Here is a 576716-nt window from a genome sequence, read left to right on the forward strand (position 1 = left end):
AATATTTCGATATGTTTACATCTAGGACTCTGAGATCCCTTACAGATTTGATGTTCATCCCCTTGAATTAACTTCACCCTTCCTGACCTTAATTAAGGTAAAGTCGCTGAGTTGGCCCTCTGAAACGTCTACTCAATCAGAGAGTGTGTGAACTAATTCAGTTTTTTAATGCATGTAGTTTTTGAATTGATTTTTTAGATGTGTATAGTCATTACTGTACATAGAACATGCAAATAGTGATGTTATGTTTGAATCAGTGTTGTTATAACAGAGGAGATGTCCACGTCTGATGTAGATCTCTGTGATTAATACAACCGTAAAATGATTAGGATTCAACCTAATGATGATTAGATCTTTGCTATATCGTTTTTGTAAATACTCTAGGGTATTTTTTGTGATGTGAATATTGTGGTATATGTGTATTGTTATTAGTATTATTTGTTTAGTGTTCAAGGTGATATGGATAAGAGTAACTGATCTATGAACTGTATGTAACTGAAAACATTTTTGTTTCAGGTTACGCTTGGTCATTATACAGTTTTTAATTGACTCCAGTCCTGAAGATGGTCTCAAAAAGCATTCCTTAAAGAGACCGAAACGTCGACCTCCACCTCTTCCTTTTGTATCATTTATTGTACTGTATTGGATAGGTGTTCCTAGGTTCTGTTGTGTTGCATATTCCCATATCATTTATAGACCTTCAGACCTATGTTTTACTGTATATATTGATTCAATTATTTTTTGATAAAAACTTTTGTCTATACACCTTGTCTGTAATTGTGTTTTACGTCATTGTAGCTTTGAATTGTTTCATGTTGTTATGTGAGTTTATGTATTTGCAGAAAGATTGAATTCACATAGGGATTATTAATTTATCCCCTAAATTTGGTTTAAATAACTTAAGTTTTTTAAACAAATTCCCTTGAAGGCACTCTCACCCTTCTATCATAATCACCCAAGCCCTCAAGGGTAGTCTGGGTCGCTCACTGTTTGTAACTTTACTTCTGGTTTTAGCCAGTGTTCTACGCGGGGGGTGGGGGAGTGAACGGGCAGTGACCTCACTGTGGCAGTGCTGCTTTAGAATGAGCTGATGTTGGGGGTTGCCCTTAGACTTGCAAAGGGTTGATCCTGACTGGGGCTTCTTTTCACTTTTTTGCCTAGTTCTTTTATTCCCAGTTCCTATTTATCGCAAACATTACTTGACAGTAATGGAGAGGATTACATGAGCACCTGTTACAATTTACAAAGAAACATTTGTATTGTACAGGCAGGTGCTGCACAGTCACTGAAGCTGATTTCTGGGGCTGAACTAGAACTGTTTGGTTATAAGAGGGCCAGTCTGACATTGGGCAGCCACCGGATATGGCCGCTGATTATCACTTTGTCGTGCATCCGAACTGGCAGACCACTGCTGCCCGGCACTTTTAAGTGTGCACATGTGCCAAGAGTACAGGCACCCCTGTCACACTGTACACTTTCCACGAGTTCCACTTGGACTAGTTGGCCCCAGGGACCCTCAGAAATCAAGGGGAGTTAATCCCCCAACTTAAAACGCGCCACAGTGCATGTTTGCACAGTGGTGATTGGAGGGGGTGGGGCTTGAGGTGACATGTGTACAAACATGGCCTGTGGCGTGTTTTAAGTTATGGAATTAATTCCTCTTCAATCCTGAGGGTCCCTGAGGGCTGACTAGTCCCTGCAGTAAGCGCCACGGAGCTGCGTTGCATAGTGCTGTAAAAAGGGGTGTGGCCTCTGAACAACTCTCTGCATCGCAGCTCTATGGTGCATACTGGAGGTTTCTGGTGGGCTAGTTGGTCCCCAGGGAACCTCAGGATTGAAGAGGAATTAATTTCCCAACTTAAAACGCGCCACAGGGCGTGTTTGCAGACATGTCATCTCAGGCCCTGCCCCCTTCCTTCTACATTGTGCAAAGGCGCCCCCTGGTGAGTTGTAAGTTGGGGAATTAATTCTCCTTCAATACTGAGGGTCCCTTAGGGCCAAAAAGCTCACTAGGTAACTCCAGTGTGCGGCAGGGAGCTGCTTTGCAGAAAGGTGTTTAGAACCCACGCCCCTTTTTACACCTTTCTGCAATGCAGCTCTGTGGCGCTTACTGGAGGTACCTAGTGGGCTAGTTTGACCCTAGGGACCCTCAGGATTCAAGGGGATTTAATTTCCCAACTTAAAATGGCCACAGGGCGTGTTTACACAGTAGTAAAGGGAGGGGGCAGGGCCCGAGGTGATGTGTGCAAACACGCTCTGTGGTGTGTCTTAAGTTGGGGAAATAATTCCACTTCAATCCTGTGGGCTCCTGGGGGCCAACTAGCCCACCAGGTGCTTCCAGTAAGCGGCACTGTGCTGTGTTGCAGAGAGGTGGTCCATAACGTGCAACTTTGTACACCTCTCTGAAACGGCGCGTACTGGAGGTACCTAGTGGGAATGTTTGACCCTAGGTTTTGTCAGGATTCAAGGGGACTTAATCTCCCAACTTAAAACAGCCACAGGGCGTGTTCAAACAATGGGGAAGGGAGGGGACGGGGCCTGAGGTGACGTGTGCAAACACGCCCTGTGGCGCATTTTAAGTTGGGGAAATAATTCCCCTTCAATCCTGAGCGCCCCTGGGGGCTAACTAGCCCACCAGGTTCGTCCAGTAAGCGCCAAAGCGCTGCGTTGTAGAGAGGTGGTCCAGTCTGTGCCCTTTTTTTACACCTCTCTCCAATGGCGCTTACTGGAGGTACCTAGTGGGCTGGTTTGACCCAAGGGACTCTCAGGATTCAAGGGGACTTTATCCCCCAAATTAAAATGGCCACAGGGCGTGTTTGCACACATGTCATCTCAGCCCCCCTCCCTTCACCAGTGTGCAAAATCAACCTTTGGTGCGTTTTAAGAGGTAGTTTTAATCCTCCTGCCCTATTATGTAGTAGGGTCTTACTGAGGTGGCCATGGTAATCACAGGGGTACCGCAACGCATAGTGTTCCCTATTGTATGTAGGTGTTTTCACTGCATTCTAAGTGTCTTTTAACATAGCACTGGCTCTAGGACTGGTTAGTCAGACTCAGTTACCACCAGTACCCGTCTGAAAAACGTGAGGGTACAGGATGATTTTGCAACAAGGCTTCTTTCTGCTCCTCTGTTTGTTCTTTCTGCACGTTTTCCTTATTCCTGCACTTTTATTCATCTTTGAGGACTTCTGTTGCTTCTTTCTGCATTTCTTTTTTTATTTCTGTGTGCTTTTTCTTCTTTCTTCACATGTCCTACCTCTGTAGGCATAGTTAAAAACTATAATTTAAAAAACCTTTGAAATTCGCTCAAAAAACCATAGGTTTCAGTCATGTTAAAGTTAGAAATTAGCATTTTAAAAAAATCTTTGAAATTCACTGAAAAAAACCATAGGTTTCAGGCACGTCATAGTTATTAATTAGCATTTAAAAACCTTGGAAATTCACTGAAAAAAACATAGGTTTCAGGGACGTTATAGTTAGCTGGACATGTCACGCGTACAAAACCCTAGAAACTCCCCCATTATAGTTAGTTCAACTAACTATACATAACATCCATATGTATGCATATATGTATATGTACAACAAAATTAACAAGAAGTGGAGAGAGGGTTCACAGGTGGATTCACACCCTCTAGTCAATAGTTATTAAACAAAAGGAATCCACTTAAGGAAGGGTTTCCCTACTATGGTGGGGAACACCCGGTGTTGTAAAATACCCCTCACACACCAAAAGGACCCTTGGTGTCATGCTTCATCATCGGGGTCTTCGCACCCCTCTACGGGATGCGGCGTGCTGCGACCAGCGACTACGCGGGAGCACTAATAGGACTATGCGTGGTGTATGTGAAGGAATATTATGTGCGTGAGTGGTGAGGTTTAAACGGCGAGTGAAGTTTAAAAAGGGGCCTGGCTCGTGGGGTAAAAAAACTTTTTTTTAATCTGCCCCCGGGCTTGCACCATTAAAAACGTGCAAAAAACAGAGGTATAATGTGCAGGACTATGTGCACTACCTCCTTTGTGTGTGTGTCGACATGTTTCGGAGACTGAACTCCTTCTTCAGGACAGGGTACACAAATCCCCACCATACTCGCGTATCTTTACTTAAAACATGAAGTTATTAACAAAAGTGAAAATTAGTGCAGGACATGATATGTACCTACAGGCTGATATAGAAGTCGCGGATTTCGACCTGTAAAGGAAGGGGACAAGGAATTTTTTCTGGTGGTCCACTACTTTAAAAGAAAGACACTAGGCACAGTGACCTGTGGAAAAAATGTGTGGGCTCCGATCACTAGACAGTAAAGTCAAACTATTAGTGAATTTGTGCCTGGCGTGAAAAGGGACATGTACAAGACATACAATACACTTAACATAAAACACACTCTTTAAGAACGAGTTCTTTGTCCATTCTCTTATATGGTGGTGATAATACTCTGGGTTTTTAAATACAGTAAGAGGTAGTGGGAAGGAAAAAGGAAATGAAATGGCATACTGTTCTGAATCACTTCAAATGCCTCATGAGCGTTTGGAACGTAGGGGAATGCGTGCAGATTCGCTACCTGAAAAAAGTTGTACATTCAATGCTTTAGTGGTACTTACATCTTCGTATCGGCGTTTTACCTTAGTTCTTATCACATACTCACGAAGGTCTAGGCGACATTGCTGCCTGACTGCCCCAAACGCGGCTCCGCTGAGAGTGCGGTGGCTAGAGAGCTTGTACCGTTTTTATACTGCCAATAATTCCAAAAGTTAATAAGGAAAGTCAAACTACAAACTATCTTTAAAGATAAAGTACAAATCCAGAGAACCGACACAGGACTGAGACCAAAATCGACATTCACACCCCCTGATAACCAATTACCTGTTGAGGTCCTAGCCTTTGATAAGGCCATAATGAACGACTTAAAAACACTAACCATAGTAGGGAAGCCCTTCCTTAAGTGGATTCCTTCCTTCCTAACACTCATGAAATCTATGTTTTTTTCAGTGAATTTCAAAGGTTTTTCAAATGCTAATTCCTAAATATAAAGTCTCTGAAACGTATGGTTTTTTCACTGAATTTGAAAGGTTTTTTAAATGCTAATTTCTAACAATAACGTCTCTGAAACCTATGGTTTAACTGCTAAATATTAAGTGCAATAGTAGTTATACCTATTTTTTGTACTGAATTTCTGCAGGTTTTTTTACTGTTTATTTAATAAACAACATTATATACTTTTTCTGAAAATTGTAAAACACAATAAAATACATTTAAAACTGAAGCATTTTTAGTTATTTTGTTTTGTTGTATTTTAATATATTTACATACTTTTCTTTTTTAATTTTTTCTTCAAAATTTTTGGGGGAGTTGCGCACCCAAAGCTTACCTACTTCAGCGGGTCCGGGTATTCTAGCAGCCATTTTGGAAAAGTCGTGAAGGATCCGCGTATGGTGAGTGACAAGTGCATATTTTTTTTCAGTTATGTCATATACGTAAAATGTTATGTGGTGTCTGTGACCGGTATGCGACCGGTCCGCGACTCCTGCTCCCGTGCATTCGCAACGCATGCGTATTACGGTACACAATGCTTGCACGCTGGCGAGCCCCAAGTGACGTCATATACGTGCTTGGGTAAGCTGGGTGCGCAACTTTCGTAAAATTGTTTATCTTCTAAAATGATATGTTTGTGTCTATAATGTACATATTATGGCAAAAGATTATCTAAGGTATTCATAAAAATTATATATTTCTACTTGTAATAAACGTATATTATTTTTAAATATATTCTTGCTAAGTTGCGTGGTGCGCGCTTCGTGAGCGCACGGTGCGCGGATCCTATGTGACCTAAAAAAAAAAGATTTGAATGGTTCATAACATTTCCCACTGTAACTATTTAAGTACCCCCTCCCATTTTAAATATTCTGTTTGGAGCAGTTGATGAGAGACATCTCTTCTTCTTTCAGAGAAGGTTGTGGAATTTTTGGGGAGTTTTAAAAAAATGTAATTGGAGAAATGGCATCTGGTTCGCAAACTCCTTATCATTCTTCAGATGAAGATATCTTGGCGGAAGATCCAACCAAGCAGAGGCCTGAATCAGTGGTATGGACATTTTTCACCTTTCCTGCTGGAGAAAAAAAGGTCAGCACAAGAAAAGACACATGCTTGCTGTGTGACAGGGTCCTGTCGCGAGGCAGTTTCAAAAAATACTCCTGTGGAACAGCGAGTATGTATAAGTATCTGCTGACCATTCACCAGAAGAGTCTGGCACGAGAAGAAATGAGGCGTGCAGCAAAAAATCCACCACCAGGCATTGCTAGCACCTCCGGAGCATCCACTTCAGCACCACCAGTAGACATTCGCCCAGAATTTGCTTTTCTGCAGCAGCACTGCACTAAGTGCAAAACCATCATCTGTTATGGTGAACAGTCAGTGGACGCTATTTGTGCAGCTCAACGGAACCACAAATGCAATTTATTTATTTTTTTTGTTTTTGGAATGATGTTGAATTCTAAAAGCTAACAGTTTACTTAGTACCTTTTTTGTTCAATTTTTAAAAAACACCAATAAAGTACAAAATTGTTAAAAAACTTCAAAAAAAGTTCATAACTACCTTATCTGGTTTAAAGAAAGAACTATAATTACATGGTAATGTCTAAAAGTTTGGTTGAATGTATGTGTAGAGCATGATAGACTACATTAGTGTATGGTGAATGTATAGGACTGCATTAGTGTATGGTGATTTTATAGGAGCAGATCTATGAGGAAATGCTGCAGCGTGACACTGCAAGCCATTTAGCTGCACCACACTGCGGCACTTCTGAAGCACAGGAATGTGACATATTTACATGAATATGTCGCAATTCGGTGCTCCCTCTGCACTAGCACACAAACTGTAGCCATGCAGTGATGCAGGCACCCTTGCAAGGATATCTGTGTTGTGGGGAGATTGTTTTTGTGCAGGAAGTAGTCCCTTCCTGCACAAAAACAATCACTAAAGGCATTTTCCTCCTTCAATGTGTGCTGTGGAATGCAGCATGCATTGAAAGAGGAAAAAACAAGGAAAAATTAAAACATTTCTCCTTGTTGTGCCTCGCTACACCACCTCTAGAGTGACGCACCATTCATACGTATCTACAGATTTACACTTTCTCGTAAGTCTTGAGATGAGTTATTCCATGGGTGTTGTGTGGGAACAGACACAGAAACAACCATGGAATGCCCCTTCAATGCAAAGTGCTCAGTTTGAATGGGTCTTATTTTCAAGGAGAGGAAAAGCCACGCAGGGTGGTTTTTCCTCTCTGTAAATATGGAGGAGTCCCCAGCACCATCACTACGTTACAAAAAGTGACGTACTGGTGGTGCAGGGAGCTTGTAAATCTGCCCCATAAGTAGTTAGGTATTGGCAGAGTGATACAATAAGAACATAGTGCTGGATGGCTGATTGACAAACTGCATGAGACTGACAGGAGGTATCCTAGGCTGCATGAGTACTACTTCATTATTTAGAGGAGTGTACCAATAGTATGTATCTGCTTAGATGTTTGTAGGAATGGTGCACAGAATATTGTACGTGTACTTGTGTTGGGCCTAGGTCATTCTATAAGAACATCACTAGTAACTAGAATGATTACAGTGCTGCAAAAAGAGTGCTCAGTTATTTTATAAGTGTTTAGGTATTGTCTCAATGCCTGAGTCATTCTGCAAGTGCATAGACAGTGTCTGGGTTCATAGAGTGCTAGTAGTTGACGGCAGGATAAGTTTATAAGCACTTATGTTTCAACGGAGTGATTAGATAAGGGCATGCTTCTGTCAGGATGATTGTAGGAGTGGACACAGACTCACAGTGTGATTCCAGACAAGCACGATAATACCTGGCCGTTTGCAGGACTGATTCAGTAGTCTGCTAGGGGTTAAGGCGCCAAATACATTGTGCACATTTGACTTACCACTGCTTGTCTCAATGCCTGGGTCATTCTGCAAGTGCATTCACAGTGACTGGGTTCCTAGAGTGCTAGTAGTTGACAGCAGGATAAGATCATAAGCGCTTATGTTTCAGCAGAGTGATTAGTTAAGGACATGCTTCTGTCAGGATGATTGTAGGAGCGGACTCAGACTCACAGTGTGATTCCAGACAAGCATGACTATTACCTGGACTTTTGCAGGATTGACTCAGTAGTCTGCTAGGGGTTAAGGCACCACATACATTGTGCACATTTGACTTACCACTGCTTGTCTCAATGCTAGATTCATTCTGCAAGTGCATAGACAGTGAATGGGTTCCTAGAGTGCCAGTAGTTGACAGCAGGATAGGTTTATAAGGACTTATGTTTCAGTAGAGTGATTAGATAAGGACAAACTTCTGTCAGGATGATTGTAGGAGTGGACACAGACTCACAGTGATTCCAGACAAACATGACTATTACCTGCACTTTAACAGGACTGACTCAGTAGTCTGCAAGGGGTTAAGGGATCGAATATATTGTGCACATTTCACTGTAACACTGCTTGTCTCAATGCCTGAGTCATTCTGCAAGTGCATAGACAGTGACTGGGTTCCTAGAGTGCTGGTAGTTGAGTGGTGAGGTACCATTTTTCTCGGACGTCTTTGGAGGAACGCGGGGTGAGTGGAAGTTTGTGGATCCACGTGGATTCCAAACCTCTCCACCACAGAAATGTGAGGAAAATTAGGTTTTTGGACAATTTTTTAAGTTTTGCAAGGGATTCTGGGTAACAGAAGCTGGTGAGAGTCAGTAAACTAACCCCATTCTGGATTCCCCCGGGTGTCTAGTTTTAAAAAATGTATATGTTTGCTAGGTTTACCTAGGTGCCGGCAGAGCTACGGTTACAAAACTACAGCTAGGCACTTTGCAAAAAAAGGGTCATTTTTCATTGTGAAAATGTGGTGTGTCCACGTTGCGTTTTGAGCCGTTTCCTGTCATAGGAACTAGGCCTACCCTCACAAGTGAGCTACCATTTTTTATAGGGAGGCTTAGGGTAACACAAGATTGTAGAGAAACTGTTTTTACCTATTGTCTTTTGATGCATTTCTGCCTTCCAAATGAAAGACAATGTGAAAAATGTTGGAAAATGACCTATAATTCTCATGCTGGTATGGGTACTCCCAATTTCGTAAAAGTATGAATATCTACTGTCTAAACTCTATATGTTGTTCCCATTTCAGAAATACATAGGTGTCTTTCATACAGATTTTTCCATGTATACATTTTCCCAGAATAATTGCTATATTCCCGGTACATATTAAAAAATAATTGCAAGATGCTCCTCAGTTATTGGCTCTGGGTTCGTCGGGTTCTTGGTGAACCTACAAGTCCTATATATCCCCAGAACCAGAAAGGTCCAGCCAATGTAACAGTATATTGCTTTTAAACTGCTGTCATAATTAGAAGAAGTTACAGGTGAAAAAACTTTGACACAAAGGGCTGTTTTTTTCAACTAATTTTCAATTTTTCCTATATTTAACTGTTAGTTTCTATAAAGAAACCTTGACGAATCTACCCAAATGACCCCTTTCTAAATTCAGACTTATGTTTACTTTTGAAAAATGTATAGCTTTCCAGGATCCATTATTGCTTTCATACCTATTTCTACCATTAACTGGAAGGAGGTTGAAAGCATAACAAATGAAAAAAATAGACTATGTCCCAGAAAAACTGCCAAAACTGTGTACAAAATGTTAGTTTTCTGACAAAAATCTGCCTGTCCCTGAAAGGTGGGAAGATGGTGATTTCAGCACCACACACCCTTTTTTGATACCATTTGCAAGGGAAAAAACTGTTGCTTTCACCTGTAACCCTTTTTTCGCATTTTTCCCAAAAAGAACACAATTTAGCTATATTTTGACTACTTTCTGGTTCCCCTCCATGGGAGTCCAAAAACCTTGGGTACACTTAGGGACAGATTTACAAGTCCCTTGCGCCACTTTTGTATCACTTTTCCCATGTTAAAAGTGAGATAAAAGTGGCGCAAGCGGCTTGTAAATATGCCCCCTAGATGTCCCATGATGTTGGAAAAAAAGAACGCAAATTTGTTGTGGATACCTTATGTGGTCAAAAAGTTACAGGGGCCTAAGCGCAAACTACCCCAAATAGCCAAAAAAAGGCTTAGCACGGGGGGTGGGGAAGCCTAGCTGGGAAGGGGCTAAATAGAGTCACAATATTTTTGTTGCCAATATTTGTTTTGCAATATTTTGTTATGCTTTAGTGTCATAGAACCACCAATTCTTAGTGAATTTCTGTTATTTCAGTGGCCATTTATCAGTGGATTTATTCGCTGAGTAATTGTCAACTGCCTTGTGTCTCTCATTTGTAAAGTTCTTATTAGGAAGCCTATAGGCAAAATAAACCTCTGCTGCCTCCTTATATCTCATCTAGATGAAAAAAAGAATATTTTTCATTCGGTTCATACTCATCTGAATGGACCTAACAAAGGATATCTGAACTTTAGTCCTGGTTTAGTTCAGAGGATGGTTTACTCCATAGCAAATGTGACAGATGTCCCATCCACTGCATTAAAAATGCCATTGAATCAAATGCACCTGCAATATGGTGGACGGAATATCTGTCACATTTGTGACAGAGTAACCACCCTATGAACTCTAGTTGGGCCCTTAGTATTTATCAGCTGCAGCTATATGTTCACTTGCCTGGCCCTAATCATGGTATGTCTCATGATGTCCATTCTTACTTACCTCACACTTCTAATCTCAATAGAGGTGTGAATGGCCATGTAGGAACAGTTCTCAGTTGCCTCACATTGCTTCACCTCGCTGCACTTGAGTAAAGGTTTTAGTTTAAGTATTTCCTACTCTGTCCCACCTACTTTTGGGATGAACCTATCAATGGATTAGTGAGATGATATGGGAACATGATATCAGCGTCTTTCCATAATTCCTGCATGGGGACCAATTGCTTGTCCTTGATTGAGCAGGTAGGTCCCAGTCTTCTGTTGGTTCTCAGACGACATCTCTGTAGAAAATGTTCTAAGATGAAAATGTTAGATTTTGATTGGGACCTTTCAGAATCACTTCCAAAGGTTCATACTGGGTAAGCACTGCTTTGAGGGCAGGACTTACTTTAAGGAGTATCCAGGCGTGGGGGTTAAGCTTTTTGGAGTGTGATGTATGCCTGTAGCTCAGAACAGGAGGCCAGCAGCCCTTGGAGTCACTCTGGAAGTCCTGGGCTCAAGCATAAAAGCAGGCCTGAAGCAGCAGGGCAGCCCTCTGATGGTTCAAGGCAGTCTTCAAGAATAAGGGAAGTCCCCCAATTGGCAGCAGTGCAGTCCTTGGAGATACAAAGCAAACCTCAAGCAGCAGAGCAGTGCTCTAAAATGCAAGGCAGCCCTTCTGAGTGTTCTCCTCAGGTCCAGGAGTGAACTGAAGAGTTATTTATTTATTTATTTATTGCATTTGTAGAGCGCGACACTCATCCCATGGGATATCACGGCGCTGTAAGAAAAAGGAGACTGCTGAGACAGTGCTGGGAGATTAGTTTTTGGGAAAGAGTTGGGTTTTTAATTTTTGGCGGAATTGGAGGAGGTTTGTGGTGTGTCTGAGGTCCACAGGTAGCTCATTCCATCTTTTAGCCGCTAAGTATGAGAAGGCGCGTCCACCTGTCCTTGCCTTGTAGTTAGCCTGAGACTCCAATATTTATACCTGGTGCCAGACTTTGAAGTGGGAGAAACCCCAAGATTTCCCTCCCTTCTGGGTTGGGAAATGTTCTTCCCCTGCCCAAACTTCAAGAGGTTTAGGGTGACAAAAGGTTGTGAGTGTGCTGAAGGCAGCTACTTTAAAATGTAAGTGGGGCAGAGAACATCTCTGACCCTCCTATCCTGTCAGGATGGCCCAATCTGCTAACACCTAGTTTCCCTTGCCTGGGGGGAAACACAAAGGCGAACTGACACTTTATTCTAGTCACAGTCAAGTGACCCTGGATACAGGATGTAGGCAGCAAATGGTTAGGACAAGCAAATGCCAACTTTTAAAAAGTAAGAAAATCTAAACCAAAGTGCACTCCTTCCCTTTCGTGTAATCTATGTAGTCATACGTATTCTTGAATTGTGTGCAAACCGTTATGCGTGACCCGTCCCCAGTCACTTTTTTGAAAATGAAAGCACAAAGGCACCTGCCTAACACGCCGAACTGATGCACTGCTTTAAGTTGGACCTTTTCCCTTTAAAATATATAATTTGTATCCATATTTCATCAAAACGTCAACATTATAATCACTGATTTAATCCAGCTTCTCTTTGTAGCAACCACTGAGACAGCGAAATTCCATGTAGATGTTTATTGAACATTTTCAAATGCTGCTGCTTTCCAATCCAGTCTTTTAAACAACAGCACGTGTAATTTAATAAACTTCAACGTAGACCCTGTTCATACAACCCAATGCATTTCGAGTCGTAGGCTCTTCATCGGGGGTCTTTGAAAAATACACCGAGATCAGCTGTACAATTTGCGCAAAACAAAAGTGCTGTTTGAACAACGACAAAATACACTAAACCCTGCTATCCTCCCTCCACCTGGTGATATACAAACTATTTACCCAAATGTTTTCACACGCAGTCATTATGCAGCGCCCTACAGAAACTGCCCAACTTATGCCAACCCCAAACCTGTCCTAAACCTAAACCTAAAAGAAGGAAAAAAACTCACTAATCCGTGCCCGCTATTTACCTGGAACAAAAGCCTGTGCTTTGAAAACGAACAATTTCCTCTCTGGTTCACCCACAAGCTGCTCTCACAATCGCCCTCCCAAATGAACCGTTATAAACAGTAGTACTCCCACTCACATGTCCTCAATCATTTTAAACCATTCAGCCACAGTGTTGAAGCTAACAAAAACAAATTTCAGCAACTGTAGGGGAGAAGGCAAAATGTTTGGTGGAAGACCACACTAAAGGCTGTCAGCTCTAAAAATGGGTGGGTCTCAGCTGTTCCAATACCCTAACCAATAGTTTTTGATGCAATGTCAAATATACAAAGATTGCAAAGCCTGGCTTTGCACAATAAAATAAAGCCTTCTTAAGGCTGGTGCAGTCAGAGAAATGTTTTAGTTTAATCGAACATTATACATGCTGCATATCTGCTGTACTGTACAGCACATATTTTGTGAAAGAAATGCAAAAAAATGTCAAAGCATAATATTTAGTACTAGATGGGTAACATTCCATTGCAAACCCAGTGCTAGACAGTATGAACAGACCTTTGCACTGTGAAGCAACATTGGAATAATGGCTCTAGGAAGCTTTAAAGGACACCAACACAGGGGGGTAAACCATATGGGGATTTGGCGTAGGGCAGTACAGCACATATTTTGCATGAGAATTGTTAAAAAATGTCAAAGCCTAAGATTTAGTACTAGAAGGGTATTGCAAAGCCTATGCTAGACGGCATGCAGATACGTGCACTATGGAGCAAAGGTGGGTCCATGACTCTAGGAAGCTTTAAAGAGTAAGAAGCAGACCATATTTAGTAAATATGTTCTGCCCTGCTCTCCCCCAGCTCAAGACAGCATACCAACTTTGATTGGGGCACTGCACTGAATATTTCTTTGGAAATCTGCCCCAGTGTATCTTCACTAAATATATTAAGGATCTCTATGTACTCTGATAAATACATCTAGTCATGCTTTTGACTAAATTTATAACCCTGTTTGTGTTTAAAGAGTTCCTGCAAATTGTTGGACGTTCATAATTTTTTATCTTGCAACTGTCCCCAGAATGCCCACAAACCAGCTTCTAGTATATTCGTACACATTTAAGTGGTAGCAAATTCCTTTAATCTTACACTCCTTCCATCTTATCTCCTCCTTCTCTGTACTTATTGTCCACTTCCCCTGTTGACCTCGTCAGTGCCGGTCGCTCTACCCGCCGCGTGGCCCCCTCCAGGAAGTCACCCGGTCCCCTGCTGCCACCGCCGCCCGATCCGCTGCTCTGATTGCCCCCGCTGTGGACGGTAGTATCGCCATAGCACTTCTGTTGCTCTGCTGCCTTTTGTGCTCTGTCCCCTGTTGCCGTTTGCCATTCTGTACTAATGCATTGTATTGTTGTGCCATTTTTCCTCGTTTTGTATTGTCTAGCCCCACTGGTATCGGTCTGCTCTGCCCCCTGTTGCCGTTTTGACCCTCCTTGAACTGCTGCATTGTATTGTTGTGCCGTTTTGCTCATTTTGTATTGTTTAGCCCCATTGGTATAGTTTAGCTCCGCCCCCTGTTGCCGTCTAGCCCCATTTGTATCACTGTTCTGTATCTTGTTGCTGTTTTGCCCCATTGTTTTGTGTTGATCTGCGCCATTTTGTGCTCTGCCCCTTGTTGCCGCCGTCTGCCCTAGCCCCAGCTTCTGGCCCCGCTGGCCACCCCGCTCCCTGCCGCTGCACCCCCGCGGCCTTGCCCCCACTCCTGCTGCTTTCCCCGAGCCTCTCCCATTCGCCACCCCGCTCCCACCTCCCAGCTGCTCCTCCCTCGCTCTGCCCCCTCCACTCTCCATTTATGGCAGAGTCAGCGCGTGCGCGCAGCGTTCACGCGCAGCGGGTGCGCCAATGATGCGCCGAAGGCCCGCAAAAGGTAGGCCCGTCTGCGCCCGTCCGCGCCTGGACCGCGCCCAGCGCCAGACCCCTGGCCCCCGCAGATGCCACCCCACCCGCCGGACGTACAACGCCGCCACCCTCAGCGCACTCAACACTGGACGCCTCCTCGGCTGCCACCGAGCCACCCCAGGACGCACCCACGGACCCTTCACCTGCCTATCCTGCAAGTTTGCCTGCATCCGGACCTGCAACCCACCCACACCCGCCAAGCCAAACACCAACAGCAATCACCTGAAGTGCATCCTGATCAACACCCGCTCCGTCCACAGACACGCAGTGGAACTATTGAACCTGCTCGACACCACAACCCCAGACGTCGCCTTCCTCACGGAAACCTGGATGAACGCCTCCTCAGCGCCCGACATCGCCATCGCCATCCCGGACGGACACAAGATCACCCGGAGGGACCGTGTCAACCAAACCGGAGGAGGCATCGCCATCGTCCACAAGAACACCATCCGCATCACGACCAACTCCGACGACACCCTCACAGCCGCCGAACATCTTCACTTCCAGATTCACACCGACCCCAAGACCACACTCACAGGTACCCTCATATACAGACCCCCAGGACCCCGCACTCAATTCAGCGAAGACATCGCAGACTTCATCAGCCCACACGCCCTCCCCTCCGCTGACTACATCCTCCTAGGGGACCTCAACTTCCACCTGGAGAACAACAACGATAACAACACCACCACCCTGCTGGACAACCTCGCCAACCTCGGACTCAAGCAACTGGTGAACACCCCCACCCACTATGCCGGACACACGCTTGACCCGATCTTCTCCTCCAGCAAGCACATCTCCTTCAGCCACTCCACCGGTCTCCACTGGACAGACCACAGCTGCGTCCACTTCAGCTTCAGAAAGACCACAACTCACCACCTCCCGCAACAAGTTCCCCACAGGAACTGGAACAAGATTACGACCGACCAGCTCACTGCATCACTGAACCAGAACCCTCCCGCCGGATCAATGGACCCCAACCAAGCAGCCCACAACCTGGCACAGTGGATCACCAACTGCGCCGACGACCTCGCACCCCTGAAAACCCATCCCATTAGGCCCGGAAGCAAGAAAGCCCCGTGGTTCAACGACGACCTCAAGAACTCCAAGAATAACTGCCACACCCTCGAGAAAGCCTGGCGAAAGAACCCGACCACAGACAGCATGACCGCCCTCAAGCACGTCACCCGCAAACACCACCAGCTGAACCACACCACCAAGAAGACAGCCTTCAAGGAATGATTAGACAACAACGCACACAACAGCAAGGAGCTCTTCAACATCATCAAAGAGCTCTCCAACCCCAGCGCCGGGAACAAAGACATCACTCCCTCACAGGACCTCTGCGACTCACTCGCCACGTTCTTCCACAGCAAGATCGCAGACATACAGCTTCGGCGAACAGTCCACGCACCCAACCACAGAACCGACACCCCCCACCACCTCCCTCCGCGACTGGACCCAAGTCAATACCGAAGACACCATCAGGACGATGAACACCATCAACTCCAGCTCACCAACCGACTCATGCCCCCACCACGTCTTCAACAAAGTCGACTCCGTCATCGCACCCCAACTCCGGGACATCATCAACTGCTCCTTCAACACCACTACCTTCCCGGAGAGCTGGAAGCACGCCGAACTCAGCACCCTCCTGAAGAAACCATCAGCAGACCGAACCGACCTCAAGAACTACCGCCCCATCTCGCTCCTCCCGTTTCCTGCCAAAGTCATCGAGAAGACCGTCAACAGACAGCTGCCCGCCTTCCTCGAGACAAACGGATCCCTCGACCACTCACAGTCCGGCTTCCGAGCCAATCACAGCACCGAGACCGCCCTCATCGCAGCCACTGATGACATCCGAACCCTGCTCGAGAACGGGGAAACAGGGGCCCTCATCCTCCTGGACCTCTCCGCAGCATTCGATACTGTTTGCCACCGCACCCTAGTACAACGCCTCAGCAACGCCAGTATCCAAGGGAAGGCACTGGAGTGGATCATCTCGTTTCTCGAAGAACCCAGAGAGTCCGCCTCCCCCGTTCAGATCTGAGGCCTCCGAAGTCATCTGCGGCGTGCCACAAGGATCATCACTCAGTACCACCCTCTTCAACGTGTACATGAGCCCCCTCGCAGCCATCGCACGCCAACACAACCTCAACATCATCTCCTACGCTGACGACACCCAGCTGATCCTCTCCCTCACCAACGACCCGCCACCGCCAGATCCAACCTACACGAAGGGATGAAAGAAGTAGCCGAATGGATGAAGAACAGCCGCTTGAAACTGAACTCAGACAAAACGGAAGTCCTCATCCTTGGATCATCACCGTCTGCCTGGGACGACTCCTGGTGGCCCCCGGCCCTAGGCAGCGCACCCAAACCAACGGATCACGCACTCAACCTGGGCTTCATCCTGGACTCCTCCCTGTCGATGACCAGACAAGCCAACGCTGTCTCGTCTTCATGCTTCAAAATCCTATGTATGCTCTGAAAGATCTTCCGATGGATCCCCACCGAAACCAGGAAGACGGTCACCCAGGCACTTGTCACCAGCCGACTAGAATACGGAAACACCCTCTACACCGGAACCACAGCCAAACTGCAGAAAAGACTCCAACGCATCCAGAACGCCTCCGCACGACTCATCCTGGACATCCCATGCCACAGCCACATCTCCGGACACCTGAAGGACCTGCACTGGCTCCCCATCAGCAAAAGAATCACGTTCCGCCTCCTCAGCCACGCACACAAAGCCCTCCACGACCTAGGCCCCAGGTACCTCAACGACCGCCTGACCTTCTACACTCCCACCCGCCAACTACGTTCAACCAACCACGCCCTCGCCGCCGTTCCACGCATCCGAAGAGCCACCATGGGAAGAAGATCCTTCTCCTACCTGACAGCCAAGACCTGGATTTCTCTCTCCATCCACCTCCGTCTCACCCACGACCACCTCTCTTTCAGGAAGCAACACAAGACCTGGCTGTTCTAGCAGTAGCGGACCCCCCCCCCCAAGCGCCTTGAGACCCTCCGGTGAGTAGCGCGCTATACAAATTTCTTGATTGATTGTTTGATAATAAGGCTGTATTTAGCAAGTCTATGGACTTCCATATCCGTTCTTAGCAAAAAAATGGAGGAATAAAACATTGCAGACACAATACACCGTGCAGAACCACAGAATGCAGCAGCAAGATACATTACAAGTCAATCAATGAGTTGCAATTGGGTTACATTTACAGCAACGTAGTAAACCAGGGACGTTAATGACACTGCTCCACATTCCCAGGGTCTAATCCCCGTGGGGGGAGCACACATAAAAGAGCACTAACCAACGCCAGTGGCCGCCGCAGACCCAGAGCTTGCGGGGAGTGCGGGAGAGGTAGCGCCGCTGGGGTGGGAGCAGTAGAGGATATAAGCGACCAAGCGGACCCAAATGTCAACAGGGTGGGATCTGGCAGACATTAAGTCCCAGAACTCCGATAGGAGAGTCGGGCACCGGGAGGCATTCTCCAACCAACTCTCGACCTTAGGAGCAGGCTGCCAAACCCAACACATGGCCTCCTACATCTGGCGAGGACCAGTAGCATCGAGATTAGGCAGCGAGACGCATCAGGGCAAAACTTAACGAAAGGAGGGTCTGGGTGAACTGCAGCGCCGGTCATGTCGGAAATGGTGGAACACACCGCAAACCAGAACACGGAAACCTTGGGACAATTATCCCCAGGCCCGAGCCTGTGGAGCTGCACCGGGGTGCTGTATAACCTATGCAAGTACTTGAAATGGATCAGGCAGAGCCGGTAATTTGGTGACAGCTTTTTGGTTTGGTTACAGCAATAAAGCCAGTCAGCCTCCGAAATATCAATACCCAGGTCCACACTCCATACCTCCCGCACCCGATCCGAGGAAATGGGGGCTGACGCCAGGGAAAGAGCGTACAGTTTGTAACTAACTTGTACGGCGACGAGGAAGTGTATATGAAGTCCAGAGACGGAATGGTGGGTGGGGGTTGAAGGAATGTAGGGTGCAGTTTCCGGCAAGTGGCACGCAACTGATAGAATAGCAGCATGTCCTGCAACCCCAGAGAATCCAGAAGAGAGTAAAAGGAGTTATCTGGGTAGAGATCTGCCACAGTTCTCAGACCCAATCGTGCTGCGTGTCGGGACATGCTGGAAGACTGAAGAGAGGGGAAATCTGGGTGGTTTACAATTGGCATGGCATTGGCAGAGAGAAGAGAGATTCCAGAGAGCCGGCGCAGGCAAGACCAAACCCAACGCAGCGTCTCAACAGTGTCAACCTCCGCCCGGGGGAGCGCCGCAGGTGCGAACAGAGCAGTGGACAGGGGCCCGGGAGAAGCCACATCGGCCTCAACATTGACGTGGGGCTGATAGGGGGTGGGGTGAGTTCAAAAATGCAGGAAGCTGGCCTGGGCACATAAGGCATAGATCGAAAATCAGGCGCGCCCATCCCACCGGCAGACATAGGGAGAGTGAGGATACCATAGGCCACCCTGGGTTGTTTATCCACCCAAACGAGTGAGATGACTAGAGATCGTATTTTGCGAAAGAAATCAGAAGTAAGGGGGATAGGTATGTTCAAGTAGAGATAAAGGAATTTAGGAAGGACCACCATTTTGGCAATGGCGATCCGGCTAGCCAGAGACAACGGCAGTCGGTTCCACGAAGGGATCCTGGATTCAAGCCAATCCACCACCTACCCGAAGATTGACCTCCACAATTCATCCAAATCCTTACTTAACCAGATGCCCAAGTAGCGCGTGGGGCCGGATGCCCACTCGAACGGGAAGTCAGATCGGAAGGGGACAGTGGCATCAGTCAAGGGGAATAGAACAGACTTACTCCAATTCACCTGGATGCCCAAGAGCCTGCCAAAACAGATGATCTCCCGGACCGTGGGGCTAAGGTTTTCCCGGGGTGGCAGACATAAAGGGTAACATCGTCCTCATACATTGAGACAAGGAGGGAGCGGGACGAGAACAAATGCCCCTGTGGGTATGGTGCTGCCGTGGCCTGGTGGCCAGGGGCTCCATCACGATGGCAAAAAGCATGGGTGATAACAGACACCCCAGGCGAGGGCCTTGGGCAATGCAGATGCGGACGGAAACCTGACCATTAATACAGAGACACGCCGACGGATTGGTATAAAGGAGTCTGATCTTACGTAAAAAGATGTCGTTGAAACCCATATGCGGTAGGATGTAAAATAGGAAAGGCCACTCCAACTTATCGAACGCCTTAGTGGTGTTGAGTAAGGCGGCCACGGCTGGCAGGTTAGGGTTAATTTGTTGTAAAACACAGAAGATGGTATGTTCATTATGTGAGGTTGCCCTACCAGGTATGAAGCCAGATTGATCAGGGAGGGTGATGGTAGGCATTAATAGAAGAAGGTAGGCGATCAATTTCGCAATCATTTTGTTATCTATGTTTATAAGGGAAAGGGGGCGGTAGAAGTCGCGACGGTCGGAATGCTTGTCAGGTTTAAGAAGCAGGGTTATCAAAGCCTCCCTCAGGGATGGCGGAAATAGACCAGTGTTAAAAGACTCGTTATACATGCCCACCAGATGTGGTTCCAGGATGTCAGCGAATGATTTGTAGAACGAGGCAGGCAGGCCGTACAGGCCTGGGGCCTTGTTGCTAGGTAGGCTGTTGATGGCTGCCAATATTTCTTCCCTGGAAAATGGCCCATCAAGAAATTTTCGATGGTAATCTTTGAGCCAGACAAGGGCAATGGACTCAAAATAATGATCAAACACCTCCCGTGGCAAAAGAGTGCCCACAGATTAGAGTTGTGAATAAAAATTGAGAAATCGTGATTTTATATCTTCCGGGGAGGTGGTCCTATCCAGGCCATCAGCACTGAGGGCCTTAATATAGGAGGCTGCACGTGGTCGGCGTAGGAGGTTAGCAAGAGTATGCCCCCGGTGGTCCCCTTCCCCAAAGCGGCGTGCCCGACCCTCTCTGCCAAGGATGCACAGTTCATGGACGGCTTCATCCGAAAATGTAGTGTGCTTTTGGTGTAGCAGCGCCAGCGTGTCCGGGCTGGAGCACGCCGCCTGGGCAGTATCCAGAGCCTTGATTTCCCCCTCAAGCTTAGCCAGGGTAGAGAGAATAGAGCAGAGGACGCCCGCCTGTTTGGAGATACATTCGCCCCGGATGACAACCTTAAAACCCTCCAATAGGGTGCAGGCAGAGTCGACGGAGCCCGTGTTTAGATCAAAATAATTGGTGGTCACAGTATGGATGTCCTCACAGAACACACAGTCCCGGAGGGCATTGGGAGGAACATACCAAGTAAAGGCACGTCGCTGGGAATGAGGAGGACAAAGACGAATTTGGACCGGCGCATTATCGGAGAAGGCGCGAGCCATTTGCTCTGCATCAGCCAGCCAGGACAAGAGATCCGGCGAGGTCAGCCAGAGATCAATTCGCGACCAACAGTCCCTCACGCCAGTCACGCAGGTACCATCATGGGCACCATGTCGGAGGTGGCACCAGGCATCATAAAGTTGTCAGTTAAGATAGAAGTGAAAGCTGCCGCTGCACGTGGATGGGATGTGTAAGAGCCAGAACGGTCCAAGGTCGCTGAGAGAGTAACATTAAAATCTCCACTCCAAACCACTGCCGCAGGGCCGCAGGGCCCCAGGGCCGCAGGAGGTGATGAGGTACCAAACATGATTGAAAAAGTCCGGGTCCTCAGAGTTGGGGCCGTAACCTCGGCAATCGTGACAGGCTGGGCCAGTAGCAAACCGTGGAGGATTGCGTATCTATCCTCCGGATCGAGGAGTACCCGGGAGGTCTGCCAAGGAAGGCCACGGTGCAGCAAGATTGAGAAGCCCCTGGCATATCACGTGTATGTTGAAGAGTGGGATTCCCCCAAGTAGCGAGATTGGAGTCTGGAGACGGTACCAGGCAGCAGGTGTGTCTCCTGTAATAGACATATATCCACCTTGTGGCGCTGTAGGTGTGAATGTATCAGACGGGCCTTGCGGTAGTCATTCAGGTCACGGACATTCCAAATCCAGCAGACGATGTCAGCCATAAGGGGGTGGGGGTGGGGCAGGGTGCAGCACTTTGTGGCGCAGATAGCACAGACCAACGCAGCCCACAATCGGAGCAGGGGAGTCAACTGGCAGCAAGGTGAAGCGCAGATAAGGAGCAGTGCAGGTGAATAGAGACAGCACCCAATAGGTTGCCACCTACAGAGCAGCGTGGGAAAGGGCATGGGCGTCTGACAGGCAGGTGCGGCGTAAAGGGTGAAGCGCTCCGGCAGGTGGCGAGATCGCCCCACCTTCCAGACCACAGGAGGGCGCAAACTATAGAGAAAGGGAGATACCAGTGGAGCAGCGTATGGAACTGTAAGACATGACCAGTAAGTATAATCAAGGCGAATCAGAGAACAGTATGCTGTGTTGAAGTCCAATCATTACAGAATTCAGGCTGAAGTAGACTTGCAACAGTGCTGTGCAGGGAACACAATGCAGTGTCAAGAATAAAACAAGAAGGAACCCACAATCCCGACCACCCACCACCCCGAAACATCCCCACCAACCCAAACTTAAAGAACTCCAACCACCCTGCACCCACTCCATCCCCCTAATCAGGCTAAGAATCCACCTACTCCACCCCAGGAGCCCACAACTGAGAGGGGACAACACAGTGATAATAATGGGAATCATCGCAGCGGGGGCATGGCAGTACTCTGCGGACACCCCTGCAAAGAAGCAGGGTGGTCAAGCTTGGGTTAGGAAGCGGCATCAAAGGTAGATAACAGATTAACCAAAAAGTCATTGACCGTACAGTCAATCATTGTCACTTAGGTGGTCAGCACTTTCAAGTGGGGAGTTCAGAGGGGAGGATCGAGATTATTTTTCCAGTCTCTTAGCGAAAGCCAGGGCCTCCCTCGGGTCAGGAAAGATAAGTGTCTTGGAACCCTGCCGGACCCTCAACTTTGCCGGGTAGGCTAGGGAATATGAGGCGTTGTGCTTCTGCAGGATGTGCTTGGCCGGCAAAAACTCCGGGTAGATAGAGAGGGGGTTTCCCTGGTGCTTAATGGTGCCCTTATCGTGTGCCGCCCGGAGGACAGCACGTGATCCCGGAAATTCAGGATCTTCGCCACTATGGGGTGGAGTGGCAGACTAGGACCCTGACGTGAGCCAAGGGAGTGGTGGGCAAGTTCCACGACAAGGAATTGGGATAATACGTCCCCGGAGAGTTCCTCTGGTGGACTCCGGCAGGAGCGGGCTTCTAAGTCCTCATTTTTCTTCCGAATTATGGCCAGGGTCCTGTCCATCTGTAGTAATTTCTGCCTGTCTTGGGTGGCCACATCTTCAGCGTCCGACACCCTGGATTCAACATGAAGCAGTCTATTATCGTGGGAGTCAACACGAGCCTTCACTGAGCCAAGGTGGGCCGATAGAAGATCAAGCTGGGACGCTATTCCTGTGACGGTCGATTTTACCTCCAGCATAATCGCCTTTAGGTCATCATCTCTCCTCGGAGGCGGATCCACTGTGACAGCAGAGTCGGCTACGTCTGAGTCCGCGCTGTCCTGACATGAGGATCTCCTAAGTTTGAAGTTGATCTTGGGCTGCTTAGGGTCAAATTTCCCCATAGCAATGAGCACTTCAGGTGGGCAACTAACCAGGGTAGGAGAGGAGCCAGAGATGGGGGCAGATTCACTAGCAATCAGCGGCCAAGAGCACAGAGTCAGGTGGGGAAAACACTCCGGGGACCAGCAGAGAGTCAGTTCCAGCAAGCCTGGGGACGCGTCCCCCACAGCACAGCACTGCACAGCGCAGAATGCAGCCGACCACCAGAGGTGGATAATGGGAGCCAGCGATACAGTCCTTTGCCCAGCCGCCGCCAGCAGGTAATATGCGAGGAGAAGCAAGAGCACAACTCGGTGTGGAACGCCCCAGGCCCAAACAGAGAGCAGGTGGTGCCAGGGCTATAACAGACGCGGCAACCAGTGAACTCAGAAGGGTATGGAGGAATGGCGCACAACTCCTGGGAACAGAGAAGGATTGAGTGGCACACTCCAGAAGGTAACGCGCCTAAGTTCGAAGCTGGCGCGGGGCACCCGTTCGGCACCTGGGCGCTGCAGCAGTGGGCCTGAGGATAGTCCGGGGGCAGTGAAGCAGTTGGCAAGTAAACCAGGGAAGGCCCAGGAAGAAGTGGAGGAAGGGTGAACAAGCATCTGCCCACCAGGCCCAGCAACATCTAGGAATCTGCAAGCACAGGATATCGTAGCAGAGGTGATTTGCCGGGGGGGGGCTCCGTGCTTCAAGAATCAAGCGCCGAGGCTTGGCAAGACCAGCTAGGCATAGCCAGGGGCAGCCGATGTAGCATTAGGTGCGACCCGTAAGGATAGCAGGCTGGGGAACAGCAGGAGACCTCCCTGCCGCGCACCCAGGAGCAAGCCGTGAAGCTGGAGGCAGAGCGTCCCCCGCAGGCCTCGTTGCAGAGCAGGTGCAGGAGACGTCGAGGCGGACGGGCCACAAGGACGGGCGGCCTCCCCAACACCGCGCAACAGAGGAGGAGCGGGGATTCACAGTCAGTGCACTTCAGAGGGGGGAGAAGACCAGCAGGTGAGCAAGGGGGGTCTTCCGCTCCCTCAGCCTTGCCCAGGTGCCCCGGCACTCACGCAAGGCGGGGGTGTAGCGCAAGGCCGACACCAGGCTGCGGCACGCCCAGACCAGGACGCTAAACAGACGGCCCCCAACCCCGCCAGCAACACCCTCAGCAGAAGCGCAACTCACCGCTTACTGCAGCCTCAGGTCCCCGGCGACTCGACCGCCTCAGCAGGGCTCCGCAGGCTTACACAGCTATGGATGAACGGGAGCCGCCGTCTCCCGGCGCGGGAGTCCAGCGCCAGCCATGAGGTTTGAAGCTCCGCCGGGGAGGTAGGTAGAAGCACCGGAGTTGGGGCACAATGCTCCCCAGAGTCAGGAAATCGCGATTAGGTGCAGATGAAATGCAGCCGGCCAAGCCACGCCTCCTGTTCTTAGCAAATTGATTAGTAAACAATAGTTATTGTGTTTTAGCACACCTGTCCTCCCTATCAACATCATGTAATGTACCAGTTGGATGTATGACACTACAACGTATGCTTTTACAACGCATGCCATTACGACATAGATTTTACAACGCAAGTCGTTTCAAAGACTTGCGTTGGGGGCGCTGGATAGTTTAATTTACTATTCCAACTCCAGTCCCCGTGGATAGTAGGGAAGGTGTTGGATAGTATTTAAACTATTCCCTATCCTAGAGCGCCCCCCAGTGCAATTCGTTGTAATAACTTGTTTTGTAAAAGTTGGTAGTGCGTTGTAAAAGTTGCGTTGTAAAGGATGTTTCCCGTTCCAGTTGCTCTCTTTAGATATATATAACAGAGTGTTTTTTTTTTTTTTTCTTCTAGATAACATCAGTTTTTTTCTTGCTTGGTGAGACAGGAAGCATAGCTTCATTAAAGCCAGTGCGTTATCTGAAATTATGAAATGTAAATGGTACCATGGGATTACAAGCAAAATGTTTTACTGAATTATTGTGAACATTGAGATTATGGAACAGAGGGCTTAGTGTTGACTGTACTAAACCCGCTAAAACAGATTTGAAAAAACAGGTTTATTCTTTCACATTAAAAGCCAATAAAACATATGTAAAAAACTTGGAATCCATCTGTCGCTTTGAATCTTAAAATCTATGGCTTAAGAAGCCAAGCATGTGCATCTTGATTAAAAAATGCCTTGGCATTTACAGTTTATTTTGATAGACAAACAAAGAAGTAAATCCCAAAATTCAGAACTGTAAATATTTAGACATAGTTTGCACAAGGGAAAGAGTAACTATCAGGACTGAGATGATTCCAAGAGGAGGAGCAGGGTTTCCATTTGGGACACGGATGTTCTATCTGGCATTGGCGAAAACAGCGTCTCCGGGTGATATGATTGGAAGCTCATTGGTCATCCATCTTCTCACTATTGCAGATGCAAAGCACATATCCTGGTGTTTGTGTCACATGCACGTATCCTAATTAATAACATCAAAATGGTGGTGTCAGCAGTCGAAGTGCATTCAAAAAAGACATGGGAACTCAATCAATCATTCACTCAATCAATCAATCGGGAGTTTTAGAGCACTACTTACCCACGAGGGTCTCAAGGCGCAGAGGGGAGAGGTGTGCGAGCAGCTCAGTTGGTCACTTGAAGAGCCATGTCTTGAGGTCCTTTCTGAATTAGTGCAGTGTCGGGCTTCGTCAGATGCGGTGAGGGTGTTTGTTCCAGACCTTGGCCACATGGTAGGAGAAGGATCTGCCACCTGCTCTGGCCCTGCTCTGCGGGGGACCATAGAAAGGGTCTGTGCTGCTACATGCATTAGGGGTGGGGTCAGTGTACGTGGGGGCAGGGTGAAATGTGGGGCTAAAAAACCAAAATATTTTATATGGATTATGTATGTTTTTTTGGTCTTTCACTTTCAGGTAGCTACATATAAAATAGTGTGCAGCTTAACTGAAAAATAAATTTAAAAAAAGTTATGTTAATCAGAGGCAAATGCACTATACTACATTATTAAAGCTATATAGGTTAATGCACTTCAGAGGTTTTTGTCTAATCAGAGAGCCACAGAATTAAATTCCACAGATTATAAAATAGACTGCTACAAAAGGTGCAAAAAGGTTTAAGATAAAATGGTGCTTCCAAAATACAGATTTTCGTAACACCTACACTGTCTGTACTACAATTTTCTGTGTATAACTGTCACTTGAGAGCAAGCATTTCACAACTCAGTTTGTAACTCCTTTGCAATACTACTCAAAAAAGTCAATCTTTGTCATCACAAAGCTTCAAATGTTTCTATCAATTAAAGCCACTACCTGCTTCCAAACACACTTTACATTTGCAGTTTAGCCACTTGCGCATATTTGCCTTTTTTCAGGAAAGCAGGCACCCTGGCAAGAAGGCTTGTTTAGCTGTCTGTCCCACTTCGCTATCACAGCACAGGAGACTCCCTGAATGAAACTTCAGCTTAAGTATTTAAACTGTTGGAATTAACTATCCAGAGCCTGTTGTCTTTTTACAAAAAGGAGGGGAACAGTTTTTTTCATAAAATAAAAAAGTAATGGCAAGTCGTGTCCCTCGAATCACATTCACTTCGATTTCTAGGTAGAATGAGCTTTGGCATTAATTCATACCGAATCTGTGGTACAACTGGTATAATGTAGTGAGAATTAAAAAAAATACTTGTTGGTTTAAACATTTTTAAATCTACTGAATTATTCCACCCTAAGAAATTGTCAAGCACTTTTCACTATGGGCGCCATACCTTTAATGGAAAAGGAACAATATTTTTAGTAAATATTGCTACTCCTTTCTGGTTAATAACAACAGTGAATGGAATATATCTATTGTAAAATGTAAATATTTTAGCAAGGCTCCTGTGCCTTTCTTGAAATGCACCTACAATTCCTAACTTTGCTGTCATACCTTTAACTCTACTTTGCCAACACTTTCTTGCAGCCATAATTTTAATGGGAACAGTTATCCGGAACAATTACTTTTTTGTTTAATTGGGCAGCACTAATGCTCCTCAATAGGGGTGACCATTCATTTACTGGGCCATCTTGGACCATCACTTCAGAGCTGCACACAGACAGCATTAGTGTAAATCTCTGTTTATAAACCTGGGTATTCATTTCTATGACATAGTAGGAGTTATCAAGTGTCAGCAATAGAAGCACTGGATTTCTCTGTATTTCTCTACTCAGCCGAGGTCATCAGACTCTCACGGAAAGCAGCAGAATGGCGGCGTGCGATATGTCTCAAAAGCCTACTCTTGCCAGTCGTGGATCCCCACAGATGAATCAGTTCTGGAAATTCTCAATCAAGCACCCCTTGTCAAGCTGAATCTGTGCCATAAATCCTGGCACAGGATTGCAGACATGCTGACAGCTGTTATCACACTGAACAGCGCAGGCTCTTTGCTCTGTAGAACAGAGAGTATTACTCCAGGACTGGCAGAGAGAGAAGCTATGAAGGATGTGTGAGAAAGAGGCGATGCAGTGTGCGTTTTTAGGTTGAGCCTGAGCCAGCACGCAAGTGCTGCTCTGGTGATCTGATGTAGGTGCAGTACTGAGGAGAAGCCCCGCCCACATTTTTTATTGGCTTATGTCTTTGTCCTTTGTAAATGCTGTCTTCTGATTCCTTCATAGGCTTGTTAGTCCCTTCATAGTATAGCTATGTTGTCATTTGTATCCTAGCGCTGCTCTGGTGATCTGCTGTAGGTGCTGTACTGAGGAGATGCCCCGCCCACATTTTTCATTGGTTTGTGTCTTTGTCCTTCATAAATGCTGTCTTCTGATTCCTTCATAGGCTTGTTAGTTCCTCCTTAGTACAGCCATGTTGTCGTTTGTATCCTTCCATGGCTCTTTAATGAGTTAGTCCTACGTGAGGCAGTATGCAGTTTAATTACATTCAGCACACTGTGCGCGCTTTCACTTTCTAAGCTGCCAGGACAATTGCGACCGCTTGTCTCCTATTGCAGACAGTGCATGCTTATTGTGTTTCTATCTAGGACCCTAATTCGATACTTCCGTTTTATGCCCTTGTACGGTTATAATAAATAATATCCTTATAAAGGCATAAGAATCATATCCATATTTAGTCGTAGCCCATGCAGTCCACATTAAGCAAGGCTACTTCCCCGGACTCCTAGAAAGCACAACGAGTTCTCCAAACAAACCAAACCTCCAGCAACCTGGGAAATCCCCATTGCTTTTGTTTTGATTCGTCCTAGAACTCCTGTGAGCACTGTAAGAACGGCCAGTTCTTAGTGACATCTTTATTGACGTCTTATGTCCAACCTTACGTCAAACCCGGCACCTTTCAGGTATAAATATACCAATGTTTCCTTAAGCAAACACACAGTGGTTTTGGAGCAGAGCGGCTATCTACTTGCCCGAGAGCCCACCTGATGCGAGAGCCCACGGACGCCGCCCCTCCCTTTTGACGCACTGAGAGAGACGCTGTCTTTTCTCCTGCCGAGAAATCCAGCTCCAGTGTTTCCAGATACCCTCGCGGGTTACTGGGATATCGAGTCCTGAGATAGAGATACCAGACCTCCTGCTTTCTATTACCCAGGTACGGAGCTGACTAAAACCTTAAAGAGAATTCTTGAGTCAGATTCTTGGCAAAACCAACTTAACTTAAACTGCTACTTACTTACTCCTTCCCACGTATTAGGCTTAGGTCAGGTACACCGGGGTAGGCGTATTTAAAAGCACCAGTTGAGTACGTTAGTCAATGTATATTTGTATGTATATATTTGATCTATTTTAAAGTATCATATGGCTAAGAAACCATATCAATGCTTTTACAGTATTATTTCATAATACTCCTTTTACTGTACGCACTTTACTTTAATATGAGTATTGCAATTGTGGCAATTCATTTCTCTTGCGTGAGAAAGAAGACTGCTCAATAAATAACATCTTTTATTGAAAACGCCCGTCTCTCTATTCTCTGCACTCTGGTGAAACTAAGTATGCACAAGTGACTGAGTAAAATAGCTGCTATTGTTTTCACACGACTCTAGAGATACACTCTTATTCTGAGGGAGCAAAGTTGTCATGTTTTATGGTTGTCAGAAGCTAATCCCTTCTTGTCTATCCAGGGAAGTTAAACTCCTGCTTGTTTATTCGAGAAAGTTTCTAGTGACCTCTGAGCTAGCTTGCAAACCTTAAGTTTAATATAGTCAGTAGAGACCTAGATGACCTCAGTCCTACGTCTACACTGCTGTTTATATTATTCCAATGCACAGAGCCTATTGGGAATATAGGAACTACACTACATGGCGCCCAACGTTTGGTAAGGCGATAAATCTACTGCAAGACGCTAGAGTAACTCAGTCGTGCTTTTTCACACAGACCCCTTTTTCCCGTAAATACTCCAAAAGACGTCTGGAGTGGGTAAGAGGTTAAAATCCGCCGGAACTTAGCAGGAAGAGATTCCTGTGTATAGTTTTTGGTTTAGTCAACGTTGAAGGATACAGTGTTCCAAAATATTGTGCACCTAATCTTTGTTTCCTTGAAACTTGATCTGCAACAAAAACCTTTCTGTTAATAAAAATGACGGAAAGTGACAACGAACGGGAGACAGCTAGAATAGCAGCCCAAATCCTAGCGGATGACAAAAGTCTCCAAGACAGTGACCCGAATGTTATACTCATTCCGGTCAACATAAGAAAAACTATAACTCTTAAACTTATAGAAAATGGACTGACATCACGAGGTGGTACAGTCATATTCGTGGTAGAGGCCCATGAATATCGGCAGACAGAGGTATTCTATTCATGGATAAACTTTTCCAGCAGCAAACGCTGTAACACACGAATTCCACTATTACAAAATAGAGGAACCTCCGGATGTATACACTCCTTTCGAGGATGTTGAAATCCCATTAAATTACCAAGAGCCCCTGCTCTGGTTTAAAGGCGCCCTAAAACATCACAATCACATTACCAGGCTCGGTCCACTAGGTAGACCAGGAGCAACGTGGCCGGTTCTAGCCAGCTACACACCACATCCCGACATTGAAACAATGACAGAACGGGAACTTTTAACTCAGCTAAAAATACTGATTAAAATACATAGACAATTAGCCCAATATGTAATGCGGACTTAAACAGTCCAACCAGATATTAACATTCCACAGCTGACCCCTCATCAGCGGAACACAAACAAAATTACACCACAGAACATACAATCATGTCTTGGTAAAGTACCCTCTAAAACGGGAACAAATTCCATTCTGGTTAGCACAAAAAATCACTCAAATAGAGGCAGTATTTCCTGATACTACCCCTACTGAGAAACACAGAATTCTGACTATCTGTCTTCCAATGGGGATCGCACCACATGTGGAGGACTGTGACACTTGGGGCACAGTCTTTGGTTCAATTTACACAAAAACACATGGTGTTCCGTCTATGGCGATAATACCAGATGTGCTAAGACAGATTCAAAATGGATACCGTCCAGAACCTTCTTTAACTCTGGGTATGAAATTACTGAAAGACTTCAAGCAGGTCTCGGCTATATTATTAGCCAACATAAAAGGAGAAGCAGCATCTGTGGCGATCCGCCAGAAATTAAAAGAAACAGATATAGCAGAACAACCATTTGAACTTGCCAGAATCATAAAAAAAATCCTATGAAGAACTAGGAAGAGATAGTTTGGGTGGGAAACCAGTAAAACTCCAACTAACTGAAAATCCTGAAAAGATATTTATAAAAAATAATTTAAACACTCCAAAAAAGAGCTGGGATGGAAATAAACCATCCACTCCCAAAGAAAAAAGATTCCAGTCCAGAGGAAGGTCTCCTCGGCGGAGAGAAAGATTTCCGGACCAAGGATACAAGTCTCCCCAGAGGGAGCCCTCTGAGAAAAGATACAACCTTAGAGATAGGGATAAATTAAGAAAACCTGATAGATATCAAGATATTGATACACGTCCCTCTCGATCTTTTCAGACTTCCTCACAGAAATCGGAAAGAAGAGGACGGTCAGACACAAGGAAGAGCACGTCAAGTCCAAAGACAAGGAACCTGCTCATCAAAGTAAAAAATTACAATTTCCAAGAAAGAAGGTAGCCAGTATTAAAATAATTAAACATGTCGAGGATACTGAGGACACAGCTGAAAAACGGAGAGTGGGCCAAGACAATGCTAGACAGCGCAGCAGAAGTGACCATAGCTCGATGAATCTTCTGGAGACAGTGGAGACGAATGAATACATTCAAGTGGAAACTGCAGATACCAGAGTTAGCAAGCCTCAAAAAATATACGAAATAACATTACGTATAGAGGGAGATAAGACTAGGAAAGTCAGGGGTCTATTTTGTGATAACCTTTCGAAAGGCTATGACATCCTTTTAGCTGAGAAAGACTGGCCACCAGAGTTTGTCAGGGATTGCCCTCATGGCAAAGAAATGATTATGCCTGCCTTCTCAAATCATATTCCAATTCATAAAAAAGCATTATATGCAAGAAAATGGGCAGTAGCCCAAGCGCCTGCATTATATAAAAATCAAGTAGGATGTGATGAGGACTCTCCTCCTCAAAAAATCCAGTTAAAATGTCAACCCACTGCACAGAGGCAGTACCCAATTAAGCAAGAAGCTAAAAAGCAAGTCAGGGGGATTTTAGATCAACTTGACTACCAGGGGGTGATTGAAACATGCACCTCTCAAATGAACAATCCTTTGTTTCCTGTCTCCAAACCAGACGATTCATATTGTCTAGTTTTGGACTACAGACACTAAAACTCCTGTTGCAAAACATTTGCAGTACAAAATTCACACAGTGCAGCACTAATGAATAACATCGTGCGCAAAAAATACAAAACGACATTAGACACATCTAATGGATTCTTTTGTCAAAACATTGCACCTGAAAGCAGGTATTTGACCGCTTTCTCAATAATGGGGTCACAGTAAAATTCTGTCGACTCCCACAGGGATTTAAGAATAGCCCAGGATTATTCTCAGCAAGGGTAACAGAGTTACTACAAATATATGATGATGAGGCATTATCTTATGTCGATGAGATCTATCTCACAGATGATGACCTGGAGACTCACTTGAAAAGAGTGAACACCATAATACTTGGGTTTGCAGCTGAGGGTTACAAATTCAACTTTAAAAAGTCACGAATTGCCCATCTAACAGTCCTATTTTTAGGATATGAATTATCAAGTGAAGGCAAGAGCCTAGCAGACAACTTTTTAGAGAAGTGCGCTGTACTCCAAGCACCAAAAACGCTGAAGAACTTACAATGAATACTAGGTTTCCTGAATTTCGGAAGAACTTACATTCTAAATTATGCGGAGAGGGTTAAACCTCTCTATGAATTAATAAAACCTGATTTCAAACCAATCAATTGGACTCAAAAACACACAGAAATTTTTAGATCATTGCAAACAGACATGTTAGCTAAAACAAAATTGCAAACTCGCGAAAAAATACGCAACCTTGTAATCCGAGTCATCCCAGGAAGATGCGGATTCACGTACCTAACCTTTAATGAGGGAGAAACGGTACCAATAGCTTACAAATCACATTTGTACACACAAGCTGAAAAGACATTCAGTCTTACGGAAAATATTGTAAATGCGGTTCAAACTGCTGTAGCAAAAGAAAGAGCCCAAGCCCAAGGGAGAAGGATAACTGTTTTAACAGCAGAATCAGCCTTTGAGGCACAGCCGGGAGCAGGGCATAGACTGTTTTTTAAAACATTATTTGTGTGATACTGTGATTTTAACCTCGTACCTGCACTAATTCCTCCGCTCAGAAGATCGAACGCTGACGCGGGCGGGGACTTCTCGGTGTACCGACGTGATTGGCTGGTCTCCAGAGGCACGCCCACCTACCATAGCCACGCCCCCCCTTAGGGTTAAAACGCGCGCTGACTACGAGCGCAGCGTCTTAACAGCTGATTCTCCTGAGGCACAGCCGGGAGCAGGGCATAGACTGTTTTTTAAAACATTATTTGTGTGATACTGTGATTTTAACCTCGTACCTGCACTAATTCCTCCGCTCAGCAGATCGAACGCTGACGCGGGCGGGGACTTCTCAGTGTACCGACGTGATTGGCCGGTCTCCAGAGGCACGCCCACCTACCATAGCCACGCCCCCCTTAGGGTTAAAACGCGCGCTGACTACGAACGCAGCGTCTTAACAGCTGATTCTCCTGAGGCACAGCCGGGAGCAGGGCATAGACTGTTTTTTAAAACATTATTTGTGTGATACTGTGATTTTAACCTCGTACCTGCACTAATTCCTCCGCTCAGCAGATCAAACGCTGACGCGGGCGGGGACTTCTCGGTGTACCGACGTGATTGGCCGGTCTCCAGAGGCACGCCCACCTACCATAGCCACGCCTCTTCAGTTCCTAATCTCCAATCCTATAGAGTATGTGTCCTTACCGGAAGCGCAGCAGACGAGCGCAGCGGGCGCGACGATTGCGTGCCGAAGGCGCGCTTAAGGCAAGCTCGTCTGCGCTGAGACCGGGCCGAGGGCATCTCCCCCTGGACATCCTACTCCGGACCTCGAGGTACTCCGATATAGTAGGGAAACACTTATGCTACTGAACCCACTGGCAGACATAGCCGATTGCCCACGCTTAGCCCCCAACATAATATATGAGGACAAAAAGTTATGCCCCAACTGCCTAGGACGGCTACCAAACATTAATCCCCTACTCCCCAAATCTCTATTGAAACCCAATCCAATCTCGGACAATACTCATCTCCCGCTAATCAATGCGGGACCTAAGCATAGTACTAAGGGAAAATTAATTAGCGGACTTCTAAATGTCAGATCCCTCCCGAAACATGCTACTGAAATACAGTTATTGATTGAGTCCAATCACTTAGACATTCTATTCTTAACCGAGACATGGATGGCTGCGGGAATAGAATTAGAGCTAGGGCCAGCATGTCCAGCAGGATATAAGATAATTCATAAACCCAGGAATATAGGACGAGGAGGAGGGTTAGGGATCATCTTTAAGGAGGAGCTAAACATTGCAACCTTGGACGTCGACACAGTCTCATGTGCCGAAATCCTTAGAGTTTCGATTAAGCATGATTCTGAACATTGCCTTACGGGCCTAATTTACTATAGGGCACCGGGGCATTTTAATGCTTCACAACAGCAGGAATTGATCGCTGTTATTAATAATATATCAATCTCTCATAGCAGGCTGCTGGTGCTGGGAGATTTTAACATATGGGACAATGACCAACTACGTACAGCCTTGTATAACATCACTCAATCTTGTCACAATCTGGGGCTGAAACAGTGGATAAATACCCCCACACATATACAAGGAAACACATTGGACTTAATATTCGCGGCGGAAGATCTAATGACCATGGATACAATTCTTCCAGTAGGTTGTTCAGACCATCATCTCCTTATATTCAATATCCACACTCTGACTAACACAGGGCCCACAAGGGTACAGACCAGAACCTTCATTGGTCGTGATTGGAAGGGCCTGTTGAAAAGGAAAGAGGATGGAAAGTTTGACTTTCGTCATGTTGGGACCTCGTTCAAATCGGAGAGTGATGTCACTACAAATGATCTCTCATTATGTAATGAGATAACTAAGAAACTTGATGATATTATACCCCTGAAAACAATCAGGAAAAGAGGAAAACCCTCCTCGCCCTGGTATACTGACAAGCTGAAAGAATTGAAAAACACCTGTAAAAAGGCGGAGAAGCTCTGGAGGAAAAATTATTCGGAACAGGAGAAAGTGATGTGGAGGCTTACAATCACACAATATAAGAAGGAAATTATTAGAGCCAAAGCAAGCTACTTCGCAGACCTAATTGTCAGAAGCTCTAATAAGTCTCGCGACACCTTCAGGATTATCAGAGAGCTATCTCATCCTGCCTGCGCTAACAGTCAAATCAAGCCCTCACAAGAATTATGTGACGGCTTAGCACTTTTCTTTCAGAAAAAAATCAATAAAATTGTCGAGGGAATGAAAGGTAATTCTATCCCCACAATGCAGGACAATAGCCATCAAGAGAACGGAGATAAGAAGGTGGAAAATGTTAGAGGCCCTTCTCCAAACGCCATCTTGGAACATTTTGAGGTCCCTCTAGAACAAGAATTTTTAAGAATAGCCCTTAACACGTCATCAGGATCCCCTCTAGACCCTCTACCCCATAGAATAGTTAAGGATTTCGGAGATGAAATCTTCCCAGTGCTGCATCAGTTATGTAACCAATCTCTCTATACAGGCTCCGTTCCTAAAAACTGGAAATTGGCGGTTATCACCCCACTGTTAAAGAAACCAGACCTGGACCCAAACTGCCAAAAGAACTACCGACCTATATCGCTCCTACCTTATCCGATAAAGATCATAGAGCGATGGGTCAGTAGATCCCTAGCCCTCTTCCTAGAAACCAACAACATCCTGGAGGAGGAGCAATTTGGCTTCAGACCAGCTCATGGAACTGAAACAGCTTTGCTGACAGTCCTGGATGACCTACGAATGAGGGCGGACAGGGGAGAATCAGCAATCTTAATTTTGCTGGACCTGTCCGCCGCATTCGATACGGTGAACCACGACATCCTGATAAAAAGACTGAAGAACATTGGAGTCGGAGGAGTCGTGCTTGACTGGTTCCGTTCCTACTTGACGGATAGATGGCAGGCAGTAGCTATCCCTCCATATCAATCAGAGTTTGTTAAAGTTCCACAATGGGTCCCACAGGGGTCTGCAATCAGCCCTATACTCTTCAACATATATATGCAACCCCTGATGAGCATCATCAAAAGTCACGGCATTAGCGTGACTAATTACCCAGACGACACACAGTTGATAATCTCTCTTCACGGAGCTCATGCAGACTCACTTGAGACCTTCCACACCTGCATGCTGGAAATGTCACTCTGGTTAAACCAGAATTCATTACAATTTAACAGTGACAAGACTGAAATATTGCACTGTATGGTAGGAAGAATCCCCAAAAGTTTACCTACAGACTTCTGGCCTCAGCTGTTAGGAGACTCGCCTACTCCAGTGAAATCAGTAAGGAATCTCGGAGTTACTTTTAACAACAGCCTGAGCCTAGAGACCAACGTCAACAAGCAGGTCAGCAGCTGCCTTGCTTTAATGCGAGGACTGCGAAAGCTGCTACCTCTCTTGGCTTCACAGGCCAGAGCCAACATAGTCAGGAGCACCATCCTCAGCCGCCTGGATTACTGCAATGCCCTTTTACTGGAATCCCCTGCCTATCTTATTTCCAGACTTCAAAGTATCCAGGCGGCTGCAGCTAAACTGGCACTCTCTCGAGAACGAAGATCTTCTACCACACTCGCCTTGGCCGACCTTCACTGGCTGCCTATACATCAGAGGATCTGCTTTAAATCCCTATGTATTGTCTTCAGGGCAGCTTATGGGCTAGGCCCCCGACCACTCCAAAATAAATGTAACTGTTATGAGCCAACCCGGCCTCTTCGATCCTCATCCTTAAACTTTATCAGCATACCTAGGATCAAGAAAGCCACCTGTGGTGGAAGAGCTTTCAGTATAGCTGCAGCTCATTTGTGGAACAACCTTCCTACTGACATCAGAAAAACAAACGAACTGATGGCCTTTCGTAAAAAGGTTAAAACATGGCTCTTCCCAAAAATGTAATCATTCAAAAATTTAGACCACTGCCCTCTCTGTCATACAGGTTTTCTCAGCTATATGTACTCAGTGCCAGGATGCCCGTAGGGTTGCAGAGCGCTCTATAAATGCTATAAATAAATAAATAAATAAATAAATTAACAAGCCCTTGCAATTTGACTGCTGTGGCATTAGATCCAAAATGGATCGAATGGGAAAATTCTCTTGCTGCAGAAGACGTGAAATACTATTTTGACCCGAAAATGAAAAAAACTGAAAGATCTAACATATGAAGAAGAATATCCTCTGCCAATCGAAATTCTACCTCTCGAACAGTACACATGTGTAATCTACATGGACAGATGTGCACAACATTACGATGTAGAGAAAAAATCCTACAACGCTGCATGCGCGATTGTTAAAGGTCGCTGGCGCTTTGGTAAATTCAGACCAATAGTCACAAAAACTGAATCACTCAGAAACTGCTCAACTCAGCGAGCTGAAATAAGATCTTTAAAGATGGCGCTTGAAAATGCCGATCTGAAGAACTTGGTAATTTTCGCTCTCAGGGAATACTTACTAATATAACAAGAACTTGGCACAGACTCTGAAAATATGAAAAGACATCTTTATTAAACTTAACATAGTGAGGCCACGTCACCCAGAAGCCGTAGCAAGTGGATGAGGTAGTCTGAGGAACAAAGAGGACAGAGGCCTTTTATATGTTTTTAGCGTTACATGACTCAGTACAAAAAAAGAAAGGGGCAGTTCTAGCTTTTGCAAACATGCAAAAACCCAACATTCCTTCTTATACAAGCTGCAGAAACCCATAATAAAAACCCGGCACATCCCCATTGTAAACAGGCCATAAAGAAGGGAGCAGAGACAGGTGTGAGTAGGATAAGACAGGGTGTGTGTGCGATGAAAAGGTTTATGGCATGTTGTGCCTTGATGCTATCTCGCTCGGCCACTGGGAAAGGAACTGGTCGGGCAGGTTCGGCCTGGGGCAATGGTTTCAGCTTGCCCAGGTCACAGAGAAGTCAATTAAGGTGTACGTGTCCTTTAGAATCGAATTTGGCTGTAGTTATAAGCCTATGTGAGGGCAACTCACAAAATGGCTGCTGTACACAAAATGGAAGCCAAGCGTTCATGACGAAAATGACGATTTTGAGGTGAAATCGTTACTGGAATATGACGAAAATGCTTGTACATAGTGTACTAGCCATTCTTGGTCTTTTGATACCAAAATTGTCATGCTACGACAAAGTTTATCATAAACAAAATGGAATCCACTAGGTGGACGGCGGTTGTTACCACAATGGTGGGGAGCAACCAGTGTTGTTAAAATACCCCTCACACACCAACAGGCCCCTTGGTGTCATGCTTCATCATCGGGGTCTTCGCAAACCTCTACGGGATGCGGCGTGCTACGACTTCACGACTACTCAGGAGCACTTTTCGAGTGAACTATGTGTTTGGTGTGTGTGAGTACAAGAATGTGAGTGGTGAGGTGAAAGTGAAAAATTAAAAAATACCTGGCACGTGAGTACCGAAAAAAATTTTATTTAGTCTCCGGCTGGTATTATTAAAAAGAGTGCTAGAGTGGTTGTGGTTTACTGATTAGGGTAACCCAACCAAATTAGTGCGTCGACATGTTTCGGAGTTAAAGAACTCCTTCTTCAGGACGGGAATATGCACTACTTATCCCCACCTTACTCACATGTGTGTAGATTTTAAAGTGTGCTCTACAAAAATAAGATAAGGTGAAAATGTACCTATCTATGTTGAATGTAAGGTCCGTTGCGCCCAATTGGCGATTCAAGACACCTGTAAACAGAAAAGTCAAGTAAAACAGGATAATACATGTTTTTGTTTCATACTGTGTAGATACACAGAAGGGTAACAAGGAACAAAAGTGAAGGTCCAGGAACCCTAAAAAAGAAAAAACAGAAAAAACGAACAACATATAGACTGAGACACACATTCATTCAAAGTATCTGATAAGCCTTTGAGGGTATAGTTTCTGACCCAGATGTATTGCTTACTTATGAAAAGAGGTCAAATGGCCTCATGAGCCACAGCGTGTTGGGGGGTCCGTTCTACCCGGTATGGCAACCTGTGAGGTATTCAAGGAAATGGATCAAAAAGTTGTAATCCCTCGAGTTTGAAAGTCACACACCATTTAGCATATTCATACACTCATACACACTCACGGTTATTCCCAGGACTGTCTGGCTTGCTACCCCTCCACGCGGCTCCGACAAGTAAATTGTGAGGTGAGGAGCGAGTTTTTATAGTCTCAACTAACTCCAATTAGCCTCTAATTGAAAGCGGAAAAAGCCCAAAACTGGTCCGGACCCCTGGTTTCCATTCCGCTTCTGCGCGCATCGGGTAGGGCGTTCCCGTGCGAATGCGCATGTGCGGAAGAGCAGTGTAGGACAGGTGCGCATGCGCATCACCTCTTTTTGTCTGTGACAGCAATGATTCAGTGTCTGCCGCCTCGCGCAAGCGCGAAACCGGTGACAGCATTGATTCAGTGTCTGCCGCCTCACGCATGCGCGAAAACGGTGATAGACGATGTGTTAGCCTACGCCTGAAATTGCCTCAGAAACCCAAAAATTACATGAATTACATTAAATCGAGCTGTCAAAAGTTTTAACCGCATGCGTGCGGGCGGAATTCCGCCCGTACGCTGGGATTTACTCCTTCCCATGTTTCATGACGAGCTGGGCTCGTCATGAGCGTGCGAGGAGGCTACCTCATGACGAGCCCAGCTCGTCATGAGCGTCGAAGGGGTTAAGGACTCGATGAAGGTTATTGGCACCATGCATAAATCGCCTACACATTTAAGGATAATATTAAACCCTCGGCATTGGGGGAGATGTTAAAATTACTTAAAGCCCGAAAAATGTCAGTGGAGAAGTAAAAATTAAAAATAGAAATTACAAAATACAGAATACATTTTTCTGGAGGGGTTGGATCACTGAAACCCTTTGAGCCGTAGGTACAGTTATTGCTGCGGATAGGGTTTTTTTGGCATAGATGTTAGCGAGGATGTTCTCTTAGGTAGTGAGTTTGGGGACAGGGAACTCATGCAATTGGTAACCAGTTACTGGAGAAGGGTGGTTATCAGATATCCGCGTATTTGGAAAAAAATGGGGTTATTTAGCGCAGTTGGCTCCATGGAATGGAGTCGTTCAACCCGGTCACATCTGAGCCCAGACGGAACACCCATCTTTGTTCCTTCTCAAACAAACCTCTTTCAGATTTCAGTTGCTCAATGACAGTCCAATGTATATCATTTACACAGTGCTGTGCTTCTAGGAAATGGGATGCCATTTTCGTTGTCTGTTTTTTGCATCTCACATTGCTCTTGTGTTCATTAATTCTGGTTTTCACTGCACGTGTGGTCATTCCCACATACTCTTTTCCACAAGGGCATGTGATGAGATACACCACATTACGGCTGTTGCAATTTGTGACAGCACGTTGTTCCCACTTTTCGCCATTACTGAATTTTAGAGTCAAGCTTTTCTCAGTCAGGTGGCAATTGTTACAATTCCCACATGGGTGATGCCCATGTAGTCCTTTCAGCCTTGTTTGCTGTATTACATTGGTTTGAGGTCTTGTATGGACCAGGATATCCTTCAGGTTTCTTCCTCTCCTGTGTGCAAAGATGGGTTTTTCCAGATCTAAACTCACACTTGTCAGGATGCGCCAATGCTTATTTATCAGTTTGGATACCTGGTTTGACACGGGGCTGAAGGTCGTGACACAGATTGGTCTGCCAGACTCCTCTTTTGGTGGGTTGTCATCCAAAAGAGCTTCCCGGTTGTTGTTCCGGGCTCTTTTCATAGCCTGGTTAATGATCTTATCTGGGTATCTCCTTTGTTGTAGTTTTTTACTCAGATCCAGTGCTTGGATTTTGTACTTCCCCACATCGCTGCAGTTACAACGTAGGCGAAGGAACTGCCCATATGGTAAGTTTTCCCTCAGGTGACGTGGATGAAAACTGTCGAACCTGAGGAGGCAGTTCCTTGCTGTCAGCTTGAAGTGTGTCTCCGTTTTCAAATGGCCTGCCTCATGGTAAATGTTAAGGTCTAAAAAGACCATAGACTCATTGGACATTTGGTGAGTGAATCTTAGGAAGTCATTCTGGCTGTTAATCCATTGCATGAAGTCCATGACAGATTGGTTATTACCTTCCCATATGACCAAAACGTCATCAATATAACGTTTCCATGACAGGATTTTACTCCTGAACGGGTTGTCCTGGTGAAGGATTTTGGTAGTCTCCAGATGGTGTACATAGAGACCCGCCAGGCTTGGAGCAAATGTGCTCCCCATGCTAGTCCCATGGCGCTGCAAGTAGAGGGTGCCTTCATACTCGAAAAAGTTCTTGGTGAGGGCCATCGAGATGCATTCCATCACTACACCTCGTGGGGTATGGTAAAGCCACTGTTTGCTATATAGGACTTCCTCAATGATTTTGAGGGTTTCATCGTGTGGGAGACTGGTGTACAAGCTCTCCACATCGAGGCTCAGTAAGATTTGAGAGGTTTATTACACGAGTCCAGAATTTTCAGTACCACAGATCGCGAATTCCCCACACTAATAGTGTGCTATTCGCATTACAGCATCAAGTCTTACAATAATGACATGCAGAACTGGGTTCAAAACGATTACAAAGATGACACAGGTGCCACAATAAAGCATAAAAGGCTTTGGGAACAGGTAGTTCCTTTGGAGAAAGAACTACGAAAGACTCACGTGATACATTCACTGAGTCATCAGCGTGATGGCGTTCACGTTGCAGGGAATTCATTGGCTGACACAGCCACAGCGGAAGCAACTAATCAGGCTTCCGTAGCCACAAAAAAGCGTTAAGAAAAATACATAGACGGGGAAACCATGCTGGCGGTAAAAACGTCTTCTAAAGGCGACTGTGCAGCATTACCTTTGAACTATCCACTCAACTATACATACATAATTGATGCAAACTCTGTTCCTTTTGCTCGAATCCCTGGAGTGGGGGATAGAGTAATTCCAAACATGAACAGGAGAGTCTTTTTAATAGCATACGCACACATGGTATTGGGTCTAAGGCACCAAGTGATCAAGGAAACTCTGAAAGAATTATAATCAGAATACTGGTGGCCGGGGATGAGCCTGCAACATTACAAATTTGCAATGAGCTGTCTAAACTGCAACAGAGATCGCAGTGGCGAATCAACCGGAGTATTGCCATGGCCCTTCTTGTAGTTAGCATAAGGCTATCTATACGCAAAAATCCAGCGTCCCATTAATATTTTTTAAGACTAGATTCACTTAAAATGCAGACACCAGCGCTCGGCTGACGCCAGAACTGTTATACAAAGATTTGCGAGTCCATATCGGCACATACGCAATTGGCATGCTACATTCTGACCAGGGTCCTGCTTTTAGCTCTCGAGCTTATAAGGAGGCCATGACCAGCATGGGCATTGCATTGCGGTACTCTTGTCCCTTTCATCCTGAGGGAAATGGGGTAGTGGAAAGAAAAAACCGGGACATAAAGCAATCTATAACTGCGAGGGTATAAGGTTCGGGTGATGGGTGGGTCCAACATTTAACAAGTGTCCAACGTAGTCTTAATAATCTGCCACGAAATTCTCTAAAAGGTTTCAGTCCGTACGAACTATTGTTCGGGACTAGAATGCATATTCAGTACCTTGATAGTCAGACTTAAGTGGTAGAATAAAAATGCTTTGATATCAAAGATCGTTTGGCTATTTTACAGGACTTAAATGAAACAAGAAAAGGCCTGAGCAACGTAAAGTTAAAACAGCAGCCAACAGCCACTGAAGATAAACTACCTGTCCCAGCAAGGCCTGTCTGGATTCCAAAGATTGGGGATCGGGTCAGAGAGAAGATCGCAGTGAAGAAGGAATTTGGGCCTTCTTACAGAAAAGCAGTACCTGTCTTAGCTGTCAGCGGAACAAGATCAGTTGTACTACTGCCCCTTGCTGGTAAAAAGGAGAACCGCGTTGTATCCATCGACCTGGTAAAACCACAATCATGTGGCCAATAATAAGTAGTAGGCCCAGTGGACTCCCAAGAAATAGCAGAGTACCAAAATTTGCTACAATACAAGAGGTTCAAACTGAGAGACTAATCACATTTGATAAACCTGCAGTGAATAATGAAGGACTATGCAACAAAGCAATGGAACTTATGCCTCTTAAAACCCAATTCGCAACAGTTCGTCAAGAAACACCTGTCTACAACGATGTAGCCTCAGACTATGCTGATGAAACAAAAAATGCAAAAGTAAATGAAAATCCGGAAGCGATTCCAACAATTGACAGAACTTCATCTGGCTACTTCATCAATTTCGATAACTTTTCTGAAGATCCAAGCGAACCTGAAGAAAAGCCAGGAACAAAAATTATTAAAGACAAAGTAACTGAACTCTTTCATCAACTCAAAGAAACCTATCTGATTTCTCCATGGATTGAATTTTGGATTGTGTTAGGTGTACTTTTCCTCCTGCTTTGGCTCATCATGATTCTTTGTTTGGGAAAATTAATTGAGGGAAAATACAGTACAATGGACACAGCAAGTCAGAACATCAACTTGGTCCTAAAGCCACACAAGTCATCTCACATCGAGAAAAGAGAACTATCATCAGTGAACGTCACAGCCAATCCAATACCCAGTGGGGTAGCATGGGACAAAACGGATTATGAAATCTATGGCCCGATTGAGCTCTTGAAATATCTACATCAGTTCAAGGTTTGATTAAGTGACTTTGTAAAACCAAGTACATTCTCTGATGATTGGGACTTTGAAAGTATTAATGATATGATGTCAGATTTAGTTATGTCAGCAAAATTTACAGAACATGATTATTTACAGGGTTCATCAAATTATGAAGAAATGTATTGCTATAATCACTTTGGTCATAACTGTTTTCATAAATATGCTCAACCTAGAAATGTTTTAGTTATAATCAATGGGAACATTGTGCAACTCCACCTAAAAGCAGTTTGAAAACATTTTATGAGAAATTTCCATACTTCTCAGGGTTTCACACAAGTGATGCAGAAACGTTTTATTTCAAAATGTTAAATAAGACAGAGATGAAAACAATGCTGACAAATACTAAATTGATCTATTCAGAAACATTTTATGAAAAAATGATTACATTTGGCTTTGATTTCTGGAAAAATAACATTGAAACAAAAACCATCTGGGGTACAAAAGAATAGCAGGTCCAAGGTTTAGAAGCAATATTTAGAGCCTGCATGATCCCAGAACAAATAATATTCTTGAATGACACCGTTCAACAGACTACTTGTCTTGGCCTAGCCAAAATTAAAGACTTAAACAAACCGTCTATTCCAAAGCCAACACCTGACAGTAATAGCACTACAGATGTTGAGATAGACGTATCCCATATTTTAAACCAAAACAGAACACATCCTGATTGGAAAAAATGGTTGATCTGGCCCATAGTCACAAATAACTGTCAAGATAGATTCCTGAACAAAACACAGGGGTTCAAACTGACCAGGCCAGACCCAAGATACTCCCGGAGACAACATCCAGGGATAGTAACAACATACAGTGTAGCGAAGCTATGCCTCGAATGGCTACAAAAATCCACACTGGCAGAAGTTAAGCAACACTTGACTTTACTTAAAGACGGTGCTGACTTGCATGATTTCATATTGGGACCACGCAAACAGCGTAAAATACATTTCATAGTGGCGGGTATATACGCTGCGTACAACGAAGCTTAGAAAGTAATGCAAATTGAAACAGCAGAGAAAATACGAGAAATTGATCGTATTAATTTGGAAAAATCACTTTTTGTTGTGGACAATGGGTTAATGACTCTGTCCTCCAGAATATATTCACTGGACAGTATTGCATCATCTGCTATTGATATAATAGAGCAGGACTTACTAATGTTACAACACGGTCAGTCCCAATTACGTTCTATTGTACAGCTTGGCTGGACGTTGCAAAATCTGCGTTCAGGCTACGTGCTATGGCGTTTAATGAACACAACGTCATTATTCTCTATCTTTAACCTTACTGATAAACAAATCAGTTTTGCACAAAAAGGAGCAGACTATACGATTCTGAGCATTGAAAATTTTGAGAGATTACCATTGACAATGTCAGAAAGACCTGTCATTGAATGGATAATACACGGAATAATTACAATTCCGATAACAACTTTCCAATTTAAATACTGCCAAGAGTATATACCAGCGGGCCAGTATGAAAGGTTAGGTAAAGGGTACATCAAGTCAACATGGAAATTACCTTATACACACACATGCTACAGTGAAAAGAAAAAGAATGTATTTTTTAGTGGTAACAATTGTAAAAGATCACTGAGTGGTACACTTCTTTTTGAAGGCATTAACTTGTATGGGGCCTGCAAAGGGTCTTCAAATAACCTTTCATGTCACCTGCATGGCACTCCTGCAACACAGATAGAACCATTCTTTAGACAACTTTCTAACGGGAGTTATATTTTAATAACGGACCACAGCTGTTGTGGCATGGTGCCAGTGAAGCCTATCTCGTGAGCGTAAGTTCCATGGTCACTTGCTGTATGCAAGTATTGTATCCAAACAGCACTCCAGATACGGAGGCGACAATTTGGCCTTCTTTGAATATCTCTTCTATTCGAATTGATACTTTAAGCAGAATGAAGACTGTTCTTTTACAGACAACTGTGCCTTTAACGTCATCAAAAGAAATGTATGATCTGCAAGTTGGAAGGACGACGGCAGGGATACATTCCCTTTTATCAACAAATTGCCCCGTGCATTTCGTAGAAATGCTAAGCCAAATCCTAAATATGTCAGATACCAGTGGTATCCCACATGTATTTAAGACAATTTTTTCAGGACTGTTAACACCATTCGAAACAGTTCTGGGCATTTTTCCTAATTTTGTCCATTCTGTCTTTGGCGGCCTACCACTTCTTTTGGGACTCGTAGCAGGAATTTTATTTTTGATCCTTCTGCTCCGATATGCAAGCCAAGTCGCAGACAAGACTCCAGCAACAATGGAAGAAACGATCCTAGCTATACGCTATCGGGACCGCATAACTAAAGTCCTCAGATTAGCCCGGCTAAGAGATCTGAATATGACCTGGTTTCTTTCATTCAGACCTATCTGGCAAAATTGCATCTTACCTGTGCTGTGATGTATGCTATGCGGAGAAGAATGCGTGTTGGACGTCTGTCTTACACTACCATCAGCTGTACCAATGGATACAGATACTTTGCTAGGTCCTGTAACGGCTCATGCATCGTGTTGTCCCCAGCGGCCACCCATTCTGATGATGGCATTAGTTGAGACTTCACCACTACGAGTATGTGGCAGTGGAGTACGAGATGAGAGCAGCATCACCCAGGTACAACCTTCAGTGAGCATTGCTGATCCCGACATCGATGATAGCAATCATGCTCAAGACTGCACTGTTGCGGCATTTTCAAACTTGGTCGAACTTTCACCTGAAGCCGTAGACCAATTTTTTGAGAGTCTGTCTGAAATGATGTTCTCCCCTGAACAAAAAGAATAACTTTTAAGCACAAGCACACAGCGTTCCCTGAACTCTGAATTCGGCCTTCAGCTTTGATAAACAAAAGCTACTGAAAATATTTGGAACTATTTTTCTCCCTGAAAGCGAAATTATCTTTTTTTCCACTTCCAAAATATTTACCTTTTTTCTGGCACATGTACTTTGCTTAAATTAGAACTATTCTTAGAGAACAGAGCTTCTATTTTTGGAACTCTAGAGACAATATATTACCTCAGCCTCTAGCCTATTTACAGCATCTGTATTAATATGTGATGAAATGGTCTCAACCTTCTTTTCTGTATCAGAGCCATTTCATGCGTAATTTTCGTAATTCATTCAGCTGATATATATATATATGCATCTTTTTCACTGAATGATAACACTGCTTAAAAAGCGTACAGTACCAATCATTTTCGTGTATTTACCATATACCATTTTCAAATCCAATTTATGTATTTTGGGGTGCGTTGGAAAACACATGCACCTTTATATGTTTACTATTGCTTAGTTTTAGTAATGATGGACATTAGATCGTGGAGTGGTTATTGTGTTTCTATTTAGGACCCTAATTCGATATTTCTGTTTTATGCCCTTGTACGGTTATAATAAATAATATCCTTATAAAGGCATAAGAATCATATCCATATTTAGTCGTAGCCCATGCAGTCCACATTAAGCAAGGCTACTTCCCCGGACTCCTAGAAAGCACAACGAGTTCTCTAAACAAACCAAACCTCCAGCAACCTGGGAAATTCCAATTGCTTTTGTTTTGATTCATCCTAGAACTCCTGTGAGCACTGTAAGAACGGCCAGTTCTTAGTGACATCTTTAGTGACGTCTAATGTCCAACCTTACGTCAAACCCGGCACCTTTCAGGTATAAATATACCAACGTTGCCTTAAGCAAACACACTGTGGTTTTGGAGCAGAGCGGCTATCTACTTGCCCGAGAGCCCAGCTGATGCGAGAGTCCATGGACGCCGCCCCTCCCTTTTGACGCACTGAGAGAGACGCTGTCTTTTCTCCTGCCGAGAAATCCAGCTCCGGTGTTTCCAGATACCCTCGCGGGTTACTGGGATATCGAGTCCTGAGAGAGAGATACCAGACCTCCTGCTTTCTATTACCCAGGTACGGAGCTGACTAAACCCTTAAAGAGAATTCTTGAGTCAGATTCTTGGCAAAACCAACTTAACTTAAACTGCTACGTACTTACTCCTTCCCACGTATCAGGCTTAAGTCAGGTACACCGGGGTAGGCGTATTTAGAAGCACCAGTTGAGTACGTTAGTCAATGTATATTTGTATGTATATATTTTATCTATTTTAAAGTATCATATGGCTAAGAAACCATATCAATGCTTTTACAGTATTATTTCATAATACTCCTTTTACTGTACGCACTTTACTTTACTATGAGTATTGCAATTGTGGCAACTCATTTCTCTTGCATGAGAAAGAAGACTGCTCAATAAATAACACCTTTTATTGAAAACGCCCGTCTCTTTTTTCTCTGCACTCTGGTGAAACTAAGTATGCACGAGTGACTGAGTAAAATAGCTGTCTATTGTTTTCACACGACTCTAGAAATACACTCTTACTCTGAGGGAGCAAAGTTGTCATGTTTTATGGTTGTCAGAAGCTAATCCCTTCTTGTCTATCCAGGGAAGTTAAACTCCTCCTTGTTTATTCGAGAAAGTTTCTAGTGACCTCTGAGTTAGCTGGCAAACCTTAAGTCTAATATAGTCAGTAGAGACCTAGAGGACCTCAGTCCTACGTCTACACTGCTGTTTATATTATTCCAATGCGCAGAGCCTATTGGGAATATAGGAACTACACTACATGCTTTCCTGCAGTGGATCACTTTTCAACTCTCTGCTGTGTCTACTCCTCATCACCCAGGTGCCGTGCTTAATATTTTAGCCCGTGTAGTATCTTCCTTCTACAATACCACAGCCCGATTTCATAACAACACGAGCGCAAAAAAAACAATGTCGGCCACACCTTTTTTTTCCTCAGATTAAGTGGCCGCTTTTATAAAGCACTGATGAAAGCCATTTGTAATAAGCAAAATGGTGGCTGCAGCTTTTTTTTTCATTGCTCACACCACCATTTTGGACACCTCAGTAATAAAACTACCATGTTTTCAACAGCAACTCCACCGTTTGTTTGCTTGCCACACACATCTCACAGGTTCCAATCGCTCAACACATAAAATGAGGTAGACTTAAAGCTTACTAACTCAAAATGATAGAAAAACGAATTGTAGATTGTTTGAGCAATACTTCATTGAGTAGATTGATTTTGGAATGTTGACGCCATACAATCTTTCTTTCACTGTTAATATTTAAATGCCAGGGGGCGTGGCTAGCAGCCAACGAGAAAGCTCCCGTTCAATGTATTCCTATCCTGCCCATTCCTATGCCATCAAAGGCTAGAAATTTGCTAACAGTGCCAAGACTCCCTACCTATCTCCCCCCTGAGAAGATTGGCCAGTCCAGTGACGTGTGTGAAGTTTCGGCCCCCTTTTTCCGGAGCTCCTGCCGGAGCGATAATGGCGGCTCCAGGAGTACGAGTGAGCGAGGTACGGCCTGTATGGAGCAGAGGTGCCAGCAACTTGTAGGATCCAGTGGCGGCCCGGCGGAGCCCCGTGCACAAAGGAGAAGCCGGTGATGCCCGGGAGAGATCGAGCGGCGCTGCCTTTTTCACGGGTGCCCTACCTGCGGAGCATTGGTGAATGCCGAGGAGACAAGGTTGAGGCCAGAGTCCACAGATCAGCAACCCAGGCGCTGCTGAATGTAGAGCAGCTGGTGTTGCCCTCAACGCCGTGAGGAAAGAAAGCCCGGCCGAAGGTGATTGACTGGCACAGCCGGTGATTGAGGCCAGGCCTGGAGGCTCAGCCGGCACACCTGACTGCCGGGAGACGATGGCGGAAGGGGACATGGAGGCCGGAGGATTGCTGTAGGTGGTGCTCCGCTGCAACTCGAGGTCCCAGATTTGAGGCCTACTGCAGATCTTGCAACCGGTGAGGTGCTGGGGGTGAGAGAGCAGCAGGCGGGGCGGCGACTTGAACACTGGGTGAGGGGCGCCCAGAAATGAAAAGCACACATGGGGGATTGCTCAGCAGGAACAGGTGGTGCAGATTACTAGATCAAATGTACATGTCTGCTGCCCTAGGTGCCTGACGTAATAGAGCGGCAGGCCCTGCATAGATGCACTTGGGGCCTGACAACTGTTTAAAGATTGGCACACATTTGAAGCCCGAACAGCTGGACATGAGCAGACCTGGTAGTTCCATGGGGATCGGGCACTCCACTGAAGAGTAGAGACTGGGGGCAGAGGAGGAGGCCATGAGACAAGATTATCCTTTCTTCAAACACTCACACTAGAGGAACCCTGTAGGGCGCACAGTCTCCCAACAGCTTGAGGCTCTGTTTTTCCTTCAGTCCACCCACTGAGAGGGGACTGGGGCCTGTGGTATCTGGTGATGTGATATATAGACCTGACTTAGATTGTGTAATTGGTGAGAAATATGGGCTTAAGGGCTGTGACTGACATGGATGGAGGTGAATATAAGGAGGTGCCTGGTGAGTGAATCCAGGAGGTGGCACTCTTCTGCAGCGGTAAGAAGGGAGCACAAAAGCGAACACTGACTTACGTGGTGATTGCAGCTGCAACCTGCCCAGAGGACCTCGCGCCTAGCGGAAGAGTCTGTCCTCCAGAGCCAGTGACAGGGGCAGGAACAGTTGAGAGATGGTTCAGAGGAGTTGTAGTACTGCCTGGATATTCTTTTTACCAGGTTGCAGATACCCTTGGAGTTGGTCTGTGACATTATCTGACGTGCTACCAGTTTACCAGCACTCATGGCAGCGTGCGGGAAGGGTCCCAAGGCTAACGCTCAAAAACAACTTGCCAAGTTTGCTGGGTCTAAGGCAGGAGACAAAGGTCATCTGGCGCAGATGGAGAAAGACGGGGGGCCGCTGCCCCCAAGCAAGGATCGGAGCCAACCTTGCATGATGTTATGGCGACTATTAATGGGGTGAGTGCCTCGCTGGACTCAGTGACGGTAGAGGTCTCCCTTATCAGGGCAGATTTCTGGAAGATGGATGACCCAGTAAAGGAGCTTAAGATAGTTACAAGCGCCCTGCAGACGGATACCTCAGAACTACAAACGCAGGTGTTCAAATTGCAAAAGAAGCAGGAGCGGATGTCGCAACAGTTGGATGATTACGAAGGCTGGGCACGCCGCAACAATATTCACATCCTAGGAGTTCCAGAGAGAGCGGAGGGGCCGGCGGTGTACCTATTTGTGGAAGATCTCGTTACCAAGCACCTCAGGCCTAAGACTCTGTCTATCTATTTTTCCAATGAAAGGGCCCACCGAGTGCCAGGTGGGAGGGTGAAGCACCGGGAGCTCCGCCAAGGCCCCTCATAGGCCGAGTGTTTAACTATCGAGATTGGGACAGAATACTTCAGACAGCAAGATCTAGTCCCCCGCTGAAAATAGATAACTATGAGGTTGCCTTCTTTCCAGACTTCACGGATAAGGTTCAGGCCCAGCGACGCAGCTTTCAGGCGGTTAAGAGGGAACTGCGTGATCGAGAGGATAAATATGCGATGACCTTTCCTGCAAAATTGCCAGTGGAATCAGATGGTAAATCGTGGTTCTTTGAGTCACCAGACGCAGTTTGGGACTGGATGGAAGGATGGAACACGATTAGGGGATAGAGAAGAGATTGTATTGGTAGATCTGGTCGCCCAAGAGGTAATAGCTCAGAGACAACACCTAATAGCCCAGCAGAGGAGGATTTCGGCCAAAGGAGCAGGAGTGACGACCCCTAAAGAAGGCTGACAAGTGATGGGACCGTGTTGAGAGCGCAATTATGGGGGCAGGGGGAATTGGGGTGTGAAATACCCATTGGTGTGAGAAAGGTTAGAATCGATCCAGTATACAAACCGAGACTTTTGGGACAAATAGATGTGATTTGATTGAGACGAGCACAATGTAAATAGTGGATGGCTAACACCCAAGACGCTTGTGATGTGTACACAAGGGGACAGGAGTTCAATAACCCCATGCATTTTCAGCATTTCAGGGGGGTGAGAGGCACTCTGCCATGTTCGAGAATGGGTAGTATTAAATCCACGGGCAGGGATGGGTAGGGGTTTGGGGGAGGGGTAGGAGGGAGAGTTTAAATGTTTCTTCCTTTATTGGTACAAAATGTGGTGTTGATCAGGTATTGCGAAATATGGCCTTACGTAACCTACAGCGACTTAAGATGAGTGGGGTACTGCAAAGGTTTTCTCACTTCGAATTGATCCGTAGGTTGAAAACTGGGGATACAGGTGACTGTGGGGGGGGATAGAGACCGGGTGCTTTCTGTATTGACATGGAATGTTAATGGATTGGGGGATAAGATCAAGAGGGGGATAGTGCAACAGTACTTGAAGCGTCAGGCACCTGATGTGGTTTTACCTGCAAGAAACACACCTGGTGGGACAGAAGACTAAGGCCCTCACCAGATGGGGATACAAACTACTGATACAGGCAGACTACACCACAGGTTCGCGTGAGACGGCAATCCCGTACAAAAGACTACACCCCATATAGTTGATAAGACGTGGGCCAATCTGAGAGGCAATTTCACTGGGTTGAGGCCCAATGGGATGGTAGAGATATAAATATACTTTTGGTTTACTTACTATCAGCTCTGGGTAAAACAGAGCTAGAAGACCTTGGTTGTAGGCTGACGGGACTGAGGTAGGGCACTTTAATCATGGGGGGACCACAATATGACTCTTGATGATACCGTGGATCGATACTCGCTGAGGCCTAAAGCAAAATATGATGGTCAAATGGCTGAATTCGCGAAGGCAATGGGACTGGCGGAAATAGGCCGGGTGCTTCAACCCACTGGGAACTTATACACATACTTCTCAAACGTGCACTGTAGTTTGTCGTGCATTAATTACCTTATTACGCACATGTCCGTCATAGGAAATTTTACCCATTCTCGGGCATATCGGATCACTACCCAGTCTGGGTAGACTACGCTCATTGGAGCACCATATGCGTACAACCATTGTAATCAATCCCTGGCTCTTACATATCCCAGACATAAGGGAGTAACTCCACACGCAGTCAGAGAACTATTTTACTGAAAATTTGGGTTCAGTTGAGTCCATACACACAATTTGGGATGCATATAAAGTAGTCCTGAAAGGCCAAGCTCTATCTTGGAAAATGTGGTATATTGCCAAGAAACGTGAACTTCTGGTCTATGTGGAGGAAGACCTCCTAGTGGCAGAGCGGGAACATGCACAAGATCCCTTACCAGACACTAGCCACAGGCTTTTGCTGAAGCAGGATGAATATCGGATAAAAACTAGAGAGCACATGCTGGCCAAGTATCGACATACCCAACATAGCATATATGAGATGAGAGATAGAGCAGGCAGGACAATGGCGTGGCTGGAAAGGCGTGAACAGGGTACGAGATGGGTATATAAACTGAGGATGCCAGAGAGGTACACAGTGGCACACCCACGGGAAATTGCAGAGGCATTCGCTACCCACCTAGAGAAGGTGTACTCCCCCTCTACCCATTACACAGCTGAAAATTTGAGACAGCTCCTCCAGGATAGTGACAAACCAGCCCTCTCAGATGAGGAGAGAGAGACCTTAGATGGTGACCTCTCACATGATAATCAGTAGGCCATAGGGCAGATTAAATCTGGGAAAGCAATGGGGCCCAATGACATCCCGATTGAGTTTCTGAAAGCTACTACCTCACTAAACAGTGCCGCACCTGAAGGCCATATATTTGGAAAGTCTAGAGGAAGGTAGGTTACCAGTGGACCAATGGTTGGCTACTATAGTAGTGATCCATAAGCCAGGTAAGTCACCAGATAGCTGTAGTTCCTATAGACCTATCTCATTGATAAATGTAGAAGCAAAGGTTTTACCTAAGGTTCTGGCCAACAGGTTAGCGACGGTTATTACATCATTGGTTCACCCTGACCAGTCTGGGTTTATGCCAGGGAGGAATAGGGCACTCAATATTGGGCGTTTGCATAACGTGCTGGCTCGGAGGGAGTATATCGAGGAAGACACTGCAGTGCAGTCTCTTAACGCTTCAATGGCCTTCTATTCCATAGAGTGGCCCTACTTGTTTGAGGTCATACAGAATTGATAGCTTGGGTGAAGCTGCTATACACAGATGTTTTGGGGTAGGTGAGGGTAAGTGGATACACATCCCGGACATTTGGACTACGCAGAGGCACTAGGCAGGGATGCCCACGTTCCACACTCTGTTCTCTCTTTTGCTGGAGCCCCTCACGGCCTCGGTGCACCAAGATGTGATGGTGCTGGCGATGCACTGGGCAGCTGATGTGGAAGATTGTTTATCTCTACATGCCGTTGACATACTGCTGTGTTTGGCATCCCCGTACAAGTCAATAAGTTTGGTACTTGACATCTTCACAAATATTCTGGGTATGCGATTAACTGGCACAAGTCTGTCATGTTTATGCTGCATGGTCCGTTCCCCGGCTCCTGCCTGGGTATAGCATAGCGGTAGCAGAGGAAGGCTTCCGATATTTGGGGATTTTCATTACTCCGGATCAGTCTCGTTTCTATAGCTTCAATTTGGCCCCCCACTAGCTCGTCGGCATGCGGATGTGAAGCATTGGAGATCCCTCCCTCTCTCGCTGGTAGGGCGAGCTGCACTCTTCAAGATGTTGGCTCTCCCTCGCTTCCTATACATCCTTCAAAACTGCCCGCATAGAGTCCCTGATTCGTATTTTAAGGCAGTGGAGGGGGACCTTTGAATGCTGCTGTGGCATTGGAGGGCTCCCTGAGTGGCATTAAAGAAACTCACAAAAGGGTGGTACGACGGGGGCACAGCTTTCCCCGACTTGCAACTCTACTACTGGGCGGCACAATTGGTGACCGTAAACCACTGGATACGCCACTCCCCTGATGACCTAGCGTATGCTCTCGACTGTTATAAAACTGACCTCTTGGGTTTCTGGGAGCCATTTACAACACTGATAGGAGGAACAAGAAGAAATTCTTTGGACCCACCAAACATATGCTGGATGTTTGGCGCTTAGTACATTCCCGTCTGGGCTGGGCTTGCGTCCTTTCTTTGAAGGGTGCCAATGTGGTACACACACAAATTGGGAATGCTGTGCCATCAACCCGGGTTTGATAAGTGGGACCTTTTATGGATCGCGGTGTTGAAGGACCTAATTCGGAAGGGGGCTGTACTGACATTTGTGGAGCTACGAGCCGATATCATTTGGCCTAGGGTGAACTGTACAGATATTTGCAAATTAGACATGCGCCTCTGACGGCTTTACCATCCTTTACGGACATACCTGATTCGTCTCCATTGGAAGACCGGTTGTTAGATGGGCCCTTAAGTTCCAAGGCATAATCCCTCACATATAAAAAGCTATGTAATAACTTGCCGGACACCTTTCCACGGCTCAGGGAGCGGTGGCAAAACGATATGGGCCAAATAAGTGACAAAGACTGGAAGGCTGCTCTTATGTCTCCTTGAGACGCGGCAATCACACTTAAGTTTAGGCTCATACAGCTTAGGATACTGCACCGATCATATATGACAAGGAAGACCTTAGCTAAAATTGGTTCTAGACCGAACGACCTATGTCTGAGGGGTGAGGATAGCAGGCCACTTTTTATCATAGCCTGTGGAGCTGCCCGAGAATACATACACTCTGGGAGGGAGACTCGGATCATATGCAGACAGCCCTGAGCAAAGAGGTAGTGTTGACACCACAATTGGGACTGCTTAATATATGGGAGGCGACTGAACTCACTGAAATTGAACAACAGTTCACAACACTGGCGTACACATTGGTTAAGCGGGAGCTGGCGAGGGGATGGCTGGATCCAGTGTATCTATCACTGTGTGGGTGAAGGAAATGGACAGGTGCATGCTGGCGGAAACTGAGGTGTTTGTGGCCAGGGATGCCCTAAAAAATGGGATCGGAAGTAGTCAAGGAGGAACAAATATCATGGTGAGCCTTATATATCCCCTGTAGTTGAATTGGAGATGCGTAGAAATGTTGAAAACAATGTTGCTTTGTAACGAATCATTTGTTTACTGCTTGCCCGGAAACTCTCCGGCTTGATTTGGAAAGTGTTGAATGCTTATATAAGTAAGGCTGTAAAATACCAATAAACAAAAAAATATATATATTTCAATGCCATTTTGGCAGAGAAAGCATTGCGTATTTCTGCTCAATCAGGCTTGGTAATTGCAGAGTGCCTGGTGCAGGTGCATACTCCAGGAGTTAAATGAGGCAAGGTACCTAAGCGTCAAAATATTAGTGAAACAGTGACATTTGCAGTTCAAAACCAGTCTATCTCACTTTCGAGCAAAATCTGTTTATTTATTAAACTTCCGCCTAAACAAAGCAACCTAGAAAGACTGCGCATGCCACCCAATGATCAACGCCCTAAAACATATTTTCGCTCATAGCACGCTATGCAGAAACGCGGAAAGTGCTCTGAGTTCTCAGGTTAGATTGCTCACTTCTGACACCATGGACGGGTCTCCCTCTAAGCCAAACCTGTCAAAACTGTGTGCACTGGGCTAATTAACACTTAAGGGCGTCCTCCGGTAACGGGCCACACTCAGGCGTTTGGAATTATTGTAGCAAAGCAAGAACAGGAGCATAGGGGATAATACAACTTCTCGTTGTGCTTTGCAAGAGCTTCACTGTTCAAACATTGCCTTAGTTACTGTTGCCAAAACTGGGCTTCTAAGGTGCCCGAAGGAGGGAAAAGTGGGCAGCTGGTTGTATTGCTTGCTCAAGCGACACGCACACATTACTGTTTACTAGTAAAAATAATTTGCAACAATAATGTTCAGAAAAGCTAGGAGCATATGTTATATTTACTCTTATGTCGTTATGAAAAATTGGATTAAAAAAAATCATAGGTAGAAATACTTTACGCAAATTACTTGACAACTCACCAGCCTACTAGGTATTCATATTTACACACTCCATATTGTTTAGATGAAATTGTCCTGACCAGTAAATTAGTATGCGCCGATCAGTATATTAACAAGCATTAAAAATGCTATAGGTCTCACATTTGTTGGACTTGGGAGTTATTGGCATTACAAATGATAAAGTTTTTTACCTATCCATGTTGCAGTACCATATGTGACCCTGCAGCCTGCAAAGTTGCAGTTAATGGCATAAGAAATGCCAATGTTTTTAAGTTGAGCCTGGGCAGAGCGTGTGCTGCTCTGAGAGGCATGCTGTATTCAGGTAGGAACTTGAAGCCCCGCCCACTCTCCGCCCACTCTCCCCTCATATTTTTCATTGGCTTGCGGTATTGTCCACTGTAAACAGTTGCTGCTCATTGGCCAATAGGCTGAGTGGTCCTTCAATCCTTCCATATTTATTCATTTATTTATGTATTTATTTATAGAGCGCCAGAATCGACCCCCGAAGGGGTATCTCTGCGCTGTAGACGAGCCAGGAAAGAAGGCCTAACAACTAAGGGTCGGAGGTAAACAGATAGGTCTTGAGCTGTTTCCTAAAAATGAGGTGTTCTGTGCACTGTTTGATTTATGTGGGAAGCTTGTACCATTGGCATGGGTTCAGGTAGGATAGGGCCTCCCTACCTTGCCTGGCTCGTTTGATTCTAGGCACTGTGAGTACATGTTTTGCTTGTGAGCAGAGAGATCGCTGAGGGATGTAGAATGTACATTTATCTGCCAAATAACTAGGGCCAGGGTTGAACAGGCCTTGTGAATGATAAAGCATACATTAAACTGTACACGCTTTTGTATCGGAAGCCAATGGAGCTGATCAAGCACGGACTGAGATGCCATCCTTGGTCCTCAGGATCAGACGAGCTGCCTTATTCTGGACGACCTCTAGTCTGTCCAAAGCGGCCTCATTGGCAGACAACAGAAGGCTATTGCAATAATCCAGGCGACATGATATAAGTGCCTGAGTTAGCATCTTCCTAGAGGAGTCAGGGAGCAGAGGGAGGATACGGCACAATAGGCCCAACACGTGAAAGTACGAACCAGCTGTATGGGTGGCATGCTCTTTCATGGTAAGGGTCTGTTCAAGGCGAACACCTAAGTTTTTCACACAGGTTTTTGGTGCGAGAGGGGAACCCAGGTCTGAAGGCCACCAATTAGGGGTCCACAATAGTCGTGCTTCTCCAAAAAGCATTATTTCAGTTTTCCCTACATTGCACTGAAGGAAATTAGTCCTCATCTACTGAGAGATGTTTCTCATTCCCAAGGAGAAGGCGACCTGTACTGAAGGAGTGAATTTAGCAAATGGAAAGAGCAGTTGGCTATCGTCCGCATAAGAAACAGGGATAAACCCACTGTTCATCAGCAGATTGGCCAAGATCCAAGGTTGACCGCCTGGGAGAGAGAAGATAGAAAGCTCGTCAACCACTGGAGTCTCCTGAGCAAGATCCCATGGGAAACCATGTCGAACGCGGCGGGCAGATCCAAAAGCACCAGAATCGTGGAATGACCTCTATCTAGGATCATCCTGATGTTATCGGTTACCTCTAGCAGGACTGATTCTGTGCTGTATTTTGGGCAAAAGCCTGATTGAGAAGAATCAAGGCTGCCCGTCCGTTCGACATGGTTGGACAGATGGGTATTTATATGCTTCTCCAGAAGCTTGCCCAGGAAGGGGAGGAGAGAGATAGGGCGGAGGTTAGCAAATTCCATTAGCGGAGCCTTGGAATTCTTCCGAATAGGCATAACCTGTGCTGCCTTCCATTCTAATGGGACTACGCCTTCTCGCATGGAATTATTAAGGAGATGAGCAATGGAGGGGGAAAGGTGGCTAGCAAGGGAAATGGTGATTTTTGCTGGCATGAAATCACAAGGTGATCCAGATTTTACTGAGCGGATCAGTGACTCTGTCTCTTCTTGCGTCACCGGGGGAAAGCTCCCTAGGAGTTGAGTGGTTACCTGTCCAGATTCTACGGGAATCATAATGGTGGCAGTAAGCTTTCCTGATTAAACAATTTTATCATATATAGATTACATTTTTTGCAAAAAAAAGGTGCCAATGTCATCGCACAATTTTTGTGAAGGGACCACCAGGTTCTCGCACACCTTAGGGTCCGTGAAGGACTTTAGGATGCGGTATAGCACCTTAGGATCATTCTTGGCCTGAACTAATTGTAGGGCTATATGGTCTTTACGCGCCGCCCTAATTTTCCCATGGTACTCAGCTGAGGCCACATAGAACCGGGCTTTATCCTCCTCCTCATGAGTTAGACGCCACCGCTTTTCATACTTCCTGCAGATATGTTTCCGCATACAAAGTAGGGGGGAATACGAGGCATTCTGAGGGAGCCTGGGCGTGCTAGGGTGGGTTTTCAGAGGAGCTAGTTGGTCCACTGCACTAGAGACAGCTAGGTTATACTTGGCTAGCGCCTCTTCAGTGCCGTCTGACTCTAATATCCGCTGCTCTGCAAAGGTAGTTTTAAAACCTTCTGGGATGACCCTCTTCCACTGTCTAAAAAAGCCAGGAGAGTCCTTAGTGGTTTGATTCTTCTTCCTGGGTGCCTGAATACAGAACTCAATAAACGCATGGTCAGACCAGGGGAGGAGCTGAGGGGGATTACAGAAGACTTTTGGGACAGTTGGAAAAAACAATGTCCAAAGTATGACCTGCTATATGTGTGGGGCCATCGTTGAGCATAAGTAACCCAAGCGTGGCTAACTCCGTTAATAGTGTTCCTGCTTCCACGTTGGAGCTACATTCACTATGTATATTAAAGTCGCCTAGTAGCAAAGAATTGCTACCCGCGATTACATGCGGGGCGATGAGCTCAACAAGATGGAGAGGAAAACTGTTTAGCAGGCCGGGGGGTGAATATACTAGAGCTCCTTTTAAACTTGTACGGGACGAAAGATCAATACGAAAGACCAACACATCCATAGTTGGGTCACTGTATTGTTCCAGTACAGTAATTATGATGTTATCCCTGTGCACAATGGCAACTCCGCCATCTATTTTATTTTGTCTGTCCATGCGAATGAATCTGTATCCCTCTGGCACAGCAAGGGCTATGGAGGGGACCGAATGGGGTTTCAGCCAGGTTTTGGTTAGAAACCCAAAGTCAGGCTGCACCGATGAGAGGAGCTCCCAAACCTCGACGGAGTGTTTAGGGAGGGATCATACATTGCAAAGTAAACCTCTCCACCCCAGCTGCAAGTTGGTGGGGATAGTAACTAAAATGAACTGTGGAGGGTTAATCTCACTAGTAGTGGTAAAAGTCCTACATTGAGTGGTGGCCTGAAAGTCACAAGTCCGACATGAAAAAGGACCCTCACACAAGGGCCACACACCCAACCAATCAGCAGAACAGGGGGAAGACCTCATGCTTTCTATTTCTTCAGAGGAATATGTCCACCTCATAAGGGGACCCTGCTCTGAATAAAAAAGGCCAGGATTCCTGGCTCCTGGCGACTCCCGGGCATGGCCGGGCGCAGACGGGCTTTCCTTTGGTGCACCTTCGGCGTGCCTTTGGTGCACATTCAGGGTGCCTCCGGCACGCCCGCTGCGCACCTCCGCTGCGTGTCGTGGTTGTCATCCTATTTTATAGAGGGGGTAGCCACTAGACCGCTAACCTCCCTCTCGGACCGGAAGACCTCCCTGCCTCCCTCCACGCAAACAAGCTAGTCTCCTGGTGGACCAGGGAGTGGGATACAAGAGAACAGAATGCGGGTGAGTGCACAAAATAAAAACAAATAACATACAAAATAATTTTAAAACCAAACAGTAAACTTCTCACACTTTCGCAATTATTAGTGAAGGCTTAACTTTCAGCGCGCGTCTGCTCGCGTCGTGGCTGTCTTCCTGTTTTATCGAGGGGGTAGACACTAGAGCACTAACTTCTCTCCCGGACTGGAAGAGCTCCCTACCTCCCTCCACTCAAACGAGCTTGTCTCGCGGTGGACCAGGGAGCGGGATACAAGAGAACAGAATGCGGGTGAGTGCACAAAAAAAAAACAAATAACATACAATTGAATTTTAAAACCAAGCAGTAAACTTCTCACACTCTCGCAATTATTAGTGAAGGCTTAGCTTTAAGCACGATTAGTACCACCTTGTCTCATTTTGAAACCACCCATGACTACACCCCTGTTACATGTGTTGTTACTTGGTAGGCTTTCATTACAGCCTCTGAGCAGCAGGCAGGACAAGCTCTCTACTAACGCTTTTCAAAAAAATGTATAGCACAAATGCATTTGCAATGCAATAGGTGTCGCATTTGCAAGAGTCTAAGCAATTGTCATTGTAAATAACAATGCCTTTTATTTATCCGTAAATGTGAGATCTATTGCATTGCAAATGCTAGCTTACTTTTTGAGAGGGAGTGATAAAGGGTTTTTTATTAGAATGGGATGAGCAGTGGCCTTCTTCCTATATATAGGGGCTGGCTTGGCAAGGGTATTTTAAACGGTATTGGTTAGGGGTGGGAGGATGCCAAGCATATTGAGTGTATGGGAGGAGGTAATAAAAACGAGTACAGTGGGGATGGGAAGCAGACGGTAGACAGGGCTGAAATAAGTGAAGCATTCTTGTATGTGACTTTACTATGAATCCTACTGCCTTGCAGAGCTCATTCACAGGTTCAGCTACATGGGGGGAGAGAATTATGGGTCATACGTAACAGGTGTCAATAAAGTGGGGGTGTTTTCTATCTGACATATCCTGGAAATACATCTTATTATTGATGTTTACTTATATCTATTTCAATATATACGAGTGGCAATGTGACGTTATCAGAATCTGAATGTTCAAAATGTTTTCACAACCCCCCAGAAACACATACAAGGAGATACAAGAAGGACATATCCAATCTTCTCCACATATAGAAACACAAAGAAAGAAACAAGGCAGTGATATGCCCAAGAAAACAGTTATAAATGAAAGTATTAATCCCTGTCACTAACAGAAAGTGGTAAAAAAACAAGATGGAGGCGAAAAAGAATGGTGCTACTGAATCCTTATGAAATCCTTTCATCTGCCAGGGAAAATCTTCCAACATCCACTCTTCCTTAATCTGAGATGCTGCAACGATAGGCTATCACTGGTCTCTTTCCTGCTACAATCCTGCCATCATAACCAGACCTCGTGAAAATACATTTAAGGGCGCAAGACTTGTTAGAGCCTATCAGGCACATGCATCAAAGCCTCTTGAGATCGCAAAATCAGCCGTTTGCGATTGAAAAATTAGCTTTTGCTATGCAACAAGGGTCAAGGCCCTCGCAATTTGAGAATTATCAATTAATTGCGAGTTCTCAAATTGCGATTGCATTTAAGGAATCGCATTTTGCGATTCCTTAAATGCAATGCATTAAAGTAAAAAAATCAGCGATTTCGCTAATAGGAGGAGCACATTTTATCTTCAGGGTAATCTGCTAAAACTTGCACTTTTTCAAAGTTTCATTTTGCGCACACACATGCCCTTATGTGCACAGATCAATTTCAGGGGTGCAACAGGGTGTCCTTTTGACACCCTGGCACCCTTGATATTGCATTCTCAATTTGTGATTCTCTAATTGAGAATCGCAAATTGAGAATATCTTCCCATTCATTCCTAAGGGCCTCTTGGCCCATAGGAATGAATGGGGAGGTATTGCTTAATTGCTATTCGCAATTAAGGAATGTTTAGAAATTGCTATTTTTTAAGCGATTTCTACATCTATAGGCTTTTGTGATTCCTTAACTGCGATTCCTTAAAAATCGCAATTAAGGAATCGCAAAAGCCAACATTGATGCATGTGCCTGTTAGTTCCTCCAGTCGCCCTTCTGAATGTCGATTAACCAATTAACTTTACTACCTAATTGAAATCAAGAATACCTTTAGTTCTAGGACTTTGTACTACAACGAGCTACAACGGTTTCAGGAAACAGTTGAAAGCTTATTTATTTTAAACTTGGAGTATTTTCGTATCTTCCCCTTTAGGTAGGTTGTCTTGTCTGGACAGCGCCGCGCCCCAGGGTGAGGTGAGTGCTTTATAAACTATTAAACTAAACTATTTCTTTTTCAGAAGACTTATTGCAAACATTTTTCATTCACTACTATTGTACTAGTTTTTTATCCAACCAGGGTGCACAATTGTATTGGAATTCATGCCCTCTCGAATGGTATACAACACTAATGCGGTGGGAGAATGCCTGGTCATATTAATAATGAGGGGTTGGCAATATGTTTGCACTCTTTCCAAAATATTCACCTCCAGTCCCACTGCTGCCAAGAGCCAAAAGTACACACTCTATTAAGATTGTGCGATATTTTTAACATGATATTTGAATGTGGAACGTTTCCTAACTCGGAAGAGGTGAGTTGAATGCAATAATCAGCATTATAGTTGAAGGAACTTCTTCCTCATCAAAACTTTCAACATTAAATAAATTACACTAGTCAGAAACATGTTAACCATTGTTTCACTCTCATGCCCGATTGAGTAAGGGTCTTAAAACTCTAACACATGCTGAGTGCAGCACATAACATTAAAAGGACATTTAACTCTAATTAGGGTAGCAAAGAAAGTGAATTTTTTTTCACTGTCGTTGTTACAGTCGGGGTAATCCCTAACCTCAATTCCCATATCCACCACACCTGCCATACATTATGCACTCATAGGTATTAACTGATCAAGATACTTCCTATATTTTCAGTTGGAACACTCCTATTTAACACAAACATATTTCCACCCCCTGTACTTATTTCCTTTTTTTCTTTTTACTTTCCAAAATACAGATTCCATAGTTTTTGTTTTCATGCACAATCTACTAAGTACACACTAAAACAATAACATGGTCTTTGGAGCTCTACATCTTATAACAATATAATGGTTTCCAGACCAGCTACACGCATGACGAGCTGGCTTTGTCACGTAACCCGCGATTTTCGAATCTTTAGCGCACAGCGGGAAAACCCGCTAGCACGGTAGCGGTTAAAGATTTAACAGTAAAGAATTCCACTGAATTTGTGCTAAACATAACACTGAAACTATGTTGCTATGGGTCATTGAGAATCATGGGAAGGAAGACTTAAATGTGGGCCATGTGTGGGCCTTAACCCTATTCGATTTGTCGGCAGCCTTTGACCGGGTGGACCATAATAACTTACTGCACACTGCAAGAGCTGATTGCATTTCTGAGATGTCTCATGAGAATCACAGAATATTGTCTCACGGAATATCAACCCATTGAAACATCGATGCTGGAATATCGAAGGCAAGTATATCAACATCCTATCTACAACAAGGTAAGTACAAAAATATCGAAACCAAAATATCGATGTTAAAAATATCGTAATTAAAAATATCGTTTTTTTTCTGTTAAAAATAAAGTAAATTATAGTAATAAATAAAACAAAAAAATTTAAAAAGATTTCATAATGTTTAAATTAATAAATAATACATATATAATAATAAAATATTAATTAAACTTAAACATAAAATATATAATATATACTTACTTAATAATAACTTTTAATAATTATTTTAATTAATTATACATCATTTATAAATTCTATAAATTACAAATACATCTACACACATAAAATAATAACATAAATAAAAAGTAAATAATTGTTTTAATAAATTAAAAAACATTAATATACTTTCAAAATATTTAAAATTAAATAAATAGTGCATTATCTAAAATAATACAAAATATATTAAATACATAAATAAATAAAACTACTGTTTAAAATCCAAAAAAACTACAGTAATGAAAACATTGGATAGCGTAGAAAGTAAAATTACTATTCCCCCTCCAGAAAATGCTACAGTAGGGAAAGCATTGAATAGCGTAAGGGTAAAAATTACTATTCCCACTCCAGAGAGTGAAACAGTAAGGAAAATGTTGGATAGCGTAGGGGCAAAAATTACTATCCCCACTCCAGAGAGTGTAACAGTAGAGAAAACGTTGGATAGCGTAGGGGTAAAAATTACTATTCCAACTCCAGAGAGTGCAACAGTAGGGAAAATGTTGGATAGCGTTGGGGTAAAAATTACTATTCCTACTCCAGAGAGTGAAACAGTAGGAAAAGCATTGGATAGCGTAGGGGTAAAAATTACAATTCCCACTCCAGAGAGTGAAACAGTAGAGAAAACGTTGGATAGCGGGTGGTTAAAAATTACTATTCCCACTCCAGTGAGTTCAACAGTAGGGAAAGCGTTGGATAGCGTAGGGGTAAAAATTACTATTCCCACTTCAAAGAGTGCAACAGTAGGGAAAGTGTTGGATAGCGGGAAGGTAACATTTCTATTCCCACTTCAGAAAGTGCAACAGTAGGGAAAGCGTTGGATAGCGTAGGGGTAAAAATTACTATTCCCACTCCAGTGAGTGCAACAGTAGGGAAAGCGTTGTATAGCGTATGGGTATAAATTACTATTCCCACTTCAAGGAGTGCAACAGTAGGGAAAGTGTTGGATAGCGGTAAGGTACAATTTCCATTCCCACTTCAGAAAGTGCAACAGTAGCGAAAGCGTTGGATAGCGTAGGGGTAAAAATTACTATTCCCACTCCAGAGAGTGCAACAGTAGGCAAAGCGTTGGATAGCGTAGGGGTAAACATTACTATTCCCACTCCAATGAGTGCAACAGTAGGGAAAGCATTGGATAGTGGGTGGGTAACAATTACTATTCCCACTCCAAAGAGTGCAACAGTAGGGAAAGCGTTGGATAGTGGAAAGGCAAAAATTACTATTCCCACTCCAGAGAGTGCAACAGTAGGCAAAGCGTTGGATAGCGTAGGGGTAAACATTACTATTCCCACTCCAATGAGTGCAACAGTAGGGAAAGCGTTGGATAGCGGGTGGGTAAAAATTTCTATTGAAACTCCAGAGTGTGAAACAGTATGGAAAGCGTTGTATAGCATAGGGGTAAAAATTACTATTCCCACTCCAGAGAGTGCAACAGTAGGGAAAGCGTTTGATAGCGGGTGGGTAAAAATTACTATTCCCACTCCAGTGAGTGCAACAATAGGGAAAAAGTTGGATAGTGTAGGGGTAAAAATTACTATTCCCACTCGAAATAGTGCAACAGTAGGGAAAGTTTTGTATAGCGGGAAGGTAAAAAGTTACTATTCCCACTCCAGAGAGTGCAACAGTAGGGAAAGCATTATATAGCTCAGGGGTAAAAATGACTATTCCCACTCCAGTGAGTGCAACAGTAGGGAAAATGTTTTATAGCGGGTGGGTTAAAATTACTATTCCAACTCCAGAGAGTGAAACAGTAGAGAAAGCGTTGGATGGTGGGTGGGTAAAAATAATATTCCCACTTCAGTGAGTGCAACAGTAGGGAAAGCGTTGGATAGTGTAGGGGTAAAAATTACTATTCCCACTCCAAAGAGTACAACAGTAGGGAAAGCGTTGGATAGCGGGAAGGTTATAATTACTGTTCCCACTCAAGAGATTGCAACAGTAGGGAAAGCGTTGGATAGCATAGGGGTAAAAATTACAATTCCCACTCCACTGAGTGCAACAATAGGGAAAACGTTGGATAGCGGGAGGGTAAAAATTACTATTCCAACTCCAGAGTGTGAAACAGTAGGTAAAGCGTTGGATAGCGTAGGGGTAAAAATTACTATTCCCACTCCAGAGAGGGCAACAGTAGGGAAAGCATTGGATAGCGGGTGGGTAAAAATTACTATTCCCACTCCAGTGAGTGCAACAGTAGGGAAAGCGTTGGATAGCGGGAAGGTAAAAAATACTATTCCCACTCCAGAGAGTGCAACAGTAGGGAAATCATTGGATAGCTTAGGGGTAGAATTGACTATTCCCACTCCAGTGAGTGCAACAGTAGGGAAAGCGTTGGATAGCCGGAAGGTAAAAATTACTATTCCCACTCCAGAGAGGGCCACAGTAGGGAAAGCGTTGGATAGCTGGTGGGTAAAAATTACTATTCCCACTCCAGTGAGTGCAACAGTAGGGAAAGCGTTGGATAGCGGGAAGGTAAAAAATACTATTCCCACTCCAGAGAGTGCAACAGTAGGGAATTCATTGGCTAGCTTAGGGGTAGAAATGACTATTCCCACTACAGTGAGTGCAACAGTAGGGAAAACGTTGGATAGCGGGTGGGTAAAAATTACTATTCCAAAGCCAGAGAGTGAAGCAGTAGGGAAAACGTTGGATATCGGGTGGGTAAAAATTACTATTCCCACTCCAGAGAGTGCAACAGTAGGGAAAGCGATGGCTAGCATAGAAATTAACTATAACATGCTTATGAATAATGTTTGTATTTAAAATATTTAATCATTTTAATTTTAAATAACTCAACATCATTTACAAATACCCATTAATAAATATTAAAAACATAATTACAATTGAATAAATAATTAACAATAAATATTAAATAAATAATATTAGTTACCAAATATTAAATATTGAACAATAAAATATTTTCTTTTAAACATATTTTTTATTAAAAATTGATTAGCAATTAAAAAACTTTAAACAATACAATTATATTTTATACCAAAAAAGACTTTTTTAAAACATGAATTACCAATTAAAAAATAATTTCCAATTAAAAAACATTACTTACAAATTAAAAAAACGTAATTACCATTTAAAAAATGAATCAACAATTATAAACATTAATTATCAATTACAAACATTAATTACCTATTAAAAAAATGAATTACCAAATAAAAACATTCCTTACCAATCACAACCATTAATTACCAATTACAAACATTAATTACCAATTAAAAAAAATAATTACCAATTGCAAACATTAATTATCAATTTAAAAAATAAATTAACAATTAAAATAATTAATTGCCAATTAATAATTAATTAAAATGAATTAATTATCAATACCAATAAATTAAAATAAATCATTACTTAATTACAATTAAAATACTTCCCACCCAATTCCCCTATAAACCCACTACCTGCTTCTAAACTGAAACGCAAAAATAAATTACAATGAATTTGTAATTCCTAAAACAAAATGTATTTAATATATTTTAATTACTTCCCACCCTATTCCCCTATTAACCCACAACCCGCTCCAGTACTAAAACATAAAATTGACTTAAAAATAACATTAATAATATATAAAAATAGTACACATATATTTTAAAACAAATAAAATACTTATATATCACATACATACTAGATATATAATAAAATACATAACAATAATACAAATATTGATATTTGTAACATCGAAATTAGTAACATCGATATATTTGATATCGATATTACTGACTTCGATATTACTTACATCAATATAAAAAAATTCGATATTACTTACCATAGGGTCGATATTCTGTCCAACGATATTCTTGACCTCGATATTCTTTATCTTTGATATTTCAGACTGAATATTTCTGTAGGTCGATATTACAAACTCGATATTTAGACTGTGTACCGTCTCATAAATGGTTAGCTTCCTTTTTAAATTCCATAACCCATGCAGTCCATTTGACCTCATTTAGAGCAGCAGAAGTTAAAATAAATTATTGTGTTCCAGAACGGCTTGGCCCTCCTGCCCCATCTGTTCAGTAATTACATTTAACCCCTAGTAAAGGAACTGAATAATTGAGTGTGTCTGATTTTTAATTATGCTGATCACTGTCTGCTTGGCCAACCGGCTTCCCAGTCCCTATTTCGAGATATGGTGCACCCTATCAGTGGCTGGATGATGAGTTATTATTTAAAGTTAAATGTGCAGAAAACCGAAGTAATGGTTTTTAAGGACAACCTCAACTCTTGATCCACAGTCTACTGGCCCAGTGAAATGGGCCCATTACCAATCCAGCAGCAAAGAGCTTGGAAATAGTAGTTTAGTAGTTGACCAACAGCTTGTTGTTAGGCCACAAGTTAGTGCTGTGGTCTCAAATTGTGTTTTTCTTTCTGCTCACTATCAAGAAACTACAACCGTTTTTTCTGTTAATGCGAAGAGGACTATTATGGCAGCTGTAATCAGTGGCAGCTGTCATCAGTGGAAGATTAGATTGGGAAAATAACCTTTTAACTTTCACTTCCCATACTTCAATATGTTACGGTCACAACTGCTTCAGAATGAAGCGGCAAGACAGGTAGTCATGGCCCCTCCATACCTCTTCTGAAATTGCACCATTGGCAACCTGTTCAGTTGAAAATGTGCTGCTTAATTTTAATGCTTTTCATGGTTTGGGCCAGGTTTCAATTTTTTTAATAACTTTTTTTATTGAAACCAAGCTCATCACAGAAATGTTTACATCAAGACATGACGAATATGAGGAAAATGGCAACATCTCAAAGCAGAATATTAATCATTAGTGTGGGCCTGATTTCTTAACCAGTCGAGTGGTAAGATACACTCCGAAGAGGGAACTCAGCTCTTCTTCTGCTAATATCCTGTTAGAGTAGAGATTCTGCAAAACAAGAGTCTGAGGTCGCAGAGTCTTGATGCTTGCCCCAACAACATGGAACAACCTCTAAACTGTACATTGGATCTCTTACTGTATAGAAAACATTCAGGACTGCTTTAAAAACCTGCCCCTTTAAAAAAGCATTTGAGTTGCACTCCTAAGGTTGGCCTCACTCTCTAGTATATTTATCTCTCCCATGTTAGCATCATGATTTCTTCAGGGGAACAAGCGCTTTATAAATATCAGATAATCTAACATAACATAACATAACACAGGGAAGCCTAGAAGGCTGTTATATTGCATTGCCTTCTGGATAGAGAAGGCGTTGTCCCACTTTCAATTCTAGTTTCTGAATAACTAGGAGGCCAATCCCAAAACAGCTGTAGAACGGGTGAAGACAGACCATTTAGCAGCTCTTGTCTCAAGTGGTGGGATAATGTGATTCAGTCATCATAGGCTGAATGGAAGCATTGAAACCCATTCTACAGTCTTTGTTATATCCTAACAAGGTGATTGCAGGCTGACTTTTAGTGGAAAGGAGACAGAATATGAAAAAGAGTTTATTCGTCTAAGTCGAAAGAATACCTTTTTACTGTGTCCCCTAGCCCGAAAAACATTAATAGTCCAACATCAAACAGAACCCAAAAATATTTTCTTTTTTAACTTCTATTAACAAAATGAAATAAGGCACTAGGGGCCTTATGTAATAACATTAGTGTTTGCGATTATGAAAAAACAAATTGTGGTGAATCACTATTTGGTAATCGCAAACACTAATGTACTAAAGTGTGTTTCACAAATTTTGTGAGTCACAGTGGGTCGAAAAAAGATTTATCTCATGTATATGAATAAGTGAGGTCTCTGCTTGCGGCCATAGGGTATCACAAAAAAATCACAGGGATGGTGGACTGCTAAGGTAAGCAGACCACCATGTCAGTGACTGCTTTTAAGTAAAGCAAACACAAGGAGATGATGGATGGAGCGTTGAAACTTTTCACTCACCCCCAGTCACAGATCGGGGTTAAATCCATCATTGTTCTTTGGCTCACTTCGCCACCCCAGTTCAGACCAAGCCATACAAAATCAGTCTTGACCCTGGTCCTCATGGGAACAGTCTAGCTGAACTGCCAATCCAGGTCTTCCCTGGACCATGAATACAAATTTGGGGACCGGTTTCAGGGTAACACCCCTCATCAGACAAGCTAGCTTGAATACAGAGGCAAAGTGATTAAAGGACCCACATCTTGGCACACCCTGTCAACTTAGGGTGAACAAAGCAAACACAAGGAGAGGATGGACTGAGGACTGAAACTTTTCAGATTATCATCCCTAGTCACATATCTGGATTGAATCCATCATGGTTTTTTTGCTCACTTTGACATCCCAGTTCAGACCCAGCCATATGCAAATCAGTCTTGACTCTGTTCCTCATGGAAACAGACCAGTCCGACCACATTTCAGTTGCAAAACATTTGTACATATCATTCGGATTTGGTAATAGGATGAGATGCTTTAAACACGCCCCTTTCAAATAACAAATGGTACAATGGAAAAGTACAATGGAAAAGCATTTTTCCGGTCGGAGATGGCGCAATCGGCAATTTGTACATGTGGGCCTAGGCCTTTTAGTAGTGGGCCACGTTTCTTGGCATGGCCAAATTAATTCAATCTTGGTGTTTTAAGAGTAATTTTGTGAGGTGGCAAAGCACATGGAGGTCAGAAAAAAATACCATGGATTCTTCAAAAGACCCATGGCTTTCACAGAAGTTGCTTCAACAGTTGAGAGAGGTATAGGTGTTTTTTATCAGACAATGTAATCACAGGCCAATATCATCAATAAGGATTAGGAAAGCCATTAGGTTTAATGGCAAACGTGCGCAGTAGTTACATTTTAATTGTTTTTATTGCAAGCATATGCCACATATATTTTTTTTTTATTATAGCTTACTATTTTTTTTATTTGTGGTGGCCATATGCTGGCAACAAAACTGTAAAATAAAAAATAACATTAGTATTCATTTGAATATTACAGGATGGGTGCTTCCTACCAGGCAGATGCATTCATACCAGGTATAGAAACTGTAGGCATAATTTAAACTCACAAAGACTACTACAAAATAAAAAGGTTAAGGAATGTTAAGAACAAATGCACAAGCAAAGTGAAATGTTGCCCATCAGCTCTGGAGCTGATGTGCACCTCTTTTTAGGTGGATGTGCACACATGATCAGTACTAAAGCAATCACTCACAATGCAAATCTGCAATTGATGAAATGGGATCACCCATTTACCAATGCAACATTCTGGGATGAGAAACAACGAAATGGCAGTTTAGCAGACTAACCTGGCTGACCCAAAGCCACTTGATTTATTTATTATGTATTTTTTATTTATTATTTTTTAATTTGCAAGACAGTCAAAGCTATCTCTTTACCAAACCTTTAATAATGAGGCTGCTGGGGTCAATTGTTGTATTCCGGAAACCTGTTTGAACCCATTAATGTTTTCGTCACCAACAATAATCCCAACAAATAGATTACTGTTCATAAGAAAACCTTCTGGACCCCTGGAATAAAAATAGGAAGAGTGCTCCCACAGAGCTTGTGGATTGACTAATTGTACAATAGCAGTCACGCTCAATGTTCCCTCACCCCTGGAGGAGTAGGATGTTGATCCACCTCCTATATGCCTCTCGAGGGGTGTGGAAAGCCCTCTAAGTGCCAAAGATGAAAGGACTGGCAGAGAGACCACCAAGTTCATGGTCTGAATCCCTCCACAACTGAAGGTGAAAGCAGACTTCCTCCTTCCCTAGGGCTGGCAGATGAGTAAGCAGTAATTTCTACAATACAACATCTCCTAATAATGGAAAAAGTCAAAGGACATCAGTGAGTAGAAATGTAGGTAACACCTATCCTTCACATTTTTTGTATTCCCACTATCTTAGCAGGCGCAATCAGGGTTTCTGTTCCTCTGGAGAGAGGTCTCAATTGTGACCTTTTCTGACCCAAATGACACAGGGCTTTATCCTCTCCCCTCCAACTTTTCTTCCCCCATTTTATGGTATATGACGTTCAATCTAAATATAAATCCAGTATTTGTAAAGCGCGAGCAGTTACCCGGAGGCATCACGGTGCGAGGGCCCATCGGGAACATTAAGCAAGCTATTGCCAGAGTCACATGGTGCTGGGCTGACCTGCCGCCGGGGCCTGGGATCAAACCGTGGGCCCCAGATTCCAGCGCCAGTCGCCCTGGCCACAGCGCCACACCTCTTCTCTACTCAGGACAGTAAACAAATCGGTAATTCATTTATATAGTATTTATTCATCTTTTTCCGGATTCACCCAATGTTGTTGCATTAATCTTGGTTGATATCCGTATATAGTAATAATTCATGCCATGAAGGGACTCCAGCTCTACTGCCTGAGACAAGAGTAAGACTTTGTAAATGTTTCAAATATGGTTTTCTGATGATACATATCTCTAAAAAGGTTTATCCAGTTGTGTCTATTCTGTGATATACTTGCTGACTTATTCTTCTGTCCAGGACTCAATGTTTAATCTAAAGATAACACAGCTTGACAATATTATTAAATTTGGATGCCAGAATTTGCCCAATTTCATACAACAGCAATGACCTGACCACTTCACTTGCATATCCATTCTTAGGTCTGTCCTAGATGGCCAGCCCTACATGATGCAAATCTGTCCGCCTGCAAACATTAAATCTGTATTAAACTCATTGGTTTCTGACAATTTAAAAAAACGTATAAATACCCCATAGAGTTTTGAAGCTCTGTAATAATTCCAAAATCTGGCAGTTCAAATCCCCTCTATTTCCTATGGTTTGAAGGCACATCTCAACAATCTGTCCTCCTTTCCATGAATTTTCAATATCACCAGTCTGTCCAATAAGATTATGTATTGAGGTCTCCAGTGCACAAGATGTTTCCTCAGTGTATTCATATCACTTGAACGATGACCATGCATAGCACATGGACTATGGGGGTGAGCTGGAATGTCAGATACCAATTTTTTGTTAGTCAACAAAAGGTGATAATGGACACATCCTTCCATACACGCAATTTTCGAGAGCCAGGTTCAACAGTTCAATTTTTGCTTTAGCCCATAAAAAATGTGTAGACTATCAACACAACTTATGGAATAGATATTACTGGTCACATATAAATACAGATTGAGCAAGTTTTATCCAATGATATGTCAAGAATACCAGGTTGTCGCAAAAAATGTGTAAAAACTTTGGCAATGCCCAATAGTGTACCTGGGAAATACAAATGTAATGAAACAGGATTTTGCAGGATTCTATCCCAATTTTCGCCCCATTTGGACTCCATTCCTCAAGGTTTTTGACTCTGAAGCCTACTAACCAGGCCCCAGTGCTATTGCTCTCTGCCAAAATAAGAGATATGTGAATTGGTCACCCCAATTGGCAAGGCCTTTAACCTCCTTATAAGTCCCTGGTAAGTGGTACTAGTGGTACCCATGGCATGGGAGTTAAATGGGTCACCGGGTCCAAAGCACTGATTGTGCCATCCTGAGTGACCCAAGTAAACAGATGACAGCAGTCCTGCCATTGCAGATTGCATGAGCAGTGAACATGGCTCATACTCAACTTTTCCCTCACCAGGAGTGGCAAAGTCACAATAATAATTTTAACATATGTAAGAAAATGTGCCATTAGTTGTGTGGACTGCACAAGTAATGGGTCCACATTTGTCCTCCACTAAAAACCAAACACCCCATTGCAGCGCTTGACTCTGTCAAGGAACAGAAGCAGAGCAGTCCAAGGCCTTCTCAAGGGTGTGGGCTAGTTATCACAATTCCCTGGCACCCAGTATTAACACTCAATAAATGATTGTCCATTCTGTGCTTCTTCTGTTTAAAAAGGCAAAGTACATTTATTAAAAACACATCCTACATAATACTACACAGTCATATACAAATATACATAAAACTGATGAAAATTCCTTTTGATGACTTTGTGTAATCACCTCTGGCCACCTAACGGGGTCCAACTCAACAAACCACATGTCAGAAAATCATCATTTTAGGAGAAATTGATATAATCAAAAATAATCATGTGTAAATGCACTTATTATTGGTGATAAAGCACATATCTTTTGATCAATAATCACTGACAACATTATTTGCATAAACCATTTAAAAGTGATAAAACAATGTATACCAATTGATCAGTAATTACAGTCCACATCATTATTTCTATAAAGCATCTACAAAAAAATTAAATACGCATTTCTCATGGGTTTGTGTGTCTTTTATGTACTTGCAACATTGAAAACACAATTATAAAAGTAGTACCTAGAGAACTTCACATTTTGGTAACAATCGCATGTAACCATAAACTGCGCCCCAGAGAGCGTAATACTGCATGTACATTTGTTTCACCACCTTGAGACCATAGTAATGTCGCCTGTAGAGACTTCTGCACTCCCAGCTGCAGAGCACCTGCTTCATCCCTGGGAGTGCTTGAAACTGGAATGAAATCCTAGGTAGACATCGTTTCTGTGACCTTTCCAAAGCAGAGTTGGTACTTTTAAAAACACCCCCTTGGGCCCATGTGGGGAGCTGCAACGCCTCTGCAGCTACCCTGCACTCTTTTTGTTTTCATTGATGTTGGACCAGCCATCCTGGGGCCACCACAAGTGGAATAATGGTGCAAAATGAACAAGACCCACGGAGCATTATGGGGTACTCCTCCTGGACCAGTGAATAATTGATGGCCAGGTCTCCTGCTACTTTGGGGAGAGCAGTTGTCTTTCTTTCTTTTTCTTGTTTTGTTTCGAGGCTTCTCGCCGGGCGACCAATTTCATTTTTTAATCCTGGGAGCCTACCCCTGGTAGACCCTGCTGGCTCCCCCTTTGCAGCACTCCTTTGTGATGCCCTGGGACATGGTAGGTTTCTTCTGCCCTGCCTGCTTCTGTGGACAAGGCGCAGTGACTCGTGGCAGACTCTCACTTTCCCTAGTTATGGAGAGTGGGGAGTGACAGCCACATCTGGGGGAGAGTGGAGGCATTCCCCCTGCCTTCTTTTTATCCCAGGAATGGGGCCCTTTGACTCTCCCTTCACTCTCCCTATGTGGGAGAAGCATGACTTTGCTTCCCCATGTTTGCCTGGGCCCCGAAACATTTAACAGGCCTGGGGGATGGGGTTCCCAGGCCTATGGAAATGCTGGGGAGGGGGTCTCATGCTTGCCCCTCCCAGCAAGTCAGGCATCCTCCTTTCAGCAAAAGCAACCCCCAGCTCCTTGCTTACCCTGGGGGATTAGACCAAGTGGGCAATGGATATCCTCATGCTCTGGGATGACACTGGATATCAAAGGTCAAAGTCTTTCTTTCAGACTGATATCTTAGGCCCCATTGGGCCATATTGCGTGGTCATAGCCACCTGGAGCACTTCTTTAGGCATCATGGCCACAAAGCTGGCAAACTTTGCAGGGAGTTGGTTTCAACTTTCCCCCAACTAGGCCAGCATAAAGTTCCAACCTAGAGAAAGCTCTTTCCCTTCCTTGAAACCTTTTAAGTGGGGGCGGGGGTTTCAGCGGTAAGGCACCTCTGGCCTTTCCTTGGGGGGCCACATTACCTCTCTTCCCCTTTTACAACCTTCCTGCTAGGACATTTCAAAATGGTGTCCCCTAGGATTCACTTGCCACATCTGCTCTTGGGGCCTCAGCTCTACCTTTTACTGTCATCAGTGCAAGGGCCTTCCCCAGAAAATCTTCAAAGGGAGCCCACTCCTTCGTTGGCTGCATAGGTCTGGGCTTCTTCCTTTATTTGGCGGGCTTGAGCATCCCCCATTCCAGACACAGTGTGACAGCTGGTTAATTAATGCAGAGTATTCTGCCCCTCCCCTTTCCTTCTCAGGAACTGAGTGAAGCATTGTTAATTGCTCCCTTTGTGTTGAGAGGTCTTTGCTCCTGCCACTAGAGAGAAATGTAATTAACTCAGCACAGGGGGATGACAAAATGCCTGCGGTCTGATCCTAAGCTGAGCCAGAGAAACTCGACCTTCCTGGATGACCCATAAACTATACAGATATCACTCTGGAACTTGAAGAATTGATTTTACCATACAGGCTACACCCTAATTTGATATGTCTATATGTTGATATGCCGCTCGAAGCTGCTGACTCTTGCTGGGGCATTTTGCTGTAGAGGGAACCGGACTACAACACCCAGGAGCCCTTCCTCTTCCCTCACCTGTGCCTCATTGTTCTGCTACTTAGCGGCTCGCGGCCCCTGCTACGCGGGAGCCGCTCAAAGCTGCAGACTCTTGCTGGGGCATTTTGCTGTAGAGGGACCCGGACTACAATGCCCATGAGCCCTTCCTCTGCCCTCACCTGTGCCTCATTGTTAGGCTAATTAGCTTTTCGCGGCCCCTGCTTCGCAAACCTACCCCATAACCCTAAAAATACCCCTGTACCCCAAAACCCAAACCTAGCCCTGAACCCTAAAATACCCCTGTACCCCAAAACCCAAACCTACCCCTGAACCCTAAAAATACCCCTGTACCCTAAAACCCAAACCTACCCCTGAACCCTAAAATACCCCTGTATCCCAAAACCCTAAATAAATTATTTTATTTTTAATAAATTACCAAATTAGGAAAAATAATTAATTAGAACAAATAATACTCTAGTATTATTTTTAAACCAAAAACAAAAGTTTAATTAATTCATTTTTTTTTAAATTAACACAGTATTTTCAAAAATTACAAAAGTATTTATAATAAATCTAAAATCAAATAATATTTTAAAGTTATTTTACATTTAACATGCTTTTAAATATAATGCGTTGTAAAAGTACATGCGTTGTAAAGGCACTTGCGTGGTAAAAGTATGCGTAGTAAAAGTATGCATGGTAAAAGTCTTTACGTTGTAATAGATGCGTGGTAATGGTATTGCGTGGTAAAAAATGCGTGGTAAATGTTGTATACCGTCTGGGATAGGGAAGTTACGGGAAGATTCCTGACCACCTTGGGTGACATTGGGTCCAGAGGCTGCAAACGTGGAGTAGATCGACTTGATTTTATTGTCGAAATGGGCTGCTAATGCGTTGACCCACTCCAAGGTAGGGGTAAAGGCTGAATGTTCCACCTGCGGAGCAGTGAACTCATTTAGTATTTTAGACAGTTGTTTACTGGAGTAGGACGCTTTGTTGATTCTTTGAGTAAGATAACCGGATTTAGCTTCCTTTAAGTTTTTCAAATAACTGGAATGGATCCGTTTGTAGTTTTTACGATTTTCCATCGTTCATGTTTTCCTCCACAACCTTTCCACTGATCTACTAGCGGTTTTCTCTATTTTCAACTCCTCCGTGAACCACGGGGAGCCAATGGTTTTTACTTTAGGTTTTGTTTCAGGGATAACCTTGTCCAGTGCGTTCTTAACACATTCTTCCAACTGGTTTGTCATTAGGTCAATATTATTGGATGTATCCTTAGGAGGATTAAAATGGGTCAGAAAGGCCTCCGATGTCAGTTTATGCCAAGGCCGTATGAACCTTGTCTCTGTGCACTTCGTGGACCTAGGCTCATTAGGACTAAGAAAGCTGACTTTCACCAGAAAGTGGTCAGTCCAGGTCATGGGCTGAGGAGGTTCGCAGGTTAGGCTGGGTATGTTAGTGAAAATTGAGTCAAGAGTGTGCCCTGCATGATGGGTGGGGCCTTGCACCCTTTGCGTTAATGCCAAGGTTTCCATGGTGGTCATTAAATGACAGGAGTCAGTATCATGATTGAGTTCCAAATGATAATTGAAATCTCCTATCAAGATAAAGTTGTCTGTGGCTAACACGTACGAGGCGATAAGGTCAAGTAGAACATTGACAAATTTAGACTTTTCGCCCGGGGGTCTGTAGACCAAAGCGGCCCTCCCCAGCGGCGTTTTGCAATGCATTATGTTGACTATGAGGATTTTGAGCAAGGGATTCGAGAAGGATTCAAGCAGGGAGATATAAATCGGGGCCTTAGCATCCACTGCGACGCCTCCCCCTCTCCTCCCCCCTCTGTCTTGTCTAATAAGATGGTATTCCTGTGGGAAGGCTATGGCAATGTCATGCGATGCTTGGCTGTGGAGCCACGTTTCGGTAAGGAAACAGATATCCGGTTGTTCATTATCTAGTAGACTTCATAGCTCAAGGGCATGCTTGGGGATTGATCTGGTATTTATGTACAAAGCAGAGAGAGATTTAGTGTCTGCGCCTGCACTGGGCCTAAATATTTCTGCGGGTTTCATAGGTATAGAATTCACGTGGAGGGTCATGGGAGCTAAGGTGGTGGCAGTAATGAGGGGGTTATTCGTGGGTGGGCAAGTCAAGGGTTGGGGGCTTTGGGTTATAGCCGCAATATTTGTGTTAAGAGAGATAAGTTCCTGTCTGGAGTAACGAATCATGACAGCGGGACAGTAGTACCCTCACCGTGTGCGAAGCAGTGGTTTGGCCAGGAGTCAGGGCAGCGGGCGGCGGGGAGGGGAATATGTAGGCAAGAGGGGCAGGGCAACTTTGACTGACGCTGCCTGGTGCTCCGCTGCTTCCTATCCCTCCGCTCAACTGGCACAAGCCGTGGCGGACCGGGGACACAGCAGAGGGAGCCCAGTAAAGGTGAGTGAGCAAGTGGTAGTAATCACCACTGTTCAGCAATTTAAAAACAAAGAATGAAGTGATTTAATAATTAGGCGCAAGTAAAAACAAAATGCAAGCCTCCGAAAGGGAGAACAGACAAATCACAGAGCGTCAACAATTCCCCACTAATACACAACCCCACAGTGTTATTGCGAGCAGAAGTTCCTAAACAGCAAGGGTGCCTTTCGTGCTGCGCGCGTCCGCGCTGGGGAGGGGAATATGTAGGCAAGAGGGGCGGGCAGCTTCGACTGACGCTGCCTGGTGCTCCGCTGCTTCCTGTCCCTCCGCTCAACCGGCACAAGCCGTGGCGGACCGGGGACACAGCAGAGGGAGCCCAGTAAAGGTGAGTGAGCAAGCGGTAGTAATCACCGCTGTTCAGCAATTTAAAAACAAAGAGTGAAGTGATTTAATAATTAGGCGCAAGTAAAAACAAAATGCAAGCCTCCGAAAGGGAGAACACCCTCTAAGGTGGGAAAGGGTAGGAAGTCTATACCAGGTGGGTCCATTGTGGGCACATTGGACCAATTTCTAACCAGGGCATCCTCCGTGTTGGCACACAAAATCGAAATGACCGAAAAGAGGCTATCAATGGAGCCCGCTTTTGACAAACGGTCGTCAATGGACAGGCTGGCCCAGGCGCCGTCGCCAGTTCAACAATTAGTCACAGATGCTGCGTCTTCAGGCCACATTGGCGAGGGCAACCAGTCATTACAAGTTGTCGGTGAGTTGCCTAGTCCCTTCACTAACATGGAAGCCGCATCAATTGATTTATGTATTTCTTCGCGAAACGACGAGCATCCCGGATTTTCAATTCCGAGACTGCAAACACGGTCTGCATCTAATTCTAAAGCGGGGGCTCAATATCCGGGACCAGATCCTATAGCCAAAAGGAAGCGTGGAGGAGCCACACTGAAAAATAGAAGGGTGAAAATTCAGAAATGTAGCAAAATGGGGGTAAGTCCATCAATAAGAACTGTAACTAGTCCTGGTATACCCCAGCTTAGTGAACATGCGACTATGGCTACACTAAGCAATGGTGATGTGTTCCCTACCGAGTTTGCAGAAGACTTCTGGGCCAAATTGGAAATCATATTCACCAAGACATGTCTTTCTATCTACGATAGACTTAACCCCATTGAAGACAGACTTTTTCACCTTGAACTATTGTTTGTCCCTGCACAGACAGAGGGTGGTATACGGGTTGAAGGTGGTATTGGAAACCCAGAGGGGCTGTCTGGGCCAACAAATGCAGTTTGCTACCCTTTAATCCCGCTTGCACCCAATAATGTAGCTGTATCATCCGCACCCACTGTACTACCTGATGATCTCCCAATCCAATCTAGTGACACTGTTGTGATTAATGATCTAGCAATGAGTAGAGGTGTGGAGAATGGGGGGGACAGAGGGGTAGAGAAACAACAGCCTCCAGCTAATGGTATTACGACCTATGATGTATCTAAGAAAGCACTACCACGTATAGATCTCCCTCCCGAGTCTATACCGTATGTGGTGGTGCTTGCAGGTCAAAAACAAATGCATCAATTGGCTGAATTACAATAGGCCACTTCCCAATCGGGTTTCTAGTGAAATCCTTTTTGCCGACGAGTGGATTGGGTGGGGCCTCGGGTTAAAACTTCTCAGGTTGATTGCGTTGTAATTAATTTTAGGAACAGATGGCCGTTGAGCATATCTGTAACTGGGCTTCAGCATGTCCAGTAACGCAAATTCAATCCTTTCCCCTAACCTATTTTTATCCGGCCACTCTCACCAATCCTAATTCTAATTTCATTAGAAGAGGGCAGTCCTGGGGGGATGGGGATAATCCGGGTAACAGTGTCCAGGCAGGGTATGCTAACTGGAAGGGACACAAAAATCACACCCCTGTATTGGCCAGGTTTTGTCACAACAACAGATTCAGTGATCTGGATCAAGTAGACTGACGGTTGAGGAGCAGTTTGTCCTCATCCCCCAATGTTGATGAAATGGGTTCGCTAGAAGCTAGGGAAGATATGGTGGTTATTGAACGCCCTATCACCCTAAATAGTTCCCAAGGGGGTGACAGCATCTTGGAGGCTATTGGGGGTAATGGCAGGGGGGCAGTAGGAGCAAGTATGTTGGTGCATTGTCTGGTGCTCCTTCTCCAGTAATACAGGATTGTGCAAGTAGCAGGGGAGCTACTATGGTAACGGGAAAGGCCCACGATAGAGAGCTTAGGGAGGAGGGGCGTAACCCTGGGAAGGTGGGGATGTACACTGATGATTTACTAGTTGGATATGCCAGTTGCACTAAGGTACAAAAGAATTCCCAAGTATGGGAGGCAAACAGCAATATTAAAATTCTCTCTTGGAACCTGGCTGGGATTAAAAACAAACTATTTTGCCCAGACTGGGGTTTGTTTGTAGAGAAGCACGATGTTTGTCTAATGCAGGAGACGTGGGCTCTGGAAAACAACCAAAGGAGAGGTTTTGCCACCTTTAACATATTGGCCACAACGAGGGGCAGGGGCAGACCGTCGAGGGGATTAAGCAGCTGGGTGTGTACGCACCTGGGTGCTAAAGCAGAGCAGTTACAAACTAATTCTCTGGATATACAATGTGTTCTCCTAACTTTTCCAGCTAATATACAAATCGCCGTAATTTATATCTACTCAAGGCTATCGCAGAGTGGGCAGGAGTCTAGAGTGATCGATCAATTGAGGGACTATATACTGACTCTCAACCCTGAAATCATTTTAATAATAGGGGGCGATTTTAACTGCCAGTTCGAGCCCCTTACCAATGTAAGCCCAGATGACCTAGATGATGAGGACCAGTACTGGCATATTCCGGAACCCCAGATTCCACCTGTTAGAGCATGGACGCCGCTGGTCCTCCAAATAAACTTGTTTACCCTTTCATCTTCACTGAGGGCCTGTAACGGGAGTACAAAATCGGACAGACCTGGCCTATCTTCCTTCAAAAGAGAAGGGCAAAATTCGACTATAGATTATATTCTGGTGGAAGCTAGATCATGGGGTAGGGTCCTGGACTTTCAGATCAATCAGAAAAAAGATAGTGACCATAACGCTTTAGTTATGACACTTAAACCAGGGAGTTGGGGACTGTCCAACCCCGTAGCAGTGCCCAACCCAACACAACAACCTCTCGCTACATAACAACAGGCGGAGAGTAAAATGGCCCCACATACAAGACTCCCCAAATAAGCTAGCACATATATACCAGCAGGTTGTGCCATACCTCAGAGAAATGGCTGAGGCTGGGTCATTGGGCACACAAGTAGGGCAGGATGGCAGGCCGATAGAAATACACAAACAGTTGACCTCTAAGCTGTTTGGTGTGTTCTACCCCGAAGGAAGCAAAAAGATAAAATCGGACTCAGCCCATCCCTGGTATAATGCTACCTGTCGCAAAGCCAAAACAGATTTGTTGGAAGCTGTAAAGGCCAGGGACAAGCCGAGGATAAAGCAACTTCGGTTGAAGTACAAGAGGGTTACCCAATCTGAGAAGAAAGATTGGGAAGCCAATAAATGGGATGATCTCAGAATTGCTCTTCAGCGTAAGGATTCAAAATCTTTTTTGGCTATAGTTAGAGCCAGGGGGAGGGAGGGTAGTTTACCAACAGCGTTAGAACCCAACATAGCACCAGCAGTGTGGGAAGCCCATTTTGGAACCCTGTATGCATACCCGGGCAATGACGATTCACCAACCTCAATTACAAGCCTCCACCATGGGAATAGATTGGTGGGGGTTTGGGACAATAACTCCTGTTGAGGTTGAACTCGCTAACGTCAAGTTACTCCCCAATAAGGTGCCCGGTTTAGATAAGCTTCCAGGGGACCTATTTCGGTAAGAACCAAAAATATGGGCTCCGTATTTATGTGTTCTGTTTAAAACCATCTTAAAGGGCATGGACCCGCCGGATACCTGGGGTGGTGCAGAGATAGTCCCTATCCATAAAAAACATTGTCCCCTACTTCGGTCCAACTACAGACCTATAGAGCCTGATAGACATCACCCAAAAATTGATGGGACGGATTATTCTAGAAAGAGTTCAGGTCTGGAATGAGGAAAATGAGATCTTCCAGGCTGGTTTTAGAATGAGTACATCAACCATCAAGCAGATATTCAGACTTCAGGTCCTGTATTGGAAAACGGTGAGTGTGGAGGGTGGCAGCCTCTACCTCATCTTTGTTGACCTGAGGTCTGCATTTGATTTGGTCCTCAGGGAAAAATTGTGGAGGTAACTTCTAGATATTGGTATCCCAACATATCTTTTGGATGTTCTAACAAGGCTCCACACCGAAACATATGCACAAGTGAGGTGCGGGAAGCACGGAGAATTGTCAGCCCGCTTCCCGATGAAAAGGGGGGTGCGCCAGGGGTGTGTCCTGGCCCCCACCCTATTTAGTATATATTAACGGGCTCATAGACCACCTACTTGGCGTCAAGGAGACTGATGCCCCAAGGCTAGTTTCAGTTCGGGTGCAAGCATTGATGTTCGTGAACGACACTCTGTTGTTGTCCAAGACATCAATGGGTATCCAACGTACCTTGGACGACTTTGCTGATTTCTGTGCATTGAGAGGCCTGGAGATAAATCTATCTAAAACTAAATTTATGATTTTCAATCCCCCAGGCAGACCCGCCCAAATCCAATATTGGATGGCAGCCCCTGGAGCGAGTGAAAACTTTTGAGTACTTGGGCATTATCCTTGCAGAACAACTGGAATGGGAAACCCAGCGAGCAAAGGCTGCTCTAAAGCTAACTCAAATGGCGGGAGGAATTTCGAAAATGCAGAGAGCTACCGAGTTTAAACCAGCTGCCCCTGTTATTGAAATTTATAAATCACGGGCTAGAGCGGCTTCCATTTACGGGGCGGAGCTCTGGGGGCACCACGGGCCTACTAATCTTACAAGGGTAGAGCACACATTTATGAGGAACCTGCTGGGACTTCCAGTTAGTACTCCGTTAGTACCTCTCCGGTTGGACCTAGGGCGACTCTCTATTGAGGAGGAAGTGGCATTACGGCCACTTACGTACTGGAGAAGATTATGGACAGTTCCTGAATTAGCTGCTAATAAAAACGAATTTAGGGAAGTTTGGGCTGACATTAGAATTAAGAAAATCCTGTGGTTAACTCACATTAAGGAAAGTAGCAGTAGGATTGGTTTACCCGAGTTATGGGGAACACCAGAAGTAGCGTGTCTGGCAATATCCAGGGCTGATCTGGTTCACCACTACAGGGATTATAACCTATTGTCTCTTCATGTGAGTTCTACAGCTGGTAGATTGACAACTCAGTTGCTTCAAATAAAAGAGGATTATAAAAAGGAAGACTTCCTAGACCTGATTTATCCAGCTTTGGTGAGGAAATTATATATGCAATTCAGGATGGGCAGTCTTCCGCTTATGTCGTTTACCAGCAAATGGGTCAATAAAAAAAACACTGAGTGCCCAGCATGCATAAATAACCTTGGAAATGAGATCCATGTCCTTTTATTTTGCCGCGCTTATCAGGCTGCACGTAAACGTTGGGTGGTACCCATTTGTAGAAACCTAGGCTTTAGACATTGTTTCCAAGCCTTTAGAGTACTAAAGTACGATACGCACCATCCTATCATTTTTGCCATCTCCCGTTTTTTAAACGGGATGTGGCATAAACGTAGGATTCTTTTATCGAAATAATCGGATTGTTGAAATATCTGCATAAAATGTAATGCATTAAATGTTTAATCTGAGTTTATGATGGGATGAATAGGGTATAGTTTTAACCTCGTGAATCAAGTGTACATATGTGATTGGGATGTATGACATTACAACGCATGCTTTTACCACGCATGCTTTAACATACGCATAGCGCTTTGGGGTGCTGGATAGTGAATAGTCTAATTTACTATTCCTACTCCAGTCCCCGTGGATAGTAGGGAAGGTGTTGGATAGTAAATTAAATCTATTCCCTATCCTACAGCGCCCCCCAGCGCAATGCGTTGTAATGGTTTGCGTTGTAAAAGTTGCGATGTAAAAGCATTGCGTGGTTAAAGTTGCATTGTAAAGGATGTTTCCCATGTGATTGCCCTTGTATTGTTTTATGCTATTTATTCGTGTCTCTTTGTGTATGCATGTATTTTATCTTGTACTTTTATGGTCCGCTGCGAACGAAATACAGTTATCGAAAGATATGTCTCTGGTCTCTATAGGGCAAAGGTAAGTGAAGCCACAGTCTAAGGCAGCCCTCCTCATAGATGTATAATGGAGTGACACTGCAGAAAAAATTGTAAACAAAACTGAATTTCACTATGAGTTGTACACTAACATTATGAGGCCTACCCTAACTCAATACCCACATTCTACAGAGTGTCCTCTGCGCAAGGCTACCCATGTGTGCATGCCTGTTCATGTGTCACCGACCAAGTCTCTCTTACCTATGCTGCATCGCAGTTGTCTTATCTTTCAAGGGGGACACTGGCAGTAAACATGTGCAGTTCAGTTACCATGAATATACTGTGGGTGAGTCACAGGTAATGAGGCTCCCCCACATTAAAAGATTGAAAACCAGCGATACATTCAGGTCGATTAGGAGGGCAGAACTCTTACAGTATATGTCAGTCACCCCTAAGGTCGACCTCCTGATCCCAGGAGGCAGGGTGTAATATATAAAAGATATGGACATATAAGTGCAAGCTTATATGTCCGTATAGAAGCCTCTTTCCATTAAGGGCTACTAAGTGTTCACAGGGTTAAAGGAAAACATGGGCTAGCACTTGAGCGCCCATTGAGCCAGCTCCAATATAGTCCTACTGAAAACTGTTGTATTTACTATCAAACAACTGGTGTCATCAAACCAGACTTATTCCCAGAGACACGTTTAATGTGAAATTCACCCAGGTAGATACGTTAGACGCTGCCCACCTGGTTGCTGCAGCCTTTTCTGTGCCATGGCCTACAGCCGCTGCCACCAGGACAGGAATCTTACCCAAACTTAGGAGGGATATACACTTCCAGGAGTCAGAAACAAAGGCCCACCTGGGAAGAAGGTGACACCTCCCTCGGTGACAAGATGGCTAGCAAAATGGCACAACAAGGCAGTGAACTTCAAAGCTTATCCACCTCCACAGGCAGCCAGACTGTCTCCCAGAGGAGGAAATAGCCAACCCCTACCCCCAATCACATTTGACTGGGCAGTCGGTAAAATTAGGTAGACAGGAGGTGGACATGCCAGAAGACAATTCACTCCCCTAGGGTGGGCTGCCTGGACAGGGCAGCCAAAGAAGGGTTCTGCTATTTAAAAAAAATCACTGAGTACAGATTTCTGGGAAGAAAAGGTGGCACACACCCCTGGATGTGGTTACCTCAGAGACAGATTAGCTGTTGGGGATAGTAGCCCCTTGGATACCTGCACCCACACGCCTAACTCCACTAAATCTAGGATTTCAGGACCACGCCTGGCACAGACCCTCGGATCTGAATTTACTTGCAGCCAAGGACAAAGAAAGATATCTTAGTCTGCAATTTCAGTACCTATAGAAAGCAAAGGCGTGAAACTCTGCACTTTTGGCAAAAACCCTGCCATTGAAATATTAAAACTTATCCCAGACCAGAGACCGGTTCCACAAGAAAGAAGAACCCCTCTGAGAGGCAACACCAACTCCCTTGAACTAGAGATACTAGTCCCCTGCAGCCCATAGCCAATCGCACCCAAGAACCAAAGCATCACTGGTCATCAGGCCCATCGCGAGATCACCCAAAAGTAAATGGTCTAGTGCATTGTGGGAAAAGTAGTCCTGAACTTCAGCAACTTTTCAGACTCCAGTACATTGAAGTTACCTAATGCTGTGTTTGCTACTACCAATGCTTGTTGGTGACCAATCTGGCTACTAATACCAACTTCGAGTTGATACATAATTATTCCATGATTGCAATTTTCCTCATAGAAAGGATAGAAGGCGCTGTAAAGAGGTTGGAAATGAAGTGCTGACTGCGCACTGCTTTGAACTTTAGGAGTGTCACCGATAATAGTGAACACAAGAAATCAGAACTCGGATTGCATTACATACTTAGGAGACTTAATACCTCGTTTTAGAGTAACTTTGGAATTTTGAGGAGTGTGGAAGACACATTGAAGATTTTTCTAAGAGGATAATTGCAATCACGGAATAAATATGTATCAACTAGGAGTATATGACAAAATGATCCTGGAACTTCAGTAACCATCAAAAGATTGGAGCGCTTATTCACTACCCTGAGGAAGCCCTATTTAGGACAAAATGGCTTGGCTGCACTGTTGGCTGTATTATTCCATCATCTTACGCCATATGTGGTCCAAAACTCATTAAAGGATCATAGTCAATACCATCAAACAGTCCGGATTAAATCCTCTACTGTGCATTTGTGCATTCTAAAAAATTTATGTTGCCTCTCTGTGCTTTTTAAGTGCATTAGGAAATGCAGAATGCCATTTCGGAATGTAAGAAAGGCATTTTCGGTAGTGCAAAAGGCTATTTATTTCCAGTAGAAATCGCATTTTGGATATCGCTAATTAGGAAATCTCAAATAGGGATTTTCAAAGAGTGATTAAAATACACCATGTACAAATGATTTCCTATTTGTGAATAGTCGCAAAATGACCATTTAGGAAATATAATTACCATCAATCTGTATCACGTGGTAAGCAGGTGCAAATTATAAAAAGGCACCTAAAATGCATTAGGCACTTTCAGAATGGCAGCTCTTTATGTCCTGGCAAGGAGGATGAGGATTTTGGCTAGTAGGCAGGGAAGTAGGAGGAGATAGGATAAGATATTTAGGGTGAATGCCACCCTCTTTGAACAGACATAGGAGGAGATATATTAGAAGTACAGACTCACTAGTGAGGTAATTCTGAAATTAATTGCTGAATTACACACTTGGCTTCAGACCCCAACACTCAGAAGCAATGCAATCCCACCAAAAGTGTAGGTATTGTGCTGTCTACACCTTCTAGCTTCTATCAGTTACCAGGGGGTCCTAGCAGTGGCATGCCAAAAGTGCTTTTTCTGGGTCCTTTCACACGTTTCTGGACATTATGGTTAGCAAACTTAACCAATACATATCGAAATTAATATTTTACTGAGTACCAAAATTCCCTAATGTCATTGGCTGTGTTGATGGCACACATATTGCCAATTGTCCCCATCAAGAAATGACTACATTTACAGTAATAGGAAAAGCACACACTCACTCAATGGGCAAGTAGTATGTGATGCCTTGTGCATCATAACAGGCATTGTGGCTAGATTCCCAGGTAGCTGCCATGATCCTTCATGTTTCGCCACATTGGAATACAAAACCAACTGTCTCAGGGTGAATTTGGCAATGGCTTTTTACTTGTAAGAGAACCGATGACTCAATCCATACAGTGGCTAAAACTGTTTGTGTTATTGGACCTATGGGTTTTTCCTCTTGTGCCCTTCAACGAGGCAATGCATATGCTCTGCGTCCTTGGTTACTGACACCATTCTTGACTCTAAGAACCAGAAGTGAAAGGCGCTACAACAGGGCACATAAAACAACACGGTCGATCATCAAACGTACCTTTGGCATACTGAAGTCCAGGTTCTGCTGCCTCCACAAAACAGGTGAAGTACTACTTTACAGGCCTGTGACGTTCAGTAAGATCATTACTACATGTGCCATACTACACAAAATTGCCATGAGGCAGGGGCTGTACAACATCATCATAGGGCCCAAAACCGACTCCCATGAGCAATTGCCACCAATACAGGTGCAACAGAATGGCATACGTGCAGCAGAGGGTCATACACAATGCACAGAGATAACCAACAACTATTTATGAGGTAAGAATGATTACAACATCTAATAAATAGACATCGCACATGATGGGAATGCATGGTGTATGACAGAAATACCAACTTTTATTCAGGTTGTGACAATAATGTATCTCTCCTTAATCCTAACCATTGAGGATGTAATATTGTTTAAAAAAAGCAACAAAGTATGTAATAAACAGCCTTCTCATCAAAACTGGGATGTGGAAGAGGGTTCATGTGAGATCCAGAGGTGTTTTGACATTCAAGCCTGGTAGAGCTTCCCTCTTGCAGAGATGTGGCACTGATGCTAGAGTCGTCATCACTCTCAGGTAGCAGAAGTGTGTTGGAGATGGACAGGTTTTGTTTTTGAATGTTTTCAAGGGCTATGTTCACTTGTAAGAGCCAAAGTGAAACATCCTGACTGCAGTGCCTCTTGTAATCTCGAAGTTGACCTTTCCTCTTGCAAGAGTGGTTGTGGCTATTACCAATCTATTGATTGAACACGTGAAGGCATCAAAGCATGCCATGTACTGCCTTTGCCTGTGTCTTTGCAGACATTGCTCCTTCTCCATGGCAGCAATCCAATAGTCTTGCCCTCCCTGTAATTTCTGCATTGACTTTGACATGCTTTGCAGATGCCTCTTTGCAGTATTAATTTGTTTGGTTTGCAGGCACTGTTCTGTGATGACTGATTTCTCCAGGCCATCAAACATGAGAGAACTGGCTGTTATGTTGTCTGACTTCCTGCACCTTCCTAGGCTTCTGGGTGGTGGCAACACCCTGTGTTTCTAGACTTCTTTGTCTGACGTCATCCTTCCACATGCAAAATGTGACTTTTCCTAAATTGCAATTTTTCATTTGTAAATCACAATTTAGCGAATTCCAAGATAGAGATTTCCTATTTGCGATTTGAAATCTGTAGAAATCACTATTAGAGGAATCCACTGTTAAATACATTTCAGTTTCTAATTCTCTGATAGTGATTTCTACCAATTCCCAATTTGGTATTCTCAAAATCAAACTTTAGTACATATGGCGCTAAATCTGTAATCAAGTAAGCATCAAATCTTCATTATCCTTTTGATGTATGAGATGGTCACACTGTTACATCCTACAATTTCAGTGTATAGTTGGTTTAACTGAATCATGCTTGTGTTCTTCAATAGGGAGCTGTTGGCCAATTCAAGGTCATTGGTCAAATATAATTTACAAACATGCAAGAAGAAGAGGAAATCTTCGTAGTTCAGATGTGCATACGACCAAACATCATTAAGCCCCAGGTTCTGTAAAGTAATAGTAAGATTTGTTTGACATTCCCTCATTTGTGTCCCTTTCATGCAGTTGTTACTACTTCAAGGGATCCCCAACTAGTTTGAAATAACCCACTAATAAAATTATCCTTTCATCTTGTGCTCTATTTCGTGTTGCAAGGTCCAGTTTCCTCATCAATGTATTTGATAAATTTACCAATTGTTGTTGTTTTATAAAGCACAAACTAGAATTGATTTGCCAGAGCGCTTGACACTGACAATAGGACATTCAGAACAGAATGCAAAGAACAGGAAAAACACTTAGATTTCCAAAAACATGATTGTTTCTGAGTGCATCCAAAACACTGGGAAAATTATAACAATTGGGAAAAACAGGGATACTACAGAACAAAGTTGCATAACGCAGATCTGCTGAAGAGAGAAAAATTAACTTGAAAGGTGATTTTGGATAGGCATTACTTTGAGGTTCTTCTTGAATCATTTGAAGGAAGGATTTATGAGTATATTTGGAGAAATCAAATTACAGATGTTGGTGGCACTTCCAGAGAAGGGTCAACAGATGGTCCTTTTTTCCTGAATCTTAGGGGTTTAATGAGCATGGATTTGGAGCTATGCAGCAATTTGTTGCCCGCAGATAGAGTGCACTTATTTGCCATTTACTTTGGTCTGCAACTGCTTAAGCATTCAGAGATAATGAAGGCCATTTCGTAGATGCTTCTGGCCGCCTTCGGGAGCCAGTTGAGTGAGATAAGGACCAGAGCGATGTGTTCTGATCATCTCTCTCCTGTGATCAGTTTCACAGCTGCATATAGGTTTTTCAGGACTTTCTGGAATAATTGCAAAACTCCATTGATCCTTACCTTAAGCATGGTAAACCTACCCTCATTGGTAGCCTGAGAATAATCGACTGGGATAACATGGATATCTCTTTGAAATGCTACCAATAGACAGAAGAGTTTTGACTTCACCAACAAACAACAAACTTTTGGGTAAATCACGTAAATAAATAAACATCTATACCTGTGCATGAGATGAGTCATTATCATACTCATTACGAGTCTTCTGCAGGCACCATAGACTTGATTTTTCTCCAGGAATTTGCATCACTTTTTCACGCTATGTTGCAATTTTTTGGATGACTGAATATATTGGTATTTACACGCAGTTCATTACTAGACTGTCCAGGTGGCTTTTCGCTCTTATTATGGTAAACAAATTGCATTTGTTGCAGTTTTAAACAAATTACCTAGGATACTGGATCAAGTTGGAGCTACCAACTTTTTGCAGTATTTCCACACTGTACTTTACAAGAAGCTAATAACTAAGCCTGCTGGAATGGGTATCACTTAGCAGTGACTATCCTGGTTCCATTTTCATATTGCAGCCGGCTGGTTTTCAAATTCTCCCTTTGTTCATCTTGTTATGTTATTTTATGTTATGTTGTGTGAGTTTATAAAGCGCATCATCACTCACAAGGGTATCGTGGAGCATAGCAGGTGTGTGTTTCTAGCCCTGCCTATGGTAGGGTGGTAAATCGAAAATCCAGATCTTCAACTTCTTGCAGAATTCAAGAAAATAGGAGAAAGCTCTGATGTGGATTTGGAGGTTGTTCCACACTTTAGGAGCTATGTAAGAGCACGCCTGTCCTTCTTATCTGGTTCTGTGTATGCGCAGATTCTTCTTACCAGCTATATTGCAGATTTCCTCATTGCTCCTCCCTCAGATCCATTTTATATAATCATTATGTGACTCAATTAGCAGTGCTAATTAAGAGTTGCAACGATTTATGCATGTGTTATGTGGACAATACCCAAATCATCTTAAAATTGGACGATGCAGTAGTATTGACTGAGTATGAATTTCCTTCAGGATTAAAAGAGGCTGCAGATTGGGGGCTCATTTATAAGCCCTTCCAACACTTTTGCCCCCCAGTGCGCCACTTTTTGTGACGCTCCAGCAGTGTAAAAAATTTGCGATGTTGCGCCCTATTTACAAAGTGATGTGTCATTTTGTAAACCCTGTGCTACATTATACCTGCGTCAGATATAATGTATACAGAGTGGGCGTTCCCCCGCATCTCAGCCTCATAGAAGTGGCACAGTAAAATCGATCAGATTTTCACTGCGCCACTTCTAAAATGATACTGCATCAATATCTTATGCCTGCCTCACAGCAGGTGTAAGACTGACGCAGACCCTTTCACAGGAGTTTTCCCCATGTGAAAGGACACATTGCTGGATTTGCATCTGTTTTCAGACAGACCCCAGCAATGCGTCTGTTTTGCACCGCAGATACATCAGTAGTACTGATGTATCTGTCATTCCTTGCGACATGACACATCCATCATCTAACAAGCAGGGTGCACTGAGAAGTGACGCATCTATGTTTTAACGCAGCAATGTGTCACTTCTCATAAATAAGGCCCTGGATGCCTTTCAGCTGCTTGGAGCTAAACACTCATAAAACTGAGGTATTCATCCTTCCAAATTCTACCTCTTCTTAGTCTTGAGTTTGGTGGCCAGCATCCTGGGTCCACCACCCCTTCCAGTCAAGACGGTGAGAAATGTTGGGGTAATTTATATTCTCTCTCTCTTTTTAAACTCAGATCAGCAGACTTACTTCTTCTTGTTTCCAACAGCTTAAGCTCTTAACTTTCAGATCATAAAAACTGTAATACAGACTTGTCTGGATTATTGTAATGCCCCATTTTTCAGTCTTCCTGCCTACGATACGCAGCATCTCCAAACATTCCTAAATATGCTGCTCTGGTGAGGAAATGTTGAGGAGAAACATAAAGCTTACAACTAGAATAAGTGAGTTTTCGAAGATTTATGAAACTGCATGACATTGGATTCAATGTGAATGTCTAAAGTAAAGCTGTTCCAGGCCTGAGCCATGCAGCTGATAATAGGAATGGTCATCTACCAAACCTTTGACCTCATGCAAGGCCATTTTTAAAGAATAAGAAAAGTGTCCAGAGATCTCCAAGAAGTGCTGCAATTCACAGATGGAAAAAGCCTTATGAAAAATATGTCTAAATATGATAGCTAGAAATGCTAAATGAAAAACAGTAGTCTCCTGCCTAAACTGGTAGGGCATGTGTGCTGCTGTGTGGGGGTAACATAATTTAAGATTAGTGAAAGCTGTATTGAGATTATATTACACTTAAGGTATAAAATCCCAGTTTGAACCATAGAAAATCTGTAATGAGTTGCACCGGGATTAGACAGGGACCCTGCTGCATATACTGTGCTACCCTCACAGCAGCCACAAACTCATAGATGCCCAGAGGACTGAGCATTAGTGTATATGGTTGCACTGCATTAGTGATGATGGAGTGTCATACATTGGTGAAGATGGAGCACCTGTTTGAACCAGCTGCTCCCTCTGTCACAGTGCAGGTGGCACCCGGCCTGCGAATCAGGGACAGAAATGCCCCTAGACGCAGGTGCGGTGAGTGACTTCACTCGCCTGAAGGGGAGTCTCTGGATGTTCTGCTGGTACCCTGTAGGGTGCACTGACATAGTGCCATTTCATTCTCTTGAACAGTCAGTGGGCTTCATGACGGTCTCTTTGCCGCTGCACCCTTGTCAATAATAAGGCACGAGTGCAGAGGCAAAATGTTTCCCTCATAAGCATGGGGCCTCATGTGGCTCTCCATGCTAATGAGTTAGCAACTGCTAAACATAGCACCAGCTCTATCTGTATCACAGAAGGGTCAACACAATTTTGGCAGCCTAATTCTGCCATTGTACAGCCCAAGATCTCATTGATCACTACTTTAATTCTATGTCAATCTTCATGGATACCATAGCCTCTAAACATCTAAAAAGAATCCCGTCCAATTGATCCAACTTTTGGTTCAACAGTGATCTTAAAGAAGAACAGCATCTCCTTAGGCTTGATGAAAAAGAATGAAGAAACACTCCCTCCTTGGCTAACCTCATACTATGCCATGCCTACAATCGGCAGATTAGGAAATCTATAGCAGGGGTCTTTCAAAATCAACTTGACACTGATGCAAATAGACCTAAGAAACTGTTTGAAATCATCAGAAATCAATACACCTGCAAAGGTGATCCTGCATCCTCAAATAAAAATCACCACAAAGGGTAAACCGTTTGCTTCCGTTTCCACAGAGAAAATGCCGTTCACCAACGACTTCAAGACCGCACTCAGTCCTCTACCGCCCCAACCCCTCCTGCTCCCCACCTCAATGGAACAGAAAGCTTGCCCATATAACCACTTCGTCTCGCCCCAAAAATATGCCTCTGGTCTATCTTCATAACCCTTGATGAGATTGGCACTCTGAATCTTCTGAGCTCCTTCAAATATTCTAAACACTTCATTGATCCCCTCTGCTCTGAGTTATAAATGAGTCCATTCACCTCCTACTTCCACTGCAGACTAAGGCAATCTATGCCTCTCTCTCCCAGGAATACCTACCCAACTGCCTCACGTTACCCCTATCCTAAAAAAAAAAACTTCGATCAGTCCAACCCCAACAACTACTGCCCCATCTCCAACATCCCTGCTCTAGCCAAACTCCTAGAAAAATGTGTGCACTTACAGCCCCACAATCACACTGAACAATTCTAACTCTTTGACCAGTGGCAATCTGGCTTCCAATCGGGTCTCAGCACTGAAACAGCCATGCTCCATATTGCCGAAGATGTCCTACCCTCGCTTGACCAGAATTAATCTTGCCTCCTGATCCTATTGGATCTTTCAGCAGCCTTTGACACCATCAACCATGCTACCCTGCTTGACATTCTAGAACAGACGATTTACCTTTCTGGCAGTGTGCTAAACTGGTTCACATCTTTTCTACACAACAGATCACAGCACTTCCTAATTATTCACACCTTATCCAAGCAGGCCCCACCATCCCTGGGTGTCCTCTAGGGACCTATCATCTCCCTGACACTGTTCAACATCTAAATGAAGCCCTTAACTGATATCCTCAAGTGCTCCAGCTTCTCCTACCATATGAATTCTGATGATATCCAACTCTCTCTCTCTCTATATATATATATATATATATATATATATATATATATATATATATATATATATATATATATATGTGAAAAGCAAACACCCAGGAGCTTGGGAAAGAACACGACCTCGCTCTGCCCTCCGGCCTTTTCATGCAACCTGTTTGCTTTTGTCGTGTAGTGGTTCAAGGTGCCTACGCGTTTCAGGGTCAACAGCCCCTTCTTCTTGGGCAGTATAAAATTCACAACAGATTCCTGTTTGCATTTTCATTCAAGTGGTTTTATGAGAAACTGGCGAGTTCTAAAACTGCTGCGAAGCACCAGAAATGGAAGGGCCCTAACCGACATGTCAGACAGACCTTACACTCGTTGAGTACTCTGCAGCTGAACTCATCTGTGTTATGATCAGTAAATCAGCAGTGAGCAGTGCCAGGCTGAGTGAAGCCACTTCTGGTTTTAGCCAGTGTTCTACGCGGTGGGGTGGGGGAGTGAAGGGGGCAGTGACCTCACAGTGGCAGTGCTGCTTTAGAAAAGAGCTGATGTTGGGGGCTGCCCGTAGACTTGCAAAGAGTTGATCCTGACTGAGGCTTCTTTTCACTTTTTTGCCTAGTTCTTTTATTCCCAGTTCTTATTTATCACAAACATGACTTGAAGGTAATGGAGAGGATTACATGAGCACCTGTTACAATTTACAAAGAAACATTCGTATTGTACAGGCAGGTGCTGCACAGTCACTGAAGTAGAACTGTTTGGTTATAAGAGGGCCAGTCTGAGGTGTGTCTGATATTGGGCAGCCTCCGAATATGGCCGCTGATTATCACTTTGTCGTGCATCCGAACTGGCAGACCACCGCTGCCTGGCACTTTTAAGTGTACACATGTGCCAAGAGTACAGGCACCCCTGTCACACAGTACACTTTCCACAAGGTGATGCCGAGATGGAAAGCTAATTAGAATGTTGTTGACACTCCAGTGTCAACAACATAAATTGTAAATCGATCTGCAAGTTTAAAGTGTATCGGGTGAGGGGGGCTGGGGCCCAGGATAGAGGGGAGAGCTCTGTGTGGATGTGTGGGGAAAACATGGTGGCCGGCTAGGTGCGGGTGTTGATGAAAGCGGCGGAGCGCATGCTTCTTTGAAGTGCCTTGCTGAAGTTCGGTGAATAGCGCTACGAGTTGCAGGCGGCTGCAGGTGTTTTGGAGAGTGTTTTTGGGTGGATTGTGTTGGTTAATTGTGGCGTGAGCTGTGTATGGCGGGTCCGGCCGTACGGAGCTTTCAGAGACGGAAGGAGGTGGAGGCGGAGTCAGCAGTGCAAGCTGAGCTATGCGGGGAGAGAGCAGCATTCGAGGTCAGCAATCAGGTCAGGTCTGGCTGCATCCAGGATTGTGTTTCGTGATGGAGGTCGTGGGAGAGGCAGGCAGGCATTCGGTTTGAGTAAGGTAACTACGGAGAAACAGTCTCCTGTTTTACACACTGCAGATGCTTCGGTGGACTTTGGTGATATAGAGGAGACTCCGGGCGATTTAGGGTTTGAATCTCAGCCTGCAACAACTTTGACTGGGGTTTCCAGATGTGCCCTGAGAAGTGCTGGGAGGGGGAGGAGGAGAGGGCCGGAAAAGTTCCCATTTAAACACACAGGCTCTCCCAAGACCAGCAATAAAAGGGAGATAGAAATTAAATCTAAAACCACAATAAAGAACAGCAAGCAGTCTAAAAGTTGTAAAATGTTGGGAGGGGGGATCACTGGAGCGTAAGATTAAGACAACACCCTCACTCACCTCATTTCTAAAAGTTGTGACAAAGACCCTGATATTAAAGGACAAATCTCCAACAAAGTGAACAGCTTCAGTAGTAGTTCCCAGAACTAAACAGGTCTGTTTAAGTACTGATTGTAGTTTAGCAGGTGATAGGAACGTTGGGGAGGTGGTTGTGGACACACGGTTGCTTGACTGGTCTAAGCATTTGAGGCCCAATCATTTTCAGGTCCTCTCTTTAGACATGGAGGATGCAGATCACGCCCCACAGCCTCAGACAAATCTGAATGTTAGTCTAGAACAACCTGCCCTTCTGTCCAACGTAGAAGCTCTAAATATTTCTGGGGCAACTATAGGGCTATCTGGTAGTCCGAGCGTTCCCAATATATTAGGTGCTGAGGCTGAGGCTGAGAAATTAGATCAGACGGGTCAACAAAGTGAGGAAGGGTTGGATACAGATCCGGAATCAGAAAATTGTGATCTCCCAGTTATTGCTCTGCCTAAAAAGACACCGATATGCATAAGTGATTTAAGGTCTCCAAGCTGAATCAGGAAAGTATTAGAGCTGCATGTAGTCTGTTAGAGAAAAAAATGGACGATCTGAGCTGTCGTACAATTGCTTTGGACCTTAGAGAGGAAGTTATGGTAAACCACAAGGAGTTAGAGGCAATTAAGATTAAAGATAGGGAACATGAGGAGAGGAAAGATTGGAAAATATGCAAAGGAGAAACAACTTGAAGATTTTAAAACTTCCGGAAGGTAAAGAAGGTACGGACATCAGGAAATATGTAGTACAGCTATTAAAGAGTGAATTGCAGCTCGAGGAGGCAGAGGAGGAGATCTCTAAGGATATTCAGAGAGTGCACCACGATCCCTTTTGGTTGAACCCAAACCGTTCTAAGCCCAGGAGAATTTGGATTATTTTCTGACATATGCTTTGAAAGAAAAGATTTTGGCTACTGCTCTTAAGAAGAAAACCATTGAAGTAGATGGTGCTATAGTGGAGGTAAGATCAGACCTGTCATCAGTAACCTCCAACAGACAATAGGAGCTCGGTCAGAGGATTGAGCCATTGAGAAAACTGGGAGCTTCGGTTCAGCTGAAGTTTCCAGCTTTTTTAAAGGTCATGTGGAATAATAAAATGCATTCTTTTCTATCTGTTGACGAGGTTAATAGCTTTTTGGAACAGTGCCAAACAGGGGGTTTGTAAAGTAGGCAGTGTTATGGTTATTCACTGTGTTTAAGGGCTACTTTATGTTGTTTATGTTGTTTTAAAAAATCAGACTCCTGGTTGGTATATCATTAATTTTGTTTATTTGGCATGTTGCTCATTCGCACCGTCCGCTGTAGGGCACCCATAGGGCCTTTTGGCCATGGGTATTCAGGATGGGTTTACCGGGGTAAGTGGGAGGGTTCTTGGGTGTTTTGGGGGTGGGGGAGAGGGGCAGGGTGTAAGGGGAGAAATGGAGAAAAAATTCCTCAGAAGCTTTTTTGCTGTTAAAAAAAAGTCAGGAAGCACAAGATTGTTGGTTTAGGCTGGGATGAGTGGGGCTAATTTAAAGGAGCTGAGAATCCTATCTTGGAATATAAACGGGCTGCCTGCAAAAAGAAGAAGGGAATTGATTTTGAAATACCTGAGGGATTCTTTGGCTCAAATTATAATATTACTGGAGACTCATTTATCAGGGGATGAAAGCAAGGAACTGTTTCTATCACAGCGGTGGTTGGCTCATGCAGTTTATACTCCTCAGACAGTTGTTACCAAAGGGGTTGCAGTTCTTATCAGGCAGGGTGTGAATATTTCAGTCGAGGATAAAGCAGCTGATGTATGTGGAAGATGGCTGATTGTGAAGTTAAAGATCTGTGGGCAGATGTTTATTATGGTGGGCTACTATGGTCCGAATCAGGACGACATAGGTCATTTAGATGATTTGGCCAGGGAGTTATTGAATTTCTCAGGTAAGATCATTATGGCTGGTGATTTTAATACTGTGCTTGACCATAAGCTAGATTGCTCTGAAAAGAGTAGAGCTGCTGTGAACCCCAAAATGTCAAATAGAGTTAGGTTGATGATGTCCCAGTTAGGATTGTGTGATATTTGGACATTCAGGTTTGGAGAGCAATCAGGGTTTACATTTTATAATAAAAAATATAATCATAAGTCTCAAATTGATTATTTCTTGGTAGATTCTAGGCTGGTAGATTCAGTGACCCATGTGTGCCATGTTGGAGTACATCTCTTGGATCATTCAGCTACTACACTGCGGTTGGAAATAGGGGACGGTATATTGGGTTCAATATGGAGGTTAGATCGCACGGTCCTCTCTGATCAGGAAGCATTAGAGTTTTTGAATGAGGAGACAAAATAATTTTTTTAGAAGAACCTGGGATCGTCTGGGACAAATACAAGGCATTTGTACAAGGAAGATTGGAAGCCTTGGGAGAGAAAAAAGGAGACTATATTATGGAAAGGTTATAGATTTGGAGAAAAAGATTCTTCAGCGGGAGGCTGACATGGTAAACCCTGGTAGAATCGATCCAGATGAAAGTGTCCTTCAAGAGTTATTAGAGCTAAAATCAGATCTGGTGGGAATCCTGAGAGAGAGGGTTAAAGAGAAATGGGACTTTAGTCAAAACACGCATTTTGAATACGGAGAGGGCTGTAGTAAACTGTTAGCGTGGAAGAGGAAGAAGGACCAAGTTTGGAATTTGATTAAAGAAGTGAAGGGTGTGGAGACGGGGCTGACGATTACAGACTATAAAGGAAAAGCGGCTGCTTTTTACGAATATTTTGTGAAGATTTATAACGAAGATTTGAGGGTTGAAGAGCAGGCGGAGCAGGGTTTGGTGGAACTTCTGGAGCCCTTATCAGATGAGTTTAAGGATGTTTTAAATCAGGAGATATCCCAGTCAGAGGTTGAAGGGGTTATCAAAGGGGGAAAAAGAGGTAAAGCACCTGGGCCAGATGGCCTTCCTGCCGAAGTCTATAAATCTATGGTAGGCATATTAACACAAATCATTTGTCAGTTGTTTAATCAGATTTTTATGGGTACGGTCTCTCTGCCACCTTCTTGGAATGAGGCAAATATTATACTAATACCGAAGCCAGGGGAGTTACTAAAGTATATGGATTCATATCGGCCTATATCCTTATTTAATTGTGACTATACATTTTTTGCTAAAATTATGGCTGATAGATTGAGTGTTGTCATCCCACAGTTAGTCCACGAAAATCAAAAACGCTTTATAAAGGGCAGATATTTGAAAGAGCTAACTTTCTCACTTATTGGCACCATAGATATGGCTACGGCCCATGATCTTCCCTTGGGGGACATCGCTTTAGATGCTGCCAAGGTGTATGATCGTGTGAATTGGGCTTATTTGCATGGCCTAGTAAAATATCTTAATTTAGGTCAGAATTTTAGTAAATCTCTTGCAGCTATATATCAGTCCTTCACGTCTAGAGTTTTAGTTAATGGGGTACTTACTCAGCCAGTGCCAATCATGCGTGGGACCAGACAAGGCTGTCCCCTGTCACCACTTTTATTTGATTTATACATTGAACCCCTAGCATGTAAGATAAGATCTGTAGAGAATACTGTCCCCTTTGAATTTGAAGGTTGGTCCAAAAAGATTGGCCCATACGCTGATGATATAATTATCTACACCCCTAATCTACATCAGTCAATGGAATGTCTTCTAGAATTGACCAAGGAGTTCGGGGACGTTTCAGGCTATGCCATAAATAAGGAAAAAACAGAAATCATGGTCTGGAACATGAACCCTGAGGGAATTGTCTGCAAGAGTGAGATGAGATATCTTGGGGTTAGGATAACGCAGGATATTGGGGAACTCACCAAAGTTAATTTGGTCAAACTAAAAAAGGAGATAAGTGCTAATTTATGAGGCTGGGTACACCTACCACTTACTTTGTTTGGCCGGACTAACTTGGTGAAAATGATGATTTTGCCAAAGCTAACATTTTTGTTTTAAACAGCTCCTTTGATATTCAAGAAAGAATGGTTTGCAAGTTTACAGAGTGAGATAATTTCCTTTATATGGGTATCAAAAGGGCCGCGTATGTCTTGGAAGAAGCTTAGGAGAAGACTTGTTAAAGGAGGCTTAGCGGTCCCGGACTTGCAATTCTATTCATGGGCCTTGTTGCTGAAAAACTGTAGAATGTTGTTGGATACCCCGACAAACTCCGTGATTGGGAATATGTTTTGTGCGATGCTCAGAAAGAAAAATTTTAATGAGCATGGTTTCCTATATAAATTTGCTGATCCGAAATTTTTTAAAAAGGTGAGGTTAAAGGTTTTAAGAGGCTTAGCAGAGACATGGTTTAAAATCAGGAGGGCACTAAAAATTCCATACTATAGCCAGATGGCTCTGATTTGGGATGTGCCAGGGTCTCCGCATTGGTCAAATCACGCACTGGCTAGACCGTTAAAGGAGTTGGGTCCCCAGAGATGGAAAGACCTATTCCTGGATGGGAAGCTGGTCTCCTGGGGATTTTGTGAACAAGAATGGGCTGAGGTTTCTCCAGATTCAAATATTTGAAGATTCAGACTTGGTCAATGGAAGTGGGAGACCAAATTGGAATTTATAATGAGCTGGAGGAGAAGCTTTTCTCAAACCGTGTATTTAAAAAGGAAATCTCATTGTGGTACTGGCGATTGTTAGAGATGGAGCACGGCCCCTTCAAGTTGCCTGAGGCCCTGTGGGAATATTGGTTGCCGGAGATCGCAACAGAAGACCAATGGCAAGTAACAATGTCTATGCTCTATAAAATAGTGAAACCTGCAAATTTAATGTGGAACCATTTCTTTACGATTCACAGGGCATACTGGTTCCCTCAAAGACTTTCCAAATTCAGCTCTGGTGGTGTGGTGGCGTGTCCCAAGTGTAAGAGCCCTAATGAAGATGACCTGCACATGTTCCTGCTATGTCCGAAGAGTAAAGAGTTCTGGGAGACCGTGAGTAGTTGTCCTGCAGATCAAGGTAAGCCTTGAGCTAGTCATATCTGGAAGACTTGACCTGCAAGGTAAGGGCACAGATGATAATGCTGAGCTCATTTGTTATGCCATACTTTTGGCTCAAAGAGGGATTTGTAAATTGTGGGTCTCACCGGTCCCCCCAAATGAACTGGACTGGTTGCGAGCTATGAGATTCTTTGCAAAGTTGGATATTTCGGATCAGACAAAAAAGAGATATACATTTTGGACTCCATTTTTGTTGTGTTTTGGGTGAGGGTAAGGGTCTTTTGCGATTGACAAAATACAAATCCAATGATTAAGCCTTCGCCTACCTCGGCTGGTTGAAGTCTTCTTAGGTATTGTGAAGACCTGCGGTAAGGGTGGACACGCTCTAGAGGGAGACTCTCTGTCCTATTCATATGGAGGGCTATGCCTGGAGGAGACTCTCAGCTCGAAATAGCGTTGCGCAAGCCTTTTTCCTGCAATGCCAGTAAATGAGGTGAAAAGCCTAGGGTGGACTCGTTTAGCAATGGGAGGCAAAGAGGCAAATGAGGAGAAGAAAAAAAAAACATACATTGTAAATCGATCTGCAAGTTTAAAGTGTATCGGGTGAGGGGGTCTGTGGCCCAGGATAGAGGGGAGATCTCACTATGTGAGATGGTGCTCCGACCCCTCTAAAGACCAAAAACATCCAGTGCGCGCACTCGCTACTGAGCCCCTCCACTAGCACATACTGAGTTTGTTGGCCACTAGCTTATTTCAGACGCGGGGCAGAGAGTATGAAAATTATTAGTACAGCCACAAGCACAAAGGGCATCAGTTTGACGGGAGGCTGGGGCTGGTGCTGTTGTTGCTTTATTTTATTTTTTAACATTTTTCTTCTCCCTTCACCCCGAGAGGTAAGACAACAGCACCTCAGTCAGCGTGTGCTATTAAAAACTGAGAAATATTACAAAAGCTACAAGCAGGCAATACCTGACTCCACCAGGCCCGCCTCGTGGCTGAGGCGTGAGCGCCGGGCCGTGGCTGGCGGCCATGGGGGCATAAGAGAGACTCGAGTCTCCCAGTGCCTGCACTCAGATTCCCCCGCCACTTCTGCCTACTTCCTCCGGACGTGATGGCACAGTACAGTCGGCACATCCAGATTATTAATCCCGGCCCTCATGGTGCCTCGGTGATTGACAGCAGTATCGACTGCTGAGAGGGCAGCCCCTCCCTCCCCCTGCAGTGTGTGATGAGTAAGCCCAGAGCCACCGGCGCCACATTCATTTGTTTCCAGGCCAACACAGCAGGCAGCTGAGCCTGGGCGGAGTGCAGAGATACATTGTAGCGCTCTCTGCCACTCCACAGAGCTGAGAGTAGATTGGTTAACTATTTAGGAACTCAGGCTCAGCAAGCAGCACGTCGGAGCAGCAGAGAGCCCGGGCACAGGCGCCACTGATGGCACGCCTGGGCGGTGGTGGTAAAATGCGTGACAATGCATTTCAGTGCGGTGATGCGGATCACCGCACTGAAATGCGTGAGTGTCACACCTGTTGCGTGACGCTTGGCAGGACTGCATGCTTTGTGAAGAAACCAGGATATGTCAAATTCTGCACTGAGATTATTTGTTTTTGGTGTAAAACTGAGGATTTTTTAGTCGATTTGTCTTCATTTTGTCACCTGTCTTTGCAACGTTTTTTTAAAGGGGAACTCCCAATAAAATTGGGCACTCAAATGGGTCTGGCGCCCTCGAGCATGTGATCAAAGAGTATGACAAAAGAGTACTTTAATAATTGTCTGTTAAACCTATGGATTTGTTCACCAGTCATTTTGTGCTGTAAAATGAACAAGGTGGCCATTTTTCAGGTCTGATGCCAGCGAAAACCTTTTGGCTTTACTGAAATTATATGTGCATATTATGCTTACTTAAAGGAGCATTCAGCCGCTTCTTTTCATCTACTGGTTTGTTGTTATGTAATTCACATTTTGATTTTTCCCATTAAACCATACAGATCAGGGCAATAGGTCAGCCTACTTAAACCATTGGTTAACTTCTCTTTGACTAACTGCATTTGCTCTTTCACAAAACGCACATAAGCACACGTTAGTTTCCTTCAGTGCATTTGTTTTTGCTTTATTGTGGCATCTATGTTTGGAGCCTAATGTGATAGCAGGACTCTTTTGATGTGAGCACAGGCACATTTCAGTTGTAGCAGTTCCTCTTTCCTGTCAATGCTGTTGTAAATTCCTTTAGGAGTTGCCTTTGTTAAGCTGACTGTTGATATTTCATAGCATACCAGATTGTGTCCTTTGGAAACTGTTAAATGTTTTACTATTCATGCAATAAGTACAAATATATGTATTCCAATATACCGCTGAAACTGAAAGTTTCACTAATAAAGGATGGAAATTCATAAGCGCACAATTCTGCAGAACTCGTTTATCCTGGCCTCGAGTTTACCAATGGTTTTTTAATAAACTTTGCCCAAGAAGAAAACAGGACTTCATCATGTTTAATTTGCAGCACAGTCATAATAGTTTTATTTAAACATAGGCAGCATGTAATTTGGGTTTAGTATGCAATATTTTATACTGTGACCCTAGGAAAAAAAAAAAGAAACTTACTGGTGATTCAGTATCTGAAAATGCAATTGCAATTTCCTTCATGTGACGGCAAGATATTTCATTTAAAATGTAATCACGGATAATTTTGAATACTGTGTTATAACTCTTTGGAAGTGCAATTATGTTTACATTCATGAGCCAGGTAGACAGCTAGTTGCAGTCGAATCAGTGATACCTTTGCTTTTCTCTGAGATAGCTCAGTGGGTTGATGCAAAGTAAGGTATCCCGATCTACAATGCAATTGTTTGTTATTTCTTTCTTTCTTTCTTTCTTTCGTTCTTTCTTTCTTTCTTTCTTTCTTTCTTTCCTATCTTTCTTTCTTTCTTTCTTTCTTTCTTTTGTCTTTCTTTCTCTGTGGATTATTCTCTTTCTTTTGTTATTTCTTGTCCTTTCTTTCTGTCTTTCTTCCTTTTTAGCATTTCTTCTTTCTTTTGTTCTTTCTGTTCTAGTTTTGTTTTTTGTTTCTTTTGTTTGTTTCTTTCCTTTTTCATGCTTTCTTTCTGTCTTGCTTTCTTTTCATCTTTCTTGTCTACTTTTTCATTCTTTCTTTCTTGCCTAATTTTTTCTTTTTTTCGTTCTTTTCTTTTTTTTCCTTTTTCCTTCTTTCTTGCCTTCATCCGGTAAAATGTGGTTGTGTCATTCACACTTTTTTCTTACCCACTTCATCATTCATCAAGGAGAAAAGGATCAGCCCACTTCATCCATTGCGTGACTGCACTACGAATTATTGCTAACTGACATTTCACAAGGAGCACATCTGCGCAAGAAAGTTGTTCCCTTCAGTGCCAGGGAGTACTATGGTTATGTGTGCTTTTCAGCTAAAATAAATTGCCTTTAGTAAATGTTTTTTTAGATTGACAAGTGCCTGGCAGCTTCCTGAACACTAAAGTTTTGCGAAACCCACAACAAAACTAAAAAGACATGTCAAAAGGTTGGAAGCCAACATCAGATATAGTAGGTTTACTATTGCTTGGAAGAAATTGTCTCCTACGTGACTTGAGAGAGCGTAAGAGTTTGTTTTGGTCTACCCCTCCAGTAATGTGTCAGATCAAAGTATATAAAACCCCCTTGGGCTGTAAGTTCCTTACTGATCCCTTAAAAGCGGACAAAATTACTAAGCTTCCGAGGAGTGAGCCAATTTAGAGCTAGTTTGATCATTAAAAAAATTATAAATATGATAAATTTGTAAGAATGCTGCCCTCTGGTGGCCAGCAACAGAACATAACTCAAGTCTTTTTAGAAAGCCTAGGCCAATATTGGGTTCATTTTGTTTTTCTTTGTTCTGAATTTGTAGTATAGGTTAGACAATGTAATCTCGGAACACTACTCAACCATTTCAATGAAGGAGCTATTCAAGTAATCTAGTCCTCTTGCAGTATAGATCATTTTCTGTCCATTTCCTGCTTATTTAAAATATGGTGACTTTCTTTCAGCTTCAACGTTTGCATCTTGGCTGTCCATGTATTACCTCTAGGTGCATTAATAGAAGTTACTTTCACTCCCTCACCCCAGCATGTGTTTTACCTTGTTTATGACATCACCCCTCACTATATTTATTATACTTCTGATTCATAGAGGCACAAGACCCGGGCATAATGTGTGTGAACAGAATATTTTATAACGTTCATGTATCCATTAACATTTTATCTAGTTTTACAGAGGGTGCGTTCAAGGATAGGTACTTCAAAAGACCATACATAAACAGGGGCGGCTCCTGCGTTAGGGCAGAGGTGTGTTGCCCAACTTCTTTCTCGCAGTGCTAGAAACAGAAGCATAAAATGGTAAAACTACCATTTTATGTTTCTGCTCTCTCACTGCGAGAAATTATAATGCCTGGTTGTGGTAGGGCAAGTGGGCGGGTCTGCTGTAAAGCAGGAGAGGCGTGGCTAGTCCACTGTTGTGGGCCCTGACTGTTTTGTCGGCCCTCTGGGGCCGACCAAAGCAGTCATGCACACTCTCCCTTTTCTCTTTGTAGGCTGCATGCAGGCTACATAGAGAAAAGGGCATTCCATAATGACGCCCCGCTGGGCACCGTCCGCACCAATCACAATGCTTCCATTGCAGCGTTGTGATTGATGGAGGGGAGTGAGGCTGCCTGTGGGTGGCTGCTTCCTGACGAAAGCAGCAGGAAAACACAGGAGTCTGGACCCGGCCAGGCCAGGAGCTCAGGCAGCGCGGGACTGGAGGAAGGTGAGTTTTACTTTATTTTAATTAAACCCCTCCCCCCCGCGACGACCCCATTTCCAGTCATGCCGGCTGCAACCTTTTCATTTCAAAGCCGAGGTATTTTTTTCATTTTTAACATTCCATTCAAGTATTATTTGCCTGCGGCAAACCTTGTGCGGGTGATGTCCTCTGCAGCTCTCTCTCCTTTCCTGTCATGTTTTGCACTCCCCTGCTCGCCTGGTGATTCTTGTAAGTATGCATAAAACTCCTGGGTGGGAGCGGTGGAATTTCCGGTAGACCTGCACATCCTGTCTTGTGTGGGCAGGTCTGTGGGACTTGCACTGACCGTCTGAAAATGTTACTTTATGGGATGGTTTAAAAAAAGAGCATCCGAAATTTTTCTGTAGAGAATATAAATATCGCAATTCGAAACTGTCAGCTACTTTGTATTGGTGTTATTTTTTCCCATCCCTGTTTGGTGATGGCGGTACTTGTCAAGGGAGGTATGAGGAGGTTTGACTTTGTGGACAGTAAGAAGCTGGCCGGCTAATACACTCTGGGGTATATTCACAAGAACGTGGGATAACTACCGCATGAGTAGCTTAAAGCAACTTTCGGCATCGTAGCTCATCGTGGGAAAAGAACCCTGTGATAACGTGAAATTCACAACATGGCGGTAGCATGCGATAGGCTGCCGATACCATGGACAATGTCCACGAAACAACCACCGTGATGGAGATAAAAACACATTACCCAACGCAACAAAACCTGCGATGGACACAATAGTGATGACAAAACAGTGACAACTAGCACAAGGGCAGCAATACTCACGCGCAATGCGGGAAAATGGTACAAGACCAGCACACCAAAAATGCAACTGAACAAAAATCTTCAACAATGGAGTACGACAAATGCACCCTGGCTAAATTCAGAGGACAACATGTTCACCATAACATCCAAGCACTATGGAAAAACATAACCGACAGGCACACCACACGAAAGTGACCAGTGGCAGACAGAGCAGAGCAGCAGGAGCGACACACCCACTGTGCAGTATACGTACACAATCAGGAGTGCACCCCGGCAATAACAACATTCCGGGTCAAACAGCACCCCGACCACATTTCAACACAGGACACAACTGTTTCAGCAAATGTGCACAACCTTCCAAATCACATCTGGAACGCAGGGAAACGTACCAACAAAATGTACAAGTACAAGCTGAAACCTTCAAAAATGTTTATTCACACATGCAGTGCATTTGGACATTCTCTACTGTCGCATGATTGCCATGGACGGTCACAATGTGACGTGCTCATGAGAAGTGTCAATGATAGTATTTCTACGGGCCATTCTTGCCGCTGCTGCAGTGGGATGTGGCCCACCTATCCCATCAGCACCATCATCGGCCAGTACCTCAGGAACTGGGATCCATGGGGCCCTGGTGCGAACACAGATGTTGTGCAACCCACAACATGCAACGATGAACTTGCACACAATGTCTGGGCTGTAGAGGAGCTTCCCACCTGTGCCGTCCAGGCACCTGAAACGTGACTTCAACACGCCAAATGTGCGTTCAACGATGCCCCTGGTACGTATGTGGGCCACATTGTACTGCCTCTGGGCGGGTGTGTTCGAATCTCGTAGGGTTGTCATCATCCAAGGGCAGAGTGCATATTCTTGATCACCTGTCACAGTGCAGGGAGAAAAGAGTCAATATTTGGTTTAGCAGAATGTGATGGCAGGTCCACCAATCCAGTGACGCCTGTGCTGGCTGTGTGTGCGGGGAGTGTTTGCTGGCCCGCAGGGATGAGCTGATGCTGGCCACTACACCACCAGTCTGCATAGGGTGCAGGGGTAGGACAGGATGATCATGAAGGGTTGTTGTCGTGTCTGGTAGGTGGACGTGTAGTTTGACATTTTGAATATGATCTGGTCACGTGTGCATCACCAGAGTTGTGCATTGTGCTATTGAGGCATTGTGATGTGTGGTGTGTTTATTTGATACTTACCAACGAGCAGTCCCGTTCCATATGCGCCATCCTGGAGGCGCTGGTTGATGATGGACTGTCGGAAGAAGAAGGAATCGTGCATACTGCCTGGGCAGTTGGTGACGACATTGGTGAAGAGTCCCCGGTGGTCCACTATTGCCTGCACATTGATGGAATGTGTGTGCTTTCTGTTGCGGTATTGGTGTGCAGTAGCCACAGGGGGCACACGTGGAACATGTGTGCAGTCGATTGTCCCCAACACAGCCAGGAATCCGACTATGGAGTAGAAGCCTTGCTTGGTCTCCAGCTGTTGCTGCACATTGTTGGGGAAGTGAAGGTTCTGGGGTATGAAGCTGTGTATGGCATCCAGGACAGGTGTGATGAATTTTGATAGGGCTTGCTGTGAGACCCCTCTGACTCTGGCAGTTGTTTGTTGGAAAGTACCAGAGGTCAACAGGTGCATGCAGCACAGCCATCAGCTTTGTCTGCGGAGGCATGTTGGTACTCCACTGTGTTGGGACCATCAGCCTGTGGGCAATGTGGGTCAGGATGCGGTGAATGATTGTCCTTTTGAGCCTGTAATGGGCATTGACTTTCTCAGGCGTTAGGCCTGTGAGTGTGGTGCCTTTTTGGTAGGTCTGTTGTCTTACTCTGCGCTGCCTCTGTGGTGGGTCTGGGGGGGCGGGTCCGGGTCCAAGCGGTGGTGGGTGTTGTGGCCCTGTTGGGGGGTTGAGCTGCATGATGAGTATGTCCATGGCGTCATTCGGTCTTCGGATGGGTCTGTGTGCGGAGCTCCGTTTCCTACTGCAGCTAGTCGTCTGTCTTTACACCTGCTTGAGGCAGGTGTTAAATACCTGTAGCTAACACGGCTTATTGAGTGTTTTCGGTTCACTTTACGGATCTGTCAGTTCATTGTGAAAGCGATGTTTCTGTTTTCATGTGTTTCTGCACGGGAATGCCTACTCTGCATCTCACTAGCGTTAGTTGGTGATATCCGCCGTGGTGTTAGGTTTTGAGGATGTTATCGCAGGAATTTTGGCGATGTCTGCATTTTGCACCAGCTTGTGAATGGGGTGTTAATTCTGTCACCCCTTTTGATGTGTTAAATTGGGGATAATTTGAGGATAAATCCTTGTGAATATGCCCCTTTTAGTGCTTTGGTTCTCTGGGATTCTGTGACTGCTTGATTTGATTAGACATGATGTGTCGATTGGCCTGGTTTGCTTTTAACAAAAATCACCAGAGACAGCTCATCCTTCTGTTGGGCTCTATACCCGAACTAGTATTTGAGATTAGTGGGAGCTCAAGCCCTTCTCGCTTCCACAGCTCTTCCTTCAGGTGCTGGGCGAATTGGCGAGTAGGGGGCATCTTTCTTTGGTCTTCCTTGTGTCTTAGGGGTGTGTGTTAACAAATGTGAATAAACCCCAGTCAGTTTATAACTCCAAGTGTTGGCTGCCAGTCGTAAATGCATGCTAAATACCAAAGATGGTGTTTGATTGGGGCTTAGTCAGAATGACCCGAGTGCAGGCTCTGCAGGGGTTACTCCATCCTCATCGCTCACTCCACCCATCTCGTATGACCATTTCTGCTTCCTCTGTTACATTTGTAGCTATTCTCTCCACAGCCCCCCCCCCCCACTCCCAAAAGCTATATTTTATTAGTTGGCAGCTTAAGAGTCCAAGTATCAGAATACCTACATAAGTTTAAATAAAGAATGCCAACACACATCTCGGGTTCACAAATGGAGAAAGCATTCAAACCACTCCACTCACACCCTAGGGCCTAGATCTGTAAAAAGATAAGGGCACAGGACCAGAGTGAGGATATGGCTTAACGGCTAGAGCAGCTGGCTTAGAAGCTGGGGATCCATCAACGTTGAGTCTGCCCGGAGTCTGATGTGATTCTGGACAACTCACTTAATCTCAAAATGAATGTGTCTTTCTGTAATGCAATTGGTGATCATGTAAAGCGCCTTGATACCTTCTGGTCAAGTTTGCCCTATACAAAAAAATGCAAAAACAAACAAACAAATAAAAGTTCCTGTAGAAACCTGATGCTAGCTCTCTCACATGCTACGGTTGCCCACTACAAATGCTGCCTAGTCTTGATTCCACCTAATGTCTCTCCTTTCCACCACCCAGTACTTCCTATCTGTTTAAATAAACTGTTGATTCTTCTGCAACTCTGCTTCATCCGCTTGCCTCTGTTTTCTTATCTTGCTTTACTTCCGTCTTTCTCCCTTTTCTGACTTTATCACCCTGTCTCTGGGCTAAGCCTGTTGATGAAAAATAAGTTGCAGCCCCCACAAATAAAGCCAGCACCCACCACCTGCAACCACTGGCAAAAATTAAGCACAGCAGGCACTGATCCCATAGTGTGTATTCCACATGTTACCCCTGGTCTCTAACCAATAAAGCCAAAACGTGCATAAGTAGCCATTTTGAAGGCAGGTGGTAGGGTTCAATATTTTTTTAACTATTTAAACCCAAAATCAGACTTAATTGGGAATTAATGTATCTTTCAGGCTCACTGAAGTCACATATTGCATGAGGTGGCACACTGTGACATGCCAATTCAAAAAATAAAACTCTTTACAGGGATGATGGAAATAGTAGCAGAGGAGGAAAAGATAAAACGTCAAGTTAGAAGAGCTAGCCAGTGATTTTGGAAGAGACAGGCAATGCCGAAGAAGCAAAGAAGTGGTGGTGGAAGAGACAGCTAGTATTTGAGGAAGACACATGCAATGATCGTGGAGGAGAGAAGAAGTGATGGTGAAAGAGTCAGGTAGAGCCAAAAAAGATAGTGGTGTTGGAAAAGATAGGGAAAATGAGACAAATAGTGATGGCAGAAAAAGACCAGGAGTGGTACTGGAACAGACAGGTATTGATGTTCGAAAAGAGAGTGGTGATGGAGGAGACTGATTATGTGATAATGAGACAGGTAGTGAGATGGTAGAGAAAGGTATTGGAATGATGAGACAGACAGTGACAGTGGAAGAGACAGATAGAAACAATAGAGGTTATAGCTCATGTTGATTGAGGACCTTCAAGTAAATAATTTTGAACTTGTTCGCTAAGTCTTCCCTCCCATTCATCATACTGCATGGTGAATCGAGGATAGGCAGCGAGAGCACTTATATCTTTAATCTTGCAAATCAATATTATTGAGAAATGTCTCCTCTTTTAAAAAAAAATCATCTGGTTAAACTTTACTCTATCACTTTGCGATGCACTGACAGTAACTGAGGCCATAGGTGCTGAGCTGCTGCTATGAGCCCGGCTTCATCACTGAATCTCTGAAGAGAAGCGAGCAGTAGGGCCATTGTGGTGAGACGACACAGGCTCTTCTCTGGGATTTACCTCTGACAGGAACAAATGAAAAAATGTCAACTAATGAATTATTCCTTGTGAATGATTCCCCGGCGGGAATACCATAGAAGTCTGACATGAGTGAACTCAGTGTTAGCTCATGTAGCATCTCTGACATGTAAGAAAATGCAAAAATAATGAGCCTTTTGGCTCGGGGAAAAATTATAGAATTAAACTATGCCTCCTTATCTCAAAGTATGTGTGCCATGCACTTATTTAAATAAGAGGTCAACTCTTTTGCGAGTCTAATCTCCAGCACATTTACGTGAGAATGCCATTATATTACCTTACATTTCACTAAAACCCATGCTGTAATTTATTTTACATGCCTTAAGGTCAACGTCGCATTGCTCCTTCTAATCACTGTATTCCAACTTGACTTCATGTGTTCGGTTATTAATTGCCCTGAATTGTCATTGATTTTTTTTATTTGTTTCACACCCTGCCTAGAAGGTTTCCAAAATGTATTATTATTTTAATTTCTCAAATTTGCTTGAAAATGCACCATCTGTACACTCTTTTTTCAAATTTTTCTCAGGGGGAGAACCCCCCCAAGTGCCCCGTAGGTTGTTGGTGCTCGGTCGTTCACCACAGTGCAGTACGACAATTATTGTACGCCCACCACATTCAAATGTCACCAGCCACCACTGTGCATGGAGCAAAGTTAATGTAAGAACGGTATTAAGAATACTGTAGGATGAATTTATAAAGAATATAGCCAAAGGTTGCCTTACCCCTCCCTTTTATAAATGAGAATAGAAACGCAGCAAGGATATTTGGGTTTCTTTATAACAGCATCAATTCTTTCATTGTTTATTGTCTAGCTTTGGTATCAGGGGACTAGGGCCTCTAAGTCAAGTGCAAGTTAAATGGGTAACACATAAAACAATCCTTTTCCTAGTACACATATATAGGCCCAGACCTAGTCATGACATATACATCTCATTATGGCATCTAGCCAGATGTCATTAGGTTCTCTTCTCTGTCATATGTGTGTGTGTGTGTGTATATGTGTATATATATATATATATACACACATACATATTACCTACTAACGGTCGCCAGTAGGTAGTTCTAGTTAGGACCTAGTTACCATAGGAAAATCGCAACATTCTATTCTCAATAACTTTGGCACCGGTTGACGAATCTTTACGAAATTTTCAAAACTTGTGACCCGCTCTCATCCACTTCTATCTTGAAAGTTTTGGGGTGAGTCGTGAAGTGGGGGGTGATAAAAAGGGGGGTCCCAAAACGTGTTTTCCCCATGCAATTTTCCAGAGGAAACTTTAGCCGCGGCTACAGCCCGAACTGCAGAACAGAATTACACCAAATTCGGTAAAAAGGTAGCCCTCAGTTCAGAAAGAACTCTCTTTGTTAAATGGTGTAAATCCGTTCAGTAGATGCTGAGAAAATCAAATAAAAAAAATGGTGATATCTATGGCCACACAGGATCCGTGCACCCTCCCGATCTCAAGCATTATGCTAATTGGCTGAAAAAACTCCAAACCAGGAAGTGTTGGCAGCCATCTTGTGCCTTCGGTAGAACTGAGGCAAAAAAAAGATAAAAACAAATGTGCAAAATACGAAAAGGGGGCAGGGTAGAAACACCCTGACCCCCTAGGCCTGCCTGGGGGGTGCCACATGGACCCCCAGGGCCAACATTTTTTATTTTTTTTTCTAAAAATTGTGGGAAGCGCAGAGGTTCCACCACCTCCCCGGGGCTTTGCTAATGTTGAGAGAGGGGCTGCGCGGCTGACCTCATGGAGCCCTGTCATGGTCCTGGGGACCGCCACCCCCCCAGGGCGAGTTCCGACAGTATCCCGGGGTGCCCACCCCCGGGACACTGCAGTTTGCTATTGCAGGGCGGGAGCCTCGCGGCTCCAGCCCTGCCATTGCAAACTCTGCTTTGGTATTTGGAAGAGAGAGCAGGAAACGTGCACTGTCTTCCAAATACCAAAGCAGATTGCTTTTCCACGCGGGGAGCTGCATCTTAGCAGCTCCCCATGTGGAAAAGCAATGTCGGCTCCCGCAGGAGGCGGGAAGCTGGCGGGATCATGGGGGGATTTGGGGCCCCCCTATGGTCCCCAATGGAGAGGGCCAGCCCGGGGGATGGTGTCCCGGGGGCTACTAGTGTCCCGGGAGGGGGGCCACGCGGCCCCCTCCCCCAATTATACATAATTTACTACAAAAAAAAAGGAAAGGCTGGCCCCGGGGGATGGAGTCCCTGGGGCCATAAATGGCCTGAAGAGGTGGGCCACGCAGCCCCCCTCCAATAATTAATTATAATTTTTTAAATGGCCATGCCCCGGGGGATGGGGTCTCCGGGGCCAATTATGGCCTTGGTAGGGGGGCCACGCAGCCCCCTTCCAAATTAAAAATAAATAAATAAATAATAAGGGTCAGGCCCTGGAGGAAGGGGTCCCCAGAGCCAATAAATTAGGAAAAGAAGGGGGGGGGGTCACAATGCCCCTTCTTTAAAAAAAAAGGAAAAAAAGACTGGCATTGTGCCCGAGGCCCTGCCCCCTCCCTGCAGCACTCTGCAAACACGCCCCCTGGCGCATTTTGAGATTGAGAACTAATTCCCTTTGAATAATGGGGGTCCCTGGGGGCCAACTAGACCACCAGGAACCTCCAGTATGCCCCAGGGAGCTGCGTTGCAGAGAGGTGTTCTGAGGCCATGCTCCTTTTTACACCTCTCTGCAACGCAGCTCTGTGGTGCTTAATTGAGGTACCCTGTGGGCTAGTTGCACCGCAGGGACCCTCAGAATTCAAGGGGAGTTAATCCCCCAACTTAAAACGCGCCACAGGGCATGTTTGCACAGTGGTGAAGGGAGGGGGTGGGGCTTGAGGTGACATGTGTGCAAACATGCCCTGTGCATGTTTTAAGTTATGGAATGAATTCCTCTTCAATCCTAAGGGTCCCTGAGGGCCAACTAGTCCACCAGGTACCTGCAGTAAGCGCCATGGAGCTGCGTTGCATAGTGCTGTAAAAAGGGACGTGGCCTCTGAACACCTCTCTGCATCGCAGCTCTCTGGCGCATACTGGAGGTACCTGGTGGGCTAGTTGGCCCCAGGGACCCTCAAGATTGAAGAGGAATTAATTTCCCAACTTAAAACGCGCCACAGGGTGTGTTTGCAGACATGTGTTCCCAGGCCCCGCCCCTTCCTTCTACATTGTGCAAATGCGCCCCCTGGTGATTTCTAAGTTGGGGAATTAATTCTCCTTTAATACTGAGGGTCCCTGAGGGCCAAAAAGCTCGCTAAGTAACTCCAGTATGTGGCAGGGAGCTGCGTTGCAGAAAGGTGTTTAGAGCCTACGCTCCTTTTTACACCTTTCTGCAATGCAGCTCTGTGGCGCTTACTGGAGGTACCTAGTGGTCTAGTTTAACCCTAGGGACCCTAAGGATTCAAGGGGATTTAATTTCCCAACTGAAAACGGCCACAAGGCGTTTTCAAACAGTGGGGAAGGGAGGGGACGGGGCCTGAGGTGACGTGTGCAAACATGCCCTGTCGTGCATTTTAAGTTGGGGAAATAATTCCCCTTCAATCCTGAGGGCCCCTGGGTGCCAACTAGCCCACCAGGTTCTTCCAGTAAGTGCCACAGAGCTGCGTTGCAGAGAGGTGGTCCAGGCCGAGCCCATTTTTACACCTCTCTGCAATGGCGCTTACTGGAGTTGCCTAGTGGTCTAGTTTGACCCTAGGGACTCTCAGGATTCAAGGGGACTTTATCCCCCAAATTAAAATGGCCACAGGGCGAGTTTGCACACATGTCACCTCAGCCCCCCCTCCCTTCACCAGTGTGCAAACGCACCCTGTGGTGCATTTTAAGAGGTACTTTTAATCCCCCTGCCCTAATATGTACTAGGGTCTTACAGAGGAGGCCATGGTAATCACAGGGGTACCGCAACGCTTAGTGTTCCCTAGTGTATGTAGGTGTTTTCACTTTATTCTAAGTGTCTTTTAAAATAGCACTGGCTCTAGGACTGGTTAGTCAGACTCAGTTACCACCAGCACCCATCTGAAAAACGTGACGGTACAGTATGATTTGGCAAAAAGTCTTCTTTCTGCTCCTCTGTTTGTTCTTTCTGCATGTTTTCGTTATTCCTGCACTTTTCTTCATCTTTGAGGACTTCTGTTTCTTCTCTCTGCATTTCTTTTTCTATTTCTGTGTGTTTTTTCTTCTTTCTTCACATGTCCTACCTCTGTAGGCATAGTTAGAAACTAGCATTTAAAAAACCTTTGAAATTCACTTAAAAAAACATAGGTTTCAGTCATGTTAAAGTTGGAAGTTAGCATTTAAAAAACCTTTGAAATTCACTGAAAAAACCATAGGTTTCAGGCACGTTATAGTTATGAATTAACATTTAAAAAACCTTAGAAATTCACTAAAAAAACCATAGGTTTCAGGAGCGTTATAGTTAGCTGGATATTTCACGCGTACCAAACCCTAGAAATTCCCCCGTTATAGTTAGTTCAACTAACTATAACTCGCGCGCCCGCAATGCACTGCTGATGCCGTCACATATTGCATCACTCATGACATGGTCAATGACATCAATCATGACATCACTCATGACATCTCAAATGACATCACTGATGACATCATCATTGTGATAGAGTGGCAGACCTCCTCTCACCCTAATATAACCTTTGATACACACATTCAAAAATAGAAACTACAATTTTCAAAACAATGGACATTCCAATACCAGTTACAACAACCTATTCAGTAATTCCAAGATCTACATACACATCCACTCATTCACCAACAGTCCTACACAGTCACTCATACATGTACTCACTCATCATATGTACTCATACACCTATACATCCTGTTACACACTGCCACTCATCCATAGAGTTACTCACACACAAAATCACTTATGCTAACAAAGAATCAAATATCCATTTACTTTCATATACAGTTATACACACACCAGCACACTTACTTCTACAGAAACTTACACATACTCACACTTATAAAAAATCACTTATAGAAACACATACTTATTCTTACAGGAACTCTTCCAATCTCTCACTCGCACATATACTCACTTATGTACACCAATACTCACATATACTAGTTTAAAATATATGACAGTCATTCACTCACTAACACACCCATACACACACTCAACCACCCATACAGTCCTGCACACATACTGTCTTCAACACATACAAACAGTGACTCCCTCATTCATGCATCTATGCACTAAGTAATACCTCCCACTGAACCACATACAGCCACTCAGACACTCATACTGATACTCAAAAAACCAAGTAATAACCCATATAGACACTCATGTAGCTACTCACCAACCCATGCAGTCACTTATACACAAAGTGAGAGACTGATACAGATATTTACATATTTAAGCATTACTCACTAACCCATGTATTCACTAAGATACACTTAATCAGTCAGTTATACAATCAATTTTCCCCAAAAAATCCATTTAGACACTTACATACCCATTTATTCTTCCATCGACCTTGGGATACCCATATATAAAACATTTAATTTTCAGAAAAACACACATTTACTGGAAGATGTCATCAGTGATATCATTTGAGATGTCATGAGTGATGTCAGGAGTGATGTCACTGACCATGTCATGAGTGATGTAATAGGTGACGTCATCAGCAGTGCATTGAGGGAGCGCGAGTTATAATTAGCTGAACTAACTATAACAGGGGCGTTTCTAGTGTTTTGTACGAGTGAAATTTCCAGCTAACTATAACGCCCCAGAAACCTATGGTTTTTTCAGTGAATATATATATATATATTACCTATTGGCGGTCGCCAGTAGGTAGTTATAGTTAGGACCTATTTTCCATAGGAAATCCGCAATGTTCTATTCCCAATAACTTTGGCGCCAGTTGATGAATCTTCACAAAATTTCCAAAATCTGTGAGGCGCTGCGGTCCGGTCCTATACTGAAAGTCTCAGGGTGATTTGTCAAGCAGGGACCGGTAAAAAGGGAGTCTCAAAACATGTTTTCCTTATGTAATTTTCCATAGGAACCTTTAGTCGCAGCTACAGCCCGAACTGCTGAACAGAATTACACCAAATATGGCAAAAAGATAGCCCTTGGTTCAGAGTTGTGCCTTTTGTTTAAATGGTGTAAATCCGTTCAGTAGTTCCTTAGATATTAAAGGAAAACAACTATATATATCAAGGCAGAGCCTAACCACACATCTCATCGAGAGATCTGATTGGCTGTCAGCACTTCCTCCAAGAAGTGTTGACAGCTATTTTGGGACCAATGTACATGATAGCACCTCATTAAAAAGCATTGCAGTTAATAGAGGGTTTTTAGACTTTAGTTACATTATAAATCATTTGTTGATGGTACCATACTCATTTTAGGAATTGTGGTGTGTTCTAAGGTGATTTTACCATGTGAAAAAGCCTTCTGCTGGGATATCATGAATCATGTTTGAGAGAAAACTATTTTCTAATGCTTTTCCCACAGAGGTTTGGAAGGTGATCTATAAGGTAAACTGAGAGTATATTTTCTGTAAATTCACATTATCTTTCTCAGTCATGTGAGAATGAAGTTTGACAGTCTCGGTAAAACATGTACATCCAACAAGGACAGAGAATGTCAGTTGATTCCTTTGTGTTCTAATGCAGCTTCCCAGCCTTACTTATGACAAAAGTATAGCACACCTAAAGCCATCTTGATTGGAATAAAGTGGTAACTCTTAAAACGTTTAATTGAAAAAGGAACACATGAGGGGTTCATTTTGCCATAAAAAGTGTGATTAGTGATGCAGAAAGAAAAATTAGGGCACATTTTGAGTGACTTCTCAAATCCTCTTCTATTTCATTAAAAACAAAACTGACATGCAGACTGAAACATGTACTTTCAATACCAGCAGCAGACTTCCGTGGTGAGCAGTATCTTTACTACAGTGATCTAATGAGCAACTAGAGTGCTAACATTCAGAATTCATGACAAATGTGTGACACATCTGAATGCCTTCTTGATGGAACCAAAGTAAAAAACTGAAAGTATTTCCTACTGAGGAGACTGTAGTAAATGAGGAAATTAGGAAACTTCATAACAAAAAATTCTCCCAGGATGGCCACCAGAGACAAAAGAGCCCAAATGTAGCACAAATATCACCCAGATGTAGCCCAAGTATAGCCCAATGACAGAATGTCCCAGAGTGTTCTGAAGAACAACTAGAGCGCTAACAGTCTTACTTATGACAAACGTATAGAACACCTGAAGCCATCTTGATTGGAATAAAGTGGTAACAATTTAAACATTTAATTTGCAAAGGAACAAAATGAGGGGCTTCATTTTGCCATAGAAATTATGATTAGTGCTGCAGAAAGAAAAATTAGGGCACATTTTGACTTCTCAAATCCTCTTCTATTTCATTGAAAAATTCTAACATGCAGACTGAAACATGCACTCTGAATACCAGCAGCAGACTTCCCAGGTGAGCAGTAGCTTTACTACAGTGATCTAATGAGCAACTAGAGTGCTAACATTCAGAATTTATGACAAATGTGTGACACATCTGAATGTTCTCTTGACAGGACCAAAGTAAACAAGTTTTGAAAATGCAATAGGTCTCGCCCTCGTTGAAGTTAAAGTAATTCTGTTTGTTATTAGGTGGCTTTTTAGCAATGCTTCTATTAGTGTTTTTTTTCAAACTTTCATGTACATAACATGCATATGTATGCATATATGTATATGTATGCATGCATTTACATTTGTATTTATATAGATATGCATATTATATATATGTTTATATATGTATGTATATATACATTCACTGAAAAAACATAGGTTTCAGAGACGTTATAGTTAGAAATTAGTATTTAAAAAACCTTTGAAATTCACTGAAAAAACCATAAGTTACAGGGACGTTATAGTTAGGAATTAGCATTTAAAAACCTTTGGAATTCACTGAAAAAACCATAAGTTTCAGAGACGTTGTAGTTAGGAATTAGTATTTGAAAAACCTTTGAAATTCACTGAAAAAAACATAGGTTTCATGAGTGTTATAGTTAGCTGGACATTTCCCTCGTACAAAACCATAGAAATTCCTCCGTTATAGTTAGTTGTGCTAAATATAAATCGCGCGCCCACAATGCACTGCTGACGATGTCACATATTACATCATTCATGACATGGTCAGTGACATCCAGTGCTTAATTTGTGCCTGTGCTTTCCTGTGCTTAGCACCGGCACATATTCATCAGGGCCGGGTCTACAGTACGTGTCTGCCACAATGCCATACGACATGCAAGGTAAATATAATTACCTCACTGATTCACCGCAGACAGTATCGTCTTCTCCCGAGTCTCGATGAAGATTATTGTGGCTGTGAGAGCCAATAATAAATTGCAACCATAGATATCCATGATGCGAGTTTACCTTACGCCCTTTGTTCAGTGTTGTCGGTGGACGTGACAATGATTGGGCTCAATTTGGTTTTACGGCTGTGCATGCGGCAGCGCATGCGTTGATTTTTTCCATAATGACACACGCACCGGACGAGTCACCAGCAGTTCAACTCCACGTCGAGGGCAGGCAGCAGCAGGCCCATTAATAAAGGCAGTGCTGCTCACCAGTAACTGTAAGTAGCCAAACCAACGCTGCTTGCTAATAAACAGACTGACTTGGTATGAAGTGTGAGTGACCTGAGTCGGAGGCCTGCCGTGAGCATTCATGCCCCCAGCGCGGGGCACCGTGCTCGAGTACAATGCCACGGCCAGGAGGAGGCTGAAAGGGTACGGCCTTTAACTTAACCCCTGTCGCTGTCTCATAAAAAAATAATGTTTTTTCAGTGTGTTTCATCATCTCTTAAAATTACTGCTTCACGGTGTGGATTGCAAAATGGCAGTATGCTGCAGTTAGAAAGTTTATTTCTATCCTACCGTCATCATCAAGCCTCGTGGTTGCTCCTGCATGCAGCAGTGCCATGGTGGTCACTGGTTCCTGATGTCACGCGGACCTGTGGGCTATGCCATCTGTTTCTGCATGGCTTCTTTCATTAAGTTTGTGGTAGATGTTTATTTAACTTGACTTTATTCATTGTGCACGTTTAGCTTCAAGCCTTGAGTGATGTTCGCTGCTGGCCACGTTTTGTCTGTGTTTGTTTTTCTGGAGGTCTCGAGGCCCCGGAGGTCTGCTCTCTGCAGAATTAGCAGAGTGTGGCAGTGTCACTATTTACGGAGTCTGAGACGCCTAATGAGGCAACAATTAGTTAACCTGCTTAAAACTCCAGCGCATTATATGGTTACCTGGGCATACATGCAAAAATGTATGTCTGTGCCCAAAACCTTCACGAATCCCATAAATATTCACTGTTTATAAGATTGTTTTGATTCTGAAAAAGTAGCTGAGAGACTTTTCGTACGGGCCAGTTCCTGGGTGGTATTAGAGGTCAAAGTGCATGTGTTTATATATTTTTTTTATAGCGCAAACTCAATACGAAGGTACTGGAGCGCTTTTACACTAACACATTCATTTTTGGTTGTCGAGGCACAGGTGGATTACTTTTTGACCAGAATTCAAGGATGTTGAGCTGACACCGAGACTTGAACCTGCTATCCCCACCCGGGGGCCCACAGCTACAAAGTCGTCCGCTCTGGCAGTTACCCACATCCATTTTCCTCTAATTTTGGCGGCATGATGCTACTGCCCGTTTTTTAATGGTTTTTCTGGAGCACTATTCGTGGACAGTCTTGGCGCTAGGAGCACTGATAGCCGTTAAAGAGCAACCATGCACTGCGCAAAGTTCATGATGTGGCAAGTTATAGCCAGAGCCAGAGGTAGGGGTCCAAAATTCCTAAAAGCCTGTCGCTATAAAGGGCCCACCTAAGACGAGCAATAAACCATCAGAGCTTCCATGAAACAAGTAATAGGGCGATTGGACAGAAACACATGGCCAGTCCTATGGTTTGAGGCACCAAAGATTTTTTAATTGCTCACGCTGCTTAACCTGCTGTGAAAGGAACAAGGCAGAGACATAGCCAGAGCAGCAAAGACTAGAAACTAGTGCAAGCTTCTCTAAGGAATATCTTTTGAGCTTTTGGTAGGTATCCAGTGTTGCAGTGGGATGGGATTTACACCATGCAGATCCTAGGCGCAAACTCAATTTATGTTATGTTAGTCTGAAATTGTAGAGCGCACGTTCACCGCATGGTTTCTTGGCGCTATGTGCCGCTGGGGAACCCGTGCTGGCTTTCCCTGTGAGATGGTCCCTGTTGGGCATCCCCAAGGTGACGCCAGGCATCCCCAGCAGCGAGGGGGCCGTTGTGGAGATTAAGCAAGCTATTGCCCAGAGTTGCAGCGTGGGACCCATGGTTAGAGAGGCACCGAGACGAGATTTATCGTGCCCGCTGACATTGGTTCCGTACCCTGCCGCGTCGGGAATTGAACCCTGGTCCCGGGCCGACCTCTGCTTCTGGGTCTGCTGCCTCTAACCGGTGAGCCACACTTCTCCAGTACAAGTGGCACTTGAGTAGTGGACCTTTAGTTGCGGTTTGAGGCTTAACCAGTGCTTAATTTGAGCCAGTGGTTTCCAGTGCTCGGCACCAGCACTTAATCGTCAACACCAGCGCCCTTGATCAAAAGTATTGGAGCGCTTTTCATGTGCACCAGTTAAGGACACATTCATTTTTGATAGGCACAGGGAGATTAAGTGATTTACCCAGAGTCACAGGATGGTGAGCCTATGTCGAGACTCAAACCTGATTCCCCAGCGTCAAAGTCCGCAGCACTGGCTGTTACGCCACATTGTTTCCCATGCTTGTAGGGTTTCATAGTTACTAGTTGGTTCTGTTATAGGTGGCATTAATAGGAGCAATGGGCTGGTGCAACTACCTCCTGACGAGAACCCCAGCACTTATTCTATCACAAATTAACCACTGGGTGCTCCCACACCACTATCCGACCTTCAGCTCGCTGAAAAACACCACCTACCACCGTATACTACCTAGTGTTGCAGGTTTATTTCACACTATTACGTCTGCCTTTCAGCAGTGCCAGTTGAGGATGTGGATGAAGCCGATGGAGTAAGAAGGTGGAACCAGTGGAAGAAGTGGGTGGAGTCGGGGAACTGGGTGTGGCCTCTTAAAAAAATTTGAGGACCTGCACCTAATATTTTACAAATTATGCACTGGTGACATCACTGATGACATCATTGATGACATCACCGATGACATCATCCAGTGAATGTGGTTTTGTTTGAAATTTAAATATCTATTATATATATACCAATTTGTATTGAAGATTGAGTGGATACATACCTGTCTGGATGGAGGATTTAGTAGCTGTTTGACTGTTTGTTTAAGTGAGTAATTAAATATGTCTCACTAAATATATGGGTTAGTAACCAAACTATGTGAACATGTGTATTACTGTCTCTGTTGTTGTATAACCTGCTGCAATAATTGGTCACTAACTACATGAGTGTCTATATTAGTTATTGATTAGTTGGCTGAGTATTTGTAAGGGAGACTGAGTGTATCTGTGGTTGGGTGGGGGAGTTGTAACTCTATGCATAGATTTGTGAGTGGTCGATTATCTAGGCATATGGGTTTAGTAATGTTTATTGAAACAGTTGTTTGGATGTCTGAGTGTGTTTATTTGTGTGTCGGTAAGTGAATATATGTGTCAGTGGTACATCTCCAATAAAGTAGAAAAATAAAAGGCATAGTATGTGAGATTTGGTGTATATAAGTATACGTAAGAGTCAGTGATTGTGAAAGTAACTGTATGAATAAGTGTATAATTGTAATAGTGATTTTTTAACATAGTAACTATGATTTACTATGTGTATGTATAAATCAGGTGGTGTGTGTATAACTGTGTAGGTGAGTAAATGTAAATGTGATTTATTATTTTCATGAGTGAGTAGCATCACTGCATAACCGACTAGGATGACTGCTGATATGTCAATGTCTATATAGGTGTATGAGTACATTTGATAGTGATACCATTGATCAGTGACTGCATGTGTAAGTGATTCTGTGGGTGAATGAACAGTTGTGTGTGGAGACGTGTCAATGATTTCAAATATGGTACTCTGTATTTTACAGTGAGTGATCACAGGTGATACTAGTGTGTGATGAGGTATATCAGATTGTCACGTGGATGATGTCATGAGTGATGTCATCAGTGATGCCATTTAGGATGTCATCAGTGATATCATCAGTGATGTAACTGACCATGTCATGAATGATGTAATATGTGAAGTCATCAGCAGTGCATTGCGGGCACGCAAGTTATAGTTAACTATAACGGGGGAATTTCAATGGTTTTGTACAAGTGAAATGTCCAGCTAACAATAACACTCATGAAATCTATGGTGTTTTCAGTGAATTTCAACGGTTTTTAAATGCTAATTTCTAACTATAATGTCTCTGAAACCTATGGTTTTTTCAGTGAATTTGAAAGGTTTTTTAACTGCTAATTTTTAAGTGCAATACTAGTTATACCTATTTTTTGTACTGAATTTCTACAGTTTTTTAACTGTTTATTCATAAAAAATGTATTTATTAAACAACATTATATATTTTTCTGAACATTTTAAAACACAATAAAGTAAATTTAAAACTGAAATATTTTTAGTTATTTTGTTTTGTTGTATTTTAATATATTTATATAATTTTTTCTTCAAAATTTTTTGGTGAGTTGCGCACCCAAAGCGTACCTACCGCAGCGTGTCCGCGTATTTTAGCTGCCATTTTGGAAAAGTTGTGAAGGATCCGCGTATGGTGAGCGACGAGTGCATGGTTTTTTTCAGTTATGTCATATACGTACAATGTTATATGGAGTGTGTGACCGGTATGCGACCGGTACGCGACTCCTGCTCCTGCGCATTTGCAACACATGCGTATTACGGTACACAATGCTTGTGCGCTGGCGAGCCCCACGTGACGTCGTATACGTGCTGGGGTACGCTGGGTGTGTGACTTTTGTGAAATTGTTTATGTTCTAAAATGATATGTACGTGTCTTTAATGTACATATTAAGGCAAAAGATTATCTAAGGTATTCATAAATATTATATATTTCTACTTCTAATAAACTTATATTAATTTTAAATATATTTTTTGCAAAGTCTCGTTGGGTGCGCGCTTCGTGAGTGCACGGTGTGCGGATCCCATGCGACCTAAACAAAAATGATTTGAATGGTTCATAACATTTCCCACTGTAACTATTAAAGGACCCCACCCATTTAAAATATTCTGTTTGGAGCAGTTGATTAGATACATCTCTTCTTCTTTCAGAGCTGGTTTTGGACTTTTTTGGGTATTTTTAAAAAATTGCATCGGAGAAATAGCATCTGCTTCTCAAACTCCTCATCATTCTAAAGGTGAAGATATCTTGGCGTTAGATCCACCCAAGCAGAGGCCTGAATCAGTGGTATGGAAATTGTTCACCTCTCCTGCCGGAGAAAAAAAGGTCAACGCAAGAAAAGTCAGATGCTTGCTGTGTGACAGGGTCCTGTCACAAGGCAGTGACAAGAAATACTCCTGCGAAACAGCGAGTATGTATAAACATCTGCGGACCATTCACCCAAAGAATCTGGCATAAGAAGAAATGAGGCGTGCAGCAAAAAATCCACCACCAGGCATTGCTAGCACCTCCGGAGCGTTCACTTCAGCACCACCAGTAGACATTTGCCCAGAATTTGCTTTTCTGCAGCAGCACTGCACTAAGTGCAAAACCACCATCTGTTATGTGGACAGTCAGTGGACACTATTTGTGCAGTTTAATGGAACCACAAATGCAATTTTTTTTTTTTTGGGAAAGATGTTCAATTCCAAAAGCTAACAGTTTACTTAGTTCCTTTTTAGTTCAATTTATAAAAAAACACTAAAAAACAGTACAAAATTGTTAAAAAAAACTGCAAAAAAAGTTCAGAACTACCATATCTGGTTTTAAAAAAGAACTATAATTGCATGGTAATGTCTGAAAGTTTGATTGAATGTATGTGTAGAGCATGATTGACTACATTAGTGTATGGTGAATGTATAGGACTGCATTAGTGTATTGTGATTTTATAGGAGCAGATCTATGAGGAAATGCTGCAGCGTGACACTGCAAGCCATTTAGCTGCACCACGCTGCGGCACTTCTGAAGCACAGGAATGTGACATATTTACATGAATATGTCACAATTCTGTGCTCCCTCTGCACTAGCACACAAACTGTAGCTATGCAGTGACGCAGGCACCCTTGCAAGGATATCTGTGTTGTGGGGAGATTGTTTTTGTGGAGGAAGGGACTACTTCCTGCACAAAAACAATCACTAAAGGCATTTTCCTCCTTCAATGTGTGCTGTGGAATGCAGCATTCATTGAAAGAGTAAAAAACGAAGAGAAATTAAAACATTTCTCCTTGTTGTGCCTCGCTACACCACCTCTAGGGTGGCGCACCATTCACACGTATCTACAGATTTACACTTTCTCGTAAGTCTTGAGATGTGTTATTCCATGGGTGTTGTTTGGGAACAGACACAGCAACACCCATGGAACACCCCTTCAATGCAAAGCACTCAGTTTGAATGGGTCTTATTTTCAAGGAGAGGAAAAGCGACGTAGGGTGGTTTTTCCTCTCTTTGTAAATATGGAGGTGTCCCCTGCGCCATCATTACGTTACAAAAAGTGACCTACTGGTGGTGCAGGGGGCTTGTAAATCTGCCCCATAAGTGCTTAGGTATTGGCAGTGTGATACAATAAGAACATAGTGCTGGATGGCTGATTGACAAATTGCATGAGACTGATAGGAGGTATCCTAGGCTGCATGAGTACTACTTCAGTATTTAGTGGAGTGTACCAATAGTATGTATCTGCTTAGAGGTTTGTAGGGATTGTGCACAGAATATTGTACGTGTACTTGTGTTGGGCCTAGGTCATTCTATAAGAACATCACTAGTAACTAGAATGATGACAGTGCTGCAAACAGAGTGCTCAGTTAATTTATAAGTGTTTAGGTGTTGTCTCAACCCCTGAGTCATTCTGCAAGTGCATAGAGAGTATCTGGGTTCATAGAGTGCTAGTAGTTGACAGCAGGATAAGTTTATACGCACTTATGTTTCAGCAGAGTGATTAGATATAGGCATGCTTCTGTCAGGATGATTGTAGGAGTGGACACAGACTCACGGTGTGATTCCAGACAAGCATGACTATTACCTGGAATTTAGCAGGACTGACTCAGTAGTCTGCAAGGGGTTAAGGAACACATACATTGTGCACATTTGGCTGCAACACTGCTTGTCTCAATGCCTGAGTCATTCTGCAAGTGCGTGAATAGTGACTGAGTTCCTAGAGTGATAGTAGTTGACAGCAGGATAAGTTTATAAGCACTTATGTTTCAGCAGAGTGATTAGATAAGGACATGCTTCTGTCAGGATGATTGTAGGAGTGGACACAGACTCACAATGTGTTTCCAGACAAGCATGACTATTACCTGGACTTTTGCATGACTGACTCAGTAGTCTGCAAGTTGTTAAGAGACCGCATACATTGTGCACATTTGACTGTAACACTGCTTGTCTCATTGCCTGAGTCATTCTGCAAGTGCATAGGCAGCGAATAGCTTCCTAGAGTGCTAGTAGTTGACAACAGGATACGTTTATAAGGTCAATCCACTGGCGAACCCTCTTCTCAATCTTTCGTTGAGTCAGGGAGTGGTTCCGCCAGTGTGGAAGCAGGCAATGGTCATCCCGCTGCTTAAAAAACCAGGGCTTGACCCGAAGGTCCCAGCCAATCATAGACCGATTTCGCTGTTGCCGGCCCTCGTTAAAATCTTGGAGAAGCACGTTCAATCGGTGCTCTCCAATTTTCTGGAGTCTCATGAGATCTTACATGACTCCCAGTCTGGCTTCCGTACAAATCGTAGCACCGAAACCGCGCTCCTTGAGGTTTCTGAAACCATCAAAGGGGTGTTGGATACCGGGGGCAAAGTCATGCTGGTGTTGTTGGACTTGTCGGCGGCTTTTGACACCGTCCCCCATGATGGCCTCCTCGCAAGACTCTATGAGATTGGCCTTCGGGGGACGGTGCTCAAATGGTTTTCATCTTTTCTTGCCGGCCGCCGGCAAATGATCTGGACTCCGCCTGACACCACCGTGATGCCGCCATTGGGAGTCGGGGTCCCTCAGGGCTCTATATTGAGCCCGACCCTCTTTAACATCTTTATGACCCCTTTGGCGGCGGTCGCGGAGTCTTTTGGTGTCCGGATCGTGTCGTATGCCGACGACACCCAGCTCCTTTTCTCTTGCGAGAGAGGGGCTGACTTTGACGGGGAGAGTATCCGGAATTGCCTTGGGGCGGTGTTCTCATGGTTCCAACTGAACAGCCTCAAGTGCAATTCCGATAAGTCCGAGGTACTCTTCTTCGGGTGCGATACGGAGCCTAGCTGGCAGGCCTGGTGGCCCATCGATATGTTCCCTCCGTCCGGCTCTTCCCCTATGGCCAAAAACTTGGGGGTTAAGATGGACAGGGGGCTGACGATGAAAGCCCAGATCCTTGGGGTGACCGGCACCTGCTTCGGTCTACTAAAAATGCTGCGGAGGTTCCTGCCTCTTTTGTCGGAGGAGCACAGGAGGCTGACAGTGCAGTCCCTGATAGGCTCCAGGTTGGATTATGCCAACATTCTTTACCTGGGCCCACCAGAGTACCTGCTGCAGCGGCTTCAAGTTGCGCAGAATGCGGCGGCCAGGGCCATTTTTGGTCTTAACAGACGCGCCAGCGCCTCCGGGCTAATGCTGACTTTGCACTGGTTACCGATCCGTAAACGGATCGCTTTTAAGGCCATGATATTGGCCTACAAGGCACTCCACGCTGTGGGAGCAAAGCATCTCCAAAAGAGATTGGCCTTTTACCAGCCGGGCCGCTCTCTGCGGTCTGAATCTTTGCTTCTGGCGGCTGTCCCTCGTGTCAAGAGAGCTCGCCTGGGCGGCCGCTCTTTCAGTCTGCTGGCCCCACAGATGTGGAATTTGCTTCCACTTCCACTTCGGGGGGCTACTACTCTTCTGGATTTTAGGAGAGGTCTTAAAACTAGGTTGTTTACCCAGTAGGCCTCCCTAGCAGTCCCTCTTCGTCTTTGTGTGTGTTGTGTTCTCTTTTTTAACTGTGTTATGTTATTCCGAATTAGTTCCCCTTACCTAAAGCGCCGGGACACTCTTTTTGAGTAACCGTTGCGCTATACAAAAGAATAAATAACATAACATAACATAACTTATGTGTCAGCAGAGGGATTAGATAAGGACATACTTCTGTCAGGATGATTGTAGGAGTAGACACAGACTCACAGTGTGATTCCAGACAAGCATGACTATTACCTGGACTTTTGCAGGACTGACTCAGTAGTCTGCAAGGGGTTAAGGGACCGCATACATTGTGCACATTTGGCTGTAACACTGCTTGTCTCAATCCCTGAGTCATTCTGCAAGTGCACAGACAGTGACTATGTTCCTAGTACTTCTAACAGGAATGATTGTAGGAGTGGACACAGACTCACAGTGTGATTCCAGACAAGCATGACTATTACCTGGACTTTTGCAGGACTGACTAAGTAGTCTGCAAGGGGTTAAGGGACCGCATACATTGTGCACATTTGGCTGTAACACTGCTTGTCTCAATACCTGAGTCATTCAGCAAGTGCTTAGATAATGACTGAGTTCCTAGAATGCTAGTAGTTGACAGCAGGATAAGTTTATAAGCACCTATGTTTCAGAAGAGTGATTAGATAAGGACATGCTTCTGTCAGGATGATTGTAGGAGTGGACACAGACTAACAATGTGTTTCCAGACAAGCATGACTATTACCTGGACTTTTGCAGGACTGACTCAGTAGTCTGCAAGGGGTTAAGGGACCACATACATTGTGCACATTTGACTGTAACACTGCTTGTCTAAATGCCTGAGTCATTCTGAAAGTGCATAGACAGTGAATAGGTTCCTAGAGTGCTAGAGGTTGACAGCAGGATACGTTTATAAGCACTTATGTTTCAGCAGAGTTATTAGATAAGGACATCCTTCTGTCAGGATGATTGTAGGAGTGGACAACACCCTCCGCATGCTCCGCAGGATCTACAAGTGGATCCCGACCGAAACAAGAAGAACGGTGACACAGGCCTTCGTCAGCAGCAGACGGACTATGGCAACACACTCTACGCAGGAATCCCAGTCAAACACCTGCAGCGACTATAATGCATCCAAAACGCCTCCGCCTGACTAATCGCCAACGTACCCTGCCGGAAGCCACATCACCCCCCATCTGAGAGACCTACACTGGCTCCCCGTCGAAAAAAGAGGATCACTTTCAAGCTTCTCACCCACGCACACAAAGCACTCCACAACCAGCCTACCTTAACAGCAGACTCAGCTTCTACACCCCCACGCACCAGCTTCGCTCCACCAGCCTTGCCCTCGCCGCTGTCCCCCGCATCCATCTAATGACCTCCGGCAGCTGATCCTTCTCCTACCTCCCTGCCAGGACCTGGAACACCCTCCCTACCCACATAGGGCAGACCTAAGACCTACTCGCCTTCAGAAGACTCCTCAAGACCTGGCTCTTCGAGCAGTAGCAGCACCCCCTCCCCTCAGTGCCTTCAGACCCTCATTTGTAAGTAGCACGCTCTACAAGTACTCTGATTGATTGATTGATTGATTGACACAGAGTCACAATGTGTTTCCAGACAAGCATGACTATTACCTGGACTTTTGCAGGACTGACTCAGTAGTCTGCAATGGGTTAAGGGACTGCATACATTGTGCACATTTGACTGTAACTCTGCTTGTCTCATTGCCTGAGTCATTCTGCAAGTGCATAGACAGTGAATAGGTCCCTAGAGTGCTAGTAGTTAACAGCAGAATATGTTTATACGGACTCATGTTTCAGCAGAGGGATTAGATAAGGACATACTTCTGTCAGGATGATTGTAGGAGTGGACACAGACTCACAATGTGATTCCAGACAAGCATGACTATTACCTGGACTTTTGCAGGACTGACTCAGTAGTCTGCAAGGGGTTAAGGGACCGCATACATTGTGCACATTTGACTGTAACACTGCTTGTCTCAATGCCTGAGTCATTCTGCAAGTGCATAGACACTGAATAGTTTCCTAGAGTGCTAGTAGTTGACAGCAGGATAGGTTTATAAGGACTTATGTTTCAGTAGAGTGATTAGATAAGGACATACTTCTGTCAGGATGATTGTAGGAGTGTACACAGACACACAGTGTGATTCCAGACAAGCATGACTATTTCCTGGCCTTTTGTAGGACTTACTCAGTAGTCTGCAAGGGGTTAAGGGACCGCATACATTGTGCACATTTGACTGTAACACTGCTTGTCTCAATGCCTGAATTATTCTGCAAGCACATAGACAGTGACTATCAGGCACATGCATCAAAGGATTTTGCGATCGCAAACGGTGCGAATCGCAAAAATCGGCCTTTTGTGATCTCAAAATCTGCTTTTGGAATGCATGAAGGGTCAAGGCCCTCGCAATTTAAGAATTCGCAAATATTTGTGAATTCTCAAATTGCGATTGCATTTAGAGAATCACATTTTGCGATTCCTTAAATGCAATGCATGAAACTAGAAAAAAATGCGATTTCGCAAGTAAGGGGAGCAAATTACCATGAGGTTGAACCGCATGGTAATTTGCGAAAACTTTGAAAAATGCACTTTTGTGCATTTTTCAAAGTTTCATGTTGTGCACACCCATGCCCTTAGGGCATGGGTGTGCACAACATATGTGCACAGATTGATTTCAGGGGTGCAACAGGGTGTCCTTTGGACACCCCTGCACCCTTGAAATCGCATTCTCAATTTGAGATTCGCTAATTGCTAATCGCAAATTGAGAATGTCTGCCCATTCATTCCTAATGGCCTCTAGGCCCATAGGAATGAATGGGGAGGTATTCCTTAATTGCGACTCGCAATTTGCGACTCGCAATTAAGGAATATTAAGAAATCGCAATTTATTTAGCGATTTCTTGATGCATTGCATTTTGCAATTCCTTAATTGCGATTCCTTATTTTTCGCGATTAAGGAATCGCAAAATGCAACATTGATGCATGTGCCTGTATGTTCCTAGTACTTCTATCAGGATGATTGTAGGAGTGGACACAGATTCACAGTGTGATTCCAGACAAGCATGACTATTACTTGGACTTTTGCAGGACTGACTCAGTAGTCTGCAAGGGGTTAAGGGACCACATATATTGAGCACATTTGACTGTACCACTGCTTGTCTTAATGCCTGAGTCATTCTGCAAGGGCATAGATAGTGACTGAGTTCCTAGAGTGGTAGTAAGTGACAACAGGATAAGCTTATAAGCACGTATGTTTCAGCAGAGTGATTAGATAAGGACATGCTTCTGTCAGGATGTTGGACCCGGCCTCATGGCATGGTCCTACCCCTCCCGCATGGCGGGCCCAGGACGACATCGGCCCTTCACCCAGCATCGGGCAGCCCTTTTGCCCGACACTGCACGCCCCAACATTGCTGGTCCGGTCACCATCCCAGACCCCCACTACCGGCCTGGCCCCATCGTAGGCCCCTCACGACCTAAGCACGAGGCCGCGCCCGACTCCATCTTGGGCCCACCACGTCACGACCACGTGGCCTCGGCCCCGGCCCCAGCGAAGCCCAGACATCGAGGCACCAAGATCCACCCAGGTGGTTGAGTGGCCACTCGACAGATCCCGGAGAAAAGGGAGTTTCGATGGCCCTCCAGCCATCCCCGGACGCCTAGTATCGATCGCCCTCCGGCCTCCCTGGGCGCTGGCTCCAGCCCCCTGCTGGGTGTCTGGACACCATCATCCCGGCCCCTCTGACCCCCAGGCGAGAGGGTCCGGACATCAAAGGACTCCAGTCCTATATCTGGGCCAGCCCCGGAGTAGGACGTCAGTTGTATCCTGGACTGGAAGCCCTGCTGACGCTGTCACGGCCGACACCAGAAGAACTCATTGCCCGTAACCTGAAGAGACCCTGAGAGCCTGCTGGCGCTGCCGTGGCCCACCTGTGCTGTACCATCTTAAGAGCCTGCTGGCGCTGCCGCGGCTGAACCACCTGAGAGCCTGCTGGCGCTGCCGCGGCTAAACCATCTTGAGAGCCTGCTGGCGCTGCCGTGGCTGAACCATCTTGAGAGCCTGCTGGCGCTGCCGCGGCTGAACCATCTTGAGAGCCTGCTGGCGCTGCCGCGGCTGAACCACCTTGAGAGCCTGCTGGCGCTGCCGCGGCCTCCTCTCCGTTAAGACCACCTGTCGAGTCCTGCTGGCGCGGCCGCGGCTCGACCTCTCGGAACCCCCCGGCTCGAGGATTGAGAGCTGTGCGCAGGGTATCCCTTCCTGTATCCATACCGAGACTGTCCCGCTACCCTGTCCCTTTTACGAGACTCTATAGATCCCTCGATCTGCCTGTATATACCGCTAGGACCCAGCAACCTTTATTCTTGATAAAGCCTAAGAACTTAACCTCTTGTGTGGTGTCCGTTTGTAGTGTTGTAGTTACTCTGCTGTACGATCCTAGGAGAGGACCCTCACCCAGGAGGCCTCTCGATAACGCTCGGCTACTTCTCGACGGAGGGGTGGACCTAGGGGTGGTCAGTCAGACATCTTCTGCCTCCCCCGGGATCGCCTTTCTAACACAGGATGATTGTAGTAGTGGACAACACCCTCCGTATGCTCCGCAGGATCTACAAGTCGATCCTGACCGAAACAAAAAGAACGGTGACACAGGCCTTAGTCAGCAGCAGACTGGACTACGGCAACACACTCTACGCAGGAATCCCAGTCAAACACCTACAATGACTACAACGCATCCAAAACACCTTTCCCCGACTAATCATCAACGTCCCCCGCCACAGCCACATGACCACCCACCTGAGAGACCTGCACTGGCTCCCCCTTGAAAAAAGAGGATCACCTTCAAGCTCCTCACCCACGCACACAAAGCACTCCACCACTCTACAACCATCCTACCTTAACAGCAGACTCAGTTTCTACACCCCCACGCGCCAGCTTTGCTCCACCAGCCTTGCCCTCGCCACTGTCGCCCGCATCCACCTAATGACCTCCGGCAGCAGATCCTTCTCCTACCTCACCGCCAAGACCTGGAACACCCTCCCTACCCACATACAGCAGAACAAAGAGCTATTCGCCTTCAGAAGACTCCTCAAGACCTGACTCTTTGAGCAGTAGCAGCACCCCCTCCCCTCAGTGCCTTGAGACCCTCATGGGTAAGTAGCGCGCCCTGCAAGTACTCTGATTGATTGATTGATTGATTGATTGATTGATTGACACAGACTCACAATGTGTTTCCAGACAAGCATGACTATTACCTAGACTTTTACAGGACTGACTCAGTAGTGTGCAAGGGGTTAAGGGACTGCATACATTATGCACATTTGACTGTAACTCTGCTTGTCTCAATGCCTGAGTCATTCTGCAAGTGCATAGACAGTGAATAAGTTCCTAGAGTGCTAGTGTTACCACCTTCTTGGGTTTTAGAACATTGTGCAGAAACTTGTGACCTTCCCTTGGCCATTGAGAGTACTTCCCCTTTAAGCCCCACTTGAAGACGATAGATGAGAGGAGGTATATATAGTCCCTCCCTTCCGCTCACCCAGTGCTTGGCTTTGAAGCATTACCCCTGTTCCAGGCCTTTCCCTGTAGATATCCCTCCTGTCCCGCAGTACTTCATTTCCCTTCCTTAAATTCCAGTTCCCTCGTTGTGTGCAGAAAGTAGCTGTTCCAGTGCTCCAGCTTCTAGTTGTACCTAGCCCTTTATCTCCTCCCCTTTCATTTCGGTCCACGGCTGGAGCCATGTTTACCTGATTGCACGCTATTTGCCGTGGCTTCTTTACCTGCAAGATGCGGTGGACGCCGTGTCGGCGAATCATCGCGGCAGCCCCCGCCTCACATAGGAGGGTGCTTCATGTGAGTGCAAGGAAGGGTTCCGGTCCCTTCACCGAAGCAACATTTCTTTTCGTGGTAAACCGCGGAAAGCGGTTAGCGGTAGTTGCCGCTTACGCACATGACGCGGCTGACACAGCATACTTGTATTTAGCGCGGTTGGGACCGCCCCTCAGCAATTATAGAATACGTAGGTCTGTTCAGTTGCCATTCCACTCCCTGGTTGAGTGGAGAAACTTGTTTCCTTTATATTGGGTTTTCTTGCTGCATCGAGAGAGACAAAGGCGAGTTTGCTACGCCCCCCTTTCCTCTGAGGAGTTAATAGAGGATACTTTTGGGGGTTATGGATTGTTTTATTTACTTTAGTAGATACTAGTCCTTTGCCGCAAACAGGGTGAGCTGTTCATCACCTTATTTAGTGACAGAGTCAGATTTCTTTACCACGCCACTGTATTTACAAAAGCTAGCTGGGAAATGTATGACTATTTAGTTGTTCTTCTCGAGGCGCACGTTAGGCGCCGGCAGCACCGCCTCCTTCGCTACTTCCGTGGATCATTCCACCGTTCTAGGAGGATCTATTGAGGCACACGGCAGGAGCCGGCGGCATCGCCTCCTTCATTTCTGCAGGATCTTCTGTGGTCCTATACAGCTACATAGGACAAGAGTCCTGTGAGGAAAATTGCCAGACCTTTCATCGCTATTGATTCCCATTATGAGCGTGACATCATTCCCGTCAGGGTAAGAAACAGACTTGTGAACAATGTTCTGCTTTTTGATAATTCTCATGTGTAGATAGTGCTGTCTTGTGGGTATTTAGGAAGCTGGTTTTCTTTTGTTTGCTCCAGGACCGCTGGAACTGCACTCAATGGATGCCCTGATTCCTTGTGGACCCAATCCAACCTCCTAGCCCCAACTCCTAGACTCCAACTTCCCTACGGCCCACGCCTCTTTTCCTGGAGGTGTGTTCTTCCCCTTCCCCTGGAGAGCAATTGCCCTATCAGTGATTGTCCTGAGTGGAGAATTGCTCTGTGGGGGAGAGAGGAAACTCTCGTTGTTCCTGTGGTACCTGGTATTGACGTGAGCATGACTATTACCTGGACTTTTGCAGGACTGACTCAGTAGTCTGCAAGTTGTTAAGAGACCGCATACATTGTGCACATTTGACTGTAACACTGCTTGTCTCATTGCCTGAGTCATTCTGCAAGTGCATAGACAGCGAATAGCTTCCTAGAGTGCTAGTAGTTGACAACAGGATACGTTTATAAGGACTTATGTGTCAGCAGAGGGATTAGATAAGGACATACTTCTGTCAGGATGATTGTAGGAGTGGACACAGACTCACAGTGTGATTCCAGACAAGCATGACTATTACCTGGACTTTTGCAGGACTGACTCAGTAGTCTGCAAGGGGTTAAGGGACCTCATACATTGAGCACATTTGACTGTAACACTGCTTGTCTCAATGCCTGAGTTATTCTGCAAGTGCACAGACAGTGACTATGTTCCTAGTACTTCTAACAGGAATGATTGTAGGAGTGGACACAGACTCACAGTGTGATTCCAGACAAGCATGACTATTACCTGGACTTTTGCAGGACTGACTCAGTAGTCTGCAAGGGGTTAAGGGACCACATACATTGTGCACATTTGACTGTAACACTGATTGTCTCAATGCCTGAGTCATTCTGAAAGTGCATAGACAGTGAATAGGTTCCTAGAGTGCTAGAGGTTGACAGCAGGATACATTTATAAGCACTTATGTTTTAGAAGAGTTATTAGATAAGAACATCCTTCTGTCAGGATGATTGTAGGAGTGGACAACACCCTCCGCATGCTCCGCAGGATCTACAAGTGGATCCCGACCAAAATAAGAAGAACGGTGACACAGGCCTTCGTCAGCAGCAGACTGGACTACGGCAACACACTCTACGCAGGAATCCCAGTCAAACACCTACAATGACTACAACGCATCCAAAACACCTTTCCCCGACTAATCATCAACGTCCCCCGCCACAGCCACATGACCACCCACCTGAGAGACCTGCACTGGCTCCCCCTTGAAAAAAGAGGATCACCTTCAAGCTCCTCACCCACGCACACAAAGCACTCCACCACTCCACAACCAGCCTACCTTAACAGCAGACTCAGTTTCTACACCCCCACGCGCCAGCTTTGCTCCACCAGCCTTGCCCTCGCCACTGTCCCCCGCATCCACCTAATGACCTCCGGCAGCAGATCCTTCTCCTACCTCACCGCCAAGACCTGGAACACCCTCCCTACCCACATACGGCAGAACAAAGAGCTATTCGCCTTCAAAAGACTCCTCAAGACCTGACTCTTTGAGCAGTAGCAGCACCCCCTCCCCTCAGTGCCTTGAGACCCTCATGGGTAAGTAGCGCGCCCTGCAAGTACTCTGATTGATTGATTGATTGATTGATTGATTGACACAGACTCACAATGTGTTTCCAGACAAGCATGACTATTACCTAGACTTTTACAGGGCTGACTCAGTAGTGTGCAAGGGGTTAAGGGACTGCATACATTATGCACATTTGACTGTAACTCTGCTTGTCTCAATGCCTGAGTCATTCTGCAAGTGCATAGACAGTGAATAAGTTCCTAGAGTGCTAGTGTTACCACCTTCTTGGGTTTTAGAACAGTGTGCAGAAACTTGTGACCTTCCCTTGGCCATTGAGAGTACTTCCCCTTTAAGCCCCACTTGAAGACGATAGATGAGAGGAGGTATATATAGTCCCTCCCTTCCGCTCACCCAGTGCTTGGCTTTGAAGCATTACCCCTGTTCCAGGCCTTTCCCTGTAGATATCCCTCCTGTCCCGCAGTACTTCATTTCCCTTCCTTAAATTCCAGTTCCCTCGTTGTGTGCAGAAAGTAGCTGTTCCAGTGCTCCAGCTTCTAGTTGTACCTAGCCCTTTATCTCCTCCCCTTTCATTTCGGTCCACGGCTGGAGCCATGTTTACCTGATTGCACGCTATTTGCCGTGGCTTCTTTACCTGCAAGATGCGGTGGACGCCGTGTCGGCGAATCATCGCGGCAGCCCCCGCCTCACATAGGAGGGTGCTTCATGTGAGTGCAAGGAAGGGTTCCGGTCCCTTCACCGAAGCAACATTTCTTTTCGTGGTAAACCGCGGAAAGCGGTTAGCGGTAGTTGCCGCTTACGCACATGACGCGGCTGACACAGCATACTTGTATTTAGCGCGGTTGGGACCGCCCCTCAGCAATTATAGAATACGTAGGTCTGTTCAGTTGCCATTCCACTCCCTGGTTGAGTGGAGAAACTTGTTTCATTTATATTGGGTTTTCTTGCTGCATCGAGAGAGACAAAGGCGAGTTTGCTACGCCCCCCTTTCCTCTGAGGAGTTAATAGAGGATACTTTTGGGGGTTATGGATTGTTTTATTTACTTTAGTAGATACTAGTCCTTTGCCGCAAACAGGGTGAGCTGTTCATCACCTTATTTAGTGACAGAGTCAGATTTCTTTACCACGCCACTGTATTTACAAAAGCTAGCTGGGAAATGTATGACTATTTAGTTGTTCTTCACGAGGCGCACGTTAGGCGCCGGCAGCACCGCCTCCTTCGCTACTTCCGTGGATCATTCCACCGTTCTAGGAGGATCTATTGAGGCACACGGCAGGAGCCGGCGGCATCGCCTCCTTCATTTCTGCAGGATCTTCTGTGGTCCTATACAGCTACATAGGACAAGAGTCCTGTGAGGAAAATTGCCAGACCTTTCATCGCTATTGATTCCCATTATGAGCGTGACATCATTCCCGTCAGGGTAAGAAACAGACTTGTGAACAATGTTCTGCTTTGTGATAATTTTCATGTGTAGATAGTGCTGTCTTGTGGGTATTTAGGAAGCTGGTTTTCTTTTGTTTGCTCCAGGACCGCTGGAACAGCACTCACTGGATGCCCTGATTCCTTGTGGACCCAATCCAACCTCCTAGCCCCAACTCCTAGACTCCAACTTCCCTACGGCCCACGCCTCTTTTCCTGGAGGTGTGTTCTTCCCCTTCCCCTGGAGAGCAATTGCCCTATCAGTGATTGTCCTGAGTGGAGAATTGCTCTGTGGGGGAGAAAGGAAACTCTCGTTGTTCCTGTGGTACCTGGTATTGACGTGAGCATGACTATTACCTGGACTTTTGCAGGACTGACTCAGTAGTCTGCAAGTTGTTAAGAGACCGCATACATTGTGCACATTTGACTGTAACACTGCTTGTCTCATTGCCTGAGTCATTCTGCAAGTGCATAGACAGCGAATAGCTTCCTAGAGTGCTAGTAGTTGACAACAGGATACGTTTATAAGGACTTATGTGTCAGCAGAGGGATTAGATAAGGACATACTTCTGTCAGGATGATTGTAGGAGTGGACACAGACTCACAGTGTGATTCCAGACAAGCATGACTATTACCTGGACTTTTGCAGGACTGACTCAGTAGTCTGCAAGGGGTTAAGGGACCCCATAAATTGAGCACATTTGACTGTAACACTGCTTGTCTCAATGCCTGAGTCATTCTGCAAGTGCACAGACAGTGACTATGTTCCTAGTACTTCTAACAGGAATGATTGTAGGAGTGGACACAGACTCACAGTGTGGTTCCAGACAAGCATGACTATTACCTGGACTTTTGCAGGACTGACTAAGTTGTCTGCAAGGGGTTAAGGGACCGCATACATTGTGCACATTTGGCTGTAACACTGCTTGTCTCAATACCTGAGTCATTCAGCAAGTGCGTAGATAGTGACTGAGTTCCTAGAATGCTAGTAGTTGTCAGCAGGATAAGTTTATAAGCACCAATGTTTCAGCAGAGTGATTAGATAAGGACATGCTTCTGTCAGGATGATTGTAAGAGTGGACACAGACTAACAATGTCTTTCCAGACAAGCATGACTATTACCTGGACTTTTGCAGGACTGACTCAGTAGTCTGCAAGGGGTTAAGGGACCACATACATTGGGCACATTTGACTGTAACACTGATTGTCTCAATGCCTGAGTCATTCTGAAAGTGCATAGACAGTGAATAGGTTCCTAGAGTGCTAGAGGTTGACAGCAGGATACGTTTATAAGCACTTATGTTTTAGAAGAGTTATTAGATAAGGACATCCTTCTGTCAGGATGATTGTAGGAGTGGACAACCACCTCCGCATGCTCCGCAGGATCTACAAGTGGATCCCGACCAAAACAAGAAGAACGGTGACACAGGCCTTCGTCAGCAGCAGACTGGACTACGGCAACACACTCTACGCAGGAATCCCAGTCAAACACCTACAATGACTACAACGCATCCAAAACACCTTTCCCCGACTAATCATCAACGTCCCCCGCCACAGCCACATGACCACCCACCTGAGAGACCTGCACTGGCTCCCCCTTGAAAAAAGAGGATCACCTTCAAGCTCCTCACCCACACACACAAAGCACTCCACCACTCCACAACCAGCCTACCTTAACAGCAGACTCAGTTTCTACACCCCCACGCGCCAGCTTTGCTCCACCAGCCTTGCCCTCGCCACTGTCCCCCGCATCCACCTAATGACCTCTGGCAGCAGATCCTTCTCCTACCTCACCGCCAAGACCTGGAACACCCTCCCTACCCACATACGGCAGAACAAAGAGCTATTCGCCTTCAGAAGACTCCTCAAGACCTGACTCTTTGAGCAGTAGCAGCACCCCCTCCCCTCAGTGCCTTGAGACCCTCATGGGTAAGTAGCGCGCCCTGCAAGTACTCTGATTGATTGATTGATTGATTGATTGACACAGACTCACAATGTGTTTCCAGACAAGCATGACTATTACCTAGACTTTTACAGGACTGACTCAGTAGTGTGCAAGGGGTTAAGGGAATGCATACATTATGCACATTTGACTGTAACTCTGCTTGTCTCAATGCCTGAGTCATTCTGCAAGTGCATAGACAGTGATTAAGTTCCTAGAGTGCTAGTGTTACCACCTTCTTGGGTTTTAGAACAGTGTGCAGAAACTTGTGACCTTCCCTTGGCCATTGAGAGTACTTCCCCTTTAAGCCCCACTTGAAGACGATAGATGAGAGGAGGTATATATAGTCCCTCCCTTCCGCTCACCCAGTGCTTGGCTTTGAAGCATTACCCCTGTTCCAGGCCTTTCCCTGTAGATATCCCTCCTGTCCCGCAGTACTTCATTTCCCTTCCTTAAATTCCAGTTCCCTCGTTGTGTGCAGAAAGTAGCTGTTCCAGTGCTCCAGCTTCTAGTTGTACCTAGCCCTTTATCTCCTCCCCTTTCATTTCGGTCCACGGCTGGAGCCATGTTTACCTGATTGCACGCTATTTGCCGTGGCTTCTTTACCTGCAAGATGCGGTGGACGCCGTGTCGGCGAATCATCGCGGCAGCCCCCGCCTCACATAGGAGGGTGCTTCATGTGAGTGCAAGGAAGGGTTCCGGTCCCTTCACCGAAGCAACATTTCTTTTCGTGGTAAACCGCGGAAAGCGGTTAGCGGTAGTTGCCGCTTACGCACATGACGCGGCTGACACAGCATACTTGTATTTAGCGCGGTTGGGACCGCCCCTCAGCAATTATAGAATACGTAGGTCTGTTCAGTTGCCATTCCACTCCCTGGTTGAGTGGAGAAACTTGTTTCATTTATATTGGGTTTTCTTGCTGCATCGAGAGAGACAAAGGCGAGTTTGCTACGCCCCCCCTTTCCTCTGAGGAGTTAATAGAGGATACTTTTGGGGGTTATGGATTGTTTTATTTACTTTAGTAGATACTAGTCCTTTGCCGCAAACAGGGTGAGCTGTTCATCACCTTATTTAGTGACAGAGTCAGATTTCTTTACCACGCCACTGTATTTACAAAAGCTAGCTGGGAAATGTATGACTATTTAGTTGTTCTTCTCGAGGCGCACGTTAGGCGCCGGCAGCACCGCCTCCTTCGCTACTTCCGTGGATCATTCCACCGTTCTAGGAGGATCTATTGAGGCACACGGCAGGAGCCGGCGGCATCGCCTCCTTCATTTCTGCAGGATCTTCTGTGGTCCTATACAGCTACATAGGACAAGAGTCCTGTGAGGAAAATTGCCAGACCTTTCATCGCTATTGATTCCCATTATGAGCGTGACATCATTCCCGTCAGGGTAAGAAACAGACTTGTGAACAATGTTCTGCTTTGTGATAATTCTCATGTGTAGATAGTGCTGTCTTGTGGGTATTTAGGAAGCTGGTTTTCTTTTGTTTGCTCCAGGACCGCTGGAACTGCACTCACTGGATGCCCTGATTCCTTGTGGACCCAATCCAACCTCCTAGCCCCAACTCCTAGACTCCAACTTCCCTACGGCCCACGCCTCTTTTCCTGGAGGTGTGTTCTTCCCCTTCCCCTGGAGAGCAATTGCCCTATCAGTGATTGTCCTGAGTGGAGAATTGCTCTGTGGGGGAGAGAGGAAACTCTCCTTGTTCCTGTGGTACCTGGTATTGACGTGAGCATGACTATTACCTGGACTTTTGCAGGACTGACTCAGTAGTCTGCAAGTTGTTAAGAGACCGCATACATTGTGCACATTTGACTGTAACACTGCTTGTCTCATTGCCTGAGTCATTCTGCAAGTGCATAGACAGCGAATAGCTTCCTAGAGTGCTAGTAGTTGACAACAGGATACGTTTATAAGGACTTATGTGTCAGCAGAGGGATTAGATAAGGACATACTTCTGTCAGGATGATTGTAGGAGTGGACACAGACTCACAGTGTGATTCCAGACAAGCATGACTATTACCTGGACTTTTGCAGGACTGACTCAGTAGTCTGCAAGGGGTTAAGGGACCCCATACATTGAGCACATTTGACTGTAACACTGCTTGTCTCAATGCCTGAGTTATTCTGCAAGTGCACAGACAGTGACTATGTTCCTAGTACTTCTAACAGGAATGATTGTAGGAGTGGACACAGACTCACAGTGTGATTCCAGACAAGCATAACTATTACCTGGACTTTTGCAGGACTGACTAAGTTGTCTGCAAGGGGTTAAGGGACCGCATACATTGTGCACATTTGGCTGTAACACTGCTTGTCTCAATACCTGAGTCATTCAGCAAGTGCGTAGATAGTGACTGAGTTCCTAGAATGCTAGTAGTTGTCAGCAGGATAAGTTTATAAGCACCAATGTTTCAGCAGAGTGATTAGATAAGGACATGCTTCTGTCAGGATGATTGTAGGAGTGGACACAGACTAACAATGCCTTTCCAGACAAGCATGACTATTACCTGGACTTTTGCAGGACTGACTCAGTAGTCTGCAAGGGGTTAAGGGACCACATACATTGTGCACATTTGACTGTAACACTGATTGTCTCAATGCCTGAGTCATTCTGAAAGTGCATAGACAGTGAATAGGTTCCTAGAGTGCTAGAGGTTGACAGCAGGATACGTTTATAAGCACTTATGTTTTAGAAGAGTTATTAGATAAGGACATCCTTCTGTCAGGATGATTTTAGGAGTGGACAACACCCTCATCATGCTCCGCAGGATCTACAAGTGGATCCCGACCAAAACAAGAAGAACGGTGACACAGGCCTTCGTCAGCAGCAGACGGACTATGGCAACATACTCTACGCAGGAATCTCAGTCAAACACCTGCAACGACTATAACGCATCCAAAACGCCTCCGCCCAACTAATCGCCAACGTCCCCCGCCGGAAACCACATCACCACCCACCTGAGAGACCTACACTGGCTCCCCGTCGAAAAAAGAGGATCACTTTCAAGCTCCTCACCCACGCACACAAAGCACTCCACAACCAGCCTACCTTAACAGCAGACTCAGCTTCTACACCCCCACGCGCCAGCTTCGCTCCACCAGCCTCGCCCTCGCCGCTGTCCCCCGCATCCATCTAATGACCTCCGTCAGCAGATCCTTCTCCTACCTCACCGCCAGGACCTGGAACACCCTCCCTACCCACATACGGCAGACCAAAGACCTACTCGCCTTCAGAAGACTCCTCAAGACCTGGCTCTTCGAGAAGTAGCAGCACCTCCTCCCATCAGTGCCTTCAGACCCTCATTTGTAAGTAGCGCGCTCTACAAGTACTCTGATTGATTGATTGATTGATTGACACAGAGTCACAATGTGTTTCCAGACAAGCATGACTATTACCTGGACTTTTGCAGGACTGACTCAGTATTCTGCAATGGGTTAAGGGACTGCATACATTGTGCACATTTGACTGTAACTCTGCTTGTCTCAATGCCTGAGTCATTCTGCAAGTGCATAGACAGTGAATAGGTTCCTAGAGTGCTAGCAGTTAACAGCAGAATATGTTTATACGGACTCATGTTTCAGCAGAGGGATTAGATAAGGACATACTTCTGTCAGGATGATTGTAGGGGTGGACACAGACTCACATTGTGTTTCCAGACAAGCATGACTATTACCTGGACTTTTGCAGGACTGACTCAGTAGTCTGCAAGGTGTTAAGGGAACACATACATTGTGCACATTTGACTGTACCACTGCTTGTCTCAATGCCTGAGTCATTTTGCAAGTGCATAGACAGTGAATGGGTTCCTAGAGTGCTGGTAGTTGAGTGGTGAGGTACAATTTTTCTCGGAAGTCTTTGGGGAATGTGGAGTGTGTGGAATGTTGTGGATCCACGTAGATTCCAGACCACCACAGAAATGTGCGGAAAATGTGGTTTTTTGCAATTTTTTAAAGTTTTGCAAGGGATTCTGGGGAACAGAAGCTTGTTAGAGTCAGTCAACTCACCCTATTCTGGATTCTACTGGGTATTTAGTTAAAAAAAATGTAAAGGTTTGCTAGGTTTCCCTAGGTGCCGCCAGAGCTAGGGTTAAAAAACTACAGCTAGGCACTTTGCAAAAAAAGGGTAATTTTTCACTGTGAAAATGTGGTGTGTCCAATATGCGTTTTGTGCCTTTACCTGTCGTGGGCACTAGGCCTACCCACACAAGTGTGGTTCCATCTTTCTTGAAAGACTTTGGGGAACAAGGGGTTTGTGGAATTTTGTGGATCCATGTAGATTCCAGAACTTTCCACCAGAGAAATATGAGGAAAATTTGTTTTTTTGTAAATGTTTTAGGCTTGCACGGGATTCTGGGTAACAGAACCTGGTGACAGCCAGTCATGTCACCCCATCCTGGATTTCCCTGGGTGTCTAGTTTTCAAAAATGTATAGGTTTGCTAGGTTTACCTAGGTGCCGGCAGAGCTAGGGTTAAAAAAACTACAGCTAGGCAGTTTGCAAAAAAAGGGTCATTTTTCATGGTGAAAATGTGATGTGTCCACGTTGCGTTTTGAGCCGTTTCCTGTCATAAGCACTAGGCCTACCCTGACAAGTGAGGTACAGACTTAGGGTAACACTGAATTGTAGAGCAACTGTTTTTAACTATTGACTTTCGATGCATTTCTGCCTTCCAAATGAAAGACAATGTGAAAAAAAAAGTCATTTTGAAAATGACCTATAATTCTTATGCTAGTATGGGTACTCCCAATTTTGTAAATGTGTGAATATCTACTGTTTCTAAACTCTATATGTTGTTCCCATTTCAGAAATATATAGGTGTCTTTCATACCGATTTTTCCATGTATACATTTTCCCAGAATAATTGCTATATACCAGGTACATAATAAAAAAATTGCAAGACGCTGCTCAGTTATTGGCTCTAGGTTCGTCGGATTCTTGGTGAACCTACAAGTCCTATATATCCCCACAACCAGAAAGGTCAAGCCAATGTAACAGTATATTGCTTTTACTGCTGTTATAATTAGAAGAAGTTACAGGTGAAATACTTTGGCACAAAGGGCTGTTTTTTTCAACTAATTTTCAATTTTTCCTATATTTAACTGTTAGTTTCTATAAAGAAACCTTGAAGGATCTACACAAATGACCCCTTGCTAAATTCAGACTTTTATTTACTTTTAAAAAATTTATAGCTTTTCAGGATCCATTATTGCTTTCATACATATTTCTACCATTATCTAGAAGGAGGTTGAAAGCATAAAAAATATAAAAAATAGGCTATGTCCCAGAAAAATGCTAAATTGTGTACAAAATGTTAGTTTTCTGACAAAAGTCGGCTTGTCCCTGAAAGCTGGGAAGATGGTGATTTCAGCACCACACCCCATTTTTTGATACCATTTGCAAGGAAAAAACCAGTTGCTTTCACCTGTAACCCTTTTTTTGCATTTTTCACAAAAAGAACAACATTTTGCTATATTTTGTCTAATTTCTGGTTCCCCTCCATGGGAGTCTAAAAAACCCTGGTGACACTTAGGGGCAGATTTACAGGCCCCTCGTGCCACTTTTGCATCACTTTTCCCAGGTTAAAAGTGACGCAAAAGTGGCGCAAGGAGCTTGTAAATCTGCCCCCTAGAATCCCCATGATGTTGGAAAAAAGAACGCAAATTTGTTGTGGATACCTTATGTGGTCAAAAAGTTGCAGGGGCCTAAGCGCAAACTAGCCCAAATAGCTTAGCACATGGGAGGGGGGAAGCCTAGCAGCGAAGGGGCTAAATATAGAGTCACAATATTTTTGTTGCCAATATTTGTTTTGCAATATTTTCAATGTTGTTTTGCTTTAGTGTCATAGAACCACCGATTCTCAGTGAATTTCTGTTATTTCAGTGGCCATTTATCAGTGGATTTGTTCGCTGAGTATTTGTCAACTGCCTTTGTGTCTCTCATTTGTACAGTTCTTATTAGGAAGCCTATAGAAAAAATAAACCTCTGCTGCCTCCTTATATCTCATCTAGATGAAAAAAATATATTTATAATCTGGTTCATACTCACCTGAATGGACCTAACAAGGGGTATCTGAACTTTAGTCCTGGTTTAGAGTTCAGAGGATGGTTTACTCCATAACAAATGTGGCAGAGATCCCATCCGCTGCATTACAATTGCCATTGAATCAAATACACCTGCAATATGGTGGACGGAATATCTGTTACATTTGTGACAGCGTAACCACCTTAAGAACTCTAGTTGGGCCCTAAGTATTTATCAGCTGCAGCTATACGTTCACTTGTGTGGCCCTAATCATGGTATGTCTCACGATGTTCATTCTTACTTATCTCACACTTCTCATCTCAGTAGAGGTGTGAATGGCCATGTAGGAACAGTTCTCAGTTGCCTCACATCGCTTCGCCATGCTGCACTTGAGTAAAGGTTTCCCACTCTGTCCCACCTACTTTTGGGATGAACCTATCAATGGATTAGTGAGATGATATGGGAACATGATATCAGTGTCTTCCCATAATTCCTGCATGGGGAGCAATTGCTTGTCCTTGATTGAGCAGGTAGGTCCCAGTCTGGTTCTCAGACAACATCTCAGTAGAAAATGTCCTAAGATGAAAATGTTAGATTTTGATTGGGCACTTTCAGAATCACTTCCAAAGGTTCATACAGGGTAAGCACTGCTTTGAGGGCAGGACTCACTTCAAGGAGTATCAAGGCGTGTGGGTTAAGCTTTCCGGAGTTTGATGTATGCCTGTAGCTCACAACAGGAGGCCAGCAGCCCTTGGAATCACTCTGGAAGTCCTGGGCTCAAGCAGAGCCTCAAGTAGCAGGGCAGTCCTCTGATGGTTCAAGGCAGTCTTCAAGCACAAGGAAAGTCCCCTGGCAGCAGCAGTGCAGTCCTCTGACTTACAAAGCAGACCTCAAGCAGCAGAGCAGTGCTCTAAAATACAAGGCTGCCCTTCTGAATGTTCTCCTCAGGTCCAGGAGTGAACTGAAGAGTTAGCCTGAGACTCCAATATGTATACCTGGTGCCAGACTTTGAAGTGGGAGAAACCTCTAGATTTCCCCCCACATCTGGGTTGGGAAATATTCTTCTCCTGCCCAAACTTCAAGAGGTTTAGGGTGACAAAAGGTTGGTATCAGGTTCTTTGTGAGTGTGCTGAAGGCAGCCACATTAAAATGTAAGTGAGCCAGAGAACAGCTCTGACCCTCCTATCCTGTCAGGATGGCCCAATCTGCTAACACCTAGTTTCCCTCGCCTGGGGGAAATACACAAAGGCGAACTGGCACTCTATTCTAGTCACAGTCACGTGACCCTGGATACAGGCTGTAGGCAGCAAATGGTTAGGACAAGCAAATGGCAACTTTCAAAAAGTAAGAAAATCTAAACCAAAGTGCAGTCCTTCCCTTTCGTGTAATCCATGTAGTCATACTTATTCTTTAAATGCGTGCAAACCGTTATGCGTGACCCATCCCCGTTCACTATTTTGAAAATGAAAACACAAAGGCACGTGCCTAACACACCAAACTGATGCACTGCTTTAAGTGGGCATGAGTGGTCACTGTGGTTTGTATGGAGCTTATTGAGTTTGATTTGGGTGTGAGACGTGACGGTAGAGGTGAGGGGTGAGAGAGGTGCATGTGAGTATTTAGTTTTGTTGATGGTTTCATTAGGTTATGAATGAGATTTGTGCAGGTGAGGTTTGATGTGCATGATTCTTTTTCAGGTTAGGGTAGTGCATTATGGGTGTTATAGTTTTTGAGCGAGGTGGGAGTGCTTCGTGTGGCTGGGTAGTTTTGAATGATTGAGGACATGTGAGTGGAATTACTACTGTTTATAACGGTTTGTTTGGGAGGGCGATTGTGAGAGCAGTTTGTGGGCAAGCCAGAGAGGAAATTGTTCGTTTTAAAAGCACAGGCTTTTGTTCCAGGCAAATAGCGGGCACAGATTAGGGAGTTTTTTCCTTCTTTTAGGGTTAAGTTTAGGACAGTTTTGGATTTGGTATAAGTTGGGAGGTTTCAGTAGGGGGCCGCATAATGATTGCGTGAGAAACATTTGGGTAAATAGTTTGTATATCACCAGGGGGTAGGATGATAGCAGGGTTTAGTGTATTTTGTCGTTGTTCAAACAGCACTTTTGTTTTGCGCAAATTGTACAGCTGTTGTAGAGCCTACGGCTCGAAATGCATTGGGTTGTATGAACAGGGTCTAAGTTCAAGTTTATTAATTTACACGTGCTGTTGTTTAAAAGCCTATATTGGAAAGCAGCAGCATTTGAAAATGTTCAATAAACAACTAAATGTAATTTCGCTGCCTCCGTGGTTTCTACAGAGAGAAGATGGATTAATTCAGTGATTATAATGTTACAGTTTTGATGAAATATGGAAGAAAATTATATATTGCAAAGGGAAAAGGTCCCACTTAAAGCAGTGCATCAGTTCAGCGCATTAGGCACGTGCCTTTGTGTTTTCATTAACTTTCAAAAAGTGGCATTTTCATAATAGAGACTTAAAATCCACTATCTTTCTTAAAGTGGATTTTAAGTTACAATTAATTCAATTGAAAGGTATTTTGATTTCTATGATACTGCTTCTTCATTCCTGTGTATGTTCAGCAGCCCATGATTTCTCTTTTAGGATGGACTATGTTTGGAAGCTTCATACTGTTAAAGATTCAGAATATGAGTAATTCATTGATGTTACAATTTATCCTCATAGATGCCAAGATTTTCCTTCTTTTCCTAGAGCTGACTCTGTTATTAATCTCCATGGAAGGCGGCCAAGTGACTGTTTGAGGCTGATTTACCAAGCCTCTTGGTCACTTTAAAGGTAAGGAAAGGGAGGCAAAGAGATGGAAAGTCTTCATATGGTATTTACTTACCAGTACAGAACTTTTTAATGCTGAAAGGTTCCACTTACAGTTGTGCAAATGGTTGCATGACGGAACCCCGCATGCATTTACCATGCATGCCTTTACAACACAGTTTCTACCTGACTGCGATGTTACCAGGCATTACTTTACCATGCAAATTGTGCAACAACTTGTTTAGAGGAAGATGAACTTTGGAATAGTATAAATTACTATTCCAACTCCAGTCTACGCAACAGTAGGGAAGGTGTTGGACTTAGAAATGCAACACGAGTCCAACAACGTGCCCCCTACAGCGAGTCGTTGTAATGCCTTGTGTGGTAAAGTAAAGTGTGGTAACATCGCAGTCTGGGTAGTGACTTCATTGTAAAGGATGGTCACTTTTCTGACTGCTGGGTAAAGGATGTTTCCCACTGCAAATAGCACTTTGCGCTGCTTTGAGCTACAATGGATCGAGATGGCATTCCATGGGTCTGAGAAATTGGGTTATTGGTTGAGGAGAGTGTTAACCACAAACGTTACTAAAGTAACATCTGCTTACCCCTCTGGTAGCTTTGAGCAAAATAATTCAAGCTTAACTTAGAGGCACTGTGTTAGTACCTATGCAGCACATCAACAGAAATAAAGTAAACAAACAACAAGAAAAATCCTACACAAATTAAGAAAAATAGAAAACATGTAAAAAATTGTTAAACACTAAAAGAAAATAAACAACCTAAATCCAATTAGTGGAGTCAGACTTATAGGGCCTGATTCACAAAAGTATTCTGAGACAAACTTTACGAATTTCCGTATTTCCAAAGGGCATTGAGGAGTAGTAAAGTTAGGAATCCTAACTTTACTACTCCTAAATGCAATTTATGAATACCGAAAGTTGTCAAGTTAGGATTTTGTGTCAGATTACTTTTGTGAATCGGGCCCATGAATTTTTACAATTACAATTCATTTAAGAACAAACATACCATTCCTACCTTTTCCCAAACAAAAGTTATCACCTATTAAATGTAATAAGGCAACCCAATGTTATCCTTTGGGAGAGGTAGGCCTCACAATAGTTAAAAACAAATTTGGGAGTTTTTCATTACCAGGACATAATACTTAAAAGGGCATGGCTGAATTTTTAAATACATTGCACCCTGCTGTATAGACTGTTTAGGGATTATCTTAATGGGGACTTATATATAATAATATGTGGTGTATAGACACGACAAAAGGTTTATTTTTCTAGGTCGAATAGGCAGTTTAAAACTGCAACCGTGGTGCTTAAAGGGCTACTTAAGTGGGTTCACATAAGTACTGCATGACCATTTATAGGCCCTGGGTAAACATTGTACCACTTTACTAAGGACAGATCAGTACAATAAATGTGCCAATCAGCATAGGCCGGGTTTTACCTTGTTTTATAGAATGAGCACAAGCAATTTAGCATTGGTTGGCAGTGGTAAAATGCACAGAGTGCTAAAGCCAACAAAAACGAATTTCAGCAGCTGGAGGGGAGAAGGCAAAATGTTTGGTGGAAAACCACACTAAAGCATTTCACGACTCAGTTGGTAACTCCTTTGCAATGCTACTCAAAAAGAGTCAATCTTTGTCATCACAAAGTTTCAAATGTTTCTATCAATTAAAGCCACTACCTGCTTCCAAACACACTTTACATTTGCAGTTTTGCCACTTGCGCATATTTGCCTTTTTTCAGGAAAGCAGGCACCCTGGCAAGAAGGCTTGTTTAGCTGTCTGGCCCACTTTGGTATCACAGCACAGGAGACTCCCTGAATGAAACTTCAGCTTAAGTATTTAAACTATTGGACTGAACTATCCAGAGACGGTTGTCTGTTTACAAAAAGGAGGGGAACAGTTTTTTAACGTAAATTAAAAAAGTAATGGCAATTTGTGCCCCTCTGATCCCATTCACTTCAATTTCTAGGTAGAATGAGCTTTGATATGAATTCATACCGAATCTGTGGTACAAATGGTATAATGTAGTGAGAATTAAAAAAATACTAGTCGGTTTAAACATTTTTAAATCTACTGAATTATTCCACCCTAAGAAATAGTCAAGCACTTCTCACTATGGGCGCCATACCTTTAATGGAAAAGGAACAATATTTTTTATAAATATTGCTATACCTTTATGGCTAATAACAACAGTGAATGGAATAGATCTATTGTAAAATGTAAATATTTTAGCAAGGTTCCTGTGCCTTTCTTGAAATGCACCTACACTTCCTAACTTTGTTGTCATAACTTTAACTCTACTTTGCAAACACTTTCCTGCAGTCCGCCATAATTTTCATGGGAACAGTTATCCGGAACAATTACTTTTTTTGTTTGGATTGGGCAGCACTAATACTCCTCAATAGGGGTGACCATTCAATTACTGGGTCATCTTGGACCATCACTTCACAGCTGCTCACAGACAGCATTAGTGTGAATCTCTGTTTCTAATCCTGGTTATTCATTTCTATGACAGGGTAGGAGTTATCAAGTGTCAGCAATAGAAGCACTGGATTTCTCTGTATTTCTATACTCGGCAGAAGTCATCAGACTCTCACGGAAAGCAGCAGAATGGCGGGGTATGATATGTCTCAACAGCCTACTCTTGCCAGTCATGGATCCCCACAGATGAAACAGTTCAGGAGATTCCCAATCAAGCACCCCTTGTCAAGGTGAATCTGTGCCATACCTTCTGGCACGGGATTGCAGATATGCTGACAGCTGTTCTCTCACTGAACAGCGCAGGCTCTTTGCTCTGTCAGAGCAGACAGTATTACTCCAGGACTGGCAGAGAGAGAAGCTATGAAGAATGTGTGAGAAAGAGGTGATGCACCGTGCGTTTTTAGGTTGAGCATGAGCCAGCGCGCAAGTGCTGCTCTGGTGTTCTGATGTAGTTGCAGTACTGAGGAGAAGGCCCACCCACATGTTTTATTGCCTTGTGTCTTTGTCCTTCGTAAATGCTGTCTTCTGATTCCTTTATAGGCTTGTTAGTCCCTCCAGAGTATAGCCATGTTGTCATTTGTATCCTAGCGCTGCTCTGGCGATCTGCTGTAGGTGCTGTACTGAGGAGAAACCCCGCCCACATTTTTCATTGGTTTGTGTCGTTGTCCTTCATAAATGCTGTCTTCTTATTCCTTCATAGGCTTGTTAGGTGCTCCTTAGTACAGCCATGTCATCGTTTGTATCCTTTCATGGCTCTTTAATGAGTTAGTCCTACGTGAGGCACTATGCAGTTTAATTAGATTCAGCGCACTGTGCGCGCTTTCCCTTTCTAAGCTGCCAGGACAATTGCGACCGCTTGTCTCCTATTGCAGACAGTGCATGCTCTCCTGCAGTGGACCGCTTTTCAACTCTCTGCTGTGTCTACTCCTCATCACCCAGGCGCCGTGCTTAATATTTTAGCCCGTGTAATATCTTCCTTCTCCAATACCACAGCCCGATTTCATAACTACACAAGCGCAAAAAAAACTAATGTCAGACACACCTTTTTCTTCCTTCAGATTAAGTGCCCGCTTTTATAAAGCACTGATGAAAGCCGTTTGTAATAAGCAAAATGGCGGCTGCAGCTTTTTTTTCATCGCCCACACCACCATGGTGGACAGGACACCTCAGTAATAAAACTACCATGTTTTCATCAGCAACTGCACAGTTTGTTTACTTGCCACACACATCTCACAGGTTCCAATAGCTCAACACATAAAATGATGTAGGTTTAATGCTTACTAACTCAAAATGATAGAAAAACGAATTGTAAATTGTTTGAGCAATACTTCAATAAGTAGATTGATTTTGGAATGTTGACGCCACACAATAGTTCTTTCATTGTTAATATCTAAATGCCCGGGGGTGTGGCTAGCAGCCAATGAGAATGGCCGCTGCCTAACAAAGCTCCCATTCTCTGTTTTCTTATCCTGCCCAATCCTATGCCATCAACGGCTAGAAATTTGCTAAAAGTGCCATGACACCCTACCTACCTCCCTCCTGAGAAGATTGGCCGGCCTGTGGCGTGTGCGAAGTTTTGGACCCCTGTTTCCGGAGCTCCGGCTCCCTGAGGACGAGTGAGGGAGCTGCGGCCTGTACGGAGCGGAGGTGCCAGCAACTTGTAGAATCCAGTGGCGGTCCGGCGAAGCCCTATGCACAAAGAAGAAGCTGGTGATGCCTGAGGGAGATCAAGCGGCGCTGCCTTTTTCAAGGCTGCCTTACCTCCGGAGCATTGGTGAGTGCCGAGGAGTGCCGAGGAGACACGGTTGAGGCCAGATGCCCCGGATCAGTGACCCGGGCACTGATGAATGTAGAGCAGCCGGTGTGGACCTCAACGGCGTGAGGTAAGAAAGCCCGGCCGGAGGTGATTGACTGGCACTGCCGGGCAGGCTCAGCCAGCACACCTGACTGCCGGGAGACGATGGCGGAAGGGGACATGGAGGCCAGAAGATTGCTGTAGGTTGCACTCCGCTGCAAATCGAGGCCCCGGATTTGAGGCCTACTGCAGATTTTGCAACCAGTGAGGTGCTGGGATGAGAGGGCAGCAGGCGGGGCGGCGACTTGAACACTGGGTGAGTAGCGCCCAGAAATGAAAAGCACACATAAGTGATTGCTCAGCATGAACAGGTGGTGCAGATTACTAGATCAAATGGACATGCCTGCTGCCCTAGGTGCCGGACGTTAAAGAGCGGCAGGGCCTGCATTGACGCACGTGGGGCCTGAGTCTCCTGCTGGACTTGATACAACTGTTTAAAGATTGGCGCCCATTTGAATACCCGAACAGCTGGACATGAGCAGGCCTGGTAGTTCCATGGGGATCGGGCACTCCACTGAAGGGAAGAGACTGGGGGCAGAGGAGGAGGCCATGAGATAAGACTGTCCTATCTTCAAACACTCACACTAGAGGAACCCTGTAGGGCGCACAGTCTCCCAACGGCTTGAGGTGCAGTTTTTCCTTTAGTCCACCCACTGAGAGCGGACTGGGGCCTGTGGTGTCTGGGGATGTGATATATAGAAAGAAATGTTGTATCCCTGTTGTATGGAAAGCGGATTTCATTCGTTAAGTTTGTCATAAATGGAAAAAATCTAACTTCAGTGGGGTCTAACTATCTATACCCGTGTAGATTCGGGAAATATAAGGCAAAGTGGACAACTACACCAATGAATCAATTTAAGTAAATATACCAGGAAAACAATAATTATAAGAAAGGATCCAAAAATGTATTTGTACCTCCCAATTGGGTTACAATCTAAAACACAAATTAAAAAGGTTAAAAAACAACCACCATCGGTGGCATTACAATGAAATTTCTAAGCAGTCAAAGTTAAAACAGTCGACGCGGTGTTTCGGTGCTTTTTGGTTCTTGACACCTTCTTCAGGACATTAAAAACATTTGACTCCGTATCTACAAATTAGAAAAATATTTTCAGTATTTTATGCAATATTTACGTCAAACCACTTGCCTTACAAATACTTATTGATAACTTAAAACCTGGCCTATTATAGCATATACTAATAGCTCTTTGTTTTATACTACTGAAGCTTTAGACAGTTCAATTATAAGTAACTCACTGAGTGTTAAAATTTGGTAGATTGTCTCAATAACATAATGCTTCGATATACAGTTTGCCGGTTCCCTTGTAGATTGGGACAATAAAGTGGGTCTCATACCTGTAATTTTAACAGAACTTCTTTAGAAGCGTTTCAAATGGCTTCAAAAAACTGTTACAACTTTCTCAGGAGTTTCATATTTCCCTTGGTCTGTATAAATATAACAAATATAGGAGGGCTCAGTATCTGGGTTTATCTGCTCTCTCATATGTCTGCAACCATTATTGATAGTATGAAATTACCTCTGACCACAGAGCTAGAATGTTCTGTGCGCACGGAGGGGCCACCGTCAGTTGTGGAGGGGAAATAATTTTCCTAGATCTTTAGACCTGGGTGTATAAAGGTCAAATTTATCTGCAGTGTTCTTTAGTAATGTTGAGAACTCACAACATACCTTTAATGATTTAACCACTACAATCTCATAGTATACTGACCTGGTTATATGTAGAGAGGTTCTTATTATGCTCTATGCTTTATTGGCAAAATATCAATTTTGATGATTCTTCAGATCTTTTCTTCATTGATGGAAGAAGAAATCTGTGAACAATATAGTAGTCTTTAGGTGGGAAACTAAACAGAGGTGCAAGTTCATACAAGCTTAATATGGGGGAAAGGACTAATCTGTTCACTTAAATGGAGTGGTATAGATTACAAAAAAAACCTTTACCATTTGTGACTTGAGTTTAACAGTAATGGTTAACAGATATTTACTGCCTTTAACGTAAAATATTTGTTTATAAGTTGCACCCGGTTTACTCGTTACACAGAATATACTATCCGGCGAAATCCATGACTTTAATAATGCCAAGATTCGCGAAATTCTAAAAAACGGGCGGGGGTTTTAGCTACCATCTATCTCCCGCTTTTGCAGGTATTGCTCGGAATTCTAAAAAAACGGGCGGGGGTTTTAACTCCCATCTATCTATCGCTTTTACAGGTATTGCTCACCTTGTGATAAAGTTGCGGCCTCCCTGCTCCTCGGTGCTCGCGTCTTCATGGGGATTCGAAGAGTGGCTTGAACTAATCATTGCTCTTGTTTATATGCTAACGCTTCCTCTTGTCGCCCGGAAGTTGTCCCCTATGGATTTTGGAAATAGGGATTTGGACAGAGCTTGCTGCTCCTTAAATTATTTTGGAGACTCGTCTATGCTGTCTGGCATATTTCATACAGCATGTATATCTCTTTTGAAAATAAATAACGGGCACTAACCCGGAAGTAGATCCCGACATCGTGAATTCAGGAAATGTTATTTATCTATAATTTGTGGCTTCTAATAAAAAGGGGTTTAAGTATCTTTTTTACCGAATTCAACTTAGGTCATGATATGCTCAATACCGGTTATCTACATTGCTAGTTTTTTGCGAGTTATGTTTACGTCGGCCATCTTGGATTGGGCACAGTTCCAGAAGCTGGTAATCGAATACAGTTTGAACAAATACAACTGATACTGAATGTCCTTCAGTCATTTATACTTTGTAATTGCATTAATATTACACATTATTATGTGATCATGCCTCTATTCTTGTATCTTCTGTTTAGTTATACATATAAAAAAAATGATCAACCTGCTTGATAAGTAATAAAGATACATATCGCCATAAAGCCTACTTTCTAATCTATATGTAGATACTCATTACATCCTATTAGTAATAAACATTATTGTGCACAGATGTCAATTCGATACTGCATATCACTACAAAGGTTTACAAACGAAGTGTGTACACAGTTACACAATGTTCCGATTTAAGCATCGCTATACATTTGTGCTGGTCTTATCATTTAAGCTGTTTGATTTAGCTATAAAAAACAGATACACAGAAATGGTAATTAAAAAACCATAGCATCATATGGTCTACTCCAAACTGTGTCTCTAAGTGCACATATTGTGATGTTAATAATCAACATTGGTATGCAAATATATTGGTTCACTAATAAAATATTTTTGGTCTGTTTCTTTTCTGTACCTCAAAATAGAGAGTCCAAAAGGATGGATGCCTTTATACCATTTTGCATTCATAATGCCTCAAAACATGGACAATACTTAGTCAAGGGAATATGATATACAGTCCAGAGAGTAGTAGCTTGGACTACTTTTACATTCATAAAATTAATCTCTCCCATTCCTCTCTGTTGTTTAACCCGGTACGGAAGGTATTAAATAGAGACATATAGAATTGTTCTCTTCTCTTACGTTTATTGTCCATATTTCCACCTCTTGTATTGTGTGATATTACTTCAACAACACACCATTTTAAATCATCTATTTTGTGGTTGTGTGTTAGCCAATGTTCTACTAATGGAGCAGATCTCTTTTTTGTTCTGATTGCTGATTTGTGTTCTGTTATTCTAGTTTTTATTTCCCTAGCCGTTTCTCCAATGTAAGCTTTGTTACACGGACACTTGATCATGTAGATCAAATTTTTTGTTCTACAGTTTACAAAGTTTCTTAACTTGTGTTCTACTCCATTGTACGATATTACATTGCCTTTGATAAGTGATGTGCAGTTTAAGCACATGTTACAAGTAAATTTACCAACTGGTAGAGGGGTATTATTGATGGTGTTTTGGGTGATCCGTGTATTTTCTCTAAAAGTGTGTACCAGGCAATTTTTAATAGTTCTGTTCCTACGGAAACTAAACATCGGTTTAGGAATATTCTCTCCAGGTCTTTCGTTCAGTAATGACCAGTTCCGGTTTATGATGTTTTTGATTTTATTACTGGCTACACTGTAGTTGGTTACAAAGATTAGTCTATCTTTGGTGTTATTATTTCTTATGGTGGTTTGATCCCTATCTTTGTTTTTATCAAAGAGGGCCTCTCTGTTGTAATATTTTGCGCGTTTATACGCACGTTTGATCAAGTTTTTGGGATAACCTCTGTTCCTAAGTTTGGCAGATAAGACTTCAGCATGTTTGTTATAGTCCTGAATATTAGTACAATTACGTCTTATACGTAAGTATTGTCCAAACGGAATGTTGTTCTTTTGGCTACTGGGGTGGTTACTCTTGTAATGTAACAAAGTGTTACGATCGGTTGGTTTGGTGTAAAGGTCAACACCTAAGACACCATTTTCTGCTCTAATCCTGATGTCCAGAAATTCTATTGCATCTTTGTCAAGGTTGGACGTAAATTTTAAATTTTTGTCGCCCCGATTTAGCCAATCAATGAATTCGTTGAGCGAATCCTTGGTGCCGGTCCATATAAAGAAAATATCGTCGATGTATCTCGACCAGCAGGTGATATTTTCACTAAATGGAGCTATATTATTAAAAATATGTTTTTCCTCGAAGGCTGCCACGTATAAACAAGCCAGACTTGGGGCACAGGTGGCCCCCATGCTGGTCCCTTTTATTTGCTTGAAAAAATTATTTTTAAATAAAAAAATATTGTTTTTTAAAATAATTTCAGCACATTCCAAGATGAATATTGCATGTTGATCTAAGTCATCTGTCTCATTGTTAAGGAGGCCCTCTAACATCTTGATGGTGTCATCCTGTGGGATGTTTGTATAGAGGGCCTCTATATCCAGTGTTACCAACCATTGTGTATTACAATCGTATGGTAAACCTTCAATTTTTTCGATCATGAATGTTGTATCCTTTACGTATGCCTTCTGTTTGGTTACTATGGGTTGAAGAAACTTATCTATATATTTACTTAAGGGTTCTGTGATAGAATTAATGGATGACACAATAGGTCTCATTGGTGGGTCGATTATGCTTTTATGGACTTTGGGGAGCCCATAAAGGGCAGGAATGATTGGTGCCTCATTTTTCAGGAATTTATATTCGTCTATGCAGATTACCTCGTCTTCTTTGGCAAAATCAAGAAGTGTATCAACCTTCTGAATCAAGGCGTTCCATGTGATATATAGACCTGACTTGGATTGTGTAATTGGTGAGACATCTGTGCTTAAAGGCTGTGACTGACCTGGACGGAGGCGAATATAAGGAGGTGCCTGGTGAGTGAATCCAGGAGGTGGCACTTGTCTGCAGCGGTAAGACGGGAGCACAAAAGTGAAGCCTGACTGCCCAGAGGACCTCGCGCCTAGCGGAAGAGTCTGACCTCCAGAGCCGGCGACAGAGGCAGAAACGGTTGAGAGACAGTTCAGAGGAGTTGTAGTACTGCCTGGATATTCTTTTGACCAGGTTGCAGATACCCTTGGAGATGGAGATGGTCTATGACCTTATCTCACGTGCTACCAGTTTACCCCCACTCATGGCAGCGGGCGGGAAGGGTCCCAAGGCTAACGCTCAAAAACAACTTGCCACGTTTGCCTAGTCTAAGGCAGGAGACAAAGGTGATCTGGAGCAGATGGAGAAAGACGGGGGGCGCTGCCCCCAAGCAGGGATCAGAGCCAACCTTGCATGATGTTATGATGGCTATTAATGTGGTGCTTGCCTCGCTGGACTCAGTGACAGTAGAGGTCTCCCTTATCAGGGCAGATTTCTGAAAGATGGATGACCCAGTAAAGGAGCTTAAGATAGTTACAAGCGCCCTGCAGACAGATACCTCGGAATTACAAACGCTGGGGCTCAAATTGCAAAAGAAGCAGGGGTGGAAGTCGCAACAGTTGGATGATTACGAAGGCCGGGCATGTCGCAACAATATTCGCATCCTAGAAGTTCCCTAGAGAGCGGAGGAGACGGGGGCGTACCTTTTTGTGAAAGATCTCGTTACCAAGCACCTCAGGCCTAAGACTCTGTCCAGCTATTTTTCCATTGAAAGGGCCACCGAGTGCTAGGTGGGAGGGTGAAGCACCGGGAGCAGCGTCAAGGCCCCTCATAGCCCGAATGTTTAACTGTCGAGATAGGGACATAATCCTTCAGACAGCAAGATCTAGTCCCTCGCTGAAAATAGATAACTACGAGGTTGCCTTCTTTCCAGGCTTCACGGATAAGGTTCAGGCCTAGCGACGCAGCTTTTAGGCGGTTAAGAGGGAACTGCGTGATCTAGAGGTAAAATATGCGATGCTCTTTTGTGCAAAATTGCTAGTTGAATCAGATGGTAAATCGTGGTTCTTTGAATCACCAGATGCGGTTTGGGGCTGGATGGAAGGATGGAACATGATTGGGGGACAGAGAAGAGATCGTTCTGGTAGATCTGGTCACCCAAGAGGTAAAAGCTCGGAGACAACAACTAATAGCCCAGTGGAGGAGGATTCTCGGCCAAAGGAGCAGGAGTGACGACCCCTAGAGAAGGCTGACAAGTGATGGGACCGTGTTGAGAGCGCAAGTATGGGGGCAGGGGGGATTGGGTTGTAAAATACCCATTAGTGTGAGAAAGGTTAGAGTTGATCCAGTATACAAACCGAGACTGTTGGGACAAATAGTTGTGATTTGATTGAGACTAGCACGATGTAAATAGTGGATGGCTAACACCCAAGTTGATTGTGATGACTACACAAGGGGATAGGAGTTGAATAACCCTGTGCATTTTCAGCATTTCAGGGGGGTGAGAGGCACTCTGCCATGTTCGGGAGTGGGTAGTATTAAACCCACGGGCAGGGGGGCAGGGAGGGGGGTAGGGGTTAGGGGGAGGGGTACGAGAGGGAGTTTAAATGTTTCTTGCTTTATTGGTGCAAAATGTGGTGTTGATCAGGTATTGTGAAATATGGCCTTACGTAACCTACAGCGACTTATGATGAGTGGGGTACTGCAAAAGTTGTGGAGAAGTGTGGCTCAATGGTTAGAGCGGCAGACCCTGATGCAGAGGTCTTGCCCGGGACCAGGGTTCAATTCCTTGCCTCGGTGGGTCTTGGGCTCAAAAATTCCACGAACCTGATAATTCTCGTCTCGGTGCCTATTCCAATCATGGAGTCCCAGGCACTCGTCACCAGCCGACTGGACTACGGAAACGCCCTCTACGCCGGAACCACAGCCAAGCTACAGAAAAGACTCCAGCACATCCAGAACGCCTCCGCCCGACTCATCCTGGATGTCCCCCGACGCAGCCACATCTCCACCCACCTGAGGAACCTGCACTGGCTCCCCGTCGACAAGAGGATCACGTTCCGGCTCCTCACCCACGCACACAAGTCTCTCCACGACCTGGGCCCCAAGTACCTCAACGACCGCCTGACCTTCTACACGCCCACCCGCCAGCTACGGTCCACCAGCCTCGCCCTCGCAGCCGTACCACGCATCCGAAGAGCCACCGCCGGAGAAAGATCCTTCTCTTACCTGGCTGCCAAGACTTGGAACTCCCTCCCCATCCACCGGCTGACCCAGGACCATCTCGCCTTTAGGAAACAACTCAAGACCTGGCTGTTCGAACAGTAGCATACCCCTCCCCCCAAGTGCCTTGAAGACCCTCCCGGGTGAGTAGTGCGCTATACAAATGGCATGATTGATTGATTGATTGACTCTGCAACTCTGGGCAATAGCTTGCTTAATCTCCACAACGGCCCCCACAATGCTAAGGATGCCTGGCCTCCACCTTGGGGGTGCCCAGGAGTGGACACCTCACAGGGAAAGCCAGGATGGGTTCCACAGCGGTATTCATACAAGCGCCTTGAGACCCTTGGGGGTGAGTAGTGTGCTATACAAGTATCAATTTACATTTACATTTACTTCGAATTGATCCGTAGGTTGGAAACTGGGGTTACAGGTGACTGTGGGGGGGATAGAGACCGGTGCTTTGTGTATTGACATTGAATCTTATTGGATTGGGGGATAAGATCAAGAGGGGGATAGTGCAACAGTACTTGAAGCGTCAGGTACCTGATGTGGTTTTACTGCAAGAAACACACCTGGTGGGACAGAAGACTAAGGCCCTCACCATATGGGGATACAAACTTCTGATACATGCAGACTACACCACAGGTTCACGTGAGACCGCAATCCTGTTCAAAAAGACTACACCCCCTATAGTTCATAAGACGTGGGCCAATCCGAGAGGCAGGATCGCGGGGTTGAGGCCCAATGGGATGGTAGAGATATAAATATACTTTTGGTTTACTTACTACCAGCTCTGGGTAAAACAGCGCTAGAAGACATTGGTTGTAGGCTGACGGGACTCAGGTAAAGCACTTTAATCATGGGGGGACTACAATATGACTCTTGATGATGCAGTGGATCGATACTCGCTGAGGCCTAAAGCGAAATCTGATGGTCAAATGACTGAATTCGCAAAGGCAATGGGACTGGAGGATAAAGGCCGGGTGCTTCAACCCACTGGGACCTTAAACAAATACTTCTCAAACGTGCACTGTAGTTTGTCACGCATTGATTACTTTCTTACGCACATGTCCACCATAGGAAATTTAACCCAGTCTTGAGCATAACGGACCCCTCCCCAGTCTGGGTAGACTACGCACATTGGGTGCGCCAGATGCGTACAACCATTGTAATCAATCCCTGGCTCTTACATATCCCAGACATAAGGGAGGAACTCCGCACACAGTCAGAGAACTATTTTACTGAAAATGTGGGCTCAGTTGAGTCCATGCACACCATTTGGGAAGCATATAAGGTAGTTCTGAAAGGCCAAACTCTATCTTTGAAGATGGGGTATATTGCCAAGAAGCGTGAACTTCTGGTCCACGGGGAGGAAGACCTCCTAGTGGCTGAGCGGGAACATAGCCACAGGCTTTTGCTCAAGCAGGTTGAATATCGGATAAAAACTAGAGAGCACATGCTGGCCAAGTATTGACATTCTCAACATCCGATATATGAGATGGGAGATAGAGCAGGCAGGACATTGGCAAGGTTGGAAAGGCGTGAACAGGGTACGAGATGGGTGTATAAACTGAGGATGCCAGAGAGGTACACAATGACACACCCACGGAAAATTGTGGAGGCGTTCGCCAGCCACTAAGAGAAGGTGTACTCCCCCTCTACCCATTACACAGCTGAAAATTCAAGACAGCTTCTCCAGGATAATGACGTACCAGCCCTCTCAGATGAGGAGAGAGAGACCTTAGTTGGTGACCTCTCACATGACGATATCAGCAAGGCCATAGGGCAGATTAAATCTGATAACACAATGGGGCTCAATGCCATCCCGATTGAGTTTCTGAAAGCTACTACCTCTCTAACAGTGCCGCACCTGAAGGCCATGTATTTGGAAAGTCTAGAGGAAGGTAGGTTACCAGTGGACCAATGGTTGGCTACTATAGTAGTGATCCATATGCCAGGTAAGCCACCAGATAGCTGTAGTTCCTATTGACCAATCTCGTTGATAAATGTAGAAGTGAAGGTTTTACCTAACGTCCTGGCCAACAGGTTAGCAACAGTTATTACATCATTGGTTCACCCATAACGTGCTGGCTCGGAGGGAATATATCGAGGAAGACGCTGCGGTGCTGTCTCTTAACGCTTCAATGGCCTTCGATTCCATGTAGTTGCCCTACTTGTTTGAGGTCCTAGAGAGGGTGAGACTGGGTCCTAAATGTATAGCTTGGGTGAAGCTGCTATACACAGAAGTTTTGGGGCAGGTGAGGGTTAATGGATACACGTCCCGGACATTTGGTCTACACAGAGGCACTAGGCAGGGATGCCCGCTTTCCCCCGCTTCTGTTCTCTCTTTTTGCTGGAGCCCCTCACGGCCTGGGTGCACCAAGATGTGATGGTACTGGCGATGCACTGGGCAGCTGATGTGGAAGATTGTATATCTCTATATGCCGATGACACACTGCTGTATTTGGCATCCCCGTACAAGTCAATAAGTGTGGTACTTGACATCTTCACAAATTTCGGAAAATATTCTGGGTATGCGATTAACTGGTACAAGTCCTTCCTGTTTATGCTGCATGGTCAGTTCCCGGCTGGGTATACCACAGAGGTAGCAGAGGAAGGCTTCTGATAATTGGGGATTTTCATTACTCCGGATCAGGCTCGTTTCTATAGCTCCAATTTGGCCCCCACTAGCTCGTCTGCGTGTGGATGTGAAGTATTGGAGATCCCTCCCTCTTGCGCTGGTAGGGCAAGCTGCACTCTTTAAGATGTTGGCTCTCCCTCGCTTCCTTTGCATCCTTCAAAACTGCCCGCATAGAGTCCCTGATTCGTATTTCAAGGCAGTGGAGGGGTAACTTTGAATGCTGCTGTGGCATGGGAGGGCCCCCCGAGTGGCGTTAAAGAAACTCACAAAAGGGTGGTACGACGGGGGCACAGCTTTGCCCGACTTACAACTCTACTACTGGGTGGCACAATTGGTGACCGTGAACCACTGGATATACCACCCCCCCGATGACTCAGCATATGCTCTCGACTGTTATCAAGCTGACCGCTCCGGGTATCTGGGAGCCTTTAAAACATTTATAGGAGGAACAAGCAGAAATTCTTCAGATCCACCAAACGTACGCTGGACGTTTGGCACTTAGTACATTCCCGTCTGGGCTGGGATTGTGTCCTTTCTTTGATGGCGCCATTGTAGTACACACAGAAATTGGGAATGCTGTGCTATCAGCCCGGGTTTGATAAGTGGGACCTTATAAGGATCGAAGTGGTGAAGGACCTAGTTCAGAAGGGGCTGTACTGACATTTGGGAAGCTACAGAGCCGGTATCATTCTGCCCAGGGTGAACTGTACAAATATTTGCAAATTAGACATGTATTTCTGACGGCTTTCCCATCCTTTATGGATATACCTGATTCATCTCCATTGGAAGACCGGTTGTTAGATGGGCCCTTAAGTTCCAAGGCGATATTCCTCACATATAAAAAGCTATATAATAACTTGCCGGACACCTTTCCACGGCTCAGGGAGCGGTGGCATGAGTTCAGAGACATGGCTAAAAATGCTTCTCGACAATCCCCGGTTGGGTCCCCCAGGGTTGACTTAACTGCACATCCATCATCTACACTTACTTGGTTGGATGATTTGAACAGCCTGTGTAAGGCAAAGTACGTTTCTGCAGAACCCTCCCCCAGGTTAAAAAGCAGCAGCTTATCATCATCATAATTATGTCCAAGGGAGCTGATATCCTTTTCGGAAAACAACAAAATTAACACCTTTAGTACAATACCTCCCAGGGCTATACCTGCCAAAAGGAAGTACGATGGGGACAAAGAACATGGGAGTTATTCTAAGTCACAAACACTTGATAAACCATGTCTAAGGCCTATACCACCTGTAATTAATTCGGCCTTTATTTCGCCACCTGTTGATAATTGGACGACTCATCAACATTCTCCCATCACACCCTTTTGCCTATGATTGAATATCTCATCGAATCCTTAATACACCCCTTAATCGACAAAATCACTGAATTCGGGGAGAGGCTGACGGGGCTGGAGAACTCCATCAAATCTCTCCAGAAATCCTCTACTCATACTGCAACAACTTATTGCCTGCCGACAACTGCCTCTTCAAACCTACCTAAATTGACTTTATCTCACGAAGCGGTGCTTACTCAAGTACCTACCCCCATTTCCTTGCTGCCTATCACTCCCAAAGCCCCCCTGAAACCGACAACAACGCGTCACATTCCATCTAAACATGTGCGCACCACCCATATACACTTACCTCCAGAAGCAGCGCCTTTTGTAATTGTCCTCTCGGGAGTCCCTGAACTAAGACAAGGTAAAACTGAGAGACAACATGAGCTTATGAATAAAGTCAAGTTCTGGCTATCTAAAAACAGACCTCTGCCCTATCACTTTGATGGTCGAATAATAAGCGTCCGGAGGGTGGGCTGGCTTGGACCCCTCAAAAAAGACATCTTGGGCGATCTGATCCTGATACGTTTTAGGAGCAGACACATTGTGCCATATATGCAGACATGGCTACCTCAAAAGGGCGATGGTCTGATTTCTACCTGGAACTTACATGACTTCTACCCCAATACGTTTTACACGCTTTCCCCCAGACCACTGGGAATTGACAACTACACAGTGGGTAGAGGAACCTATTTAAGTAATGGCAATAGTTTCTCAGTGGCCGTTAATTGTCCCAAATTGTCATGCAACAGTTCCATGTATCATAACTACTAAATCTTTTAGAACACTGTTACTTTCAATGTTGCCTAAAGGTTCTAGAAAACATGTTATTACTAAAGCTGGTTATAAATAACGTAAGGGCTAAAGTCCTTTTAAATTTTTTAATTGTGAAATTTAAAACCAATATGTGGTTTATTTTAAAATGCAATGTATTTTTCTCTCTGTATGCTTTTATGATTTTAAAGTTAAAATCGAATAAAGTCTATTTTGATTTGATTTGATTTGATATAAGGAGGTCTAATAACTGCATATCAGTATCATCCATGGGAAGAGGAGTGCAGGCAGCCTACTGACGCAATAAGGTAATAGGAAACGGAAGCTTCAATGGAGTTTCAAATATTAGTGATAAGTGTTTCTGAATTAGATCCCAATAGGAATGTAATAATGAGCATTTAAAAAATATTAGTTTTATGATTTCCTGGGACCAAATTGCAATTCCAACACAGATCATTATCCCTCAGTTTCAACTTAAATAGACAAGCAGGGGTCCAATGCAGAAGATTCATAGTAAAGAATTTAGATTGCATGAGAAACGGAGCAATCTTGTTCCGCTGTGAAACTTTCCCAATTTTCTCCTGTGACTCTTGTGAGATGTGTTTGAAAATGTCACTATCAAAATGTTCTGACCATTTATTTTGTGTAATAGAAGCCTGTGCTGGCAGAGGCGCAGATAAAAATGTATAGACTTTCGAGGCAGTATGACCTGAAGGAGGCCACATAGTAAAAAGTGAAATAGTAGTCGAAGCAGTACATAGGCGTACTTTAGACAGGGCTACCTTTAATTTTAAAAAGGAATAGAAATCCATATTATTAAGATTATATTTCTTCCCCAAAGAAGAAAAGGGAAGTGGATCATGATTGGAGTCGTATAGATGCTTGACCAAGAAAAGACCACTATTAGCCCAAGAGGACATCTTAACTGAGTCAATCTCAGTAACAAGTTTAGGGTTATACCATAATGAGGAACATCTCAACTTATTATTGGGGTTGGAGACCTTTTTATCTATATGTTTTAGAGCATTAATTGTGTCTGAAATAATACGAGTTGAATGAGGGTAAACAATCTTAGACGCAGTGAGAAGAGAGGGGGTAAAAAGAACAGAGCACAGCTCTTGTTCAATGTGAATCCAAAGAGGGGTATGTTGAGAATCCGGTAAAAAACAGAAATCCCCCTGAGACAATTAAAAAGCAATTTGGTATAGGTTCCAATCAGGAAGATTACATCCACCGAAAGCAGATGGATTCCTAAGATACTTATATGCAATTGGAGCACGTTTATCACTCCATAAAAATTTGGAGGTAATTGAATCAATTTCAAGGTAAAACGATGAAGACAGCCTAACAGGTAGCATAGCAGATAAAAAATTAATAATCGGATATATCATCATCTGAAGAGTTTGAAGTCTTCCCCACCATGAGAAATATTTCGGAGACCATACGCATAAAAGATCTTAAAAAGATCATAAAAGTTAGGAATCCTAACTTTACTACTCCTAAATGCCAGTTGTGAATACCGAAAGGCGTAAAGTTAGGATTTTCTGTCAGATTACTTTTGTGAATCGGGCCCATGAATTTTTACAATTCCAATTCATTTAAGAACACACATACCATTCCTACCTATTCCCAAACAAAAGTTATCACCTATTAAATGTAATAAGGCATTTCAATGTTACCTTTTGTGAGAGGTAAAAACAAATTCTGGAGTTTTTCATTACCAGGACATCATACTTAAAAGTGCATGGCTGACTTTTTAAATACATTGCACCATGCTCTATTGACTGTTTAGGGCTTATCTTAGTGGGGACTTGTATATAATAAAAAGCGGGGTATAGGCCTCACAAAAGGTTTATTCTCCTAGGTCGAATTGGCAGTTTAAAACTTCAACCATGGTGCTTAAAGGGCTACTTAAGTGGGTTCACATAAGTGCTGCATGCCTATTTATAGGCCCTGGGTATACATTGTACCACTTTACTAAGGACAGATCAGTACATTAAAAGTGACAATCAGCATAGGCCGGGTTTTACCTTGTTTTATGGAATGAGCACAAGCAATTTGCCACTGGTACCAGGTGGTAAAATGTGCAGAGTGCTAAAGCCAACAAAAATGAATTTCAGCAACTGGAGGGAGAAGGCAAAATGTTTGGGGGAAGACCACACTAAAGGCAGTGAGCTCTAACAATGGGTGGTTCTCAGGTGTTCCAATACCCCAACCAATCGTTTTTGATGCAATGTCAAATATACAAAGATTACAAAGCCTGGCTTTGCACAATAAAATAAAACCTTCTTAAGGCAGGTGCTGTCAGAGAAATGTTTTAGTATACTCAAACATTTTACAAACTCCATATCGGCTGCACTGTACAGCACATATTTTGTGTGAGTAATGCTAAAAAATGTCAAAGCATATTCTTTAGTACTAGAAGGGTAACAGTTCATTGCAAAGCCCATGCTAGACAGCATGCTGATACCTGCACTGAGGAGCAAAGGTGGGTCCATTACACTAGGAAGCTTTAAAGAGTAAGAAGCAGACCATATTTAGCAAATATGTTCAACGCTGCTCTTCCCCAGCGCAAGACATCATAGCAACTTTGATTGGGGCACTGCATTGAATATTTCTTTGGAAATCTGCTCCTGTGTGTCTTCACTAAATATATTGAGGATCTCTATGTACTCTGATAAATACATCTATTCATGCTTTTGACAGAATTTATAAACATGTTTGTGTTTAAAGAATTCCTGCAAATTGTTGGATGTTCATCATGCTTTATCCTGCGACTGTCCCCAGAATGCCCACTAACCAGCTTCTAGTATATTCGTACGAGTTTAAGTGGTAGCAGATTCCTTTCATCTTACAATCTTTCCATCATATCTCCTTCTTCTCTGTACTTATTGTTCACTTCCCCTATTGACTTCCAAGTGATAATGAGGCTGTATTAAGCCAGTCTATTGACTTCCATATCCGTTCTTAGCAAACTGAGTAGTAAATAATAGTTATTGTATTTTAGCACACCTTTCCTCCTTGTAAACATTATGTAATGTTCCAGTTGCTCTCTTTAGATCTATATACCAGAGTAGCTTGCTATTTTTTTTCTTCTAGATAGCATCAGTTTTTTTCTTGCTTGGTGAGACAGGAAGCATAGCAAGTGTGTATGTGAAATTATGGAATGTATATGGTACCATGGGATTACAAGCAAAATGATTTACTGAATTATTGTGAACATTGCGATTATGAACAGAGGGCTTAGTGTTGATTGTACTAAAACCGCTAAAACAGATGTGAAAAAACAGGTTCATTCTTTCACATTAAGAGCAAATAAAACACATGAAAAAAAAGTTTTGGCTTATTCATTTGGAATCCATCTGCCGGTTTGAATCTTAAATTCTATGGCTTAAGGAGCCAAGCATGTGCACCTTGATTAAAAAATGCCTTGGCATTTACAGTTAATTTTGAAAGACAAACAAAGAATGAAATCCAAAAATTCAGAACTGTAAATATTTAGGCAGAGTTTGCACAAGGGCATGGGAAACTATCAGGACTGAGATGATTCCAAGAGGAGGAGCAGGGTTTCCATTTGGGACACGGATGTTCTACCTGTCATTGGAGAAAACAGCGTCCCTGGGTGATATGGTTGGTAGCTCATTGGTTCCCCATCTTCTCACTATTGCAGATGCAAAGCACATATCTTGGTGTTTTTGTCACATGCACTTATCCCAATCAAAATGGTGTCGTCAGCAGTCAAAAAGCATTAAAAAAAGACATGGGAACTCAATCAATCAATCAATCAGGGGTTTTAGAGCACTACTCACCCCGAGGGTCTCAAGGCACTGAGGGGAGAGGTGTGCGAGCAGCTCCGTTGGTCACTCGAAGAGCCAGGTCTTGAGGTCCTTTCTGAATTAGTGCAGTGTCGGGCTTCGTAAGATGCGTTGAGGGTGTTTGTTCCAGATCTTGGCCACATGGTAGGATAAGGATCTGCCACCTGCTCTGGCCCTGCTATGCGGGGGACCATAGAAAGGGTCTGTGCTGCTTCATGCAATGGGGGTGAGTCAGTGTACGTGGGGGCAGGGTGAAATGTCGGGCTAAAAAAACAAAATATTTTATATGGATTATGGAAGTTTTTGTGGTCTTTCACTTTCAGGTAGCTACATATAAAGTAGTGTGTAGTTTAAATGAAAAATACATTTAAAAACAGTTATGTTAATCAGAGGCAAATGCACTATACTACATTATTAAACCTATGTAAGTTAATGCACAGCAGAGGTTTTTGTATAACCAGAGAGCCACAGAATTAAATTACACAGATTATAAAACAGACTGCTACAAAAGGTGCAAAAAGGTTTAAGATAAAATGGTGCTTCCAAAATACAGATTTTCGTAACACCTAGACTGTTTGTACTGCAATTTTCCTTGTATAACTGTCACTTCAGAGCAAGCATTTCACGACTCAGTTCGTAACTCCTTTGCAATGCTACTCAAAAAGAGTCAATCTTTGTCATCGTAAAGCTTCAAATGATTCTATCAATAAATCCACTACCTGCTTCCAAACACCCTTTACATATGCAGATTAGCCACTTGCGTACATTTGCCTATTTTCAGGAATGCAGGCACCCTGGCAAGAAGGCTTGTTTAGCTGTCTGTCCCCCTTTGCTGTCACAGCACAGGAGACTCCCTGGATGAAACTTCATCTTAAGTATTTAAACTATTGGAAAGAACTATCCAGAGACAAGCGTCTTTTTACAAAAAGGAGGGGAACACTTTTTTCGTAAATTAAAAAAATAATGGCAAGTCGTGGCCCTCTGATCCCATTCACTTCGATTTCTAGGTAGAATGAACTTTGACATTAATTCATACCGAATCTGTGGTACAAATGGTATAATGTAGTGAGAATTTAAAAAAATCGTTTGAAACATTTTTAAATCTACTTAATTATTCCACCCTAAGAAATAGTCAAGCACTTCTCACTATGGGCGCCATACCTTTAATGGAATAGGAACAATATTTTTTATAAATATTGCTACAACTTTATGGCTAATAACAACAGTGAATGGAATATATCTATTGTAAAATGTAAATATTTTAGCAATGCATCTGTGCCTTTCTTGAAATGCACCTACACTTCCTAACTTTGCTGTCCTACCTTTAACTCTACTTTGCCAACACTTTCCTGCAGTCCGCCATAATTTTCTTGGGAACAGTTATCCTTTATTTCCCTGTATTCCTATCCTGCCCTATCCTACGCCATCCATGGCTAGAAATTTGCAAAAAGTGCCATGACTCCTTACCTACCTCCCCCCTGAGAAGATTGGCCGATTTGGTGGCGTGTGCAAAGTTCCTGACCCCTTTTTCCGGAGCTCCGACTAGAGCGATAAGAGCGGCTCCCTGAGGACGAGTGAGGGAGGTGCGGCCTGTACGGAGCAGAGGTGCCAGCAACTTGTAGAATCCAGAGGTGGCCTGGCGGAGCCCCGTGCACAAAGGAGAAGCTGGTGACGCCTTTTTCGCGGCCGCCCGACCTGCGGAGCATTGGTGAGTGCCGAGTGCCGAGGAGATGCGGTTGAGGCCCGAGGCCCTGGATCAGTGACCCGGGTGCAGCCGAACGTAGATCAGCCGGAACAGACCTCAAAGACGTGAGGGTGAGAAAGCCCGGCCGGAGGTGATTGACTGGCACTGCTGGGGATTGAGGCCAGGCAAGGAGGCTCAGCCGGGAGATGATGGCTCAAGGGGACACGGAGGGCAGAAAATTGCTGTAGGGGGCACTCCGCTTCAAATCGAGTCCCCGGATTTGAGGCCTACCGCAGATCTTGCAACCGGTGATGTGCTGGGGGTGAGAGAGCATCAGGCGGGGAGGCGATTTTAACACTGGGTGAGGGGCCAGAAATGAAAAGCACATATGGGGGATTGCTCAGCAGGAACAGCTGGCGCAGATTACTAGATCAAATGGACATGTCTGCTGCCCTAGGTGCCTAACGTTATAGAGCAGCAGGGCCTGCAGAGATGAACGTGGGGCCTGAGTCTCCTGCTGGACTTGATACAACTGTTTAAAGATTGTCGACCATTTGGGTGCCCGAACAGCTGGACATGACCAGGTATGGTAGTTCCATGGGGATCGGGCGTTCCACTGAAGGGTAGAGACCGGGGGCAGAGGAGGAGGCCAGGAGATAAGACTGTCCCATCTTCAAACACTCACACTGGAGGAACCCTGTAGGGTGCACAGTCTCCCAACCGATTGAGGCACAGTTTTTCCTTTAGTCCACCCACTGAGAGCGGACTGGGACCTGTGGTGTCTGGTGACGTGTTATATAGACCTGACTTGGATTGTGTGATTGGTGAGACATCTGGGCTTAAAGGCTGTGACTGATCTGGACAGAGGCGAATATAAGGAGGTGCATGGTGAGTGAATCCAGGAGGTGGCACTTGCCGGTAGCGGTAAGACTGGAGCGTAAAGGCGAAGCCTGACTTTGGCGGTGATTGCAGCTGCAACCTTCCGGGGGGACCTCGCGCCTAGGGGTAGATTCTGACCTCCAGAGACGGTGACAGGGGCAGGAACGGTTGAGATACGGTTCAGAGGAGATGTAGTACTGCCTAAATATTCCTTTTACCAGGTTGCAGATACCCCTGGAGTTAGTCTGCGACCTTATTTGACGTGCTTCCAGTTTACCCGCACTCATGGCATTGGGCGGGAAGGGTCCCAAGGCTAACGCTAAAAAACAACTTGTCAAGTTTGCCTGGTCTAAGGCAGGAGACAAAGGTGATCGGGCACAGATGGAGAAAGACGGGGGGCCACTGTCCCCAAGCAGGGATGGGAGTCAACCTTGCATGATTTTATGGCGGCTATTAATGGGGTGTGTGCCTCACTGGACTCGGTGACGGTAGAGGTCTTCCTTATCAGGACGGATTTCCGGAAGGTGGATGACAAAGTAATGGAGCTTAAGATAGTTACAAGCGCCCTGCAGAGGGATACCTCGGAACTTCAAATGCAGGTGCTCGAATTGCAATAGGAAAAGGAGCGGATGTCACAGCAGTTGAATGATTACGAAGGACGGGCACGCCGCAACAATATTCGCATCCTAGGAGTTCCAGAGAGAGCAGAGGGGCCAGTGGGAGACCTATTTGTGGAAGATCTTGTTACCAAGCACCTCAGGCCTAAGACTCTGTCCAGCTATTTTTCCATTGAAAGGGCCAACAGAGTGCCAGGTGGGAGGCCGAATCCGGGAGCACCGCCAAGGACCCTCATAGTCCGAGTGTTTAACTATCAAGATAGGGACATAATCCTTCAGACAGTAAGATCTAGTCTCGATAACTATGTGGTTGCCTTCTTTCCAGTCTTCACGGCTAAGGTTCAGGCCCAGCGACGCTGCTTTCAGGCGGTTAAGAGTGAACTGCGAGAAGAAGAGGTTAAATATGCGATGCTTCTTCCTGCAAATTTTCGAGTAGAATCAGATGGTAAATCATGGTTCTTTGAGTCACCAGACGCAGTTTGGGACTGGATGGAAGGATGGAACACGGTTGGGGGACAGAGAAGACATCGTTCTGGTAGATCTGGTCACCCAAGAGGTAATAGCTCAGAGACAACAACTAATAGCCTAGCGGAGGAGGATTCTCGGCCAATGGAAAAGGAGTGACGTCCACTAGAGAAGGCTGTGCAGTGATGGGACCGTGTTGAGATCGCAAGTATGGGGGAGGGGGGATCAGGTGTGAAATACCCATTGGAGTGAGAACGGTTAGAGTTGATCCAGTATACAAATCAAGACTTTTTGAACTTGGCTGGTGGTATTATACTAGGTTCTGGCGCCTCAGAGGAAAGTACACCTTGTTTAAATGTTAACTGACTCTTATTGGGTTAGTAACGGTGCTACAAGGAGAAGAGAACCACACTTCCTCTTCTGGGTTAGACTAGAGCCACAAAGTACTTAACACTCCTTAGCACACGTTTTTATATCATACTACAGGTACATGTGTTTTCACAATACATCCATCATGCATTCATTAATAATTGAGATCCTTGTCATTCAGGGTTGTCGATTGGTGTTGTTTATTTCTGGAGACGTCACAGCCAACACGTGTTTCGTCGTTAAGGAATGTAACCCTCGACTTTCTCAAGGCTGTTTGATACAGAAAAGTGACGTATTTTAAAATTCTGTTTTTGTCCATTACTTGTTAGTTCAGTACATATGAATACATTTTGATATGTTAGTTAAAATACTGTCATTCGGCGGTGAGTCGATCATGCATATTGTGCCTAGATACATTGGTTGTTACCAGTATGTATATATATATATATATTTGCAGTTGATACATCAGGTATACATAGCGTGCTTCTGAAAGTTCAGAAGGTATATGAACCTATTAAGAGAAAATTGAGAAACCCAAATGATCTATTTGTCACCGTGCTTCCTGGTTTATATTGTGCATAGTGAAGTTGTTTGAAAAATAGATAGTGCCATTTTGTTCTATTTAGACCCGTGATAGCATGCTTGAACATAAATCGTGATGAGGGTACCTATACTCCGGAATGTCTCTCTGTCTGTGGGGAGAAAACGGAAGGAACTTTAGATAAAGTCCCAGGTATACTATATTCATATCTGTTTTCAAACTTTAAGTACATTTTCTCGCGTTTATCTTGGGCTTACTTACAGTTTTTGAGGTGATAATTCCAACCCTCAAAGGGGTTCCGTTAGGGGACTTGTTCGTGATAATCAGTTCATTCAGTTGAGACCGGAGTGCCGGTTCTTCATTACGCAGCTGTGGGTTAATTACAACGTTTATTATATTTCTCGAGTTTATTAAGTTTATGAATTTACGGATAAAAGGGCACATAGACAAACCGCTACCAGTGTCTGGTTAGAGACTGGGGATTTCCACCCCTTACGGTCGAATTTTCCATATACGTGTGCTCTAGTCCCATTTCATAGTGTTAAAGATTCTGGGACACCACTTTCATTTCGATAGTCATATTAAGTCCCTCTCTATTTTAGTCGTGGTTATATCCCCGTCTTGGCAGTTACATTGTGCGTGCTAAATTATTTTATTTTTAGTGCTCCAGTATTAAGCAACTGGTGTATTTATCTTTCCCCAGTGTCCTTAAGGTCTCGATTCTCACATACATTCTGATTCGCAGTAGCGTTGTCAGAGTGTAGATGGTTTACGTGCTGTTAGGATATCGGTATTCGGAATCCCATCTTACCTTTCGCTTTGCCCCTCGTGTATCTAGTTCAGTCCCCACTGCCGTCATTTCGGTGCAGTGATTATTATCCCGGTTTGCTACCATATATTCAAACTGGAGTGGTTCCGCGTTGACCTTGTTTCACTTCCGGTTTGCCGGCACTCATGTGTGCAGGGATTTGGGAGTAGTTAAATTTGGCACGACGGTGGCCATATTGGACTACCTACATTACTTCTTATTTTGCTGGCCCTACCCGTAAAAGTACTCAGCAGTCATATATATTATCATTTTGGATCACAGTATCACTGATTTGTTATGATATTATAACGGAGGTTTGATTAATAATTATAAAGTTCGTAATGTTAGTATTAGGAGTTGCTATCAAATATTACTTTATTTGGTGTACCCGGATTCCAAATATGTTTGGTGAACTCTATATGTAATCTAGTTAGTGACTAGCGCATTTTTCAATTCAGTGTCTATATGGATAGTGTAAGACTATCAATATAGAAGTGTATTACTGGTGATTAATTTTTGGTGACTACATTCGGTATATATTGTGAGAATATCGCTCAACTGCGTTCTATTGGTGATGTGTTTTTCTTTATAGTGATAATCGCGCCTTACCTTGTTCTATTGGTGATGTCATTTAATGTGGGCCAATGTTAAGGTGCGGTTTCTCCATTCAAAATGGGTCCAGAACAAGTACAAGTGCCATTAAGTGGCCCTATTATTCAATACAACAGTACAAGCATTATACATTTAGGTAGTTGAGATTTACATTTTCACATATTATTTTTTGCCCCTGCATGCACATTCCTGTACATAGTTTTGGTCTTTTGACTTCATGGCATTCTAGGTATGTTAGTTTCTACTTTCAATATGTTCATGTTCCCAGAAAATAGTGTAGCTCATGGTCAATGTTAAGACCTAGTTCAACACTACTAAGTGTCATTATCCATTTCGCCTCCCTCCTACGTAATGTCAGTTCCCTGTTCCCCCCCTTGGGTGGGTAGTGGTATGTTCAAATCCCAAAAATTGGAAAGAATGATTAGAGGTTTGTACTGGGCAGACAGACATGTGTGCTGCCACCGGGTAACGCATGTCACCTTGCTTTACCGCCCTGATGTGCTCATTTATCCTGTCCCTGAGTGGTCTCTTGGTACTTCCTATATATCTCTTGCCGCATTTGCAGTCTAGCGCATAGACTACAAATTTGCTCTGACAATTTATAGTTGTGAGGATGCGATATTTTTTGTTGTTAGGTCCCTCAAATTCTTTTTTCTTTTTGTATGCCCATTTGCAGGCTACGCATCCACCACAACTATAGAAGCCTGGTTCTGTCAGCCAGGTTGTTTTGTTTGCTGTGTTGGGGTAGCTAGGGCTCAAAATGTTCCTCGGCGTATTTCCTTTCCTGAATGTCAGTGTTGGTCTTTCTGTTACGTATTTCTTTAATGTAGTGTCTGTACTCAGCAGATGCCAGTGTCTGTTCATGCTTTTCCGTAGAATTGTGGCCCAGTTATTGTAGCCCGTTACTAGTCTGATCTTTTCTTCCTTGTCCTTGTGTTTCTGTTTTTCCCTTAATGTGTCAGCTCTGGCAACTTTATCAATCCTACTTACTGCTTTTTCTAGTAGTTTTTTTCTTGTACCCTCTGTTTTCAAATCTTTTGATCACCCCTCTTTTTTGAGTTTCAAATTCAATGTCGTTGCTGCAATTGCGGTGTGTCCTGACTGGTTCTCCAAAAGGGATTGCTCTTTTTTGGTGTTCCGGGTGTGCGCTGGTTGTGTGCAGTAAGGAATTGCACGCTGTGCTCTTTCTGTATAGTCTGCTCTGGTTTGTTTTGTTGTCTATATAAAATTCTACATCTAGGAACGGGAGTTTAACGTTGCTATATTCCATCGTGAATTTTATGTTTTGGTCATTGTCATTTAGGTACTTATGGAATTTGTGTAGTTTTTCTGATGTGCCTGTCCAGATCATGATACAATCATCTATGTATCTGCCCCAAAATAATATGTCATTATTCCATTCTGAGGCTGGTGGGCCCCAGACTCTCGTATCCTCAAACCTCCCCATTACTAGGTTGGCATATGAGGGCGAAAATCTGGAACCCATCGCCACTCCTTGCTTTTGCCTGTACCATTGGTCCTTATAAAGGAATACATTGTTGTCCAAAATGGTTTCTATTATTTCTAGGATCATTTTTGTGTGGGACCAAGCACTAGCTGGTCTTCTGCTTAGCATTTTTCTGACCGCGTCTAGTCCTATGTCTCTTTTGATACATGTATACAAAGAGACTACGTCAAGCGTGACCAATAACATATTGTCTTCCCATGGTAGGTCTGCCATTGTCCCTAGAATATGTTTGGTGTCTTTGATATACGATGGGAGATTTGATACCAGAGGTTTTAGAAATACATCAACGTATTCAGACAGTCTCTCTGTCGGCCCTCCAATGCCTGAAATGATTGGTCTTCCTGGAGGGAAAGTGTGGGGTTTGTGTACCTTGGGTACTGTGTAAATGCATGGGTATCTAGGTCGGTCTACTTTTAAGTATGCTAATTCATTATCATCAATTAGACCCATCCCATGCCATCGTTTCAAGAGTGACAGTCTTGAAACGATGGCATGGGATGGGTCTAATTGATGATAATGAATTAGCATACTTAAAAGTAGACCGACCTAGATACCCATGCATTTACACAGTACCCAAGGTACACAAACCCCACACGTGGGCAGACAGACATGTGTTGATGTATTTCTAAAACCTCTGGTATCAATTCTCCCATCACATATCAAAGACACCAAACATATTCTAGGGACAATGACCTACCATGGGAAGACAATATGTTATTGGTCACGCTTGACGTAGTCTCTTTGTATACATGTATCAAAAGAGACATAGGACTAGACGTGGTCAGGAAAATGCTAAGCAGAAGACCAGCTAGTGCTTGGTCCCACACAGAAATGATCCTAGAAATAATAGAAACCATTTTGGACAACAATGTATTCCTTTATAATGACCAATGGTACAGGCAAAAGCAAGGAGTGGCAATGGGTTCCTGATTTTCGCCCTCATATGCCAACCTAGTAATGGGGAGGTTTGAGGAGACGAGAGCCTGGGGCTCACCAGCCTCAGAATGGAATAATGACATATTATTTTGGGGCAGATACATAGATGATTGTATCATGATCTGGACAGGCACATCAGAAAAACTACACAAATTCCATGAGTACCTAAATGACAATGACCAGAACATAAAATTCACGATGGAATATAGCAACGTTAAACTCCCGTTCCTAGACGTAGAATTTTATATAGACAACAAAACAATCCAGAGCAGACTATACAGAAAGAGGACAGCGTGGAATTCCTTACTGCACGCAACCAGCACACACCCGGAACACCAAAAAAGAGCAATCTCTTATGGAGAACTAGTCAGGACACGCCGCAATTGCAGCAACGACATTGAATTTGAAACTCAAAAAAGAGGGGTGATCAAAAGATTTGAAAACAGAGGGTACAAGAAAAAACTACTAGAAAAAGCAGTAAGTAGGATTGATAAAGTTGCCAGAGCTGACACATTAAGGGAAAAACAGAAACACAAGGACAAGGAAGAAAAGATCAGACTAGTAACGGGCTACAATAACTGGGCCACAATTCTACGGAAAAGCATGAACAGACACTGGCATCTGCTGAGTACAGACACTACATTAAAGAAATACGTAACAGAAAGACCAACACTGACATTCAGGAAAGGAAATACGCTGAGGAACATTTTGAGCCCTAGCTACCCCAACACAGCAAACAAGACAACCTGGCTGACAGAACCAGGCTTCTATAGTTGTGATGGATGCGTAGCCTGCAAATGGGCATACAAAAAGAAAAAAGAATTTGAGGGACCTAACAACAAAAAAAATCGCATTCTCACAACTATAAATTGTCAGAGCAAATTTGTAGTCTATGCGCTAGACTGCAAATACGGCAAGAGATATATAGAAAGTACCAAGAGACCACTGAGGGACAGGATAAATGAGCACATCAGGGCGGTAAAGCAAGGTGACATGTGTTACCCGGTGGCAGCACACATGGCTGTCAGCCCAGCACAAACCTCTAATCATTCTTTCCAATTTTTTGGATTTGAACATACCACTACCCACCCAAGGGGGGGGAACAGGGAACTGACATTACGTAGGAGGGAGGCGAAATGGATAATGACACTTAGAAGTGTTTAACTAGGTCTTAACATTGACCATGAGCTACACTATTTTCTGGGAACATGAACATATTGAAAGTAGAAACTAACATGCCCTGAATACCATGAAGTCAAAAGACCAAAACTATGTACAGGAATGTGCATGCAGGGGCAAAAAATATTATGTGAAAATGTAAATATCAACTACCTAAATGTATAATGCTTGTACTGTTGTATTGAATAATAGGGCCACTTAACGGCACTTGTACTTGTTCTGGACCCATTTTGAATGGAGAAACCACACCTTAACATTGGCCCACAGTAAATGACATCACCAAAAGAACATGGTAATGCGCGATTATCACTATAAAGAAAAACACATCACCAATAGAACGCAGTTGAGCGATATTCTCACAATATATACCGAATGTAGTCACCAAAAATTAATCACCAGTAATACACTTCTATATTGATAGTCTTACACTGTCCATATAGACACTGAATTGAAAAATGCGCTAGTCACTAACTAGATTACATATAGAGTTCACCAAACATATTTGGAATCCGGGAACACCAAATAAAGTATTATTTGATAGCAACTCCTAATACTAACATTACGAACTTTATAATTATTAATCAAACCTCCGTTATAATATCATAACAAATCAGTGATACTGTGATCCAAAATGATAATATATATGACTGCTGAGTACTTTTACGGGTAGAGCCAGCACAATAAGAAGTAATGTAGGTAGTCCAATATGGCCACCGTCGTGCCAGAATTAACTACTCCCAAATCCCTGCACACATGAGTGCCGGCAAACCGGAAGTGAAACAAGGTCAACGCGGAACCACTCCAGTTTGAATATATGGTAGCAAACCGGGATAATAATCACTGCACCGAAACGACGGCAGTGGGGACTGAACTAGATACACGAGGGGCAAAGCGAAAGGTAAGATGGGATTCCGAATACCGATATCCTAACAGCGCGTTAACCATCTACACTCTGACAATGCTACTGTGAATCAGAATGTATGTGAGAATCGAGACCTTAAGGACACTGGGGAAAGATAAATACACCAGTTGCTTAATACTGGAGCACTAAAAATAAAATAATTTCGCACGCACAATGTAACTGCCAAGACGGGGATATAACCATGACTAAAATAGAGAGGGACTTAATATGACTATCGAAATGAAAGTGGTGTCCCAGAATCTTTAACACTATGAAATGGGACTAGAGCACACGTATATGGAAAATTCGACCGTAAGGGGTGGGAAATCCCCAGTCTCTAACCAGACACTGGTAGCGGTTTGTCTATGTGCCCTTTTATCCGTAAATTCATAAACTTAATAAACTCGAGAAATATAATAAACATTGTAATTAACTTACAGCTGCCTAATGAAGAACCGGCACTCCGGTCTCAACCGAATGAACTGATTATCACGAACAAGTCCCCTAACGGAACCCCTTTGAGTGTTGGAATTATCACCTCAAAAACTGTAAGTAAGCCCAAGATAAACGCGAGAAAATGTACTTAAAGTTTGAAAACAGATATGAATATAGTATACGTGGGACTTTATCTAAAGTTCCTTCCGTTTTCTCCCCACAGACAGAGAGACATTCCGGAGTATAGGTACCCTCATCACGATTTATGTTCAAGTATGCTATCACGGGTCTAAATAGAACAAAATGGCACTATCTATTTTTCAAACAACTTCACTATGCACAATATAAACCAGGAAGCACAGTGACAAATAGATCATTTGGGTTTCTCCATTTTCTCTTAATAGGTTCATATACCTTCTGAACTTTCAGAAGCACGCTATGTATACCTGATGTATCAACTGCAAATATATATATATATATATATATATATATATATATATATACATACTGGTAACAACCAATGTACCTAGGCACAATATGCATGATCGACTCACCACCGAATTAGTATTTTAACTAACATATCAAAATGTATTCATATGTACTGAACTAACAAGTCATGGACAAAAACTGAATTTTAAAATATGTCACTTTTCTGTATCTAACAGCCTAGTCGAGGGTTACATTCCCTAACGACGAAACACGTGTTGGCTGAGAATTCCCCTGAAACCAAATTGATATTCTCCTCTCTACAAAAAGAGTATAAGTCAGCTATATTCTCAGCCAAGTCTCTTTACTTTTCAAATAAAATTTCGAACTCAGCTAATAAATCCAGGGACATTTTCTCAATAGTCGAGGAACTATCTAATCCTGAAAGAGTAACTATTGCACCTTCCCCCTCTCAGTCACTCTGCGACTCGCTGAACCAATTTTTTGTTGATAAAATAATCAAGATAAAAAACAGTATTCCCGTTCAAGCCTCACCTGCTCTTTCTCAGCTTGTGGCTCTTCGTTCTCCACCTGACTCCCATTTCTTAACCCAGATCCCTCCCATTACGAAGGAAGGCTTTCTTGCCCTACTACATAAAATCTCCTCTGGTTCTCTTAGTGACTGCTGCCCTCCCACTGTCCTCCGAGAAGCCTTCACTGTATGCCCCGAACCCCCCCTGGCCTTGTTGAATAATTCTCTCGCCACGGGTGAGGTCCCCCGCTCCTTTAAGCAGGCAGAGGTGGTGGCTATTTAAAAAAAACCCTCGGCAGACCCCTCTATTATGAGCAATTTTTGGCCCATATCCCTCCTCCCATTCCTCAGTAAGGTCCTGGAGTCACACGTCACCCAGACTCTCAGCTCCTTTATTGAGGAATCCTGCTTCTTAGACTCCCAACAAGCCGGGTTCAGACCTGCGCACTCCACAGAGGCTGTGATACTCTCTGTGATGGAGGAGCTGCGCAGAGGGGCCGACGCTAACATCTGTCAGGCCCTGGTGCTCTTGGATCTGTCGGCCGCCTTCGACACGGTCGACCATGGTATCCTTGTCGATCGTGTCGGAGAGGCCGGCATCCACAGCACCGCCCTTGACTGGATCCGCTCTTTTCTGTCTGGACGCCAACAGGCAGTCAGACTTTCCCAATTCTCAGCATGTCATGCCGGGCTGAACAGCGGAGTCCCGCAGGGCTCCTCCTTGTCTCCACTCCTTTTTAATTTGTATTTGGCTCCCCTGATCCGTTCCCTCCGTAAGCTGAATGTCACCGCGTTTAATTACGCGGACGACATTCAACTGGTCTTCACCATCGACCCCTCGGATGAATCAATTTCCACTTTTCAAACCACCCTTTGTTTTTTTAGTAACTGGATGAGCTCTAACCATCTTAAGCTCAACCCCGACAAGACCGAGCTGGTTCTTGTCGGGGGGCCTTCTAACCCTTGGCAACCTTCTTTTTGGCCGACCAGTCTAGGTAACCCCCCCTGCCCAGTGAACTCAGCCAAAAGTCTGGGGGTTATCATAAGCAGCGACCTTTCTATGAAACCCCAAGTCAGCGCGGTAGTGTCCTCCAGTCACTTTCAGCTTAGGAAGATTCACAAGATTTCCCGTCTTCTTACTACCGAAGCCCTTTCCTTGGCTTTGTTGGCGTTAGTCATTTCTAGACTCGACTACGCCAACGCGCTCTACGTAGGCATTCCTGACTACCAAGCCAAGAGACTCCAGCTGATCCAAAATCAGGCCGCGCGTCTCATCTTCCGACAACCCAGACACCAACATGTTCGCCCTCTTTTAAAAAGTCTTCACTGGCTCCCGGTCACTGCTCGCTGCAAGTTTAAATTAGGTTGCATAATATTTAAATCTCTTGCTGGCGGTGGCCCCTCTTTCATTTCTTCTCTTCTTCACCCATATGTCCCCCGCGCAATCTCCGCTCTTCCCAACTGGCTTTGTTATCAGTCCCGAGATTTAAGAGGAAGAAACATGGTGGGCTTAGGTTTTCCTTCTTAGCTCCTTTTTTCTGGAACGCCCTCCCCCTTCCTCTAAGGTTGTCCTCTTCCTATCCTAGGTTCAGATCCCTTCTTAAAACTTTTTTGTTTACGGAGGCCTATAATTAGCTATATCCCTCATTTTCTTCTGTTTCCCCAGCATAAGCGCCAAGAAACCTTCAGGTGTTAGTAGCGCTATAAAAATTGTTTTAACATAACATAACATAACATGGCTGTGACGTCTCCAGAAATAAACAACACCAATCTACAACCCTGAATGACAAGGATCTCAATTATTAATGAATGCATGATGGATGTATTGTGAAAACACATGCACCTGTAGTATGATATAAAAACGTGTGCTAAGGAGTGTTAAGTACAAAACAAGACTGTTGGGACAAATAGATGTAATTTGATTGAGACTAGCACGTGGGAATAGTGGATGGCTAACACTCAAGACGATTGTGATGTGTACACAAGGGGACGGGAGTTCAATAACACTGTGAATTTTTAGCATTTCAGGGGGGGTGAGAGGCATTCTGCCATGTTCGGGAGTGGGTAGTTTTAAATCCACGGGCAGGGAGGCAGGGAGGGGGTAGGGGTTAGGGGGAGGGGTAGGAGGGAGAGTTTAAATGTTTCTTGCTTTATTGGTGCAAAATGTGGTGTTGATCAGGTATTGTGAAATATGGCCTTACGTAAGCTACAGCGACTTAACATGAGTGGGGTACTGCAACATTTTTCTCATTTCGAATTGATCCATAGGTTGGAAACTGGGGTTACAGGTGACTATGGGGGGGATAGAGACTGGGTGCTTTCTGTTGTGACATGGAATAATAATGGATTGGGGGATAAGATCAAGGGGGGTATAGTGCAACAGTACTTGAAGCGTCAGGCACCTGATGTGGTTTTACTGCAAGAGCAAGAAGGGAGTCCCTATGTTCCACGAATGTGGAAGTTTTTATGTCAGTACCACTCTTTTAGGAACACACAGAACCCACATATGTATCATCAACAGTTACTTCAAAAATGCAAATACACCGTTATATAAAATTAAACCTGTTTGTACAGTTTATTAAAAATATCATATTTTCTTTAGCACATTAGTGCTCACAGTATTAAAAGCTTGAAACAAAAAAGAAGAACACATTTGATAGAAAAGCAAAAATATTACAATTACTAACAACAATTGTTGGTTTACATCAATTAGAAAAACAGCAATAATTATTGCACATAGGTCAAATTAAAAAACAACAGTAGTTGTTGCACACAAGTCACATGGGTCAGTTAAAAAGCAGCAAAAATTGTTGCACACAAGTCGACGCAGCGTTTCGGTTTTAGTTTTACACCTTCATCAGGACAGTTTTCTTGAGATTATCAAGAAAGAGAATAGCCAGGAGTCCTCTTTACTCAATTCGAGGTAGTCAGTTATCTCGGGCCATTCAGATTTTACACTTGTATCAATTCAAAGTGTAAGGAGATCTTTGTTTTATTATATACAATCCTAACATCTGAGGGTCGAGGGAGCCACCGTTTTATATTCTTCGGAGGTTCTTTGAGAGATGGATGTTCATTTAGGAGTAGAAGAACATAAGAATGGATGCTCTTGACAACAGCTTTATCGATTGCAGTGTTCGTCACTGAACAGTCATCCGTTTGAAAATACTTTTACATCCGTGTTTCATCCGGATCTTCTGTGTGCAGGTCGGCCTCCCTGCTCCTCTCGACACCCTCGTAAACCGGTTTACGGGGTTTAGAGCTCCAAAGACCATATTATTGTTTTAGTGTGTTCTTAGTAGATTGTACATGAAAACAAAAACTACAGAATCTGTATTTTGAAAAGTAAAAAAAAAGGAAATGAGTACAGGGGGTGGAATTATGTTTGTGTTAAATATTCTCCCTTCCATTCCAATTTTCTGCTTTTAGCTAATTACGACTTTTTAAATAATAGATTGATGCCTCAGTCGGTCATTAGTACAACTGAAAATTAATCACAAAGCCTCTAAATAATTTATTAATGTGTATTCATAATTATCAGATGGTCCTGGCGTGCAGCGGGTTAAAGGTTGCAAGTTTCTAAGAGGACTTATTGATCAATCTCTGAACATGGCAGTGTGGAGCTACTGTCTTAGAGAAGATCCTCTTTAGAAGAAAAAAAACCACCTACATAAAATCATCCCTTGAATCTAGGTGTTTCTACGGTGATAGTCCACTTGCCACTTTGCTAGTCTCCCTAGACAGACTGAGAACCAGATTCTGGTTAGGTCAAGCTTATCGTGCAGGCTTCATATTACACCAAGCAAGGTTGCTGAATGCCTGACACCGCACAGATGTTTGAAGGTTAGGAGCAGGAACCCTCCAACATTGAAATTTATAAAATCGGAGCAAATGCTTGCATGTATAGATCTTGCCAACAGGCAATCTATATCTCTCTGTTGACAAAGACCTATTGGGTACTATTCAAATACTTTTTTGTGGCCTTTTTGTCAGCCTGTTTCTTACCATCGGATGGTTTTCTTGTAAATCTCATTAGTTTATTTATTATTTGATGGCTTTTCTTCCTATTCTTGCTTTTGAACTGCCCATGGAGCACATTTCTTTACTATCCTTTTCCTGTGTGCCTCTGCTAGGATGTGTACTGACTGTCTGACTGGATGTATATTCATACGTCGAGCGCCATTCCATCGTGTGCTGTTACCACACGTTTAATACATCGCAAAGACCACAACATCGGCAACTTTAAATCGCACTTTGTTGTAACACTAATGCGTTGTTTCCGATTGGAAAGTACATAACATCGCAGACTGCCAAATCGCACGACATTACATTGCGTTCTTTGTTTCCTACCACATGCGTGATCCCGCCTCTAACCCCTGGCCCAGACTGACCTCCTCCCCCCCCCGCCGCCGTCCCCATGATGCTGAGTGATATTACATTTAGAAATTCCTAATCCCGATGAGCAGGGTTTTTCCAACACACACAGTATGATAATCTGTGTAAGTAGGTCCTTGGTAATAAGTTTGACCATTGGAATGTGCAGTGTGCAGGATAACCTATTTTACGTACATTTGGTGTATCTTGAAAGGAAAATTCTTCCATAGTTTCCATCACTGTCTTCCTGTTAACAAAGACAACATGAATGGCAGTGACAAAAAAACACCGGTCAGCACCTCCGTATTGTTTACTAAAAGTTCAGTACAAGTATCTGTAAATGGGCGAGCTCAATGGATAACACAGTGCCACTCACCCAGTGTTATCATGTATGTAGAAGACTTTTCCCCATACACGTAAAAGCAATTTATTGGTTACAGAGCACAACCATTACGCGTGCTCCAGCATGTTTTCTTTATTTCACTACAATGCTATGATTGTTCTAGTTGATTCAATGCCCATTAGATTCCCAATGTTAGACTATGGTTCTGATTTGTTACCTTTGCCTCAAATTGTAAAGCGCTCTGATATCCTTCGGGATCAAGTTTGCGCTATATAAAACTTTATAAATAAAAATAAATAAAAATAGGAAGTATCTTAATAGGTTAATACCTATGAGTGCGTAATATATGGCAGGCGTGGTGGATATGGGAATTGAGGTTAGGGATTACCCCGACTGTAACAACGACAGTGAAAATAAATTCACTTTTCTTGCTACCGTAATTAGAGATAGATGTCCTATTAATGTTATGTGCTGCACTCATTATGTGTTAGAATTTTAAGACCCTTACTCAACCTTGCATGAAAGTGAAATAATGGTTAACATCTTTCTGAGTAGTGTAATTTAGTTAACACCTTGGCTGCTATGACTTTTCCCCTCCTGTGCTAACCTTTGCATGATCCCATTGTTCATGACAAGGTCAGCTCGTCATTAGCACAGCTCCAGTGTGCCTCATGACGAGCTGAGCTCGTCATGAGCATGGAAGGGGTTAATGTTGAAAGTTTTGATGATGAAGAAGTTCCTTCAACTATAACGCTGATTATTGCATTCAACTCACCTCTTCTGAGTTAGGAAATGTTCCACATACAAATATCATGTTAAAAATATAGCACAATATTGATAGAGTGTGTACTTTTGGCTCTTGGCAGTGGGACTGGAGGTGAATATTTTGGAAAGAGTGCAAACATATTGCCATCACCCATTATTAATATGACCAGGTTTTCTCCCACCGCATTAGTGTTGTATACCATTCGAGCGGGCATGAATTCCAATACAATCGTGCACCCTGGTTGGATAAAAAACTAGTACAATAGTAGTGAATGAGAAATGTTTGCAATAAGTCTTCTGAAAAATAAATATAGAACTAAAGGTATTCTTGATTTCAATTAGGTAGTAAAGTTAATTAGTTAATCGACATTCAGAAGGGCGACTGGAGGAACTAACAGGCACATGCATCAATGTTGGCTTTTGCGATTCCTTAATTGCGATTTTTAAGGAATTGCAAAAAGCTAAAGATGTAGAGATCCCTTAAAAAATAGTAATTTCTAAACATTCCTTAATTGCGACTCGCAAATTGCGAATTGCAATTAAGCAATACCTCCCCATTCATTCCTATGGGCCTAGAGGCCCATGGGAATGAATGGGAAGACATTCTCAATTTGCGATTCTCAATTAGAGAATCGCAAATTGAGAATGCAATTTCAAGGGTGCCAGGGTTTCAAAAGGACACCCTGTTGCACCCCTGAAATTGATCTGTGCATATAAGTTGCGCACACTCATGCCCTAAGGGCATGTGTGTGCGCTACATGAAACTTTGAAAAAGTGCAAGTTTTTTGCAAATTACCCTGAAGTTAAAATTTGCTCCTCCTATTAGCGAAATCGCTGATTTTTTTACTTTAATGCATTGCACATAAAGAATCGCAAAATGCAATTCCTTAAATGCAATCGCAATTTGAGAACTCGCAATTAATTGATAATTCTCAATTGCGAGGGCCTTGCCCCTTGATGCATTGCAAACAGCGAATTTTTGTGAATCTCACCGTTTAGGAACGCAAAAGGCTTTGATGCATGCGCCTGATAGACTCTAACAAGTCTTGCGCCCTTAAATGTATTTTAACGAGGTCTGTTTATGATGGCACTTGAGCTGTTGGAATCTAATAGGATTGTAGCAGGAAAGAGACCAGTGATAGCCTATGGTTGCGGTGTCTCAGATGAAGGAAGAGTGGATGTTGGAAGATTTTCCCTGGCAGATGAAAAGATTTCATAAGGATTCAGTAGCACCGTTCTTTTTCACCTCCATCTTGTTTTTTTACCACTTTCTTCTGTTAGTGACAGGGATTAATACTTTCATTTATAACTGTTTTCTTGGGCATCCCACTGCCTTGTTTCTTTCTTTGTGTTTCTATATGTGGAAAAGGCTGGATATGTCCTTCTTGAATCTCCTTGTATGTGTTTGGGGCAGAGGGGGGTTGTGAAAACATTTTGAACATTTAGATTCTGATAATGTCACATTGCCACTTGTATATATTGAAATAGTTATAAGTAAACATCAATAATTGGATTGTTTTCCACGAGTATTTCCAGATAGAAAACCCCCCCACTTTATTGAGAGACACCTGGTACGTATGACCCATAATTCTCTCCCCCCATGTAGCTGAACCCGTGAATGAGCTCTGCCAGGCAGGAGGATTCATAGTAAAGTCACATACAAGAATGCTTCACCTACTTCAGCCCTGTCTGCCCTCTGCTTCCCATTCCCACTGAACTCGTATTTATTACCTCCTCCCATACACTCAATATGCTTGGCATCCTGCCACCCCTACACAATACCGTCTAAAATACCCTTTCCAAGACAGTCCCTATCTATAGAAAAAGGGCCACTACTCATCCCATTCTAATAAAAAAATCTATTATCACTACCTCTCAAAAAGTAAGTTAGCATTTGCAATGCAATAGATCTCACATTTACGAGAGTTTGAGCTATTGGCATTGCCTTTATTTATGAGTTGTTTTTTTAAACCAGATACATAAAAAGCATTGCCATTTACAATGACAATAGCTTAAACTCTCGCAAATGCGAGACCTATTGCATTTGAAATGCATTCGTGCTATACATTATTTTTGAAAAGCGTTAGTAGAGAGCTTGTCCTGCTTCCTGCTCAGAGGCTGTAATTAAAGCCTACCAAGTAACAACACATGTAACAGGGGGGTAGCCATGGGTGGTAACAAAATGAGACAAGGCGATACTAAGGAAGGACTACTCAGCATAATGACTAATGATCAGCCACAGTTTACAGTGGACAATACCACAAGCCAATAAAAAATATTGGCGGAGAGTGGGCGCAGCTTCAAGTTCCTACCTGAATACAGCATGTCTTGAAGCACAGCGCATGCCTCGCAGAGCAGCGCATGCTCTGCCCAGGCTCAACTAAAAAACATTGGCATTTCTTATGCCATTAACTCCAACTTTGCAGGCTGCAGGGTCCCATATGGTACTGCACCCTGCAAAATGGCTAGGTAAAAAACGTTAGCATTTGTAATGCCAATACCTCCCAAGTCCAACAAATGTGAGACCTATAGCATTTTTAATGCTTGTTATTATACTGATTGGCGCATACTAATTCACTGGTTAGGACAATTTCATCTAAACATTTTGGAGTGTGTAAATGTGAATACCCAGTAGACTGGTGAGTTGTCAAGTCATTTGCGTAAAGTATTCCTACCTATGATTTTTTTTAATACAATTTTTCATAACAACATAAGAGTAAATATACCATATGCTCCAAGCTTTTCTGAACATTATTTTTGAAAAATATTTTTACTAGTAAACAGTGACGTGTGTGTGTCTCTTGAGCAAACAATACAACCAGCTGCCCACTTTTTCCTCCCTCGGGCACCTCAGAAGCACAGTTTTGGCAACAGTAACTAAAGCAATGTTTGAACAGGGAAGCTCTTGCAAAGCACGAAGAGAAGTTTTATTATCCCCTATGCTCTTGTCCTTGCATTGCTACAAAAATTCGAAAGGGCCTGAGTGTGCCCGGTTACCGGAGAGTGCCCTTAACTGTTAATTAACCCAGTGCACACAGTTTTGACAGGTTTGGCTTAGAGGGAGACCCGTCCATGGTGTCAGAACTGAGCAATCTAACCTGAGAACACAGAGCGCTTTCCGTGTTTCTGCATAGCGTGCTATGAGAGAAAATTTGTTTTAGGGTGTTGACCTTTGGATGGCATGCGCAGTCTCTAGATTGCTTTGTTTAGGGGGAATTTCAATAAATAAACAGACTTTGCTCAATAGTGAGATAGACTGGTTTTGAACCGCTAATGTGACAGTTTCATCAATATTGTGACGCTAAGGCACCTTGCCTCATTTACCTCCTGGAGTATGCAACAGGCACTCTCTACAATTACCAAGCCTGATTGAGAAGAAATACGCAATGCTTTCTCTGCAAAAACGGCATTGAAATATTTTTTTTTAATTTGTTTATTGGTATTTTACAGCCTTACATACATAAGCATACAACACTTTCCAAATCTAGTCGGAGAGTTTCCGGGCAAGCAGTAAACAGATTAATCGTTACAAAGCAACATTGTTCTCAACATTTCTCTGCATCTCCAATTCCACTGTAGAAGGCTTACCAAGATGTTTGTTCCACATTGACCACTTCGATCCCATTTTTTAGGACATCCCCTGGCCACAAACACCTCGGTCTCCGCCAGCATGCACCTGTCCATTTCCTTTGCCCACACGGTGATAGGCGGCACACTGGATCCCCCCCATCTCCTCGCCTGCTCCCGCTTTACCAATGTGTTTCTCAGTGTTGTAAACTGTTCTTCAATTTCAGTGAGATCAGTCATCTCATATATTAAGCAGTCCCAATTGTGGTGTCAACACTACCTCTTTGCTCAGGGCTGTCTGCATATGGTCCGAGTCTCCCTCCCTGAGTATACGTATTCTCTTCTGTTCCACAGGATATGGAAAAAAGTATCCTGCTTACCACACTCCCTCAGATTTAGGTCGTCGGGTCTAGAACCAATTTTATCCAAGGTCTTTACTGTCATATATGATCGGTGAAGTATCCTAAGCTGTATGAGTCTAAACTTAAGTGTGACGGCTGCTTCTCGAAGAGACATAAGAGCCGCCTGCCAGTCTTCGTCACTTATTAGTCCCAGATTGTCTTGCCACCACTCCCTGAGCCATGGAAAGGTGTCCGGCAAGTTATTACATAGCATTTTATATGTGAGGGATATTTCCTTGGAACTTAAGGGCATATCTAACAACCGGTCTTCTAATGGAGATGAATCAGGTATGTCCGTAAAGGATAGGAAAGCCATCAGAAGCGCATGTCTAATTTGCAAATATCCGTACAGTTCACCCTGGACCAAATGATATCGGCTCTGTAGCTCCCCAAATGTCAGTATAGCCCCCTTCCGAACAAGGTCCTTCAACACCGAGATACCTATAAGGTCCCACTTATCAAACATGGGCTGATAGCACAGCATTCCCTATTTCTTTGTGTACCACAACAGCGCCATCATAGAAAGGACGCCTGCCCAGCCCAGACGGGAATGTACTAAGCGCCAAACATCCAGCGTATGTTTGTTGCGTCCAAAATGTTTCTGCTTGTTCTTCCTATCAGTAGGGCTCCCAGATACCCGGAGCGGTCAGTTTGATAACGGTCGAGAGCATACGCTGGGTCATTGGAGGTGTGGTATATCCAGTGGTTTACGGACAACAATTGCACCACCCAGTAGTAGAGTTGTAAGTCGGGCAAAGCAATGGCCCTGTCGTACCACCCTGTTGTGAGTTTCTTTAATGCCACTCGGGGGCCCTCCCATCCCACAGCAGCGTTCGAAGTTCCCCCTCCACTGCCTTCAAATACGAATCAGGGAGTCTATGCGGGCAGTTTTGAAGGATGTAAAGGAAGTGAGGGAGAGCCGACATCTTAAAGAGTGCAGCTCTCCCTACCAGCGAGAGAAGGTAGTTTCTCCAATGCTTCACATCCGCATGCAGACGAGCTAGTGGGGGTGCCAAATTGGAGCTATAGAAACAAACCTGATCCGGAGTAATGAAAATCCCCAAATATCGAAAGCCTTCCTCTGCTACCACTATGGTATACCCAGCGGGAAACCGGGGAACCAGACCATGCAGCATAAAGAAGACAGACTTGTGCCAGTTAATCGCATACCCAGAATATTTTTTTTAATTTGTGAAGATGTCCAGTACCACACTTATTGACTTGTACGGGGATGGCAAATACAGCAGTACGTCAACGGCATATAGATATATGCGATCTTCCACATCAGCCGCCCAGGGCATCCCCCGCACCATCACAACTCGGCGCACGCATGCCGCGAGGGGCTCCAGTATAATTGAGAACAGAAGCGGGGACAGCGGGCATCCCTGCCTAGTGCCTCTGCATAGTCCAGATGTCCGGGTCGTGTATCTATTGACCCTCACCTGCCCCAAAACGTCTGTGTATAGCAGCTCCAGCCAAGCTATAAATTTAGGACCCAAACAAGTAGGGCCACTCTATGGAATAGAAGGCCATTGAATCATCTCCGAGCCAGCACTTTATGCAAACGCCTAATATTGAGGGGCGTATTTCTCCCTGGCATAAACCCTGACTGGTCCGGGTGAACCAATGATGTAATAACTGTCACTAACCTGTTGGCCAGAACTTTAGCTAAAACCTTCGCTGCTACATTTATCAACGAGATAGGCCTATATGTATTACAGCTATCTGGTGGCTTACCTGGCTTATGATTACAAGTACATGGCCTTCAGGTGCGGCACAGTTAGAGAGGCAGTAGCTTTTAGAAACTCAATCGGGATGCCATTGGGCCCCATTGCTTTCCCAGATGTAATCTGCCCCATGACCTTGCTGATTTTGTGATGTGAGAGGTCACCATCTAAGGTCTCTCTCCTCATCTGAGAAGGCTGGTATGTCACTAACCTGGAGGAGCTTACTCAAATCTTCAGCTGTGTAATGGGTAGAGGGGGAGTACACCCTCTCTTGGTGGGTAGTAAATGCCTCTGCAATTTCCCGTGGGTGTGTCACTGTGTCCCCCTCTGGCGTCCTCAGTTTAGGCACCCATCTCGTACCCTGTTCACACCTTTGCAGCCACGCCAATGCCTACCTGCTCTATCTCCCATCTCATATATCCTATATTGGGTATGTCGATACTTGGCCAGCATGTCCTCTATAGTTTTTATCCGATATTCATCCTGCTTTAGCAAAAGTCTGTGGCTAGTGTCTGGTGAGGGATCTTGTGCATGTTCCAGCTCTGCCACTCGGAGGTCTTCCTCCACCTGGACCAGAAGTTCACGCTTCTTGGCAATATACCCCTTTTTCAAAGATAGAGCTTGGCCTTTCAGGACTACATTATCTGCTTCCCAAATTGTGTGCATGGACTCAACTGAGCCCACATTTTCAGTAAAATAGTTATCTGACTGTGTGAGGAGTTCTCCCTTATTCCTGGGATATGTAAGAGCCAGGGATTGATTACAATGGTAGTATGCATCTGGCGCTCCCAATGAGTGTAGTCTACCCAGACTGGGGAGTGGTCCGATATGCCTCACGACAGGATTCTAGTCTGGGCAAAATGCACGTAAGGAAGGCATCAATGCGCGACAAACTACAGTGCAAGTTTGAAAAGTATGTGTATAAGTTCCCAGTGGGTTGAAGCGCGCAGCCTATATACGCCAGTCCCATTGACTTCACAAATTCAGCCATTTAACCATCAGATTTCGCTTTAGGCCTCGGCTGGCATCGATCCACTCTGTCATCAAGAGTCATATTGTAGTCCCCATCCATGATTAAAGTGCCTTCCCTGAGTCCCGTCAGTCTACAACCAAGGTCTTCTAGCGCTGTTTTACCCAGAGCTGGAGGTAAGAAACAGAAGTTATATTTATATCTCTACCATCCCATTGGCCCTCAACCCCACGAACCTGCCTCTTGGATCGTCCCACGTCTTATGAACTATAAGGGGTGTAGTCTTTTTTAACAGGACTGCCATCCCACGCGATCATGTTGTGTAGTCTGCGTGTATCAGAAGTTTGAATCCCCATCTGGTGAGGGCCTTAGTCTTCTGTCCCACCAGGTGTGTTTCTTGCACTAAAACCACATCAGGTGCCTGATGCTTCAAGTACTGTTGCACTATCCCCCTCTTGATCTTATCCCCCAATCCATTAACATTCCAAGTCAATACAGAAAGTACCCGGTCTCTAGCCCCCCTCATAGTCAGCTGTATCCCCAGTTTCTAACCTATGGATCAATTTGAAGTGAGAAAAATTTTGCAGTACCCCACTCATCTTATGTCGCTGTAGATTACGTAAGGCTTTATTTTGCAATACCTGATCAACACCACATTTTGCATCAATAAAGCAAGAAACTTTTAAACTCCGCCTCCTACCCCTCCCCCTACCCCCCTTCCAGCAACCCTGTCCGTGTATTTAAAACTACCCACTCCAGTACATGGCAGAGTGCCTCTTACCCCCCTGAAATGCTGAGAGTGCACTGGGTTATTGAACCCCGTCCCCTTGTGTACACATCACAATCATCTTGAGTGTTAGCCATCCACTATCCCCATTGTGCTAGTCTCAATCAAATCACATCTATTTGTCCCAACAGTCTCGGTTTGTATACTGGATCAACTCTAACCTTTCTCACACCAATGGGTATTTCACAACCCATCCCCCCTACCCCCATACTTGTGCTCTCAACAGGGTCCCATCACTGCACAGCCCTCTCTAGGGGTCATCACTCCTGCTCCTTTGGCCGAGAAACCTCCTCCGCTGGGCTATTAGTCATTGTCTCTGAGCGGTTACCTCTTGGGTAACCAGATCTACCAGAACTATCTCTTCTATTTCCCCCAACTGTGTTCCATCCTTCCATCAGTCCCAGACTGTGTCTGGTGACTTAAAGAACCAGGATTTACCATCTGATTCCACTCGCAACTTTGCAGGAAAGAGCATTGCATATTTAACCTCTCGGTCGCTAAATTCACTCTTATCCACCTGAAAGCTGCGTCGCTGGGCCTGAACCTTAGCTGTGAAGCCTGGAAAGAAGGCAACCTCGTAGTTATCTATTTTCAGCGGGGGACTAGATCTTGCTGTCTGAAGGATTATGTCCCTTTCCGATAGCTAAACTCTCGAGCCATGAGGGGCCTTGGCGGTGCTCCCGGCTTCGGCCTCCCACCAGGCACTCTGTGGGCCCTTTCTATTGAAAAATAGCTGGACAGAGTCTTAGGCCTGAGGTGCATGGTAACAAGATCTTCCACAAATAGGTCCGCCGCCGGCCCCTCTGCTCTCTCCGGAACTCCTATTGTTTCGGCGTGCCCGGCCTTCATAATTATCCAAGTGTTGGGACATCCGCTCCTGCTTCTTTTGCAATTTTTGTCTGAACTGGGGTGGCAGAGTGGACTAAAGAACGGTGATGGATTAAACCCAGATCTTTTGACTGGGTGTGAGTGTTTGATTTATTCAGATGCTCCGTCCATCACCACCCCCTTTAGTACCTCTTTTGCAATTCGAGCACCTACGTTTGTAGTTCCGAGGTATACGTCTGCAGGGCGCTTGTAACTATCTTAAGCTCCTTTACTTTGTCATCCATCTTCCTTAAATCCGCCCTGATAAGGGAGACCTCTACCGTCACCGAGTCCAGCGAGGCACGCACCCCATTAATAGCCGCCATAACATCATGCAAGGTTGGCTCCGATACCTGCTTGGGTGCAGCAGCCCCCCGTCTTTCTCCATCTGCGCCAGATCACCTTTTCTCCTGCCTTAGACCAGGCAAACTTGGCAAGTTGTTTTTGAGCGTTAGCCTTGGGACCCTTCCTGCCTGATGCCATGAGTGCGGGTAAACTGGTAGCACGTCAGATAAGGTCACAGACCAACTCCAGGGGTATCTGCAACCTGGTAAAAGGAATTTCCAGGCAGTACTACAACTACTCTGAACCGTCTCTCAACCGTTCCTGCCCCTGTCGCGGCTCTGGAGGTCAGACTCTTTCCCTAGGCGTGAGGTCCCCCCGGCAGGTTGCAGCTGTAATCACCACCTAATTCAGGCTTTGCCTTTGCGCTGCTGTCTTACGGCTGCCGGCAAGTGGCACCTCCTGGTTTCACTCACCAGGCACCTCTTTATATTTGCCTCCGTCCAGGTCAGTCACAGCCTGTAAGCCCAGATGTCTCACCAATTGCACAATCCAAGTCAGGTCTATATATCACATCACCAGACACCACAGGCCCCACTCCGCTCTCAGTGGGTGGACTAAAGGAAAAACTGTGCGCCCTACAGGGTTCCTCCAGTGTGAGTGTTTAAAGATGGGACAGTCTTATCTCCTGGCCTCCTCCTCTGCCCCCAGTCTATACCCTTGAGTGGAGCACCCGATCCCCATGGAACCACCAGGCCTTGTCATGTCCAGCTGTTTGGGCATCCAAATGGTCGCCAATCTTTAAAGAGTTGTATAAAGTCCAGCAGGAGACTCAGGCCCCACGTTCGTCTATGCAGGCCCTGCTGCTCTATAACGTTAGGCACCTAGGGCAGAAGACATGCCCATTTGATCTAGTAATCTGCACCAGCTGTTCCTGCTGAGCAATCCCCCATGTGTGCTTTTCATTTCTGGGCACCCCTCAACCAGTGTTAAAGTTGCCTCACCGCCTGCTGCTCTTTCCCCCCTGCAAGATCTGCGGTAGGCCTCAAATCTGGGGCCTCGATTTGTGGCAGGTTGCCATCTACAGCAATCTTCTGGCCTCCATGTCCCCTTCCGCCATCGTCTCCCGGCAGTCCGGTGTGCCGGCTGAGCCTCCTTGCCTGGCCTCAATCCCCAGCAGTGCCAGTCAATCACCTCCAGCCGGGCTTTCTCACCCTCACGCCTTTGTTGTCTGCTCTGGCTGCTCTATGTTCTGCAGCACCCGGGTCGCTGATCCGGGGCCTCCGGCCTCAACCGCGTCTCCTTGGCACTCACCAATGCTCTGCGGGTCGGGCGGCTGCAAAAAAGGCGGCGCAGCTCGATCTCCCCCAGGAGTCACCAGTTTCTCCTTTGTGCACAGGGCTCCGTCGGGCCACCACAGGATTATACAAGTTGCTGGCACCTCTGTTCCGTACAGGCCGCACCTCCCTCACTCGTCCTCAGGGAGTCGCTTTTATCGCTCCGGTCGGAGCGCCGGAAAAAGAGGTCAGAAACTTTGCACATGCCACCAGACTGGCCAATCTTCTCAGGGGGGAGGTAGGTAGGGAGTCATGGCATTTTAAGCAAATTTCTAGCCGTGGATTGCATAGAATAGGGCAGGATAGGAATACAGGGAACAGGAGCTTCGTTAGGCAGTATCCATTCGCGTTGACTGCTAGCCACGACCCCTGGCACTGAAATATTAACAGTGAAAGAAAGATTGTATGGCGTCAACATTTCAAAATCAATCTACTTAATGAAGTTTTGCTCAAACAATCTACAATTTGTTTTTCTATCATTTTGAGTTAGTAAGCTTTAAACCTACCTCATTTTATGTGTTGAGCGATTGGAACCTGTGAGATGTGTGTGGCAAGCAAACAAACTGTGCTGTTGCTGATGAAAACATGGTAGTTTTATTACTGAGGTGTCCACCATGGTGGTGTTGGCGTTGAAAAAAAAGCTGCAGCCGCCATTTTGCTAATTACAAACGGCTTTGATCTATGCTTTATAAAAGCACCCACTTAATCTGGATACAGATGTAAATGCATGCATATATATACATATATGCATACATATGCATGTTATGTATAGTTAGTTGACCTAACTATAACGGGGGAGTTTCTATGGTTTTGTACGCCTGACATGTCCAGCTAACTATAACGCCCCTGAAACCTATGTTTTTTCAGTGAATTTCTATGGTTATTTAAATGCTAATTAATAACTAAAACGTGCCTAAAACCTATGGTTTTTTCAGTGAATTTCAAAGATTTTTTTTAAATGCTAATTTCTAACTTTAATATGACTGAAACCTATGGTTTTTTAAGCGAATTTCAAAGGTTTTTTAAATGCTAGTTTCTAACTATGCCTACAGAGGTAGGACATGTGAAGAAAGAAGAAAAAACACACAGAAATAAAAAATAGAAATGCAGAGATAAGCAACAGAAGTCCTCAAAGATGAATAAAAGTGCAGGAATAAGGAAAACGTGCAGAAAGAACAAACAGAGGAGCAGAAAGAAGCCTTGTTGCAAAAGCATCCTGTACCCCCACGTTTTTCAGACGGGTACTGGTGGTAAATGAGTCTGACTAACCAGTCCTAGAGGCAGTGCTATGTAAAAAGACACTTAGAATACATTGAAAACAGCTACATACACTATGGAACACTATGTGTTGCGGTACCCTTGTGATTACCATGGCCATCTCTGTAAGACCCTAGTACATAATAGGGCAGGGGGATTAAAACTACCTCTTAAAACGCACCACAGGGTGCGTTTGCACACTGATGAAGGGAGGGGGGCTGAGGTGACATGTGTGCAAACACACCCTGTGGCCATTTTAATTTGGGGGATAAAGTCCCCTTGAATCCTGAGAGTCCCCTGGGTCAAACTAGCCCACTAGGTACCTCCAGTAAGCGCCGTTGCAGAGAGGTGTAAAAATGGGCACAGCCTGGACCACCTCCCTACAACGCAGCGCATTGGCGCTTACTGGAAGAACCTGGTGGGCTAATTGGCCCCCAGGGGCCCTCATGATTGAAGGGGAATTATTTCCCCAACTTAAAATGCGCCACAGGGCGTGTTTGCACACATCACCTCAGGCCCCGGCCCCTCCCTTCCCCACTGTTTGAACACGCCCTGTGCCGTTTTAAGTTGGGAGATTAAGTCCCCTTGAATCCTGACAGTCCCTAGGGTCAAACTTTCCCACTAGGTACCTCCAGTACGCGCCGTTGCAGAGAGGTGTAAAAAGTGGCACGTTCTGGACCACCTCTCTGCAACACAGCACAGTGCCGCTTACTGGAAGCACCTGGTGGGCTAGTTGGCCCCCAGGATCCCTCAGGATTGAAGTGGAATTATTTCCCCAACTTAAAACACACCACAGAGCGTGTTTGCACACATCCCCTCAGGCCTTGCCCACTCCCTTTACCACTGTATAAACACGCCCTGCGGCCATTTTAAGTTGGGAAAATAAATCCCCTTGAATCCTGAGGGTCCCTAGGGTCAAACTAGCCCACTAGGTACCTCCAGTAAGCGCCACAGAGCTGCATTGCAGAAAGGTGTAAAAAGGGGCGTGTGCTCTAAACACCTTTCAGCAAAGCAGCTCTCTGGCGCATCCTGGAGTTACCTAGTGAGCTTTAAGGCCCTCAGGGACCCTGAGTATTGTAGGAGAATGAATTCCCCAACTTACAACTCACCAGGGGGTGCATTTGCACAATGTAGAAGGAAGGGGCGGGGCCTGAGATGACATGTCTGCAAACACGCCCTGTGGCGCGTTTTAAGTTGGGAAATTAATTCCTCTTCAATCCTGAGGTTACCTGGGGGCCAACTAGCCCACCAGGTACCTCCAGTATGCGCCAGAGAGCTGAGATGCAGAGAGGTGTTCAGAGGCCACACCCCTTTTCACAGCACTATGCAACGCAGCTCCGTGGCGCTTACTGCAGTTACCTGGTGGACTAGTCGGCCCTCAGGGACCCTCAGGATTGAAGAGGAATTAATTCCATAACTTAAAACATGCCACAGGGCATGTTTGCACACATGTCACCTCAAGCCCCACCCCCCCCTTCACCACTGTGCAAACATTCCCTGTGGCGCGTTTTAAGTTGGGGGATTAACTCCCCTTGAATTCTGAGGGTCCCTGGGGCCAACTAGTCCAAGTGGAACTCGTGGAAAGTGTACAGTGTGACAGGGGTGCCTGTACTCTTGGCACATGTGCACACTTAAAAGTGCCGGGCAGCGGTGGTCTGCCAGTTCTGATGCACGACAAAGTCATAATCAGCGGCCATATTCGGAGGCTACTCAACGTCAGACACACCTCACACTGGCCCTCTTATAACCAAACAGTTCTAGGTCAGCCCCAGAAATCAGCTTCAGTGACTGTGCAGCACCTGCCTGTAAAATACGAATGTTTCTTTGTAAATTATAACAGGTGCTCATGTAATCCTCTCCATTACCTTCAAGTCATGTTTGTGATAAATAAGAACTGCGAATAAAAGAACTAGGCAAAAAAGTGAAAAGAAGCCCCAGTCAGGATCAACCCATTGCAAGACTACGGGCTGCCCCAACATCAGCTCATTCTAAAGCAGCACTGCCACTGTGAGGTCACTGCCCCCTTGACTCCCCCACCCCACCGCGTAGAACACTGGCTAAAACCAGAAGTGGCTTCACTCAGCCTGGCACTGCACACTGCTGATTTACTGATCATAACACAGATGAGTTCAGCAGAAGAGTACACAACGAGTGTAAGGTCTGTCTGACATGTCAGTTAGGGCCCTTCCATTTCTGGTGCTTAGCAGCAGTTTTAGAAGCTCCCAAGTTTCTCATTGCTCGAACGGGTGTAATTTCTAATATTTATATGCTTTCCTCGTCTTCATTGCTTGATTTTTGCATGCAAGAAAGTGTCACTCATACTCGTTTAATGTCACTCATAATTATACTCAAATTTTGAAAATGTCACACATAAGCTATCTGAAACCTTGGCAGCTATGAGCATGTTAAAGCATCTTTCTTAATTTTCACTTTCCACCTACTTTCATTTTGTCATACTGTCCATTCCAAGTAGATTTTCACTCATGTATAATAAGTAGTAATATTCTAAGATTGGTTAGAAAGAGATAGAAAGATCTCTTTCAGTCTTTCTCTTTGAGTACACATCCGGCAATCTCATTCACCACGGCTGCTCATCAAGTTACAGAGATTGTACAGGCATGCACAACATACATAAACACCAAGGCTTATAATTTATACGGTCCAAATGCGGCAAAATGGGCATGTCTGTATTTTTGCTACCCCTGGTGTGCTGTATTACTGTGTGCTTACTGCTCAACACCCGCTCAGTCCACAAACACTCCATCGAACTCTAGAACCTACTCGACACTGCATCGCCGGACGTCGCCTTCCTCACAGAAACCTGGATGAACGCCTCATCAGCCCCCGACATCGCCATAGCCATCCCGAACACCTACAAGATCATCCGAAAGGACCGCATCAACCAAACAGGAGGAGGCATCGCCATCGTCCATAAGAACACCATCCGCATCACGACCAGCTCCGACGATAACCTCGCTACCGCCAAACACCTTCACTTCCAGATCCACACCGACCCCAAAACCACACTCAGAGGCACCCTCATCTACAGACCACCAGGACCCCGCTCACAATTCAGTGAAGACATCGCTGACTTCATCAGCCCACATGCCATCCCATCCGAGAACTACATTCTACTGGGAGACCTCAACTTCCACCTGGACAAGAAACACGACAACAACACCACCACCCTTCTGGACAACATGGCCAATCTCGGACTCAAACAACTCGTTGACATCCCCACCCACTCCGCCGGACACACGCTCGACCCTATATTCACCTCCAGCAAGCACATCTCCTTCGATCACACCACAGCTCTCCACTGGACGGACCACAGCTGCGTTCACTTCCACTACAAAAAATCCATGTCCCATAACCCCCCACAACCTATTCCCCGAAGAAACTGGAACAAAATCACCACCGACCAGATCTTCTCGTCGCTTCAACAAAACACTCCTGCCAATTCATCGGACCCAAACCAAGCAGCCACCAACCTCACACAATGGATCACCCACAGCGCAGACGAACTAGCACCCTTGAAAAACCATCTAATCAAGCAGGGGAACAAAAAATCCCCCTGGTTCAACGATGACCTTAAGAAATCCAAGAAGCTCTGTCGGACTCTCGAGAAAACCTGGAGAAAACACCCTACCACTGACAACCTGGTCTCCTTCAAAAACGCCACCCGCAAACACCACCAACTCATCCGATCCACCAAGAAATCAGCATTAAAGGATCGACTTGACAACAATGCCCAAAACAGCAAGGAACTATTCGACATCGTCAAAGAATTCACTAACTCCTCCGCAGGCACTAACGACATCACCCCCTCCCAATACTTCTGTGACTCTCTATCATCATTCTTCCACAACAAAATCGCCGAAATACACAACAGCTTTCAAAACCAGTCCTAAGACCGGCCCACTCCACCCACCTCTGAACCAAAACCCCCCTCTAACAACCTTTGCGCCTGGAACCCAATCACCACTGAAGACACCATCCGCCTGATGAATTCCATCCACTCAGGATCGCCAACCGACCCTTGTCCCCACCACATCTTCAACAAAGCAGACTCCATCATCGCACCCCATCTCCGAGACGTAATCAACTGCTCCCTCAACTCCGTCACCTTCCCAGAAAACTGGAAACATGCTGAACTCAGCGCCCTTCTGAAGAAACCCACGGCTGACCCAACCGAACTTAAGAACTACCGCCCCATCTCGCTCCTCCCATTCCCCGCCAAAGTCATCGAGAAAGCCGTCAACAGTCAGCTCGCCGCCTTCCTAGAATCCAACAAATCCCTCGACTCCTCTCAATCAGGCTTCCGAGCCAAACACAGCACCGAAACCGCCCTCATCGCAGCAACAGATGACATCCGAACACTACTGGACAACGGAGAAACAGTTGCTCTCATCTTACTTGACCTGTCCGCAGCCTTCGACACAGTCTGTCATAGCACCCTCATACAACGCCTCAGCAACATCTGAGTACAAAGAAAGGCATTGAACTGGATAATATCGTTCCTCACCAGAAGAACCCAAAGAGTCCGCCTCCCCCTTTCAAATCAGAGGCCACTGAAGTCATCTGCGGCGTACCACAAGGATCGTCACTCAGCCCCACCCTCTTCAAGGTATACATGAGTCCCCTCGCATCCATCGCGCGCCAACACAACCTCAACATCATCTCCTACGCAGACGACACCCAGCTGATCCTCTCCCTCACAAAAGACCCAAACACTGCCAAAACCAACCTACACGAAGGAATGAAAGAAGTAGCCGAATGGATGAAGAACAGCCGTTTAAAACTAAACTCGGACAAAACAGAAGTCCTCATCTTAGGACCATCCCCCTCTGCCTGGGACAACTCATGGTGGCAACCGGCCCTCGGAACCGCACCCATACCTACGGACCATGCACGTAACCTGGGCTTCATCCTAGACTCCTCCCTCTCGATGACCAGACAAGTCAACGCCGTCTCATCATCTTGCTTCAACATCCTACAAATGCTCAAAAAAATCTTCCGTTGGATCCCCACCGAAACAAGAAAGACAGTCACCCACGCACTCGTCACAAGCCGATTGGATTACGGCAACACCCTTTACGCCGGAACCACAGCCAAACTACAGAAAAAACTCCAACGCATCCAAAACGCCTCAGCCAGGCTCATTTTGGACATCCCTCGGCAAGCTCACATTTCCGACTACCTGAAAGACCTCCATTGGCTCCCCGTCAACAAGAGAATAACGTTCCATCTCCTCACCCACGCACACAAAGCCCTCTACGACCTAGGACACGAATGCCTCAACACGCGCTTATCCTTCTACACCCCCTCCCGCCAACTACGATCATCCAATCAAGCCCTCGCCGCAATCCCGCGTATCCACAGATCCACCATGGGGGGAAGATCCTTCTCCTACTTAGCGGCTAAAACCTGGAATATTCTCCCCACCCACCTCCGCCTCACTCAGAACCACCTCTCTTTCAGAAAGCAACTAAAAACCTGGATATTCGATAAGTAAATTCACCCCCCTCCCTCAAGCGCCTTGAGACCCTCTGGGTGAGTAGTGCGCTATACAAATTTCTGAACTTGAACTTGAACTATTTATTTCTTTTTCAGTCTTACATAGTGCATACTTGACCCGATGGCAACAGAACGCTTTACAGAGTAAACACAACAATAACTTGAGGTGCATAGAGATATGTATAGAAATGGAAAAAATAAGCTCAACAATAATAACATGTGGTACATAAAGGGTACATGAAAATATATATAGTAACAGTAAAAATGAAAACCTTGTACAAGAAGATAAGGAACAAAATAGTAGCAAGTACAGGTGTTACTTAAAGTGCCAATAAAAATACACAGCAACAATTGTATTAAAGAAGAGTCAGAAAGACAGTAGTACACATGATCGCAGAAAGTCCTGAGGTAGATATGAAAGGGAGTACCCAGGGAAGGGAGAGTAGGTGCATAGATTCACCCGAGGTAGTGAAGGCACATGGCATCTTAGCACTAGTGTTCAAAGCAACATAGCGCTTTACAAAGTAGGAACAATATATATAGCACGAGGTACAGAGGCAGAAATTAAAAAAATTTAGTACACCAGGAATAGTGGGATGTGTAAGGAGAATATCAGTAGTACCCGTGTTACATAAAAGTGTAAAGAGCCATACAAATCAACATTAAGACAAAGAAGAGTATGATCTACAGAGTACATAAAAGTACTGAGGTAGGTAAGGAGGGATAATGCAGGGTGTGGGACTAGAGGCACAGTTATCCCTGAGGTAGTAATACATAGAATAATGAGGAGAGTGAAGTGAGACATAGGTCCTAGACTAGGCCAAATTACAGAGTAATGGAAAGCAGTGGGCAAAATGGAGGGCGAGGTCAAACAGAGAGTGGGGTGTGGCCAAATCTTCTGTGAGAGAGAAATTTGTTGGACAGGAATTTGTTTACATCTTTCTTGAAGAAGGATGTGGATGATTTACATCTGATTTCAGTGGGGCGAGAGTTCCAGATATTAGGGGCCATTCCAGAGAATGAACGGAAGAAGGTTTTATTTTTCTTGAATTTCTGTAGCTTGAGCAGTAAGAAGCTTGTACTTCTGGAGGTTCTGTTTCCACCCAAAGTGGTCAGTTCTTGGGCCAGGTAGGAAGGGATGTTGTGGTGCAATGCTTTATAAGTAATGCAAGCAATTTTGAGATGCATCCTGGCCTCTAGTGGCAGCCAATTCAGCACACGAATGTCAGGGGTGATATGAACAGTTTTATTAGATGTGATGGGCCTGGCTGCTGAATTAGGAGTGGCATTAAAAGGAGCAAGTGAGGTTTACAGGAGGACCCACACGGGTAGTGCTACCATAGTCCAGTATCAGAAGCACAAGTGCCTTAGTCACAGTAATGAGGTCAGCCGCAGGAAGGAAAAGCTTTAGTTTCCTATAGATATGCAACAGGTGGTTGCTTCCTTTGGTGATGAAGCTGATGTGTCTATGCACAGAGAGGTCTTTGTTTAGGGTGATACCTATGGATTCAATGGCGTGTGGGGTACAGTTTAAGGCAGAGAGCAGGGGCAAGCTTTCTTTGACGTTAGAGGTGGAAGTGGTGGAGCAATCAATAAGAATTCAGTTTAAGGGCATTGAGTTTTAGGTGATTGTGAGTCAACCATTGTTGTGTTAATGTTAGGGTGTTATTGAGGGTGTGGATGTTCTCAACAGAAGTAGATATATAGAAGAATATATATAGAGTTGGATATCATCAGAATTCATAGGGTAGTAGATGCTGGAGCACTTGAGGATATCAGTTAGGGGCTCCATGTAGATGTTGAACAGTGTTGGTGAGAGGATATGTCCCTGGAGGACACCCAGGGATGGTGGGCCCTGCTTGGATAAGGTGTGATTAATTAGGAAGTGATGTGATCTGTTGTGTATAAAAGAGGTGGACTAATTTAGCACACTGCCAGAAAGGCCCATCTTATGTTCTAGAATGTCAAGCAGGGTAGCATGGCTGATGGTGTCAAAGGCTGCTGAAAGATCCAATAGGATCAGGAGGGAAGATTCATTCTGGTCAAGCGAGGGTAGGGTATAGTCGGCAACATGGAGCATGGCTGTTTCAGTGCTGTGACCCAATCGGAAGCCAGATTGCCACTGGTGAAAGAGTTAGAATTGTTCAGTGTGATTGTGAGGCAGTAAGTGCACACATTTTTCTAGGACTTTGGCCAGAGCAGGGATGTTGGAGATGGGGCAGTAGTTGTTGGGGTTGGAATGATCTGAGTTTTTTTTTAGGATAAGGGTAACCTGAGGCAGTTGTGTAAGTATCCCTGGGAGAGAGAGGCATTGATTGTCTTAGTCTGCAGTGGGAGTAAGAGTAGGAGGTGAATGGACTCATTTATGACTTAGAGGAGAGGGGATCAATGAAGTGTTTAGAATATTTGAAGGAGCTCAGAAGATTCAGAGTGCCAATCTCATCAAGGGTTATGAAGATCGACCAGAGGCATATTTTTGGGACGAGAAGAGGTGATTATATGGGCAAGCTTTCTGGTCCATTGAGGTGAGGAGCAGGAGGGGTTGGGGCGGTAGAAGACTGAGTGTGGTCTTGAAGTCTTTGGTGAACAGCATTTTCTCCACGAAAAAGGAGGCAAACGTTTTACCCTTTGTTCTGCTTGTTATTTGAGGAAGCAGGATCACTTTTGCAGGTGTATTGATTTCTGATGATTTCAAACAGTTCTTAGGTCTATTAGCAGCAGTGTCAAGTTGATTTTGAAAGACCCCTGTTATAGATTTCCTAATCTGCCGATTGTAGGCATGGCGTAGTATGAGGTTAGCCAAGGAGGGAGTGTGTATTCATGCTTTTTCATCAAGCCTAGGGAGATGCTGTTCTTCTTTAGGATCACTGTTGAACAAAAAATTTTGATCAATTGGACGGGATTCTTTTTAGCTGTTTAGAGTCTATGATATCCATGATGATTGACATAGAATTAAAGTAGTGATCAATGAGATCTTGGGCTGTACAATTGCCGAATTAGGCTGCCAAAAAATGTGCTGACCCTTCTGTGATACAGATAGAGCTGGTGCTATGTTTAGCAGGTGCTAACTCATTAGCATTGAGAGACACATTAGGCCCCATGCTAATGAGGGACAAATTTTGCCTCTGCACTAGTGCCATATTATTGACACGGGTGCAGCGGCAAAGAGACCGTCATGAAGCCCACTGACTGTTCAAAAGAATTAAATGGCACAATGTCAGCGCACCCCACAGGGTACCCGCAGTACACCCAGAGACTCCCCTTCAGGCGAGTGAAGTCACTCACTGCACCTGCCTCTAGGGGCATTTCTGTCCCCTCTTTGATTCGCAGGCCGGGTGCCGCCTGCACTGTGATAGAGGAGCAGCAGATTCAAGCAGGTGCTCCATCTTCACTAATGCATGGCACTCCATCATCACTAATGCAGTGCACACCATCTTCACTAATGCTCAGTCCTCTGTGCATCTATGAGTTTGTGGCTGCTTTGAGGGTAGCACGGTATATACAGCAGGGTCCCTGTCTACTCCTGGCGCAACTCATTACAGGTTTTCTATGGTTCAAACTGGGATTTTGTACCTTAAGTGTAACATAACCTCAATACAGCCTGCACTAATCTTAAATTATCTTACCCCCACACAGCAGCACACATGCCCTACCAGTTTAGGCAGGAGACTACTGTTTTTAATTCAGCATTTCTGTCTATCACATTTAGACTATATAACCTTATTTTTTCATAAGGCTTTTTCTATCTGCGAATTGCAGCACTTCTTGGAGATCTCTGGCACTTTTCTTATTCTTCAAAAATTGCCTTGCATGAGGTCAAAGGTGGCCTATGGGCAGATTTGGTATATGAGCATTCCCATTATCAGCTGCATGGCTCAGGCCTGGAACAGCTTTACTTTAGACATTCACATTGAATCCAATGTCATGCTGTTTCATAAATCTTCGAAAACTCATTTATTCTAGTTGTAAGCTTTTTGTTTCTCCTCAACATTTCCTCACCAGAGCAGCACATTTAGGAATGTTTGGAGATGCTGCATATCGTAGGCAGGAAGACTGAAATATGGGGCATTACAATAATCCAGACAAGTCTGGATTACAGTTTTTCTGATCGGAGAGTTAAGAGCTTAAGCTGTTGGAAACAATTAGAAGTAAGTCTGCTGATCTGAGTTTAAAAAGAGAGAGAGAATAAAAATTACCCCAACAGTTATCACCATCTTGACTGGAACGGATGTATGACATTACAACGCATGCTTTTACATCACATGCTTTTACAACGCGAGTTTTACAACGCATACCATTACAACGCATAGTGCTTTTGGGCGCTGGATAGTGAATAGTTTAATTTACTATTCCAACTCCAGTCCCCGTGGATAGAAGGGTAGGTGTTGGATAGTACATTAAACCTATTCCCTATCCTAGAGCGCCCCCCAGCGCAATGCGTTGTAATGGTTTGCGTTGTAAAAGTTGCGTTGTAAAGGCACTGCGTGGTAAAAGTTGCGTTGTAAAGGTTGTTTACCGACTGGAACAGGTGGTGGACCCAGGATGCTGGCCACCAAACTCAAGACTAAGAAGAGGTAGAATTTGGAAGGATGAATACCTCCGTTTTTTGAGTGTTTAGCTCCAAGCAGCTGAAAGGCATCCAGGGCCTTATTTATGAGAAGTGACACATTGCTGCGTTAAAACATAGATGCGTCACTTCCCAGTGCACCTGACGTATCTGCGGTGCAAAACAGACGCATTGCTGGGGTGTGTCTGAAAACAGGTGCAAAGCCAGCAATGTGTACTTTCACATGGGGAAAACCCATTTGAAAGGGTCTGCATCAGTCTTACGCCTTCTGTGAAGCAGGCGTAAGATATTGATGCAGTAGCATTCTAGAAGCGGCGCAGTGAAAATCTGATAGATTTTACTTTGTCACTTCTATGAGGCTGGGATGCGGGGGAACGCCCACCCGCAATATATTATACCTGACACAGGTATAATGTAGCACAGGGTTTACAAAATGACACAGCACTTTGTAAATAGGGCTCAACATCGCACATTTTTTACACCGCCGGAGCGTCACAAAAAGTGGCGCACTGGGGGGCAAAAGTGTCAGAAGGGATTATAAATGAGCCCCCAATCTGCAGCCTCTTTTAATCCTAAAGGAAACTCATACTCAGTCAATACTACTGCATCGTCCAATTTTAGGATGATTTGGGTATTGTCCACATAACACATGCATAAATAATTGCAACTCTTAATTAGCACTGATAATTTAGTCACATAATGATTATATAAAATGGAGCTGAGGGAGGAGCCCTGAGGAAATCTGCAATATAGCTGGTGAGAAGAACCTGCGCAAAGACAGAACCAGATTAGAAGGACAGGAGTGCTCTTACATATCTCCTAAAGTGTGGAATAACCTCCTACTCCACATAAGAGCTTTCGCCTATTTTCTTGAATTCCGCAAGAAGTTGAAGATCTGGATTTTCAATTAACCACCCTACCATAGACAGGGCTAGAAACACACAAATGCTCTGCCCCAGGATACCCTTTTGAGTGATGATGCGCTTTCTAAACTCACATAACATAAAATAACATAACAAGATGAACAAATGGAGAATTTGAAAACCAGCCGGCTGCAATACGAAAATGGAACCAGGATAGTCCCTGCTTAGTGATACCCATTCCATCACGTTTAGTTAATAGCCTCTTGTAACATACAGTGTGCAAAAAACTGCAAAAATTTGGTAGCTCCAACTTGATCCAGTATCCTAGGTCATTTATTTAAAACTGCAACAAATACAATTTGTTTACCATAATAAGAGCGAAAAGCCACCTGGACAGACTAGTAATGAACTGCGTGTAAATACCAATATATTCAGTCAGTGGGAGTTAACAATACTTCATGCGATCTTTATACAAAAAGAAAGCAAAGAGATTGGGCAATGACTGATCCCTGCAGGGAACCATGTACACATGGAACCAAGGGACACACACAAATGTCAGCAAAGAAGGTAGAAAAACAGACTAAAAGACTGCTAGAGGAAAAACTACATATGCATCTTTGGTGGATGATGGCAGAAGAATGAATCCTGAGGAAGGTAGAAAGTGGGAACTAATCTGTTTAGATGAATTTTAGGTTCAATTGTCAATTCATTTCACAAGGCACCATGAACAGGAGGAAAGAGATGCAAGTGGTCACAAGCAACTTTCACAGCTGAAGTATTATATCTCAAATCCATGTTAACTTGTGTCTTTAATTATCAGACAAAGTCGAAATTGCACACGGTTTGTTCACCTGAAATGGGCTGAGAAATATTGTGTATTCCACACTCACACTGGCCGGAAATCACGGGAGTGTTGCAGCTAATTTGCACAGGCTAAGGAAGAAGTAGAAGAGATTTGGTTGGGGGAGCACTAAAGGAACAGGCGCCAACACACTGATTTGGTGGGATATGAATGAGTAGATACAATTCAGATGTTCAGAGCGATGAAGAACCACGGTGACACCTGCTTGCCTTAAAATTGAATCCTGGAATGCAGCTAGTTGTGGATGGTACTCCGATAAATTATTTCATGTGGTTGGGGATAGCTGCCTGCATATAGCCTGTATCCTGAAATACCTGTGATGGCTTGATACCCCACCTTCACAATGATACTCTAATTAATGTTTTGTTCCCTTAAGTGGTAGTGAAGGGAGGGTAGGGGGCCATGTCACATCAGCATAGTTTGAGAAGTATCATGTGATCTAGCACTGATTGATGTACCCTCTACCCCAAAATCCTTAAAAGAGGGGAGTTGGTTGTAATTGTTTGCAATGTGTGGTAAAAGAAATTGAAAAGAGTGCCTATTTGGACTAGGTCATGATTCTTGAAATGACTTTATGAGTGGAGGGCGACCTATGTCCTGAATTCCCTCTATGCTCCTTGTTGTTGTGGGCACCTGTATTGGTGACAATTGCTCATCAGAGTCAGTTTTGGGCCCTATGATGATGTTATGCAGCCCTTGCCTCAAGGCAATTTTGTGTAGTATGGCACATGTAGCAATGATCTTACTGAACGTCTCAGGCCTGTAAAGTAGTACTTCACCAGTTTTGTGGAGGCAGCAGAACCTGGACTTCAGTATGCCAAAGGTGCTTTGGATGATGGACGTGTTGTTTTATGTGCCCTGTTGTAGCGCCTTTCACTTCTTTTTCTTAGAGTCAATAATGGTGTCAGTAACCAAGGATGCAGAGCATATGCATTGCCTCATTGAAGGGCACAAGAGGAAAAACCCTTAGGTCAAATAACACAAACAGTTCTAGACACTGTATTGATTGAGTCATCCGTTCTCTTACAAGTAAAAAGCCATTGCCAAATTCACCCTGAGACAGTTGGTTTTGTATTCCAATGTGGCAAAACATGAAGGATCATGGGAGCTACCTGGGAATCTAGCCACAATGCCTGTTATGATGCATAAGGCGTCACATACAACTTGCCCATTGAGTGAGTGCGTGCTTTTCCTATTACTGTAAATGTAGTCATTTCTTGATGGGGACAATTGGCAATATGTGTGCCATCAACACAGCCAATGACATTAGGGAATTGTGGTACCCAGTAAAATATGAATTTCGATAAGTTTTGGTTAAGTTTGCTAACCATAATGTCCAGGACTTGTGAAAGGACGAGGAAAAAGCACTTTTGGAATGCCACTGCTATGACCCCCTGGTAACTAATAGAAGCTAGAAGGTGTAGACAGCACAATACCTACACATTTGGTGGTATTGCATTGCTTCTGAGTGTTGGGGTCTGAAGCCAAGGCTGTAACTCAGCAATTAATTTCAGAATTACCTCACCATTGAGTCTGTATTTCTCATAAATATCCTCCTATGTCTGTTCAAAGAAGGTGGCATTCACCCTAAATATCTTCTCCTATCTCCTATCTCCTCCTACTTCTCTGCCTACTAGCCAAAATCCTCATCCTCCTTGCCAGGACATAAAGAGCTGCCATTCTGAAAGTGCCTAATGCATTTTGGGTCTTTTTTTATAATTTGTACCTGCTTATCACCTGATACAGATTGATGGAAATTATATTTCCTAAAAGGTCATTTTGTGACTATTGCCAAATAGGAAATCCTTTGTACATGGTGCATGCAAATCACTCTTTGAAAATTCCTATTTGAGATTTCCTAATTAGCGATATCCAAAATGCTAATTCTACTGGAAATAAATAGCCTTTTGCACTACCGAAAATGCCTTTCATACATTCCGAAATAGCATTCTGCATTTCCTAATGCACTTAAAAAAGCCCAGAGAGGCAACATACATTTTTTAGAATGCACAAATGCACAGTAGAGGAATTAATCCAGACTCTTTGATGGTATTGACTATGATCCTTTAATGAGTTTTGAACCACATATGGCGTAAGATGATGGCATAATACAGCCAACAGTGCAGCCAACCCATTTCGTCCTAAATAGGGATTCCCCAGGGCAGTAAATAGGCACTCCAATCTGTTGATGGTTACTGAAGTTCCAGGATCATTTTGTCATATACTCCTAGGTGATACATAATTATTCCATGATTGCAATTATCCTCATAGAAAAACCTTCAATGCGTCTTCCACACTCCTCAAAAGTCCAAAGTTACTATAAAACGAGATATTAAGTCTCCCAAATATGTAGTGCAATCCAAGTTCTGATTTCTTGTGTTCACTATGATAGGTGACACTCCTAAAGTTCAAAGCAGTGCGCAGTCAGCACTTCATTTCCAACCTCTGTACGGCGCCTTCTATCCTTTCTATGAGGATAATTGCAATCATGGATTAATTATGTATCAACTCGAAGTTGGTAGTAGTAGCCAGATTGTTCACCAAAAAGCACTGGTAGTAGCAAACACAGCATTAGGTAACTCCAATGTACTGGAGTCTGAAAACTTGCTGGAGTTCAGGACTACATTTCCCACAATGCACTAGACCATTTACTTTTGGTCGATCTCGCGGTGGGCCCGATGACCAGTGATTCTTTGGTTCTTGGGTGAGATGGGCTATGGGCTGCAGGAGACTAATATCTCTAGTTCAAGGGAGTTGGTTTTGCCTCTCAGAGGGGTTCTTCTTTCTTGTGGAACCGGTCTCTGGTCTGGGATAAGTTTTAATATTTCAATGGCAGGTTTTTTGCCACAAGTGCAGAGTATCACGCCTTTGCTTTGTGTAGGTACTGAAATTGCAGACTGAGATATCTTTCTTTGTCCTTGGCTGCAAGTCAATTCAGATCCGAGGGTCTGTGCCAGGCGTGGTCCTGAAATCTTGAACTTCTAGATTTAGTGGAGTTAGGAATGTGGGTGCAGGTATCCAAGGGGCTACTATCCCCAACAGCTAATCTACCCCTGAGGTGACCACATCCAGGGGTGTGTGCCACCTTTTCTTCCCAGAAATCTGTACTCTGTGATTTTTTTTTATGTAGCAGAACCCTAGGGGAGTGAATAGTCTTCTGGCATGTCCACCTCCTGACTACCTAATTTTACCGACTGCCCAGTCAAATGTGCTTGGGGGTAGGGGTTGGCTATTTCCTCGTATGGGAGGCAGCCTGGCTGCCTGTGGAGGTGGATAAGCTTTGAAGGTCACTGCCTTGATGTGGTATTTTGCTTGCCATCTTGTCTCCGAGGGAGGTTTCACCTCCTTCCCAGGCAGGCCTTTGTTTCTGACTCCTGGAAGTGTATATCCCTCCTAGCTGGGGGTCAGATTCCTGTCCTGGTGGCAGCGGCTATAGGCCAGGGCACAGGAAAGGCTGCAGAAACCAGGTGGGCAGCATCTAATGTATCCACCTGGGTGAGTTTCACATTAAACCTGTCTTTGGGAAAAAGTCTGGTTTGATGACACAAGTTGTTTGATAGCAAATACAACAGTTTTCAGTAGGACTATGTTGGAGCTGGCTCAATGGGCGCTCAAGTTCTAGCCCATGTTTGCCTTTAACACTACGAACACTTAGTAGCCATTAATGGAAAGAGGCTTCTATACGGGCATATAAGCTTGCACTTATATGTTCATATCTTTTATATAATACACCCTGCCTCCTGGGATCAGGTGGCCTACCTTAGGGGTGACTGACATATACTGTAAAATGGTGAGTTCTGTCCTCTTAATCCACCTGAATGTATTGCTCCTTGATCACCTGGTTTTCATTCTTTTAATGTGCGGGAGCTTCATTACCTGTCACTCACCCACAGTATATTCCTGGGAACTGAACTGCACACGTTTACTGCCAGTGTCCGCCTTGTAAGATAAGACCACTGCGATGCAGCACAAGTAAGAGAGACTTGGTTGTGACACATGAACAGGCATACACACATGGGTAGCCTGGAGCAGAGGAAACTCTGCAGAATGTGGGTATTGAGTTAGGGTAGGCCTCATAATGTTAGTGTACAACTCATAGTGAAATTCAGTTTTGTTTACAATTTTTTCTGCAGTGTCACTCCATTATACATCTATGAGTAGGGCTGCCTATAGGGCTTCACTTACCTTTGCCCTATAGAGACCATAGACATATCAAATTAGGGTGTAGTCTGTATGGTAAAATCAATTCTGCAAGTTCCAGAGTGATATCTGTATAGTTTATGGGTCATCCAGGAAAGTCAAGTTTCTCTGTCTCAGCTTAGGATCAGACCGCAGGCATTTTGTCATCCTGCTGTGTTGAGTTAATGACATTTCTCTCTAGTGACCGGAGCAAAGACCTCTCAACACAAAGGAGCAATTAACAATTCTTCACTCAGTTCCTGAGGAGGAAAGGGGAGGGGCGGAATACTCTGCATTAATTAACCAGCTGTCAAACTGTGTCAGGAATGGGGGGTGCTCACGCCCACCTAATAAAGGAAGGAGCCTAGACCGCCCCCACATAAAATGTTTCACGGAAGGGAGAGAGCTTTCCCTAGGTTGGAACATTATGCTGGACTAGTTGGGGGAAAGTTGAAACAAACTCCCTGCAAAGTTTGCCACCTTTGTGGCCATGTTGCGTAAAGAAGTGTTCTAGGTGGCTAAGACCACACAATATGGCCCAATGGGGCCTAAGATATCAGTCTGAAAGAAAGATTTTGACCTTTGATACCCAGTGTCATCCCAGGGCATGTGGATATCCATTGCCCACTTTGTCTAAACCCCCAGGGTAAGCCAGGAGCTGGGGGTTGCTGAAAGGAGGATGCCTGACTTTCATGCTGGGAGGGGGCAAGCGTGAGACCCCCTTCCCAGCATTTCCATAGGCCTGGGAACCCCATCCCCCAGGCCTATTTCATGTTTGGGGGCCCAGGCAAACATGGTGAAGCAAAGTCATGCTTCTCCGGCATAGGGAGAGTGAAGGGAGGGTCAAAGGGCCCCATCCCTGGGATAAAAAGAAGGCAGTGGGAATGCCTCCACTCTCCCCCAGATGTGGCTGGCACTCCCCACTCTCCGTAACTAGGGGAAGTGAGAGTCTGCCAAGAGTCACCGCGCCTTGTCCACAGAAGCGGGAAGGGCAGAAGAAACCTAGCATGTCCCAGGGCATCACAAAGGAGTGCTGCACAGGGGGAGCCAGCAGGGTCTACCAGCGGTGGGCTCCCCAGGATTGCCCCCAACATAAGAAGTGTATGGGGTGCCCGGGTTGAAGTGGGCACTCCTTAAAAAATAAAATTCCCGCCCGACGCGAAGCCTTGAAACAAAAAAAGACTTTTGGTGGCCCCAGGAGGGCTGGTCCAGCATCAATGAAACCAAAAAGAGTGCAGGGTAGCTGCAGAGGCGTTGCAGCTCCCCTCATGGGCCCAAGGGAGTGTTTTTAAAAGTACCAACTCTGCTTTCGAAAGGTCACAGAAACGATGACTACCTCAGGATTTCATTCCAGTTTCAAGCACTCCCAGGGTTGAAGCAGGTGCTCTTCAGCTGGGAGTGCAGAACTCTCTTCGGGTGACATTACTATGGTCTAAAGCTGGTGAAAGAAATGTACATGCAGTATTACACTCTCTGGGGGGCAGTTTATGGTTACATCCCATTATTATTATTATTATTGTGTCTTTTATAGAGCGAGCAGCTACCCCAACGGGGTGTCCAGGCATTGATTGATTAAAAAGCGATCTCTCCAGGCGGGGGTTTACCGTCGAAACAAAAATGTTTTCAAGGATCGACGGAATTCAGATTCTGATTTACTCCTGCGCAGGTCAAGAGGCAGTTTGTTCCATCTTTGGGCGGCGCATAGCTCAAAAGTTTTGCCTCCTGAACAAGCTTTTTTAAATCTAGGGGTTGCCAGAAGAAATTTAGTGTTTGAGCGAAGGGCTATTGAACTACAGTATGGACGGAGGATGGATTTAAGATGGGTGGATCAATTGCCCTTGGTGGTTCAATAGGCTAGTGTCATGGCTTTAAACTCAATTCGTTTACTCACAGGTAACCAATGCAATTCGCGCAGGTATGGGGAAATATGTTGCCTGCGGGAGAAACCATCTATCAAACGCGCTGCAGCGTTTTGTACCATCTGAAGTTTATGACAGAGGCTTACTGATAATCCCAGATACAGTCCATTGGCATAGTCTAGGTGAGAAATAATTAGCTCATGGATTATCGTTTTTCTGTTAGCACAAGGCAGATAGTTTATTAGTTTTTTTTAGGATTTTAATCTTGGAAAAGCATGCAGCTGAGACTGTTCGAACCTGACTCCCAAAGGATAGTTGATAGTCCCAGTGAACTCCTAGATTTCTAACTGAGTCTTTCAGAGTAGGAGCATGGCTCAAGACTTCCGTCCACCATAGATTCGAGTTTAAAGGGGAAGGCTGATTAAAAAAGAGCACTTCTGTTTTACCTGCATTTAATCCCAAAAAGTTGAGATCCATCCATTTGGCTATATCTCTTAGGCAGTTTTTAAGGGGGTCAAAACTAAGAGAGGAAGGCTCCTCAAAAGTAAAGAGCAGCTGAATATCATCGGCATAAGACGTTGTTTTGATGCCTGAGCGAGAGATCAGTTCAGCTAATGGTGAAAAGTACACATTAAATAAAACAGGACTTAGTGACGAGCCCTGAGGGACACCCCATTTCAATGGCCTGGCTGTTGATTTAAAGGGAGGGGAATGGACTTGTTGTTTTAGATCGGATAGAAATTAAGCTATCCATTTAAGGACCTTACCCTGGGTTCCTATGGCCTCTAGTCTTTCCAGCAATATAGGATGCGAGACGGTGTCAAATGCTGCTGATAAATCCAGCAGCACCAACACCACCCTCGAGCCTCGATCTAATGTCCAGCTAACAGAATCAGCCATCTCAATGAGGGCTGACTCCGTGCTGTAGCCCCTGCGAAACCCATGTTGGGAATCATGGAAGAGGCTGTTGTTCTCTATGAAGCTAGCGATTTGCTGGTGGGCTAGTCTTTCCAAAATCTTGGCTGGAGCTGGAAGGAGTGATATCGTCTGTAATTAGCCGGATTTTCTGGATCTGCGTTGGCCTTTTTTAGAATTGGGACCAGGAATGCATGTTTCCATGCTTCCGGATAGATCCCTGAGCTCAGAGAGGAGTTCCATATGGGGTTGAAAAAAGGATTGAGGAGAGATGCTAATGCTTTATATAGTTTTGCAGGCCAGGGATCCCCGGGCGATCCTGACCTACATCTCAATAATTCCTGAAGGGAAGACTCCTCAGATATTTCTATAAATTCTGTGAGAACTGGGCCTGAGATGTTAAGGTCCATCTGTGCCACAGGGGAGTCAATTCTATCACTAGTCGAGAAAGAGGCATAAATCTGAGCAATCTTTTCCTCAAAAAATTTCGGAGAGCTGAGTGCAGAATTCTTGAGACACTGACTGCTGACGGATCAGAGCTTGGGGGTCTGTAAATGATCTGACAGTTGAGAAAATTTCTCTTGGAGCATTACTAGCTTTATCAATCTTGTCAGCTAAGAAACTTCTTTTGTGCTTGACAATCTGTTTACGATAATTCTTAAGGACTTTACGATACTCTGATTTATTATCTGTAGAGTATCCAGATCTCCAACACCTTTCCAGTACTTTACATGCGGATTTCATTTGGCGTAATTTGTCCGAGTACCAGGGGGCCGCTGGTGAGGACCTAAATGTTTTTATCGGCCTGAGGGGAGCTAGTGAGTCAATTGCCTCACCGACCCACTTATTAAGATTAGAAATACGTGAATCCAAATCCTCGGCAGGGGAAGGGCTACCATCTTTGAGATGTTCTTCAAGTGTGGTCACAGAAATTTTACTCCAGTTTCTACCTAATTCCCTCGGGGTTGAGGTAGGTCTATCAGAGTGAGTCAAAAGGATAGAAAAGGGGATAAGAAAATGATCCAACCATATTACTGGAATAGGAGCATCAATCGTCATGACGGGAAGATTGGAACATATTAAATGTAATGTGTGGCCAGTTCTATGGGTAGGATGAGCAACTAACTGGGGCAGGTCACAGGCAGCTAGGGTGGATATAAAATTCGAGCTTATAGGGCAGGAAAGATCTTCTACGTGCAAGTTACAATCCCCAAGGACCGTGAAATTAGCATATCGAGTGCATGCTTGAATTATATAGTCCGATAGTGCCGGGAGATGAGTGGGACTGGAATTGGAAGGGCGATACAGCAAAAGACCCACAAATGATACTGATGCTGAAAGATTGATGCAGAGAGGAAGCCCTTCAATACAGTCGATAGGATCAAAGTGAGGGGAAATAATTGTCCATTTATTTTTATAGACAATTGCCACTCGGGGAGGAGTGGCAATTGTCTATAAAAATAAATGGACAATTATTTCCCCTCACTTTGATCCTATCTCTGGCGGTTAGCACATATTATACTAAAACCCTCCGGAATCGCCAGAGTAATGGCAGGGTTAGTCTCCTCATTCAGCCAGGTTTCGGTCAGAAATAAAAGATCCCAATTGTTATCCAAGAGGGATTGCTAAATTTCGAAGGCATGCTTAACCAATGACCTGCAATTTATCAGAGCGATCTTGAGGGGTATTGTCAATTTAGGGCCCCGTAGGGGAAGCAGAGGTGGCCCCTTATATGGGTCCCTAAGAATATTTGTGGAAAAACCACACTGCCCGCATTGTATGTTCTCACCTCAGGGTTCTGAAGGATTGACCCGGCTGTGAGAGCAGCCCGTAGGTCGAAGTGCAATCATTTCTATCCGAGTGTAAGTGGTCCTTACCAAGCTGATATTTCGGGCAGTGTGTCCGACCACCGGCGCGTTCTGGTTGCGGACGGGCGCAAACGGGCTTCCCTTTGGCGAGCCTTCAGCGAGCCATTGGCGCGCCCGCTGTATGCGTCCGCTGCGCATCCGGGTAGGTAGGACCATTTTATGCGGGGCAGGGTGTGGGAGGTAAACAACTAGACCTCCACCCCCAGCCTACCTCCAATATGGCGGCTATGTCGCTTCCCTCGTCAGCGCCTAGTCGGCTGAGGGGAAGTGTGCATCCAGGCAGGTAAGCGTAAATGTGCAAAGCAGGACAAAAATTAAAACGCTGTGCAAATGGCAAGGCAAATTTAAGAACGATTTTAAAATAATGCTAGTTCCTATGTCCCCGGCTTTCCGCCTCAGAGACCAAGTTACAAATCAATCTGCGTGCGGGAGCCAAAACGCGACTTTTATGATTTTAAAATAATGCTAGTTCCTATGGGCCATATGTATCAAGCAAATTAGCATTCGCAAAAGCCGAAATTCGCAGAATTTCGGCCTTTGCGAATGCTAATTAGCTAAATGGTATGTATGAAACATTTTTGCAGCAAAATAAGGAATCGCACATTTTGCCATTCCTTATTTTGCGATTGCAATTCAGGAATCGCAAATTTTGCGATTCCTTAAATGCAATGTATCAAAGAAATATTTATGCAAAAATGCCCATAAGGATTGGCAGATTACCACCGTCTTCTAGGTGGTAAGTTGCGAATTCTTTTAAAAAAGCAATTTATTTAAATTCCAAAGGTGCCATATGACGCTCATACATGCCCCTTAGGGCATATATGTGCGCCATATGCCCACACATGTCATTTTCAGGGGTGCAGTAGGGTGTTCTTGTGACACCCCTGCACCCTTGAAAATATTCGCAATTTGCGATTAGCAAATTGCTAATCGCAAATTTCCCCTTCATTCCTATGGGCCTCCTGGCCCATATAAATGAATGGGAAAATTGCGATTATCAATTTGCTAATCGCAATTTAGGATTGTTAAGGAATCGCTAACAAGAAACGATTTCCTACATACATACCGTTTTGCGATTTCTAAATAGCGATCCCATAAAAATAGCTATTTAGGAATCGCTAAACGGTATGATGATACATATGGCCCACAGTCCCTGGCTTTCCGCCTCAGAGACCAAGTTACAAATCAATTGAAACCAAAATGTGAAGTTCTATAGGTACTAGTTTAATAATTGTGTTTTCAATGTTTGAAGTACATAAAAGACAGACAGACCCATGAGAAATGCTTATTTAATTTTTTTGTAGATGCTTTATAGAAATAATGATGTGGACTGTAATTACTGATTAAAATATATACATTTTATTATCACTTTTAAATGGTTTATGCAAAGAATAATGTTGTCAGTGATTATTGATCAAACGATATGTGCTTTATCACCAATAATAAGTGCATTTACACATGATTATTTTTTATTATTTCAATTTCTCCTTATCATTTTCTGACATGTGGTTTGTTGAGTTGGACCCCGTTAGGCGGCCAGAGGTGATTACACAAAGTCATCAAAAGGAATTTATATCAGTTTTATGTATATTTGTATGACTGTAACCATAAGTTGAGACAAGCTATAAACTCTCTCTGGTATCTCTTCAACATTGGAGGCAATGAAACTATGATTCCCAAACCCCTCTTTGCGTTTCGCAGAAATAAGAACCTACGCAACCACCTGGTTCGTGGCTTACTGCCACCAGTCAAGCCTATGCGACAAACTGGAATTCTGGGACTACCACCTGTTGGGGGCAACCATCGTTGCGGAACATGTCAAGCATGTCCACATGCCATGGTAGGAAGGTCCTTGACAATCGGATCATCAACCTGAGCGGAATGAGCAATTATCGCTCATCAAATGTGGTGTACGTCACACTATGCCCATGTGGGCTCCCCTATGTAGGCGAAACTGGCCGTGAGTGCGGCTTTCGTATGGGCGAACACAAGTCTAACATCAGGAATCTGAAAAGTGGGGCTCCACTTGTCCAACATTGGACCGATGCCAAGCACACTGAACTGGATCTCAAATAGTCAACATGACCGCTCTCAGAAAGAAAAGGGAGGTTTTCTGGAGTTTTTTCTTGAATGCAGAAAAGAAGGGGTTGAACGAACAGTGCCCGTGGGAGAATGCTATCATATAATTCAGTTACCTTATGGGCCGTCGCCTTTCTGGAGGACGTCCTCTCTTGATAGCATTCTCTTTGCAGAGATCCCGACCTGTTCGATTCTCGGTCTTTTGATCTACTAACCCAACCTAAAAGGTTCTTTTTTGTAAGTCAGGTATTTGTGCCCGGATTCTTTGGTCCTGTGTCCCATTCTGTACGTTCATCCTAACCTGGCGGCCCAAAGAAACCAGCCCCCCCCCTCCCTCTATAATCTATTAGGAGAGTGCTAACCTGTGGGTCAGCTGGTTGTTTCGATATTCGTGTGCTTAGCGATGTTATATTTCCATCTTTTTGAACGTTGCTATTTAAAATGAGTAGGCTCTGCACCAATCCGATTTTTAAGATCCATTCCGGGTCTTATATATGTTTTCTATCAGGGCTTCCATACTTCCTAGACCCAGTCCTTGATTGGAGTAGGCTTCCACGCGGTAAGTATAAATAAGCCATCACTCTCGAACGCCGGACAACGAGAGATCCGTTGGTTGCACGTCCCGCGGCACGTCGGAATGATTGGCTTTTTTCCAGGACAACGTACTACACTTTAGGTATGAAAACCTGTTCCTGCATTTTGTCTTTCAGGGGCTCCATCCGTGCTCATCTGGGGGGGGGGCTCCATGACTGTTTATTCAACCCGCATAACGGCTCGGGTCTTTGGGGATGTTTTGATACCTCTGGTTACAACGCACTGCGTGCCTTATGGAAGGGTTAAGCAGCAAGCATAGCGCTTAGGTTCGTTTCTTCACATTGTTTTTAAAAAATGTAAGGGCGGGATTTTCCTTCTAGAGTCTGCTTACCATTCTCCAGAATCCCGTCACAGGTCGACTGGACCTTTTTAACTGTCATAAAATGAATTAGGCAATCTATCCACCAATAGTCAATAAATTTCAACGATTCCCACTGTTTCCCCCAAAGAACTACCAACTAAGGACTAAGTTTGAAGATTTATTACAAAGCCAAAAACAACTGAAGGTATAAACACCTCAGCAAAAGGTTCAGAAGATAAACAGGCACTAGTACAAATATAATCCTACGGAAGAGACTCAAACGGCTTAGGAATAATACAAGAATCAATTCAAGAATCATCAGGCTAACAAGAATTGCTATAACCTGAGTTTTAGTATGCATTGAAAAAGATATAATTTCAGGTTAATCTGTCCTTACACTATACTAAGTGACATCCCTACTCAACAATAGCCCAACCTAATAAAGGTGTCAGCTGTGGTGACTTCCAAAGAAGTTCACTGACTTTCTCACGACTTAGTCTAGAGACTCCTCAGTTATAGCTAAGTTTTCTGCCAACCAACCGCTCCCTCTCGTTTCTCAGCTCATCTGCTCTGCCTCTCCCCTCAGGGTGCTGTCCCTAATACAAAACCCCACAATGCGGACAACACGCCTTCAGGTACGCCCCTCTTGAAGGTGTTGGTTTTCAGAATTTTCCATTATGGCACCTCTCCATCCTTGTCCGTTAAAACGTCCTTGGGTCACAGGCTCTCCTTCGCTTCAAGTTGCTTCCTTGAATTCCTCGTCTACTCCTCCACGTCTGAGCCTAGTATCCTAACACTCATACACAATGGGCCCTTCTACTCCACTATCTACTTGGTCCTGCACCTGCAAAGGAATACATGTGAATCGGCTCACAATTTCTTAATGTTGCAATTGACTTTAGCTAAAGGCAGCTTTCTCCAAAAAACATTTCTACGATTTAATGCTAAGCAAGGCATTTTCGATCAGGCGTACACGATTTCCATGACTGGGCCTCTGCACGTTTATAGGCCCAACATCCTAACATGAACAATATCTTTCGTTCTTTAAGACTCCATCTTTAAAGCATAGTACATTCTCCTACCTCAAGCAATTTTATCACGTGTAAAAAGGTACAACTATGAATTTTAATAAAGCAGATCTAAAGACACAATGGTGATCTATTAATATACATCTCTTATTAGTGAAAGACTTCACATCAAACGACATCTCTATGTTAAAACGGCATTATTGGTTTTCAAAACTCTTAACATTAGCTCTCCATATATTTCTAATACCAATTACATTAGTCCTCAACCCTACATTGCATTTGAACACGATTAGTAAATCCTCTATATATGCGGGTGTTAACTACTTGTACATATGATACACCCCATCAATTTTTTTACTTCTGTTTGGCGCTCTCTCAGTTCCCCCCTTTGATGACCTGTGTCATCACCATCATCACCAAATGGAATGGGCGTGGCGCACCGCGTGTTTATCAAAGTTTTTTAGGAAAGGTGAACAGAGTATCAAGGTGAAGGTGCTCCTACAGGCGGCGTAACTGTTCAAGGTACGTCCTAAATGGTTGAAGGGTTGAGTGCGCTACAAGGGTGTAGGCGCATCCCTGTGGTGGGCACACTTATGTGGAGCTGTGTGTGGTGAGACAACACAGTGGTTTCCAAACAATTTTGATTAATAAAGTTCCAAAGTTGAATGTTTCAGGTAGGTTTTTCATCCAGGTTTGTCATATGCAGTGGATCATATTATATTCATATGAGTTAGCAGACCATCAGTTCATAACGTCTGAAACTGTACATAGCTCCGATGCATTTCGGACAATGGTGTCCTTTCTCAAGGAGCTCTAAAACAAAGAGGATATATAGCCACATCAATATCGTTGAAAGTCAAAGAATGCAAAAACATGCAATACATTTCAATGTGTCAGGGTTAATATGACAATTATTCAACGTACATCAAAAGGTCAGTGACGCAAGGAAAGCAGACTGTGGAAATTAAATAAAGGATGGCTTAGGGAGCATAAACGAAGAGAACTAAGGGAGCGTGAAAACCGAAAAATGTGGACATGATAAACCAAATGAGCCATGCGGGCTTAATAAAACGCAGTATCATGGATCGGGTGCGGGGACGCAGGATCAGGGGAGTGCTCGGGTTTCAACACGGGAGCGTGTGAACAGTAGTAGCTCGGGCGAGCTTCAAAAGCAGCAAAGCGTAACTCGATCAACTGGCGATCCCGTTAAAAGGTATACGGGTCGCTGAATCTTTGCTGGGTAGCGGGGGTTCACTCGGTGAAAGGTAGCGGGGAAAAGGTAGTGCCATAAAGCTTACCGGGTCAGTCTCATCAGCAGGACCGGTAGAAGCGGTCTGTGAAGGTGAAACTCCGTGAAGTGAATGCGGAGTTTAGGAGGAGGGTGTAAAAACAAAAAACGGACTAGGTGAAATGTGGATAGGTCGAATCACAAGAAAACGGGGGTGGCCATCTTGGAAGAGGAATTGGTATTAACGCGGTGGAACAAGCCTTGCTTTCATCAGGAATCAACGACTCTTTGAAACCTTTCATTCTAGAACTGATGGTATACACCCTGTACCACAGTTATTTCGAACATGACCAAACCTGGTACTTACAAATGTCCGGAATGGCTATGGGGAATTGTGCGGCTCCTACCTATGCGAACCTATACATGGGTAACTTCGAACACAACCACATATACCAGAACAGAATGTGGATGGACAACCTCAAACTCTACACACGTTACATCGACGACCTACTTTTTATTTGGAAAGGCTCCCAAGAAAGTTTAGAACGGGCCTTAACGGACCTCAACACTAAGGACGATCGTATAGATTTTACTTGGAACATCAACCACCAAGAAATTGCCTTCTTGGATGTGCTCATTCAAATAACCCCACAAGGTATACAGACGGATCTTTACAGGAAATCTACAGACCGCAATAATGCGTTACTGTATAGCAGCTTCCATCGAGACTCTCTCAAGAAACATTTACCTTACAGCCAGATGCTGAGAGTAACCAGGATCGTTTCTGATCCCAACATCAGAAGGAACCAAATCACAGACATGGCATCCAGATTCCAACGGAGAGGATATCCTGAGACCATCCTTAAAGACGCCATGGATCGCATATCCAATATCTCAAGAACAGATGCCTTAGCAAGCAAACCCAAAATGGAAAGCCAGAGAATGGTATTGGTTTCAAGGTACTCGACCTCAAGCAACCAATATAAACAGATCATCATGAAACATTGGCGCATCCTATCATCAGAACCGGATTTCGGCGACCTCTTTCATGATCCCCCGATCTTTGCCTACACCAGGCCCATGAACTTTAAGGAAATTCTATCCAAGCCCCTTGCTGCAAACACATCCATTACCCACACTGGAACTCGGCCATGTTACCATTGCAGTAATTGCAACAATGTAATTAAAGGCAACACTGTCTGTCACCCAATGAGAGGGTTTAACATCAAACTGAACGTCGACGCTACATGCGACTCTTCAAACCTAATCTACCTCCTGAAGTGCCCATGCGGCAAAACATATGTGGGAAAGACAAGTAGGAAAATCAAAACAAGATTGAACGAGCATAAGTCCAATATCAGGACCAAGAACTCCAAATCTAACATTGCGCTTCATTTCAATGAAGCGAACCACAATATATCTCAACTTAAATACCTGGTTCTTGAGATTGTTCAACAAAAAGAAGGCAGAGACAACAACAAGGCGCTGCTGCAGAGAGAAACAGCCTGGATGTACAGGCTACAATCACAGAAACCTTTTGGTCTTAATGACCGGACTGAGCTAAGTTGCTATTTGTAATGCCGCCCTCGGGCACCTTTTGATGCACTGTAACATTGTCTTGCTGTTTGCGTTTGATATTGTTATTCTCTTAAATTCATGCCACTTTATTGAGGCAGGAAGCTCACTTTCCAATTCCTCTTCCAAGATGGCCACCCCCGTTTTCTTGTGATTCGACCTATCCACATTTCACCTAGTCCGTTTTTTGTTTTTACACCCTCCTCCTAAACTCCGCATTCACTTCACGGAGTTTCACCTTCACAGACCGCTTCTACCGGTCCTGCTGATGAGACTGACCCGGTAAGCTTTATGGTACTACCTTTTCCCCGCTACCTTTCACCGAGTGAACCCCCGCTACCCAGCAAAGATTCAGCGACCCGTATACCTTTTAACGGGATCGCCAGTTGATCGAGTTACGCTTTGCTGCTTTTGAAGCTCGCCCGAGCTATTACTGTTCACACGCTCCCGTGTTGAAACCCGAGCACTCCCCTGATCCTGCGTCCCCGCACCCGATCCATGATACTGCGTTTTATTAAGCCCGCATGGCTCATTTGGTTTATCATGTCCACATTTTTCGGTTTTCACGCTCCCTTAGTTCTCTTCGTTTATGCTCCCTAAGCCATCCTTTATTTAATTTCCACAGTCTGCTTTCCTTGCGTCACTGACCTTTTGATGTACGTTGAATAATTGTCATATTAACCCTGACACATTGAAATGTATTGCATGTTTTTGCATTCTTTGACTTTCAACGATATTGATGTGGCTATATATCCTCTTTGTTTTAGAGCTCCTTGAGAAAGGACACCATTGTCCGAAATGCATCGGAGCTATGTACAGTTTCAGACGTTATGAACTGATGGTCTGCTAACTCATATGAATATAATATGATTCACTGCATATGACAAACCTGGATTAAAAACCTACCTGAAACATTCAACTTTGGAACTTTATTAATCAAAATTGTTTGGAAACCACTGTGTTGTCTCACCACACACAGCTCCACATAAGTGTGCCCACCACAGGGATGCGCCTACACCCTTGTAGCGCACTCAACCCTTATCACCATCATCACACCATCCCTGAGGGTAAGAACCAAGTTAAACAGAGCCTGTCGCCACTTTCCCTCGCTTGAGCATCTCCATCGCTCTCAAGCTCCGATATTGACTGTCCTGCAGTCTCTCCATTCTTCGCTCTTGCACTCTCATCGATCTTTCCAATCTAGTTGACCTATACCACTTGTACACTCTTACCAAACCCCACAACCCAATCACACATGCCACAACTATGATGAGGGGTTTCAGTACAAACCCAAGGAAACTCCTTCCCAGATTTGCAAACCAGTTTACAACATTTCCAAATCCCTTGCCAACCTTCTCCCACACGTTCTCTTGCGTTAAATCTTCAATTTCATAATGGATTGCAGTAAGGTTACTTATATATTTCTCCAGATCCTTGGAATTGTCTGGAATATACGTGCAACATTCCTAGACCTTCAAAAGTTTACAGACTCCTCCTTCTTTTGCTAGAAGGACATCTAAGGCAAGACGGTTCTGTAAAACCATTGTCCTTATCGACAACATCTCACCCTCAACCAACACTAATGACTTAGCTGTACTCATTGATAGTTCATCCACCACAGTTGCCAACCGCCGTATCTTCACGTCGTTCAAAATGACGCCCAACATGGGTATCACTGCTCCAAACACATCTCCAACTATTGCAGCAGCACTTTCACCTCGCTTTACCCTCGTCTGATGTCCTCCCTCCAAGAGGGCAAAATCCTCAGTATGGTAAATCTTGGGAAAAATAATCGCTAGATAACACGTTCCATACCACTTTTCCGGCAATCTTACATACGCATTCCTTCCGCAGACAAAACAAACAGTAGGAATCACCTGCACCACGCTCTGCAAGAAATCCTTTGTGTAATACTCCATTGTGAAAGTGTGTTCACATGTAGTATGACCCACATACACATTTTCATAATATGTTTGTGGTCTGTGAATGCACAACTTCCCTTTCTGCACTTCATCTAGAGCTATCGGACCATAACTCCCTCTTGACCTGTGCTGCTTCTCCTCATCCGTCCAATCTACGTTACCCTGCCCTGAATCTCGCAACTGTTTTTGCTATCTGTACCTGTCCTCTACTTGTTCTATGAACTTTTTCTCTGTCTCTGATAGCAAACATGTCAAATTGTGTCGGTGTGCATATGAGGTGTCTAACTCTTGTGTTGGAATGAAGAAATATCCAAGTCTATCCCCTGACTTATAATAATCGAACTTATTCAAGTGTTTATAAGCAGGGACTTCTGGAAGCACAGCATCATAATTCGAAAAGAAATACTCAAAATGGTTTCGCCCATAAAATATGCTAAGCAGCAGACTACATGAAATTCCATATGTCAATGGAAGGTGATGGTATCTAATACCCTCATCTACTGAAGCCGGCAATTGCATACACACATAGCAGTCTTTCGCATCCATCGCATCAATGTATTCATACAACAACTTTGCATACGCATTCTGCTTAAAATTGCCTTTAGACAGATCTGCATGTAACCTACGACTCTCTTCTTCTAGCAAAGCCTTCTCTGCTCCTACTTTGACCTCTTTCTTGCTAGGAGTGGTAGGTGTCAGTGTTCCCTCAACCTTCACTGCCTGCTCGTGTGGTAACCCTGGGCGTAGTTCGCGGAGCCGCACTCCGCGGAGCTACGCGAAGACGCAGTTGCACTCCGCGACCTTCGCGTAGCTCCGCGGACATGCGTAGTAGCTTGCTAGACCCGTTCGCGCGCCGTTTTTCGTCTTCGGGAGCGCGGTGCGCGTGTTCGGGGCGCTGCCTGCATGCTCGAGATAGCTAGCGTGCTAAGTTACTCAAGAGGTTTGTCCCGCCCGCTTGCGTTCCCTTATTTCCAAAGTGCGTGATCGCGTCAAATATCGCGCGAACTTACCCCCGGCGCACGCGATAATGTTATTCAGCGCGCGAGAACTACGCTACGCACCGGATCGCGGAGTAATCGACAGCTTCGCGTTCTCCGTAGAACGCGGAGTTGCCAAAACTCCGCAAGCTCCGCGAACGGAGCGTAGTTCTTCGCCCAGGGTTATCGTGTGGTACTAAATAGGAAACTATAACTACTAAGAAAATAAAGAGTATCACTCCTCCTATAAGGGTGCCTACAAAGCACTTAGCCCTACGAGTCAGGTTTCCAGCCTCCATGGTCTCGGAACAATGTAGTTCGTTCTCAGCAACAACCCAAAGTCTCTTTCTTGGTTATTTGAGTCTCTGGAACCACACCTCTGAAAGCAGAAATCCCCGTTTTAGTTCTTCACTTGCATCAACAACAGACAACCCTAACCCTCCTCCGTCCTCTGTGGAGAGTCCCTAAATTTCTTCTTCTTCCACTCGGCTCTAGGTTAGTTCAACAGCTATTTACAAAAGTCTTTAATAATCAATGATCACACTTGCTCAAACTGCACTTAGCACGTATTCCAGAAGTTCCATGCGAAGCACAATCGATTCGTAAGATGGTATTTCTGGACCAAATGTAGGAAAAATCAGTCTATTCAGGATTAAATCACGTATCTTGCTTAGGTAAGGGGGATTAGGAAAGGTGAGTGTCAGTACGCCTTCGATCTCAAGTCCTGGTACCAACAGCACCACATCCAACTTAACATTTGGGTTCGTACTGGTCACTGTCACAGCCCTCACCCTCCCTGATCTCAGTACACCGGGCATCTGTCACAGGGTAGGTCCACTCAGGAGTGGCGTATCTTCGACAAGGTACTCTCACCCTCCTTGACCTTCTCGGACCTCCTTGCTCTGTTTCTTGTTCTCCCTCTTCCTTGTCTGATTCTTCAGATACAGGGGCAAGATCTCTTTCGGAAGCCAGTCTTACGTTCAATCGCCTTCGCCTCTCAGGCCAATGAGCCTCTGCGCTTCTCACTCTTCTGCTTCTCGTTTGCACACCCTGCTCATCACTACTTTCAGCTTGCTCTGCTCTCAAATCACCTTCACAGCAACTTCCCAATTCAGAGGCAGACTCAGTGTCACTGTTGTCGTGATTTCCTTCAGCTCGATCAGATGAGTTACCGGCTTCTTCAGACACCCCCACAGCTTGACTTGTCCCCTCCAGTGGATCTTCTTCCACGTCCGGATTTTCATCTACGAGAGGAGCTGTTTCTTCCAGGGGTGCTGGAACTCGTCGGGTGTGAGAAGCATGGACCCAGTTTGGCAATCCTCCACACTTCACAGCAGTGTTCGTCACCAAGATAACTTGAAACGGTCCTCTCCAGCGCACATCCAGGCAGTTTTTCCTTACGTGGTTCCGCACCAGGACCCAGTCACCCGGACACAGGTCGTGACAAAGGTCTCTAGAAGCCGGAATTTCAGCAGTCTGCACCTGAAGGGATACAGAATGGATGACATCAGAAAGTCCTTTGCAATAATCAAGAATCAGATCATCTGTGATATTTAGCAAGGCTGTTGAAGGAATAGATGGCAGCCTCATAGCCCTCCCCATCAATACTTTGTCAGGTGAGAGACCGGTCCTCCTGTCTGGCGTACTACGCATGCTCATTAGCACCAACGGTAATGCATCTGGCCATTTCAGGGACGTAGATGAGCACACTTTCGCCATTCGGGCCTTGAGGGTTCCATTTATTTGCTCCACTATGCCAGAAGCCTCTGGTCGGTAACTACAATGCAGTCTCTGGTCAATGTTCAGTGCAGAGCAGAGCATTTTCACAATTTCGCTATTAAAATGCGTCCCTCTGTCCGATTCCAAAGAGGTCGGAACCCCGAAACGTGGCACCAGCTCCCTCAACAGTAACTTTGCTACTGTGAGTGTATCGCACCTACGAGTTGGGTATGCCTCAAACCACCTGGAAAACACACACACGATCACCAAGACATACCTGAGGTGATTACACCTCAGCATCTCAATGAAATCCAGTTGCATCCTATTGAAAGGTCCGCCGGACCTCCCAATGTGACTCAATGTGACTGGTGTTCTTTTCCCAACGTTCATTTGTTGACATGTAACACACCTCTGACATACTGCTTCCGCAGCCGTTCGGAATTCCGGGTTGTACCAAGTTTGTCTGAACACATGCATCATCGCATCTCTTCCCATATGTACAGGACCATGTATCTGTCATGCCATCGGACTCACCAGTTCATTCGGCAACACCGCTCTCCCATCAGCCGAAACCCACAAGTCCAACTCTCCTTTGACACAACCAGCTGTCCCCCACACCTTTTTCCCATAGTCTGACGCCTGCTCCTGCATGCTCTTCAACTCTTCCCAGGTATCAGCCACCTCAAGCATCATGTTTAACTCAGTCCTTCCCTGCGCCCCTTCGACAGTTTGTTCAGTAAACGAGTATCCCTGCTCGGCACAGTAATGTGCAACTTCATCAGCATAACGATTACCCAGGGACACAAAGTGGGTACCCTTGCTATGTGCAGTGCATTTCACAACGGCTATCTCTGCTGGACCCTGCAAAGCCTCCAGCAGTAATCTGATAAATTCTCCATTCCTGATAGGGGAACCCGATGATGTCATGTAACCCCTTTGAGACCACAACTGACGGAAGTCATGAACCACACCGAACCCATATTGGCTGTCAGTATATATGGTGATCCGAATCTTGTTGGCTGCCAAACAGGCACACGTCAACGCAATTATCTCAGCCACCTGAGCGGAGTGTACTCCTTCCAGGCAGGCCGCTTCGACTATTCCAGAAATAGTACAAACAGCAAAAGCTGCTCTCAACTGACCAGTATTGTCCCTTACACATGAGCCATCAACAAAGAAAATTTCATCAGGGTCTACCAGTTGCTCATCAACAATATCCGGTCTGGGTTTGGGGCACAGTTCAGTCACATCAAGGCAATCATGGTCTTCACAATCATCATCTAAGGCATTTGGTAATGGCATCAAAGTAGCAGGATCCAAGACAGAGCACCTCCTAAGGGTCACATTCTCCGCAGCAAGTATAACCTGCTCGTAGCGTGTGAGCCTATTATTTGTCAATTGCTGCGTCTTGGTCCTGGTCATCAACAATTCCACTGAGTAGGAAACATGTACCGTCAGTGAATGACCCATCACAATGCTTTCACACCTTTCAATGCTGACACCTGTTGCGGCAACGGATTTAAGACATCCTGGCAACGCTGCAGCTACTGGCTCTAAGGTAGCCGAGAAGTAAGCAACTGGTCTACGGACTCCTCCATGATCTTGTGCTAAGACTGCCAAAGCACACCCCTCTCTCTCACAACAGACCATTGAAAATGATTTGGTGTAATCGGGCATTCCCAGAGCCGGAGCGCGACACAAGTCCTCTCACAGCTCAAGGAAAGCCATCATACAATCTTTGTACCATGGTACCGGATCACTTACATCCTTGTGCGTCAGTTTCTGCAATGGTTTCGCCTTCAGGGAAAAATGGCAATCCACTGGCGACAGTAGCCAACCATACCCAGGAACATCCTAACCTCTCTCTGGGTCGTAGGGACCATCATTCTCATGATCGCCTCAATCCTGTCAGGCGACACTTTCCTCTTTCCCTTCTCTATCCTGTGACCCAGATACTGTACTTCAGACAAACAGTTCAGTAACTTGTTGGGGGATACCTTGTGTCCATTCTCTGCCAAATGGTTCAACAAAGCAATGGTGTCAACTCTACAAGCTTCTTCTGTCTCTGACGCAACAAGGAGATCGTCTATGTACTGTACGAGAACAGAGTTTTGCGGCAGTACCAGACTCTCAAGATTCCTTTTCGGCAACTGATTAAAGATCGATGGGCTCTCCATATACCCTTGAGGGATACAACACCACGTTAATACACGATTCTCCAGCTTGAACGCAAAAAGAAATTGGCTCCCCTCGTGTAATGGAATCGAAAAGAAAGCCTGACACAGATCAATCACAGTAAACCATTCAGCTTGGAACGGTATCTGAAACAGTATCACTGATGGATTCGGTACCACTGGACAGCATGGAACAACTATGTTGTTCACCTTTCGCAAATCCTGCACAATCCTAAACTTCCCGCTAGGCTTCTGCTAACCCTTGATCGGGGTGTTGCATGGACTGCCCATGACTTCCTTCAGAATTCCCTGTCTAATCATGGATTCAATCACAGGTTTTATTCCTGCAATAGTTTCCGGAGTCAACTTGTATTGGGGTGTTCTTGGGAACTCAGCATTCGGCCTTACTTGAATCTTAACTGGCTCTACTCCTTTAATCAAACCGATCTCCTCTCCTGTAAAGTCCCACACTTCCTGTGAGACTGTATCCCTCAAATCCCAAAGGAGTTCCTCCACAGTTAAAGCAGGATACAATTCTATGCATACATGCGTATTTGCAACCTTAAAGGCAGCATCATCATCATTTGTCTGCAACTCCACTCCCCTGGGGGTACAGTAGATGGTACAATTGAGTTTACACAGGAGATCTCTCCCTAACAGACACACAGGACTGGAATCACAAACTACGAATTGGTGTTTGTCCCTGAAACTTCCGATCTTCACTGGGACTGGCTCAGTCAGTGGGTTTGTCATTCTTCTGTTTGCAACGCCTACAACTTGGATAGTCTGTACTGAAAGGGGTAAGTTGGGGACTACTGCAGACTGTACAGTAGAACGGATAGCACCAGTATCAACCAAAAAGGTGGTGGGATGTCCATCTACATCAGCCTCTACGAATGGTCCCTTCTGGTCTACCTCCAGAACTGCCCCGAGGGTACAGTCCTCCTCCCCACTCAGGCACCGTCCTGTCACTGGGTCAAAGTGATAGTACTCGTCCCCTTCGACTATGAAAGGCATCTTCTTGTAAACCTTGTTCCCTGCCGAAATCTTCGGTGGCTGGGGAACCGGAGCCCTAGGGGCTGAAGTCCCTCCTTTAGCCGTTTTGAACTTGGTTACTGTTACTTTCTGTACCGGAGGGGCTTGAACCTCCTCCTCCTCTTCTTCCTGTCCTTGATTTTCTGGGTTATGGGGACACTCGCGTCTCCAATGTCCGACCTCATGACACTGATGACACTTGGTCGTCTTTTTCAGAGATGTCAGATCTATCCTTAGTCTTGGGCCTTCCTCGTTGTCCCTTTTCTGTCCCCCTGGTTTTCTCCCTAATGTTCCACTTCCTGACTGATCCTGTCCTCCCGATTGCATCTGGACTAACATCAGTTTATCCTTAAGCTTCTTTGTCTTAGAGTCTATCTCGTCACTGCAATACCTCGCGTACCTCAAGATCTCGTCCAGAGGCTTGTTCTGCCAACAAATTAAATGTTGTTGTATCATGAGACAGATTTCAGGTCTCAGTCCCAGAACAAACTTAGACACAAACTGTCCCATGTCCTTTGCATCCATCAAATCCAATCCACTGTACTGCTTAAAAATCTGCAATAGTCGCTCATAATACTCGTGAACTGTCTCCTTCGGTTCCTGCCTAGTCCGATCTATCTTCACCCAGTCAATGTCCTGTGGTGGTACCTTAGTCTTCAACCACAGGATCGCCTGCTCATACTTTATCATTACCCTGGGTGAGGGTCTATTCGTGGCAGCATCTCGGTCTGGTTCCACTGTGGGCCATTCAACACTGACCTTACATGCTATCCACAGGTCTCCGGGAACCACAATGTCAAACAGTGTGTTTAGATCAATCCACAGTACCTTTGAGATCTTAACAAACCTCTCTACCTGTTTGTACCATTCCAATGGACTCTCGCGCAACTTCGGAAACGAGTTCGTAAAGGCAGCCAAATCTCCCCTACTCCAGGGTACATGTACATATCCCCCGTGAGCCACCTCCCGCAAGGGGTACGCCTCCACATGCATCAACCCTCCTCCCGGAGATGTCTCAATAGCACTTCGCCTAACACTCTTTTTCTTTGACCAACTTTCCTCCCATTTGTCCAATTGGATCCAGGTTCGGAGTCCCACAACCAATTCCCTGATGTGGTTTTTTAATCCGATCACCCTCTTCTCTTCTAGATCTTGGTCCAAGTACTGCAACCTATGGCCACCCTGTAATGCTTTCGTCCTTGTCAAATCCACAGCATACTTATTCGCTAATTCAGATAATTTCTCATGAGCTGTCCTAGCCCTTCGAGTAACATCTTTCGCCACAAACAACAGTTCATCTGGCTCATAGAGTTCGATTCTCTCTAGTGGCAATGTGCCTTCCACTATTTCCTCCACTTCTGATTTGAGTCTCATCACATCGATCCTTCTTGCCTTTATCGCCGCCCTCAATATACCTTGGCTAGAAGCTCCATTAGAGTCCCTCCCGCCACAGTCCTGACTCCCTCGTCTGTCTTCTTCAGGTGTGTTATGGGGAACCCTTCGGTTTTCCCAACTTTCGCGATCCCACTCCTGTCTATAATCGCTAGGGGCGTGGTGGGACGCCCCCCTACTTTCCACACTTCCGCGATGCCATTCCTGCCTGCTTTCGCTAGGCGCGCAGTGAGACACCCCCCTATTTTCCTGGTTTCCATTGTCAAAATCATTCCTCGACCTGTTGCTCTGGGTATCTGCAATTGTTTCCCAAGTTCTCAAATCAGGCCTTAATTCTCTAAGTGACCTTGGCCGTGGTCCTCTCAAGTCCATCGGTCCTCTCAAATCCCCCTGCTCTCCAGATGAGTCTGCCGATGCTGCCAAAGGGGTGCTACTTTCTACAGGCCTTGGCAATTGGCTCCATCCATCCTCCACATTACTCCTTCCTTCACTGACACTTCTCACTCTCTCTGTTTGTGGCGGACCCTCGCTTTGTGTCTGTTCTGGATTGTACACTGATACTATGGGACCTATGGTAACAGGTACCGTAAGAGCGTCTGGCAGTCTCTGAGAATCGACACCCTCTTCGTTTTGTACATTTTGTACCGTAAATCTTCCCACTACTCTCGTCCTTGGAGAAAGTTGAGTTGCCCTTTCTCCCTCCACCAAGCCGAACCTGTCCCCTAAGGGGCTCAAGCTGCTCTCCGTTGGGACGCCACCGTCCACGACAGAGGCTTCCCTGCCGATTGCTGATGTGGGCCTTCCCTCCATCTCAGGATTATATGGAGGTGGTCTCTCCGACAACAGTCTCTCTATCAGGCTGTCATCTGTATCACTGTCCTCATCCTCAGTACTCCTTCTCTGCGCATCCCCTGTATTGACCAACAACGTGTACAACCTGTCCCCTTCGATGGTCTGCACTCTCCACCTCTTGGCCAGTGCATCCCATCTCGCATCTTGAACCGCCCTAACTGATCTCTTCACTCTTTCTTGTCTCCTATCTCTGTTCTTTTCATGGGCTGCCCTGATCCACGCATTTAGTGCTTCAAACTCCGTTGGTCTGGGCAAAGGCCGCAACGAAGCCATAATCGCTTTTAACTGATACAGCACCTCCAATCTAAATGTTCCGTATTTAGGAAAAGTCAATTCCTCGTTTCCGTCAGTCATCTTACACCAATTCTCAAGCCACAATATGGTATGCATCCCGACATTCGTAGCCATATAATGGGCTGGGGTATCCTCGGGCGGAGCCTCTTCCCCACCCCGAGGTTCTAACTTCTTTTCACCTTTGAAACAATTTCGCAACACTTTTAAGCATTTCATGATGAAAACCACAACGTTTCTTTGTTTACAGCGCTCTTTTACTTCCCGATGACAATCCACCAATCCCAGCGCAGCTCCACACTAACCGCCCTATCCCAGCGCGGCTCCTTCTGACGTCACTCGCCTCCGTTTCGCAGCAGTTCTCCTCCTCTCTCCGCTCGTCTCCCGGTCACGCATGCGTCCCAATCATACACTGGAAATGATCACTTCCGACCAAGCAACCACTTCCTTGACTGTACGTCCACAGTCTGACTGTAATTGTCACCGAACTGGCAAATGTCTGTCCACGAACGACCGGACAATCGCCTCAACTGATAGGTTACAAACACACGGCAACTTCCGACCAGCGTCCGTTACCCACGCACTCACACATTTGTTCCCCCTATCTCGGTCCTGCGGACGATCGATGGTACCTCAATACCCCCTTAACAATGGTCGACAATTACTACGGGTGTTCGATACACCCGAACCACTTAAACTCCCCTTCAGCCTAAGATTTTCCCTGGTTGCGCGCGCTCACAACCTGATCTCCTTTCACACTACAGACATTCAACTCCGCAAGACAATACAACACAACAATACAAACGTAACACCGCAATCTAACAAAGCATGACCCTTTTCATACTCACTCTCTTACGACCTGCTGCTTTCTGCCGCACCGTCACTCTCCGTCAGTTTCCATGGAACGCCATCCTCCGTCCGCGACTCTCTGGACACTCGTCATTGGTTCTCTATGGGCCTCGGGGAAATCTCAACCTACTCTAGATTACCATCACTCCAGAAGATAAACCATCCTACTCTGCTACCAACTGTATGGGCGGGATTTTCCTTCTAGAGTCTGCATACCATTTCAACGATTCCCACTGTTTCCCCCAAAGAACCACCAACTAAGGACTAAGTTTGAAGATTTATTACAAAGCCAAAAACAACTGAAGATATAAATACCTCAACAAAAGGTTCAGAAGATAAACAGGCACTAGTACAAACATAATCCTACGGAAGAGTCTCAAACGGCTTTGGAATAATACAAGAATCAATTCAAGAATCATCAGGCTAACAAGAATTGCTATAACCTGAGTTTTAGTATGCATTGAAAAAGATATAATTTCAGGTTAATCTGTCCTTACACTATACTAAGTGACATCCCTACTCAACAATAGCCCAACCTAATAAAGGTGTCAGCAGTAGTGACTTCCAAAGAAGTTCACTCACTTTCTCACGACTTAGTCTAGAGACTCCTCAGTGATAGCTAAGCTCTCTGCCAACCAACCGCTCCCTCTCGTTTCTCAGCTCATCTGCTCTGCCTCTCCCCTCGGGGTGCTGTCCCTAATACAAAACCCCACAATGCGGATGACACGCCTTCAGGTACGCCCCTCTCGAAGGTGTTGGTTTTTTAAATTTTCCATTATGGCACCTCTCCATCCTTGTCCGTTAAAACGTCCTTGGGTCCCAGGCTCTCCTTCGCTTTAAGTTGCTTCCTTGAATTCCTCGTCTACTCCTCCACGTCTGAGCCTAGTATCCTAACACTCATACACAATGGGCCCTTCTACTCCACTATCTACTTGGTCCTGCACCTGCAAAGGAATACATGTGAATTGGCTCCCAATTTCTTAATGATGCAATTTACTTTAGCTAAAGGCAGCTTTCTCCCAAAAACATTTCTACGATTTAATGCTAAGCAAGGCATTTTTGATCAGTCCTACACGATTTCCATGACTGGGCCTCTGCACGTTTATAGGCCCAACATCCTAACATGAACAATATCTTTCGTTCTTTAAGCCTCCATCTTTAAAGCATAGTACATTCTCCTACCTCAAGCAATTTTATCACGTGTAAAAAGGTACAACTACGAATTTTAATAAAGCAGATCTAAAGACACAATGGTGATCTATTAAAACACATCTCTTATTAGTGAAAGACTTCACATCAAACGACATCTCTATGTTAAAACGGCATTATTGATTTTCAAAACTCTGAACATTAGCTCTCCATATATTTCTAATGGATGTATGACGTTACAACGCATACTTTTACTCCGCATACCATTACAACGCGGTATTTACAACTAATACCGTTACAACGCATAGCGCTTAGAGGTGCTGGATAGTGGTAAGTATAATTTTCTATTCCAACTCCAGTCCCCGTGGACACTAGGGAAGGTGTTGGATAGAAAATTAAACTTATTCCCTATCCTAGAGCGCCCCCCAGCGCAATGCGTTGTAATAGTATGCGGAGTAATGGTCGCGTTGTAGTGGTAGTGCGGAGTAAAAATTGCGTTGTAACAGGTGTATACCATTTCTAATACCAATTACATTAGTCCTCAACCCTACATTGCATTTGAACACGATTAGTAAATCCTCTATATATGCCGGTGTTAACTACTTGTACATATGATACTCCCCTACATTTTTTTTTACTTCTGTTTGGCGCTCTCTCAAAAGCGAACAGGTCCTATACTTTTTTTAGGCATGTTGGGCCGCTTGTTCACGGCACGGTACGGAAAGAGTGCTCTGTCTCCTTCCTTCCGATTTTTGTGAAACTCCATTAGTGATTTAGAGAACTGAGAAGCTTTGTTTAGATTTGACCCCTCGCTCACATGGCTAATCCCTGGCTGCCCTCGTCGGCTCCCTGTCTTTACTTTTTACAGGAGCTGATACAAAAGTCATTTGGCGTTCTGGAGCATGCGCACAGCCCCGTCATACTCCCAGGTAAATCCCCCCTCCTGTGTGTGGTCAGAGTTGAGGTTTCAGTATTATAAGCACCTTGAATCCGCATCACCGCTCTACTCAGGACTCATAAGATAGAAAAACAAGGTTTGGGTCCTGTATCTAGACTGGCTTGGACTACTGAACTATGCTAAACAAACAAGGGTGCCAGACAGATTGGTTTCACAATTTATGATACCAAACAGCAAGTTAATTCTGAAAGGTCATCTATTTTATTTTTGATTTTTATATTTTCTGAGAAACATATAAATACTTATAATATGTCATCAAATAAACAGTCGTCAGACAGTGAAAATTGTATATACAAACAATGAAAATGTGCAGGAATATATGTACAAGTGCTATACAGGTAGTTAAGAAAATCAGATACTGTACATTGACACAAACAAACACCAAACGATATAAATTCTAACGAAACTAAAGCATTGGGAACCAGTCCTTTCTATTAGGTACAAGAAGACAAGCGGACCTCTAGTCACAGAGAGCAGCCTGCCTGTCTGACTAAGCCAAGGTATTGAGGCAGTTTACCCATATTTAAAAGACGATTTCTATACTCGCCAGGACTCTACCAGGTTCTTGAACACCTACCAAGGTAGATCGAGAAAGAAATTCTCCACCTTCTCGGAAACATCTTCCTCAGAATCTACTGGAGATTCGGACGCTGGCGAAGGTCCTTCAAAGAGAAACCCCCCCAAAAGACCTTTTTTAGGACAGGGCCAGCAACAGAAGAGAACCAGATTCAAGCCACAATGGGAGATGACAACACGCAAACAGCACTACAAGTCCTGAACAAATCTCCAATCATCAACATCTCCAACAAAGTGCTCACTGACGCGGAAAGAGAGGTCCTAGAATTGGGCCTCTCGTTTGTACCTGGTACCTTTATGGATTTCACCAAAGTCAAGCTCGAAATGACCGAATTCTTCAGGAAAGTCCGCCTCAGATGGTTCTTCCGGGAATCACCGGACCAAATACAGACAGAAGCATCCGGATTGAGGAACAAGTCATCGTTTTGTCCCTCTAATCATAATACCTCCAAAAACATCATTGCCTTTGAACGGGTGGTTATGTCATCAATGAATGTCCTGGAAAAGAAACGCCCTTATGTACCATCTAATATAACCAAGGAACACAAAGAAGCTATTCTTCAATTGAAGAATCAACAGGATGCCATCATTCGACCCGCGGACAAGGGAGGTGGGGTCGTACTCTGGTCAAAGGATTTGTATAGAGCGGAAGGAAGGAGCCATTTTGACAATCGTGAGTGGTACCGTCACATCTCACAGGACCCTACTGCTCAAATATCACAAGAAGTCAAGATATTGGTCAATGAAGCCAGAGAGAAGGGGATACTTGGCCCTAAGGAAGCAGAGTATCTAATCAAGAAATATCCACGAATACCTCATCTTTACTTCCTACCCAAAGTCCATAAGGACGCCAAGACACCTCCTGGGCGGCCTATAGTATCCGGCTGCGACTCGGTCCTGGAGCCAATCTCCCAATTTGTGGATGTCTTCCTGAAACCGTTAGTAGTACAGGTACCATCGTATCTCCGCGACACGATGGACTTTATTAACAAAGTGGAACTGTTAGACTTTGATCCCACCAAGCAATTGATGGTGACGATGGATGTTGCGTCACTTTATACGCAAATTCCCCAGCAAGACGGACTGGACGTTTTGGAGATATACCTGGAGAAAAGGCCACGACCACATAGGGTCCCAACTGAGCTAATCCTAGCCTTTGCAGGACTTGCCCTAAAAAGGAACTACTTCACATTTGATGATGATTTCTTCTTACAGGTGAAAGGCTCAGCGATGGGTTGCCCGTTCGCACCTGAAATGGCGATTCTGTATATGGGGCAATATGAAGAGAAGTTTGTTTACAACAACAACCCGTTCAAAGGATATATCCGGGAATGCTCTTATCTGCAATGTGTGGTTTTTCTTAATGGCTTGACCACTCATCTTTATACTATTCACAGATCGTACCTCATCTGATTAGAGCATCGTCTTCGATCCCTAACGGACGGGGCTGTCCCCACCTGGAGGGGGCGCCAGTCTCGTCCAAAAATCGTCTATCACACGATTCTTCAAACTATTTCGGTAAGTATAGACTTAAGGGATTAACAGCTTTTAGACTAGCGTTTGGGGTCGGAGGTCACCTGATGTTGGTCACTAGTTTTGTAACTCTGAAGACCTGGGCTCTGGTCTTATGTCCCCCTCACAGATTGCTGCTACCTCATTTATGTTGGGGATGCCATTTTAACATATTAAGGACTGGAAAAACGTGCACCATCTACTATTGAACCCTGCCAGGAAATGTTGGGATTTAAACACTCTGCATTCCTTCAGGTATTTGATTCAAGCTGCTTCCAAATATTTCATATAGTGTGGCATGGATAGACCTTTCATGAAAGGAATCTTTTTAGGCTTTTGAACGTTTGGGTATGGTTTATTTTTTAATCTACCACAGACGCCCGCTGGTTCTCACTTGATGGCGCCGGGAATGCTCTTACCTGCAATGTGTGGTTTTTCTTAATGGCTTGACCACTCATCTTTATACTATTCACAGATCGTACCTCATCTGATTAGAGCATCGTCGTCGATCCCTAACGGACGGGACTGTCCCCACCTGGAGGGGGCGCCAGTCTCATCCAAAAATCGTCTATCACACGATTCTTCAAACTATTTCGGTAAGTATAGACTTAAGGGATTAACAGCTTTTAGACTAGCGTTTGGGGTCGGAGGTCACCTGATGTAGGTCACTAGTTTTGTAACTCTGAAGACCTGGGCTCTGGTCTTATGTCCCCCTCACAGATTGCTGCTACCTCATTTATGTTGGGGCTGCCATTTTAACATATTAAGGACTGGAAAAACGTGCACCATCTACTATTGAACCCTGCCAGGAAATTTTGGGATTTAAACACTCTGCATTCCTTCAGGTATTTGATTCAAGCTGCTTCCAAATATTTCGTATAGTGTGGCATGGATAGACCTTTCATGAAAGGAATCTTTGAACTTTCATTGTATCCCGCCCTTTGTTCGAGTCCTGTCGTTGTGAAGTCGGGTGTAATTTTAGGTTGCTATGTGTTTTTGTGTTCTCCTATTGTTATGAATGAGATTAGCAAGAGTGACAGTTTGCTTCTATATTTGTGGTCCCTGGGTGGGTTCTCCACATTGTTTGTTCTGAAATTTATATCCTCTATCTATCATGCAGTACCTAAGCTCATTGTCACAACCAGATTTTGGATATATACATTATGACATTCTGTTAAAAAAAGTACTGGGTTATTTAGAGCAAGGCTGTACTCAGAGAATAATTGTGTTTCTTTATAAAAAAAACATTATAAATTGTATGTAAATTAAAAGCATGTTTTTACCTATTACAGATTGTATGCTGTTCTGTCGTCCCCTCCCCTCTTCTGTATGCCCTGACAAAGGTATTGCCTTTGACCTGGCATAACACCGAAACGCGTGTTGGCGTTTTTGAGTCTGTCCTGTCATATTGCCATCTAGTCTCCTACCCACATCTGGAGACTACCCAGGACGCAAGAATTGTACAACATCTGGCTACTGAAGCATTTTGTGTGTGGAATTAATGGAGAATGAACGTGTAGATGTGAACCTTTGTAGTCGTTGGATTCTTTATGAATGTGGGAGCTTGCTGTGAAGAGTGATTGAACGAATGTGGGGTTGTGTGGGATGTTATTGAAACATTTTTGCATGTACTATTACTGATATGTTTTATTCATTTTGCTCTGTTTTGATAAAAGAACAGAAATAAACTATGATTATGTTTCTACTATGAGTGGATTCTGACTACGGCTGTTTCTGGTTTGTGTTCTCAGTGAGCTTACTACTGGGAATTTCTATACAGGACTCAAGTTGAGCATTTAATGATATTTAGAAGGGGCAGACGTTTTTGCTCTTGGAATTAGTCTTTGTTTTTCCCCTGCTTGTCTCCCTATGTTCGTACTCTCAGGGGGGCCCCTCCTTTATTTATTGGGCCATGAGGAACAGAGTCAAGACTGATTTGCATATGGCTGGATCTGAACTGGGATGTCAAAGAGAGCTAAAGAATGATGATGGATGCAATTCAGATATGTGACTAGGGATGATCTGAAAAGTTTCAGTGCTCCGTCCATCCTCTCCTTGTGTTTGTTTTGTTCACCCTAAGTTGACAGGGTGTGCCAAGACGTGGGTCCCTTGCTCACTTTGCCTCTGTATTCAAGCTAGCTTGGCTGATGAGGGATGTTACCCTGAAACCGGTCCCCAAATTCTTATTCATGGTCCAGGGAAGACCTGGCTTGGCAGTTCAGCTAGACTGTTCCCATGAGGACCAGGGTCTAGACTGATTTGTATATGGCTGGGTCTGAACTGGGGTGGCAAAGTGAGCCAAAGAACAATGATGGATTTAAACAAAATCTGTGACTGGGGGTGAGTGAAAAGTTTCAACGCTCCATCTATCATCTCCTTGTGTTTACTTTACTTAAAAGCAGTCACTGACATGGTGGTCTGCTTACCTCAGCAGTCCACCATCCCTGTGAATTTTTGGTGATAGCCTGTGGCCGCAAACTGAGACCTCACTTATTCATATTCATGAGAAGTCTTTTTGCGAACCACCGGAACTCACAACATTTGTGAAACACACTTTAGTACATTAGTGTTTGCGATTACCAAATAGTGATTCACAACAATTAGCTATTTCATAATCGCAAACACTAATGTTATTACATAGGGCCCCTAGTGCCTTATTTCATTTTGTTAATACAAGTTAAAAAAGAAAATATTTTTGGGTTCTGATTGATGATGTACTATTAATGTTTCTCGGGCTAGGGGACACAGTAAAAAGGTATTCTTTCTACTTAGACTAAAACTCTTTTTCATATTCTGTCTCCTTTCCACTAAAAGTCAGCCTGCAATCACCTTGTTAGGATATAACAGACTGTAGAATGGGTTTCAATTCTTCCATTCAGCCTATGATGACTGAATCATATTATCCCACCACTTGAGACAAGAGCTGCTAAATGGTCTGTCTTCACCCGTCCTCCAGCTGTTTTGGGATTGGCCTCCTAGTTATTCAGAAACTAGAATTGAAAGTGGGACAACGCCTTCTCTATCCAGAAGGCAATGCAATATAAAAGACTTCTAAGCTTCCCTGTGTTATGTTATGTTATGATATGTTATGTTAGGTTATCCGATATTTATAAAGCGCTTGTTCCCCTGAAGACATCATGATGCTAACATGGGAGAGATACAAGACCCTGCGATCTCAGACTCTTGTTTTGCAGAATCTCTACACTAACAGGATATTAGCAGAAGAAGAGCAGAGTTCCCTCTTCGGAGTGTATCTTACCACTCGACTGGTTTAGAAATAAGGCCCACAATAATGATTAATGTTCTGCTTTGAGATGTTGCCATTTTCCACATGCCATGTATGTATTCGTCATGTCCTGATGTAAACATTTCTGTGATTTCAATAAAAAAAAGTTATAAAAAAAATTGAAACCTGGCCCAAACCATGAAAAGAATTAAAATTAAGCAGCACATTTTAAACTGAACAGGTTGCCAATGGTGCAATTTCAGTAGCGGTATGGAGGGGAAACATGACTACCAGTCTTGGCGCTTCATTCTGAAGCAGTTGTGACCTTAAAATATTAAAGTATGGGAAGTGAGAGTTAAAGGTTATTTTCCCAATCTAATCTTCCACTGATATTGATATTTTTAATATTACGTATTTTGTTATGTATTTAATATGTATGTGTTATATGTTGTTTGTTAAGTATTTTACTTGTGTTAAAATATGTGTACTATTTTTATATATTAATAATGGTATTTTTAAGTCAATTGTATGTTTTAGTACTGGAGTGGGTTGTGGGTTTATAGGGGAATCGGGTGGGTAGTAATTAAAATATATATATATATATATATATATATATATATATATATATATATATATATATATTTTTGTTTTTGAAATTACAAATTAATTTTAATTAATATTTGCGTTTCAGTTTTGTAGTGGGTTCATAGGGAAATTGGGTGGTAAGTATTTTAATTGTAATTAAGTAATGATTCATTTTAATTGGTATTGATGATTAACTCATTTTTAATTATTAATTGGCAATTAATTATTGTAATTTATTTTTTAAATTGGAATGTAATGTTTGTAATTGGTAATACATTTATTTAATTGATAATTAATGTTTGTAATTGGTAATAATGTTTGTAATTGGTAATTAATGTTTGTAATTGGTAAGTATTTTTTTTATTGGAAATTATTTTTTAATAATTGGTAAATAATGAATAAAATATAATTGTTTAAAGTTTTTTAATTGCTAATCAATTTTTAATAATATATTTGTTGTTTACAAAATATTTTACTGTTCAATCTTTATTTGGTAACTAATATTAATTCATTCATATTTATTGCTATTAATTGTTAATTTATTAATTAATTATCCAATGCTTTCCCTACGATTGCACTCTCTGGAGTGGGAATAGTAATTTTTACTTTCCCGCTATCCAATGCTTTCTCTACGGTTGCACTCTTTGGAGTGGGAATAGTAATTTTTACCCCTACGATATCCAATTCTTTACCTACTGTTTCACACTCTGAAGTTGGAATAGAAACCCTCCCGCTATCCAACGCGTTCCCTTCTGTTGCACTCATTGGAGTGGGACATGTCATTTTTACCCCTACGATATCCAACGCTTTCCCTACTGTTGCACTCTCTGGAGTGGGAATAGTAATTTTAACCTTCCCGCTATCCAACGCTTCCCTATTGTTGCACTCACTGGAGTGGGAATATTAATTTTTACCCACCCACTATCCAATGCTTTGTCTACTGTTTCACTCTCTGGAGTTGGAATAGTAATTTAAACCACACGCTATCCAACATTTTCCCTACTGTTGCAGTCACTGGAGTGGGAATAGTCATTTTTACCCGTACGCTATCCAATGCTTTCCCTAGTGTTGCACTCTCTGGAGTGGGATTAGTAAATTTTACCTCCCGCTATCCAACGCTTTCCCTACTGTTGCACTCTTTGGAGTGGGAATAGTAATTTTTAACCCTACGCTATCCAACGCTTTCCCTATTGTTGCACTCACTGGAGTAGGAAAAATAATTTTTACCCACCCGCTATCCAACGCTTTCCCTAATGTTGCACTCATTGGAGTGGGAATAGTCATTTTTACCCATACGCTATCCAACGCTTTCCCTACATTTGCACTCTCTGGAGTGGGAATAGTAATTTTTACCTTCCCACAATCCATCGCTTTCCCTACTGTTTTGCAGTCTTTGGAGTGGGAATAGTAATTTTTACACCTACGCTATCCAACGCTTTCCCTACTGTTGCACTCACTGGAGTGGGAATAGTAATTTTTACCCTCCCGCTATCCAACGTTTTCTCTACAGTGGCACTCTCTGCAGTGGGAATAGTCATTTTTACCCCTACGCTATCAAATGCTTTCCCTACTGTTGCACTCACTGGAGTGGGAATAGTAATTTTTACCCTCCCGCTATCCAACGTTTTCTCTACAGTGGCACTCTCTGCAGTGGGAATAGTCATTTTTACCCCTACGCTATCAAATGCTTTCCCTACTGTTTCACTCTCTGGAGTTGGAATAGTAATTTTTACCCCTACGCTAGCCAACGTTTTCTCTGCTGAGAGAGGGTAAGTGGAGGCCCTTTGGGAGCCCCCTTCAAGGGTGTGACCATGTTCACTGAGATCTGGAGAACCATCTCAATCAGGCACTGAGAAAGGAGGAACAATAAGGTGAAATTACGAATTTTCGCTTTGGAGTGGCACGTTTATTTTCACAAACACATGCATATCAATAAGGCATATTGCTAAAGAACACTCATTAAGAAAACCTGGCTACACTCTGCCAGAGGAATATGCAAGATATCAATTGTTTCTAAAATATTGTGATGCAAACAGAAGTGACTATCTACTAATTTATGATTTTCAGTGTAAACTGGAAGTTTTAAGAAGACACTAAAACCTGTTCAAGAAAACACTGTTTTCATACAACTTTCCTGGAGAGAAACATCAGTGCAGGTTTAAGTATTTTAGCAAAAATAAAATATCAGAGGCTGAGATTCTTAAAAAGGCAGAATTGAATTTTAGCTGGATTATGCAGAGTACATTTCTCAGGCCTAGTGCATTAAAAGCACCTACCTAAGGAGAAGAACCCTAGAGGATCTAATGCTAAAAAAATACCTTAAAATGCAAGGAATTGGGTATGGATGAAAAAGCACTTGGCAAGTTGAGATAATTAAGAGGGTTTAAGATGCTATCTTATTCAGGAAGGCATCACCTGATAGAGTAGGTTTTGGCAGTCCCAAATCAGATAGTCGTTCGACCGGAGAACCACCAAAAGACAGCTTGGAGAGTTCTGCCTTCTGTTTGTGATGGTGAATCTTTTATACCTGAAATTGCAGAACTGACACTGTCCTGACGTACTTTCTGACGCAGGTGGCTTGACCGCATTGTCTTCGGACAGTGGGGACAGTCAGGTGTCCTAACGGATGGTTGGCCATGCTTGACCGCAGAACATAAACAAAGATCATTTTGTTCTGTACATATTTCTAAAACTGTATGTGAGAGCGGAACTTACGCCAGGTGCTAGTATTGCCAGACGTTGCGGCAAGCTAAGTTTCAAAACAATGTTTCAGTGGAAAGTCCCAAAATGTGTCCACGTGTACCGGCTGGGTTTGTGTACCTGTGTGTGGGCGTTAGTCTTGATGCTGTGGAAAATTACTGTACTGCACTTCGTGGTGGGCCAATTTACCTTGTTGTTTTCAGTACAACAGAAAATGCACGTTTTAACATTATTTAGGGCCTAGTGGATTTTTGTGAACCGAAGGCATGTCTTTTTAGCATCTGGCTTGGGTCTATCAACCCGGAATTCAGGGAATTTGCGGGAATTCATTTACTGATTATACATGGCAACATTGAGGGTTTTTAAGCATTTTTTTAGGTTCTCTCTGGTAGGCCCATACGTGACTTTTATGCCATCAAGGTAGATAAGGAGCGCTCTCTTTTTAGTGATTAGATGGTAGAGCGTGATTTTAACCATTCAGTAATTGATACCCCTACCCTATCCAACATTTTCCCTACTGTTGCACTCTCCGGAATGGGAATAGTAATTTTTACCCACCCGCTATCCAACGCTTTCTCTACTGTTGCACTCTCTGGAGCGGGAATAGTACATTTCACCCATACTCTATCAAACGCTTTCCCTACTGTTGCACTCTCTGGAGTGGGAATAGTAATTTGTACCTTCCCGCTATCCAACACTTTCCCTACTGTTGCACTCTTTGGAGTGGGAATAGTAATTTTTACCCCTACGCTATCCAACGCTTTCCCTACTGTTGCACTCACTGGAGTGGGAATAGTAATTTTTACCCATCCGGTATCCAACGTTTTCTATACAGTGGCACTCTCTGGAGCAGGAATTGTAATTTTTACCCATACGCTATCAAACACTTTCCCTACTGTTGCACTCTCTGGAGTGGGAACAGTAATTTTTACCCCTACGCTATCCAATGCTTTCCCTACTGCTGCACTCTCTGGAGTTGGAATAGTAATTTTTACCCCTACGCTATCCAACGTTTTCTCTACTGTTGCACTCACTGGAGTGGGAATACTAATTTTACGTTCTACGCTACGCAATGTTTTCATTACTGTAGTTTTTTTATTTTAAACAGTAGTTGTATTTATCTATTTAATATATTTTGTATTATTTTAGATAATGTACTATTTATTTAATTTTAAATATTTTGAAAGTATATTTAATTTTTTTAATTTATTAAAACAATTATTTACTTTTTATTTAGGTTATTATTTTATGTGTGTAGATGTATTTGTAATTTATAGTATTTATAAATGATTTATAAGTAATTAAAATAATTATAAAAAGTTATTATTAAGTAAGTATATAATATATGTTATGTATATGTTTAATTAATGTTTTATTATTATATATGTATTATTTATTAATTGAAACATTTAAAAATATTTTTAACTATGTTTATTTTCTTTATTATTATTATTATTTACTTTATTTTTAACTGAAAAAAACCTATTTTTAATTACGATATTTTTAACATCGATATTTTGGTTTCGATATTTTTGTATTTACCTTGTTATAGATAGGATGTTGTTATACTTGCCTTCGATATTTCCGCGTTGATGGGTCAATAGGTTGATATTCTGTGAGTCGATATTCTGTCAGTGATTCTTATGAGACATCCCAGAAATGCAATCATCTCTTGCAGTGTGGAGAAAGTTATGGTTCACCGGGTCAAAGGCTGCCGACAAATCGAGTAGGGTTAAGGCCCACACATGGCCCACAATTAGGTCTTCCTTCCCATGGTTCTCAATGACCGATAGCAACACAGTTTCAGTGTTATGTTTAGGACAAATTCAGTGGAATACTTTACTGTTAAATCTTTAATAAAAACAAAAGCCTTGTAATCATGGGCCCAAACACAGACATTCTGAAACTAGCAGGTCTGGAAACCATTGTATTGTTATAAGATGTAGAGCTCCAAAGACCATACTATTGTTTTAGTGTGTGCTTAGTAGATTGTACATGAAAACAAAAACTATAGAATCTGTATTTTGGAAGTAAAAAAAAAAGGAAATGAGTACAGGGGGTGAAATTATGTTTGTGTTAATTATTCTGCCTTCCATGCCAATGTTCTGCTTTTAGCTAATTATGACTTGTTAAATAATAGATTGCTGCCTCAGTCGGTCATTAGTACAACTGAAAATCAATCAGAAAGCCTCTAAATGTATTAATGTGTATTCATATTTATCAGATGGGCCTGCCGCGCAGCGGGTTAAAGGTTGCAAGTTTCTAAGAGGACTTATTGATCAATCTCTAAACATGGCAGTGTGGAGCTACTGTCTTAGAGAAGATCCTCTTTAGAAGTAAAAAAACACCGCCACTTTGCTCGTCTCCCTAGACAGACTGAGAACCAGATTCTCGTTAGGACAAGCTTATTGTGCAGGCTTCATATTACACCAAGCAAGGTTGCTGAATGCCTGACACCGCAGGGATGTTTGAAGGTTAGGAGCAGGAATCCTCCAACATTGAAATGTATAAAATCGGAGCAAATCCCTGCATGTATAGATCTTGCCAACAGGCAGTCTATAGCTCTCTGTTGACAAAGACCTATTGTGTACAATACAAATACTTTTTTGTGGTATTTTTTGTCAGCCTGTTTCTTACCATTGGATGGTATTCTTGTAAATCTCATTTGTTTACTTATTATTTGATGGCTTTTCTTCCTATTCTTGCATTTGAACCGCCCCTGGAGCACATTTCTTTAGTATCCTTTTCTTGTGTGCCTCTGCTAGGATGTGTACTGACTGTCTGGCTGGATGTATGTTCATACATCGAGCGCCAAACCACAACATCGGCAATTTTACATCGCACATTGTTGCAACGCTAATGCGTTGTTTCTGATTGGAAAGTACATAACATCGCAGACTGCCAAATCGCACGACATTACATTGCGTTCTTTGTTTCATACCACATACGTGATCCCGCCTCTAACCCCTGGCCCCCACTGACCTCCCCCCCGCGCCACCGTCCCCACGATGCTGAGTGATATTGCATTTAGAAATTCCTAATCCTGATGAGCAGGGTTTTTCCAACACACACAGTCTGATAATCTGTGTAAGTAGGTTCTTGATAATAAGTTTGGCCATTGGAATTTGCATTGTGCAGGATAACATTTTTTGCGTACATTTGGTGTATCTTGAAAGGAAAATTCTCCCCATAGTTTCCATCACTGTCTTCATGTTAACAATGACCACATAATTGGCAGTGGCAAAAAAACACCGATCAGCACCTCCGTACTGTTTACCAAAAGTTCAGTACAAGGATCTGTAAATGGGCGTACTCAATGTATAACACTGTGCACTCACCCAGTGTTATCTTGTATGGAGAAGACTTTTCCCCATACACGTAATAGCAATTTATTGATTACAGAGCACAACCATTACGCGTGCTCCAGCATGTTTTCTTTATTTCACTTCAATGCTATGATAGTTCTAGTTGATTCAATGCCCATTAGATTCCCAATGTTAGACTAAGGTTCTGATTTGTTGCCTGTGCCTCAAATTGTAAAGCGATCTGATATCCTTCGGGATCAAGTTTGCGCTACATAAAGCTTTATAAATAAAAATAAATAAAAATAGGAAGTATCTTGATAGGTTAATACCTATGAGTGCATAATGTATTGCAGGTGTGGTGGATATGGGAATTGAGGTTAGAGATTACCCCGACTGTAACAACGACAGTGAAAATAAATTCACTTTCCTTGCTACCCTAATTAGAGTTAGATGTCCTTTTAATGTTATGTGCTGCACTCAGCATGTGTTAGAATCTTAAGACCCTTACTCAATCTGGCATGAAAGTGAAATAATGGTTAACATGTTTCTGAGTAGTGTAATTTAGTTAATGTTGAAAGTTTTGATGAGGAAGAATTTCCTTCAACTGTAATGCTAATTATTGCATTCAACTCACCTCTTCTGAGATAGGAAATGTTCTACATTCAAATATCATGTTAAAAATATAGCACAATATTGATAGAGTGTGTACGTTTGGCTTTTGGCAGTGGGACTGGAGGTGAATATTTTGGAAAAAGTGCAAACATATTGCCATCCCCCATTTTAAAAGCGTTAGTAGAGAGCTTGTCCTGCCTCTTGCTCAGAGGCTGTAATTAAAGCCTACCAAGTAACAATACATGTAACAGGAGTGTAGCCATGGGTGGTAACAAAATGAGACAAGGCGATACTAAGGAAGGAGTACTCAGCATATTGACCAATGATCAGCCACAGTTTACAGTGCATGCTCTGCCCAGGTTCAACTTAAAAACATTGGCATTTCTTATGCCATTAACTCCAACTTTGCAGGCTGCAGGGTCACATATGGTACTGCACCCTGAAACATGGCTAGGTAAAAAATTTTGGCATTTGTAATGCCAATAACTCGCAAGTCCAACAAATGTGAGACCTATAGCATTTTTAAGCCGTGTTATTATACTGATTGGCACATATTAATTCACTGGTTAGGACAATTTCATCTAAACATTATGAAGTGTGTAATGTGAATACCCAGTAGACTGGTGAGTTGTCAAGTCATTTGCGTAAAGTATTCCTAACTATGATTTTTTTAATACAATTTTTCGTAACAACATAAGAGTAAATATACCATATGCTCCAAGCTTTTCTGAACATTATTTTTGAAAAATATTTTTACTAGTAAATAGTGACGTGTGCATGTCTCTTGAGCAAGCAATATAACCAGCTGCCCACTTTTTCCTCCCTCGGGCACCTCAAAAGCACAGTTTTGGCAAAAGTAACTAAAGCAATGTTTGAACAGAGAAGCTCTTCCAAAGTACGAAGAGATGTTTTATTATCCCCTATGCTCCTGTCATTTGTTTTTTTTAATTTTTTTATTTATAGGTTTTATTTCAACAATCAGTTGTACATTGAGCAAAATACATTGCAAAATTGGTTTGAAGTCAAAGTAAAAAAATAAAATCAATACATTTCATCAGAAGCAAATAATGCAACATGCGATAAGCAGATCAGTTTAAATCCATTTAGAAATCGGATCCCATATTTTTAATCCCTGCTTTTTTCTTTTTACCCCCTTGGATCTATGCATAACCATTTCTAATGGACATATAGAAAACAGTTTGAGCTGCCAATGATGAAAAATTGGGGGTCTATATCAATCCAGTGAGAAGCAATACAACAACGGAAGACTGACATGCATATAAACAAAAAAACTTCTTCAGCAGTAGACCTAATTCAAAACTAATCCATTTGAAGACCCGTAATGACCATTTCAGGAGTTAATTTAACAACAATTCCAAGACTATTATTTATAAAAACTTCAATATCTGCAATAAAACAGGAAAGTTTCTCACATTTAAAGAACATATGAATAGAGTCAGCCCCCTTCTCATCGCATCGATTACATTTATCTCCATTGCTCAGTTTCCACTTCGCTATTTTTGCAGGGGAGTAATAAAGATCGAAAATTGACATAGTGCTGACTTTGTAGCGAGCCATTGAAAAGCATCTTAATCGAAAATTCAATAGATCTTCCCAAATCAGCATTTTCGATTTCAAACTTCCTTTGCCATTTGCTCTCTACTAAAGACAGATCGTCTTCAAATTGATTAATGGCAGTTTGATAAACTACTCCTACTGGTTTCTAAAATAATATTTTGGCTCGTGCAACTGTGAATGAGAAGACCTTTAGATTCTAAGAAACTCTGTATCTGAAGATTTTTAAAGAAGTAGTTCTTAGGTATTCCATATTTAATTTGGAGGTCCGAGAAAGGAGAAAGTTGGGTATTTTCATATAGGTCTCCCAATAACTGGATATCAGAAAAATACCATCTTTTTATAATTTGATCATGAAAAACCGAGGGTAACATATGGTTATTAGAAACTGGAGAATAGTAATTAATTTCACCCAAGCAAAAAATGTTTTCCTTATTTGACGCCAAATTGTGAACACTGCTAAAATAATTTTGAATTCGTTTTTTTTTATAATAGCTAGGTGCAATGATTTTTACTAAGCATTGGGGCACTTCTTCGCCTAACAATAATTTATAAACTGATGGATATACTGGTTCTTCAGTGATGGTATCTGGAAAAAGTTGTATACCCATGTATCCTAATGATATAAGCCAGTAATATAACCGAAAATTAGGGACCCCCCCAGCCTCCCTTTATAATCGGTAAAAAAACACAATTTTGGGGCTCGCCTGGTTCGATGATAGCTCCAAAGGAACCTGCATATCATTCTATCAATTTTACTGAAATAGAATGACGAAAATAAAAGAGGTATAGTTTGAAATAAATATAAAAATTTAGGAAAAATTAACATTTTAATAATATTGACACGCCCATAAAGAGAAAAATTTAAATTATTTAGCCTTTCTAAAAGCGTTTTGGTTGATTTTAACACGGGCTCAATATTGAGACGTATAATATCATCAATCTTAGAAGATATAGTTATCCCAAGATATTAGGCTTCGGCGACGAACACCAATTCATTAGGTCGCCCGCATTCGGAGTGAATCAGTTGAGTTTTTGCTACATTTAATTTGTAACCCGACAGTACTCCAAATTCTTTGGCTAACAAAACTACTTTAGGTAGTGCTGACCTAATATCTATAGTTGTAATAGCAATATCGTCTGCGTAGGCGAATACTTTAAAATAATTTCTTCCTATCTTTACGGGAATAATATCAGTTTTGACAGATAATTTATGAAAATAAGGTTCTAGGTATAATGCGAACAACAGGGGGGAACAGGGACAGCCTTGCCTTGTCCCCCTCGTTATCAAAAAACCAGCAGAAAGAGAGTCTGTTATTCTAATGGCAGCTTTGGGATGAAAATAAAGAGCCTTAACTGCATTAATATATGCCCTAGGTAATTTCATCCAAGCCAGTACCGACCATAAAAAATCCCAGGCAACCCTGTCTAACGCTTTTTCTGCGTCCAACAGGGCCACCGCAACTGGGGATCCCAAGGCCTGTGCCCAGTCCAGCAATGCTATTATTTTTGTAATATGATCAGTAGTGTCTCTTTTTAAAATACAACCATGTTGTCTAATAGATACAAGAGACGGCATAAATGCATTTAATCTATTAGCAAGAATTGTTTTGAAAATTTTGCTGTCGGCTGTTATAAGAGAGATAGGTCGATATGACCCTAGCTTTTCACTATTTTTACCTTTCTTCTTAAAAATGACTATTGTCGCGAGAGACCATGAATCTGGTGGATTACCCGCAAAGGCTGACTGAAATATCTTAATCAACTCTGACTTTAGGACTCCTCTGAAGACTCGATAAAATTCAAGAGGGATGGAGTCCGGTCCCATTGCTTTACTGGCAGCTAATCCCATAATGGCTATTTCAATTTCCTCCCAGGTGACTGGGGCACAAAGTAGCTCTTGTTGTTCTGCCAGCAATTCAGTTTTATTTATGCCTTCAAGATATTGCTTTATACCTGGATCAGATACATTATCAGATTGATGATATAGTACTTTATAAAACGTATTAAATGCTGCCAATATGTCTCCCTTAGAAGTTTTCAGTTCCCCGTTAAGATCTTGAATTTAAAAAAATTCATTTGCCATTGCCTTTTGACGTAGCCTTTGCGCCAGCACTTTTCCTGTTTGTTCACTCAATTCATAACTTTCTGTCTGGTTTTGAATATGCTGCAATGCAACCTGATCAGCAATATAAGAATAAATTGAGCTACGTTTTATAGACAAATCAAGTTGAGATTCTTCTATATGTTTATTCATTTTAATATTTTCAGCTAATCGTATTTCTGCCTTTAGAACCTTGTCGCAATCTTTTTTAAATTTACTACGTTTATTCTTCAATTGAAAATTCGAGTATTTTAGAGTCTCTCCTCTTATTATAGATTTGAAAGTGTCCCATACAATTGGAACTGATGCCGTCTCATTGTTAATCTGAAAAAACTCATGAATGATACTAGTCATAAACAATATATAATCCTGTTGTAATAACAAATTCCTCTGAAACGACCAAGGCGATTTACTACCCGACCCAGCTGATGGTAAGCTAAGATTTAAACAGATAGGATTGTGATCTGATAATAATTTAGGGAAAATTTCTAGCCCTATTTTATAAAAAAAACTGAGATAAAAAAAATAATCAAGGCGGACAAATTTCCTATGTGGGGCAAAAAAAAACTAAAACCAGGATCCTTCGCATGAAGGATATGCCAGGCATCCAAGAGACCATTATCTAGTACCAAGGTCCTCAACGCCTTAAAAGTCCGTGGTTTAAGTCCTGTGTATCTCTCATTTTATCTAATATTAAAGCTAGCTTCAATGTGAATATTTAAATCACCACAGAAAATAATAGGAAAATTACACAATGCGAGCTCCTGATTTAAGAAATTAAATAACTCAGTCATCCAGGTTGGGACCATACACAGAGTAGATTATGATCCTATTCTGAAATAATACAAGTTCAGCCGAGACCCATCTACCCCACTTATCAGCTGATGTTTTGAGAGAAATACCTAAGTTCCGCCGCATAAGTATGGCAACCCCTCATGTAATACCTGTCTGCTTAGAGCAGATTAGTAAATCTAGTCCCAGGTGCGTTTTCTGAAGACAAAGAATGTCTATTTGCAACAAGTGTATCATTTTGGTCAAAATCCCTCTCTTTTTACCATCATTAAGGCCATTGACATTAAGTGTACATATTCTAACTTCCCTACCCATTTAGAAAAAAAAGGATAGAAATTACAAAACCTGAATGCGTCCAAGATATCCAGGCATTCCATATTTCACTCGATGTTTTTTTATTACCTATAGACCTCCTTACTTTGCCATAATTAGAACCTTTGTTCATATCATACAAACTATAATGCACATACAAATTATACTCCAATATATCCAAATCTTGCTCAACTCCGACTGTTGTTGCTTTACACCCCCACCACCACCCCCACACCCCATCACCACCCTCCCATCCACCCCTCCCCCCCCACCCACCTCATGAGGCACAGGGACAACCAGTCCCTGGGAACACCGAGCCTCTCCCCCCCCCGTTCCCGAACGACCTGAAGAAGGAAAATCAACATTTATCTTTACCCAGCCTTATAACAGTTTGATTACAAAATAACAGATTTTGCGTTTCACGTAAAGTTATACATTTCATAAGTCTATTCATAATGAGGCTAGATATTCTTTAGCAACAATTTCAGAAAGAAAAAAATCTTGTTTGACCTTTTACTATGACTTTAAGTTTAGCTGGGTTCTGTAAGTAGACAGTGGCACCTTTTGCTTGAAATCCAGGTATCAATTGCCTGAGCTGCCAACACTTGGACACAGTTGCCTGGCTGAAGTCAGGTCTAACAAAGAAACTACAACCTTTAGCAGAACGTTTTTTATCCGGTCTAGCCAAATCGAAAACATCTTCTTTGGCCAAAAAATTGTTAAACCTGGCCAAAATGGCTCTCGGGTACTCTCCCTCTTTTTGCTTTGATTTAATAGAAAAGGGGAAACTATGAGCACGCTCAATAACAACAGACCAGTCCCAAGATGTGAGTTCTGGGAATGCGGCAGAGAAAAGTTCACACACAAATTTGCGAACATCTGATCTGCCTAGATTTTCTGTAACCCCTAAAACACGTAAATTGTTTCTCCGAGATTGATTTTCAAGCTTGGTGAGCTTGAAGCTGATATCATCCCGTTGTGCTTTAACTAGAGAGAGTTCATTTTTCTGTGCAGCCACTTCATCTTCAAGGGTGGATATTCTAGTCTCAGCCTCTGAAACCCTTGCCGACATATCAGTACATATTTTAGTAGCACGACGAACAGTGTTCATTACCTTTTGGCACGTAGCTTGAGCGCGTGCAATCTCAATTTTTGTATCAGACCTATGTGCCAGCATTGTTTGGTATATCATAGATAAAGTCACCTCAGGGCAAGAACTAGAGTCAAAAGCCTCAGAGAGTGCTTGTTCATTTGAAGAATCGGGTGGCAGAGACACATGTGAGGGAACACGGTCATCCAGGCCATTAGATTTATTCCTAGATACGGTTGATTTCCTGACCCGGTGTTTCCTAACAGTAGTAGTCGAGCCGGGCAAGATCTCACTAGCCCCAGCGTCTTCTTCGAAGCTGCTATCCTCAACAGGATAATCAGCCCAGTCCTTGTCTAAACTCTCATCAGATGTAAGATCGGACATGGAAAAAAACTTTTCATTAGCCTCCTGTATAGTGTCTTGATTAGAGGCTTCATTGGATTCAAAAGTAGGATTAAGAGATTCCCCAGCCCCAACAGTTCCAGCAACTACATCAAACACCGGAGGCACTACAAGTCCCATAATGCCATTCGATGATATTCCAGATTCTAGTCCGGATTCTGATTCCATGATTCGGGCAGACTCAGATTCTGGCTGCAAAGTGGTTTCAGTACTAATTTCGATATCCCCAGATTCTCCAGTAACTTGAACAGGACCTTCCTGCCCTGTTAAAGGTACATTCTTATCATTATTGTCAATTTCAGTCTGAGCAGAGTGCCCTGGGTTTGGCTGTATGAAAGCTGAAGAGGTTGTTGACAAACGCTGAACTGAAGCCTTTTTAACAGCTTGTTTTTCAAACAGCGCAGGTACAGTTTGTACGAGGTTCTTATTTAGGGGCTCCCCTCCCTTTTTAGTTAATGAAGCAGGTGCAGACTCACCAGATTTGGGGGCACTCCGCACCGATCTAGCGGCTTCCAGTTCCTCAGCCCCAGGTACGTCAGTTGCCGTTTGTTTTAGTTTGCCGCTCCGGGTGTTGAGCGGCTTCACCTGAGAGCTAGCGTTTTTCGGCTGCATGGCGATTGAGTAGAAGAGAACGCCTGATAATGAATGTCTGAGCCACCGGGGTGAGAAACGCCACACTTGATGTAAGTGCTGGGGAAGTTGAGAAAGGAAGGACTGCATCAAAGACAAACAAGGGACGCGGCGTCGGGGACGTCAGGGATGTCGAAAAGCTCTTAATCAGCAGCTGAAAAAAACTTAATAAGATGCCATCAAATCCATCAACCGGTGAGAGCGTAGTACTGAGAAAATATTATATCATAGCACAGATAACAACAGCCCGCTCCACGTAAAACGTCACAGTACATCCGTTTTTCACCACGCCGTTCCTTCAAGTCGGGAGCGGAGGAGCTGACAACTCACACCGTTAATCTAGCGGCTGCCATCTTGCCAGCTGCCCACTTTTTCCTCCCTCAGGCACCTCAGAAGCACAGTTTTGGCAACAGTAACTAAAGCAATGTTTGAACAGAGAAGCTCTTGCAAAGCACGAAGAGAGGTTTTATTATCCCCTATGATCCTGTCATTTGCTTTGCTACAAAAATTCCAAAGGCCTGAGTGTGCCCCGCTACCGGAGAGCGCCCTTAACTGTTAATTAGCCCAGTGCACACAGTTTTGACAGGTTTGGCTTAGAGGGAGACCCGTCCATGGTGTCCAAGTGAACAATCTAATCTGAGAACACAGAGCGCTTTCCGCGTTTCTGCATAGCGTGCTATGAGAGAAAATATGTCTAACAACCGGTCTTCCAATGGAGACGAATCAGGTATGTCCGTAAAGGATGGGAAAGCCGTCAGAAGCGCATGTCTAATTTGCAAATATCCATACAGTTCACACTGGGCCAAATGATATCGGCTTTGTAGCTCCCCAAATGTCAGTACAGCCCCCTTCCGAACTAGGTCCTTCACCAATGAGATCCCTATAAGGTCCCAATTATCGAACATGGGCTGATAGCACAGCATTCCCAATGTTTTTGTGTACCACAACAGCGCCATCATAGAAAGGATGCCTGCCCAGCCCAGACACGAATGTACTAAGAGCCAAACGTCCAGCGTATGTTTGTTGGGTCTTCCTTTCAGTATTGTAAAGGGCTCCCAGATACCCGGAGCGGTCAGTTTGATAACGGTCGAGAGCATACGCTGGGTCATTGGAGGGGTGGTATATCCAGTGGTATACGGTCACCAATTGCACCACCCAGTAGTAGAGCTGTAAGTCGGGCAAAGCAATGGTCCCGTCGTACCACCCTGTTGTGAGTTTCTTTACCGCCACTCGGGCCCTCCCATCCCACAGCAGCGTTCGAAGTTACCCCTCCACTGCCTTCAAATACGAATAAGGGAGTCTATGTGGGCAGATTTGAAGGATGTAAAGGAAGTGAGGGAGAGCCAACATCTTAAAGAGTGCAGCTCGCCCTACCAGCGAGAGAAGGTAGTTTCTCCAATGCTTCACATCTGCATGCAGACGAGCTAGTGGGGGGGCCAAATTGGAGCTATAGAAACAAGCCTGATCCGGAGTAATGAAAATCCCCAAATATGGAAAGCCTTCCTCTGCTACCGCTATGGTCTACCCAGCGGGAAACCGGGGAACCGGGCCATGCAGCATAAACAAGACAGACTTGTGCCAGTTAATCGCATACCCGGAATATTTTTCGAAATTTGTGAAGATGTCAAGTACCACACTTATTGACTTGTACGGGGATGCCAAATACAGCAGTACGTCAACGGCATATAGAGATATACGATCTTCCACATCAGCCGCCGAGGCCATCCCCGCACCATCACAACTCGGCGCACCCATGCCCAGAGGGGCTCTAGCATAATTGAGAACAGAAGCCGGGACAGCGGGCATCCCTGCCTAGTGCCTCTACGTAGTCCAGATGTCTGGGTCATGTATCCATTGACCCTCACCTGCCCCAAAACGTCTGTGTATAGCAGCTTCACCCAAGCTATAAATTTAGGCCCCAGTCTCACCCTCTCTAGGACCTCAAACAAGTAGGGCTACTCTATGAAATCGAAGACCATTGAATCATCTCCGAGCCAGCACATTATGCAAACGCCAGATATTGAGGGGTGTATTCCTCCCTGGCATGAACCCAGACTGGTCCGGCGAACCAATGATGTAATAACCGTCGCTAACCTGTTGGCCAGAACCTTAGCTAACACCTTCGCTGCTACATTTATCAACAAGATAGGTCTATAGGAATAACAGCTATCTGGTGGCTTACCTGGCTTATGATTCCAAATACATGGCCTTCAGGTGCGGCACAGTTAGAGAGGCAGTAGCTTCCAGAAACTCAATCGGGATGCCATTGGGCCCTGTTGCTTTCCCAGATGTAATCTGCCCTATGACCTTGCTGATTTTGTGATGTGAGAGGTCACCATCTAAGGTCTCTTTCCTCATCTGAGAGGGCTGGTATGTAACTAACCTGGAGGAGCTTTCTCGAATCTTCAGCTGTGTAATGGGTAGAGGAGGAGTATACCCTCTCTAGGTGGATAGTAAATGCCTCTGCAATTTCCCGTGGGTGTGTCAGTGTGTCCCCCTCTGGCGTCCTCAGTTTATGCACCCATCTCGTACCCTGTGCATGCCTTTGCAGCCACGCCAATGTCTACCTGCTCTATCTCCCATCTCATATATCCTAGATTGGGTATGTCGATACTTGGCCAGCATGTGCTCTGTAGTTTTTATCCGATATTCATCCTGCTTCAGCAAGAGCCTGTGGCTAGTATCTTGTGAGGGATCTCGTGCATGCTCCCGCTCTGCCACTAGGAGGTCTTCCTCCACCTGGACCTGAAGTTCACGCTTCTTGGCAATATACCCCTTCTTCAAAGATAGAGCTTGGCCTTTCAGGACTACCTTATATGCTTCCCAAATTGTGTGCATGGACTCAACTGAGCCCACATTTTCAGAAAAAATAGTTATCTGACTGTTTGCAGATTTCCTCCCTTATTCCTGGGATATGTAAGAGCCAGGGATTGATTACAATGGTGGTATGCATCTGGCACTCCCAATGTGTGTAGTCTACCCAGACTGGGGAGTGGTCCGATATGCCTCACGGCAGGACTCGAGTCTGGGCAAAATTTGCGCAAGGAAGGCATCAATGCGCGACAAACTACAGTGCACGCTTGAGAAGTATGTGTATAAGTTCCCAGTGGGTTGAAGTGCCCAGCCTATATACGCCAGTCCCATTAACTTCCCAAATTCAGCCATTTGACCATCAGATTTCACTTTAAGCCTCGGCGGGCATCGATCCACTCTATCATCAAGAGTCATATTGTAGTCCACCTCCATGATTAAAGTGCCTTCCCTGAGTCCCGTCAGTCTACAACCAAGGTCTTCTAGCACTGTTTTACCCAGAGCTGGAGGTAAGTAAACCAAAGTTGTATTTATATCTCTACCATCCCATTGGCCCTCACCCCCCGCGAACCTGCCTTTTGGATCAGCCCACGTCTTATGAACTATAAGGGGTGTAGTCTTTTTTAACATGATTGCCGTCCCATGCGATCCTGTTGTATAGTCTGTATCAGAAGTTTGAATCCCCATCTGGTGAGGGCCTTAGTCTTCTGTCCCACCAGGTGTGTTTCTTGCACTAAAACTACATCAGGTGCCTGACGCTTTAAGTACTGTTGCACTATACCCCTCTTGATCTTATCCCCCAATCCATTAACATTCCATGTCAATACAGAAAGTACCCGGTCTCTAGCCCCCCCCATAGTCACCTGTAACCCCAGTTTCTAACCTATGGATCAATTTGAGGTGAGAACAATTTTGCAGTACCCCACTCATCTTACGTCGCTGTAGCTTACGTAAGGCTTTATTTTGCAATACCTGATCAACACCACATTTTGCACCAATAAAGCAAGAAACTTTTAAACTCCCCCCCCCCTGCAACTCTGTCCGTGGATTTAAAACTACCCACTCCAGTACATGGCAGAGTGCCTCTTACCCTCCTGAAATGCTTAAAGTACACTGGGTTATTGAACCCAAGTCCCCTTGTGTACACATCACAATCATCTTGAGTGTTAGCCATCCACTATTCCCTTTGTGCTAGTCTCAATCAAATGACATCTATTTGTCTCAACAGTCTCGGTTTGTATACTGGATCAACTCTAACCCTTCTCACACCAATAGGTATTTCACACCCCATCCCCCCATACTTTTGCTCTCAACACGGTTCCATCAATGCACAGCCCTCTCTAGGGGTCCTCACTCCTGCTCCTTTGGCCGAGAATCCTCCTCCGCTGGGCTATTAGTCATTGTCTCTGAGCAGTTACCTCTTGGGTAACCAGATCTACCAGAACGATCTCTTCTCTGTACCCCAACCGTGTTACATCCTTCCATCCAGTCCCAAACTGCGTATGGTGACTCAAAGAATCAGGATTTACCATCTGATTCCACTCGCAACTTTGCAGGATGGAGCATTGCATATTTAACCTCTCGGTCGCGCAGTTCCCTCTTAACCGCCTGAAAGCTGCGTCGCTGGGCCTGAACCTTAGCCGTGAAGTCTGGAAATAAGGCAACCTCGTAGTTATCTATTTTCAGCGGGGGACTAGATCTTGCTGTCTGAAGGATTAGGCCCCTATCCGATAGTTAAACTCTTCGGCTTTGAGGGCCCTTGGCGGTGCTCCCGGCTTCGACCTCCCACCTGGCACTCTGTGGGCCCTTTCTATTGAAAAATAGCTGGACAGAGTCTTAGGCCTGAGGTGCTTGGCAACGATATCTTCCACAAATAGGTCCGCCGCCGGTCCCTTCGCTCTCTCCGGAACTCCTATTGTTGCGGCGTGCCCGGCCTTCGTAATCATCCAAGTGTTGGGACATCCGCTCCTGCTTCTTTTGCAATTCAGCACCTACGTTTGTAGTTCCGAGGTATACGTCTGCAGGGCGCTTGTAACTATCTTAAGCTTCTTTACTTTGTCATCCATCTTACTTAAATCCGCCCTGATAAGGGAGACCTCTACCGTCACCGAGTCCAGCGAGGCACGCACCCTGTGGTAAATGAATGATGTAGAGTCCACTTGATAAATTAAGATCCTTTATTGCAGGTTCCTTCCAGGTTAGATAAACAGATTAGGATTGTAAGATAAACCCCACCAGGAGCTCGCTGTTGGCAGCTCAGTCTGAGATGACCAACTGCCCAGTAAGTAATAGAAAGGCACAGTGAACTAGAGGGACACCCTGGCATTCTATGATGTCATAGATATCATAGTACAGTCTAGCCAGAGAAGAACAGTGAAGAGGACATTTACTACACATCCTCTTCCTTTATGGAGTAAGAGCAGAACAAAGGAATAATCGGCAACAATACCTTAAATGCCACAATCAGCAGGGAAGTACACAAGTAAGAAGAACCAAAAGTAATAGTGTACAACAAGAGATGACATTAACATGAGGTATCATTAGCAGAGAAAAGAACAAAGAATCAACATTATGACATAATATGCCACATCCCCCTTCCTTAACGAAAGAGTAAGGTTTTGAAATAAAAGCAAGACTAATAGTTAAGTTAGTTGCAGACACTCATAATCACCCCACACATGGGTACATTACAGGGTAAACACCCTATAAACAAGAATGAGAGTAGACTGGGAGAGACAGAATGGGTTAGAACTCTCTTAAGATAACACTAGAGAGTAAATTCCTTTGACAAGCATTCACCAAAGAGAAAAAAAATATATAACTACCCCTGATGAAGATATGTCGACACCAAATGTATGATAAAAACACAACTCAAAATCTTACCTAAATGAAGCCCTGGCCAGTAGCTGCAAGAAGGTAGATTCAGACAAAAACATAGTGTACAAACAATCTCCAAAAACAGGGGACAGCGCATAATAAGGAGAATGGACTACTCACAGACACTGAACTTCCCCTGAAAAGGGTACGATGTAGGACAGCATGGGCTTTGACTACCCAAAAACGCACAACCTCCCCTGAAAAGGGTACACTGCAGGACAGCATGGGCGTTGACTACACAAAAACGCACAACCTCCCCTGAAAAGGATACACCGCAGAGTAAGCAGAATATCTCTGGGAAATGGGGCATGGTCTACCCATTAATACTTAACCCCAAAGGGTACAACGCAGGACAGTAAAGCTGGGAATAGACATGGGGAATGGACTACCCGCAAGCACCCAACTTGCCCTGAAAAGAGTAAACTGCAGGACAATGACAAAAATCCTGAGACAAACTATGGGCATGGACTACCCACAAACACCAACATCCCCAGAAAAGGGTACAACCATGGGCATGGACTACCCACAAACACCAACATCCCCAGAAGAGGGTACAACCATGGGCTTGGACTACCCACAAACACCAACATCCCCAGAAGAGGGTACCCCGCAGGATAAAGACAAAGACCCTGGGACAAACAATGGGGCATGGACCACCCACAATACCAACTTCCCCAAAAGAGGGTACACCGCAGGATAAAGACTAAAACCCTGGGACAAGAGATGGGCATGGACTACCCACAAACACCAAACCTCCCCTGAAAAGGGTACTCGGTAGGACAGTAATCCTGGTAACCAGAAATGGAAAAGACACAACATCACCCAAGAGGCAAAATATAGAATTGAATACACACAAGCACACAACAATAGGGCATGTACTACACACAAGGACCCAAAAAGTATGCTTCAGGATACCAACCTTGATGAAATGGATGTACATTAACAACAGCCAAAACTACGACATCCCCAATGCAAGATACACACTTGCTAAAGGAGTCCCACAAAATTTGCCATATTAAAATACACATATAATGCTTTGCAAAACTGAATTGAAACCACAAGAACCAAACGGTGTTAAGCAAATAAATAACATTAGCTCCGGTGAGCGATTTCTCATCCGGGTCTTGAACGGAGGAAGATCTTTCCAATCAATTGTGGAGGAGACTAGTAGTCTTAAAAATAATTCTAAATCGGAGATCATCAGCAGTGGTACTCCGGTCGGCTCTGCGGCAGTGATAAGTGTAAGGATTATCATCACGATCATGTTCGCTTGGTGCAGACACAAATTAGGACTTTCACTGCAGGAAATCGAAGACCACAGTGTGCGAGATAAGTTGTAGTCACATTGGGAGTACCACATGCAAACTTCGAGCTCCACTTTAGAAGTCGCAGCACAAGACAAAAGTACACTTCACAATACGCTTCACAATACGTTGATCATGAGTAAGATGGCTGCACGCTGTTACGCCTCTGCCGGATGGTTCACGGCTAAAGCGTGTTGAACGAAGACAACTGGAAAGCTGCAGCGTGAGAGAAAGCTTGACGTCACAGGGGCTTCGCTACGTAGGAAGATCTTTGCTAACTCCTAGATGCATTCTGAGTGCGTCATCAGAAGGATGGTAGCAGGGAAGGAGAGAAGATCGCTGCTGACCAACCGTCGACCAACCGTCCAGGACGGTGAGTAACTGAATATGGTAAAGTGCAGTGATACAGAGGACTCGTACTGAAGTTGCGCTGTATTTACGCGCTGCTGAATAACTTCCGATGTTCACACACAAAAGTTTCCATGCAGAGTAACACGCAACCAGCGAAGAACCAGACTAATGCGCAGCAAGTAGTGAGTTCTAGCGTTGTAAAACGACAGAGTTTAAGTGCAAGGACTCACCAGAGGGACTGTTCTTCAGTGGTTCTTCAATGATTTAGATCAAAAAAACGTTCACAGCATTTGTCACTGATGCTGCCAATAAACCACTTCACTTATGATTTGCCAGTTTCTGCCAACGCTTGACGCTTCCCCCCACTGAATGAAGGCCAAATGTAATAAAAAAAAACCACAGCTGACCTCAGGGAAGAGTAAACTTTTTCCAGACAGGAGCAAGATGACAGGAGGCAAAATCGTATCAAAGCGCTCAGGTTGCAGGCTGTCCATTTACAAGTAGACATCAAAGTAAAGAAACACACCCAGGGTGCAGGCTGTCCAGGTGTGATAGGACACTGGTGGGGTTAGCTGGGTGTTACCTTCTGTCTCATGAATAATTTTCATGATGTCTTTAGTTCCCTTCTTTAGTTCCTTTTCTTGAAGTAGTTTCTGTAGTGCACTGGTAGGTTCATCCTCTTGAAAACGTCGCCAAGTTGTGGTAAATGAATGATGTAGAGTCCACTTGATAAATTAAGATCCTTTATTGCAGGTTCCTTCCAGGTTAGATAAACAGATTAAGATTGGAAGATAAACCCCACCAGGAGCTCGCTGTTGGCAGCTCAGCCTGAGATGACCAACTGCCCAGTAAGTAATAGAAAGGCACAGTGAGCTAGAGGGACACCCTGGCATTCTATGATGTTATAGATATCATAGTACAGTCTAGCCAGAGAAGAACAGTGAAGAGGACATTTACTACACACCCCATTAATAGCCGCCATAACATCATGCAAGGTTGGCTCCGATCCCTGCTTGGGTGCAGCAGCCCCCCGTCTTTCTCCATCTGCGCCAGATCACCTTTGTCTCCTGCCTTAGACCAGGCATACTTGGCAAGTTGTTTTTGAGCGTTAGCCTTGGGACCCTTCCCGTCTGATGCCATGAGTGTGGGTAAACTGGTAGCACATCAGATAAGGTCACAGACCAACACCAGCGGTATCTGCAACCTGGTAAAAGGAATATCCAGGCAGTACTAAAACAGGCTGAACCGTCTCTCAACCGTTCCTGCCCCTGTCGCTGGCTCTGGAGATCAGACTCTTCCGCTAGGCGTGCGGTCCCCCCAGCAGGTTGCAGCTGCAATCACTGCCTAAGTCAGGCTTGCCTTTGCGCTGCTGTCTTACGGCTGCCGGCAAGTGCCCCCTCCTGGATTCACTCACCAGGCACCTCCGTCCAGGTCAGTCACAGCCTGTAAGCCCAGATGTCTCACCAATTGCACAATCCAAGTCAGGTCTATATATCACATCACCAGACACCACAGGCCCCTGTCCGCTCTCAGTGGGTGGACTAAAGGAAAAACTGCACCTCAAGCGGTTGGGAGACTGTGCACCCTACAGTGTTCCTCCACTGTGAATGTTTGAAGATCGGACAGTCTTATCTCCTGGCCTCCTCCTCTGCCCCCAGTCTCTACCCTTCAGTGGAGCGCCCGATCCCCATGGAACTACCAGGCCTGGTCATGTCCAGCTGTTCGGGCATCCAAATGGTCGCCAATCTTTAAACAGTTGTATCAAGTCCAGCAGGAGCCTCAGGCCCCATGTTCATCTATGCAGGCCCTGCTGCTCTATAACGTTAGGCACCTAGGGCAGCAGACATGCCCATTTGATCTAGTAATCAGCGCCAGCTGTTCCTGCTGAGCAATCCCCCATGTGTGCTTTTCATTTCTGGGCACCCCTCACCCAGTGTTAAAGTTACCCCACCGCCTGCTGCGCTCTCTCCCCCAGCACCTCACTGGTTGCAAGATCTTCAGTAGGCCTCAAATCCGGGGCCTCGATTTGCACCCAAGTGCCATCTACAGCAATCTTTTGGCCTCCATGTCCCCATCCGCCATCGTCTCCTGGCAGTCCGTGGTGCCGGCTGAGCCTCTTTGCCTGGCCTCAATCTCCGGCAGTGCCAGTCAATCACCTCCAGCCGGGCTTTCTCACCCTCACGCCTTTGAGGTCCGCTCCGGCTGCTCTACGTTCGGCAGCACCCGGGTCGCTGATGCGGGGCCTCCGGCCTCAACCGCGTCTCCTTGGCACTCACCAATGCTCCGCAGGTCGGGCGGCATGAAAAAGGCAGCGCAGCTCGATCTCCCCCTGGCATCAGCAGCTTCTCCTTTGTGCATGGGGCTCCGCAGCGCCACCACTGAATTCTACAAATTGCTGGCACCTCTGCTCCGTACATGCCGCACCTCCCTCACTCGTCCTCAGGGAGCCGCTATTATCGCTCCGGTCGGAGCTCCGGAAAAAGAGGTCAGAAACTTTGCACACGCCACCAGACCGGACAATCTTCTCAGGGGGGCGGTAGGTAGGGAGTCATGGCATTTTTAGCAAATTTCTAGCCGTGGATGGCGTAGGATAGGGCAGGATAGGAATACAGGGAACAGAAGCTTCGTTAGGCAGTGGCCATTCTCGTTGGCTGCTTGCCACGACCCCTGGCATTGAAATATTAACAGTGAAAGAAAGATTGTATGGCGTCAACATTCCGAAATCAATATACTTATTGAAGTATTGCTCAAACAATCTACAATTAGTTTTTCTATCATTTTGCGTTAATAAGCTTTAAACCTACCTCATTTTACATGTTGAGCGTTTGGAACCTGTGAGATGTGTGTGGCAAGCAAACAAACTGTGCTGTTGCTGATGAAAACATGGTAGTTTTATTACTGAGGTGTCCACCATGTGGTGTTGGCGATGAAAAAAAAAGCGGCAGCCGCCATTTTGCTAATTACAAACGGCTTTCATCGATGCTTTATAAAAGCGGCCACTTAATCTGAAGAAATAAAAGGTGTGGCCGACATTGTTTTTATTGTGCTCGTGTTGTTATGAAACCGGGCTGTGGGAGTGGAGAAGGAAGACACTACACGGTCTGAAATATTAAGCTCGGCGCTCGGGTGATGAGGAGTGGACACAGCAGAGAGTTGAAAAGCGGTCCCCTGCAGGAAAGCATGCACTGTCTGCAATAGGAGACAAGCGGTCACAATTGTCCTGGCAGCTTAGATAGTGAAAGCGTGCACAGTGTGCTGAATGTAATTAAATCATCCCGTTCCAGGAGGTATGGCACAGATTCACCTTGACAAGGGGTGCTTGATTGGGAATCTGTGGGGATCCATGACTGGCGAGAGTAGGCTGTTGAGACATATCATACTCTGCCATTCTGCTGCTTTCCGTGAGAGTCTGATGACCTCCGCTGAGTAGAGAAATACAAAGAAATCCAGTGCTTCTATTGCTGACACTTGATAACTCCTACTATGTCATATCAATCAATACCCAGGTTTAAAAACAGAGTTTCACACTAATGCTGTCTGTGAGCAGCTGTGAAGTGATGGTCCAAGATGGCCCAGTAAATGAATGGTCACCCCTATTGAGGAGCATTAGGGCTGCCCATTTAAACCAATGAGTAATTGTTCCGGATAACTGTTCCCATGAAAATTATGGCAGACTGCAGGAAAGTGTTGGCAGAGTAGAGTTAAAGGTATGACAGCAAAGTTAGGAAGTGTAGGTGCTTTTCAAGAAAGGCACAGGAGCCTTGCTAAAATATTTACATTTTGCAATAGATATATTCCATTCACTGTTATTAGCCATAAAGGTGTAGCAATATTTATAAAAATGATTGTTCCTATTCCATTAAAGGTATGGTGCCCATAGTGAGATGTGCTTGACTATTTCTTAGGGTGGAATAATTCAGTAGATGTACAAATGTTTCAAACGACTAGTATTTTTTTAATTCTCACTACATTATACCTTTGTACCACAGATTCGGTATGAATGAATGTCAAAGTTCATTCTACCTAGAAATCGAAGTGAATGGGATCAGAGGGCCACGACTTGCCATTATTTTTTTAATTTAAGAAAAAACTGTTCCCCTCCTTTTTGTAAAAAGACAACTGTCTCTGGATAGTTCATTCCAATAGTTTAAATACTTAAGCTGAAGTTTCATCCAGGGAGTCTCCTGTGCTGTGATAGCGAAGGGATACAGACATCTAAACAATGCTTCTTGCCAGGGTGCCTGCTTTCCTGAAAAAAGGCAAATGTACGAAAGTAGGCTAATCTGCATGCGTAAATGGTGTTTGGAAGCAGGTAGTGGCTTTAATTGATAGAATCATTTGAAGCTTTATGATGAAAAGATTTACTCTTTTTGAGTAGTATCACAAGGGAGGTACGAGCTGAGCTGTGAAGTGCTTGCTCTTAAGTGACAGTTATATAAGGAAAATTGCGGTACAAACAGTCTAGGTGTTATGAAAATCTGTATTTTGGAGGCACCATTTTATCTTAAACCTTTTTGCACCTTTTGTAGCAGTCTATTTTATAATCTGTGTAATTTAATTCTGTAGCTCTCTGGTTATACAAAAACCGCTGCTGTGCATTGACTTATAAAGGTTTAATAATGTAGTATAGTGCATTTGCCTCTGATTAACATAACTGTTTTTAAATGTATTTTTCATTTAAGCTACACACTATTTAATATATAGCTACCTGAAAGTGAAAGACCAAAAAAATATACATAATCAATATAAGATATTTTGTTTTTTTAGCCCGACATTTCACTCTGCCCCCACGTACACTGACTCACCCCCATTGCATGAAGCAGCACAGACCCTTTCTATGGTCCCCCGCATAGCAGGGCCAGAGCAGGTGGCAGATCCTTATCCTACCATGTGGCCAAGATCTGGAGCAAACTCCCATACCGCATCTGACGAAGCCTGACACTGCACTAATTCAGAAAGGACCTCAAGAACTGGCTCTTCGAGTGACCAACGGAGCTGCTCGCACACCTCTCCCCTTGGCGCCTTGAGACCCTAGTGGGTGAGTAGTGCTCTGAAACCCCTGATTGATTGATTGAGTTCCCATGTCTTTTTTTAATGCTCTTTGACTGCTGACACCACCATTTTGATGCTAATAATTGGGATAAGTGTATGTGACAAAAACACCAAGATATGTGCTTTGCATCTGGAATAGTAAGAAGATGGATGACCCATGAGCTTCCAATCATATCACCCAGGGACGCTGTTTTCTCCAATGACAGATAGAACATCCGTGACCCAAATGGAAATCCTGCTCCTCCTCTTGGAATCATCTCAGTCCCGATAGTTTCTCATGCCCTTGTGAAAACTCTGCCTAAATATTTGCTTTTCTGAATTTTTGGATTTCATTCTCTGTTTGTCTTTCAAAATAAACTGTAAATGCAACAGCATTTTTTAATCAAGGTGCGCATGCTTGGCTCCTTAAACCATAGATTTTAAGATTCAAAGCGGCAGATGGATTCCAAATGAATAAGCTAAAACTTTTTTTTACATGTGTTTTATTGGCTCTTAATGTGAAAGAATAAACCTGCTTTTTCACATCTGTTTTAGTGCTTTAGTACAATCAACACTAAGCCCTCTGTTCCATAATCTCAATGTTCACAATAATTCAGTAATCATGTTGCTTGTAATCCCATGGTACCATATACATTTCATAATTTCACATAACACCCTGGCTTTAATGGAACTATGCTTCCTGTCTCACGAAGCAAGAAAAAAACTGATGCTATCTAGAAGAAAAAAAATAGCAAGCGGTATATATATCTAAAGAGAGCAACTGGAACATTACATAATGTTTATAGGCAGGAAAGGAGAGCTAAAATACAATAACTATTGTTTACTAATCAATTTGCTAGGAGCGGATATGGAAGTCCATAGACTGGCTTAATACAGCCTCATTATCACTTGGAAGTCAATAGGGGAAGTGAACAATAAGTACAGACAAGAAGGAGATTTGATGGAAAGACTGTAAGGTGAAAGGAATCTGCTACCGCTTAAATTCGTGCGAATATACTACTAGCTGGTTTGTGGGCATTCTGGGGACAGTCGCAGGATAAAGCATGATGAACATCCAACAATTTGCAGGAATTCTTTAAACACAAACATGGTTATAAATTCCGTCAAAATCATGAATAGATGTATTTATCAGAGTACATAGAGATCCTTAATACATTTAGTGAAGACACACTGGGGCAGATTTCCAAAGAAATATTCAGTGCAGTGCCCCAATCAAAGTTGCTATGCTGTCTTGCGCTGGGGGAGAGCAGCGTAGAACATATTTACTAAATATGATCTGCTACTTACTCTTGAAAGCTTCCTAGAGTGATGGACACACCTTTGCTCCATAGTGCACGTATCTGCATGCTGTCTAGCATAGGCTTCGCAATGGAATGTTACCCCTCTAGTACTAAATCTTATGCTTTGACATTTTTTAACATTTCTAGCACAAAATATGTTCTGTACTGCCCTACGCCAAATTCCCGTAAATGAGGGCCATATGTACCACATATGGTTTACCCCCTTGCATTGGTGTTCTTTAAAGCTTCCTAGAGCCATTCACCCACCGTTGTTCCACAGTGCAAAGGTCTGTTCATGCTGTCTAGCATAGGTTTTGCAATGGAATGTTACCCTTCTAGTACTAAATATTATGCTTTGACATTTTTTAGCATTTCTCACTCAAAATATGTGCTGTACAGTGCAGCAGATATGGAGCTTGTAAAACATTTCTCTGACTGCACCAGCCTTAAGAAGGCTTCATTTTATTGTGCAAAGCCAGGCTTTGCAATCTTTTTATATTTGACATTGCATCAAAAACTATTGGTTGGGGTATTGGAACACCTGAGAACAACCCATTGTTAGAGCTAACAGCCTTTAGTGTGGTCTTCCCCCAAACCTTTTGCCTTCTCCCCTCCAGTTGCTGAAATTTGTTTTTGTTGGCTTTAGCACTCAGTGCATTTTAACACTGCCAACCAGTGCCAATGTGCTTGATCTCACTCCATAAAACAAGGTAAAACCCGGCCTATGCTGATTGGCACATTTAATGTACTAATCTGTCCTCAGTAAAGTGGTACAATGTATATCCTGGGCCTATAAATGGGCATGCAGCACATATGTGAACCCACTTAAGTAGCCCTTTCAGCACCATGGCTGCAGTTTTAAACTGCCAATTCAACCTAGGAAAATAAACCTTTTGTCAGGCCTTTACCACACTTTTTATTATATATAAGTCCCCACTAAGATAAGGACTAAACAGTCTATAGAGCAGGGTGCAATGTATTTAAAAAGTCGGCCTTGCACTTTTAAGTTTTATGTCCTGGTTATGAAAAACTCCCAAATTTGTTTTTAACTATTGTGAGGCCTACCTCTGCCAAAGGGTAACATTGGGTTGATACATTTAATAGGTGATAACTTTTGTTTGGGAAAAGGTAGGAATGGTATGTTTGTTCTTAAATGAATTGTAATTGTAAAAATTCATGGGCCCGATTCACAAAAGTAATCTGACACAAAATCCTAACTTGACGACTTTCGGTATTCACAAATGGCATTTAGGAGTAGTAAAGTTAGGATTCCTAACTTTTAAGATCGTTTTAAGATCTTTTATCTGTATGTTCTCCGAAATATATGTCATGGTGAGGAAGACTTCAAACTCTTAAGATGATGATATCTCTGATTATTAATTTTTTATCTGCTATGCTACCTGTTAGGCTGTCTTCATCCTTTTTCCGTGAAATTGATTCACTTACCTCCAAATTTGTATGGAGTGATAAACGTGCTAGAATTGCATATAAGTATCTTAGGAAGCCAACTGCTTTCGGTGGATGTAATCTTCCTAATTGGAACCTATACCAAATTGCTTTTTATTGTCTCAGGGGGCTCTCTGGTTTTTACCAGATTCTCAACGTGCCCCACTTTGGATTTATATTGAACAAGAGCTGTGCTCTCCCCTTTTTACCCCCCTCTCTTCTCACTGCATCTAAGATTGTGTTCCCTCATTCAACTCGTATTATTTCTGACACAATTAATGCTCTAAGATTTGTAGATAAAAAGGTCTCCAACCCCATTCATAAGTTGAGATGGTCCTCATTATGGTATAACCCTAAACTTGTTACTGAGATTGACTCGGTTAAGCTGTCCTCTTGGGCTAATAGTGGTCTTTTGTTGGTCAAGCATCTATACGATTCCAATCATGATCCACTTCCCTTTTCTTCTTTGGCGAAGAAATATAATCTTAATAATATGGATTTCTATTCCTTTTTAAAATTAAAGGTGGCCCTGTCTAAAGTACCCCTATGTACTGATTTGACTACTATTTCACTTTTGACTATGTGGTCTCGTTCAGGTCATACTGCCTCGAAAGTCTATGAATTTTTATCTGTGCCTCCGCCAGCACATGCTTCTATTACACACAATAAATGGTTACATCATTTTGATAGTGACATTTTCAAACACATCTCACAAGTGTCATAGGAGTTAATTGGGAAGGTTTCACAGCGGAATAAGATTGCTCCGTCTCTCATGCAATCTAAATTCTTTACTATGAATCTTCTTCATCAGACCCCTGCTTGTCTATTTAAGTTGAAACTGAGGGTTACTGATCTGTGTTGGAATTGCAATTTGGTCTCAGGCAATCACCAACATATGTTTTTTGAATGCTCATTATTACATTCCTAATGGGATCTAATTCAGAAACACTTATCACTAATATTTGATACTCCATTGAAGCTTTAGTTTCCTTTGACCTTATTGGGTCCGTGGGCTGCCTGCACTCCTCTTCCTATGGATGATACTTGTATGCACTTATTAGACCTCCATCAATTGCAGTCAAGATCATTTTAACTGAATGGAAATCCTTTAAGGTGCTTTCATATCATACCTTTTGGGCTTGGGTATCATTTCTTCGCGGGGCTCATACTACAGTTGAAGAGAAGGACTGTACTCCTTCCCTCTCCAATACTATTTGGAGCTCACTAGATAAATATATCAATTTGTCCTCTCAGGGTTTGGTGGCCCAATATCCTTTTTGACTGTACGTCTATATTTTCTCCTTTGGAGCAGGTGTCCCCATCTCTCTATCTCTCTTTCTATATACTTATCTTCATTTAGCTATCTATTTTTTTAATTTATTTTTCTATCTCCATGTTGTTCTCTCTTCTCTTTTTTCTTTCCTCTTTTCTTGTTCTTTCCTATTTCACACCTATCCTCTCTTTGTCTTTTCTTTTCTTTTTTTCCGCTCATTTTTTCTTCCTGTGATTTATATGCAATACAACTAACTTTTTGGCTTTCAAACTAACTCAGATATTTATTAGATATCATATACTGACTTGCACTATTTTTTAATGTTCAAGTTCTTCTGTTGTAATGTATTCTATTATACTGTATGAATTCCTTCTTTTTAAAACAATAAAGATATTTGAACAGATAACTGTTTTCTTGGGCATCCCACTGCCATGTTTCTTTCTTTGTCTTTCTATGTGTGGAAAAGGTTGGATATGTCCTTGTATGTTTTGGGGGGGGGGGTTGTGAAATTTTTTTGAACATTCAGATTCTGATAACGTCACATGGCCACTTGTATGGATTAAAATAGATATAAGTAAACGTCAATAATAGATTTGTTTTCCACAAGTATTTCCAGGGTATGTCAGATAGAAAACACCCCCACTTTATTGAGAGACACCTGTTACTCATGACCCATAATTCTCTCCCCCCATGTAGCTGAACCAGTGAATGAGCTCTGCCAGGCAGGAGGATTCATAGTAAAGTCATATACAAGAATGCTTCACCTACTTCACCCATGTCTGCCTTCTGCTTCCCATCCCCACTGAACTCGTATTTATGACCTCCTCCCGTACACTCAATATGCTTTTTTTTTTTTTTTTTTTTTTTTCAAAACTGTTTTATTGCGAGTGAAATACAGTACACCGCTATTTCGCCTACAACCCGGAGGCCGGCAGCAACCCAATGGTATTCAGAACGTGATCGTTACCAGTATAATACAGCCTTGAAACCGACAACCCGGGGGTCCGGTGGCGTTTAGTATATGACAGTTTCGACAGGCCATGTACTGTAGGTACGACAAATCTGACTTTATAGCACAGTAGAACATTTTTCAACCTTTCATACTAAACTTAAGTACATTTACCTACAACGAAAGAACTATCACGGTATCACAACATTCTCACTCCTTCTTTGCAATTCGTATTTTTGTTGTAGCTTTCAACTCGGCTTTTCCACGCATCTGCCAACTCAACTAGCACTCCAGATCTGACCCTGCTGCTGGCTGTACCCTCCCCTTTAAGTATTCAACCAGGTACATCCAGAAGTCCCGGGGCCTTGAGCCGGTAGGTAGTTCCTCCTCATAGGTATTCAGTGTGTCTTTGCAATACGTTAAATCTGTTAACCAGTCTTTCAACTTGGGACATTTTCTGCTGTCCCAATGGAGCGATACTCTGCGCTTTGCCATCAGTAACGCTATCACACAGTACTTACGCTTGGTCGCGCGCACAGTTGGAACTAGGCCCAGCAAACACACCTTCGCTGAACATTCTATGGGCGTGCCTAACATGACTCCCAACGCCCCTGTGACCTCTTTCCAATAATCAGCCACCTTGGGGCAGTCCCATGCTAGATGCAAAAAATCAGCGTCCTCCACTCTACATCTCTTACATCTTGAATCCTCCCGCAGCCCACATCTATGTAATCTGCGTTGTGTGTGGTAGATGTGGTGTAAGTATTCATAATGGATTATCCGCAGATTCCCGTTTGGGGTCAACATGTCAGTAAGCATGCACGTCCTAGCCCAGTCCTCAGTGGAGAGTGGGTCAACCAGTACAGTATTCCATTTAATCCGCACGTGGTCGGTGCCGCTGGCTATGTCGTCCTGTAATCTGGTGTACAATCGAGAGACTATATGAGCCGCCGTGGGTGTCGTCAGTAGATACTGTAATGAGGTTAGAGGACTAGGTGCAACAGGATACCCCGTGTACAGTTCCTTCATTGCTCTCTGCAGTCTATAATAGGTGAAGGTGAAGAGTGCCGTCTGATTGCTAATGTAGGTCAGAGTGTCTAGTTGTTTGAAATGCCCATCTTCATAAAGATCCCCCATTTTATCTATTCCAGCTTGTTGTAAGAGCGTCATGCCTACTTTTTCTTGCGTAACTGAGAGTTCTGGGTGGTGTGCTAGGGGTAATTCCGGCGCGTACAGCGGGAGTTTGTCCGCCTTTTTACCCATTAAGCGCCATGCCGCGTTAGTAGTGTCAATTGTGTTGATATCGTTTGCATGTAGAGGAGGGCATTTGTGCAGAAGTATGGAGGGCAACGGGATGGGGTGTGCGTCCCCAGCTTCTATCGCCACGTGTGACATGAACGGTATTTCGTGGTACCAGAAGAACGCGAACTGTGCTTGTGCACATAAATAATACAGATAGAGGTCAGGTACCTTGAAACCGCCCTGTGCATACGGTAGTGTAAGCGTTTGAAGTTGTATCCTGGCCTGCTTCCCTGCCCAGATAAGATTTAGTACCAACTTATTTATATTGCGGAAAACTGCAGCTGGTGGATTTATTGGGATATTGTTAAATAAGTAAAGGATTTTGGGTAGTACTACCATTTTAACTATCGCAGTCCTGTCCGCCAGTGAGAGTGGCAGTTTGTTCCACCTTTTTATCTTCTCCTCTAATTCCGAGATCACCCTACCATAGTTTGTACGAATGACCAGTTCAGGGTCACGATGATACCATATTCCTAGATATCTCGTGGGTTCATCTTGTAATTCTGAGTAGTCCAGCGTAAATGGGACCGTACTATCAGTTAGTGGCAGCACTTGAGACTTGGCCCAATTAATTTGCAGGCCAGAATGCTGACCGAACTTAATGTATTCTCTCAATAGGGGGTTGAGTTTCTGGGCGGGGTCTCTTACGTATAGTACCATATCATCCGCGTAAAGCGATATGTGTAAGGGCCTTGTCGGAAACTGTAGAGCTGAGTAATGATGATGCTGCCTGATTTTGCAAGCCAGTGGCTCCAGCACCAGCGCAAACAGCAGAGGGGACAGGGGGCATCCCTGCCTGGTCCCTCTACTTATTACAATGGGGTCAGATAAAAAAACGTTTACCCTTATTCTGGCTGATAGACCTGTGTAAAGGAGTGATATCCATTGCATAATCATCACTGGGAAACCCATGCATCTCAGAACTGCGTGTAAATATTCCCACCCTATCGTGTCAAAAGCCTTCACAGCGTCCAGTAGGATCGCCGCTGCTTTGGTTTCAGGCGTTAGATAATGCGACAGTGCGAACAGAGTTCTTGTGTTATGCGTTGTTGATCTTTCAGGTATAAAACCCGATTGGTCAGGCCTAATCAGTGCAGGCATCAGAGGTTTAAGCCTCGTAGCCAGCAGGCAGGCAAGAATTTTAACGTCTACGTTGATAAGTGACAAGGGCCTGTAGGAATCACAGAGGTCAGGGTCCTTACCAGGCTTGAGTAATGTTATAAGCATAGCCTCTCGCAGAGACTCTGGGAGGATTTGTTTCTCATGCGCATCCCCATACATTTCTACCAAATGAGGGGCTAACTGATCCGCAAATGCTTTGTAGAATTCCCCCGTGAAGCCATCTGGCCCTGGCGCTTTACCATTTGGGAGAGCTTTAATGACCTCGGTCACGTCTTCCACTGTGATTGGTCTGGACAAATATGCTCTGTGTCCATCGGACAGCCACGCCATCTCGATAGCCGCCATGTAGTCCAAAATGGCATCAGGCGACGCGGAGAGCTGTGATTCATACAGTTGTCCATACGTTTTACGAAATTCTTCCAATATCCCTTGCATGTCATACCTATTCGTCCCTGCTTCGTCGCGGATCGTTTCAATGTGCTGCGGAATGCGACCTGTACACATTTTTTGAGCCAATGCCCTCCCAGGCCTCCCCCCTTCACCATATGCTCTGGTAATACCCCGTTTGGTTATGTATTTTAGCTCCGCTGTGGCGTATTCCTGATGTTCCATTAAGGTCTGCTTTATGTCCCCTAGTATAGTGGCATCCCGAGTATGGGCATATCGTAGCTCTAGGTCATGTAATTTGGACTCCCTAAGTTTTACTTGTTGCCTGATGTCTTTCAGTATTCCCGCTGAAGTACTAATACATTTCCCCCTTATCGTCGCCTTAAAAGCTTCCCACAAAACCCCCTTGTCATCCATCGAGGGAGAGTTGAGGACAAAATATTCTTCTATGGCGTTGTGGAGTGTCTCAGTGAACACAGTGTCGTGTAATGCTGTCGCGTTAAAACGCCAAGCGAAGGGTGGAGGTGTGTAATGTGGTAGCTGTAATGATAGCAAGACAGGGTTGTGGTCTGAGAGTGTGCGTGGTAAGTGCTTGATATCTATCGCCCACAAAGACACATTTCTTGATCCCAACCAATAGTCGATTCTAGACCAGCTATTGTGTACCGCCGACACATGTGTAGCTAGTGTACTTCCTGGATTACGAGTTCTCCAAATATCACTTAGATGTAGCTCTTCAATAGCGTCTAGCAGCTCTGCGCGAGCCTGTTTGTATGTTTCCGCAGTGTTCAGCGATCTGTCCACCCCATCTTGTAAGGCAATGTTAAAATCCCCACCCCACACCAAATGCGGAACCTGCAGGTCAGAGATAGTGCGCCCCAGTTTAGTGTAAAAACTGGGGTCATCCGTATTCGGCCCATACGTGTTAATGAATGCAATAGATTGATGTCTCAGTAAACCAATCGCCACGACAAACCTGCCTTCTGGATCTCTGATCACTTTTGAAACTTGGAAGTTGAGCCCCTTTCGTACGAGTATACTGACCCCCCTTGCATAGGATGAATAATTAGCGCTATGTACGGATTCCGCCCATCTACTCCCTATGGTCGTTGTGGTGTGTGCTGCAATGTGCGTTTCCTGAAGGAAAGCGATATCAATTTTATGTCTGGTGAGGTAAGCAAAGATTAGACGTATTTTCTTGGGGTGATTCATTCCCCTGACATTCCAAGTGAGAAGATTTAGGTTAGCGTTATTCACAACATCAATGTGTGTCCCTTCCACCTCTCCAGTTCACAGCTCCGTGTCTCATGTGTGGTGTGCAGTTCGGCCTTATGCTGGTGTTGCGGATAGCTCCCATCCCTGGTAAATAACGCAGGTCGGAGTTCGCAATGTTTCTCAGATACAGTGAATTGTATACAACTTCCCCAACTGTTTCTGTTTTCCCCCCACCCACTTCAGCAACCCGATCCTGCCAAAGCCAATACCCCAACTCGGATAACGTTTGAAAACAACATTCATCGGGGGACACCCAATCCGGGGGTCCGCCAGGTTCACACGTCTGCATCCACATACGTGGATGTGGACGGGTAGACTACCGCATCACAGTAAACATATTATGTTGTCAATAGGACCAAAATCCGTTTCAAATACATGCGTCATGACGCGTCATGTGCTAAATCCGCATATCCTTCCTCCCCAATTTTTCCCATGTTACCACGTTCAGGGTGCACTCATACAGTTCGCCGTAGTACAGCTGGGCTATAACAGGAGAGGATCACGCAGTCAACATGTCCCTTCCCAATCGTGCCTCTTTGATCTAAATTTGTCTCAGTTCCCCGACCCATTTGTGTTACATGCGAAGGTGAGTTATCACAGTCAATAAGTTCGCCAATGTTCGCGACCAGACGCACTGACCACTCAGTACGTGGTAGAGCATGTATGTCGGAACTGCTGTACACATGTGTCAGGCACATCGGGAGACAGGAAAACCCCGCCTGTGTCGATTAGCCCCAGCTGCCCTCCACAGTTCAAACGAGCCATTCACACAGTACCTTTTGCTCCGTAGAGTCCTGGAAATGAAGACAACCTGCCATGTGCCTCCCCGTGCGGGTGAAGGAGAAAAAAACTCAGCAACTGCATGTCCTCTCAGCTCTTGTCTTCATGCTGCTCTCCCTGCTCTGGCGTTTTCCTCCTCTTGATCAGCTTTTTGATAAATTCATGAGCTGCTTGCGGTGTTACCAGAATCGTTGATCTTCCATCTTGATTTACTTTGAGCTTCGCCGGATAAAGCATGGAGAACTCCACTCCTAGATCCCTGAGCTTCTTTTTTGCAGACTGGAATTCTTTGCGGGCCAACTGCACGGCCATGGTGTGGTCCGGATAAAACTCGAGTTTGTTCCCTTGGTGGGTAATGTTTCCTTTTTCACGCGCCCTCCGCAGGACCATGTCTCTATCTCTGTAGTTTAGGAGACGCGCTATGATGATGCGTGGAGGCGCCCGCGGTTTCGGGGGGGGGATGCCCGTGAACGGTGGGCTCGTTCGACCAGTAACACTGCAGAAAAGGCCTCCTCACCGAAGAGTTCTTTAACCCCTTCAGTGCTAATGACAAGGGTAACTCGTCATGGAGTTTCCATTGATTTCAATGGAAAGTCAATGGAAGCTCATCATGTGCCTTAGCAGCCAAGTGGTTAAGTAGGTTCTCCACGTATAGTTCCATTTTCCCTGTATTGGTCGTCTCCGGCAGACCCGCTATGCGAATATTATTGCGGCGGGACCGCGCTTCTAAATCCTCTGTCTTATTGCGCAGTGTGTCCAACGCTTTCTCCATGGCAGTGCAGGCTTTCGCGTTTGTGTTAGAGGCGTCTTCTACTGCCGAGATCCTCGTTTCAGCCTTCACCAACCGCTCACCATGTTTGTCCATTTTCGCGGCCATGTGGTCCACCCTTTGCGTGAGAGTGTCTAGTTTGCCATTCATTTCCTGCAGGCTGCACTGTAGGGCCCTCCAAATTTCCTCCATTCCAGCGCTCTCAGTAGTCTCAGGGTCTGCGTCTGTTTCCGATCCTCCAGCCGCCCCTCTGACCTGTTTCTTGGCCTCGAACTGTAGCTTTGTTTGTTGTTTTTCAGGTTTGCCCATAACGCCGGCTGTACTTGGTGATCCGCGGTTGAGACGCTGTAGCGTTTGGGCGGCGTGAGTCTTCCTAGTTACCATTGTCATTCGCCGGCAGTAAGGCCTGCAATCACAGCGGAGGCAGTCGTGGCTGCTCCAGCACCCGAATCCGATGAAAGCACCCCGGGTAGTCTGCCTCTTAGAATGACGCTCAGTCCGTTTGTAGTGGTTCCGCGGTGACGTCCACCCTCACGGCCCTAGTTAATCGCGCTTCCTCCCACCGTTGGCGCGCACAGGTGGAGCACGATTCAGTAGCACGCCCTGCGTCATGCACACCTCCTCAGACGGCGGGGACAGTACGCTAGTAGTGCGTCAGTTCTGTGGCAAAGGTCGCGTTTCGTCAATGGTATTTCTCGTGCTTGTGCAGTCACCACACACAGTGAGACGCAGTTGATGTCGTCACCATTTCCAGTCTGCCCTGCTCATCTGTGGTATCGTCAATGTGATCCTGGACCAAAGTGTCTGGAAAGGTGCTTTAGATTTTATGGATAGTCCCCAAGGTCCACTGCATGCCAGCAGTCGCAGTGCTTACAACAGTGAGTGCACAATAACACAGCGCAGGTCGTCACCTTTCAAAAGAGAGAGCGCTAATCATGGGAAACCAGGGCCACGGTAACTAACAATTTCCCAGCATCTTTCAATCCGCAGCGCTGGCTCTACAACAGTCCGGTCCCTCGCGTCCCCATACAGTGTGCCTGTGCTGCCGCCATGTCCCGCTGTTCACTGCGTGCCAGCTCACCTCCAATATCCACAAACGTCGCAGGGGAGGAAGAGGCCCGCTCATTGAGCTTACCGGCAGTGTCAGCACACATTTGGAGTTAGTATCGGGCTTTGCTCCGCCGTATTTCTGTGCGTTCCACACTGGCCGCCATTTTGTGAGCAGTGGAACGCATAGCGCCAGGTACTCACTGTCCGTTGTTTTGTGGGTCTGCACCCGTGTCTCCACTCCGCGCCGTAGTCGGCTGTGCCACGCAGCTCCGCCAGTGTCCAGAGGGCTCACAGAGTAGTCAGAGGACGCCCGCCTGGTCCTCCGCTGCCGTTCAGGGTCACCGCCATTTTGACAGGTCGTCCTATGTCCGCACTAATCGCCTCCGATTTCACTCCTGTATGCAGTCGCAGTCCGCAAGAAACATTCGTCAAGGACTCCTCACATGCTCCGACGGCATATTAAACGATGTTCGTATATTTTTAGTCCATTAACATTACGCTATCAGGCTCAGCAGTCTCCCGTCCGGCAGAGCTGACTCAGGAGCCAGCCATCCCGAAGTGCGCCCTCTAGCGCCCCCGTACACTCAATATGCTTAACATCCTGCCACCCCTAAACAATACTGTCTAAAATACCCTTTCCAAGCCAGCCTCTATATGTAGAAAAAGGGCCACTTCTCATCCCATTCTAATAAAAAAATCCATTATCACTCCCTCTCATAAAGTAAGTTAGCATTTTTAAAGCAATAGATCTCACATTTACAAAAGTTTGAGCAATTGGCATTGTAAACTTCATTGCCTTTTATTTATGTGTTGGTTTTTTAAACAGATACATAAAAGGCATTGTCATTTACAATGACAATAGCTTAAACTCTTGCAAATGCGAGACCTATTACATTGCAAATGCAGTCGTGCTATCAATTTTTTTGAAAAGCGTTAGTAGAGAGCTTGCCCTTCATGCTGCTGAGAGGCTGTAATTAAAGCCTACCAAGTAACAACACATGTAACAGGGGTGTAGCCATGGGTGGTTACAAAATGAGACAAGGCAGTACTAAGGAAGGACTAATGAGCCTATTGACCAATGAACAGCTACAGTTTACAGTGGACAATAACAGAAGCCAATGAAAAATATGGGCGGAGAGTAGGCCGGGCTTCAAGTTCCTACCTGAATACAGCATGCCCAGGCTCAACTTAAAAACATTGGCATTTTTTATGCCATTAACTCCAACTTTGCAACCTGCAGGGTCACATATCGTACTGCACCCGGCAACATGGGTAGGTAAAAAACCTGTTATTATTTGAAAGGGGGCGGTTGGGCACAGGCTTTAGTTAGAACGGTTGTGAGAATATAGCGTGCCATGGAGGTATCACCTAGTCGAACATCCGGTGTGACAGCAAATGTTTAGAAAAAAGCGTTCCCTTTAACTTGGGAGCGACCCTCTGGGAGCTGCTGTGTTGGATCGACACTGCGGTCTATCTCATGTTGCAAATCATGTTAAACCAATAATTGTCAAAGTCTTCAAAGAATAAGGTTCATTAAATTCAAATTATCATTTGATTTATTTCATCAATTCTCAATGTTGAAATTCACATCGTGAGATTTATCAAGCTCGTAAATCTATATACATTTATAAAGCTTTTCCCAATGCATTTCGTACCCATGACAGGTACTTCATCAGAGGAATCTGTTGAAATAATACGTATAAATGAGGGTCCATCATTCTATCAAACAGTTTACAGATCTCGCATACTATTGGCATGCACTACATTTGAAAACATAACAATTAGTGTAAGGAAATTAATCTGAAAAACAACTCATTGATTTAAATGAAAACTACGAAAAGTAAACATTATATAACCCATAGCGTAATGTTCTTGTATGCTTAGTTAGGTTAAATGATCAAGACCTGTATGCCACACGTAAAACATGGTGAGTGTTACTTAGTAGCGGAAGATGAACCATGCGGTTACCTAAAGTTTTCATCAAGTTCGTAATCTCTCATAAATGCCTCTTAAATGCAAACATGACCTGTTATTAGCCCCCACAATAATAGCAATGTTGTCAACTTACCGCTAATACGAGTATACGTCCGTAGTAACCTCAAGGTGAAAGAGCGCGGGACCAACCCGTCGATGTTAATGAAATGTTGTGTGAGCGTAGTACTCTAAAAAGTGAGGACAGACTTAGGCTGAGGTAAAAAATGGGTTCGGCCATATTGGAACATGATGATATGCATAGATGAACAACCCTGCTATGTGGTGCAATATCGAGTGGCATATAACTAGCACAGAGGTTGCAAATAGTGAAAAACTAAACCATAAAATGCAAACAAAAACAAATCTAGGGATGAATTACATTACATTAAATGCAATAACTGTAGTAATGAAGTGTTCGTGTGTATCATTGTTCATAGATAACACGAGAGTTCTAAGCGTTCATTGAGCCCAAATGGCTTTAAAGAGTCCAATTTATAAATCCATTGATTTTCTTTTTGTAAGAGTCTTCTGTTCACGTCTTCGTTCCCAATGTTAGTGATTGTTTCAAGTACCATGAATTTTAATTGTGAAATGTTGTGTCTTTTCTCATTAAAGTGAACAGCAATAGCCGATTTTTCATTTCAGGTTCTTATATTACTCTTATGTTCAGTTAAACGAGTTTTTATCTTCCTGGTGGTTTTGCCCACATATACCAGTCCACATGGGCACTTAAGGAGATATATGAGATTCATGGAATCACAAGTTGCCGTAACTTTGAGAGGTATGGGATTGCCTTGTCGTGGATGATTGATAGTAGTTCCCTTGATGATTGCATGACAATTATTGCAATTATGACATGGTATTGTACCTTTAAACGATTCATGTATGGTATCTTGTGTTCTTTTTTTGAGCATGTCTTGAATATTTTTGCTGCGAGTGTAGGCAAATCTTGGCTGATTTTGAAAGATCCCTTTAAAATCTGGTTCGTTGGATAAAATTTGCCAATGTCTGAGAATGGATTGCTTGTAAGCATAACTTTTGGTGGAAAATGTTGAAACTACTACTGCGCGTCCATCAGAAAACTTAGGGGAACTCTACAATAAATCTGAACGGGATTTGGCATTGCATTTGGTGGTTGCAGTCTCCAATATTTTCGTGGGATAACCTCTCTCTTGGAAACGTTGAATCATACTTTGTATTTGTGTCTTGGATTCTTCAGGTTCAGAAACTATTCTCTTTACTCTATACAGTTGACATAGTGGCAAATTGTTTTTCAGCGAATTCTGGTGAAAGCTACCATAGTGTAAGAGATTGTTGCGGTCTGTAGATTTTATGTACAGTGTCGTCTTGATTTTGTTCTCTTCAATTTGTACTAGGACGTCTAGATATGCTATGCTTTTCTGATCGATGTTGTATGTGAACTGTATCCGGTCATTGATTTTGTTCAAATCTTCCAATTGTTGTTGCAGTATTTGTTTAGGACCTAGCCAAAGGACAAAAATGTCATCAATGTATCTGTAAAATACACTTGCGTGTCTCTTCCAGTGTTCACCATTCAAGATGTGATTGTTTTCAAAGTTCATCATGAAGATGTTCGCGTAGCACGGCGCTGCGCAATTACCCATGCTGGTGCCTGCGAGTTGCAAAAAGTGGCCATCTTGCCACTTGAAATCACTTTGATAGAGTGTGAAATTTAATAACTCCAATAAAAAGACTTGAAACTTCTGATCCAGAGTGGAATTAAGTAGCATTGTTTCTACTGCATCAATACCCAGGTTGTGCGGGATAGACGAATACAACGCCTGGACATCAATTGTGCATAACCAGATTTCCTGGTCTGCTGGAATGTTGATTTGTGTTAGCTTCACTAAAAAATCAGTTGTATCTTTGATGTATGTATCAGCTTTGATTACAAAGTCTTTGAAGTGCAAATCTAGGAATTGGCCAACAGGTTCATGTATGCTGCCTCTGGTGTTGACAATAGGTCGAAAGGGAGGTTGATGAAGATCCTTATGAATTTTGGGAAGCATTTGAATTGATGGAGTTCTCGGGAATTGCTTGCTCAGGAAATTCTTAGTTTTAAGTGATATTGTTCCGTCGTCATAGGCTCTTTGTAGAAAGGTCATTAAGTGTGCTTGAAACTTCGCAGTAGGGTCTGTCTCCAATGGAGCATATGTTTCAATATCATTTAAATGGTTGTTGACTTGTAATGTATAAAAATAGGTATCCATTAGTACCAAAGCTCCTCCTTTGTCAGTTTTTTGAATTGTGATTGCAGGATTGCTGGATAGTTTTTTCAAGATGTTAAATTCTTTCTTAGACAAATTCCGGAATTTGGTGTGCTGTTTGAAATTCATCTTGTTAATATCATTCAATACTAGTGCCTCAAAAGTGTCTAGAGATTTATGACTGAGTGGAGCTTGAAAACTGCTTTTGGATCTCAAATGTTTCAGTTGTAAATCAGGTTCTTTGGCTTCCTCAGAGTTGACAATCACTTCGAAGAAGTGTCTTAGTCTTAAATTATGCATGAATTTATAAAGGCTTATGGTCAATTCCAATTTATCAGTGTTGTATGTGGGGACAAAAGACGTCCCTTTTTGTAACACTTTGATTTCACTGTTAGATAATTGGTGTGTTGAAATATTGATCACAAGTTGTTTGCTTATTTCTTCCTCCTGTTGGTTCTGCTGTTCTGTGCTGGAACCTTTGGGATCGGTATTAATGGTCCTCTTTCTTTTAACCCTCCGGGGTCTCCGAGGTCTGACGGGCGTTCTTCTAAAAAAAGAACCTGGGTGGTGGGTTGAGCATTGTTACGTGATTGAGATTCTCTCTGTTGTGTAGGTCTATTCTCACCTTCTGAGGATGAAGTTTCTGTTTCCGTGGTATTAGTCTGTGGTCTATTCTGGCGTCTCCTGGCGTATACCTCAGCCCAGGAGTACACCTCCCCTAACTTATAATCAATGGTGTCCCTTTTAAATTTCCGGACTTTTCGCTCATTGATTTCTTCTGTGTATTTATCAAGTTGTTGGTTGATGTCATTGATGGTCTGTGACCAATCTTCCTCATTGAGCATCTTTTGTAATTCTTCCTTCGTTGTTAAAATCTCTTTATTCAGTTCTTCTATCACTTTGGATAATTCCTCAATTATGAGCAAAATTAAATCAAGCGAGCACTTATTTAGTATAGCATACCAGCGTTCTACAAACTTTTGGTTGTTTTTGCATAAGAGTGGTTTAAGTGGTACTCGTAGTCCTCTTGGAATCCTCTGTGCCCGGCGATACCGGATCAGTGTACTGGCATGAAGCCGTTGGTTCACCTCACGTTTGGTGAGGTATAGTAACTGTTTGATGCTGCTCTCTTTGCTTTTTTCTCTTTGCTTTTCTTGTTAGTGGTGGTGGTGGACTGATTTTTATACATCACAAGTCAACAACCATGTAAATGATATTGAAACCTATGCTCCATTGGAGACAGACCCTACTGCGAAGTTTCAAGCACACTTAATGACCTTTCTACAAAGAGCCTATGAGGAAAGAACAATATCACTTAAAACTAAGAATTTCCTGAGCAAGCAATTCCCGAGAACTCCATCAATTCAAATGCTTCCCAAAATTCATAAGGATCTTCATCGACCTCCCTTTCGACCTATTGTCAACACCAGAGGCAGCATACATGAACCTGTTGGCCAATTCCTAGATTTGCACTTCAAAGACTTTGTAATCAAAGCTGATACATACATCAAAGACACAACTGATTTTTTAGTGAAGCTAACACAAATCAACATTCCAGCAGACCAGGAAATCAGGTTATGCACAATTGTTGTCCAGGCGTTGTATACGTCTATCCCGCACAACCTGGGTATTAATGCAGTAGAAACAATGCTACTTAATTCCACTCTGGATCAGAAGTTTCAAGTCTTTTTATTGGAGTTATTAAATTTCACACTCTATCAAAGTTATTTCAAGTGGCAAGATGGCCACTTTTTGCAAATCACAGGCACCAGCATGGGTAATTGCGCAGCGCCGTGCTACGCGAACATCTTCATGATGAACTTTGAAAACAATCACATCGTGAATGGTGAACACTGGAAGAGACACGCAAGTGTATTTTACAGATACATTGATGACATTTTTGTCCTTTGGCTAGGTCCTAAACAAATATTGCAACAACAATTGGAAGATTTGAACAAAATCAATGACCGGATACAGTTCACATACAACATCGATCAGAAAAGCATAGCATATCTAGACGTCCTAGTACAAATTGAAGAGAACAAAATCAAGACAACACTGTACAAAAAATCTACAGACCGCAACAATCTCTTACACTATGGTAGCTTTCACCAGAATTCGCTGAAAAACAATTTGCCACTATCTCAACTGTATAGAGTAAAGAGAATAGTTTCTGAACCTGAAGAATCCAAAACACAAATACAAAGTATGATTCAACGTTTCCAAGAGAGAGGTTATCCCACGAAAATATTGGAGACAGCAACCACCAAATGCAATGCCAAATCCCGTTCAGATTTATTGAAGAGTTCCCCTAAGTTGTCTGAAGGACGCGCAGTAGTAGTTTCAACATTTTCCACCAAAAGTTATGCTTACAAGCAATCCATTTTCAGACATTGGCAAATTTTATCCAACGAACCAGATTTTAAAGGGATCTTTCAAAATCAGCCAAGATTTGCCTACACTCGCAGCAAAAATATTCAAGACATGCTCAAAAAAAGAACACAAGATACCATACATGAATCGTTTAAAGGTACAATACCATGTCATAATTGCAATAATTGTCATGCAATCATCAAGGGAACTACTATCAATCATCCACGACAAGGCAGTCCCGTACCTCTCAAAGTTACGGCAACTTGTGATTCCATGAATCTCATATATCTCCTTGAATGCCCATGTGGACTGGTATACGTGGGCAAAACCACCAGGAAGATAAAAACTTGTTTAACTGAACATAAGAGTAATATAAGAACCTGAAATGAAAAATCGGCTATTGCTGTTCACTTTAATGAGAAAAGACACAACATTTCACAATTAAAATTCATGTTACTTGAAACAATCACTAACATTGGGAACCAAGACGTGAACAGAAGACTCTTACAAAAAGAAAATCAATGGATTTATAAATTGGACTCTTTAAAGCCATTTGGGCTCAATGACGGCTTGGAATTCTCGTGTTATCTATGAACAATGATACACACGAACACTTCGTTACTACAGTTATTGCATTTAATGTAATGTAATTCATCACTAAATTTGTTTTTGTTTCCATTTTATGGTTTAGTTTTTCACTATTTGCAACCTCTGTGCTAGTTATGTGCCACTCGATATTGCACCACATAGTAGGGTAGTTCATCTATGCAGATCATCCTGTTCCAGTATGGCCGAACTCATTTTTTACCTCAGCCTAAGTCCGTCCTCACTTTTTAGAGTACTACGCTCACACAACATTTCATTAACATCGACGGGTTGGTCCCGCGCTCTTTCACCTTGAGGTTACTACGGACGTATACTCGTATTAGCGGTAAGTTGACAACATTGCTATTATTGTGGGGGCTAATAACAGGTCATGTTTGCATTTAAGAGGCATTTAGGAGAGATTACGAACTTGATGAAAACTTTAGGTTTCATCTTCCGCTACTAAGAAACACTCACCATGTTTTACGTGCGGCATACAGATCTTGATCATTTAGCCTAACTAAGCATACAAGAACATTACGCTATGGGTTATATAATGTTTACTTTTCGCAGTTTTCATTTAAATCAATTAGTTGTTTTTCAGATTAATTTCCTTACACTAATTGTTATGTTTTCAAATGTAGGGCATGCCAATAGTATGCGAGATCTGTAAACTGTTTGATAGAATGATGGATCCTCATTTATACATATTATTTCAACAGATTCCCCTGACAAAGTACCTGTCATGGGTCGCTCCCAAGTTGCAAAGCCAATAACTCTTGAGTCCAACATATGTATGAAATATAGCATTTTAACTGCTTGTTATTATACTGATCGGAGCATACTATTTCACTCGTTAGGACAATTTCATCTAAACAATATGGAGTGTGTAAATGTGACTGGTGAGTTGTCAAGTAATTTGAGTAAAGTATTCCTACCTATGATTTTTTTTAATACATTTTTTCCTAACAACCTATGAGTGAATATACTATATGCTTCAAGCTTTTCTGAACATTATTTTTGAAAATTATTTTTACTAGTAAACAGTGACGTGTGCGTGTCTCTTGAGCAAGCAATACAACCAGCTGCCCACTTTTTCCTCCCTCGGGCTCCGCAGAAGCAAAGTTTTGGCAACAGTAACTAGAGCAATGTTCGAACAGAGAAGCTCTTGCAAAGCAGGAAGAGAAGTTGTATTATCCTATATGCTCCTGCCCTTGCTTTGCTACAAAAATTCCGTGTGGCGTGGGGTTGAGGCCGGCTGACTGGGAACAGCTGCGGAAGGAGGAGGAGGAAACAGCAGACCTAGCTGAGGGCGCGAGCTGCAGGGACTCCCAAGACCATGAGTCCCTGTGCTGCACAGGTGTGCACGGCCGCGCCCCCAGCAAGACACGCCCCCCGGCCAACCAGCTCAACAAAAGAAGGAAGCCCTGCATCAATAAGCGGGAACTCGTGCAGGAAGGAACGTACCGGGTGTTGCTGCCCTTGGAATCGCCATATCGCCAATCTGCTCCTGCTACCCAGCTGGCCTCCCCGTATCCCAGGAGGGATTGACCGCCCCGCCGCAAGGTAACAGCTTGCAGCACCCGCTTCGCGGGTGCCGCTGCGCGGCGTGAGGCGTGGGGTTGAGGCCGGCTGACTGGGAACAGCTGCGGAAGGAGGAGGAGGAAACAGCAGACCTAGCTGAGGGCGCGAGCTGCAGGGACTTCCAAGACCAGGAGTCCCTGCGCTGCACAGGTGTGCACGGCCGCGCCCCCAGCAAGACACGCCCCCCGGCCAACCAGCTCAACAAAAGAAGGAAGCCCTGCATCAATAAGCAGGAACTCGTGCAGGAAGGAACGTACCGGGTGTTGCTGCCCTTGGAATCGCCATATCGCCAATCTGCTCCTGCTACCCAGCTGGCCTCCCCGTATCCCAGGAGGGATTGACCGCCCCGCCGCAAGGTAACAGCTTGCAGCACCCGCTTTGCGGGTGCCGCTGCGCGGCGTGAGGCGTGGGGTTGAGGCCGGCTGACTGGGAACAGCTGCGGAAGGAGGAGGAGGAAACAGCAGACCTAGCTGAGGGCGCGAGCTGCAGGGACTCCCAAGACCAGGAGTCCCTGCGCTGCACAGGTGTGCACGGCCGCGCCCCCAGCAAGACCCGCCCCCCGGCCGCAACACTCGGTTTAAATACATCAGGGAGGCGCTCAGCGGGACGCGAGCGGGACGCCGAGCGAAGCCCGGGCAAAGGGCGGGCCCTCTGTGGCCCTCAGAGGCCTGAGGAGGCTGGGCTGGGCCACAAACCTTGGTCGGGTACACATAGCTCCCAATTGCTATAACTATTGGGATACACGGGTTATGTCCTGCCGCGAAACTAGAAGTATGGCCGCTGCAGGAGCTAAAAAACTTACTGGGACTTTGGACGATTTCATCATCCGCACACATGCGTTAATCGACGAGGGAATCATACTAATGGATAGGAGAGTCTCCCAAGACCTGGCCATGGCCAAGCGCTCCTCCCTGGGCCTTATTGCACAGGCACAGACACCTACCATTGATTCTCGGTCAGATATACAGGCCCTAGTACACAGTTCTGGAGAGACTGGGGATCTGGACGCCTCAAACACTGTACAGGATCTGGAGGCTTCACCTAACCTCAATATCTTAATAGAGAGTGGAGCGCAACAAAGCGACTCAAGCACTTCCAACATCATATGCGCTACAAAAGAAAGGGGCCGGATAGAAGGGGCAATCCCCAAGAAGAAACGTAAGGTCAACAAACCATCTATTCCCAAAGGAAAGAAGGTTCAAATTCCCCCTAACTTCCCCGATAAGGATAAATTGCCAGCAGTTCCACCCAGTTCCACAGAGGTGCTGTATTCCAACAAGATTGGTTTACCTCTGAGCCTTCCAGATGACACCATTATTGACCAAAGTCTGGAGGAAATTTTGGAGCTCAGTGGAGAAATAGGTAATTTAGCATCACAGGAGGGGAACGGTTCAAGCATAATAAATACCACTATCTTTAACATGCTAAAAGAATTGCTGGAACCTATAGAGGCAAGATTACGCTGCTTGGAAACTGTCCTAAAAAATATACATAAGGATATAAGTGCTCCTAGCTTCACCCTAAACAATAAAACCGCCCAGGCCACCAATCCACCCAAAACGGCAAAGCCTCCGGTGGTTGCTAACAGAACATTGGAGACCAATAATGTGGCGCCCAAGAAAGCTAGTAATACTCCTAATCAGGCTGGCATCAAAATAAAGTCCTCTGTAGTGGACCAAACTAAGAAAACAGATTTAACCCAGACATCAACTAAAAATAACTCAACTCCCCAGGCTACAACCAGCAATCGCTTATCTCAGCCTCTAAATCTTGATGCACCCGACAGAGCCAAGGGTATGGCCCGCAGAAACATTCACCTCCCACCTGATGCTTGTCCCTACGTGGTCATTCTCACTGGTGTAACTGAAATCCCTTCATCAGAAGTAGAATCGTACCAGGCTCTTAAAAACAAAGTATGTCACTGGCTATCCAGTAACTATCCCCTCCCGCCAAACATACCGAGTAATATCCTAATGATAGAAAGAGCTCCATGGGTAGGAGGAAATAGAAAAAATCTTCCAGGGGACTGCGTTGTGGTCACTTTTGAGCACACGGAGGTTGTAGATTTCATTTGTAGCAGTGGAGCCCCTAGATATCAGGCGAGTACTGTGACTGCTAGACCTCTTTCGTACTTCTATCATCCACAAAATCAAGCTGATAATCGATGGAGCTGGTTAAAAGGACCATATGATCGCAAACCCAGACAGAGATTTAACTTTCCCTGGGATACACAACCCCTTGGTCGGGAGGAGGGGTGGGATGCAGGATGGAACTTGGTAAGGAATAGAAGAGGCAGACCACGGCAAGGCGGCCCCTTCTATGGCCCTCATCTCACCCAACCTTATCATTACTACCAGCCTTCAAATGGTCCAGATAATCTTTTGCACTTCCCAATAGCAAATCGATTTGAATGCCTGTCAACCACAGATTGGGTTGACTGACATACACAGGGCTCCCCAAAGGGACGGAGCTATCAGTCTATTTCCATTCTTCCTTGCAAGGATGTTGCTACGGAGGATTTGACTAAAGTAAATCTATCTCCTACATCTGATAAAAGCTCGGCGGAGGGCGAGAGCTGGGGTGTGCCCACACCCCTTAACACAGATTCATCACTATGCAAACTACTTACCTGGAATGTGGCAGGTTTAAACGCAAAGGCTCTAGACCCATTATGGCAAGGGTTCGTAAAGCAATATGATATCTTGGGAATCCAAGAAACATGGGACACCACCACAAGTTTTTAATTAGATGGTTTCTGCAGTTTTTTCTCTCCAGCAGTACCAGGTGCAAGAGGGAGAGCAAAGGGTGGCTTACTTACATTGTGTTCTCTGGAACTGGTAGGGGGTTTTAAAAAATTAGATACCGCACCCACTAACACGTTAGTTATAGAGTGGACCCTACCTGATTCAAAAATTTTCCTGCTCATTAACTTTTATAATTCAAAGGAGATCTCCTGTGCGAATGAACATCTGACCTCTTTGTTAAATTTTTTGTCAGTCTACAGGCATGATTGCATTTCTGTCCCAGAGATGGTAATCCTGGGTGATTTTAACATTCACCCCTGTGAGGGAGATTGTTTTAACGATAGATATGGGGGTTCACCGACTGAAGGTATTCCCCACTTCGAGCACACAAATGAGGGTGAGTGTCTTGAGACTTTCCTCGCAAATCTAAATTTATTTGAATTTGATCAAGGTAAGAATGATCCTAGAGCACCAACCTTTGTTGGGAAAGATGCCAACACCGTTATAGATTATATTTTTGTATCAACTGGGGTCATGGCAAAAGCACGCGAGTATAGGGTTATTACTGCTAGTTTCAGTGATCACCATCCTGTTCTCCTAAAGCTGGACCTAGACTGTTTCCGGAACTGTAGACTGCAAGGTGTGGCAGCTTCGAAGGACCTGGCGACTAAGGACCAGGGAAGGCGCCTAAAATGGGAAATGATTGTCCTGGATCAATTCTTTCAATCAGTAACCCAAGAGTCAGAGGCTAACATGGCAGTGTGCTTAGATCCAACTGCCCTGGGCTCCGATGTAGTGGCTGCATATGAGGAGATTTGTGCAAGGATCTCTAAGAACTTGGAGCAAAGGTCAGGCGCACAGAGGAACAAGAAGCTCCACAGATGGTTCAATAAGGAATGCTCACAAAAACACAGTGCCCTGCTGAAAGCACTAAAACAAAAACCTAGAGACAGGCTCTTAGTGGCGAATTTAAGGAAGGAATATAAAAATGCAGTTATTAATCGCAAAACCCGAATTAAGGAGGAAGCTTGGGATAGTTTACTATCCATTGATGTTTTGAGAGATAGTAAAAAGTTTTGGGCCACCGTGAATCAGCCCTTTTTTTCTGAGGACGGGAAAACTGATATGGACTGTGTGATAGAGGATGATAGATGGCTAGGCCACTTCAAACAGATCTATGAATCCACAGTACCTACCTCATCAGCCAGCGTCCATGATTCATCCAACCTGGTTATGGAGTTCAACACCACGGAGGTTGAAAGGGCGATCAAAGACACAAGCAAACATAAGGCCCCGGGACCTGATGGGGTCCCTGCAGATCTCTACATCCTGTATCCACAATTTTGGTCAAAAATATTAACCAATGTTTTCAATGCGATACCTGCAGCTGGTTTACCATCTTCCTGGTCCACCTCTATTATTGTGCCCATTTTTAAGAAAGGGAACAGGGGGGACCCTGCCTGCTACAGGCCAATCTCCCTGTTGGACTCTGCCGTCAAGATCTTGGGCAGAGTCATTCTGCAAAGACTGGGGGATTGGCTAGAGGAGAGCGGGATCCTTTCGGATTTACAGTATGGTTTCAGAGCACATAGAGGGACTATGGACCAATGTTTAAACCTTCACCTTATTATTAGTAAATACACCGTGGTGAAGGGGGGGCTTCTTTATTTGGGATTTAAGGACTTATCTTCCGCTTTTGATTTGGTCAACCGTTCAAAACTGTGGATTATTTTACGCGATCTGGGCTTGGACACTACTTTGGTTAATTTCTTGCACGACCTCCATCAAAATTTGTTCGCCTCTGTTAGGGTAACAAGGGAAGGAAGATGCACAGCGAAGTTTAGGTCAGGGAGAGGGGTCAGACAAGGCTGCATTCTGGCCCCTCTCCTTTTCACATTGTACATCAACTCCTTGGGGAAATCTCTGAACTCAGCCACCCCGGACATGCCGCGTATGGGGGGGCTACCTATTCCAGTCCTCCTATACGCGGACGATGCTGTCCTTATAGCTCGGACTGGTACGGGCCTGCAAAAACAATTAGATCACTTTGGTGTTTTTATGGAAGCCCTGGATCTAAAGATTAACACTGCTAAATCTCATGTTATGGTCACTGGCTCAAGAAAGAAAAACATGAAGATTAGGTCCTTTAGCTGTAACAGCTCGCCAATTTCGAGGGTCCCCTTCTTCTGTTATTTGGGCGTCACTTTTGACGAGAAAGGAACTTGGGGCGCCCAATTGAAACTAAAGGAGAACGGAGTTACTAGATCCACCACAGCCCTCTTGCATTTTTCCAAAAGATTGGGCTCGAGACCTATGGAAGCTATGACCCGTATTTACCGAGCCAAATGTGTGGCAATTGCATCCTATGGGGCAGACATATGGGGCTATGTCTCAGCCCCAGGTATCCAAATTGCAGAAAACAATTTTATACGGGCCTTGCTATCACTCCCGAAATCATCTCCCACATTTTCAATCCATAGCGAAATAGGCTTGGGACACGTCTCTGATCTCTTAAAAATTTCCCCACTGTTATGCTGGATTAAAACCTGGACAAACGAGGAGATCACTTTGAATCATTGCATCCTCAAAGATTGTATATCTCTGGATAAAGCAGACAATATACCGTGGCTGGCGTATGTTAGAGCGGCATGCGCGAGGCTAGGGTGCCCGGATATGTACTCTCTTCCACAAAACCTTAAAAAAGAGGATGTAAAGTGGGTCAAGCAGCATTTTCGAAACATGTTGGAGTGTGAAAGGGAAACGGTTGAACTTTGTAAGCCAATGGTAAGATCACTTTTCCAACTTTCTTCATCCATGGCTATGGAACCTTACTTAAAATATGTTACTAAACCTTATCATCGTTTTCTACTTACAAGGTTCAGGTTCAACCTGATACATCTTGTGCTCGGCTCGTACACAAAGTGGGGTATTCCAGAAAACTCCCCACCCTGCACCTGCGATTGTTTTTCCACACAGGACACTCTGCACCTAGTCATGTTGTGTGAACATTATTTGGTGGCTCGTAAAAAATTTCTTGTCCCTATTCTGAAAGACTTGAACTTTGTCCAGGTACGGCCGGCGCTATTATATTTACAGATGCTGAACTCTGTACAGGTCACATATGGTGTAGCTTGTTTTTTGGTAGCAGCCGCTAGACAAAATCAACCAAGATCTGCCCCAACAATTAACCATCAAACCTGACATTTGTAAAATTGGGCGGGAATATTCTAAATATACCGAAACGGGCACTCCCCATATCCATCGATTCTTTTTTAAACTTGTTTTTGTAAAGTCTTTTTTAACATGTTCTTTTAGTCAAGGAGTAGCAATCAATCCTTACACTTGTTTAATTGTATTTTAACTTGGTTTTATGAATTATGTACTGCTTTTATGGTTTTAATTAACCGAATAAAGTTCTTTGACTGACTGACTGAATAAGTGAGGTCTCAGTTTGCGGCCAAAGGGTATCACAAAAAATTCACAGGGATGGTGGACTGCTGAGGTAAGCAGACCACCATGGCACTGACTGCTTTTAAGTAAAGCAAACACAAGGAGATGATGGATTGAGCGTTGAAACTTTTCACTCACCCCAGTCACAGATTGGGTTTCAATTCATCATTGTTCTTTGGCTCACTTCGCCACCCCAGTCAGGGCCGGACTGGCTACCGGACACTTTGGAATGTTGCTGAGCTGGGGGTGATTTCGTTCATGGAGACCTGCGTGTGCTAAACGAAATTCGTTTTGTGTTAATTATTTCGAAGCACACGCAGGTCTCCATGAATGAGATCAGCACCCACCGCAGTGAAAGCAGCCCCCAGCTCGGCAGCATTCCAAACTGCCCGGTTGTCAGTCCGGCCCTGACCCCAGTTCAGACCCAGCCATATACAAATCAGTCTTGACTCTGGTTCTCATGGGAACAGTCTAGCTGAACTGCCAAGCCAGGCCTTCTCTGGACCATGAATAAGAATTTGGGGACTGGTTTCAGGGTAACACCCCTCATCAGCCAAGCTAGCATGAATACAGAGGCAAAGTGAGCAAGGGACCCACGTCTTGGGACACCCTGTCAACTTAGGGTGAACAAAGCAAACACAAGGAGAGGATGGACGGAACACTGAAACTTTTCTGATTATCATCCCTAGTCACATATCTGGATTGAATCCATCATCATTCTTTAGCTCTCTTTGCCATCCCAGTTCAGACCCAGCCATATGCAAATCAGTCTTGACTCTGTTCCTCATGGAAACAGACCAGTCCGACCGCATTTCAGTTGCAAAACATTTGTGCATATCATTCAGATTTGGTATTAGGATGTGATGCTTTAAACACACCCCTTTCAAATATCAAATGGTACAAAGGAAAAGCATTTTTGCGGTCGGAAATGGCGCAATCGGCAATTAGTACATGTGGCCCTAGGCCTTTTAGTAGTGGGCCATGTTTCTTGGCATAGCCCAACTAATTCAATCTTGGTGTTTAAAGAGTATTTTTGTGAGTTTGCTAAGCACATAGAGGTCAAAACCAAATGGACTCTTCAACAGACCCATGGCTTTCAAAGAAGTTGCTTCAACAGTTGAGAGAGGTATAGGTGTTTTCTATCAGACAATGTAACCACAGGCCAATATCATCAATAAGGATTAGCAAAGCCATTAGGTCTAATGGCAAACTTGCGCAATAGTTACATTTTAATTATTTTTATTGCAAGCATATGCAACATACTTTTTTTTTATTAAAGCTCACTATTTTTTTTATTTGTGGTGGCCATGTGCTAGCAACAAAACTGTAAAATAAAAAATAACATTAGTATTAATTAGAATATTACAATATGGCTGCTTCCTACCAGGCATATGCATTCATACCAGGTATAGAAACTGTAGGCATAATTTATACTCACAAAGACTACTACAAAATAAAAAGGTTAAGGAATGTAAAGAACAAATGCACAAGCAAAGTGAAATGTTGCCCATCAGCCCTACAGCTGATGTGCACCTCTTTTTAGGTGGATGTGCACACATGATCAGTACTAAAGCCATCACTCACAATGCAAATCAGCAATTGCTGAAATGGGATCATCCATTAATCAATGCAACATTCTGTGATGAGTAAGAACAAAATGGCAGTTTAGCAGACCAACTTGGCTGACCCAAAGCCACTTGATTTATGTATTATGTATTTTTTATTTATTCTTTTTTAATACATGAGGTTTGCAAGACATTCAAAGCTATCTCTTTACAAAACCTTTAAAATGAGGCTGCTGGGGTCAATTGTTGTATTCTGGAAACCTGTTTGATCCCATTGATTTTTTCATCACCAACAAGAATCCCCACAAATAGATTACTATTCATAAGAAATCCTTCTGGACCCCTGGAATAAAAATAGGAAGAGTGCTCCCCTGAGCTTGTGGGTTGACTAATTGTACAACAACAGTCACACTCAATTTTCCCTCACCCCTGGAGGAGTAGGATGTTGATCTACCTCCTATATGCCTCTCTAAGGATGTGGAAAGCCCTCTAAGTGCCAAAGATGAAAGGACTGGCAGAGAGACCACCAAGTACATGGTCTGAATCCCTCCACAACTGAAGGTGAAAGCAGACTTTCTCATTCCCTGGGGGTGGCAGATGAGTAAGCAGTAATCTCTACAATACAACATCTCCTAATAATGGAAAAAGTCAAAGGACATTAGTGACTAAAAATGTAGGTAACACCTATCCTGCACATTTTTTGTATTCCCACTATCTTAGCAGGTGCAATCAGGGTTTCTGTTCCTCTGGAGAGAGGTCACAATTGTGAACTTTTCTGACCCGAATGACAGGGCTTTATCCTCTCACCTCCAACTTTTCTTCCCCCATGTTATGGTATATGATGTTCAACCTAAATGTAAATCCAGTATTTGTAAAGCGCCAACAGTTATCCGGAGGCATCACGGTGCAAGGGCCCATCGGGAAGATTAAGCAAGCTATTGCCCAGAGTCAAATGTTGCTGGGCTGACCTGCAACCGGTGCCGGGGATCAAACCGTGGGGACCAGATTCCAACTCCAGTTGCCCTGGCGACAGCGCCATACCTCTTCCCTACTCAGGACAGTAAAAAAAATCGGTAATTTATTTATATAGTATTCATTCATCTTTTTCCGGATTCACCCAATGTTGTTGCATTAATCTTGGTTGACATCCGTATATAGTAATAATTCATGCCATGAAGGGATTCCAGCTCTACTGCCTGAGACAAGAGTAAGACTTTGTAAATGTTTCAAATATGGTTTTCTGATAAAACATATCTCTAAAAAGGTTTATCCAGTTCTGTCTATTCTGTGATATACCTGCTGACCTATTCTTCTGTGCCATGACTCAATGTTTAATCTAAAAATAACACAGCTTGCCAATATTATTAAATGTGGATAACAGAGTAAGCCCAATTTCATACAACAGCAATGACCTGACCACCTCACTTGCATATCCATTCTTAGGTCTGTCCTAGATGGCCCGCCCTATATGATGCGAATCTGTCCGCCTGCAAACATCAAATCTGTATTAAAAGCATTGGTTTCTGACAATTAAAAAAAAAAAAAATACCCCATAGAGTTTTGCAGCTCTGTAATAATTCCAAAATATGGCAGTGCAAATCCCCTCTATTTCCTATGGTTTGAAGGCACATCTCAACAATCTGTCCTCCTTTCCTTAAATTTTAGTTAGAAAGCCAACGCTCAAATGGTGCCCAGTTCTTAGAGACAATCAAACGCCTTCTATTCCACCTCAACACCTGGACCGACGTCTCCAATTTATGCAAGCATCCTAGCCTTCCAATGACAGAAAATGGGCGGTTCAGCACTAAGCCACTGTGACGTGATACAGAGTCTGATCATGGCCATTGCAATAAACAGAAAAGCATGAATATATCTTGTTCTTTCAGAGGCCATTGAATGTTCGTAGCCGATTATTATTAACTCCGCTGAGATCTTAACAGGGGTTTCAATTAACTGATTAATAAAGGCTTCAATTTCATTTATAAAAGAACGTAACTCAGGGCATGCATAATACATGTGAACAGAATCTGCAGAGAAAAGTTTACATCTAGCACACGAAGATCCTTTGGCACCTCTGGCAGCCCCGCAGCTAGCTAATTTGGCAGGAGTATGGTAGAGATTAAACATTGACATATAGCTTTGAGTACGGAGCGTACCTGAGATCAAAACAGACCAAGCTAATTCCAATGAAAGTTTTAGATCTACAGATGACACCCCGAATTTACCCGCCCACTTACTGTTCTGAACCTCTAAATCATCTGGGAGTTGAGAGAGAAGACACTGGTACAGAGCCCCTATTCTAAATTTTCTTCGTATTAATTCAACAATAATGATCTTATCAAACATATTAAGATTTCTTGGGAGATTCTTGTCGAGGAAACTTATAAGCTGTAAATATTTTAAAAAATGATTAGATTGTAAATGAAACTTCTCCTTCAAATAAGAGAATGAAGCCATCTGACCTAGCTGGGCCAAATCCTTAATTTCCTTCAAACCAGTAGAGCTCCATTTAATGATCACAGCCTCTTGAAATATTGGAGGTAAAAATTCTGGAGCATTAAATGGAGTGTAATATTTAAACTTAGAAATAAGAAAATGCCGGCGAATTTTTTGCCAAACCAAGAATAGGGCCCAACAGACCTTAAATTTAGTTTTTTTAAATAGCTTGGTTCGAGATTCCGGGTAAAAACTCCTTTGGTATTATCGCCGAGCGATATTGCATATATTGAAGGAGTCATATGCAGGGGAATTTCAACTGACTCTCCCAACAGAGGGACGCCAAAATGTTGTAGCAAAGCAGCCCAGTAATAATATAGCAAATTCGGAACTGTCCAACCGCCACGCTCGCGCGGTAGACAAGTCCATTTTGTCGCCCTTCTTGGTTTACGATAACCCCATAAGAATCGCTGGCATATCCTTTCTGCTCTTGTTAATGTTGCCTTAGGAATTAAGAGTGGAATGGATCTAAAAAGGTATAAGAATTTTGGGAGGACAAACATCTTTAAGATATTACAACGACCAAATAAAGAGAGATGTAGATGATCCAATCTCTCTAACTTAGTGTGAAGTGAAGCAATTATGGGGGAGTATTTCAAATCACGGATCTGATCCAAATTAGCCGAGATTTGAACACCTAAATATGTAGCCTCTGGAACTATAGAAACCTGTGAAAGGGGCATAGATATTGATTGTACGATTTGCGTCTTTGCGACGTTTAGCTTATAGCCAGAGATAGCGCCGAATCGCCCCGCAAGAGTCTCTAATGCGGTAAATGATACGGCAGTATTATCAGTACGTACTACAATATCATCGGCGTATGCCAATGCCTTATACTCAACTCCCTGAACCCTGACAGGACAAATGGCCTGGGACCTTTCAATCATACTAAGGAAGGGATCGATAAACAAGGCGAAAAGAAGGGGAGAACAGGGACAGTCTTGTCTAGTCCCCCTACTGATGGAAAAATACTCTGACTCCTTCCCTGAAATACGGATTGCGGTAGATGGAGCTAGATATAGGGCTTGGAGGGCCTGAATAAAATTCAGAGAAAATCCCTTACAACGTAACACACCCCACAGGTATCCCCAGGAGACCCTGTTGAACACCTTTTCGGCGTCCAACAGGATCACCCCAAGAGGAGAACTGATGGCCTTAGCCCAATCAAGCAAAGCAATGACACGCCTGATATGATCAGTTGTGTCTTTGCCGGGAAGAAACCCGTGTTGGTGGGGCGAGACCAAAGGAACAATAATTTGAGTTAACCTAAAAGCTAAAATCTGAGAGTAAATTTTACTCTCGGTGTTGATAAGTGCTATTGGCCGGTACGATGTGGGGTTCAGCTCATCCTTGCCTTTTTTCTTGAAAAGGACGATTATCGTCCGTCGCCAAGAATCAGGCACAATCCCAACTTGTGCCGACCTAAAAACTTCTGTAAACACACGGGGGACCTGTTGAGGGTCCCACTCCAACTGCACAGCCACATGTGCCTCCGAATGAATCCAATAAACCAATTATGTTTTTCTTATCATTATATCCATATTTAAACTCATTTTTCTTCTTCTTTTCCTCAATTTTTCATCAATTTATTACATCCATTTTTCCATTTTGTTATTCAAAAATATTCGTGACCAGGAGATGTTTTCCATAAAACACGACTTTATTTTAGCTTCACCCAATGCATTTCGGTTAGAAACCTTCGTCAGGGGTGTATCTACAAAATCAATTAATACATTCATCAGTTTAGATCTGCATGAGTATTTACACCACATTTTCCTTAAAGTTTTTTTTTAGTTTTTTTTTTATTATAAACTTTTATTGTCATTCAATCGCAAATACACAGCAGTGTGCCTACAACCACATGCGGCCGGCGGCGATACACATACATTGACACATTGGGACCTTTATCAGTTATGAGCATATAGAGGAAGGACAGTCAGGGGTAGTCAACAGAAACACAGTAAAGTAGTGGTCCAATCATAACAGGTCTAAACACTAGGGAATCTGCATTTGGGTGATAGTTAACGGCAAGATGGGACGTGGGACAATGGAACCAGTAATCAGGTCAACACTTCAGTAGGCAATGGAGTACAGTAACCGTTCAACATATGATCCATTAGGGTCTCTCAATTGAGGAGAAATGGAAATCACATTTTACAGCAGAGTAACTAAGGATCGGGGCAAAGGATCGTTACAGTGGACAAGACTCATTAGGCATGGACCCACATATCCGTCACATCTTCATGTGCGTATAGTCACATAGTGAAAAAACAGCGATCAGGTTTTAAGCCTCGCATCACAGAAACCAGTAACAGCATAGATATATAGCATTCCTCCCCTCCCATCCCAGTTCAAGACATGGCATGTAAGTTTAAACCGGTTCTGCTATTAGGGGCACATCCTCAGTGGCAATGTCCTCCTCCCCTAGTGTTGTAGTGGCGAGAAGGTAAGCCTGTAGAGGGCCCCAGATGTCAGCCGGCCTGGAGTTAAGAGGCAACAGTTCCGAGAATATCCCGTACTGTTCCTGACAGTATAACATGTCATGCAACCAATCTTTGACTTTAGGAGCCTGGCCCCGGCCCCATCTACATGCCAGGTGTCTCCTTGCCAGCAACAGTGCCACATTAGTATATTTCCTAACCGTACGTGTAATCTTCGCGGTGTATCCCTGTAGGAACAACTGTGGATCTAAGGCCAGAGCAGCATCTATCATAAGGGAGATACCTTCACAAACCTGCGTCCAATACTCCTGTACTCGTGGACAACTCCACGCTAAATGGAAGAAATCTGCCCCTTCCTGACCACATCTCTCGCACCTATCCGAGTCGGCCAGGCCGAATCTAACCTTCCTAACAGGCGTATAGTACAACCTATGGAGGAACTTATAATGTATAATTTTAAAGCGACAGCTGGACATCACCGCTCCCGACAAGTCACAACAGTACTCCCATTGCTCGTCTGTGATTTCCCTGCCAAAATCCGATGACCAATGCGCCCTAGCCGCACTCTCCACAACAGGTAGGTCCTCTCGCATGCATCTATATATATTAGACACTAGATGTGCTCCATCAGTGCTATTCAGCACAACTGCAAGTGGGGCTACACTGGGGGGTTCACGAGGGTACTCTGGCAATAAGGCTCTTAGGCCTTCTCGTAGCCGTAGGTAATAAAATAATTCCAGAGGGTTATTTGCGCATTCCCCAAAGAAGTCCTCTCGAGACCGGAATATTCAGTCACGGAAAAGATCACCCCACGTTCGAATGTTCAGCCGACGACACAGTCGCTGGAATCCCACCTCCTGAAGGAGTGCCACCTGTGGATGATAAGATAGTGGCATCCGAGCTGTATACAGTAACGGGGTCTGCAACCTTCTCCCTATTCTATGCCATGCATCCATCGTACTGGTCACTGTATTAGAATTAAGTATGGGCGGATCTAGCAGATCTCGCGTACGCGAATTTGCATATTTACGGATTCGCAATCCGCAAAATCCGCGAACTCTCGCGGATTTGCGGATTTTTGTGTTTTTTGTGTTCCCGAGCGTTCGCGAGGATTTGTGGACCAGTTCGCAATTGCGAACTTACTTGTCGGCTCGCAACGGCTGCGACTATGTTGTTTCTACGTCTGGTTTATCATCACAGGTTCACAGCACCCTCTGTTTCACCACTGCCACCCTCTGGTACACCCATGCCACCCTCTGGTACATCCTCACTGCCACCCATTAGGTTTGTTTATCACTGTAGATTATGGGGGTGAAAAAAAGCAAGCACACCTGCCCTGCTTCAAGTGCCATGAATTAATTTGGGGTTGATTAATGTGTCAGTGATTTTGAAACTTCCAGTCTGGCTGGCACCTGCTTCCTTCCTTATCTGTAATTTGCTTTCTGTTGCAGTGAAAGCAAGCACACCTGCCCTTCTTCAACTGCCATGAATTAATTTGGGGGTCATTAATGTGTCAGTAATTTTGAAACTTCCAGTCTGGCTGGCACCTGCTTCCTTCCTTATCTGTAATTTCCTTTCTGTTGCAGTGAATTTTTTTTTCACAGGACCTTTATGGTCTACTTGTAGCTATTCTATGAGCCTGCTGTTTGGGTCATAGCAGGGTCATAGAATAGTTGCAAATAGGCAACTGAACTCTGGAGGGGCCCCTCAGGAAGCACTAGAGTGAATGGTTACTAATGTTAAGTTTGAACTTTTGCACCTGCTGATTGCTTTCAGTTTAGCAAAAATCGGTTTTCTGCAATATCGCGCCATTTGCGGGGCACGAATCCGTGCGAGATCGATTTCGGAAGCCGCGAATGCGTGTGAATACACTATTTTATTTTTTGCGGCGTGTATGTTCGCGTGATTTTTTGCATGTTCGCAAGGCGCTTGTAGCGATATGTTTGCGAAGTTACCCTAGCGGTCGTACATGGGCGCGGCCATCTTGTTTGCGTGACATAATTCCGTTTCCGGCCGCTATGTGTAATCTCGCAAAGTGTGCTGCTCGCTAGTACAATTTCGCGCGTGATCGCGAGGAAAATCTCGCGCGAACTTACCCACGCGGTCGTGAACGGGCGCGGCCATCTTGTTTCTCATTTATTGCTATGGTTCTGGGCATGCTTTCTGTATCCTCTCTGAATCTCTGCCATCCTTTGCTTGTTTGAAGTTTTTTTGATCTATTTTACTTATTATATATCCCTCTATTTTTCTAGCTCTATATTTTTGTGTTTTCTGCTACTTTTTGTTAATTTTAAAGTACTTTTTTAAACTCTTTCCTTTTCTTCTTCCCTATTCTATTTCTTCTTTATTATTTAACTTCATTCCTGCCCAGACCATGGTAAAGGGAGCCGGGAAGCACCCTGAGAAGGGGAAGGGTCCCGCACCCCGTGCCCGGCTCCCGTGCGGGCGTTTGAGGGGGGAGCTAGTGATGCCACGGGAGATCTTTAGCGCGGAGGAGGTGGCCGCACTAATTTTCCACGTCCAGCGCCGCCTCCCCAAGACCATCCTGGGAGGCGGCAAGATCGCAACCGGCTATGGCATCCGGGAGCGCCGGAAGCGGTGGGAGAAGGTGTGCCGGGCCATGTTTAAGCTCTCTGGGGTCCGGCGCACCTATACCCAGGCCACCCACCGCTGGACGGATGTCATGGACCGGGAACGCGACTTGCTGGACGCGCTCGGCGTAGAGGTCCCCGGGCTTGGTGAGTAGTAGTAGCTATTTCTAGCTATTTCATCACTACTCTGTTTTATCTGGCTCTGTTATTTGCAAATCTTTATTCTTTACCAAGAGCAATAATGCTGCCGATTACATTGTAGGTAAATTATATTTCAAAATCTTCTATGCATTTCAGGTGCACTGCTCTCCTTCTCAGTAGCCTTGCTTGCTACTATGCTTATTTGTTTTGTATTTTGTGTTCATTTCATTGGCCTGAGAAATTATGTATGAGTGTAGTGTAAAGAACTGCGTAATGCTAGACACTAAGGGTCATATTTTCAATTACCGGCGCATCCCTGCAAAGTAGCAGGGATGCGGCAGTAATTGTGCGCCATGCCACCACCACCACCCATGGGGCCAAAACGTCACAGAAGCCTTACGCATCTGTGCCGTAAAGGCGGCGCATTGCTGGAGTTGCGTGCCAACGATGGCGGAGCTCCAGCAATGCTCTGGGGTGCCCTATCTCCCCAATGCTGCATCAAGTCGTACATCGGCTTCAAGCAGGCGCAGTGTTTCAGTCATGCATCATTGTCCTAAAAGTGACTGATTGACATCTTGTAGATTTCCCTCAGCCACTTTTAGGATTCGTTCCTGCGCAGGAACGCCCTCCCTTGCGCCGGAACGCCCCCTGATGGCGCAGGGCTTTACAACGTGATGCATCTCCCATATGCGTCATTTTTTTTATATACGCTGCACCATGGCGCCTCTTTTGTTCTGCCGCTGCGTCACAAAAGTCACGCAACAATGGAGGAAAATGAGCCGCAAGGGACTTCTAAATCAGCCCCAACAGACTGAAGTCCAGTACTTCCTTTAGATACATGGCTATAAGAAGAAATAGTGGTGGTGGTCGGTGGATTGATAGTTTGAGTATTCACTGATCTGCAAGCACGATGGACTTTGTCTGTCACTTCACGTGCTGCGGACTGCTGCCTGCCAGGCCTAGGCAAACCTTTTTAGTAGTCTGTTTAGTGAGTTACATAGGCACTTTCAAAGTCAACGGTCCGCAAATCAGGCAATACGAATAAAGTAGTATACCATATGAGATTGGTCAATATATCCTGTGGAATAGTTGTCTATCTATTTGCTATTTCTACAAAATATTTTGTTATTGTTCTTTTGAAATGTTTGATTTGGTTGACAAATCTCATCCATGTTTTCTGGTCTTTCTTTCTTTCATGTTGTACATCAGCTCCCCCCAAGGGCAAGAGGACACAGGAGGAGGAGGAGGGTGCTGTTCAGGAGGATGCAGGCCAGGATCGGGCAGGCGAGGGCTCCTTTGCTGGCCCCAGTAAGTTTTAATTTTAATATAGAGTACCTATTTTTTCCTAGCGTTCCTCATTCGATTTTTTCTAAATCGTCTTTGATCTTCTTGTAGACTGGATCTAAATTCTTATCCTGCCTCGACTATGACTCGCTGTGGTATTACTAGATTATTCTTATTAGTCTGTCTGTGTAGCTAACTAAGATTGCACATTTGGCAATTCCATTGGACTCCCATTCTAGTCAGCAATAGCTCTATGCACTGAGTGCAGTCCTTTGGGATTGTCCATAATGTCTTTTCAAGTCTTCTAAATGTTTATGCTTTGACAATTGCCAACAATAAAAAGGTGAATGACCACCAAGAAAGAATAAGATACTACTTTACTTTTGGTTTGGATAGGAGGACAATCCATTCTACTACTGTTGCAGGGACAAATCTGCACAAACCGAACTATGAACACTAAATAGTGCATTGTTTATCAATTATAATAGGCGCAGGTAGACTTTGTTTCCACATACCTCAGTGATATCAGACTTTGAAGAACCCCCAATCTCCTTACTGACTAGATAGTGTGGCAGAGTCATTTAGCTCCCAAAGTCACCGATGATTGATCCCAAATGATGATTAGATTATCCAAAGCAGGACAAGAGTACGGAGTCAGTCAAGAAGTGTCAGAGGCACTCATGCTTGCAAAAATTCCAAAACCTTTAGCTCATCCACTCTAGTCTGGAGGACCAAAAACCACAGAGTCTATTTAAGTTTAAAAGCTTTATTAAAACTAAACACATTTATTAAAATACTCTTTGTCATAAAAGTAAAAGTTTAACTGAAAATGGAAAAGTGCTTAGTGCTAACGATTAATTGGACACATTTCTTGTGGTCGAGCTGAGCTCTCACCTGTTTTGAACTTGAGCTTGACCCTGATCGTGTTCTTAGAAGTCAAGCTTCTGTTAGGAGAAAAAGTGGCGTGTGTTAAAAATAAAAAGCAAGCATTCATCAGTTGTGCCAAAAAGTGCAGCAAGACAACAGCCTTCCCTGGAAAAAGGGACATTTTTACTTTAGAGTATACAGTTACAAATTATTACATTGTATTTTGTTTTTTTAACATTTCTTTATTCCTCCTAGACCAAATATTATATAGTAGTGAGTGGTGTATTTCTAACATTCTTAAATGTACTTTGTAGGTGTAACATCTGGTGGCGGGGCCAGCGCGGAGGTGGTGGTGTTGGACGAGGACTCTGGGGAGGATGCGGTGCAAGTGCCGGTTCACACGGTGGTGGCGGGAAGAGGTAAGCTATATATTCCTTACTTATTGAGATTGAAGACTGCATAGTGTGCTTTCTGCACGGGTGTATAATAAATCAACCAGGTAGTAGCCTCCTCTAAATGTACTTCGACTTAGCTGTGAAGTTTTTGGTGAGAAGAATCCCAATAAGATCTTAGATGAACTTGATGGATGGGATGAACGAAAAGCGAAAGAAGGGTGTAAGTAAGTGTGGAAGGACGAGAAATTTTATGACGGCTGGCAAAGAAGGATGATATGTGTTTGCTTTGTCCCCGAGGTGGCTGGGAAGGAAAGAATATGGTATGGTGCATGGCTGGGTCAATGATGAAGCAAGGATGGGTGGAAGGAGAACAGCCTGGGTGGGTGAAACAGAAACTGTATGTGTGCATATTCTTTGAATGGATGGATGCCTGGAGCATGGTATTATCTGACTCTTAGATAGCATATGTGTATCTAGAGAGAGTAGATGGTCACTGGATGAACTAAGTGATACCTTGAAGAGCATGTAACACCGCACCCGCACCTCTGTTCCAGTGTAGGGAAGGCAACTGGCAAGGAAAAGAAATTGTAAATTTGTCCAATACTACCATGAATAGCAGCAGTAGTTTGTTTTGCAACTGCAAGCACAACATATATCCGGTTATTACGGTGGACACTCCGTACCTCTCTTAATAACTTTAGTTTAGTAGTAGTACGTCATTCATGTGTGGGTGTATCACTGTTCACTCAATAATAAGCAAAGCACCTAAAGTCATCCCATATGTCATCAAATACATCCCATGTGAAGTGATAGATAATCAAATTATTTAGCTTCTTCATTTTCCTTTTCTAGTACTCATTTGCACTGTAGGGTGAAAGGTAAATTAATTAAGCAGTAGCCCTTGTAACAGAGTATTCTCAGTGCCACCCGTAATAGAAAAGTAATAGCTTCACCACCAGCATGTACTGGACCGGTACAGTAACGCAAGTCTGTCTCACTCATCATGGTGTGCGTCTGTTTTTCTCGGGTGCAAGTTCACTGCGCTGGCATTCTGCCGGCTTGCATAAGATAACGTACCAATTTTCCTAAACAAGAGAGAAGAAGAATAAGACTGGTGTACTGTCATAGTCGACTGTAATGGAAGTCCATAGTGGTCGTAGAATTTGTTCATTAAACTCCCACTAATGTTAGAGCAAGGATGCAGAAGTGGGAGGTTAGATAGATACTGTCCTCAATAGTTATGTACTGTGCTTTCAATTTGCTACTTGTACTGTGACACAACTTTCGGCTCAATCACTTTGTGTTATTAATGTTAAGGAGCATTGGTTACAGACTATGTCTTTCTTTCTTCATACAGTTGCTCCTTCCAAATCGACATCACGGAGGGAGCAGGCTCGAATGGCCCGGCAACGGAGGCTGGATGCCACTGTCGCCGAATATCGGCGGCTGGTGGCCCTGGAGGAGGAGGACACGCAGTCAACCGGTGGAACCACAACATCCTCCACTGGGACAGCTGCATCCTCCTCCGTGCCCCCACGGGCTGCCAGCCAGCGCAGTGCTCCAGCGGTACGGAGCCGGGCTACCAAAGCCAACCGCCACCGCCAAGCAGCAAAGACACCAGCTGCCCCCCACAGGAGTTGCAAGGCACGCCAGCGCCGCTTAGGACTCAGAGTGTCCTACCTGGAGCAGGAGGTCCATAACTATAAGAACTTGGTGGATGGCTTCGACCATGCCACCCTCCGCAAGGAGTATGATGCCCTGGCCGCTAAATTCACCAGCACCCTCCAGTAGTGTAGTGTCCCTTGCCCTTTTTTTAGAGACTTTTGGGGGGTGGGATTTGGGAGTTGGGTTCTTTTTGGGACTTTTGAAAGACAATCGTTGGGGTTAGGGAGGGTCTTGAGGGAGATTATTTTGTTAGGGCTACATAAATATACTTTTTTAAACTTTATCTGACCATACCTGTTTTTTACTGCTTTTGAGTCTGGTGGGTGGGGGTTTAACAGTAAGTTTGTTTCCCTGAAGAGTCCTAGGACTTTAGTAGTGCTACCGTCAATCTCTCGTCTAGTCCTAATACTCCATTATACTACCTCCCACCAAACGCTTATTTTACCTGTAATTTGTGTTTGAAATTAGGGCTAGGCCCAGGGCTGGCTCCATGGGAAATGGGGATTAAGGTTGGCAATCCTGGGCGGATGAAATGTCCTCATTGCGGTGGTACTAGTGGTGTGACACAGTGGCAGGTGCATGCCTATGGAAAAAAAGAAAACGAAACCTAGTTTGTCCATACTGTAGCATTACAACGGTTACGGTACGATAGAGAATATAACAGGTGACAGTACACTAGAACAGTGCCACAATGTAGCCTAACAAATGGTAAAGTATTGCGGGCGCCATCTTGGCTTGGGTGAGTGGAGAGTTAGGCGGGCGCCATCTTGGAGCGTCCCGACGCTCGAAGCTCTTTATTGCGACGCCTACATAAGGCGGACTCGCTTGCTCATTACTCCGATTAGGTGCTGCATTAGCGCAGGTCGCGCTGCCAGTGCACTGTGTTTTTAAATTTACCTTTCTTGTATTTTCTTGACTTGTTTGAATTATCCCCTGTTTTTACCACTACTGTGCCTGGGTATTCGTCCCCTTACTTGCACTTAATTTACGGAAAGCGCACCGCTGTTTGGCGGGTCCGGGTCCCGGGGTTGGACTCCTGCGGGCGCCATCTTGGCTTGGGTGAGTGGAGAGTTAGGCGGGCGCCATCTTGGAGCGTCCCGACGCTCGAAGCTCTTTATAGCGACGCCTACTTAAAGTCGTCCTCTCCCGCGCAGCGGGACCGCGCAGCGGGACCGCGCCGTGGGACGCCATCGCTTAGCCGGAGTCGTGCCAGAGTCCTGCCCGTCTGCGCTCATCCGCGTTGAGGAAGCGTGAGCGGGGTCAGGACTCTGGCACTTAGTCATCATACCACCATGCAGAATACTTCGACGCTCAGGTACAATCGCGCCGCTCTTCTTTCCGTTAGAGAGAGGCTCGCGGTGTGTGGTCATGATCCCATGCACCCGCTATTGGGCCCCTATGACTGTTCATGTGGCAGTTTCTCACTTGATACCCCCTCCGGGGTGCGCCTAGTGGAAGGGAATGCCTCAAGTACACGTATTAACATCTCTGAGCGTGCACTTAGCATATGGAGTCTGAACGTGAGATCGCTGGTCAAGCACCATCAGTCCTTACGTGATATGATCGAAAAGGACTCTCCTGACCTCATCTTTATCACTGAGACCTGGCTTCAGGATGCTGACACTGCAATAATTAATCTAGCATTCCCTCCTAATTATACAGTGTTCACCCTTAACCGCACTTCCAGAGGGGGTGGCAATGCTATGGTGATAAAATCTTGCTTCCCGGCTGAATGGAAAGCTCTTGACTTACCAGCGTGTGAGAGCGCCTCTTTTAAGATAGCTTTCAGTCATCAGTTTACTCTTAGCGGTATGCTTATCTACCGCCCGCCAGGGAATGACACAGTCTTCAAGGCTGCTCTTGTTGATGTGGTCAGCTCCTTAGCTTCAAGATGTGCTAATTTTAACATCGTAGGCGACCTCAATATCCATCTTGATCAGAGGTCATTAGCACCTATTAATACTTTCTTAGCGGACCTTGAAGCCATGCAACTGAACCAACTTGTTACCTCCCCCACCCTCATAGGAGGCCACATCCTTGACCCCTTTTTTACTACACTGGAGCGAGCTACGGCCTCCGACCCGATGGTGGTAGGTTGGACTGATCATCTGTTGGTTAAAGTTTCATGTCCTATAGTTGACCCTCAATTCAAACCTGTGGACAGACTGATCCTTAAAAGAAATTGGCATAAGCTCAAACTGGAGGAGTTTTTTAAGATCTTGGAGGCGCAGCCCCTGGGCAATTTGCTGAATGTGGAACAAGGATATGAGCAGTTCTGTAACTGGGTCTTAGCCGCCCTTGATTCTCTTATACCGATGCGCTGGTCGAAATGCCACGCGAACGTCCCCAGCCCATGGTATAATGACACTCTCGCCGAGCTTAAGAGAACGTGCCGGCGAGCTGAGAGGGCGTGGAGGAAATCCTTTGATCCTTCCTTGAAATCTTTGTATTTTGCCCAGCTTAAGGTCTACCACAGGACAATCTGTCAAACTCGGGCCGCACACTACGCTTTCGAGTTCCAGAATAGCCCCAATCCATCTAAATTAATTTTTAAGGTTCTCAAAGACCTTATGGGGAAACGGGCCACCTCGGTGGAAATCTGCACGGACTCTCACTGTGACAGTTTGGCATCCTTTTTCGTGGAGAAAGTGCAGGCAATCTATCGAGTATTTACGTCATCTGTGCCCGGTGCTGAGCAAACTGGTGTGACGGCTACGGTTTATGAGACCCTGTCCTCCCTGCCAGTAATGTCTGAGGAGGCCTTTGATACTCTGAGCCTCAAAATTAAATCCGGCTCTCCATTAGATCCGTTGAAGCCAGAGCTATTTAAACTCCTTCCCCCCCTCTGTCGTGAGCCTATATTAGACCTGATTAATTTATCGCTCACCTCGGGTGCGGTCCCCTCTTCCTGGAAGCAGGCAGTGGTCAGCCCGATTTTAAAGAAGCCTAATCTGGACCCTCTATTACCAGAAAACTATCGTCCCATCTCCCTTCTGCCCTGGCCCGCTAAGGTTACTGAGGCACATGTGAACTCCATCCTGTCCGCCCATCTTTCTCGCAATAACATTCTAGACGAGACTCAGAATGGTTTTCGTGCACAACATAGCACCGAAACCGCATTGCTCTTTATGATCGAGCATTTGCGAACGGTGCTAGATGCAGGCCAAACTGCGGCGCTCCTCTTGCTAGACCTGAGCGCCGCGTTTGACATTCTGATTCGGCGGTTGGAGGAAGTGGGAATTGAGGGGTCTGCTCTCCAATGGTTTCGCTCTTTCCTTTCGGACCGGTTTTTTAAAGTGGCTATTCCACCTGGTCAGTCCTCGTTCCATCCGCTGGGGCTGGGGGTTCCGCAGGGTTCTGCGTTGAGCCCTACTCTGTTTAACCTATATGTGAAACCGCTGGCTGCAGTCGTCAGACAATGTGGCCTTACCATGACATCGTATGCCGACGACACGCAGCTGGCGGTGACACTCAGCGGTGATCCAGAGGTGAACGCTCCCAGATTCCGTGCGGGACTTATAGCCGTGGCAAATTGGATGCGAGCAAACTGTCTGCAGCTAAATGACAAAACAAACGAGGTCCTGATTTTAGGAAAACAGGCGGAGCTTTGGGGAGATCAGTGGTGGCCTCCAGAATTGGGGGTGACTCCCATACCAGCTGCCGAAGTCAAGAACTTGGGGGTTTGGCTGGATTCTACACTCTCCTTTACCAGCCACACGAAGAAGGTGGCAGCTACCTGCTATGGTATTCTGCGAGGGCTGAGACCGGTCCTCAAATTCTTCGACCCCCTACTCGGCAACTGGTGGTCCAAGCCTCCATTCTTTCTCGGCTAGACTATGGGAGTGCGCTGTTGCTCCGAGTGAATCAGGCGGAGGCCACTAGACTGCAAAGGGTGCAGAATGCCGCGGCACGTGCCATCGTTGGCCTCCCTAGACAGTGCTCTGTCTCTGCAGTCTTGACTTCTCTTCACTGGCTGCCGGTCAGACAGAGAATTAAATTTAAGGCTCTCTGCCTGACATTCAAAATCTTGAAGCTCTCTTCTCCTCCAGCCCTCGCTAGCTTGTCTCCCCCTATGTCCCTACGCGGTCCCTCAGATCGGAATTTCTCCATGCGCCATAAAAACTTTTCTGTTCCCAACTGCTGAATGATCTTTTCCTTTCCTCCCCAGCACCGATTTGTTATGTTGTGGTACCTGATCAGGCGCCGGGACGCCCCTTGGCTGGGGCAGCTGTGCGCCTTATAAAAAATATTAACATAACATAACATAACATAAGTATAACTAGTACTTGCGTTGAATTTATTTGACATTGGCTCCTACTACTACAAGAAATAGTACTGAAGCTGAATAAGTCTAGAATATATCCGCGGATTCCTTCACCAGCCTGTTGCTATGACCTTATCCTCCCCAGCAAGTGTGTGGAATTATTGATGTCATTTAGTCAGACATCAAGCAAAACCACACAGCCCGGGGGAAGAGGGTTAGGGTTTGGAAAATGGATGGGAATGGGGGTTTCTTTTTGGGTAGGTTTTGTTGAGAGAAGGAAAAAAAAGCACAGCATGGACAAACAATAATTGAAGATAAAGAAATCTTTGGGTACAAACTAAAGCTAACCACAAATCTTTTAAGTGACATAAAGGAAGTGCATGCCCTACTGCATGCATTGTTACTGAAAAGTAAGTAGTACTAGAATGCGACAGTACAGGGCTGCAGCGTTTTGACTGCCTATCTCTCTGCACTCAGAGAAACACTTCTTACATTAAATTAGGTTTAAAAATTAGCCGAATGAAAACCTATAGAATGGCTGTAGGGATCAATTTAGAAGCAGAGAGAGATCCAAGAAATGCAGTCACACTCATAGAAGAAAACAATGAATACTGTATCTGTATGTTGTTGGAGTTGTCCTGTTGAATTTGGTAAGTAAGTTGCATGCAGCAAACAATTCCTCTTATTAGCAGCACTCCTCCATTCCAGCTGACGCTTCGTCCATCAATTTTGGTGACCACTGACAGAAGACACCCTGTCCACTGCCTGCCTGGCGGATGTTGAATGAAACCCGGCCTGTAATTATTGAACGGAAAACAGGAAGTGCTATGACAATACCACTGATAAATAAATATAAAGTATGTACGCTGTGTGGTGCAAAAAGTCACACTTTGATTTTCCTAATAGACAGTACAATATTTTTGAAATTGCGTACTCTGTCTGAGTCACCTTTTGAAGGGTAAATAAGTATGGACAAATTAATTTAGCGGATCTTTCCCCTCAAGCTAGGTGTACTGTAAACTGTGTTTTTGAACAAAATTAGACCTTCCCAACAATGCTCCCACCAAGACCCTTACTAAAGCCAGTCGCAAAAATGTAGAAGACACCCAATCAGAACTCAAAAAACGAGGCCTAGCAGAAAAATGGTGACAAAACGTACTTTGAAAGTAAAAGTAGACCCAAATACCCCCTGGCCCACCGTGGATTGTATTCAAACCACTTGCAAGCAAGCAAAAGTATCCATAGCCAGCATCGCTCCAAGAGTGCTCTAAGACCCCAAAACTCAGTTGCAAAAATCTAGAACACCCCGAAACACATGCAATCCTGCTGCTAGGGCTAACCCTAACGAACCCTAAGTTACAAAAAGTGCCAAAAGGCTTTTCCTTATGGATTTTGTCCAAACCACTTCTATCCGGTATTAGACCTTCCCAGGAATGCCCCAAGAGACCCGCCAACCCACCCGCAAAAAAGCACGCGACAACACCCCCAAACAGCCAAAAAGCTAAATCTCATACTTACAATATCTCTCGGCCTTCTGTCCAAACGTGCTGTGCAGCTAGGTCATCATCATTACTCCTGTTTTCCACCACGGATTTCCTGAAAAGCAAATGCAATCAAGATTAGACTGTCGCAGCAGTGCTCCGACAGAGACACCAAAACCCACCCACAAACACCAGGAAGCCCCCCAAACAGGCCCTCGAAAACGCTACATTGAGCAAGATGTCAGAAGAAATAGCAAAAAAAATTCTGCATGGATTTTGTCCAAACCACTTCTATCCAGTATTAGACCTTCCCAGGAATGCCCCAAGAGACCCGCCAACCCACCCGCAAACAAGCACGCGACAACACCCCCAAACAGCCAAAAAGCAAAATCTCATACTCACAATATCTCTTGGCCTTTGGTCCAAACGCGCTGTGCAGCTAGGTCATCATCATAACTCCTGTTTTCCACCACGGATTTCCTGAAAAGCAAATGCAATCAAGATTAGACTGTCGCAGCAGGGCTCCCAGACCCCAAAAGTCACCCACAAACACCCAGAACCCCGCCAAAGAGCACCTCAAAGGCAAGCAAGTCAGCAAAAACGGCAAGAAATTTCCGCCTCATATTTGGTCCAAAACTCTTTTATCCGTTATTAGAGCTTCACAGCAATGGGCCCAGAGCCGTCAACTCACCCGCAAAGAAGTAGAACACCTCCACAAGTGCTGAGTCTTTCTTCATTGGGCGTAATCCAGCCCTCTGCTTTGAGGGAAATAGGAGTCTGGAGGAGGAGGATAGAGGAGCATGTTCTTCTGAACTTGTGAACCTGAGGAATGTAGACTGCGGCACCTTCAAATCAATAAGCAAACAAGTGAAGACAGTTCTGCTGATGGGCTTGTTTTTGTGATTAGGTGATTAAAGTTTGAATTAAATTAACTGTGCAAAATAAAGAAAGACAGACACACAGGAATAAAAGTGAATAAGGACGAAAAAGAAAGTTATTGATTCATTGTCTCATTTTCAGGGCTCGGTGTCAGGGAATAAGAATAAGAGTTCGTCATCATACTCTGCGAATTCAGGCAGAATGAGGTCAGCGTCACCGAACAGAGAACAAATTCCCTCATCTATGTTGCTGTCCTCCTCGTCTTCATGCGGCGTGCTTTCTCGTACTTTGTAATCTGGTGGTATGAGGTGCTGATTCATCTTGATCATTGTTAGCCTCTCCACATTTTTGGGCGAGAGGCGGCTCCGTTTGGGAGTTACAATGCCACCAGCAGCACTGAAAACACGTTCAGAAGACACACTTGCGAGTGGGCAAGACAAGTAGTTTATAGCCAGGTTGGAGAGCTGTGGCCACAATTGTTTTTTCCCATGCCAATACTGCAATGGCTCATCATTAAGAAAGACCTCTGTTGAGTCATTCAGATAGTCCTGCACCATCGACTCAAGTTCCTCAACGGTTCCTCCACTTTGCTTACTTTTTGCTGTGCATGTGACCTTTTTTCGAGAACCATACCCAAGCAAAGTTAGCCAATCCTCTTCAGCAGCCAATGTTACTCTTGTGTGTGGTGCAGATGATCCGGTTGCCGGTGTCTTTAACGGCTGAGAGGTCACTTGTGCCACAGCCACAGGTGCAGAAGAGGATTCTTTTGACTGGGGATGGCCTGCTGATGCTGATGCTGATGTACTGCCTTCTCCTTCAATATCCTGCCGTTCTTTTTCAAACCTCTTGGCTGACCAGGCTAGCCAACGTTTGTACTTTTTAACATCTTCATCAGCAAAAGGAAAGAATGCTTGGCCTGCCAGCGCCTTTTTGTAGCGTGGATCCAGAATAGTAGCACAAATGTAATGCTGTTCTGAGTTGATCATTTTAAGACGTTCATCACCACGTAGGCGCTCTAATAATTTCTCCGACAAAACAAAAGGGTCTTTGTTTTTTTCATCTTTTTCTAACTCTGAAGACACCGCCTTCAGTTGGTGCTCCAGCATGCACAACAATGGGATAGCTTTTCCCAAATTACAGTCCTCCTTGCTGACTGCACGCGTGAAGACCTCAAAAGGACGAAGCATTTCTGTCAGGCTTTTAACTATTTCCCAGTGCGCCGCATCCATCCTCAGGTCCTTCTGAGCTGTACCCAGTGTTAAGAAATAGTGATCGAGTACCGTATACTGCTCATACAGACGCTCAAGCATCTAGAAGGTTGAGTTCCAACGTGTTGCCACCTCCTGGATGAGTGCTTTCACTGGCATTCGACGTTCATGTAGCAGGCTCCTCAGATGCTTCCGGGCCTTAAAAGAATGGCTGAAATGGTTGCACGTTTTTCGGCAGGTGGCCATTACCTCGCACGCTGGACTGTCTTTATCACTCAAGAATTTTTGAACTACCAGGTTGACACAGTGCGCCAAACACGGCACTCTGAAATAGTCACCGAGCGCCATGGCCTTAACTACATTGGCGCCATTATCCGTGGAAACATAACCAATCCGGCATTTTTTTGGGGACAGCCAGTGAAAGACCTTTTTGTTAAACTCGTCCAAAATGTTTCGTGCTGTGTGACTTTTCTCCAAGCCAAACATGGCTAGTGTTGCATGTTTCCGAGCAGCTTTAAACACTTGGTCCGGGTCAACACCTGCGTTTAGCTTTGCTTTAACACCTGAAAAAGAGACCCAGTGTGCAGTGATGCACATGTAATCCGCGCCTGCACCACTGGTCCACATGTCTGTTGTCAGATGTATAGTGTGAACAGTACTCTTCTGCAAAGCTGCCCCAATCACCTCCAGCACATCTTCATGTAGTGCTGGAACCGCAACTCTGGCAAAATAGAACCGGCTAGGAACCTTCCATTTAGGGCAGAGCGCTGCCACTAATTCTAGAAAACCTACCGCTTCTACAAAAGAAAAAGGGAGAAGGTCCACAGCTAGCATTTTAGCCAGCTTAGTGTTATACAGACGCGTCAGTGGGTGGTTGCGTTCATATGGCGTGTCTGAAGAAAACATGGTTCTAATGTTGCCCTGGACCAAGCATTTACGGGATGATAATGACTTCGTTGACCCAATTATGCTCGCTGGTGACATTTTTCGCGTTGGTGTCTCACTCGCTACAACACTCTTAGTGTGCCTCACATGGGGTGTGCTGCTGACAGGGGTACTGGGTGTAAGTGAAGTGTTTGACACGTCTTCTTCCTCTTCGTCATCATCAGATGAACCATCAACGTTTTCTTGACTTGCAATTCGGGCTTCCTTGATCGCCTTTAGGTGCGCAAACCATTGGACAGTGTGCTGTCTCTTAAGATGAACTCTCTGGCCTCCGGTCCCATAGTTGGTACCAAACTTACCACGACTAACTGCAAGCTTACAAATGGAACAAATGGCGAACTTTTCCCTTTTTGGGCAAACAGTAAAGAAGTCCCAAACTGGGGACTTGAAGTGTCTGTGGGGGCCGGAGGAGGCGGCGATACTGGTGGTGGTGGTCATGCTGCTAATGCCAGATAAAGTGGAGGATCTGGATTGCCCAACTTTTGTACGTTGTGCACTTTCACCGCCACTAATTAAGATCGAGGTGGATGGAGGTCCCTTCTTGCGAGAAAGAAATATGGAAGCGGTACGAGTTGGTGTACTACTTAACTCCAATGATTGTGGTGCTTCCACTGCCTCCTTGTCGACAACATCATCATCATCACGCTCAGCAGCTTTTCAGGCTAGGGTCAAAATGTCTGTTTGCTGCATGCCCGCTGGGGCTGCAGTGACCTTTATGATGACTGGGTCGTCGTTGTCAGAGTCTTCATCAGCAGCAGTATCCGCCACTTCTTGTTGAGCCTCATCATCACACTCCATAACTCTGAGACTTTGGACGAGCTTCCTTTTACGCTTAACTACCTTTGTCAGATCATGGTGTGCCTCACTCTCAGACGGAAGTGGTGCTGCTTCCCAATTTTGATCCGTATCATTAGAAGGAGGTGTGCTTGAAGAAGATGTAGACACCACCCTTGATCTCTTCCTTGCTAGGGGTGTGGAAGACAATGAATGATCATCAGGAGGAGTGTCTTCCTCAAATGATACCTCGCCTTGATTGTCGATTTCCTGATGTGCCCCTACTTCGGGAGGAACAACTATTGTGGGCACTTGTGACCCTCCATGCACCTCTGCTTGCGCATCTCCTTGCGCTGCCTCTCCTTCCACATGTACTTGGGCTTGTACTTGCACATGTGGTTTTTGTTGCGGCTGTGGTTGTTCAACACTCGTCAGATGAGTTACAACAACCTGTGTTGATTGAGGGACATTGCTGCTACTTTCTTGCGATGAGCCAACATCACTGGTCGATGGTGATTGAACAACTAGACTAAGTGCCTCTGCAGCAGAGAAGGGCTTGGACTTAAGTTGGCGTGGTGGTGGTGGTGGCACTGAGCCCAATGGAGCGGGGGTGCTACTCCCAGCTTGGTCCCCAGCAGATCCCGCTGCTGCTGCTGGCATACTTTTTTTTTTACTCCCAAAAAAAGGGGCGGCCGGCACACCAGTCTCCTTGGTAACTTGCTTCTTCTGCTCCTTACTGGCAGCTTTCTTGCTAGAGGAGCTACGGGTAACTTTTTTTGGGGCCATCTTCTTCAGAGCAGGTCAGAACAGCAGGCAGCAGTTGCACGAGTTGCAGAGTTGTCTGTGTCCAGACGTGACGTCGCGTGACGTTATGCTGCACACACACACACCGCTGCAGGACTTCTTCCTGGCACTGGTGGTTCTCTTGAGTCTTGTGCACCTAAAAGCAATGGAAGACAGAGGAACATCAGTTCAGTTATACACCCCAAAAAATCGAAAAACACAGAAAAATCAGCACAATCCCATGCCATCCATGATGTTTACATTCAAGACACCACACCGAAAGACTAGGCCCATGCAACACTCACTACCCCTGGGCATAATGGATGAAAAGTAGGCAAAATAAGTGCAGGCCTCAGACACTGCCTCTCTTCAAAATGGCCCCTTGCACCCCAAGCACATGTTGCCTGTACCAGCCAGCACTCAAGATGGCCACCACCACCACCCACATGGCCAGTCCACATCAACAGTACACCCCAAAAAAACCGAAAAACACCCAAAAATCACCACAATCCAATGCCATCCAGGATGTTTACATTAAAGAGAGTGAGACCCCACAGGCACACTCAGTCCATGCACCACTACCCCTGGGCAAAAGGCCACACCAGCAGCCCCAAAAAAACGACAAAAAACACAAAAAACAGCACAATCCCAGCCCATCCATGGCCTCAATGGTGTTTAAATTCAAGAGGACACCCCACAGAAAGACTAGGCCCATGCAACACTCACCACCCCTGGGCAAAGGGCCCCACCAGCAGCCCCAAAAAATGACAAAAACACAAAATTCAGCACAATCCCAGCCCATCCATGGCCTCAATGGTGTTTAAATTCAAGAAGACACCCCACAGAAAGACTAGGCCCATGCAACACTCACTACCGCTGGGCATAATGGATGAAAAGTAGGCAAAATAAGTGCAGGCCTCAGACACTGCCTCTCTTCAAAATGGCCCCTTGCACCCCAAGCACATGTTGCCTGTACCAGCCAGCACTCAAGATGGCCACCACCACCACCCACATGGCCAGTCCACATCAATAGTACACCCCAAAAAAACTGAAAAAGACCCAAAAATCACCACAATCCAATGCCATCCAGGATGTTTACATTAAAGAGAGTGAGACCCCACAGGCACACCCAGTCCATGCATCACTACCCCTTGGCAAAAGGCCACACCAGCAACCCCAAAACAATGACAAAAACCACAAAAAACAGCACAATCCCAGCCCATCCATGGCCTCAATGGTGTTTAAATTCAAGAAGACACCCCACAGAAAGACTAGGCCCATGCAACACTCACTACCCCTGGGGATAATGGATGAAAAGTAGGCAAAATAAGTGCAGGCCTCAGACACTGCCTCTCTTCTAAATGGCCCCTTGCACCCCAAGCACATGTTGCCTGTACCAGCCAGCACTCAAGATGGCCACCACCCACATGGCCAGTCCACATCAACAGTACACCCCAAAAAACCAGAAAAACACCCAAAAATCACCACAATCCAATGCCATCCAGGATGTTTACATTAAAGAGAGTGAGACCACACCACAGGCACACTCAGTCCATGCACCACTACCCCTGGGCAAAAGGCCACACCAGCAGCCCCAAAAAAACGACAAAAAACACAAAAATCAGCACAATCCCAGCCCATCCATGGCCTCAATGATGTTTAAATTCAAGAAGACACCCCACAGAAAGACTAGGCCCATGCAACACTCACCACCCCTGGGCAAAGGGCCCCACCAGCAGCCCCAAACAAACGACAAAAACAACAAAAATCAGCACAATCCCAGCCCATCCATGGCCTCAATGGTGTTTAAATTCAAGAAGACACCCCACAGAAAGACTAGGCCCATGCAACACTCACTACCCCTGGGCATAATGGATGAAAAGTAGGCAAAATAAGTGCAGGCCTCAGACACTGCCTCTCTTCAAAATGGCCCCTTGCACCCCAAGCACATGTTGCCTGTACCAGCCAGCACTCAAGATGGCCACCACCACCACCCACATGGCCAGTCCACATCAACAGTACACCCCAAAAAACCAGAAAAATACCCCAAAAATCACCACAATCCAATGCCATCCAGGATGTTTACATTAAAGAGAGTGAGACCACACCACAGGCACACTCAGTCCATGCACCACTACCCCTGGGCAAAAGGCCACACCAGCAGCCCCCAAAAAACGACAAAAACACAAAAATCAGCACAATCCCAGGCCATCCATGGCCTCAATGATGTTTAAATTCAAGAAGACACCCCACAGAAAGACTAGGCCCATGCAACACTCACCACCCCTGGGCAAAGGGCCCCACCAGCAGCCCCAAAAAAACGACAAAAACAACAAAAATCAGCAGAGCACAATCCCAGCCCATCCATGGCCTCAATGGTGTTTAAATTCAACAAAAAAGTTGTATCATGCACCCATAACCAACCCTGGTCCTACTGGATACTGTGGCTACCCACAATATATTTTGTTTAATGTTCTGAAAAAGTGCCAAAATTGTAGTTGCAGCAACTGTAATGCCCCAAACAAACTTACTTGTGAAAGTTGATTTCTAATCCAAAAGTGATCCAAAGAAAGTCAAAAAGGCCTCAAATCCAAATATCCAGCAGCACCCACAAAAAGTAATCCTTCCAGGTCAAGGTCCAAATGAAAGTGACCAGCACATGAAGAAAGCACTGGGAGGAGCCTGCTGGACAGGAACAGGAAGTTGGAGACTGTGGGGCACTTCCTTCCTCCCCCCCCAAAAATGGACTCCTTGCAAAAAAAAAGGCCATGCAAATGTCGACCTGAGGAGTGATTCTGATAAAAATCATCATTTTCTGAAGGTTTATCCTGTTTGCTGGTGGATTTCTTGTGCAGAATTGCAAAATCTCTATTTTGCGAGTGCGAGATTGTTCCTGTCCGCCGCAACTACGCGTTCGCAATTGCAAACTCTCGCGAGGCGTGCTGTGCAAGGTGGCAAGCCGCGATTACGTATTCGCGGGCGCCAAACTTCCTCGGGATCCCGCAGCAAGATCCAAAATGGCGCAGCACTCGCAAAATATGATCGAGAAAAACAACTCGGCAAACGCCTAATGACGGAAAGTGAACGCCGTGCACCACGCCGCGCGCCGCAATATTGTATCACCAAGCAAAAAATCCGCCGCGAGCGAATTCACGGATTTTCGACAAATTCGCGAGAGTTCGCGGATTGCGAATTTGCCGAAAATCCGAAAAATCCGCGATCGGAGCGGATTTTACGCCCATGCTTAATTAGAATGCATATCCAGTTCCGATGTAGGGGCATGAACCACGCCAACCAGCGGTAGCGGGTGAGCTATCCAGTCTTCCGCCGCTACCTGCGGCATGAAGGCAGTCGGTTTCATCCAATAATATAGGTAGTGTGCCTGAGCACTCAAGTAGTATACCTCGAAGTCGGGCACGTCAAATCCTCCCACCCGATAAGGTTGTGTCATGACTGCCCAGCGGAGTCGCGCCTGCCTGCCCCTCCATACCAGACGTATAAGTTCAGAGCGCAAGGTTTTGAAGAAGAATGCGCCTGGGTGGTAAGGAATATTGAGGAACAGATATAGGAAACGCGGCAAGACCACCATTTTTATGAGGGAAATTCTCGCCGCCATCGACAAGGGCAGTTTAATCCATCGAGTCACTGAATCCACTAGCTTAGTAATAGCCACTCCGTAGTTCGATTGCAACGTATCTCCCCTGTCTCTCGATATTTGTATCCCCAGGTAGCGCAGCTCAGAGGTGCACCACTCAAGAGGGTACTCCAGCGGGAATTCCGATACAACTGGTGTCAGAGGGAAGAGTTGGGATTTACCCCAGTTAATAGAGACGCCGGAGAGGCCTCCAAAGGCAACAAACTCCCGCAATAATGCATTCAATTTAGAACAGGGGTCCTTAACCTACAGAGTGACATCGTCAGCATATAGTGAGATGGAAAGCTGGCGTTGGAGGTAATTAAATGCACTGGCTTTATGAAGCTGTCGGATTCGACAGGCCAGTGGCTCTATCGCCACAGCAAATAGTAAAGGGGAGAGGGGACACCCCTGACGGGTACCCCTTGTAATTGCAAAAGCGTCAGTGAGTCGGCCGTTCGCAAGCACTCTCGCCGTTGGAGCCGTGTATAACAACCGCACCCAATTTACAAATACCGGGGGAAACCCCATCTTCTGCAAGACCGTGAATAGGAACCCCCACTCCACAGAATCGAAAGCTTTCGATGCATCTAAAAAAACTGCGGCAAGGGGGATCTCAGGGTGAACCGTTTGAATCAGGGAGAAAACAGTACGGAGGTTGTGTGAGGTTGATCTCGTAGGGACAAATCCGGACTGATCAGGCAAGATGAGTGTGGTCATGAGCAAGGAGAGTCTCGTTGCGAGCACCTTGGCCAGGATTTTGGCATCGCAGTTCAATAGCGACAGTGGGCGATACGAGTCACAGTGTGCAGCATTTTTTCCGGGCTTAAGTAAAGACGTGATGATGACCTCTCGCATGGATCTCGGAAGCACACCCACTTCTAAGGCATCTTCAAACACCTCCCGCAAAACTGGTGCCATGACATCTATATAACATTTATAAAATTCTGCGGGAAGACCATCATGACCCGGTGCCTTCCCGTTGCCCAAGGACATAATGGCATCCCGCACCTCGTCCAACTCAAGTGGCGCCCCCAGAAATTGTCTGTGGGCGTCGCTTATCCAGCAGAGCGCGATATCCCCCAGATAACTATCCAGGTCAAAGTCCCCAGCCGCCCGTGACGCATAAAGTTGTTCATAGTGTGTTTGGAGCGTGTTCAGAATCCCAACAGAATCCCTGTGTACCTCCCCATCCGCTGTGGTCAGTTCTAGGATAGTATTCGAGCCTCGTGCCACCCGCACTGCCATGGAAAGCGCTCTGCCCGGTCTCCCTCCCTCATTGTAAGCGCGGGCCCGCCAGTACTTCCCCTTGAATCGTACCTCCCTTTGCGCCTCCGCCTCATACTCTAACAACTTAGCCCTGAACTCACGCTGCACTTCCCCAGCAGCCCCCTGTACCATGCAGTTCTCTAGTGCCCTTAGGTCTTGCTCCAACTTGTTGAGTGCGCGCTGTATGTCTCCCAGCACCCCAGAGCTCTTAGCAATGCACCATCCCCTCACCGTAACCTTGAAAGCCTCCCAGACTGTTTCTACATTATCCACAGTATCCTTGTTCCGGGGAAAAAACTCTTCTATGTCGGTCCTAAGTTCTTCACGGAAGACAGTATCTACCAGAATGCTAGGGTGCAAGCGCCAAGGCGGGCGTTGTTTATTAAATCCGGGCATATCTAGAGTCATTAGAACAGGGCAATGGTCAGAATGCGTTCTGGGCAAATGTTGAGAATGCAAGACATGTGGTGCTAGATTCATGGATACAAAGATATAATCGATTCTGGCCCATGTTCCAGTGTATGATGTGAAGTGTGTGCCATCTAGCAGATCAGGATGTAGGCGTCTCCAACTATCGATCAATCCCCCCTCTTCAACTAACCCCCGAAGGGAATCTCTCGCCTTGGTATGGTATGTTGGGCAACCGTCTGCTCTGTTCCCCTCGGGTGCAGGGCAACATTAAAGTCTCCACCCCATATCAGGTACCTGGAACCCACATCCATTATACCTCCCCAGAGCAGCGTGAAAAAATGAGGATCATCGACATTGGGGGCATAACAATTGGCAATGGTAATCGTTTCCCCACCCAACCTCCCCCACACAATCACATATCTTCCCTCCTTATCAGTAAGCTGACCCTGCAGTGTGAACGGGAGGGCCCGGTGTATAAGAATAGCAGTACCCCTGGCGTACGAGGAGTAGTTTGAGAAAACCCTCACTCCTGCCCATCTCGCGCCGAATGTGGAATCGGCTAACGGGGGGTTGTGAGTCTCTTGTAGCATAACCACCTGCACATTATGTCTATCCCAATACGCCAACAGTTGTCTACGTTTTCGTGCATCCTTCAGTCCACGCACATTCCATGATATGAAATTACATTGGTTAACAATCCCTGCACCCATAGTGATCTGTTTTAGCCTGCGTTAGGAATGTACAATGCATCACCCACATCTGCAGTGTATCACAATCATCAGTCCCTCTCTCAACCCTCCATTGTACCGCTGTGCCAGTTCGCTTGTGTATTTCACACTCAACCAATTCACTTAACTCCCATGCTTTCCCCCAGTCCCCACCCACCTCCCACAGAGGCATCCCCAACTCGCCAGTGTCGTCATCCACCCTCCCCCACCCCGATTCCCTCAACAACCGAGGGTGATAACATACCCTACAACAACAGTAACCGCATGGGTAATACCCGCTAGGTAGCATTCCAGGTGGCAACACAGCACCCCCTTTTCTCCTCCAGTACCCAAAGGCGGAACTCACCCAGCCAGAGGGAGATAGGGGGGTACCTGGCGACGAGGATCGAGATCAGCTTGTCTCGGGCCATATCCCCCACCCTCCTTAAAGTTAAAGAGAAATAGAGGTCAATGATCATAGCCATCGCCATAAATCAGTCCACATCTCGGTACTCACATACAGGAACCAGATTGATATCTAAAGTGCAAGAACCATGAGTTCACTGTTCCTCGTCCTCCATCTGGTCGTTTCTGCGATCAGGCTCAGCCATCCCATCTCTATTCTGGAGCGCCGTACGTTTAAAATGTTTGATAAAATCCTCAACTTGCTGCGGTTTCGTAAAGAACTTTTGGCGTCCCTGATAAGTGATCCGTAGTCTAGCCGGATAGAGCAAAGCGTAGTCCACTTGAAGAGCACAAAGCTTTGCTTTAACATCCAAGAACTTGCGCCGCTCCTCCTGGACCATGGGCGTAAAATCAGGATATATTGTAAAATTGTTACCATCATAGTTGAGCGAGTTGGAGGTTCGAGCCGCCCGCAGCGCAGTGTCTCTGTCCCTATAGTTCAGCAGGCGGGCTATGATAGGTCTCGGTTTCATGCCCGGCTTGGGTGCCGGTCCCAGGGATCTATGCGCCCTCTCTACTATAAACTGGGGGGAGAATGCTTCCGAGCCTAATGCAGCCAACAGGAGTTTTTCCACATAGTCCTCCATTTTACCCACGTTGGTGGATTCCGGAATTCCCACTACGCGTATGTTATTACGTCGGCTTCTCGCCTCCAAATCTTTGTTCTTTGACGCTATTGTGCGCAGTAGGTCATCCATCCGTGTGAGTCGTGTCGTATGTTGTCCTGAGGTATCCTCAACATCCGAAACCCGCTGTTCCACCTCCTTCAATCTCCCCTCATGAACATCCAGCTTGTGAACTACAGCATCCATCCGGGACGACATTCTGTCCACTTTGTCCGCAATGGTCGCGAATCCCTGGCGCATCTCACGAAGGATTTCCTGGACATCCGTGGAGGTGGTCGCCTGGCTATCGGTAGGACTACTAGTCTCTATCTGCTTCTGTTGTTCCGGGCTGGTGCGAGTTGTCTTCTTCGTTGTATCAAACGTGAGCTTCGGCTGTCGCGCATCAGGCCGGCCCATCTTCGCCACCGAGCACTGCCAAGCAACACAGAGCGCGATGTATCGGGCAGCAGGTTCACCGCTTATTTGCAAGCTCGTTGGTCAGAATCGACACAGTGTCTCCACCGCCCCAACAAGCGTCAGCAGGGATCGGCACCCGCGTGGGGTGCAATAGCGTGGTGAAGGCAGGTGTCTGTCGTCTCCCCCGGTCACAGATCGCCCCTCTGATTCAGACCTGGGAACATTCCAGTGGTTCCACCACGCAACCGTCTCACTGTGCGCCGACTGCGAGCAGAACAATGAGGCTGCAGCTTCCCCAGGGCTATTGCTCGGTATTCAGGGGTGCTGAGCAGTCGGTAGTATGAAGCAGTCTACCCATTCGGGTTGTATATATGGAGGTGTGGGGCCTGCGGGGCGTAGGATGCAGACAATAAGGACTACAGCGCGGTACTTCGCCAGAGCACTTCCTTGTTGTAATTGCCTAGTTCATGCCTCCAAGGGTGGCGAAACACTGCAGCCCCCAAGTGTTCGGTACAACCAGTATATGTAATCTCTATACCTGCCGTTGTATGATCTCACCTCAGGGCCCGACCAGCGCCAGTAGTTGGTAGGGGAGATGGGAGCACCCCGTGCAGCAGCAGAAGAGGTGTATTAGGTCCCCAGCAATGGCCGTAGTCACGGACTCCTCCCAGCGCTTCCCGCTTCTCGTACCTCGCAGGCGAGGACAGGAAGAGAATCGACTACCGAAATGGCGGGCTCCCCAGCCGGCAGCAAGTTCCTCAGCAGCCCCCAAATGCTCACAGCATCAGCGCTCAGTCTAGCGCGCTCGTCGATTTCCTCTACGCTCTGAGGGCAGGTTAATTAGGGTCCCCTGGAGGCTCCGCAGGCAGTGGAAAGTCCGCTCCCGAAATGGCCGCCACCCCCGATGGGCTTCAGCAGGGCGATGACTGCACTCGGCGGCGAACAGAGTGTCCAAGGGGCAAATAAAACGCTATGAGTACCTTAGTGGACAATAGGGCAGGGCTGCACCGCTGCAAGACTCGAATCGCCGCTGTAGGGAAAGGATCACAGAAGTCGTCTTCCACTGCCCATGCTCCGAGACTTTCGCGCCATTCAGGGCCCAGCCGACATACCCAGAGCCTCGGTCTCGCGTCGTCCAGCAAGCCGTCCGGCCGTGCCGAGTCTTCCAGCAGTCTGGGTCGCTGGAAACGGAGGAGCTTTCACCAGCCTCGGGCTACAAGCAAACGGCCCAAAAATTATACCGGAGTTGCTGTGCAGCCCCCTCAACAGGTGCGAGCAGTTTCAGCCCGATCAGTCACTGATAAGAGGATCAATTAAAGGATCGATGTCGCCAGGATGTGAGAGCCTTACGAAAAGGCTTCCATACACAAGTGCGCCACTTAGCGCTCCCAAAGTTAAACAAAGAACTTATTTCTCAACAATGTCGTATTTAACTCCATTAATAATTAGCTTTCATTTTCATGATGTATGTTTTTATCAAGCATCACTTAACCAGCTTTCATCCTTATAAGACCCACAGTTTCCTCAACGACACTACACATATCTAAAAAAAAAAAGGACATTCACTGTTATTATAATACCATAGTGACTGGTATCCCCGTTTTTTTATTTAAGGCATAACTTCTATTCAATGCTCCCGCCCTCATCTTTACGCACGCTTACCATGTCGCGATGTTTAAAAACCTTTCTTTTTCCTCATAGTTCATGCGGCGTGCATTTTCCAACACGGTATTCCAACCTTTTACTTTCAAAGAAACATCGTCCATGATCTTATCTGATTGATAGGGCGATCCCATGCAAGATTAACAATTATAGGATTGTGACCAGATATGGTCCTAGGAGTGACTTCAATCTCTGCAGATCCGACCAATTGGTCGGACAAAAAACATAATCAAGACGCACCGTTTTATTATGCGGAATAGAATAGAATGTATAGCCGTCCTTATTTTGATGATAATGATGCCACACATCAATCAAGCCATGTTCCACAAGAAGGGTCTGAAGAGCCTTAAAAACTTGGGGTTTCCGACCTACATAACCATGGTGCGTTAATATATTGATTTGACTGGAAATGTCAATATTGAAATCGCCGCACAACAACATTGGATGAGACCATCCAGCTAGTTCCAGATTTAGATTCCTGAACACTTGGGGGTCGTTAAGGTTAGGAGCAGGGAAACATCCTTTACAATGCAACTTTTACCACGCAGTGCCTTTACGACACAACTTTTACAACGCAAACCATTACTACGCATTGCGCTGGAGGGCGCTCTAGGATAGGGAATAGGTTTAGTTTACTATCCAACACCTTCCCTACTATCCACGGGGACTGGAGTTGGAATAGTAAATTAAACTATTCACTATCCAGCCCCCAAAGCACTATGCGTTGTAAAGGCATGCGTTGTAAAAACCGCGTTGTAAAGGCATGCGTGGTAAAAGCATGCATTGTAGTGTCATACATCCTTAGGAGCATAGATCGAACATATGGACAAAGAGCGATTATTTACCAATACTTTCAGAACAACCCATCTGCCACAATTATCTTCTTTGACCCTTTTAACCAACCCGACCCCTATTTTTAACAGGATAGCAACACCCCTAATTGTAGATGTTTGGCGAGTGCAGGCGACTAAATCATACCCAGGAAATCTTAGACATCCTCGACCACTATGGGTTTCTTGCAGGCAGATTAAGTCTACCTGCATAATTTGAAGCATTTTATGGAAAATCCTGCGTTTTTTAGGGTCGTTCAGTCCACAGATATTCCAAGTCGCACATCTAAGCCTATCCCCCCATTAGGAATTATCAAAAGACAACAGCCCTAAAAAAACACTTTACTAATCGAGCAGAAATGTAATCCTCTAAAGATAAGTTTGCACAAAATGACAATTAGCACTATATATAGCACATTTTGAAGAATCAAACATGTTCCTGCAAAAACAACCTGTCTCCTGACCACCAACCACGACCAAAACACCACCCTCCACCCAACCCCAGTACACACACACCCCCACCCCCCGCACCCTTCACCCCCCATATGGAGCAGCAGGACTATGGTCCTTATGATGGTTAAGTTGGTGAGCACCCACGCTCCGCTATGTCCGTGGTCCCCCCTGTCTGAGCATTACAGATGACCCTGCCGTCAGAAAAAAAATAAGAATACTAAAATAAAATATAGAACAAACAAGTCATCTTAAGACTTTACAAATTGCCCCCCAAAAATTGTTCCCATCCCAGTTGAATAAGAAACACAGGCGATTTACACTAAATAGAGTCCAGAAACTCCTTAGCAGGTATCTCAGAAAGAAAGTACTTTGTTTAGCCCTTGAAGATGACTTTTAATTTTGCTGGAAAAAGCAAAAATGCCTGAGCGCCCTTAGCCTGAAATAAAGATATGAATTGACGGAGATGCCAGCGGCGATCAACTGTTTCTGAGCAAAAGTCAGGCCGAACAAAGAATTGGCAGTTCTTGGCCATTCGCTTCTTATTTGGTCTGGTTAAATCAAATATTCTTTCACGAGCAAGGATGTTATTGAAGCAGACGAGGATGGCACGAGGATAGGCATTATTACTACTAGATGAGAATTGCTTTTTATGAAATGGAAACCTGTGTGCTCCTTGTATTTCAAGGTTCCAGTCCCATTGCATGACTTCTGGAAAGGCCTCAGTGAAAAGGTCTACTATAAACTGCCTAACATCCTCGCCTTCTTTATTTTCATCAATGCCTAAAATTTGCAGATTGTTCCTTCTTGCTCGATTCTCTAAATCAGAAAGTTTCCAGAGAATATCCTTACGCTGCTCTTTAATTTCCATTACAAGATCCTTCTGAACCGCTGCCGCGTCCTCTAAAGCCGATATCCGCTCTTCAGCTTCAGCACCCCTTGCAGAGGTGTCCGTGCATGTTTTATCCACTCGCCGAAGAGAATTTTGCATTTTACGACACGCACCTTGTGTGCGCATATTCTCCTGCCTTGTTGCCTCCCGGTGCATAATGATGGTTTGGTAAATTGTTATAAGGGACACCTCTTCAATAGCTTCTGTTGGAGCACCCTGAGAGTTATCACCTGTAACCCGCTTATTTATTTCGAAATCTTCTTCTGATGGAATATCATACGCACTCATATCAGTAGTTGATGTCAATGTTTTAGCGCCAGGGGCCTTGCAAACTGTGTCAATAAAGTCAGCTGCATTTAAATCCTTCGAGGCCTCACTAAGATGCCAATCACCTGCTTCACTATCATAGTCAGACCATTGAAGTTCGGCATCCTCATCCTCCCCCGATAGCGAATGATCTGAGACTGAATAAAATTTGTCAGTTGCCTCAAAGACCTCTGAGCCCCTTGTGTCTAGGAGATGCTCTACCGGAAAACCATCAGAGTGGGGGGCCATTGAATTGACACTCAGTTCCAGGGCAGGAGTAACTTGATTAACAAACTCGACTGCATTTCCCAGAGTGCATTGGGTGGTAGAGTATGACGAGCTGGCAGGACCTATATTTAAAATCTTCTCTGATAAGTCTTTCGACTACTTATTGGGATCAGGGAGCTCGGTATTTTGTAGTGAGCTATGCATAATAGATTGTAGAGCTGATTGAGAGATTTCAGTGCCCATCTGCAGGGCAGCGTCAGTAACAGTCATGTCTATACCCGAAGCTGTAGCTGGTTGCTGCACTATGGCCATTTGCAGCTGCTCAGGAATCAAAGTAACCATAGCCAGAGCTCCCTCCTTACCAGCAGAGTCTTTCGTGCCTTTTGCTCCTTTCACAGCGGACTGCATCTTCTCGGTACCTCCCTGACCGCGTTGTGGAGCTACTGCTTTCTCCTTTGTTCCAAGTCGATCAAAAAGCTCCGGTAGCGTCTGTCCCTTCTTCGAGACTGTTCTGTCAGATGGTGGAGGAGTTTTCGCGCAGCCGCCGCTCATCCTTTCTCACTTGGGACCCTGGAAGCCTTCAATTCGGCTTCTTGATTAGCTCGAGCAAAGCCGCAGGACTTCAAAGCTGCGGCGGCCGCCGCCTTCGATAAGACCTTGGGAGGCATGTTGAAAAATGAGGTCCCAGTCAAGTCGAAGAATCACAGCACAGGCAGCTAATCCCATGAGTTCAGAGCTCCACCCGGGACGCCAGCCCAGGTGTGTGGAGGCCAGAGTGATGAGCTGCCCGCCAAATCCATAACAGCTTCACGGCGAGTCCTGACCTCACAGAGTCCAGACGAGAGGTAAGCGCCATAAGAAGGGGGCTCAATATTGTTAGGATATTCTTATAAAAGAATTGCCGGGATAGAAATACAGAAAATCAGCCAGGGGGGCAGCCACGGACCAGAGGAGCTGAGCACCAGCTTACTCGGCCGAGGTCACGGCCGCCATCTTGCTCCCTGTCCTCCTTTCCATTCAAAACAAACTTTTATACAACCGCGGTCTCTTTCCCAGTAAGTGGGTAGACAGATACCTCAGGAGGATATTCATTTTCAATATCATTAGTCTGTCCAATAAGATCATGTATTGAGGTCTCCAGTGCACAAGATGTTTCCTCAGTGTATTCATATCACTTGAACGATGACCATGCATAGCACATGGACTATGGGGGTGAGCTGGAATGTCAGATACCAATTTTTTGTTAGTCAACAAAAGGTGATAATGCACCCATCCTTGCATACAAGTAATTTTTGAGAGCCAGGTTCAACAGTTCAATTTTTGTCTTAGTTTAGTTTGATACTTTAGCCCATAAAAAATGTGTGGACGATTAATACAACTTATCGAATAGATATTACTGGTCACATATAAATACAGATTGAACAAGTTTTATCCAATGATGTATCAAGAATACCAGGTTGTCGTAAAAATATATGTAAAAAACTTTGGCAATGCCCAATAGTGTACCTGGGAAATACACCAGTAAGGAAACAGGACTCAACAAATCACATGTCAGAAAATCATCAGGAGAAATTGAAATAATAAAAAATATTCATGTGTAAGTGCACTTATTATTGGTGATAAAGCATATATCTTTTTATCAAAAATCACTGACAACAATATTCTTTGCATAAACCATTTAAAAGTGATAATAAAATGTATATCTTTTGATCAGTAATTACAGTCCACATCATTATTTCTATAAAGCATCTACAAATAAATGAAATAAGCATTTCTCATGGGTCTGTGTGTCTTTTATGTACCTGCAACGTTGAAAACACAAAAGTAGTACCTAGAGAACTTCACGTTTTGGTAACAATCGCATGTAACCATAAACTGCGTCCCAGAGATTGTAATACTGCATGTACATTTCTTTCACCACCTTTAGACCATTGTAATGTCGCCCGTAGAGAGTTCTCCACTCCCAGCTGAAGAGCACCTGCTTCATCCCTGGGAGTGCTTGAAACTGGAATGAAATCCTGAGGTAGTCATCGTTTCTGTGACCTTTCCAAAGCAGAGCTGGTACTTTTAAAAACACTCCCTTGGGCTCATGTGGGGAGCTGCAACGCCTCTGCAGCTACCCTGCACTCTTTTTGGTTTCATTGATGCTGGACCAGCCATCCTGGGGCCATCACAAATGGAATAATGGTGCAAAATGAACAAGACCCATGGAGCATTATGGGGTACTCTTCCTGGACCAGTTAATAATGTATGGCCAGGTCTCCTGCTACTTTGGGGAGAGCAGTTCACTTTCTTTCTTTTTCTTTTTTTGTTTCGAGGCTTCGCGTCGGGCGGCCAATTTCATTTTTTAAGGAGTGCCCACTCCAACCCGGGTACCCCCTACACTTCTTATGTTGGGGGCAATCCTGGGAGACCACCCCTGGTAGACCCTGCTGGCTCCCCCTGTGCAGCACTCCTTTGTGATGCTGTGGGACATGGTAGGCTTATTCTGCCCTTGCCCGCTTCTGTGGACAAGGCGCGGTGACTCGTGGCAGACTCTCACTTCCCCTAGTTACGGAGAGTGGGGAGTGCCAGCCACATCTGGGGGAGAGTGGAGGCATTTCCACTGCCTTCCTTTTATCCCAGGAATAGGGCCCTTTGACCCTCCCTTCACTCTCCCGATGCGGGAGAAGCATAACATTGCTTCACCATGTTTGCCTGGGCCCCCAAACATTAAGCAGGCCTGGGGGATGGGGTTCCCAGGCCTATGGAAATGCTGGGAAGGGGGTCTCACGCTTGCCCCCTCCCAGCTTAAAAGTCAGGCATCCTCCTTTCAGCAACCCCCAGCTCCTGGCTTACCCTGGGGGTTTAGACCAAGTGGGCAATGGATATCCACATGCTCTGGGATGACACGGGGTATCAAAGGTCAAAATCTTTCTCTTAGACTGATATCTTAGGCCCCATTGGGCCATAATGCGTGGTCTTAGCCACCTAGAACACTTCTTTAGGCATCATGGCCACAAAGGTGGCAAACTTTGCAGGGAGTTTGTTTTAACTTTCCCCCAACTAGTCCAGCATAAAGTTCCAACCTAGAGAAAGCTCTCTCCCTTCCGTGAAACATTTTAAGTGGGGGCGGGGTGTTTCAGCAGGGAGGCACCTCTGGCCTATCCTGGGGGGCCACATTACCTTTCTGCCCCTTTCACAACCTTCCTGCTAGGACATTTCAAAATGGTGTCACCTAGGATTCACTTGCCACATCTGCTCTTGGGGCCTCAGCTCTACCCTTTACTGTCATCAGTGCAAGGGCCTTCCCCAGAAAATCTTCAAAGGGAGCCCACTCCTTCATTGGCTGCAGAGGTCTGGGCTCCTTCCTTTATTTGGTGGGCTTGAGCACCCCCCATTCCAGACACAGTGTGACAGCTGGGTAATTAATGCAGAGTATTCCGCCCCTCCCCTTTCCTCCTCAGGAACTGAGTGAAGAATTGTTAATTGCTCCCTCTGTGTTGATAGGTCTCTGCTCCTGTCACTAGAGAGAAATGTAATTAACTCAGCACAGCAGGATGGCAAAATGCCTGCGGTCTGATCATAAGCTGAGACAGAGAAACTTGACTTTCCTGGATGACCCATAAACTATACAGATATCACTCTGGAACTTGCAGAATTGATTTTACCATACACACTACACCCTCTATAGTTATTAAAGACAAGGGTCCTTAGCTTACATAATTTACAAGGAATAGGATAAAATATAGACCATGATAGGCAACTATATGTGTCACTGTCCAGCCGGACAGGATATTTATTTTCAAAAGAATAAGACTTGTAGTTCAGGGATAGTTCAACAGGCACAATACTGTACCAAGGCAATTCAGAGAACATACAAGGTGTTCGAAAGTTTAAAGCAGGCAAAAGAAATGAGCAAAATTGGCCACTTTTAAATCAGTGTTCAATTAAAGTAGTGCCAAAGAAGGCACCAGACACAACAAAATTTAACATAATAGTTTGGTTGTGAAGGTGCTTTACAAAGTCGACGTTTCGATCCCCTATGCTCAATTGTTTGGGATCATCATCAGGACTGACATATTTTACAGCATTTGCCTGACAATTTGACATACAAGAGATTTACCGCCTGTAAGAAGGGGAGAGAAAGGAAAGAGGTAGGTAGCTTTAGAAAGTTAGTTACTCAACCTAGAAAGCAAGGGAAGAAAAATGCTCCTGATAGTCCGAGTGTTTCAGAGGACCATTACACTTATTCGGATTCGACTTAATTGTGCCTAATATATTGTGTTCCACTCGTGAGGGGCCGGTCGGGGTGCCTGTGACATATGTGAATTGGTAGAGAACCACTCTCCTGGCTATATATACATTTTGGAAAATTACTATTTCATTACACATTCGACCTTTGTGGTTCAACCATTATTTGTCCCCTTGTTTGTAAAATGAAACAAAACAGGCCTATTCACGTTTATGCTGTGAGCTTGTATCTTGTTTATAGAACAGGCCTATTCAAGTTTAAGTTGTATTTTTAACATGCACATACACCCGTTATATTTACATGCATTGTGAGGCGGCTGGCGCGCATTGGGTTTCAGGCGCGGGTTTGTGCGAAGTACCTTGCGGATGAAGGACTTACCCTGATAGGGGTTAATTAGACCCTATTCAGACAGGTGGTGTTTGTTAAAAGTGCCAACCTGAAATGGAAAAGGGGGGACTTGATCAATGAGGGCCCCAAGCGGGGGCGAGAGATAGGGATACCAAGCGCGGCGCGGTCTCAAGATTACCTGTGCGCAGTCCTTCTGTGGTATGAACTTCTATTGGGATAGCGTGGGGCAGGTTATATTTAACCAGATACTTCCTAAGGGAAAGAAAGCCGGATCAAAAACGCGTCAAATTGCACAGACTGGGTTTAGAGTCTGTAGCGGTCCGGGTTTACGCGAGTCTTACCGTGCGGCGGGGCACCCTCGTGTTGCAACAATCTGCAATACCGGAGCTCTGGTCTCTATAGGGCAAAGGTAAGTGAAGCCACACTCAAAGGCAGCCCTCCTCATAGATGAATAATGGAGTGACACTGCAGAAAAAATTGTAAACAAAACTGAATTTCACTATGAGTTGTACACTAACATTATGAGGCCTACCCTAACTCAATACCCACATTCTGCAGAGTTTCCTCTGCGCCAGGCTACCCATGTGTGCACGCCTGTTCATGTGTCACAACCAAGTCTTCCTTACTTGTGCTGCATCGCAGTGGTCTTATCTTATAAGGTGGACACTGGCAGTAAACATGTGCAGTTCAGTTCCCATGAATATACTGTGGGTGAGTGACAGGTAATGAGGCTCCCACACATTAAAATATTGAAAACCAGGTGATCAAGGAGCAATACATTCAGGTGGATTAGGAGGGCAGAACTCACTGTCTTACAGTATATGTCAGTCTCCCCTAAGGTAGGCCTCCTGATCCCAGGAGGCAGGGTGTATTATATACAAGATATGGACATATAAGTGCAAGCTTATATGTCCGTATAGAAGCCTCTTTCCATTAAGGGCTACTAAGTATTAAAGGAAAACATGGGCTTGCACTTGAGCGCCCATTGAGCCAGCTCCAATATAGTCCTACTGAAAACTGTTGCATTTGCTATCAAATAACGTGTTTCATCAAACCAGACTTTTTCCCAAAGACAGGTTTAATGTGAAATTCACCCAGGTAGATACGTTAGACGCTGCCCACCTGGTGTCTGCAGCCTTTCCTGTGCCCTAGCCTACAGCCGCTGCCACCAGGACAGGAATCTGACCCCCAGCTAGGAGGGATATACACTTCCAGGAGTCAGAAACAAGGCCTGCCTGGGAAGGAGGTGACACCTTCCTCAGTGACAAGATGGCTAGCAAAATGGCACATCAAGGCAGTGACTTTCAAAGCTTATCCATCTCGCCAGGCAGCCTCACAGAGGAGGAAATAGCCAACCCCTACCCCCAAGCACATTTGACTGGACTGTCGGTAAAATTAGGTAGTCAGGGGGTGGACATGCCAGAAGACTATTCACTCCCCTAGGGTGGGCTGCCTGGTCAGGACAGCCAAAGAAGGGTTCGGCTTTTTAAAAAAATCACAGAGTACAGATTTCTGGGAAGAAATGGTGGCACACACCCCTGGCTGTGGTCACCTCAGGGGCAGATTAGCTGTTGGGGATAGTAGCCCCTTGGATACCTACACCCACATGCCTAACTCCACTAAATCTAGGATTTCAGGATTTCAGGACCACGTCTGGCACACACCCTTGGATCTGAATTGACTTGCAGCCAAGGACAAAGAAAGATATCTGAGTCTGCAATTTCAGTACCTACACAAAGCAAAGGCGTGATACTCTGCACTTGTGGCAAAAACCCTGCCATTGAAATATTAAAACTTATCCCAGACCAGAGACAGGTTCCACAAGAAAGAAGAACCCCTCTGAGAAGCAAAACCAACTCCCTTGAACTAGAGATACTAGTCCCCTGCAGCCCATAGCCAATCGCACCCAAGAACCAAAGAATCACTGCTCATCGGGCCCACCGCGAGATCGACCAAAAGTAAATGGTCTAGTGCATTGTGGGAAATGTAGTCCTGACCTCCAGCAAGTTTTCAGACTCCAGTACATTGAAGTTACCTAATGCTGTGTTTGCTACTACCAGTGCTTGTTGGTGAACAGTCTGGCTACTACTACCAACTTCGAGTTGATACATAATTAATCCATGATTGCAATTATCCTCATAGAAAGGATAGAAGGCGCCGTACAGAGGTTAGAAATGAAGTGCTGACTGCGCACTGCTTTGAACTTTAGGAGAGTCACCTATCATAGTGAACACAAGAAATCAGAACTTGGATTGCACTACATATTTGGGAGACTTAATACCTCATTTTAGAATAACTTTGGACTTTTGAGGAGTGTGGAAGACACATTGAAGGATTTTCTTTGAGGATAATTGCAATCATGGAATAATTATGTATCACCTAGGAGTATATGACAAAATGATCCTGGAACTTCAGTAACCAATAAAAGTTTGGAGTGCTTATTTACTGCCCTGAGGAAGCCCCATTTAGGACGAAATGGGTTGGCGGCACTGTTGGCTGTATTATTCCATCATCTTACGCCATATGTGATCCAATAACTCAATAGAGGATCATAGTCAATACCATCAAAGAGTCCGGATTAATTCCTCTACTGTGCATTTGTGCATTCTAAAAAATGTATGTTGCCTCTCTGTGCTTTTTTAAGTGCATTAGGAAATGCAGAATGCCATTTTGGAATGTATGAAAGGCATTTTCGGTAGTTCAAAAGGCTATTTATTTCCAGTAGAAATCGCATTTTGGATATCGCTAAATAGGATATCTTAAATAGGGACTTTCAAAGAGTGATTCGCATGGACCATGTACAAAGGATTTCCTATTTGTGAATAGTCACAAAATGACCATTTAGGAAATATAATTACTATTAATCTGTATCAGGTGGTAAGCAGGTACAAATTATAAAAAGGCACCAAAAATGCATTAGGCACTTTCAGAATGGCAGCTATTTATGTCCTGGCAAGTAGGGTGAGGATTTTGGCTAGTAGGCAGAGAAGTAGGAGGAGATAGGACAGGATATTTAGGGTAAATGCCACCTTCTTTGAACATACATAGGAGGAGATATATGAGAAGTACAGACTCAATAGTGAGGTAATTCTGAAATTAATTGCTGAGTTACAACCTTGGCTTCAAAACCCAACACTCAGAAGCAATGCAATCCCACCAAATGTGTAGGTATTGTGCTGTCTACACTTTCTAGCTTCTATTAGTTACCAGGGGGTCATAACAGTGGCATGCCAAAAGTGCTTTTCTGGGTCATTTCACAAGTCCTAGACATTATGGTTAGCAAACTTAACCAATACATATCGAAATTCATATTTTACTGGGTACCACAATTCCCTAATGTCATTGGCTGTGTTGATGGCACACATATTGGCAATTGTCCCCATCAAGAAATGACTACATTTACAGTAATAGGAAAAGCACACACTCACTCAATGGGCAAGTAGTATGTGATGCCTTATGCATCATAACAAGAATTGTGGCTAGATTCCCAGGTAGCTCCCATGATCCTTCATGTTTCGCCACATTGGAATACAAAACCAACTGTCTCAGGGTGAATTTGGCAATGGCTTTTTACTTGTAAGAGAATGGATGACTCAATCAATACAGTGGCTAGAACTGTTTGTGTTATTGGACCTAAGGGTTTTTCCTCTTGTGCCCTTCAATGAGGCAATGCATATGATCTGTGTCCTTGGTTACTGACACCATTCTTGACTCTAAGAACCAGAAGTGAAAGGCGCTACAACAGGGCACATAAAACAACACGGTCGATCATCAAACATACCTTTGGCATACTGAAGTCCAGGTTCTGCTGCATCCACAAAACTGGTGAAATACTACTTTGCAGGCCTGAGACGTTCAGTAAGATCATTGCTACATGTGCCATACTACACAAAATTGCCATGAGGCAGGGGCTGCATAACATCATCATGGGGCCCAAAAATAACTCTGATGAGCAATTGTCACCAATACAGGTGCAACAGAATGGCATACGTGCAGCAGAGGGTCATACACGATGCACAGAGATAACCAACAACTATTTATGAGGTAAGAATGATTACAAAATCTAATAAATAGACATCGCATATGAATGGAATGCATGGTGTATGACAGAAATACCAACTTTTATTCAGGTTGGGATAATAATGTATCTCTCCTTAATCCTAACCATTGAGGATGTAACATTGTTTCAACAAAGCAACAAAGTATGTAATAAACTGCCTTCTCATTAATACTGGAATGTGGAAGAGGGTTCATGTGAGATTCAGAGGTGTTTTGGCATTCAAGCCGTGTAGAGCATCACTCTTGCATAGATGTGGCACTGATGCTAGAGTCGTCATCACTCCCAGGTAGCAGAAGTGTGTTGGAAACGGACAGGTTTTGTTTTTGAATGTTTTCAAGGGCTATGTTCACTTGTAAGAACCAAAGTGAAACATCCTGACTGCGGTGCCTCACGTAATTTCGAAGTTGACCTTTCTTCTTGCAAGAGTGGTTGTGGCTATTACCAATCTATTGATTGAAAGAGTGAAAGTATCAAAGAATGCCATGTACTGCTTTTGCCTGTGTCTTTGCAGACATTGCTCCTTCTCCATGGCAGCAATCCAATAGTCTTGCCCTCTCTGTAATTTCTGCATTGACTTTGACATGCTTTGCAGATGCCTATTTGCAGTCTTAATTTGTTTGGTTTACATGCCCTATTCTGAGATGACTGATTTCTCCAGGCCACCAAACATAAGAGTACTGGCTGTTATGTTGTCTGACTTTCTGCACCTTCCTAGGCTTCTGGGTGGGGGCAACACCCTGTATTTCTAGACTTCTTTGTCTTACGTCATCATTCCACAGGCAAAATGTGACTTTTTCTAAATTCGCGATTTTTCATTTGTAAATCACAATTTAGCGAATTCCAAGATAGAGATTTCCTATTTGCGATTTGGAATCTGTAGAAATCACTATTAGAGGAATCCACTGTTAATATACATTTCAGTTTCTAATTCTCTGATAGTGATTTCTACCAATTCCCTATTTGGTATTCTCAAAATCAAACTTTAGTACATAGGCGCTAAATCTATAATCAGGTAAGCATCAAATCTTCATTATCCCTTTGATATATGAGATGGTCAGATTGTTACATCCTACAATTTCAGTGTATAGTTGGTTTAACTGAATCATGCTTGTGTTCTTCAATAGGGAGCTGTTGGGCAATTCAAGGTCATTGGTGAAATATAATTTACAAACATGCAAGAACAAGAGGAAATCTTTGTAGTTCAGATGTGCATATGGCCAAACATCATTAAACCCCAGGATCTGTAAAGTAATAGTAAGATGTGTTTGACATTTCCTCATTTGTGTACCTTTCATGCAGTTATTACTACTTCAAGGGATCCCCATCTAGTTTGAAATAACCCACTAATAAAATTCTCCTTTCATCTTGTGCTCTATTGGTGTTGCAAGGTCCTCGTCAATTTATTTAATTGATTTACCAATTTTTGTTGTTTTATATAGCACAAACTAGAAGTGGTGTGCCAGAGCGCTTTACACTGACAATAGGAAATTCACAACACAATGCAAAGAACAGGAAAAACACTTAGATTTAGAATAACAGGATTGTTTCTGAGTGCATACAAAACACTGGGAAATTTACAACAAATGGGAAAAACAGGGATACTACAGAACAAAGTTGCATAACGCAGATCTGCTGCAAAGAGAATGATAAACTTGAAAGGCGATTTTGGATAGGCATTACTTTTAGGTTCTTCTTGAATCATTTGAAGGAAGGATTTATGGGTATCTTTGGAGAAATCAAATTACAGATGTTGGTGGCACTTCCAGAGAAGGGTCAACAGATGGTCCTTTTTTTCCTGAATCTTAGGGGCTCAAGGAGCATGGATTTGGAGCTATGCAGAAATTTGTTGCATGCAGTTAGAGTGCACTTATTTGCCATTTACTTTGGTCTGCCGCTTCTTAAGCCATCAGAGATAATGAAGTCCAATTTGTATATTCTTCTGGCTGCCTTCGGGAGCCCGTTGAGTGAGATAAGGAGAGGAGTGATGTGTTCTGATCATCTCTCTCCTGTGATCAGTTTCAGAGCTGCATATAGGTTTTTCAGGACTTTCTGGAATATATGCAAAACTGCATTGATCCTTACATTAAGCATGATAAACCTCCCCTCATTGGTAGCCTAAGAATAATCGACGGGGATAACATGGATATCTCTTTGAAATGCTACGAATGGAAAGAAGATTTTTGACTTCACCAACAAACAACAAACGTTTGGGTAAATCACGTAATTAAATAAACAACTATACCTGTGCATGAGATGAGTCATTATCATCCTCATTACGAGTCTTCTGCAGGCACCGTAGACTTGATTTTTCTCCATGGTCAGAGCCAATCAGTGCTAGATCACATAATACTTCTCAAACTATGCTGATGTGACATGGCCCCCCTACCCTCCCAACACTACCACTTAAGGGAACAAAACATTAATTAGAGTATAATTGTGAAGGTGGTGTATCAAGCCATCGTGGGTATTTCAGGATACAGGCTAAATGCAGGCAGCTATCCCCACCCACATGAAATAATTTATCGGAGTACCATCCACAACTAGCTGCATTCCAGTATTCAATTTTAAGGCAAGCAGGTGTCACCGTGGCTCTTCATCCCTCTGAACATCTGAATTGTATCTACTCATTCATATCCCACCAAATCAGTGTCTTGGCGCCTGTTCCTCTAGTGCTCCTCTAACCAAATCTCTTCTACTTCTTCCTTAGCCTTTGCAAATTAGCTGCAACACTCCCGTGATTTCCTGCCAGTGTGAGTGTGGCATACTCAATATTTCTCATCCCTTTTCAGGTGAACAAACCGTGTTCAATTTCGACTTTGTCTGATAATTAAGGACTCAAGTTAACATGGATTTGAGATATAATACTTCAGCTGTGAAAGTTGCTTGTGACCACTTGCATCTCTTTCCTCCTGTTCATGGTGCCTTGTGAAATGAATTGACAATTTAACCTAAAATTCATCTAAACAGATTAGTTCCCACTTTCTACCTTCCTTCAGGATTCATTCTTCTGCCATCATCCACCAAAGATGCATATGTAGTTTTTCCTCAAACAGTCTTTTAGTCTGTTTTTCCACCTTCTTTGCTGACATTTGTGTGTGTCCCTTGGTTCCATGTGTACATGGTTCCCTGCAGTGATCAGTCATTGCCCAATCGCTTTGCTTTCTTTTTGCATAAAGATCGCATGAAGTATTGTTAACTCCCACTGACTGAATATATTGGTATTTACACGCAGTTCATTACTAGACTGTCCAGGTGGGTTTTCGCTCTTATTATGGTAAACAAATTGTATTTGTTGCAGTTTTAAACAAATTACCTAGGATACTGGATCAAGTTGGAGCTACTAACTTTTTGCAGTTTTTTGCACACTGTATGTTACAAGAGGCTATTAACTAAACCTGATGGAATGGGTATCACTACGCAGGGACTATCCTGGTTCCATTTTCGTATTGCAGCCGGCTGGTTTTCAAATTCTCCATATGTTCATCTTGTTATGTTATTTTATGTTATGTGAGTTTATAAAGCGCATAATCACTCACAAGGGTATCCTGGGGCAAAGCAGGTGTGTGTTTCTAGCCCTGCCTATGGTAGGGTGGTTAATTGAAAATCCAGATCTTCAACTTCTTGCAGAATTCAAGAAAATAGGAGAAAGCTCTGATGTGGAGTAGGAGGTTGTTCCACACTTTAGGAGCTATGTAGGAGCACGCCTGTCATTCTTATCTGGTTCTGTCTTTGCACAGGTTCTTCTCACCAGCTATATTGCAGATTTCGTCAGGGCTCCTCCCTCAGCTCAATTTTATATAATCATTATGTGACTAAATTATCAGTGCTAATTAAGAGTTGCAATTTTTTGTGCATGTGTTATTTGGACAAGACCCAAATCATCTTAAAATTGGACGATGCAGTAGTATTGACTGAGTATGAGTTTCCTTCAGGATTAAAAGAGGCTGCAGATTGGGGGCTCATTTATAAGCCCTTATGACACTTTTGCCCCCCAGTGCGCCACTTTTTGTGACACTCCGGCGGTGTAAAAAATGTGCGATATTGAGCCCTATTTACAAAGTGACGAGTCATTTTGTAAACCCTGTGCTACATTATACCTGTGTCAGGTATAATGTATTGCGGCTGGGCGTTCCCCAGCATCCCAGCCTCATAGAAGTGAAACAGTAAAATCTATCAGATTTTCACTGTGCCACTTCTAGAATGCTACTGCATCAATATCTTATGCCTGCCTCACATCAGGCGTAAGACTGACGCAGACCATTTCACATGGGTTTTCCCCATGTGAATGGACACATTGCTGGATTTGCACCTGTTTTCAGACACAACCCAGCAATGCGTCTGTTTTGCACCGGAGATACGTCAAGTGCACTGAGAAGTGACGCATCTATCTTTTACCGCAGCAATGTGTCACTTCTCATAAATAAGGCCCTGGATGCCTTGCAGCTGCTTGGAGCTAAACACTCAAAAAAACGGAGGTATTCATCCTTCCAAATTCTACCTCTTCTTAGTCTTGAGTTTGGTGGCCAGCATCCTGGGTCCATCACCTGTTCCAGTCAAGACGGTGAGAAATGTTGTGGTAATTTTTATTCTCTCTTCATTTTTAAACTAAGATCAGTAGACTTACTTCTTCTTGTTTCCAACAGCTTAAGCTCTTAAATTTCCGATCATAAAAACTGTAATCCTTGTCTGGATTATTGTAATGCCCCATATTTCAGTCTTCTTCTTCTGCATCTCCAAACATTCCTAAATGTGCTGCTCTGGTGAGGAAATGTTGAGGAGAAACATAAAGCTTAGAACACGAATAAATGAGTTTTCGAAGATTTATGAAACTGCATGACATTAGGTTCAATGTTAATGTCTAAAGTAAGGCTGTTCCAGGCATGAGCCATGCAGCTGATAATGGGAATGCTCATCTACCAAACCTGCCCATAGGCCACCGTTGACCTCATGCAAGGCCATTTTTGAAGAATAGGAAAAGTGTCCAGAGATCTCCAAGAAGTGCTGCAATTCGCAGATAGAAAAAGCCTTATGAAAAAATAAGGTTATACAGTCTAAAGGCCATTCGCTTCTTATTTGGTCTGGTTAAATCAAATATTCTTTCGAGGTCGAAGAATCACAGCACAGGCAGCTAATCCCGTGAGTTCAGAGCTCCACCCGGGACGCCAGCCCAGGTGTGTGGAGGCCAGAGTGATGAGCTGCCCGCCAAATCCAGAACAGCTTCACGGCGAGTCCTGACCTCACAGAGTCCAGACGAGAGGTAAGCGCCATAAGAAGGGGGCTCAATATTGTTAGGATATTCTTATAAAAGAATTGCCGGGATAGAAATACAGAAAATCAGCCAGGGGGCAGCCACGGACCAGAGGAGCTGAGCACCAGTTACTCGGCCGAGGTCACGGCCGCCATCTTGCTCCCTGTCCTCCTTTCCATTCAAAACAAACTTTTATACAACCGCGGTCTCTTTCCCAGTAAGTGGGTAGACAGATACCTCAGGAGGATATTCATTTTCAATATCATTAGTCTGTCCAATAAGATCATGTATTGAGGTCTCCAGTGCACAAGATGTTTCCTCAGTGTATTCATATCACTTGAACGATGACCATGCATAGCACATGGACTATGGGGGTGAGCTGGAATGTCAGATACCAATTTTTTGTTAGTCAACAAAAGGTGATAATGCACCCATCCTTGCATACAAGTAATTTTTGAGAGCCAGGTTCAACAGTTCAATTTTTGTCTTAGTTTAGTTTGATACTTTAGCCCATAAAAAATGTGTGGACGATTAATACAACTTATCGAATAGATATTACTGGTCACATATAAATACAGATTGAACAAGTTTTATCCAATGATGTATCAAGAATACCAGGTTGTCGTAAAAATATATGTAAAAAACTTTGGCAATGCCCAATAGTGTACCTGGGAAATACACCAGTAAGGAAACAGGACTCAACAAATCACATGTCAGAAAATCATCAGGAGAAATTGAAATAATAAAAAATATTCATGTGTAAGTGCACTTATTATTGGTGATAAAGCATATATCTTTTTATCAATAATCACTGACAACAATATTCTTTGCATAAACCATTTAAAAGTGATAATAAAATGTATATCTTTTGATCAGTAATTACAGTCCACATCATTATTTCTATAAAGCATCTACAAATAAATGAAATAAGCATTTCTCATGGGTCTGTGTGTCTTTTATGTACCTGCAACGTTGAAAACACAAAAGTAGTACCTAGAGAACTTCACATTTTGGTAACAATCGCATGTAACCATAAACTGCGTCCCAGAGAGTGTAATACTGCATGTACATTTCTTTCACCACCTTTAGACCATTGTAATGTCGCCCGTAGAGAGTTCTCCACTCCCAGCTGAAGAGCACCTGCTTCATCCCTGGGAGTGCTTGAAACTGGAATGAAATCCTGAGGTAGTCATCGTTTCTGTGACCTTTCCAAAGCAGAGCTGGTACTTTTAAAAACACTCCCTTGGGCTCATGTGGGGAGCTGCAACGCCTCTGCAGCTACCCTGCACTCTTTTTGGTTTCATTGATGCTGGACCAGCCATCCTGGGGCCATCACAAATGGAATAATGGTGCAAAATGAACAAGACCCATGGAGCATTATGGGGTACTCTTCCTGGACCAGTTAATAATGTATGGCCAGGTCTCCTGCTACTTTGGGGAGAGCAGTTCACTTTCTTTCTTTTTCTTTTTTTGTTTCGAGGCTTCGCGTCGGGCGGCCAATTTCATTTTTTAAGGAGTGCCCACTCCAACCCGGGTACCCCCTACACTTCTTATGTTGGGGGCAATCCTGGGAGACCACCCCTGGTAGACCCTGCTGGCTCCCCCTGTGCAGCTCTCCTTTGTGATGCAGTGGGACATGGTAGGCTTATTCTGCCCTTGCCCGCTTCTGTGGACAAGGCGCGGTGACTCGTGGCAGACTCTCACTTCCCCTAGTTACGGAGAGTGGGGAGTGCCAGCCACATCTGGGGGAGAGTGGAGGCATTTCCACTGCCTTCCTTTTATCCCAGGAATGGGGCCCTTTGACCCTCCCTTCACTCTCCCGATGCGGGAGAAGCATAACATTGCTTCACCATGTTTGCCTGGGCCCCCAAACATTAAGCAGGCCTGGGGGATGGGGTTCCCAGGCCTATGGAAATGCTGGGAAGGGGGTCTCACACTTGCCCCCTCCCAGCTTAAAAGTCAGGCATCCTCCTTTCAGCAACCCCCAGCTCCTGGCTTACCCTGGGGGTTTAGACCAAGTGGGCAATGGATATCCACATGCTCTGGGATGACACGGGGTATCAAAGGTCAAAATCTTTCTCTTAGACTGATATCTTAGGCCCCATTGGGCCATAATGCGTGGTCTTAGCCACCTAGAACACTTCTTTAGGCATCATGGCCACAAAGGTGGCAAACTTTGCAGGGAGTTTGTTTTAACTTTCCCCCAACTAGTCCAGCATAAAGTTCCAACCTAGAGAAAGCTCTCTCCCTTCCGTGAAACATTTTAAGTGGGGGCGGGGTGTTTCAGCAGGGAGGCACCTCTGGCCTATCCTGGGGGGCCACATTACCTTTCTGCCCCTTTCACAACCTTCCTGCTAGGACATTTCAAAATGGTGTCACCTAGGATTCACTTGCCACATCTGCTCTTGGGGCCTCAGCTCTACCCTTTACTGTCATCAGTGCAAGGGCCTTCCCCAGAAAATCTTCAAAGGGAGCCCACTCCTTCATTGGCTGCAGAGGTCTGGGCTCCTTCCTTTATTTGGTGGGCTTGAGCACCCCCCATTCCAGACACAGTGTGACAGCTGGGTAATTAATGCAGAGTATTCCGCCCCTCCCCTTTCCTCCTCAGGAACTGAGTGAAGAATTGTTAATTGCTCCCTCTGTGTTGATAGGTCTCTGCTCCTGTCACTAGAGAGAAATGTAATTAACTCAGCACAGCAGGATGGCAAAATGCCTGCGGTCTGATCATAAGCTGAGACAGAGAAACTTGACTTTCCTGGATGACCCATAAACTATACAGATATCACTCTGGAACTTGCAGAATTGATTTTACCATACACACTACACCCTAATTTGATATGTCTCTGGTCTCTATAGGGCAAAGGTAAGTGAAGCCACACTCAAAGGCAGCCCTCCTCATAGATAAATAATGGAGTGACACTGCAGAAAAAATTGTAAACAAAACTGAATTTCACTATGAGTTGTACACTAACATTATGAGGCCTACCCTAACTCAATACCCACATTCTGCAGAGTTTCCTCTGCGCCAGGCTACCCATGTGTGCACGCCTGTTCATGTGTCACAACCAAGTCTTCCTTACTTGTGCTGCATCGCAGTGGTCTTATCTTATAAGGTGGACACTGGCAGTAAACATGTGCAGTTCAGTTCCCATGAATATACTGTGGGTGAGTGACAGGTAATGAGGCTCCCACACATTAAAATATTGAAAACCAGGTGATCAAGGAGCAATACATTCAGGTGGATTAGGAGGGCAGAACTCACTGTCTTACAGTATATGTCAGTCTCCCCTAAGGTAGGCCTCCTGATCCCAGGAGGCAGGGTGTATTATATACAAGATATGGACATATAAGTGCAAGCTTATATGTCCGTATAGAAGCCTCTTTCCATTAAGGGCTACTAAGTATTAAAGGAAAACATGGGCTTGCACTTGAGCGCCCATTGAGCCAGCTCCAATATAGTCCTACTGAAAACTGTTGCATTTGCTATCAAATAACGTGTTTCATCAAACCAGACTTTTTCCCAAAGACAGGTTTAATGTGAAATTCACCCAGGTAGATACGTTAGACGCTGCCCACCTGGTGTCTGCAGCCTTTCCTGTGCCCTAGCCTACAGCCGCTGCCACCAGGACAGGAATCTGACCCCCAGCTAGGAGGGATATACACTTCCAGGAGTCAGAAACAAGGCCTGCCAGGGAAGGAGGTGACACCTTCCTCAGTGACAAGATGGCTAGCAAAATGGCACATCAAGGCAGTGACTTTCAAAGCTTATCCATCTCGCCAGGCAGCCTCACAGAGGAGGAAATAGCCAACCCCTACCCCCAAGCACATTTGACTGGACTGTCGGTAAAATTAGGTAGTCAGGGGGTGGACATGACAGAAGACTATTCACTCCCCTAGGGTGGGCTGCCTGGTCAGGACAGCCAAAGAAGGGTTCGGCTTTTTAAAAAAATCACAGAGTACAGATTTCTGGGAAGAAAAGGTGGCACACACCCCTGGCTGTGGTCACCTCAGGGGCAGATTAGCTGTTGGGGACAGTAGCCCCTTGGATACCTACACCCACATGCCTAACTCCACTAAATCTAGGATTTCAGGACCACGTCTGGCACACACCCTCGGATCTGAATTGACTTGCAGCCAAGGACAAAGAAAGATATCTGAGTCTGCAATTTCAGTACCTACACAAAGCAAAGGCGTGATACTCTGCACTTGTGGCAAAAACCCTGCCATTGAAATATTAAAACTTATCCCAGACCAGAGACAGGTTCCACAAGAAAGAAGAACCCCTCTGAGAAGCAAAACCAACTCCCTTGAACTAGAAATACTAGTCCCCTGCAGCCCATAGCCAATCGCACCCAAGAACCAAAGAATCACTGGTCATCGGGCCCACCGCGAGATCGACCAAAAGTAAATGGTCTAGTGCATTGTGGGAAATGTAGTCCTGACCTCCAGCAAGTTTTCAGACTCCAGTACATTGAAGTTACCTAATGCTGTGTTTGCTACTACCAGTGCTTGTTGATGAACAGTCTGGCTACTACTACCAACTTCGAGTTGATACATAATTAATCCATGATTGCAATTATCCTCATAGAAAGGATAGAAGGCGCCGTACAGAGGTTAGAAATGAAGTGCTGACTGCGCACTGCTTTGAACTTTAGGAGAGTCACCTATCATAGTGAACACAAGAAATCAGAACTTGGATTGCACTACATATTTGGGAGACTTAATACCTCATTTTAGAGTAACTTTGGACTTTTGAGGAGTGTGGAAGACACATTGAAGGATTTTCTTTGAGGATAATTGCAATCATGGAATAATTATGTATCACCTAGGAGTATATGACAAAATGATCCTGGAACTTCAGTAACCAATAAAAGTTTGGAGTGCTTATTTACTGCCCTGAGGAAGCCCCATTTAGGACGAAATGGGTTGGCTGCACTGTTGGCTGTATTATTCCATCATCTCACGCCATATGTGATCCAATAACTCAATAGAGGATCATAGTCAATACCATCAAAGAGTCCGGATTAATTCCTCTACTGTGCATTTGTGCATTCTAAAAAATGTATGTTGCCTCTCTGTGCTTTTTTAAGTGCATTAGGAAATGCAGAATGCCATTTTGGAATGTATGAAAGGCATTTTCGGTAGTTCAAAAGGCTATTTATTTCCAGTAGAAATCGCATTTTGGATATCACTAAATAGGATATCTTAAATAGGGACTTTCAAAGAGTGATTCGCATGGACCATGTACAAAGGATTTCCTATTTGTGAATAGTCACAAAATGACCATTTAGGAAATATAATTACTATTAATCTGTATCAGGTGGTTAGCAGGTACAAATTATAAAAAGGCACCAAAAATGCATTAGGCACTTTCAGAATGGCAGCTATTTATGTCCTGGCAAGTAGGGTGAGGATTTTGGCTAGTAGGCAGAGAAGTAGGAGGAGATAGGACAGGATATTTAGGGTAAATGCCACCTTCTTTGAACATACATAGGAGGAGATATATGAGAAGTACAGACTCAATAGTGAGGTAATTCTGAAATTAATTGCTGAGTTACAACCTTGGCTTCAGAACCCAACTGTCAGAAGCAATGCAATCCCACCAAATGTGTAGGTATTGTGCTGTCTACACTTTCTAGCTTCTATTAGTTACCAGGGGGTCATAGCAGTGGCATGCCAAAAGGGCTTTTCTGGGTCATTTCACAAGTCCTAGACATTATGGTTAGCAAACTTAACCAATACATATCGAAATTCATATTTTACTGGGTACCACAATTCCCTAATGTCATTGGCTGTGTTGATGGCACACATATTGGCAATTGTCCCCATCAAGAAATGACTACATTTACAGTAATAGGAAAAGCACACACTCACTCAATGGGCAAGTAGTATGTGATGCCTTATGCATCATAACAAGCATTGTGGCTAGATTCCCAGGTAGCTCCCATGATCCTTCATGTTTCGCCACATTGGAATACAAAACCAACTGTCTCAGGGTGAATTTGGCAATGGCTTTTTACTTGTAAGAGAATGGATGACTCAATCAATACAGTGGCTAGAACTGTTTGTGTTATTGGACCTAAGGGTTTTTCCTCTTGTGCCCTTCAATGAGGCAATGCATATGATCTGTGTCCTTGGTTACTGACACCATTCTTGACTCTAAGAACCAGAAGTGAAAGGCGCTACAACAGGGCACATAAAACAACACGGTCGATCATCAAACATACCTTTGGCATACTGAAGTCCAGGTTCTGCTGCATCCACAAAACTGGTGAAATACTACTTTGCAGGCCTGAGACGTTCAGTAAGATCATTGCTACATGTGCCATACTACACAAAATTGCCATGAGGCAGGGGCTGCATAACATCATCATGGGGCCCAAAAATAACTCTGATGAGCAATTGTCACCAATACAGGTGCAACAGAATGGCATACGTGCAGCAGAGGGTCATACACGATGCACAGAGATAACCAACAACTATTTATGAGGTAAGAATGATTACAAAATCTAATAAATAGACATCGCATATGAATGGAATGCATGGTGTATGACAGAAATACCAACTTTTATTCAGGTTGGGATAATAATGTATCTCTCCTTAATCCTAACCATTGAGGATGTAACATTGTTTCAACAAAGCAACAAAGTATGTAATAAACTGCCTTCTCATTAATACTGGAATGTGGAAGAGGGTTCATGTGAGATTCAGAGGTGTTTTGGCATTCAAGCCGTGTAGAGCATCACTCTTGCATAGATGTGGCACTGATGCTAGAGTCGTCATCACTCCCAGGTAGCAGAAGTGTGTTGGAAACGGACAGGTTTTGTTTTTGAATGTTTTCAAGGGCTATGTTCACTTGTAAGAACCAAAGTGAAACATCCTGACTGCGGTGCCTCACGTAATTTCGAAGTTGACCTTTCTTCTTGCAAGAGTGGTTGTGGCTATTACCAATCTATTGATTGAAAGAGTGAAGGTATCAAAGAATGCCATGTACTGCTTTTGCCTGTGTCTTTGCAGACATTGCTCCTTCTCCATGGCAGCAATCCAATAGTCTTGCCCTCTCTGTAATTTCTGCATTGACTTTGACATGCTTTGCAGATGCCTATTTGCAGTCTTAATTTGTTCGGTTTACATGCCCTATTCTGAGATGACTGATTTCTCCAGGCCACCAAACATAAGAGTACTGGCTGTTATGTTGTCTGACTTTCTGCACCTTCCTAGGCTTCTGGGTGGGGGCAACACCCTGTATTTCTAGACTTCTTTGTCTTACGTCATCATTCCACAGGCAAAATGTGACTTTTTCTAAATTCGCGATTTTTCATTTGTAAATCACAATTTACCGAATTCCAAGATAGAGATTTCCTATTTGCGATTTGGAATCTGTAGAAATCACTATTAGAGGAATCCACTGTTAATATACATTTCAGTTTCTAATTCTCTGATAGTGATTTCTACCAATTCCCTATTTGGTATTCTCAAAATCAAACTTTAGTACATAGGCGCTAAATCTTTAATCAGGTAAGCATCAAATCTTCATTATCCCTTTGATATATGAGATGGTCAGATTGTTACATCCTACAATTTCAGTGTATAGTTGGTTTAACTGAATCATGCTTGTGTTCTTCAATAGGGAGCTGTTGGGCAATTCAAGGTCATTGGTGAAATATAATTTACAAACATGCAAGAACAAGAGGAAATCTTTGTAGTTCAGATGTGCATATGGCCAAACATCATTAAACCCCAGGATCTGTAAAGTAATAGTAAGATGTGTTTGACATTTCCTCATTTGTGTACCTTTCATGCAGTTATTACTACTTCAAGGGATCCCCATCTAGTTTGAAATAACCCACTAATAAAATTCTCCTTTCATCTTGTGCTCTATTGGTGTTGCAAGGTCCTCGTCAATTTATGTAATTGATTTACCAATTTTTGTTGTTTTATATAGCACAAACTAGAAGTGGTGTGCCAGAGCGCTTTACACTGACAATAGGAAATTCACAACAGAATGCAAAGAACAGGAAAAACACTTAGATTTAGAATAACAGGATTGTTTCTGAGTGCATACAAAACACTGGGAAATTTACAACAAATGGGAAAAACAGGGATACTACAGAACAAAGTTGCATAACGCAGATCTGCTGCAAAGAGAAAGATAAACTTGAAAGGTGATTTTGGATAGGCATTACTTTTAGGTTCTTCTTGAATCATTTGAAGGAAGGATTTATGGGTATCTTTGGAGAAATCAAATTATAGATGTTGGTGGCACTTCCAGAGAAGGGTCAACAGATGGTCTTTTTTTTCCTGAATCTTAGGGGCTCAAGGAGCTTGGATTTGGAGCTATGCAGAAATTTGTTGCATGCAGTTAGAGTGCACTTATTTGCCATTTACTTTGGTCTGCCGCTTCTTAAGCCATCAGAGATAATGAAGTCCAATTTGTATATTCTTCTGGCTGCCTTCGGGAGCCCGTTGAGTGAGATAAGGAGAGGAGTGATGTGTTCTGATCATCTCTCTCCTGTGATCAGTTTCAGAGCTGCATATAGGTTTTTCAGGACTTTCTGGAATATATGCAAAACTCCATTGATCCTTACATTAAGCATGATAAACCTCCCCTCATTGGTAGCCTAAGAATAATCGACGGGGATAACATGGATATCTCTTTGAAATGCTACGAATGGAAAGAAGATTTTTGACTTCACCAACAAACAACAAACGTTTGGGTAAATCACGTAATTAAATAAACAACTATACCTGTGCATGAGATGAGTCATTATCATCCTCATTACGAGTCTTCTGCAGGCACCGTAGACTTGATTTTTCTCCATGGTCAGAGCCAATCAGTGCTAGATCACATAATACTTCTCAAACTATGCTGATGTGACATGGCCCCCCTACCCTCCCAACACTACCACTTAAGGGAACAAAACATTAATTAGAGTATAATTGTGAAGGTGGTGTATCAAGCCATCGTGGGTATTTCAGGATACAGGCTAAATGCAGGCAGCTATCCCCACCCACATGAAATAATTTATCGGAGTACCATCCACAACTAGCTGCATTCCAGCATTCAATTTTAAGGCAAGCAGGTGTCACCGTGGCTCTTCATCCCTCTGAACATCTGAATTGTATCTACTCATTCATATCCCACCAAATCAGTGTCTTGGCGCCTGTTCCTCTAGTGCTCCTCTAACCAAATCTCTTCTACTTCTTCCTTAGCCTTTGCAAATTAGCTGCAACACTCCCGTGATTTCCTGCCAGTGTGAGTGTGGCATACTCAATATTTCTCATCCCTTTTCAGGTGAACAAACCGTGTGCAATTTCGACTTTGTCTGATAATTAAGGACTCAAGTTAACATGGATTTGAGATATAATACTTCAGCTGTGAAAGTTGCTTGTGACCACTTGCATCTCTTTCCTCCTGTTCATGGTGCCTTGTGAAATGAATTGACAATTTAACCTAAAATTCATCTAAACAGATTAGTTCCCACTTTCTACCTTCCTTCAGGATTCATTCTTCTGCCATCATCCACCAAAGATGCATATGTAGTTTTTCCTCAAACAGTCTTTTAGTCTGTTTTTCCACCTTCTTTGCTGACATTTGTGTGTGTCCCTTGGTTCCATGTGTACATGGTTCCCTGCAGTGATCAGTCATTGCCCAATCGCTTTGCTTTCTTTTTGCATAAAGATCGCATGAAGTATTGTTAACTCCCACTGACTGAATATATTGGTATTTACACGCAGTTCATTACTAGACTGTCCAGGTGGGTTTTCGCTCTTATTATGGTAAAGAAATTGTATTTGTTGCAGTTTTAAACAAATTACCTAGGATACTGGATCAAGTTGGAGCTACCAACTTTTTGCAGTTTTTTGCACACTGTATGTTACAAGAGGCTATTAACTAAACCTGATGGAATGGGTATCACTACGCAGGGACTATCCTGGTTCCATTTTCGTATTGCAGCCGGCTGGTTTTCAAATTCTCCATATGTTCATCTTGTTATGTTATTTTATGTTATGTGAGTTTATAAAGCGCATAATCACTCACAAGGGTATCCTGGGGCAAAGCAGGTGTGTGTTTCTAGCCCTGCCTATGGTAGGGTGGTTAATTGAAAATCCAGATCTTCAACTTCTTGCAGAATTCAAGAAAATAGGAGAAAGCTCTGATGTGGAGTAGGAGGTTGTTCCACACTTTAGGAGCTATGTAGGAGCACGCCTGTCATTCTTATCTGGTTCTGTCTTTGCACAGGTTCTTCTCACCAGCTATATTGCAGATTTCGTCAGGGCTCCTCCCTCAGCTCAATTTTATATAATCATTATGTGACTAAATTATCAGTGCTAATTAAGAGTTGCAATTTTTTGTGCATGTGTTATTTGGACAAGACCCAAATCATCTTAAAATTGGACGATGCAGTAGTATTGACTAAGTATGAGTTTCCTTTAGGATTAAAAGAGGCTGCAGATTGGGGGCTCATTTATAAGCCCTTATGACACTTTTGCCCCCCAGTGCGCCACTTTTTGTGACACTCCGGCGGTGTAAAAAATGTGCGATATTGAGCCCTATTTACAAAGTGACGAGTCATTTTGTAAACCCTGTGCTACATTATACCTGTGTCAGGTATAATGTATTGCGGCTGGGCGTTCCCCAGCATCCCAGCCTCATAGAAGTGAAACAGTAAAATCTATCAGATTTTCACTGTGCCACTTCTAGAATGCTACTGCATCAATATCTTATGCCTGCCTCACATCAGGCGTAAGACTGACGCAGACCATTTCACATGGGTTTTCCCCATGTGAATGGACACATTGCTGGATTTGCACCTGTTTTCAGACACACCCCAGCAATGCGTCTGTTTTGCACCGGAGATACGTCAAGTGCACTGAGAAGTGACGCATCTATCTTTTACCGCAGCAATGTGTCACTTCTCATAAATAAGGCCCTGGATGCCTTGCAGCTGCTTGGAGCTAAACACTCAAAAAAACGGAGGTATTCATCCTTCCAAATTCTACCTCTTCTTAGTCTTGAGTTTGGTGGCCAGCATCCTGGGTCCATCACCTGTTCCAGTCAAGACGGTGAGAAATGTTGTGGTAATTTTTATTCTCTCTTCATTTTTAAACTAAGATCAGTAGACTTACTTCTTCTTGTTTCCAACAGCTTAAGCTCTTAAATTTCCGATCATAAAAACTGTAATCCTTGTCTGGATTATTGTAATGCCCCATATTTCAGTCTTCTTCTTCTGCATCTCCAAACATTCCTAAATGTGCTGCTCTGGTGAGGAAATGTTGAGGAGAAACATAAAGCTTAGAACACGAATAAATGAGTTTTCGAAGATTTATGAAACTGCATGACATTAGGTTCAATGTTAATGTCTAAAGTAAGGCTGTTCCAGGCATGAGCCATGCAGCTGATAATGGGAATGCTCATCTACCAAACCTGCCCATAGGCCACCGTTGACCTCATGCAAGGCCATTTTTGAAGAATAGGAAATGTGTCCAGAGATCTCCAAGAAGTGCTGCAATTCGCAGATAGAAAAAGCCTTATGAAAAAATAAGGTTATACAGTCTAAATATGATAGACAGAAAAGCTGAATGAAAAACAGTAGTCTCCTGCCTAAACTGGTAGGGCATGTGTGCTGCTGTGTGGGGGTAACATAATTTAAGATTAGTGCAGGCTGTATTGACGTAATATTACACTTAAGGTACGAAATCCCAGTTTGAACCATAGAAAATCTGAAATGAGTTGCACCAGGATTAGACAGGGAACCTTCTGCATATACTGTTGTATTTCTATCTAGGACCCTAATTCAATATTCCTAATTTATGCCCTTGTATGGCTATAATAAATAATATCCTTATAAAGGCATAAGAATCATATCCATATTTAGTCGGAGCCCATGCAGTCCAAATTAAGCAAGGCTACTTCCCCAGACTCCTAGAGAGTACAACGCGTTCTTTAAACAAAGCAAACCTCCAGCAACTTGGGAAATCCCCATGCTTCTGTTTTGATTTGTCCAAGAACTCCTGTGAGCACTGAAAGAACGGCCAGTTCTTAGTGACATATTTATTGACATCTTATGTCCAACCTTACGTCAAACCCGGTACCTTTCAGGTATAAATATACCAACGTTGCCTTAAGCAAACACACGGTGGTTTGGAGCAGAGCGGCTATCTACATGCCCGAGAGCCCAGCTGACGCGAGAGCCCACGGATGCCGCCCCTCCCTTTTGACGCACTGCGAGAGACGCTGTCTTTTCTCCAGCCGAGAAATCCAGCTCCGGTGTTTCCAGCTGCCCTTGCGGGTTGTTGGGATATCGAGTCCTGAGAAAGAGATACCAGACCTCCTGCTTTCTATTACCCAGGTACGGAGCTGACTAAACCCTTAAAGAGAATTCTTGATTCAGATTCCTGGCAAAACCAACTTAACTTAAACTGCTACTTACTTATTCCTTCCCACGTATTAGGCTTAGGTCAGGTACACCAGGGTAGGCGTATTTAGAAGCACCAGTTGAGTACGTTAGTCAATGTATTTATGTATGTATATATTTTATCTATTTTAAAGTATCATATGGCTAAGAAACCATATCAATGCTTTTACAGTATTATTTTATAATACTCCTTTTACTGTACGCACTTTACTTTATACTAAGTATTGCAATTGTGGCAATTCATTTCTCTTGCATGAAAAAGAAGACTGCTCAATAAATAAAACCTTTTATTGAAAACGCCCGTCTCTCTATTCTCTGGTGAAACTAAGTATGCACGATTGACTGAGTAAAATAGCTGTCTATTGTTTTCACACGACGCTAGAGATACACTCTTATTCTGAGGGAGCAAAGTTGTCATGTTTTATTGTTGTCAGAAGCTAATCCCTTCTTGTCTATCCAGGGAAGTTAAACTCCTCCTTGTTCATTCGAGAACGTTTCTAGTGACCTCTGAGCTAGCTGGCAAAACTAATTAAGTCTAATATAGTCAGTAGAGACCCAGTCGACCTCAGTCCTACGTCTACACTGCTGTTTATATTATTCCAATGCGCAGAGCCTATTGGGAATATAGGAACTACACTACATGGCGCCCAACGTTTGGTAAGGCGATAATCTAACGCAAGACACTAGAGTAACTCAGTTGTGCTTTTTCACACAGACCCCTTTTTCCCGTAAATACTCCAAAAGACGTCTGGAGTGGGTAAAAGGTTAAAATCCACCGGAACTTTGTAGGAAGAGATTCCTATGTATAGTTTTTGGTTTAGTCAACGTTGAAGGATACAGTGTTCCAAAATATTGTGCACCTAATCTTTGTTTCCTTGAAACTTGATCTGCAACAAAAAGCTTTCTGTTAGTAAAAATGATGGAAAGTGAAGACGAAAGGGAGACAGCTTGAATAGCAGCTCAACTTCTAGCGGATGACACAAGTCTCCAAGAAAATGACCTGCATGTTATACTCATTCCGGCAAATATAAGAAGAACTATAACTATTAAACTTATAGAAAATGGACTGACATCACGAGGTGGTACAGTCATATTCGTGGTAGAGGCCCATGAATATCGGCAGACAGAGGTATTCTATTCATGGATAAACTTTCCAGCAGCAAACGCTGTAACAAAAGAATTCCACTATTACAAAATAGAGGAACCTCCGGATGAATACACTCCTTTCGAGGATGTTGAAATCCCACTAAATTACCAAGAGCACCTGCTCTGGTTTAAAGGCGCCCTAAAACATCAAAATCACATCACCAGGCTCGGTCCACGAGGTAGACCAGGAGCAACGTGGCCGGTTCTAGCCAGCTACACACCACATCCAGACATTGATAAAATGTCAAACGAAGAACTTTTAGTTAAAATAAAAGAATTAACAAAGGCATATAGAGAATTAGTTCAATTGGCAATGGACGATATAACTTACCTCCAGAGATTGAAAGAAACAGATATAGCAGACCAACCATTTGAACTTGCCAGAATCATAGAAAAATCCTATGAAGAACTAGGTAGAGATAGTTTGGGAGGGAAACCAGTAAAACCCAAACTACTTGAAAATCCTGAAAAGACATTTATTAAAAATAATCTAAACACTCCTAAAAAGAGTTGGGATGGAAATAAACAATCCACTCCCAAAGAAAAACGATTCCAGTCCAGAGGAAGGTCTCCTCAACGGAGAGATAGATCTCCTGACCAAGGAAACAAGTCTCCCCAGAGGGAGCCCTCTGAGAAAAGATAGAACCTTAGAGATAGGGATAAATTGAGAAAACCTGACAGATATCAAGATATTGATACACGTCCCTCTCGATCTTTTCAGACTTCCTCGCAGAAATCGACAAGAAGAGGACGTTCAGAACACAGGGAAGAGCACGTCAAGTCCAAAGACAAGGAACCTGCTCATCAAAGTAAAAAGTTACAATTTCCCAAAAAGATGGTAGCCAGTATTAAAATAATTAAACATGCCGAGGATACTGAGGACACAACTGAAAAACGGAGAGTGGGCCCAGACAATGCTAGACAGAGCAGCAGAAGTGACAATAGCTCGCAAGATTTTGATGAATCTTCTGGAGACAGTGGACACAAATGAATGAATTCAGGTGGAAACTGCAGATACCAGAGTTAGCAAACCTCATAAAATATACTAAATACCATTGCGTATAGAGGGAGACAAGACTAGGAAAGTAAGGGGTCTCTTTTGGGATAATCTTTCGAAAGGCTATGACATCCTTTTAGCTGAGAAAGACTGGCCACCAGAGTTTGTCAGGGAGTGCCCTCATGGCGAAGAAATGATTATGCCTGCCTTCTCAAATCATATTCCAATTCATAGAAAATATACATATACGCAAGAAAATGGGCAGTAGCGCAAGCTCCTGCGTTATAGAAAAATCATGTAGGATGGGATGAGGACTCTCCTCCTCACAAAATCCAGTTAAAATGTCAACCCACTGCACAAAGGCAGTACCCAGTTAAACAAGAAGCTAAAAAGCAAGTCAGGGAGATCTTAGATCAACTTGAATACCAAGGGGTGATTGAAACATGCACCTCACAAATGAACAATCCTTTTTTCCTGTCTCCAAACCAGACGATACATATCGTCTAGTTTTGAACTACAGACACCTTAACTCATGTTGCAAAACATTTGCAGTACAAAACTCACACACTGCAGCACTAATGAATAACATCGTGCGCAAAAAATACAAAACAACATTAGACATCTCTAATGGATTCTTTTGTCAAAACATTGCACCTGAGAGCAGGTATTTTACCGCGTTCTCAATAATGGGGTTGCAAAAACACTTCTGTCGACTCCCACAGGGATTCAAGAATAGCCCAGGATTATTCTCAGCAAGGGTAATAGAGTTACTACAAATATATGATGATGAAGCATTATCGTATGTCGATGACATCTTTCTCACAGATGATGACCTGGATACTCACTTGAAAAGAGTGAACACCATAATACTTGGGTTCGCAGCTGAGGGTTACAAATTCAACTTTAAAAAGTCACGAATTCCCCATCTAACTGTCCTGTTTTTAGGATATGAATTATCAAGTGAAGGCAAAAGCCTAGCAGACAACATCTTAGAGAAGTGTGCTGTACTACAAGCACCTACAACGCTGAAAAACTTACAATCAATACTAGGTTTCCTGAATTTCGGAAGAACATAAATTCTAAATTATGCAGAGAGGGTTAAACCTCTCTATGAATTATTAAAACCTGATTTCAAACCAATCAATTGGACTCAGAAACACAAAGAAATGATAAGATCATTGCAAACAGACATGTTAGCTAAAACAAAATTGCAAACACGCGAAAACATACGCAACCTTGTAATCCGAGTTATCCCAGGAAGATGCGGATTCACGTACCTGACCTCTAATGAGGGAGAAACTGTACCAATAACTTACAAATCACACTTGTACACACAAGTTGAAATGAAATTCAGTTTTACTGAAAAAATTCTAATAGCGGTTCAAACTGCTGTAGCAAAAGAAAGAGCCCAAGCCCAAGGCAGAAGGATAACTGTTTTAACAGCAGAACCAGCCCTTGAGGCATTAACGAGTCCACGCAATTTGACTACTGTCGCATTAGATCCAAAATGGATACAATGTGAAAATTCTCTTGCTGCAGAAGACATGAAGTACTATTTTGACCCGAAAATGAAAAAATGAAAAGATCTAAAATATGAAGAAGAATATCCTCTGCCAATGGAAATTCTGCCTCTCGAACAATACACATGTGTAATCTATATGGACAGATTTGCACAACACTACGATGTAGAGAAACAATCCTACAACGTGGCGTGCGCGATTGTTAAAGGTCTCTGGCGCTTGGGTAAATTCAGACCATTAATTACCAAAACTGAATCACTCAGAAACTGTTCAACTCAGCTAGCTGAAATAAGATCTTTAAAGATGGCGCTTGAAAATGCCGATCGCAAATTCCCCACACTAATAGTGTGCGATTCGCATTACTGCGTCAGGTCTTACAATAATGACTTGCAGAACTGGGTTCAAAACGACTACAAAGATGACACAGGTGCCACAATAAAGCATAAAAAGCTTTGGGAACAGGTAGTTCTTTTGCAGAAGAAACTACAAAAGACTCACGTGATACATACACTGAGTCATCAACGTGATGGCGTTCACGTTGCAGGGAATTTATTGGCTGACACCGCCACAGCGGAAGCAGCTCAACCGACTTCCGTAGCCACAAAAAAACTACTGGGCAGTGTCAGTCAGCGCTCATACGGGGCAATCCATTGCTCGTTGCAGGCCGGGCAAATGAGGCACCCTCATCAGCTCATGACAGGGCAGGCAGTCTCAGATACAGCACTGGACAGGGGAGCAGGACATAGCGCTTTTCACACAATTCAGTAGGGACTGCAGGCAGGTTGGGGTGCAAAGCAAGTCAGTCAGGGGGAGACAGGTAAGGCAAGATGGGCCCGGATGAAGGCAGGGAGTGCGCAGGGCAGCACAGTCCAGTCCCTGGTCGATCCCCCAGCAGTCTATGGCTAAAGGCAAGTAGTCTTCTTGGCGCTTGAATGGTTCTGCGCCCTTAAGTGATGGTTTCTTGAAGGGGGGGGTTTGAGTTGGAGGCTTACAAGTTACCTCAGGTCACTGAAGATGGACCCTGGGGTTCCCTACCGCTGGGCCAGATCAGGGGGCTTGTCTAGGATACCTCACTCAACTTAAGAGGCAGCACCTCAATCCTGTCACTCCCAGTGGCATACGTTCCTGACTAGGCCCTCCCGCCTAAATCTCCTGCGTGGGTTCCCCAGGTCAGTAATGCCCCAACTGAGGTGACCACTCTCTAAGGCAGCAAAAATCAGCTCTGCCTTTCTTCTGGAAGGTTCCAGGAGCTTCCCCACTCTACCTATGGACAGGGCATGGGAGGCTGGCATTGCAACAATGTATGGGGATCCAGCCAACTCTTGGCAACTAGGGTGCTACACTAAAAGACCACGCTGCAGTAGCAGGGGCCAGTGGCAGCCATGTTTGTAGTAGAGAGCACCTGCACCCTAACATAGATTAGCCATGAAAAGGTGCCCGAAGACCTAAGGGCCAACAAAAAGAAGGTGGGAAAAATGAGGCAAGGGTGAAACAAAAACAGGGAAAGACCACCCTAGGGCTGACAGGTCTAACACAACTCTATATATATTCTTCTATATACATACTTCCGTTGAGAACATCCAAACCCTCAATAACACCCTAACATTAACACAACAATGGTTGACTCATAATCACCTAAAACTCAATGCCCTTAAAACTGACTTCTTACTGATTGTTCCACCCACTTCCACCTCTAACTTCAAAGAAAGGTTGCTTCTGCTCTCTGCCTTAAACTATACCCCACACATCGTTGAATCCATAGGTATCACCCTAAACAAATACCTCTCTGTGCATAGACACACCAGTTCCATCACCAAAGAATCAACCATCAGTTGCATATCTATAGGAAACTAAAACTTTTCCTTCCTGTGGCTGACCTCATTACTGTGACAAAGGCACTTGTGCTTCTGATACTGGACTATGGTAGCACTACCAGTGGGGGTCCTCCTGTAAACCTCACGTGTTCCTTTTAATGCCACTCTTAATTCAGAAGCCAGACCCATCACATCTAATAAAAGTGTTCATATCACCCCTGACTTTCGTGTGCTGAATTGGCTGCCACTTGAGGCCAGGATGCATCTCAAAATTGCTTGCATTACTTATAAAGCATTGCACCACAACATCTCTTCCTACCTGGCCCAGGAACAGTCCACTTTGAGTGGGAACAGATCCTCCAGAAGTACAAGCTTCTTTCTGCTCCAGCTACAGAAATTCAAGAAAAAGAAAACCTTCTACCGTTTATTCTCTGGAATGGCCCCTAATATCTGGAACTCTCGCCCAACCGAAATCAGATGTAAATCATCCACATCCTTCTTCAAGAAAGATGTAAAAAAAATCCTGTCCAACAAATTTCTCTCTCACAGAAGATTTGGCCACACCCCACTCTCTGTTTGACCTCGCCCTCCATTTTGCCCACTGCCTTCCATTACTCTAGGACCTATGTCTCACTTCACTCCCCTCGTTAATCTATGTATTACTACCTCAGGGATACTGTGCCTCTAGTCCCACACTCCGCATCCTCCCTCCTTACCTACCTCAGTACTTTTATGTACACTGTAGATCATACTCTTCTTTGTCTTAATGTCGATTTGTATGGCTCTTTACACTATTATGTAACACGGTACTACTGCTATTCTGCTCTATTCTGCTTACACATCCCACTATTCCTGGTGTACTATATTTTATTAATTTCTACCTCTGTACCTCGTGTTATTTATAATGTTCCTACTTTGTAAAGCGCTATGTTGCTTTGAACACTAGTGCTAAGATGCCATGTGCCTTCACTACCTCGGGTGAATCTATGCATCTACTCTCCCTTCCCTGGCTACTCCCTTTCATATCTACCTCAGGACTTTCTGCGCTCATGTGTACTACTGTCTTTCTGACTCTTCTTTTATACAATTGTTGCTGTGTATTTTTATTGGAACTTTAAGTAACACCGGTACGTGCTGCTATTTTGTTCCATATCTTCTTGTACACGGTTTTCATTTTTTCCTTTACTATATCTATTTTCATGTACCCTTTATGTACCACATGTTAATATTGTTTTGCTTATTTTTTCCATTACTATCCATATCTCTATGCACCTCAAGTTATTGTTGTGTTTACTCTGTAAAGCACTCTGATGCCTTCAGGTCAAGTATGCGCTATGTAAGACTGACAAATAAATAAATACAGTACCCCAGAGGTAGCAAAAATACAGACATGCCCATTGTGTCGCATTTGGACCGTATATATATTATAAGCCCTGGTGTCTATGTATGTTGTGCATGCCTATACAATCTCTGTAACTTGATGAGCAGCCGTGGTGAATGAGATTGCCGGATGTGTACTCAAAGAGAAAGACTAAAAGGGATCTTTCTATCCCTTTCCAACCAATCTAAGAATATTACTACTTATTATACATGAGTGAAAATCTACTTGGAATGGACAGTATGACAAAATGAAAGTAGGCGAAAAGTGAAAATTAAGAAAGATGCTTTAACATGCTCATAGCTGCCAAGGATTCAGATCGCTTATGTTTTCAAAATTTCAAAATTTCAGTATAATTATGAGTGACCTTAAATGAGCATGAGTGACATTTTATTGAAAGCAAAAATCAATCAATGAAGACGAGGAAAGCATATAAATATTAGAAATTACACCCGTTCGAGCAATGAGAAACTGGGGAGCTTCTAAAACTGCTGTGAAGCACCAGAAATGGAAGGGCCCTAACCGACATGTCAGACAGACCTTACACTCGTTGAGTACTCTGCTGCTGAACTCATCTGTGTTATGATCAGTGTGGTATTGTAGACGTTCTAGTAGCTGGGTGGGCGGAGTTAGTGGGCTGGGGGAAGAGGAGGATCCAGGGGACGGGCAAGCTAGTTAGAGTAGGGACGGGGACCTGAGAGCACCTGTTGAATAAAGCTCTTAGATAAATGAAGAAGTAGTCTGTCGTTATTACTGGGAAGACACGACAACTGGCGACAAAGGTGGGATGCACAGCTTGCTGTCCCTGAACCCGCAAATGACATTCGGTCCCGTCCCTAGAAATTGGGAAGGAAGTCGCTGTTGCGACGCAAGCACCCCAAGAAGAATTGCTGCCCAGAGAAGAGAGGCCAGCAGTTTGTATCGGTTCCGTGACCGGGAGATCGCGTAGAGCCCCAGCGAAGAAGCACAGTCGAGCATTGGTGAAGTTTTGAATTTGGCGCCGGTCCGCGCCTGAAGCGGTGAGAATCTAAGAGGCCCGGCATGGTGTGAGACCTACTGACAAGCTCTGAAGTCACCCAGTACCACCGTGCTACGAAATCGTAAGAAGTGTGAGATCAGGATGAATGCGTGGAAAAGTATTGCACAGATGAGATAGCCCGCCACGAGAGAACCTCACCCCGGAAGCGTGCGAAGTGGCATGCGCGCGAAAAAAGCCGAAGGTTGAATTGAGGCCCAAGCGTACCTGGTGAAGCGGAGTGGCCGGCGAGAGACAAGCAGACGATTGGAGAGGTCGTTGTGCCAGCAGTGTGGTAGTGGCCGGTGAGTCCCTGTTGCAGCGCATCGTGCGAGTAAAGAGTGCATGTCGTCGGACATCGCAGAGTGAAAGCTGCCAGCCAAGCAGCCATTTTGAAGTCAGGCCAGACGGGAAGGACTTCCCTGGTCAATAGTGAAGTGGCCATCTTGGAGTCAGGCATCAGTGCGCGCCATTCAGTTAAAGAAACTCGAGCACAATAATGATTGAATAACGGACTGCACCAGGAGTGCATCACCCCAAGAGGCAAAAAAAAAAAAAAAGCGTTGGTAGTGTTGCACAGAATTGCAGACATAAAGTGTCACGAAGACAGTGTACCGACGAGTCACATGAATGAGGTGACCCTGTTGCATGAAGACAGGCCTGAGACATTCCAAGCCACACGGCAATGAACTGATGAAAACATGAATAACATGAGATGATTGCTCAGTGTGAATAAGGGCATCACTTGAAACTGTGAACAGTAAATCACACGACTGCCCTGGGGCAGCTACAGAGTTCCTGAACAAGCACAAGCAGATCCAAACGACCACATGTGGTCAAGAGAGATAAAGTGTCACAGGAAACAGGAACATTAGATAAATCATTCATTATGTCAACCCACAACTCACCACAAAGAGAAGCCAAGCCAATCCTGGTGGGCATGACCCACCTGAGGCCCCCAGAGCCATTGACTCTGATAGCTGGTGGAGGTATGGGTCCACGGAGGCAGGAGTGGGTTGAAGACTTCGAGGACTACGTCAAAGGGTCCAAGGTGACGGTGGATGAAGATCAGTTGATTGCATTGCGTAATCTAGTTGGAAAAGACATTAGCAAAGTGATAAAAGAACTGCCCCTGGCTGAAACCGGGACATATGCTAAAGTTCGTGAGGCCTTAAACAAAAGTTCCTGCACAAGCGTAATGTTGATTACGAGAGATATATATTTCACCAGGCTCGTCAGGACCCAGAAGAGCTGATGAGCACTTACATAACACAACTTCGTCGGTTATCCCGATACTGCGACTTTGACACATTTTTCACTGAAGATGCCATACGGCTTCGGATCATTGATGGGTGTCAGTCTGAAGCACAAAGATGGAAGCTGCTAAAGAAAAGTCACAATCTTGACGAAATCGAAGAAATGACAAGAGTGCACGATCAGGCCGAGGAGCACGCCAAGAAAATGGAGTGAGGGTGTGTAGGAACAAGAGAACAGGCCAACTGGGTTTGGAACGTCCGATCCCGCCGGCGTTCCAGCGACAGGCCCAGAAGAACCAGGTTTAAAAAAAAGGGAGGTACCCTACAATTCACAATAGGGACTGGGTAAACAGGTCAACAAAAACTACAATGTCCCAACCTGAAGGACACAGATATGTCATAAGAGTTTAAACACATAACACTCCTGCTGCGCACAAGTTAGATCATATCCAAGTGTATAGTGGAACAATTTTTTATGTAAGAGAGGGAAGAAGGGGCTAATCCTTCTTGATGTTAGTTAGCATGAGAATAATACAAATAAGTCTACAATGAAGTATGTCAAAAAATATTTTTACAGTTTATTACACATATAATATTTAAAATACAGTTTATTCATGAATTTCATGAAAACATAAAAGCATCAATATTTCATACATCACAAAACAATTTTTTATAACAAAAAGATATTTTATAAAAAGAAAACTACAGTCGACGCAGCGTTTCGGTGATATTTCAATGATGGTCACCTTCTTCAGGACAGTTTTCTTGCAGTATCTCTCTATTTATTGTAGAGTTACAGCAATACTTGACAATCAAGTTCTATCTTGTCTGGGGAGATATCTCACAGTACAAGTCATTTAAAAGCAATTTAGAAATCTGAGATGCTTGGTTGGAGCCACCGTGTTGGTTTTTTATCTTTAAACAACTAAGGACTAATAAATAAAGAAGCCCAATAAGGTCTACATGTAGGTCGCATTTGGATGCTGCCAACCCATCGAGGTACCGTCATAGGTGATTGTCATAAAGTTTTCTGTTGATCTGATCCTGTGAGGACTCAGTTAATTCTGTGCAGGGGAAATCATAAAAATAGTGTTTTCTTGCAGAGACCTTCAAGGTCTGAAACTGCCTCCCTGCATCCAACCAGCCTCTCGATCGTTATCCGGATTGAGATATAGAAAACACTATTTTTATGATTTCCCCTGCACAGAATTAACTGAGTCCTCACAGGATCAGATCAACAGAAAACTTTATGACAATCACCTATGACGGTACCTCGATGGGTTGGCAGCATCCAAATGCGACCTACATGTAGACCTTATTGGGCTTCTTTATTTATTTGTCATTAGTTGTTTAAAGATAATAAACCAACACGGTGGCTCCACCCAAGCATCTCAGATTTCTAAATTGCTTTTAAATGACTTGTACTGTGAGATATCTCCCCAGACAAGATAGAACTTGATTGTCAAGTATTGCTGTAACTCTACGATAAATAGAGAGATACTGCAAGAAAACTGTCCTGAAGAAGGTGACCATCATTGAAATATCACCGAAACGCAGCGTCGACTGTAGTTTTCTTTTTATATAATATCTTTTTGTTATAAAAAATTGTTTTGTGATGTATGAAATATTTATGCTTTTATGTTTTTATGAAATTCATGAAGAAACTGTATTTTAACTATTATATGTGTAATAAACTGTAAAAATATTTTTTGACATACTTCATTGTAGACTTATTTGTATTATTCTCATGTTAACTGACATCAAGAAGGATTAGCCCCTTCTTCTCTCTCTTACATAAAAAATTGTTCCACTATACACTTGGATATGATCTAACTTGTGCGCAGCAGGAGTGTTATGTGTTTAAACTCTTATGACATATCTGTGTCCTTCTGGTTGGGACATTGTAGTTTGTGTTGACCAGAAGAACCAGCCCATCCTCGTGGCGTCAACCAGCGAGACGCTGGCGTCATGAAATCGGTCAGCACGACCAAAGGGTGGATCGGACCAAGAAATGCCATCGATGTGGCTATGCCTTTCCACATACAGACTTCTGCCCGGCAATGGGCCAGCAGTGTTGGAAGTGTGGGCGCCAGAATCATTTTGAAGCGATGTGTGGAGATCACCGACGGGAACAGGAAGGTGGCGCTGCACGAGTGTCCCGGCTGGGTGTTCGGCGTCATCATGCGCGAGCAGTGCAAGATCACACCAATTCCGTGTCCGGATCATCAAACTCCAGCAGGGAGTCAAGACAATCTCGGTGGACCCGCAGATCGACGTCACGAGAGTCCCGGTCAGGATCCAGAGAACCTGAATACACGGATGAATACTTGAGCATGGTGACCGACCGAGATCAGTTAAAGAAATATCCCCGCCTTGACATCTGGGTAGGGAGTCATGCTGCCAAATTTGTGCTAGATAGAGGAGCGTCATTGAACTATATATCAGTGAATGAATACAAAAAATGAAAGCATCACCGCGGTTAAGCCCCGCCTACGTCCGGGTGTACACGTGGATGGCCAAAGAGCCACTTACCTGTCTTGGAAAGTTTACCCCGACACTTCAATACAAAGCAATGTCTATACCAGCTGTCATTCATGTTATCGAGGGTCCAGAGGAGGACTGTCTCCTCAGCCTGCCTACTGCCGAGTGCCTTCGGCGGGTAGAAATTCTGTATAGGGGTGGTGATGACCCAAGCATAGTACACCACTTCCCAAAACTATTCTCTGGTCTGGGAAGGATGAAACCGTTTCAGATTAAACTTCGCATAGATGAACAAATCCGCCCTGTGGCTCAACAACCCCGAAGGGTGCCCGGGCACCTCCAACAAGCTGTCGAAAAGGAGATACAAGAATTATTGAAAGACGACATTATTGAGCGAGCGCGTGGTCGTGTTCCCTGGCTGTCACCAGTTCTTATCATCCCCAGGCAAGGGACGCCTGCACGAGTACACCTGTGTGTGGATATGAGAGCACCCGGCATGGCCCTTGGCGAGGAGCGCCCTGTAGGGCCCCATCTGAGTGAAATGAGGTGGACATTAAAAAAGGCTAAAGTGTTTTCCAGACTTGACCTCAACCGTGGATATTCCCAGCTGACACTACACGACAGGTCGCGATACATCACGACTTTTGTCACACACATGGGCACACACATGGGACTATTCCGCTACAAACGATTGAGTGAAGACATTCCTGCAGCAGCGGAAATACTGCAGGAAGCGATTGGCAAAGTCATTCAGCATATACCCAATACTATGAACCACAAAGATAGCATACTAGTATATGGGTCCTGCACACAAGAACATGACAAGGCACTGGATAGAGTATGTCACGCTCTGATGGAAGCCAACTTAACGCTAAACAAAGAGAAATGTGAGTTTCATCGTTCCACCCTCAAGTTCTCGGAGCACATTCTGTCGGAGACCACAGCAAAGGGTGTCAGTGACAATGTGGTTATGACCGATGACTTTCATGTAACTACCCTTCAACCCCGGGAGTCAGCTGACACTGGTGGTCATGTGCCACGCTCTCTGCGTTCATCTCCTGCCGCTGATTTAGCAGTAGCGGTAGAATGTTATCATTGTGTGGCAGATCAAGTCAAGTCACCGGCAGTTTACCTGGAGGATGTTCGGCAAGCCAGCAGAGATGATGCTGTTTTAAAAAAAAATCTTATACTGTCTACGGAACAACCGGTGGGGAGACATTAACAAAGAAGGGGAGAATGATCCACAGCTTCGGCAGGAACTGCAAGTGTTCCAAAACATTCAGAGGGAATTGTCTGTCACCCCTGACGGGCTTCTATTAAGGAACCAAAGGATTGCCATTCCCAGTCAATTACGTCAGAAAATCATCAACTTAGTGCACACCAGTCATCGTGATGTGGGGGCCACCAAGAGTACTGTGAGAGAATGGGTCTGGTTTCCCTCGCTCGAACACATGGTCGAACTAGGGCTGCAGGACTGCCATCAGTGCAGAGTAGTTTACGCTGGAGGTCCATATCAGCCTCTGCCAAAGACTGGACTACTTCAAGAGGTGTGGCACGAACTGGTCATCGACTTTCATGGCACGTTATCCTCGGGCCAGTATGTCCTTGTAGTGATGGATGAACTTTCCAGATTCCCAGTTGCTCAACTTGTCTCCTCCCCGAGTGTTCTCAACATTATAGCGATGCTTGACGAAGTCTTTGATGCATGGGGTTCTCCCAAAGGGCTGAAAACAGACAATGGTTCCCAATTCACTAGTCCAGAGTTTGAGGATTTCACAAAGCGGCTCAACATTCACCATCAAAAGATCACCTCACTGTGGCCACCAGGTAATGGCACGGGTGATCGGTTCATGGCTATCCTTCAGGAAACGTTTCAACAAACTGCTCTGAAACGGAAGGACTTTCGGGTGACCCTTGATGAAGTGGTGAGAGTCTACCGAAACACCCCCCACATCACCACGGGCAAGTGCCCAGCAACATTAATGTTGAGTCGACTCCTCCCGACAAGAATGTCCACAAGGGAAGGCGCACTGAGACATTTGTCAACGACTGGCTGTGTTTCCGAAGTCAGTACTGCTCAGAAGGCCAAGGCTGAGGAAATGAAACCGCGCGTTGATCACCGCCGGAAGATGAGACACTCCTCCCTGCCGGCAGGCGACACTGTGGCGATAAAGCAAGAACAACAACAACCAGAAACGGATTACCCTGTGGTGACAAAGCAAGAGCAATTAGCAGAGGCAGACTGTTGATTCTGGGACGATCCTTTGACTATCACATGTCAGAAAGGCGCCCTAGTGACCACGGCATCAGCCGGTCAGAAAATCCCCAACAGCATGTCGCATGCACTCGAGAGTGCCCCAGTTCTGAGAGACGCCCTCGCTACAATAGTTGAGCCATCCAGTGGTGAATGCAGTGAGAGTTTTGTTCTGAACATTGATCCTATTCATACGGACTCTCAGTCTGAGAGTGAGATTGCCGGTGGAGGAGGCTCCCAACAGCCCCGACGAGCTGTTCATCGGCATAAACGACTAATTGAGGAACTGTGAATTAACTTGTAATTCCATTTTGTCAAGAAAGGGGGAGATGTGGTATTTTAGATGTTCTAGTAGCTGGGTGGACGGAGTTAGTTGACTGGGGGAAGAGGAGGATCCGGTTGACGGGCAAGCTAGTTAGAATAGGGACGGGGAGCTGAGAGCACCTGTTGAATATAGCTCTTAGATAAATGAAGAAGTAGTCTGTTGTTATTACACGGAAGACACGACAATCAGTAAATCAGCAGTGTGCAGTGCCAGGCTGAGTGAAGCCACTTCTGGTTTTAGCCAGTGTTCTACGCGGTGGGATGGGGGAGTGAAGGGGGCAGTGACCTCACTGTGGCAGTGCTGCTTTAGAATGAGCTGATGTTGGGGGCTGCCCGTAGACTTGCAAAGTGTTGATCCTGACCGGGGTTTCTTTTCACTTGTTTGCCTAATTCTTTTATTCACAGTTCTTATTTATCACAAACATGACTTAAAGGTAATGGAGAGGATTACATGAGCACCTGTTACAATTTACAAAGAAACATTTGTATTGTACAGGCAGGTGCTGCACAATCCATGAAACTGATTTCTGGGGCTGAACTAGAACTGTTTGGTTATAAGAGGGCCAGTGTGAGGTGTGTCTGATGTTGGGCAGTCTCCGAATATGGCCGCTGATTATCACTTTGTCGTGCATCCGAACTGGCAGACCACCGCTGCGCGGCACTTTTAAGTGTGCACATGTGCCAAGAGTACAGGCACCCCTGTCATACTGTTCAATTTCCACGAGTTCCACTTGGACTAGTTGGCCCCAGGGACCCTCAGAATTCAACGGGAGTTAATCCCCCAACTTAAAACGCGCCACAGGGCATGTTTGCACAGTGGTGATTGGAGGGGGTGGGGCTTGAGGTGACATATGTGCAAACATGCCCTGTGGCGTGTTTTAAGTTATGGAATTAATTCCTCTTCAATCCTGAGGGTCCCTGAGGGCTCACTAGTCCCTGCAGTAAGCGCCACGGAGCTGCGTTGCATAGTGCTGTGAAAAGGGGTGTGGCCTCTGAACAACTCTCTGCATCGCAGCTCTCTGGTGCACACTGGAGGTTCCTGGTGGGCTAGTTGGCCCCAGGGAACCTTAAGATTGAAGAGGAATTAATTTCCCAACTAAAAACGCGCCACAGGGCGTGTTTGCAGACATGTCATCTCAGGCCCTGCCCCCTTCCTTCTACATTGTGCAAAGGTGCCCCCTGAAGAGTTGGGGAATTAATTTTCATTCAATACTGAGGGTCCCTTAGGGCCATAAAACTCACTAGGTAACTCCAGGGTGTGCCAGGGAGCTGCTTTGCAGAAAGGTGTTTAGAACCCACGCCCCTTTTTACACCTTTCTGCAATGCAGCCCTGTGGCGCTTACTGGAGGTACCTAGTGGGCTAGTTTGACCCTAGGGACCCTCAGGATTCAAGGGGATTTCATTTCCCAACTTAAAATGGCCACAGGGCGTGTTTGCATGTTGGGGAAATAATTCCCCTTAAATCCTGAGGGCCCCTGGGGGCCAACTAGCCCACCAGGTTTGTCCAGTAAGCGCCAAAGCGCTGCGTTGTAGAGAGGTGGTCCAGTCTGTGCCCTTTTTTTACACCTCTCTCCAACGGCGCTTACTGGAGGTACCTAGTGGGCTAGTTTGACCCAAGGGACTCTCAGGATTCAATGGGACTTTATCCCCCAAATTACAATGGCCACAGGGCCTGTTTGCACACATGTCATCTCAGCCCCCCTCCCTTCACCAGTGTGCAAACGCACCCTGTGGTGCATTTTAAGAGGTAGTTTTAATCCCCCTGCCCTATTATGTAGTAGGGTCTTACTGTGGTGGCCATGGTAATCACAGGGGTACCGCAACACATAGTGTTCCCTATTGCATGTTGGTGTTTTCACTGCATTCTAAGAGTCTTTTAACATAGCACTGGCTCTAGGACTGGTTAGTCAGACTCAGTTACCACCAGTACCCGTCTGAAAAACGTGAGGGTACAGGATGATTTTGCAACAAGGCTTCTTTCTGCTCCTCTGTTTGTTCTTTCTGCATGTTTTCCTTATTCCTGCACTTTTATTCATCTTTGAGGACTTCTATTTCTTCTTTCTGCATTTCTTTTTTTATTTCTGTGTGTTTTTTCTTCTTTCTTTACATGTCCTACCTCTGTAGGCATAGTTAAAAACTAGCATTTAAAACCTTTGAAATTCGCTCAAAAAACCATAGGTTTCAGTCATGTTAAAGTTAGAAATTAGCATTTAAAAAAAATCTTTGCCCCGGGGTACCGGAGGCCACCCTCCACCCTAGTCCTTGCTCTGAGGTGTTGCGTTATCTGCCACTGTCCCCTGGGTCCCCGCTGTGCTATAATGGTCGTCTGTTGCCTCTCGCTCCCAAGCCCCAGCGCCTGGCCTCCAAGCCCGTGTCCACTCTCTGCGCTGTCGGGTGCGGCCCCCCGCTCTGTCCGTGGGTTCACTCACCAAGCTGTCTCGGCTGGCCGGCAGTCGCTCTCCCCCCGGGCACCAGATGCCGAGGCCCCGGGTCCTCCCGCTCCAGTCGCCGAGTGCACCTGTCCCCGATGCACCGCAGGGGGCGCCCCCGCCGTCTACCTCCGAGCCCCGGCACCAGGCCCAAAATCCAGGGGCTCAATTAGTGCATGTCTCACCTCCAACGTGTGGTGGAGCTGGAGCAGATGCATCAGTGCACTGGGGCAGCCCGAGCATGGCGCCAACTTTGTAAGGAGAGAAAGATGTTGGCGGCCTTGGACCGAGATGTGGCGAATACACAGCCTTACACCTACGACACGCGTATTATTCTGGGGGGGATCGCTGCGGGAGACTCCTGGCGAGTAAATTGCAAGAGCAACACCAAAGACAGGGCATTCGAACCGTCCGGTCTAGTCGGGGTGACCTTGTCACTGACGACGCCGACATCGCCGTGACCTTTGGGGACTTCTACGGCGACTTATATGCCGCAGACCCGCTTGGCACGCAGACGGGCCAAGCCTACATAGGAGAAGCGCCACTGCCGTCCTTGAACGAGGCACAAGCGGAGTTCCTTGATCGACCCATTGGGCTAGAGGAGGTGATCTCGCCGATATCTCGCCTCAAACTGGGGAAATCGCCGGGCCCTGATGGCTACTCGGCGGCCTTTTATAAAAACCTCTGCCATCAGATGGCCCCGTTATTGCGGGACCTCCTCAATACATTCGACCACCGCGGATCTGTTGGAAGCGGCGATACCGGTTATACCCAAGCCCGGCCGTGACCCCACCCTGTGTAGCTCCTACAGGCCGATCTCCCTGTTAAACATCGACCTCAAGCTCCACACGGGCATCCTCGCGAATAGACTGGCGCCTTATATGCAGCAGCTAGTGGAACCTGACCAAGCAGGCTTCATCCCCCAAAGACAGACCAGCGACAATACAAAACGAGTCCTCCACCTCATTGAGGCCGGGTCACGGACGCGGCCGGACTGCATGTTGCTTACTATCGATGCCGAAAAAGCATTCGATAGAGTGCACTGGCCATATCTGGAGCTGGTGCTGCAGCGGGTCGGGATGGGAGAGATGCTCCGTAATCGCATAATGAACTGCTACCGCCAGCCTAACGCCACAATCCGGGTCAATGGGCATACCTCCCAGTGCTTTCCAATTAGCAGGGGCACCCGGCAAGTTTGCCCGCTCTCCCCAATCCTGTTTGCCCTCTATATGGAGCCGTTGGCGCAGCGGATCAGGCACCATAACCTCATCAAAGGCATTCCCTTGGGTGGTGACGTGCATAAGATCAGTCTGTATGCGGATGACATCCTGCTCTCCCTGACAGACCCGATGCAATCCCTCCGGGCGCTCTATATTGAGCTTCATACCTTCGCATTAGCCTCGGGATTTAAAATTAATCTACAGAAATCAGAGGCACTAAACATATCTCTGTCACCAGATACACTCGTAGAGGCCAAAAGCAAGTTTGATCTGCAATGGTCAGACACTACTATCCCCTATCTGGGAGTTCTGCTGGCCCCTACCGTTCAGGCCACTACCGAAGCCAATTATACCAAACTCCGCTCGTGCCTCAGTGATGAACTCAGAAGGTGGAAACGACATTCGCTCTCCTGGCTTGGACGGATAGCGGCCGTCAAAATGACTCTGCTGCCACAGATCCTCTATGTGTTTCAGACCCTCCCTTTGCACCCCCCCACAGGCTGGCTTCAGCGAACACAGTCGGACCTGGCTCGCTTTGTTTGGAATGGTCACCGCCTGCCCTTTAAGCATGCGATCGCAATACTCCCCCCTGCACAAGGCGGAGTAGGGGTGCCTGACTTCGCCCTATACTATCAAGCGAAGCAACTCCGCACCCTCGTGGAGTGGTACCAGCTGGAGTCGGGCAAGCATTGGCTCTTCCAAAACCAAGCTGTGGTGGGCAGGCCCCTTCAAGGGGTTCCATTTCTACCGCGATGTCACAGGCCCCCCAATCTCTATGCATCACAGATCACGAGCACCGTGATGGACGTGTGGGACAGAGTAGCGGTCAAACATGACCTTACTTCGTTCCCCTCCCTGATTACCCCACTTTTCAATAACCCTGACTTCTCCCCGAGTCTGGACCCCAAGGCGTTTGCTGCCTGGACACGCTCGCCCTGTAGAGAACTGGGACACCTGTTTGATCTCAACGGCATCCTTCCCTTTCAGAAGGTGAAGGAGGACTATGGCATACCAGAGGTGGACCGCCTACCCTACCTGCAGGTCCGCCACTGGGCCTTACAGCCGACGATCAAACCCAGCGCACAGCGCTTCCTCACCCCGTATGAAAAGTGGCTGTTTACGCGCACCTCAGATAAAAAACTGATCTCCGACCTGTACCAACACCTCCTCCTCACCAACATATACACGTACAACACAGAGAGGGTCAGATGGGAGAGGGACCTGGGGAGACAACTCACACACAAGGAATGGGAAGGCATATACCATAGAGCCAGGCACTCGGCCTACCACACTGGTCTCACAGAAACCCTGACCAAAGTGGCCACCTAATGGTACCACACACCAGACCGCCTACACCGATGGGATCCCCGCGTTAGTGATCGCTGTTGGAGGGGATGCGGGGAACTCGGCACACTAGAGCCTTTACTGTTGAGCTGTGACCGCTTACAACCCTATTGCAACTCGATCCTCGATGAAGTAGACTCCCACTTGGACACCCAACTTCCCAGATTCCCCGCTTATATTTTGCTTGGACTCCCCAATGCATTGATGTACCCCCTGAAGTCCAGGAGAGGGAGGCTCATAGCGATAGCGCTGGGGGCCGCCGTCCAGAACATGGCAGCACACTGGAGGACCACTCAACCTCCCCCATACACCGGCTGGCTCCACAGGCTGTGGATGATTTTGGGGATGGGGAAGTTAACTCTGGCAAAAGAAGGGAGGGGAGAGGATTTGCAGCACTTCTGCGACCATTTTTTACTCTACTCAAGTGGGAGTTTAGGGAATTGAGCTGCCCACGCTATTTACGCTTGCTTCGCCTTGCAGAAACACCACTCGAGGAACTTAAGGTTCAGCCGTACGACTAAGGGCTGATGTTTGACCTATGGCCTACCGTTAGGGATGTGGTGATGTTCTTTTACTTATTCCTTTGCTTTGTGGACAAGGAGGGGGGGTGGGAGGGGGTTACGGACTGGGTTTCCCCCGCTGCAAGACTCCTACATTTATGACATTGTCAACATATTTGTTACCGTTTGCCCTGGGGGTTTTAATGCAAAAGCAAACACTATCGCATCTAACGGGGAAATGTGGTCTGTTTGTTTTTCTTGTTTTGAAAACCCAATAAAAGACTTAAACCATAAAAAAAGTCTTTGAAATTCACTGAAAAAAAACATAGGTTTCAGGCACGTCATAGTTATTAGTTAGCATTTAAAAAACCTTGGAAATTCACTGAAAAAAACATAGGTTTCAGGGGCATTATAGTTAGCTGGACATGTCACGCGTACAAAACCCTAGAAACTCCCCCATTATAGTTAGTTCAACTAACTATACATAATATGCATATGTATGCATATATGTATATGTATGCATGCATTTACATTTGTATTTCTATAGATATGCAGATTATATATATGTTTATATATGTATGTATATACATATTCACTGAAAAAAAAATAAGTTTCAGAGACGTTATAGTTAGAAATTAGCATTTGAAAAACGTTTGAAATTCACTGAAAAAACCATAGGTTTCATGAGTGTTATAGTTAGCTGGACATTGCACTCGTATAAAATCATAGAAATTCCTCCGTTACAGTTAGTTGTGCTAACTATAACTCGCGAGCCCACAATGCACTGCTGATGACGTCACATATTGCACCACTCATGACATGGTCAATGACATCACTCATGACATCTCAAATGACATCACTGATGACATCATCCTTCTGATACAGTGGCAGACCTCCTCTCACCCTAATATAACCTTAATACACACATTCAAAAATAGAAACTACAATTTTTAAAACAATGGACATACCAATACCAGTTACAACAACCTATTCAGTAATTCCAAGATCTACATAATTAATAATAATTGTGATGCTTATAAAGCGCATGGTTACACTTACCAGTGTGTCCCCGCGCTGAATAAACCGCTGAGGAACCCGTCCTGGCCTGTTCCTGTGAGGCGCCCAACTCCTGGGCACCCCCCTGGTGAAGCCAGGCATCCTTAGCGATTAGGGCCGGTGTGGAGACTAAGCAAGCTATTGCCCAGAGTTGCAGCGTGGGACCCCATGATTAGAGTAGGCATAGTGCCGAGAATTATCGGGTCCGCGGACATTTGAGCTCAAGATCCTGCCGCGACGGGAATTGAACCCTGATCCCGGGCCAGACCTCTGCATCAGGGTCTGCCGCTCTAATCAGTGAGTGGTTATGGTGAAAATGGATTTCCACCCAATCACGCACTGTTCACTTGGCGCTACTGCGCTTTCTGTAATTTATTCTATTTTAATCCAGTTTAAACCACTCTTGTGTTTTATTTACATGAATTTACCTTTTATTTCTTTGGTATACTCTTTTGTTGATAAATTATCAAATTCATTTTTCAACATACATATGACTGTTCAGTTGCAAACAAAGATTCATAGTACATATTTACATTACAATTATTCGTTTTTGTTCGGCACGTATGTTACATTTCATTTAATCAACATTTCTTGAATGAGCCCAATGCATTTCGGCACTTGTGTGTGCTCTAATCAGTGAGCCACACTCCATACACATCCACTCATTCACCAACAGTCCTATACAGTCACTCATACATGTACTCACTCATCATATGTACTCATGCACCTATACATCATGTTACACACCGCCACTCATCCATAGAGTTACTCACACATATAGTCACTCATTCTAACAAAGAATCAAACATCCATTTACTTGCACATACAGTTATACACACACCAGCACACATACTTCTACAAAAACGTACACATACTCACTCTTTTAAACAATCACTTGTAGAAACACATACTAATTTATACAGGAACTCTTCCAATCTCTCACTCTCACATATACTCACTTATATATACCAATACTCACAAATACTAGTTAAATCTATGTAGTTACTTACTCACTAACCCATGTATTCACGAAGATACACTTAATCAGTCCATTATACAATCAATTTTACAAAACAAAATCCAGTTAGACACTTATATACCCATTTATTCTTCCATCGACCTTGGGATACCCATATATAAAACATTTAATTTTCAGAAAAACACACATTTACTGGATGATGTCATCAGTAATGTCATCAGTAATATCATTTGAGATGTCATTAGTGATGTCATGAGTGATGTCACTGACCATGCCATGAGTGATGTAATATGTGACATCATCAGCAGCGCATTACAGGAGCGCGAGTTATAGTTAGCTGAACTGACTATAACTATAACCATGTCATGAATGATGTAATATGCGAAATCATCAGCAGTGCATTGCGCGTGCACGAGTTATAGTTAACACAACTAACTATATCGGAGGAATTTCTATGGTTTTGTACAAGTCAAATGTCCAGTTAACTATAACACTCATGAAATCTATGGTTTTTTCAGTGAATTTCAAAGGTTTTTCAAATGCTAATTCCTAACTATAAAGTCTCTGAAACGTATGGTTTGTTCACTGAATTTTAAAGGTTTTTTAAATGCTAATTTCTAACAATAACGTCTCTGAAACCTATGGTTTTTTCAGTGAATTTCAAAGGTTTTTTAACTGCTAATTTTTAAGTGAAATAGTAGTTATACCTATTTTTTGTACTGAATTTCTACAGTTTTTGTACTGTTTATTTATAAAAAAAATATTATTAAACAACATTATATACTTTTTCTGAAAATTGTAAAACACAATAAAATACATTTAAAACTGAATTTTTTTTAGTTATTTTGTTTTGTTGCATTTTAATATATTTACATAATTTTCTTTTTTTATTTTTTCTTCAAAATTTTTGGGGGAGTTGCGCACCCAAAGCGTACCTACTGCAGCGGGTCCGGGTATTCTAGCTGCCATTTTGGAAAAGCCTTGAAGGATCCGCGTATGGTGAGTGACAAGTGCATTTTTTTTTCAGTTATGTCATATACGTAAAATGTTATGTGGTGTGTGTGATCGGTATGCGACCGGTCCGCGACTTCTGCTCCCGCGCATTCGCAACGCATGCGTATTACGGTACACAATGCTTGCGTGCTGGCGAGCCCCACGTGACGGCATACATGTGCTTGGGTAAGCTGGGTGCGCAACTTTCGTGAAATTGTTTATCTTCTAAAATGATATGTTCGTGTCTTTAATGTACATATTATGTCAAAAGATTATCTAAGGTATTCATAAAAATTATATATTTCTTCTTGTAATAAACGTATATTATTTTTAAATATATTCCTGCTAAGTCACATTGGGTGCGCGCTTCGTGAGCGCAGGGTGCGTGGATCCCATGTGACCTAATAAAAAAAGATTTGAATGGTACATAACATTTCCCACTGTAACTATTGAAGGACCCCCTCCCATTTTAAATATTCTGTTTGGAGCAGTTGATGAGAGACATCTCTTCTTCTTTCAGAGCTGGTTGTGGAATTTTTTGGGAGTTTTTAAAACATTTTATTGGAGAAATGGCATCTGGTCGCAAACTCCTCATCATTCTTCAGATGAAGATATCTTGGCGGAAGATCCAACCAAGCAGAGGCCTGTATCAGTGGTATGGACATTTTTCACCTTTCCTGCTGGAGAAAAAAAGGTCAGCACAAGAAAAGACACATGCTTGCTGTTTGACAGGGTCCTGTCGCGAGGCAGTGTCAAGAAATACTCCTGTGGAACAGCGAGTATGTATAAACATCTGCTGACCATTCACCCGAAGAGTCTCGCACGAGAAGAAATGAGGCGTGCAGCAAAAAATCCACCACCAGGCATTGCTAGCACCTCCGGAGCATCCACTTCAGCACCACCAGTAGACATTCACCCAGAATTTGCTTTTCTGCAGCAGCACTGCACTAAGTGCAAAACCATCATCTGTTATGGTGAACAGTCAGTGGACGCTATTTGTGCAGCTCAACTGAACCACAAATGCAATTTTTTTGTTTTTTTGTTTTTGGAATGATGTTGAATTCTAAAAGCTAACAGTTTACTTAGTTTCTTTTTTGTTCAATTTTTAAAAAACACAAAAAAAGTACAAAATTGTTAAAAAACTACAAAAAAAGTTCATAACTACCTTATCTGGTTTAAAGAAAGAACTATAATTGCATGGTAATGTCTGAAAGTTTGGTTGAATGTATGTGGAGAGCATGATTTACTACAATAGTGTATGGTGAATGTATAGGACTGCATTAGTGTATGGTGATTTTAAAGGAGCCGATCTATGAGGAAATGTTGCAGAGTGACACTGCAAGCCATTTAGCTGCACCACACTGCGGCATTTCTGAAGCACAGGAATGTGACATATTTACATGAATATGTCGCAATTCTGTGCTCCCTCTGCACTAGCACACAAACTATAGCCATGCAGTGATGCAGGCACCCTTGCAAGGATATCTGTGTTGTAGGGAGATTGTTTTGGTGCAGGAAGTAGTCCCTTCCTGCACAAAAACAAACACTAAATGCATTTTCCTCCTTCAATGTGTGCTGTGGAACGCAGTATGCATTGAAAGAGGAAAAACACAAGGAAAAATGAAAACATTTCTCCTTGTTGTGCCTCGCTACACCACCTCTAGGGTGGCGCACCATTCACACGTATCTACAGATTTACACTTTCTCGTAAGTCTTGAGATGTGTTATTCCATGGGAGTTGTGTGGGAACAGACACAGCAACAACCATGGAACGCCTCTTCAATGCAAAGTGCTCAGTTTGAATGGGTCTTATTTTCAAGGAGAGGAAAAGCCACGCAGGGTGGTTTTTCCTCTCTGTAAATATGGAGGAGTCCCCAGCACCATCACTACGTTACAAAAAGTGACATACTGGTGGTGCAGAGGGCTTGTAAATCTTCACAGCAGGATAGGTTTATAAGGACTTATGTTTCAGTAGAGTGATTAGATAAGGACAAACTTCTGTCAGGATGATTGTAGGAGTGGACACAGACTCACAGTGATTCCAGACAAGCATGACTATTACCTGCACTTTTGCAGGACTGACTCAGTAGTCTGCAAGGGGTTAAGGGATCGCATATATTGTGCACATTTAACTGTAACACTGCTTGTCTCAATGCCTGAGTCATTCTGCAAGTGCATAGACTGTGACTGGGTTCCTAGAGTGCTGGTAGTTGAGTGGTGAGGTACCATTTTTCTCGGAAGTCTTTGGAGGAACGCGGGGTGTGTGGAAGTTTGTGGATCCACGTGGATTCCAAACCTCTCCACCACAGAAATGTGAGGAAAATGTGGTTTTTGGACAATTTCTTAAGTTTTGCAAGGGATTCTGGGTAACAGAAGCTGGTGAGAGTCAGTCAACTCATCCCATTCTGGATTCCCCTGGGTGTCTAGTTTTAAAAAATGTATAGGTTTGCTAGGTTTACCTAGGTGCCGGCAGAGCTACGGTTACAAAACTACAGTTAGGCACTTTTCAAAAAAAGGGTCATTTTTCATTGTGAAAATGTGGTGTGTCCATGTTGCGTTTTGAGCCGTTTCCTGTCATAGGAACTAGGCCTACCCTCACAAGTGAGCTACCATTTTTTATAGGGAGACTTAGGGTAACACAAAATTGTAGAGCAACTGTTTTTACCTATTTACTTTCGATGCATTTCTGCCTTCCAAATGAAAGACAATGTGAACATTTTAGAAAAATGACCTATAATTCTCATGCTGGTATGGGTACTCCCAATTTCGTAAATGTGTGAATATCTACTGTCTAAACTCTATATGTTGTTCCCGTTTCAGAAATATATAGGTGTCTTTCATACAGATTTTTCCATGTATACATTTTCCCAGAATAATTGTAATATATACCCGGTACGTAATAAAAAAAAAATTGCAAGATGCTGCTCAGTTATTGGCACTGGGTTCGTCGGGTGCTTGGTTAACCTACAAGTCCTATATATCCCCACATCCAGAAAGGTCCAGCCAATGTAACAGTATATTGCTTTTAAACTGCTGTCATAATTAGAAGAAGTTACAGGTGAAAAACTTTGACACAAAGGGCTGGTTTTTTTTCAACTAATTTTCAATGTTTCCTATATTTAACTGTTAGTTTCTATAAAGAAACCTTGAAGAATCTACACAAATGACACCTTGCTAAATTCAGACTTATGTTTACTTTTAAAAAATGTATAGCTTTCCAGGATCCATTATTGCTTTCATACCTATTTCTACCATTAACTGGAAGGAGGTTGAAAGCATAACAAATGAAAAAAATAGGCTATGTCCCAGAAAAATGCCAAAACGGTGTACAAAATGTTAGTTTTCTAACAAAAGTTTGATTGTCCCTGAAAGCTGGGAAGATGGTGATTTCAGCACCACACCCTCTTTTTTTATACCATTTGCAAGGAAAAAAACTGTTGCTTTCACCTATAAGCCTTTTTTCGCATTTTCCCCCCAAAAAACAAAATGTAGCTATATTTTGGCTAATTTTTGGTTCCCCTCCATGGGAGTCCAAAAACCCTGGGTACACTTAGGGGCAGATTTACAAGTCCCTTGCCCCACTTTTGCATCACTTTTCCCATGTTAAAAGTGACGAAAAAGTAGCGCAAGGGGCTTGTAAATCTGTCCCCTAGAATCCCCATTATGTTGGAAAAAAAGAACGCAAATTTGTTGTGGATACCTTATGTGGTCAAAAAGTTACAGGGGCCTAAGTGCAAACTACCCCAAATAGCCAAAAAAAAGGCTTAGCACAGGGGAAGGGGGGCGGGGGGGAAGCCGAGCAGCCAAGGGGCTAAATATAGAGTCACAATATTTTTGTTGCCAATATTTGTTTTGCAATATTTTCGATGTTGTTATGCTTTAGTGTCATAGAACCACCAATTCTCAGTGAATTTCTGTTATTTCAGTGGCCATTTATCAGTGGATTTGTTCGCTGAGTAATTGTCAACTGCCTTTGTGTCTCCCATTTGTAAAGTTCTTATTAGGAAGCCTATAGACAAAATAAACCTCTGCTGCCTCCTTATATCTCATCTAGATGAAAAAGAAAAAAAATTAATTTGGTTCATACTCTCCTGAATGGACTTAACAAAGGATATCTGATCTTTAGTCCTGGTTTAGAGTTCAGAGGATGGTTTACTCCATAGCAAATGTGACAGATATCCCATCCACTGCATTACAAATGCCATTGAATCAAATGCACCTGCAATATGGTGGACGGAATATCTGTCACATGTGTGAAAGAGTAACCACCCTATGAACTCTAGTTGGACCCTAAGTATTTATCAGCTGCAGATATACGTTCACTTGTGTGGCCCTAATCATGGTATGTCTCATGATGTTCATTCTTACTAACCTCACACGTCTAATCTCAGTAGAGGTGTGAATGGCCATGTAGGAACAGTTCTCAGTTGCCTCACATCGCTTCACCACGCCTCACTTGAGTAAAGGTTTTAGTTTAAGTATTTCCTACTCTGTCCCACCTACTTTTCGGATGAACCTATCAATGTATTAGTGAGATGATATGGGAACATGATATCAGCGTCTTCACATAATTCCTGCATGGGGACCAATTGCTTGTCCTTGATTGAGCAGGTAGGTCCCAGTCTTCTGTTGGTTCTCAGACGACATCTCTGTAGAAAATGTCCTAAGATGAAAATATTAGATTTTGATTGGGCACTTTCAGAATCACTTCAAAAGGTTCATACTGGGTAAGCACTGCTTTGAGGGCAGGACTCACTTCAAGGAGTATCCAGGCGTGGGGGTTAAGCTTTTTGGAGTTTGATAAATGCCTGTAGCTCAGAACAGGAGGCCACCAGCCCTTGGAGTCACTCTGGAAGTCCTGGGCTCAAGCAGAAAAGCAGGCCTGAAGCAGCAGCGCAGCACTCTGATGGTTCAAGGCAGTCTTCAAGAACAAGGGAAGTCCCCCAATTGGCAGCAGTGCAGTCCTCGGAGATACAAAGCAAACCTCAAGCAGCAGAGCAGTGCTCTAAAATGCAAGGCAGCCCTTCTGAGTGTTCTCCTCAGGTCCAGGAGTGAACTGAAGAGTTAGCCTGAGACTCCAATATTTATACCTGGTGCCAGACTTTGAAGTGAGAGAAACCCCAAGATTTCCCCCCCTTCTGGGTTGGGAAATGTTCTTCCACCTGCCCAAACTTCAAGGGGTTTAGGGTGACAAAAGGTTGGTATCAGGTTCCATGTGAGTGTGCTGAAGGCAGCCACTTTAAAATGTAAGTGGGGCAGAGAACAGCTCTGACCTTCCTATCCTGTCAGGATGGCCCAATCTGCTAACACTTAGTTTCCCTTGCCTGGGGGGAAACACAAAGGCGAACTGACACCCTATTCTAAATCTAAACCAAAGTGCACTCCTTCCCTTTCGTGTAATCCATGTAGTCATACGTATTCTTGAATTGCGTGCAAACCGTTATGCGTGACCCGTCCCCGGTCACTTTTTTGAAAATGATAACACAAAGGCACCTGCCTAACACGCCGAACTGATGCACTGCTTTAAGTGGGACCTTTTCCCTTTGCAATATATAATTTTCATCCATATTTCATCAAAACTTTAACATTATAATCACTGATTTAATCCAGCTTCTTTTTGTAGAAACCACGGAGGCAGCGAAATTCCATGTAGATGTTTATTGAACATTTTCAAATGCTGCTGCTTTCCAATCCAGGCTTTTAAAGAACAGCATGTGTAATTTAATAAACTTCAACGTAGACCCTGTTCATACAACCCAATGCATTTCGAGTCGTAGGCTCTTCATCAGGGGTCTTTGAAAAATACACCGAGATCAGCTGTACAATTTGCGCAAAATAAAAGTGCTGTTTGAACAACGACAAAATACACTAAACCCTGCTATCCTCCCACCCCCTGGTGATATACAAACTATTTACCCAAATGTTTTCACACGCAGTCATTATGCGGCCCCCTACTGAAACCTATCAACTTATGTCAACCCCAAAACTGTCCTAAACTTAAACCTAAAAGAAGGAAAAACTCCCTAACCTGTGCCCGCTATTTACCTGGAACAAAAGCCTGTGCTTTTAAAATGAACAATTTCCTCTCTGGCTCGCCCACAAGCTGCTCTCACAATCGCCCTCCCAAATGAACCGTTATAAACAGTGGTGCTCCCACTCACATATCCTCAATCATTCTAAACCATCCAGCCACACGAAGCACTCCCACCTCACTCAAAAACTATAACACCCATAATGCACTACCCTAACCTGAAAAAGAATCATACTACGACATCAAACCTCACCTGCCCAAATCTCATTCATAACCTAATGAAACCATCAACAAAACCACATACTCACATGCACCTCTCTCACCCCTCACCTCTACGGTCACGTCTCACACCCAAATCAAACTCACTAAGCTCCATACAAACCACAGTGACCACTCGTCACACGTCACAATGCTACCCTTCCTCCCTGTTAGACCTGGCACCATTGGGGTGGGTCTCCCTTCCATTTGTGCTGTTGCCTCATGTGTTTTGCTAGTGTTAGATGCTTTGGGCACTGTGCCACTGCTGTACAGTGCCACAGTGCGAGTGCTCCCTACTGTGAATTGATGTATTGATTAGTGGTTCCATGATTGGATATTTGGTTTACTTGTCAGACCCACTGAGTGTGCCCAGGGTGTGTAAATCCAAATGCCGCTAGTGAGCTTACAGCACTGGTTGTGCCACCCACCGAAGCGGCCTTGTGGAACATGTCCAAGGTCTGCCATTGCAAAGCCTGCGAGCAGTCTGGTACTATCACGCTGACTGGGCAAGTGCACCCACCTGCCAGTCCCTTAACCTTCCCTTGACTTCATATTAGTCACCCCTATGGTAGGCCCAAGGGCAGGGTGCATCGTAAGTATAAGGTAGGACAAGCCCAGATGTATGTGGCATGTCCTAATAGTGAATTACAGCCATTTTCGTTTTTCACTATTGCAAGGCTACCTGTTCCCCATAGGCCAGAATGGGCTGCTGGATTGTTACGTGTTTATAATCCTAGCAGACCCAGAGAACATGGTAGATATGCGAGTGTAGTATGCCTGGACTCAGAATAATAAAATACATCTTTTAGTGAAGTTTATTTTAATATTCTGTGTTTGCAAATACCCCTTTTAGAAAGTAGGTTTTTGCTTGCCTAACCATTTGAGCCTGCCTCTGCGAGGTTGTGTATTCCTTCGTCTGGTTCTCTGAGTGACAGGGCTGGGGGGATTCCAAGAGACAGGCTTGGGCAGCCCGGGTGGTGAATCTGCATCTAGATGAGAGGGAGGAGTTGCACCTGGGACCTGAATAGGGCTGGGCCTTCCCTCTACAATGCCGGAACCACCCCCTGTGGTGCGTCTGATGTCTCTGCCCTGCACACTGGAAGAAGAGAAGGAGGACTGTCAACAAAGTGCTCCAGGACTGTACTTGCCTTCCACAATTCAGGCTCCACCTCCTGTAGGGCGTCTGATGTGCCTGCCTTGCGCTGTGAAACGAATGGATAAGTCTGGTAAACAGAGTGCTTCAGAACTGATTTAGACTGGGCACAGGGGTATAAATATTGGGACCCTGATCCCAAGAAATTAGATCCCTTCTGGACCTACAAGACGAAACCTCTGCTGAGGAGAGGAACCTGAAGAAACTGAGGAGAGACTATTCCCAAGCTGAAGTGCTGCTTGGGCGATTGGACTGCAGTGGTTGCTGTCTTCCAAAGAGAGGAGAAAGAACTTTGTGGACTTTACTTTCAACTTGTGCAAAGATCTCCAAGGGCTTGGAAGAGAGCTTGCTCCTGACCGAAGTCCCAGGACCAGTGGACTCCACCCGCCTTTGTGAATTGCTGCTGGAAACGCTGTTCAGTGGCTAGAAAGGCAGGGAGCAGTGACCGACTCTCAATACCGGCCCGGTGTCCTGTAGGCACCGCATCAAGCAACGTCCACATCGAACAACGCAAGGTCTGTGCTCACTGACTCCGACCTGATGCTGTCAATGAGCCGTAGCCTGCACCGCGACTGGAAGGACACAGTGACGTGCAACACCTCGTTACACCGACTCGTACTGATCTGACAGAAGCGGTCCCTGCTGTTGACTCCGAGTCCTGTGACCGCACCGGAGTTGGGCACCGCCTCGCACGCTTCGAGATGCACCACCCGACTCGCACCGCTGTCCAGACTGATCAACGCCAGCTCCCACACTCCGCTCTTTTGCCGCACCGCAAGCTGCAAGCACCGCATCGAGGCACCGTCTCACCCAGCAACGCAAGCCTTGGATCCACCGACTCTGTCAACAGGCCGCTGCCTGCACCGCATCGAGGCACAACTCGTCCTGCAACGCTTTCCACACAGCGACGAACACCGGAACCAGCTCGCACATCCGTGCCGGCCGCCTCAACTAAAAGGTATTGTGACTGAGTCTGTCGACATTTGAGTGGGCCCATACCGACGCAGTCCGCTGGATTTGCTAGACTCTGTGCTATTTTCAACAGCGCTGTAGCCGGACCAGGCTACCAACTCCTACAGAACATTGATTTACGCCTTTTTACAAGAACTCTTAAAATCTAATTGTACTGTGGATTCTTTTTGTCGTTTATTGGTCTTTTGGTGACTCTAGATAAAATATACTTACTTTTTATATAAAACCTTGTGTGCTATCCATTTGTTGTGTTGCTGTCTGTGGCCACAAATGCTTAACTTACAACACCTCTGAAATAAAGCCTTGCTGCTCGTGCCAAGCTACCAAAGGGGCGAGCAGGGGTTATTTTAGGAGTGTAATACCCTTATCCTGACTAGAGGAGAGGGTCCCTACATGTCACAAGTACCTAACAGTGCCAACTAGAGACACCCAATTATAACACTCCCTAACAAGTGTTCTCACCATTATGTAACTTAAAAACCTGCCTGTGTTACCATAATGATTCCCCTCAATTGACCAACAAATAAATAACAAAAATGTGAGAAAATTAATAAACAATTCGACAAAGTAAATAACTAAACACTTGAAGTACAACAGTCCCATGTAATACAGTATGCAATGTCCATGCGTAATCAGGGCTCTCTTCGATGTCAAAACTTCCGATGTCTCAGTTGACAAGATATTAAACTTATAACTCAACCATAGCGCTTTGGGGTGCACCCATCGTTGGGACGGAAATATTGTGAACAGCAAGAAAATCTAAACCAAAGTGCACTCCTTCCCTTTTGTGTAATCCATGTAGTCATGCGTATTCTTCAATTGCGTGCAAACCGTTATGCGGACCAGTCCCCGGTCACTTTTTTGAAAATGAAAACACAAAGGCACGTGCCTAACGCGCCGAACTGATGCACTGCTTTAAGTGGGACCTTTTCCCTTTGCAATATGCATTGTGCATTATGGGTGTTTTAGTTTTTGAGAGAGGTGGGAGCGCTTCGTGTGGCTGGATGGTTTAGGATGATTGAGGACACGTGAGTGGGAGTGCTACTGTTTATACCGGTTCGTTTGGGAGGGCGATTGTGAGAGCAGTTTGTGGGAGAGCCAGAGAGGAAATCGTTCATTTTAAAAGCACAGACTTTTGTTCCAGGTAAATAGCAGGCACAAATTAGGGAGTGTTTTCCTTCTTTTAGGGTAAAGTTTAGGACAGTTTTGGGGTTGGTATAAGTTAGGAGGTTTCAATAGGGGGCCGCATGATGACTACATGTGAAAACATTTGGGTAAATAGTTTGTATATCACCAGGGGGTGGGAGGATAGCAGGGTTTGGGTATTTTGTCGCTGTTCAAACAGCACTTTTGTTTTGCGCAAATTGTACAGCTGATCTTGTTGTATTTTTCAGAGACCCCTGATAAAGATCCTACGGCTCGAAATGCATTGGGTTGTATGAACAGGGTCTACGTTGAAGTTTATTAATTTACACGTGCTGTTGTTTAAAAGCCTGGATTGGAAAGCAGCAGCATTTGAAAATGTTCAATAAACATTTAAATGTAATTTTGCTGTCTCCGTGGTTTCTACAGAAAGAAGCTGGATTAAATCAGAGATTATAATGTTAAAGTTTTGATGAAATATGGAAGAAAATTATATATTGCAAAGGGAAAAGGTCACACTTAAAGCAGTGGATCAGTTTGGCGCATAAGGCACGTGCCTTTGTGTTTTCATTAACTTTCAAAAAGTGGCATTTTCATAATAGAGATTCTTAAAGTGGATTTTAAGTTACAATTAATTCAATTGAAAGGTATTTTGATTTCTATGATACTGCTTCTTCACTCCTGTGTATGTTCAGTAGCCCATGTTTTCTCTTTTAGGATGGACCATGTTAGGAAGCTTCATACTGTTAAAGATTCAGAATATGAGTAATTCATTGATGTTACAATGTATCCTCATAGATGCCAAGAATTTCCTTCTTTGCCTAGAGCTGACTCTGTTATTTATCTCCATGGAATGCGGCCAAGTGACTGTTTGAGGCTGATTTACCAAGCCTCTTGGTCACTTTAAAGGTAAGGAAAGGGAGGCAAAGAGATGGAAAGTCTTGATATGGTATTTACTTACCAGTACAGAACTTTGTAATGCTGAATGGTTCCACTTACAGTTGTGCAAATGGTTGCATGACGGAACCCCGCATGCATTTACCATGCATGCCTCTACAACGCAGTCTCTCCCTGACTGCGATGTTACCAGTCATTACTTTATCTTGAAAATTGTTGCAACAATTTGTTTAGAGGAAGATGGATTTTGGAATAGTATAAATTACAATTCCAACTCCAGTCTACGCAACAGTAGGGAAGGCGTTAGACTTAAAAATGCAACACGAGTCCAACAACGTGCCCCCTACAGCGAGTCGTTGTAATGCCTTGTGTGGTAAAGTAACATGTGGTAACATTGCAGTTGGGCTAGTGACTTCATTGTAAAGGCTGGTCCCTTTTCTGACTGTTAGGTAAAGGATGTTTCCCACTGCAGATAGCACTTTGCTCTGCTTTGAGTTACAATGGATCAAGATGGCATTCCATGGATTCGAGAAATTGTGTTATTGGTTGAGGAGGGTGTTAACCAAAAATTTTACTAAATTAACATCTGCTTAGCCCTCTGGTAGCTTTGAGCAAAAGCATTTAGGCTTAACTTAGAGGCACTGTGTTAGTACCTATGCAGCACATCAACAGAAATAAAGTAAAAAAAAAACAACAAGAAAAATCCCACACAAATTAAGAAAAATAGTGAACATGTAAAAAATTGTTAAACACCAAGAGAAAATAAACAACCTAAATCCAATTAGTGGAATCAGACTTATAGGGCCTGATTCACAAAAGTAATCTAAGACAAACTTTACGACTTTCCATATTTCCAAAGGGCATTTAGGAGTAGTAAATTTAGGAATCCTAACTTTTCTCCTCCTAAATGCCATTTGTGAATACCGAAAGTCATGAAGTTAGGATTTTGTGTCAGATTACTTTTGTGAATTGGGCCCATGCATTTTTACAATTACAATTCATTTAATAACAAACATACCATTCCTACCTGTTCCCAAACAAAAGTTATTACTTATTAAATGTAATAAGGCAACCCAATGTTATCTTTTGGGAGAGGTAAGCCTCACAATAGTTAAAAACAAATTTGGGAAGTTTTCATTACCAGGACATAATACTTAAAAGTGCATGGCTGACTTTTTAAATACATTGCACCCTGCTCTATAGACTGTTTAGGGCTTATCTTAATGGGGACATATATATAATAAAAGGTGGGGTATAGGCCCGACAAAAGGTTTATTTTTCTAGGTTGAATTGGCAGTTTAAAACTGCACCCATTATTTTTTACAATTACAACTCATTTAATAACAAACATACCATTCCTACCTGTTCCCAAACAAAAGTTATGACTTATTAAATGTAATTAGGCAACCCAATGTTATCCTTTGGGATAGGTAGGCCTCACAATAGTTAAAAACAAATTTGGGAATTTTTCATTTACAGGACATATTACTTAAATGTGCATGGCTAACTTATTAAATACATTGCACCCTGCTCTATAGAGTGTTTAGGGCTTATCCTAATGGGGACTTATATATAATAAAAAGCGGGGTATAGGCCCGACAAAAGGTTTAATTTTCTAGGTCGAATTGGCAGTTTAAAACTGCACCCATGGTGCTTAAAGGGCTACTTAAGTGGGTTCACATAAGTACTGCATGCCCATTTATAGGCCCTGGGTATACATTGTACCACTTTACTAAGAATAGATCAGTACATTAAATGTGCCAATCAGCATAGGCCAGGATTTACCTTGTTTTATGGAATGAGCACAAGCACTTTAGCATTGGTTGGCAGTGGTAAAATGCACAGAGTGTTAAAGCCAACAAAAACGAATTTCAGCAACTGTAGGGGAGAAGGCAAAATGTTTGGTGGAAGACCACACTAAGGGCTGTCAGCTCTAACAATGGGTGGTTCTCAGCTGTTCTAATACCCTAACCAATAGTTTTTGATGCAATGTCAAATATACAAAGATTGCAAAGCCTGGCTTTGCACAATAAAATAAAGCCTTCTTAAGGCTGGTGCAGTCAGAGAAATGTTTTAGTTTAATCGAACATTTTACATGCTGCATATCTGCTGCACTATACAGCACATATTTTGTGTGAGAAATGCAAAAAAATGTCAAAGCATAATATTTAGTACTAGAAGGGTAACATTCCATTGCAAACCCAATGCTAGACAGTATGAACAGACCTTTGCACTGTGAAGCAACGTTGGATTAATGGCTCTAGGAAGATTTAAAGGACACCAATACAGAGGGGGTAGACCATATGGGGATTTGGCGTAGGGCAGTACAGCACATATTTTGCGTGAGAAATGTTAAAAAATTTCAAAGCGTAAGATTTAGTACTAGAAGGGTAACATTTCATTACAAAGCCTATGCTAGACAGCATGCAGATACGTGCACTATGGAGCAAAGGTGGGTCCATGACTCTAGGAAGCTTTAAAGAGTAAGAAGCGGACCATATTTAGTAAATATGTTCTGCGCTGCTCTCCCCCAGCTCAAGACAGCATAGCAACTTTGATTGAGGCACTGCATTGAATATTTCTTTGGAAATCTGCCCCTGTGTATCTTCACTAAATATATTAAGGATATCGATGTACTCTGATAAATACATCTAGTCATGCTTTTGACTAAATTTATAATCCTGTTTGTGTTTAAAGACTTCCTGCAAATTGTTGGATGTTCATCATGTTTTATCTTGCGACTGTCCCCAGAATGCCCGCAAACCAGCTTCTAGTATATTTGTACAAATTTAAGTGGTAGCAAATTCCTTTCATCTTACACTCCTTCCATCTTATCTCCTTCTTCTCTGTACTTATTGTCCACTTCCCTTGTTGACTTCCAAGTGATAATAAGGCTGTATTAAGCCAGTCTATGGACTTCAATATCCGTTCTTAGCAAATAAATTGAGGAATAAAAGATGGCAGACACAATACACCGTGCAGAACCACAGAATGCAGCAGCAAGATACATTACAAGTCAATCATTGAGTTGCAATTGGGTTACATTTACAGCAACGTAGTAAACCAGCGACGTTAATGACACTGCTCCACATTCCCAGGGTCTAATCACCCGTGGGGGGAGCACACATAAAAGAGCACTATCAGTGGGGATTCTAAAGCAGCAGGGGCGCTGATGGGGAATAGGGGGGGCAGTCACTAACCAACGCCAGTGGCCGCCGCAGACCCAGAGCTGGCGGGGAGCGCGGGAGAGGTAGCACCGCTGGGGTGGGAGCAGTAGAGGATATAAGCGTCCAAGCGGACCCAAATGTCAACAGGGTGGGATCTGCCAGACATTAAGTCCCAGTACTCCGATAGGAGAGTCTGGCACCGGGAGGCATTCTCCAACCAACTCTCGACCTTAGGAGCAGGCCGCCAAACCCAACACATGGCCTCCCTACATCTGTCGAGGACCAGTAGCATCGAGATTAGGCAGCGAGAAGCATCAGGGCAAAACTTAACCAAGCCGAGAGGCACAGGGAGGGTCTGGGTGAGCTGCAGCGCCGGTGATGTTGGAAATGGTGGAACACGGAAACACGGAAACCTTGGGGCAGAGCAACGCTAAATGAGCAAAGCCTGCAGCAAGATCAGTGCAACGCACACAATTATTTTCCAGGGGTAAGCCCGAGTCGGTGGAGCTGCACCGGGGTGTGGTATAACCTATGCAAGTACTTGAAGTGGATCAGGCAGAGCTGGTAATTTGGTGACAGCTTTTTGGTTTGGTTACAGCAATAAAGCCAGTCGGCCTCCGAAATATCAATACCCAGGTCCACACTCCATGCCTCCCACACCCGATCCGAGGAAATTAGGGCTGACGCCAGGGAAAGAGCGTACAGTTTGGTAACTAGTTTGTGCAGCTACGAGGATGTGTATATGAAGTCCAGAGCTGGAATGGTGGGCGGGGGTTGAAGGAATGTAGGGTGCAGTTTCCGGCAAGTGGCGTGCAACTGATAGAATAGCAGTGTGTCCTGCAACCCCGGAGAATGCGGAAGAGAGTAAAAGGAGTTCTCTCTGTAGAGATATGCCACAGTCCTCAGACCCAATCACGCTGCGTGTCGGGACTTGCTGGAAGACTGAAGAGAGGGGAAATCTGGGTGGTTTACAATTGGCTTGGCGTTGGCAGAGAGAAGAGAGAGTCCAGAGAGCCAGCGCAGGCAAGACCAAGCCTAACGCAGCGTCTCAACCGTGTCAACCTCCGCCCGGGGGAGCGCCGCAGGTGCGAACAGAGCAGTGGACAGGGGCCCGGGAGAAGCCACATCGGCCTCAACAGTGACATGGGGCTGATAGGGGGTGGGGTGAATTCAAAAATGCAGGAAGCTGGCCTGGGCACTTAAGGCGTAGATCTGTAAATCAGGCGCGCACATCCCACCGGCAGACATAGGGAGAGTCAGGATACCATAGGCCTCCCTGGGTTGTTTACCCACCCAAACGAGCGAGATGACTAGAGATCGTATTTTGTGAAAGAAATGAGAAGTAAGGGGGTAGGTATTTTCAAGAAGAGATAAAGGAATTTAGGAAAGACCACCATTTTGGCAATGGCGATCCGGCCAGCCAGAGACAACGGCAGTCGGTTCCACGAAGGGATCCTGGATTCAAGCCAATCCACCGCCTACCCGAAGTTTGACCTCCACAATTCATCCAAATCCCTACTTAACCAGATGCAGAAGTAGCGAGTGGGGCCTGATGCCCACTCGAACGGGAAGTCAGATGGGAAGGCGACAGTGGCATCAGTCAAGGGCAATAGAACAGACTTACTCCAATTCACCTGGATGCCCAAGAGCCCGCCAAAACAGATGATTTTCCGGACCAGGGGGCTAAGGTTTTCCCGGGGTGGCAGACATAAAGGGTAACATCGTCCTCATACATTGAGACAAGGAGGGAGCGGGACGAGAAACCAATGCCCCTGTAGGTATGGTGATGCTGTGGCCTGGTGGCCAGGGGCTCCATCACGATGGCAAAAAGCATGGGCGATAACGGACACCCCTGGCGAGTGCCTTGGGCAATGCAGATGCGGTCGGAAACCTGACCATTAATACAGAGACATGCAGACGGATTGGTATGAAGGAGTCTGATCTTACGTAAAAAGATGTCGCTGAAACCCATATGCGGTAGGATGTAAAATAGGAAAGGCCACTCCAACTTATCGAACGCCTTAGTGGTGTTGAGTTGGGCGGCCACGGCTGGCAGGTTAGGATTCATTTGATGTAAAATGCAGAAGATGGTATGAATATTATGTGAGGTTGCCCTAACAGGTATGAAGCCAGATTGATCAGGGAGGGTGATGGTAGGCATTAATAGAAGAAGGGAGGCGATCAATTTCGCAAACATTTTGTTATCTATGTTTATAAGGGAAAGGGGGCGGTAGAAGTCGCGACGGTCGGCATGCTTGTCAGGTTTAAGAAGCAGGGTTATCAAAGCCTCCCGCAGGGATGGCGGAAATAGACCAGTGTCAAAAGACTCGTTATACATGCCCGCCAGATGCGGTTCCAGAATGTCAGTGAATGATTTGTAGAGCGAGGCAGGCAGGCCGTACAAGCCTGGGGCCTTGTCGCTAGGTAGGCTGTTGATGGCTGCCAATATTTCTTCCCTGGAACATGGCTCATCAAAAATTTTTCGATGGTAATCTTTGAGCCAGACAAGGGCAATGGACTCAAAATAATGATCAAAAACCCCTCCCGTGCCAAAAGATTGCCCACAGATTAGAGTTGTGAATAAAAATCGAGAAACCTTGATTTTATATCTTCCGGGGAGGTGGTCCTATATAGGCCATCAGCACTGAGGGCCTTAATATAGGAGGCTGCACGCGATGGGAGTAGGAGATTAGCAAGGGTACGCCCCGGGTGGTCCCCTTCCCCAAAGCGGTGCGCCCGACCCTCTCTGCCAAGGAAGCACAGTTCATGGTCGGCTTCATCCGAGAATTTAGTGTGCTTTTGGTGTAGCAGCGCCACCGTGTCCGGGCTGGAGCACGCCGCCTGGGCGGCATCCAGAGCCTTGATTTCCCCCTCAAGCTTAGCCAGGGTGGAGAGAATAGAGCAGAGGAGGCCCGCCTGTTTGGAGATACATTCGCCCCGGATGACAACCTTGAAACCCTCCCATAGGGTGCAGGCAGAGTAGACGGAGCCCGTGTTTAGATCAAAATAATTGGTGGTCACAGTATGGATGTCCGCACAGAACACACAGACCCGGAGGGCATTGGGAGGAACATGCCAAGTAAAGGCACGTCGCTGGGAATGAGGAGGACGTAGACAAATTTAGACCGGCGCGTGATCGGAGAAGGCGCGAGCCATATGCTCTGCATCAGCCAGCCAGGACAAGACATCCAGCGAGGTCAGCCAGAGATCAATTCGCGACCAAAAGCCCCTTGCGCCAGTCACGCAGGTACCTTCATGGGCACTCGGTCGGAGGAGGCGCCAGGCGTCATAAAGTTGTCGGTTAAGATAGAAGTGAAAGCTGCCGCTGCACGTGGATGGGATGTGGAAGAGCCAGAACGGTCCAAGGTCTCTGAGAGAGTAACATTAAATTCTCCACCCCAAACCACTGCCGCAGGGCCGCAGGAGGTGATGAGGTACCAAACATGATTGAAAAAGTCCGGGTCATCAGAGTTGGGACCGTAACCTCAGCAATCGTGACAGGCTGGCCCAGTAGCAAACCGTGGAGGATTGCGTATCTACCCTCCGGATCGATGAGTACCCGGGAGGTCTGCTAAGGAAGGCCACGGTGCAGCAAGATTGAGAAGCCCCTGGCATATGACGAGTATGTTGAAAAGTGGGATTCCCCCAAGTAGCGAGATTGGGGTCGGTACCAGGCAGCAGGTGTGTCTCCTGTAATAGACATATATCCACCTTGTGGCTCTGTAGGTGTGAATGTATCAGACGGGCCTTGCGGTAGTCATTCAGGTCACGGACATTCCAAATCCAGCAGACGATGTCAGCCATAAGGGGGTGGGACAGGGTGCAGCACTTTGTGGCGCAGACAGCACAGACCAACGCAGCGCACAATCGGAGCAGGGGAGTCAACTGGCGGCAAGGTGAAGTGCGGATAAGGAGCAGTGCAGGTGAATAGAGACAGCACCCGATAGGTTGCCACCTACAGAGCAGCGTGGGAAAGGGCATGGGTGTCTGACGGGCAGGTGCGGCTTAAAGGGCGAAGCGCTCCGGCAGGTGGCGAGATCGCCCCACCTTCCAGACCACAGGAGGGCGCAAACTATAGAGAAAGGGAGATACCAGTGGAGCAGCGTATGGAACTGTAAGACATGACCAGTAAGTATAATCAAGGCGAATCAGAGAACAGTATGCTGTGTAGAAGTCCAAACATTACAGAATTCAGGATGAAGTAGACTTGCAACAGTGCTGTGCAGGGAACACAATGCAGTGTCAAGAACCAAACAAGAAGGAACCCACAATCCCAACCACCCACCACCCTGAAACATCCCCACCAACCCAAACTTAAAGAACTCTAACCACCCTGCACCCACTCCATCCCCCTAATCAGGCTAAGAAGATCAACTACTCTACCCCAGGAGCCCACAACTGGGAGGGGACAACACAGTGATAATAATGGGAATCATACCAGCGGGGGCATGGCAGTACTCTGCGGACACCCCTGCAAAGAAGCAGGGTGGTCAAGCTTGGGTTAGGAAGCGGCATTAAAGGTAGATAACAGATCAACCAAAAAGTCATTGTCCGCACAGTCAATCATTGTCACTTAGGTGGTCAGCACTTTCAAGTGCGGACTTGAAAGGGAAGGATCGAGATTATCTTTCCAGTCTCTTAGCGAAAGCCGGGGCCTCCCTCGGGTCAGGAAAGATAAGTGTCTTGGAACCCTGCCGGACCCTCAACTTCGCCGGGTAGGCTAGGGAATATGAGACGTTGTGCTTCTGCAGGATGCGCTTGGCCGGCAAAAACTCTATCCTGGCAGCTTGAACAGTAAGGGTATAATCCCGGTAGATAGAGAGGGGGTTTCCCTGGTGCTTAATGGTGCCCTTATCTCGTGCCGCCCGGAGGATAGCACGCGATCCCAGAAATTCAGGATCTTCGCCACTATGGGGTGGTGTGGCAGACCAGGACCCGGACGCAGGCCAAGGGAGCGGTGGGCAAGTTCCACGACAAGGAATTGGGATAATACGACCCGAAGAGTTCCTCTGGTGGACTCCGGCAGGAGGGGGCTTCTAAGTCCTCATTTTTCTTCCGAATTATGGCCAGGGTCCTCTCCATCTGTAGTAATTTCTGCCTGTCTTGGGTGGCCGCATCTTCAGCGTCCAACACCCTGGATTCAACATGAAGCAGTCTATTATCTTGGGAGTCAACACGAGCCTTCACTGAGCCAAGGTGGGCCGATAGAAGATCAAGCTGGGACGCAATTCCTGTCACGGTCGATTTTACCTCCAGCATAATCGCCTTTAGGTCATCATCTCTGCTCGGAGGCGGATCCATTGTGACCGCAGAGTCGGCTCCGTCTGAGCCCGCGCTGTCCTGACATGAGGATCTCCTAAGTTCGAAGTTGATCTTGGGCTGCTTAGGGTCAAATTTCCCCATAGCAATGAGCACTTCAGGTGGGCACCTAACCACACAGGGTGGGAGAGGAGCCGGAGATGGGGGTAGATTCACTAGCAATCAGCGGCCACGAGCACAGAGTCAGGTGGGGAAAACACTCCGGGGACCAGCAGAGAGTCAGTTCCAGCAAGCACAGCGCAGAATGCAGCCGACGACCAGAGGTGGATGATGGGAGCCAGCGATACAGTCCTTTGCCCAGCCGCCGCCAGCAGGTAATATGCGAGGAGAAGCAAGAGCACAACTCGGTGTGGAACGCCCCAGGCCCAAACAGAGTGCAGGTGGTGCCAGGGCTATAACGGACGCGGCAACCAGTGAACTCAGCAGGGTATGGAGGAATGGCGCACAACAGAGAAGGATTGAGTGGCACACTCCAGAAGGTGACGCACCTAAGTTCGAAGCTAACGCGGGGCCCCCGTTCGGCTCCTGGCCGCCGCAGCAGTGGGCCTGAGGATAGTCCGGGGGGGCAGTGAAGCAGTTGGCAAGACAACCAAGGAAGGCCCAGGCAGAAGTGGATGAAGGGTGAACAAGCATCTGCCCACCAGGCCCAGCAACACGTAGGAATCTGCAAGCACAGGAGATCATAGCAGAGGTGATTTGCCGGAGGGGTCTCCGTGCTTCAAGAATCAAGCGCCGAGGCTTGCCAAGACCAGCTAGGCATAGCCAGGGGCAGCCGATGGAGCATTAGGTGTGGCCCGTGAGGATAGCAGGCCGGGGAACAGCAGGAGACCTCCCTGCCGCGCACCCAGGAGCAAGCCGTGAAGCTGGAGGCAGAGCGTCCCCGGCAGGCCTCGTCGCAGAGCAGGTGCAGGAGACTTCAAGGCGGACGGGCCGCAAGGACGGACGGCCTCCCCAACACCGCGCAACAGAGGAGGAGCGGGCATTTGCAGCCAGTGCATTCCAGAGGGGGGAGAAGACCAGCAGGGGAGCAAGGGGGGTCTTCCGCTCCCTCAGCCTGGACCAGGCGCCCCAGCACTCAAGCAAGGCAGGGGTGTAGCGCAAGGACGACACCAGGCTGAGGCACACCCAGACCAGGCTGCTAAATAGACGGCCCCCAACCCCACCAGCGACACACCCAGCAGTAGCGCAACTCACCGCTTACTGCAGCCTCAGGTCCCCGGTGACTCGACCGCCTCAGTAGGGCTGCGCAGGCTCACATAGCTATGGATGGACGGGAGCCGCCTCCCGGCACGGGAGTCCAGCAACATGCCACGAGGTTTGAAGCTCCGCCGGGGAGGTAGGTAGAAGCGCCGGAGTTGGGGCACAATGCTCCCCAGAGTCAGGAAATCGCGATTAGGTGCAGATGAAATGGATATGCCTGCAGGATGGTGGCGGATAAAAGAGCTTAGCCGCCAGAGCTCACTTAGAGTGTGGCCATCTTGCAGCCGGCCAAGCCACACCTCCCGTTCTTAGCAAATTGATTAGTAAACAATAGTTATTGTGTTTTAGCACACCTGTCCTCCCTATCAACATCATGTAATGTTCCAGTTGGATGTATGACACTACAACGCATGCTTTTACAACGCATGCCATTACGATGCAGGTTTTACAACGCAAGTCGTTACAACAACTTGCGTTGGGGGGCGCTGGATAGTGAATAGTTTAATTTACTATTCCAACTCCCGTCCCCGTGGATAGTAGGGAAGGTGTTGAATAGTAATTAAACTATTCCCTATCCTAGAGCGCCCCCCAGCGCAATTCGTTGTAATAACTTGTGTTGTAAAAGTTGCGTCGTAATGGTAGTGCGCTGTAAAAGTTGCGTTGTAAAGGATGTTTTCCGTTCCAGTTGCTCTCTTTAGATATATATAACAGAGTGGCTTGCTATTTTTTTTTCTTCTAGATAACATCAGATTTTTTCTTGCTTGGTGAGACATGAAGCATAGCTTCATTAAAGCCAGTGCGTTATGTGAAATTATGAAATGTATATGGTACCATGGGATTACAAGCAAAATGGTTTACTGAATTATTGTGAACATTGAGATTATGAAACAGAGGGCTTAGTGTTGACTGTACTAAACCCGCTAAAACAGATGTGAAAAAACAGGTTTATTCTTTCACATTACATCACATTTGAATCTTAAAATCTATGGCTTAAGGAGCCAAGCATGTGCATCTTGATTAAAAAATGCCTTGGCATTTACAGTTTATTTTGATAGACAAACAAAGAAGTAAATCCAAAAATTCAGAACTGTAAATATTTAGACAGAGTTTGCACAAGGGCATGAGAAACTATCAGAACTGAGATGATTCCAAGAGGAGGAGCAGGATTTCCATTTGGGACACGGATGTTCTATCTGGCATTGGCAAAAACAGCGTCTCTGGGTGATATGATTGGTAGCTCATTGGTCATCCATCTTCTCACTACTGGAGATGCAAAGCACACATCCTGGTGTTTGTGTCACATGCATGTATCCTAATTAATAACACCAAAATGGTGGTGTCAGCAGTCGAAGTGCATTCAAAAAAGACATGGGAACTCAATCAATCAATCAATCAATCAATCAATCAATCTATCGGGGGTTTTAGAGCACTACTCACCCACGAGGGCCTCAAGGCACTGAGGGCAGAGGTGTGTGAGCAGCTCCGTTGGTCACTCGAAGAGCCAGGTCTTGAGGTCCTTTCTGAATTAGTGCAGTGTCGGGCTTCGTCAGATGCGGTGGGGGTGTTTGTTCCAGACCTTGGCCACATGGTAGGAGAAGGATCTGCCACCTGCTCTGGCCCTGCTATGCGGGGGACCAAAGAAAGGGTCTGCGTCCGCGACCGGATCGCGACCAGCGCCAGGACCCCTGGCCCCCACCGACGGAGGCCGACCCGACGAACCTACAGCGCCGCCGACCTCATCGCACTCAACACCGGCCGCATCCCAGGATGTCATCGAGCCACCCCGAAGCACACCCACGGACCCTTCAGCTGCCACGCCTGCAAGTTCACCTGCACCCGGACTCACCCTGCACCAGCACTCACCAAGCCGACCATCAGCAGCAACCACCTGAAGTGCATCCTGCTCAACACCCGCTCCGTCCACAGACACGCCGTAGAACTCTGGAACCTCCTCGACACCACCGCCCCTGACGTTGCCTTCCTCACCGAGACCTGGATGAACGCCTCCTCAGCCCCAGACATCGCCATCGCCATCCCGGAGGGCTACAAGATCATCCGGAGGGACCGCACCGCCAACCTTACGGGAGGAGGCATTGCCATCATCCACAGAGACACCATCCGCATCACGACCAACACCGACGACACCCTAACCACCGCTGAACACCTGCACTTCCAGATCCACACCAACCCGAAGACCACCCTCAGAGGCACCCTGATCTACCGACCCCCGGGTCCACGCACACGATTCAGCGAGGACATCGCCGACTTCGTCAGCCCGCATGCACTCCCCTCCGCCGACTACATCCTCCTGGGGGACCTCAACTTCCACCTGGAGAACAACAGCGACCGCAACACCATCAGCCTGCTCGACAACCTCGCCAACCTCGGACTCAAGCAACTGGTGACCACCCCCACCCACCTCGCCGGACACACACTCGACGCCGTCTTCTCATCCAGCAAAGACGTCACCTTCAGCCACGCCACTGGACTCCACTGGACGGACCACAGCTGCGTCCACTTCAGCTTCAAAAGAACGACGATCCACCACCACCAGCAACAGGTTGCCCGAAGAAGCTGGAACAAGATCACAGCCGACCAGCTCTCCGCCTCCCTGAGCCAGCACCCCCCCGCCAGCTCAGCGAACCCCAGGCAGGCCGCCGACAACCTCACAAAGTGGATCAACAACGGCGCGGACGAACTCGCCCCTCTGAGAACCCCGCCCAGCAGACCCTGCAGCAGAAAAACACCATGGTTCACCGACGAACTCAAGAGCTCCAAGAAGAACTGTCGAGCCCTCGAGAAAGTCTGGAGAAGGGAACCAACTACGGACAACATGACCACCCTCAAGCTCGCCACCCGGAAACACCACCAACTGATCCGCGCCACCAAGAAAAATACATACAAGGACCGGCTGGACAACAACGCACACAACAGCAAGGAACTCTTCAACATCGTCAAAGAGCTCTCCAACCCCAACGCCGGAAACAATGACATCACCCCGTCGCAAGACCTCTGCAACTCCCTCGCGTCCTACTTCCACAACAAGATTGCGGACATACACAACAGCTTCAGCAACCAACCAACGCAAGGCACAACCACAACAACGCCACCCACCACCACCCTCCGCACCTGGACTCCGATCAGCACCGAAGACACCATCCGCACAATGAACTCCATCCACTCCGGATCTCCGACTGACCCCTGCCCTCACCACGTCTTCAACAAGGCCGACGCTGTCATCGCACCCCACCTGCGGGACATCATCAACACTCCTTCGACACCGCCACCTTCCCCGAGAGCTGGAAGCACGCCGAACTCAGCGCTCTCCTCAAGAAACCCACAGCAGACCCCACCGACCTCAAGAACTACCGTCCCATCTCGCTCCTCCCGTTCCCGGCCAAAGTCATCGAGAAGACCGTCAACAAACAGCTGGCCGCCTTCCTCGAGACGAATGGATCCCTCGACCCCTCACAGTCTGGCTTCCGAGCGAACCACAGCACCGAGACCGCCCTCATCGCTGCCACCGATGACATACGAACTCTGATGGACAACGGAGAAACAGCGGCCCTCATCCTCCTGGACCTCTCCGCGGCTTTCGACACTGTCTGCCACCGCACCCTAGTACAGCGCCTCGGCAACATCGGAATCCAGGACAAGGCACTGGAATGGATCACCTCCTTCCTCGACGGAAGAACACAGAGAGTCCGCCTACCACCGTACAAGTCAGAGGCCACCAAAGTCATCTGCGGCGTCCCTCAAGGATCCTCACTGAGCCCCACCCTCTTCAACGTCTACATGAGCCCCCTCGCGGCCATCGCACGCCAACACAACCTCAGCATAATCTCCTACGCCGACGACACCCAGCTGATCCTCTCCCTGACCAACGACCCCGCCACCGCCAGATCCAACCTGCACGAAGGGATGAGAGAGGTAGCCGAATGGATGACGACCAGCCGCCTGAAATTGAACTCGGACAAGACGGAGGTCCTCATCCTGGGCTCCTCGCCCTCCGCCTGGGACGACTCCTGGTGGCCCCCCGCCCTGGGCACCGCACCCAAACCGACGGACCACGCACGCAACCTGGGCTTCATCCTGGACTCCTCCCTCTCCATGACCAGACAAGTAAACGCCATCTCCTCGTCCTGCTTCAACATCCTGCGCACGCTACGTAAGATCTTCCGGTGGATCCCCACCTAGACGAGGAAGACGGTCACCCAGGCCCTCGTCACCAGCCGACTGGACTACGGCAACGCCCTCTACGCCGGAACCACCGCCAAGCTCCAGAAAAGACTCCAGCGGATCCAGAACGCCTCGGCCAGACTCATCCTCGACATCCCCCGACGCAGCCACATCTCCGGACACCTGAGAGATCTGCATTGGCTCCCGGTCAACAAGAGAATCACCTTCCGTCTCCTCACCCACGCGCACAAAGCCCTACACGACCAAGGCCCGAGCTACCTCAACAACCGGATCAACTTCTACACTCCCAAGCGCCTCCTCAGATCAACCAGCCACGCCCTCGCCGCCGTCCCCCGCATCCGAAGAGCGACAACAGGAGGAAGGTCCTTCTCCTACCTGGCCGCCAAGACCTGGAACTCACTCCCAACCGACCTGCGCCTGACCCAAGACCACCTCTCCTTCAGGAAGAAGCTCAAGACCTGGCTGTTCGAGCAGTAACGGCACCCCCCCCCCAACCCAGCGCCTTGAGACCCTACGGGTGAGTAGTGCGCTCTATAAATGACTTGATTGATTGATTGATTGATTGTGCAATGGGGGTGAGTCAGTGTACGTGGGGGCAGGGTGAAATGTGGGGCTAAAAAAACAAAATATTTTATATGGATTTTGTATGTTTTTTTAGTCTTTTACTCTCAGGTAGCTACATATAAAATAGTGTGTAACTTAAATGAAAAATATTTGTTCTAAAGTTATGTTAATCAGAGGCAAATGCACTATACTACATTATTAAACCTATATAAGTTAATTCACTGCAGAGATGTTATTTATAACCAGATAGCCACAGAATTAAATTACACAGATTATAAAATAGGCTGCTACAAAAGGTGCAAAAAGGTTTAAGATAAAATGGTGCTTCCAAAATACATATTTTCTTAACACCTAGACTGTCTGTACTAAGCATGGGCGGATTTTGCGGATCCACGATTCGCGGATTTGCGTATTTACGGATCGTGGATCCGCAAAATCGGCGGATTTTGCGGATTTGCGGATCTGCGGATTTGGGGCGGGGCTTCCATGCGAGTGCACATGCCTCTTGTGTGTATAAAAGGTCAGAGACCGATCAGAGCAGCAGATGAAGATACAGAAGCTCCTGGGCACAGGAACAGCACGAGGATTGCGCTCGTGAAAGTCAAGGATGCAAAGGCCTCTGTCCAGCATCACAGCTGATTTTCGATGGTATATTTGGGAAGAAGGCACATCTGCCCAGCCTTGACAACGCTCACGATTGTTTTTGGGCTGATGAATGAGTCACTGAATTTAAGCTTCAACTAGGGCACATGCTTAATTGATATCTGTAAGTGCCTCCGGTTGAGGTTTAATTTTTGTGCCAGGACCATCGTGCCAGAATGAACCCTGCCCTTCATATTTATTCAAGAAGACGCCACCGTTTTGTGCCATACCTCTACTCAACTGGAGTACTTTGTACTGGATAATCAGTAAGTGCTACCTCGTTGGGTAGATGTATAGTGCTTTTACTACACTACAGCTGCCTAAAGTGCCAGAGAGTTGTCTACAGTGACCAGGTGTGAGTTACTATGCAATCGCGCCGAAGGGCGCAGGGGTCCCTTGAGTGAGCTGTCCATCATAGTGGGTAAATGGCGGGAAGACGGTGCACACCGCGAGTGTGTGGGCGGGGCCAAACGGACGGGGCTTCCATGCGAGTGCACATGCCTCTTGTGTGTATAAAAGGTCAGAGACCGATCAGAGCAGCAGATGAAGATACAGAAGCTCCTGGCCACAGGAACAGCACGAGGATTGCGCTCGTGAAAGTCAAGGATGCAAAGGCCTCTGTCCAGCATCACAGCTGATTTTCGATGGTATATTTGGGAAGAAGGCACATCTTCCCAGCCTTGACAACGCTCACGATTGTTTTTGGGCTGATGAATGAGTCACTGAATTTAAGCTTCAACCAGGGCACATGCTTAATTGACATCACAGCTGATTTTCGACGGTAGATTTGGGAAGAAGGCACACCTTCCTGGCCTGTTGTAACTATTTTACGATGGCGCCGGCAAGCTGCCAGCGCCATCCTAAAATAGTTACTAAGTTAGCTTCAACAGGAAGCTCTAATAGATAAAATAAAGCAGCACCTGCTTTATTTTATCTATTAGAGCTTCCTGTTGAAGCTAACTTAGTAACTATTTTAGGATGGCACTGGCAGCTTGCCAGCGCCATCGTAAAATAGTTACAACAGGCCAGCAAGGCTTGAACTTTTGCCCCCGAATCCGCCGCTCGAGGATTTGCGAATTCACGGTAAATTCGCGGGAGTTCGCAGATCGCGAATTTACCGAAAATTCGCAAAATCCGCGAGCGTAATGGATTTTCCGCCCATGCTTAGTCTGTACTACAATTTTCCGTGTATAACTGTCACTTCAGAGCAAGCATTTCACAACTCAGTTCGTAACTCCTTTGCAATACTACTCAAAAAAGTCAATCTTTGTCATCACAAAGCTTCAAATGTTTCTATCAATTAAAGCCACTACCTGCTTCCAAACACACTTTACATTTGCTTTTTAGCCACTTGCGCATATTTGCTTTTTTTCAGGAAAGCAGGCACCCTGGCAAGAAGGCTTGTTTAGCTGTCTGTCCCACTTCGCTACCACAGCACAGGAGACTCCCTGAATGAAACTTCAGCTTAAGTATTTAAACTGTTGGAATTAACTATCCAGAGACTGTTGTCTTTTTAAAAAAAGGAGGGGAACAGTTTTTTCGTAAAATAAAAAAGTAATGGCAAGTCGTGTCCCTCGAATCACATTCACTTCGATTTCTAGGAAGAATGAGCTTTGACATTAATTCATACCGAATCTGTGGTACAAATGGTATAATGTAGTGAGAATTTTAAAAAATACTAGTCGGTTTAAACATTTTTAAATCTACTGAATTATTCCACCCTAAGAAATAGTTAAGCACTTTTCACTATGGGCGCCATACCTTTAATGGAAAAGGAACAATATTTTTAATAAATATTGCTACTCCTTTATGGTTAATGACAACAGTGAATGGAATATATATATTGTAAAATGTAAATATTTTAGCAAGGCTCCTGTGCCTTTCTTGAAATGCACCTACAATTCCTAACTTTGCTGTCATACCTTTAACTCTACTTTGCCAACACTTTCCTGCAGTCCGCCATAATTTTCATGGGAACAGTTATCCGGAACAATTACTTTTTTGTTTAAATTGGGCAGCACTGATGCTCCTCAATCGGGGTGACCATTCATTTACTGGGCCATCTTGGACCATCACTTCACAGCTGCTCACAGACAGCATTAGTGTGAATCTCTGTTTCTACACCTGGGTATTGATTGCTATGACATAGTAGGAGTTATCAAGTGTCAGCAATAGAAGCACTGGATTTCTCTGGATTTCTATACTCGGCCGAGGTCATCAGACTCTCACGGAAAGCAGCAGAATGGCGGGGCATGATATGTCACACCAGCCTATTCTCGCCAGTCATGGATCCCCACAGATGAAACAGTTCAGGAGATTCCCAATCAAGCACCCCTTGTCAAGGTGAATCTGTGACATACCTCCTGGAACGGGATTGCAGACATGCTGACAGCTGTTCTCTGACTGAACAGCGCAGGCTCTTTGCTCTGTCAGAGCAGAGAGTATTACTCCAGGACTGGCAGAGAGAGAAGCTATGAAGAATGTGTGAGAAAGAGGCGATGCACTGTGCGGTTTTAGGTTGAGCATGAGCCAGCGCGCAAGTGCTGCTCTGGTGTTCTGATTTAGTTGCAGTACTGAGGAGAAGCCCCACCCACATTTTTTATTGGCTTGGGTCTTTGTCCTTCGTAAATGCTGTCTTCTGATTCCTTTATAGGCTTGTTAGTCCCTCCATAGTATAGCCATGTTGTCATTTGTATCCTAGCGCTGCTCTGGCGATCTGCTGTAGGTGCTGTACTGAGGCGAAACCCCGCCCACATTTTTCATTGGTTTGTGTTGTTGTCCTTCATAAATGCTGTCTTCTGATTCCTTCATAGGCTTGTTAGGTGCTCCTTACTACAGCCATGTCATCGTTTGTATCCTTTCTTGGCTCTTTAATGAGGTAGTCCTACGTGAGGCACTATGCAGTTTAATTAGATTCAGCGCACTGTGCGCGCTGTCACTTTCTAAGCTGCCAGGACAATTGCGACTGCTTGTCTCCTATTGCAGACAGTGCATGCTTTCCTGCAGTGGACCGCTTTTCAACTCTCTGCTGTGTCTACTCCTCACCACCCAGGCGCCGTGCTTAATATTTTAGCCCGTGTAATATCTTCCTTCTCTAATACTACAGCCCGATTTCATGACTACACAAGCGCAAAAAAAACTAATGTCAGACACCCTTTTTTTTCCTTCAGATTAAGTGCCCTCTTTTATAAAGCACCGATGAAAGCCGTTTGTAATAAGTAAAATGGCGGCTGCAGCTTTTTTTTAATCGCCCACACACCATGGTGGACAGGATACCTCAGTAATAAAACTACCATGTTTTCATCAGCAACTGCACAGTTTGTTTGCTTGCCACACACATCTCACAGGTTCCAATAGCTCAACACATAAAATGAGGTAGGTTTAATGCTTACTAACTCAAAATGATAGAAAAACTAATTGTAAATTGTTTGAGCAATACTTCAATAAGTAGATTGATTTTGGAATGTTGACGCCATACAATCGTTATTTCACTGTTAATATCTAAATGCCAGGGGGCGTGGCTAGCAGCCAACGAGAATGGCCGCTGCCTAACAAAGCTCCCGTTCCCTGTTTTCCTATCCTGCCCAATCCTACACCATCAACGGCTAGAAATTTGCTAAAAATGCCATGACACCCTACCTACCTCCCTCCTGAGAAGATTGGCTGGTCCGGTGGCGTGTGCGAAGTTTCGGACCCCTGTTTCCGGACCTCCGGCTCCCTGAGGACGAGTGAGGGAGCTGCGGCCTGTACGGAGCAGAGGTGCCAGCAATTTTTTTTTTTTTTGTAATCCTCATCTGCCCGACACATCTTCCATACATGCAAAAAAAAGGTAACACACCAACCACCTCTTTGCCTTCGGGAGCCAGGCCCTGACAATTGAGCTGCTTTGTGAACTAGGCAAAACTTATTGCGGATTGGCGGGAGATATGTTGCACCTTGTTAATACTCCTCTAGGCAACTTCATGCCTGCTTGGCGAGTACAGGAATATTGGAGTCGGGGCAAACCATTCGACTGAGCCATGGAGTAGGTGGGCGTAATCATCGGACCATTGGGGAAAAAAAAAAAAACATCGACCCGACAAAAGAAAAAAGGAGATCACTTCCAGTCTATCAGAAGTTTCCAAAAGGTGATGCACCTGGTACCGCAAGATCTTGCCAAATCTGTCTTGGATGTTTCATAGAGGGATGTTAACCAGGCAGAGTGTGCAGGAGGGGTGGTATCTACCCAGTGTATACATATCATCCGTCTTGCCAGAAGGATAGCGTAGAATAGGAGAAACCGCGCATCCCCGGTGATGTTCTGATCAAAGCCGAGTATGACTAGTGGGAGCGTAAGAGGAATGTTGGTCTTAAGTATTGAGTCTAGAGTAACTTTAACCTCTTTCCAGTAGGCATTGATATGGGGGCATTCCCAAAACATGTGGATATCTGAAGCTGCTGGGAGTTGACATTTGTTACAGCATTTCCCTTCCTGATATTTAGATAGACGTAGAGGGGAGAGGTATGCTCGAGGTAAAGTGAACAAATGATTTCGTCTCAGCCAGGCAGGTTTAACCAGTCTATACAAAAGAGAAAAAGATTTTATCCACAAATCCTCGTCCAGTAGCACGATTTCATTCCCCCATAGCTCCATTGGCAATTTGAAGTCTCCGTCTATTTCCTCCAGAATAGACCAATACCAAAAAGCAACTTCCTTGCCCCCTGTCTGTTTCTCAACTAGGTACTGTTCTAAGGGGCTAGGTCTCCCAATATTAGAATGTTTCCTAATTAGTTCTCTGGCCCAACTACTGATTTGGATGTATTTAAATCTTGACAGAGTTGGCCCTACTTTCTTCTTAAGCTCCTCCCACTCTATCAGGAGGCCTCCGAATATCAGTTCACCCCATCTTGAGAGCCCAGCATCGATAAGGGGGGCTGCCAAGCAGTCTTGTAGACACATCGGAAGCCCGGGGGAGTCCCATATCTGAGCATAGTTAGAAAAATATGAGATCCCCACTCTATGTTTGATTTGCACCCATGACTTCAATGTTGTTAAAAGAGTCTTGAGCCTCACCTTTTTAAAAAACTTTCGATCTCCGAACTTGAATAAAAACCCGTCTAACGGAAGATTTGCCCCCACCAGCATTGCCTTGAACAATCTCCCATTTGAAGATGTGTCTGGAGACTTCAAAAGCATTCTTGTGTGGGACAGTTGGAATGCCCACGCATAGTACTGTAAGTCTGGGAGAGCAAGCCCTCCTTTTTCCCTCCTCCTCCTTAATTTTTTCCAGGCCAGGCTATTAGCCTTATTGCCCCAGATGAAAGAATTAATTTCCTGCTGACATTTATGAAGTTGCTTGGAATCAAATGCCAGAGGAATAGAATTAAAAATGAAGGGTGAGGTCTCCTTCAATGCATGGAGGGAATGGCTGTCCTGCATTAGAGGCACTGACAATCCCGCTCTACACTCATCACCATGGCAGGTTACCAACAAAAAATTATGGTCTTCCTTGGATCAGGCCTCCTTCATCTTCGACCCACCCTGAAGTACTAACTGATGAGGTCTATACTCAGTAAACTGTGGGGTGCATGCTGCATGAACTGTAATGGCTATACCCTGTGCTCACGGGCTTGACAATCTTAGGAACACAAAGCAGGAACGATAAAGTATAAATGGTATTATATGGCTAGTTTTGGACGGAGGGCTCTACGGAACTATATACAACTGTGAGAATGCAATGTTGGTACTTTATTTTCCTTTACTGTATATATGCATTGTTTTATGTAATAATCCATGTTTGATTGCGGTATCCTTGTAATACGACTGTAATTCTACTGATGCCTTCTTGCCGCTATCATTTTTGTTATTGCTTAGTAAAAAATGATTTGAACTTAAAAAAAAGAATTAAAAATGAAGGTCAGTTTCGGAAGGATGGTCATTTTCACGATATTAACTTTACCAAAAATTGACAATCGAAGACCCGCCCAAGATTTCAATAAGGCTCTACAGTCTTGGAAGACCAGTTCTAGGTTAGCCTTAGCCAAAGTGTCTATATCTTGCGTGATTTTAACTCCAAGGTAACAAATTGAGGGTGTCACCACAATGCTCGGATTAATAATATTCCATGTCATAAGCTCTGTCTTCTCAGTGTTGATATCATATCCCAATATATGTCCGAAATCTTTGGCCGATTTTACCACTATGGGAAAGGCAGTTGCTGGGTCACTAGTATAGATTACTATGTCATCCGCATAAAGCCCTACCCTTTTTTTCCAACCTCCATATTCAAATGAGGCAATTCTTGGGTCTTCCCTAAGAGATTGTGCAAATGGTTCAATATAAATATTGAAAAGAAGGGGGGATAAGGGGCAGCCCTGTCTCGTTCCCCTACTAATCTGAAAGGACTGGGTACGTATACCATTCACCAAAATACTAGCGCTGGGGTTAGTATACAAAACGCCTATGGCCCTACAGAGGTTAGGCCCAAATGCGAATTTCCTCATAACTTCAGCTAGATATGACCAGTTTACTCTATCGAACGCCTTTGTTGCGTCGAGGGTCATGATGGCCAAGGGAAGTGAGAAAGTTGAGGCGATGTCCACTGCCCCAATTAAATCATAGGTGAGGTCTGAGAGCTGTCTACCTCGAATGAAGCCCTTCTGGTCCGTGTGGATAATTGCACCTACTTCACGTCCCAGCCGCGTCGCCAATACCACCGCAAAGAGCTTGTAATCGTTATTCAGAAGTGAAATTGGCCTATAGGAGCCGCATTTGGCCGGGTCTTTCCAGGGTTTTGGAATCAAGACAATTGTTGCCTCCCCCCAAGATTTAGGTGGGGTAGCCCCCATTAATAAGATATCGTTAAAGAGTCTAGTGAGTGTTGTGACGATTTCGGGTGCCACTACCCGAAGTAACTCCCCAGGGAGGCCGTCAGGTCCAGCCGCCTTGCCCCGCTTCGCCTTTTTAATAGCTTCGCTCACCTCTATCTCCGAAATTGGACTATCGAGGCGATCACTTTGCTCTGGGGTGAGAGTAGGGAGAATTATCTCATTTAACCATCTAAGCCTAGTCACTGGGTCGTCCGAGACCTCCTCTTTGTATATTTGTTTAAAAAAATCAAGAAAGGCTTTCCCTATATCTGTAGTAGAGGTTCTTCCGTTAATCTCCCCCTCTACTCTGATAAGTTTGATGTATTTTTTGGCCTGGTCAGATTTGATTTTCCAGGCTAGGACTTTGCCCGAAGATTCTCCGTATTCAAAATTTGAAAGTTTACTTGCTGCCCATCTCTTTGCGACGCTCTCTTGGAGAATATTTTCTAGCTTCTCCTTTAATTGCTTCCGTTGCTTCTTCTCTTCATTAGTACCAGTTCCGTAACTAATGCCTTGGTCGATGAGAGCGATTTCCTGTTCTATATTGGTAATCATTGCCCTGTACTTTTTCCCTCGATAAGAGGCCCTGTTGGTGATATAACCTCGTAAGTTTGCTTTATAAGCCTCCCACACAATATCCAACCGAGCTGTATTCATGTTCATATCCAAAAAAAACTTCGTTTCTTGGATGAGGAGGTCAGTTTCCTCTTCCTCTAAAAGAATAGTACGGTCGAATGACCAAGACGTATGTGTGGATGGCTGACCTGATTTTAAAGAAAAGAAGATGGCAGAGTGATCTGATAGATGTGAGGGCAAGTAAACTAATTCCTCCAAGGAGTCTCCTAATGTATTACTAAACAGAGCATAGTCAATCCTAGACTTGTGGTTGTATTTAAAATTGTGATAGGATATGCCGAGTGCATTACCCTCTCTCTCCCTCCACGAGTCTACCAATCCGAGCATTGACATGACCACCCCAAGTGTTTGCCTGGATTTCACATATGTTACTGCCCTAGAATTGGGGGATTTGTCCAGTTTGGGGTTTAATACTAAGTTAAAATCGCCCATCCAAATTATTGGGTCGTGGGTTGTTAATAAATGATTCTGAATTTTATACAGGTATGTGGGGTCATCTAGATTGGGGCCATAGTAACCCACTAAGTTGTATGGTCTACTCTCTAGACTTACTTTAAAATAGAGCCATTTGCCACTATGATCTTCTTCATGTTCTATAATCTGTGCTCTAACTTGCCTTTTAAAGATAATAAGAATACCTTGAATATTAGCATTGTGGTTAGTACAAATAAAACTGTCAACCCATCTAACCTTCCTCAACATATCCCTTACTTCTTGCTGAACACGATGTGTTTCCTGGATGACAATGACCTGCGCTGGGGAGTCCCTCAAATACTGTAGAATTCTATGCCTCCTCCCCTTTACCCGCAGGCCATTGACATATCCGAGACATCTAATGTCGATCTCCCTCCACCAGCTCATCAGTTCAATCAAGAGTATACTACTCCCAAGGTGAATTGGGTGAAACTGAGTTGTATATGGTGTTGATTGTATATTTTGAACGTTGTCTGACAAATGAGGATTTTTTGCAATTTTACCCCCTCCCCCCACCCCCCCCCCCTCCCAGGAAAACCCTCCCTTACTTGACCTGGCCTATGGTGCCAGATTTGTCCCTCTGGGGAGCCCCCCCCCCCCGCCCGGCCCTGTTACGTGTTACTTAAGTAAGCAGTGTGATCCGACAGGACCAAGGTTAAGGTTTTTTTTTTTTTTATTAGAGGAATCTTCGTAGGAAAGTTATTATTATTATTTTTTTGTTTGTTTTCTTATTACTTTTCCCCCCTTTATTTTTTTTTTTCCGGATCTATCCCTCTTAGAGTTTTTTTTTTTTCAGATTTTCCCTATTCTTTTTTTGCTGTATTTCCCTTTTTTTTTTTTTTTTATTGTTAAACACCCTCCCGTGATTATTTTTTATTTTATTTTTTTGATTATGCTCCTATTATAAAAGCTAACTAGTAGAGTTATGAAGTGGAGCTGTCTAAATTGGGTTCACGTATCTGAAAATCTGACACTATCATCGAAACGGGCAGGCAAAAAAACATATGACTGTAAGGTACTACAAAGTGTTAACAGACTGAGGGGAAGGAAGGAAGGAAAGAAAGTTATAGGGAGCATAATCTCATAATCTCCTAATATTCTTAGTGTATTAGTCACTATCGAGCTCCCTGCTCATGATTTCTTATAGAGGCTAAGAGTTTGTCCGCCTCCAGAGGGGAGCGGATGTTGTGCATTTTATTGTTCTACATGAACCTCAGGAAGGCGGGAAACCTCATCTGCACGGTGGCCCCCAGACCCCTAAAGTTCTCCATTCTCTGTCCCAACTCCCACTGTCTATCGAGGGTTGTCTTTGACAGATCAGACCTAACCACAAATGAGAAGTCTGGGGCTTTTAGAGCTGTAGCTTTAAGTGCCAAGTTTATTATTTTCTCCTTAGTGGAATAGGTTAGGACATTCACTAGGATCTTTCTGGGTTTTGATCTCCCCGAGTTTAGGCGAAACGGGTCTCTATGGGCTCGCTGAATATCCCTCTCTAGCTCTTCAACAGATTCCTCCAAATTCAGGGACTCTTTAAGCAATGAGGCAATGAATTTTTTCATATCTCCTCCCTCTTTTCCTTCCGGAACCTTCAGGAGTCTAATATTGTTCCTCCGTGAATAGTTTTCCAAAGACTCCACTCTTTCCTTTGTTATGTCTCCATCGCGTCTTAAAGTTTGTATCTTTTCCTCTGCATATTCCAATTTAGCTTTTAATTCGCCAACAGTACTTTCTAGAGTATCTGTCCTTTCGGCGAGCAGGTCTACTCTTTTATCAAGGGCGTCGAACGCTGCTTTGATCTCATGCTGGTTATGTTTAGACTCAGCGAACCCAATCTTGATTTCATGTAGGAGTGTCTCCAGAGATACCTCTTCCCGAGTTTCACAGTCTAAGTGTGCCGACTCCTCATTACTCCCGCTTGTAGGTAAATTTAGAGACCCCTGCTCCTCTAAGATGTTGTCTGCCGACTCCGGGGCTGGGATCGCCAGAATCGAGGACGCGGCCCCTTGGGTCTTATCTAGACTCATCTCTTTATCTTGAGATTAAGGTCTTGATAAATCTTTCAACTAGACCATTGCACTGTGGATGATAGGGTGTGGTGAACCTGTAGTGGATGATAGGGTGTGGTGAACCTGTAGTTCACTCCACACTCCTTCCACATAGCAGTCAGGTAACTTGACATGAAGTTTACACCTCTGTCTGATACAACCTCCTTAGGGAAGCCCACTCTTGAGAAAACTCCCAAAAGGGCTCTTGCCACAACAGGTGCTGCTGTGGTCCTAAGTGGAATAGCTTCTGGGTATCTTGTGGCATGATCCACTACCACCAGAATAAACCTGTGCCCAGAGACTGTTTGGGGATCCATTGGTCCAACAATGTCAATCCCTACACGTTCAAAGGGAACCCCCACCACAGGTAGTGGTATAAGGGGGGTATGAAGGTTTTGAACCCTCCCCCGACGAGGACTCCGACCAACCCAATATGGCATCCAGGGAGGAGGATCCCGGAAGCAGCGTTGGCGGTTCAGTGTTCAAACACCACTCAGCTGCGGAGACGGAGAAAAGGCGCGAGGAGTCGGGAAGCGGTGTTCCAGCGAAGGAGACGCGAGGCAGGGAAGAAGACGCGGACCGCCAGGAACCAGAGGAGTCTCGAGGACTTCTACCCGGACCTGGAGAGGAGGACGAGGAGCCCGTTGCCACCGAGGAGCCAGCGTGGGAAGGAAGCGACAGCGGAGCCGACCCCACCGAAAGAAACCGTTCTTGGAGCACCGTGACCGGGACCACGGTACTCCCCTACGGCGAGGAGGCGGGGTCCTGTTACACCATGGACCTGGAGAGGAGGGTCGTGGGAGCCGGCAAGTGCAACCTGCACGTTCGGGGCTAATACGGGGGCTGTGGGCGCGAGTAACAGGGCACTGAGGGCACCTAAGTATCCCAACACTAGGCACAGCACATTAGGGACTTGGTGATGGTGCACAACCCCCCTATTCCATGTGTATCAGAAGACAAGTAGTCTGAAGTTTTGTTTTTCTTTCTATTTTTTTTGGGTCCACACACTGGCCGTATGAGAACGGCGGGAAGAAGAGATCCCAGGAAGTTCCCAGTGAAAGTCCTATGAAATACAGCATAGGTTAAAACCTAAGCCCAATGTTCCAATAAAGACTACAAAGAACTCAAACTCAGTCTGGGATTGAATACTTAGAGAGGGGGTAGACAACTGATAAGGTTATCACGACCACAGGGGGCCTTTGTAGTGCCACCTGATTTGCCACTGGCTTGGCAGGTGACACAGGCGAGACAAAACTCTTTTGTGTCTTCTGACATGTGAGGCCAGTGACAGTGAGAGACAAGCCTGTCCCAAGTCATGTTCTGGCCAAGATGTCCTGCAAGGGGAATATCATGGGCTAATGTAAGAAGGAAGCCCCTGAATGCCAAAGGTATGACCAACCTCCTGGAAGCACCAGGCTTGGGGTCTCTAGCCTCTGAATACAGAAACCTTTCATCCCAATTCACTCTACGGGTTCCATTAGCATTCCCTGCAGCCTCAGCAGCAGCTTGCTTTCTGATGGGTTCAAGTGAAGGGCAGTCCAACTGCGCCTGCCTCAAATCTGCCCTGGAAGGTCCCCCTGTCCCAAGAAATTCAACCTGATCAGGTTCAAGCTCTTCTAGGACAGTTCCTTCTTCAGGATCACAATCAGCTTCCTCAGAAGGCTGATCCTCATCCTGAGGCAAGGGGGAAGGCAAAGCCTTAACCCTACTGCTCCTTGTCCTGGTAGGCAACTGGTCCATTATTCCAGAATCCAGTACCTGTTCAGTGTTGCAATTTTTGACCTGTGACCTAGTCACAGCAAGCACGTGTGCTGAGATGCCTAAAATTTCTGAATGTGTCCTATACTCCAGTTCAGCCCATGCTGAAGTCTCCAGGTCATTGCCAAACAAACATTCTACAGGGAGGTCTGAGCTAACAACAAACTTCTTTAGGCCAGTTACCCCTCCCCAGGAGAAATTAACAACTGTCATACTGTGTGTGGTAGTGACATTGCTAGCATTGGTCACTAGGTAATTTCCACCTAGTATGATCTGTCCAGGGTCCACAAAGTCAGGCCTCACCATAGTGACACTGGCACATGTGTCCCTGTAGGCCTGAGCCATTATTTTATTAATCAAAGGAGTTTGTCTGTACTTGCCCAAGTTAATGGGACTCACAGAGAGGACATTGCTATGCCTCCATCACGGATCAAAACAGCTTGAGTTGGTACTCTGACTAGGCCAGAGTACATCTCAGTTCCCAGGGTTAACCCAACTACACCCTTCAGTTGAGAACCATCACTTGGAGCTGAACTAGGGAGACAGTTGCCTTAGGGGCAATGGTGGCTGGAGCTGTCTTCTTCTTGGTGCAATCACTGGTCCAGTGAGTATTTACTTTACAAACTTTGCACCATGGTTTCTTAGGACCTTCTTTCTTTTTGGATTGTTGGGAACCCTCACCATTAGAAGCTTTTTGGGGACATTGAGAAGAATTCTGGTCTTTTGCTTTCTCCCCACCCTTTTGGTCTTGCTTCTTCTGATCACCACCTTGGTTCTGTACTCTTCTTCACCCTGGTTCTGACCCATTTGTCTGCCTTCTTACCCACTTCTTGGGGAGAGGTCAAATCAGAGTCAACCAAGTGCTGATGCAATAACTGGTGTTGACAAATATTAAGCATCTGTTCTCTCATTATAAGGTTATACAATCCGGTATAGTCACTTACGTTACTGTCCAATAACCAGCCTTCCAGAGCCTTAGTAGCACAATCTACAAAGTCAGTCCAGTCCGGAGTCTGTACTTTCTGGGTGTCTCTGAACAGAACCTGTACTGTTCAGTGGTTAGGCCAAACCCATCTATTAATGCACTCTTCAGGACATAGTAGTTGTCAGCATCCTCTTCATTAACTGTGAGGAGCTTGTCTCTCCCTTTGTCTACAAAGGAGAGCCACAAAATTGATGCCCACTGACTTTGGAGTACCTACTGTAATTTGCAGGTCCTCTCCAAAGCAGTAATTCACTTGTGGATGTCATCCCCAATCTGATAGGGAGTGACAATTTTGTTCAGGTTTCTATGGTCATGAGACCTATCCCCACCACTAGAGGTATTGCTGCCACCAGTGGGCTCTAGCCTACACAGCTTCTTCTCTCTCTCAAGAGCTAGGGTCTCTTTTGCAAGGGCAACTTCTTCTTGCATCTTGATCCTAAGCTTGGCCTTTTTCATCCTAGCTTTGTGCTCTCTTTTCTGAGGTGAAGTCATTCTCCTTAGAGCTGAGGTGTTGGACCCTACTGATGAGTCAGAATGCTCAGACCCACTAGAAAAGGATATGTGCCTTATGGTCTCACCATTAGGCCTACTTGGGGGTCTGGAGAGAGTTCTTCCAGCCCCAGGTAATCCTAGGTTTCTAATTTTCAGTTCCTTAACCTCTACCTGGTTCAACTCCTCATCATCTTCAGAATCCTGTGGGGCTGGTCCAGTAGGATCCTCTTCAGTATAGGGTTGCCCCCCTCTCTACTACCCTGGTTATCTGGATCTGGTGCTTTTTATAAGTCATCTAACGCTAAGACATCTACCAGGTGCTGAAAGGTTGGACTCTGTCCTTGTCTGAGCTTTCTGACTATACACAAGCTTCTCAGTTCTTAAAAAGTGAATGCGTCATACTTAGTAGGCAGTCTTGGGCTGTCTTCCTCCAGGGGCTCACTGGTCCCTGCTCTCAAAGACAATGCTAGTGAGGTGTGGTGTGGGCACCTACCTACACTACGTGTTTCCTACTAGAACATGTCTAGGAGTTGTGGTCAGGGTGTGCTATGCCCTTACCACCTACAACTGATAAGTTCAGTAGAACTTATGTATTATAAGAACTTGATTTATAGGAACCAACAGGTACCTTAATGTGATTTCTCAAATAATATCTCAAGATTATTTGGTAAAACAATGCAAGCTCTCATCCCATCCACTGCACACCAATGTGAGAAGTTAGCCTGGCATATGATGTCCACTAGTTCTAGTGGGCACCTTGCACCAGTCTAATCGACCTTATTGATGGTGGTTGTAAAGTGAACCTTATAGAAAGCTATCCTAGTGGTAGCATGAACCAGCAGTCATCGGGCTAAGACTTCAGAGAGCGTGTTAAGCAAGTTGTTTTACCAATGATAATCCCTTGAATACCAAATGAAAGTAAACCACACAAGGTATATATCAAATATATATGTATTTATTCTAAACACAATCCCTCTGCACTCTTTATGAGGTCAGAGGTAAAAGTAAATTACAAGAATCTCAATTAGCATACGATAAGTTGCACAGTATACGTTTTGCCCTAGGGGCCTCACAAACCATATACTAAAATAGAGGTATAAGAACCACGTCTGAAATAGAAAGTAGGCCTAGGGCCTAGTGAATCGCTGGGGCTACTCTAAACAACCAAAGGTTAGGAAACAGGTGGCCCACGGTAGACGCGTGCAGTGTCTAAACACAGCCGCGAGTTACCATTGACTTTCTATGAGTAACAAAAAAGTTACAAAGTTACAATTTGAAACCCCTTTAGAATAGAACACTTCGAGAGTAAAGACACATTGGAGCACCGGAGTACATGTCTTACCTCACCCAGGGAAGCCGGGTGGATAGGTTCCTTTTGGTATCGGGTTTTGTCGATGTTTTCAATGGAGATCTGCAAAGAAGTGCTGTAGGCGACCAGAGGAAAAGTGTCCAAAGCTGGACTAAAGATCTTAAGAACCTGAAAGCGGAAGGGACAGAGTCTGGGTCACAGGCCAGTGACCAGGAAGGAACCAGGAAGGAACCAGCCGATGTTGCGTTGATCTCAGGTGAAGAGGTGAAGCTTGTCTCTGCAGCCACAAGGTCCAAGAGGCATTGATGATGACCAGGAGTTGGATTCTAGATGTCCCGTAAAGGATCTAGTTGACTGCGGTGGCGGTATCCGGATTGGACCCAACAAGCCTTAGCAAACGCAATCCACGCAGGAGATGAAGATTGGCTTCGGTGCAGACCAGCAAGGCCTGAGGAACTTCTCTTTTGGGGAGAAGTTGGAACTGGCCTGGCGGAACAGTTTAAATTCAAAGGAAAGTCTTCCAGGGGCTCACTAGCCAATGGGCAAGGAACCGGGAAGACGAGTCAAGCTGAAATGCAGGAGCCAGCCCCACAGGACACTCGTGGAGTGTGGAGGCAAAAGCATCGGAGCAAATGTTGCTCTGGTCTGGGGCTTCAAGCACCCCAAAGCAAATTCCCAAATAGCACGGGAAGTAGATGCATCTTGCAAAATGCTGGATGTCCAGGAGTTCCGGTCCCACGTCCGCCATGGGTCTCAGCTTTGCTGGGAATGTCGAGCAGCGTCAGAGATGTCTGGAAGTCTGTGTCCTGTGTTGCAGAGTCTTCGGGATCCGGCAGGAGCCTTGACAATGCAGACTGGCAAAGTTGCTTCGGGTGCCTGTTTGAACAGGGTGGTCACTCCTTGACCACAAGCGAGATGTCTTCCATCTTTCAGTCGAAATGGAACATCGAAGGTCCTGGATATGTCTTTCAAAGATTCATCCAGGGTAATCTAAAGTCTTAGGGACACAGCTCCTATACTTAAACTAAGTTTGGGGGCTGGACTACCTCAAAGGTCCCTCCCATGGGTAGACCTGGGGTGCGTTTGCAGAGGGGGTGCGTTTGCAGAGTGCTGCATGAAGGGGGTGTGGCCTCCGGCGTGATGCCGGTGTTTTTCTTTTCTTTTTAGCCCCCCCTTCTTTTTCAATTATTTTTGCCCTGGGGACCCCATCCCCCAGGGCTTGCCCCCTAATTTTTAATTTTTTTTTAAAAATGGGGAGTGGGCTGCGTGGCCCCCCTCCTGACGCTTCTTTTAACCCTTTGGACCCCATCCCCCGGAGCTCTGCCTCATTTCATTTTAAAAAAAAATTGGGGAGGAGGGGCGCGTGGCCCCCGTCCCGGGCCAATTCTGGCTCGGGGGACCCCATCCCCCAGGGCCGGCCTGCCTCCTTTTTTTACATTTTTTATTTTTAATTATTTGGGGAGGGGTGACGCGTGGCCCCTCTCCCGGGCCACTTCTAGCCCCGGGGACCCCATCCCCGGGGCTGGCTCTCATCTTTGGGGACCGTGGGGGATCCCCAATGCCCCCATGGTCCCTGCTGGCTCCCCGCATCCTGCGGGAGCTGGCATTGCTTTTCTACATGGGGAGCAGCTAACATGCTGCTCCCCATGTAGAAAAGCAATAGTCTTTGGTTTTTGGAAGAGAGAGCAGGTTTCCTGCCCACCATAGAAAACTACAGTGTCCTAGGGGCTGGCACCCCAGGACACTGCAGGAGCCGGCACGGGGGGGTGGCGGTCCCCAGGGCCACCATGAGGCTGCATGCTAATTGGCTGAAAGCCAATTAGCATGCAGCTCATGCTCATAAGGGTACGTGCATGATCCTCAGAGGATTCGCGTACCCTACTCCGTCCATAGATATGTCTATGAATTTACTTTAGATTTTCTCAGGAACTACTGCACGGATTTACACCATTTAACAAAAAGCATAATCTGTGAACCAAACTCTACCTTTTTGCCAAATTTGTTGTAATTCTGTTCAGCAGTTCGGGTTGTAGCCGTGCTTCAAGGCCCCTATTGAAAATTGGAAACAGGGAGGGAGCACACTCCTGACCTCTCAGCCGGGTCACCCCTTCGCATTCTGGTAAATACAGTTAACACGATTCAGGACAAAGTTTGTAGGTATTACACCAAGGTTGGTGCAAGCAGGTGCTTCGTAAAAGGTGTCTCTAGACACGAGACATGGCTTGTGTTTCTGGATAGTATCCTTCATCTGTAGAGATCATGTCTCGTGTCTAGAGACACCTTATACTAAGCACCTGCTTGCACCAACCTTGGTGTAATACCTACAAAGTTTGTCCTGAATATTATGAACTGCATTCACCAGAATGCGAAGAGGCGACCCGGCTGAGAGGTCAGGAGTGTGCTCCCTCCCTGTTTCCTTTAGGAAATTGCATGGGGAAAACACGATTTGGGATTCCCCTTTTTTCTCGGCCCCCGCTTGACGAAGCACCTCAAAACTTTCAGGATAGGAGCGGAGCATAGCGCCCCATCTTCTTGGAGAATTTTGCGGAGGTTCGCCATCCGGTGCCAAAGTTATTCCAAAGAGAAAGTTGCGGATTTCCTATGGAAACTAGGTCCTAACTATATCTACCTACTGGCGACCGCCAGTAGGTTATATATAAAAAAAAAAATATATATATATATATATATAATATCTACTGGCGGTCACCAGTAGGTAGTTATAGTTAGGACCTAGTTTCCGTAGGAAATCCGCAAAATTCTATTGGGAATAACTTTGGCGCCGGTTGAGGAATTTGCGTGTAATTTTCCAAAATTTAGGCCAGCTCCGCTCCGCTCCTTCCCTGGAAGTTTCGGGGGGATTCATCATGCGGGGGCAGAGAAAAAAGGCGGTCCCAAAATGTGTTTTCCCCATGTTAATTTCCATAGGACGTTCAGGCACGGCTACAGCCCGAACCGCTGAATGAAATTACACCAAGCTTTGCAAAATTGTAGGGACTGGTACGCAGAAGCGCCTTTTCTATATTTGGTGAAAATTGCTCCATTGGTTTTTACGAAAATTAACTTCAAAAACACATATATATCTATATGCGCGCCTCGAGCGCTTACCGGTACGCGTACCGGTAAGCGCACCAGGCGTGCCACGGAAGTGCGCGAGCGGAAAGCTGATTGGCTCTCGGGTGTCTGTCAACATTCCAAACAGTCCGGAGAGTCCGCCATCTTGTGTCTCGGTAGAATCGAGATACAAGAGGTGAAAAAAAGGGGGAAATGATTAAAAGGGGCAGAGTAGACACCCCCTGACCCCCTAGGTTTTCTGAGGGGGGCCTAGAAGGACCCTGAAGGGCAAAAAAAGTATTTTTTGAAACATTTTCGCGGGGTAAGCGCTGTTCCCATGTACGCTTCGAGGTACGCGTACCCTGAGTGCACCACGGGGAAAACAGTGAAAAAAATGAGAGTAAAAAAATTATTTATAGTGCTTAGAGGTAGGGTAGCTCTGAAAAGAGCTGTTGTGTTATGTGGGTGTTTTTTGTACCTACACGTAGGTACCGATGCAGAGTCAAAAATTCAAGAGGAAGATTCTATTCCCCTCATCTGTAAAATGTACACCATCTCTCCTATAGATGCCTTGCATGTTGTAATGCAAGATGTTGTGGTATATGGAACCCACACCATAGTCTCTGAGGAAAGAAGAAACAGATTTATTCACATGTTTCCTTGCTTTCTCAATCTGTGGACAAAATTGGTTGGACCAGTTCCATTTTTGCCTTTGGCATATATTAGAATATACCAAGGCAGTTTTTGGAAAAAGTGACATCAATTGCCCAAAGGTGTCCTTTAAAAGCATTTCAGACCTACTCCAGTCAAAGTGCCCGGGTCATTTCCACCACAGTGCACAATTATGAGGTCAGGGTGTGGTAGATGCATAAAGTATTTTACCAATGGTATCAATTGGTGACATCTCAATCCTCTCTGGCCAATCCACATAATATCCACATTTGGTAAATCAAGGTTGTGAATACCTCTGTTTTCTGCATATCTTTCACTCCAGTGAACAAAGCTATGACCCACAATCCAGACTTTAGGCATCTTGAAGGTAGATGTGGTTGTATTCAGATGAGTTGTGGAAATGAAATGGCAGTTTGAAAGTAGGAGTTATGAAGAAAAAGTGGTTCAGATTCAGTGCACTTGAAAAGGAAGAAATGATTGGTGGTTTCTTAAAATTCTCCACTGAAAATTAGGGTGCATGCTTCTGTTTTTTTAAAGAAATAATTCTAATGGTTGTGTAAAAGTAATTGAAAGAAACATTGCACATGATTAGCTAGTATATTGAGAGCTCAAACACCCTTGCTGAGTTCATTTGCAACATAGTATGATGAACGTTTCACCTATGTGCTGAGTTAGGTGGGAGTTACCATGGTAACAGGCTGAATGAGCACTGGGGGATGGGTGAATATTATGTGAGTTTGAAAGTGTTGAAATGTAGAACCAATTAAAATGTTAGTTTGGTTTTGAAATAGTGTGGGAAGAATTTTGATTGGTTAAGTCAAGGGATATGTGTGAAGAATTTCAGGGAATCAGGGCCATTTGAGGTTGCAGTGTCTGAGGTGCATTTCAGAGATTCTGCTTAAGAGATTCTGGTGTGTGTGACTGACACTGTTCTAAATCTTCAAAAGCATTTTTAAAGGTGAGTAATGATTCATTTAATATAGATAGAGTGCTGTATGCACTATGGGAAAGATTAAGAAGCATATTGGGCTTCTTTATTCTTGCATTGTGTGTCATTTTTTGTGTAATGCTGGTAAAAAATTGTAATGGTGCATATTGGAAATGTATTTTGGAAATGAGTCAAGTTTGTGCACTGTAATGTAGTGGTCATTTAAATGGGCTGTGCTCTGTGTCTAAAATGATTTACTATGCTAAATGTTTTTTGGTAAAATATATGGCTTTACACTTTTTTGACAAGGATCACACTGAGTGTCTGTGTGAAATAAGAAATTGTAATTTCACATTATTTATAATGTCACCTGTGTCTGCTCACAGTTTGCATCTCTTAGCTTAAAGGGTACTGTTTCTTTTTGCATTTTGTCTCATGTTAGTATGTAATGCTGGCAAAAAAAAATTAATTGTGCATATTGGAAAAGTATTTTGGAAATGAGTCAGATTTCTGCCTTGTAATGTAGTGGTCATTGATATGGGCTGTGCTCTGTGTCTAAAACGATTTACTATGGTAAATGCTTTATAGTAAAATGTATGGCTTTAACATTTTTGACAAGGATCACACTGAGTGTCTGTGTGAAATAAGGAATTATGGGGCATATTATCAAGGGGGTTTATCTCCGCTTTTTTGGCTTTAAAAGCCAAGAAAGCGGAGATAAAATTATCTCCCTATTACCAAGCTGTCGCTAACACCAGTTAGTGACAGCTAATAGGAGATAGCGACCATCTTGGGCCCCGCTTTGCATGTCAGTGATATTTATCACTAATGACATGCAAAGTGGGCGTGCCAAGATGTTAGCGACTGGAAACAGTCGCTAACATCGCTATCTCCTATTACCAACTTTTGGAGATATTCGCGCTAAGCGTGAATATCTCCAAAAGCTAACACATGCCCTGTGCAGTTCTTCACCATGTTATCCAATGGGAGGTGGATAACATGGCTAAGAGCATTTGCTCGATAATGCATGAATATCGCTGACTTTTCAGCGATATTCATGCATTGCAGCCGTTTTTCATCGCATTTGCGATAAACCTTGCTAATAGCAAGGTTTATCTGCGATAAAAATCGCCGATGTGCGGCGATAATCTTTGTCTCTAAACAAGTTAGAGACAAAAATTATCGCTAGTTGTTGGTAATATGCCCCTATATTTTCACATTTTTCAATAATGTCACCTGTGTCTGCTCACAGTTTGCATCTCTTAGCTTAAAGACTACTCTGTGCCTGTGTCTCATCTCACTCTGTGCCTATGTCTCATCTCACTATGTGCCTGTGTCTCATCTCACTATGTTGCTGTGTCTCATCTCACTCTGTGCCTGTCCCATCTCTCTCTCTCTCTCTGTGTCATTTCTCTCTTTGGGTGTCTCATCTCACTCTGTGCCTGTGTCTCATCTCACTCTGTGCCTGTGTCTCATCTCACTCTGTGCCTGTGTCTCAATTCACTCTGTACCTGCCCCATCTCTCTCTATGTGTGTGTCATTTCTCTCTTGGCGTGTGTCTCATCTCACTCTGGTAAATTTTTTATGGTAAAATGTATGGCTTTAACATTTTTGACAAGGATCATACTGAGTGTCTGTGTGAACAACGGAATTATATTTTCAAATGTTTCAATAATGTCACCTGTGTCTGCTCACAGTTTGCATCTCTTAGCTTAAAGGGTACTCGGTGCCTGTGTCTCATCTCACTCTGTGCCTGTGTCTCATCTCACTCTGTGGCTGTGTCTCATCTCACTCTGTGCCTGCCCCATCTCTCTCTTTTTGTGTGTCACTTCTCTCTTTGCGTGTCTCATCTCACTCTGTGCCTGTGTCTCATCTCACTCTGTGCCAGTGTCTCATCTCACTCTGTAGTGTAGCTCCTATTTTCCCAATAGGCTCTGCGCATTGGAATAGTACCTACAGCAGTAAAGGCCTAGGCCAGACGTTAACTAGGTCTACTACTGTCGATACTAGACTTAATTTTTGGGTTTGCCAGCTAAGCTCAGAGTTCGCTAGAAACTTTCTCGAATGTTCAAGGAAGGATGAACTCCCCTGATTAGACAAGAAGGGATTTAGTTTCTGACAACCATAGAACATGACAACTTTGCTCTCCCCTAATCAAGAGTCAATCTCGAGAGTCGTGTGAGCACAAGGCAATTATTTTACTCAGTCAGTACGTGCATTCTTAGTCTCATCAGTATGTAGAGAAAAGGAAGAGACGGGCGTGTTCAATAAAAGATGTTATTTATTGATCAGTCTCTTTTCTCGTACAAGAGAAATGGATCGATATTATTGCAATACTTATAGTTAAGTAAAGTGCATACGTTAAAAGCAATAGTATAAAATAATACTGTAAAAACATTGATATGGTTTCTGAGCCATATGATGTTTAAAATGATTAAAATATATTTACATACACATATACATTTGACTAAACGTACTCAACTGGTGTTTCTAAATACGCCTACCCCGTGTACCTGACCTAAGTCTAATGCGTGGGCGGGAATAGAAAGTTACAGTTTAAGTTAAGTTTGTTTTTGCCAAGTGAATAACTAAAGAATTCTCTAGGAGGGGTTATTCAGTTCTGTACCTGGAATTTAGGATGGATGAGGAATGGTATCTCTTTCTCTGCTCTCGATATTCCAGGCTGCCTGCGAGGGCTACCCGGAAGCGCCGGTGCTGGGTCTCTCGGCTTGAGATAGCAGCGCGTCTCTCAGCGCGTCAGGAAGGCGGGGCTGCTGCCTGCGGGGTCTGCTTCTGCTCTCGGCTTCGGCAAGTATGGCTGCTCCGTCTTGTCACCACGCGTGTGTTTGCATAGGGCAAGGTCGGCAATATTTATACCTTAAAGGTGCCGGGATTGACGTAAGGATGGACATAGGTACGTCAATAAAGATGTCATACGACTTGCTCGTTAGCACATTCTTTACTAAAGTTCTCTGTGAAATCAAAACAATGGCCGCACGGATTATCCAGGTTGTCATAGGTTTGATTTGTTATGAGAACGTCGTATGCCTTATCAGGGGCTGGAGGAATGTCGCTTGTCTAATTAGATCTCAAGCGTTATGACCTAATCAGATAACACGTTCCTGTGCCGTAGTGTGACTGCGTCAGATAACGGTATCTGCATCATGGGGGATTTCTTGCCTCATGGGCTGACTGTTAGTTAACTAGCTAGTAAGTTTAACCAGAATAGGGTCAGGAATAGGGGGATCGAATCAGAACCTATAGAAATACACGACACCCACTCCACGCTAACTATGGTCATATCTACTAATCTATGCATAGTATAACATAGTACAACATACTATAGAGTATAGTGTATACCTTACCACCCCAAAATACATAAATGCATTTCGAAATTTTCAAATATACTGAAAAATTGCAGTCATATATATTGTATGCACTTAAGCTACGAATTAGATGCAAAAGTGAACACGCATTGTTATGCATTATTGATTGTTGGTATATGAGAAATACACATGAAATGGCTCTTAATATGGCTATACAGAAAAAAAGTCGAAACCATTTCATCACATAAAATCTATTGCGAACATACCAGCGGGCAGCTAAAGTCTATAAAGTCTATAAAGTATCTAAAATAGAAATCTTAGTTCTCTAGGAATAGTCTCTTACTTTAAGCAGAAAATCAGTGTCCCGGGAAAAAATATATAGAAAAATATTTTAGGGGCTTGCTGAAAAAAGTTGCTGTCCGTGAACTGGATTGTAGTTGTTCATGTGACTTTATTTTTAAAGTTGAAGGCCGAATTCAGGGAACGCCGTGTGCGAGTTTACTCAAAAGTCTCTATTTCTGTTCCGGAGAGAACATCATATCATTCAGGCTTTCGAAAAAACTGTCAACAGCTTCATGGGAAAGTTCCTCTAAGTCGGAAATAGGGGTAACCATGCATTCATGCGCATGATTGTCTCCATTGACATTCTGATTTGCATTGCTGACAGAAGGTCGTACCTGTTCGATGCTGCTTTCATCTTGAACTTCACTACTCTTCAATCGCAGTGGTGAAGATTCCAGGAATGCCGTCATCAGAATTGGCAGCCTTTGAGGGCAGCACAGTGCGTGAACCTTGGTAGGAACCAACAGTGTATCTGCATCCACCGGCGCATCCGATTGTAGCGTCAGACAGGTGTCTAACACGCATTCTTCTCCGCATAGCAGACACCTTAGTACAGGTAAAACACACCTTTGCCACATTGGTCGAAATGATAGAAACCAAGTCATGTTTAGGTCTCTAAGCCGGGATAGTCCCAGGATTTTTGATATCCGGTCCCGGTATCCAATGGCTAGGATCGTATCTTCCATTGTCGCGAGAGTTTGATCTGTGACATGGGTTGCCATAACGAAAAATAAGGACTAGGAATAGGATTCCTGCAATTAGTCCTAGGATCAGGGGAAGTCCGCCAAAAATCGAATGGACGAAGTCTGGAAAAATACCCAGTATGGCTTTGAATGGTGTTAATGCCATCGAAAATACTGTCTTAAATACCTTTGAGACCCCTGTGGTATCAGAAATATTTAAGATTTCGCTCAGGATTTCCGCGAAATGTACGGGGGAATTGGTTGATAATAATGTATGTATCTCTGCAGTCGTCCTTGCGACTTGTAGATCATACGTTTCTTTTGATGACGTGAGCCTTGTAGACGTCTGAAGAAGCACTGTTTTCATTCTGCTTAAAGCGTCTATTCGAATAGAAGTAATTTTCAGACCGGGCCATGCCCTTGCCTCCCTGTCTGGAAAGGAGCTGGGGAACAAAGAACGTCCACAATACTTGACCTTCGCCGTCGTAGTGACGAGATAAGGAGTCCCGGGCATAAGACTACAGCATCTGCGGTCTACAATAAGAATGTAACTCCCATTATAGAGTCTTTGAAAGAATGGTTCTATTTCAGTTGCAGGTGCGCCTTGCTGGTGACATGAAAGGTTGTATGAATTCCCTTCACAGGCTCCGTGCAAACTAATACCGTTACACAGAAGCGTGCCGCTTAGTGACATAGCACAATTGTTGCCACTAAGAAACACTTTCTGTCCTTTGTTACTGACACATGCATGTGAATAGGGCAGGTTCCAAGTTGTTTTAAGGTACCCCTTTCCCAATTTCTCGTACATGCCAGCCTGTATATATTTTTGGCAGTATTGAAACCTGAAGGTTGAGATTGGAATATTTATGATTCCGTGGATTATCCATTCACTGACAGGTCGTTCTGACATTGTCAACGGTAATCTTTCTAGTTTTTCAATGCTCAAGATTGTATAATCAGCACCCTTCTGCGCCATACCGATCTGTCTATCAGTAAGGTTAAAGATTTGGAATAGTGACGTTGTGTTGATTAAACGCCAAGGCACATAGCCTGAACGCAGATTTTGTAACGTCCAGCCAAGCTGTACAATGGAACGCAATTGTGACTGACCATGTTGTAATAACAGTAAGTCTTGCGATAATATATCGATTGCTGAAGACACAATGCTGTCCAATGAAAAAATTCTGGAGGACAGAGTCATTAACCCATTGTCCACTACAGAAAGTGATTTTTCCAAATTAATACGGTCAATTTCCCGTATTCTTTCTGCTGTCTCAATTTGAGTAACCTTCCAGGCCTCATTGTATGCTGCATATACAGAGGCTGCTATGAAACGCTTTTGACGCTGTTTGCGTGGTCCCATTATGAAATCACGCAAGTCAGCACCATCAGTAAGTAAAGTTAGGTGTTGCTTAATTTCAGGCAGTGTGGAAGTTTGTAGCCATTGAAGGCATAATTTGCCCACACTGTAGGTTGTTATTATCCCTGGGTGATGTCTTTGGGGATATCTAGGGTCTGGCCTGTTCATTTTGAAACCCTGTGTTTTATTCAGGAATCTATCTTGACAGTTATTTGTATCTGTGGGCCAGATCAACCATTGTTTCCAATCAGGATGTGTTCTGTTTTGGTTAAGTATATGGTTTATGTCTATTTCTTCATCTGTTTCAGAGTTATTGCTAAACATTGTTGGCTTTGGAATAGACAGGTTATTTAAATCTTTGATTTTGGCTAAGCCAAGACAGGTGGTTTGTTGAACGGTGTCATTTAAAAATATCATTTGTTCTGGGATCATGCAGGCTCTAAACAAAGCTTCTAAACCCTGTACTTGCCATTCTTTTGTGCCCCAAACACTTTTCAAATCAACATGTTTGTCCCAATAATCAAATCCAAAAGTATTCATTTTTTCAAAGAAAGAATCTGAATATATCAATTTTGTGTTGGTTATCATGGTTTTCATCCCTGTCTTGTTTGACAATTTGTAATAAAATGTTTCAGCATTAGTTATGTTAAAACCTGAAAAATATGAATATTTGCCATACACGGTTCTAGAGCTCCCTTTTGGAGGTGTAGCACAATGTTCCCATTGATTAAAATTTAAAACATTTCTAGGTTGTGCAGATTTATGCAAGAAATGGTTACCATAATGGTTATAGCAGTACATGCTGTCATAATTTGTAGAACCTTGCAAATAATCATGTTTTGTAAATTTAGCAGACATTACTAAGTCAGACATCATATTGTTTATACTTTCAAAGTCCCAATCATCAGCAAATGAGTTCGGTTTTGCAAAGTCACTCAAGGAGATCTTGATTTGGTGTGGATATTTCAGGATCTCGACCGGACCATAAATTTCATAGTCAGTGTTGTCCCAGGCTACCCCACCAGGTATTGGAATTGCTGTGAAATTGGCTGAAGAAAGTTCTGAAGAAAGTTCTCGTTTCTCGACGTGTGAAGATGTGTGTGGTTTGAGGACCAAGTTGATGTTCTGACTTGCTGTGTCCATTTTAGCATATTTTCCCTCAATGAAGCGTCCCAAAGTAAATACCATGATGAGCCAAAGTATGAGGATAAATGCACCAAAACCCACCCAGAATTCAATCCATGGAGAAACTAGATATGTTTCTTTCAGTTGTTTCAGAAGTTCCTTCGCTTTGTCTTTAAAGGATTTTGATGATGGCTGTGTCTTTTGTTCGCTGAAGCCTTCAGAGGAATCATCGAAGTTGATGAAGTAACCGGATGCAGTTCTGTCAATTGTTCCAATTGGTTCAGGATTTTTGTTTCTTGCATTTTCACTTGGTACTTCTGTATAGATTGGTGTGTCTCTGCTAAATGTCTTTATTTGGGTTTTCAGATGTCTAAGTTCTATTGCATTGTTGCATAGTCCTTGTTGTTCTTCTGTAGGCGTTTCGAATGTGATGAGCCTCTTTGATAGGACCTCTGTACTGGTAGCAAACCTTGGTGTTCTGCTACTTATTGGGAGTCCACTTGGCCTACTGTTGATTATCGGCCACATGTTGTCGTTTTACCATGTCGATTGATACAACTCGGTTCTCCTTTTTTCCAGCAAGTGGCGGTAGTACAACTGATCTTGTCCCGTTGACAGACAAGACAGGAACTGCTTTTCTGTAAGAAGGCCCAAATTCCTTCTTTACCGCGATCTTCTCCCTGACTAGATCCCCGACTTTTGGAATCCAGACAGGTCTTGCTGGGACAGGTGGTGATTCTTCAGTGGTCGTTGGCTGTTCTTTCAACTGTATGTTGCTCAGGTCTTTTCTTGTTTTGTTTAAGTCCTGCAAAATAGCCAAACGGTCTTTGACATCAAAGCTTTTTTCTGTTACCACTGAAGTCTGACTATCAAGGTCAGAGATCAACATCCTAGTTCCGAATAATAATTCGTACGGACTGAATCCCTTCAGAGAATTTCTTGGCAAGTTATTTAGACTACGTTGGACACTTATTAGATGTTTGACCCACCCAGCTCCCGAACCTAATATCCTTTCTATTATAGATTGCTTTCTGTCTTGGTTTTTTCTTTACACCATCCCATACCCTCAGGAAGGAAGTGAGAAGATTCCCGCTGGGCTGTGCTCATTTGGCCATTCTTTCCCCCCCCAGGCTGGATTGCCTGAGAAAAAGAAAAAAAAAATGGTCGAACGTAGCATGCTCTTAGCGTATATGCCATTTCGACTCGCAAATCTTGTATAACAGTCCGGACGTCAGCCGAGTGCTGTGGATCTACATTATAAGTGGGAACTAGCCTGTATATGTTAATCGCAAGCCATTCTTTTTAGTGGTGATGTTATCTGCCTTGATACGACGAGGTATTAAACTGCTTCTCTCCCCACTGCGATCTCTGTTGCAGTTTGGGCAGTTTTTTACAAACATGGTGTAGTGCAGGCTCATGCCTGGCCACCAGTACCGTGATTGTAATTCTTCCAGAGAATCTTTTAATTTAAGGTGTCTGAGACCCTCGCCCATGTGTGCGTCTGCGATTAACAAGTTTCTCCTATCCATGTTTGGAATCACTCTATCCCCCACTCCAGGGATTCGAGCAAAAGGAATGGAGTTTGCATCTATGATGTATGTGTAATTGAGTGGATAGTTGATCGGTAACGCCGAGCAGTCGCCTTTTGATGACGTTTTTACTGCCAGCAATGTTTCGCCGTCAATATATTTTAATGTACGCTTTTTTCGATCTACGGGAGCCGGTTTACTGGCTGCCGCTGCGGCTGTTTCAGCCAATGAATTCCCTACAACGTGAACGCCATCACGCTGGTGACTCAGTGTATGTATCACGTGAGTCTTTGGTAGTTCTTTTTTCAAAAGAGCTACCTGTTCCCAGAGCAGTCTCTGCTTTATTGGTGCATCTGTGTCATCTTTGTAACCGTTCTGAATCCATGTCTGCAAATCCTTGTTATATGCTTTGACGCAGAAATATGAATCTGACACTATAAGTGTCGGGAATTCGCGATCCGCATTATCTAGCGCCATTTTCAAAGCTAATATTTCAGTTTGTAGTTCTGAATTAGTTTCTACTGAGTGTGATTTTGTTAATAGAGGTCTTAGTTTACCTCCGTGCCACACTTCTTTTGTAATCTCATATGTGGGATTGTATGCATGTTCTCCCCAAACGGAGGGTTGAGCATGTCCGTCTGTATAGATTACACAGGCGTAATGTCGTAGAGTCAGAATGTCGATTGGCAGAGGATACGTTTTTTCATATTTTAGATTTTCTAATTCTTCTAGTTCTGGATCAAAGAAGTAATATACTTTGTCCGTTGTGATTGAATTTACCCATTGTAACCATTCTGGATCCAATGTTGTTGTTGGTAAATTACACGGTGTTGTTAATGCCTCAAACGCTGATTCTGCTATTCTGGCTGTGATATGTCTACCGTCAGCTATGTCTTTTTCTCTAGCTATTGCGGTTTGAACTGCTTGAACAATTTTTCCTTTGTTGTTGAATCTCTGTTCAGCTTTTGTGTACAAATGTGATTTGAATGCAATTGGTACCTTATCTCCCTCATTAGAAGTCAGGTATGTGAATCCGCATCTCCCTGGGATGACTCGGATCACAAGGTTGCGTGTATTATCACGGGTTTCTAATTTTGTTTTAATTAGCATGTCTGTTTGTAAGGATCTCAAAATTTCTGTGTGTGCTTGAGTCCAACTGGATCTTTTAAAGTCTGGTTTAATTAGATCATAAAGGGGTTTGACCCTTTCTGCATAATTTGCAATGTAAGTTCTTCCGAAATTTAGGAAGCCTAGAATTGACTGTAGGTTTTTTAGTGTTTTAGGAGCTTGGATTACGGCACATTTCTCTAGGAAATTGTCTGCCAGGCTTTTGCCTTCACTTGATAACTCATATCCTAAGAATAGGACCGTCAGATGGGCAATTCTGGACTTTTTGAAGTTGAATTTGTAACCCTCTGCAGCGAAACCAAGTATTATGGTGTTCACTCTTTTCAAGTGAGTCTCCAAGTCATCATCTGTTAAGTAAATGTCATCGACATAAGATAATGCTTCATCATCATATAGTTGTAGTAATTCTGTTACTCTCGCTGAGAATACCCCCGGGCTGTTCTTGTACCCCTGGGCTAACCGACAGAATTGTTTTTGAGTGCCATTTACTGAAAATGCAGTTAAATATCTGCTCTCTGGTGCTATGTTTTGACAAAAGAATCCGTTGGAGATGTCCAAGGTTGTTTTGTATTTTTTGCGCACTATGTTATTCATTAGTGCAGCACTGTGTGAGTTTTGCACTGCAAAAGTTTTGCAACATGTGTTAAGGTGTCGGTAATCCAAAACTAGACGGTACGAATTGTCTGGTTTGGAGACCGGAAATAAAGGATTGTTCATTTGTGAGGTGCAAGTTTCAATCACCCCTTGGTATTCTAGCTGATCTAGTATTTCATTTACTTGTTTTTTAGCTTCTTGCTTAATTGGGTACTGCCTTTGTGCAGTTGGTTGTGATTTTAGCTGGACTTTGTGAGGAGGAGAATCCTCATCCCATCCTACGTGATTTTTATATAAAGCAGGTGCTAAGGCCACTGCCCACTTTCTAGCAAGTGTATATTTTTTATGAATCGGTATTTGATTCGAGAAGGCAGGCATAATTACTTCTTCGCCATGAGGGCACTCCCTGACAAACTCTGGTGGCCAGTCTTTTTCAGCTAGAAGGATGTCATAGCCTTTGGATAGGTTATCCCAAAATAGTCCCCTTATTTTCCTAGTCTTATCTCCCTCTATACGTAATGTTATCTCGTATATTTTGTGGGGCTTGCTAACTCTGGTATCTGCAGTTTCCACTTGAAGGTATTCATTCGTGTCCACTGTCTCCAGATGATTCATAAGGACTTTGCGAGCTATGCTCACCTCTGCTGCGCTGTCTAGCATTGTTTGAGCCCATTCTCCGTTTTTCAGTTGTGTCCTCAGTATTCTCGGCATTGTTAACTACCTTGATACTGGCTACCTTCTTTTTTGGAAATTGTGATTTCTTTTTCAGTTGAGCAGGTTCCTTGTCTTTGGACTTGGCGTGCTCTTCTGATCGTCCTCTTCTTTCCGATTTCTGCGAGGAATTCTGAAAAGATTGAGAGGGACGTGTATCAATGTCTTGATATCTATCAGGTTTTTTAATATTATCCCTATTTCTAAGGTTATATCTATTCCCAGAGGGTTCACTCTGAGGTGACCTTTGTCTCGGGTTTGGAGATTTCTCTCTTCGCCTAGGAGACCTTCCTCTGGACTGGAATTTCTTTTCTTTAGGATTGGATTGTTTATTTCCATCCCAGTTCTTTTTTGGTGAATTATTATTATTAAAAAATATTTTTTCTGGACTTGTAGTCAGTTGCGGTTTTACTGGTATTCCACCTAGACTATCTCTGCCTAGTTCTTCATAGGATTTTTCTATGATTCTGGCAATTTCAGCTGGTTGGTCTGCTATATCTGTCTCTTTTAACCTCTGGCGGATCGCCACGTTTGCTGCTTCACCTTTTATGTTGGCTAGTAATATAGCCGAGACTTGCTTGAAGTCTTTCAGTAATTTCATACCAAGAGTTAAAGCAGGTTCTGGACCGTATTCATCTTGAATTTGTTTTAGCACATCTGGTATCACCGAAATGGATGGAACACCGTGTGTTTTTGTATAGATGGAAGCAAAGACTGTACCCCAAGTGTCACAGTCCTCAATGTGTGGTGCGATTCCCATTGGGAGACATATAGTCAGAATCCTGTGTTTTTCCAGCGGGGTGGTGTCAGGAAACACCGCCTCTATTTGGGTAATTTTCTGTGCCAACCAGAATGGTATTTGTTCCCGTTTAGCTGGAACTTTACCTAGGCAGGATTGGATGTTCTGTGGTGTAATTTTATTTGTGTTCCCCTGGTGAGGGGTCAGCTGTGGAAGTTTAATCGCTGGCTGAATTGTTGAAGTCCGCATTACATACTGAACTAATTGTCTGTGAATTTTTAGTAGTTGTTTTAGCTGTATTAACAGCTCTGCTGCAGGCATTCTTTCGATGTCTGGATGTGGTGTGTATCCGGCTAGGACCGGCCACGTTGCTCCTGGTCTTCCTAAAGGACCGAGCCTTGTAATGTGATTGTTATGTTTTAGGGCGCCATCAAATAAGAGCAAATGCTCTTGGAATTTGAGTGGTACTTCCACCTCCTCGAAAGGAGTGTACTCATTAGGAGGTTCCTCTACTTTGTAATAGTGGAAGTACTTTGTTACAGCATTTGCTGCTGGAAAATTTATCCATGTATAGTATACCTCTGTCTGCCGATATTCGTGTGCCTCGATTACGAATATGACTGTGCCACCTCTAGGTGTCAGTCCATTTTCTATAAGTTTTAGAGTTATAGCTCTCCTTTTGGCGACCTGGATGAGTATTATATCCGGGTCTGCATCGAGTGCTGTAGTATCAGCTGCTGCTATTTCAGTAGCTAATCTAATTGCCTCTCTTTCTTCATCACTCTCTGTCATTTTACCGACAGGAAGCTTTTGTCTTTTGTTTGCAGATCAGGTTTCTTTATGGAAACAGAGATTAGATGCACAATATTTTGGAACTGTTTTATCCTTCAACGTTGACTAGACCAAGAACCATACATAGGAGTTCCCTCCTGCGAGGTTTTGGAGGATATTATAACCTTTCACCCACTCCAGACGTCTTTGGAGTATTTGGGAAAAGGGGTCTGAGTGAGAAAGCACGACTGAGTTACTCTAAATGTCTTACGTTAGTTTTATCGCCCTTTCCAAACGCGTTGGGCGCCATGTAGTGTAGCTCCTATTTTCCCAATAGGCTCTGCGCATTGGAATAGTACCTACAGCAGTAAAGGCCTAGGCCAGACGTTAACTAGGTCTACTACTGTCGATACTAGACTTAATTTTTGGGTTTGCCAGCTAAGCTCAGAGTTCGCTAGAAACTTTCTCGAATGTTCAAGGAAGGATGAACTCCCCTGATTAGACAAGAAGGGATTTAGTTTCTGACAACCATAGAACATGACAACTTTGCTCTCCCCTAATCAAGAGTCAATCTCGAGAGTCGTGTGAGCACAAGGCAATTATTTTACTCAGTCAGTACGTGCATTCTTAGTCTCATCAGTATGTAGAGAAAAGGAAGAGACGGGCGTGTTCAATAAAAGATGTTATTTATTGATCAGTCTCTTTTCTCGTACAAGAGAAATGGATCGATATTATTGCAATACTTATAGTTAAGTAAAGTGCATACGTTAAAAGCAATAGTATAAAATAATACTGTAAAAACATTGATATGGTTTCTGAGCCATATGATGTTTAAAATGATTAAAATATATTTACATACACATATACATTTGACTAAACGTACTCAACTGGTGTTTCTAAATACGCCTACCCCGTGTACCTGACCTAAGTCTAATGCGTGGGCGGGAATAGAAAGTTACAGTTTAAGTTAAGTTTGTTTTTGCCAAGTGAATAACTAAAGAATTCTCTAGGAGGGGTTATTCAGTTCTGTACCTGGAATTTAGGATGGATGAGGAATGGTATCTCTTTCTCTGCTCTCGATATTCCAGGCTGCCTGCGAGGGCTACCCGGAAGCGCCGGTGCTGGGTCTCTCGGCTTGAGATAGCAGCGCGTCTCTCAGCGCGTCAGGAAGGCGGGGCTGCTGCCTGCGGGGTCTGCTTCTGCTCTCGGCTTCGGCAAGTATGGCTGCTCCGTCTTGTCACCACGCGTGTGTTTGCATAGGGCAAGGTCGGCAATATTTATACCTTAAAGGTGCCGGGATGGACGTAAGGATGGACATAGGTACGTCAATAAAGATGTCATACGACTTGCTCGTTAGCACATTCTTTACTAAAGTTCTCTGTGAAATCAAAACAATGGCCGCACGGATTATCCAGGTTGTCATAGGTTTGATTTGTTATGAGAACGTCGTATGCCTTATCAGGGGCTGGAGGAATGTCGCTTGTCTAATTAGATCTCAAGCGTTATGACCTAATCAGATAACACGTTCCTGTGCCGTAGTGTGACTGCGTCAGATAACGGTATCTGCATCATGGGGGATTTCTTGCCTCATGGGCTGACTGTTAGTTAACTAGCTAGTAAGTTTAACCAGAATAGGGTCAGGAATAGGGGGATCGAATCAGAACCTATAGAAATACACGACAGTGCAGTTCTTCACCATGTTATCCAATGGGAGGTGGATAACATGGCTAAGAGCATTTGCTCGATAATGCATGAATATCGCGGACTTTTCAGCGATATTCATGCATTGCAGCCGTTTTTTATCGCATTTGCGATAAACCTTGCTAATAGCAAGGTTTATCTGCGATAAAAATCGCCGATGTGCGGCGATAATCTTTGTCTCTAAACAAGTTAGAGACAAAAATTATCGCTAGTTGTTGGTAATATGCCCCTATATTTTCACATTTTTCAATAATGTCACCTGTGTCTGCTCACAGTTTGCATCTCTTAGCTTAAAGACTACTCTGTGCCTGTGTCTCATCTCACTCTGTGCCTATGTCTCATCTCACTATGTGCCTGTGTCTCATCTCACTATGTTGCTGTGTCTCATCTCACTCTGTGCCTGTCCCATCTCTCTCTCTCTCTCTGTGTCATTTCTCTCTTTGGGTGTCTCATCTCACTCTGTGCCTGTGTCTCATCTCACTCTGTGCCTGTGTCTCATCTCACTCTGTGCCTGTGTCTCAATTCACTCTGTACCTGCCCCATCTCTCTCTATGTGTGTGTCATTTCTCTCTTGGCGTGTGTCTCATCTCACTCTGGTAAATTTTTTATGGTAAAATGTATGGCTTTAACATTTTTGACAAGGATCATACTGAGTGTCTGTGTGAACAACGGAATTATATTTTCAAATTTTTCAATAATGTCACCTGTGTCTGCTCACAGTTTGCATCTCTTAGCTTAAAGGGTACTCGGTGCCTGTGTCTCATCTCACTCTGTGCCTGTGTCTCATCTCACTCTGTGGCTGTGTCTCATCTCACTCTGTGCCTGCCCCATCTCTCTCTTTTTGTGTGTCACTTCTCTCTTTGCGTGTCTCATCTCACTCTGTGCCTGTGTCTCATCTCACTCTGTGCCAGTGTCTCATCTCACTCTGTGCCTGTGTCTCATCTCACTCTGTGCCTGTGTCTCATCTCACTCATTTTTGACAAGGATCACACTGAGTGTCTGTGTGAATTAAGGAATTATATTTTCACATTTTTCAATAATGTCACCTTTGTCTACTCACAGTTTGCATCTCTTAGCTTAAAGGGTACTCTGTGCCTGTGTCTCATCTCACTCTGTGCCTGTGTCTCATCTCACTCTGTGCCTGTGTCTCATCTCACTTATTTTTGACAAGGATCACACTGAGTGTCTGTGTGAAATAAGAAAGTACATTTTCATATTTTTCAATAATGTCAACTGTGTCTGCTAACAGTTTGCATCTCATAGCTTAAAGGGTACTCTGTGCCTGTGTTTCATCTCACTTTGGGCCTGTGTCTCATCTCACTCTGTGCCAGTGTCTCATCTCACTCTGTGCCTGCCCCATCTCTCTCTTTCTGTGTGTCATTTCTCTCTTTGCGTGTCTCATCTCTCTCTGTGCCTGTGTCTCATCTCACTCTGTGCCTGTGTCTCATCTCACTCTGTGCCTGTGTCTCATCTCACTCTGTGCCTGTGTCTCATCTCGCTCAGTGCCTGTGTCTCATCTCACTCATTTTTTTACAAGGATCACACTGAGTGTCTGTGTGAAATAAGGAATGATATTTTCACATTTTTCAATAATGTCACCTGTGTCTGCTCACATTTTGCATCTCTTAGCTTAAAGGGTACTCTGTGCCTGTGTCTCATCTCACTCTGTGCCTGTGTCTCATCTCACTCTGTGCATGTGTCTCATCTCACTCTGTGCCTGTGTCTCATCTCACTCTGTGCCTGCCCCATCTCTCTATTTGTGTGTGTCATTTCTCTCTTTGTGTGTCTCATCCCTCTCTGTGCCTGTGTCTCATCTCACTCTGTGCCTGTGTCTCATCTCACTCATTTTTGACAAGGATCACACTGAGTGTCTGTGTGAAATAAGGAATTATATTTTCACATTTTTCAATAATGTCACCTGTGTCTGCTCACAGTTTGCATCTCTTAGCTTAATGGGTACTCTGTGTCTGTGTCTCATCTCACTCTGTGCCTGTGTCTCATCTCACTCTGTCCCTGCGTGTCATCTCACTCTGTGCCTGCCCCATCTCTCTCTTTGTGTGTGTCATTTCTCTCTTTGTATATCTCATCTCACTCTCTGCCTGTGTCTCATCTCACTCTGTGCCTGTGTCTCACCTAACTCATTTTTGACAAGGATCACACTGAGTGTCTGTGTGAAATTAAGATTTATATTTTCACATTTTTCAATAATGTCACCTGTGTCTGGTCACAGTTTGCATCTCTTAGCTTAAAGGGTACTCTGTGCCTCTGTCCCATCTCACTGTGTGCCTGTGTTTCATCTCACTATGTGCCTGTGTCTCATCTCACTCATTTTTCACAAGGATCACACTGAGTGTCTGTGTGAAATAAGGAATTATATTTTCACATTTTTCAATAATGTCACCTGTGTCTGCTAACAGTTTGCATCTCTTAGCTTAAAGGGTACTCTGTGCCTCTGTCCCACCTCACTGTGTGCCTGTGTCTCATCTCACTATGTGCCTGTGTCTCATCTCACTCATTTTTCACAAGGATCACACTGAGTGTCTGTGTGAAATAAGGAATTATATTTTCACATTTTTCAATAATGTCACCTGTGTCTGCTTACAGTTTGCATCTCTTAGCTTAAAGGGTACTCTGTGCCTGTGTCACATCTCACTCTGTGCCTGTGTCTCATCTCACTCTGTGCCTGTGTCTCATCTCACTCTGTGCCTGTGTCTCATCTCACTCTCTGCATGTGTCTCATCTCACTCTGCGCCTGTGTCTCATCTCACTCTGTGCCTGTGTCTTATCTCACTCTGTGCCAGTTTCTCATCTCACTCTGTGCCTGTGTCTCATCTCACTCTGTGCCTGTGTCTCATCTCACTCTGTGCCCGCCCCATCTCTCTCTTTTTGTGTGTCATTTCTCTCTTTGTGTGTCTCATCTCACTCTGTGCCTGTGTTTCATCTCACTCTGTGCCTGTGTCTCATCTCACTCTGTCCCTGTGTCTCATCTCACTCTGTGCCTGCTCCATCTCTCTCTTTTTGTATGTCATTTCTCTCCTTGTGTGTCTCCTCTCACTCTGTGCCTGTGTCTCATCTCACTCTGTGCCTGTGTCTCATCTCACTCATTTTTGACAAGGATCACACTGAGTGTCTGTGTGAAATAAGGAATTATATTTTCATATTTTTCAATAATGTCACCTGTGTCTGCTCACAGTTTGCATATCTTAGCTTGAAGGGTACTCTGTGCCTGTGTCTCATCTCACTCTGTGCCTGTGTCTCATCTCACTCTGTGCCTGTGTCTCATCTCACTCTGTGCATGTGTCTCATCTCACTCTGTGCTTGCTCCATCTCTCTCTTTGTGTGTGTCATTTCTCTCTTTGCGCGTCTCATCTCACTCTGTGCCTGTGTCTCATCTCACTCTGTGCCTGTGTCTCATCTCACTCTGTGCCTGTGTCTCATCTCACTCATTTTTTACAAGGATCACACTGAGTGTCTGTGTGAATTAAGGAATTATATTTTCACATTTTTCAATAATGTCACCTTTGTCTACTCACAGTTTGCATCTCTTAGCTTAAAGGATACTCTGTGCCTGTGTCTCATCTCACTCTGTGCCTGTGTCTCATCTCACTATGTGCCTGTGTCTCATCTCACTCTGTGCCTGCCCCATCTCTCTCTTTTTGTGTGTCACTTCTCTATTTGCGTGTCTCATCTCACTCTGTGCCTGTGTCTCATCTCACTCTGTGCCAGTGTCTCATCTCACTCTGTGCCTGTGTCTCATCTCACTCTGTGCCTGTGTCTCATCTCACTCATTTTTTACAAGGATCACACTGAGTGTCTGTGTGAATTAAGGAAATATATTTTCACATTTTTCAATAATGTCACCTTTGTCTACTCACAGTTTGCATCTCTTAGCATTTTTGACAAGGATCATACTGAGTGTCTGTGTGAACAACGGAATTATATTTTCAAATTTTTCAATAATGTCACCTGTGTCTGCTAACAGTTTGCATCTCTTAGCTTAAAGGGTACTCTGTGCCTGTGTCTCATCTCACTCTGTGCCTGTGTCTCATCTCACTCTGTGGCTGTGTCTCATCTCACTCTGTGCCTGCCCCATCTCTCTCTTTTTGTGTGTCACTTCTCTCTTTGCGTGTCTCATCTCACTCTGTGCCTGTGTCTCATCTCACTCTGTGCCAGTGTCTCATCTCACTCTGTGCCTGTGTCTCATCTCACTCTGTGCCTGTGTCTCATCTCACTCATTTTTTACAAGGATCACACTGAGTGTCTGTGTGAATTAAGGAATTATATTTTCACATTTTTCAATAATGTCACCTTTGTCTACTCACAGTTTGCATCTCTTAGCTTAAAGGATACTCTGTGCCTGTGTCTCATCTCACTCTGTGCCTGTGTCTCATCTCACTATGTGCCTGTGTCTCATCTCACTAATTTTTCACAAGGATCACACTGAGTGTCTGTGTGAAATAAGGAATTATATTTTCACATTTTTCAATAATGTCACCTGTGTCTGCTAACAGTTTGCATCTCTTAGCTTAAAGGGTACTCTGTGCCTCTGACCCACCTCACTGTGTGCCTGTGTCTCATCTCACTCTGTGCCTGTGTCTCATCTCACTCTGTGCCTGCCCCATCTCTCTCTTTGTGTGTGTCACTTCTCTCTTTGCGTGTCTCATCTCACTCTGAGCCTGTGTCTCAGCTCACTGTGTGCCTGTGTCTCATCTCACTCTGTGCCTGTGTCTCATCTCACTCTGTGCCTGTGTCTCATCTCACTCATTTTTGACAAGGATCACACTGAGTGTCTGTGTGAAATAAGGAATTATATTTTCATATTTTTCAATAATGTCACCTGTGTCTGCTCACAGTTTGGATCTCTTAGCTTAAAGGGTACTCTGTGCCTGTGTCTCATCTCACTCTGTGCCTGTGTCTCATCTCACTTTGTGCCTGTGTCTCATCTCACTAGGTGCCTGCCCCATCTCTCTCTTTGTGTGTGTCATTTCTCTCTTTGTGTGTCTCATCTCTCTCTGTGCCTGTGTCTCATATCACTCTGTGCCTGTGTCTCATCTCACTCATTTTTGACAAGGATCACACTGAGTGTCTGTGTGAAATAAGGAATTATATTTTCACATTTTCTAATAATGTCACCTGTGTCTGCTCACAGTTTGCATCTCTTAGCTTAAAGGGTACTCTGTGCCTGTGTCTCATCTCACTCTGTGCCTGTGTCTCATCTCACTCATTTTTGACAAGGATCTCACTGAGTGTCTGTGTGAAATAAGGAATTATATTTTCACATTTTTCAATAATGTCACCTGTGTCTGCTCACAGTTTGCATCTCTTAGCTTAAAGGGTACTCTGTGCCTGTGTCTCATCTCACTGTGTGCCTGTGTCTCATCTCACTCTGTGCCTGTGTCTCATCTCACTCTGTGCCTGCCCCATCTCTCTCTTTGTGTGTGTCACTTCTCTCTTTGCGTGTCTCATCTCACTCTGAGCCTGTGTCTCAGCTCACTGTGTGCCTGTGTCTCATCTCACTCTGTGCCTGTGTCTCATCTCACTCTGTGCCTGTGTCTCATCTCACTCATTTTTGACAAGGATCACACTGAGTGTCTGTGTGAAATAAGGAATTATATTTTCATATTTTTCAATAATGTCACCTGTGTCTGCTCACAGTTTGGATCGCTTAGCTTAAAGGGTACTCTGTGCCTGTGTCTCATCTCACTCTGTGCCTGTGTCTCATCTCACTTTGTGCCTGTGTCTCATCTCACTAGGTGCCTGCCCCATCTCTCTCTTTGTGTGTGTCATTTCTCTCTTTGTGTGTCTCATCTCACTCTGTGCCTGTGTCTCATCTCACTCTGTGCCTGTGTCTCATCTCACTCATTTTTGACAAGGATCACACTGAGTGTCTGTGTGAAATAAGAAATTATATTTTCAAATTTTTTAATAATGTCACCTGTGTCTGCTCACAGTTTGCATCTCTTAGCTTAAAGGGTACTCTGTGCCTGTGTCTCATCTCACTCTGTGCCTGTGTCTCATCTCACTCTGTGCCTGTGTCTCATCTCACTCTGTGCCTGTGTGTCATCTCACTCTGTGCCTGCTCCATCTCTCTCTTTGTGTGTGTCATTTCTCTCTTTGTGTGTCTCAACTCACTCTGTGCCTGTGTCTCATCTCACTCTGTGCCTGTGTCTCATCTCACTCATTTTTGACAAGGATCACACTGAGTGTCTGTGTGAAATAAGGAATTATATTTTCACATTTTTCAATAATGTCACCTGTCCCTGCTCACAGTTTGCATCTCTTAGCTTAAAGGGTACTCTATGCCTGTGTCTCATCTCACTGTGTGCCTGTGTCTCATCTCACTCTGTGCCTGTGTCTCATCTCACTCTGTGCCTGCCCCATCTCTCTCTTTGTGTGTGTCACTTCTCTCTTTGCGTGTCTCATCTCACTCTGAGCCTTTGTCTCAGCTCACTGTGTGCCTGTGTCTCATCTCACTCTGCGCCTGTGTCTCATCTCACTCATTTTTGACAAGAGTCACATTGAGTGTCTGTGAGACACAGGCACAGAGTGAGATGATACACAGGCACAGAGTGAGATGAGACACACAAAGAGAGAAATGACACACACAAAGAGAGAGATGTGGCAGGTATAGAGTGAGATGAGACACAGGCACAGAGTGAGATGAGACATAGGCACAGAGTGTGATGAGACACAGGCAGAGAGTGAGATGAGACACAGGCAGAGAGTGAGATGTGACACAGGCACAGAGTGAGATGAGACACGCAAAGAGAGAAATGACACACAAAGAGAGAGATGGGGCAGGCACAGAGTGAGATGAGACACAGGCACAGAGTGAGATGAGACTCAGGCACAGAGTGAGATAAGACATGCAAAGAGAGAAATGACACACACAAAGAGAGAGATGGGACAGGCACAGAGTGAGATGAGACACAGGCACAGAGTGAGATGAGACACGCAAAGAGAAAAATGACACACACAAAGAGAGAGATGGGGCAGGCACAGAGTGAGATGGGACACAGGCACAGAGTGAGATGAGACACAGGCACAGAGTGAGATGATACACAGGCACAGAGTGAGATGAGACACAGGCACAGAGTGAGATGAGACACGCAAAGAGTGATATGGTGCAGGCAGAGAGTGAGATTAAAAAGGAAACTGTACTGCACTGTTGCTGTGACACAGTTGCTGTGCTATAAACTTACTCATGTTGTAAACTAGTGTTTATATGGTTCACTTATTGTAATTGCTATGTAGTATGTTAGTAGTAGTCTATAATGTGTTATTTTTTCTTTACCACAGATTGTAATCATCTATAGAAAGATAAAAGAATATGCCGACGAAAGAAAGAAGAAGAAAACGTTACAAACATGCTTTATTGGCTAAGAAAACACAATTAGAAGATTCATCCAAAACACAATCTTCAGTGAAAAAAAAGAATGCTCCTGGTAAGCAAAAAAAGAGTTTTTTTATGAAATTAACGCAATGTAAAAAACATCTGGATATTGTTTCAAAGAAAAAAAAATCATCTGTAAATACAAAGAAAAAGCAGAGCCCCCCAAAAAATGTTAGACCTGTAAAAGGAGATGATATTCTCTATAGTAATAGACGGAGAAATCAATTTATTGACATTCGTAGATGAATGTTTTATAACAGAATTGTTTTAACTTCATTAAAAAATGTAAAGATGTTTAAAAAGAAGACTGCTTTTTACAAGAAAAAAAAAGTATAGTGAAGATTGTGGATCAGGCTTTTGAAGTGAAAAACAAATTATACGGTTTAGTAATCAATAGAATTCGTACACTAGATAAGGTAATCAATGTTTTGAAATCAAAATGTAAGTGGAAAAGAGTAATTAATCGGACTCATTTTTGTGATGTTTTTTCCTGGAAAATGGAAGCATAGTTCAAGTTGTGAGCCATTTTTTAATGAAGAGAGTTACTTTCAGGATAATGATTTGGTGCATGCAGTTGACACCAGTGGTCGAGCATATGAGGTGAAGGACGGTTGTCCGGTTGAAAAAGAAAAAATTGTGCCTAGAAATGCAGAAGAGGTGTTAGCTGATGAAGTTTTAGGGAGATGTCCTAAGGCTCCAGTTTATACTTGGAATTGTAGTAGTATTTGTAGTGTGTGACAGGATTCAATTGATTTGTTTCTCAATTTCTTACGGACGTATACTAAGAAAAGTCTAAAACAAAAGATGAAGATGTTGCAAGAGTTAGATCCTTGCAGAGTGAGAGAAAAAACAGGTTTGCATGGGCATTCACTGGCTTGTCTTTCAAGAAAAGTATGTCAGAGTGTTTTTCACCATTTTAGGATGTTAGCAGTGCATCATAATAAAGTGAGGAAATTAGTGAGAAGGTTGTATTATGCAAAAAGTCCAGCACTTAAGCTAAAACAGTTAAACAGTGCTCTGTTGCATGGATCTGAAATAGATGTGAAGAATATTTGTAAAGAAATTGAGTTTTGTTATTTTGGTGAAAAAGAGGACAGTGCAGAAACTGATACAGTAATAGAAGGTAATGTGGAAGAGAATGTACAGATTTCAAGTACTGAAAAATTTGACCATGAAATTACAAAGTTTAAGGTCAATTCAAGTGAAAGGCCTTATTTTTCTTGTGTGTGTTGTCGAAGAACTCATTATAAGAATCAGACTAGGTCAGTTGATTTATATGTAAAAAGTGAAATGGAAAATAATAATGAGGGAAGGATTTTGCAACTTATTTGTTGGTAGAAAATTGTTTTGATTTGGGTTCTGATCAACGTATTTGTAAATATAGTTATAATAAATTAAATAAAAACAGAATGCCTGCTAGAGCTGTTCATAATAATCTGGAGTTGGTAGACATTCCTTCTGAATTGATGGATTTAAATACCTATGAGTCTATTCTGATTCAATGTGTGCATCCTTTTCAGGCTATTGTTCGCATGGAACCTAAGACAGGGAAATTGCCTTCTTCAGATTTACAGAAAGGATTAAAGGGAAGAGTTGTTTATTTGCCTCTAGATTTTAAGAAAAATATTGATACAATTGGTGTAGAAAAAGTAGAAGAGGAACCTCTGGTTATTTTAGTTAATGGTGTTCCGACAAAGAGTAAGAAAATCTGACAAGAATTAGTGGATGCTAGGAAAGTCAAAAAGGCAACGTTGTGTTTGGTAAAAAACAATCACTACAACAAAAATGTATATGTTGGAGAAGAGGAAACAACTGTAGAAGAGGACAGTGATTTCTCAGCTGGCCAAATTGAAAAAGTTGATGTCTCTAGAAGTGAAGAAATTTATGAACATTATAGTGTTCATCCTTTGCATTCCAAAGAAGTAATGGGGAATGCTATTGACTTGTTTCAAATGAAAGAAGCAAAAGGAAGTCCCATAAGTCTATGGGAAAAAGTTTGGAAGCTTGTTGTTTTCCTCAGTTATTTCCAACAGGTCAAGGTGGACGATATGACGACCGACCTGTTCAAATTCCTGCATCTGAATACCGGACTTTAAGATTATATGCAGAAGATCCAAGGTTTCGTCAATGCATTCTATATTTGTTTCATCTACTGTCTGAGAGTGACTTGTCTGGACTTTCTTATGCAGTGAGCCATATACTGAAAAGTGGAGTACATCTGCAAAATGTTTCGGCAAGGGACTTCATGGATAAAGTCAAACTGCAAGACAGTATTTTGGAATCTCACCTAATTAATCTCATGGCATGTCAGCGTGGTACTAACGAGTATTGGTACCGTTGTCATGGGGAATTGAAATGCATGCTAAGAAACTTAGGAACTCCTACATGGTTCCTCACTCTTAGCTGTGCTGAGTATGCTTGGGAAGACTTACTTCAATTTCTACGAGAGGCAAATGCAAACATTGAAAATATTGAATACAAGACACCTGGAGAACTGTGCTCTATGCATCTAGTTAATGTATGCAGGTATTTCAATCATAGGTTTGAAGCTATGATGTCTTTTATCACAAACAAAAAAAATACTCCGCTTGGAGAGGTTTTGGATTTCTTTTGGAGAAAGGAGTAACAAGCATGAGGTGCTCCTCACATACATATGCTGCTATGGATCAAAGATGCACCCAAATTTGGAACAGATTCGGATGACACAGTGATGAGTTTCATTGCACAGTATTCTACATGTGCTGTTCCGAAAAGTACAGAAGAAAACAATTTAAGACATCAAGTTTTACGCTTTCAAACCCATCGTTGTGGAAAATACTGTCGTCGAAAGTTCCAATCCAAGGACAAGTTCTACACAAAATGTCATTTTGGATTTCCACGACCAGTAATATCTAAAGGAAGAGTGAACAAGTTTATGTCTTCTCTGCGACATACTGTGACAAGAAAATCACCAAAAAATACATACAACCTAAAAAGAAATGAAGAGTCCAAATACATAAATGACTACATCCCAGTCATTTTGTCCATGTGGAATGCTAACATGGATATTCAATATGTTGCTGATAACTCTATTGCTGTGGCTCGATATGTGACGTCTTACATCACAAAATCAGAAAAGACGGAACTGAAGGAAATGTGGGAGGAAATTTCACATGAAAAGAGTCTAAGTAAGAAATTGTACAGTTACAGTCTGAAGATGTTGTCGCATCGAGAAATTGGAGCATATGAATGTTCTGATCGGTTATCATCAGCAAGTCTATATGCCAAATATAGAACAGTCATTTGGGTGAGTCTAGGTCTTGCTGCAACACAAAACTGAGTTTTGAAATCTGTACAAGAAATTGAGTATTTGGCGGCGAAAGAACCAAACAGTACAGATATTTTGAAGACAAACATGTTGGATACATACTATCCAAATAGAAGTCGTCATCTTGAGAACGTTTGTCTCTATGAAGTTCTGCAAAGCTATACTTTTAAGAGGAACATCACAGAAGATTTCAATAAAGGAGTGTATGCTGTAATTGGATGTGAAGGATGTCTGGTGAAACAAAGAAAAGGCCATTTGATTAATCATCGAAAATTGAGTTGCGAATCTCCTGACAAAAGGGAATTTTACTATTTAGCTCTTTTGCAACTCTTTAAGCCATGGCGTACAGAAGAGGACCTACTTAGAGATTTTCTCAGTTATGAAGATTCCTTCAATGGAACCAAGGATACCATAGAATGTCCTGTTTTTGCAAATTATATGCAAATTTTGAACGAGGAAATACAGCAAGAAGCTACAATTGCAGCAGAGATTGCTAGAGACAGTTCTCAAGACAGTCAGAGTTCTGCTTCATTGAGTCAGGATCCACTAGGAGGACCAATTATCCAAAATGAAGCTGCCACTGCCATGGATGAAGTGAAAAGAGCCATGCAACAAGCTCAGGAGAATGTAGTTAACTTAGAAGATTTGGAAAAAGAACTAAACGTTGAGCAGAAACAAATATATGATGAAGTCACAGAACAGATTGAGCATGGTTTATATCATGAGAAAAAAGAGTGCTCATGTACGTCATTTATGCCGGTCCGACTGTACGTGAGTGGAGAAGCAGGAACTGGAAAAAGTTTTCTGATTCAAGCAATTGCAACTTATCTGCAGAAAAGAACGGAGTCATCGCTGTCTTGTGTTGTTACCGCTCCAACTGGGTTGGCAGCACATAACATTAAAGGGATTACTTTACATCGTGTATTGATGCTGCCAGTAGAGCATGATAATACATTACAATACCACAAACTATCTGGAGAAGCTTGTTGTGAAGTTTCCCGAGTCCTGAAGAAAATGAAACTTCTTATCATTGATGAGGTAAGCATGGTATCAAATGTAATGCTTGCTTTTGTGCATTTAAGAATGCAAGAAATTCTTAAAACATAGTATGATCTGTTATTTCAAGGCAAACACATCATTGTTTTTGGAGATCTACTGCAGCTAACTCCAGTGAAAGGACAACCAGTGTTTAAAATGCTTACGCATGAAGATACCAGAACGTGCCTAGGAAGCATTGAAAATGTTAATATTCGGTTAAATTTCAAATATGCAGAACTGCTTCAAAATATGCGACAGTCGAACGATGAAGATTATAAAAATATTGTACAAGATGTAAGAATTGGAAAAGTAAGTGAGCATGGCAAAGAAGCTTTACATGCAAGATTAATTTTCTAATTTGTTTCCAAATGAAAATATTCTCCCAGAGAATTTGTTTAAGAAAATTGCTGAAAACAAATCTGTGATATGCTTGATGCCAACTCTACAAGAATGTTCAATCTTCAACAACAAAATGTTAAAGTTAGAAAATCAAGAGATTGTGAAACTGGAAGCTATTGATAAAATAGAGCATGAAGGAGCAACTATTATTTTGTCAGAAAAGTTGAAATCAAAATTGGATTCTTTAGGGAAGACAATATCTAAAACTGCTGGTTTGGAAAAGACTGTATGCATGTTTAAATTGTTGTATAATTTTACGACGCAAGTTACATGTGGAAAGAGGTTTAGTAAATGGAGCAATGGGTCATGTTGTTGATTTTGTGAATTACCGAAATAGAGATGGAATTGAATTTTTAAAAATTAAATTTGATGGAATTGAAGAAGGACAACAAATCAGTCGTTGTTCTGCTCGATTTTTGCTTGCGAATGATTTATATGTCCACCAAAAACAGTTTCCTGTTTCTTTGGCATATGCGGTGACTATTCATAAATCTCAAGGTTTAAGTGTAGCTAGTGCTTTGGTGAATATTGGAAGTTCTGTGTTCAAGGAGGGTATGGCATATGTTGCTTCATCTCGAGTCAGAACTTTATCTGGATTGTACTTGATTGATTTTGATGAGACAAAGATTAGTGCAGATCTAAATTGTGTAAAAGAATATAATAGGTTAAGAAGAGAGTATGCTCCAAATTTACCTCAATATCCTCTATTTGAAAAGCATGTGGTAGGCCGAAAAAGAAGAAATGAGAAAAATTGTAGTGGAGTTGTAGCAAAAAGAAAAAAAGTAGATGAATCAGTAATTGTAAGCAGAAATGCAAAGGATTCAGTTAAAGATGTTGTTGGATTTCAGTTTGAAAACAGTTCTGGTGTCAACTGCTATGCTAATGTAGTGGTTAATGTTGATTTTTTCTCCAAACTTTACAAGAACAGATTGTTGAAAATCGGGATCAAAGATTTTGTTGTTTGTTGAATTCTGTGTTTGAGAAATGTAGCAGTGATAGAACAAAAATAGAAAGTGTTTCTGAAATTCGAAATGTTTTAGACATATGTTCTGGTCTAAATCAATTTTCACAGAATATTCAGCAAGATTGTCAGGAATTTCTAATGTATATGCTTGTTGTATTGCAAGATGAAGGTATAGATGTAGAAAATCTTTTTGGTCTTTCTTATAAATGGCAGCATAACTGCGACAATTGTTCCTTTTCAAGTACTACTACAATAGACACAGAAAGATTTATATATTTGACTTTACCAGACTGCAATTCAGTGTCTTTAAATAATCTAGTTAGAGAAGCAAATCAAAAGATGGTCTGAACTCAATGTAAATCTGCAATCCTATCAACATTATTTATACAAAGATATGGACAGTATGTAATTTTAATGTTCCAACGATGTAGACCTGATAGAACTAAATTGACAACTTTAATTAAAAATTTTGTGGCTTCTCAATTATCAATTTCAGGAAGAACCTTTGCAACTGCGGCAATTATTTTCCATAATGGTCCTTTGACAACATTAGGACATTACACAGCTTATTTCAAATGTCAAAAAGGCTGGACTAATGGTAATGATACTCAATTGACTTTCAAACAACGTTTGCCTTCTGACTTACAAAATTCTTACCTAGTGTTCTTACACCCGAAATTTTAGGAAAGGTAATTGGCCTATGAAGATTGGAGCAGTTAATAAAACTTAGTCTGCTGTTCAAAATGACTTTGTGAGTGAGAGTGATCAAGATAATAAAAAACTTGTAGTTGTCATAGAGGTAGTGTAAGTGTATCACATAGTGAGTGATATCAGTATTATAGAAAATGTTGATCATGAGTGAGCCAGAGGTGGAAATATAAGTATTGTTACATGATGAAAAAGATGTTGGAGCTTTTCTTTCAGAAAGTCGGGTAAATGCAAGTTTAAGAGTACTATTGAGTAATTTCCAAAGAAAAGGACTTTCCATATACTATTTGGCCTCGTGGAAAAGTAAGTGGATCACAAATGAGTTAAGATATGTTTTTTCTAAGTTTTATAATATTTATTGAAACGTTGTATGGGTTTTTTAAACACAATCTTTTTGATTGTGGTTTTTTTGCCCGCTGTCATATGATGAGTAGTATTGAACTCACTGTTTTAAGTGAAATTCAATATATTCTGAGAACAGCAGAAATAAACCATATAACGTGTTGTACAAGTTATTTTGTATTTTGTAATGTGAAATATATATTATACTACCCTTGTCTCATGCTCACTCACCTTTTTCCAACCTCTATCACCCCTTTTTACTCACCCTCACTGCCCTTCTCTCAATCTCCTTCACCCCCGTTCCCTTACTCCACTTCTCTCACTACCCCTCACTCCCCTTTCCCTCTCTCCCCTCCACCACTTTCCATCTCTCAGTTACTCTACTTCACTCCCCTTTCCCTTCTTTCCTTCCTTTGCTCCCTCAGTAATTCCCCTTCCCTCACTCACCTTACTCCACTTCACTCACTCCTTCTCTCACTCCCTATGTCCTCTCACATCCTCACTCCCCTTCCCTCACTCTCTCACTCTTACCCTCACTCCCTCCATCCCCTCACTTTGTCACTCCTCCTTCCTTCAACTCACCAACACTCCCTCATTTACCTTTCTATGCTCCCTCACTTAGTCCCCTTCTGTCACTCCTTCCTTCACTACCTCTATGTCCTCACTGTCCTCACTCCCTCACTCCCCTTGTTACAATAATTGATAACCCCAGCATTCTGTGTCGGATTCTGAAGTGAGAGCCTGAAAAATGGGTACCACATCTAAACAAGCAATGCAAGTGCACAAAGTACACACACTGTGCGGTAAAATGGATGCAAGAATGGACGCAAGTGTGGAAATGACCCACTGCCATTCACGGGAAGTAGTTACCAAGAAGGCTAAATAAAGGGCCTGCATTTTGAATTTGAATTACTTGAAGAATAATTGATAACCCCAGCCAAGAAAGGCAGTAAGTGTGCAAATTTCCCAATGCCTTCGGCTGGGGTAGTAGCTACAACAAAAAGGCTTGATAAAGGGCCTTAACTTTGAATCAGAATATGTAATTCAAGAATAATTGATAACCCCACCCAAGAAAAGCAGCAAGTGTGCAATTTCTTTACTGCCTTTGGTCGGAGTAGTTGTTACAACAAAAAGGCTCAATAAAGGGCCTGCACTTTGAATACAAATATGAAATAGAAGAATAGTTGATATCCAAGTAGGTGTGTGTATGTGTAGATGATGTGTTGATTAAGTGGAAGATGAATAATGTTAAAAATAAGGAAGGCTGTTAGTGTGAAAATTAGACACTGCTTTTTGCTGGGGAAGTAGTTACAAGAAAAAGGCTTGATAAAGGGCCTTGACTGTGAATCAGAATATGAAATAGAAAAATAATTGATAACCCCAGTCAAGCAAGGCAGCAAGTGTGCAAATGTCCAACTGCCTTCGGTCGGAGTAGTTACAACAAAAAAGCTTGATAAATGTCTAATGAGTAATGTTGAGGACAGATATGTTCCTGTTTCCTGTTTTTTATGAAGTTGATAGACTGTTTCATGTAACAGAAAAGTTCATCGCAATAAATGTGTAGAAATTTAAGTTTACCAAAATCAAGATTAATATGTGAGTATGGACTGCTTTGCGAAGATGCTGTTGCAGTAGTTTATTTGCTTGGTGCAGCAGCAGGTGGGTTGCCCTGCAATTTTTGTGTTGCAGCTCAAGCAAAGTTGTTGGGGTGCAAGTTCTTCACATGTCGCACTATATTTGCTGTGTCAAAGAAGTCTTTTTTGGATGGATTACCCTTTGAAAGAGTTGTTTGGTAAATTTTACAGATTACTTTTGGAGCATTAACCTTTGGCTGGAGTACTAGCTATGACAAAAAGGCTCGATAAAGGGCCTTGACGATCAATCAGAATATCAAATTGAAGAATAATTGATAATCCCAGCCAAGAAAGGCAGCAAGTGTGCAAATTTAGCACTGCTTTCGGCTGGGGTAGTTGATACCAATAACAAGATAATGTCAAAAAAAGTAATGTTGAGCATAGCGATACTCCTGCTCCCTGCATTTTATTAGGTCGATAGGCTGTTCCCCGTAAGACAAAAGTTCATCACAATAAATGCATAGAATATTAATTTCACCGAAATCAGGATAAATTTGTGGGTGTGGATTGCTTGCTGAATATGTTGCTGCGGCAATCGATGTGCTTGGTGCAGCAGCAGGTGGGGTTTTCTCTACCCTCCGTGTCGGAGCTCGAGCAAAGTTATTGGGGTGCAAGTTCTTGATATGTCGCATCATACTTGGTGTGCCAAAGGAGTATTTTTTGAATGGATCACTCCTTTAAAGAGTTGTTTGGCAAATTTTACAAGTTACTAACAGAGCATTAACCTTTTTTTGCCCTTCGGGGATAGTAAATAAGTTCCAAATTAGAGCTTTTTTCTTCTTCTTTGGAGGCTCTTCAGGAATGAAATCTCTTTCGGAAGAGAAGGTGGAAGATGAGTCTATTGCTGTATTATGGTGATCTTCCTTCTATTTGACAGAATTCGCAGAACAGATGGTCCTTCTTAGGAAGTCAATGTAGAATGAATAAAAAGGGAGTGATCTTTGAACAGTTGGAATAGGAAGTGTTATGAACCAATATACTATAATACGTATACTTTCTGGCTTTTTTTCAGTTAAATATTCAATTTCCTGTACAGATTTAAGTACTCGATTTCGTGTTGCATGAAGACTTAGACTCAGCCAAATGATTCTTCTAGATTTGGAGTAAAGACTTGCGGATGATAAGCGATCTGAACATTCATAAGCTCCAATTTCTTGATGAGATAACATCTTTAAACTGTAACTATATAATTTTTTTGTTAGACTTTTCTTGTAGGAAATCTCTTTTCACATATCCTTTAGTTCTGTCTTTTCTGATTTTGTAATGTAGGGTGTTAGATATCGAGCTACAGCAACGGAATTGTCTGCAATATATTGAATGTCTATCTTAGCATTCCACATGGACAAAAGGACTGGGTTGTAGTCATTTATGTATTTTGACTCTTCATTTCTTTTTAAGTTGTATGTATTTTTTGGAGACTTTCTTGTGATAGTATGTAGCAAAGATGACATAAAACTGTTCACTCTTCCCTTCAAAATTACAGGACGTGGAAATCCAAAACGACATTTGGGCGTCGATTCCGATCCGGAAAAAAGCGCTCTGATTTGCCGTTTGGAGCGTTTTTCCCCGTGCGAATAGTACCCGTAAGCGTCCCCGTATGAATCAGCAAGTAAACAACGCCGTACAAATCAGAAGTCCATACGAATTGCTGCCGGCTGACGCTCAACGCTACGTCCGAACGTAAATAGACCGCGTCTTCCGAACCAGGAAGTACGATCCGTGTTGAACACACTCCGTACGGCTCTTTTTCTACGAGAGCTCAAAACTACCGTAAAACCACAGTCCGGCACGAACCGCACACCGGTACGCGACAAGCAGGACATGAACGCCATCGTCCGTCTCATCCCAATCCTGTACGGCTACCACCTCGTACTTAGAAACCGACGACGGTGCAGAAGGTGAGTACAACGAAGTCCAACATACCTGTACGTGTTGCCACACACGCACATCTCCATTGCACGACTGTAATGTCTGGGCACGTTGCGCCACACACTCCCGCACATCACCAGTGTAATACGGAGATGTGCCGCACCTACGTCATCGCCCTCGGGGTACGGTACATCACCGCACAACACCAGTGTAATACGGGACGTGCCGCACCTACGTCATCGCCCTCGGGGTACGGTATGTCACCGCACAACACCAGTGTAATACGGAGACGTGCCGCACCTACGTTATCGCCCTCGGGATACGGTACGTCACCGCACAACACCAGTGTAATACGGGGACGTGCCGCACCTACGTCATCGCCCTGGGGGTACGGTACGTCACCGCACAACACCAGTGTAATACGGAGACATGCCGCACCTACGTCATCGCCCTCGGGGTACGGTACGTCACCGCCCAACACCAGTGTAATACGGGGACGTGCCGCACCTACGTCATCGCCCTCAGGGTACGGTACGTCACCGCACAGCACCAGTGCAATACTGGGACGTGCCGCACCTACGTCATCGCCCTCGGGGTACGGTACATCACCGGACAACACCAGTGTAATACGGAAACGTGCAGCACCTACGTCATCGCCCTCGGGGTACGGTACGTCACCGCACAACACCAGTGTAATAGACGTGTGGGACATACGTCTGCTATGTACGTGTAAGAGGTGTGTAGAAAACACACCCAGCAGTGCCCAGCATTAGAGTGTGTATGGCTAAGACCCCCACTAGTGCCCAGCAGTGCCCAGCATTAGAGTGTGTGTGTGGCTAAGACCCCCACCACTGCCCACCAGTGCCCAGCATTAGAGTGTGTGTGTGGCTAAGACCCCCACTAGTGCCCAGAAGTGCCCAGCATTAGAGTGTGTGTGTGGCTAAGACCCCCACCACTGCCCACCAGTGCCAGTATTAGAGTGTGTGTGTGGCTAAGACCCCCACCAGTGCCCAGCAGTGCCCAGCATTAGAGTGTGTGTGTGGCTAAGACCCACACCACTGCCCACCAGTGTCCACCAGTGCCCAGCATTAGAGTGTGTGTGTGGCTAAGACCCCCACCACTGCCCAGCAGTGCCCACCAGTGCCTAGCATTAGAGTGTGTGTGGCTAAGACCCCCACCAGTGCCCAGCAGTGCCCAGCATTAGAGTGTGTGTGTGGCTAAGACCCCCACCACTGCCCACCAGTGCCCAGCAGTGCCCAGCAGTGCCCAGCATTAGAGTGTGTGTGTGGCTAAGACCCCCACCACTGCCCAGCAGTGCCCAGCATTAGAGTGTGTGTGTGGCTAAGACCCCGACCACTGCCCACCAGTGCCCAGCATTAGAGTGTGTGTGTGGCTAAGACCCCCACCACTGCCCACCAGTGCCCAGCAGTGCCCAGCATTAGAGTGCGTGTGTGGCTAAGACCCCCAACACTGCCCACCACTGCCCACCAGTGCCCAGCATTAGAGTGTGTGTGTGGCTAAGACCCCCACCACTGCCCACCAGTGCCCAGCAGTGCACAGCTTTAGAGTGTGTGTGTGTGGCTAAGACCCCCACCACTGCCCACCACTGCCCACCACTGCCCACCACTGCCCACCAGTGCCCAGCATTAGAGTGTGTGTGTGGCTAAGACCCCCACCACTGCCCACCAGTGCCCAGCAGTGCCCAGCATTAGAGTATGTGTGTGGCTAAGACCCCCACCACTGTCCACCAGTGCCCAGCAGTGCCCAGCATTAGAGTGTGTGTGTGGCTAAGACCCCCATCACTGCCCACCACTGCCCACCAGTGCCCATCATTAGAGTGTGTGTGTGGCTAAGGCCCCCACCACTGTCCACCAGTGCCCAGAAGTGCCCAGCATTAGAGTGTGTGTGTGGCTAAGACCCCCACCACTGCCCAGCAGTGCCCAGCATTAGAGTGTGTGTGTGGCTAAGACCCCCGCCACTGCCCACCAGTGCCCAGCATTAGAGTGTGTGTGTGGCTAAGACCCCCACCAGTGCCTAGCAGTGCCCAGCATTAGAGTGTGTGTGTGGCTAAGACCCCCACCACTGCCCACCAGTGCCCAGCAGTGCCCAACATTAGAGTGTGTGTGTGGCTAAGACCCCCACCACTGCCCACCAGTGCCCAGCATTAGAGTGTGTGTGTGGCTAAGAAACCCACCACTGCCCACCAGTGCCCAGCAGTGCCCAGCATTAGAGTGTGTGTGTGGCTAAGACCCCCACCACTGCCCACCAGTGCCCAGCAGTGCCCAGCATTAGAGTGTGTGTGTGGCTAAGACCCCCACCACTGCCCACCAGTGCCCAGCAGTGCCCAGCATTAGAGTGTGTGTGTGGCTAAGACCCCCACCACTGCCCACCACTGCCCACCAGTGCCCAGCATTAGAGTGTGTGTGTGGCTAAGACCCCCACCACTGCCCACCAGTGCCCAGCATTAGAGTGTGTATGTGGCTAAGACCCCCACCACTGCCCACCACTGCCCTCCAGTGCCCAGCATTAGAGTGTGTGTGTGGCTAAGACCCCCACCACTACCCACCAGTGCCCAGCAGTGCCCAGCATTAGAGTGTGTGTGTGGCTAAGACCCCCACCAGTGCCCGCCGGTGACCAGTCGTTAAATCAGAAACATACCATTGTTAACCTCATTACCAACATGAGATAGACACATGTTAACATACCCAAATGTGAACATCACACCAGCTCCCAGGCACACAGCAGTCACAGACATCACCACACAAACTAAAGTTCAGAAAAAGAAATAAATAGCTTTATTCAGCTTGTTCAAAATAGAAAAAGCAAATAAGAGTCCTTGCTCAGAAAAGGTCAATGGCCAGTCCAAAAAAGTCTGATCAACAGTTTGTGCCTCCATGGGTGTGCTCACACCCAAACTTGCCTGCACATGGAGTTTAATCCGCTGTGGAAACTATGGGGGCACCATCTGTGGACTCCTCCGGCACCGCAGGGACAGGAGAGGGAATGACAGGTGGAGTGGGTGCAGGTGTAGTGGATCCATCCACACTGGTTGGTGCATCGCCGAAAGTAGCTTCAAATACCTGTCTGCACACCTCAGCCAGTGCGGAAAAACTACCACCTGAACCAGGGGACACATTGGGAGTGGAGGTAGAGGGCTGTGAGTCTGTTCTTCTGGGTGTATGGATGCGTGTGTGAGCTGTGTCCCCTCTCCCTGTGGGTGTGCCTACATCCCCTTGAGATTGTGTGCGTGGAGATTTGAGTTTCTTCTGGTGTGTGGGTGTGCCCGGTGTGTCTGACCTGTGGCGTATGCGTGTATGTTGTGTAGGTATGTGAGAGGCAGAGGTGGATGGGTCTGAAGGATGGGGGGGACAGATGCTGCTGGGTGTACATAGCTGCCATCAGTGTTGACTCAATGGCAGCCACACTCCGACGTAGATCAAACATGGCCGATGACATGCCCTCCATGAACGACACCAACTGTGTAATGAGTCGTGTATGTCCATGGAGGACTGTCAACATGGATGTCTGACCTACTGCAATCTGCCGGAGTAGGTCCACAGACTCAGCACTGAGGGCAGCAGGGGACACAGGGGCCGGGGCTGCGGTGCCGGGAACAAAGGAGACACGGGGGCTAGCACAGACCCTAGGGACACTAACGACTGGAAGGGTGGAGATGGTACTGGAGGAGGGGCGGCCAGCCAAAGATGAAGAAGTGACCATTGCTGCATATTCCCCCTCCTCCTGAGAGTCTGACTCGGAGTTGTCGGCATGGTAGGATGTGTCAGTCACATGTCCTCCGGCCTGCAGACTCTCCTCACCCTCCGTGCCACTGCCTCCCTCTGACTCCTCAAAGCAGGTGGCACTGTTGCTGGGTCCCTCTGCCTGGTCCGCGCCTGTGTCTCCTCCAGATTCAGATGATGATGCTGTTGGCAAGGAGATTAAGAAAAAAATATCAGTCACCTGTACACATCAGACATATCATCTAGAAATCATTTGGTCACATTTCTAAACATGCCATGCATTATAATTCACATGACACTGAACTCTGCACAATGCTAAGTCTAGTCTTGGCCAATTGTGAGAAACACAACGCTCAATGTATAGTAGGATACAAGCGACAGGCAAGGCAAAAACGTGTATGAGAGACACAATGATGATCTACTGCCTGACAACAGGATAGCTGATGATGCATCACAGTTCATGTCCCAACCCTGCCACCCAATCCCAGACCTGGTCATGTTTGATTTGCTTTCGCCTTGTGCCACAAGGGAAAAGTCCTGCCTGAACTGCCATGTGACGCCATCCTGGGACCTGAACCAAGTGTACCATCACCTCACACTGGCATCACAGCTGGCTACACCCTAAGCCACATTGTGTGGCTGCCCATCAATAATATTTCCATACCAACATGCAACATATTTTGAGATTATGCACACACGCACTGCCCAGTGTGAGTATGCATAAGCCCAAAAAATAGCACATGTACATTGTGCACCTGTAGCTAACACATGACAATTAGAAAGTGTACCATGGACAAAGGCCAATGATGCTGACTCGTGCAGAAAACACATGTTGAGACTCAAGATCATTCCCAAAATGAGAAGAAGGGCAGACACAGTGCACATGTGGTGCTACATGTAAGGTACCAACAGGTGGCACAGACCCCTTCAACATGATGATGTGCAAAGGAAGATGCATACTAAGACATTACACCATAGGAGTACATGTGAAAAACAATCATTAGCCAAAGCGCTGGTCAAATGTGGAGTAGGGCAAGGCATGTAAAGAAGCATCTGTAGAAACTGGGCCATTCTTATGCCAATGCATAAAGTGCCGGTCTGACCACACCACTCAAACTATGGGAGTGTTAGCAAGCCGTGGAGCACTGCAGGTAGCATGACAACAAACAGACATGTACTTACCCCCTACTTGCTGCTGTCCCTCTTGCAACTGCCTATGGAGGTCTGGGAACACCACTTCCAGGACCCAGAGCATGTGGGGGGTGAGGTTGTGGGTGCCGCCATGCCGGCGTGGAGCTTCCAGCTTCAGCTGTACTCTGGCGATGCGGAGGGTCCAGCACCAGATGTCCTGCCACCTCTTCTTGATGTTTCTGAGCCTCCTGCGAGGGCCCCCCTAACTCCTGACAGCCCTGGCGATGTCCACCCAGATTTCACCCTTCTCATAGGCAGATACCTGTCACAAATGTAAAGTAAATGACCATCAGTACACTCGGTCCATGTGCCAAAGACACACATATGTTCACAAAATACTTGCTGACAACAGGGCATCGTATGCTCCACACATTTGCATCATTGTTCAGGAGTATGTGGCCTGTGAGCAAAGACTACTGCATTATATGCCATTGAAAGGCTACAGATGACATGAGGGGTGCAAAACACTCTTTGAGCATGGCACCCACAGAGCAATATATGCTACATCTGGGTGCACTGCAGCACGTGACATGCTGTCACACACCCCACTACAACAAAGTACTCTCTTGAAACAACCCTGTACACCCTGGCACTCACTCCCAACAACATAGCATCTATCCACTATACATACACAGTGGCTATAATGCCACACACACAACAGGTGCACACTCCAAGGTAGTGCACACATCACTCACCTGATCCTCTGGTCTCCCATACAGCTTTCTGTAGTTTGGCAGTAGGGCATCCAGCAGGGCCTAGTTCTCACCATCAGTGAATGCAGGTGCCCTCTCCATGCTCAGCTAATCATGGTCCAGAGGATACAGAGACAGCAGCTGTGGTTACCACTCCAATGTTGTGCAGTCAAGTGCCCTCCCACAGCCACTTGCTGCCTTATATCTGTGCTGCAGAGGCTCTGTGAGTACAAGGAGTAGTGTATGATAGGCCACCATAGTTAGCATCCTATGTTCCATCCAATCACATCACACAGAAGGCCATGACACACATATGCATGGTTTGAAAAATGAGCAAGAACTGAACAACAACTTTTGCAACATTGTATAAGTTTGCCCAACTGAATTTTCTAGAACACCTGTAGGAGGCTCAAAACTCTCTGTATCCATGACAACCTGGTTGCCTTTTGATCATTCCACAGTTCCCCTAGATGTTCCCAATGTATTTATTTGAATACCCACACAAGTATGGTGCCATTGTCGTTGCTAATGCAACCCATTCAATGGTGTAACGAGGCGTACACATGCACGTACCATTGGGGTACGCTATACTCGCGTATGGCTAACATGCAATAGGGAAACGAGGGGTACACACGCACGTACCATTGGGGTACGCTATGCTCGCGTATGGCTAACATGCAATAGGGAAACGAGGCGTACGCATGTACCATTGGGTACGCTATGCTCGCGTATGCTCAAAATGCAATAGGGAAACGAGGCGTACACACGCACACACCATTGGGGTACGCTATGCTCGCATATGGCTAACATGCAATAGGGAAACGAGGCGTGCACACGCACGTACCATTGGGGTACGCTATGCTCGCGTATGCTCAAAATGCAATAGGGAAACGAGGTGTACACACGCATGTACCATTGGGGTACGCTATGCTCGCGTATGCTCAAAATGCAATAGGGAAACGAGGTGTACACACACACGTACCATTGGGGTACGCTATGCTCGCGTATGCTCAAAATGCAATAGGGAAACGAGGCGTACACACGCACGTACCATTGGGGTACGCTATGCTCGCGTATGCTCAAAATGCAATAGGGAAACGAGGCGTACACACGCACGTAACAATGGGGTACGCTATGCTCGCGTATGCTCAAAATGCAATAGGGAAACAAGGCCTACACACGCACGTACCATTGGGGTACGCTGTGCTCACGTATGGCTAACATGCAATAGGGAAACAAGGCCTACACACGGACGTACCATTGGGATACAGTGCGTCAGACATGCACAAGTGAACGATTGTGTAGGCTGCGTTCCTGACCTCCTTCATGGCACCATTGGGAGAGTGACTCCAGGAAATCACATTGCAGGGATGTAGTCTACACTCATGTTGACGATGTGGATGCACACATCAGCATGGCATCCTTACACCAGCATGCCCCAGGTGTGGCACACATTGAAGAAGCACAGGGACTGTGACCTTGTGGCTCAATTGATGTGTGAAGAGCTGTTGAGACATGTCATTAATCATTTTGCATATGTGTATCACACACATTCAACACTTTGCACCTGAGTAACGTCTGCAACATATTGAGAGGCACATCAACACTGGAATGGCACACTATTCAGTAGAGGGAACTGTCACATGATGACAGCAACATGCACACTGTCCCAGAGGTCGAATTGACGCACAGCATGACCCTGTGTGACCACGTCATGTGTGTGCCATGTGCGACATTGTGCATGCTGTTTGCATATGAAATGAACTGGTCAGTATTATATTCCTCACCTTAGAATATCCCCAACCCAAGTGTCATCCTGGATATGGCAATTTCCGCTTAGCAGTACACTTGTGTGTCGGTAGGCATCTCCTGTGGCTCTGCGTGTGTCATTGGCATTGTGTGCGCCGTGATGACGTTGTCTGAGTACTCATACGTTGCCTCTGGTGCTCATGTCAGGTCCTCTTTTTTCACACCACCAGCGCTGTTCCCGTATAAATGTAATCTTACTCAATTTTTTACCCAATTCATAGTACGATCACTTCTGACCATTTCACTTGGATTGTCTGACTCAGGACGGTGCCAATAGGGATGTCCGTTTCATAGCCTGTGAGGATTGCGAACGACTCATGTCGGTGACTGACCCTCACCGTCGGTGTATCCACTGTTTTGGCGTCAAGCACGACAACAAGAGCTGCTCCGACTGCCGGGAGCAGATATATGAAGCCAGGTGTGAGTGGTCCCACAAGCCGCTTAGACTCCAGCAGTTGGCCCAGCACCACAATAGCTCATGGCCTGGACGTAGGAGGAGTGCCTGGGCGTGGGTGTTGAGACATCAGAGCCCCGGGATTTTACATCAGTCCTCCAGGGCTAAGTCGTCAGGTAACCCCAAAAAGTCAAAGAGACATCATCGCACATCTAAATCACCACAATGCATGTGCAATGCTGCATGGAATTCCGGTGACATCGGCCACGCGGCTCTGTCTGATTAGCAGCTGTCGTAGCCTGCACCACGACCTCCGGTCCCTGCCCAGCATGCAACGCAGGAGGACTAAGTGCGCTTCCTCATGGCCATTATGTCCCTCACTCTACCAACGGCCAACGGTGGTGCTGTCCCCGATACCACACACTATACGGCTCCGGTGTGGGAACTGCGCTGCAGAACAACGCAGTTAATGATGCATGGGGAGTTAAACTTCAACGAGCCGGGCACAGATTATGACAACCCAGATAATCTGGGAATGGGTGATAAGGAGTATTGGGAGGGTTATGAAGACCCTACTGACACGTGAGTGTCAGTCCCAAGACGACAGGACAGGTAGACTGGGGGATGCGAGCGGTCTGGACACCTCGCCCGACACTGGTGATGTCTCTACTCCAAACGTGTCTTTGGATGAGCGGCCAATGTACAGTGTTGTGTTGATGTGGGCTGCCAAAGCTTTGCCCCTTCTTCTCCCCTTTGCGGCCGTGAGGACCAACCTCCTCACTGAGGTCCTTAAACTGCAGTCAAGCTCCGCTGAGCCTCTGCAGCCGTTTCATTTGGAATTCATATTGGCCAGCATGTACAGGCACGGTGCAGGTTTTGCTGTAGATAGGCACGTTGCCAGACGCCCACACCCCTCCCCGGACAAACCATGTTTCCTGTCCTCCCACCCCACCCCAGAGAGCATGGCCATCCAGGCCTCCAAATCACAGACCACATTCACGTTTGCTCCGCTGGACAGGGTATCCAAGAGCTATGAGCAGTAAGGAAAGATGTCATCATCCTCCCAGAGTCTGGGAATGAGGTCTACCAACATCACATGCCTCTTTGTCCGCTCCACACCCTCTCTGTGGGACACGGTTGTGGAACTTCTGCCAGAGTACGCGTTGTAGGTACGGGCAATACTTGGCCAATCCCTTGTAGAATGCCAATCAGCGACACGGTATTTGATCCGGTATGGGCTGGATAGCACTGACTCACTGTGCAGATCGATGGCATCCACGGAGCCAAATTTGTCAAAAGCCGGGTATGTATTCAAAATTAGGAATATGCTACACACTAATGTACCATACCGATGTTTAGTTACAAAAAGTAAGTAACTAGTTCATACTGTTCAGTATATCTGCTGTAGGAGCATCTATGTTGGGTCCTTGCTGTGATGACAGGGTTTGTAATGTACGCACACCATGCCACTTGTGCTAATGAACCGCTCATATGTATGATGGCATCACAGACCATTTGTCACAAATCAAACGTTTATGCTGTATGATGAAGTCCATGTAATAGTTTGTGAAATTTCACACAGCAAAATGAATATGTCAGATCTGTGCAAATGATGACACATGTGATGTGTGTGTGTGTGTGTATTGCTGTCAGCTGTCTGGATGTGCAGACAACCTTCTAATGCCATTCTCATGACGTGTGTCACTGACATGATACATTGTCATGTTCACACAGACCTTTCCATCAGATCATTTGTATGCATGTCATATCCATTCCACAAACCACAGGTCTTTTACTTTTCACGGAGGAGTGACTGGCAGCTGGCACATGTTTCCCCAGTGTCTCCCAAGCCACACTCAAAATTGTCTACATTAGTTGAAGCAGTGTTGCTTGTGTCAGACAATTAAACACATTTTCTCTTAATTTTGTTTTGCAGGGCACCCCCTCTGGAAAGGCCGTTGCCAGACTTGGAAGCCATGAGGGAGCGAAATTGCATTCGCCGTTACTGCTTCACCAGGCAATTGATCAAGGACCTGACGGACAGGCTTGAAGCTCACCTGCAACCACGACATAGGTATCCAACTGCGCTGACACCCAAGGAAAAGGTGATGGCAGCCCTACATTTCTTTGCCACAGGTACGTTCCAATTTACCATAGCTGATGTGAGAGGGATGTCTCAGACAATGTTAAGCCGTGTATTGACGGATGTATTGGCAGCTATGTTGCTACACCTCGATGAATTCATTACATTCCCTACTCCAGAACAGTTGACAGATGTCAAGGGGGAATTCTCTGCATCTACACATGTTACTCTGGTGCCACCACAGGCTCAGGAGCAAGCGCATCGCAACAGGAAACACTACCACTCGATAAATGCCCTGGTGGTGTGTCTTGCCAACATGATTATCTCACATGTTTCTGCACGTTTTCCAGGATCGTGCCACGATGCTTTCATCATGAGGCGTAGCAGGGTACCACAGATGATGCTGCAGCTGCACAACCACCGGGCATGTCTTGTTGGTGAGTAGACTCTGTCAGCTATGTATGTCAGTATGTCACAACTTCATGAACTGCATCATATTACACACTCATTTCCATGATGCCAATTTACAGGAGACGCAGGATATCCAAACATGCCGTGGCTAATGACTCCGCTACGCAACCCCAGGACAGCTGCAGACCAGCGGTACAACAATGCTCATGGGAAGACCAGGCGGGTGATCGAGCGAACATTCGGACTCCTGAAGAGCCGGTTCAGGTGCCTGGACAAGACAGGCGGAGCCCTCCAATACAGCCCACCCAAGGTGTGTGACATCTTCACCGTGTGCTGCATGCTACACAACATGGCAGTGGAGAAGGCCGTGCCACTCTACCTTGATCCTGATGAGCTGGAACATCCGCCCGTTGAGGATGAAGGCCTTGCCCAGGATGCCAGTGACGAGGAGGATGAAGATGATATCCGGAGTCACCTCATCCGCAACTTCTTTTCATAATGGTGAGTCACAGTAGCATTTTGGTAATACATGTACTATAGAGTTGCATGGTTAGCATGCTGTGTATGCTACTGACTGTATGCAATGTCATGTGGATGTTTGTTGTGCAGTGTCACATAGGTGCAGATGTAATGACACACATGTATGTGCTATGTGTGTATTTTGAATGTACAGGTGTACTACTACATCAGGCTATTCAACAGGACAATGTCAGAATTACATCATACGGAACTTGACCCCTTGTGTGCCTCTCATCCCCAGCTCGCCCTGCCTGTTGTCCGTTGTTGTCATCGTGGTCAGCCTTCTATTGCTCATTATGATTGCAACGTCTGCCGAATCAACGGAGCATGCATGGACATGGGGAAAAGTCAATTTGGGTAAGGACTCATATGAGGCTGTTTAGCGTTGGTATGGTTTCTAATGTGTGGTACATGTTCATGCGCATGTTGTTAGACCATACATACATGCAACAACATCATGTATCTCATTACATGTAGGCCCACTCCCATGACAGGATAGTCACCCCATCTGACAGTCATCTGTTGTAGTTGTAGACTCTGGTGAATGCATCAATGTGTGTAGACATTGACACTGCAACATTGCATATACCATGGTTTGACATTGTGTTAGAGGTCCCAACCACGGACTCTGTGGTGGATTGCAGCCTCACTGTGTGCATGAGATTGTGTCTGGTTCCTCACATCCACCTTGTGGCACAGTCCAGTTAGTTTACCACAAAACCATGTTGTGTAGGTGTTGCCCAGTGTATGTTCCACATGTTAGGACAACTGTCCTGTGATTCTGTTGGCATGGATGCATTGCCCCTTGTTGCAGTAAGTAATGTCACTGTCATGTCATTACCTCAGTGCAGGATGAGAATACTGCTACGCCAGCCTTCACAGTGAGTAGCTGTTCGGTATAAAATCACATGATGCCATGTATGTTTACCTTTAGACATGACAATGTTGTGATGATGCATATGTGAAATATTCTGTTGCAACAGTGCAGTGCAGTCATTCACATGATTCTCTTGTCCCGTGTAGCATTTCTGTGCGACGGTAGGGTATCATTATGTTGGTTGAACCAACATCACTTGCTGTTGAGTCATTTTCAAACTGCTTGTCATGTTTAGCCTAGTGATGCAAAGTTGATAGGGCAAAAGACTGCCTACAGAGTGCCTTCATTGCATGTAGGTCATGAGCTTCCTCATCATATGTGATTCTTACAGCTGTTGTGGGTGATGTCAAGTTTGCCTACATGGCCCTTACGGGTACACATTCTCAAATACAGCTATTACAATTTGCGTAATTAGCATTGCCATATGTTTTACTTTGTTTCTTTTTTCCACATCATCAGAGACAGTGAATTAGTATTTGTACACATAGATCTCATTGCATGGTAGATGACTTGTGAGCATTGCACAAGACTCAAATAGATGACAGACGTTCCTAGGTTGTATGTGTCCGTGTCACAGCATTGGATCTCATGTGATTGCATAATGAGTGAGCTCAAATTGGCTACAGCCGTTACACTTCACATGTGTGACTGGTACAGTGTATCTCATGCGGTATGTTTAGTGTCAGTGACATGAGAAACTACTCCTAATGGGTCTTTGCCTCTGTTTCAGGTCTCCCTCCCTGCAGTTCCCATCCTCTCCTTCCCTCGCCTGATCACCCTTTTGTGTCTGTCATTTATACTCAGACCAAGGGGCTATTTGGAGGTGGACCCCTTTGAGCATCACACCACTCTGATGAAGAAAGGTACGGCCATTCCCTGGCAGGGTTGTAGCGATTACTTATGCTGCACTACAGGTGACATCATTCATTAACTTATTTTTTTGTCTTCTTGCCAATGCCAATGTCTATGTATGTTGGATAATGCTCCATGGCCTCACAAGGTAAATCATCATGTTGTGCATGACGTGTGATTTCTAATGAATATTGTGCCTCCTTGATGTCAACGCACATGTCCTTCTATTGTGCATGTTCACTATATGGCATGAAGTAAGCTTATGCTTGTTATGTGTTTACGTGTACAGTGACTACATGCATGGTGTTGATTAAGGCTAAAATACTATACTGTGTGTGAGGTAAGCATGAGCGCAAAATCCGCTCCGATCGCGGATTTTGCGGATTTTCGGTAAATCCGCGATCCGCGATCCGCGAACTCTCGCGGATTTACCGAGAATCCGCAATCCGCGATCGGAGCGGATTTTGCGGTCAAAAGTTCAAGCCTGCATAATTTACGATGGCGCCGGCAAGCTGCCAGCGCCATCCTCAAATGGTTACTTAATTAGCTTCGACAGGAAGCTCTAACAGATAAGATAAAGCAGGGGCTCGAGCGCCTGCTTTATTTTATCAGTTGGAGCTTCCTGTTGAAGCTAATTAAGTAACTTTTGCAGGATGGCGCTGGCAGCTTGCCGGCGCCATCGTAAATTATTTACATGGTGTCTGAAGGGCAGGGTTCATTCTGGCACGACGCATGTGCCCTAGTTGCAGCTTAAATTCAGTGACTCATTCATCAGCCAAAAAATAATCGTGAGCGTTGTGGAGGCTGGGCAGGTGTGCCTTGTGCGCTCGCATGGAAGCCCCGTCCGTTTGGCCCCGCCCACACACTCGAGGTGTGCACCGTCTTCCCGCCATTTACCCACTATGATGGACATTTCAATCAAGGGACCCCTGCGCACTTCGGCGCGATTGCATAGCAACACACACTTGGTCGCTGGAAGAAGTTGAAGCGCAAATGCAGTGACTCATTCATCAGGCCAAAAAAAATCGTGATGCTGGCCAGAGGCATTTGCATCTTTGACTTTCACGAGCGCAATCCCCGTGCCTTTCCTGTGACCAGGGGCTTCTGTCTCTTAATCTGCTGCTCTGATCGGTCTCTGACCTTTTGTATACACAAGAGGCATGTGCGCTCGCATGGAAGCCCCGTCCGTTTGGCCCCGCCCACACACTCGAGGAAGCCCCGCCCCCAAATCCGCCGATCCGTGAATCCGCAAATTCGTGAATCGTGGATCCGCAAAATCCGCCCATGCTTAGTGTGAGGTAGATGGCTGTGTAGCTGCTGGTTAGCTTGGAACACACTAGCTGTACTCTACACCTGCTGGCGCTGTGTGTCATGTGCCCCACTTGTCCCTAAGGTGCCTGGTCCCGTGACCATGATCTTTGGTGATTACTGTGCCATATTATTTGCAGTGACCCTGAGTGAAGCAGACCCTCATGCATTCACATGCACATTTCACTTTGTGGCCTGCCAATGCCCTTGTGGTATGTGCTTGTTTTGTTAGTTGTCACACCCCTCCTGCCGTCATGTCTTCACTCATTCCTGGTGCTGCATACACAGCCACAATGCAGCGCACACTATCCAGGACCACACACGCCTACTGGATACCCCTCCTTCCATCCATTTGTAGAGCATGCTCCAGCCACCCTACACACAGAGGACACCAGACAATCATCCTCCTGGTATCACAATGCCTCAAACTCAGCTCTCACAGCTTCTATGCCTGTGTGTGCAACACATACTGGCAAGACTAGGGTGAGCTACATGACATTGTGTCTACGTACCACCAGGTCATGTGCCTTGTACAGCACATACACACCTTCCATAGGCACCATATTGTACATTGTTACCTTGTCAACACCACAGCATGAAAAGTTGGCTTCCTTACAGTCACGTGGCAGTACACGACCTGGTCACACCACTTCAACATAGCCGTCACAGTCAGTCAAGTAGGCACAGGGGACACACACCATGACCACGTCTCTTGGGTGTGGGGTGATTTGGCCGTTCTGGTGTAGAGAATTGTCAGACGTGGGTAGTTGTTCTGGAAGCGTTGCACCCATCACAGGAGTATAGTACTTGAAGCTCCATAGGGGGAGGTCACCTCATCATGTGAGCTTGGGTAGAGTGCTACAGCACATTTTCCACAGTCTGTCTTGCCACCCTTGTCCTGTGCCCCATTCATCACATCCACAGTACAGCATCATGCTGATGATAGTTCACCTACCTGACGACACAGATGTTGGTACTCCCTACGTGGACAACTAGTTTTGTCACACTGATCTATACACCTCAAAGTGACTCTCCTGCGCCTGGCTGTTATTGCAGTTTTGTGATCCAAAAACCCCTTCAGCATTGACTATTCCTCACAGGTGTGTCTTTCCATCCCTGTATGTAGTTGTTAGGAATTTGTGACCAATGTGTGTCCTCACCCGGACTCAGATCCAAGTGTGTGGATGGCTGCAGTTTGGTGAAAACCCTTGCATTTCATACATTTGCACACACATTTCATTTTATACTGTGGCTAGAAGATAACTCACCAAATGCGTTTGATCTTTAGGATATTTATTGGGTGATCTTGTGCAGAAAACGTGAATAGGTGCTGTACAGAGAGGGGTGGAATCCAAAGTTCACAGCCGGAGATGAGATGCCTTACAGTTTCAGTCAACAGAGTCCAGGCCAAAGTGATTGGCATCATTGGGCAGACTGTGACCAGCAAGTCCATGTGGAGAGTCTCATAGGTGACGCTGTTGCACCCAAGGGCAATATGCCAGGTCCAGTGTCCTGGGAGTAGTGCATGGCCCACTGCCACTCAACGTCTTAGCCGTGGACGACCCACCTTCCTTGGGGGACCCTCAGATGCAGGCCTGGACGATGCATGGTGTCAGACTATCAAAGGATACTTCTTGCGTAGCAGCACAGGAACAGAGATGCTAGTTCCCGAATCCACCCCGGGCAACCACCCAGAGCTTGTACACAAGTCTCTGAATAACTACCTCAGGGGGAAGGAGGAAATTGGATAAAATAATAAACAACAAGAGAAGAGACTTTCTTGGCTGGTTCCTTTCGTCAGTCCGACCCGCAGACCACTACTTGTCTTGAACCTTGAAGAAGAAAATAACATTACTCTCAATCTATCCTTCACTTCCTATTCCACCCACTCCTCCTGACTTACACCTACCATTAGCTTCCAAGAATTAAACTTTCTCTTCTGTACCCTTTTCTGGTATGTAGTTACAGATTTTCTTTTATGTAGTCTCCTGTAACACAGAAAATATTCTCTCCTAGTTAAAGGGTTCCTCTACAACTGTTCTACCCTTATCTCTGATTCCCTCTATTACTCACTGTTTATCTGTCCTTTAGTTCCTTTCTCCTAGTTGCCTTTCTAGCTTTTTCAGTAGTATAGTTCCTGTAAGAATTGTAATTAAACCAGATAAATTACTATTGTAAGTTATCCTCTCTAAAACTCTAAGTATTATTTTATTTAAATCTGACTCACGTTTTCCTCTAACCTGTTCTATTGTAAATATCGAGATCTCTTTTTAATCCTTTTTATCCTCTTCTTCTTTTTATTTTCAGAGTATATAGTGGCTGTATTTCTACTTCTTAAGATTGAGGCGTTTACTCTAGTCTTAGCGATCTCTAGTCTTAGCGATTCACACGGTAAGTACAACTGTGATATTAGTCTTTTCCACTTTCATTTAACAATATTAAAGTTTTAATGCTTTTCACTTATCATCTTTTCTTCTTCAGGAATTTCGTAGTGAGTTCGTGTCTGCTGACACGCTCGCGGAGCGTGCTTCCTTTTCTGACGAGATGTCGCAGCTCCGTATTCGTCACGGTGAGTTCTTTGGTATCGAGGTTCTTATTACGGGATCACTTCAGTCAAATGTTTTCTAACAAAAATGCTTGAGAGTTTTCTCAGAACTACGGAAAATAAACGTTCCGCTGGGTTTGTGCGGTCGTTTCCTGAATTGGGCTATGAAGGGGCAATTTCCTCCTGACGGGACTACAAGCAAAGGGAAGTTAAATTTATTTTAAAACTAAGGTATTTCTTTAGTTTTACAGACCGGGACGCAATAACTCCTAACCGGGCAGGTTCTCTAGTGAAGTGCGCAGATCTTGGTCAGCGCGCACTCCACACAGGCTCGGCTAGTGATGAGCCTAAAACACTAGACCGCAGACGTAGACTCCAATCTGGTGGCCAGCCTGGCGGCCAGCTTGGAGTTCCAGGTTCTCACTCTGTTGGTCCACGAACTTACAGTTTGCTGCCAAATTGGATTCTGATTCCTCTGGTGGACTATTGTGGCTACTTGAGAATCTCGGGTCCTGACACATGGGACGCTATGTCAGACAGTTCCTCCTCCTCCTCATCCCTCCCTGTGGCTGGTGTTGCACTTTGCCTAGATGTAGCTGGCCTGGTGGAACAGGGAGGGTGCTGCATGTTGGCAGCAATCTGACGTAGCGATTGGCACATTTCCCGATGCACCGTCAAGAGCTGAGCCAGACTTGCCTCCACCCGTCCATAATGTAGGTCTTGCCTGGCTATTTGCTCTGCCTGCTGCTGTTTCACCTGGTTGAGGGCCTCCGCAAGCTGGCTTACCTCCCTGATGTCCGCCGGTATGCCTCCAGGATGTTATGCAGCTCAGGCATACCGGGCTCTGCAGCTGACTGGCCAGAATCTCGCCTCCGCCTTGCGCCACTCCCACCACCCTGACCCACACGAGCACGGCCTGCGCTTGTGGGCACATCCGATCGACGGGCCCCCCGATTGCTGGCAGGGTGGAGGTTGTCTGCCACCTCAGGGGTGCCCGACAAAGGGTGTCCCTCATTTTCAGACAGGCTCTCTGGTGGATCATGGGCAGGGCTCTGACCTGTCTGCTGGGATGTGGTGGGAATGGTTCTGGTTGTTGGCAGAGATGTAGCTGGTACAGTTTCAGCAGGGGTTTGGGATCCAGAGGAGCCAGGTTGGTTGGGGTCATCCACAGTGCGTTGAGTGGCGTTGCTGATGGTGGGGTCTGAGTCCTGCTGAGCCTGGGCCTGGGATCCTTCTCCCCCTGGTTGGGGGGGGCTCCACATGTTGCCCTGTGTGGGGAGAGACAGACACTGTTAACGCACTATCAAGTGACATCTAATTAAGTTATCCATTATCACCATCACAGTTCCTCAAGCTTTACATTGATGTAATTGTTTAGTTGTGTATGTAGTGGTAGTACATTGACATGTACTCTGGAGTTATTTCCTTCTTCCATTCTATTGACAATGACTGACACAGCCATTGCTGTGTCTTGTCTTGGCGACACGACACATATACAGCAGTGCTCAGGTACACGCAACATCCAGGATACGGTGTTAATCCTTATGTCAGCGTCAAGCATGCACAGAGTTTAGATGCAGCGTGTTCATGTAAGAGACAGAGCATTGTCTGTTCTACTATTATGAAGTGAGAACTGTGTCCTTTGAGCCAGGTAAACTCAAAAAGTACACCACCAATCACAACACCCAATACAGCGTTGGAAAGCGGAGGTCCAGTAGATGGACATATGCTATATGAATTGTCACCATATACACTCAAAAGGGGGGGCGCCATCAGTGGTAAAGTAGTCCCTTCTGGCCGTTAGATGTGGCCGTTAACTTTCAGAGAGGCAAGTTGTGGGCGTTAGATGGCGAGGAGAACATTGAGATGCGAGGAGATGTCACTGTGCAAAACCAAACACACCATTGGCACTCACAGTGCAGAGTATTTCAAACGCGCAAGAATCACAGTGCAGCATGTTGCAGACATGAAGTATTCACCTACACACAAATCTTTGGATAGGCAGAATCATTGACCTGGCCATTACCGCTGTACGCTGACATCTGGGACGGGGCACGGCTTGCATTCACAGGCATCCAATCACGCCACATAACTCGCATAACACATGCAAGCATTGCAATGAATATTTTAGTAACGATTTCACCATTGGACACGCTCCTGTTTGTCACAGGGGGAAGACCTCAAGCAAAAGAGGTGCCGCTTACACGGCGTTTCAGGGCTTAGGCGAGTCTGCGTTCTGCCAGACTGAAACTGCAATATTTATTGCACAGAGATATCATACATCAAAAATCAGGCTTTTGCATGGCCCCTAAGCAAGGCAGCTTTCAACACAGTACTTGCATCCTAAACCTAAGAACAAAGCTACGGATTCACTAGCCGCTATCTATTTTACCACTGTGACACTCCCACTTATTGCGGCGCTAAGGAGAAAATTTGACCTCAGGGCTTAAAGAAATTTTTCACTCGGCAACATCAACATGTGCTGCCTAAAATATTGTCTTGTCAGAAGCATCAACATTCTCACGGGGGAGGGGGCGATGACAAAGTAGGAAACACAAGTGACATTAAGTGGAGGGACCTTTGGCCGACAAGATTACACAATTTAGTTTTCTAACCGGGACAAAGTCGGGACGGGCTGCTAGTTTTATTGCATGTAATCATCTACATTGGATAGGTGTTGCTGTTCCATGATGGCAAAACAATGCCAACACCCCTGGACCTGTACACCCACTTCTAGATCATGGCTTTGGAACGTGGCACTTCTGTAAGACGCACCACCTTGTCAATACCCATATCCATGTTGATACTTAAGTGCATCCACAACGTTCATGAGATGGGGCACGTGCATTGTGTGAGAAGTACAATGTGCTGGAACATCTGCTATGTGCATTTAATAGTTGTATGCGTATTCATATGAGTGAGTGTTTAGTTGTGGTACATGACAATTGGGACAGTGTTGCTCTCCATTGGCTGTCCCCAGGGGTTGAGTTTCTGTATGGGGGGTGTATGACAGGCCATGCTAGTAGTTTACGTGTGATTATCGGGCGTCCATCCTTTATTATTTTGCTGTCCCCTCATGTAGCATGCTGGCATAATTGTGGTTGTGTGTTCCTGCACAGGATGTGTGACCTTGTCATGGTGTTTGTGTTTGCAATGATCACAGGAGGGACTTGTGCTGCCTACACCTGTGTCCATTGTGTACTACAGAGCATTCAAAACTGTGTGTCCTGACACAGTACAGTGTGGCCTGCAAATGGTGGTTGTGTTGCAGGCACTTAGTAGATGACTGCTGGTAATTAGGAGACATCCCTAAACATTCTGCTCCATGGTCTTTGTAAGGCCTGTGCAGTGCTTGGGTGCAACAGTGTGTGTGGCGAGGGAGCTGGGGTGAGGTGACAGAGGGAGGAACACTGAGGGATGGATACAGAGGGAGGGATGGACACAGAGGGAGGGAGGGAGGCAGATGGAGGGAGGGAGACAGAGGGAGGGAGGGAGACAGAGGGAGAGGGAGACAGAGGAAGGGAGGGAGAGGGAGGGAGGGCGGGAGGGAGAGGGAGGGACACAGAGGGAGAGGGCGACAGAGGGAGAGGGAGACAGAGGGAGAGGGAGGGAGGGAGAGGGGAGGAGGGAGGGAGACAGAGGGAGAGGGAGACAGAGGGAGAGGGAGACAGGGATGGAGGGAGTCAAAGGGAGAGGGAGACAGGGATGGAGGGAGTCAGAGAGAGGGAGGGAGACAGAGGGAGGGAGACAGAGGGAGAGTGAGGGAGGGAGGGAGACAGAGGGAGAGGGAGACAGAGGGATGGAGACAGGTTGTTTGTGCTTGCTTGCTTGCTACACTGCCTTACTGTGTCCCAAAATGATGCATCTCCGAAAGGTGTGTCTGCAAAATGAAATAGTTTTTAAGCTGTGGTCTACTATCTTGTGCGATATTTCCCTATCCCTGTGCATTGGGCATGGTGCTTGGGTGTGTCGCTGGGACATATGGGATGAGAGCAGCCTCCTACCCTCCGCCTTCCACCCTTTGTGCCTTCCCCTTGCAACTAACCCCATTCTGCTGTGTCCTGGTGGGACTCATGGCCACCCACCCTATGCTGCTGGGCACTGTTGTTCGTCTACCCATGTAACTTGTGTTTTTTTTACACTCACCAGACTCAACGGCTCCTTCGATTCCATGTACTCCCACTGGTGGCAGCAGGGCCATGACTTTCTCCTCCCAGGGATGGTATACAGGAGGTCTGCGGGGACCACCACCTCCAGTGTAGTGTGCATTGGCGTAGTCCTGGTCCATTTTCTTCTTGACCATCCTCCGCAGATCATACCACCGCCTCTGGCATTCCCCCTTGGTGCGCTGGATGGGTGCAACAGCATTGACCCGGTCTACGATCCTTTCCCACAGGCGTGTTTTTTCAGCCATGCTGGTCTGTCTGACCAATGCGCCAAACAGCTGTGGCTCCACTCTGATGACTTAATCTGTAAGTATCTCATTCTCCGGGTTAGTGAACTTTGGATTCTTGGGTGTGGTCATGGTGTGGGGTGTCTGTGATAGAGGGGGTGATGGTGTGTATGGATGAGGGTGTGTGGGTCTGATTATGATGGGGTGGTATGGGTGTAGATGAGATAGGGTGTATGTGTGAAGGTGTGTGGCAGCAATTGTTTGTGTGCTCTCTGTGTCTTCGCAATAATGGGTATGTTGCAAAGGATGATGGGTTGTATGTGTGGACCCTTTCATTGGTCAAATAGTGGGTTTGGCTTATTTTGAATTGGTGGGGTGTGTGTTATATGGGGTGGGTGTTAGTGTTGACCTCTGTTTGCCAGTTTGGCTGTGACCAGGACATTGATTCTCAATGTAGTGTACACAAGAGACATGTTCAGTGTTGTTGTGCAACTCGTTTGCATGGTCCTTGTGCTGGTTTGGGTGTTGGCGTTATGTGTGCGTGTCGTACTTGTGCGTGCGATCGAGTTGTACGGGCCGTTGGCGGGTGGGGGGGTTTGCGTAGGCTTGTTGGGGGGGTGTGCGTGTCGTACTTGTGCGTGCGATCGAGTTGTACGGGCCGTTGGCGGGTGGGGGGGTTCGCGTAGGCTTGTTGGGGGGGTGCATGTCGTACTTGTGCATGCGATCGAGTTGTACGGGCCGTTGGCGGGTGGGGGGGTTCGCGTGTGCTTGTTGGGGGGGTGTGCGTGTCATACTTGTGCATGCGATCGAGTTGTACGGGCTATTGGCGGGTGGGGGGTTCGCGTAGGCTTGTTGGGGGGGTTTGCGTGTCATATTTGTGCGTGCGATCGAGTTGTATGGGCCGTTGGCGGTTGGGGGGGTTCGCGTAGGCTTGTTGGGGGGTGTGCGTGTTGTACTTGTGCGTGCGATTGAGTTGTACGGGCCGTTGGCGGGTGGGGGGGTTCTCGTAGGCTTGTTGGGGGGTGTGCGTGTCGTACTTGTGCATGTGATCGAGTTGTACGGGCCGTTGGCGGGTGGGGGGGTTCGTGTAGGCTTCTTGGGGGGGTGCATGTCGTACTTGTGCGTGCGATCGAGTTGTATGGGCCGTTGGTGGGTGGGGGGGTTCGCGTAGGCTTATTGGGGGGGTGTGCGTGTCGTACTTGTGCGTGTGATCGAGTTGTACGGGCCGTTGGCGGGTGGGGGGTTCGCGTAGGCTTGTCGGGGGGGTGTGCGTGTCGTACTTGTGCGTGCAATCGAGTTGTACAGGCCGTTGGCGGGTCGGGGGTTCGCGTAGGCTTGTTGGGGGTGTGTGCGTGTCGTACTTGTGCGTGCGATCGAGTTGTACGGGCCGTTGGCGGGTGGGGGGGGTTTGCGTAGGCTTGTTGGGGGGGTGTGCGTGTCGTACTTGTGCGTGCGATCGAGTTGTACGGGCCATTGGCGGGTGGGGGGGTTCGCGTAGGCTTATTGGGAGGGGTGCATGTCGTACTTGTGCGTGCGATCGAGTTGTACGGGCCGTTGGCGGGTGGGGGGTTCGCGTGTGCTTGTTGGGGGGGTGTGCGTGTCATACTTGTGCATGCGATCGAGTTGTACGGGCCATTGGCGGGTGGGGGGGTTCGCGTAGGCTTGTTAGGGGGATGTGCGTGTCGTACTTGTGCGTGCGATCGAGTTGTACGGGCCGTTGGCGGGTGGGGGGTTCATGTAGGCTTGTTCGGGGGGTGCGTGTCGTACTTGTGCGTGCGATTGAGTTGTACGGGCCGTTGGCGGGTGGGGGGGTTCGCGTAGGCTTGTTGGGGGGGTTTGCGTGTCGTATTTGTGCGTGCGATCGAGTTGTATGGGCCGTTGGTGGGTGGGGGGGTTCGCGTAGGCTTGTTGGGGGGTGTGCGTGTCGTACTTGTGCGTGCGATTGAGTTGTACGGGCCGTTGGCAGGTGGGGGGGTTCGCGTAGGCTTGTTGGGGGGGTGCGTGTCGTACTTGTGCGTGTGATCGAGTTGTACGGGCCGTTGGCGGGTGGGGGGGTTCGTGTAGGCTTGTTGGGGGGGTGCATGTCATACTTGTGCGTGCGATCGAGTTGTACGGGCCGTTGGCGGGTGGGGGGGTTCGCGTAGGCTTATTGGGGGGTGTGCGTGTCATACTTGTGCATGTGATCGAGTTGTACGGGCCGTTGATGGGTGGGGGGGTTCGCGTAGGCTTGTTGGGGGGTGTGCGTGTCGTACTTGTGCGTGTGATCGAGTTGTACAGGCTGTTGGCAGGTGGGGGGGGTTCGCGTAGGCTTGTTGGGGGGGTGTGCGTGTCGTACTTGTGCGTGCGATCGAGTTGTACGGGCCGTTGGCAGGTGATGGGGTTCGCGTAGGCTTGTTGGGGGGGTGTGCGTGTCGTACTTGTGCGTGCGATCGAGTTGTACGGGCCGTTGGTGGGTGGGGGGTTCGCGTAGGCTTGTTGGGAGGGTGCGTGTCGTACTTGTGCGTGCAATCGAATTGTACGGGCCGTTGGCGGGTGGGGGGGTTCGCGTAGGCTTGAGCGAGGGGTACACGTGTGGTATGTGCTGATGGCACTTGCTGTGAGGCGAATATTCCCGTAGGAATCATTCTTCAAGCGCGAAAACTTTGGGCCGTACAAATCACGGACAGCCTTCCCGTACAGGATCGTACTAGTGTGTTTGTACGGGCTGTTTACGAATCGTACGGTAGGATTCCCGCTGCTTATTCGTACGGGTCATCGACTGTGGTTCATACGGTTCGCTGTTATTCGTACGGCATTCGACGGAAATAGATCGGAATTCGCAGGTCGGACGGTCATTTTCCATTCGTACGGATTTGGCTATGAATACGATTCGTACGGCGGTTTATTTTACCGGATCGGAATCGAGCCCTTGGTGTAGAACTTGTCCTTAAATTTGTAGTTTTGACGACAGTATTTCCCACAACGATGGCTTTGTAATCGTAAGACTTGTTGTCTTAAGTCCTTATCTTGTGTACTTTTGGGGATATGACATGTGGCATATTTTCCAATAAAAGACAGCACATTATCATCTGACTCAGTTGTAAATTTGGGATCATCTTTGATCCATATTAGCATATGTATGTGAGGAGCATCTTTCGGTTGATACCCTTTTCTCTAAAAGAAATCCAAAACCTTTTCAAGAGAAGAATTTTTTTATTGGTGATAAAAGATATTATAGCTCGAATCTATGATTGAGATACCTGCATACATTAACTGGATCCAAGGAGTAAATTCTCCAGGTGTCTTGTATTCAATATTTAGTATCTTTGGATTTGTGTCTCGAAGAAATTGAAGTAAATCATCCCAAGCGTACTCAGCACAGCTCACATACACATTTTTATAATATTGATTAGTTTTTTTACCAGATACGTTGCCTTTTTCACTTTCCCAACATTCACTAATTCTTGCCAGATTTTCTTAATCCTAGTAGGAACGCCATTAACAAGAATAACTAAAGGTTCATTTTCTAAATTTTTTAAACCAATTGTTTCCATTTTTTATAAAAAATCTACCGGCAAATATACAACTCTTACCTTTAATCCTCTTTGTAAATCTGAAGGAGTCAATTTTCTTGTCTTCGGCTCCATACGAACAATAGCCTGAAATGGATGCACACATTGAATAAGAATAGACTCATAGGTATTTAAATCCATCAGTTCAGAAGGAATAATTACCAACTAAAGATTATTATGCACATTTCTATCAGGCATTTTGTTCTCATCTAATTTGTTATAACACTATTTACAAATAGGCTGATCAGAACCCTAATCAAAACAATTCTCTACCAACAAATAAGTTGCAAAATGCTTTCACTCATTAATATTTTCCTTTTTACTTTTTAAATACAGATGTACAGTCCTGATTTGATTTTTATAATGAGTTCGTTGAAAACAAATACAAGAATAATTTGGCGTTTCACGTGAAATCACCTTAAACTTTGTAATATCTTGCTAAAAAATTTCTACAGTCCAACATTGTACTTTCTCTTCCACATTTTCTTCTATTAATATCTCAGTTTCTGCACTGTGTTCCTGAGGACCAAAGTAACTAAGCTGAATTTCATCAGAAACATTCATTACATCTGATACAGATCCACGGAAAAGAGTACTGTTCAACTTTTTTTAACATTAGTGCTGGACTTTTTGCGTAATACAATGTTCTGACTAATTTCCTCATTTAAGTATGATGAACTGGTAACATTCTGAAATGGTGAAAAACACTTTGCCATGCTTTTTTAGAAAGACAAGCCAGAGAATGACATTTCAAACCAGGATTTTCTGTCACTCTGCAAGGGTCTTATTCTTGCAACATCTTAATCTTTTGTTTAACACTTTTCTTAATATAGTTATGTAAGAAATTGCGTAAAAAATCAATAGATGTTTTACTTAAAGTATAAATACTACTACAATTGCAAGTGTTCACTGGAGCTTTAGGATGTCTCCCTAAAAATTCCTCAGCTAACACCTCTTCTGCATTTCTAGGAACAATTTTCTCTTTCTCAATAGCACAACCATTTCTAACCTCATAAGCACGACCACTAGTGTCAACTGCATGCAACGAATCATTACTCTGAAGATAACTCTCATCATTAAAAAAAGGCTCAGAACTTGAACTATGGTTCCATTCACCCAAAAAAAACTCTGAAAAGTTACTTCTGTTAGTTACTCTTTTCCACTTACTTTTGGCCTTCATTAAAGGGATTGGTTTATCTAGAGATCGAATTGTATTGATTACTAAAACAAATTTTAAAAAATCAATTCGAAAGAATTCTCAACTAGATTTTCTATAGTTTTCTTTTTCTTATAAAATGCTGTTTTTTAAAACAAAATCTTCACTTTCTTAATTAAATACGTCACAACTGTATTATAAAATTAAAGAATAATTGATAACCCTAGCCAAGAGAGGCAGCAAGTGTACACATTTCTTACTGCCTTCGGCCGGGGTAGTTGTTACAATAAAAAAGGCTTGATAAAGGGCCTGTACTTTGAATACGGATATGAAATAGAAGAATAGTTGATAACCGTAGCCAAGAAAGGTAGCAAGTAGGTGTGTGTGTACGTGTAGATGATGTGTTGATTGAGTGGAAGATGAATTATGTCAAAAATAAGAAAGGCTGCAAGTGTGCAAATTAATCACTACCTTTAGCCGGGGAAATAGTTACAACAAAAAGGCTAGATAAAGGGCCTTGACTTTGAATTAGAATATCAAATTGAACAATAGTTCACAACATCTGCGAAGAAAGGCAGCAAATGCGCACATTTCGGACAGGCTTCTGCCGGGGTAGTATGTACATGAAAAATGCTTGATAAAGGGCCTTGACTTTGAATCAGAATATCAAATTGAACAATAATTGATAACTCCAGCCAAGAAAGCCAGCAAGTGTGCAAATTTCCCACTGCCTTTGGACGGGGTAGTTCTTACAACAAAAAAGCTTGATACATGTGTAATGACTGATGTTGAGGACAGCGATGCTCCTGTTTCTTATTTTTGATGAGGTTGATGGACTATTTCACGTAACACAAAAGATCATCACAATAAATGCATAGAAATTTAAGTTTACCACAATCAAGATTAATATGTGAGTATGGACTGGTTGCCGAAGATGCTGTTGCAGCAGTTGATGTGCTTGGTGCAGCAGCAGGTGGGTTGCCCTTCAACCCTTGTGTTGCAGCTCAAGGAAAGTTGTTGGGGTGTAAGTTCTTCATGTGTCACACTATATTTGCTGTGCTAAATAAGTATTTTTTGTATGGATCACCCTTTGAAAGATTTGTTTGGCAAATTTTACAGATTACTTTTGGAGTATTAACCTTCGGCTGGGGTCTTAGCTATGACAAAAAGGTTCGATAAAGGGCCTTGACATTTAATCAGAATATAACATTGAGGAATAATTGATAATCCCAGCCAAGAAAGGCAGCAAGTGTGCATATAAAGCAACAAAGTTCTGTGGAGTGTGCGATGATGTGTGGTCCAAGCAGGATGCACTGGTAGTAAAGTCTTTAAGATCAAGTTTTCTAATAAATACTGGTTATCTATTCACAGAAGTAAGTTGAAGTATATCTACAAAAAGTATGATATATTTTTTTCTAAATAAGTCATCTCATTGAATTAGGTCACGTGGTGATGATTTGTGGTGCACTGAGTTAGTAATACCTTTGTATGTGTGGTCGGGGGGGTACAGTACTTGAAGTAATGTCTTTTGTCGATTGAATTCTGCATCAATTGCATTTAAAAGGGACAGTATGTCTCACTGTGACATAAAACTGTTCACTCTTCTTTGTGATGATTTATGGTACACTGATTAAGTAGTATCTTTGGCGCTGAGCTTGTATGTTCCCTGTGCAGTGTAGATTGAAGGCAGTTGTTAACAGACATAGACGAATGGTTTTTGTCACTTATTTAAACAAAATGTGAACACATATAGCAAAATTGTGTCTGCAATAAATAAATGAAGGCTGAATTTCCTACTGTTCAAACTTTAGGAAAATCTGAGGACATTGTGCAATTGTCTCTGTTTTAAGTAAATCAATATTGTATTGAATGTTTTTTGTAGTGGTGGCGCTCTTGGTATCTAGTTGTGAACTCTACTGAGCGCAGAATTGATTGAAGGCACTTCTCAGCACACAAACTGAAGAGAAATGTACATGCAAAGCTGAATTGAAGTTGTGAAGCCTGCTGTTTGCAATGTATATCGAAGGTAGTACTCGACACAAACATCGATGAATGCTATTTTGTACAGTTAACAGAATCTGAGGACATAGTACTATTGTCTCTGCTTTCAATTAATTGAGACCAATATGTCATGCTCTGTTTTAAGAATTTGCTGCATTAAATACACAAAGGCAAGCATTAGGTTTGATACCATGCTTACGTCATCATTAATTTCTTCAAGAGTCTTCTCCAGATAGATTGTGGTATTGCAATTTGTTGTCATGCTCCACAGGTAGTATAAGTAAACAATGTAATGTAGCATTGGAAATGTTAACATGTGGTTATATTTTGAACATAAGGAATTTATTACAAATATGCGACAAGCAAATGATGCTGATTATGGAACTATTCCACAAGATATAAGAATTGGAAAAATGACTGAACATGGCAAAGAAGTTTTACAGATACGATTACTTTGCAATTTGTTTCCAAATTAAAATATTGTTCCTGAGTTTGTAGCTAATTTTAGAATAATTGATAACCCCAGTCAAGAAAGGCAGCAAGTGTGCAAATTTCTCACTGCTTTCCGCCGAGGTAGTAGCTACACCAAAAAGGCTCGATAAAGGGCCTTGACTTTGAATCAGAATATGAAATTCAAGAATAATTGATAAACCCAGCCAAAAAAGGCAGCAAGTGTGTAAATTTCTTACTGCCTTCGGCTGGGGTAGTTGTTACAACAAAAAGGCTCGATAAAGGGTCTGCACTTTGAATATGAATATGAAATAGAAGAATAGTTGATAACCATAGCCAAGAAAGGCATCAAGTAGGTGTGTGGATGATGTGTTGATTGAGTGGAAGATGAATAATGTAAAAAATAAGAAAGGCTGCAAAAGTGTGCAAATTACCCAGTGTCTTTAGTTGGGGAAGTAGTTACAACAAAAAGGCTTGATAAAGGGCCATGAGTTTGAAATAGAATATGAAATTCATGAATAATTGATAAACCCAGCCAAGAAAGGCAGGAAGTGTGCTAATTTTCAACTGCGGTAAGCTGGGGTAGTTGATACAACAAATGGCTCAATAAAGTGCCTGCACTTTGAATCAGAATATGAAATTGAACAATAGTTGATAACCCTAGCGAAGAAAGGCAGTAAGTGCGCAAAATTCTCACTGCCTTCTGGCCGGGTAGTACCTACATGAACAAGCATTAAAATACAATAGGTCTTGCCTTTTATTAAGTTAAAGCCATTTGCTTTGCTATACAATACCATTAGCAAAGCAAATGGCTTTAACTTAATAAAAGGCGAGACCTATTGCATTATCAATGCTTGTTTTACAAAAGCTACAGTCTCTTTATTTGTAATATCATGTCAAAAGGTTTATGGGCTGTGATTAATTGCAGATAGTTGTTCAAAGTTTTCAATTCTGTTCTCGATGAGTAGTTTTACTCTCATATGCAATTACTATCAGCATCTGAAGCTTGCAGTATAACGAAAGTACATATGGTCTGATGATTTTATTCTGGAGGATGATTTTTTGTATTTTATTACGTGCTTTTATGATTTCTGAAGAAAATGGAATGTCCGGCAGACTATCATCTCCCTCTACCCACCAAGATTGTCCCATAGGTCACTTTATAAAATCCTCTCATTTTGAAGGCAGAGAAATAAAAGTAAACCCTAACCTCCCTTTTTAAAGAATGTACAGCAATTTGTGCCAAGATGAAAATAAAACTTAAAGGGCTCTTTATTGCTCGTTCACCTTCTGCACTCCAGAATAGTCACAGCCATGCACTAAATAACTCGTAGCAATTATTGTGCAAGAGTTGGCCACTGTTCTGCTCGTGGAGGTGGCTGAAGACGACCAGTCAATACATGGTTACTAAAAGGCAGAAAATCATTTAGTAACTGTTAAGCTAATTTCCATTACTACAGTGCTGCATTAGACGACCAACGTTACTCACCAGTCTGGCACAAGGCTACACACCAGTCTGTTCGCAAAACACTCCAGGATTCACAAAAGACAGTTTTAATTTGGAGCCATTGCATTATGGAATGTTTTTAAAATATACAAATGGAAAAGACCAGAAGGGTGGTGCTGATTATAAAGAAGCCGTCAGACAGCAAGGCGAGCATAGGGGATATAAGCAAAAAGGGAGAGGATGTAGCCTAACGGCTACGGAGCTCGATTTCAAATTTGGGGAACCGGGTGTGAGTCTCGGAAATGACGCTCAACATCCTGTGATTCTGGGCAAATCACTTAATCTCCCCTGCCTACGTGTCCTTGTATAACGCAACTGGTGCTCATGTAAAGCACTCTGATACCTTCGGGTCAAGTTCGCGCTGTATAGAAGTACGAAAAAGAAAGAAATATTGGAGCCGGAGCAGAAAATATTTAAAAAAACAAGAAAATGTGTGACAACACGAAGTGAGAAAAGATGAGTGAAATCAGTAAAAAGTCAAAATGAAAGACTTCCAGGAATGAAGAAACAAACAAGCCAGAGAAGAATTAGACAGACTGCCAAAAACAGGGGAAGAGGTGTAACTGATGGGCTAATGGGGAGAGGAGACTGACAGACTGGAAGGCGGAAGCAGGTATTAAATAGATAACGTTCCTTTATAGTGACTGTTACTTTTAGTCCGCAGGGTCTTTACCATTATCAACAAGTGGCTAACTTTCCACTCAAGTGGCAGGACAAGAAACTGCTCCCAAAGAAATAAAATATTTTTGAGAGCTTGTGTGTTGGTACATACACGTTTGCAAACGTGACAGGGAGCACACACCCTCAACCGTGCACGCATATAGCAACAAACCGTTTTCTTTCACTAAGGCGGTGGCAACCAAAATACGATTTAGCTCATAACTGAAGGGTGAGAAAGAGAGTGTTGGAAGTTGAAGGATTCTAAGTACCAAGGCCAAACAAGGAAGAGGGAAAGAAAGGATGGAGACTGAAGGCACGCTGAAGGGCGAGGGAGGCGAGGGAGGGAGGAGATTGAGAAATGCGAGAAACGTGTGAAGCAGGGGGCGGGGGGAGCGGATACCTTTGAAGTGAAGCTAAGCTTCACTTCAAAGGCTTGTTGGCACAGCGCACGCTGGGGGATGACTGTGGGAGGGGGGCTGGTGTCTGTGCATGCGCTTTTTATGGCAATGCACAAGCGGTAAGCTCTGTTTAAGCCCCTTTATATCTCGCTCCACTCAATGCGCATGCGCATTGATAGGTCGCGAGACCTAAAAAGGCTCAATAAAGGGCCTTGTCTTTGAATCAGAATATGAAATTGAAGAACAATTGATAACCCCAGCCAAAAAAGGCAGCATGTAAGTGTGTGTACGTGTGGATGATGTCTTGATCGAGTAGAAGATGAATAAGGTGAAAAATAAAAAAGGCTGCGGATATGCAAATGACCCTCTGCCTTGTCAGGGAAGTGGATCTTTGGATATCCTTTTCATTATAAAAACAGGGTGTCGGATTCCGCACGGGAGGCTGAGAAATGACTACTACATCTAAGGAAGCAAAGCAAGTGCACTAAGTTCCCACTCTGGGCAGTAGTGCTGAAAAATCACAATACCGGGCACTTTTCAGGGCTTCTACTTTGAATTAAAATAATAGTTAAAAAGACAGTCAAGAAAGGCAGCAGGTAGGTGTGTTTCTGCTAGTGGATGCAGAATAAGGTGAAAATTAAGAAAGGCATCAGATGTGTAAACTACCCACTGCTTTGTAAAGGAAGTGGGTGTTTGGTTTTCCAGTCCATTACACAGACTGTGCGTCAGATTCCGCAGTGGGAGCCTGAGAAATGGGTATCCCATCTAAGCAAACAATGCAGGTGCACAAAGTACACATACTGTGCGGTATAAAGGACGCAAGAAAGGACCCAAGTGTGCAAATTACTCACTGCCATTCACGGGTAGTAGTTAATAAAAAGGCTCAATAAAGGGCCTGCATTTTGAATTTGAATTAATTTTAGAATAATTGATAACCCCAGCCAAGAAAGGCAGCAAGTGTGCAAATTTCCCACTGCCTTTGGCCGGGGTAGTAGGTACAACAAAATGGCTCGATAAACGGTTTTGACTTTGAATCAGAATATGAAATTGAAGAATAATTGATAACCCCAGCCAAGAAAGGCAGCAAGTGAGTTACAACAAAAAGGCTCGATAAAGGGCTTGCACTTTGAATATGAATATAAAAAAGAATAGTTGATAACCATAGCCAAGAAAGGCAGCAAGTAGGTGTGTGTATGTGTAGATGATGTGTTCATTGAATAGAAGATGAATAAGGTAAAAAGTTAGAAAGGCTGCAGACGCGCAAAGTAACAACTGTCTTATCAGGGAAGTAGATCTTTGGATACCCAGCTCATTACACACACTGTGCGTCTAAAGAAAGGATGCAACTGTGCAAATTTCCCACTGCTTCCAGCCGGGGTAGTTGTTACAACAAAAAGGCTTGATAATAGTGGTGTAACTATATCATAGATTCTATTGTCAGATGCCTACCTTAGTAATAGTGGAATTACCACTATTTTTTAGACTACCATTGAACAATAATGTGTAGAGGAGCGGTATTGCTTGTTGACCTTCAAAGAGGAGGGACATTTAAAATTATATTTCAACAGCTAAACAAAATAATTGCTCAATTTCAAAAAGAAAATTAAGTAGGAATGTTAGAGAAAGTCTGGTCCAAAAGGATTGTGAAAATCGTGACAGCTGAAAGAAGTGTGTCTCAACATTACTTTTTATGTTAATTCGGACACAACACTAGATAGCAGGAGTGTGAAAATATCTAATTAGACATCTTGCATGCGATCATATGTTTCTTTAAAACATACATTTTGTACATATCTAACCAGTAAAAGGTAAGTAGAATTTACATTTGGTTTTATAAATTCAAGGTGTAGTCATCTGCTGCATTCGAAACATTGGGCCTGTTGGGAAGATAGTGAAAAGTAACTTGTTATTAATATTGCATTGTTTAAAGGTCAATAGCTTTTTGAAATGAAAACTTGATATGTATTTACATGGTAAACATAGTGATCTCTCAACACTTAGTGGAAACGTGGTAATGACTACGTAACTTGGAAGGGTACATAGCCAGCTTTCCAACATGGTGGACTTAACTCTAAAAAGAGCCTTACAAATGCCTCAGTTATCTGAGACATACTAATATACACACCGTATCAGACAAATGTGAACTGGAGACTTAGGGGCACATTAGGATGGCAGGTGGGCCTAAAGCGCAGGGGTCCCGACATTGCCATTAGGATGCCCCCGCCACAGTGGCGGACGCATTCCTCAATTTAACATTGTGGCGGGCGGTGCTCACTGTACAGTCCGCCACAATGTTAACAAACAAAAGCACGCCTTTGCACAATCGAAGAGGCAGGCACCGCGCGGTGCTTGCCTCTTCGATTATGCAAAGGCAGGGGGGTACCACAGGTACCCCCCCGTTTGCCCCCTCCTTTGGCTTTCACCCTGGGGGCCTACAGGGGCCCCCCAGAGTGAACACCGCATGCCTTTCCGTGGCGGCATTGCCACCACGGAAAGCCATTGAGAAAAGCCCATAGTAATATGGCGGGCGGTGTCTAACAGACACCGTCTCCATGTTACTCGTTTTCCGCCCCGGCCGCAAGGTGACCGGGGCAGAAAACAGGCGGACGGTGTTTTTCACTGCCTCCTTCCCCTCCGCCATCCAAATATGGCGGGGGGGATTTGGGCTAGCGATGTCGGGCGGTTTGCCTCCTCCAGGCCGGCAGTGGCCACCGCCAGCCTGGCGGAGGCAAACTGCCCGACATCGTAATGGACCCTTTAATGCGTTCTAAAAACTCCAAGGACTTATATCACTTAATTTTGATATTCTGAATTTACACTCATTGAGGGTACTTACCATTAACTTTTGCACGTATGTTGTTGAAGTATCTTATTTGCAGACACCACAATACTTTTCAACAGACTCTAAATGTAAAAAAGATGTACACTAGGACATCATAACAGCAATGCTAACAATTAAAAACTTAGTTTGCAATATATTATTCATGAGTCTAGGTGTTTTCAGATCCAGGATTAGAGACAGTTACAACTGTTGCAAACATATTCAAATGGCTTCACTACAAACAAAATTGAAAATTCACAACTATAATGACGATATCTTACTATACTATGTTAAAAAGTAATGATATGTCTTCATCTATGACAGTTCTTGTATGAAAAAACTAAATAAAGAAGAATCCGATGTTCAGGACAACCCTAGAGTGTGAGACCTTATTTATCATTGAAATGTTAAAGTCAAACGTGATGACTCCATTAGGTATATTGCAATTTTCAGTTTATAATTCCCCAGAAATATTACATTAGTAAAGATCTGGGCAACTTGCTGCTGAGTTGGGTAGCATTCTGCAAACTGAAAACATAATAACAAATGTATATGTTGAGCTAAAGTCTAACCTGAATGTTGAAGCAATCATAAAAAAAAATCTTTATTTAGATATAAAACAAATATCTTTAAAAGAGAAGTTCAGGTTCACATTATTCATAACAATAAAAACAGTACAAGCAATCAATTGTTAAAACTGCTCGCCTAAGCTGCAAGTCCATACATAAAACAACCCCATGCACATGAGCTACTATTTAAACCGTTATTAGCATTGTTTGCCCAGTACTTTGAGGTTTTTTAAAATACATTGATTAGTTTAAAACAGGTGGGGGTAATGCAGTGGCAGGCTGATTTTGTTTAAAATTGCAGTAAGCATGCTGGATCAGATTTGTCAGTCTTATGTTTAAGTCTGTATTATCTAGACTCAATGCTGCAATAATAGCTTGCCTACAGGTCCGAACATCCAGCCGATTCCATTCCCCCATCAGCTTGACCCTGCGTTGGTGGTTGAAGGCGGGACAGATGCAGACCACATGCTGTAGCGTTTCTGCTGCTTCTCCACACCCTCTGCAAGTTGTGTCCTCCTCCACGCGACGCCAGGGGGGTATATTTTGCAAGAATCGCCAGTCACCCATTCTAATAGTGATGAAGCTGCGTTTTAAGTACAGTGAATAAGGACTGGAAAAGTAAGTGGCAGGGGTTAGTCGATTGTAGGAATTAACAACTGCCCACGCATGGCTTCGTTTTGAAAATAGTGCTTTGTCAGTAATGAGTGATAGCGATCTTACACATTTATTGAAAGCAAGCTTAAATGCAGGCTGACTAGGATTGAGGGCCCAGAGGCCTTCTGCTGAAATTTGTTGGGTGTAGTCCTCAAAAAGTCGACCAAATGATCCTCCTGGATTTTTTTCCAGTTATTTCTTGCCAAACGAGGGTCTCTAGAGTGCCTGGGTTAGATTTGTCGTAGTTTGTGGCAGAGGTTAAGAAATACCCCAATGCAGAAATGGCATAATTCAATAACTCCATCTCTAATCTGATCTGTGGAGGGCATGCGGAGTATGGCAAGTGGAAAACCTTTTTATAAATTTTGGTTGTGTGCCGATTTAGAGCCCTGTTCAGTTTTCCCGTAAAGATCCCTATGCCATACGACAGGGTGGGGCCAATTTTCGCTTTCAGGACTTCCAAGAGAGGAGACAGCGTGGGACCTGAAAGGTTTCTAGAAAGCTTAGTCAATGACATCGCAAGCGTCATTGCTTTAACCGCAATCTCTTTGCGCTGCTTTATAAGGTTGCCCCTGGAGTCCAGATGGACCCCCAGGTATTTGTACGACTGGCAGATGGCGAGGCTGTTGTTATTAAAAGACTATCCGCCGCCGGTATATCGCTTCTTCCCGAATGGGACAACCTGAGTCTTCTTCAGATTGACTTCAAGTTGGTTCTTGGTCGTATATTGCAGCAGTGTGTCAAGCAGCCTTTGCAGTCCCACCCTGATCATCGGCATATAAAAGATTGCTCAAGACCGTACCTCCTACTTTTGATGAGTGGCTATTTACGCCATCCAGGGTACTAGACAGATCAGCAATGAACAGGTTGATTAGGAGGGGGGCCAGCATGCATCCCTGCTTAACCCCTCTCGTTGTGAAGATTTTTCGCGAGAGATGCGTGCCAGACCCCAACTTCACTCGAACCCAGGTACGTGAATGTAGTTGGATAATTGCATTCAGTAATTTGTCAGGGATTCCCCACTTCCTCAGCTTTTCTCATAGGGCCTCCCTGGGGACCCTGTCAATGGCGGCTTTAAAGTCGACAAAGCAGCAAAACGCAAACCTGAATGTTGAAAGGGCTTTGTCGACAATGGATGACACTGCTAGTAAGTTGGTCATGGTCCCCGAGTTGGCAGTAAACCCAGTTTGGTTCATTGACACCCTGTTGTGGTCATTTGCCCATTGCCTCAGGTCCTCCAGGAGGAGCCCTGCGTAATGTTTCGCCTCAATGTCCAACAGGGCTATAAGTCTATAGTTCTTAGGGACATCTCGCGAGTCTGACTTATAAATCGGATGAATAATTGCACCCCGCCATGAGTCTGGAATTGTTGCGGTTCTCAATGCATAATTAAAAAGATTAGTTAACAATCCAGACCAAAAAATTATGTTCGATTTAAACAAGTTTTGTGGGAGGCCGTTAGGACCCGGTGCTCCATCTTGTCTAGCCTTTGTCACGGCTGTGATAACCCTGTCTTCGGTCACCTGATGAGCCTCGTCAGAGAGTGGTGTTGGGTCGATGGAAAAACACCCTTTAATTCCAAGACCAGGACCTGATTCTGAAGGCAATACCTGTCCTGCTGGATCTTGGTGGACTTGTGACTTGAAATGATCCATAAGATAGATTGCCCATTCTGCTTCTTGGATATTTGCGGTTCCAAAATTTGAGGAACTCGAGGCCGATTGGTTAATTAGGGCCCAAAATTTCCTAGCATTTTTCCTCTTACTCTCCCACACTAATTTGCACCACTACTGATTTTCATATGTAAGCTTGTCCTTGGTGATCGCCGACCTGAAGGCCTTTTGAGTTCTGTGATATCTATTTGAGATTTCGATGTGGCCAGGGAATTTAACTAGTTGCCGTAGCGCGTTGTTCCTTATCTTTTTAAGTGATTTTGTGTTTAAAGATGGTGCAAACTTGCAAGTCTGAGTTCGGCTGTAACCCTGCATTCTAACTGGAAAACATCCGGTCAGATGGGAGCAAAGCAACGTCCATATAGCAGTTGGTGAGGTGTCTAGGTTGTTACTACCATATGTAAAGTCCTTACACACTTGTAAAATTTTTGGGCCAGTGTCATCACTCCACTTTAAATGCTTTAGATTTTCAGAGTATATTCCCTGACAGGTTGGGGGTGCTAGTTTATGCGTCCCTGATCTTATGTTGAGGGAAAAAACCTGAGGCCTGTGATCGCTTCCAATGTGCGTGGGAGAATACTAAAGCATTCTAGGTAGTGTAGAAGGTCAGCGTAGCAGATGGAGTAGGTCCAAGTGGGAATATTTACTGCCATTTGACCAGGACCAATTTGGTGGAGTGTCCCCTGCTGTCCTCCCACTCATTACCAGATAGCCCGCACAATGCAGCCTCGATACGCAGAGCTGTCCCAATTCGCTATGGGCTTGATTCGGCGGCCTGGTTTGAGTTATGGCCTCAATGATGTTGAACGAGGAGGGCTCATCGGTGTAAACAGTTATTCCCTGAAAAAGGTTAATGTTAAACTCACCCGTGGCGATACAGTCTGAGTTTGGGTGCTCAGCGGCTATGTTACTCATGATTTCTGTAAGGCAAGCCAAATGGGCTTTTTTGGTATGAGAGCTTGGATTAATATATACATTTAAGAGGAACAATAAGCGCCGGTTACGCCAACAATCGATTTTAACCCCTAGAATCCAGTCTTCTTTGATGGAAAGTCGTTGAATTATGCCTTTTAAGTTGGTTGATATATAAGTTGACAAGCCGCCTTTAGCATGGCCATGGGGGCTATCCCTGAGGGTTGGATTCCAAAGTTCAATAAACCCAATGATAGGGTGGCCATCGGTTGCCCAGGTTTCCTGCAGGGCTATTACTGTATGCTCACATAGGAAAGAGACTGTTACTTGTTTCTCAATTTTGTGATGAAGACCACTGATGTTCCAGGAGCATGTTACAAAATTTGCGTGACCTTGGTGTTCGTCTATAGTTGATAAGGCTACTGGCCGCGATGGTCCATCCAAGGGTTTATTTATCTTAACCGCGCGCCCTGCCACTGGGATTCATTCTGTACTTTTGTTTGACAAAATCGCGGGCAACCACTCCCAGCCTTGACTAAAATCGGTGTCAGGAACCTCTGTTTATAAAGTTTTACACTGATCTTGTGGTCCTGATGCATTTTTTAGGATCGAATATGGTCTGGCGTTAACAGCCAGTCTGTTGCTCACAACATGTTGGAGCGATGGTGATTGAGTTAGCAAGGTGGTGGGGTAGCCGGGAATGGAGTATGGATAAGCTCTGATACCCCAGTTTCGCAGGGTGGTCTTGTGGTCCAAAAAGGCTCCCACCCAGGTGGCCGCCTTAAAGGACACCAGGGTTGCCTCAGATGGTTGACTGCCTCTAGGGGGAAGGAACTCTACAGATTCAATGTGCTCCGAGGCCAATCCTTCATGCCCCGGAATACCCATCACCAGTTTTAGTATGACCGATCTATTGAGGATGTCTTGACGGCCCTTAGATTTATATTCTGGGACCAATAGGAGCTGATAACGCTGAGGTTCGTAATTCATTCGCGTGCTCAGACTTGATCATTTCATTGGAGAGCTGGCCTACATCCAGTTTGTGCTTCTGTTGCGCCTGCCGTTGGGCGGCCTTCGGCGGATGTTGTGTGAGACTAGCTGAATTTACATTTTTGTTGTAAATTGTTTATTTAAGAGTCATTCTAAGTGTGTCGTTGACCACTCCAAGTGGGGTTAAACCCGATGCTGGGTTGGTTTTTCCTTGTTTTGTCATGTGCCTCATTGGGTTTGCCTCGTTGATTTCAGTTGTTTTTTCCATTGTGTTTCTATTGCTATGCTGGGCTCATCTGTGACTGTTTCTGTAATTGGTTCACTGGAAACAGGAGGGCTCATCATGCCCTGTTGGTTGTCAGACCCTGATGTTTCTTCTTGAGAATTCGCCGAGGGTGATGGCGCGCTCGTCTCACTTTGAGACTTGTTGTTTACAGGTTTCTCAAAAAATGGGAAAGAACTTCCGGTGAGCCGTGTTGATGCTTGCCCTTGTTTGGTTTCTGTTCTTGCGCTGTCGTTTACGTTCTCTCTTACTGCACGGTGGAGGGAGGACTGGGGGTTCTTCCGGAATGGGCCCATTGGAAGGCACTAAACTAGCCTTTAGCCCTATAACAGGAAAATCGGCGTTAACTGGGCACTCACTTGGGGCCCCGCCATTTTCAGTCGTTGGTTTGATTTGAGCTGCATTTGTCGACAGGGTTTGTGTATGCCCGCTGTTCACCTGCCCATTGTGATGGATTGAGCCGGGAGCTATTCCGTCGGATAGCTCAGTTTCTTCATTTGTGATAAACCAGGGATTGGCTGAGTGATGAGACAGGGCCGACTGGATTTGATATTGCGATCCGGGTTTTGTGGGTGGATAACCTCCCTTCACACACTTAACTTACTTTATAATACTAGATAGCAGTTCAGGGAGCGAAGAGAGAGAATCGATAATTGGTGAGCAACAACAAACCGATTGTACAAGCTTTGTGGATGCTTGTGCCCCTACAATTAGGTTATTCAATTTGTCGAGTTTACTGTCAATCCCTGACGTAAATAGTGCTAGGGTGTTTAAAAGATCGACCTGGACCTCCAGCTTTTCAGAATAGTAGTTTAGAGCGGTGACTATTTGTTCGATTGTCTGAAGAAGTTGTGGCCAGACACTATTCGCTGTGTGCTCCGCTTTGTGCTGTTTGTTAGTAGGTGTTGGGTTGGGAGAGTTGTGGGTGTCTTTAAAAAAGAGTGATAGATCCGCTAATAGCTGCTCGCTGAGGTGGGGAGATCTTAGATGTTTTTGGGGTGATACCATGGTTGCTCCTTGTGAGGGGAATAGAGTATACTCGGAGCTTTGCGCAACTAACTGCTCCTTTGAGGTAGTTGTATTTTGAAGTGAGTCAGGCGAATGACTGCTGTTTGTACATACATTAGTATTTTGCCCGTGGATTTGTGCGTTTTAGTTGCCCAGAAGAAACTTTTACAGGATCCAATGGCGCCGCCAAATTTTGTTTGCTGAGTGTTAAATTGGTTTCTGGTGGCTGTGTTAAATCAAGAGGAAGGCTTGGTTTGGGCTGTGGGCCCACCAACTGGGTCTCTGCTTGGCCTGATCCCTCGGTAACCAATGTATAAAAAAAGGGCAACTGACACAATAGCCACCGAACTTGCCGGTTAACATCAGGATGTTGATTAAAAATTGCATCCCCCAGGCAAACCGTGGACTGGTCGCTGGGTGATACTCCAAAGATAAAAACTCCTGAGGGTGGGGCCACATTTTTAGGTTCGGATGACCATGAATGGGAGGGTAGCGGTTGCGGTTGCCAAGAGGAAGCACTTAGATCCCCTAATTCAGCCGGAGCTCCGAGCCTCATTGACTCCTGGGGCTGGGGCTGGCGCTGGATTGACGAGATGTTCGATGATGGGGCTTTTTTAAAATAGTTCAACTAACTCGAAGATTTTAGAGCTTATGACCTATCCGTAGTGCTATCTTTGTGTGTATCGCTGCCGTGGGTCAGTAATGGTTTTGCCACTATTACTGTTTCTGTCTCCGCCTGAGACGTTCTAAGCAGATTTTGACTGCCCGAGTTGGGCTCCTCTTCCATGACGGGTTGTTTGGGTCTCCTCCGCTTGGGAGCCATTGCGTACTTCCTTACTTTCCCTGATCTCATAGTTCCAGCTACTGGAATGAGGCTAGTACTGCACAATTCCAAGTTTGGCACACTACCGGCACACTGCTGGGGAGGATGTGGTTTTGAATTGTCCTGTCTTCGAGAAAGGGAACCAAGAGTTGGTTGGTAGCTGAATGGCTGTTGGCTGACTGACTGTCTGGCAGACTAGCTGGCAGGCTGGCTGGCTATCCGGCTGGCTGGCTGGCTGCAGTCTAGTTAGCAGTCTTAAGTTGAGAATCCAACTCTATTGGAATTAGAGCTAATCCTTAAATGGTGCTGGCAGGTTAGCAGGAGATAAATGGTGCCTGATTAAATACTTTGGTAGCACGTAGATAGTTTTATAGGAAGCGCTAAGGTATCCTTTAGCGGCGTGATTAAATTCACTTTCAGGGATTGCAACTGACCAGTTGGTTGAGCGGCGTTGTTATCACAGCGCGGGTCTCCGCGCTCACGCCAGGATTCAACCCACTTGCGATCTGCCACCTCCCATCTGATGCAATGTGCCTGGAGCTTTTAGTTTGATTTGTAGCGGCGTTGTTTTCCCAGCGCGTACCTCCGCGCTCACGCCTGCATACGACCTGCGTTCCACCAGTATATAGCCAGCCAGCCAGCCAGCCCCTGATCTATACTTTTAACTCAGTCTCATTCGATAGCAGTCCTGGGCTGACCCCTCCAATGTCAACGGGTTTCGTGGAGAGAGTGTAACCTCCCACTGGTCACTGGTCAACTTTGCTACACGTCTCTGCTCCTGTTGAGCTCACCCATCCAAGCCTCCCAAGCCTGTCTGCCCTATAGGTAAAGGACAGCTGCCGTTAGGGAGAAGCGAGGGTGAGGGCGGGAAGGAAGAGATGAGCACTTGTAGCAGTGTAGCAGTGTAGCGGTATAGAAGTATGGTGATGGGGCTAATAATAGCTAATAATGGCTAATAATGGCTAAAAATAGCTAGTGATGTGGGATAACCAATAAGGCATGTTCTAGTGGTTCATGATTTCATGCAATTACCCTTGGCCCCTAGCACCCCTCGCGGCTCAGTTCACTCACCGATGCCGATGCAGAGGCCAGGGGGGTCCGGCTCGTGCAGCAGCTCCGTTGTTTCGCTGTCTCCGCCCCACTCCACTCTGAGACGCTCCCCCTCCCTCACTCGCTCGTGGGCAGGGGGGAATTTATATCCCGTGTATCGGGTGTAACGGGTGGGGCTGGCAGGATGCTAGAAGCCAGAAGCCAGAGACAGAGCGTTTACGGTACGCTGGTTCCGTTAATTCTGTTCTATTAAATCTGTTGAGGCTTGCGGTGAGCCTCTCCGCTGTACCCCCGCCGCTGTTGTCCGGAGGACTCGCTCAAGAGGGGAGAGCTTCCCGCTGGCTGCTTGCCGTTTTTCCGCTTTTCCACTTTTCCGCCTTTCCCCGTTATACCGCTACCAAAAACGCTACCAAAACGGGCCAGTCCGTTATCGTCCTAGAACAGGGACAGGACCTGGGCACCGAGCGGTGAAGGTGACGGCGATGGCGATGGCGATGGTGATGGCTCCTGCTCGCGCCTTGCTCGCTTGGCTCTCAAACAACAACTGCTCACTGCTCACTCCTCTCTGCTGGCTCTCTGCAGCACTCTAGCGGACACTGCAGAAAAAAAAGGAGAGGAGATGTGCCAATAAAGCAATCATAGGTTTCAGAGTAGAGAATTTCAGTACACACATTGATGGGAAATTATTACTTAACCGCATGCGTGCGGGCGGAATTCCGCTTGTACGCTGACTTTTTTAAAAGCGCACTATCGTGCGAGGAGGCTACCTCATGACGAGCCCAGCTCGTCATCAGCGTCGAAGGGGTTAAAGATAAGTAACTCTAATAGGAATGAAAATATACATATATTTGGTGTTGAGAGACATATTTTTGAGAGGAAGGCATTGATTACTTGTAAAAATATATGAAAGCACATGAGCTTCTAAAGAGGAACCAACATGTACATCATACGCTATTAGCCATAGTATACACAATTTACATGTAGCAGAACGTGGTGTACCTGGTACAGGTGCTGAAGATGGAACAGGTCTTGAAGATGGAACCGGTCCTGAAGATGGAAAAGGTCCTGAAGGTGAAACAGGTCCTGAAGATGGAACAGGTCCTGAAGATGAAACAGGTCCTGAAGATGGAACAGGTCCTGAAGATGGTAAAGGTGCTGGTGAATTATCACTGGTTATGCTTCCTGCAAATTAATTTTGAAAAAGTAACATTTCTTAAAGAAGAAATTAGTTTACCAACCTACCACAAACTTTTCTCAAACACAAAGTTCATTAGAAATACCTTTCTTATATTATTGTAGTTTGAAAAATATGTCATGTGCAGAAAGTTTAAGCCAGGTATATACAGTACAGTCTATACAAATAGGGAGGTAAGGCCTGTCAAATAGATGCAGTTTGAAAACATGACAGTTTAACAAAGGGCACTCAGGCCCTGCAGTGATTGGCTTGATTTTTATATTTAGAGTTTCTTGTGTGGGTGGCACAATTACTGCTGTAGGCCAAGTAATAGCATTTACATGAGCAGCCTTGGTATACATAGTATACATAACTATCAAGACTAACAATTTAATCATGGACAAACAATTACCATTACACTTTTAAAAGAAAGCAATTGCACGTAAAGACTGATCATGAAGTGGTGAAGTGTCTATGCTAGTCTGAGGAGGCAAAACTTTTTTTAGGCCAACTAGAGCACATAAAAAAACAACTATAGGTCACGTGAGGAAGCAAGAAATGTTAAGTCAGCGGAGGATTAACAGGGAGCAAATATGATGATTAGGAGAGAGTACGTATGTTGAGACACAAAGCATGTGGCGTAGCACAAAAATGCAACATATATATTTATGAAAGCACAATATATAAGAAAACAGGCCTGGGAAGGCCATGTGAGGCAGTAATAAATATTAAAATTCATGGGAGAAAAAAAAAGCAAAACAGAGCTGGGAGGGCCACGTGACGCACAAAAAATACCATCAAGCACGTAAAATTTATAAGAAAGGCATAGGAGGGCCCCGTGATACAGAAGGACTAGAATAATGCAAGTATGATCAATAGGAATAGAGGGCTGGGAAGGCCACGTGAGGCAGTAATAAATATTAAAAGTCATGGGAGCAAATACGATGAACCACAAAGCATGTACCCCACAAAAATAAAGCAAAAAAGAGCTGGGAGGGCCACGTGACGCAGAAAAAAATACCATCAAGCACGTTAAATTTCTAAGAACAGACACAAAAGAACGTGACACACATCAAAAATACGACATAAAAATTCATGCACGCATAAATTATTAAAGAAAGGCGTAGGAGGGCCCCATGACGCAGAAGGAATTAAATAATAGGATCATGCAAGTACGATCAATAGGCATAGAGGCCTGGGAAGGTTAAGTGAGGTACTAATAAATATTAAAAGTCATGGGAGAATTAGGAGGGAGCAAATACGATGAAGCACAAAGCACGTATCCCACTAAAATAAAGCAAAGCAGAGCTGGGAGGGCCACTTGATGTACAAAAAAGAACAGAGACGAAAGCACGTGACACACTTCAATTACGATCATTAAGAAAAGAGGCCTGGGAAGGCCACGTGAGGCAGTAATAAATATCAAAAGTCATGGGAGAATTTGGAGGGAGGTAATACGATGAACCACAAAGCACGTACCCCACAAAAATAAAGCAAAACAGAGCTGGGAGGGCCACATGACGCAGAAAAAAATACCATCGAGCACGTAACATTTTTAAGAACAGACACGAAAGCACGTGACACACTTCAAAAATACGACCCAGAAATTCATGCACTCACAATTTAATAAAGAAAGGCATAGGAGGGCCCAGTGACGCAGAAAGAATTAATAGGATCATGCAAGTATGATCAATAAGAATACAGGGTTGGGAAGGCCACATGAGGCAGTAATAAATATTAAAAGTCATGGCAGAATTAGGAGGGAGCTAATACGATGAACCACAAAACACGTAACCCACAAAAATAAAGCAAAACAGAGCTGGGATGGCCACCTGACGCAGGAAAAAATACCATCAAGCACGTAAACTTTTTAAGAACAGACACGAAAGCACGAGACATTTAAAAAATACAACCCAGAAATCCATGTAAGCACAATTTATTAAAGAAAGGCCTAGGAGGGTCCCATGACGCAGAAGGATATAAATAATAGGAACATGCAAGTAAGATCAATAAGAATAGAGGCCTGGAAAGGCCATGTGAGGCAGTAATAAATATTAAAAGTCATGGGAGAATTAGGAGGGTGCAAATACGATGAACCACAAAGCATGTACCCCACAAAAATAAAGCAAAACAGAGCTGGGAGGGTCACGTGATGCAGAAAAAAATACCATCAAGGACGTAAAATTTCTAAGAACAGACACGAAAGCACGTGACACCCTTCAAAAATACGACATAGAAATTCATGCACGCATACATTATTAAAGAGAGGCCTAGCAGGGTCCTGTGACGCAAAAGGAATAAAATAATAGAATCATCCAAGTACGATCAATAAGAATAGAAGCCTGGGAAGGCCACGTGAGGTAACAATAAATAGTAAAAGTCACGGGAGGATTAGGAGGGAGCAAATAGGATGAAGCACAAGTAAACCAAATCAGAGCCGGGAGGGCCACGTGATGCAGTAAAAAAAATACTATCATGCAAGTACAATTTACAGCGGAGGTTGATGTTGTGACGGCTTCTCCTACCTTTGCTTCTGTCGTCTCTTGTCTTGTCTTCAAAGGCTGGGGCTTTGGCTGGGCCTGGGGTGGGCTGCGCCATGGCGCCGCTGCCTCCGCGCCTATGGTGTTCTGGCTGCGTGGCAACAGCCGTGACACCACGTCGAGTGTGACGAGTCCTCCTCCTCTCGAACAAACAGTTCATAGTAAAATCGACCACAACAATGGGTCTGTCATCCCTGCACAGGCAGGCAAAAGAGAGCGTGGTCACGTCAGTGCTTACATTATATGGATACCGCGGGGGCTGACCAAACCAAGCCCAGGGCCGTCATTGGTAACATTTTTGCGCTCTACAAGAATGATGTTCCTGGGGGACCTCCCATTGGTTAATGTATTGCTTTCCAGGCTTAGTGATAGCAAGCATCCTAGGTAGTGGCATCTGGGGAGTATGGACGGCGTGCACCGTGCATGTGCAAGTGTGAGTGTGTGCAGCAACAATTAACAACAGAGAGAGACGGGCAAGGTTATCATGTGCGCAGATGCAGGCCCAGAACCGGATCTCCAATGAGTGACCACTTCTAATCAATCTCGTTAGCGCGCCCTGTGCTCTGATTTGTTACTGCGAGGGTGATCGCACCATACTTTGTACTACATCATATTCAGCGTACCCGCGAATACGGTACGAATATGCATTGACGTTCCACGTCGCATCAAAGCTTTTGTGTGATGTCACGTACGGCGTACTGTACGCGAAAGGCGCCAATGTTTCTAGTTCTTTAAAAACATATATTTATGTATTTAATGTACATACTAAGGGAAGACATTATCTGGGATAATTATGAAAATAGTTTTTTTAACTTTTAACAATCGTATATTACTTTTAAAAACAATTACACAAATCACGGTAGAACGTCATGCGTACTCGTATCATAAGAGCACCGTAAGCACACCATAAGCATACGGAAAGCCATGTGACTTTAAAAGTAGAGATTTGATTGGTTCCTAACACTTCCTATTGCAACTGTTGAAAGTTCCGTCCCATTTTAATCATTCGACTTTGACTTTCTAAGAAAGCGCATCTCTTCTGATAATCTTGTAAAATAGAAGGAAGATCACCATAATAACAGCAATGGACTCATCTTCCAGCCATTCTTCAGAGGGATATTTCATTCATAAAGAACCTCCAAAAAAGAGGAAAGAAGCTCTAATTGGAAGTTTTTTACTTTTCCAGAAGGGCAAAGAAAGGTTAATGCTCCAAAAGTAACCTGTAAAATTTGCCAAACAACTCTTTCAAGGGGTGATCCATCTAAAAAATACTCCTTTGGCACAGCAAATATGGTTCGACACGTGAAGAACTTGCACCACAACAACTTCCCTCGAGCTGCAAGGACAGCCCACCTGCTACTGTACCAAGCACGTCAACTGCTGCAGCATCATTTTCAGCAAGCAGTCCACACCCACAAATTGGTGAAGATAAAATTGTATGCATGTATTGCGATAAACTTTTGTGTTATGGGGAACAGTCTATCGACCTGATAAGATGCAGGATTCAGGAGCATTGCTATCCTCGACATTAGTTTTTTTTTTGTTCATTCTTTTGTTCCTGTTGGACACTTTCTGGGTTCCAGTTCCTTTTCTTTGGTTTTAAAAAAAAATTTGTTGACAAAACACAAAAAAAAACTAGAAAACTAAAAACACAAAAAAAACAGTTCTTTTTAGAACTACCTTCACTAGTCAAAGAAAGAACTATATTTCTATGTTAGTGTATAAAAGTTTCTCAGAATGAATGTGTAGTAATTCTGTTACCGTACGATTACCAAAAACACAATGAAAAAGGAATTATATAGAATTCAATTTTAATATATTGGAAAAAAAATTATCGAAAAAATAATTTGCAATGTAGTTTTGTTTTTATTGTACAATAAAAATATGAAATACAATTTAAAAAATAAAATAAATATAAGTATTTATATTAAAAATGTAACAAAATAGTATAAAAATAAAGAAATATAATAATTAATACATTTAATAATTATAATTTACAAAACCTTTGAAATTCACTGAAAAAAAACATAGGTTTCACTCACGTTATAGTTAGGAATTAGCATTTAAAAAACCTTTGAAATTCACTGAAAAAAACTGGTTTTTTAAATGCTAATTCCTAACTATAACGTGACTGAAACCTATGTTTTTTTCAGTGAATTTTGAAGTTTTTTTAAATGCTAATTCCTTACTATAACGTGTGTGAAACCTACGTTTTTTTTCAGTAAATATATATATATATATTACCTAACGGCAGTCGCCAGTAGGTATTTATAATTAGGACCTAGTTTCCATAGGAAGAACATTTTTTGTTTCGCTTTTAACTTTGGAGTCGTTTGATGAATCTTCATGAAATTTTCAAACCTAATTCTTTGTTCATATCAGCTCCTATGGGTGGCCAAGAAAAAAGGGGGGTCCCAAAACGTGTTTTCTCCATGTTAATTCCCATAGGAAACTTTAGACAAGGCTACAGGTCAAATGGGTGAACGGAATTACCCCAAATGTGGCAGGGAGAAGGGTCTTGGTCTAGAAAGCACACTTCTGTTTATTTGGTGTAAATTCATTCAGTAGTTCTGGGGAAATATTGAAATTTACAGATATCGATCTTTGGGAATTCTGCCATCTTATTGGCTGAGGCGTTATGAGCACGAGCTTGCTGCTTATTGGCTGCGAGCGGTGCGGGCGGTTGCAACTAGGAAGTGTTTTCCGCCATTTTGTGATTCCGTTGAAGCGAGCAAGGGGGAAAAAGGGCAAAGAGAGTAGGAAAGAGGAGGGTAGGAGTGCTGTGAGCTCTGGAGGGTGGTTAGGGTGTGCTATAGAGGGAGTGTGAAGCGAAGTATTTACCCTTAGCGGTGTGAAAGTGGTGTTTTGCCCAGAGTGAGATGGTGGTGAGGTGAGGTGCCAGTAAACTCTGGGATGAAAGCCTGCGCCTTAACCGTGAGCTGTGTGCTGTAAAGTGTTGTGCTGAAGTATTTTCCCCTACGTGTGTGAAAGTACTGTTTTGCCCAGAGTGAGATGGTGCTGAGGTGAGGTGCTGGTACACTCGGAGATGAAAGTGTGTGCCTAAACCGTGAGCTGAGTTGTGTACACTGATGTGCTGTGGGCGCTGTGGGATACTGGCTGCAGTACCATACCAGTGTAAGTAGTGTTAGTATGCGTTTATACTATACATGGAGTGGGAAGCAAACTACCCTACCAGTCTGAATACTCAAATGCAGTGTTTTGGCAAGCAGGAATAAAGACAAAAACGTGAAGAATATAATGCAGAATGTTGCAATGCCACAGAAGACAAATGGTCAAATCAAGTATGTGTAAGAAAGTACCTGTGTGTAATAAAGCGATATAGTTTGAAAGTTATATAAAAAGTGTCTTTAATTAAGTGCCATAAATTGACCCACTGGTACAATAGCTAAGGCATCCAGCTGAGGCAAACTGTAAGTTGTTTTGCTGGATTCAAATGTAAGCTCCTGTCAGTGAATTCCACACTACATGTTGCAGTTCCATGTGACATCAACAATACCTATTAGAGTTGAATGACTCTAAATTCTAAAAGGAAAATAAAGGTAGGATACGATTACCACATGTATCCTTTAAGAAAACTAAGAAAAAAAATTTGCAAAATGTAATCATCACACTTTTTAGATACCCTGGTACTGCTTTTTCGTAACACAAAATTATCAACAGTAGAACAGTCAGGAAACTGTTGTACAGTTTATTCTATCTGGTGCATGTCAGAATTGGTAATAGTTCTACCCACATTGGAAATTTGAGGAGAAACACAAACATTTTGCTTCTGAGAAGCACATTCGGTACCCTTCTGGTCAAACCACACATTATTGTCTTCAGCTCTTTCAAAAAAAATTCTTGTGCAGAGAGCTAAGGCATCGAGCTGAGGCAAACTCCAACTGCTTTTGCTGTATTGAAACCGAAGCTCCTGCAACAGTGAATTCCACATTACATGTTACAGTTCCGTGTGACATGAATAATAGCTCTTAGGCATGAATGGCTAAATTGTATAATGATAATCAAGGTAGGATACGATTACCACAGTGTGCCAACTAGTTCCTAAACAATGTTGTGTTTTCTGATCAAGATCGCCAGCTTGTGAGCACAGGCTGAAGAAGAGTAAATTTGGGTGAAAGGGCTTTGTGGATAACAGGCAGGCAGAGAGAGAGATATGCACAAAGAATAGACATGGTTTCAAAATGGATGTCGGGTTTAGGCTAATTTAGCAAGTAAATAGCCTATTTACATAGGCCATATGTGAGAAGTTGGCCTGTTATATGATGCTCACTAGTTCTAGTGATCACCTTGTACCATGCCAAGCAACCCTTATGGTGGAGGTTGTAAAGTCAACCTTATAGACAAGCTATCCTAGGGGTAGCATGAACTAAGCAGTCTTAGGCTAAACTCTGTAAAGGCATTTGAAGCAAGCTGTTTTACCATACACAATCCCCTTGAATACCAAATGAAAGGACACCACACAGATATATATTGAAAATATATATAGATTTATTTCTACAAATATCCCCTATACTCTTTATTAGCACAGAAGCAAATGCGTTAAAACAAAACACAGTTTAAATATGCAAAAGTTGCACAATTATGGATGAGCCCTAGGGGCCACCTAAACCATATACTAAAATAGAGGTATAACAACCACTATGGGGAAAGGAAAGAGGCCTAGGGCCTGGGGAATCGCTGGAGCTGTTCGGGACTAGCAGTGATGTAGTCGGGAAAGGCCCGCGGGACTCAGGTGCAGCGCTTAAAGCGCACGCATGCACCAATGCAATGTCAATGGTGCGTAAAAGTTACAAAGTTAGTGTTTAAGGAACCTTCCGCTGGACCTACAAGGATAAAACTTTAGACACAGGCACTAGAGGTGTATACCAGTGTGGGAACACCGGCGTTGCTGAGTTACCTCACCCACAGGAAGCGGGTGCACAGGTGCGAAGTAGTGTCGGGTTTCGTCACGCAGGTCGATGGTGCTTGGAGCTGAAGATGCTGCAGGCGGGTCGTCGAGGAGAGTTCCGGTGGATCCAAGGGTGGATCTGAAGAGGTGAAGACCTGAAAGCAGAGGGGACAATGTTCAAAGTCACTAGCCAGTGACTACCGTGGAACCAGGAAGGAACCAGGCAATGTCGGGTGCAAATAGGTGAAGAAGTGAAGATTGTCTCTGCAGCCACGTGGACACGAAGAGGTCAAGGACGTCCAGGCATTGGTCAAGAGCTATCCCACAAAGGCTCTAGCTGTTGGTGGTGTCGGCTTCTTGATCAGAGCAAACAGGCCTTGGCTAATGCAAGCCATGCAGGAATTGATGCAAGCTTCTTACTCGGACCAGCAAGGTCAGAGTGGGTGCTCCTTTTCAGGGGAGCAAGGGCCAGTCTAGAGCAACCAGACCAGTGGTGTAAGTTGTAGTTTTCATCGCCAAGATGGCCGCTAGCCACGTGGCAAGTGGCCGGGATGGCGCGTCGAGTGGCAAAGTGCAAAAGGGCCCCACGCAGATTGTGAAAATGCTGGGGGGCTGATCTTCGGTGCAAATGCTGCTCGGTGTTGGGCCTTCCCAAACCCCAAAGCACAGTGTCGAGGGTGCCTCGGGTGCTGCGCAGTCAGCTTCTCGGGGGTCTTCCAAGAAGTCCGGTCCCATGTCTCTCGGTGCCTCCACGGGTCTCTTCTTTTCAGGGACTGTGGATCGGGCTCTGAAATGTCTGGGAGTCTGGGTCTTGTCAAGCTCTGGTCTCGGGCTCCGGCGGGAGGTGGCGGAAAAGCAGACATCGAGTTGCTGGTTGGTGCCTGTATTCACAGGGTGGTCACTCCTTGGCCACAAGGGAGATTCTCTTCAGTCTTCTGTGCAGCAGAATGTGGAAGTCCAGTTTTCTTCTTAGTTTCAAGTCGAGTTCAGGATGATCTGAAGTCTTAGGACACAGCTCCTACTCTTATTCTAAATCTAGGGGCCGGATCACCTACTAGGTCCCTCCTCTGGGTGGGACCAGGAAGGGGGGCGGTTACACCCCCTTTCCTTTGTGCAGTTTCGTGCCAAGGCTGGGGCTGGAGAGCCCCAGCACCGGTTTGAACTGGCAAATGCACAGGGACACCTTGTGTGCCCCAGGCATGTCTGATTCTATTCAGCCCTGTCCTACCCAATACACAAAATCCTGTCTGGGGTGGTGCTGGCACCTCCCAAAGCAGGAAACCCTTTGTCCAAGCCGTCCTCGCTGGAAGGACTCCCAGCAGCAGGAGGTCAGACTTGTGTCTGTGGTGGAAGCATCCATTTTGTGATGCTGAGGATCTGTTTAACTTTAACCGGGGTTCAGGTTAGGTACATGTCGTGTCCCTCTAGAAGGGTGGAATGCTACCCCCGTCGCCAGAACTGGTGAGGGGGTAGTATTCCAATTCGTATGACACCTTACTCGACATGTTTTGATAAAGCCAAACCAAAGATAGCATTTAATCGCGAGGTTCATAATGCACTTAAGAGTGTATGGTATGGCAGTATCATGGAACAGCTAAAGGACATGGTTCCGAAAGCTGCAGACAGGCTCAGCTCATGCCAGAGCACCATCTCACATATTTCCAAGCACTCTGCCTCCAGGATTGATGAGTCCTTCCATAGGAGTGGCTGATAGGAACATATGTGTCCATTTTAGGTTAGGTATAGGCATACTACACCTAAGTAAGGGGTGATTACACCGACTTACCCCAGCTGAGTGATCAGCCATTTGTGTCAAATATGGAGGCCAGGCCAGGGGTGGCATAATACATGCTGCAGCCTCTGGTAGGCCTTGGAAGCACCTATGCCCTGGGTACCTGGGGTACACTGTTACAGGGGCCAATAAGGTGAACCAGTTCCAATTGTGTATGTACCTAAGGTACATGGAGTCCATTTTAAGGAGAGAGCCATTAGCCTGGGGCCCTGAATAGCAGGATCCCAGGCCGACTAAGTCAAAAACCAGCTAAACACTAGGCAAAAAGTTTGGGGGTAACCATAGTCAGATATCCACCTTCCTACACAACCTCCCCCCCCCCCAAACGAAAGGAGATAAGGCTATCCTTGACCAGGTAAGCCTATATTGCCTAAGTGGCCATATAAGGAAGTACCAGCTCTGGCTTGGTTACCCCCTGTCTCATGGTCCACTAAGCAATCCCTCACCCTAAGGGTATCTGAGGATCTCCACCATAGGGAATCTCTACCTGTGATGTGTTTTGGCAAAGTTAAAGGCTGGTGTTGCGGTGGAGTACTGAAGTGAGATTCCTCTGTAGGACTCAGCTTCCTCCAATCACTCTCCACCATGTAGGCCTTACTTTCCTTGACTGAGTTGCACTGTGCTCTCAGGGTCAACCTCTGGCTACCTAAAGCTGTAGGCTGGGTCCCTTCTGTTGGCTTACTGGAGGGACAGGTCAGGTTTGGGGCCTTGGGGTCCCAGGTTTGGCTGTGTCCAACAGTATCCATTTGGGGGAGGTCCCTAACTAGTTGTAAGGGGGATCCCTCAGAAGTTTTTAAAGTGTTCACCTTGCTAGGGCTGCTAGCTTTGGTGCCCCTAATCTGCTGATGGGGGTGCTTTATTTGACAGGGGGCCCTTTGGGGCTCACTGACCTTCTTGTCCTCTGCAGCCCTGGGCTGGCTGAGGCAAGGTAGAGAGGGGCAGGTTACCTGCTCCAGACTGGGTCCCACCTTTGAAGGGTCCACTGACATCAGGGGCTCTACCAGGCTAGGCCTGACTACCTCTGGGGCAGTTTCTTCACAAGGGGTAAGATCAGTTCCCTGAGGAGGCTGATCCTTTCCTAATGTCTGGTGGGAGGGAGATTTCTCTTCCTCCTCAATGCTCTCTGTTTTTGTGGAGTGATCGATAGTTTCAGGCTTCACAACACAGGAATCAGTTTGAGTTTGGGCTGTGGCCATCACAGCCCCACCATCCTTTTCAGGAAGGGACTCAGTTTGGGTATGGGCTGTTACCATAACAGCTCTGCTAACCTTCTCAGGAAGAATTTCTACTGCAGAAGGGGATGAGATTTGCTCAGCCCTACCAACCTTTTCAGAAAGGACATCTTGTATTGGGGCTGTGGCCAGCACAGCCCCACTAACCTTTCCATGGAGATTTACCATTTTAGAATGGGTTTGTTGTTCAACCTCAGCCCAGGCTGAGATTTCCAAATCATTCCCCAGTAGACAATCTACAGGCAAGTTTGAGGGCACTGCCACTCTCTTTGGGCCAGTGACTCCTCCCCAGCTGAGATTTACCACTGCTATGGGATGACTTTTCTGCACTCCATCAATGTTTTTCACCTGATATTTGGCATCAGGTAAAAGTTGCCTTGAGGGGACTAGACATTCAGCCACCATGGTGATGTTAGCCCCTGTGTCTCTAAAGGCCTCAACTTTCAAGCCATTGATGAGGGGTTCTTGTCTATACTTGCTCAAAGTATTTGGGCAATCAGTGAAATTGGCAAACCCCATGCCAGTCTCATAGACAAGATCAGTTGGGGACCTGGTTAGGCCAGAGTCCACCTGTGTTCCAAAGGTAAACCCACCCAAATTCTTGGGGGTGCTCCCACCACCTGGGGGACCACTGCTAACAGTGACAGGAGGTGTTGGAGCTTTACCTGGAGGTATATTTTCCTTATTACTATTCTTTGGACAACAGCTGTCTGTTTTCCAATGGCCAACCTGTTTACAGGCATGGCAATAAGGCTTTTTCTCTGTAGAGGAAGTGTCTTGGGACCCACCCCTATCCTTGGAGTTTTGGGGCCCTGGGGAAGTCTTCTCTTTTGATTTATCCCCATCCTTCTCTTAAGGCTTGGTAGTCTCTTTCTTTTGGTCACCACCCTGGTTCTTAGGCCTGATCCTGGTTCTGACCTATTTGTCTGCCCTCTTACCCAATTCTTGTGGAGAGGTCAGATCAGAGTCCACCAGGTGCTGATGATGAAGCTGATTTTGACAATTACTTAAGATTTGCTCTCTCATAATTAAATTATACAATCCCGTATGGTCTGTAACCTTACTTCCCAGCAACCAGCCCTCCAGAGCCTTAGTGGTACATTCAACAAATTCAGACCAGTCCTGAGTCTGTGTCTTCTGGGTGTCTCTGAACATTAACCTGTACTGTTCAGTGGTTAAGCCTAACCCATCAATCAGAGCACTCTTCAGGACCAGGTAGTTTCTAGAATTACCATCACTAACTGTGAGGAGTCTGTCTCGGCCTCTACCTTCAAAGGAGAGCCACAAGATTGCTGCCCACTGCTCCTGAGGGATCTGCTGTACTCTGCAGGCTCTCTCAAGGGCAGTCATCTATTTGTGGATGTCATCCCCAGTCTTGTAGGGGGGCACAATCTTACTCAGGTTTCTGTTATCAAAAGACCTGTCTTTATCCTTTTGGATATTGCTGCCACCAGTGGATCCTAATCCACTCTCTCTAGGCTGCCTTGCTCTAGCAAGTTTCTCTTTGGCCAGGGCAACTTCTAATTCTTGCTTCTGGATCCTAAGTTCAGCCTCTCTCATTTTGGCCTCATGTTCCCTTCTCTGAGGGCTAGTCAATTCCCTTCTGAAGTGACCATGAGAACCTCTAGAAGCATGGGAGGTATTGGATTCACCTGAGTGATTCCTCCTCCTCCTGGGCTCCTGGTTAAGTCCACTTGGGGGTCTGAATGGGTTGGACCCACTTTCAGTCCCAAATAAGCTTACGTTAGCCTGGTTAAGCCTGCTGACTAACACCTGGCTATTTCTCTCATCATCAGACCCACTTTCCTCCTCCTCTTCCTCTTCTTCCTCATCATCTGGCTGAGTATCTCCAGTGTTTTGGTCTTCCTCATCTATCTGGATGACAGGGACAGGGGCATCAGTGTTTTCTTCTTCAGAAGGAGAGCCTCCATCTCCAGTCCCTGAGGGGCCTGGTTTGGAGGTCTTTAGAGCTTCAGACTGGTCTAAAAGCTCTCTGAGGTGACCTGCGGTAGGGGTAGGACCCGTTTTGATTCCTCTTAAGGAACACAGCTGCCTCAGTTCTTTAAAAGTGAAGATAGCAAATTTGGATGGTGCCCTTGGAGGGTCACTCTCAACAGAGATAGGTCCAGTGGAGAAGTGTGGCTCACTGGTTAGAGGCGGCAGACCCGTAAGCAGAGAACGGCCCGGGACCAGGGTTCGATTCCCGACGCGGCAGGGTCGTGGACCAGGGTCAGCGGACTCGATAATTCTCGCCTTGGTGCCTATTCTAGTCAGAGACCACACGCGGCAACTCTGGGCATCAGCTTGCCTCATCTTCACAACGGCTCCCCCAGATCACCGGGGATGCTTGGTCGCACCTTAGAGATACCCATCTGGGACCATCTCTCAGGGTGAGCCAGGACGGGTTCCCCAGCGGTCGAAGCGTGGAGATACTCCTCCGGGAGTCGATTCCTAGCGCTATATAAACCCGCAATCCCTCTGCTCCAGACATTGCTCTAGTGTGGGTGGATATGTTGCAATCTACCTACACTGGTGTTTACCTACTAAACCTATCTAGTAGTTGTAGTCAGGGTGTGCTACTCCCTATCCTCTACAACAACTAAGTTCAGTAGAACTTAAATATACTAGTCTTGTTTTAGTGTACCTATCAGGTACCTGTATGATCTTTCAAATGATACTCTCAAAGATTGTAATGGTAAAACAACAGCAAGCTCAAATCCCAATCGCTGCTCACCAATGTGAGAAGTTGGCCTGGTATATGATGCTCACTAGTTCTAGTGATCACCTTGTACCATGCCAAGCAACCCTTATGGTGGAGGTTGTAAAGTCAACCTTATAGACCAGCTATCCTAGGGGTAGCATGGACTAAGCAGTCTTAGGCTAAACTCTGTAAAGGCATGTGAAGCAAGTTGTTTTACCATACACAATCCCCTTGAATACCAAATGAAAGGACACAACACAGATATATATTGAAAATATATATATATTTATTTCTACAAGTATCCCCTATACTCTTTATGAGCACAGAAGCAAATGCGTTAAAACAAAGCACAGTTTAAATATACAAAAGTTGCACAATTATGGATGAGCCCTAGGGGCTACCAAAACCATATACTAAAATAGTGGTATAAGAACCACTATGGGGAAAGGAAAGAGGCCTAGGGCCTGGGGAATCGCTGGAGCTGTTCGGGACTAGCAGTGATGAAGTCGGGAAAGGCCCGCGGGACTCGGGTGCAACGCTTAAAGCGCACGCTTGCACCAATGCAATGTCAATGGTGCGTAAAAGTTACAAAGTTAGTGTTTAAGGAACCTTCCGCTGGACCTACAAGGATACAACTTTAGACACAGGCACTAGAGGTGTATACCAGTGTGGGAACACCGGCGTTGCTGAGTTACCTCACCCACAGGAAGCGGGTGCACAGGTGCGAAGTAGTGTCGGGTTTCGTCACGCAGGTCGATGGTGCTTGGAGCTGAAGAGGCTGCAGGCGGGTCGTCGAGGAGAGTTCCGGTGGATCCAAGGGTGGATCTGAAGAGGTGAAGACCTGAAAGCAGAGGGGACAATGTTCAAAGTCACTAGCCAGTGACTACCGTGGAACCAGGAAGGAACCAGGAAATGTCGGGTGCAAACAGGTGAAGAAGGGAAGATTGTCTCTGCAGCCACGTGGACACGAAGAGGTCAAGGACGTCCAGGCGTTGGTCACGAGCTGTCCCACTAAGGCTCTAGCTGTTGGCCATGTCGGCTTTTTGATTGGAGCAAACAGGCCTTGGCTAATGCAAGCCACGCAGGAATTGATGCAAGCATCTTACTCGGACCAGCAAGGTCAGAGCGGGTGCTCCTTTTCAGGGGAGCAAGGGCCAGTCTGGAGCAACCAGACCAGCAGTGTAAGTTGTAGTTTTCGTCGCCAAGATGGCTGCTAGCCACGTGGCAAGTGGCCGGGATGGCGCGTCGAGGGGCAAAGTGAAAAAGGGCCCCACGCAGATCGTGGAGATGCTGGGGGGATGATCTTTGGTGCAAATGCTGCTCGATGTTGGAGGAGTGATTCAGGTCTGTGGAGGTGGGTAGGGGACTGCATGGATAATGCACATTTGATTGTAGCACTGCATGTGTTAATCCCTGATTCATAGTACAAGTACATGAATAGTGACTGGATACTTAGAGTGCTGCGAGTTGACAGTATTGTGAATTTATAGATGCTTGGGTTTTTGTGCAGTGATTAAATAAGATGAAGTACTGGTTGGATGATTAATGAAGTGCACAGAGATTGACCGTGTGATTGCTGGACTGCATGGGTGCTCCCTGGGTAATTGGATGAGTGAGTCGTGTGTGTTGCCTGAGGCGTGGAGGTGAGCCCTTCCAACTGCTGCCCATCTCCCCACTGGGACCCTTGATCTCTGAGCCCGTGTGCTCCACTGTCGTGCATTGTCTGTGCCTGGGGATATCGGAACTTTGCTTGAGCCTGTGTACTCTACCGTCGTGCATTGACTGTGCCTGGGGATATCGGAACTCTGACTGAGCCCGTGTGCTCCATTACACGTTTTCACAATCTGCTGTAGGGAGTCGAGGCAGCCAGCGGGAGCGGGACTGCGAGGCCCAGAGGTGCTTGCGCCAGGTAATCGCGCGCACCTGGTGCCTATTCCCGCCCCCTCCTCCCCGCAAGCATTTAACGACTCGCGGCCCCCGCTCCGCGGGAGCCGCTCGCAGTCGTGTGTGTTGCCTGAGGCGTGGAGGTGAGCCCTTCCAACTGCTGCCCATCTCCCCACTGGGACCCTTGGTCTCTGAGCCCGTGTGCTCCACCGTCGTGCATTGTCTGTGCCTGGGGATATCGGAACTTTGCTTGAGCCTGTGTGCTCTACCGTCGTGCATTGACTGTGCCTGGGGATATCGGAACTCTGACTGAGCCTGTGTGCTCCATTACACGTTTTCACCATCTGCTGTAGGGAGTCGAGGCAGCCAGCGGGAGCGGGACTGCGAGGCCCAGAGGTGCTTGCGCCAGGTAATCGCGCGCACCTGGTGCCTCTTCCCGTCTCCTCCTACCTAGCCCAGCTTCCGGACGCGTCGCGGGACGCGCGTGAAGACCGGGCAAAGAGCGGGCCGTTGTGTGGCCGTTAGGTGGCCGGAGAGGCTGGGCTGGGCCCCGTCTCTTTTATTTCCATGTGTTTTTTTCCTAGACTTGAGTTTCCTACGTATATAACCGCATTTACGCTTTCCCTACGTGTGGTATTCCTGAGTTCCTGACTTTAATATTCTGTGCTAGTTTTTGTTCCACTATCATTGCTTGGCTAGGCCATTTTCAGAACTGATATTCCTGTCTAAGTACTATAGTTGTGTACTCTCTTGCCATCATGGACACGGCCTCACCTGGGACTGCGGGGGTAAACCTCAACAAGGGTACACTAGACAATTACTTTAAGAAATCTACTTCAGAAATAGAAAGGGAAGAAGCCCTAGCGGAGAGAAGGGTGGAGCGTCGTCGCTCCATCGAGGGTTATAAGGTGAGACCCTCTCTGACAACATCCCCGCATATTATATTATCTAGTTCAGGGGTGACCCCTATTACTGAGGATCCTTTTGCATCCCAGGGTATACCAGAACTTCTAAGGGACACTATTCCCTCACAAACAGTATGGCTACAAGACCAACGCAGTCGGCTGGAGAGAGGGAACCCCCAAGCAGAGTAGTAAAACATAGAATTCCCCAGGTTGAACTTCCTCCGGAAGCACTACCTTACGTAGTGGTGCTTACGGGTGTTCCCACCCTTGACCCTGACAAGCGAGAAGGTCCACAGCAGCTTAAAAATAAAACCGTGTATTGGCTATCCAAAAATAGGCCACTTCGGGAGAATGTTATTGGGGACATTGTGCACGTGCGTCGACTCTCCTGGTTGGGGGAGCGGGAGAAAGATATAGAGGGCGACTTGATTGTGATAAACTTTAGGGACCCAGAAGTTGTTAGGCACATTTTGAGCTGGATGCCAGGGAACCTAGGCAAATCAATTATGCCGTGCGACCTTACCTATTTCTATCCTAGAGCCCTAGTAGCTCCCCTGTCATGGCCATGGCCTTCCACGGCCCTGACAGGTATTATTGGTCCAAAAAAAATAAACCATTACTTCCCCCTGCAGCCTGGCCCCATGGTTTCAAAGAATGCTTATGGGTGGGAATCCGTCCCGCAAAGGGGCTATGGCACCAATCATAGGAGATCGGACTACTCTTTTCAAACAGGGGGGATGGACCATTTGCTTCCTTTTACACCCCTGGAAGTTAGTAATAGATTCGAAGTTTTTTCTGGTTTGGATTCCTGTGATTGACGCCTGGGCTGATCCCCTGGTCATCCTGCTCTAGAGAGGGGGTTAAGCGTACAGGATGTTAAATTTCATTCACCTGGTGCAAATTCCCCCCCCCCCCAGCTGCCAGGTGTTTCCTACGGCACGACTCAAATCCTTTCAGTCACATCCAACCATAGTCTACCTCCCCCTCTAGGGATTCCTATCACACTTGTATGCAGTGGTAGTGATACTACAGGGGGGCAGGGATCTACTTTCCACACTCCTTCCAGAGCCCTGAGGGTACTGTCATGGAATGTCGCAGGCATTGCCAATAAAATACACACTGAAGAATGGGATTCCCTAATAACAAATAGTGATATCTGCCTCTTTCAAGAGACATGGGCGAGGGAACCCGTTCTTAAAACTGGCTACGCAATATTTGAAATTCAGGCTACATGGAATGGCAAGGGGAGGCCCTCGGGTGGTTTGGCGGTGTGGGTAGCGTGTCATATTGGCTGCAGAGCGGAAAACATAGCCACGTTCTCTCAAGATATTCAGTGCGTTCTATTGAACTGGTCGGGCGCGCCCAAGTTGGCAATTATAAATGTTTACTCCCGCCCAGTTGGCCCAACGGCGGAGTCCCCACACTTGAAGACCTTGCGTCCTTCTTGGGTCAGTTGCCGACCGATTACAAGGTGGTAATGGGTGGAGATTTTAACTGCCAATTCGAGCCCTTAGAGGGCTTGAGGGAAGGGGCCCTTATGGCAGAAGATGACTTCTGGGGTATTCCAGTGTGCCAATCGCCCCATCCCAGATCCTGGTCTCCACTTGCGGTCCAAATTATGTCACTAACCCTTAACTTTGCGCTAAGAGCTTGCAACGGACGTACACCCTCAGACACTCCCTCAAAATGTACATTTAACAGAAAAAATCATGAGTCACGACTGGACTACATTTTTGTAGATACCAGTCTTTGGCCAAAGGTAGAGGATTTTAAAATAATCCCCCGCACAGATAGTGATCACAATGCTCTCCGACTCTCCCTGGCCTATTTTCCAGTATATTCCGGATCAGAATCACTTGAGGATAGAGATGAACGGGGAAACCTGGTACTAACCTCTAATAGGCGTAGGGTGAGATGGCAGAAATTCTCCAAGTCAACAGAAAATATTGGGAAAATCTATGATCTGGTGCTGCCTAAATTCGAGGCCCTGCATGAATTAATTAGTCAATCCAGTTCCCAAGATTTACATAAAACTTTACCTTTCATACACGAAGACCTAGTGGGAGTTCTAGGAGAGGTTCTCTACCCAGAGGTGCCAAAGCCCAAGTACAAAACTAGAACCTCCACCTGGTACAGCTCTGATTGCAGAAAGGCCAAATCAGACCTTATTACTGCAGTCAGAGAGGGCGTAGCTCGTACCAGGGTGGCCCTTCCGCGGCGTCAGTATAAGGACACAATGGCCCGTGCGAGATCAGACTGGGACTGGGATAGATGGCAAGATCTTTCAGCAGCCCTAACAACTAAGGACTTAAGAAGATTCTGGTCACTCGTGACCACTGGCTCAGGGGAACCCAAACCTGCAGTTGAACCCAATATAGCAGCACATATATGGGAAGATCATTTCAGTAAACTTTATGCAGATACCCTAGAGAATACTGATGCTGTTGTTGCAACACTCCTTTCCCTTCCTGGAGACACCTTGGAGTTCACGCTAGGGGAAGTGGTCAGCGTAATAGATGGTCTAGCGTTGGGAAAGGCCCCGGGCCTTGATAAATTACCAGGTCACCTTTTTAGGTCCCAACCAGAGATTTGGGCGCCTCATCTTCACATTCTCTTCAACTCACTTGCAGGTGGAATGGCGATCCCCTGTACTTGGTTGGGGACAGAGATAGTCCCAATCTTCAAGAAGGGCTGTCCTCTGCTCCCGTCCAACTACAGGCCGATCAGCCTCATAGATGTCCCCCAAAAGATTTATTCTCGACTTTTATTGGACCAACTCTTGGACTGGATGGAGGAAAATGAAATTTTAAGTCCCCTCCAGGCTGGCTTCAGGAAAAATACGTCCACCATGGATCAAATCTTCCGCCTCGTCCTCCTTTTTTGGAAATCGGCGAGCATCGAGGGAGGGAGATTGTACATGGTGTTCGTAGACCTGAAGTCAGCATTCGATTTGGTACCACGGAAAAAACTCTGGGAGGTCCTGAAGGAGATGGGAGTGCCCATTAACCTACTCCAGGCTATAATAAGACTCCATCAGGGCAACTTTGCCCAGGTACGATGTGGGCGGGGTGGAGTATTGTCAAAAAGGTTTCCTGTTTCCCGGGGGGTTAGGCAGGGATGCGTCCTTGCCCCTCTTTTCTGTCTATACGTGAACAGTGTCATTTCACACTTAGTTAACGTTAGGGACAATGACGCCCCGGTCTTGGCAGGCAGGAGGGTGCCGGCAATTATGTTTGCTGATGACACCCTCCTGCTTTCCAAATCACCCATGGGAATTCAGCGAATCCTAGACGGATTTGGTCTTTTCTGCAGGCAGTATGGCCTTGAGATCAACACAGGGAAGACCAAGTTCATGGTTTTTAACCCCTCTCCCACAACTAGACCTAACCCATCCCTAAATTCCACGGTCCTAGAGAGGGCTAAAACATTCCAGTACCTGGGCGTAACCCTACAAGAGAACCTATCCTGGGGACCACAGATTTCAAGTTCGCGAATAAGGCTTTCTCAACTCTCTGGGGCTATTTTAAAGGCCACGAACACCTCAACCTATAAACCCATAGCTCCTGCAGTTGAGTTGTACAAAACACAAGCGAAATCAGCTGCACTTTACGGTAGTGAACTATGGGGACATCAAGCTGCAGCTGAGTTGGTACGTGTTGAAAATAACTTTATGAGGCGTCTTCTGGCCCTCCCAATTGCAACTCCTCTGTTTCCCTTACGTCTTGATTTGAGTTTACCGTCCATTAGGGAGGACCTTGAATCCAAACCTTTAAGACTCTGGCACAGACTTTGGTCAACAAAGGAGCTCAGTCACTACAGGCAAGATCTTGTGCATGTTATGAATCTAAATCACAATGATAAGATTCCTTGGTTAGCCTTCGTTAAAAAAGAATTGTTCCGGCTTGGTTTTAATGAGCTGTGGGTGGCCCCAGAAACAGGCTGTAATAGGGTCCCTCGGAAAAGACTTGTGGAAGCTTACAAGGAACAAAACCTTGTCTCTCACATGACTGCACCCAGCATCGGCACTTTAACTCATTGTTTTACTGAATCCAAAAATTCTTATAAGTTTGAAACTTTTATGGATTTTATTTACCCGATCATGGCAAGGAAGCTATTTATACAGTGGCGGTTTGGCACCCTACCTATCAAATCCTTCACTAGCAAATGGACCAATGGAGGGGATAAAATATGCCCTGGCTGTAATTCCTGTGATGAGGAGGAAATCCATGTTCTGTTTTTTTGCCCTACCTTCAAGTCACCCAGGAAATATTGGCTGGTCCCCCTATGTAGGAATATGGCAATAAGGAACTGTGCAACATCTTTCAGAATACTGAAAACTGATTCCTCCCCCCACATTGTTTTCACAGTCGCAAAATATCTCTTGGCCATGTGGCGTATTAGGTCCAAGTTGATTAAGGCAAAACCATTATAGGATGAATGCCTTCACCACTGTGTCATTGCAACATCTGGCTCCCGCTGATAATGTCTCCCATCACACTGTTTATTCCATCCTCTATGACATGGAATGTAGTTGTTTGTTCCTCTTATGCATTTTATATACTTGTTTTTAAAAGTAATGAAATGCTGATACTTGTATGTTTGAATTTTAAATGTGTGTATGTCTTTTTATGCATCTTTTATGGCCTAATTGGCCGAAATAAAGATTTTTGGATTGGATTGGATTGGAATCAGTACTGTGTAGGAGGTTAGGGGAGTGCATGGATAGTGCAAATTTGATTGTAGCACTGCATGTCTTATTGCCTGAGTCACTGTTCAAGTACATGGATAGTGACTGTAAACTTAAAGTGCTGCAAGTTGATAACATGGTGAATTTATAAGTGCATGGGTTTTTGCGCAGTGATTAGATAAGACATGGTACTGGCTGGATGATTAGAGGATTGCACTGAGAGTGACAGTGTGATTGCTGGACTGCATGGTACTACCTGGGTAATTGGAGGAGTTAATCCGTACTGTGGAGGTGATTAGAGGACTGTATGGATTGTGCACATTTGATTGAAGCACTGCATGTCTCTTTTTTATTTTTTTATTAAAGATTTTTATTATCCAACTTAAAAAAAATGATACATAAAGCATTTCAATGGAGCAACCACCCCCCCACCCCTCAGTGAAAGAAGAAACTACGTATAGTTTAGAGAAGAGATAAAGACACAGTAAACCAAAATGCACAGAGAGCACATACTTTTAAGAAGAGAAAAAACAAAGTAAAAAATACGTGAGAAACCACGAGGCCTAGGAGTCAGAAGAAAAAAAAAGAAAAGAAGAAAAACCAAGGTTTACTTTACACAGCACTTGGGAGGAGAAGCGGAATGAAGTGAAAGTTATCCTGACTGTGCCAGCCAAGAGGTCAATTTTTCCCACACCTCCAGTCTCTTTTTCCGTCCTTTCCTTCCTTTCTTTGCGTACACAGCGATTTCTAGATGATACGTGGCGATAAATCTGGCTAGCCAATGTGAAAACGATGGGGGCTCCGGGTCAAGCCAGGCAGAGGCCACACAGAGCCACCAAACTGTCATTGCGATGAAAATTAAACCATCTCTTTTTAACTGAGAGGTCTCAGTCTGCGTTCCTGGCATAATAATAGTTGGATTCAGTGTTATAAGCTGAGCTGTGACTTCCCTTAAAAATTCCTGTATTCGCTTTAAAGTGAGGGAGAGTTTTAAGCATGTCGAAAAATTATGGATAGAGTTAGCCCCATATTCCAAACATCTAGGACATAGGGTGCCTTGGCCGGTCCCCCACTTTGCAATTTTACTAGGAGTGAGATATAAAAAGAAAATAGTTTTAAAATGTTGCGCCTGTAGTTTGGCTGAGATTAGAATGTTCTCTTGAGAGGGCAAGTGAGTTAAAAAAAAGTGTTATTAGGAGTGTCAGTGGGTTGAGGGAGAGAAGGAAACTTAATAGAATCTGTGAATTTCTGAGTAAAACTAAGGCCAATATCTGTCTATTGGAAGAAACTCATCTTGAGCAGCAAGAATGTAAGTTAGCTTTTAAAAATCAAAAATGGATTCAAGATCTTCTCTGCTCCAACCAAAAGGGAAATTCTAGAGGAGTGGCGATGATAATCCGAGTCAATAGTGGGATTAGAGTAGAGAAGTATGAGACTGACTGTTCGGGCAGATGGTTGACCGCATCCCTAGTCATAGATAGACCTCGGCTGGCCTGCGCAGTATATTATGCGCCCAATCGAGACTCCCCAGAATTTCTGATAAGCCTCAAATCTAGTCTTTCTGACCTGAACATGCCTATTATTCTGGGGGGCGATTTCAATTTGATCTTTGATGCTACTTTAGATCGCACTTTTAGGGCCACGTTTACCACTCCACACAAATTAAAAACGGAGCTCAAAAATATCATGAAGTATCATAATCTATTAGATGTGTGGAGGATTAAAAATGGCAAAAGAAGGGACTATTATTTTTACAGTCATAGATACAGGCACCACTCACGAATAGACTTCTTTTTGGTAGAGCAGAATCTACTTTCAGCGGTCGATTCCATATTATATATCCCAGCCCTGTTATCAGACTACTCAATGGTAGAAATAACGATTAAGCTTACACAGGGGGAGCAAGGAAGAAGATGGACCCTTGATAGAAGATTACTTCAAAGAGATGATGTAAAAGATGATCTAGTCAAGCTATTAGCCGAATACTTTAGGTTCAATAGTGGTACTGCACCTGACCAAATTGTCTCGGAGGCATTTAAGACCTACCTGAGGGGGCACTTAACCACCTTTACGATAAAGAGAAATAAGGCCAGCAGAAAAGCCGATGAAGACTCTCTCCTTATAATAAAAAGAAAGAACAGCAGCTACAGACAGCCTCATTGAATCAGCAGACTAACTTGGCTACTATACAGAGGGAGCTAAATGGCTTAAAAGCCGAGTATCAGGCGAATTTAGATAAAATAATTAAAGACAGGTGGGACGCTAGTATATTACAAAACTTCTCTTACGGAGAAAAATGTGGTTGCCTTCTTGCTTGGAAGACTAGGTCAGATAGGATAAGAAATCAAATAAAAGGATTAAATCTGCAGGCTACGGGGGCTCTATCGTATGACAACACTCAGATCTCAGAGGAAGCTAAACTTTTTATGCAAGATCTCTATACAGAGAATAATGATTCCTCAACTCAAGAAGCGGTGGACTGGCTTAAGCAGCTGAAGGTACCTCAGCTATCGGAGGCAGATAGTGCCTTTTTGAGTTCAGCTATTAAAGAGTGAGAGGTATACAACTAGATAAAAAAGATGGTTAAAGGAAAAGCAGCCGGCCCTGATGGGCTCCCGGTTGAAATATATCAACATAGTCGTTCCTATTCTTACGACTCTATTTAATAAAGTACACCTGACAGGAGAGATTACTGCACACACCTGGTCAGAAGCTACAGTCACCCTGATTTTGAAGCCTAATAAAGACCCTCTGGTAATCGAATCCTATAGGTCGATCTCGCTGCTAAATACAGACTATAAAATCTTTGCGGGTGTTTTGGCAGCGAGATTGGCCAGAGTTATTAAAACTGTGATGCAAGAGGATCAGAGGGGTTTTATGCCGGGTAGGCAATTGAATGAACTGACCTTCCAGGCTATTGCTGCTATAGATGTTGCCACTGACAAGAAACTCCCCTTGACTATTGTAGCCATTGATGCCGCTAAGGCATTTGACCAAGTTAATTGGTCTTATCTATGGGAGGCACTATCCGGATTTGGTATCCCGATAAATGTTATAACATCAAATAGAGCACTCTACTCTAATCCCAAGGCAAAAATTCTTGTCAATGGTCTCCTCACAGATTGGGTGAAAATATCACGTGGTACCAGGCAGGGGTGTCCCCTCTCTCCGTTATTGTTTAATTTGTACATTGAACCCTTTGTTATTCGGCTAAGATCAGATCGTCTGATTAAACCCTTTAATATCGCAGAATTGTCTTTAAAATTTGCTTTATATGCAGATGATCTTTTAATGTTTACTTCTAACCCAGAAGAGGCAATCCCCGACTTTTTGGCCAGGCAGAAGCTTTTGGGCCTATTTCGTGTTATAAACTAAATAAATAAAAGACGGAGATCATGCAGTGGAATCAGGAGGTGGTGCTTCCGGAGGTAAAATCACGCTTGAGATATCTCGGACTATATCTGGCTCAAGATATTAAAGAGTTATATAAAATAAACTTAGATAGAATCTATAAGGAGATATGTGGTCTTTTACAACATTGGTCTGGTCTCCAGTTGAATATCTTTGGGAGAGTAAATTTAATTAAGATAGTCATCTTGCCTAAAATCACCTTTCTGTTTAACTCGATTCCAGTAATGTTTAGTCCAAAAGACATAGCGAAAATACAGGGGAAAATTGGTTCCTTCATCTGGAACTCGAAGTCATCAAGAATCTCCTGGAAAAAGTTGAGAAGAAAATTAAAATCAGGAGGCTTAGCTTTGCCCGATATACTTATTTATTCCCATTCCTTTCATTTTAAAAACTTTAGAATATTGGCAGATAGGGCTGACACATCATTTTTAGGTCAACTGTTTCAGGCATTATTGCATGGCATACCGCAGGGGCATGAATATTTTTTATTTAAGTTTGGCGATCCTAGGTTCTACAAGAAAGTGAGATTAAAGATCTTGGGTACGGCTCTAAAAAACTGGATATTCCTTAGAAGAAATTTGGGAATTCCTTACTATGCGCCCCAGGCTCTGATATGGGATTCTCCGGGAACACCCGAGTGCCTTAAAGATCAGTTATCACGTCCCCCTCAGATTAGCAGTCATAATGTATTGGCTGGATCTACAAAACAACTCACTGCTTATGGATTGGGAATCCCTTTCTAGATTAACAGGGGGAACATTTACTAGGTTTAAATATTATTAGCTATCAGCCTGGTGGGCCACTATACCATGGGTTTTCAATACTTCAAATTCAAAGTTCGATCTAGTAAATAGAAAGGGGGGATGGAAAAAAGAGATATCTTACTGGTACTGGGCTCTGTTAGAGGCAGAGGGAGTGACAGAGTTAGAAATTCAAAGGCTTTAGTGAGGATATTCCAATGCTTTCACCTGGGTACTGTTGGGTCTTTTTCTCCAATCAAATAAAGGGCTCCCCCGGTTAAAGAGGATTGGAGTGGATTAAGCAGTATAAGCTAAAGGGGTTTCCCCTTTCTCTCTCTCCTTATGGCTGGGCACCGAAGGCGGAACATCTTAAATATAGGAGAGAGGGGGGGGCGTTCCCTACCTAGAATGCCCATATTTGGTATATGAGGAATACAAAATGTTTTTTTTAAAAAGGAGTGTCACTTTTGTTGTACCATTTATCAGCTATGTTCTATAAGTCGTCGGGGGTCTGCCTATTTATGATATTATGTAACAGGCCAATTCGAGGGGTTAATGGTTTACGTAAGGTATTAAGCAGGTCAATTTCCCTAAAACCTGAGGCCCCCCCTGCCTTCCTAGACAAGAAGTCAAATACAGAGAGATATTTAAATGCGTCTTCATTTTTGAGTTTGAATTTAGCCAGTAGCTCAGAGAAAGGGACTACCCCTTCACAGGTGACGAGGTTTCCCAATTTCAATATGCCGGCCTTATGCCAGTCTGAGAAGTAAGCCCTGCCGAAGATAGCAGGCAAGCTGCCATTGTTCAGCGTGGGAGTATAGAAGTTGAATCTGCCCAACCCTAAGAATTTGCGGATACTGTGGAAAGTTTCAAAAGAGTTTAGTAATGTCTTAAATCTCACCCTTTTATAGTATCCGTAGGTGGTTTCCCGAAGTAGACAGCCCCAGGACTGTTCTACCAACAGTAGCTGGAAGGGCATAGGGGGCCCTAATGTCTGCGGGGGTGGAGCCTCTTTTAACAATTCTGCGCTATATTGTAAAACGGAAGCCCAATAGTAAAGAGTGATGTTAGGAAAAGACCAGCCCCCTCGCTCTTTTGGTAAACAGAGCTGCCTTAATGCCCTCCTGGGTTGGGAATATGACCAGATAAACTGTGTGAATATTTGTTGAAATTCTTGCAAGTTAGATTTACTGAATTCCAGAGGTATTGTGCGGAAAAAATATAGGAGTTTGGGAAAGTATGTCATTTTTATGGCATTACATCTGCCAACAAGGGTTAAATGTAGGTTGGTGATTTGTTTCAGAGCCTTTTTAGTGTGTGATGCCAAAGGAGGTAGGTTGTCTGTAACAATTTCATCCAGATTTGATGAGATGGAGACTCCCAGATATTTGGCTTTGGAAACCACTCTGTAATCGGTCCAGGGTACATGGCTATTTGTTATTATTTGGGTTTTGTTTTGATTCAGGGCATAGCCAGAGAGCCTCCCAAATTTTAGCACCTCATTTTCAAGAGCCACTATGGTGTTTAGGGATCAGGTGAAGTGATGGCCAGATACAGCTACCTTGGAAGTTGACTGGGAGAATCTCATTATTTCTCTCTATTTGCTTAATTAAGGGGTCCAAATAAAGGGCAAACAGCAGAGGGGAGCATGGGCAGCCTTGCCTGGTGCCCCGGGAGATCTCAAACTGCCCGGTTAGTTGTCCATTAACTGAGACACAAGCTGTTGACTTTACACAAAGGGCTAATACTGCCTGCGTGATCTTTGGCCCGAATCCCATTCTCCTTATGACTGCCCACAGAAATTGCCAGGAGACCCGATCAAAGGCTTTCCCAGCGTCCAAGAGTGTGAGTGACATCGGGTCTCCAACAGCCTGTGCGGCGTCAAAAAGAGTAATGGCCCTTCTAACATGCTCAGTTGTTCTTTTTTCGGGATAAATCCATGCTGCCACTCTGAGACCAAAGACTCAACCACTGAAGAGATTCTGTTAGTTAGCACTTTGGAAAAGATCTTTGAATCACAATTAATGAGCGTTATTGGTCGATACGAACTCATCTCTGTTGGAGATTTATCCTTCTTTGGGAAAATAGCTATTCTGGCCATGGACCAGGATGCTGGTGGTAAAGTCCCAGTAAAGATAGAGGTTATTACTTCTATAAGAATTGTCTTATTTGTGGAGCGAAAGTCTTATAGAACTCTACTGGGATGCCATCCAGCCCAGTAGCTTTCCCATCAGGCAGGCTGTTGAGGGATTCCAGTATCTCGTCCCATTTGGGGGTTATGTCTAACATTTCCCTATCCTCTAAGGAAAGAGATCTGAGGTTGATCTCGCTAAGGTAGTTGGTGGTCTCGTTAGCGATTAGGTCACTGGGTCCATGATTCTCCTCAGTATAGAGTTTGGAGTAGAAGTCCTGGAATCCCTTTCATATGTGATCTGTGTCATTAGTCTCATCCCCTAATAGAAGTTTAATTGTGCATATCTCACTGCAGGAAACCTGTTGCCTGGTCAGGACAGCCAGATGATGCCCAATATTGTCGCTACACTCGTAATTTTTCTCCCGGGTGCTTGCCCATTTTGCAGCAGTTTTTTTAGCAAAAATTGCCCCAATTTCGGCTCTAACCAGCACTACCTCTTTCTGCACTGTCTCGACGTTTTGTCCTGTTTGAATGCAGTGAGTCAGTTTGGTTTCGGCCACCCTTAGCTTCCCCTGTAAGCTACTTATCACCGTTTTCTCTTTTTTATTTTTGCGCACTGAGAATCCCAGGGTCTCGCCCCTGATCCCCGCTTTTAAAGTGTCCCAAACTGTCATAAGAGGGGCAGAGCCAACAATAATCTCCAGAAATTCCTCTAGCCATCCTTGAATGTGTGTTTTATACAGCCGGTCCTGAAGTAAAGCTTTTTCAAAACTCCAGGAAGAGGCCTCTCTAGCTTTCCCTAGACCTTTAATGTTAATGATAAGGGGATTGTGGTCGGACATAAAGTGTGGGGCCATTTCAATAGTGCAATTGTTGATGATTGAAGATGAAAGGAAAAAGTAGTCCAGCCTAACAAGGGGCAGAAAAAAATGTATAGCCTGGCTGGGAGTTGTTCAGTCTTGCCCAACAATCTCTTAAACCATGCATTTGCGCAAGATCTATCAAAGCCTGATATACCAGGGGTTTCCTACCCTTGTATTTCCAGTGGCTAACACTATCCCAGTTGGAGGGTAGATGCAAATTCAGAGCACCACAAAGGACAATGGGGATGGGCCAGTGTGCTAATTCCCCTGAAACCAGGTTGATGACTCCTGGGTCATCTACATTACTCCCGTAAATTGAGCAAAGGGTAAAAGGGGGTTATTAGAAACATGACACTCAGTAATCACCCATCTGCCTAAAGAATCAGCCTTGACCCGGTGTGAAAAGATAGAAAGTCTTTTCTCAGCCCCCTGGTTTTGGAACCCTGTGTGGTGGCCCCCAAGACTTGGAAACCCAATGAGTCTAATAAGTGCCTCTGGGAGCCCTCGATATGAGTTTCCTGTATACAGTTGATATCCCCCCCAGAGAACGAAGCCCAAGCGCCGCGTTCTGCCTTTTTGAGCGATCGTTTAGCCCATAGATGTTAACAGAGACAATTCTTAAGGAGTTTAGCTTAGCCATTTAAGAAGGAAAAAAAAGAACAAAGAATAATAACACAACAGACTCCTAATGTCTTGCCCTGTACCATAGCAAGTGTGTCTTAGGTATACATGTGTATGTGCAAGAAAGATTAAAAAACTTGTGCTTAATTTTTCTGTGCAGAACTCTTCTCTTGTGGTGCTTTTCCCATCCCTCCTCCCCCCCTTCTTCAAGCAATCAGGCAAAGCCTGAGTGATGGTAATCAACTTGAGCCCCGACTGCCAGCCACGCCGGATTGATAGAAACTTTAGCTCTAATTTATCAGTTCGGCCGCGTGCCCTTTTTTGTTGACTGTGCGCAGTGATAAAGTGAAATAGTGTGATAATAACATAGAAAAATAAAGAATCCGCAAAACAGAGAATAGAGCGAATATCAAATAAAGTAAAAATAATGCCAAAGTCAAGGTCAAGGAGAGTGCGGCTTAGATCTAGTTTCACTCATTGGACAAAGTGAACAAATGTTACTTCTTCCTCAATTTCAGTTCCTCCAGATATTCCCCTGCTTTAATCTCGGAGCGAAAAACCTTAGTACTCCCATTTAAGATTACTTTGAGCATTGAGGGAACCATAAGATACACTTCCGCACCCAGCTGTTGGAAAGGGGCGATTAGCTGTCTCATTCGCCATCTGCGTTCGACAGTCTGATGGCAAAAGTCTAGTTTAGCAAAGAATGTTACACCATTTGCTCCTTTCTTGGAATTGAAGCTGGCCTGGCCATAGATCATCTGTCTAAGGAGGAAATTCCCAAAGTACACGAGAAATATCCTTGGTTCTCCTCCTGATGTGTTGCCACCGCTGTGTTGTCGCATTTTGATGAAAAGGAAATCGGTGCGCCCTCTGAACTTCATAGTCCCAATCCCAACCCGGATGGTCTGGGAAGGAATCCATTAGTAATTTAACTATGAAGAGCCTGGCGTCATCCCCCTCCTTCCCCTCCGAATACCGAGTAGGCGGATGTTGTTCCGGCACTGACGGTTTTCCTGCTCCTCCATTTTTGTCATCAAATCCATCATACAGGCAGTATTAGACTCCCCCTCCTGTTTAGTGGCCAAGGCTTCAGTTTCCAGATGTTCAGTTTGTGCCGCTACCATCGTAACCCAATCACTGATGTCTGCGCAGGTTTTATCCAAATGCCTCAGCCCACCCTGCAACTTTTTGGCAGCATTCTTAGCAATACGGTTGTCCGCCCGGACTTCTTCATGGAACTCCTTGATGGAGGTCAGGATGGAAGCTAGAGAGGGTTCAGAGGTATCAGCTTGCAGGCTCTTGGTGCTTCCCCATTGAGTAGAGTTTAAATCATCTTCGTCTAGGGGGTACGATACCTGGGAGTCGGAGTAATCCCACTTTAGCTGACTACGGCGCCTACTTTTGCTGGTGGGCTTTTTATGTCGCTGCACCGTGCCTGTGTTTTGAAGTGAAACCTCACTTTCCCCCTCGCTGACTTCCTCAGAGCCATCTTCATTGGAAGAATTTAGAGTACTGTCTGACACGGACTAAAAATCTTCCCCTCCTGCCTCGGGTGTCCAGGGACTCTGGGAGCCGGGGGGCACCGTCAGGTTTTGGATCACTTTGTTGGTCCCTGCTTCGCCAGGGTCAGGGTCAGGGTCAGGGTCAGGGATGAGCAGTGGGGCCTCCATACTATTCTCGCCAAGTATATTATCTGGTGCCTGTGCCTGTTGGGTAGGCTGTGGCAGAGGAGTTGCAGTGTCTGTGAATGGGAGTGCGGACACCGGGACTAGGGAGGACCAATCCTGAACCCCTATAGGCTCTGTTAATTCCACCGAGTCATTTTCTAGTATAGTGGAGCAGCACAATCCCTTCCACCCACAGTTTGAGGTGCCCCTTCCTTTACGTTATCTGCTGGCGAGTGATTGATGAAAGAGGAGGGGGGTTTCATATTGGGATTGAACATATTTTTTCTGGATTCCCAAAAAGATTTTTGCAGGGGGGGTTGAACAGTCTCAGTGCTTTTAGGATCTCTAGGCGGAGCCCTCCCCCTGGTTTGCCCCACTGTTTTCCCTGCATTTTCTTATCCCCACTGATCTCAGTTTTAATGTCAAAGTATGTTTATTGAGTTTCAAAACAGAAAAAGAAAAAGGCATGGCATAGCAATGGACAATCAACAGGCAAGTTAGGCAAGCGAGACAGACAGACACGTCTTCTCTAATAAGCGTTAGGTGAGCAGGATAAGCATGCCCAAATGGAAAAGTGGTGCCCGGAAGTCTAGAGAATCCCCTAATCGGGGCAACAAGGAAACAAGCCATCCCTAAGAACCCGCCCCCCCCAAACACCCAACCTTAACGCCCCCCCCACCCCACCAGTACGCCAGTCGTCTATAGTAATCGTGTGAGGTGTAGCTAATCAGAACGTATCAGGGTGCCTCTGGTTGCGTTCGGTCCACAATGCAGTCTGTGAGTCGTAGGATACGAAGATATTTCGGGCAGGTGATTTCGTGGAATTCCCTGGAGAGCAACGTCAGGAGCGGTTGCCAAGTGGTGCGGAATGCGTCAGTGGTATCCGTGAGTGTGGCCTGGATCCGTTCCATGCCCAGCGTGAACCACAGCTTGTGCAGCCAGCCATTGTGGGTGGGTGGGTTAGTGGAGCCCCAGAGCGACAGGACGTGTTGCGAAGCTGCCTGCATTGCAATGCCCATCTGTTTGCCGCGAGTTGATCTCAAGGGGAATGTAAGTGCATTAGGAAGCCCTAAGAGTGTGTATGCTGGGAAGCGTGGGATCTCGGTGTCGAACGTGGAGTCAATGTCGTCCAGAACGACCTTCCAGTACTCCTGCAAAGCAGGACATTCCCACAGGAGGTGAGTCAGTGTACCTCAGCTGCCACATCCCCTCCAACACAGCGCGCTACGGGTCGGGTTGCCTTGATTGAGTCTCGCTGGGGTAAGGTGCCAGTAGATAGCCAGTTTGATCACCGATTCCCTGGCTTTGGTATTGCGGGTAGTGTGGGCGGCCCTGTAATAGATATGGTTCCATTCCACTGAGGAAAGAGGTCGTCCAAGTTCTGCTTCCCAACGCCGCTGTCCAGCGGTCTTATCAGGCTCTGCAGCAGGGGAGAGCATCCGATAGAGGTCTGAGATGAGATGTTTATCTGAGTCCTTGGATATGAGCCAACGTTCGAAATGTGTCATTTGCCGGCCCACCAGAGGGGCAACGTCCAGGCTCAAGAGCCAATGGTGGAGTTGGAAATATTGAAACATGTGAGGGCCATCCACTCCGTAGTCTCGCGAGATGTCTGCCAGAGAGAGGAACCCTTCCATATCAAAGAGGTGCCCGGCTGATCGGCAAGGCGTGTCACGCCATTGCTGGAAAGCTCGGGTGTCCGTGCCGGGTGGGAATGCGGGGTTGTCAAAGAGCGGGGTAAGTGGGGACGGGAAGGTCGTAAGGCCCCGTTTGACCGCTACCATGTCCCAGGTCGCCATAGTGGTCCGAGTGATAGGGGAGCGGAGGAGATAACGGGGTCTGTGCTGGCGAGCAAGAAACGGTATCTTCCACAGGGAGGTCTGTGCCATGGCCCTGTCCTGAAAGAGCCATCTCTTCTCTGATTCGGGCCGGTACCACTCCACCAGATATCGAATTTGTTACACATATTTTTCAGCTACACGCGAGCACCATGAAAATAAAGCCATAGGCGGCACCGTGTATCCGAAAAAAGCGGCGGTGATTCGTGGACTAAACCCACAAGTAAGCAAGCCTAATAGTAAGCAACCGTCATTCGATCAGGAATTGTACGAACTAATGACTAATAGGTCTCCCACACGTCTCATTCAAAACAGACCCTGCCGCAGCAGCCCTGAAAAACGGGACCAAAATTTCCAAGAAAAACAGATCCCCTTCTTTAATACAGACACAGAGTTTACTAAAACGTAAGTTTCATCCCTCTTTCCTTTGAAACATCGTGACAACTGGTTTGACAAATGTAGATTATGGAGATAACAAACTCCTTTTACCCCCACAGAAATATTGAATGCCCGGCAGCTCCTACCATGATAAAATCCACTTACAGCCCATAAAGGTAATATTATAGCAAACGCTTTTGAAACTGACGCTTATGTGAAGGTCCCATTGTAAATAAGATTCCCCTTTGTACTTCTAGGTTCCCAACTAACAGAAGCCCTGATGAAAAGCCTAGCGAGCAACACTTAGGCTTGGAAACGCGTCGGCTTGTTTAACACTTGATTTGTTCTTGTTCATTTAATGCGCTAAGGGCCATTTATTGATTGTTGTGATTTCCACACAGACAGGCGCATGAAAAAGGCATGCCCTGGCGCAGCCAGTCCCTAACTATACCGAAGTAATACACTAACGGTCTGGCAGTAAAAATTGTTAGTAGGGTCTAGTAGGATTGTGTTGTATAGTATATGTAAATACAAGTAATCATGTATAGTAATGTAAAGTGTCGTTGTTTAAATGGTTAATTTTGAATGTTGTTTGTACAAATTGTATATAAAAGAGTAGCCTCTGGTGTATGACAAAAATAACCCTCGGACTAACACACGGAATTGTTCAAGTGAAACAATTTGTAAAATTGTTTACGAATAAATAAATCATAAACACCCACGAATTTTGAAAAAGTTGGGTGACATCTGCTTCAAATAAAATAAAGCAGCAGTAACAAACAGCGACTGGGTTCCCTTCATTCATTACCTGTCCTGAAAGAGCCATCTCTTCTCTGATTCGGGCCGGTACCACTCCACCAGATATCGAATTTGCGAGGCCTGAAAGTATTGCAGCAGGTTTGGGATCCCGAGGCCGCCCTCGTCTACAGTCCTGTGCGCTATTCGTCGATGAAGTCTGGCGCGCTTCCTCTCCCACACAAATTGGTGAAGATCATGTTGGAGGTCAGCTAGCATTCCCATCGGCGGCGACACTGGGAGAGTCTGAAAGACGTATAATATTTTGGGTAGGACCGACATCTTTATCGCTGCGATCCTCCGAGTAAGGAGAGAGGCTGCTTCGACCAACGCGCGAGATCAGCCCGGATCTGGGATGTTAAGGTAGAGTAGTTGTGATTAATCGTCGAGATCGTGGAGGAGGTCAGGGTAATCCCCAGGTATGGCAGTTGAGTGGTGGACCACAGTTGACACCCGAAGTTAGGCGGTGGGATGTTGGGAAGAGCATGGCTGCCAAGGGGCAGTATCAGGGATTTCCCCTGGTTGACCTTGAAACCGGACACCTCGCCGAAACGCTCCAGCTCCGCCAAAAGCGCCGGTATGGAGCTAGATGGGCGGTCTAAAGCGGCGATTATGTCGTCTGCGTACAGTCCCACCACGTGGGGCTCGTTGCCGAAAGACATTCCTATAATGTGGGGATTGTCGCGAATTTTCTGCGCTAAGGGCTCCACGTATAGAGCAAATAGGAGGGGTGAGAGGGGACACCCCTGGCGGGTTCCTCTCTGTATCTCGAAGGGGTCGGACTTGAGGCCACCCAGCCGGACACGTGCCAACGGACGGTGGTAGCAGCTTGCGATCCAGGCCTGAAACCGGTCGCCAAGGTGGTAGCGCCGCAGCACCGCTTGCAGGTAGGTCCAGTCGACACGGTCGAAAGCCTTCTCTGCATCGATGGCTAATAGGGCAGAGTCGGAGACCTGGAAATGAGCTTTGTCCACGAGGTGCAGGAGCCTTTTGGTATTGTCACTGCACTGGCGGTTCGGGACAAAGCCAGATTGGTCCGGTTCGAGGATGCCCGGGAGGCAGGGGCCCAGGCGAGCCGCCAGTACTCCCGTAAACAGCTTCAGATCTAGATTGAGTAAGGAAATGGGGCGGAATGCAGAGCAGTGCGTTGGGGGTTTGCCCGGCTTAGGCAGGACCACAATGTCGGCTGCAAGCATATCGGGCGGGATGGAGCTCGGCCCTTCAAAGGAATTAAATAGCCTGGCGAGGACCGGCGCTAGGACATGGCCGAAGGATTTATAAAAGCCCGATGAGAAGCCGTCAGGGCCCGGGGATTTAAGCGGACGAAGGCGTGCAATGGCAGCGAGGATCTCGTCGGGGCGAATGGGGGCATCAAGAGTTTCCACGCTCGCCGGGCACAACGGCGTAATATCGGCCGATTGCAGGTATTCGTCAATGGCTGTCGGTGACGTCTCATTCGTGCTATATAGAGAGGCATAGTAGGAGCGAAAGGCCGAGGCGATCTGTGCATCTTCGGTAACTGCATCGCCGGCGTCGTCTAGTAGCGACGTGATTTTGGAGCGTTGGAGTTTGGCTTTCAAGGCGCTGGCCAGGAGCCGGCCGGTGCGATTGCCCCCCACGTAGTACGTGTGACGGAGGCGAAGAGCGGCAAATTCTGCCCTGTCGGTGTCGAGGCTAGCCAGCTGAGCCCGGGCGGCTTTAAGTTGGCGCCAGATTCTTGGGGCGCCAGTGCGGCTGTAAACTCTCTCCAGCACCGCGACTTTGTCCGAGAGGTCACTCCTTTTTTCTTTGCGAAGTTTGGTGTCTGCAGCTGATATCGCTATCAGCTCTCCCCTAACAACAGCCTTCAAAGCTCCCCACAAGGACGACATCGATACATCAGGGGTGTCGTTGGTGGCTAAATAGTCTGAGATGCATTTATGAAGTTGGCGGGTTACCTCCGGTTTCTGTAAGAGGGTTTCGTTAAGCCTCCACGACCCCGGAGCGCGCGGCGATCTGGGCACGTTAAGCGTCAGTTCCACTGCTTGATGGTCGGAGAGGGCAGCTGGGACAATTGACACTGTGGTGACGTGGGGAATGAGGGACGATGAGCCCATGAAGTGGTCTATGCGTGCATAAGTGTGATGTACGTGGGAGTAGAATGTGTATTGCGTGGTAAGTGGGTGTGCGTGTCTCCAAAGGTCCGAAATGTCCCTATCATGCAACCAAGTAGTGCCCTTCTGCGAAATCGCCCCCGTGTCTCCGTAACGGTGCCCCGATCTATCCTTGACTGTGTCCATGACGAGGTTAAGGTCCCCCCCTAGGAGCATGTATGTGTGGGGTGCTTGAAGCGTTTCTGAAATTGCGGATAGCAAGAAGGGTTCCTGACCTGTATTGGGGGAGTAGATGGAGCCAATCGCGTAGGTGGTGTTGCCTATCAGGAAAGCGTGGGCTAGAAGGCGTCCCTTGATTTCCCCTATTTTGGCCCCTACCTTGCCTTTGAAGCGCCGCGATATGAGTATAGCCACCCCAGCCTTCTTTGATGGGAGAGAGGAGAAAAGTTGCTGTGGGAAAGCGCGGGAGCGCAGCCGGTGCCAGTCCTTGGCCAAGAGGTGGGTTTCTTGCAGCAGGCAGATGTCGGCTTCAGAATTCTCTAGGTAGGAGATGATAGCCCTGCGCTTAATCGGGTTATTGAGTCCCTTAACGTTAAGAGACAGGATTTTGAGCGTGTCAGCCATCGCCGGGGCACACAGGGGCGAATGGGCTCAGTGGTGCAGGGCGCTGCGCAGTGGAGGAAAACGTGGGCAAACTCTGGTATGTGCAAAGATCCCTTGGCGTACTGGTCCCCCCCAACAATCCCCTCCCTCCCGTGGCCACCCTAACCCCAACAGAGTGGACCAACCCAACCCCCCTCAAATATTGAACCCTCATTCCCCAAATTCCCCACCCCCTCCCAGAACAACCCCCCAACAGAAACCGGTAAAAGTCTCGGGCCTAGTCGTGCAGGGCACAGGTCCGTAGAAAGTCAAAGAAAGGGGTACCATGGTTGCGGTCCAATTGGCGGCTCCCCGGCCCTGACCCCAGTTAAGCCGTGCATGGGTGGGAGAGCACCCCCGGAGTGGTCAAAGGTCAAAAGGTCAATGCTTTACAGGGCAGGTGCTGTGTTATCTGCCACTTCCTGTACTGCCGCTTCTCGTTCCTGGGCGACCGTGATCGGGTCAGGTTTCGAGATGTTCCTCGGTGTTCTCCTCCTGCGGACCGTCTGCCAGCCGTCTCCCGTAGGGCGAGATGGGTCCCCCTGCGACCGGGACGGAGAGGCGTCTCTGGAGGCTGAATCCCCCGGCATATCGATCCCGAGCAGGGTGCAAGTGTCGCGGAGTGATCTAAGCTGGTGGAGGGAGCCGTTCGACTTAAAGATCAGACGGAACGGGTGGCCCCAGGAGTAGGGTACCCCGGCGTCCCGCAGGAAGTTCGTCGCAGGTCTGAAGGACTTACATTTTTGTAGGGTGATGTTAGAGAGATCTTGGAAGAGGGCCACAGGGTCATCGCGAAATCTGATGGGCTGTGCTTTCCTGGCCTCTCTGAGGATGCGTTCCTTCAGGGGGAAGTCCGGGATGAATGCTAGAATGTCCGGAGGTGGTGCAGGTGCTCTGCGTGCCATGCCTACCCTGTGCGCCCTGTCGATTCGGATCTCAAAGTCGCTTGGTTCACCCAGGATGTCTCTGAATAGGTCTTGAAGGTAACTGGTCACGTTGTCCTTTTCAGCCTTCAACGGAACACCCCTGACTCGTATGTTATTCCGCCTGGAGCGGTTCTCTAAGTCCTCAGAGTGCGACTGTAAGTCCACCTGTTGATCCTGAAGTCGCACGATTTCTTGTTGGAGCCTCTCCACTTCCCCGCTGCGGGACCGGTCAGCGTCCTCCAGAGAGGCAACTCGCTCACCCAGGTCATCAATGTCACGACGGAGTTCGCGTTGCTCCCCAGCCATGTCCTGTTTCAGAGTCTGGAAGTCCTCTCTCAATGTATTGAAGAGGGAAGCTAGGAAGGCTTTTGTGATTGGAGCGGAATCTTCGTCCTGAGGCTGAGGGCTCGCGGGTGGCTTCGGGGATGCATGTGGCTGGTTTTTGTCTCCCTTCGACGCTGCTTTTTGCATGAGCTCCACAACATTCCGGGTCCCCTTGTTAAAACAATTTAGTCGGGTCGGGGACAATCGATATTTGCCCGGCGGTATTGCCTCTGTGACCCTCTAGTTATTTAATCAATGAAGAGGCAGGCGCTGGAGACTGGAAAGCAGGAAACAAGGTTTTTATTCACTCCGGAGGAGAACACAGCAAAACGGACAGCAGGTATCGTTCTGAGGTGCTCTAGCTTATGTTTTAGGCCTGGCCCCTTATATACAGTGTTTGCGGTTTTTATTACAGTTTACATACATATGATAAAGCTTTGATGTACGGAAAGACATTCCCGGAATCCCCCCCCTCCGGGCCCGTTCCCACACACATTTACAGTTGAAGTCCCCACCCTAGTCACAACAGGTGATGAGTATCGCGCAGCTGGATATTCCGCCGATTCATGGAATGTGGGGGTCGATCGGATCTCATGGGGAGGGGGCTTTGATCAACCCAGGGATCCTTTGATGGGGGAAGCTTTCTATTGTGCGGGGAGGGGCAAGGAATAGTATCGGCAGAGCTGGGTGTCGGCCTGGGAACGGGGAAGACAAACGGGCACACGGGGAAAAGGGGGTTTGCATCTAAGGGCCAAGGATCATGAAAGGGAAGAAGGGAGGTGTCGCGCTGGGAACAGGATGAGGGCCTGGGGCAGAGCAGCGCCGAAGAGGGGTTTATGATTCAAGGCAGGTGCAAGCAGGGGGTTGGTCAGCGTGCAGGCTTAGTGAGGGCGAAGGGCTATGTCAGGGGCCAGCGGCATGCAAAAGGGTTCGTTCTGATCAGGGCATCTTAAAATGGCGGGTGCGCACGACAAAAGTGTGGCATCAGGGGAAGAGGCAAGATGGCGCAGATAATGTTCACCAAACCGTACTAATTTTCAACAGTCCTCCCTTTAACATATTCAAGACATCTTGCTGGTTCATTTTCTACTCGGTTCTATTGTGGTGGGCATGAGAAAAAAACGGTAGGAACCCTAGATGAAAGAGTTGTAAACAATACATTTTGAGATTTCTAGTTTTTAGGAGGTGGACCTATTTGATAAACTTTGATAAACTTGTTCAGCAGGAAAGTCATGGAAATGCAATACAAAAACGATTCTGTAGCGAGAGCAGCAAGTACATTTCATAACGTGGACTGGTAGGTTATTACATATATCAGATTCGGATTGGAGCATGATCAATACAATGGCGGCTGGGAGAGAAATGAGGCGCAGCAGAAACGGTGATTGAGGACGTCAAAATGTTCGTAGTTAACGAGTTCTCAGTATTCTTTGTTGTCTTTCGTTGGCGCTGTGGAGCACCGGCGATGGAGCTATGGGTCCAGCTCTATTCTAGGTCTCGCGTTGCAGGGCACGACCTTTCCCTCGTATTCCTGGTCGGAAAGGTCCTTTTCGCCCTGTGTCCTTTGAGGTGATTGTCAGAAAGTTCAGATGGAAGAAGAGCGTACAAAACAGTCCATAGGGTAGGTCGGAGAAAAAGGGGGATGGAGCAAGGCCAAATTAGGAACAAACTAGGGGAACGAGAGACTTCAGATGGGCGGGCTCATGACCGAGTCTAGAGAGCGGGGACCTTTCGGCACACATTCGAACATGGAGCAGGGGCATCAGGTTAGCCCTTTCTTCTCACTTTGCTGGAGGTAGTGCCTCGTCCTGTAGCTCTGTTCTGTCGCGGTCTCGCCTTGGCCCATGTCGCAGGTGTTCCATAGTCTGCAGTCAGGCCTCGTGCTCCCACATCCGGTCCTTCTCTCTCCTGACAGCCGTACCCTTAAACGAGTTTGAAAAGACAGTCTTTAGAGAATTTGCAGAGGAAGGTAATCACAAAAGTCTATTTCTCTCCCAGCTTCAGACAGAAATGAAAACGTCCGTTATTTTAGGGTTCACAACTAACATATAAATGACCGATGACGGGCCTGTTGGATGTACTATGACTTTCCTTCATAATTATTTATTACAGTTTCGACAGTTTATCTGATGGAGACCTACCTTCGTAAGACGAGCTTGACAAAGATATGCCGTTCTCTAGGGTTTTATATTTACCAAGGGTACTGTGTGCTATCGACATGGTACTAAACAGGTATTTTGCTGAGGGACGAACATAGGCTAAACATTTCTTTTTATCAATGCGTCCTGTTTTTCGACTAAACATTTTTCACTTTCGGCAGGGTTCATTTCAACGATTTCTTCACTTTGGTCTAGTCTTTTAACCTTGTAAAACATCATTCTGGTTCCTACGTAGCTTCCTACGGCCTGATTACTTAATCAGAAAAGACAGGGGTTTTATGGGAAACAACTAGGGACATAGAAAACTTATGGTAAGGGCGTAAATCGACCCATCTCTCACAACCGGGAATGAGGGGTAGTTTCATAACTCCAGTTTGGAGCGGCTGATACAGGGGATGTAACAGGGGTGATCATTTTTCCTGTTTGGGTATTGGGACAATTCGGGGTGGGGAGGGTCGCGTATTCTGAGGTCCTTTTTTTTTTTTTATACCATAGGAGCCGTTGACATGTAGTTCCCTTATTACGGGCCAGATTAGGGAACCTCTGTCGTCTTACCTGTCCTTTCCCTTACGGCCCAACCTCGGTTCATTGACTTCTAGCGGAAAAGGAGAGGTAATGACACGGTCTCAGGGTGATTGTATTAAAGACAAGTTTTTGTGCAAATACTGACGGTATTTGAAGCCAATTAGGTGGTGTGCTAGGGGTGGCAGTCTGCCAATTTCGGGGCTAATCGCTCGGAAGAGTGGGAGTGCAAAAATAGAGGGAGAGAGAGAGAGAGAGAGAGAGAGAGAGAGAGAGAGAGGGAGAGAGAGAGGGAGAGAGAGAGAGAGAGAGAGAGAGAGAGAGAGAGAGAGAGAGAGAGAGAGAGAGAGAGAGAGAGAGAGAGAGAGAGAGAGAGAGAGAGAGAGAGTGCAACGGCAGGCTAAATAGTACACGTGCAACAGAGAGGGTGGCAGTGTATTCAAGAAAGGCTATTTAGTGCATTACACAGTAAAGGACATTCACGGGTCTGCGTTAGAATCTTGTAATCATGTAGTTTGAGCATTAGTCAGGGTAGAGGGGACGTGCCTTGAGAAAAAGGAAAGAAGAAAGGAGGTACCATTTTGTCGCACTTTCTCGCATTCTCGGTCCTCCGACCAGTTGGGTCAACGCCTCAGTCACACACACACATTCTCTCATAGTTTCGCATCATACGTGACATGGGTTCATTCGTGTGGTCTGGTTTAAGGGTGATCACTTTTTATCAGGTCATACTAATTTTACGGGTTTGTTCGATACGTGAGTAGTTAGTAGGCGTGCTTAGGCACCACCTTGCAGCGCTAGTCTGCTTCGTATATTAGACACGGCAAGGCTTCAGGTCTTCGCCACACCTCGGCTGTAATCTCTGATGTAACCTGCAGAGGGAGGAAAAAGGGGGTGGGGGGAGACAGCATTCGCGCATATTCAAATACATGGATTCATAAGTCCTTTACTTACCTCTTACTCGTCTTTCCTCCTCGGGGCAGAGTCCCGGGGGTATGGTTTCTGGGGTCGGGAGGGGAGAGGGGCAGTGTGCCCTTATAGGTCGGGTGTAGGAAAACGTTAAGAAGAAAACCAAAGATACCTAGTGTGAGGTATCCAGTTGGTAGGTGCATCTAGCTATCGGGGTCCTTAAATCTCCTTCAACGCTGTGACATTCTGCGGTTCATTAGTGCTTTGGTCAACTCTGTTCCCTAGTACCTTCGAGCGTTGTACTTCATAATATTTACATCATTTCATTTCACCCTTCTTTTACATTCCCTCATTTACACCGTTCGTTTTACCCATCCTTGGAAGTCGAGGTCTTCCTCCATGCGAGAGTTCATGACTCAGTCGCGTACTTTGAAGGCAGAGTGTCGTGTTGTCGATCCGATCCGACCTCCAGGGCTGGGCAACCATCTTCTTTCAACCTTAAAGAGAGAGCAGAGTAGGGTGCACAAAAAAAAACTTTCCCGCCGATCCCACATTTTTAAAATAAAGCATGTAATACCCGTCCATAGTTTCGAAAACCTTTATTTTGCAAAATCATTTCAGCACGTGGATTATGAGGGTGCGGTCGTATTTGGCCGGACGTGGCAATGGCTAAAGTGCGTACAGTGGGGGTGTCGTCTTGCAGCAATAAATACATTGGAAAGTTTTATTCATTCATTTGTAAGAAACTAAAACGTCTATTAATTGGCTGGGGGTTCGGGGGCATTTATTTCATAATTTAGAAGCATAATCATAATAGTTGCAATCAGATTTCCTATATGCATACCGTATGTGTGCGTCATAAATGGGGTTTTACATCAGCAACGAAAATATAATACACCGCACATTTGTAATCAACATTTTTAACGGGACCCTTTCACAATGTTCGTCGAGTGAACTCTCCTTGTCTTTTCTAGCCAAGTGTACGAAGGATCATATAAGTCTCAGAACATCAAGTTTGTATTAGTGCGAAGGAACACCACGAGGTGTTCGTAAGTTCCTATTGATACCAGCGCCATTTTGGGCGGGGCCGGCTCAGTCCGGAAGTAGCATCAGGGAAAAATGTTTCCTACAACCGGCAGTTGGACCAGAGTCCTTTTCGGCAGTTCTAGAATTCATGCTAACAGAAGGAGTGGCAATGTCATGCTTGTTTCGTTAGTGATCAAGGCAGTCGTCCCTTACCGGAAGCCTGCAGGGGCCGAAGGCTCCGCCGGGGACCTTTGTACAATCTTCAAGGCTGCGGAGATGCTGTCGGAGATGGGGGCTCGTGCCCCAGTGGGCAAGTGTCCGAGTCATATTGCTGGTCAAAGTTACTCTAGCGGCCGGGGCCCGCCTTCCAGCGGACCCAGATGCCATTTTGAGGCCCTCCAGGGGCCACTCTCGTCGAGTTTGCAAGAGTGGAAGAGATCCTTCGGAGTGAAAGGAAGAGGGCTCTGTTTTGTGAAAGCAGGACGTTCGGCTGGGGTGCAGCTGTGATGCCCCCACCTGGGGGGGGCAAGGGAGACTCGTTCGCGCCGTCTCCTTCTTCCGGTGCACCCCATGCTGCTCTTTTTCATCGGCCCACACGAAGGTCTCTCCCCATCCGGTGCTCCCCAAGTCTCGTGCTCAGTGCTGTGGGAGGATGGCCATCTGTGGCGCACACTCGGTGCTGCGCAAGTATCGGTGCAGTCATTGCATATTCGGTGCTCCGAAAATATGGGCACCATTGCACGTTCGGTGCTGCGCAAGTATTGGGGCACCATCGCCTGACTGGGGGTGTTCGGCGTTGGGCCGGGGGCTGGGAGACCTCCTATCGGTGGAGGTGGGAGAGGCTCGTCCGCGTCGCCTCTCCCTCCCAGCCCGACCTGGACGCATTCCTGCAGAGGTATGGACAGGGCATCCCGCCGCCCAGAGCTGCTGCGGTTGTTACGGAAGGGAAAAGAAAGAGGTGCCTCGTTCTTCTCTGGACATGTGGCGGGACTACTTAAGTCTATCCAGGCCCGTTGCGGCTGGGCCGAGGAGGCATGTGGCGGGACTACCGGCAACTACCTAGGGCCGTTGTGGCTGGACTCCGCTGGCCCCTGCCTCTCCTCCGGCTTCCCCATATGTTAAGATTTCCTGACCAAGAGTTGGCAGCGGGGCCCGCCTTATATGGGTTGCCGCTGGTTGGGCGTAGCCGTAACCCTGCCCTGCTTTGGAAGGTTCCAGAATGTGGGGGGGCGAATGTTCTATTGACTTTCATGTTCTACAGTTTACCGTTCTTGTTTTTCTAGCGTTATTGTGTTTTCCCTTGCCTGTTATGTTAAAATAAAAGTTCGTGTTTATCAGTGGCTTACTGATTTCGTTTCCCATTTCTTTCTTTCCAGGTTGTTTCATGCTAAAATTTCTATTAACATAGTTTATGTAACATGGAAGCATGTGCAGGGGGATGACGCAGATTCATATATTACGTACACACAAACTCAGACGGGGGGTAGTAGAAAAGTATGACACGCAAGATCCGAAGACAAACATAAAACAGTGATTATTTGGCCAAAATTATCTTTTTCCGTCTGTTAACTTAGAACTAGCCTGGGTTCCCGTTTTTATATTGTCCGACCTAGGAAAACTCGAACATGCCGCTGAAATCGTTCTGGCGGAACCTGTGCCATCGGGCATAATCAAACGTGGTGGTTCTATCTGGTCTGTCCGTGCGAGTCAGATTTTTCTTTGTCTCACGCTTTTTCTCATTCTGCTGGCCTGTCATTCCTGTCGGCCCTTTGCCTTTACTCACGCTCAGTAGAGTCAGGCATTGGGCTTTCCAGTGTCCGACATATCTACAAAAAGCGCATTGGTCTGGCCCTAAGTCTGGCCGTCTTTTGCGTAGTGTCGGGGGATAACTTTTGGGTAGCGGTGTCCCGGGGTTGTCCTGTCGGTATATTTCTCTACCTGGTTTGTCCTCGTCTTTTCTCTGTCGTTGCATAGCCTCTCTGCGCCACATACCGAGACTGTCGATCATAATAGGCGTTGTCTTATTATTGCGAAGGGCTATTTCCAACGTTTCTATTTTATCAAGGTCAAAGGATCCTGCCAGTGGCCACTGTTTGTCTTGACTTTCTTTGGTATACCTGTGCCACAATTTATTATAGGCTATGGTAACTAATCCATAGTTTATGAACATGTCCTTATTAGGGGTGCCTTCTAGTGGAGCTATATGGTCCACCTCTAATACACGGTCCGGGCTGAACCAATTATCAATCAATGGGGAGAAGACAGACATGACGGCTCGTAACGAGGGACTAAAAAGTCAGCACTGCCTATCTTATCACTAGGTGCAAAGACTAGACAGAATATTCCTATTCTTCGTTGTTTGCAGGCAGTGAATACCTCATGAACAAAAATAAAAAAGAGTAACCAATAACGAGGAACAATCAAACAATCAAATAAATAAATAAGATAGAGAAAGGACAATGGGGAGAGTAAGTAGGGCGCAAAAGTCTGCGTCCTCTACCCTTTCACTAACCGCAAAGAGGAATCTGTTGTTTCCGGTTTGCAGACAGAGAATCTCCAGAAGACAATCTGCGAACAGTAGTTCGGGGTTAAAGAACCTAGTTAATCAGTGAGGGAGAGGGGAGTCTCCCAAAAACCGTTAAGAAATAATAGAGTCAGTGGGGGAGAAAGATAGGCGCGACGGTTACGTTACCTATCCTTCGCCGTTTGCAAAAGAGAAGGAGCCTACTGTTTCTCCGTGTGCAGACAGTGAATCTCCAAATAGGTCAAAAAAAGAGTAATACTAGTATTTTTTTTTTAAACAATCAAGCAATCAAGCAATCATTTCGCAGCTTGTCGTGATTACACGACCTTACCCGAACCGTGTGGACAGTTTCTTGTCTTCCGAATCCAGCGCCCGTTCGTCCTTTTTTTCTCGTATTTCTCACGGCACTCCTAATGGTCCCCAGTCAGGACCGTAGATCACTCGAGAGAGGTCTGTTCGGAACTAGTGAAGTTCGGATGATCAGCTGCCAGACGAGGGTCTATTGGGCAAGAGCTCTCCCGATCGTTGCAGTCGTTCACTCTGTCGTTGGGACCTCTCCCACTGGATCCACGAGTCGCTGATGGGCCCCACGTTGGGCGCCAATTGTTAAAACAATTTAGTCGGGTCGGGGACAATCGATATTTGCCCGGCGGTATTGCCTCTGTGACCCTCTAGTTATTTAATCAATGAAGAGGCAGGCGCTGGAGACTGGAAAGCAGGAAACAAGGTTTTTATTCACTCCGGAGGAGAACACAGCAAAACGGACAGCAGGTATCGTTCTGAGGTGCTCTAGCTTATGTTTTAGGCCTGGCCCCTTATATACAGTGTTTGCGGTTTTTATTACAGTTTACATACATATGATAAAGCTTTGATGTACGGAAAGACATTCCCGGAATCCCCCCCTCCGGGCCCGTTCCCACACACATTTACAGTTGAAGTCCCCACCCTAGTCACAACAGGTGATGAGTATCGCGCAGCTGGATATTCCGCCGATTCATGGAATGTGGGGGTCGATCGGATCTCATGGGGAGGGGGCTTTGATCAACCCAGGGATCCTTTGATGGGGGAAGCTTTCTATTGTGCGGGGAGGGGCAAGGAATAGTATCGGCAGAGCTGGGTGTCGGCCTGGGAACGGGGAAGACAAACGGGCACACGGGGAAAAGGGGGTTTGCATCTAAGGGCCGGGGATCATGAAAGGGAAGAAGGGAGGTGTCGCGCTGGGAACAGGATGAGGGCCTGGGGCAGAGCAGCGCCGAAGAGGGGTTTATGATTCAAGGCAGGTGCAAGCAGGGGGTTGGTCAGCGTGCAGGCTTAGTGAGGGCGAAGGGCTATGTCAAAGGCCAGCGGCATGCAAAAGGGTTCGTTCTGATCAGGGCATCTTAAAATGGCGGGTGCGCACGACAAAAGTGTGGCATCAGGGGAAGAGGCAAGATGGCGCAGATAATGTTCACCAAACCGTACTAATTTTCAACACCCTTGCGACTACAATGCGTCATGATGGCCGGAACGGGGCGGCGGGCCGGCCGATGGTTATCGTCGGAAGCTGTCTGGCGCAGGAGGCCAATCGTGAGGGGCAGCTGGCGACGCGGAGCCGGCCCTGGGCCAGTGCGAATGGTCAGGCTCGGCGTCCCGGGAGGAGGATCCGCAGGCCGTGCCAGGGGCGGCGAACTGGGGCAAGAGTTCTTCGTGGGGGGCTGTAAGGCGGTGCTCCGAGTGCGTAGCAGCTAGCAAGGCAGCGATGAGAGCGGGGACCAGGACATTCGGGCTGGGGCCAACGAGCTGCGCCGAGGGAGCTTGTGCTCGGTGGAGGGAGGGCGGCGCGAGTTCAGGAAGAGCGCCCAGACGCCAGGCCAACGAGCAGCGCCCTGGTACCAGCAGGAGGACGGACCCTCAGGTTAGACGTCGCGGAGAGGTCCCAGCGGCGGAGTGGGGGACCCTGGTGGTTGATAGGTGGCAGGCAGCGAGCAGGAAGCTAGCGTCTATGGCCCGGTACAGCGTTTGGCAGGACTGCGTCCCCGTCCACTGCAGCCGTGGGTCACCTACCAGAGAGCGCAGGGACCGGGGGTGTAGAGCACTCGGTGGGTCAGATCGCAGGGCGCAGCTCACCTTGCACCTCCCGTCCAGGAGACCGCGTCTAACTCGGGGAGATGCGGCTGGGTGGAGTCCTCCGTCGCCGGTGCTCTTTCTCCGTCGGCAGGCCAGGGGGTGGAGAGGCTCCGGGGCACGTCCGGTGGCGGGCTGTCGTCGCCCCGTGTGATGCCCGCTGTGGATGACGTGATGGGCGGCGATCCCTCCGGCCGCCCAACAGGCCCACGCCGGGGCGCAGAGTAGTCAGAGGCCCCCAGCGGGGCTCGCAAGAAGCGGAAGGGCCGGTGTGAGGAGGCTTCAGCGCAGTTGGTGCCCCCCCGCCGGGGGCCGGAGGTGCAAGGTGGAGGCTGGTGTGACTTGGGGGGCGGGCGACCGGTGCTCCGCCCGGGGCGAGTCTCTGTGGGGGCGGCGGGAATAGTCTTGCGCTTCCATCCGGTAGGCCCGCGCCGGGGCCTAGATTGCGCAGAAGGCCTCCGTCGGACTGTCCAAGGTCCCAAGGGGGCGGAGCTGCCTATCCCGGTGCGCTCCTCCGTGGGGGCAGCCGATGAAGTGGAGGAGGACCAGTGAGTATACGGGGCAGATGGTCAGATTTTCGCAGGCCCGCCAGAAGGAGGCCCGGGTGGTCGCTTGAAGGCCCGCGGCGGGGCCTGTAGTTGTCGGCCGGCCGCCGGCTGAGCCCGTTATGTCCGGAGGAGGCCGGGAGTGCAGATCTGCCGGGATATCCGCTGTCCGGTGTCCAGATCACCCCTCTGGAGCTCGCCGCCCGTCTGCAGGGCTCTCCGGCCCACCAACCGCAGCCGCTGAGGTGAGGTAGTGCCGCGGAAGGGCTCTAACCTTCGTCGCCGGCACACAGGCCGCAGCAGTGGCGGGAGAAGCGGGGCTCCGGCGGCCCCCGGCGCTGAGAAATCCGGCCGGCGATCCTCTAAGTGAACAGGGTCATTTTGTGCTGGGTCCGTGCACTCGGGTACAGCCGGAGGCCGCCCGAACAGTAGTGACCTCCGGCCTCTCGACCAGGCCCGGCGCCGGGGTCTCGCCTGGCGCCCTCCCGCCGGGAGGGCCGGTAGCGGGTGTGTCTAGCACCTTCTTCTGTGTCCGGGCACGGGTCTGAGAGTCGGGGCGATCCGCGGACTGTGTCCGCCCAGGAATGCAGTCGGAGGGCTCCGGTGCAGTACTCTCCTCCGGGCTCAGTCCTACAGGTGTCCAGGCTAGGCCCGACGCCGGGGCCTCTGGTAGTGGAGTCTGGCCGGGGCCGCAGGTGGTGCTCGGGCCCGTCGGACCCGTCGATCACCCAGGTTCAGCTTGTCTGCCGCATCGGCGGTCCAGTTGGCTCTCAAGGTCCCCGGCGAGGCAGAATCCCACCCTGGCGGTGCGTTATCAGACCGCGGCTTCCGCTGGGCAGCTCGGCACCGCCATTGCGCCGGTCCCGCAGGTCTGGCTTCTACGCTGTGAAGGCGCCCGCTGCCGCCGCAGAAGGTGGCTAAGAGTGCGCCGCTTCTTGGCACAGCCCCTCCGTAGTCGTGTGAAGGAGTTACTGGGGGGTTTTGCAGCTATTACTCGGTATTTTCAGGGCCAATCAATCAATCAATCAATCAGGTCATTTATATAGCGCACTACTCACCCGTAGGGTCTCAAGGCGCTGGTGTGGGGGGGGGGGGTGCCGTTACTGCTCGAACAGCCAGGTCTTGAGCTTCTTCCTGAAGGAGAGGTGGTCTTGGGTCAGGCGCAGGGCCGGGGAGCCACGCGAAACACGTCCGTTCAAGCCGCCATCTTAGCCACGCCCCCCACTGATCTCAGTTTTATATTTAGGAGCTCCGTCAGTGGCGGAGGCGGTATCTTTGGCAGCTTTGATATCCTTAGAGTCCAAGGCGGCAACAGGAGTCTTTTGCTTGGGGCCTCTACGAGCCCCTCGAGCACTCATAGTGGTCCTGCTGGATTCAAGCAGCTTTGTTCCACAGAGGTCTTTAAGAAGAACAATCCAGAGGTCCCAGAGTTCGTTGACCTCACTAAAGGTTATGAGGGATACAGGAAAAGCCGGGCATAGGGTCGGATTTGTAAATAAATGCAGAGCGTCCCGTGCTTGTGTCACCAGCTTCTTGCGAGCAGAGAGGGCAAACTGATTAACCTTTGGCCGGCACAAGATCACCAGAGCAAAGCCCCCTACAGAGAAAAGCAGCCTCGGTGCTCGCGTTACAGAGCAGAACTGGCGAGCGTGACAATCTGGCATCTCTGAAGGCGGCGCAGGGCAGCTAGCCGAGTGTTACGCATCCGGCCTGAACAGCCGAGCAGCGTGAGCTCAGGCAGATTCCATCTTGCCACTCCAGCACTGCATGTCTTAATGTTTGAGTCATTATACAAGTACATGGATAGTGACTGGATACTTAGAGTGCTGCAACTCGACAGTATGGTGAATTTATAAGTGCATGGGTTTTTGCGCAGTGATTAGATAAGACATGGTAGTTCAAGTTCAAGTTCAAGTTCAAGTTCATCAATTTGTATAGCGCGCTACTCACCCAGAGGGTCTCAAGGCGCTGGGGGGGGGGTGCTTTACTTGTCGAATATCCAAGTTTTAAGTTGCTTTCTGAAGGAGAGGTGGTTCTGTGTAAGGCGGAGGTGGGTGGGGAGAGAATTCCAGGTTTTGGCCGCTAAGTAGGAGAAAGATCTTCCCCCCATGGTGGAACTGTGGATGCGCGGAATTGCGGCGAGGGCTTGATTGGACGATCGTAGTTGGCGGGAGGGGGTGTAGAAGGATAGTCGCGTGTTGAGGCATTCGGGTCCTAGGTCGTAGAGGGCTTTTGTGTGCGTGGGTGAGGAGACGGAACGTAATTCTCTTGTTGACAGGGAGCCAATGGAGGTCTTTCAGGTGGCCGGAAATGTGAGCTTGCCGAGGGATGTCCAATATGAGTCTGGCTGAGGCGTTTTGGACGCGTTGGAGTTTTTTCTGTAGTTTGTCTGTGGTTCCGGCGTAAAGGGTGTTTCCGTAGTCCAGTCGACTTGTGACCAGTGCGTGGGTGACCGTCTTTCTTGTTTCGGTGGGGATCCAACGGAAGATTTTTTTGAGCATGCGTAGGTTGTTGAAGCATGATGATGAGACGGCGTTGACTTGTCTGGTCATCGAGAGGGTGGAGTCAAGGATGAAGCCCAGGTTACGTGCGTGGTCCATGGGTATGGGTGCGGTTCCCAGGGCCGGTTGTCACCATGAGTCGTCCCAGGCAGAGGGGGATGACCCTAAGATGAGGACTTCCGTTTTGTCCGAGTTTAGCTTTAGACGGCTGTTTTTCATCCACTCGGCTACTTCTTTCGTTCCTTTGTGTTGGTTGGTTTTGGCGGAGTTTGGGTCTTTGGTGAGGGAGAGGATCAGCTGGGTGTCGTCTGCGTATGAGATGATGTTGAGGTTGTGTTGTCGTGCGAGGGGACTCATGTATACGTTGAAGAGGGTGGGACTGAGTGAGGATCCTTGTGGTACGCCGCAGATGACTTCGGTGGCCTCTGATTTGAAAGGGGGAAGGCGGACTCTCTGGGTTCTTCCGGCGAGGAACAAGATGATCCATTCCAATGCTTTTCCTTGTATTCCGACGTTGCTGAGGCGTTGCGTGAGGGTGCTATGACAGACTGTGTTGAATGCTGCGGAGAGGTCAAGTAAGATGAGGGCAACTGTTTCTCCGTTGTCCAGTAGTGTTCGGATTTCATCTGTTGCTGCGATGAGGGCGGTTTCGGTGCTGTGTTTGGCTCGGAAGCCGGATTGCGAAGGGTCAAGGGATTTGTTGTATTCGAGGAAGGCGGCGAGCTGACCGTTGACGGCCTTCTCGATGACTTTGGCAGGGAATGGGAGGAGCGAGATGGGGCGGTAGTTCTTAAGCTCGGTGGGGTCTGCTGTGGGCTTCTTCAGAAGGGCGCTGAGTTCGGCATGTTTCCAGTTTTCCGGGAAGGTAGCGGAGTTGAAGGAACAGTTGATGACATCGCGGAGATGGGGTGCGATGATGGAGTCTGCTTTGTTGAAAATGTGGTGGGGACATGGGTCGGTTGGCGATCCTGAGTGGATGGAGTTCATCAGGCGGATGGTGTCTTCGGTGGTGATTGGGTTCCAGGCGCAAAGGTTGTTAGAGTGTGGTTTTGGTTCGGAGGTGGATGGAGTGGACTGGTTTTCGGACAGGTTTTCAAAGCTGTTATGTATTTCGGCGATTTTGTTGTGGAAGAATGAAGATAGAGAGTCACAGAGGTCTTGGGAGGGGGTGATGTCGTTGGTGCCGGCGGTGGGGTTAGTAAATTCTTTGACGATGTTGAATAGTTCCTTGCTGTTTTGGGCATTGTTGTCAAGTCGATCCTTGATTGCTGATTTCTTGGTGGATCGGATTAGTTGGTGGTGTTTGCGGGTGGCGTTCTTGAAGGTGGCTAGGTTGTCAGTGGTTGGGTTTCTTCTCCAGGTTTTCTCGAGAGTACGACAGAACTTCTTGGATTTCTTAAGGTCATCGTTGAACCAGGGGGCTTTTTTGCTACTGGTACTGGTTGGGTGATTACTGGAGTGCACAGAGAGTGACAATGTGATTGCTGGACTGCATGGGTACTACCTGGGTAATTGGAGGAGTGAATCAGTACTGTTTAGATGGTTAGGGGACTGCATGGATAGTGCAAATTTAATTGTAGCAAAGCATTTCTTAATGCTTGAGTCATAGTACAAGTACATGAATAGTGATTGGATACTTAGAGTGCTGCGAGTTAACAGAATTGTGAATTTATGAGTAATTGGATTTTTGCGCATTGATTAGATAAGGACATGGTACTGGTTGCATGATTACTGGAGTGCAGAGAGAGTGACAGGGTGATTGCTGGACTGCATGGGTACTCCTTGGGTAACTGGAGGAGTGAATCATTACTGTGGAGGTGATTAGAGGACTGGATAGTGCACATTTGATTGTAGCACTGCATGTCTTAATGCCTGATTCATTGTACAAGTACATGGATAGTGAGTGGATACTTAGAGTGCTGCAAGTTGACAGCAAGGCGAATTAATAAGTGCTTGGGTTTAGGCGCAGTGATTAGATAAGGACATGGTACTGGCTGAATGATTAGAGGTGTGCACAAAGAGTGACAGTGTGATTGCTGGACTGCACTGGTACTACCTTGGTAATTGGAGGAATGAATCAGTACTGTGGAGGTGTTTAGGGGATTGCATGGATAGTGTACATTTGATTGTAGCACTGCATGTCTTAATGCCTGATTCATTGTACAACTATATGGATAGTTACTGTATACTTAGAGTGCTGCAAGTTGATAACATGGTGAATTTATAAGTGCTTGGGTTTAGGCGCAGTGATTAGATAAGGACATGGTACTGGCTGGATGATTAGAGAAGTGCACAGAGAGTGACAGTGTTATTGCTGTACTGCATGGGTGCTACCTGGGTAATTGGAGGAGTGATTTGGTTCTGTGGAGGTGGTTAGGGGACTGTATGGATAGTGCACATTTGATTGTAGCACTGCATGTCTTAACGCCTGAGTCATAGTAGAAGTACATGAATAGTGACTGTATACTTAGAGTGCTGCAAGTTGACAAATTGGTGAATTAATAAGTGCTTGGGTTTTGGTGCAGTGATTAGATAAGGACATGGTCCTTGCTGGATGATTAGAGGAGTCCACAGAGAGTGGCAGCGTGATTTCTGTACTGTATTGGTACTACCTGGGTAATTGGGGGAATAAACCAGTACTCTGTAGGTGGTTAGGGGACTGCATGGATAGTTCACATTTGATTGTAGCACTGCATGTCTTAATGCCTGATTCATTGTACAACTATATGGATAGTTACTGTATACTAAGAGTGCTGCAAATTGATAGAATGGGGAATTTATTTGTGCTTGGGTTTTGGTGCAGTGATTAGATAAGGACATGGTACTGGCTGGATTATTAGTGGAGTGCACTGAGAGTGACAGTGTGATTGCTGGACTGCACAGGTACTACCTGGGTAATTGGAGGAGTGAATCAGTACTGTGGAGGTGGTTAGAGGACTGTATTTATAGTCCACATTTGATAGTAGCACTGCATGTATTAATGTCTGAGTCATTGTACAAGTACATGGATAGTGATTGGATACTTAGGGTAGGTCATTTATTTTTACCGGTTCTTAAATACCGATTCATACCGAATCGGTATTTATGAATCTGTAAACCATATGTAGGAAAAAAAATAGGTAAAAAATACCTAATCTGTAACATTCGGAATCCACACTTGGTAAATACCGAATCGGTAAATACCGATTCAGTAATCTCCGATTCGGTATTACCCATTCAACCCTATGGGCCTCCAGGCCCATAGGAATGAATGGGAGATACCGACTCATTGATTACCGAATCGGTATTTACCGATTCAGTAAATACCGAATCAGTAAAATCCGATCTCGAAAATTCGAATTGATGACATGTGAGCCAGTGAACCAATCAGGGACACCCACCACACCCCACAACAAAGCAACTGAGGAATCAACCAATCAGATGCAAGTACCACACCCCAATACCTAGAGGTGGCCACATCCATGCAGGTGCAGAGCATCAGAACTGTTCAGAGAGCTGGAGGGGAGACAGAGGAGCAGGCTGCACTGAGCCCAGCAGAGCAACACCATGGGGTCCCAGTAAGCCCAGAAGGATGGAGGTGACAGAAAAAGGAAGCTGAAATTCAGCACAACTGAGCTCCAGGTGCTGGTGGAGGAGGTAGTGCAGCATTACAGCCAGCTTTTTGGGAGACAGTCCCTGCAAGTAGCAGAGTCTGTCAAGAGAAACACCTGGCTGGCGATCCAGAGCAAAGTAAATGCCCCAGTGGGTCACACATCGTCAAATTGAAGACATCAAAAAAAGGTGGTATGATCTGAGGATCATCACCAAAAAGAAGATTGCAGCCCAGAGGAAAGAATCCTCAGTCACAGCTGGAGGGAAGAGCCGTGCACCAAGCCTCACTGAACTGGAGCAGCTGGTGGAATCCACCATGGGGCCGGAATGCATACACAGGATTGCGGATGCTGACAGCTCAGCCATAGCTGCAAGAAAGAAAGGTAAGATGCATGGACATGAATCCCCACCCATTCCCTGGCCCCTTCCCCAATGTGGGTGACTGAATCACAATCCAGTACACATGTCAGTACTCACCTGCAATGCATCATGGTAGTGGTAGTCATAGGAACATACATCAAAGCAGCCAACACAGAATACTGCATGCCATGCCACACTCCCCATACACAAGCAGTTGAGACTTAGCAAATAGTGTGATAGGAATGAGTGTAATGAAGACACACAGGTGACCCTTGTCCATGTCTGCCCACAGGAGAGTCATCGCGCAGTGCAGCGCAGGGAGGGGAGGCGAATGCACCAGCAACGGCTGCGAGGGAGAAGCCTATTGACACGTCAGGACCCAGCACTGTCCCTGAGGACACTTCCACAGCGCAGGCACACACAGCATTGGAGGAAAACACCACAGCACAGCCACTGTCACCCCTGCTGTTTGGGACACAGCCTCCAGAAACACCAACCTCAGGGTCCCCTGTGCATGTGAGGCCAAGGAGGCAAGACGTTCCACCACTCAGGATCCTTGCAAGCTCTGATGAAGAAGAGGTGGAGGTTGACACACCTAGCACTCCACCACTGGCTGGCACCGCAGGGCAACAGGGGTCATCAGGATCTGTGTGTGCAAGTGTCCGTGGTCGCAGGGCACGTGAGCGCGACGAGGGGCAGAATATGCAGTTTTTTTGCTGGTTTGGAATCCACCATGGTGAAGATTCAGCGCATGCAGGCCAAAGGGATCATGGCTGTGCACAGACAGGTGCGCATCCTGAACAGCAGGATGTCAAACATTGATCGGGGGATATGCTCCATGTCCCTAGGAATGAAGTCCATGGGAAAAGGAATGGAGTCCATGGCTGAGGGGGTGAGTCAAATGGGTGTGCGCATGGGTTCCCTATGTGACATGCTGGAGCGTGACCAGACAGAAAGGCGCAGGAATAGCACGAACTCAAGCAGCTGAATAAGTCCATTAACCATCTGGCAACCGCAACCACCCTGCTATGCCGCCGGTCAGGGAACATGCAGACTGAAATTGTGCACTCCTGCAGTGACTTGTCCAGGGGCATGGGGAGAGTGACCTCTGCTATGGAGGTACTGTTGACACAGCAGACAGCCACTGCTAGTAACATGTGTGTTGGGGACACAGAGGAGTCCAAAGTAGGAGTGGATCCAGCATGCCTGTACAGGATGTTCGTCGGAGCAGCAGGCTCCATGCAGATGACCATGGCACCACTGCGCAAGTTAACCCCCTGCCCCGTAGCTCCCACAACATATTGCGTAAGCGCAAACATTAACAAAGATTCCTGAACACAGGATAGGTCGCAGTGATGTCAACTCTGGCCACCCAGTGTGAAAAGTGGATTTTATTTGGTTCATGTGTTGTGGTATATGTGAAGTCCATTGGTGCAAATTAAACTGAGTGCTTCAAGAACTAAAGATGCCTCTATTAGAAATATCTGGTGGTGATTTATGCGCGTCTCAGTCTCCCATCTGTTGCTGGTGCTGCTCCTGCTGCATTGTGATTGGCTTGTTCTGTCCCATCATCTATTTCCTCATGATATGTGATTTCTACCTCTGTGCCCTCCTTGGTGGCAAGATTGTGCAGCATGGCGCTCTTGCAACAGGTAATTGGCGTGTAAAGCCGTGCACCTCCACTCTTATGGAGGCACCTAAATCTGCTTTTCAGCAGTCCAAAAGTGCGTTCCACCACGCTACGTGTTCTTCTGTGTGCCACGTTGTAACGCCTTTCACTCCTGGTGGATGGATTCAGGTAGGGGGTGAGGACAAATAAACGCAGGGCATATGCACTGTCACCTGGGTGGAAAATGAAATAATGATTAGTCACATACTCATGACTGCTCCTTCTGCATTGACAATCAGGGTGTCTCACAGTTATTTACCTAGCAGGTATCCATCCCCAAAATCACCAGCAACAAGGCGTCTGTATTTCCCACAATCCTGGAAGATGTATGAGTCGTGGGTACTCCCTGTAAATTTAGCAACAATGTCCATAATTAAGTTGGCAGCGTTGCAGATCACCTGCACATTGATTGAATGCGTAGACGTCCAGGTTCTATATATGTGTTCTGTTGCTGCAGGTGGGCATAGTGGGATGTGCGTACCATCAATACAGCCTATGATGTGCGGGAAGTGTGCGAGTTGGTAGAAATCGGTCTTTGCTAGTTCAGCAGGTGTGTCAGGGAACTCAATGTAGTGTCCCATCCTCTGCATCATGATGTCCAGGAATTTACGGAAAAAACTTGAAAGGCTGCTCTGGGACACCCCACCTACCACAGCTATCACATTCTGGTAGCTCCCAGAAGCAAGAAGGTGTAGGCAGCACAGCACCTGCACATGGGGTGGGATGGCGTGTGCTCTTGGGGTTGGGTGTTGCAGATATGGGTGGAGGTCCCTGATCAAGTCCAGGATGGTTCTGGGGTGTAGTCTGTATCTTTGCAGGATCTCTGCTTCAGTCATTTGGAAGAGGGTGATCCTCTGCCTATACACCTGCTCCTCCCTTAGCCAGACCCTCTCTCCTGCTGCCTGTATCCGTAGCCGCCTTGTCATTATTTAGAAAACCGCCATTGTGGTTGCACTGTTGCATTTTGGGGCCTGCTTTTATATCCTGCACCTGGTTTCCACCTGCTTTCAATCCATGGTAAATACCGACTCTTAAATACCGATTTTCATGGTATTCGGTATTTTTTGTGTTTCCTACATCTCGATATGCCATTTTTACCATTTCCTATTTACCGATTCGGTAAATAAGAATTCGGTATAGTCTGATTCAGAAAATACCCATTTCTTATTTTCCGACTCGGTAGATGTGAATTCGGGATATTCCGAATCGGAAAATACCGATTCGGTATTTTACCGACTGGTTTTTACCGATTCGGACACTTTTTTTACACATACATCTCGAAACTCTGATTCCGGTCGGTAAGGGCCGAAAATACAGATTTTCGCCCGTTACCGACCAGTAATTGATGACCTACATCGGGCCCTTAGAGTGCTGCAAGTTGACAGTATGGTGGATTTATAAGTGCTTGGGTTTTTGTGCAGTGATTAGATAAGGACATGGTACTGGTTGGATGATTACTGGAGTGCACAGAGAGTGACAATGTGATTGCTGGACTGCATTGGTACTACCTGGGTAATTGGAGGAACGAATCAGTACTGTGTATGTGGTTAGGGGAGAGCATGGATAGTGCACAATTGATTGTAGCACTGCATGTCTTATGCCTGAGTCATTGTACAAGTACATGGATAGTGAGTGGATACTTGGAGGGCTGCCGGTTGACAACATAGTGAATTAATAAGTACTTGGGTTTTGATGCAGTGATTAGATAAGGACATGGTCCTGGCTGGATGATTAGAGGAGTCCACAGAGAGTGGCAGCGTGATTTCTGTACTGTATTGGTACTACCTGGGTAATTGGGGGAATAAACCAGTACTCTGTAGGTGGTTAGGGGACTGCATGGATAGTTCACATTTGATTGTAGCACTGCATGTCTTAATGCCTGATTCATTGTACAACTATATGGATAGTTACTGTATACTAAGAGTGCTGCAAATTGATAGAATGGGGAATTTATTTGTGCTTGGGTTTTGGTGCAGTGATTAGATAAGGACATGGTCCGGGCTGGATGATTAGAGGAGTGCACAGAGATTGACAGTGTGATTGCTGTTCTGTATTGGTACTACCTGCGTAAATGGGGGAATGAACCAGTACTCTGTAGGTGGTTAAGGGACTGCATGGATAGTGCACATTTGATTGTAGCACTGCATGTCTTAACGCCTGAGTCACTGTACAAGTACATGGATAGTGACTGTATACTTAGAGTGCTGCAAGTTGACAAAATGGTGAATTATTAAGTGCTTGGGTTTTGGTGCAGTGATTAGATAAGGACATGGTCCTTGCTGGATGATTAGAGAAGTGCACAGAGAGTGACAGTGTGATTGATGTACTGTACTGTAGCACTGCATGTCTTAACACCTGAGTCACTGTACAAGTACATGGATAGAAACTGTATACTTAGAGTGCTGCAAGTTGACAAAATGGTGAATTTATATGTGCTTGCGTTTTGGCACATTGATTAGATAGGGACATGGTACAGAGTGATTTCTGGACTACATTGGTACTACCTGGGTAATTGTAGGAATGAATCAGTACTGTGTAGGTGGTTAAGGGACTGTATGGATAGTCCACATTTGATTGTAGCACTGCATGTCTTAATGCCTGAGTCATTGTACACGTATATGGATAGTGACTGCATACTTAGAGTGCTGTAAGTTGACAGCAAGGGCAATTTATAAGTGCTTGGGTTTATGTGCAGTGACTAGATAAGGACATGGTATTGTCTGGATAATTTGAGGAGTGCACTGAGAGTGACAGTGTGATTGCTGGACTGCACGGGTACTACCTGGGTAATTGGAGGAGTGAATCAGTACTGTGGAGTTGGTTAGAGGACTGTATGGATAGTGCACATTTGATTGTAGCACTGCATGTCTTAATGTCTGAGTCATTATACAAGTACATGGATAGTGACTGGATACTTAGAGTGCTGCAAGTTGACAGCATGGTGAATTTTAAGGGCTTGGGTTTTGGCACAGACATTAGTTGGACCCTTCAATGAAGCAAATTCTAGAGGCATATGAGATAATGCCGGCCCTTTTTCCCAGTGGTAAAATGAGTAGGCAAGAGGAAGAGCTAGGGAAATTCCTAGGGTCACATGGATTAGTTAGCATACATGGTAGATCAGAATTCGATAGACCAGCAGAGCACACATGTATTATCCAAAACGACTGTCTACAAAATTAACTGAGGAATATATAACAAAATTATCTAGTTTTCAACAAAACCTAGCCTCTGAGATAGCATGGAACCTGAAAATCCCATGGTTCAAAGAAAAAATCATGCAGGTAGTACAATGCCTTCATGTTGAGGCAGTGCTACTCCTGAAATGTTTTGTAAAACCATGTCACCTTTCCCTGGAGTACTAAATCATACATTTAATCATCAGTGGGGCCCATAACACTGCGAGTTTCTCACAAACACTTTCATCCTACTTCATCGATCAGTGTGATTCAAAGGAGAGCTGCTGTATTATAGGCGGAGTATCTAAATTAAAAGTAAGTATTTATACTATTTACACCTGCAGTTTAAATGAGTTTTACCATGGTTTTATTAACTTTTTTTTTTCAAGCTTGAAAGAGCAGACAGTAACATAGTAACAAGTAACAAATTATAAATCATGGCTTCACATTGTACATACAAAGACCTTTTCGGGGAGACAAAAAAGAAAAAGGCATAGAAACCAGATTTAGACTAACATTAAATCAAACATCAAGAACCTTTACACTAAGGTCGAAGCCATTCCTTCAACGGGGCCCAAATTCTCTGGCCCTGTTCCCGCCTCCTCCTGCCCCACCTCTGGAAAACTGCTGACTCAAAATTGTAAAAGGCAAGAATCCTTGCCTTCCAGTTTACGAAGGTGGGAGCGTTGGGGCTAATCCACTCTGATGTTATACAGAGTCTCACTAAGGATATAGAAATAAAAAGAAGGGCAGATTCATATCTTGATCTCACCAAAACACAATTATTCTCACAACCAAAAATAACAAGCTCTGAGGAGAGTACAACTGGATTACTAAGTCTAGAGTTAATAAACAGTTCTACCTCCTGAAGGAATATGGTAATGCTAGGGCAGTCAAAAAACATGTGTACATCATTAGCGGCTGACACACCACACCTCGGGCAGCAATGACCTCTACTCCCTCCCTATTTAGAAATTTTGGCTGGTGTATAATAAAGATCAAATAATGCCATGTAGCATTGGGAGCGTAAACTTCCTGATATTAGGACACTATTTGCCAACTCCAGAGCCTGCGAAATATCAAGCCCTGCCTTACCCAACTTTAACTCCCATTTAGCATTTTGAGAGGGAAGGTCATCGGGGAGGCCTGAGAGTAAGTGCTTATACAAAGTACCAATTCTTGCTTGCCTCAAAATCAGTTCCAAAAGTAAATTCTTGCTAAATAAACTGGATTCTTGATCCTTCATTTTGTCCAAAAAGCTTCAAATTTGTAAGTATTAAAAAAATCATGAGTGTTTAAGGAAAACTTCTTTAAAAATAGAAAACTGGCCATGGATCCTTCGCTCCCTAAGTCACTCAGAGACATTAGTCCTTTTGACATCCACCTGAATGTAATGTGATCTTGAAAGATATGGCGCAGAAGTCTAGCTGCAACAAACGGTGTATAATAATTAAGATTGGGGATGGACCATTTGCACCAGACCTTACGCCACACTGTAAACATTGCTACAGCAACCTTAAACTTTGTTTTCTTATAATAACTGGCTTCCAAAACCTGTAACAAAATCCCCTTGACATCTTCCCCAAGCCCTATTTCAAAGATATAAGGACTACAGAAAGACGGCAGCGATGCTCTATCCCACTAATAAAGGTATGGCAAAATGCTGAAGAAAAGTTGACCACCAGTACAGCACTAAATTTGGCACAGACCACCCTCCACGATCACGGGATAAGTGCATCCACTTAGCCCCTCTCCGTGGTTGATGATACCCCAAAGAAATCTGTAACAGCATCTCTCAGCGTGAACAAGACTAACTTGGGAGAATTCCAGCGGTATGGTACTAAAAAGATACAAAAACTTAGGCAGGATCAACATTTTCAAAACATTGCCCCTGCCATATAAAGACAAATGCAGATTATCCAATCTGACCAAGGTGGTATTAACAGACTCGATGACAGGTAAAATGTTCAAATCAGGAATCTTTTCAACTCTAGGTGTGATTTTAACACCAAGATACAAAGCACTTTGAGCAACTGGTACTTCAGAGGGGCACATGGATGCTGTTTGGATAACCTGCGTCTTAGCAACGTTAAGTTTGTATCCAGAGAACTGGCCATATTGCTCTGCTAAGTTCTTAATAGCTAAAAAAGCTGATGACACACTACTAGTCAGAACTAAAATGTCGTCAGCGTAAGCCAAGACCTTATATTCTGACGTATTGACCCTAACTGATAGAATATCCAATGAACCCTCAATTTTGCTTAAAAAAGTGTCAATATACAAGGCAAACAGCAGGGGCGAGCAGGGGCACCCCTGCCTAGTGCCCCTGCTGATGCTAAACGGCCTTTATAGCAACTCTGAAACCGAAAGAGTGGCCTCTGGAGTGATATAGAGGGCTTGGATTGAATGAAAAAACTCAGGGCTGAACCCCTTCCACTGCAAGACTACCCATAAAACCCCACAGGCTACCCTGTCGAACGCCTTTGCGGCATCCAACAGGTTTGCACAAAGGGGAGAATGCGTAGCCTGTGCCCAGTCAAAGAGTGCAATTACACGGCGGACATGGTCAGCAGTGTCTCTGCCTGGAATGAAACCATGCTGACGCAGGGACACTATTGGTGAAATCACCAATGACAATCTAGTGGCTAAAAATTTTGAATATATTTTATTATCTAAATTATCAGAGATATAGGGCTGAAAGACGACGGATCTGTTTCCGGCTTCCCCTTTTTTTAAATTAAAATAATAGTAGTTTGATGCCATGTAGCTGGTATATGGCCAAGCTGTGCCCCCCTGAAAGTTTCCAGCATATCATCCCGGAGTTCCGAATGAAACAAGCTATAGAATTCCAGAGGGATGGAGTCAGGGCCAGTAGCTTTCCCATTGGCTAATGAATTATTTGCCAACTCGACCTCGTTCCAATCTATAGGGGCAGAGAGGACTTCATTCTGCTGAGCAGTGACATGTAACGTGTTCAGATCCTGTAAAAAAGCCTCAGCTACACTTTCTGAGTTGGAGTCTATGATTTCCTCTGTATATAGAGCGCTGTAAAACTGCCGAAATACCTCCATGACTCCCTCCGATGTATCCTGAATATGCCCCTGGGAATCCTGAATTCTAGTGACACGGTTGGCCAGTCCTCTCTGCTGAACTCGCTTCGCCAAGACCCTACCTGATTTTGTCCCAAACTCAAACACCATAGAACAAAATTGCAAGTACTTAGCAGCAAGGTCCTGACCGAAGTACTCCAACAGAGAGGCCCTGATCCTAGCAACCCAACTGCCCCTGAGTTGTATCTCGTCCCTCCTTAATCGCACAGATAAGTTGAGACTCTGCCAACCCCAATTCAACAATTCTCCTATTGATCTCATTCTGAATAAGCCTCTGCCGAGAGTACGAAAAGCTCTTCGTTTTCCCCCGAACTGCCGCTTTTAGCGTGTCCCAAACGGTAGTGCACGAGGCTGTCCCTCTGTTAATATTTAAAAATTCCACCATCCAGTTCCTCATATGGTCTATATATGATTGTTCCAGCAAAAGCTTCCTCTCAAAAGTCCAAGTTCTTGGGACTTTTATTGTATGAGTAAAAATACATACCATGATCAAAGGGTTGTGATCTGATAAGATCCTAGGAAGGACTGAAATAGATGTGGAAGCTACAAGTTGTTCAGACATAAAGCAGTAATCTAGCCAGACAATCTTATTGTGGGGGGCAGAGAAATATGTGTACCCGTCGAGATGTTTATTATGGTAAAACAAAAGGACTGTGAGGTAATGTTCTCGAACCACAGCTTGAAGAGACCAAAAGGCTTTTTACCAACATAGTTTTGCCCCCCCATTAAATCAAAATCAGCAGGGAGATGAATATTCAGATCACCACAGAGGCAAACAGGCTGGGGCCAGAGAGCCAGCTCAATATTCAAGTGATGCAGCACTGCCGGATCATCCAGGTTGGAAGAGTAGACTGTACATACAGTTAAGGATCTGCGGTTTATTTGCAGCTCATTGAACGCTTCATACATGATCCTAGCTAATTCTATTAAACCAATGCTCTGCTACCAAGTTAATTACTGATGCAGCGCTACTCCGGAAATGTTTTCTAAAACCATGTCACCTTTCCCTGAAGTACTAAATAATAAATTTACTCATCAGTGGGGCCCATAACACTGCGAGTTTCTCACAAACACTTTCATCCTACCTCATGGATCGATGTGATTCAAAGGAGAGCTGCTGTATCATAGAGGAGTGTCTAAATTAAAACTAAATATTTATACTATTTACACCTGCAGTTTAAATGAGTTTTACCATGGTTTTATTAACAAGACATTTTATTCAGACACACCACCATTATAGTCGATGAATCTGCTGGTAAAAATTAGGCTAAGGAAAATACAAGACCAGCTTAATTCTCCATTTATCTAATTTTTATTCAAAGCAAGATTTAGCATGGCTATCAGTTAATTTGCTTTATTTATTTCTTTATTCAAAGTACCTTTAAAAGGAAAATGTTATCTCAAACAGTTATATTCATTTATTTCAAAGATTCAGAAATAGACATTTTTCTTTAGATTTCAGAACACTAGTATTAGCAAAAAACAGATGGTTCCCAAAATTCATTTTCTCCTAACTTCCCTAACTAATAACCTCAACTAAAGTTCAGTTCTCATTCATTAGAAATAAAACAATTATAGAAGTTCTCACATCTCAGGAAAATCAGCATACCGACAGCATCTCAGGAGAAAATCGGAAGAGAGTTTTTTTTCTTAAGGAAAATCATGACTTATACCCTTTTCACTAACTTTATCTATCTACAAAAGTAACTGTCAGCACAAACTCAAGTTCTGATTGGACAATTTGAGGGTGGATGAGCATCACCTCATCATTCTAATATTCATTTTCTGTATCATCAGCTGAATTTTAAAGAGTCCTTTGTTTGAGAAAGTCTTTGGCCTAGCCAAATCCTCAACTAGTTACTACAGGTTCCTTTCCCTCGACCAGTAACTCAAATGTTCATTCTGTTGGCAGTCATCAGGACCTCCAGGGTAAGCTGTCCTTGAACTGCTTTTGTTCAGGCACAGGCAGCTCACATTCAATCTCGGCTTCAACCGCGCGTGCGCATTATCTTTCACTGTCGCAGTAATCGAAAGCCTCCATTTTTAGGTAGGCCTCTCGAGCCAGAATGGGTACTATCATAGAAACAAACACAAATAAATGTTAATTATTGAAATATAGCCCTTCTGTTTACCTCCCCCCATACTAAGGGTTTCCCTGTTAGTTATTACCTAGCAAATAAGCAACACATATGCGTAATATACTCACTTATCTACATGTTTTTGCCACAAAACACATAACAGAAAGCACAATTATGCCGCTTTTGATTAATTTAAAGCTTTGCATTAATAAACATGATGACATTACTGAATTAGTCAGTTATTGTTCTCCATGCAAGCAGATTAGTATTCCCACGTGTATTTGTGTGTGCATTTTATACTACGTTGATTAAATTTTCAAACCACACAATTAATAAAAGTTACAGTTATGAGGAAATAACTTCACGAGGGGTATACAAAATGTTGTTTCTCCACCTCGCTCCATCAGTGTCAATTTAAAGAAGACGGAAAAGAGGGGAATAAATCAGCAAGGGGGTGGCAGACAGCAAATGGGCAGGTTTGACTCTGCATGTAGAGAGAAAAAAAACTGCTGAGGAGAGAAGAAAGAAGGATCAATCAATCAACCAATCAAGGCATTTATAAAGCGCGCTACATACCTGTGAGGGTCTCAAGGCGCTGGGGGGGGAATGCTGCTACTGATCAAAGCGCAAGGTCTTGAGAAGTCATCTGAAGGCCAGCAGGTCCTGGGTCTGTCGTAGGTTGGTAGGGAGATCGTTCCAGGTCTTGGCGGCGAGGTAGGAGAAGGATCTGCCGCTGGCGGTGGTTTTCTGGATACGAGGAACTGTGGCGAGGGCGAGGGTGGCAGAGCGGAGGTTGCAGGTGGGGGTGTGGAAGCTGAGTAGGTTGTTAAGGTATGATGGTCCGGTGTTGTGTAGCGCTTTGTGTGCGTGGATGAGAAGTTGATGGTGATCCTCTTGTTGACTGGGAGCCAGTGCAGGCCTCTCAGGTGGGGGGTGATGTGGCTGCATCGAGGGACGTCGAGGATCAGTCGTGCCGAGGCGTTCTGGATTCGTTGTAGTCGTCTCAGGAGCTTGGCTGTTGTTCCTGAGTAGAGGGCGTTTCCGTAGTCGAGTCCGTTGGTGATGAGGGACTGGGTGACGGTTTTTCTCGTGTCGCGGTGACGGCGTTGACTTGCTTGGTCATGGATAGGGAGGAGTCGAGGATGAAACCCAGGTTGCATGCGCGGTTGGTGGGCTCCGGGGTTGTGCCTAGCGACGTGGGCCACCAGGAGTCATCCCAGGCTGAAGGGGTGGGTCCGAGGATGAGGACCTCCGTCTTGTCTGAGTTCAGCTTCAGTCTGCTGTCCTTCATCCAGTCGCCGACGGCCTTCATTCCTCTGTGGAGGTTGACTTTGGCGGTGTTGGGGTCATCAGTGAGGGATATGATCAGCTGGGTGTCGTCGGCGTAGGAGATGATGTTAAGGCTGTGTTGTCGTGCGACGTGGGCGAGTGGGGCCATGTAGCTATTGAACAGCGTCAGGCTGAGGGAGGATCCCTGTGGGACGCCGCAGATGATCTAGGTGTTTTTTGAGCGGAAGGGCGATAGGCGGACGCTCTGGGTTCTGCCGGAGAGGAAGGATGTGGTCCAGGCCAGGGCCTTCTCTTGAATTCCGGCGTCGTGAAGGCGCGTTGATAGGGTGCGGTGGCAGACCGTGTCGAAGGCAGCTGATAGGTCCAGGAGGATAAGGGCGGCTGTTTCTCCCTTGTCCATCAGGATCCTGATGTCGTCGGTGGTGGCGATGAGGGCGGTCTCGGTGCTGTGGTAGCTGCGGAAGCCAGATTGGGATGGGTCCAGGACATTGTTGTCTTCGAGGTAGCGGGTTAGCTGTTTGATGACAATCTTCTCTGTCACTTTTGCCTGGAATGAGAACAGGGAGATGGGCCGGAAGTTCTTGAGGTCCTTGGGGTCCGCCTTGGGTTTCTTCAGAAGGGCGTTGATCTCGGCGTGCATCCAGCTTTCCGGGAAGGTTGCTGTCTCAAAGGAACTGTTGATTGTTTTCTAGAGGTGGGGTGCGATGGTTGTGCTGGCTTTGTTGAAGACGTGGTGAGGACAGGGGTTGGACAGGGATCCGGAGTGGATGGGGTTCATGGTTTTGATGGTGTCTTCGTCGCTGACGTGAGACCAGGCGGTCAAGTGGGATGTACGGGTGGTGCTCGCAGGGGTGGTGGACTCGGTGGTGGGTGTGTCAGAGTTGAAGCTGTCGTGGATGTCGGCTATCTTGCGGTGGAAAAAAGTGGCCAGGGAGTCACATAGGTCTTGTGATGGTGGGATGTCGTTGGTGTTGGAGCTGGGGTTGGAGAGTTCTTTCACGATGCTGAAGAGCTCTTTGGTGCTGTGTGCGTTGTTGTCTAATCGGTCCTTGAAGGCGGTCCTCTTGGCAGTCCTGATGAGTTGGTGGTGTCTGCTGGTGGCACTGTTGTGGGCCGTGTAGCTGGCTGGTGTTCGGTCGTGGAGCCATTTCTTCTCCAGCTTCCGGCAGGTGCGCTTGGAGGTCCGGAGGTCTTTGGTGAACCAGGCGGCTTTCATGTAGGTGTGGTTAGTTGTGGAGGTCTTGAGAGGGGCGAGGGTGTTGGCGCAGACGTTGATTCATTGTTTGAGGTAGGTAGCGGTGGTGTCCTTGGCATTTTCAAGAGAACATAAAGGAATTCGGTTTTTTACTACATACCACATACGGGATCTCTCCTCATTAAATTCTGGCCCGTTACTAGACTTGTATAATTTGTTTAGATGAGCCTCATCGACTTCACAATTCAAGGTTCCCGGAGATGGATCCGCTGCGTCTTGGATCCACCTCCAGAAACCTTTAATGTTTTTACTTTCAATGGATTCCAGTAAAGAGGCCCAACATTTTTCTTTAAAACTTATTTTCTTGGATCTCCTTAACATTGTGTATTCCTTCCTCAATTTGAATAAATTGTTATAGCCCTCCTGATCGTATCTTAACTTTATACTTAAAGGCGCGTCTGCGCCTGTCCGCGCCCGTCCGTGCCTGTACCGCGCCCAGCGCCAGACCCCCTGCACCCCGTTCCCCCCGCAACACCATACTGCACTATGACTCCAGCACCCTCCGTGCACTCAACACCGGACAAGACCACCCCTGCTACCAGGCCACCCCGAAGCGCACCCAAGGGCCCTTCGTCTGCCGGAACTGCAGATACGCCAGCATCCTGCCCTACAAACCACCAGCCAGCCAACCCAACCACCTCCGCTGCATCCTCCCAAACATCCGCTCCGCTCGCAGGCACGCCATCGAACTCTGGGACCTCCTAGACTCCACCGCTCCCGACGTCGCCTTCCTGATCCACCCAATACCCAACATATAAGCTAGGTTTCTATAAAAAAAATCTTAATTATATTTGCTAGGAGTTGGGCACCCAGCGCGACTTGGAGCCACGCTCCCCTCTCGTTCACACTAGGGGGGCCGTGCTGAGCGCCGTGCACCCCTCGTGTTTACACCAGGGGGCTGCTCTGGGAGCCACGCACCCCCGGCATTCACACCAGGGGGCCGCACTGAGCACCGCGCTGGGTCATGACTCTAATTTTGTATTTTTTTTTAAACCCATCCACCTTCATTAATTTACATTCGCCCCGGGACCCCATCCCCAGGGGCCTGGCCTCATAGTTAGGGACCGTGAGGGGAGCTCCAATTCCCCCATGGTCCCTACCGTCTCCCCGCCTCCTGTGGGAGCGAGGAGCTGTTAACATGCAGCTCCCGGTGTGGAAAAGCAATCAGCTTTGGATTTTGGAAGAGAGCAGCTCTCGCTTCCAAAATCCAAAGCAAGTTTGCTATGACATAGCTGGAGCCATATAGCAAACAGAGGTGTCCCGGGGGTGGGCACCCCAGGACACTGCAGGAACCGGCCCTGGTCCTCAGGGACATCAAGGGCTCTCGGAGGGGGGCCACGCGGCCCCCCTCCCAACTACTGCACAGGCCCGGGGAGGTGGTGGTCCTCCGGGGTTCGGGGTCCGTAACAGACCCCCGAATTTACATCATTAGTGCCCCGGGGAGGTGGCAGTCCCCGGGGTGTGTGTGGGGCTCGAGCCCCCCCACAGGTTTAATTATTAAAAAAGGATGCCCCGGGGGTGTTGGCTAATATTTTTGGGTAATTCCCCGGGACCTGGCCAACCCGGGGGCCTCAATTAAATGAAGCGCGGGAGCCCATGCTTCATTTTTCAATTTCAGCAGAATTCGCGGCCCCAGTGCGCATTCGCCAACATTTTTAAAAAAAATGCCTTTTTAGATCCTGGGTGCTTTAAAACTTTTGCTTCACATGTACAAGTCCCAAAGTCTTCTGTTGTGGCTTGGGTTCATCAACTTTGCTCAACTAACTGTAATATCGGTAGGCATTTTCCCCCACCAAATTCTGACACGTAAGGTCAGTTTTATTCAGCACCGAAATGTGATAATTTATGTGTGCCAAATTAGAGCAGCTCGTAAATTTCACATAGTTGCACCACTTCACCCCATGTTTAAAGTGTTTTTGTGGGGGAAACCACCAAAACCCTTGAGTGTGCAGGATCCGCTCAGTTTATTTCCTTACCGGCTTGAGTAGAATGGAGGGTGATTATTCTTTCGCTCTTTAAATTTTCATCAGTCATCACTGAATGTTTTTTAATACTTATGGTTGCTGTCTTTGGGGATTTTCTCGATGATGATTTGGCTAACCAGTATTCTCTTTCTGAGCGTCTACCATTTTCAAGCAAGCTGCATTTATTTGTGTCTGCAGTTCTTTAGCAGATACATCCTAAAAAGAAAGACAATGTTTTTGGTGAATCATTTGCAACAAGCAGATTTCGTAAAAATCTTTACATCACTAATTGAAATCACATTGGCTCTTGATGCATTTTACAAATGAAATACAGTCTGCTGATCCTGGTCTTGTTTGCCCTAAAGCAAAACACAGTCGTACATTATGTTTTTTTACCACTGGCAATAGATGGACTGTGGCATCAGCAATGGTTTCGCTTCCTTTGAAAATGGTGACGCCCTTAACTTTATTCCGATGAGCTATCCAAAGAATATATTTACAAATGAAGAAGAGGATCGTAAGTAAATGTCAGAATATTAAATTGTCAAACCCAATCTGATTAATGATAGTTGTTTTGGCTTCCTAAGCACAGTGTTTCCATGACATCAGTGTTCTTCTGAGACAGCAAATACAAACATCTCATCTAATTCACGTGCATTACTCCGAATTCTATTAATATCACTTCTTATAATTTTTACAAATTCTGCTAATTCAAAAAGCCTCAAAATAATGTTGAATATTACTCCTGTGGAGATAATATCCTAATTATAAGGGAAGGCTGTGTCTGACTAAAGTGGCCACCAGTGAGGGATTCATCCATAGGCCAGTGATAAACAAACAAGGCCTCACTTTAGAAGAAGCGGTGGGAACTGATTCCACCCAGGTCTGAACCCCACCACTAAACCTAATCTACCACGGGGCAGGAACAGAGGAGGCGTGGAATTAATTGGGAATTAGAAAAACTAAGATGGAGAACATTATGGCAGTTCTTGCCCCACAATGCAGATATTTCTATTGGCCCTGATTGAATATGACTTTTGTAGGTAGCACTTAGGACACTTTACCCCGTGATAAAAGGATTCTTGATTGTGTCCCTTACAACTGCTAATTTGTGTTTGCAGCAATGTGCTGTGACAATGGATTTTTTTAGGCAGAGGGGTCTAAATAATTCTATTAATTATCTTCCTTGGGTTGAAAAAGCACTATCTTTCAAAAGTGAAGTCCTGAAGATTGTGTCACTTCCACCATGCAGCAATTCTCAAAATTATAATTTGTAAGGTGGGGTTTGGGTATCAGGGCTAGCTTTAGCACTGGTGGCCCCCTGAGCGGCAATGTTTGCTGGCGCCCCCCCATGACCACCTCTGCTGTGGATTCCCTCATTACCACCATTTACAGTGTCCCTCAAATCTCCATAACCACTCTCTCTCTCTGATTCAATTAGTTTTATAGCACCATTCATACCAGTGTAAGGTGTCAGAGCACTTTACATCACACACACATTGCACAGAGACACTCATACATGTGCAAATCAGTGTATAGCAGTCACGGCCAGTGCAGCTAAACGCAGTTGGGTGGGGGTAGGGTGGGGTTGGGGGGTGGAAGTCATCATGCAACAGTATAGTGAACATAAAATAAATAAAACCACTTACCTTGCGCACACTGCATCGCCAGGTTGGTGCTGCCACGAATGAAAGGCAAGTGGTTTTATTTATGTTATGTTCACTATCCTGATGTATGTCGACTTTCACCCCGCCCCACCACACTTAGTTGCACAGGCCGCCGCGGGTGTCTAGGAGATGTTACATAAGACAGAGGACGACAATGTGTTTGAGTCATATGTCATCCATACTAGTAGGCAGCATAGTTTAAGAATCCTTGGTATGGAAAAGCACAAATTCAGAATGTAAACCTTAACACCATTGTTACGGGTTCCCTTTAGTTATAAGAATTGATTTCTACCCAAATGAAACTGTTTTGCAAGATAATGATAATAAAAGACTGCAAAAAACATATATCTCCACTTTTTACTTTACAGTTTGCATGAAGCTCTTTGATGACAGTTAATAGCTCACTGTTCTATATTAGGAATTTAACTTATAAACTGCAAATAACAAAAGGCGCTCCCTAACACAAGTTGTAACCCCCTGACCTATTTATATTTTATGCATTTTGTGATCTGCATGATCCAGTGTGTTTACAGCAGGCATATTAAACCTCTGTGCTACCTTATGATCAGTCAAAATTTCCACTACATCAAACTCGAGTCTCTCTCCAGGTAGAACATTATTTACCAAAGTTATCTTTGCATTTTTATTAAAGCCTGAAAATTGCTGGAGGCAGGGAACACAGCAGGAGGTATTTTTAAAACTATAATCTACGTGCAAACATGGCACCCTCACCCCAAGTCAGCACCCAGTACAGTGGCACCAGTCACCCCACCCTAGAGCCAGCCCTGTTGGGTATTGCCGATGTTCCACGGAGTGTTGTAGTGGCATTATGAATTTCCCCCTGTCTAGTGTTCAAGTAATCCCTGAGGCAGCATGTCCTAAACTTGCGCCTTGAATTCAAAGGAGTAAGGTACAAGGGACTACCACCAGATCAAAACTGGCATGCCTCATCGCCACCCCATTGGGTTGTATGTCAGAATACCAAAAACAGAAATATCATCTATAATGTATGTTGTAGCCTACATATTGTTTACAAAAATATCATTCCATTGGGTGTAGCTTTTCTAATATTAACTCCAAAGGGGTCATATTTCTGTCAGTATTAGGCCAGGATATTCACACCTCCAATTGGCATCCTGCCTTTCCCCCTCAGACTCCCAACTGTTGAAATCCATATTGGAATCAGACACCAACTTTCATCACCCTATTTAATAAGGTAGAAGTTTATTAGGCATTCTGCCATCCAATTGCTAGAATCCTTACCTGCCTCACTGTTTGAAGGTATGGCCTAAACGTTTCCCTAAATGTGCTTTATCTCTGCTTCGGTTCGTCGTAAACGCTGGCACTTCCCATGGCATCATATCTGGTATCAGCTCCACTCAAGTCAGTCAAAAGCCCATTACATGTCTTTTGCTTAATGCCAGATCTCTTATCAAGCATAGTGTGGATTGCGCAATGTTTATCGAAGATCATGATATTAAGTTAGCATGTATTACCGAATCATGGTCGGATGAAGCATCAGGGCCTGAAGTTGTTAAAGCCACGCCCTCTAGCTTCCTCTGCCATACTCAGGATAGACCTCTTAGGAAAGGTGGAGGGTTAGCAGTAATTTACCATCACTCACGGAAACCTACCTTTACTAAAGCATCCAACCAGTCCTGTGAGGCTTTGTCAATCAACATTCACATTTCGGATCATGATACATTAAATGCTATCCTCTTTTATCGACCCCCAGGGCCCAGGGGCACCTTTTTAGATTCCATAGGCTCCTTACTAGAGGATGGGCTATGCAATAAGTACTTTACAGTGCTGGGTGATTTTAATTTCCATCTTGAAGATCAGATTGACCCAGACAATGTGAAACTTTAGCAGATTTTCAACTGAGGTGATCCTAGGCAGTAAGTGCGAGATCCCACTCACTCTGCTGGGCATACACTGGATGGTATTTTTTCTAACAACCAAACCTTGTTTATTCCAAAGTAGAACAGCTTATCTGGTCTGATCACTCGGCGGTTCTCTTTGAGCTTGAACAAGTCATGCGTAGTCCCTATAAACCCTTAACCAAGGCAGCGCTGACAACAAGAGCCTGGAAGAATATTGATAATGCTGCCTTTGATCATATGCTAAAAAGCTCCTTACCCACACTCTCCTCTAATGTAGATAGAGCTACAATTAACTTTAATGTTTGAAAAGACTCTGTTTGTAAGAAACTGGTGCCCGATAAACGGTGCATCCCTAAGCGCTCCGACTTAAGCCCCCTGGTATTCTGAAAGTCTATAAAACCATAAACTAGACTGCAAAAAAATGGAGAGTCTGGAGGAGGGAATATAAGACTTCCGATAAAGAGGTCTATAAACGGGGTCTGGCTAGCTATACGAAACTGCTATGTGAAACTAAAAAGGCCTACTTTGCAGAACAAATTAGATTGGCCAGCTCTTCATCTAAAGCTCTGTTTAAAACTATCTCTACGCTTACTACTTCCCTAGCCCCAAAACATAAAGTAGCCCTGAACTGTGTCAGACTATGGCTGCTTTCTTCCTACAAAAGGTTGAAAATATCTTCTCCTCTTTCACTCTTACATCTAAGGTTACCAACGTGGTGCCGCTTTCGGTGAGTACTGAGCAGAATGGATGCCCTTCTAAATTTGATCACTTCATTCAGTTGGAACAACCAGGAGTTATCAAATTAATATCAGAGATATGGTCTGGCTCTCCATCAGATCCCTGCCCAGTTTCTGTGCTGAAAGCAGTCCCAGATATCATTGGGGAAGTTCTCACTCCTCTGTTTGCCTCCATATTCAATAGTGGTCAGTTCCCAAGCCTTTGGAAGACAGCCTCCATCTTGCCTCTACTCAAAAAATCTAATCTGGACCCTACAGATCTGAGCTACTGTAGACCTATCTCTTGTCTTCCCTACCCGGGCAAGATGATTGAGAAGGCCTTGAATGGTCAACTTAGTCGGTTCCTCCAGTCCAATTCCCTGCTAGACACCACGCAGTTTGATTTTCGTACGGAACACAGTACTGAGCTGGCTTTAATAAAATCTACAGATGAGATTAGAGAGGCTTTATATCAGGGTGGGGCTGCCATACTTATTATGCTGGACCTTTTGGCCGCATTTGATATGGTCCATCACAAAGTTTTGATGAACCGGTTACTGGTGGTAGGAGTCCGTGGCAAGGCTTGGGATCTTTTGGACTCTTTTCTGGCCAACAAAATACAAACAGCGGATCTTGGCAGTGACAGCTCCAAGCCTTTTTTTTCCCCTGTGGAGTTCCACTGGGCTCTTCGCTCAGCCCGACTCTATTCAATGTGTATGTTGTCCCATTGGCACTTTTGATGAGATCTTTTGGTTTCCAGTTAATCTCATTCGCCGATGATACACAAATTGTGTTATCCATTCAAAAAGGCGCTGAGGTAGAGACCACTATAAAGTGCCACAACTGCATGCAGGCAATTGCTGCTTGGATGGCGTCAAATTGCCTGAAGCTTAATGCCGGGAAAACAGAGGTTATCATCTGTGGGAACACGGCACATTTATGGACCCCTGACTGGTGGCCAGACTCAATGGGCGCACTTCCAAAGCCGGTGGATAAGGCGTAAAACCTTGGAGTGATTGTGGACTCAAAACTGGCATATTGTGATCAGGTCAGCAAGGTCGTTTCCTCCTGCTTTCTAATCCTGCATATTTTACGCAAAATAAAAAAATTTCTTCCGGATGACAGCATGAAAATAGCGGTCACGGCGCTCATTCTATCACGTCTGGACTATTGCAATGGTCTCTTTATTAATATCCAGAAGAGACAATTGGCTAGACTCCAGACTGTGCAGAATGCGGCAGCCAGACTGCTATTAGGGACTCCCAAGTACGTCTCGGTTAGGGCAGGTCTTAGAGCCATTCACTGGCTCCCTGTCAAATTCCAGATTCAGTTTAAGGCCATGTGTCTAGTTTTTAAGGCCCGCAATGGCCTTGGTTCCGACTTTCTTAAACAATCCATTCAGTGGTACGTTCCGGGAAGAGCCCTACGTTCTACGCAAGCCAAACAAGTTTCTCTACTCCGCGTCAATAAACAGAGCTGGGGCGGCAGGAGTTTTCTGCATTGCGCCGCTAAAGTCTGGAATAGCCTTCCTTTTTCCTTAAGGAACTCGACAGAGTTGTTGTCGTTTAGAAAAGGAGTGAAAACTTGGCTTTTTAGTTAATTGACTCCTGCCCACTGGGTTTACCACAGTTTCCACAGTAGGTAGTGTTTAGCGCCAGGACACCTCAGGGTAGCAGCGCGCCCTAAAAATCCCATCAACATTAACATTAACATTAACACCTGTAATAATAAGTTACCTGTGAACCTTGAATTTAGCTTGATAAAATAATATTATTAGTCTTGCTTCTCAGTGACTCCAATTAAGACGTATATGCTGCTACAACTTAGTGAAAGATAAGACAGTTAAATTAAACCCATATCATTGGGATCTAGACATTGATCTTATCAGTGACATGGTCTTGTTGATCTCTGTGTAAAAAGTTTTTTCCACATTCCTGTTTGCTGGCAAAGGTCTGTTTAGGGGAAACCTTGTCTGTTCCATTAGCATATTGTAGTGTGCAATATTAATAGATAGTTAGGTAACAGATTCATTTGATTTGTTTCATGGTTATCGAACATGATTAATAAACACCAGCTAACTCTTTTATTAGATTTTGTTTGTATTAGATGGAAATTGAATGATCTGTCCTTATTTTGCATTATAAAATCTCCCATCATTTCTCATTAGTTAAACTGCATTTCAATGTAATACTACATTGCTCTCTAGTTCCTTCAATAATTCTCAATACAATTACCTGACACCTATAGCATACTTTGAAGATGATGGGGCCTTTTTACGAGAATGTCATGGAGTACAGCAAGTCACCTGAAATCCTCTGACGTGCTTCTTGGTTTGTCTCCCCAATGTACAACATCCCACATGTGGTGGACACCTAGGGAGACACTTCTCGAGAAGCGTGAAGACAAACCAAGAAGCACCTCAGAGGATTTCACAACATAATTCACGTATCAGGAGAAATGTGGAAACTGCGCCATTGGTGAACCACTGGAACAAAAAGTCACATACGGAAAGAGACTTAAGCTGGACAATAATTTCCAAGATCGAACATAGAACATAGGTGACATAGAATTCAAACTATCCCAAAGAGAGGCAATGCTTATTGTGAAATAAGACACAGCGGTGTCGGTTTGAATGAGATCTCCGAATCGTACAAATTATAAACAGATCCTATCTTAGGACTGGTGTATTTATGTACAGAACACGGGCAGTCCTGTGTAGTCAGGAAGGTGCCTCTAAAAAGAGAATGGATGTGGATTTAATCATTAGAACTACGTTTCCCGGGACTCTCCCCCGTAGGTTTTGGGAAAGCGCAGTTCATCCATGGACGCTTGTATTACAGCTCCCATTATAAATTGAAGAAATACCATCCCCCACCATTGCTTTTGCAAGGGGCACAAAGATCACACAAGCGCATTATGGTTTGATCATACCACTCCCGAATTCCCATTTTAATTGAAGTAGGGTTGATGCGAGTCAGAGTTACGCGTGTGATTTAGTTTTGGACTCCAAAGCCCAGAATATAACTTATTCTTCGGCAGTGCCATCGAGCTGCGTTGGGAACCGGAGGATAGATTGAACACGGCCGGAATCCACACAGCAGCCTTTGGCGCACAAGGTATGCCGAGTGTTACATGTACAAGGAAAAGGGAGAGTGGCAGCTATTCACTAATATGGCCATTATAGTGAATCTTACCATCCTGTTCACAGCCAGGGCGCCGCAGGGATCCCTCAGTATTTGAAGTGAATAGACCAGCAGCTGCAGCTGCATTTATACCACGACTTTGGAACCGCTAAGTACAAGCTGGCCTCTTGAAGGCTGTTAAAACAGTTTGATTTAAGGTAGTGACAAGATGAATTTGTGTTTGTTTTTCTCTCTTCTCCCTCTTTCCTTAGAGTTGTACCAAAGCGTTCAGCATTTGTGAAACCTTGACCATCTGGCTATAGTTTATTCGGTAAGAGGTGGCTGGAGTTGGTAAATGACGTTGGAGTGCATGTTAATTAGAATTTTTAAGGTTAAAAAATGTTTTTCTTTTTTCTTCTTTCCTTTCACAGTGTTGCTCGGTCCTGATGAGAACCCCGGGAACAAGGGCGTACGAAATGCGTAGACCCTTGTTTTTCACCAAACAATCGTTTGTTAAATTCTTTTGGTTGAATTGTGCACATTTAGAAAATTGTTCTACAAAACTGTGAATATTTTAGGAGGGTACAGTGTGCACAAGGAACTAAGGGCCAGATGTAGGAGCCCTACTACCGGTCGGAAACGGCCAATTTCGGCCGTTTCCGACCGGTATGAGGGTTTTCAGATGTAGGGGGCTTAAAATTACAGAATCGGTATATTTACCGATTCAGTAAAATTACCGAATCGGTAAATTACCGAATCGGTAAATATACAGATTCTGTAATTACAAATGTAGGTGGCACACTTTACAGTGCCACAGGCCCTTAAGAGTCGGTATTTTACCACACAATCCTATTGTGTGGTAAAATACCGAATTCAGGTGTGCATGCAATCTGTGGGGCATATATGTGTGCCACATGTCACACAAGCCTGTACTTGGCGTG

This window comes from Lissotriton helveticus, chromosome 7, assembly GCF_964261635.1.
Source record: "Lissotriton helveticus chromosome 7, aLisHel1.1, whole genome shotgun sequence".
NCBI classification, from domain to species: Eukaryota; Metazoa; Chordata; class Amphibia; order Caudata; family Salamandridae; genus Lissotriton; species Lissotriton helveticus.